Source organism: Onychostruthus taczanowskii, unplaced genomic scaffold, assembly GCF_017590055.1.
Source record: "Onychostruthus taczanowskii isolate IOZ18803 unplaced genomic scaffold, ASM1759005v1 scaffold63, whole genome shotgun sequence".
Taxonomy (NCBI): domain Eukaryota; kingdom Metazoa; phylum Chordata; class Aves; order Passeriformes; family Passeridae; genus Onychostruthus; species Onychostruthus taczanowskii.
The window spans coordinates 287,877-858,867 of NW_024504012.1; the positions used below are offsets into that span (position 1 = coordinate 287,877).

General features: G+C 41.5%; 7 protein-coding genes across 13 annotated transcripts; 4 read left to right on the forward strand and 3 right to left on the reverse strand.

The window, feature by feature from the left end:
• The first annotated feature begins 194,733 nt into the window (after positions 1–194,733).
• CCDC180 (coiled-coil domain containing 180) lies at positions 194,734–222,189 on the forward strand. Its single transcript, XM_041419974.1, has 35 exons — positions 194,734–194,813; positions 195,630–195,712; positions 196,950–197,059; positions 197,148–197,276; positions 197,442–197,552; positions 198,639–198,734; positions 198,980–199,143; positions 199,320–199,439; positions 200,110–200,189; positions 200,876–200,964; positions 201,435–201,554; positions 202,197–202,370; positions 202,875–202,990; positions 204,257–204,383; positions 204,805–204,868; positions 205,508–205,746; positions 206,331–206,548; positions 207,083–207,258; positions 208,350–208,530; positions 209,052–209,198; positions 209,458–209,602; positions 209,813–209,929; positions 210,341–210,439; positions 211,360–211,465; positions 212,169–212,382; positions 212,979–213,031; positions 213,804–213,897; positions 216,378–216,444; positions 216,640–216,784; positions 217,136–217,296; positions 218,119–218,256; positions 219,257–219,368; positions 219,613–219,718; positions 220,408–220,546; positions 222,058–222,189. Exons 1-35 carry the CDS (start codon positions 194,734–194,736, stop codon positions 222,187–222,189), a joined length of 4,452 nt encoding a protein of 1,483 aa, XP_041275908.1.
• Positions 222,190–226,960: 4,771 nt separating this feature from the next.
• RABGAP1L (RAB GTPase activating protein 1 like) lies at positions 226,961–445,996 on the forward strand. Of its 5 annotated transcripts, XM_041420094.1 has the most exons (26): positions 226,961–227,069; positions 246,197–246,363; positions 247,098–247,287; positions 248,636–248,846; positions 250,838–251,012; positions 251,784–251,944; positions 252,403–252,513; positions 256,186–256,252; positions 257,506–257,608; positions 258,529–258,695; positions 262,475–262,619; positions 275,090–275,183; positions 279,725–279,875; positions 346,940–347,053; positions 357,658–357,732; positions 361,133–361,258; positions 362,605–362,748; positions 375,476–375,517; positions 392,397–392,525; positions 432,116–432,208; positions 439,547–439,657; positions 441,389–441,493; positions 442,653–442,736; positions 443,210–443,281; positions 444,393–444,590; positions 444,913–445,996. In XM_041420094.1, exons 2-26 carry the CDS (start codon positions 246,229–246,231, stop codon positions 445,060–445,062), a joined length of 3,153 nt encoding a protein of 1,050 aa, XP_041276028.1. In that variant the 5' UTR covers positions 226,961–227,069; positions 246,197–246,228; the 3' UTR covers positions 445,063–445,996. The 5 variants fall into 5 exon arrangements, with proteins under 5 accessions (XP_041276028.1, XP_041276029.1, XP_041276030.1 ...); XM_041420095.1 differs by lacking the exons at positions 439,547–439,657; positions 441,389–441,493; positions 442,653–442,736; ... (1 more) ...; positions 444,393–444,590; positions 444,913–445,996 and adding an exon at positions 432,476–435,303; XM_041420096.1 differs by lacking the exons at positions 226,961–227,069; positions 246,197–246,363; positions 247,098–247,287; ... (13 more) ...; positions 362,605–362,748; positions 375,476–375,517 and adding an exon at positions 384,712–384,879.
• On the forward strand, positions 300,964–302,049 carry GPR52 (G protein-coupled receptor 52). Its single transcript, XM_041420099.1, has one exon. It carries the CDS (start codon positions 300,964–300,966, stop codon positions 302,047–302,049), a length of 1,086 nt encoding a protein of 361 aa, XP_041276033.1.
• Positions 445,997–453,756: 7,760 nt separating the features above from the next.
• On the forward strand, positions 453,757–458,983 carry LOC121344285 (calcyclin binding protein). The gene is made up of 6 exons (XM_041420101.1): positions 453,757–453,906; positions 454,454–454,646; positions 455,319–455,415; positions 455,904–456,003; positions 457,319–457,413; positions 458,673–458,983. The coding sequence occupies exons 1-6, from the start codon at positions 453,886–453,888 to the stop codon at positions 458,830–458,832; spliced, it is 666 nt and encodes a 221-aa protein (XP_041276035.1). The 5' UTR covers positions 453,757–453,885; the 3' UTR covers positions 458,833–458,983.
• Positions 458,984–460,193: 1,210 nt separating this feature from the next.
• MRPS14 (mitochondrial ribosomal protein S14) lies at positions 460,194–462,915 on the reverse strand. The gene is made up of 3 exons (XM_041420100.1): positions 462,805–462,915; positions 461,910–462,068; positions 460,194–460,688 (listed from the first exon to the last, which is right to left on the reverse strand). Exons 1-3 carry the CDS (start codon positions 462,847–462,849, stop codon positions 460,506–460,508), a joined length of 387 nt encoding a protein of 128 aa, XP_041276034.1. The 5' UTR covers positions 462,850–462,915; the 3' UTR covers positions 460,194–460,505.
• A 17,232-nt stretch (positions 462,916–480,147) lies between these two features.
• On the reverse strand, positions 480,148–487,306 carry KIAA0040 (KIAA0040 ortholog). 2 transcript variants are annotated; one of them, XM_041420192.1, is made up of 2 exons: positions 483,367–483,493; positions 480,148–481,605 (listed from the first exon to the last, which is right to left on the reverse strand). In XM_041420192.1, exon 2 carries the CDS (start codon positions 481,491–481,493, stop codon positions 481,158–481,160), a length of 336 nt encoding a protein of 111 aa, XP_041276126.1. In that variant the 5' UTR covers positions 481,494–481,605; positions 483,367–483,493; the 3' UTR covers positions 480,148–481,157. The 2 variants fall into 2 exon arrangements, with proteins under 2 accessions (XP_041276126.1, XP_041276125.1); XM_041420191.1 differs by lacking the exon at positions 483,367–483,493 and adding an exon at positions 487,253–487,306 and having other exon boundaries at positions 480,149–481,605.
• Positions 487,307–500,670: 13,364 nt separating this feature from the next.
• On the reverse strand, positions 500,671–529,546 carry TNR (tenascin R). 2 transcript variants are annotated; one of them, XM_041420189.1, is made up of 21 exons: positions 529,051–529,546; positions 525,856–526,332; positions 524,543–524,806; positions 523,609–523,724; positions 521,084–521,234; positions 518,131–518,400; positions 515,887–516,072; positions 513,078–513,167; positions 512,702–512,965; positions 511,809–512,078; positions 511,579–511,698; positions 510,928–511,071; positions 510,167–510,286; positions 509,773–509,910; positions 509,014–509,144; positions 507,905–508,037; positions 504,741–504,892; positions 503,715–503,811; positions 502,795–502,956; positions 501,204–501,367; positions 500,671–500,790 (listed from the first exon to the last, which is right to left on the reverse strand). In XM_041420189.1, exons 1-21 carry the CDS (start codon positions 529,544–529,546, stop codon positions 500,671–500,673), a joined length of 4,065 nt encoding a protein of 1,354 aa, XP_041276123.1. The 2 variants fall into 2 exon arrangements, with proteins under 2 accessions (XP_041276123.1, XP_041276122.1); XM_041420188.1 differs by having other exon boundaries at positions 509,773–509,916.
• Positions 529,547–570,991: the final 41,445 nt, after the last annotated feature.

A 570,991-nucleotide genomic window follows, 5' to 3' on the forward strand; every position in this document is an offset into this window, starting at 1 on the left:
GATTGGAAAGTCCTATATTCCCAAAGGGTGTGGCATAACCAGAGGGAATCTGGACAGCAAAAGTGTTAAAGACACGAAACCTCATCATGAGTGTTTCAGGAAGAGAGATGAAGTTACATTAGACAGATAAATCTGTGGCCTGCCTGCCTGCTAACACTTACAGTCAGTCTCTTAGTTTGATTTTATTAGCAAGGATTCCACTTTGGGAGCTCCAGGATTGCTCAATGGTGAGAACCAAAGTGCAATAATTGATGTTGATGACCAGACGCACTTTAAAAGGCCACTCCTGGTTTGGATTCAAATTCGATTCCCTTATTTTATTGAGCTGGAGCATAAAAAGCAGTTAGGGCTCCTATTCATTGCATCCATCAGTGAAAATGGCACAAACTGAGAGCACCAGACCATCAGAATTTCCAGTCCTGGGAGGCACAGTCAGCATAAGTTGCTTAGGGAAACCAAATCTTTGAAACCACATATATCCTTCACTACTTTCTCCCAAATCTGTTGTTTATTGATATCTCCTAGGAAATACTTAGAAATAAAAGAGCCACAAACAATAATAGTTTCATTTCAATGGGTGTCTTGTCCCATCTTCAGCAAAGGTGTAACTACTCAGATTTCCCTTCTGATCTATTTATGCATAATATATGCCTGTTAACATCCATTTCAACAGAATAAGAACACTATAAATTAATTTATCTTCTAGTTCTTCAGAGGAAAATTTAGAAACACAAGAGATACAAATTCTCCTTGGCACTACAATTATAAATTTGACACACACCACTAGGTATTAACCCAACTCTCCTGTCATGGTAGTTGCTTGAGCATTAATAGGGTCTCTTCATGGTAAAAAGCTCCAATATATTTGTGTCATGACCTTATAGTGGAGAAAAAGAACACAGCTACTAGCAGGGAGACCTTTTAAATCAGTACAAAGTCATGTAAGCTCATATCTCTGTCATCAACCATTCCATGGGAAAAACAGCTGTTTATTTATTATAAACCCCCAATCTATTAAAAAAAATTATGCAGAGTCCAAACTGTCAACTCTATTAAGAGTTTGGTAAGGAACATAGGTAAACAGATTCTCTATTAGATGTTAACTTTAAGGTCATACAGTAATTGTTAAAGGTTTGAAAATTAATATATAGCACATATATACTAAAGGAATTGTAGAAAAAGAAAATAAAAAGGAATTGGACTCATAGCAATCAGACTCACTATATCTGTTATCTGTGTACTTACATGCACTATTTTATACATTCAGCTATCTCAGAAAATTAACAGAGTTTGTTGCAGAAATTTGTCATTTCAGCTGACAGATCCAGCAGTTCGCAAAATTCATCCATGAAGAGGGAAGAAAACAAGAGAGCCACAGTTAAAAATAGAAAGCCTTTGAAATAAATGTCTTATCTCCATCCTCAGCAAAAATAGTTGAGGGGGTTTTTGCTGACCACAGGTTGATAAAATTGTAGTGGATAAAATCCCGCATTGGTATCGTATCAGAATAATTGATTTTGTAGATGGATTAAAGCAACTAAGCACCTGGCCCACTTTAGGCACTGAAATTAAAATATTGAAAAACACACTAATTTAAATTCACCAAAATGTTTAGATTAGCACAGGATCATGGTGCTGAGCACAACAGGGAAAAATCAGCTTCTTGTAGGAAAGTTATACACTGGAACCTGACAAACCTATTTACCACCTGGTCACCCAAGATATATGATTTTTACAATTACTAGTAAAAAAAAAAAAAAACCAGAAACTATTATTAGTAAAAGTCTCAGGCAGACTCCAAGACTGAGAACAAATCCTTCACTACACAACATTCCCAGGAAATGTCTAAGGTGGTAATTACACATGGTTAATCCCCCCCTTCCCAAAACTTTGAGGAGGGCCAAAGCTGCCAGCTTTGGGATACAGAGGGGCGTTGGGAGGGTAGTGCTAAAGGCTTACACAGCAGGCACTAGAATGTCCTTTTTTAATAACAATTTCCATGTATTACTAAAGAGGGTTTTCTGTTGCAGGCACAAAGCTCGAGCTATTGCACAACTCCAAGATTAATGTGACTAAACCCAGAAGTCATTGCCAGGTCTTTGTGTGTACAACAGTTTTTTGACAAGGTTTCATGAGCTTGGCATATTGTGGGATTGTACCTTTTAGTGTTAAGACGCTAAATAAGTACCAAAATTCTTACCAGCACAAGATTAACCTCTTGCTTTCAGGTGAAGTGCCCTCTAATTACAATTGTGGCCATCCTCCCAGATTTATGACAGTGCTTCAGATCCCAAAGTGCAGCAGCCTTTCAGCATGGCCCAAGACAGAGATGTGGCTGTATGGCAAAATAAATAAGAGCCACCTGCTCACCATTTTTTATTAAAACAGCATTTTTACAGCAGTGGCTGAGAACACTACATCTTGCAGTAGTGCTGCTGTAACTCTCTAGGTCACTACTGCAGAACAGTCGCATTTTTATAAGCTTGATGGAAAGATTAGGTGTCAAATTTAATAAACCCTTTGGCTCTTTTTCTATTATTCTATGCCATGGGTCCTCTCTCTGCTTTGAAATAGCATATTTTTTCATTTGGTGGTGGCAATAATTCAAATATATAAGCCACCACGTATCATTTAATATCATTTGCATTGACTGGCAGGTTTAAAGCTAACCTGTACTAATGAATTTTTGCATATGTAATATATGTGATACAGACAGTTCAGGGCAAAAATCTTATTAGTAAAGTATAGAGAAAGCCTCATTTGGATGAAAAAATTTTCATTTCTTCTGTGCTGGAAGATTCTAAAAATTGGGTATGACTGCACATTTAAAGGAAACAATTCAAATATTCTTACTAATAATTAAAAGTAGTTATTAAGCTGACCAGCCAGAGCTTGTCCAAGGTCTCTGAGAGCAGTCTCTTCCCTTGGCTTACACAAGCCCTTCAGATTTGATTACAGTCAAGTAGAGCTGCACAGGAATCCTGTGTCCTGATGGTGATGCTGGCTCCTATATGATAATTATTTATCCAAGACTAAAATATTTAACTGGGAATGTACTGTCTCTGAATAAACTACCAGAGAGAATGATCTGGGAGACGTTTCTGTAAGAATTTATGATCAGAGGATAATTAATTATTTGGCAGCTGGAGAGTCACCAGCTGACTCTCCAGGTGACTCTCATATATATGAAATTATATCAAATTTTTTTAAAATATTTGTAAGAAAATATGATAATGCGCTGAAAAACCCTCCAGAAAAATAACACTTCAGCCTAGCAGGGTGTAGGTACTGTTCTGAACCTTTCAACAGAGGACTAAAACACTGCAGTAGGGCTAGTGAAAGGACAAATATCCCAAGGGTAAGAAAAAAGTGTAAAACTGAAAGACAAGGATACTCTCCAGGCAGAACATTGAAACAGTGGTGAAGGTCTGAAGAGCTGACTGGAAGAAAATCTGGTTGGAAAGGATCTAATGGGAGCACAAGGCACAAGTGAAAATGCTTCATCCTCTTAAGCATCTCTACAACTCTTTGGAAAATAAGGTGGAGTAAGAGGAAAGTTCACAGTAACTGCTAAACAATTGTTTGTTAAAATTGAAAATATCAACTTTCTGTATTTCAAAACTTCTAGGATAAATATGCTCAAAAAGGGAATCATGCTCACCCCTTGGGGTTCCTGTCTTTATCTTCAGTGACCTTTTTCACTGTCCTCAGGGTTTTTTTTAAGGACTCAAAGGAAATTAATCAGTTTCTCATGAAACAAAAGACACAAAGTATTTTTGTTTCCTGGCAAAACATTGAATAATGCATTGAGCTTACAAAAATCTCTGCAGCATAAGAGCTGAGCAAGGTCAGAAGACACTCGACAGCAGAAGTGCCTCTGACCCTGTTACTTATAATGATGCAGTATTTCATGTACATTTCATTTTACTCCTGTTACATGCTTCACCCACAGAGCTAAACCTTAACTTAAAATGTCCCATCCAACACCGTTGCCTTCAGTTTCACAGACTTGATTCTAGGTAAGGTGAAATTTTGCTACATTTTAAAAAAACAAAAGAATGAAGCTGCTATAATGGAGTGCAGGTGGAGCTCATTTGGGGTAATGAGGTTCTAAATGGATGTTTTGCAAACAAAACACTCGTTGTGACCTGACAGCTCACCAATTCACATGCTGTTCCTAAATGGTTTGTTTTGTTCTGTCGGAACTCAAGTGGAAACGAAGATTTCTGCTGGTGGTGGTGCTTGGGGACTCAAGAGGAAATGAAGATTGCTGGTGGTGGTGCTTTGGCAAGGGACGTACAAATTAAATTCATCAGCTGCGATTCAAACAGGAAGATTCACTTGCTTCCCCCTTTCTGTGCTTGAGGTGCTTCCTGCCTACCCCTTTAGTCAGAGGAATAAGCAAATGGGTTTGGGACCTGGAATTTTGGAAATTTTTTTGGGAACAAAAATAACAACTCTGCTGTGGTGGCTACTCATAGGATTCAGGAAGCCAAAGTTCAGAGTTCACCTTGTTACTTAAATGCATCATTTATATTCTTCTGGTAAGAAATATATTGTGAGGAGGGGAACACAGATGTCGTGACAGCTCCTGGGTGTAGAAATTTAACATCAAATCACCCAGGACACAGAGTGCTCTACACAGGCACTCCAGAGGAGCTGCTTTTTCCAGCAAATCCTCCTGCTGACTGCTTTTTGGACTTTTTATCATGGATTTCTGGCCTCTGGCACTACTTGGCCTCATGAGGCCTTCTTTGAGCTATACGTTATGTGTTTTATATCACTGGATAGAGAATGGATTCCCAAACATCCTTAGCCATTTGAATTCCAAGGCATCAGCTGGAGTGAGTCAGTATTTCCCTGAATGAAAAAAAGAGGGGGAAAAGAATGGGAAGATAACAGAAATGCAGCAACAGCTGCAAGGAAACAATTATCCTGCAAAGCTTCCTTATGCCATGGTCCTAAATTCCAGACTTATCCTAAATTCCAGACTGTGGTTATTCCCCCTGGGAGGAAAAATGGAGATGGACACAGAACTACATTTACAGCACAAATGAAAATATAAACCTACGAAACTGAGCAGTAACAAGAGCTGGGATTGATTAATGATGATACATCAGCTATGTGCACAATGTCTGGTAGCAGCAAGAGGGTAAATAACATTTTGGCATCTATTATGTCTCTAGAAGTGAGATATATCAACAAAAAGGTAGATACTCACATAAAGAAAAAGAGCAAAGCCTCATTTCCTTTTCTTTTTTAGTACATTAAATAAAGGAAAATATTTAAAAAATGTTCTCAGACTAGCTTTGGAAATAAGGAAATGCCTCATAAGGAATGAGAAAGCAGGCTCTGCAAGAATCCACAAAGGAAACTGAGACCTTGGATATAAATATAGATTCAAAACTACCCTAAAAAGGAAAGACAGATGCCAGGGTAAGATAAGGTATTTTATACAATAACAGCTAATTGGAAACCAAAGATATAATAGCTTAAATGATGGTAGAAGTCAGAAACTTGAAGTAATTTGGATGGAATTAGTGCATAGATGAGTAGCTGTTGCATACTGCAGAATAAAAAAGCTTGTGAATCAACTCAAAGGAGCACTTAGCTACTGAACATAGGCAGGTTGTGCCATAAAAGGACTTTAGCAAGTAAATAATTTTATCATCCCATCTTGCAGATAACTTATCCGTGCTAATAAGTTCAAAAAGTGTTCTCTGTAATGGATTTGATTTAGCTTTTAGCAGAAAATACACATGATAAAATCTGCAATTCATCAGCAAACCCCTAACAAAAATTTTAGGGCCTGCTTTAAGAGATACCCTTACCGTAAAACTTATTGGAGGAGATGGTGAAGATGGGGAAGGATAGCTGGACTTTGTACAAGAGGATATAAAGGGAGACTTTACCTGAAATGTATGTGCACAGATTTATGGCACTGAGGTACTCCCAAAGCAAAGCATCTTCACAGTACAGAGATTGCTTTTCTCTAGCTGCTGCTGCACATAACCAGACAGACTTGGTGAAGAAAGAATACTTTTTTTTTTTTTTTTTTTTTTTTTTTTTTAGGGGAAGGAGAGCTCAGAGGCATCAGAGATTCTGAAAGGGAAACAGGTGGACAACTGCCCTCCCTTTTAAGAAGAATTGATTCTCAAATGGACTATTTTGTTAGCTTTCTTCTCAGGTGTTAAAATTTCTAATCCAAGATCAGCAACTAGCAGAACAGAGGCTAAAGAAAAAGGATTAGATAAAGGCTTCCTGGTTTTAGTCATAATAAACACTTTGAGAAGAAGCAATGGTACAGTACATTCCTCTGGCAGAGCTTATCTGGGCAGAGCTGGAATACAGCTTTGCAGGGCTGTTTGAGAGTTTTGTGGGGACAGAAGAGGGTTCTGGATAGGATGAGAGGAGCAGGAGGGAAAACTTTCCCTTTTCTTTACATAACAGCTGCCCTTTTGACTCGTAGAATCACAGGATAGTTTGGGTGGGAAAGGACCCTCAAGCCCATCTAGTACCACCCCTGCCATGGGCAGGGACACCTTCCACTAGCCCAGGTTGCTCCAACCTGGGCTTGGACACATCCAAGGAGCAGCCACAGCTTCTCTGGGCAACCTCTTCCAGTGCTTCACCACCAACCACTATAAAAATTTCTTCCTGATATCTCTCCTGAATCTACCCATGTTTTGTTTAAAGCTAGAAGGGCTTTAAAGGTCTGTCCCCATCTTCCTAAAAAGCTCTTTCAATGAGGTCTTCCCCAGAGCCCTCTCTTCTCCAGGCTGAACAATCCCAGCTCTCCCAGCAGTGCTGCTCCATCCCTCTGACCATCCTGGTGCCTCCTCAGTGTCTCCACCTCTTCCCCATGCTGGGTCCCAGGGCTGGGGCAGCTCTGCAGGTGGGGTCTCACCTGAGCTCAGGGGCAGAGGGGCAGAATCCCCCCTTTCCCTCTAACCACAGTGGGGGCTCAGCCCAGGATACAATTTTGCCTTTGTGGACTGTGAGTTTGCATTGCTGACTCATGTCCAGCCTTTCATCCACAGCATCCCCGAGTCCCTTTCCCTAGGGCTGTTCCACCTGCTCATCCCCTCTGGGGTCACAGGGCAGGACCCCCCTGCAAAGCACAGCCTCAGCAGCAGAAATGTTCAATCCACAACAGCTCATCCCTGGCACCAGGGAATTTTGTCACCTGACCTCACTTCTCGTAGGTAAATTGGTACTCTCTGGACTTGTCCTGACATCTTGAAGGTAAATTGTTCTCTTCTGGGTTTTGGGAAGCTTTGATTTATCCCTTCTTCTAGTATGTGAGTTTAAATACCTAAATGCAGGCACAGTCCACAGAAAACAGCTCACTGGTTGGAACACAGTGGAAGCCTCTGGACTAAGGTGCTGGAAAAAGAAGAGTTTTAAACCTTCTTATTAGGTTTATAGAATAAAAACTACATTTAAGTAAGTGGAGGGAAGATTTGAAGGAAAATGTGGAACACCCAAAGTGGTTTTGGTGTTTTGCAGCACCAAAGTGGTTCTGTGTGACAGCTCGCCTTTACAACAGCATTGTGGGGAAATGAAAAGTGGAGATTTTAAAATGAAAATTAAAGCCATGATTAAACATTTTAGGCAAACTGTAAAAAAAAAAAAAAATCTGAGTTTTTACCTTGTCAGATAAAGCCAGGTCTCCTGGGACTTTAACATCCCTATGAAGAATGCAGGAATTGATTTTATTTTCACATATTAAATTTGGTTTTATGTCGATAGTGTTGCATTTCGTACCAGAAAACAAATGTGATCAGCAACAAAAAGCACCATCTGCTAGAAAAATGAAATGTGTGCCATAAGACCATAAAGTAGTCATTTAATAAGTGAATCAATTTATGTATCAATAGATGTTAATGTATGCTAATGGGGTAGGGGAGAGACACAGGCTAGGAATTGTCATGATTTGCACTACTCATTGATCAAAATTGGACCCTCAGTTATTAGACTATGCATATAAACCTTCTCTTCACTTTAAAAGTGGAATTATGTTTCTACCTAAATCAATAGAAAATAATGTTTCCCTGCCAAAGCTGTAGTGACCATCTCCAGATAAATATCCAAGCTTGGAAAAATCTTCCATCTGTGTTCCCATTCAGCATTCAGAAGGAGGGTAATGTCTGATTAGTGTCAGGCTGGATTAAAGAAAAGGGGATCCCCTGCCATTCTGTAGGCTTGCTTTTAAATAGGCAGTTCCACTTTCAGGCATTTCATTTCTCAAGAAATGACAACTGGAGGATAAGAAGAGGTGAAGTAGAGAGCAATTGTCCACTTTTGTAGCCTTAATACCCCATCAATTAGCTTACTGTAAAAAATTAATGGATCAAATTTTAATGGGCTTGGCCCTTTCTGAGGGGGATGAAGATGTTGGTGAAGGAAAAAAAGTGCTTAGCAACTTCTTCAAGAATAAAAAGTTCAGCAAACTTTTTGGGATGGATCAGCAGAAAATGTAATTAAGTCCTCACAGGCATAACTTCTGTGAAGCCACAATATTTGGGACTGAATTTGCTTATATGAATCTTATGTTAACTTTCTTCATTACTAATAAATCTGAAATAAGGTACTCTGCTGCCCAAAAGGTGCTGTGTGTTGCTGTGCTTTGCAATATACCACTTTTCTGGAATTTGAATAAAACCACAAAAATTTTATTTAGAAAATATAACATTTTGACATCCTGCATCTTGTCCTGCTTACTTTCCTGAGTTGAAAAGCACAGTTAAACCAATTAAAATGGAAAAAAAGAATGCAGTTATAATCTTTACTGAAAATCTTTTTCATCCCTGTAGGACCTATACTTTTGAAAATAGACAACTAGAAAAACACAATCCTTCCATCAGTGACAGAAAATAATTCAAGAACATGACAAGAAAAATAATTAGATTCTCTGATGACCAGATATAAATTTAAAATATATCCAGATATCTGATTTATCAAATATATCCAGATATCAGATTTATCTGATGACCAGATAAATATTTAAAGTTCTTTCTGAAATTCTTAAAAAATTTAGCTAAAGAGTGTATGAGAATTCTGTGTGGTGGAAAATAATGACTTATTTTTACTAGTTATCTGCAAGGTTTGCAGAGAAATACAGCTGCAGCTAGAGATCTGTTTCTGTGCCCATTTAAATTCATTCATGGACACTAAGACTGTGCTATGACTGCTCAACTCAATTACTTACATGTCATTTCTAAGCAGTTCTCTCCATCATATTTGAAAAGTCCTGGCCTGGTTCTGGTCTGGACAGGGTTAATTTTTCATCAGGAGGGGCAGAGCAAAGACCCTGAGGTTATTCTGTACTGGCTCCCATCGTTGCCAGGTGTGGGGCAAAGGGGGAGTCTCTCCTGGGGAGTAGGGATTCCTCCTGGTGGAGAAAACCAGGCTGAGGGAGCCACCTGGTATTGTCTGTTCTCAGGGAGTTTTTCCTGTGCGAATAATTTCTTTTACTCTCTTTGATTCATGTTGTTGCTGTTAGTGCTCCTTTTCTTGTCTCATCACTGTTTCCAGCACCTGCTTCTGACCCCAGCCCACCATCTTCACCTTTTTTTGCCTCCAGTCGTCCTCTCCAGGTGGCAGGTGAGTAGTTTGGAGAATCTTGGAGAAGGCACTGGGCTGGGGAGCACCATTTTTACTCATGGACATCACAGCAGTCACAAGAAGTCTGCAGTTACAGGCGAAAGGGAAACAGCACTAGACTTTGTGTCTTTTGCTGCCTTATACTGAGAGACTTTTAATCTTATTTTGATATGAAGCTTCTGCTTTCTGGTAGGTTTCTGTGTAGAAGAGGACTGTGGTAAAATACTTACTTACACTTTCTAAATTCCTGCACAAAGAAATTCCAAGTCCAGTCTCTTCAGGGTGCAGCTTTTAGACAATGCAAAATAAATGTGGAAATTTAGAAATGAGAAAATACTGCTGTTGTGGTTTGCAGTCTACTGTCTTAGAAAAGTTATGGAGGAAGAAAAACATGACTTTATGAATGTACATGCTGCAGTTTGGTCAGACAAAATGGAATTCTGATATAACTTTCAGGATTGATTCTTTGGATAATGATGCTATGAGAGAGTCAGAACAGAAAAAGCATCTGTGTACAGGACAGTGTAAAATTTCAGTAGAAGATCCAGCATCTCTAGAAGTCCATGACTTAGCTGAGATTAATTCAGAAATGTCTAAATTTTCAGTTGCTCTCAGTATGTCAGACAGATAAACTACAAAGACAGATAAATCTAGATAAATAAATTATCAGACAGATAAATAAATCTGATAAATTATAAATTTATATTTTTATATATAAATAATATAAATAATATAAATTATAAAGCATAAATTACATGCGAATAAAACTGCAGCTACTGCTTTCTTTGTTCTTTTAAGCATATTATATTTTTGTAGAGCAACAGAACATGGCAGAGCACTGATGGAGAGGATAAAACAGATACTCAAGGTTATCATTTGCACACACTGGTAAAAGATCTAGTCCTAAGGGACAATATTAAGCCTTGCCAGTGGTACTGGTAACCTAATTAACCATGAATGCTATTCAAATGCAGCAATGTCAAATTACATTTTTGTCCTTGTATACTGATAGGCCTGGGAATGCTGGAAATAAATATAATCTTTAAGCCTGGATTCCAATATCTCATATTCGATCTGCAAGCTGTTAAACTCTGTGAGTTTTCTTTGCCCAAGAAAGGATATAAAAGGACACATGTAGTAGTTGTGTTGTTTGTTTACATATTGTAAAAGAACAATGTACTCTTTTTTTTTACTTTGCCCAAGAACATTTAAAAAGTCACTGACATTAGTAAACAAATGAGAGCCATAAAGATTCTTCATAGTTGTCCTGTCTAGAAATTGTATAGATGAAAAATACTTAGGATTGAAATTTCTTTGCCAAATTATGTAAGTTGTGATTTGTTTCTCTTAGAGATAAAAGGGGCTGTGAGGAAATGGATATTATGTCTTCTTAAGTTCTTTGTAAGGCTATTATCCTTTCCATTTGTGAGAACTTTGGTTCTCTCTTTTCATTTATTATGTTATTCATTAGGTCCCCATTTCTTGCACCTTCTCTGTTAAGGTTTGTAAAAATTCTCAGATTTCTGTGTGGAATAAAGGCCTTTTTTTTTATGTGAATATTTCAAATGAAAACTTTTCACTTTTCTGTGGCACCCAATTTCCTGAGTTTCTTTTTCTGAAGATTTAAGGTAGCTAAGAGGATGGGGAAGGGTCTGGAGGGGAAGACTTCCAGGGAGGGGCTGAGGGCACTTGATCTGTTCAACCTGGAGAAGACACTGAGGTCAGACCTCCTTTGGTTCTTCAATATCCTCATGAGGGGAAGAGGAGGGGGAAACACTGATCTGTTCTCTGCTGTGACCACTGGACAGAATCTAAGGGAACATCTGGAGCTGTGCCAGGGGAGGGTTTAGGTTGGATATCAGGAAAGGTTCTTCCCCAGAGGTTGCTGGGCACTGCCCAGGCTCCCCAGGGAATGGGCACAGCCCCAAGGCTGCCAGAGCTCCAGGAGGGTTTGGACAACGCTCCCAGGGATGCACAGAGTGGGATTGTTGGGGTGTCTGGGCAGGGCCAGGAGTTCAATGGAATGATCCTTTTTGTTCCCTTCCAGCTCAGGCTGTTCTGTGATTCATGGCTCCAGCTTTCTATGATACTACTAGAAATTCCTGCTACAGCTGCTACAGAGCTGGCTACTCTTCTCACTGCTGTTAAAAAAAGATCTGCCCCACTTGTAGGGATGAGAAAATGGACATGTCAGGCTCAGCTCAAAGATGGTCATCAGCTGTAAGTTGCAATATGTGCTCTGGGTTTCCCAGCTGCCAGCTCTGGGTCATGTGCACATGCTCTGCTGCTGGGGGCTGGAACAGCAGCCCATGAGAGGGGCCTTCATGCACAAGGCTGGAAGGTCTCACTGTCTGTACAACATACAACAATGTTGGAAAGGCCCACAGTGCTCATCTGATCCCACCTCCCTGCTCCAGCAGGGCCATCCCAGAGCACACGGTGCAGGATTGTCCAGATGGTTCTGGAATATGCCCAGTGAGGAAGACTTCACCCCCCTAGCTGGTCTCTTTCAGTGCTCTCTCATTGCACTGGAAAGTTCTTCATGTCCAAGTGAAACTCCCTGGGCAACAGTTCCTGCCTGTTCCCCTTGTTGTGCCATGGAGCAGAGCCTCCTTCATCCCCTTGACAATGACCCTCAGCTCTCCCTCTTCCTTTCAGTGTGTGCACCTTGGATCTCTCTTGTGCTCCAGCAGACTTGTCAATTAGTGGATTCTGCAGGGAAGGTGATGCTGAGTGAAGCATCTCAGAGCCGAGTGCTTTGAAGGATGTGTGAATGCCTGCAAATTTATTTCTCAGGTTTCTGGGTATAATGGGCTATAACTCAGTGCAGGTATGGTATCAAAGCCTGTTTCTCTTGGAGAAAGTGAGAATAAAATCCAGGAGACTAATGGAACATAAAATGCTTGTTTATATCCCTGTCAGAGCTGTCTGTGCTGTTCTCCATGTCTGAAGTACATGCAGATATACATTACCCACCTGACCTGCACTAGCTGGGGCAGGCATTTGCTGCTCCATGAGGAAATAAGGAGCTTTTAGTCAGGTATTAGTAGGCTCTCAATTCTTTGCTTAGCTACTTATGCAAGACAGGAAACAGGAACAACAAACTCTTACAGCCTCAGCACATTCTCTGGACTGGTCTTGCATGTTTTTATGGACTGAGTACATGGCAGGTGGCTGATAAAAACAATAAAAACAACAATAATACTGTTCTGAGCTGAAATTTGGATTGAAAATTCTTCATTTAATTTGAAATTAAATTTTGTCTCTTTTTTTTTTTTTTCCTCAGAGAAAAACCTGATGTTTCATAACAGTTTATATTTTCAAACTTTTACAGGCCTCTTTGCAGTTGATAACCTTGAAAAATTATGCATGAACTTTGCAATGTAACTATGTAATTCCATAAAGAAGTCCAGAGTTGCTTGTCTTTCTTTTGTAGCTTTTTTATGGCATGAGAACTGGGCAAAGGAAACACCTTATTTTGGAATTAACCGCGAATCATACTTATTTTTTTTTTCTCACAGTATGACTAAATCTGCTGATAATGCTCTCCAAATTTGCACATTACCAAAAAAATAATGAAGTCCGTGCAGTTTTTCTCAGCAGCATCTCTTAATGAGACTGCTTTAAAACAGGCAGAAGTGCCATCTGCTGCTACTCACAAGAATCCCCCTCTCTCTCACCCCTGGGTAAAAGGGACTCATGATGAAGCACCAGCATCTGTGTTTGTAGCAAAACAGTAAATTCAGTTTTCAGTTACTAAACCAGTTAAGTGTGGCCCACTGGTTGGGTTTGCCTTTGTTAGAAATTCAGCCACACACAGGATTCTCCTGTGCTTTTATTAGCATCCAGTTTGCTGACAAGAGTTTACAATATACATAATATAAATGGAAAACTCTGCCATGTTACTACCAGGCTCTCCTGCAGAAAAGTTGTTTTTATATAAGATGTTTAGGTGTTAAAGAGAATTAACTCAACAAAAGTCCTTTATGTGAAGGCATCTAAGGACCAAAGGGAATGGTAAGTACAGAAAAAAAGAAAAATACACAGTACACACAGCAGATTTGATTCCACCACAGTACTTCCAGCAGCTCCAAAGGAAGAGGAATATAACTTCAGATTTTCTCTTGAGTAACTTGCTGATTTTTGTAAAGACTTTACTTAGCCGTTTTCCTAAATTTACCATGATGAACTCAAAATACATCTCTAGGAAGGAAAATCAGTTATCAGACAAAACTAGGGGAAAATCCAACTAGCCAGCTAAAATAATTTCAATGAGACACCCATGGAATCAATCTTGCAGTGAGAGAATGACAACATCGAGTACCTAAGCCCAGCTGCTCAGCTCCTCTATTGCTGCTGCTTCTGTTTTATTCATGGGGACTCCTACACCTGCTGCCATCTCATCTGTTATCTCTCTGGAGTTTCTTCTCAGTGCACAGCCACAAAATCCCAGCCTTTACTGGCAGAGAAACTGTTTGCCTACACACTGTTCAGTAATCACCCAGTTAGGCGAGCTCCTGTCTTCTGGTGCCTTTGCATTGTCGAAAGACAGACTGTTCAGAGTTGTTGGATGAACTCACAGAAAAGTGTTGTATTGCCTTTTCCTCAGTTAAAATTTCCCTACTGAATAAAAAGCTTTCCAGTACCAGAAACAGTGAAAAATTATGTCAGTTTTATTTAGCCTTGGTCAGACAATAATGTTGATTAAAGAGTTTGGTATAAGGACAAGTGGTTCACCTGTAAGAACTTGCTTTTCGCTAGCAAATTAATTGATTTTGTAACTGAAAAGCAGAATATATATTTTGCTGAACATGTGAAAATGTCATATATCAACTACATACCACAAGGAAAAGCAAAATTGCTGGTAAAGAACTAGATTGAGTTAGATGGTTTAAAGACACATCAGTATTAATCTGGGCCTAAGTTCAGAAGTGATTTTGGGAAGGCATGCACCTTGATGAAGAAGAGGATGCCACCTGCACCTGTTAACTCTTCCAACTCTGCTAAATGGGTGCTGTGGTCCTTGGTCACTGACATGCCAAGCAAAGCTACGGACAAGGAAATAAAATGCAGAGGGATGTAGCAATACTGGGAGCCAGGAAAGAGCAACACAACGAAACTGATCTTGGAAAATGTCGAGTTAATACATCCAAGGAAGAATCATTTCAAAACTTCACAGATTCACTGGTGATGTGGGAGATATGAGAGAAAAGTAGAACTCATAAAAGGCCACAAATGAAATCTGCATCAGTAAGGCAGAATGCCAGATGAAAAAAATTGTGAGTAGGGTACCTGTGCTGCATTTGTTAGTCATATCATGATATATATGCAGAAATAATGCCAGGTAGCACCATGGTTGCACAACCCACCTACAACATCATATTTGACTTTATGGCTGTAATAGGGTGCCAGAAATAACAAGATACACCACACAAATAAAAGGAAGTTGATCGAGCTCTGCCAGACTAAGAACTCTAAGCTCCCTTCATTCAGGTGAATAACATTTTGAGATGTTCTAATCCATTTTCGTGAAGTTAAAAAGGTCTTTAATAAAATCTCTACCTTATGTCTCTGTTTTCCAGTTTTTAGTAATCTGCATGAGTTGGACTGACCTTGGCTGGATATCTGGTGCCCACCAAGATGCTTTATCATTCCCCCTTTCTCAGTGTGACAGTGGAGAAAAACAATGATTAAGGGCTGGTGGGCGAGGTAAGGACAAAAATATCCCTCACACATCACCAGCATGGACAAGATAGACAGCTCTGGAGAATTCATTTATTACTAAATAACAAGGCAGTAGAATAATGAGAAGTAACAACAAACTTAAACCAAACTTTTTCCTACCTTTCTTTCTTCCTGAGCACAGCTGCACTCCCAGCTTGTATAGCTCCTAAAGTTGAGCAGCACAGGGGACAGGAATAGGGGTTGTGGTCTGTGTGTCCCATGGTTTTTCTGCTGCTCCTTCCTCAGGTGCTTCCCCTGCTCCAGTGTGGGGTCCTACCCATGGGAGACAACCCTTCATTAATTTCTCCAGACTGAGTTCTTCCCAAGGGCTGCAGCTCTTCACAAACTGCTCCAGCATGGGTCCCTTCCAGAGGGTCAGTCCTGCAGGAGAAGGCTGCTCCAGCCTCGGTCACAAGTCTTGCCAGAAGGTTTGTTTCTCTTCAGCCTCCTCTCCAGATCACAGCTGTGCATGTTCTGCCAAGGGTAGGTGGGGATCAACTTCTTCCACTCAGGCATGGCCAGCAGTAGATTCATCCCAGAGCTGAATTCAGATTCATCCCCTGGAACTGACTGTGTTGAGCTTGAGGGAACTTCTGTCATCTTCTCCCAGAAGCCACCCCTAAGAGCCCCTCTGCATCAAGGCCTTGCCACAAACACCCAGGTCACCTCTGGGGAATGTGACCTGGGTAACTCAGGAGTGTGAATACCAGTGTGTGGCCAGAATACCCAAAACTCTCTCCTCTGAGAGGTTTCTTGCCCAAACACTGATGGTTATGATCAAGAGCAAATTAAAAATAACAAGGTTTCCTTATGGTGATGATCAGCCAAATTAAGATCTATCCACAGCATGACCAAGAGGCTTTGGATGAAAGAAGGAGCCAGCTTGAAAAGGCATAAAATTAAGGATGGGAAATACATGATGCAGGGATTGAGAGGAAGGTAACAGACAGCAGAAAACCTGGGCTTGACACCCCAGGAGTCACCTTTCCAAAACCCTCCGAGGCCAGTGTTTATGCCTCACAAACCAGACTGGGAAGGACTGGCTGGGCAGCCCTGGCTCTCCAGGGTGTTGGTGGCTCCGTGGGCATGAGGAGCAGCAGGAGGACACTCAGAGCTGGAGCATCTCCCTCCCAGGGAGGGCGTGCAGGGAGGGGAGCCCAGAGCCAGGAGAGGGGATGTGTGATGGCAGCACACACGGCGTGGGGGAGGATAACAGGAGTGTGTGAACCACACCGCGTGGGAGTGCATGCTCAGAACATTTTGCCAAAAGGTTCTAGAAATTTATAAGGTTTTATTAACAGCTGTTGAGTGTGTAGTAATGCCATTTAGGTGTCATATTGCTGCTATTGATTATAAATGTATAGCTCTGGGATTGCCATTTCATTGCCTGTTGTTCAAATAAAAATCCATAAACAATTTTGATCCTGACTTGAGTTAAAATACATAACCATGTATTTTGTGTCATTCCATAAGTCTCATATCATGTCTGCCTATGTGGCTGGCGTGGTCACCAATTCCCTCCTGGTAGCATTCCAGAAAGCTCAGTTAGGGATCGTTTTCTTTATTTCTTGTCCCTTCTGATCTTCTATGTACATTATTCCTGTCTCTGATTTCATTTCTTCATTGTGGAGTGACGACAACACACTCAAATGCCCCAAAATTGGTTTGAAGGATTTACCACTGAACTACTGCCTGTTGGAAAAAAATATTTCAAAACACACATTTTCATTTTCTCCCAGTGCAGAAAGTCAGCTTGATTTGACTCTTCTACAGGCCAGAAGTGGCCCCGTTCCTTCTGTCAGGATATATAATTCAACTTACTTATTAAATAACTATGACTTGGGATGTTTTTTATTACTTCACACTTGAGTGTGGACACAGACACAACATATCAAGCTACACCATATTGGTAACTATGACACAAACGTGAATTTCACCATTTGACTTACAAAATGAATTCCTTAGGACTTGGCAATCAATTCCTGTCCAGATGTGGGGTATGTCTGTGTCTCTGGTTCCTTCACAGGAGTGACTGAGCTTGTGGCCAGATCACAGAATCAGGGAATTCCAGACTGTTTGGCTTGGAAAGGACTTTAATGGTCACCTAGTCCCATCCCTCATCACAAGCAGGGACAGTTTCCACTAGCCCAGCTTGCTCCAAGCCCCATCCAGCCTGGCCTTGGGCACTTCCAGGCAGCCACGGCTTCTCTGGGCACCCTGTGCCAGGGCTTCCCACTCTCACAGGGAAGAATTGTTTCCTGATATCCCATTTAACATACCATCTCTCAGAGTCCTGCGGTTCAAGAACAGGAGGTGAAATTCAGAAAAAAATTAAATTTTTTCAGAAAAAACTAAAAGAAAAATTTTAGAGAGATTTTAGGGCCATTAAGAAGGAGCCCACTTGTTCCTCTGGGAACAGATCTGCCTCTTCTAAATTTCTTCAGGGTGGGGGTGTCACCATGATATTTTCTGAAAAATCCCTTCGCCAGGATTTTTTCTCCTGAGAAGCTGAGAAGCCTCAGAAAAGAAATGTAAACAATAATTATCTGATGGCTGTGGAATGTGGTCTGGAGATGGTTTACCAACAGGTGCATCTTTGATTGATCCCAGGTGAATTGTTTTTACTTAATAACCAATCATGGTCCAGCTGGGTCAGACTCTTTCCTTTTCCTTTTCCTTTTCCTTTTCCTTTTCCTTTTCCTTTTCCTTTTCCTTTTCCTTTTCCTTTTCCTTTTCCCTTTCCTTTTCCTTTTCCTTTTCCTTTTCCTTTTCCCTTGCCTTCTGATGAAATCCTTTCTCCTATTCTTTTTAGTGTAGCATTTTTAATATAATATAAAATCATAATATAATAAATCAGCCTTCTAAGAAATATGGAGTCAGATTCATCTCTTCCCTCGTCCTGGGACCTGCGAACACAACAACAGTGGGGGTTGCTGTAATTTACCTGTGGAATGAGGGGAAAAGGGAAGGAGATAAAAAACTAAACCAAGCTCACTTTAGCACACTGAGCAATCAGCAGATTTGCCATTTGTTTCCTTGTTTTCCCATGAATTCTTTGATTACCAGGAGCAGGTCTTCTATGTTAATTTAAAATGGATAAATCACAGAGGTTACACATTCTGTGCTGGGTGGACTATTTTTTTGCTTCAGAAGTGAGTAAATAGAGATCAGTTAATTGCCTCAGTTGTTTTTTTATGAAAATAGACTGTTTTTTCAAATGAATCACATTAGTGAAGCGTAGGAAATGGTGATAGAAGATTGTTGGGGTTTGTTTCTAATTAGGGCCACTGAGAATAATATTGCATTTATTACTGCATTGAATTAATATTTCATATTTAGCTGCAGGTGTCCATTTCAGTGATTTATTCTGATTTAACCATTGAAAAATATAAGAAGGAAATCCCTCCTTCTCACATACATACCACAGCATTTTTTTCCAAAAATCTTTTTCCTGCAGAATAAGAAATTATATGCACTGATTTTCATAACTAATTAGGAAGAAAAAAATTCCAAAGATATTTAAAAAAAAAAAAGTCTAATTTTTTAAACAGTTTTTTGTTCAAAGTTTTTGAGAAATGCAGAGTTTCTCTCCAAGCTTGGAATCCAAAGATGAAAAGGATAAATTAGGCAGGCAATTTTAAAGAATAATTTAAAATTCGGTGGAGACTATCAACTTCATGAAAGTCAATTTCAAGAGATTTTATGCTGTAAATAATACATTTTTTGTAGTGCTTTGCTTTAAACTGAGTGCCTTGGGCTGGAGAAATGCTTATCTCTGAGGTGTTTTTCAGAGATCCTGTATCCTTGCATGGCACAAGTAGGATTTAGGCAGTTGCCCTTTTCCTATGCACATGGTTTTGGTGTCTCTTTTCCACTCTTGCTCTTGGCCATAGCTCTCACTTTCTCCTTGCTCCTCCTTCCTTCCTCCTCATGATACCCAGATCAGCCAACAGCAGGTCACACACCTAGGAAAATATTATATACATAAATATACATAATCTAGTGCCAAGCGGCATTTTTACACTTATTAATCATGGAATCATGGAGTCCCAGATTCTTTTGGGTCGGAAGAGACCTTACAGCCCATCCAGTGCCACCACCTGCCATGGGGAGGGACACCTTCCATTATCCCAAGTTGCTTCAAGCCCTGTCCAACCTGGCCTTGGACACTTCCAGGGATCCAGGGGCAGCCACAGCTTCTCTGGGCACCCTGTGGCAGGGCCTGCTCACCCTCACAGGGAACAATTCCTTCCCAATATCCCATTTAACCCTGCCATTCCTCAACCTAAAGCTATTCCCCTTTGTCCTGTCATTCTATGCCTTCTTAAAAAGTCCCTCAAAAAATTTACCCTTGAGTTGTCAGAATACCTCCTTCATCATCCATTGGGAATTGTTGGGTACTCAACATTATATTTTTTGTGTGGTCAGGAGGATTAATTCACAGCCTGAAGCAGTATTTTGGTGGTGTGGTTTGCTTTGTTTTAAAGAATAATAAGCAACTGTTATGTGAACTTTTTCTAGATAGCAAAGTATTTATTTTAGAGTGAATATTTACAATGTTTTCAAACCCAGGACTGTTCAGATGAAAGCTGATTTAAATTAAATTTTCTGTAAAAATTCCGAGTCTTGGTAATAAAAGCATTGGTAATATTCAAATCTAATAAATATAGCATACTTACTTTAAGATAGTTGTAGTATTTTATGCTTTGGTTCATAATGCAAAAATGAGCTTACAGCCACACAGGACTATGCAGGAACTGACTGAGATGGATGGATGGATGTCTTGAAGAGCTAGAATAATTTTCTGAAAAGATGCAAAACAGGATCTTTTATTTCCAGCCGTGAAAATTATATTAATATTAGCTGTGGGGAAGCTTTTCTTTTTTTTTAATGAAGTTCACATTGTTTGTTTTTAAATGCTCTGTCACTGCCTAATATTTCACCATTTGTCTTGCTCCTTTCTCATTCCAGATATCAAAAGACTTGAGTTAAATCTATAATCTAGCTTTAAACTTGCAAGAATAACTTGTTTTCCATCTTTATGCTCCTAAAGCAAGCTAAACAGAAACTGAAAACATAGAAAAGCTCCATGCACATGTACCCATTTTGATCTGAGTGTGTTGTTTGATGTAGTTCCCCCCTTGTTCTCTATGTTTGTTTTGTACAGACTCACACAGGAAATATCACCCTCATTTAGATAGGTCCTAGAACTAGTGAAATGCATTTTGAAATGAACGAATATATGGATATCCTACTATAATGAGTTCTTAAGAACAAGCAATCTGAGCTCCAGATTTTGTTCTGAGAAAACATTGTCAAATTTTCATTTTTCACTGAAAAAACCAACCCTTACCAGAAAATTGTCACATTTCCCCATCACATTACAGCACTATTGTGCTATTTTCACAATAATGCATTTTCTAGTTTATTTTATAGTAATGGATACCTTTTAAAAATTCTTGGTGTCCTGGTTCTGGCCAGGACAAGGTTAATTTCTGCAGTAGCTGGGAGGGGCATGGCCAGGACCCAGACCTTCTATACCCACTCACAGCACTGCTGGAGGCGCAGAGAGCTAGAAAATGTGGCTTCAAGAATTGAAATTCTGCTTTTGCATTTGCTGTGTAAGTCAGGATATATGGATTGATAAATCTGCACATTTCTAAGCAATGAATTATTCTATGAATCACAATTCAGATCCTCAGCAGGCAAAAACCAAAACAATTTCTGATCAGATAATCTTGAACTTCATGTCTCATAAAAACATGAAATGTGGCCTTTTTCTTATAAGGAACCAGTGTTGTGTATTCCCCTCAATGACTTTTAATGATTGATAAAAACCCTCAGCAAATGCATTCATTTCAAAAGTTTAAAATCAAAGTAAATATTCAGCATTAAAATAGAACATTTCTGATGAAATTCAGATTACTGCCTCTTAAAGATTGGAAGTCTTCTATCATATCATAGGAATCTTAAGTCAGGAGGAACATGCAATAGCCTTCACTCATCTGTGTAAATGCACCCTATTAATAGCTGTAAAATGTTCTATCTGCGTTGTTCACACTTCTTTTCCTCTATGTGCTTCGCACCATAAATCAACTTGTTGGTGTGGTAGCTCTGTACCAGACTGGTACAAAACAATTCTGCACATGCCTGCACAGTTTCCCTCAGTTAAGATTTATGTTACAAATATTAAGACTGGCGTGAAGACACATTGAATGAGTTTATGTGTGTGAAAACACCAGTTCCTCCTAGCAAGGACAAGATATACATGGACACCAGATGTCGGTGGCACCTAATTAGCAGGTTATCAAGATTAGAGCATGCTATTGGACATTCTCAAGGCACTTAGACAGTGAGGGCCTTAGACATCTTAAAAAACAGATTAGACTTGACTAAAACTGTATAGCTTTGGAAATATTCTGCCAGCACACCAGCACTTACAGGTAAGAAAACTTTAAGTATCATGCAGCATGATTTCAAAATATGAAACAGCATTGGATTATTTACTTAACTTGAGATTAAATGAGGTCAGATGAGGAGAGAACACGAGTAGATTCTTGTATACCAGTATGCAATTCCTATTTTGTTTCTGTAATCCCTGTCTGATCCCTTTATGCACAACAACATTCTTGCACTTTGCATCTTGCATTTTTACTAAAAAATAAACTCAGCTGATAGAAAGGAGCATGATTTCCCTGCACCATGACAGCTCTGTGACATCTGACGGTCTGGTCTACGTTGGATATAAAAAGGATTGGGGTTTGGGGTATTTGATCCCAGGTGGTTTCAGCAGGGACTCAGCCTGGCATGCGTCCAGGGCCAGCATATTGTGTAGTGGGTGTGTGGGGGCTTGTAAATGAGTGTTTCCCCAAATTGGACAAATTTAACTCCTCTGCTTCAATTGCTGCTCTCAACAGAACTTGACTGACTGTCACTTAATTACTTTTTTGAATAACAGGGGAATAACTGCAAGGTCATCCACTGGCGCCCTGGAGATTGTGGAGGCACCATCCCTGGCAGTGTCCAAGGCCGGGCTGGACAGGGTTTGGGGCAACCTGGTCTGGTAGAAGACCTGGATGAGCTTTAAGGTCTCTTCCAACCCAAACCATCCTGTTTGCTTCCTATATTCCTGATATATTCCTATGATTCCTGATAAAGCAGTAGTTCTCTTCATAGAACAAATGAAATCACAGCTCTTCTGTGTGTGACTGTCACAGACAAAGCCTGAATCAACAAAACCCCTCTGGTCACAAAAGACCAAATATAGTATGGAATAATAAAGTCAGTCTCTTCCGAGTATATTTCCTTCTGTTCAGACACCTCCACGTAACTTCCTGGCATGACAAAAAGTGTAAAATACTGATATTTTTATTGAATTTAAAAACCAAGGCAGTAGGAAGGTAGAGAAAGCAACAAAGTCTCACTCCTTTTTTCTTTAAACATTTCGCTTGATTGCCTAGGTCAGCTTAAATTTGCCTCAGAAATCAACTATGACTCTCCTGGTCTTCCTCAGGAACTTTCAAAGTCTGCTGTCCCCTTGTGACCTGACTTCCATCAGCCACAGCCAGAGGTGGGGCACATTCCTCTCACACATGGGCCTCTCCAGAAAATCAAGATGCTCCTAGATTCTCTAAGATCTTTCCCTAGGCCTCAAGGACTACAATAAGCAAATCAAGTAAGATGATGTTGTCTATCACTAAATTACACTCCTTAAATGCAGAATCATAAAATCACAGGTCAGTTTGGTCTGGTAGCTCTACTGGTCAAATTCCCTGCTAGAAGCAAAACTGATTGAGTCATTAGCTCATGTTGCTCAGATCCTTGTTCTGTTGAACAATCAATATCTAAAAACATGGGGATTCCACAGTGATTTCTAATGTCACTTGACATTTTATATTTAAAAAAAAAAAAAACAAAAAACAACCCCAAAAATCTTGACATTTTATATTTATATTATATTTCCAAAATAAAAAAAAAACCTTTGGAAGGAATGTTTGCAGGTTATCTTGCTAGGTTTCTTCAGGGGGATTGATGTTTTATCTACGTATGGTATATCATAGAGACACTTCAAAAAATGAAGAGTAAAGGAGAATCTTCAGACATCTTTTTGCTTGATCAGTCTTATGTTTTTGGAAAGAGACAGCTCCCTCACTCTAAAGAAAGGAAGTTCCTTTCCTAGTCTGTCCTAAGTAGGATTGCACTTGGTGCTAAAATCTGTCAGTGGCCCAGAGAACCGAGTGACAGGAGTAATTAGTGCCAGCAGGATGAAGCTTCCTAAGTGGGAAAAATCAGGTAAAATAGATCTGCATGAGAGCTCATTTCTTTCTTCAGAAGTGGAAATTGGTGAGGAAGGAAGATTGGGCTGCACTGCACGTTTGGCATTGAACTGCTCAACCTAGAGAGACCTCAAAATAATAAGGGAAGGAATAGTTCAGCTTGAAATATTTAATAAGATTGACTGAATTATTTTGTTCAGAATTATTTCATCCCCAAATGGATTTAAGTTTCCTTTTTTGCTGAACATATGAGACAGAATTGTTGTCATCATGTAGAAAAAACAGTCAGTGTACTTATAATTTTTCCACATCATGAAGCACCAGTGTTTCCTTCTTGTCTCTCATAATCTTTGCAACTAAAAAAGGAAAATAATTTTTAAGTACTTGAATAGTGTTGTTGGAATGGTCCCGTGTAAGTATATATGTGGAGTGTGTGACTGAAGAATCCCACAGAGCTCCTGTCAGGCACCATTTATTTGATTTGAAGGAGTTAACATCTATTTCCTTTAAATTGCTCTGAAAATCTAGTTTCCTAACTCCCTTTTCTCTTGAGTAAGGAGAAATCTTAAAAGAGTGGACAATTACACTGTAATTATGTACTCATAAAATTGCATAACTATATAAGCATATAATATGAGCATCTAATTTTAGTCTATTGGAGACCTGGTAAAACTGAGGAAGTCATTTCACAGTGCCCATCTGCAGTGGAAGAGTCCTTTAGAGGACATTATTTGGGAAAGAAGATCTGGAAAGGAGACAGAAGGAGTGAAAAAGGAGGAGTGTCAGTGCACTGAGAGTCCATCTAGCCCACCCTGTTTTGAGAGGGTGATGGGGATGGGCTTTCTGCAGCCTCATTTTTCCCTCCTTTGAGTTAAAAATTGAAATTTGGGATAAATAATTTTATGATAACTTAAGGTAAGTCTTTCCAAGGTTACCTCTTACCAGTATCAGAATAATAGGGGTTACAGGTTAAAAGAGGACTATTTAATCCTTATGCATTTAACTATTTTTTTCAAATTACTTTTTTTTTCTAACTTCTTCTCCTTTGCTCACTAAAACCATGTGATGTTTTTGTTTACTTTTGAACTCAAAGGCGATGTGGTTTTCTGGATTCCTTTCATGGGAAGCATGTAAAAGAAGAGTTTAACTACATAGTAGAGTGAAATCTTTCAACAACACATCTAATGCAGACAGTATTTAATGTATAAATAAATAAAGACATCTTTGAACATGGTTCAATTTGTCATTTTGCAAGGAAATTTAGGCTTTTTCTTATTTCCTTGCAATTACCCATTAAGAAACTGTAGTATGCAATATTTTACATAGATAAAGGTTTTATATATTAAAATTAAGCAGTAGCTACTACTTTTTTCCACCACTCAATAGACATCAGTGCTCTTTCCTAGGCAAAACTAAATTTGAAAACAGAAGATCCTGATCCTGTTCCATCTAAGGCATTGGGAGATTTTCAATTGCCTCTGGTAGGATTTGGATCAAAACTAAAAGAATAATTGCAGCATTGGTATACTTTTATTAACAAACCTAATCTTATTTAAAAAAAAAAAAAACATGTTTAGTGGATAAAGTAAGTGTAGTATATTTGTTATATTTGAATATTAGCAACGTTTTTATTTTCAAGTCTCACAATCTTAGCCAAAAAGTTTATTTAAATTAGCTGTCATCTGAAGGACTGGCTAGAGATTTGAAAATGTGCTAAATAATGATCTTCATTTCTAAATTCTGCTTTTTCTCAGAATGCTCCATCAGTATTTGGAGAGCACTAAAAACCCATATATAAATGCATTGTACTGAGCTGTGCCATGAAAGTATCGTGTCGTCAGGGATTTGCCACTTAATTGCACATAATTGTGTAGCAAATTCATTTATTTTCACTTGTCTGCAAGCAGGTGTGTCACTTTTCCATAAACTTCATTAGTTTTCATGACACAGAGGTCTGATAAAACCTGATGGTCATTCTTACCTCTGTATTGATCAGTAATGCTACATCATTTTGAAGCACTAACGATTAAGGGTCTTGCTGTGAGAGCTCATGAGTGTATTGAGTTAGAAGGTTTCCCATTAATTTTTTTTTCCAGTAATAACCCTGGTCCATTTGAGACATTGCTTAACAGCCCATAACTCCTACTTTAATAGGAAACAATAATTGATTTCTACTTGTACTTGAATACTGTAGGCTATAAATTTTAACACATTTAATACTCAGTTAACGATACACCTTTGGATATAGTAATGGAAGCAAAGTCTGGGCCTTCATTGTTTGCATATGCAACCTGAAGATTTACAGGGTGTTTATTCAAATCATGTAGAGTACAATGGAGCTAATCATTTTCCTACAGGGGAAAAAACCCCCAAACACAACAAAACAAAACCCAAGAATGCAGTTTAACAATAACAGTGCATCGTGATTTGCTAACATCATCAAGTGCTTTGTAACACATCCAGCCACAAATGTGTAAATAATAAGTACCTGCAAGAGATCAAACTGCTCAAATGGGACTCAGGAGGTCATCTGCTAGGAATAAAACCAGCAAGATACAAAAAAAAAAAAAAACCTGGCCAATAGCATCATCCCCATTGCTTTTGCAGAGCAAGGCAAGAAGACAACCTGTTAGCACTCGTTTAAGCATGTGACTGCTAAACAAGAGCAAGAGCTAGCCCTTGGCTGTGTGCATTGATAATAATCTTCCATCAGCCAGAATCCTTACTTTTGAAGTTGGTTTATCAATATTTCAGCATTTCTGTCCCACTGGTCTCCGATTCCCAAGGTGATGTTCAGGTATACATACATTCATGAGCCACAGTAAGTTTGAGGTGAGAAGGGACCTTTTCAGGATGTTGCCCACCCCCTCTACTCAAGGTGCCCATCCAGAGTATTGTTTTGCAGGGGATGCCCTGAAGAAGGCAGGAATGATGAATCTGACTCCATGTTCTCAGAAGGCTAATTTATTACTTTATGATACTATATTATATTAAAGAATACTATACTAAACCAAAGAATACAGAAAAGATCCTTACTCAATGCTAAAAAGATAACAATGAAAACTCGTGACTCTTTCCAGAGTCTTGACAGAGCTTGGCCCCAATTGGCCAATGAATCAAACAACTCACACCAGAATCCAATCCAACAATCACCTGTGTGTTAACAATCTCCACACACATTCCAGACAAGCAAACACAGGAGAAGCAAATGAGATAAGAATTGTTTTCCTTTTCTCTGAGGCCTCTCAGCTTCCCAGGACAAAAACCCTGGGTTGAAGGGATTTTTTCAGAGAATGTGAATGCCACACTAGAGCATCTTGCTAAGGACAGAACATTGTTCTGCTTGTGTTCTTCTGCAACAAATCTATGTGCAAGCAAAACATGGGAAATTTTACAGAAATTTCACTATTTGTTTACTTGGAACCTCTTGATTTTTTCTTGCATACTTCACTGCTCTATAGCAGGAATTCACTGGGATATGTAAGAAGCTGGTACTCCAAATGATTTAAATGAGTGGAGAACTGAGCTCCTAATACATTGATTCTGTATCTTTCTGCTGATTGACTAATGACATGCAAGGGTAAAAGTTCTCTTTCTTAGGGATCCAAATGATAGATTTGAATACTACAGAACTCAAGCTTCACTCTTTCTTAATTGAAAGAAAATTTACTGCAACACAGTTTTGTAATTCTGCTTCCTCTGTGGCAGGCAAAGGGAAGAGATTAAAAATATTGCATGTGTAGTGTTAATTTGCAAAGTCATCCTTTCCCTGGGAGACAGACACTTGTATGAGTTTTCTGGTCTAAATACCTGACAGAATAAACAATTCCACTATTTTCTGAAACTTATTTGCTTTTTATTTTATTAACATCATGCTCAGGAACAAGGGGGAAGGAGGGCAAAGACAGGGAGGGAGGGAAAACAAAGAAAGAATGAACAAACCTCCTAACAGTTTGCAATTTAGTAATTATATATAATTGAACACCCATGGTCGTGAAATTACTGACTGCATGTGAATCTGCAGGTCAGTGCTTGTTTTTAAATAAGATTTGAGGAAGAACCAGGGCAGCAGGCAGAAGGAAATGATCCACCTTCTCTGCTAGCACTCCAGATCAATAGGCTGAGCTCAAGATGCAACAGTCAATCCAGTGATCTGATGAGGGGTGGGTGATGGGACACACAGAAGACATTGTTTATGTGATTTTTCCTTAGATTTATATATGTGTCAGGTTTGGAAAGCAGCCACTTTTAGTGTGCATTGACAGTCTGGTCACAATGTAAAAAGAATGAATGGCATGGTGGCTCTGCCACTAAACATTTTAGGTGAATGGAACAGGCTGCAGTGGGGGAAGCAGAGATAGCTGATAGATTTGTAATAAAAACAGCAACTAGTGCCTGTAGAATTCACAAGATTTCAACTTTGCACCCTAAGAGTTCACATATATCTGAAGTGGATATTTTATCCAAGTTTAGGCAAGCCCATGGCATTAGAGCTATATAAATAAATCTTTACAGAAGTGGTTCCATTGCTATGCAAGGTTTTGGAACTGCCATTCTGTTCAGGTTTTGATAGGATTGTGCTCAAACTGCCAGAAAACTCCTGGGAAAATTAATATTTTAGTGGATTTGTCATTTTATTTAAGATTGGGTTTTCTACTTTGTTTTTTATATATTTTAGCACTGAATTATTAAATAGATGAAAAATTATGTGCTATAGTAGGGTGGCAGATTTTATTGATTAGGCCTTTTTGCTACTTAAAAAAATTTTTGATAGAATCTTTGATCCTTTTTTTGTATTAAATAGGGACAAAAACATTAACTGCATTTTATATACAAGTCTTACTTTGGGACAAGGATGCAGCATGATGATTTTTTTCAGATCTCTCCCTACTTAATTTCATATCTCTTTTTCTTTCAGCCAAGTTTAGTTACATCAGTTTCTCTGGACATCTATAGGATCAGACTTATAATTTGATTTTTTTAATTGTGTTTTTCTGTTGAATTTAAATTGTACTCTTTAGTGATGCTTGACATATTGGTGCTGACAATGGCAGTTTAAAGAACCTGCAGCACATCTCCAGTCACAAGGTGCTTTTGCTGACATCACCTTGGAACATGGTATAATTGCCAGAATTTTTTAAGAATCGCTCATTTATGTAACAGAGGAAATAAATAGCTCTCATCATGAGAATCTGCTGTTTGTTTCACAGTTGCATTTTAGTTTTCTTCAGAAGTTTACAGGGGAGAAGTACATTATCTTTACACTAGGAGTTAATGGCTAATTAATAGGTTTTGTGTCACACATGATGATTGCAACCCCTGAAGTCTAGAGACATTTGTTGCTTGTAAAAAAAATGCATACCAAACATTTGTGAGGATTCACCATCACACATAATTTCCTCTTCTTCTGACTATGATTTACCTTATTTTTTAACTAAACTGAAAAGCTAAAGCCATCCAAACAATAAGACGAGAGCTGGTTTGGCCTTACTTCATTTCCAATTTGATACCATTCAATTAATATAATTGTTTTTTTCAATTCTAAAGTGTAAAAAAAAAATTATGGGATCTCAGAGGGTTAAAATTAAAATTAAGCAACAACAGCCAGAAATACTTGCAGAAAAAAAGATTATGAAACATAATGAATCAACTGAGTGTTATGTGATGCAAAATCAACTTTATTAGACTTAATCTTCAGACTTGTTTTTTAAGATGTTCTGAGATAAGGCACAAATGATGGTAATTAAAAGGGAAGGGGGGAATAAGAAAGTAAGAAATTATAGATACTGAAAAAAAAATCATTCTGTTGCCTTGGTGCTTCTCTGTGAAATAACATAAATACTACATAGAATAAAGCTGGACCCTGCTAAGAGCACTGTATTTGATAACAAAGGCATTATTACTCTTTCTCAGTCACTAAGAAAAAATCTGAAACACTTGATTCCCTGTGCTCAGTGACCTCTCCTCTATGAACAGCATCGATCTTCTTCTGAATTATTGCATGAAATGCCTTTCTTTTGGTCAAGAACAAACAAACATGTTGCTCCAGAGTGGGTAGATTAATTTATTGGCTACAACAGTATATTTTTATTTGTTGGCAGGCCTGAAAACTGCAGTGGAAAACCTGCAACATGGTAGTTGCAGACAGATAGGTTTGAAAGAGCCCTTTGTACATATTTCAGTCTTACTAAGAGGGAGGACAAAGTTCAGGTGTGTTAGCAGTTTGGTTTTATATAGCTTAGTTTGTTTATTCACTCCTAAAAAGTCCAAAAAAATTCAAAGGAAATTGAGTTCTGTAGAGACTTTTTTTGCCAACCGTGGTTACAATGGCTTTTTTTTTGGAATGAAATAGGAAAATCTAGAGATAACATGTGCTAAAGTATGGATAGACCTCACATTATTTACCATCTCTTGTTTTCAGTATCTTCCCCCAAAAAGGGAAGGGGGAAGAGGGGGAGAATATAGAATAATTCCTGTGGTTTTGTCAGTCAAATTTACTTTAATTTTTTTTTCAGGCCAAGGCCCTGAGCAACTTAATCAAAGATGTTGAACTGGATGATCTCCAAAAAACGTTTTTTTTCTGTTCTCAAACATTCCATGATTTTGTTTCTAAGATAAGAATGGACAAAGTAGGTAAGAGGAAGGAAGGAAACAGTTACACCTGGAACCAAAATGTGGTGTTAACAACAGGCAGCTAAACACCATTCCATCCTTTGAAAGTACCATGCAATTAAACCAGAAAGGAATTCAAACAGGCTAAAAATCAGTTGGTTTTTATGCAGATTTAGCACTTAAGTCTCTGGACATTTTTCAGTTTGTTAGAACGTGTTTGTTAATAGCTAATAGTGTTCCAAGCAAAAGTAATGCTTTTATAATACTTGCCTCTAAGTTTTCCTATTTACTTGGCATTCATTATTCTTTCTGTGAATAAATAGATTTACTACTCTAATTGTGTACTGCATGGGGGAGTTGTAAATAATGTCCTCTATATGGAAACAGGAAATAGCTTTTCTGGAAGCTGTCCATGTTTGATTTGATCTCTAGTTAGAGCTAACATTAATTCTTAGAGTACAGACTGAGAGCAGATTTGTCCAAGGGATATAGTGAGGATGGTTAGGCTGATATCATAATACCAATGTCACAGAAACATCAAAAGTCTAAGGAAAGGAAACTGCAGCTGCTTGTACTCAATAACCTGACCAGCCTGAAAGGGCAGAGCTTACACCAGCTTCTCCAACACTTCAAAACCTGGGAAATACATCATGTAATGACAAAAGGCTCTGATTCTTGTTGTGGTTTAGTTCTTTAGTAAATTAATCAATTAAGCCATTGCTCTAAGGTGAAGTACTTGCAGGTACGGGAGGAGAAAAACTGGACACAAGCTGGCAATGTGAGCTCTCACAATCCTGAACCCCCCATGCCCAGGGCTGGTCCCCCACCATGGGCAGCAGGGGAGGGGGGTTCTGCTCCTCTGCCCCTCAGGTGAGACCCCACCTGCAGAGCTGCTCCAGCTCAGGGTATCTGATCCAAGGAAGATACGGATCTGCTGGAATGGGACTTACAGGAGGGCTCTGAGCATGATCTAAGGGCTGGAACTGCCCTCTTGTGAGGAAAGGGTGAGGTTGATATCCTAAAGAATAGAAAGCTCCAGGGAGCTTTATTGCAGGCTGTTTGATGTATAAAGGAGCCGTGTAAGAAAGATGCAGAGGGACATTTACCAAGGTCTGTAGGGAGAGGACAAGCTTTAAACTGCAAGACGGTGACTTTAGGCTGGCTATAAGGAAGACACTCTCTATTATGAGGGTGAGGAGGCCTTGGCAGAGAGTGTCCAGACAATCTGTGGCTGCTCCTGGATCCCTGGAAGTGTCCAAGGCCAGGTTGGATGGAGCTTGGAGCAACTGGGGATAGTGGAAGGTGCTTCTGTCCAGGGCAGGGAGATTAGAACCAGATAACCTTTAAAGGTCCTTTCCAAACTGAAGTGCCCCGTGATTTGATGATTGTTGTTGCAAATAAGCAGTGATAGTATAAGGAAAAATAACTTCCACAAGAGTTTGTTTTCATACTTACAGTGGCCAAAAATGCGGCTTCAATTTTGTTCTGTTTCCAGACTATGGTCATTACTGAAGTAGACAAGAAAAGGGACTGAAAGAGAGAGAAAAGTGACAAATAAAAATCATTATCTGTCTGTTGTTCAGGAAATATTAATTAGTAGATTAATAGTCCAGATGACCAATCAATCATAAATAAATGGAATTACAGAATCACAGATTATGCTGAGTTGGAAGGGAACCACAAGGATCATGCTGTCCAACTCCTGGCCCTGCACAGGACACCCCAACAATCCCATCCTGTGCCTGAGAGAATTGCTGAAACCCTCCTGGAGCTCTGGCAGCCTTGGGGCTGTGCCCATTCCCTGGGGAGCCTGGGCAGTGCCCAGCACCCTCTGGGGAAGAACCTTTCCCTGATATTCAGACTAAGCCTGCCCTACTCAGCTCCAGGTATTTCCCTGAGCCCTGTCCAGTGGTCACAAGAGCTCAGAGCTGCCCCTGTGCTGCCCCTTGGGAGGATGTTGAAGAGCTCAGTGAGGTCTCAGTCTCCTCTATCCAGCAGAACAAAGTGCCCTCAACTGCTCCTCATACCCTCCAGATCCTTCCCCCTCCTCACGGCCCATCTCTAACAGTTCAGTATCTTTTTTATATTGTGGCACCCAGAACTGCCCCCAGCACTCGAGGTGAGGCCACCCAGGAGCAGAGTGGGACATTCTCCTGGCTGGCTGGCTGGCTGTGCTGGGCCTGGTGTCCCCAGGACAGCGATGTCCCTCCTGATGACCAGGACCCCCAGGGCTCTTCCCACGGCTTCTCTCCATCCTCTTGCTCCCCATACCCACAGCCAAGGCAGCCCTGTCCCAGGGGCAGCACCTAGCCCTTCCCTTGTTAAACCCCATACGGGTGGGGCCTGCCCACCTCTCTGATTTCTCGAGGTCTCTGCAGGGCCTCTCTGGCCTCGGGGATATTCTCTCAGAATATAAATGTAAGAACTTCCACTGCTTAATTAATTCAAGGAAGAACAGGTGAAATGAAAATGAAACAAGCATTTAGTGTAGGTACCATGTACTTCATTTGTGTGCCTGCATACACAATCAGGGTATCCTGACTTCTTTTACAAATATTGCAGGCACTCTGGAAAACTTCATCTGCTTCTTGGATCATGAAGAACTCTTTCAAATGTATTGGCCAGAACTTTCTCAGTCTGAGATGTACTTAAGTATATTTATGTGTTTAAAATCACACTCAGACATACTACAAAGGTCTACATGTTCTGTCTAAATTGAATTTAAGAAATAGCTTCCAATAGATACAATCCCCAGAATGTAATGGTGAAGAGAAATATTCCTAAGCCAGTTCAATATCTTTGTTGTCTTGAGACAAAAACATACAGTGGTCATGAGACTGATGCAATCCCAAAAATACGTCAGGAAGCTACAGCAGAGATATTAATCTTGTTCTAAACAGAAATCATTTACTGCATCCCTAAATGTGGCTCAGCAACATATGTTTATAAAATAATAAATATAAATATTGAAAAAACAAAACCTATAATAAGATTAGACTAGAAGGATTGTGAAATTGTGAGGCAAATCAGATTAATTTTCTGTGTCTGCTAGATATGAGATCAGTGTCATAGGCAACTTTGTGATAATTTATATTATGGACATACATACACTTTTGAAAATATTTAGCTTTTGCTTATTGTTGTGTTTTGGGTATGAGCCACTAAAAATGGGAACAGGGTGTTGTTGGATTAAATTTTGAACTCTGCTAAGAAAGAAAAAGCTTAAGACCAAAAGTCTCTAATGTTTTCCAAAGCTGAGATAGTGCTTTTAATCTGAAGTTAGACTAATGAATAGTTAATTTTTGATTATCATTCAGTTTACTGGTGGCCCCATTAAAGTTACAAGAATGTTCATCATTTTCAGTTTAGATGTGCCTGTAGAATTTCTGTTTCTGGGGCCTTTGCAGCTGACTTTGATTTCAGAAATAAAACTAATACCAGCAAAGGTTTTAAGACCTGCATGAAGGTCCCAATGTAGATGCTGGTTTTAATAGCTGAGGCCCTCATGCACTTGAAAGAGATATTCTATTATCTATTCTGCTTCTAAATTTTTAGATAAATTATTCTTTCCTTTGGCTATATTAAAGATTATGGAAATTGACAGATATTTGAATAGTGATTTATTTTTAAATGCCATTTTTATTGTAGCTTTAAAGAACTCCAAATCACAAGGCATCCAGTAATTATATTAAAAACTTTATGATGTCTCTCTATTCCACTGTTTGAAATATAAATTTTCCTTTGAGCAATCCATAGCTGCTTTTTAATAAGAATATATCAACCTATGGTGCAATATATCAGTGCTTTCAGACCTGTTTGGGTCACTTTATTTTATATAAATCAGCCTGAGAGGTTTTATAAGGAAATTTTAAAATTTGAACGTGTTAATCTAATAATATATCTGAGACAGAAAGTTTAGATCCAGATTTGACTTTTTAAAAATTCATCTGATATTCTCTTTTAGGATTATAAACAGAAATATTCATGTTAAAATGCTGAACAAGGAAAACCTCTGTTTTTATGTATGTGTCTGTGCAAGAAGGAATAAATGGTCAAATGGCCAAAACTTCTCCATCACTGTTAATGCTGTCCTCTCCCTCCCAGTGTAGGAGCAGCATCAGCCCTTTACTCTCCCATTAGATACCAAATTTAAGTGTTTGTGGCTAAAAACATCTAAAATGGAACCACAGCCCTCTAGGATGTCCCTTGATGCTCCTTTCTCTGACAGAGGGTTCTTTGCTTTTGGAGAGGGATCACAAAATGACTCAGAGATAACGTTTTAGCACTACCATTCTAATTATTATTTTTTTCATATTGTGCAGAAAAGTGATTTTCTAAAAACCAGCTATAGGAATATGAGTCTTGTATGTTGAGTAGATGGCTTGTTTTCTGCTTTTTCATAGGGTGAATTTATAAATTGTTACTTCTTCCATACAGAAATAAGGTCTAAATGTTTTTTTCTAGACCAGTATATGGCAGTGCTGCTCATCATTGGCATCTTTTATTGATTGTGTAGAGGTGGGATTTTAATAAATCTTGTATTTATATGAACTGTAGAATTCTTATCCTACCCTCATCTCCAATTTTCATGTCCCGTGTTGCCACATTACAGAATACATGAAACCACATGAAAACACACCTGCAAGAGCTAAAATTGCTAATTCTTTTCTGTTGCAACTGACACACTGAAGGCTGAATAGTACATTTAAAAAATTATACATTTGGAAGTGCTTTCTCTATCCACCTTCCATTTAAGGTGCTTTTTCCTTTATCCAAAACAGTGAACAAAAGTAAATCGGGCAGTGTATTAAATGGCTGGAGACTGAATATCATCTACTATGCAGTACTGAAGAATTATAGCCAGAATTTGGCATAAGGCTTACCTCTAATTCCCGTATACAATATTTTGTTAACATATATATGTACTACTCTCAGCATAATTCATTTTGAATTAGAAAAGTGAAGGAAACTTATCCAAACCTAAATGGGAAGAGCAGCAAGTCAGAAGGGAATCATCTGGATTGCTGACATACTGGGACAAGTAATGACTGTGGCATGGTCACTAATGCAAGCTGAAATAAGGTGCTTGTCCTCTCTTTATGGGAGAGGGACAATTAATGATAAGATCTGGAGCCAGGACAGTCTGTGCATCTGTTCAGTGGTTCAAATGCAGAAGAAACTGATTAGAGAACAATATATTCGTAAAAGGAGAAAAGGCCCTGAGGCAACTCAGTGAGTCCTCAAAATAAGCCTGGCTACAGATGACACTGCACCTCCAGTTTAAACCAGAGAGTCCAGAGAACCATTATCTGGTGGGTTTCTAGTCCAGTTCAGCCTGTCATGTCCTCCCTGAAGTCCTTTAGAAAAGCTCCCAAGAGCCAAAATAATTTCTGTCTAATAGTCATACCTACAACTTTTTCAGTGGTTGTTTGCTCATCTCTCTGCAGGGTCTGCTGTTGACCTCAGGCTGGTTGTTTTTGCTCCCTGAAGTTAAACCTGAAATAGTAAGATCAGGAAGAGAAAAGAGAATGCTAAGGATAATTGGGTGATGTGACTTGAACTGTATCCAAGATCACAGGAAAGAGTGATTTCCAAAGCAAATCTCCAGAGATTCAAGCAGAGCCAGACATCCACCTCAGGGTATAAACTACTTGTGCTGGGTGGAGTCAGAACTCACGGATTATCCTGTTGCATCAAAGCCTATATAAACTTTCTACTAGAACAGGTTGCTCCAAACTCCACCCAAACTTGGCCTTGAATATTTCTGGGGAAGGGGCAGCCCGTTTCTCTGGGAAGAATTCATTCTCAGACCAAATTTCTGGAAGGCCCTGGCTACTACCAAAAAAAAAAAAAGCCACAAACAAGTGTGCAACGCCATGAATATACCATTATTTTCCTAATCACAAAATTTCATTTCAGCTGCTTTTGATTGCTATCATTATAAATTATTCAGATCTTGAAAGCATCAATTAATTGTGAAAAACTAGAAATTTAAAAATGCTTATTTTTAAATTTGGATTTTTGCAAGCTCTCATCTTCTCAATGAACTTTAGAATTTGGCTTTCAAAAAATGAAGTTGAAAAATATTTGAAACATTAGAGCTTTCCAAGTATTCTCACTCATATTTAGACATGCTGTAAATTAAAATTCACCCATGGCTTACTGGAATTATACAATGTTGTAGCTAATTTAGGCATGTAGACTCTTATTTCTTGTGATTTATAAAGAGGTCAGACTAGTCTGTTTGCACTGCATATCTAATGTCTTGAGATTTTCCTAGCACTTTCTTTTGTTTCTGGTATTGGATTAGCATTGTCATTTGAAGGATTAAAGGCATCAAAGATGTATTCTTCCATTTTTGTGTTTTGCTTATAGTTTCCCTTATCTACCTTTTCTATGCTGCAGAGAAGATCTCTATAGCTCAAGAACTGACATATTTAAACTACTTTTCCCTTTAAAAATATAACCACATTTGTACATTTAATGAAAGGTTTTGAGAGGTCCCTGACTGTTGCATTTCAGTGACATGGAGACATAAGTACAGACAATGTGCAGAAGGTTGGGAGGAGGCAAAGCACTATTTCCAGCTAAAGTGCTGAAAAATTATTAGCTGCCAAACATAAAGAGATTTTTGATGTGTATTTTAGAAGTTATCTCTTACTTTTCATTTACCCTGTGCACATAAGTTTATGGTGGAACTCCCAGGTTTGACAGACCTGCCTTCATTCCCAATACAAGTTTGCCAGCATTTTATTTATATGTTTTGTAGGCTGTAACCCACATCTGTAGGACTGTGGTGAACTGTTTCTCCTCCTTCCATCCAGATCCTGGGCTTATTCTCTTTCTGCTCTTGGATCTGGCAATAAAATGGAGGACAATATCCATGACTAGATGGTGCAGAATGCACATGTTGGTCATGCAAGGTAGGAACTGTTTCTTTACTATGGATGGAACTGGTTTTCTGTGGACTATTGAAGATGCTGCTGCTTCTGTCTACAGCCACTGGTCACATGTAAAATGGACAAGTGGGCTGCTGCCTGCAGGCAGAAATTTCTGTTTCAAAGAGGGCTGCAACTGCATGGGAATGTGCAAGACAGGTTTGTGTTAGCCAACACTGTTGCATTCACTTGCCAAGGAACTGTCAGGATAAACAAAGCAATCAAAACAAGAAAACATCATTACTGATAGGTCATCACTCTTAATGTCTTACTCAATAGCTCTACAGCCTGTAGGGAGGCTTCGTTCTCCTCTTAATTATTCTTCACTTTACAATCTCATGGCTACTGCAGCCAATAATACCTTTGACCTTCACAGGAAGGTCCTCATTGTTGGTGTGTATGAGGTGCCACAAAGTATATCTCCATGTTGTCTACCATTTGGGTGAGGAAATTGTCCTTGATGGTCTCCAGGAATTTTCTGGATTGCTTATGCCCTGCTGTGCGTCTCTCCAGGGGGTATCATGGTGGTTGAAAAACCCCATGAGGACAAGAGCTGCTCCTATCTACCTATAGAAGTCCTCATCCACCTGTACTTTCCAGTCAGGAAGCCTAGAGCAGACCTTTACCTGCCTCCTCCAACCTCTCACTTGTCTCCTAATCCATCCTCTGGCACAGCTTCATGCACCCTCAATGTTTTCTCACATGAAGGGCAAGGCCCATTCCCCCTCTTTGTATCCTCTCATTCCTACAGAGCCTGCATCTCTCCATTGCAATGCTCTGATCATGGCAGCCTTTCCACCTTGTCTCCATGATCCCAAGACTATATCCCTACAGTTGCATAGGTTGAGAAAATAGGGAGAGTATCTTACCTGGGTTAGTTTCTGCACACCCATCTGGCCTCCAATCTGACATATAAAAGATTTCTGTCGTTTTTTATTTCATCTCATTATATTTTAACACAAATTGTCTCAGTACAGTTCCTGAGACATATAGGACACTTTTGATTTAATCTCACTCCGCTGTCTCCTTTTTAGTACTTTTTTCATTTAGTGGGTCACTCCAGCTCAGGATATTCTGTGATTCTATGGTTCCTTTTTCTATGTTACTGAATTGTTACACTTGTAAAAGCATGTTTCACGAAAATTCAGTTTCCTGCACTTGAATTGAGGTGAATTGAATACTCCCAAACTTGTGTGCTTGCTATTGATCTAAGATACACAGCTTCACAACAAACAGCTGAAAAAAACCCCACATTAATCTCTTCTAGGATGAAGAAACCCATCAGCTTCCTAACGCAATGAAGCAGTGACAGATTTGGGTTGTTTGGCTCATCTTCTCTGTTTACCATACAGTTTAAGATATTGAACTATGTAATTAATGATTTGCTAAAATATAATCTCCTTGGATTACCTTTCATTGTCAGTGCAGCAGAAAACATGATCATTCCTCTTAAGGGCTTAGTAAGAGAATTATCTGTACTTTAAAGAGAGTTAAATTCATAGCTTCCTGAAAAGAATTTTATTTTCCCAATTACCTTTTATCTTTCTGCAGTTTTCCATTAGAAGGTAAAATAACATCATCTATCTATGTTAGGCACCACAGTCCAGAAAAATATTGCTGAACCTTGGATGTCATTAGAATTGAATATTTTTTCTCTTCTTGTTTCGGGAAAACTGATACTTGCTTTTGAAAAGAAAGATACAAGCTGGGTGTCACTTTGATTAATTAGACCCTGACCTCTTCTCTTTCCTGCCTTATAAAGAAATCTGAATTACATTTCAAATAAGGATCACCAAAATTAATCCAACGCACATTTTCAGAGAGAGAAAGCTGAGATGATAGTTAATAGCATAACAATGCATAAATCAAATTATAAAACAAAATTTCCCTCCTAGTTTTAGTGTAAACTCTAGCCAGCCAAGGATTTGGGTTTTTTAAAGATAGGATAAAAGTGATTTGTCCTGTTTTCTCTTCTGGCTTTCTTCTCTATGTGTACTAGATGGTATAGCTGAAAGCACCAACCCAGAGGCATCTTTACAAAGCATTTGGCACAACAAAGAGGTTTAAAAGGATTCTTTTAGGATGTAGAATTCCACAGCAACAAGTCCCCATTGCTTTCAGTAGATTCTGGCTGCAGGACAAGCTGAGTTTCATGTTGGTATATATGCTGTATGACTATGTACATTACACAATGTGTGTATATATATATGTGTGTGTGTGTGTGTGTGTGTGTGTGTGCAAAGAATTTGCAGAAAAACTTAAAAAAAATCTCTGCTCTCTTCCTCACTGTGATGCAATGATAGCTTTGAAGCTCCAAAACATCAGAAGGTGTTGTTATAGTAACTGACAGAATTTTACATCCCTCTAGCATAGTGCCAGAGTAGTGCTGTTGGTCAGAACAGGGTGCTGACAACACCAAGCTTTTGGAGTCAATCCCCACATGGGCCATTCACTTCAGGGTTGGACTCAAAGATCCTTGGGGGTCCCTCCCAGCCCAGAATATTCTGTGTTTATTCAGAGGTCTCAACTTCTCATCTCTGTCCTAGGGAGAAGTCCCTTTCCCTCAGCTAATGCCAGTAAATTGTGTGCTGCCTATCCACAGAGTGCAGTTATTTAACAGAACACCTGGGGATACCTCGAGAGCTGGTGTAGCACTCTTCCTTAAATTATGTGTGCCAGGATTTCATCATGGCTGGTTTCCAGTAGCTTTAGTACCAGACTTTTGTTACTCCCCTTGGGAAATGCTTCAGCAGTTAAAATCTCTCTATTAGGAAAACTTTCTTTGACAACTTCAGTCTGAATTCGCTAAACTCAGGGAGAGAAAGAGAAGTGTCTAAGCCATGAAGTCTTCAGTTCAGGATATGAAGGTTAGAGTTCAGCAAATGTTCCCAGCCTTTTTTAAAAGTTTCCCTAAAATCTATGTACATGGCACAGTTTTTGTGCTCTTCTGAATGCAGGTGGCCTTGAAAGTGTGAGCCTGAACAGAGATTTCTCTTTTAGCTGGGGAAAGGAAACCTATATTATTTTAAAAACAGATCTTTGTGTGATGAACAAAATTTTTGTGTCTGGTGTATAAAAATACATCCACATATTTTTGTCTATGTTTTCCGTCTTATATAATATACAAAATTAGGGATGCAGTGCACTGAGAGCTTACAGCTACCCTACACAAACTATACATCAACTGGCACTGATTAATTAATTCTGGTCTCTCAGGTCACCAAGTTCAAGCTCTGTCTAGCATATTTCTCAGTATTTCTAAATGTGATATGCTTTCACATAACTATTGACATTCTTAGCAGGCAAGTCAAAACAGTTCTCCAGTCACACTCGATTTTGTATTTTTCAAGGCTGCAATCATTTTTAGAAACATTTATTAAAAAGGAAAATATACAGTTAATGTCAAATTTACAGCAAGCAGTTATTTAGTTGTTTTCAAAACCCAAGCTGTCTCTGTTAATCTTGCAGAAAGTAAACAGCTTGAGATATATGTATATTTATCATAATATGCTACTATATTTGGTAGAAATATATATATAAAAATTTAAAGGCATGTATATAAAAAGATTCTTTGAGCTTCCTTTTCAAATTGCCTCCAGTTCATTTTCTCCCATTGCAAAAGTACACAGCTTATAGATTGTGTACTTTTAAAGCATCAAAAAGTCAGATCCAGATTTTTGAAGTTAAATAAAACTGAAATTCCTCTAAGACTCATTACCAAGCAACATTAACTCATTATTTAGTTATTAGCTTACTTCTTTAAAAGTATTTCTGTGATAGCATAAAATATTAATGTTTCTGTATCTGTGGTACTAACTACTGTAACATTTATGCCAAATCCTAATAATACATAGAGCTTATCCTGGATAAAAAAGCCACTGAGATAAATAGAGCAACATATGACTAAATATTTTTCTAGCACAGAGATGTTGTAAATTAAATATTTGTGGTCCAGCATGCAAGTTTTGTTGCATCTTGTTGTGAAACTCCTACATGTTAAATCAGTGCTGATTCATTTTCTAATGTATGAATGAGCAAGCAGACACAGGAAGCTTAGTCAACTTTAATCAATTTTTAAAAACCATTTAGCATCTCTAGTAAAGCATATTGCATAGAAGAGTAATGGCAGGCAAAATGCAAACAGGGAATATATTAGGAGGCAGCAATTAGAGGTTGTCTTGGCCACAGAATTTTTGAAACTGCCATGTAATGTGTTTTAAAATAGTTGAGGTGGGTTCCATTAAAGCCATGCCTTGACTTTCTGTAACTCAGAGGGGTGTCTCTCGTTGTTCTGACCTCAAAATGTGTCATGAAAATGTAAATTGTTAGAAAGGGCAGGTAAAACAGGCATTGAAAGAGATTCTCTTTCCATCTCTAGTCATTTTCAACAAATTCTCTCATTTGCAATAAATTCCCTCCTCGTTCCTGGTAATTGTATGCCTGACTACTTTTGCCTTGAAATTCTTCCACTGCTGCTCTGTTACCATTTCTGTGCGTCCTGCAAGCAGCAGCTTTAGGTTTTTTTCAGAGGCATGGTGCTTGAAAATAGGACAGGCAAAAAGCAGAACAGATTGCACAGAGTCTGTGCTGGCTCCATCCTTGGAGGTTTTTGAGCCCTGACTGGACAAAACCTTGAGCAACCTCATCTGAACTGCAGCAGAGAGCTTCTGTGGCCCCTTCCAAACTCAGTGATTGTATGATTCATCTGAAAACAGGGGAGAGAGGTGATGGAGAGAAAGGTGGGCTAATGAAATGGGATAATCACCACATCAAATATGGCTGTCAGGAGCACAGGTGGTTTGGGTGGTTCGTGTCACGTTGTCTCTCAGCTGGCATGTTTTCCCTGATATGTACGAGCGATATAGCAGAATGACTAAAATGAGATCATAGAAGATGTAGGAAGGTGAAAACAGGTGGCAGAGAATGATTCCCCAATGGAATGACTACAAAAAGATCATTAAAAATGCTTCTGGCTTGAGACCTGATATTATGGAAACATTTATAATCAATCAATATAAAGATCTGGGATTTGATAGCCAAAGGGAGCTTTGGAGATACTTGTGAAAGCTTGGCAGTGAGTACAGGTAGAGGATGAGTAGTTGGTGTTGCAGTTGAGCACCAGTGACTTTGAGACAAAGAAAGTGCCTCAAGAGGGCTACTCCTCCCACCCCAGAGATCAAGGTCATAGGGCCAACAACAAGTTAATAAACCTTGTCAGGAAAGATAAACATTTAGAAGAAATATGCAGAAATCACATTTCACCCCCCCCCCCCCCCCCCAACACATTTCTTTAGCTCTTTTTTGTGCCTTTTTGAATGAAATAATAAAAATAATCCAGTTTGTAGAAAACGACTGTTAATCACTTTAAGCAGTTCACTGTCTACCAGCTCTGAAAAAATAATTCATGTAGTGTTAAGCTCACAGAGCCTGTTGCATTGTGATATTGGGAGACAGAGGTAGCTTGCACTCAGGAAAGTCTAAGCCTGATTGTAAGTCTGTGTCTGCTCTTGAGGAAGGTGAGACCAGCACCTAAGTAGCTCATTGAGACAATGGAGAGTTTTATCTTGTGGTAGTGTAACTTATTAGCATTCCAGCTAGACTGATTTTAGTGAGACACTCTTTAAGAGCTGTGGTTGTAGCTCTTCTAGTATTGTGTCTTATCGAACAACAAAATGTATTCACAAGTCCCCAGGCAAGGTGAGACAAACCTGACAGGGAGCTGAGGAGAGAGACTTAACATCAAATCATTGACATGACCTCCGAATGCCTAAGCTGTAATGTGTTGGCTCCCCTTGGGTGATGCTTTCCTTGGAACTGAAAAACACCCTTGTATAGATTCACCAGGGTGAAAAACAGCCTATCATTTGTGGAAGCACTTCTGCATTCCAGGTGAATATTTGCAGGATGTTTTTAGAGGGGAAGAGGGCAAAACCAAACAGAAATCAGGTTTAATGTGAGAAATATTGCATTTTTCTGTTCTGTTTGTGAGATTCTCTTTTTAATTTGAAATAGTTTTGGAGTTGCCCTGCAGATGAGAACCTGCCATTAGGAAATCTTACTGGTACTTTATTTTCCTTGTCAAAGTATGCTGAGCTTCAAAGAAGAATAACACTTTCAATTACCCCTCTTCTTGGGAATGGGTTGCCTGGGCCTGCCAGGACTGTGTAAAGGGCTCATTAGAAGAATTGGGAAAGAGAATTGGAAAAGAGAATATGGATTTGGACCACACACTAGAAAGGAACTGCAGAAGAGACCAGAAGATGCAGCTCTGCTGCTGCTAAGGAGGATGGCAGTTTTCCTGATGCTGAGGAGATTGCTGTTCTCTTATCCATTCTTATGCTTCACACGGTAGCAGATAGAGCCTTGTTCCCACAGTGGCACCCACACTGTTTGCCCTTAGATTCTTACCCAGAGGCTCTCAATGTGCTCCAGACATTCCAACCTTTCCATTACACACCCTCTGGCACCTCTCTGCCTATCTTTCCTGAAGGACCTGGCACATTCCATCAGGGCACTCCAGTCACTGGACTCATCCCATCAAGGATGTCGAATCTCTGGTACTGGGTCAAAGCCTTGACCTCCTGTTGTTGGTTCCTTGTGCCGAGTGTGCTGATACAGAAACACTTTGGGTGAGGTTCATTGCAGCCAGCACCTCGTGGAGCAGATTGGGGGATCCCATAAATTCTCATTTCCTCCAGTTTTGGCACTCCATCCCATTGGCCATCACTGGCCAGCCTGGCTTTGTTCCCTTTCCCCTCCCAAGGTACTTTAAAGCTCTGTCAATAAGCCCTGCTGGTTCCTGTGCTGGAGCTCTTTTCCCCTCTGAGAAAGGTGCATCCCATCAGGTGTAAGTAGACCAGGTGTTGAGGAGATCCTCCCACAGTCAACAAACCCAAAATTTCCATGGTTTGAGATCTGAAAATTATTAGGATAGTGTTGCATTTGCAGACATCTATGAAGAGCTGCTGGAACACTGAAAGACTGATCTGGCCTAAACAAATAAACATAAAACGATTATTTATTTTAATGTGATGTAAAAATGACACTTTAATTTATTTCTCATTGAATGGATGATTTTTTCTGTGATTTTTTTTGAGTCTCAAATTCAATTGCACAATTTACTTTTTAAACTAATTTACACAAAAACCAGAAAACTTTATTATTAGTAAAGCCCAACTATTTTTACATAATATGAAAAACAGATTTTAAGTCACTTCTAGTGGTTTTATTCTCATTTTTAGAGTCGAAAAGACAAAGTTTTAATTAAATAAGAAATTTGGCAGGCAATTCTTTAGTCATTAATCTGGTCTGGCGCCTTCTGCTATTTGTATAAAAAATGGATTTGTACAATTTTAAAATTCATTCCTAATAAATGACCAATACTTATGTAGGTTTAATAGACTCAAGCCTCTAGTGCATGGAAAGCAGTCAAAGGCTTTTGAATTAATTGTGTTCTTCACTGCATTACAATAAGGTCCAGTATGGTAACAGATGAGCACCCTAACCCTGGGATTTTTATGGTTATTCATCCAGACTTTTTCCATAGCCCGCTATAAATCACCTTAGTTCTGTCACAGAATACTGCAATGTGGGGAACTAAATACCTTATAATCTCAGATGTTCAGTGTCCTTAAGATAATGCTTTATGAGAACCAGATGAAGCCAATGAAGTTGAACAGCTAACCAGCAGGACTCTGAAGAAGGAAAAATACCTTCCAAGAAGTTTTTAGGATGCTTTATGAATATGAAGTCATAGCCATGCTGCAGCCTACCTGCTGGGTTTTGCAAGCATTACTTCAGAGCATGGATCTCAGCATGAACTAATTTGCTATTTTTTTCTATTTTAATACCTAGCAGTGCTTATGGCAGTTTAACAGACCGATGGAGGAGAATGTGCATATTAGTCTTCTGAACTCTATGCTCAACACATAAAGTGCTTCTGTTACCTAAAATAACTCTAATTAATCCTGTTCAGCATCTCCCTACAACACAGCATTTGATGCTGTAGTTTTATCCTAAGTAGTCTGAGCATTACAGAACGGGTTTCTTGCTCTGTCATGGTGGTAGAGGCTCTCCTCAAAATCAGCTCAAAATATTAGTGTGGCCACAATTATTCTCACAAAAAACAAAAATACAAGAAACAAGGAACGAGGTACCTGCATTTCTGATGGATACAAATCTAACTTTAAATTGCTCTTCTCTATATCAATGTTTACAAGTTCTGTTCTTCTACTCTGTGCAGGATTATAGGAAATAATCTAATAAAGAGACAATAGAGCTGGGGGAGTGGTTGGACTTGATGGTCTTAAAGGTCTTTTTCAGCCTAAAAAATTCTAATATTTATTGACTACATCCTCTTTAAGTAAATACTTATGGACATCTTAGGAAGATGGATCCTTGCCTATTCATTCAGCCCATGATCTTTTTCCAGCAGTTAAGGAAGCAGATATTTCCAATACAGGAAATGCACAGGGAACACAAAGTGGGGTATGTTAGAGTGTTTCTTTATCTATGGCTCCTTTCAGAATGGCAAGGCCTTTCTAGAAAACTGAAGTGACAAAAGTTTTCCCTTGTGTTAAAGAAAATGAAATAAAAACTGGGTGATAGATGAAGGATGTTGTGTAATAAACCACACTGGAGTTTTCTTTCAGAAACTGAGCTTTAATCCATGAGGTAGATACAGATGATAGCATTGCCAGACATGGCTCTGCTAACTACTGTAGGTGTTTACATTTTTATCCTTTAACTCTTGCAGGGAAAAAATATATGTTCATCACCTATGGAGCTGTTTTAAATACATGAATTTTTTTTTTTCCTGAGTGTTGGAAATCTCTTTCTACTTTTTTTACCTTTTTTTTTTTTTTTCCCAAAGGAAAAAATTACATGTTGGAAGAAACACTGAATGAGTAATTCACTTCAGCTAAAGTCTGAAGGTTTGGCTTGATGGAGCATCTCAAAAAAGCAAAAACCCAAAGGACAAACTCCTTCAAACCCTCTAGTTAATGTTTGCCCCCAGGTCTAATTGATCATTAACCTTTCAAATTACTTTGCATTATGATTTTCAACTGCCTGGGAAAGGAAATTCTTCAGGGAACTACATATCCATTATGCTGTAAATGCCTTTAAGAAAGAACCTCTGGTACATTTGTTCTAGCCTGGGGTTTTCTGGTCCATGGGAGATTCCCTCCAGCTTTTGGCCACAGAGTTGTGTGTTTATTAAGGGCAGGTGGAAAGGAATGACCACAGGAAGGAAATCTGGTCTATTTACACAACATTTTTTTCTTATGTGTAATAAAAATGATACATTTTTCTAGACTGTATATTTAGCTTTGTTTTGTGATTTATGTTGTATTTTGTCAAGCAGGGTGTCTGGATCAGGTGAAAGAGCAAAGAAGATGAAAAATTGCAGCAAATGTGGTGGAGTGGTGGAGTCACAAACCCTGGAAGTGTTTAAGAAATGACTGAATGTGGTACTTAGTGCTATGGTTTAGTTGACAAGGTGGTGTTCAGTCACAGGTTGGACTCAATGATCTTGGAAGTCTTTCCCAACTTTAATGATTCTGGGATTCTGTGAGAAGAAATGGTGTCATATTGCCATCAAGTGTCATTCAGGCCTTAGGGGCAATGGAAGTTCCCAAGGCTTATCAAGGAATGGGATCCTTCATCAGCCCCCAGAAGATTGCTGAGGGATGGAAATTAAACCTGGAAGCAAGAACTGACCTGCAATTCAACCTGGAGGCCAGAAGAGCAAGGAGAGGCTTGGTTGTCGAGAAGGTTTTTGAGTAATACTAGTGATGTGATTTTCTTAGAATATATACCATGAAACTCAATAAAATTTCCCATGTCTGTAAACCTTACAGAAGTCACTTCCCCTTGTTTCCACATGACTGGGCATGCAGGAATGATCACAACTGGAGGCTTCAGAAGTGTAGTTCAGGGAGACTTGACAGTACCCTGTCTCTTGAGTAAAAAAAGAAGCCAGAGCTACAAGGATCTGATAGTGAGGATAAAGTATAGGCAGCTCCTCCTCCCTTGTTTTCTGCTGAGTTCTTCTGAAAAAAGCCTGTTTCATGTAAACAGTATTAACAAATACTTTCTCATACCAACTGTGTCATAATTTCAGTCAATATTAGGACTTTTCTATTACTACAGGCAAAAGCTGCTTTGTTCACGTAGTTTGCTCTAAATCAGAATTAAAGTGGTTTATTGATTTAGGAGCGACATATCATTAACCAGCAGCAAGGAACTCTGCAACTGTGATCATTCTTAGCAGTACAACAGGTAAACAAAAAGTCTAGACACACAATGTCAATGAACACCTAGAGAATTCCCAATACCCTTCTATAAGTAGCACCTAAAAGATTCAGCTTCCCCTTCCACCTACACATATTCCTCTTCCTCGTAAATGAGATAATTTTTGGAGCAAGACCCTCTTCAGACATCTCTGTATTCTCAATTCAGACACTGCTGACACTGGCACTCTTATGTGGCATGTTGTTATCCAGCCCTTTTGCCAAGGCTGTGCCATGGGATTGACCACCTCACAGGTGTCAATAACCCCATATGAGTCAATTAACCTGAAATGGGTTAATTCATCTTCATCCCTTTTTTTTTTCCCCCTTCCTTTAAGAAGAAGGCTTCAGCTATTTTTGCAATTTTTTGTTGATATTCCCCAAATCCTGCATGTCTTTTCCTGTCAGTCTGTCCCTTCTTATATTTCTAATATATTTTCCCAGATAATTCTCAGAGCAGCAGTGCAGTCAAGGAGTTGGCCTTCAGTGAGATACTGTTCAAAACAAAGGAAAAAAAATGTATTATTTATTGTTGTATAGGTTTCTTTGTCCATCCCATGGAAGATTAAGAGGAAAAGAAAGAGGGTCAATCTCTAAGGTGCTGAGTTTTCACTCAGGGCAATGGAGAAATAGAGTGTTCCTGTAGACATATTGGCAGATCAGCAGAGGCAGTTCAATGAAGTATTGAATGTTAAAGACAAATTCTATTGATCTATAATTAGTACCAGACTCACACATGCAGGCTATTAGGTTATTGGACACATCTCTAATATTAAAAAAAAAGCTCATGCTGCTGTGCAAAGTCCCAGGTGTTCAACAATTAACAGCATGTTGTTCTCAAAATTTGGTCAGTCTCATCTCTACAAAGCTGAGATGTATTTCAAAGCATTAAATCTCTTCTGGAATACTTGTGGATGATTTTTTTTTTCCACTGTTGATGCTAAGAAAGAGATTTACCAGGCCTCAAAACTCATTTTCTCCTCAAGAAAAAAAAAAAAAATCCTTTTTAAATGTCCTTCTAATTGATCCTTATGAGGGTCAAATACAAATTAGTGAAATAATTCTGCATTCATTCATGCAAATTTATGAAGTGAAGCCACTGTTATCCATAAAAATGGTAGCTGAGGAAGAGAATGAGACTAAATCACTGACTGACATTGGAGGGCACACCTGGATATTGTCAGGTCCCATCCTCCTGCTTAAGCAGGACAAGCTAGGTATAAATACTTGGACAAATCTTAATAAATAAAGTTTTAGAAACCAAAAATTTATTTTAAATGTCTTTTTTTTTAAATAGTATTTTTTAGAATTTTTTTTTCTGACTAAGAAGAAGCTGATTTAACTTTATTTTATTGAAATGGGCTCACTTTCACACAATTCTAAAAGGGAAAAGACTTGAAAGAATTTTTTCTAGATCTTAATATTTTAAGTTCTCGACAATAAATCAACCTTTTTTTTAAAGGTCTTTGTATTATCCCAGACACATTCTTATGTGGAGCTACTCCTGTAATGTCCTAATATGAGAGTTGAAATATTTTATTTTCATTTCTTTGGTAAAGGTCTTCCACAATATCAGCAAACTCAATACATTCTCCATCCTGATTTAAAAGTCTTATTTGTTGTCTTTTCAGAGTGTCTTTGCAGATTGGAACTTGTAATGAATAGGTTTGAAATTTTGACACTGATGGGTAAAATGTGTCAAACAGTTCATGAGCTTGGACTGCTGACATGACATGCCATAATAGAAAAAATACTAAACTGGCAAATCATATTCTGAATGAAGATTTATATTCTCAAAAGAAGCCCTTTTAACTCTCATCTTTGCAAATTAAAAAAGCCAGTAGAAAAGTAAAACAAATATAAAAATATTGATCTCCCACAAAACAGAAAGTGGTTTTCAACCTGTTGTATCTTATATATATCAATCAATAGCATGGAACTAAATGGTTATGCATCTGTCAGTGGTTTCTGGGATAATTATTGTTATTGTTTAAGAATTTGTGGCTTGTTTTTGTTTTGTTTTGGTGGTTTTTTGGGTTTTTTTTTTTGTTTTTTTTTGTTGGTTGGGTTGGTTTGGTTTTTTTTTTGTTAAAGAAAAGACATGCAAGAGATACAAATCTATTTCTCACACCAGTTGCCTCACAGGTATATGTGAAAATAAATATATCTTTCCAAACTCACAGCTGGACAGGATGTGACCATCATCAGTGCAGGGAGATCTGCGGCGCATGGGGAAGGGTCCAGGCAGAGCAGGACATAAAAGCCTAATTCCAGAGTATGCGAAGATGGTGAAACTGTGTGGGCAAGATCTGTTTTGGCTGGTGAATTTGCTGTCCTGGAGAAAGAGGGGGAAGCATAAGGATGCTGTAAAGGGATTTTTTATGGCATGTTTTTTTATTCACATGCCACTTCTCCGTGCCCAGGGGAAGCTGAGGGAGCGGGGCTGCTCAGCCTGGAGAGGAGCCCCAGCTGAGAGGGACCTCATCCCTGGCTCTCCCTGTGTGTCCCTGTGTGTCCTTGGATGTCCCTGGCTCTCCTTGTCTGTCCCTGTGTGTCCTTGTGTGTCCCAGTCTGTCCCTGTGTCCCCTTGTGTGTCCCAGTCTGTCCCTGTGTCCGAGTCTGTCCCTGTGTCCCCGTCTGTCCCTGTGTCCCAGTCTGTCCCTGTGTCCCCCTGTGTCCCCCTGTCTGTCCCTGTGTGCCGAGGGCAGAGCAGGCCCAGGCCCTGCCCCAGGCCCAGCGATGGCCCCAGAGCCCCGGGCAGGGCCTGAGCCCAGCAATTCCCCTCACAGGAGGCAGAACTTCTGCCCTGGGCAGTGCCAGCCCTAAGCAGAGCCCAGAGAGGATCTGGGGGCTCCTCCCTGGGGATGTTCCAGAGCCCTCTGGACACTCTGCTGTGCCCTGTGCTCTGGGATGGCCCTGCTGGAGCAGGGAGGTGGCACCACATGAGCCATGGTGGCCCTGCCAGCCCGACCCACTCTGGGATCCTGTGTGATTCTGCTCTGTGATCTCACAAAAAGCAGCCTTAATCAGGCTGGGGCTTCTCCAAGATGATTTTTTTGGGGGAGGCAATGATGGGCATGGAGCAAAAACTGCATTCAGAGAAGAGACTTTTTCTTCGTATCCCTTCTCTCTACCCCCATTACAGACAAATAGTAAAGAAGCAGAATGATTCATTTTTATATAAGGGAGGAGCTGGGCTTGCTGTGCTCTGATGGGGACAGTGTGCTGGGACGGCAGAGACCTCCTGGAGTCACACCTGCGGAGAGGTCTGTCCTGGTCACAGTGGCAGCAGCAATGACAGCTGGACTGTGTCCTGTCCAGTGGCTTGCACCGTGGTCCTGCATGGGGACACATTTTCTACTCACAGGCAGAGAAAAGCCAGCCAGTTCTCTCCTGGATTTTGTGTGTGAAGCAACAGATGTCATGGCCAAATGAAGACAGGCCATGTTGGGTGGATGGGACACAGATATCTCAGCAGTTTTTAGGAAATTCTGCTTCTTTTGGGAGTAGGTTTAGATTGGCTATCAGGAAGAAATTCTTGCCTGTGAGGGTGGTGAGGCCGCTGCACAGGTTTCCCAATAAAGCTGTGGCTGCGCCATCCCTGGAAGGGTCCAAGGCCAGGCCAGATAAGGCTTGGAGCAACCTGGGCCAGAGGTAAATGCTCCTGCTTGGGGCCAGGGTGTTGGAATGAGATTTAAGATCCATGCCAACCCAAACCATTCTGGGATTCTATTATTCTGTGTTGCAGAAAGTGGATGTGAAAGGTCAGAAAAAAGTGCAGAGCCTGTGTGTGCTGAGGCTGACCTGATGTAGGTGCATTGATATGAGATGATCAGCAAGAACATGGAGTATGATCAGTGATCTTTTTCCTGACTGTAGCATGCCTGGAAATTAATATAAAGTCTGGTGTCAAAGTTGTGCAGCTGGTCATGGTGTGTGTCCCTAAAGGCTTGGACCTGTAGTAGAAGTCCTACAGGCTAAGATGGATATGGCAGGCAGGTAGGACAAGGCACTGCAGATCCCTGTGGTGATCACAGTGAAGTGTCTGTAATTGCTGCCTTGAATAACCTTAGAGATGTTTGTTTATTTTCTAGTTTATTTTTTATTTGTCTGTGCTCTGTTCTGGCTGTACACTGTAATAATAAAAAAGTGTTGTTAGCAGCTTGGCAATCCCAGAATGAAATGTTCTGAAATTTTAGGCTAGTTGAAATTATTGCAATTCTGGCAATGAGCACATTCATGATTTACAGATAAAGCAAAAGAAAATAATGGAAAACCTACTAAACACCTTTCATTTTTAAAACCTGATTTAACTAGAATAAGCTGCTAAGAGTTTTTAAAATACCTCTGTTGATTTTTGGCCCAAATCTATACAAAAAAAATGTTGATTAAAGTGTCATGCTGAATGAAGAATTTTACATTCCATGAAGAGTATAAATTTAGGCAGGGAATAACGTCATGGGGTTTTTTTTCCGATATTAAGATAAAATTCAGATTTTATTCTTTATGGCACACAGACCATAAAGAGTTTCTTAGCCATAGGATAGCTGTATTTTGACCCAGCCTTAAGTCAAGTTTATAGACTCTTTTTCCTTTCCTTCATTCTGTGGATTTTGGTATCAAACTGAAATTGAGCTGATCCAGTCAAGTGGAAGCATTGTTAACATAACCCCTTTTCTTTTACCTAAAATTTCACAAATATATGACATAGGTGCCCATGTTGCTGTATTTGAGTATCTCCTTCATCCTCCAAACAAGCAGATGAAATGTGTTTGGGACCAAACACTGGCATATCACTGAACAAAGGTTACAAGTGAACTGTCTGTTGTGAAATGCTGATATTTTTTTTTTTTTGCTTGTCTGTTTTTACCACAAAGTCTTTCACTGAATGATTAATTCAAATTACAGATGATGTGTTGTCGTTGTGTGTGGTGGGCGATTACCTACTTTTATTGGGTTCTCCTGAAGTAAAACCAAAGAAGGGAGAGAAATTGTCTCAACAACATCATCAATTTGCTCCTTTCCTTTTATGGTAGCTACATACTTATAAAATTTCCTGAACTCATGTAAAGTTATGTATTTTATCTCATAAAAACAGGGGTAGAATCAGACTGACTGGGAGGGAAGTTCATCTGTTCCAATCCCCTGCCATGGACAGGGACACCTTCCACTAGCCCAGGTTGCTCCAAGCCCTGTCCAACCTGGCCTTGGACACTTCCAGGAATGCTGATTACATATGGTTTTCTAGGGAACTTCCAGATGTTTCTAGGCAATGGAAAGCACTCAAGGATTAAGAAACCTAGTTTAATGAGATACCTAACCAATATTTTCCCTGCCAGCATCTTATTTTAAACAGGTAGGTATGTCTATGAATGAAAGCAATTAAATTACACGCTTGCTTAAGTAGCTCACTGAACCCAGCTGTAATGAATAAGCAGAGTGACGTTGTGCTGCTTTTGTTTCACAGAGCAGGCAGCTGTCACTACTCTGCTTATCTCCATTTTTATGCCCATTTTTATGCCCTGCATTTGTGAATGCATCTCCTGTTCTCAAATCTTCATCAGTTATTCTTGAAATAAACAATTCTGGGCAGACAATGATCATTTTGTCACACTTGTTAAAGTCTTTAAGTATCACCTTTCTGTTTTGAAAGACACATTTTAACCCATTTGCTTGTCATTTTATGAACAGTCTAAAAATAAATCACAAAATTCTAGAAACACATTTCTTGTGACATAGTTCACGTAGCAATAATTTTAACAAAAGAATGCCTTCCTACAGACCACAAACAAATTTTAAATTATTCATAAATAACATCAGGATATCATTTAGCCCCTCTGAATGCATTGGAAAATGTGAGGTAGGGAGGGAGAAATAGAAACAACTAGAAAAAGGGAGAGTCAGGGGGAGAGAAACAGTGGAACAGAGAGATAGATTAATAGAAAATATCACCATTCCCAGATCCTGACAGCATCCCATTTGTCCTCTTCCTCTGATCTGCTCAGTGGTGAGGGTACCAGTCTTGTCAAAGTGATGGTTGCAGTGTGTACCTGGTGGCAGAAGCTCAGGAAACAGAGTCCAGGCTCAGGTGGGAAGGCTCAGGTACCTCCCCTGGGGCAGGGTTTTACACTGGATCATGTAATCACAGGACACTGGTGGCACCAGTGAAGGTGAGTTCATTACCCATGAGCAGGGACGAGTCTTTCATGCTGTGTGTGAGCACCCCGGTGCTTCTCCAGAGGGGAATTCTCACAGCTGAGCCACTTGTGTCGGGAGGTTGGCATGAGAAGAGGCACCATCCCAGCCCACGGGATTTGTCCTTGTCCTGTTCAACACCCAGCTGCAGCCCTCAGGGATGGGTGCACACTTTACACCTGGGCAGCCAATGGTGGATTATTTGAACCATTAACCATTAACAGTCCTGTCGCTCGTGTATCCCACCATGGTTCTCCACACCCACAACCTGCAAGCATAGCACCTGCTCAAGGTATTGGAATGGAGGGTGGAGCAGAGTGGGGACATTGTGGCCAAGCCCTGTTAGAATCCTCACAGGAGCTCAGTGGCGCTTTCCAGCTGAGAGAGGAGAAGATATCCTGCTGATGACTGGGGAAAGTCACTCTCCTTGGATGAACTTGGCTCATTATAACCTAACTGCAATATTAATACACACCTCCACCCCAATGTATATCCACCTCCAAAGCCCAACCCCCCCTCATTGGGTTTATGCTCTAGATTTTCTTGATTGTATCTTTAAAAGCAAAGTGAGAGGATTAGCACCAATCAGTAACAAAGGTATGTATGACTAAAGTCACTCAAGCTCCACCTAAATGTAGAGAAACCAAAGAAAAACAAGGAGAGAATGGGGAAAATTGAAAGAAGACTCCATTGTAACTGCTGGGATCAGCTGACAGGCTGAACCGGTCTTCTCCCCTCTAGGGATGCCTATTGAGTGAGAATCACACTGTCTGCACTGAGTACTTTTGTTGGAGATTACAGCTTGTCTATGTATTGCTTTGAATACATTTTTGCAGTCAGACACTATCACTGACAACCCTCGAACCTTAACCTGTCACAATTTGATATTAATAAAGAGCGTTACTCTGTAAACTGTCACTGTGAATCCTTCCTGGGCACTGGCAGCAGGGAACACACTCAAATAAAGGGGGACAGCTGCTGAGGGCTCTCCCTTGATTTGTTGGCAGAGTTGAGAAAATCTCCCTTTTTCACATGACCTCACATATATAGTGTGACATACAGAAAATTGTCCAGAAAAAAAAATATTTTTCACCATGTTAGTATTTAACATTGATTTGTCTGTTAGACTGATGACACAAAGAAATTGACTGGCACTGCCAGCACCCCTCATAAAACTGATATACAATTAATGATATATATATTATATATACATATCATGATAATAAAACAGTCTTTCTCTAGTATATTCAGAAAAATCTTCTAAGTAAAAAATACAAAAAATTTTGATGATTGCTGTTAATTAAATATTATCAATGCTTTAGCATTCTATGCACTGGTTTAAATATGCACATTCAATTCTATTTTTATCAGTTCTGCAAAATGTTGTAGTTGCTTTTATTTTCCATGATTTAATTTCAACTTCTGTGTCTTCTCTTAATATTTCTATGGCATAGTGCCATCTTGGGGATGCTGTGAGCATCTGAAAGGACATGAAATAGACTGAAAGAAAATCAAAATATTTTTACTGCACTATGTTGATGAGTACTAGGACATTAAAAATAAATGTCACTGAAATCTAGAACTATCTAAAGTACCAAGAGTATCACAGCTAATGCCATGTCTATAGAAATTACCGCAAATTCTTGAATGCAGCATTTTAGCTGGTGTTTTAAACTTGTGAATTCTAGTGTGTGTGACAATAGAGAATCTCAGCTTTTCCTTTAAAAGTACATTTCTCCTCTAATTAAAGAGAAACACTGATGTAATCCTAAAAGATTTGGAAGATGGAAGAGAAATTGTATTCTGCTAAGGACAATGACAATATTTTGGGGAATCTTCGTCCTGATTTCCAGTAATTGATGGATTTATAAAGAGATAATTTCTCTTTATAAAGGAGGAGCAAAGGAGGAGCAAAAATGCAGCAACATTGTTTTAGTCACATTCTTGTCATTTTTAGCTTGACCTTTATTAGTAGCTGGCAGAAGTTCAGAGCATAGTTTGAGATTTCAGGAGTGCCTCTGCTTCCTTGATTCCCCAAAGCAAAACCAGACAGATCTGCTGACACTGTGCAGTACATGCACACACTATTGTCCTCAAAATATTTCAGAGTTTTATGTCCTGTGGTGCAACCACACCAAGGGACCACTGCTCCATCACCCAAAGCAAACACCAGATTTTCCTGTACATTTATTTGCATAGCATTAAGAAACATTCCACTTAATGGAGACTGCTTGCACGTTCTCTGGAGAGAGATTTTCCTAACCCAGCTCCCTGCAGCCCAACACAGAGCCTTATCCTGCAGCTCAACAGGTGCTTGAGGAATTCCAGCTGGAAATAGTGCTGCTGCTGGGGGTGAGTTTGCTGTTGAGTGAAGGGCTGGGATTTGTACAGGAGATGGTTCTCATTTCAGGAATTACCCCTTTAATCAGCAGCTTTGGAGAATATTCTCCTGCACTGCCCAGGTGCAGCTGCTGCTTTTTCCTTTTAGCAGCTCAGCAATGTGGACTTGTGCCAGAAGGTCCACGTTCACCATCTCACCCACAAGTCCTTCTCTGTTTGCAAAAAAGGGCCCAGCAAGGCACCTTTCCTCACCAGCTGTGTCAGGATTTTCTCTTTCACACACTCCTGGATTATTTCCTCTGCACTGTGTTATGTTTCCAGCAGACACCTGGTAAGTTGAAGCCCCTCATGGGAACAAGGGCCTGTGATAGCAAGACTACTTACAGCAACCTCATAGTATTTCATCCTTGTTTGGTGGTCTTTTACAAAATCCCACCAGGATCTCTGCCTTTCTGGCCTTGTCCCTGATTCTCACCCACAAACACAACCCTCTCCTCACCATCAACAAGCTCCAGACCATCAAAACCCTCCCTCACACTCAGGGCTGCACGACCATCTCTCCTTCCTCACGTGGCTCTTCTGGAGAGTTTGCAGCCATCCATTGTACCACTCCAGTTGTGCCGATCATCCCACCATGCCTCTGTGACCACTGCATCACAGCTCTCCTGCTGAAGGTTGGTTAGAAATGCTCCAGGGAAAATGCATGAGAAAAAGTGCTTTAACTGCTGATGTATGGTTAATGACTTGGGGAAGAGTTACAACAAAACCTGTGTGCCAAAATGGCAAAGGTAGTGAGCAGTAGCTAAGTGTTTAGAAAGAGAAGAGGATACCTCACTGCATAACCTGTCAAAGGTGAACAAAAAGAGCCTCAATCTGTTAAAAAGTTTGTGTTGGTTCATTAGCCACATAAGGTTAATGATGAGAATGCACAGGCAAATGGAACAATGAGAATTAACCATTTAGCTTATATAGAAACAAACATATATATATATATATATATATAGAAATATATATATATGATATCTGGGGCAGATGCAAGAGGGGGATGTGAAAGAGAAAACAAAGTGTCACCAAGATGTTGGGGCAAGAAGAAAGGAATAGCTCAAAAAGCTACTTGTGAATCCTGTTGTAGTTATCTAACTATCTTGTAGTCATCGGCTTAATTTAAAACTATGATAGACAATTTTCTTCTTTAAATTATGAAAGCTGTCATATTTATAGATAAGGCTTTTAAAATCCTTTGGATATCAGAAAAGATGTAGCTCTTAAAGGTGTCTGTGAAATACCCAGTGAAATTGTCACGTATCAGTATCTAAAATGCAATGACAATTTAGGAAATTCCACAAGAAAAGCATCCAAATAAGTTAGGGATCTGAACAACTTGCTTTTTGATAGATGTTTCAGAATGATATTGTCTTACAAAACAACATAAATTAAACTCTAATTGTATGGAAGCAAACCTTTTTTCCTTTCTAATTTATAGAGCTATTTCAACTATGATGTCTCTATTTTCACAGTTCAGGAGACTATTCTTCCATATTAACAAATATTGAATTGCTTTAAGCTGGAGTTTTTTCTCCAAAACAAATGAAAAATTATTAAAATTAAGCATGGCTTTTGCAACTGCCATTATTTAAAATTGCTCAGAAGGTCTCATCAGGCATTTTGTACGTGGCATTTCCCAGGTGACAGCCTGGGGTGGAACACACTGTCCAGCTCAAGTGCTCTGCCTGGAACCTTCCAGCAATTTCCCACAGAAGCCACCTCTGTGACCCCCCAGCTACCAAAAACCAGGCCCTGGAAAACCAACACACTTCCCCATCTTTCCTTCTCATCACTGATACAAGCTCTTTAGCAACCTTCTAAAAAGGAAATATGTGGTTTCATCTGATCCCAGCATTGTTTCTTGTACTCTGAGTGCCACAAACAAGACTGATCTGGTTTTGCTAAACTTCTTTCTTGCTAATTCTGGTTTCATCAGCTGCCTTGCTTGTTCTCTGTGCTTGCCTTGGAGATTTTACCAATTGCATGTGTATTTCAAATACCTCATTTGGCTGACTCTGACATTAAACTCTGCAACTTTGACATTGTATGTTCTTCCCATGTTTATGCTTATCTGTATAATAAAATTATTACATAGGAATCTAATCTGCTAGGTACAGGGTGAAAAAATATATACTCTCTCTCTATATATATATATACATATTTATGCTATTTTTGTGTGTTCATATCTGTTTTCAAGGCAAGGAAATATGAGATGAGCTTTAAAGTCCCTTCCAAAGCAAGCAATTTTATGATTCTATTATTCTGTGATTTGATAGTGTTTCAGAATACTGAAAATGTGAGGTATTTGTAACATGCAATAACCATATGAAGGTTTCTTGCAAAAAAAACGCTGGCTGTGGATCAGAAATTTGTGTTTCATTACTGATTTGTAATGCTCAACAAAGGAATGTCTACTCTTCCTAGCTGAAGTGGTGTATTTTAGAAATACTCATATTGGTGAAAAATTAAATCATGTCTTGTAATACAGAGGAGAAAATGATCTTTGAGAATGAACCAAGGACAAAAAAAAAAAAAAATCTACATGTCCTCTCTACTTGCTTTGCTGGGGCATTCCCTGCTGACTGACTTCTTCCCAGCCATGTATTTTTAATTATCCAACAGCTCCTGAGCTAGCACAGCCATGCTGCTGATTAACGTGACTATAGACAGGGCAAGGGGACCTCACTTGAATAATTATCAGCTTTCCATGTAGTCTAGAGAGGTTTGTAATCCTTGAATTAACTTTTAGGAAAATTCAATGTCCAATGCCAGGAACACATCAGATTGTGTATGACCTTTAGTGCTAATCAGGGAGTTGTATACTAACGAGAGGTGCTTATGTTTGCTTTTTTTCACAGGATCAATAACAGCTTGTTATGCTTAAAGTGCTGCTTTATATGAGGCTCTGATCAGCTGAGAAACACTGTGAATCAGATCTTGTTCATAAATTTGCCAGATAAATTACATTATTCTAGAATTCCTTGATAATTTTAGAGCTGTGTCCACCAGAGCAGTCATAAACCTTACTGAATTTTGTAATTTTAAGTAAAAGTAAAGCAAACAAAACCCTTAAATATTAGGAGCAATATCTATTTTTCACTTTTCTTTTAATCCATGTGTGTCAGTGGAAATTATCTTTTCTTCAAGCCTTCAAATTTTTAACTTTCTCTCTGTTTTACCTTTGAAGTAGACATACAGGAACACAGAAAGTTTTCTAGTGTTTTCCTAAAGGCAGTTTGGTGTTTTCACAGGACAGCCTCATCTGCTTTTGCTTTCCCCCTCGTTGTCACAGCAGAGCCACGGATCTGGAGCATGAGTGATAGTAAAAGGATTTTAAAATCATAGAAAATTTGGGGAGTTAGAAAGAAAGCCAGGCTTAGTAGGCCCTGGGAAAATGTTAAAAGTAGGCCCTGGGAAATGTTGGGCCTTGTGTTTGCTAGATGATGTGAAATTGCACCTGTGTAACCAGTATATGATAAATGATATAATTGTTAGATGTGATGATTGTTTAGTAATTAGATATAATTATTGTTTCATCATAAGAAGAATCATAAGAAACTGTGTTCAAGGGTTTGAGGGGAGATTACGAGAAACCCAGGCTTGGATTAAATCAATGTATACAATAGAACAATGTAAGTTTAATAATTAATATGTAAGTTATATAATGATAGAATATAAAAACATGTTCATCCTGAGCCCATGGTGGAGTCAAATTTGGGTCTGTACCCCTGATACCCAGAGCTCTTCAATAAAAGCACCTGCATGTAATCATTCCATGATTATGTGTTCCTGAACGCTAACATGAGGATGGAGTAAAGCAAAGCCTTTAACACCTGCTGCTCACTATCACCACAGGTCTGTCCAGCTGGTCACTGGGGATCTGGAGTTATGCCACACAATCAAGGGAGTCTATGCTTAATTTAAATACTTATTGACTGAATTCAAGGCTACAAGAGCAAAAAAATCCCAATAAACCAACAACACTAAATACTCAGTAAAGACAAAGGATAACACAGCACAAACACACCAGGCTCACACCAGACTCATCAGTGTTAGGCGCTATTTCCAGCCCACACCTGGGATGGAGCCCTGGAACGCATGGCACCACTCAGCCAGCACCACCTGGACACCTGGGCAGGAACCTGCCTGACACAAGCCCTCAATAAGAAGGGTTGTTCTGCTTGTTCACCCAAAGTGGGTGCAGCACTTGATTTATTCCATGCAATTCCACTTAATTTATCCATGACTTCCCTTGTTCCCTTCTGTGTGCAGTGAAGACAAGGCTCCAGTGCTTTCCTGTAGCAGTCAGGCCTATGGCAGCTCTTTCTGGGAGCTTCTCAGAATGTTTTCCCCAAATTTGTTTTACCATACTACATTAACAGCATGAAGTCTCCTAACATGCCTGTTATGTGGATCGCCCTGTAAAATACTACTCTTGACTATTTCATTCAACCATTATCTTTTCATAACCATTATATTTTATTTACTGTTGTTAATTCCTTTCTAAAATTATTTAGGGGGCTAATACATTTCTTTATTTTCATCTGGATTTTGCATAACTAATCTCCACTGTATGCATCCTTCCATCTATATTCTTTTATTCTTTTTTTCTTGTAGCTCTGAGGACTACAGCTGTAAAGATTATGTGCACATTTGTCTTACAGCATCAAGAGAAGGCCACTCAGAACTCATCCACTATTTGAAGGACTAATGTCAGAAAGAGCAATACTAATTAACTTTCTTTTATTTTTCAAATAGCTGAGATAACTCTCCATGTGGTACATTTGTGCAAGTTAGTGTGGTGTATTTGCTTTTATAATTAACAAAAGCAAGGACACAGATGATGCTGTAGTCTGGAAACAGCAATTTTGAATTCATGCAAATGACTGGAAGGGTGAAAGTAAAAAAACCAAAGCAATAAATGGAGAGTATTAGTAGTGAAAATAACTCATTCAGTTGCTACTTAGGGCAAATTATATAGGAAACCCAGAGCCTGGTGTACTCTGAATAGTTTGAAACTTGCTCTTACTGGTCACTGCAACTTTTCAAGCTAAAGTTTCCTTTTCAAAATATGTCTGTTACTAATTACATTTCTAGAAATTCATATACAGCAAAAATGAAGCAGCTGCAAGGACAGTCAAAGAACACAGTTGCTCTAATCCTGCCCACATTGATCTGTGCAGCATTTTGGTGTCCAATACAGGCATTTAGGTTAGATTCATTCCACCATTTTTGCCTTTCACAACTAAGGTTTGTAGATCCTCCAGAATGGTTTATGGGTTTTTTAGTGAGAGAAACCATTCTGTTCCACTATTAGACAGATGTTTTAAAACATGGTATCTTTTGCTAACCCAGAGTTACAGAAAAAGACATTCTGAAAATTTCTATTATGTCCCTGACAAGCAGAATCACAGGACAGTTAAGGCTGGAAATGACCTCTGGAGGGTCTCAAGCAGGTTCAGCTGGAGAAGGTCACACAGCACCATGAGCACTTGGGTTCTCATCTGCAAGGATGAAGATTCCACAGCCTTTCTGGCCAAACAAGTCCTCTCCTCCCCCACAGAAAAACAAATACAACTGCTTTATCTCCATTTTGCAGAGGTGATTTCAGAAGATGTCAAGATATCAAAACATTTATTAAGATATATGATTTTTTTTTAATATCCTTCTTTTATTTCCTGAGTACTTTGTGTTGGTTGATTTTATGGTCTTTCCAATTTGTGTATTGCAAAGAGGGAGTTCATATCAGTTTTCATTACTGCACACAGAATTATTAGGAGCAGTACTTGAAAGTAAAATTAGTGCAACTGATTTTTTGGGGTTTTTTTAATCTCCAGATAATACACTGTGTAAGCTGCTTTACGTTTTGGTGCAGTATAAGCAATATTTTTAAAAACGGGTTTTATTCCAATCAATATGAGAAGCAAACACATTCCAGACAATGTGAACAGCAAACCCCATGAACAATTCAAGGACATCACAATAATTTAGAATGTCTGTGTTACAAGTTAATTATTTAGACAGAATGTGAATATGACTGACTAATAGTCTCTGCACCAAGATACTACTTTGATTGAATGGGCTACTCTTGGCATTCTTCCAGCATAAATTTTCCTCTTTTTATTTCTTTTGCCAAAAGTGTAGAAGCAAAACAAAGACCTGTAAAAGCTCCAAGTCCTTTGGGACACTCTAATGAATTATACGTATTAAAAAATAGCTGGTTTTCTGTAGGAAAGATTTAAGATGGGGCATAATAGGTTAGACCATCAAGGGGAAGAAGCTCAAATAACATCTGGAACACAGTGATTGGGAAAAGTCAAACTCTGTTAATGAACTTATAACATATAACTTGATGTTTTCCAGGAGGTTTTAACACTGCCTTGGAAGCAAAAAGACATTAATATCCATTTACCAAGGAGCTGTGTTTGGATTAAACTGTGCTGTGAAGATCAATAGGAGTAGCAGTCTTTAGCTCCTACTCATATTTAGCTCACATTTACAGCATAAAAAATTAAATCTGCCAAAACTGAAAAAGACTACCTGCTCTGATTTTTTCTAATATAACTTCTTCTTTGGTGTAGAGGGATAATCAGTGCTTGGTGGACACTTGGCAATAAAGACCTAGACAGCAATTATGAGACCTAGAGCCTACTCAGAAATATTTTTTTTCTGTCTTTGTCCAATAGAGCTCTTTTTCATATATGTTATAGCACCAGACATTTATTCCTAGGTTTTCCAATCATTCCACTAAACTTCTCTTTTGGTTGGGTTTTGGTTGTTTCTAGCCTTTGGGGGATTTTACCTTTGTGTCTGTAGAACACATCATATGTACAAGATGTCACCAGGCTCCTGTTCCTGTCTCACTGCAGTAGGAAATTATAATATTGATAACTCCCACTAACAATTCCCTGACCAAGATTGTTAGCCGGAGTAGGGAGATTTCTGGAATTTTTCTCATACCTTTTTTTACAGGTAAGTTGAATTCATCAAAATAAAGAAACTAAAAATGATTAATATTGTGAGAGCCACAGTTTAAAATCAGGTTTTGGTATTCCCATTGTTTGTGTGTCCTTGTGAGACTGGGCCTTCTGATTTATTGAGGGAACTCCGCCTGAATTCCTGAATTACTCATATTTTTCATACTGCAGGGCTGTTGGTAGGTAAGAGAGACATCCTGCAGGGAATCTGAGCCTTAATGGACTTCTGTGCATCTGTAATAAATCTGAGAGCTTAAAGGTACTTCCAGAGCAGCCAACAGGAGCCAGTGGCCTCATCCTTGATGGCTTCCATTCAATACTCCCTGTGGAACTGGCATATTTGAAGTTCTGAATCTCAGTTATTTTACTGTGGAAAGAGCGCAGCTTTGCTCCTTGTTCTGGGAGAAACAGAGGACAAGAACACTGAGAGGAATCATAAGCAAAATAACAGAAAATCTAAGAGTGCAGTTTTCCTGTAATTCAGGTTATTCACTTGCAATTACATTGGCCCATGACCCATGGATATAATTCACAGCTGAACATCTATCACAGAATCTGTTTTAGCTTGTTTTTAAAAAGACATGACATTTTAAAAATTAAGTTAATAATTAAAAAAAAAAATCAGGGCCGTTCTTCCATAGGTTTCTTTGGTTGATTGGTTTATTAGTTTTTTTCAGCAGCATGTGTTCATATCTTGCTTGTTTCATGCCTGCGCCCAAAATAATAGATAATAACCATGAGGTTTCTCCTGTATAGGAGTTAGTACAAATTCTAGGATTAAAATTATGACAAAGCAGGTGAACAGTGGAAGAACCCAATAAACATGTCATGGAAGATAGCGTAACTATGAGGGAAGTTTATGGAACAAGTTATAGTACATAATAAAGAAAAATAAACCTGAATTCATGAAAAGTAGAACATGAGAAAAAGGACTGAATCCATTAAACTGCACAAGACAATAGAAAATGTCACCTAGATCAATGATACTCTGTAGGAAAAAACAACAGCAATTACACCAGAAAAGTTGGAAAGATTATCAGTTTGGGGACATTTCTGGGGACAAAATAAAAAAGACCTGACAGGAGACTGGTCACATTCTAAATGAGCATACTGAATATGACAGGAGGTGTGAGTAAAGAAAATAAACACAATTTTCTGTGATAACTACAATAAAACATAATGATAGGGGTACTCCTATTTCTACTGTAGTGGACTGTAAAGACTATTCTGCTGGAAAAAATATTGAGATCATCACTCAAGGATCTACCAGAAAAATAAAACCACTACTGCTTTAGCAGGTTTTTACAATGTATTATACTATTTTTTCCTTGAGAATATCTTCAGACACAAATATTAAAAACTCATTACATTTCCAAATACACCTAACAAAAAAGGAAACAAAAAGAAATTTCAGCATTTACATGAAAAACTTAGTGTTTTGATAGAACAATTGGTGAGTTAATGACTAATGAATAATTAAGCATCTCTGACAACATATTAATGGTCCATGACTTTGCTGTAGGCCAGACTTCAGTCCTGGATTGCAAATGATTTAGAGGTGCTGATCTAATATTATTAATTTCTTCAAACTTCTTAAGGAACAGATGTTCTTTGGAACTCTTGCTGTATAAAACATTCTACAGGAAAATTAACAGTTGTAATTCATGATGCTCTTGACATTCCTGAGTTTTGCGGAAAGTCTGACTTAGCAAAGGGTTGAACATAACTTTTCCTCTTTAATACAGTGGAGCCATGGCACAGGGTACCCAGAGAAGCTGTGGCTGCCCCTGGATCATCCCTGGAAGTGTCCTAGGCCAGACTGGATGGAGCTTGGAGCAACCTGGGACAGTGGAAGGTGTCCCTGCCATTGCAGGGTGTGGCACTGGGTGGGCTTTGAGGTCCCTTCCAGTCCAGACCATTCTGGGATTCAATGACTCTAACATTAATTAGATCACAGTCTTTTTGAAACAGTTTGTTCAAAATGTACATGTATTACATCATTGTTTTACTACTCTGATTGCTGAAATTGTGGTTTAAATTCTAATGTCAGGACTTGCAAGACATCATCTGACAGTAGGCATGTCCACACCAATAAAATCCAAGTAAACAAAATCCCAAACCATTCCCCTAAAATACTCATTTTGTAAATTAATAGATAAAGGTCACTGTCTTCTGAGGACATGCTTTACATCTGTTCACTGCTTTAAGTTTCTTACAGTGTAGCCCTGTGTTTCATCCAAAAGTTTGATTTTTAATTCTCCAGTTCTCTGTAGCTGCAGTATAGATTGTGTCTTCCACCATTAAGGATTAAATAAAATGTTGGTTATTAAATAGCTGCTTTATATTCTTATTTTGATCCAAATAATCCATACCAGTTTTCAAGGATGAACATGTGAGGGAATAAAGGACATACCTAAGAATGAATTTACAAAATCTTATTTTTTAAGAGTCTCCTAAAATGGTTGCCAAAATATTTGTTTAGGACTGTAGGTTTATACAGAAAAAGAATGTATGTAATTCACTGTCAAAACTTGTTAGTCAGCCTGATCCTCTAATTGCATAAATAAGAGGAACAAAACAGCAGAGTATTTACATTCCAATGTGTACATATCTGAAATGATTACTTGATTTTCTGTGAGCATCCTGTGAAAATTAAAGCACAGCTGTTGCATGATGAGAATTACAGACAAAAAAAATATTTCCTTCAGTGGGAGTTGAAATCAGTCATTATTTGACAGAAATAATTCATTGCCTCACTGATTTGTTCCCCTACACTTAATAGCACCCTTCTAACTTAAATCACTTCCAAGCAATAAATTTATGGATTGAATCCCAGCTTAGTGCAAACTGAGTTGGTTCTTCTGAATTCAAAGATTTTTAAGTTTATGCAAATAGAAAATCAGATTGTGATTCATCAGTTTAGTTTACATATGCAGGATGTACCCTCTTTCATCCCTCATAACGACTTCAAGCCTTTTACGTAATTTATAACTTTTCAAAGGTGGTTGATCTTTGAAATAATTCCTTAATCAGCATTCAGCTACGAGGAGGAGGCAGACTGCACGTTCTCCAAGTGGCAATTCCCAGCTGCAAAGTGGGAAAACTTTAAAGACCACAAAATCAGACGAAGTTTCATGAACATATCCTGCCTGTTGTGTCTCTTACTACTATTTACAACTCTCCATATAGTCAGTGCACACATTTGAATAACAGATAAATGATACAGCTTACCCTGGGGAGGGAAATGGAATATAAAAGAGAGAGCAACCTGTAATTTTGGTATCATTGCTTCTACAGTCAAACAGCCCTGCCTCACACTTACTTCACTCAGTGGGGAAAACAGGCCAGCTGAAGTAAGAATAATCAGGCAGAAAATGCTAGAAGGAGGAAAAATCCAATCCAAGTTTCTGTTGGCTCAAGTCTTTAAGAAGAAATTGCACAGCTCATAAAGTTTCACAGGGAACCAATTAACAAATCAAGAAGTGAAGAAAATAATATCCACTGAATGGAAAAAAAAGGATCTTCCTGGCTTTTATTTCTTTTCGGGCTTTGTGTTATTCTTTAATAAAGACCTGAGATTCAGAATTTTATAAGGTTTCTGAGAGAGGAGAACTCAGCCTTGGGAACAAATCACTAAAGTTATACAACTGTGATAATCTCCTCCTGCTCTCAGCAACCTCTGGGGAAAATCATAGAAGGACAGACAAAATAACCATCTCTCTTACTTCTATTCTTAGTTTCCATGCTTCTTGGTCTTGCTTTCCACCAGATCCCTTTTAGCAAGCTCTACATTTTGGCTAAGCTTTTATTGGAATGCACTTTTGATATTATTGTAGACTTAATCAAATCTTTTTTCAATTATGTTTTTCACAGTGAACTCATCATTTGTTTAAAAACTGTTGCAACCAGATGCTTTTCTTGCCTCTTTTGTTAATAACTTCAGTAGGTCTTGATTAAGGATTTTGGGGAATAGGGAGGACAATAAAATTAAGGATTTAGCCTGAGCTGCAGTTCTGTGAAACCAGGATGTCCTCTAAACTTTCCAACAAGGAGAGAGGATTAAGTTCAATTTTAGTTGCAGAAGAGAATTGCATTTCCACTTTGGTAGGTTTTGCTTAGGCAAAACAGAAACTGGCTGAATGATCATTGACAGAAAATAGTTTTGATTTATATGAATAATAATGTCACACCTTAAAAAATGTTAGAATAATTTATGTATGGAATAACATAAAATCCACGGAAAGCCATACACGGGGTATTTGGAAAATGCAGGGTGTAGTTTCTTTAATTCAACATCTATAGAATGTAGTTACTATTTCTCATTCTTAAAATCAGTTTTTTCACAAATTAGAGTGTAAATTCAGTATGTGTTCCTCCTGCAGGTTAAGTCAATTCTGATAGATTTGTGATGTTTACATTAAAATGATGGAGACCAAATCCATCCAGACAACACTGAACTCGTTTACTACCTCACGGAACACTTAAGTGAAATGTGAACCTTGGTTGAGTTATGTTCTCTCTCATTTTCTAGCAGTGTGGAATACATGTGAAACTGCAGAACTCCCCAGGACAAAGTAAAAAGGGGATTTTTCTTATCCCAAAAGTCAGATTTTTTTCCATTCTGCAGAAAATGCAATGTACTAAACAAACAATGCATATAAATACACATCTTTAATAAAATTTATAAAAACTTACATTTTATAAATACATAATGAAAATAAATACCAATATAACATATAATAATATAATTCCAATATTATACGTAATAATATAAGAAAGTATAAATATACTATATAAAGAAAATAACTATATGCATGTATATAATATTTATATATATAAACTATCTAAAAAAAATTCTAAATATACATAATACTAAAAAAACCCTGAAAATCCCAGGAGATGTAAGGAACACATTCATGCATAGATACATACTGTGGGTGAAAGACATATGGCAGAGCAATAAAAAAAGAGCCAACAGACTTTACTTGGTAAAATGAAAATTTCTACCTCCTCTCATAGCCAATTCTTGGGATACATTTTTGCAATTATCTTTTTTCCTTCTGAAGTCAAGATTTTTCTATCCTGAAGCTTTAAACCAGCACTGGGAATATAACTTGAAATAATGACAAGGGGTTAAAGATTCAGATTTTAATATAATGTGACATAATTATAACATTTATTATAATATAATGTAATGTGTAAAGAATTATAATTTATGATTTAATAATTTTTATTGAAGTAATGGATGGAACAATATCCTTCCCAGATATTGCTTTAGTGCAACAATTATATATTCCTTTTAATATGCTGTTCTGTACCTCTAAAATATTAGAAAGAATGGATCAGAGACCACAGAGAAAATTGATCATGTAAATAAGATAATGACTTGAGTAAGGCAGACAGAGGGAGGTGTAGACTTTAATTTGGTTTAAGTGGATATAAATGAGTAAATGATTGGGACATGAGTGATTACTGTGCACAGAGTATATATATAAATATATATAAAATATAAAAATATAAAGATATAAAAATATAAAAATTTAAATATATATTTTTATCTGTATGTTGCTACCATTCTGTGTAAAGATTTTGAGTTCAGGCTGCTGCCATCACTTCTGTTTCTGCTTTCGGTTTCAAAGCCCAGCCTTTGAACTGAAGTCTGTTCCATCTTTTGGTTCAGGACAGCTCCTGTGACTGACATTCCTGGCAGCATCTCACAGATTTTCATGGCACTGGAACCCCTCCATCTCAGGAGACTTGGCTCCAGTGCTTCCCACTGCTTGTTCATTCATTAAAAAGGACGTGTACAACTTCAAATTCAAGGAAGCTTGCATTAGCAATTAATGGGAAAAAAATCAATGAGATTTTAGGTAAATTAAAAGTCTTCTAAAAGTCCATGGAATGACGTGTTTGGATTAATCATTATTAATAAAAGAGCTGTGTTTGTGTTATCAGTTTGTGGTAATGTGATCTTGTTACGAAGTTAAAAACAAATTGTAACAATGGGTCCTGTTCCATCATTAGAGAATGAATGTTTGGTTTTTTCAAATGAATGCTGGAAAAATATTCAGAAAAAAATGAATAAATTACATAGTAATTTAAATTATGCATTTTTCCTTTTAAAAGTGTGTATAAGGAGACTATAATTTGCCTGCTGTTGTGGAATGAACCTGAAATCTTCTGAACCTTTTAGAAAGCAATTATATACAGTTGTTGAAATTTTCACTTTTAGGAAGAGCTACATAAATGGGGATAAGGACACACCTTCAAAATTCAAAGATCTCCTTAATGCAGGACGGGATATTTGTATGGAAACTGAAACTCAAACGTATCAGAGTCATATTTTCCTACTAAGCAATTCTACCCTCCTTGGTAGTGTCATGTTCTGTGTTCAAAGAAGGATATTCAGCCTTCTTGATAGGCCTAGGTAATGATCACAACAGGATTGGTAATGATCACAATACCTGCAGGAATGACCAAAAATTAAAGCAAATTATTGAGGGGACTGCCCAAATGTCTCTTAAAAACGGAGAGATTTGGAGTAACAGCAACATTATTTGGAGTATAATACAACAATATTTGGAGTATCCTCTTTTGGAAGCCTGTTCCAGTGTTTGACCACACTCTTGGTGGTCTTTGTCTAGTCCTTTTCAGCTGACACCATCCTGTGATTCTGTGGGACAGATGTCCCTGTCCATGATTGGGAGAGGTGGACAAGTTGGACTCCGCAATCTCTGAAGGTCACTCCCAACTGGAAGCTTTCTCTTCTACTTAGATTTGGCACACCTGCCTCTAGGAAGGCAGACAGTCAGCCAGCTCTCACAGCTCAGCTTGATCTTCTGGGAAAATTGGGACATTTTGCCATGCTACTCTCTTATGTTACTATGTTCCTGTCTGGTTTATGCTCTGGAAATTAGTAGATGCATCTGAAATTTTGTGTAAAGTCAGTGTTTCTCACTGTTTGTAGAGAAGGGCCAACATTTTCAGCCCATCTTTGTTTTTAGTGTTTATATATGGTTTGGTTTTGTTGGGGTTTTTTTACTGTTTATAGACAGTTTATGTTATGTTTTTTGGGTTTTTTCACTGTTTATGGAGAAAGGACAATATTTTCAGCTTCTTTCTTTCTTTCTTTCTTTCTTTCTTTCTTTCTTTCTTTCTTTCTTTCTTTCTTTCCTTCCTTCCTTCCTTCCTTCCTTCCTTCCTTCCTTCCTTCCTTTTTTTTCTTCCCTTCCTTTCTTCCTTCTCATCCTTTGCATGGATTCAGCTGAAACAATTAATTGAAAACAAGCCTCAGTGGGTGGTTTGAAAAGTCTCTCCCCTGTTCTTCCAGTGACCACACTGACATCCAACCCCTGAGCACAGTGGGGTAAGAAGGGAGAGATGCCCACACAGAGCTGGTGGTGTGTGAAATATTATAAATTCCTTTGTAAAACGCCCTGTTTTCTCACATAAAATATTGGGTTTATATTCCTTCGTTTTATTTTATCATGTTCTAAATCACAGACAATTAAATAGTCCTGTAGCTCTTATATTTGAAAGATATACAATAAAAAAATTCTCCTTATAAAGTTTCTAACCTGTCACTTGAGAGGAGAAAGGGAAGAACTGCAGCTACAGGTCTTGTACATAGATGTGCTGTTCATGAAAATCCTCAGAATGTTTTGTTACTCATCATTGCAACCAAAGAGACATAGAAAGGAAATTGTATCCTATCCATAAATTCAAGCCTCTGAACTAGAAATATTTCAGCTAGGTATTACTGTGGTTCTTAGCTTAATTTGTGTTCTCCCTCAGAAATCTGTTTTAAATTACTGTTTTCTTTGGTTTGCAAGCAGCATCAGTTCTACAATGTGTATACAGCTGATTATTGGCCTTGAGATATCTGCACTTAGTGAATTGGATTAAGTCTCTGGGTTTTGCTTATTTCTCATTCACAAACATCTTAATTCAGGTAAATTCCTTCCCTTTAATCCTTTCTCTCAAAATGGCGTTTATGAAGAGTGTCATCATTGAGTGAAAGGAGGAGGAATTGTCTACAATTTACATACCAAAATTGTGAGAATTGCTGCCCTTCCATCATTCCTTAGGTCTGTTGAGCAACAGGAAGAGTAATATGGCACCTGTTAGGAGACTACTGAAAATAAGTTTCTCACTCACCCAAGAGTTTTTTTAAAAGCTGTGCAATGCACATTGCACTGTTTTGGTGTTCTCTAATAAGACAGTGCCACTGCAAATAAATCAGACTATAGGGAATGCAGCAGGGAGGTTGTGAAGGTATCTGGTATCCAATGGTACTGACAAATGTGTAATGAAATTATTAAGAGGGCAGAAATAATCAGAAATAATTACATTTGCATTACTTTTCCTGCTGGGAAAAGGCATCCAAGGTCAAGGATATATTAGTCTTTGGTTCCAGGTATCTTTATCTGAATGAACACAGTGTAAGGGTTTTGGAGTAGAGAGGCTGTTGTACTTCTTATTTGCTTCCATGGTAATGAATTTAGGAAACACAACACTTCACTTTAAAAAAAAATAACTTTTGGTGATTTCGAAATAAACATTGACGTCTACTTTTTTTCAAAATTATACTTTTATAAACTCTAAGGTTAAACTATATTTGCAGTGAAACTGATTTGGACATATGTGGAAGAGTAGGCTTTCTTTTAAAAAGGAGCAATGGAAATTCTTGTATGTCCTAAAGGCATCTAAACAGCTCATGGAATAACACAAGATTGAGAGCAAGGCAATAAGTTTTCATGGGAACTGGTTCTTTGTCATGCTGTTTCTGAAAATACCAACACTGCAAGCACTGGAAGTTATATTTTGGTGGCATCCCTCCCCAACATAACTGTGCTTATATCCTAAAAAATGTGATTTACATCAGAAATGTCTAAACCATCTTCTTGAAACTGCTTGTCAAAGAAATCTGACAACACCTTATGGGCTTTTATTAAATCAAGAAATTTTGTGGAAAGTAAAGCTAATGTTTCATTAAAATTTCTTTCTGACAGTGATTTGCAAGGTTTTGAGATTTTTTAAGTAGTCTGTCTTCTTGTCATGGTTTTAAACCCAAGTGGAAATTAAGCACCACTCTGCTCAACCCTCCTTCTCTCCCTCCCTGCCCCAGTGGAATGGGAAGGAGAATCAAAGGAAAACTTGTATGTTGAGATAAGAACAATTTAATAGTCAAAAGCAAATTAAAGTACAGTGATAATGGTAAATATTAATAATAATGATAATAAAAAGCGAAAGACAAGTGATGCACAATACCATTGCTCACCACCTGCTGACCAATGCCAGACCCCCATTCCTGAACCCAGACTGGCCCCTCCAGATAACTCCCCCAGTTTATAGACTGAACATGACATTCCAGGGGCTGGAATATCATTTCTGGCCAATTCAGGTCCCCTGTCTCAGCTGTGCTCCCTCCCAGTTTCCTTTGTGAACCTCCTCAGTGGCAGAGCAGGAGACAAGGAAAAAGAAGTCTTTGGCTTAGGATAAACAGGACTTAGCAAAAACTGAGTTATCAACACCACTCTCATCCTGAATCCAAACCACAACACTGTAACAGCTACTGAGAAGAAATTAACTCAACCCCACATGAATCCAGGACACTTCTACAGAAACATGTGCAATTCAGTGATTGAGTGATTCTTCCTGGAGTTATCAGTAATCACATTAATTCCCAACAAGCTTTAGACCTTCCTTGAGACCACTTTTGAAGAGAAGCCCTTCAACTGGACTTTTACAGAATCATGGAATTGTCAAAGTTGGAAAAGGTCTTTAAGATTATCAATACCAACCACCACCATGACCAGCACTAAACCATATCCTCAAGTGCCACATCCACACCTTTCTTGAATATTTCCAGGGATGGTGTCTCCACCACTGCCCTGGTTCTTTCATAAAACTTACATGGAGCTCTAAAGAAATACAGTCCTTATTGGTCTTTAACTAAGTTTTACCTCTCCTTTTCTGTCACAAGATGAACCTTACAGAAAGCAAAAGCTTCTGTTATTCAGTCCTTATAGCCATTTATAGAGAGCTACTGCATGGCTGGATTTTTCCTCCATAAATACATATATTTGTCTCGAAACTCATGAGGAGGATTTAACACCTTGGCAGTATTTTCAAGTAAATAGTCCTTTGAGAGCAATGGCAGGGAAAGGATTGTCAAATTTGACTAATAGGAAATATGAAAAGTGAGCCTGCATTTGATGGATTTCCAAGGGGTAAAAAGTACAGACCTTTTCTCTGTCACAGTGAAATGTTACAGCAATAGAGCTGAATGAGCTGGTGATAAGGAGATAATGTAATAATCCTTGCAGGCTGTGCTCAGCTCTGTCCAGAAATGTAAGCAGCAAGGTGATAAGATCCCAGGCTGAAAGAACTGACTTGTAAACGACAGCCTGAGAGACTGCTGGAGATGGTAGATCCAAATAACCTGGCGCCCTAAAAACTACATTGAGCTAGGATCCAACTATATGTGAACACCTAAGTCTGACTTTCAAATGTGGATAATTAAAAAAAAAAATTAGTTACCAGGCATAAACTTAAAGTATATGTGGTATTAATGATATAACCAGAAGATCTGAAGTCCCTTGCTGGACATTCAGGACTTTTCACGTGGCCTAAGGGTTCTGTCAGCTAAAGAAAACTCAACACTCATTTAGATCACTGTACAAAGGGATGAATGCATTTCAGAAAGATATTTTCTTTTAAAGCTCTGTCTTTTTTGCTGGCATTCTGCTTCTGTTCTCACTTCATGTTTTAGCCAATATTTGACAACATCAAACAGAGCCTTTGGCTCCTGTCTGTATCATGGCCATTGTTATGTAAAATTGTCTGTATAAAAGATGTTTTACTTTTTGCCCTCAAAAAATGTACTTTAACATTTTTATTTTTCTTTTGAATTCTACTCTTAAAAAAAAATCAGAGAGCAGATAAAATACTTGAACAATTACCTTTCCTACTGTGTCTTTGAAGCCTTAGTTATAATTTGAATATATTTTCCTTGTAAATCTACCTTCTACTTGCCAATGGATCTAATGAATAGAACATCAAAGTAAATTTTATCATTCCCAGGGTGGTTGGTGTTTGGATTCATATAGGTCTGCATGTGTAGATTTCTGTATCATGTTTTGTGCCAGACCTAATATAAATACAGCCTTTTTTCAGAAATAAAACTTTTTTTTTCTGGAATGTTATGGCCTCTGAGCTGCTAGATATTTTGAAAGTGCTACACAAACTTGAAATTATCTTGAGATACTAAAGAGAAATTCACCCTCCTGTTAATATGCTGTACCTACTGTCTGCAGATCAATTTATGTTTAATAGATTTCGTAGTTTTAATTGTCTTAACACAGATTAACAGGTCTGACTGTGCCCTTATGCATCCGTAAAATGTTTTGGAGGTCACAAGGATATATGCAGTTCCTTTTTCATTTTTTTAACATGAAATAATAAAAGTTTTGCAAGTCTGGTCCTCAAATCCACAACTGATCATTGCCTTGTCTCACCAAACACTCACTTGAGGGAATTCTTATTGACTGCAAATTGAGATTAAATTAAAAAGAAGCCTGCTACTCTTGTCCAGTGTCCCTTGATGGGAATTCATCACAGCTGTGATTTCTTGGAGAACCACATTGCACTAAATCTTGATTTGATATGGAAAGATATAAATATTTTTCTTCTTAAACATTAGTTGTGGGCTGTCCTTTATATTCCTGGGGCCTCTTGTTCAAGTATGAGTTACAAAACATACAAAACTTTGTCTTTTCTGTCTGCTCAGTGCTTTAGAACTAAATTATTTTGCACAAAAATAAAAATGCAAGCTGTTTCAGAAGGCACAACAATTCTGAGTGTTGCTTCAATCTGCACCTTATGGCTAGGCTAGAAGTTAAAACAAAGCTAAACTAAGACAGCAATGCAAAAAAGTCAGTTGGATATTCACTTTTATTTAACACCAGGAAGATGCTAAATTAAAATTTTGTTTCTAAACAGTAAACTTTGCAGACCAGTATGAAAGGGAGCTTATGCAATCTGTGGCTTGATTAATTACAAGATATCTAAGCAGATTTAAGTGGCTTTCCACCTTTGTGAAGAGTATTGTATCTTAAAACTGATTTGTATTGACTGTAATAAAAGACCTACCAGAAGTCAGTGTAATATAATACAAAAAATATATCCCAAAATCAAGGGGTTTGGTTAATGACCCTTCCTAAACACGACCATTTTTTGTTGACAGAAATATTCAGAATATACACAGTGGAAAAGCAGAATTTATATCTATAGGCAGAAAAAAGTCAGAAGACATAAATTTAGCTTTTAAACAGATATGTGTCCAAAAGTGCCCAGTTCTGGAGAATCTGACAGAGAGTGATGCTGTGGAGAGATTTAAAGAACTGTTGGGCTTTATTTCTGTGAATCTCCTGGGAAACTGTCAGTTGTGGCTCCAAGTACCAATATAAGTATCTGTCTTTACGTGTTTAAAATTTTTGGAGATCCCTCATATTGATAAATTGCACATCCAAAGATTTAACTGTTATTCTGTTCTCCAGATCTCCTTTCAGTTCTGGCTCACATCACCTGCTTTAGATTTCTACCATCTGATATTTCTGATATTTCTGCATATCTGATGATAAGCAAGTCATTTAAGCTGAAATCTGACTCTGCCAGTTGAAGAAAATCTCAGCTAAATTTGACCCTATCAGCTGATGATTCAATATCCTCACACAGATTACAGCCACTATAATGTCTGAGTAAATTGTTCACTAAATGAACCATTTTAAATGAAACATTTTACTTTTGCTATTACTTTAATGCATCCTTTTATACCTAGCCAGGGTTATATATTACTAATTGCTTGACCCAACACTGCCAACTATATTATTATATACTTGAAGCATATAGCTTTCCTTAATTCTTTCCTATTATTTATAATAAATGATCTGTGATAAAAATCCCTAAAAGGCAAACCTCAATGAAAATTTTAAGACAGTAATTTGGGTAATTCTGAAATTAATCTCTGGAGGTGTTTTTCTGCCTAAGATATCTCCTAAAACCACCATCAAGTCAGCCTGGACAGAAATTTTGCCTCAAGAAAACGTAGATGAATAGGGTTTGGAACATAAGATTAACATTTAGCATATATTCACATTAATGTAACACCTAATTAAAATTCCAGTAGGTCCAGCATGAGCCACAGTATCATAAAAGACAGGAAAGAAAAGAGCAGCAGTGTGAACTGAAAGGAAAGAAGGTCTCTGGGTAAAATAACTCTGCTGCTCAGTAACACACAGAACTCGATGTACAATTCTCTTCGTGCTGAGGAGCTGCACAGCTGGCACAGCTTTATTCTCACTTTGTAAAGCATGCTGGACATAATGAAGTAGCTCAGGGTGGACTGTCATTGCTCACCTAATTTCTAAAGAAAAGATCAGTTGTCATAGTAGATAATGGGTAAATTATGCACGCATTTTCAATTTTCTCTGACTTCAGCTCTGTGACAGTGAATGTCACTGTGACCACGCCACAGCTTTCCTCTCAGAGATTTTTCTTCTAGGGAGAAAATGCATTTTTTTCATCACACATCTGGCATTATGTCTCAGATATGTCCATGTAGCATTTATGACTCTGCTTATTTATTAAAATAGTTCCAGAGTGTGTGTTAAACCAGTATTGTTCCTAACTTGTGTTTTACACCACACCACAATCCAAAAAAAAAAAAAAAAAATAGGATATTTTTAGTAAGACCTCAGAAATATATGGGGTTTCAGGTATAATATGAATATATTCCACCACCTCTGTAGAAAAAACTGTGCATACCTAACAGAATTTTATACTTTCACCTGGCCTAAGGTCAAAAAATGCTAGAAGTTGTCCTTTCCATTTTGTTCACCCAAATAATGTTGTTACCATTCCAAAAACTCTTTATGAGAAATTTGAAAGCAAACACCTTGCTCATTCATCATTTAAGCATTGAAAAATATATTTTAAAATGCTTTTTTTGGAGTGACTACTCCATTCTCAAATCCACCATCAGTATTTAAAAACTCCTTGAACTGCCACATATGATTTTCTTACGCGTTTTGGCCAAAATATTTGGCTACAAAATTTTTAGCAGCTTAAATGTTTAAAATGTTTAGCAGTTTTGAGATGTGTGCATTTTCTATGGAATACAAATATGTTGTGTATGCCTTGAAATAATTTTTACAAAACAGCCTGCCTTAACAAGAATTTATTATTAAAAAAATGTGTCTCACAGCACATCCTTATGGCTAAAATTCTACAATCCTTACTGGTGACATTTTTTAACAACAAATTAAACTGGGAAAGGTGATGGACTGCTCCTGCAGCAGGAGGATGGGACAACTGTAATATTGGGAAAGGAGCATTTTGGGAAGAGGTGCAGTGGGGTATTTAGAGGAGGAACAAAAGGCAGAGGAAGGAAATGACCTGGGGAGGTCACTGGAGGAAAAAAACTCCAATTAAGTGGGAGGGAAAACTCCATAAAGTTAGAGGAAAAGAGGAGCCAGTGTGGGCCAGGCAGGGGCAGCACTCAGGGCAATACTGCTGAGTGCAGAATTTGGCTGCAAGAAGCCAGGGAAGAAGGAAATGATGGAAGCAGGGGCACAAGGACCCCACACCTTCATTTGCTTGCTGTTTAGTTACATACAACCCTTATCTGAAGGATGTTGGTCTAGTCTCCCTCCATGATTTTGGCATATTCTGTCTTTCCAATCTATTTTCCAGCTATATGATCATGGTATATTATCTCTAAGAAATACATATACTGATGATAAAAAGAAATTAAATGTGTGAGGCCTTAGTAAGAGGCTACATTTTAAGTTTTATTTCAGTAGTTCTAGCACATAGGAGTCCATCTCAGCATCTTCTTTTTAAGTAGACTTCTGTTTTGTTGACGGGGTTGCTATGTAGGTTAAGGCATAAAGTATCTCGAAAAGCTTTCCTGTCTGTATTGAAAGTCTGATTCTTGTAAATGAGTGAGATTTTAGAGGATGTAGTAGCAAAGTGATCAGAGTGGCTTTGTGTAATTACACTTCATTATCATTAATGCACAGGTGGGTCAACTGAGCTCACTTGCTGGTGCTGTCTTCCTCTGATGAAACACTTGAAATTCCAGTTACTGAGACCTTGTTCAATCAATGTGTAGCACTGAGGTAACCTGCAGTGTCAAGTTGTTCAGGGCACTTTTTAGACAAGCATTCTTCTAGAGTGTCCAGTGTCAGAGCACAAAAATCATACATCAAATTTTTAAATCCCTTACTATCTCAAAAGGTGATGAATTTATCTTTGTTGAAGGATGATTACCTTACAGACATTTTCCAGATTCTTACTGTATTGTTCCAGCAGAAGTTAAAGGAGTGGGTCCCTCTTCAATGGATCGTTTCTCACAGAAACTCAGCAGCAGGTATCCAGCAAATCAATTCTATCAATGCAAGCAAGCTGCTCTGTGCTTAAATTTAAGAAAAATTCACTATTCCTAAATGAAGACGAAACATATGTCTTTGATTTGGCCCCAGAATTTCCTACATTCTTTTAAATAAATGTAAAGCAAACAAACAAACAAAAAAAAATCTGAATTTCCAAAATATCCTTCTATTTACAAAATTCCTGCTTTCCAGCTGTCAGTAACTAATTTGCCAGGTCAGTAAAAATCCATGTGGATGCAAGGTTTATTTCATACCTGGGGAAACAAGCCTTGTTTGGCTCCCTGAAATCCCAGCCAGTGCTAGGACAGAAGTGATTTCATTTTCTTGGTTCCTAACAGCATTTCAGGAGCTGGAAATGAAAATCGCTGATGGGGCCCTTGCAATGTTGTTACTGGAGCAGAGTTTTTCAGAAACTTCTTCTGCCCTTTTTTCAGTTGCTTCTGTCTTGATCCTATTTAAATTTTTTTCACCAAAGCTGTCTTTCTGTGATTTTTTAATGAGTTGCCATTCCCAAATTCCTTCCCCAATATTACCAAAACCAAGGATACTGAAAAGGAAACTGTTTTCCATTATTTAAATTTCTGTTGATCTCATTCTTAGTGACTTTGGAGAACGTGGCCAAAATTTGATGGTGAAGTAGCACTTGTGATGCCTCTGTGCCTCTTAACAGCTCTATAAAATTTGACATAGTCTAGATTTAATCCTTAACAGGATTAAACAGGAAAATTACTTCTTTTGCAACATGCCTTTTTCACTTTTGACGAGGAGAAATGGATAAAAAGTTGGCTGATGTGAATGCAAAGGTAGCAATAAATGGTGAAACAGGAGAGAGAAATGCAAGGAAAGGTGAAATTAGGTCAAGAAAATCAACAGGAAGGAGAAGCTGGTCCACTAGTTGGTTGGCTGGGGACAACCAAATTAAAAATTTAAAATTAAATATTAATATTAAATATAAAAACATTAATATAAAACAGTAATATTAAATATTAAAATATTTAATGGTGAAGATCTAAAAGGTAGCTAGGACTTGAGATCCTGGCAGGTAGAGTATAAAGGGCAGAAATTCTTTAATTTGGGAGGATGACTTTTGGCATTGCAATGTGGGTAGTGAACATTCAACTTGGGGTTTATTTGCATGCTGAGAATGTCTTTTGTGATTCAAGAAAATCTGATCTTTCTTTTCATATTTTCAGTACCAAGGAGAAAAAACCCCAAGAATCTGGAGGAAAAGGTATTAATAGAATAATGGCCAAAAATGAGACTGTTAAAATTAATAGGAACTTTCCTAGAAAAAGTGTTTCATTCTATTCTCAGCAATAAATTACTGCAAACTCTCCAATTTTAAAAAAATCCTCTCAGTAAAGTATTTGTACAGAATAATTTTAATTAATTCTTATTAGAATCCCCTTAGGCTTAGGTTTTACTGGATTATTACAGAAAATGTGGAAGCTTACATTGGATTTATTTGTTCTGAAATATGCTTAACTAAGTTTGAAGGACAGATTTTTCAATACCTTGTGGATAAATATTGAGATACATAGGTTTGTAGAATGTATATCAGAAAGGTCATTTGTGGTCTGCAGCAGTCTTTTTCATACTGCAACTGTAGGCTACATCTTTTCAGTCTCTAAAGTTCCTCCTTTTATTTTTTTTATGATTTAACCATTCATCACAGCATGTGGATACGATGAATACACCAAATGTGCAATATGCTCAGCTCATCTGAAGGAAATTTTACTTTTCCAGCATGAAACTGAAGTTAATTTACAGTTCTGAGAATTCTTAGAAGTAAAGTATTATACAAAATCATATGTTGCTACACTAAAACATAAGGCCTTGAAAACATGAATCAATGCAAGAAAAGCCAGGGTTAGCATGAGGAATCTTTTCCTACATTGCACAGAAATTATTAAAAAGTAGTTAAATTAACAGCAGTAACTCTCAGAGCATTCCCAGTTTTTCCTGCATGGTGCATAGACACAGGGAGGAACTCACCAGTGCTGGGTATCTCTGTGCTCCCTCATCATCACTCTGAATTCAGACAGCTCTTCTGTCTCCCTCACAATGCTCTTTCATGTCAAAACCTAAATTTTAACTAAACTTCCGCATTTTAACAATGAGCAGTTGCTTCAAAAGGTGAGGTAATTCTTTGATGGCAGGTCAGAAACAGGTGCAACTGGGAGATGTTGGTGGGGAGGGTTTTATTTACTGTGTGTGAGAAACTCCAAGGGGAGCAGAAAGTCCCTTTGCCTGAGACTTTGCCTGCTCTGAGTGATTGCAGTGGGTGAATAGCAGGGGGTAGAAATGATGGCTTTGAGAAGGTGACCTAGAGCAGAGGCTAGATGGAGCTAAAGAACAAAGTAGGGATTTATTAAAAGGCCTCAATGCTCACTTTGGGCAGCACAAGAGCCCAGCCAGGACTGCACCCAAGATGAACCAAAATGGTCACAAAATGCACAACCACTCACGGGGGCTTTCACTTTGATCAGTTCTGCTCCATTTGCATATTGGAGTTAATTGTCCAATTACAGCTTTAGCCCATCAAGTCTCATCCTGCTTGTTTTCTGTCTTCACTCCATGTTGTTTATGCTCTTGGGCCTGAGATTTGGATCATTTGTCCTTGGTCCCCAGCTAGAGCAGGAATTGTTTTGTCTCCCTGCCCTGTAAAGAGAGCTCACCATCCCTAATATGAAGCCCAGACCCACACACTAAAGCAGCACAGAATCTGAAAAATATAAAAGCTCAAACCTGGGGCATCATCACGAGATGAGCTTTAAAATCCCTTCCAACCCAAAGCATCCTGTGATTCTCTGGCTCTGTGAAGCGACAGGAGATGTGTGTTTTCTACCCCAACAGCAAGATGTCTGACACAAGTGAATTCCAGTTACCTGTTTCCACTCAGGTCAGTCCTTTGTGAGCCAAGACAGCAGCACTGGTGTCCCCAAACCGGCTGTGCAGACACCACAGGAGCCCATGAACACCTTGTGCAGGGACATCCCTCTGCATCTGAGCTGGGGCTGCAACGTTGATGCAGAAACAAAAACGCTGCTCAGTGCAGCATCTGGATTTGTGCCCAGCCCAGGTAACAGCCAAATAACTCTGGTCACCTCAGGGTAGTGCTTAAGCTGTCAAGATAATTATGCATTGCAAAAAAGCATAGAATCACAGAAAGCTTTGAGTTGGAAAGGAGCTTAAAGATCATCTATTTCAACACCCAATCAACAATTTAAAGAAATCAAACCTTCTTGTAGTGCTCCAGCAGCAGACATGGAATTTGATATAGATTTGAGGTTGCCATTTATCCCTGAGGGCTCAAGAAACCAGAATATCATCCATTTGGCCAGTTCTTCAACCCCTGGACAAAGAAGGGACTCCAAAATACCTTTCCTCTTTTCTCTCATGCATTAGCTTGCCCTAGTTCCCAGAGATTTTTACAGCAAGAATGTAATCTGTGAGGTCTTCTGCTCGTTAGAGCTGTGTCTCACATGGACCTACAGTGCACTGTTCCTTTTTTCTCCTGCTTTAAAACCCCTGCAGCCTCAGAAGTTGGTGTTCATGGAATTGCTGCAGGAGCATCACACAGGAGCCTCGCTGGGGGCTGGGGGAGAGAAAAGTCTCTTGATTATTTTTTTCTGAGTGATGGAAGAGAGGAACACAGGCCCTTTTCTTAAAGCAGAGACCTGGGGTGAGAAGGGAAATTTCAGCAAAATAGAGAAAAAGTTTCATCCCCGGATGAAAGACTGGGGATAAACTAAGGAAAAGTTCCATCAGACAAACCAGGTTACCTTGTAGTTATTTCCTACCTTATGATTTTTTATTTTGACACGAAACTCTGCCTTGGAGTCCTGTCGCAATGTGTTCACACATAATGTGTGGAAGAAGAGCCCTTTTTGATAAGTTTCACAGCTCAGAACTTTCTCATCCAGAAGTTCAGGGTACTTTGTGTCCTGCAGGATATTGGAGCAGATGTGTGTCATCACTTTGATGTGCCAAGCACCCACTTTCTAGATTTGTTTTGCATGTAAATAGAAAAGGGAAATTTTTTGAATGGAAAATTGAATAGATTTTTATCAGCAATGCTTCATAAATAGCTAATTAGGGATATTTTTTATAGTATGATTAATTAACAATGCAAATCAAGAAATTAACCCAGCTGAAGTATGGATGACTGAAGCAGTTGCAAAACCCTATATATTGAGTTTTCTTAACTAATTTTTCTTCCACTGGAGTTAAATCCAATTATGGAGGTAATGCAAAAGCAGTGCACCACTTATATTCTGAAAATAAGACTTAAATGTGCAAAGGAGCCTTCTTGGTATTTTGATACAAGATTTCACACACGTTATGCAATATTGTGCAACATCAGGTTATTTGAAGGACATCTACTTATTAATAAAAAAATAATAAAGGAAAAATATAAAAATAAAATTCAACTGTTAAGAAAGTGAAAATCTTTGTGTATATAAACCCCATTCATTCAGTCTGAAAATAGATGCAACATGTTTATGAGCACAAGCTACCAAAATCCAGAAACTGTGAAATTGGCTACTCTGTCGTGTGAGTTCGTGTTGTGCTGAATTTCTGACTGTTCCATGGGTTCCTTCAGCCACAATAAGCCAGTACAGAAACACTGAAAGCCCAACTGTAGAAACTTCAATACAGAGACAGTACCAGAAATTGATGATATTAAATTTGATGAGAAGGATATTGAAAATACCAAGTGTTTTGTAATAGTATGTTTTGTGTTACCATGCATGCATTACATATTATTTCAGCAGGGAAATCTTCTTTTTCTTCTTCTGGAAGATGCCACAATTTTATTTTTTTTTAATAGTCTCTTTGTCAAGCTACAGAGATTAATTAGAGTATTTCATTTAGTATTTATCCAATTTATTTTATATGCATGATAATGGAGTCTAAGAAAGAAACCTCTTGTGTTCTGTCACATTAAACAAACACCAAAAGACGTCAGGTTCCTGAAAGGAGTTTCTTATGGAATTAGAAATGCCGAAAAACAAATGAAAGGGTTTGTCCCCCTTCAGTCCTTGAACCAGAGTCCCTGCTGTGCTTTTTGCTCTCTCCTGTGAGATTCACAGCAGCTGGACAGGTAATTCATCCCATTACCATCCCCTTCTCCTGCCAGTAGAAGAAGTGCTCATTAACTGGAAGTGATAATAGCAGCCTGGGAGGACTCTCCACCATTAAAAAAAAATTATTTTATTTATATTCTTTCAATCTTATTGCCAAGGAAAGAAGCATGCCCAAAATGCAGTAAGATGGAGCACTTAAGTGGCATTCAGAATTATTTAGAGGAAGATCTATGAAATAACTGCACAGTTCATCAAGCAGATGAATATAAATAGTAGTTCCAATGTTTTAAGTTGGCATAAAACTAACAAAAGGTGTCAAAAACAGCTGAGTTAAGAAAGAAATAATGCAAACATCATTCTAAGTTGGAATTACAGTGGCTGTGAAATTCTTAAATTGTTCCTCTGTGAGCAAAACATTGAAGATGCCATAAACAAAAAAAAAAAAAAAAAAAAAAAAAAAAAAAAAGAAAAATAAAATCTTCCATATTCATTAGAAAGTAACAGTTTCTAAAAACAACATTAAAGCTGCAAGAAACAACAAAAAATGCTGTTTGAAATGGATGGAGGTGGGAGCTTTTCTTTTTTATAATAGCAGCATTTGCAGTGGGTAAATGTTATACTCTTCTTGAACAAAACTTAACTGTTTATTTTATTCTGCTCTGGGAAAAGCTTATTTTGAAAACATACACCGGAAGCTGGAAGGAACCTCTTTATGCCTTTTTCATGGTTTTCAGGTCTTTAGAATAAATGCAATCATAAAATCATCATGGAATCATGGAAAGCCCTTAATTGGAGCAGACATTAAAGATCATCTAGTTCCACTTACCTGACACAGGCAGGGACGCTTGTTGTGAATAAAAAGGAGTGAAAAAAAAATTTAATAACTTGAGGAAATGCTGATTTTTCACTGGTCTGAAGTCAGGTTTTGCAGAATATGGATTTCCGTTCCATAAGGTTTTTTTACTTCCACATGGTGCTTGTGGAATAAAGATTCTTTATCATTTTGGCTAAGTTTGAGAGTGTGAGTAATTATTCTGCTTTTCTGTTTGGCTTAAAGTCTTAGCAGGAAGTGCAGGTGCAGATGTGAATTAACACACAGAATGTGTATTTGATGACTGTGTAAATGAGATTTCAAAAGGCAAAGCCATTCTTAGACATGGTAAAAAAAATAGGAAAGTTATTTTAAATATTTCTTTCTTACTGCTTTATGAGTCATTTATGTCTTTATGTATCAATGCAGGATAAAAAAATTCCAGACCTGTCCAATTCCAGGGATTCTGACTATATGAATTGGGTGTAAAATTACCTGTGCCTTCCTCATCTAAGAGCCGTCAGTAAATTTTGGTGCTGTACTGCTGAATTCATGAAATCATTTCAGTAAAACATTTGTATTTTCTCTGCTTTAAAGTAGTGAGGTAGGAAATACCTCAGAGAAGCAAGTCAAAATCTAACGTCAGCAAAAATAACAATATATTTTTATCTATAAGGAACCTCCCTGCTGAAGCATGTAAAAATAGAAAGATAGAAAATATACACACAGGTGTATATGCAGCATTAAACAAGAGTTTTATCAGAATGGGGTGTTAGGATGGCCTTAATTCCATGGCACTTGGATAAGCATAAAAAAGAATCAATAGTGAGGCCTCCCACAACTGCAGATGTAAAAGTTTGTACCCCTCAGACCTTACAGAATTAAATTACACAGACAATTTCAAGCCCAGTAAGATATGCATGTTGATGCATTCAGAATAAGCCAGGGGATTTAGATATTTCTCATTCATTTTGGCCACTAAATACACATCTGCTACACAAATGGCTTTGAAAATCTCACAGTTCTTTTTCAAAGATGTGATAATATCTATTTAATGCTGTTGAAAAACTAAAACTAAACTAAACTAAAACTAATTCAATAGCTTAAAGAGACTATAAAGAAGAAACAAAAAAAAAGAACAGTCTAAGACTGTGACTTTAAAAACTATTCTATTGAAGATGATAATTTGATCTCTTCATGCCAATATTTAAAGCACTTTATCTTTTTAAAGTTTTCCTTTAAATGGCATATGTTGTTTTTTGATAATTGCAGCACTTTTTGCTTTTAATAAAAATAATTCTTTTTAAAATTGAAGCATTTATCTGAATTGTAGTATATTACTTTTTGAAATTTGAATATTTCTGTTAATTTTACTGTATTTCATAGAATCATAGAAATTTTTGGGTTGGAAGAAATCTTGAAGCCCATTCCATCCCAGTCTCTAGTTAGGAGTGTCTGATGGCAGCTCCAGCTCTCATATAAACAGAAAACATCTGCATGCTCAAGGTAATGGCAGTCTCTGTCTCCATACAATTTTTTGTGGTTTAATAACATGCTTGTCACTAAATCTTAGATTCTCAAATTCTAAGCTAAAGGGCAAAATAAATTTAAATTGTACTTATGCAAATAGAGGACATGGCAAGTGCAGCATTTTGGGGGGTAGTGGAAAGGAGACTCCACTGCTACCTGAAATGTTCCACATGCCCTTTGCTTTTTTTGCCTTGCTAGGTTGAGAAATATGGAGAATGTGTGGTTTTGACACACGTTTTCTATATTTCATTTGGCATTTCATCTCCATATTTGCATTTGACAGAGGTATTTACCCATTTCAGAACAGAAACATGTACAGGCAAAACTCTCCTTTGGTGATTGAGTAATTTGAGACAATACTGAAATCCCTTTTCAGGGAGAATACTTCTGCTTTTGTCCTTCAGCTCATAGATGTTCCTCAGAGGAGGGAGCTCCTCTCTGCTCAGATCTCCTTGCAAGCAGCAGCCAAACCAGTGTTGCACATCTGCTCTCTCCTCCTCTGGCTCCAAGATCCTTGATTTTGCCAATTTGCATCCCTGGGGATTTAAAAGCCACGTAGATGTGGCACTTGGGGATGTGGGTTAGTGGTGGCCTTGGCAGGGCTGGGGGAATGGTTGGACTTGATGGTGTAGAGGTCTTTGCCAGCCTAAATGGTTCTGTGATTCCACTGAATATCTGGTTACATTGCACAAGTCTTTCTCTAATGTTTCCTTCATTTCTTCATTAAGGGCAAAATCTTCCACTCTGAACTCCATTACAACTTTTTTTCCTATTCACCACGTCTTCACTGTCTATTTTATATCTATTTCATGCAAGGAAATTCAAGGAAGTTGATGGGGTTAGAGTGCACAAAGGTTTTTTTCACTCCTGACACCAAGTCTGAAATCAGTTCTGACTTTAACAGATTAATTAAAAGAAAAAAAAAAAAAAGCCAGTAAAACAAAATCCTTTGTCACCAGGACAAGGTCACCAAGCAATCAATTCTCTGCTGCATATTTGACCAACTTCAACTTTTGCTCATCTAAATTTCTCACACTTTTCATTGTAAGGACAGACTTTCAGATTAGCAGTCAGTAAGAAATCATTTCTGAAAAATAAGCACTTGCAGTAACTTACCAGCCCTGATTAAGGACCTACGATTTTTTTAGTTTGAAAATACTTCAAACCCCCTTGATTACACCACAGGTTAAGGGCTGAGCATAGCCAGTCCCTAAATAAGAGAAAAGAGTGGAGAGACCATAATTCTATACACTTAAAGAGGAAGATAAAACCCCTTTGTTTCCACAATTTGGGGGTTTTTATTGACATATCTTGTAAACAATGCTGATCTGTGACTGCAGGGACTCAGGCCTTGTCAGCATCATTTAACTTGCTTTCACTTTTGCCCAGTGGTCAATTAAGAATTGTCTGACTCACTTTAGCTGTCTCAACAGCAGATGGTGGTACGAGTCTGACAAACCTGCTCAATCCTGCAAAACCAACAACAGACTCTGGTGTCAAATGCATGAAATTTAAGTTTCAACACGGGGAAAAACATAGCTAAGGAATACCCAGCACACACCTGGGTCTGAGCAGCTTGGAAGGCAGCATGGTAGAGAAATCTCTGAGCTAGACATCATAGCTGGGTGTCAAATACAGCCAAGGGCATCCCAGGCTGCTCTAGGAAGAACATTCCTTCCTCTCAGTTTCCCACTGGAGTGCTGTGTCCAGGTCTGTTCTCCCCAGCATCCCAGAGCTCCTGGAGAGAGGCTGGGCCAGGGCTGTAAAGGTGACTAAGGGAATGGAGGATATCCACCGAGGTGAGCTTTCCATCCTCACTTCAATGAGGAAATGGGATGGAAAACCCACCTCTGCCTTGTCACTATGGGCACATGAGCTCAGAGGAAGAAGAAGCACCCCAGGACATTCTTCAGGGGTAAATCTTCTCCAGTTTCCAGTGGGGCACAGCCTCAGACAGAACCAGAGGCTGGTCATACTTTCTATTCTCTCAAAGGGATGTGCCAGTTTAAAAACCCAGCTGGAAAATAAACTCCACTCAAGCTGCTCCCTTCCATCTCACCCTCCTCTGCTACTTCCAGATAACAGCAGGGATCTGAATGCCAACAGTCACAGACAAGTTCAATAGGACACTTTAGACATTCAATTGCATGATTTTTTTTTCTTAATTTGTAGCTTTTTTACAGTTCCCTGTATACTTGAGAGTGCTTGGGACACCATTTGTTCAAGAGGTGCTTTAGCACCTGCCTTGGATGTAGGGACAGTAAAAGAGAAAAAGCCTTCCTTTTTTTTTTTTTTTTTTTTTTTCTTTCAGTTTTGCAGATTCTGAAAAATCAATCATACAGGAATATTTATTTTGCAAGCTCTGTCATCTCAGTCTCAGATTGTATGGATTTAAATGTCTTAAATTACATTCTCAATGCAAAACTACTCACTTTTTTCAGGGAATATGTTTGATATTAAATCAAATGAATGCTTAAAGATAATTTCTGATTTACATTAATATTTAAGATCTACAAAAGTCTCATGGTTACAGCTGTGCACCAGTGGAATGTGAGGGATTCTGCTAAATGAATTATATTAAGACAGATTTTTCTCACAGGAAAACCACGCTTGAGTTTATTCATCAATAATATTTTGCTCTTTAAGCATTTTCTTGTAAATACGACTTTTTTTTCTCCGAGAATGTTATGATCTCTCTGTACTATAGAAAAGTTCAGCTGTGACAGAAGAGACTTTTCAAAGGCCAAAACATGAATACCTATAAAGCCAGAGTGTTGATACTCCACACATGAGGCACACAGCTCCCCTCTGGGCATGCTGCCAACAAACTCTTGCCAGATGGTGCCATTTTGACAGCCTGACAATTTTTCATTGGGAAATAAAATCCTGGGGCAGAGGGAAGAGAGGGAAAACCAATTTTTTATTTTTTTATGCATATACATGTTTACTAACTTAAGCAAAACTACTGTTTTTATCAGCTACAGAGGTGGGAATATTTAGAGCAACTGGGAAAAAATAGTTGGGTTGAGGTTGCTTCTTTGAGAGAAGACTGAGCAGAGGAAGTGGGATAAAAGGGCAGCAAAAGAAAGGAACTTAAAAAACCAAACCAAATAAAACCACTTCAGCAGAGGACAGAAAAAGGGATAATAAGGCATTCAGATGGCACACAGAGCTATTTGTGGTTACTTACAGGCAGCCTTGCCCTTGGTCACTGCAGGTCAGAACAGGGCAATGAGCCATTGGTCACAAGACTGATTTACACAAAAATAGAGGAAAAGAGTGACCAGAAAATACCACATGGTTTCTTTGAAACTGAGGATTCTTCAAAAACTGAAGGGGATGAGGTTGACTGAGAGTGCTGAGATTTTTTTGTTTTTTCTTTAGACAGAAGAAATTTAAGATTTGGTTATTTTGAAGTTTATTCTGGAAGGAAGAAATGGCATGGTGGGACACTTTTCTTTGGGTCCAAAAAGTGAAGTTCAAAAATGTATAAGCAGAACCCTGCTTAAGTCTCCAAACAATAGATAGGCACATATAGATCAAAAATCTGGAGTTAATATAGAATTTGCCTGGTTGTAGAAATGGCAGCAATCAGAAAATTAAAGAGATCTATATTGGCCAAAAGACAAGGAAGCATGGGATTTTAATTTTTTTAATTTTTTCAAAGCCTACTGTTTTTTTCTTTATTAGTCTCTGAATATCCTGACAATCAGTAATCTTCCTGAATGCTGAAGACATCTTCATGTGTTCTAACAAAAGTAGTCCTCACAGAGAGTGGCTCCACTTGATTTAATTTCTGAAGAAATCATTGAAATTATACTAAGAATTGATGGGTAGTAAAAGTATTTTTCAGTTATGATTGTAGTGTGAATTAAAGAACTAAGAATTAATTAATTAAAGAACCTCTCCTTCAAGTGTTTGTTTTTCAGATCCATGGACAGTAGAAAGATTCTCTCATGGTATGAATAGTCAGGCTCAGGATTCATATCACGCTGTGGTTTTTCCATTTGTGTCTAACTGGGTTTACAGCAATTGCTTAGGGACAAGCTTGCACACACAGATAGGCTTTGAAGGACTTTGGGGGTGCAAAATGCCAGTGACATAGGTCAAGATGCTGAGTGACCACAGAAATTTGTGGTTTATCCCTGAGATTATAATGACAATTTCAAAATTCTGTGACCCAGTGCAAGAGATATGTTATATTTAATCAAATTACTTGGCCTCCAAACCATGGCTACTTTTAGTCTTTTACAGCATTTCTTCACTATGGTAAAATTAATATCTTGCCTGTCTTTTCCAAGACATGAATGCTTCATTCACAGAAAATCCCTGCAGGATAATGTAATGACTCTTCCTGTTGTTTGAGGATGAATGGAGACATCAACACTGGGAACCTGTTTGCAATGTTTATTCCTTACTCACCACATGCTCTAAAGGGCATTTGGCATCAATTGGCACCTACATTTCCAGTTGAGGTCAGATGCAGCTTTCAGCTATGCAGCATTTGGAAACCTGACAGGTTTTGTTCAAGGATTGATGAGCAATGCCTTCACAAGCTTTTCTGAACTTCCCTCTTAAGAATCTGTCTCTTCTGTGATGCAGACTTCATACCTGACAGAAGAACTAACTCCAGCAAACTGGAACACTTCCATGTGCATTTTCCCACAGTTTAACTCCATCCAGGAGCACAGAAGTTTACACACGTTGCTTGGTCACAGGGTGTGACCAAGGAGATCCATTCAATCCCTCCATCAGAAATATGCAAACCCTGGAATTTGATGGTGTCACACCCAATATTTATAGGCACTGTGCTTGGAGTTGCTTAGAATTTCCTAACTTGCAAATGTGACAAATCTCAATCCTACTCTTTTAAGATTTGTACTCTTTTTTACTGCGTTTCACTTATCACTTGTTTGGTTTGTCTGTGTTCTTCCAGGAGTGGCACTGGGTGTGGGTGGCATCATTTCAGCAGCTGGGGAGCTGCAGGGTGATTTCTGCATGTTAGGAAAATGAATCCACAAACACCAGAGGTTTATGTCCAAAAAGGAGACAGAGGAGTCTTTGACTTTATCCGAATAAAAGGAGAGGCCATGGGGCATTCCCCTGGGATCTCTCAGATTTTTGGAGGACACAGCCTCCTTTTTATCCTAATTTCCTGGCCACATTTCCCTTCTCTCTATCTCCATTGGCTGAGGTACTTGAGAGGTACAGACTTCCTGGAATGCCTGATACCAAAGATTCTCCTTTAATGTATAACCCTCTCTTTTAATTTTTAATTCTTACAGAACTTAGGGTCTTTTCTTCCCCATTGTTTCTTTCATCTTTCAATGTCTAATTTCATTTATCAGCAAACCTAAAGTTTATTTGTAAAAGCAAATATCTTTTTCCATTCATGAATCAGTGGAATCCTCCCCATTGTTTGTTCTATCTCTCAGTGCTGGTTTTATCTACCAGCAGACCCAAGCAAGGCTTGTTTGTAAAGACAAATCCACTATTCCTCTCTTGCACAATCCCAGTTCCAGCTGGCTCTGCAACGAGCCCACCACAAGCCCTGTTAGGAAAATTATTAAATATTAATGAAAAGGCCAAAATGCTGGGAGAAAAAAAGGGCGACCAAGGCCAGAGCTACAGGAGGGGCTCCACCACCAAGCTGGTACCACCCCAAGGGGACTGGGGCACCTGGGTGGGTCTCCTGCCCTTCAGAGTGAGGAAAAAGGGGAAAGGAAAAGGAAAAGGAAAAGGAAGAGGAAAAGGAAAAGGAAAAGGAAAGGAAAGGAAAGGAAAGGAAAGGAAAGGAAAGGAAAGGAAAGGAAAGGAAAGGAAAGGAAAGGAAAGGCGAAGAACAAAACAAGGAACAAGGAGTGACAGAGAAAAGCCGTGCTGCACTGAGCCTAGCCATGGCCTCGGGAGGGATGGAGAGTGACCTGTGTCTGTACAGAGGAGTGGAGGCAGGGAGGGGAAGGAGAAGTGTCTGCTGCAATGTGGAGCCTGGGAAAGGGAGCACAAAGTCATCTTCTATCTTGTGTTTAAATGTTTGACTTCTTTGCTTCCCAGGACCCAAATCAGTAATTGAATGTTTATGTTAATTGGCAATAAATTAAACTAAATTACCCCAGTCAAGTGTGCTTTGCCTGGAACAGTGCTACAAATAACTCAAAGAAAATTGAAAAAAAACTCCACTATTTTTAGTTTAACTTATGGACAAGATGCCTATGTTAAAGTGGCTTCTACTTGCAAGCCATATTTCTGTCAGGTCTCACAACGAGAAGCAGGAAATCCAGGCTGGTATTTTTACTATGTGCTAAGGTTTTTTTAGATGCACACTGTATATAAATCAAGAAGAGCTGTAGAAAAGCAATGAAGATAAAGGAGAAAAAAGAAAACACAGGGGATTTTGCAATCACAGAAATAGACTGGACTGTATTTTGCTGGAGATTAATCTGAACTAAATTACCTGATTTCCAGATTGGAGGTTAATGAATTATTTTAGGAAGACATGAAACCAGCACAGAAGAGGTAAAATCAGAGATTTCACAAGTAGAAGTTTGTGTAGCAGAAAAATTACACAGGCACTTGTCCCTTTTGTTCACACTGTTAATTACTTTTCTAGCAGTGAAAAGTTATTTGTGTTTTAACAACATTTTCTTTTGTATTTTTCCACCCTTTTGCATGCATTCAGAGGCTGGACTTTTGGTTTGATAGTTAAAAGCCTTTATCCAAAACAACTTTCTTCAAAACATAGTGATTTTTTTTTGAAAAGTACAGTTCTCAGCATTTGCTAGAAAAGACATACTAATCATTTCATTTGTCTACAAATTGTCTACACTCTGCCAGAATTTTTTTTCCTATTAGTAAAAATCATGCTCTGATTTATCCCATCAGAGTAGGTTTTTCTGATTTATTCTTTTTACCTACAGGGTGATTCAAATGCATTGGAATATATGTATATTTAGACCTGATAAAACACATTTCAGTTTTGTGGAAGGGATTTTAGTATTATTTTGGTTGATGTTTTAAATGTTACACATGTCTAGCAGTTCCACAGGCTTTAGATAGCTGGATATTTCTAAAAAGTTGTTCTGTATGGTCCTGCCAGATTTCTAGAACAGGAAATTAGTAATATCTGTATTGTGATAGGCAGTAATGGTTTCCATCTGTTTCTGACATCAAAGTTTTGTCTTCTGCATGCTAAAAAGACACAGTTACTGAAACTTTAGCTTCCATCTGCTCTCACACCTAAACATAAGCTTGTCTTTACACAAACCCAAGAGTTTCAGAACAACCCAGGGTAAACAATGAGTGCAATGATTACAAACAGGGGCAGCACATCCCCTTCTGGTACTTGGTGGGTATTTTCAGGTTATAGCTTGTGTCCTTGCTTCGTGCACATCATTTCACACGATGCTGAGAAACATCTCTGCAGTGATTGCTGGACATTAACCAAACTAAATGGCATCACTGGGACGGAAACATTTGTGACTACACCTCATAGAGTCCATCAGAGAGTTAAACAAGTGTCTGTCACTGGTTCGGTAGGAAAGGGCTAGGAACTGTTAATGGATTGCACAGAGGAAATTGCAGCTGTTAAGAACACTGTTTAAAGAATGCAGTGCTGAAAAGACTGGTTTTAAATCTCATTAAAATTGTAGCACAAACTGACAGAACCAGAAAACTCAAAGCTGAGGTCATCACCCTGTTGTTAATGAAAGCTGCTTCTGTAAAACCAAATGGCAGGAGTGTCATGACCTTAATGCGATGAATTCTGATTTAAGTGCATTTGAAGAAATATATATTAATCAAAAGACTGCATATGAGCAACATAATTCAGTTTAACAAATTATTGGAATGACAATACTTGGTTGAGTTGAGGGATTTCTCTAATTGTTGAACCTGATGAGACCATTTTGATTAATTTTACATCATGACGTAAGGCACTGCACCAGAGTGGCACCAGCCATAAGAAAGAAGGAAAGAAGAAAATTTCACCATTTGCTACCTATTCATGTACAGGCATAAAATTATAAAATCAGAAAAATAATACAAAGGATAAACTTTCTATGCTTTCCATTTTTTTTTTTTTGCAAAGCAGTTGTTATTTATTTGCAAAGTAACCTATAATATTAGCAGTTGACAGTATGGTTAATGCCACATTTCAGCTGACTGCCAGATGACAGAATTATTCATGACTGAAAACTGCATTTGGAAGACTATATTTGAGCAAGGGTACCAATACACAGCATGGAAACTGAACATGTAATAGCTCAGTTGTAATTTAAAACAGACTTGGCAGAACACTCAAATCAATGTTTCTCTCAGGTTTTTGTCCCTATTGCCTTCTCCTTGTCTTCCTACACACAGACAAAATTAAAAATATCTTGTACATTTGCATAGGTTTTTGATACTAGTTTACAATTATCATAAAAGCTTTCTAGATCTGCAGAAGGCATTGCAAATTTGTCATCCAAAAATAACATCCTGTCTTGGAAACTCTCTCGGTTCTTTGTGTTCATGGTTATGATGGCTGCTGAGAATTCTGTGTGTAATATTGATGAGGATGTGCCAGGCAATTTATATATGCTGGAGGAAATCGAGGACAGCTGTCTCTCACTTTGTGCTGTCTGTCTGGAAAGGCAGTTCTGCTCAAGTTCTCTTTTAATGTGAACTTAGAGAATCAGGGGACAAAGATCAGGTTTAAGTGATTAGAAAAATGCTTTCACTCAGGTCTGGTGCTGAAGCTGGAATATGGAGTGTGATTGAGAAACACCACCTCTGCAGCAAAAACTCACTTATTTTTCCAAACAAGATAAGGTCTCCCCACCCGAAATAAAAACAGGAAGATAAAAGATTCATGGTAACATGGAAGTCATATTACCCAGCCTTTACAGGCACAAATTGTACCTAATTTTCTGGGAACCAAGAGGTTTTTACACACTTGCCAATAGAATATGCCCCAGTGTACGCTGGGCAGATCATGAGGTGAAAAGGTTCTTCTGTGCAACTTTACTTTTATTTCTTTTTCATATTCCTAAAGCACTTTCAACCCATTCTCCTGCTGATATATCCCTTTTAATGATCTATTTTCTCTTTCCAAGTAACAGAAAGTGCTGACCTACAAAGCAGATAACTCCAAATTAATTTTTGTCCTTTGATTAGAACTTGTGTAAGTAGAATTGGAGAAACTTTAGTGCCTGCAAAGGAAGTGGGTAGCATCTTTGAATCTTGCATGCCTTTGTCACTCTAAAGGCTTCACCAGGTTCCTGTGAGTCTGCCTTTGTCTACCCCTTTTGCTTAATAATTTTCCCTAGGTTAATGTAGGAATTGCCAGAAATTTTAGGGGCCCAATGAAGGAAAAAAATATGATTCATGTATATGAGTCATATTTTAAACTTACAGGATAAATGGATGGAATAGGATGTATTTGATGCTGTACTTGAAAAAAAATTACAGCAGCCATGATGTATAATTGGCTCCAATCTTTCATTTCTTTAACAAACTATCCTTTTGTGTTAGTAAGAATTCTTTCAAAGCTTCTCTTACTATTAGATACTCAATATATTGTGTACATATAAGAGTGAAAAAGGCCAGTTTCAGCTTCATTACAATAAAATTGAAATGCAAAGAGTTCCTGACATGAAGAAAGCACAGACAGACTTGCATATAAAAATGAGAAAGAATTTGGCACTTCCTAAATGAAAATTTGATTCAGCACAGCTCTTCTAGGACTAGATTTTTTCATGTTTTAAAAACGGATTACAATCAGTGACACTGACATCCAGCAGAAAATATCTGATACTCTCTACTGAAGTTTGGGCTTTGATAGAGCTTTATGTTTTCTTGACATTTTTTCTTTTTTCCAGACAAAAAGCTGCATGCAACACATAAATAGGTGCCATGGTGTTTTTGTGGGATGACCACTGGCTCATATCTAGGAAAATTGTTATGGGTAAACATTCAGTCTGCTTAAATACAGCTGTAGTGGTCTGTTAGTGCTAAACCTTCATTTTACTCTGTTAATGTGTCATAGTTTTACTCAGATAGCCTCAGATTGGCAGCTGAGATCTGAGAGCAAATAGATTATATTCTCTGAATTGTACAGTTTTCGTTCCAGGGAGGGTTTGTTGTTTTTTGTTTTTTTTATTTTATTTTCTAATGGTAATAGCTGCAAAAAATTGTGTCTGCACTAGAAACTGCCCCAGGCATCTGTGCCACCTCATTTATGGTTTAACTATCAGACACCCTGAGAATCTTTAAATCTCGAGGGATTTTCACATCCTTTCACATTTTTCAGTGTTCATTGGTGTTCCTTTTGAAACACTGAGAGAACTCAAACAACAAATGAGTCAGAAGGTACCAACCACATGCATCACATGTTGCACATACTCACATGGAGTGGGCTCTCCACGGTCAGCAGCACCACTCCTGCCACTCCCAGTGGGATGGAGGAGTGATTTGGAACAGCAAAGGTGAGAAAACCCATGAGCTGAGATAAAGATAGTTTAATAAGCTAATAGAAGAGGGAAAGGGGAGGAGGGGAGAACCCACACACAAGTGATGACAATGGTGCAATCACTTGCACGTTCTGGAAGTCACTGAGCAATGGTTGCCTGCCCTGAATCTCCCTCTCTGTGGCAGGCTTCCACAGTTTCTTCCCTGCCACTTTCTTGCCCACCCCCACCCTACTTGCTGCAGGGACAGAGTGGAAAAAAGAGACTCTGTTGATGTTTTAGAAGTTCTGCTCAGCGATGCCTGAACTGGTGTGTTAGCAGCACTGCTTTAGTCCCAAACCCAAAAGGGGCACTGTATGGACTGCTAGGATTAAAAGCATTTATTTACACCTCAGACAGACCCATCCCATTAAAAGGAAGCAGACATCAGCGTTGACTGAATACCTTGCAGATTTATGAAATACTAAGTAATTTTTTCAAACTATTAGTCCAAGTCCATCAAGTCTGACTTGGAGCAAGTCTTAGGATCAGAGCATGACTAATGTTTCTGAGATACCGGAGAGAAAAGAAGACAAGGGGTCTAACTGTCATTACAGATCACAGAATCAGAGAGTCACTGGTGCGAATCAAGGTTGGAAAAAACTTCCAAGATCATCAAGTCCAACATCTAATGTTCTAACTACATGACAGTCTCAAGGGTGATTGAAATCTCCTACAACCCAACAATGATTCCAAGTTGGACTCTATCCAGGATTCAGTTCTAGGTGAAGATTTGAGTAATTTAATAAACTATTTGTATTTTTATGTAAAACAGTTTATCAGAAAGTACAAGACAAGAAAACCCAACATATCAGCTGTATAAGATTGTTTGTACTTACTTTCAGCAGCAGCTGTTTCAGAAATGTAAGCTGATTAGCACTTGGAGACAGGAACAAAATAAATTGATTTCAGACTGCACTAGAAATCTGACAGGTGGAATACAGTTGTCAGAACTGACATTTAGCTCATGCCACTCATTTCACTGTTTCTTCTGAGCTGAAACCACAGGATTCCAGTAAAAAACAATCAGTACTTCAGGGGACAGTTTATTAAGAAATCACAGAGTAATTTCTCCACATGCTGGGATACCAGCTGACATTAGCATGCCAAATGACCACCTCTTGTTGAGGGCTGTGAATGACCTTTGAACATGTGCCTGTCAATGTTTTACCCACAAAAATTTAAGAATCACTCTTTCTCCTCCTAAATATTTCCATGGTACTCAAACCAAGAAACCAGTCCCACAACTATTTATTTTTTGGTTCCTATGCTTTTAGCATGGAATTTTTAAAAGCCTGGCCACTGTCCAGAGGTAGGAGGCTCAAAATGCATTTCCAACAGGGATTTGAATTATTAAGGAAGCATCACTACAAACTCTCCTTTTTTTCATAACCCACAATGTTAGCACACCTTTTGTGGTTCAAGTCTGCCTACACAAAACAACCAACTGAAGCTTGTGAGGACATTGACTATCCTCATTAATATGGCTACAACCAATAAGCATTTTAACAATAAAAAAAAATTATCTTGAGTACCTCTGATAAATTGCTACATTATTTTTTTTGTGGCTACAACCATTAAACATTTTAACAACAAAAAAAATTATCTTGAGTACCTCTGATAAATTGCTACATTATTTTTTTTTAAGTCACAGACAGATATATTCTATATTCAAAGTATATTTTTTACCTATTGCTTTGCAAAAACCATGTGCACCAAACCCAAATCTGCAGAATAATGTAGGATTGGTCTAGAAATCCAAGCAGTTAAAAAATAGCTGTATTTACTACATTAAATTTTTTTAAGTCACAGACAGACATATTCTATATTCAAACAAAGTAAGGGTTTTACCTATTGCTTTGCAAAAACCATATGCACCAAACCCAAGAGTCTATCTGCAGAATAATGTAGGATTGGTCTAGAAATCCAAGCAGTTAAAAAATGGCTGTATTTTGAGTAGCAAAACAATTATTATTTTTCCAGTGAGTAGTGCCTTTTTAAGATGCAGCTATGTATAAAGACTTAGCTCCTAAAATGTTTATCAGAAGAAATATAGAGCACAAATCCAACCTACACAGAGCTTTGTGGTAATTGCTGGCTTGCTGACCTTTCATATGGGGATCTTTACATTGGTTTTGACTCACTACATCTGCTACTATGGAAAATATGGAGAAACTGCTTTAGAAAGTGCAAAGTTGTCTTGAGGGTTTGTTTTTGCCACAACCTGTCTGCAAAAAAATTGCTCTGAGATTTGAATGTTTTGAATGCTGGCCAGACTTGTTCTTGTTTTGTTGGGGTTTTTTTGTGGGTTTTTTTGTGGGTTTTTTTTTTTTTTTGGCAAAACTGCTGTTCTTTTCAAAAGACATAACACATTGTCACTTGTGAAACTCGCCTGAGGGGCACGACAGGGCTCTGGGTGTGAGCTGTGCTCTGTCTGACTGCTGCTACACAGCAAATTGCAAATACTAGCCGGCATTAGTAACAACAGGATAAAAATTTTGTTGTAATACAAAGAGATTCTTTTTTCTTTTTAAGACCACAATGCTAATATTCTGGCTGGCAATACACACAGAACTGAATCTGACATTTCTTCCCTGCCTTCATTACATCAGCTAGAAAGATTATGGCTCGCTCTGGTGAATGCTGCACTTGCAATGTGGGTAAAAAAAACCTGAGGAATCAAAGGCAATAGTGGCACATACAGAAGGACCATAAAAGAAAAAGGTTCACAAGGAAAAGAACATTTTTTGCTGTGAGGAATTGACCTGGGCATGCTGCTGGTTCCCACCCAGCTGCTCTCCTCAGCAGGACAAGCAGGCAATAGAAACCAAAAAAATGTCCTGGGTCAAAATAAAGACAGGGACATCACTTACCAAATATGATCATGGTCCAAACAGACCTGATTTGGGAAAACTAACCAATATCATTAAAACCCTGTCTCTGACACCTGGAGCACCTCCTGCATTCTTTTCTCACCTTGGTGTTGTCTTTTTAATTTTTTTTTCATTTTCTCTCCATTCCTGAGCACAGTTTTGCTTGTGGAGCCAGGAGGAAGCATCTGGGAGTGGCTGCCACTGTCTGTGTCCTTCCCAAGGCTGTCCCTGGCATTTCTGCACAAATCTCTCCCCCCACACACCTCCCCTGCTGCCAAAACCTTGCCACCTACACCCAGCACATTTTCTTTCTTGATCTGTTGTAAATATTGCAAAGATATAATTAATATTCTCAGTAAAGCAAAGTCTTCTCATTTGTTCCCACATTTTATTTGCTGATACACATTTTAACCTTTTAATAATTTTCTTGCAAAAAACCCACAAATTATGGAAATAGAACCTCCTAGACCTTTTCAAAGAATTCTAAGAAAAGGAGCATATCTGCCAAAATGACTCAATTCAAAGTCTGATTCCCAGGTGTAGTGTAAACTTTTGAAAATGTTTACAGATACTGACAGTTTTCCAATCTTGGACAAGTGTCTAATCCTTCTGTGGAACAGCTTGTCCTAGTTTTCATTATTTCTGGTATAGTGGAGGGTAAATTGCATGCAAGATTCATCATTTCCTCCTGCTGTCTAAAATCACTTTCTTTGAAAAATAATCTATGGAAATTACTTTCCACTCACAACCACCCTTAAACCTGTTCAGGTTGAAAGCAGTCCAGTAAAACAGCAGCTGGAAAAGGGATAAATGTTTTGGGTTTTTTTTTTTTTTCTCTTTTACTGATGCCTTTTCCAATGCAGTTACCTGCACCACCAAAAGGTGCCATTCCAGTGGCAATACCAGTCAGGAGTGATGCCAGAAGGTGGGAAAATGAGGGAGTTCAAGGGAAAGAAATTCTGTCTCTGTGATGCTGGAGGTTTATGAACTGAATGGAGATTGAATTCCCTCTGCTTTCCTAGGGCTGGATGAATGAGTATTTTAAAGCTAGCATGAGGAATGCTCCATTATATGTCAGCAGAGGGAACATGGTTAAGCCCTGTCTGAAACACTGGAGACAAGGTTTTGGTTTATGGTTTTGTGAAACACAAATCTGTGTTTCGTGTCAGGTACACACAGGCAAGGTGTGTATCTGTGATTGTGATATGTGTGGAAACTGACCATGGGACAATTATAAAGACAATTCTAATAAATAACTGAGGAAGTAAAGCATGGAAGTTTCAAACATTTTCATGTCTACACCTTTCATATTTTTAAAATGGCCCTCACCTGTTAGCAAACATCTGTTCTGGAAATTGGCCATTTCCAATTTGGAAGGGGTGGTTTCCATGTCTTTCTTGGAAGCCCTTCAAGATGTCTCTTTGTCCTCTGTTTCCTTGCCTCTTCGAATAAAGGGATGTCTCTGACTTCATTCACCTGTATTTTACACATGTTACAATGCACACAGTCTCCTGCATGCTCAGGAAGTATTTACACAGCCTTTCTGTCTTTGTGCCCCTTTCCTTCACACCCTTCACATGGGCAGCAGGAAAACAGAGAGAGAGAGAGAGAGAAAATGTCTTGCTCTTCCCTGGTCCACACTTCCGAACTGAGCCAGGGTGCCAGCAGGGAAGCAGAGAAATGCCACTTCATTGTGCTTGGATTCCTCTAGAAAAGCTCTGTTGCAAGGAATAGTAGCTGCTTAATTAAATTACTCAAAGATAATACTATGAAATGTGCTCCAATGTCCCAAAGCCATCTGTCCACAGGTCTTCCCAGCTACTGAGGCTGTTATTGTACTGAAATAATTGCTGAATGCTGTTTAAATCCTTCAAAAATTAGGTTTTTCATTTGTGGATGCCTACATGTCTCTGTGACTTTTCTGACAAGCTGTCCAATAAAAATATGTCAATTAGCATGAAACACAGACCTCAAATTTATTGCTTTTGAGTGGTCATCCATGCATCTGATGGCTTGAGATTTTATTTGCCTTTTTATGTAAATCACTGTCCATTGCAGCCCACAGTTCAAGTAATTATTTTCCTGTTTATTAGGTTATTGTCTGAAATGTGATATGTTTTCAGTTTCAGAAACGACATGTTTTCCGCTTCTGTGCTGCAGATTTTCAGCTGAATGCTCTCAATAATGCCAGTATATAAACCTGATTTTCCCACAATTTGTCCTATAAAGAGTTAGCAGAATAAAAGCTGCAAAATGGCCAGTGTTCTTGCAGAAGAATTCATCTCCCTCTCCTTTACTTATGGCAAACAATCCATCTGGATACTTCTTGCCAACTGACTGTATTCAGCAGGTATAAAATTAATTTCTTTTGATGGCATTTGGTTCTTAACTTGCAGAAATGCAGGTGGTGAGTGCTCGCTATAACTAATATTAGTTACAAAACACACCTACTCACATTTGTAATAAAGTACTTCTGTATGTTTAAAGTGGCTGAAGTGCCTGTTTTACACCACCCCAAAGGCAGGAATCAGTATCTAAAAGATAGATGTGCCATCAACAGTGCTGGCTCAAAAAGGAGTTTCAAACTCTTTGCTCACATGCTATTTACAGAAAAGAGTAGAGTACCTGGGCTGTTGAAATGTTTTAGTATTCCTGCATTTTCCCATGTTATTTTTGGGAAATACAGGAATTTATCTTTTTTTGCCAAAATTGTTTTGTTGATGATTTCTTGTTTGAGTTTTAACACTGCATAATAATTTATTGTGTTCTGCTTTCTTTTAAATTGATTTTTAAAAATATTAAGTGTAAATTGTCATTAACTAATGTTCTGTCTCCATCTGTGCAATTCTGTAGATAATCTCCAGGAACAGGATTAGTATGAATTAGTTTTGTTGAGGATTCCAAGGCTACTCAGCTGCTTTAAGCAAGATGCTCTTTTGTGTTTGTCTTGGTTTGAAAAGACAGGTGTCTGCTAAGAAAGGCAGGAGCCTCCCTTGAAATGGAAAATGTAAACCCCTTCCCTACAAATTATTAATATTTTGAAATTAAGGGACTCTCAGGCAAAGATATGAGAAGAGCAATAAGAGTACTTTATTAGGGAAAAAATAAAAATAAGATAAAAATGCAGTAATACAAAACACCACTGCCAGAGTCAGAGCAGGCCCCGTCCCCCTGTGTGTCAGGGTGGTGGCACAGTCCCATCCCATGGGGGCTCAGCCCTCCTGCAGTGCCAGCTGTGGTTCTGCTGGAGCAGGGATCCTGCACAAGGCTGCAGTTAAGACAGTGTTCTTGCTAAAAGAGATATCTTTTATCACAGACTGGTGACACTAAAGTATCACACTGCTCCATGATAAAGAGGGAATTTTTACATTGAATGCCCTTCAATTTAGCCGGGTGCAGGTTAAGAGGTGTGGGTGAATTGCAGTGAGCTCTAGCGCCAAGTTACTGTGGCACTGACAGTGGATTTGGAGTTCACATTACATCAAGGAACTTTAGATGAGAAGATGGAGATGAACTTAAATTCTGGGTTTGTTTGTTTTGCTTTGCTTTAGCTTTGTTTGCCTTTTTTTGTACTGGTTGGTTTTGATGGAGGGTTTTTTAAAGTCTCTTATTTAAGGTGTACTATAGTCATTTTGTATGAAATAATCTGGTTTTGTAGCACTAGATGGAGAAATATTCTCTCTGAATTGCAAAGTCAATATTTTTACAACATAAAGGTCTCAGGTAGTGGATAAATATGTGATTGACATAAAAAAATAGCTCAGTGATAAAAATTAAAATGTGTCTTAGCATGGCATGTAATAGAATCATTGTAGAAAGTGAAGCTTTCAACAGTTTCTGAAACATATTGATTGTGTTTTCAAAAAAAAACCCAAATAGATAATACACACCTCAAGAATTTCTCAGTTCTCAAAAATATGCTTTTTAAGAGTGGCCAAAGTAGAAAAGGATCTGACAACAAATATTATCTAAAAGCTCACGTGAAATTATATAGTGTCATTTTCTAGTAATCCACACCTATATTGCTAAGTACTGTTTCTTGACAAGCTATAAATAAATATTGCAGATCTTCAAATGCACACATATAAAGACTAAAATTATTTTTTCATTTTTTCCTATCAAATAAATTATAGGCAATGTTTCTATCAATAACAGAATTAATATTGATTTCAGTGGATGTAAGAAGCAGCTAAAATTGAAGAAAATGGGAAATTCATTTAAGGCAGTTTCATGATCAGCAAATCTCAAGATCATGAGATTATTTGCAATCCAGGGTGAAAGTGTAATGCATAAACTGATGGTATTTTTGGCATATGGACTGCAAGCAGTATGGTTATCCTTAGCCAGGATTTTCAGTCTTTGGTCATGATTTTCATACAAATTTCTCCCAAACAATCTGAATTATAAGTATTTGTAATATGTACCTAGAGATAGAGTGTTCTTATAAACTCTCAAAAACAGCCTGGGGGTTAGTTTTAAGGAAAAAAAATATTATTTTTAAGGCATGAAAAAAAAGGAATCCAATCTTTCATAGAAGTAAAATACATCATTCCATCCAAGTACGTGATCCAGATCAATTTTTAATGCAAAAAATCAGTCTAGATTTACATGTTATTGCTAGATATTTAGGGCTGAAGAAGACTTAAGTCCTTTTTCTCCCTCTTAAGCAGCACTTAACCCTGTTTTATTTACATAATTTGTTATTGTAAGTTCCACTGGTTGAGCTATTGTAACTCACTTTGTGCATCACTGGGGATTAATGATCATCATTGTTAGAACAGTTCTTTAACCTTTAATTTAATCTTTTCTGGTGGCAGCTCCCCCAGGGTGGAATGCAGGATTGAGGCACCGATCAGCCCTTCCATGGAAATTTCATCTGCCAGGGAGGCTGGGAGGGAACCAGGGACTGCAGAGGCACAGCCAGGGTGGGGAATAAACATTTAGCTTCCAAAACCATGAAGCTGCAAAATTTTTAACACCAGTCCATCAGCTGAATGAAGACAGTTTGGTCACCCAGCAGAAATCTGGCTGGATTTAATGAGCAGGGTCCATTTCAAACACCTGTTAAGCATAAAATGTGGTCATTTTGAGACAACATCAAGTCCTCAATTTCCTCAATTTTTTTGTTGCTTAGCTACCATGGTTCTGTGTGCACTAAAAATATCATATTGGGTGATGGACTAATCTGAGGAATAGCTGTAACAAATTACAAAATTCACTGCAAATGATGGCAAAATTACGAAATGTGGCCACAGTAGGTACAGAATTGAAAGTAGTCATAAAAGATGGAAATTGTTTCTTCACAGTTATTCCTGAATGCAGGTTTATATTTCCAAAGCTGGAAGTCTGGCTAAAGAAACAGATCATGATTATCTATCTAATAGGTAATATGATAGCAGCATTTCATCTGGGGTCCACCTGCACCTGCAATTAATATTGCAGTCAAGTTGCTGTGTTCATTCATCACTTAGTTTACAGTATGTTTCATCTGATATAGTCGAGGGAAAATGTTTACGTGGGAAATTCCACGCCATATTTCATACTGTCTATCATTGCAATCATATAATTTATCTATTTAAATAGAATTTAAATTGAATATTTCCAGGGGTGGGGCAGCCACAACTTTTCTGGGCAAAGATCTTGATGGTTTCTTGAAATGTTGTGCTGTCTCTCATGTCAGGAAGACAGAATTCTAAATATATGGGTATTTTGGCCAATTCTTGCTTGTAGCAATGGAATTTTTACTGAAATTAAAATTTCTCTGTAATTCATAGGAAAGTTCTACTCGTGCTTTCATAATCTATTTTCTTCTCCTCCTTTTTTATGTCCCATATGGAAGTAGTACTTTTCAGAACATAATTAACATCCTCATTCTGAAGCCCTCAGTATTTTATGCCTTTTTTATGGATTTTGTAACCCTGGACTTCCTTTTGCCATGTGAGAGAGAGAGTGGTCATTAATAAACAGACACAGGAATTAACATTTCCAGATTAAACAGTGTTCTCCAGCTGAGGGTGCTCAACAGCTGCATTTGTCAGACCTTGTCACTGCTTTGCACAGCACCCATTGGACATTTGTAACTGTGTTATTTTAATTTGACATTTTTCCTCTGTCTTAAGCATCATCAGTTCCTTCAGGCTCCCATACTTCTTGCAAAGTCAACTTTCTGACTTAAAGGAAAAGTCAATAAACTAAGATCATATACTGGAAAGTTTTGTAGCACATAAATGTTCATTGAAATACTGAAGAATATTTAGAAAAATCTATCACTGTGCAAAGTTGGGGCTCCTCTTATCATGGAAACCCTGTAAATTTGTAAAACCATCTGTAAACCTGATTTGTACTGTAAAATCTGTGTTTGATGGCAAACAAAATACTAGCAGACATTTCTCCTTTGCCCAGTCTACAGCATTTGAACCTGCTATTTTCCAACCACTAACTGACTTTGCTGCAAAATTGAATTATTAAAGACAGAAAATCTTGTGAGGCTTTTGATGTCTCCTTCTTGTCATTGCTGTCCATATTCATGAAGCAATCTGAATATTTATTCTCATTCGTGGGTACATCCTTTTTATTTTTATCCTGGTGACTGATCTCAAAAAGCCAAGCATGTGAGATGATAACATGAAAAACCAGAATTAAATATTTGTGTTTCACTCTGTGAAGATAAAGACCTTAATCCATTTCCTTGCCAGAATTGAAATGAGAGGATTTGCCCTTGTGTGACCAAGTAATATCCTCATTGACTCCAGGTAACAAATGTTTGGTGTAATCTTGTTTTTCTAGCAAGTCAGGAGTGTCACATTCATATTTTCTGAAAAATTTCTTCTCTCAGGGTTTTTCTCCTGGGAAGCTGAGAAGCCTCAGAGAAAAAGGAAAACAATAATAATCCCATTTGCTTCTCCTCTGTTTTGCTTTTTTGGAATGTGGTTGGAGATGGTTTATCCAACAGGTGATTGTTTCATTGGATTCTGCTGTGAGTTGTTTTGACTCAATGGCCAATTGGGCCAAGCTGTGTCAGGACTCTGGGAAGAGTCAAGAGTTTTCATTATTATCTTTTTAGCCTTCTGTAAGTATCCTTTCTCCATTCTTTAGTATAGTTTAGTGTAGTATTCTTTAATATAATATCATATCATAAAATAATAAATTAGCCTTCTGAGAACATGGAGTCAAATTCATCATTCCTCCCTGCCACGGGGGTCCCTGCAAATACAATACAGAAAATGTAAAAAAATGTTAACGCCAGGCAAGATTGGGCATAAACTTTCCAAATCAGCCCAGAATTGCTGGCTACATCCAGCATTTGGGATCAGAATTCCTTTGAATGCTCTGCAGAGAGGAGGGGTATGCTGGCAAATCCCCGAGTGCTGCTTTGGGATTTGCTTTGGATGCCCTTCATTCCAGTTCATTTTTCCAGTTACTCTTCTAGGGGGGAAACAGAGGAGGGCACTGGGCTTGAGATTCCATGAAAGAACTGGAGCTCTTCCAAAGGGCTGGTTTTGTCAGCACTGGGACAATGAGCTCCTCCCAGGGCAGGGGGACTGAATCTGTACTTAGCTGTTGGCTTCTTAAAGTCTTGTAGAGCCATCCTGCACTCTTGGATCTTTTTTTTTTTTTCATGTGTGGTTGCTGTAGATGCATATTATAATATGGGCTTTTTTGTAAATATTAAAATACTATATGTGTTATGTTGGAAAGTTATGTTGTATTAATTTAAGTAGTGTTGTATTAATTTCTTTTAAGTAGTGTGGTAAATATAGTTTTTAAGTTGTAACATAATATTAAAATAGAAACTATGTGATGTATAACATACCTCCATCTCCATTTACAGAAAAGGTGCTGATTCCCAGTGCCAAAGCAGGTGCAGTACCAGAGGTTTTTAATAGGATATTGCCAGCTTTTGAACTGAATCCAGAGGGAAAAGCCACATTGTGCCACAGATCTCCTCTTATTTCCACACCAGTAGCAGAGTTTTTCTTATCCAACATTGTTGTTGATTGCTTCAGCTTCCAGGAATCTGCTTTTAACTTAGGTAAATTCTGTGTAATGAGACCTACACCACCTTAATCCTCATCTCAGGCAGTGCCAAGCGTGTCCTTCAAAGGCTGTGGAGATCATAAAACTTCTTCCAATATATAAATTTTATGAAATACACATAAATACACATTTTATAAATTACAAATTTTGAAAAATACACAAAAAAATCCCCTGCTTTCACTCATCTTTGTAAAAGCCGTGGAGTTCTTCAAACATTCAATTTTCTGACTTTGCTGAAATGTATTAAATGCATGAAAATAAATACTCTGAAGCAGAAAAAGAAACAAAAATTAATAGTTTTCATTACCATTAAAATCAAGTTAAAGAAATTTCCTAATAGATCACCAGCCAAGTTGTCAAAAACCTGGTTCATCAGGAAGCAGTCAGTAAGAAGCAGCTAAGTGCTGCCCAGAGGGTATGTATTATTCTAACATTTATTCTATTTATTCTAAAGGCTAAAATAGGTTCTAAATTGTACATAAAGTGTGTCTTTAATTTAAACATGAAACACTTGCAGTTAATGTAAACCTGAAATATTAACCTTGGCACTTACAATAGGAAAATCAAAGTAAAATATGTGCAATGAGTACATCCACAAAAAAAGCTGCAAAAGGCATAATTAGCAATTGGAATAACAATTTTTTTTACCAAAATAAGAATTTAGTTAATGGAATCCATATCAAAAGAGTCATTACCATTTTCCAGCTGTGTTTCACAAGGGGAAAAGTGAGTAATTTACTCTAGTTCTTCAAAATGGCTGTGAAAGTCTCATTATAGGAGACCTGACTACATAAAAATCTTTGAACTTGGAACACAGTTTGTCAAGGTGACAGTCCTAAGTGGAGATTTTAAAAGCCTCCTTGAGCAAATGATGTCTGATTCTCATTCATTTCTCTGAAGTGCTATTGTCCTTTGCACATGTACCTTATACAGGGTCTTTTTTTGCAAGGAAATGTTCATTTTTTCCTTGATTGCAATCTAAAGCAGAGTGATCAGAAAAGATGAGCATCAATGTGAGCCCAAAAATCTTTTGAAGAATTTAAAAATGGAAATACAAAGCTGCCTGTGGAAATGTTTTAAAATTGGTGTCACAGGGAATAAGGATCAGGGTAAGACTCCTTGAAATAAGGTTGCAACTATTTTTTACAGTCGCAAGTCAATTCCTGCACATATTCATGTCATCCTGTGTTTCTATGGGTAATTCTTCCCCCATTTTTTCAAGCCTGATATAAACAAAATGGGCCTTGTGCCTCTCTAAACAAAAACACTGCACTAGATTGGTGCAGAGTGTTTAGCATTCTCAATAATTATTCCTGCACAAATTCCTTGGTTTTTTTCCGTTTTTCTTCTCTTACCCTCTAAATGAGACTTTTTTTCTTTTTCATTTTGTTTCATCTTTGGTATATCTTTTAGAAAATGCAGAAATGGAAAGAAGTATATTAGATTTCTTAAATTATTAAGTTGATCTTTTCTACAATGTGAACATTCTGGAACTTTCAAATCCAAGTTTGGACTCCTAAATAATCCATTTTTCATCTCTCTCACTCTGTGATTTTATTATAGAATTTTTTCAGCAAACAGGGTAATATGAACATGGGTTAATTATTAAATTGATCTTTTCTACAATGTGAACATTCTGGAACTTTCAAATCCAAGTTTGGACTCCTAAATAATCCATTTTTCATCTCTCTCACTCTGTGATTTTATTATAGAATTTTTTCAGCAAACAGGGTAATATGAACATGGGTTTGAAAAAAAACAAAATCATTCTTTTCATTGTGCTTTTTATAATCAAATATTTCAGATGAAAAAAAAAAAGTAACCAGAGCATAAACACTTCAAAGGGTCAAATGCAGAAATGGAAAGAAGTATATTAGATTTCTTAAATTATTAAGTTGATCTTTTCTACAATGTGAACATTCTGGAACTTTCAAATCCATGTTTGGACTCCTGAATAATCCATTTTTCATCTCTCTCACCCTGTGATTTTATTATAGAATTTTTCAGCAAACAGGGTAATATGAACATGGGTTTGAAAAAACAAAATTATTCTTTTCATTGTGCTTTTTATAATCAAATATTTCAGATGGGAAAAAAAAAGTAAGCAGAGCATAAACACTTCAAATGGTCAAAAGAATGTAAAAAGAGAAAAAAGTAACCAAAATACCTTTAAATATTACCTCCAATGTTATATTGCCATTAGGGCTTTTTTTAATTGTTAAAGAACCAGGCAGATTAGATAAGGAGAAAATAAGCAATGATATCAATAATTGGCTGCCATTTTCTTTGATGCAGAATTTCACCCTTTTCCTTCAATGAAAACATGATCTGGATGTCTTGCTTGGGTATTTGTCACCTCCAGTTCTACACAAGCTTCAGATCTCACTTTCACCAGTATTACATAGTGTGTAATAAATTCATGGAATTATTCCTAAAACAGTACTGTCAGAATTTGGGCTTCCACGAGTATGTTGAAGTCCAGGTCCTGATATAACCAAGGTAACAGAACTTTTTTGCAAAAGTTGGTTTAGTTTGGTAAGTAAGATGACATTTGAGGCCTTGTTTTATGCCTGTGCTGTCTTCGACACTGATTTCAAACAGATCTGTTATAAATCAGATCTATTTTATAATGTGGGTTTCATAAGAAAGAGGGAATTTAAATTTTATTTTTCTCTTTTTCTAGTGTCCTTCCTCCATTTAAAGAGGTAGAATGGGAAGACAAGCCAGATATGCATTTTATCAGTTTCAAAATAATTGGTGACAGCAAAAAGGGAAGTTTTCCCTTTTGCTACAACGTTCAGTCCACTACATCAATGGCACGTGCAAATAAACAACCAAGTGAAACTAGATTTTGAACCCAAAATGTTGGGAGGGAAGAAATTCTGGTGGTATGAGAATTTCCATGCTCATTCTTCAGTGTTTTCCACTTTCAGGCTTGACAAATACACTGGAAACTCAAGATGTTCAGAAGTTTAGGATGATCTTCTTCTCAAGCCCCTCTCAGAGCATGGATATCTTGTGAGAAGGAAGGAACAAGTTTCTGATAAAACCCTGCACCTTAAAAACCTAACAATTCTTTAATGAAGACAGCTGAATATGCATTGGAGCTGTATTCATTGCATGAGACTGACTGTGGCCCCTTCAGTCATAAATTTTGTGTCATGCCCAATTTAAGATGTTTGTAAATGCAATATGAAGGCCAGAATGCGAGTACTCCAAACTCCATTTTGAGGTTTTACTGGGAATTAAGGCAGAGCTTTGATCTTTATAAAATATATATAATTTTTATTATTGTTTTTAAGGTGGTGTACTTCATTAAAATAAAACAATTAAGTCATTAAACTCTTGCCTCCACTCACTAAGCAGGAAGTGAGCTGGCTGGAAAGTCAGTCTTTACAAAAGTAAATTTATTTGTGTGAGTTCACCTTTGGATGTGGAAATGAAAAACCCTGTAAGACATTTTATGAGTGTCTTGAAAGACTAATAGAAAAATATTATAGCAGTGATGATCTTGATGCTTTTAATATCTTCTAAATGAAAGTGGCTTTTTTAGTGAACATAATGAATATCTGGAATGGAGTAAAATTTTTGCATATTCAGAATACAAGAAATACCTGAGGATTCTTTTAAATAGATATTAAATGTTGTTTTCACTAGTACTATGAGGGCAAAAATAATAATTTAATTATACAGAACAGGGCTTCTCCTTTATAAAAGGCACTTGGAAGTACTCTGTGCTGAGGAAAATAATTATTAAATTATGATCTCACTGATAATATTAAAAACTATTTTTGAAAATCCAGTGTAGTTTGAATTTGCTCCTGGAAGCAACAGTTTGCAGAGGAATGTTTCAGGTCCCTGTGAAGAAGTTCCAAATTCTATATCAGCATTTTCTACACTATGTACAGGTTTGCAGATGCCATCAAGGAAGGACAATTCACCTTCATGGAATTATTTCTAAAATGATACTGGCCACCAAATATAAGAAAGGTGTTTGTAACTTTTGTATTAGTTCTGTGTCTTTGCTGGAAGAAACAAGAAATCCTCTTATTATTCAAGAATCAACCTGAGATTTGTTCATAGGAAAATCCTGGCTTGAAGACAGAATTCAACAAATAGAGTACAAGCAAAAGAGAAACTCTTGAAAACAAAATGCCTGTAGCAGGGATTTGCAAAACTCTAAAGACAATTTGCATTATAACACCTTTTTTCCCCCTCCCACTTCCTGCAGAGGGATCTCCCAGAACAATCCCACCTCCCTGAGCTCACCACTTCCAGAAGTCCTGTTCCAAGCTGCACAGATGAATCACTCAGAAAAGGAATTTCACAGCCACTGACGCCTGCTGCCTGCAATAAATTATACACTTCTCATCCCAGGATGTGAAGGAAGTTTAATGGGAGTTACTCAGCAAATACTGGCTCAGAGACTGTTCTGCACATTATTAATTTGTGCATCATTTATTCTAACGGGAGGACTTTGGTGTTGTTGGAGATGTATTGTTTCAATCAGTCCCCCTTGCCATAAAGTTCACATTTTTCCACAAAGTTTCAGCTCATTTAGGCTCAGGAAATGGCTGCTGGGGAATTGCCCTCAAACTTTATCTGAAGCAATGAGAATCTGAATAATTAATTGTTTTACTGTGAAAGTCACGTTGAACGTGTGGATTCTTGTCCTAAGATACATTGCTGAAGAATATTCTGCATTTAGTTACCTGCCTGACACATTGTGTATTTAGCAGGAAAAAGACACTCTGACTGTGACTGATGGTGCAGCTCTGCCTCTGCAGTGATAGGGAAAATTAGCTGAGTCAAAGCAGATCTGGCTACAGCACAACACTTCTCTCTTTGCTGTTGCTTCCTCATTTCTCTTCATTTGGATAAGAAGGCTTTGCTTTGAACACACTTATTCCCTATCTACCAACTTCTGGTCTCATTCCTTTCTTCTTTTTTACTTTGAAATTGCTTTAGATACATTACTCTGTACTGGCCAACATTAAAGAAAAGCGGGTTTAATAATTTAATTTTTTTTAAAACTGTTATGTGCCCTTCAGTTCAAGCACAAATCTTTAAAAATAAGAGCCCCTGGTGGGCACTGAGGAGTGTCATTCACCCTCCAGCTTCACTTTCCCTGTGTGTTGTGACATTTTATTTCAAGCTCTGTTTTTCCTGTGCTGATTTCTCTGGCATTTGGGCACCTGTCAAACCATCACAGAGAGACCACGGGCACGCTGAGGGAGCACAGCGCTTGAGCTCTACAGTTTAAATGTATTTGACAATGTGACTTTTAGACCAAAGGGGCACAGACACACACCTAGGAGCTCATCCTCTGCCTAGAAGGCTTATGGGGTACACCTGCATGGCCATCACTGCCTGATAAGGAATTCCACAGCTGATTTCCACCTGTCAGCCTGGCAGGGAAAACGGTGAGCTTACAAGGAATCCAGCAATGCAATCCATTCACTCACAAGGGCTCTAAAGAAAAGATATTAAGTGTGGCATCTGCTGGTAGAAGAGGGAAAGTTTGTATTTAAAATTAATATATTTCACAACTTGGTCTGCAGTTTATCTGACATTTCCATGTAAGCACACTATACAGAAGACTCTGAGTTTATATCAATATAATCACATGCCCAGCTCATCTATTCTTTCCTTTTGGTGGAAGTTTGAGACAAGCCAGCTACCAAATTTAGAGGCTTAAAAAGTATCACATCTATTTTCATACCATTCCTATAGATGCCAACATATCAGAGAACAGACAACTTCATCCTGCTTTCTTACCCCAGGCTCCCCTAAGTGTCTGCATTTACTGGAACCTGGATCATTGCTCCAGATGAAGTGGTGCATTTGAGAAACAGGAAAGAGTTCCTAAAAAATGGGTGTTTATTGTCTGGGAACAACTGCCACTTTGGTTTTTTCTTTTGGTGGTGAATAATCTTTTTATGGAGAAACCATTCTTTCTTTTATACAATTGTTCATTAATATCATTGTGTTTATTGCAATTTCTTCAGTAAATTGCAACTCCATCTTGTAATCTCTCCTGGTATTTTTCCTCCACTATCAAAATGGTGCAGTTTGAGCAGGCTTAATTTTCCTGCTGAGTTTTAAAAAAACCCAGCACACTTATAAATTATCTTGTTTGTGTTTCCCTCTGGGGCAAACGCTGGCTGACAGTATTATCCTGAAGCTTTTGGCTTTAGGGAAAATTTTGCTTTGCAGATGAAAAGAATTGTGCACGAGCAAACTGCTATATTTTTATCTTCTTAAGCTGGAAAAGTTTAATAAAGAAAGAGCAAGTAGAAATTGCCTAAGCCTGCTTTCTTTTGCATTTTTATAATTGCAGCAGGGTTTTCAGAGCTTCATAATGTCATCCCACTATGAAAACTTTGGATAATGTGGGATCAAAAATAATAAAGCCACACATGAGTATTTGTGAGCCAGTTGCTGTGCCATTTAAATATTAATGAAGAACTTTGCATCCTTGAGAATTTGTGGTCATCAAAGACATTGTGTTGGACAGGTTGTCTCCCAGTGATTCAGAAGTCCCACAGTTATGTATATTTCACTGTTTTGCCAGGCTTTCTATTTTTCAGGTATTTTAAAAGACCTCCCCACATTAATTTCCTCTGGTCTACAATGAATCTCCAAATACAAAGGAAATTATGGGGGACCTGACTAAAATTTTTGTTTTAAAAATTGCAGTGCTACTTGGCAAACAGGTTAAGGAACAATATTGCTAGGGAATATATATGTTCACTACATGTAGAAATAATTAAATTGTATGTTACCTTTCTGGTTAGAAATGATTGCTGTTATGGGATTTGGAAATGGGACAACTCTTGTTGAGAAATTCCCCTTTCTAAAGGGAAAGTGAAAGGGCCCTGTCCAGGCCCCTTTGCAGTTTGACAAAGGAACATAACACACAGCATTTCTGCACATTTCCATTCCTAGATGTGAAGGGAATTACAAAAAAAAAACAAAAAAAAAAAAAAAAAAAAAAAAAAAAAAAAAAAAAAAACAAAAAGAAGCAAAATGTGAGTTCTGGAAAATGACGCTCAGGTGCTGAAAAGTGTGCTAGCAATGCAGTGAGGCTGCCCATCAATACTCACCTCGAATCATGGCTAAAGGTTCACTTTTCCCTTTGTTCCTTTGGCACAGCACGCACTGGAGGGTCTCAGTTTATTCTCCCTGCTGACCTGTCCCTTCAGTGAGCAAGGTTTTAATACTGCCTTGGAAACAGACCCAAGGTACCACCTTTAAATTCCCTCGTGTATCGATGGCTTTTAAAAAAGTTGAGGTAGATAGAAGCTGTAGATGAAGTCTCCCATTTTTCCTCCTGTTTTGGAACACAATCTGGACTCTTCTCTGTTTTGGTGGCAAAACACATGGCAGATATACATCATGATCCTACAGTTCTGCAAAATCATATGGAAAGGTTAGAAGGAACAGGAGTTGAGTAAGGAAAGATACAGGCAGATGGGCTATGAGAGAAGATGAAGAAATAAGAAATGTAAAAGGTTAAAAAAATTTGAAACATTTTTTCACACTAAAGTATTTAATCTGCTTAAGATAGCATTACCTAATGCTGAGGAGTTAACAGTTATTTTAATTATATCTGTTTTCTCTTCAGGATTTCTCAAACACCTACAGATTTATTCTAATATTGTTCTGATACCATTATCCACTGTCTTCCATCTCACTGGGATACTTGGCTCTGTGTGTGAAGTTTTTCTAAGTAATTAAATAATACCATAATCAAACATTTCCATCAATTAGAGCATTCACATCATGAAGAAGAGGAGAGAACTTAAGAAGACTGACTTCTTTGTTTTTAAATGCCAGAACACTGTGATATTTTCCTGGTTTGTAATGATCTCACTTGCATTTTTTACATTGCCAGTTAGTATTGTAAGACCAGATAAAAGAGGAATCAAGAACAAAAGAAAAATTATAATCACCCTGAAAATGTAAATGCTTACAGAGAGTGCTGGTATTTTCAACAATAGAAATGAAACTCAGGTCTCTCCATATATAAAGGATGTAGAGAACTATGAAGAATATTAAGAATTTTCACAAATTATCCTGGAAGATTACCAAAACTGCTTGAGCAGGTTCCATGCAAGGAGAGAATAAATGAGTGAGATTTCTTTATTTTGGAATACATCTCTGGAGAAGCAGGACTCCTTTCCCTGGCAAAACATACCCTTGAAAATAATTCCTAGTTATATAATAAACTAGTAAAAAAGCAACAAATAAAAGTGACTATGCAGAAGAATTTTGTACAGGGAATGGTTATTATGTCCAAGAAAAGAAGCATAAATATACTTGTGCCTCATCTACTTTTAAAATACCCAAGCCCGCTGGCAATTTTTGAACTGGAACTTCTGTCATTTGCAACAGCTGTTAAGTAAAGACAGAAAGATGGTGAGTGGGGTGAAGGGGAGGTATTTTTGGATCTCCATACAAATAGCTCGAATCAACAGTGGAGATAGTTTGGAAGTACTTGACATGAATCATAATTGTATACTTCAGTCTGTCAATAACAAGGAATAAGTTAACAAGCTCAACTTGCTCATTTGAGCTCGAGAACACTTCACTGAGCAGAGCAACAGCCACCCTTCCCCTGGCGACTTCTCAAATGGGAAAATTATTTCCCATTCCCAATGAAAGGAAGAAGGAGGAGAAAAGGCTTTAGTTGGTACTTGCTATAATGAAAAGCAGGTGCATGATGTGCTTGATTCACAGCATTTCCAAAGCTTTTAAGAAACTCACATCATGGCCTTTGTGAGGGTCCCCAGGATGAGGGAAGAGATTAATCTGACTCCATGTTCTCAGAAGGCTGATTATTATATTATATTATATTATATTATGCTATACTAAAACTATACTAAAGCATAGAGAAAGGATACATCAGAAGGCTTAACAAGAATGAATAACAAAAACTCATGACTGACTCCTGCTTAACAGGAATGAATAACAAAAACTCGTGACTGACTCCTCAGTCTGACCCAGCTGATGGTGATTGGTCTTTAAGTCAACACAGTTCACATGGAACCAATCAAACATGCGCCTGTTGGTAAACGATCCAAAGCAGCAAAACACAGGAGCAGCAATCAGATAATGATTGTTTTCATTCCTCTCTGAGGCCTCTCATCTTCCCAGGAGAGAATAAATCCTAGCAAAGGGATTTTTCAGAATATATCACGGTGACATCACGTGGTTTTGTGCTGCCTTTTGCAGGATGCAAAGGAAAAGAAAGAGGTAATTCCAACATTATTTCAAGTTCCTAAATTCAGATGCATGATATTGCAGTGTTCTGAGCAGTACAGCATTTCAGGGCACTGCTAACTCATAGAAAATAAAGTGTTATATTTGTGTGTTACATTTGCTGTAGAACATGTTATCTAAATAAGATCTTAGTCAAGTAAACTTTAGGGTTCTATCTGCATGTTTATGGAGTATATCACCAAATCTGACAAATCCCTAGGATCATCTTTATTGGAAATATGAATATGGACCCATCTCCATCTTTATTTCTACACTGTTTGAAAAGTAATCAAAGAAATAAAAGAAAATCTAGTTATAGTTGAAAAGTTATCCTTGTACTGACATCCTTGTCAAAATGTACATTTGGCTGTTAATCATGGCCTAGAATAAATATCTGACTAAAACCTGTCAATCAATGTCTCTCTTGTTTAATTTTGTCACATCAACACTGTTTGGGTAATTTATCATGTTCCCAGTAATTTTATTTTTACTCAATATTGTTCTGTTTTCCATTAGTTTCTGCTCTTGTAGAACATGCAGCAGAGCTGTAAACTAATTTACACACAGGAATAGATATGCCTGTAATTATGCTTGAGAAGGAAAATCTCTGCCATGTCTGATTCTGTTTCCATATTAGCTGTAAAGAGAGAAAACACAGTGGAGAATATAGAGCTCTATAGTAGCAATGTAATGTAATTTGGGTGCTATTTCCTTTGGGAAAGAATAACTTGGAGTTAGTGCTGGAACAATCTCCCTTTTGTGGTCTTTCCTTGCTCTTCTGCTACATCAATTCACCTGAAACTTGCCAGATAGAGGGCCTGAAATATTTATATGAATCTCTCAAGCTGGGAAACACTCAGATTGTCCTAATTAATTTTAAAATGTGCATTTGCTACTTTTGGAGAGAGGTACTGAGAATTGTTTGTTTTCCTTTAAGCCCTGTACACAACAAGCTGCTTTTTTAGGGATAGGGAGTAGCAGGATCCCTCATGAACATCAGCTGGGCCTGTGGTGCTCAGCCCTTCTGCTTAGCAGCTATAATTATCCCAAAGATTTCGGGATAATTCCCTGACACATATTCTTCATATATCACTATCTCTTGCTGCTTTGTTTATTCATATTGAGTGATTCTCCTCAATTTCTGTGTTTTCCTCTGGAGTTGCTCTTTAGGAACTGTCATGCTGTTTTGTGTTAGTCTTTCTTGACACAGATGAAAACATTGGTTAGACTGTGTTTGGCAAACTAAATGTTGTTTGGGAGCAATACCTATCCATAAAGCTTCTTTTTCCTAATGCCTGGGGACAAGTGAACCTCATGCTCTGATGCAAATATTGACTCCCAACACTGGATGTAGAGAGAGCCTGAAAGAGTTAAGCAAATAAGAGTTTCTCCCCCACATTTTTATTTTATATACTTGAACTATTAAATTTTTAACATTTTTGGAAACTCCCAGCTTGCGCGGGGTACATGCACTGTTAGTGGAAAATTAGCATTTCATTAACCATTTTGAGCAGCCTCTTCTGTGCCTTCATACAAAACAATCATAAATTTTTAGAAATTGCTGTGTACTTACTCAAATCTGTATTAGATGCCAGAAAACACATACAAAAAGAAGACAACAAATTATTTGAATAACGCTTTGGTCAATATAAACAGTGTATCTGAGCTGAATAGCTTTGCCTTGCAGTGGTTGGTCAAATCTCAGCCTCAGAGAAAGGCATTGCTATTTTGCCCTTTCAGAATATTGTAGAATGATCATTAAGAGTAGCAGTGATTCTCATACAATGCATTGTGTGTTTCTCTGTCTGATTGAAATACCTTACTTATTGTGTATCAAATTAATGCTTCCTATTTCTGTCTGAAATTGTTTAGTGCAAGTAATGTATAACAATAAAATACATGAGTTTCATACAGCTATCCAATATGTGGTTTGAACAAGGCTGTAAAGTCACTAAAATTGCAGACAACTTCCCTGAAGTGCTGTAGAATGAGCACTGCTTGTGACAAAGTTGTATTAAAATAGAACCTTTGAATGTGGACTTCTGCAAAACCTTTCTGGAAGCTGGTGAGAGACATGGAAACCCAATGGATCACGGGGAAGCTGGTACTTCATGGCAAAAATACTGACTGTAATGGTGGGTTGGCTTTAAATGTTTGGCAGGTTTGGAAAATTAAAGTAAAACAAGGTGCTGAAAGCTTTCTGCTTTTAAAGAAGGAAAACATGAAGCTGAAATGAGAACCAACAGGGTTTAGAGTGGACAGAAGAAACCTTCTGGCAATCAATCAATGCAGAGATTGATGCATCTTAGAGACACAGTGGGTTAGCAGAAAAAATCCTGTCAAAGGAAAGCCCAGTTTTGTATGGACTAAGTTCACAGGGGAAAAAAGCTGTTTATAAGCCCTTCTCATTGTTGTCCTTTCTTGCCTAATGCCTGGGAGTTTCTCCTGTAAGCTTCAAATTGTTCAACTTGGTTTCCATAAATGAAAAAGAATTTTAGTCACCTTTGAGGAAGAAGTTATAGAAAATGTTCTGGGAAGATTCCCCACAGTAATATAGTTTAGGTCCCATTACAATAATGGTGAAAATTAGCAGTATCTGTACTGTTACTGTTGGATTTGCAATCTAATTTTATCTGTGACCTAATTCAAAGGTTACATGATGCTATTTTATTCAAATGCAGAGTTTTCTGGGTGGCCATAAGCAGTGTCAGTCGTGGTCCAGTTTCAAATTTTAAAAACTGTCAATCATGTACTACATACTTCACTATTGATATATGCAACCACCTTGGAGAGGGGACAGAGTGTCCATCATGTCTGTAAATGGCTGGTGATGCCTGTCAAAAATGCAGGGAAATCATGCCTTTGGAAATGGCAGTGGCAATGCAAATTATATGAGATTGCAGGCCCTTCCAAAAAGTTCTGTAGAAGTTGAGATTCTATACCTTGTTTTAGTTCCTGGTTGAAACTATTCTTTGGTCACCTGGAGAATTATTTCTGTATTCTTGGCCAGGAAGGCTGGAGATTATCCTTTGCAATCTGCCACCTCATTAAATTCCTTTTTGGCAGAAACATTATTCCCCAGAAACATGATCTTGCTGAGGCTTAGTCTTAGGATATTGTAGTGTTATCTGTATTGCCTCTTCCCTAACAACACAGTAAGAAGTAAACAATGCAGCAGCCCTCAGAGAGGCCATATAGTTCCTGACACTTATTGAGAGAGAATTCGAAAGAAATATCTGTAAATTATGTTTTTCCCAGCTTAAAAACTTCAGATGTGAAGAGAGAATTGCTTTCAGAGTTGTTGCTTGGTGACCTCGGTGTCCTGTGTTTAAGTATTTTGTATGAATTATGCCTACATGTTTTCCAGCATCAATATGAAAACGATGTTTTGAACAGACTGATGTTTCATCCTGCTCCTTTCATTATTCAGCCAGTTACTTCATGTCCCTATTCACCTCTGAATGTTAGGCATGAGGGAAAGAGAATAATAGTAATTCCCCACCAGTATTTGGATCAATAGTTCATATTTTTCAGAATCATGGCAATTTGGCAATGTCTGCAATTTCCACATAATGTTCAACGTCCCTTACCAAATTACATTAATTTTTTCCCTTTTACGATTCTTTTTCCCACAAGAGTAGGATTTTTTTTTTCATCAATTTCCCTGATTTTCTTAACAGTGGAATCAGACTGTACACTGTTCAATTCTGTTTTATCATAGTTAAGGTACAAATAGTGATCAAAGTGGTCTCATTTTCTGCCCTAGTACCCTAAGTGTTTCAGAGTGAATTCAGCTTTGCTGTTGCACTCCAAGAAGCCCTACTTAGTACTTCACTTTCCTGAAAACTAATTCTTCCTGTTTCCTGATAATACAGTTCTTCACTTAACAAATACCTCAGAGGGGAAAAGAGGATGACAGTAGTTGAATTCAATAAGGTATTATTAACACAAAACACAAAAGCTGGTGTGTTCTTTCTTCTTCCCATGCATGTGGTGATTTATTTGCAAGAAGGAAAAACTGTATGGTCAGGTCAGCAATTCATATGTCTCAGGTTGCTCTTGCACCTCCCAGATACTGTGCTATCATTTAGAAGGCTGGTTGTGGACTATTTCTGTGTTGAAGGAAGTAATTTTGGATACAGCTAGTCAGTCTGGGGGTAAAAGTCTCCCCTACATGCCTATTTTAAGTGCTCTTAAATAGAATTAACACCTGGTAGTATCTCTTTGACTGAATGGAAAATTATGTTTCCAACATCTTATCAACAGTGCCCAAGTTTTCTCAAAGAGGTGATGTGAGTGCCCTCTCTTTGCAAATAATGCATATTCTATCTGCTAAAATGTCCTTCGACTTTCTACAAGTTCCTGTCTGCCATCTACTCACTCTTGTTTGTGCTACAGTATTTTAAATCCCCAGACCTGAACTTCTGTAATCTCTACTCAGTTCTTGACAGCAGCTATATTTTTTTAAAAAAAACATGCCTGTTCTTAATCTTATTTTGCATCCAAACAAATCTAAGACTCCTCAAAGATTGTTAAAGCAACAAAATTAAAAAAAAAAAACCAGAAAAATTTCCAATTTTCATTGGAAAATGAATGTATGTACTCATCCATACATACTGAAACACTGGCTACACCCTCATCAAGTCTTAGCATCATTCAGAAACATTTAAAGTTGGAAAAGGCCTCTAAGGCCATTGAGCCCAAGCATAAATTCTTTTATGCCACCAGCATACAAAATCCTTGCTCAGTCTAATTCTGGGTAGGGAGTCAGGTGTCACAGCCCAGGCGAGTGCTGTTCACAGCACCATTGCTGACACAGGGCCATGCTTGTCTTTCTAGCTCCAACAGGAAATTCCACCCTCGGAAGTAAATTCTCTTGGAGAAACATCTTGATTGTGCTTCAGGAAAAAACAGTGCCCAAAATCTCTTGAAGAAGTAATTTTACCTTACTGTAAAATAGCAAGCATTTTCTGAACTTTAACTTGACTTTCCTGTGTGAAGCATTTCTGGAACAAACTCTCATTTTTTAGAGAGTAGGCAAATAAGTATTAGCTCATATGTTTTCACAGTGATAAACTGTGAAATGAGATTATTCTCCTGAGTGTTTAAACAACTTCCCAAAAAAGTTGTGGTTCATTCTGGAAGTGTAAGTTTTGAGAGTTACAGGATATTCAGCTCTACAGATGACATCTGGGAGAAGTGGCACATCCTGAACACAACACCTTTATAAATAAATATCTACAAGTGAGGACACTTCAGAAACAAAAAAAAACCTGACAAAATGAAATTTGTGTGGAACCTCTTCTTTTCCATGCTGTACTTCTTAATTTGCATAATGGCCTGATGTGCTAGCACAGAAACCTGTAAGAAACTGGAAGGAATGAAAAGCCCTTTAGAAACATTGGATTATTTATTCAGTGTAATTTTGGCTGGTGCTTCATATTTGAAGAACAGCTGGGAGGCAGAACACTCAAAATGCAGATAATTTCTGGAAATTTCTTTTGCAGTGTGTCATCTAACATGTTGCTTTTTCCTTACTTCATCTATTGTCCTTTAAGAAATACAATCTGAGTGAACCTGTTGGCAAAATGTTTGAATTTAAATTTTCAGTATATAGTCATATTATAGACATGCCTGCATTAAATTAGAATGTCTGTTGGAGAACCAATCATTCATACATAATGGAAACTATTTCATTTTCTATGCTCTTCATTCAATTATTTACATCCCAAGATAGGAGCTTGCTCATAAAACTTGTCCATCTTTATTTTCCACTCTCCAAGAAGTGAAATTCATGAGTTTAGGAGGTAGTGCAAGAATTGTGATAACAAAACTTCATTAAGTTTCAATTCGATCATTTATAATGTCTAATCCTTAGATGAACTGAGGACAAGACATAGCTCTTGCAGTTCAGTTGAAGAGCTTGTCAGATGCACTGCAGGGACTAGGAAATCCCTGGGAAATTTCAGAGAACTGATAGTTTTAACTTAGAGAGTTTATTTAGAGCAGAAGTTTGGAAGCACCAAGATGGGTCCAGGAAGGTATCAAAGAAAGAGGAATTTGGTGAAATTAGCCCATGCAGGAATGATACAGAATCAAAATGGCTCAGGACACCTGGAGCTGCACAGCACGGTGTCCAGGTGGCTTTGGAATATCTCTGAGGAGGAAGGCCCCACAAGGTCTCTGGGGGAACTGTGCCAGTGTTTACCTTCACAGTAAAGACAGATTTCTGTGCTTCTGATGTTTGACAGAATAATCTGTGTTTCTGCCTTTGTCCTTTCACTGGACACCCCTGGAAAGAGTCTGGCTCCACCTTTGAACCTATCTTTAAAAGTTCACATACCTTAGCAGATGATCTCCAGTTGGATTTTAGGAAGGATTTTTTTACAGCATGAAGGGTTAAATACAGTAACAGGCTTCCTAGAGAGGTGGGCAGTGCCCCAAGCCAGGAGGTCTGGATGTACATCCAGGATTCCATCACCCCAGGTGCCAAATCTGCCATTTGTACTTGTTGGATTTCACAGTCAGTGGTTGCCCAGTACTCTAATTTAAGACAATCTCTCTGTAAGGCCTCTCTGCCCTCGAGGGAATCAATTGTTTCTCTTCATTTACTCCACAGCTCACCATCCCCTAATATGAAGCTCAGAATTGCACGCTGAAGCAGCACAGAATCTGAAAAATATAAAAGCTAAAACCATCATTGGAGGCCCCTTCGAAGATAATTCTGTGAACTCTGATGAGTGGTACAAGTGGTCTGAACACGTTTATACAGCCTGATTTTAAATAAGCAAACCCTGAAATTCTTATTATGGAGTTCTTGTTTTACATAGAAATGAATTATGGGGAAGGTAAACAAGGGAAAAGCAGGTCTGAGTATATTCCCATTAAAAAAACCATGCAGGACATAAAGTATGTTAAATCCACAAGATTACAAGCAGTGTGCTTTGGTCCCTATTCCACTCTATGCCATAACCTTTTCTCAGCCACCAGCACTCAGTGCAAAGCAAAACCTTCACCCGAGTCTTCACCCACCACAATGGGGGTGCAGAAAACCAAAGGGAAACCAAAATCACCTTCCAAGACTTGGCAAATTTGGCTTGTGAAATATGCACTCAATCACCATTTGGCTTCTTAGACCCAGGAAGAAAAACTGAAACTGTCTGAGATATTTCTCTCCTTGTCGCAAATATGGTGATCAGTTAAATACAAGAAAGGCTGTAAAAGCCATCTGTAAAAACAGCAGAATGTGTTTAAAATACTGAGGGCCTTGTTATATGAAAGCACAGAGTATAAAGAGCTATCACACCTTGCAATTATCAGTATAAGAAGATTAAACAGCTCAGTTCCTTTCTTTTCTTTCCACAACTGAGTTTATCTTCATTCTCACAGCAGACACAAAACAAGACTGGCAGACTTCAAAGGCAAATGGAAGAGTTTTAGGTTTCATCATGAATGTCATTTGATTGTTTTATCACTTTTCCTCCTTATCCCTCATTTGGCAAACAAAATTTTCAATATAATAAATAGAAATTCATAAGATCTCTCTTATGGAAGTGAAATAAAGTGGAGGGGGGTTATTATCTAAGAAACTAGAAATTTTGCTTTTTAGATTTTCTAAACACTTAATATTGACAATGAAAATTATGAAAAATTAGTAACAGATTAGCTGGTTTTGAACAGTTTCAGTAATAGCTTTTTCCCTTTTTATAGCACATGCTTTCATACTTGTTGACCTTTAATTTGAGTAGTTGGGACTGAACATATTGTATTTAATACTATAAAAGTAGTGGTGTCTCCTTTCAATTAGATTGCAGTTATAACAATAATCTCTGTTCTTCTAGAGATGAGCACAATTTATACCTTTCATTTATTCTCTAACAGATGGTTGCAATCTTTTTAATGACCTACTGTTAAGCTGCAGGTAAGCTTCCTGTATGCCCCGCTCATCTTTCATTCCAATATTATACTCAATTGAGTAGCTGTAAATATGATTGTGACATTGTTGTGATGGTCAGTGATAGCAAACACTCGAACCTAAACAACAGTAGCTAAAAATCCTACAAATTTCTGCTGGAGCACATAAATTTACACCCAAAATGCCCATATTATAAATGATTGCTTGAACTTTTAGTTCTTGCCCAGGCAATTAATGGTTTTTGCATCCATAGGAAAATTTTCCTGACTTTAGGATGATTAACTGAAGATGAGCTGATAGCCCAGTACAATTAAGGGTCCTGTTATTTCAGATCTTATTTCAACTTGCTGTTTTTAAAAGTTGCAGTTTACCCACAAACATCTATCCTGCCCCTTGGCCAAGGATAGATGTTTGTGGGTAAATTGTAACTTTTAAAAAGAGCAAGTTGAAATAAGATCTAAAACAAGATGGCCCTCCCCATTTCCATATAGGCAGGATGCCACTCCATCATCTGAGATGTCACGTAGGGCACACTGCTGGCACATCCTCCGGTGCTGAGGAATCCTCACCCTGACAGAGGACAGGAAACGTGTTCAACAGCATGCTGCTACCTCTGGCAGCTCCTGCTGAAAATGGTGTTTATCCCAGCCCCAGCACATTGCTGAATTCCCAAAGAATGATTGGCTCTGGCTTTGGGGCAAGTGAGCCCACAGAACCTTCAAGCTGCCTGGTGCTCATCCCTTTGGCCCCTTGTTTCTCTCTCTCTGAGGCAGTGCTACAGAACCCAGGTATTGTTATTGTCGTCGCTTGTAATGAAGGGATGGGACTGTTTTTTGGGCTGAGAACAATTTATTGCTCAGATAAACATCAGTCTCAGAGGCTGTGAGATTTTAGAGGAGCAAGCCGTCGGCCATAGCTCAAGAGCGGTCACAAGTTTCTTTGTTACAAGGCAATATATAACTTTCTAACCCAATAAACAGGTTTATTTTGTTTTTCTAACCTATCACCTTTACTTACTTCTGCTGTGGATACTTTTGTCCAGTGGCTTCTGTCTCACATGCATACAGATGCTTCTATTACAACTTCTAAATTCTTATTTTGTTCCATACAACCCCACCCCTACATTATAAACCCTTTGCCATCTTATCAATGCAGTTTCTCACTTACTTATTATCCCCTATAACTATAGAAACATAAGTTTATCATTTTTCTGCTTAATGTCTGTGTATTGTATTTTTACACTAATCCAAGCTTCTCCCAAGCCTGCAAATCAAACCCTTCTGTGTCTGTGGAAGTTTGTATTTTTCTGATTCCCACAGGAGGCATCAGGCACTGGATGGAGATCCACTCCTGCCCCTGAGTTGGGGGCACTGGGTAAGGGCAGATACCAACCCTGAATTGTAATCTCTTTCCCAGCTTTGCTGACAGTAATTGAGAAGACACCTTGGTCAATGTTGTCACCTTGGCATCATGTTCTACATTTGTTATTGGTGCAGGTAACTGAACTGATAGCTTTGTTTGGAAAAAGGAAAGAATTCAAGCAGTAGGACTCCCAGCTAATATAAAATTGCACTGATGCCACTGGGGATATGCTGATCTTCCTAGCTAAAAATCTATTTTTCAGTGTCATTGTGGGATCACCAGCTTTCCTGGTGTACATATAAAAGGAGGTTTTAACTAATAGACCATAACAAAATTGGAACTGACTTCTTATAAAGAACCAATTTATGCCTCTGTGTGAATACCTTTGTAAATTACCCACAAAAATCAAAGATTTATTCTGAATTCTTAACTCCCTAGCCGGTAAATGGTTCCTATGACATTCTAGCCCAAGACTCAGATGCTTGTATACACTGCAGTGCATTTGATTTCTAAATTGTGACTTGGACTCTAAGTTCTCACTGAAATCAGGCTCTGAAGTCCATGCAAGTTAAAAACAATAAAACTGAAAAATAAGACAAAATATCTTTCAGCTCATCATCTTGACACCACCTTAGGCTCTCTTACATTTCTTCTGTCATTAGCTGGGATAGTACATCTGATTTAGCTCTTCCAGAAGATCACTGGATATATCTACCCAGAAATAGCTGATATTTGTATCTTTTAGAGATGCATCTCCAGCCTCTCTGACATCATTTCTTGCCCTGACTTTCCCAAACATTTTTAATGTCCTTTTGTGCCTCTGGGGAAGGTCACAGTGCAAGATGGTTTGTACCCAAATATTTGCAGGGACCTAACTTGTAACAGGGGTTGAAGAGTCACAGCTAACAAAACTTGTTTTGTAGTAAAGCTCACCTGCTTTGTTTTACATTTGTTCTGTTTTCTCAGGGTGTCCTCAGCTCCCCATCTCCCCTGTAAGAATTAGGGGATTCAGGTGTTCCTGTGTTATTCGGGTGTGTGATTTAATTGGGGTCACCAGGTCCCATGTGAAAAGGATGGATTATGAACAGGAGGAGCTGCAAGATCCACATTTGAGTTGGAAATGAGAAAAAAGTAAAGAAGTCTGTCTTTGCTTCTGATGAAGGGTCCTCTTTGTGTTGAGCTGGAAATTCTAGCAGCATCAGAAAAAATTTAATCCAGTGGAATAATAAATTCTTGGAAAAAAATTCTAAATCCTTTGGAGATGTCTAGGCAACCTGAGCACCTGATACATACAGGAAGATGCTGTGGTTTTCAAAAGTAAAGAGTCCCCTCTCTGAAATGTAATGTAGTATTAAAAAAAAAAAAAAACAAACAAACTGCAGATTGATCCATGAAGCTCATCTGTGAAAAACCATAAGCTCAGAAATATTTTTTGTAGATTTTAATCTGCCTTGAAGCCCATTCCTATTCTATTGTGGCTGTAAAATTAGCAATTACTTTTTCAAACAATCTCCCCAATTAGCTAGAAAAGGGCAACTGAACTGTTAGCTGAACTTCACTGAGCAGGTTTTCCTGTAGTAACCTTCATTGAGCAGGTTTTCCTTTAGTAACCTTTACTTTCCATTTCGTGTGCCCTTACTACCTGATTATTCAGTATTTGAAGAAAAGAAAGGAAATGACATTTGCTATTAAGGTATTGCAAGTCCAGTGCCATGTATTCCAGTAGATAATTAGAATTACTCCTTGCACAGTAATAGTAGAACAGTTAGTTAATCTTCCAACAACACAAGTCCAGTTTTCACCCACTCTAAAAGTCTAAAAGTCATAGTTTAATTTTTCTTGGAAGCATTGTCAGAAGAAATAAGCACCAGCTACACCTAGAAAGGAAAATAATCTTTGTAGATTTTGATATCATTAGTCTTTATGAGCTTTTGAGAGACCAACATAGTTTCTCAACAGGAGGTCTGTACTTTCTTTGCTGGGATTAATAAAATCTATCACCTTTTATTTTGGCTTTTATAGTTGCAATACTTAAAAATTCTCACGTCTCTAACAAAGATTACCTTAGGCTGTGCATACAAGTGCTGTTTGTCTTCAAAACCTGACAAAATTTAATTTATTTCTTCTTTAACTCTTACAGATGTTGTTCCTCTATCATAACCTGACAAAAATTAATTTATTTCTTCTTTAACTCTTACAGATGTTGTTCCTCTATCACAATATTTAGTTGATATGTTTACTAGACTGTGAATGCCCAAGAGACTAACACGTGGAAAAGCTGCAATGTGGCCCCCTTGGAAATGAATTAATACACTCCTGAAATTGAGGAGTCTTAGAGTTTGTTAATCGATGCAAATATTTTCCAAAACCCTAAGCCATGTGGATAAATATGTCCTAAAATCTATGAGGATGTTATTTGTACATTTGAATAGGTAGAACATTCATTGATCCTGGCCATCAACTTTTAAAAACTTTAAATCTTGAACAAAATGTATTTCCATCAGCTCTAATCTACCTGCACTTTATTAATTGTTTTTGTCCACGAATGTTTTTGTAATTCTGGAATAACAGATATCATTATTCATTTGTTTCTTACAAACTATTCCATTAGATGGGAGGCATAAAGATATATCATGCAACTCATTTGCAGGGGAATAAACATCAACACAACACAGAGCATGGATAACTGATTATGCTCCATGTTAAAACAGTTTAATATGCATCATCAAATGCATTCCATAGCAGGAGTTATCCCTCTGCACTGACTGAGATTCAAACTGGCCATGACACCAAATACAGAAGGCAATACTTCCCTGCCTTCTACTCAGAAATTTAGAAAATTATGAGGATGTAAAAGAGCAGGAAATATTGATTGTATATATATTGTTTGTATTTCACTGCTCTGTAGTCTGCAAATCAGTTTGATGACATCTGTTTTCTGAATTTCTGTTTCAAGACTTATGCTTTTGTTTTCCTCAGTTACTTTTATTAATTCTTTACATTAACTAGTCACTAACTTCAGTTTTAAAGCATTTTTTCCTTTTTTTTTTTTAATTACTTCTTCCTCTTCTTCAAAACCCCTTAGTCTTCCTTATGTAGGAAATGAAACTGAGCTTTTAAGGAATTGTCATTTGCTTTTTCTTCACTGACAGATTTCTCTCATTTCTATATACTATTTATTTTTTTAACAGAATTAGTAACCTCAAAGCATGTCTCATGAAGCTGCATGTCTACCTGTTCAAGGTACAGGTACACTCAGGTATAAATAAGAAAGCACTGCCAGAAGCAGGCACTTACTCCACATGACATTAAACATTAAATATTCATTGGTGTCTTGCAAGCTGTGAGGCTCCAGAATTTTACAGGCTTTTATTGAAGTAAGTATACATCCAAAGCCTGTTTCTTTTGATATAGACAGAAATTCTGCCTGCAATCCATACTGATGAGCATTTTTTACATCTTCAAAAACATAATTTTGGATGTTTGCTCGCTGGCTGTCCTGTTGCAGAGATGTAATAAATGTATGTAGTAGTGGGAAGAAATTGTATTTTGATAAAAGTTGAGTCAGATTTACATTATGTAGCATACTGCCCCTTTCTCTTTCTCCAGGACTAAATCAATAAATGAGGACAATTGTGTGCAAATGGTGTTTAAATTGACTTGGTCTGAGTGGAGAGGAATGAATTAAAGTCTGTGTCTCTGTATGTGGGGGCAAAATGTGGGTGAGACTTTATTAATGGGATTTGAGGCTGACAGTGGATGATGAAAAGGAAACTATTCTCCTGCTGCAGTAAGTAACACTAAGAAATGAAGGGATGGGAAGTTCTGTTGCAAGCCTCAAAAGTTTCTCAGGACAAGGTAATTCAAAAGAGTCCTAAAAACTGATTTAGATGAGTGGTGTGCCTTTGTGACCTTCAGTTTTTCTTTCTTATTGACTAATTCCAAAACATTAAGAAAAATCTATTGGCTATTTCTCAAGGAAAGAGGTCTCTAAGAAAGTATCCAAGGCTCTTTCAACTTGCTGAAGGAGTCAGGATAATGTAAAATGGATAATGTAAAATGAGGATTATATGACAAAGCATTTTAATGGGTACCTTCTGTATAGCATGACAGCGTTTTCCCAGAAAAGCTTTGAAAAGGTGAGAGATTCAGGATAGCTTTCAAATCCAGAAAAGTATTTTCATCTTGCAATACTTAACCTTTTTGGTTTTGCTTGTCACATGCTTGCCTTCTTTTCCACTAGTGAGAAAGGTTTTTCTTCTCTTCCCCAGCCTGAAGGTGCCTAGTTCAAAAACACTGACTCATGTTATCACACATATTATGCAATTAGCCATTCCTGACAATTTGCATCTTCTGGTTTGACTTCCAAAGAGAAAATGTTTATTTTAAATGCCTCTTTTGAAGTTAAGTATGCCTTAACTGTGATAGTTTTAGTATTTCCTTTGCATTTCATCAAGAGTTTAAAATGTTAATCTTGTAATGTGTTTTAACCTTTTACATGTTATAAGCTCTCATTTTTAAGCATAGATAATAAATAGAAAAATAGATTCCAGGAATCTAAGTGAAATGCATTACAAGGTGTATAACAACCTAATTTATATGGTCATTTGGGCAGATAATTTCATGTTCAATATTTGAGTAAAGGCTAAGAAAATACATGAATAGGAATCTCACAGAAAACAAAGAATTATACATGTTTCTCAGGCATTGTCCCTTTCATCTCATGCTAGTTTTATTTACATCAATAGCTGTAAGGGTCACTGAGTAAAGGCTTTTCAGCAGGCTGAAGCATGGTGCCAAATCTGGTGTTCACAAAATATTGTCAAAATCATGACTTTGGCCAACATTCTACTAATTTTAACAAGAATTATGTGATACTTGGCTGTCTTATTTCCCTTTTTTTGTCTAAACCACAACTGCCTACTTCTTCAGAAGATTATAATTAAACATTTTTTTCAACATTTCAGAGATTTGGGTGCACACTAAGTATGATTTTTTGGGAATTTCTGAAAATTTCTTTGGAAATTTCTTTTTTTAAGATGGTAAGAGAATATCCTCTCTGCAGTTTCCCCCATGGATTAATGGTAAACTGTGTAGCATGTACAAAACAGGAGGATTAATCCCCTATTTTATAAACTGAATGGTTATAATGTGTTTTAAGAGCAATAAGAAATTCTCATAACTCCATTTGTTAGTTTTCCTATTTCTTCTCAGTTGGGAGGAGACTTCAACAAAACATATGTGGAATTTTATGCACTATTTTGCTACATTTCTATTCCCATTTGCTAGTGTCTTTCATCACCTTTATACAGACTGTATTTTATTTTTTTGCCTTAGGCTGATGAAAAGTATGTATCAGAGTCTGGAGAAATTAGGAAAATTTGAAAGTGGTCTATCATAATCAATCTTCCATTTTTTGATGTCTTCTCCCTGTGCTCATAAATTACATTTTGCACTTCATAAGGGTTAAGAAGCTGTGAGCTGAATTCAAAGATTGCCCTTCTGCCTTGCAAGGAATGCCTTTTACATTCTACAGAGTGAAAAAGAGCACAAATATTTGGTGGCCCAGCACACATTCACTGTCTTGCTCTGCGCTGAAGCAGTTCATGACTCTTGCTCCCTGCTAAGTGTAGTGTAAGGGTGCAATCACTTGAGGTATCTGTGATTGAGCTCAACATGGAGAGCTCCAAAGCACTGAAGAGGAAAGCATTTTTCTCCCTAAAATAAATGTCACACAAATGCCACAGCACCTCCCATAGCAGGCAACCATAAAATGGCTCGCTGTTGACCCATGACTAAAATGTTAGGGTACTTTCTGAAGTCCTGTCAAAGATGTAATGTGATGGGCTCCCTTAGGTGACTGTGGGAAATATTGTGAGTATATTGTGTCCTACATCCCCAGTGACACCGTGTCTGATGGCAGGGGCTTGCAACAAGATGAGCTTTAAGGTCCCTTCCAAACCAAACCATTCCTGATTCTCTAAGTTCTGTAGTGATGAGGAGCACTAATTTATAAATATACTCTAAGTTTTTATTTTTTACTCATGGTGGAAATAGTTTTTTTCCTTATCATAAATGTAGAATTTGTTTTGAACATGTATGAATGATTGCAGAATGGAGTTGCTAACATATGCTTTAACCTTGCATATTGCTGAGGTTTTCTTCAAAGATTCTCTTTTGGAATTGTTACTTCTGTACTATTAAATTTGGGGATCAATTCAAAGGCAAATCCCACTATATGAATCAATCCTGCTGGATCGAGTTAGTCCCTTATAAAACATTGCTAACCATCTGTTCTCTTAGGAAATGAGTTGTGTTGGTTTGTGTTTTATTAGAGCAGCAGTGGGAAATGAATTCTGTAATTGGAATCCCACAGACAACAACTTTACACCCCAAAATATTCAATGGAAAGGACCATTCAAACATACCACTGCAAATTTCAATTCCTAGGTTTATTCACGAGGACAGAGGACACTAAATTAGTGTTAGAGATCATAACCTCTGAAAATACAGATGCATAGCAGTTTGTGCATCTCATATGCACTGAATTCTGAAAATGTTGGCCATTTTGGCCAATTTGTGCCTTGGTGACTGCTGTGCCTTTCAGATCTCCTTCAGAGTGAAAACTTTCACCTGTCTTCTGGTAAATGGAACAAATCAAGAAAACTTAACCCAGCTTCAGATAACTTGTGTTAGGCAAAGTCTTGCTGATAGCTGATTTGACATTTTACTTCCCACGAGTACTTCTAGGTGGCATGTAAACATGGGGATAACATATCAGGTGGTTCTTAATAAATGTAGTTCTGATCCTGGTAAGATGAGTTTAATTTTCAGGCTACATATTTGCTTGAATTTACTCTTCCACTCTTGGTGGCATGTAACAACTTCTGCAGTGTTCCCCTGCCCTCATCTACTTTTTACTGTCCTCAAGTGTCCACTGCCCCAGAAAAGACTGTTTTATTGATTTTTTTTTTTCCCATCTTAGATTTCCTTACCTGGAGCTGACCACTCTAAAACCAGCTGGGTTCTTTATTCTGACAGTCTGCAGCTGCTTTCTCTGCTTCAGTAAGTGCTATAAAGCTTCCCTTTTACAGCAGAGGATATATTTGTGGGTAGGAAAGGACTGGAGTGCAGCCACAGCATTCAGGGTGGAAGTCTCCAAAGAAATGAAAGGGAGATTGCAGCCAATAGCAAGAAAGTTTCAGAAACCAAGATGGAAAGGATGAACACTTTTTTTTTATTTCAACCAAGATGAAGTTCTTGATACATCTGACAGTAAGATTTCACAGGGATTACAGAAACCAAAATTTTTCCAAGTTCTCTATGATCAAAAGTAGCCGTATTAATTAACTCCAGTTAATTTTTTTTTTTTCAAAAATACTTTAAAATTACCATCTTTCATAAACATTTATGGTGGGTTGGCTCACAAATATGTTAAATCATTCACTATGTCATGTTTGGAGAAAAGGTCAGAAATAGCTCTCCTGATTAAACTTCCCGTGAAAATATGTCGCCTTTTCAGAGGGTGTTTTTTCTTTCAGCTGAAATACTTTTATAAGTAAATTCTTCTAAACAAAAAAAAAATCAATTTTGCAATTAGGAATGCATGTAACAAGCTAGTAAAAATAGCTTCTCTGCTTTAAACTTCTGTGTCAGTGCAACTGAAGTCCTGTGTTGGCATCAGCAATTTCATACATGAGCATCACGTGAATGCATTCTTGTTTCTCATTTAACTCTTGACTGTTACTGCCAGTTTTGGCTGCAATACAACATTTTTTGAAAGACACTGACCAACAGAATCTTGCACTGGAATCCTACAGTGAATAAGTGAAGTTTGATGATGGTTGGGCGGTGGATTGACCTTGATCTGGCCCTCACCCAGCCAGCCTCTCACTTCCCCTCCTCAATGGGAGAGAAGAGAAAATAAAAGGAAAAATCTCGTGGGTCAAGACAAAAGACCATAAAATCATTTACTGATGATTCTCTTGGGCAAAACTTGGCACTTGGGAAAATTAATTCAATTTATTCCCATTTGAAAGAGACTTAGTGGAACGAAAGACAAAAATGAAATCTCCCCATACCATAAGTTTCTCTCTGCTCCTCCTCCCTTCTCACACTTATCCCCTGCTCCATGCCAGGTCATTTCATGTAGTCCTTCACATGAAGTCCTTCACAAGCCATTCCAGCAAAGGATCTTGCCCAGACTGCAGTCCTCCAAGATAAATCTGGTCTTGTGTGGGCTCCCTGTGGGTCACATCTCCTACAGGAAACATTCCTCTTCTCCCACATTTTGTTTTCCAGCCTCTCAATATTTTAGCTTGATTTTAGCAGATGATTATGATATCATCTGTTTATCATTTTGTATATTCCGCAGTAAAAAAAAAGTAAAATATAACCTGTAAAGCTCATTGTCAGAGTCAGAACATACTGTTCCTTTCAGAACATGTCTGGGGAGAGATTCTACTGCAACTGGTGAAATTCCATCTTTAAACCAGAAGTGCATTTGTCCAGTTCAATGTAACAAAAATTTGTTGCTGTGGGATGTCACATCTTTTTCTGAATAAAAATGTTAATACAGATATCCTTGAAACCCCATTCTCAAAGTGAGTGTGCTGATTTTGATACTGTCAGCTGCTCAAGTTTCGGTACAAAATAAATGGAAAACAATTTTTTTATCCGAGTTCTGTTCTCTTGATGTTTGTTCTATTCTTATGTTCATTCCCAGACATTACCTTTTGGACATCATGAGAAGAAATTGCTGGAGCTCACTCAGTTTGACCATTCTGAATATCATTATAAATATAAATATAGGAAACATAAATATTTCCTATGACGTTTCAAACATAATAATCTTTATATTGATCTCTTAAGCATACTCTAAGCTTTTTATTTGTACTGAAAATTAAGAAATGGTATCTTAGAAGATCATTGGAAGATTACTGGAAATAGTCAAACCTTCCTAAAGTTTTTGGAAGGTAGTGATCAAAAGCATATCTAAAAAAGCTAATTGCACTATATTGAAAAAACATGCCTTTTGAATTCTTGCTGCTGTTCCTCTGAGTTCCTCTGGGGTTTTTTTGTCTCAAGAAGCAGAAAATACCATCATTTTTTTTTGTGGTTACTTCATATTTTTACAGAGATTTTCTTAGGAATAGCAGATGATTCATTACCAGCTTTTCCTACTACAAAATTGATCGATAGCTGTTCACTGTCACATGCGAGGACACGCCACGGCTTCTTTAACTGGATTGCCTTTGGTGGAAGCTCAGCAGGCACAGCAGATTAATGAACTTCTTGTTAGTAGTCAAAATGCTGTCCTAATAAGACCAACTGGATGTCTGCTGGAATCAATTCCAGTCCCGTTGCTGAGAGCTGGAGTTCAGTGACTGATTGGTGTCCTCTACAGGAACCTTTAAAGAGAGTGATTGATCAACTGCATCAGGTGATTGGTCAGTTTTTATTGCATAGTTTTGTTAGGTCGGAAACTTAGATAGTAAAGGCAGAAGGCTTAGGTAATAAATGGTTTAAAACCTCGTTGAAATGAAAATAGGTGTCTAGGCTTTTTATTTCACCTAATAAACAATGCCCCTGACAATCTTCTCCCTTGTTCTGCATAAATTGTAGTCCTATATAATTTCATCAAATCAAATCCACAGGCATAAGGTCATTTATGCAAGAACTCAGTCTTCTGTTTCCTAGGTAACAGACTCATCAAGAGATGAAATATGGCCACCCACTTTCTTATCCTCTGTTATTTTTTCTCTTGTTAATCCATAAAATTCATTAGTTTCTATCTCCTCCTCATATTTCCCCATTTACACTTGGTTGCTTTGTTTGGTTGGATGTTGAGCATTTATTTATTCCATCATTTGTACACAAAATAGAATAAGTATTTAGATAATTTAAAACTTGACAAATTAACATACTAAAGAGTGCAGGTATCCTACAGGTGGACCTTTTTGCTCTGAGGGAAGGAAGAAACATCTTTGCAAACTTGTACAGCTCTGCAGGTAAATTGAGCAAAACAAGAAGATTGAAAATGTGGGGTTTTTTAAATTTCTTCATCTTTTAGATCAATATATAGAATTTAGAATTATTTATTTCTATAATCAAATTTCAATTAATGTTTGCTTTTGAAAATTATAGTAAACTAAATTCAGCAATCACATTCTGTGTCAAATCTAAATGTTTATATTGCATGGAAAAATTATTCATCCATCACATCTAGATAAAGACACATTTGCTATGGTCTAGCAAAAATGTGTAATCATCAAATCTACTGTATTCTGTCTCTGGGTGTTGAAAATTTTGAACAAGATGATGCTGTCTGTATTTTAGAAATATTCCTAAAGGTTCTCATTTGCTACTTCTTCTTCCTGACCAACACCAAGCAGAGAACACCAATTTGTTGTCATTTCTTATTCTCTCAGCACAGTCTCTGATTCATTTCCTTTTGGCTGACTTCACCAGGCCATGGCAATTGCTCCATGACAAAATCTGCTAAAAGCTCTAAAGTTCCATGATAATCCTGGATCGTGGTTGTTGTGCATCCTCTCCTCAGAATTCATAGTAACAATAGTTGCAATTGATCTCAAAATGATACCAATTTCAGCTCTGTTCAGGGTTCCTTTGGGATATTTTCTTACCACTTCAGTCCTGGAGAACGAGGTGCAGCTACACCAGCAACGAGGCCATTTGGTTTCCTCTGCTTTCTCAAATCTTTTCAGCTTGCGGTGTAATCCAATTATTTTAAATGCAAGCACATTGATTGCAAGTACAAAAAGCCCAAATTGTGTTCTCTAAGTCTCTTTGAAGAGAGTGACTCACCCAAATTACATTCAGCTTTAGAAGAGCAAAGATGTTCAGAACATTTGCTCATACTGCTTTTGATAAATACAGTTAATTACACAATTCTGCTGGGCATTGAAACACCTTCATTGAAACCCAGGAAGCAGAAGAGAACAGTCAAAGAAACCGTCCTCTCCCAAAGACTTATTTGTAATATAAATATTCTTTCAGAATGAATGAGGACTAAAACCAGAAGTTTCAAAGAGTACAAAAGGACTGCATCAAGACTTCCCCAAAAGAGAAACCAAAGTTTGATTATGAGATATGATTTTATCTCTAAGTGCCTATGCAAATAATTTCTACTTCATTGCATCATATTTACATGTAATCCAACCCATGCTTATAGACATTTAATTTATTACCCACATTTAATATTTTTCCCCCTTGAAATGAAACAAGTGTTGTAAATTTCTCTTTATCTTCTCTGAAACATGAGAATTTGTCTTAGGAAGACACAAGTAGCAGTGTCAGGATAATACCTCGTTTAAATGATATCTTGAATATCCTTGGGAGCTGCTTAGTGTCTCTGTCTTGCAGGGTCAGCATTCAGAATCCACACATTTTGATCAGTGTGTGATAGTTTGTCACACATTATAGACTTTTATTTGTCCTAATTAAGAGTTTATAATGTATTCTTAAAACTGTTCTTCTTCTAGTTCTCCATCTTTGCAAGGTTTGTGTTTGCTCAAAAGTAAAAGATACAAACTTTATATGCAAGATGGAAAATGCAAATGTCAAAATTTTTCTCTCATCTTTTCTGGAATATGAATGCCAGCTGCTCCTTTGGAATTTTCTTAAGCCTCCCAAGCATCAGCAGTTTCTGCATCCTTCTTTTGAATAATTAAAGTTTTAGGTATTTGTAGTGTCAAAACTTTGTACTCTTTTGTCCTAAGTCTTAGGATTTCGTCTGTGTGACTATCAACCCTTGCAGTTGTTAGAAGTTTTCTTTGTATCATTGATGAAACCTGCTGTAACCTAGATATAAAAACCTTTCCAAACTGCACACTGATCTTTAATACTAATATACCTGTATATATCACCTAACAAATTAACTAATTATCTAATATATTAATATTACAATAGCTAAGAATCCTAAATGTTGAGTCAGAATTCAAAAAAACTCTATATGGCCATCTTTTTTCTTGCCTTTTTTAACAATTTTGATCCAGTCTCTCATTTCAGTCAGGAGAGAGAAAACTGGCTTTTGATGACCTGAATGCAACACCCACATCTGGCCTGTTAAAAATAATTAGCAGCTTAAAAGTAAAATAGGATGAGTGAAACTGTATGAATGTGTAGACACAGGAAGAATGTCACAGTTCTCTTTCTTAAGAAGGTGAAGGGAAATCAAAAATGAAAATCCATAGGGACAGAATAAAAATAGAATCCACTGCTTAAATGCTCTGAGGGTCCTCACAGGTCTGCAGAGGAAGTGAGTGTTGAAGTTGAAAAATATTTTGTTTAAAAATCTTCACTCATGAGTGGCACTTTTAGCATCACAGAGGATTTTTCTTCCCTGCTTTGCCTGGGGAGGCATTCTCTAAGCCTGACAGGCTTTTTGGTGTTGCAGATATGTGCTTAGGAGTGTGGAGGAATTTTTTGACTCATGATGTTTTCTGGGAGGTGACTTTCACCTGGGAACAGTCTTTCCCAGATGTGGCAGTGGAGGAATCCTTCAAAGAGCTTTGAGGGGTTCTGCCTGTGTGCAAAGGGAAGGTGCCCAGTAGAGCAGGGAGAAGGAGCTGACATCTTGAGAAAGGAAATAAAAAGGAAATGAAACTTTGGATGCATCCTTGGGAGCTTCCTTACACTGTGCTCTGCAAATCTAGCAGGGAGAGTGTGGTCCTGTACTGGTGCAAACCATGACAGGTACTAATGAAAAAAACCCCTCATTTGGTTCAAAACCTCTCTTTTCAGTTTTTTAATTATTGGTGGTTGTTTGTTATTGCTGTTGTTGTTTTTATTATTTTCCTGTAGGTCCTGCAAGGGTTCTTGCAAGGGTAGTCTGGTACCCTGTACCATTTCCTAGCCATTTTTCTTTTTTTCCTCCTGCATTCCCTATTCATTGTGTCAGTGTTTTAACTACTCAGCTCTGGAAATGAGTTGTGAATTAGCAGTGTTGAGAGAGAATAGGGACTATTTAGTCAACAGTGAGGTAGAATTGGAGCTAGCGGTGTGATTGGCTATTTTTAAGGGCACAGCCATTTGTTTGACTGAACAAAATATAACAAATACACAAATTAGTGAAATTATTTCCACTGTGTCTCTGCTGTTGCCCATGTTCTTTAAGTATGTACTCAGTATTGCTAAGCTTACATCAGTTATGTTTTTTCACTTGCCAAACAGTTTTTGTGTGCACAGCAACTTCCCTATTTGAGCCCCCTTACTTCTGTCTCAGAGAGCACAAGTGCCATTGGTTTTGTTACTGAAGCTGCTGAAACTCCACGTAACAGTGAAAATATAGCCTAGCCTCCTGCCTCCTAAACTTTTATGATGTTATTATTACCAGAATAATAGTACTTAGAATACAGCCAGTGAGCTATCATTGTGCTCTCTACCGCAAGGTAACAGCTTAAATTCATTTTAGACTGACAGAATAACTAATAATAATCATACCACTTTTTGTACTAAATATACTTACGTTCCTGGAGAGGATTGTACATTTGTCATAGCTGGTATTTGCCTCAGCATAACAAAGCACAGTTGCATTTTTATCCCTTCATGTCTTTCATGTGCTTTTCCACTGTTCCTTAGGCATGATGCAAACTTTTCTCTCATCAGGGAGGTCCATGGTCTAACCACATACTGCACGAAGCATTAACTGTTATTTGTTAGGAAATTGGCTTTTGCTCCAGAAGATATTTAACAGTTCAATGAAAACCTCACAACGTAATTTCAAAGGTTGCAATTTTATGATTTTTACTCCAGGCACTATTTGAAAGCAACATTTGATAATATTTCATGTGGATTTAATACCATACAATCTTAGATGGTAATGGAAGCAATTGCACTGACATCAGTGAAACTGAAGACTACCCAAGCTCAAATTACTTCTGACAAGTCCAAAATGCATACAGCCAAAATTCTGTTTGTTTAACACTGCATAAATTCCTTGTCAGGGTTTGTGATTAGAGCAATCTGATGTCAGATGAAATGAAAAAAGATCTCAAGGATTTCATAGTAACTATAAGTTGCTTTTGAAACTGTGACAATGGGGTGCTGGAGCAATGGAGCAGTGAGGAATCCCTCGGAACAAAATTACATAAATCCTTATTTTATTGACAATTAATTGTTCAAAGATACGACATGGTCAGCCTTCAAGCCCTCTTATATCTACAGATCCTCTCTGTAGTTCTTTGATGAGTTGTTTGTGACAGAATTTATTATTATCTCTGTGCCCTTATGCCAATAAGTTATGTCCCAAGAATCAAAATCACTCTCTTTGCAAAGAAGACTTTCACATGTACAGCAGGTAAAATGTCATCGATCTTTCTGCCCCTCCTGACAGGCTGAAACTGCCATTTAGAGAGATACAACCTCTCCACATCTGTCTTGGGAAAATATTCACTCTGAGCCACTTGAAATGATGTCCAAATTACATTTACCAAGACAGCTGATTCACTCTTGGTGCAGTAGGTGAAGAATTTCCCTTTTATAAGAATAGATAGTGCTGTTTTCATCTGATTCTGGGTGGAAAGCTGCACTTTTATGCTCACCTTTACTCTCCTAGTTTGTGTCAGGTGCAACTGCCTCTCTGAACAAAATCTGCATAAATAAACCACAGCTTTTAGGGAGCACATAAGAGAGAGCTGTGTGCTAATTATTGGTCCTAGCCATCACATGTTTGTTTAAGACTCAGAGACTCAGATACCAAACCAAATCAGGGCCAGAAAAAAAGGCTTAAGAAGTCAATTGCCTTGCCTTAGGAAGGCCTAGAATCACAGAGTGATTCTCAATATTAGGTACTAAAACTTCAGCCTTAGTGGCTATTTTAAGGGAAGATCATTAATCTAGAGAAAGACAATTCTGCCTTTTGTCTTTGGTAAAGCTTAAGCAGTAATTTGAAAAATAAGTCTAAAAGAGAATTACATCATTTGTGTAAGTAGCACTGCAAAAAACAACTTAGAGACCTTTTTTCTTGGCCAGGGTCTTTTCCTGTACAACCTCTGATAACATCAGAATGGCTAAAGGGATAACCAAGCAGAAAAGATAAATAAAATTAAGTTAGAGATATTAAAACCGAACATTGCTTGTGAGAGTAAGAGGACAAGGTTTGTGGACTTAGTTTTTTGATCTTCTTCTGCCTTAAATTACCTGTCCAAGACAACAAACATATTGATACCTTAGATTTCTTTCTAATTGCAATAAGTTTCCTACCAGGAACTTCAAAGAAGCTGAATGAGAAGGCTAGTCTGTATTTGTTTGTCTGTAAATTGGGTAAAAAAAATAATAAATTAATTGCTCTGGAGTTAATGATATAGATATTTGTGATGTGCTTCAGGAAACTGTAGAAATGTTCAATAAATGCCTGTATTACTATCACAGGAATATGTTTGGACTCCCTCTGTGAACACAGCATACAAGTTGATTTTATATATATATATATATATATATATATATATATATATATATATAACTATTAGAACAAGAATGGAAACAGACCAACTGATTTTCTTATACTGCAGTGAGAAGATTGAAATTAGATTCCAGCTGGCACTTCACTCATAGGAAAATAATGTTTGCTTCATTCAGCAGCTATTTCTTTGGAAATTTTTCCCTACTACAACTTGATACATATGTCTCATCTTAAAATTACGAGGAAGCAGTTTCACACTTCTTATTCCAGCTTTGAAAAATACTGAGGAATTCAATTCTACACACAAAAAAATTAATAAAAACAAACAAACAACCCAAAAAAACAACAACAAAAACCAAAGAAACAAAAAAAACCCCAAGGACACAAATATAGATAATGATCAGGTGAGCACTTTCAAATACAAGGAAATAAAAAATTTAAAACTTTTCCAATATTGCCATGCTTTACAGGATATAATGGTTGCAAAAATTGTCATGGCTTGCTCACAAACATACACTTCTAATTGTTTTCTCATTCAAGTGCACTCCATAGGATTTCCCCACACTGATCATTGATTCTGCATGCAACACCAGATTTTGTGTGATTGGGACATTTTTGTGATTGTGACACAATTTCCATGTGCTGCTACTCATGATGCCTGCACAAGCACATCGATGTTCCGGAACATATTCTATGTCTATAAAATATTTATTCAGATTATGTAAAGTAGCCAAAGTTCATGCAGCAGTTTTCTTTAACAATGATTGTATTTTGTAAAGGATTCTTGTGGAGACAGAATTTATTTAAACCAGGCTTTTGTTGCTGTGGATTTGTACACAAAGAATCTCAGTGAAATACCTTATCAGATAAGCTTCTCTCTGATGTATATAATTGCCAACACAAGATTTTTCTACAGCATCAAAAATTAAATAAACATAAAGAAAAGACTATTAAAAAGTTCTATAAATAAAAGATAACTTATTAATAGTCATAATAAAAATAAAACTAAACGAGAAATAAAATTAATATTTATTGTTAGTAACACAGTCTTTTGAATTACAAGGTGTTTTTCATTTTTAGTTCTAAATTGACATTCTAAAAAACCTCATTTTTACTGCCCTTTGGAAAACAGAGCACAGCAAGCTCAAATCCATTTAATTCAAGCAAACCAGAGAAGATCAAAAATAAAAATTTAGTTTACTCAGTGCTCTGTGGTGCCTTGTATCACTAAACAGAGTTCTGTCACCACTATTTACTGTTTTCTTTAGGAAGGAAGGAAGGAAGGAAGGAAGGAAGGAAGGAAGGAAGGAAGGAAGGAAGGACAGAAAAGAAAGTCAAGAGTCATATCTACAAACTGTGATAAAGACAAAAGGAATCAAAAAAATCCATGGACATGAGGAAAACATAAACATAAAAATGACAAAAGCTAATGTCTACTTCAAATGGCAGGAAAATAACAGAAATAAAGGAAAAGATGGAAAAGAATTATTAGGGATCCAACTTGAACATGGAGTCAAGCAGCATTGTGGAAAAGATGGATGAAATTTTGACTTTTTAACGGGCTTGAATTTTTAGCACTCCTATATGTCCTTAATGATTTGCACACTGTATTAACGGCAGCCTAATAAGTAGAGGGCTTTTGTCATTCCCAGGCTGCAGAAAAATGAGCAGAACAACAGAAGACAGGAATTGACATTAGGGATTTTCTGGCTAAGAGTTCTTGAGCTTTAGAACTGTGTCAGCTTTGTTGCTGTGGCCACTTCCCTATCCCAAGGAAACAACTCAGTATGAAGTACATCATCTGGAATTGTAAACTGTTAAAACTGTTTAAAACCTTTTAAACTGTTAAATTGGTTGGGTTTTCATAGATTTTTTAGCTCTGTTATAATGGATTTTCCCACATATCCCCTTTAATCAACTTTTGAGCATAGTGAAATATAAAATTGTGCCAATAAAAAAAGGGATCCTGTTTTAAATAATGCACCTACTTAACAACTGTAATGACGAATTAATAATTTTTCTCTATTACAAGGTGACACTTCCAGTCTGTTTGGGCCTCGAGGTGTACCTACAGTGCTCAGCAATAGGTAATGGTTCAAAAACTCCTTTATTCTGAGCAGGGTGAATCCAAGTTTCCCCCAGGCTGTAGGCTGAGCACAATTTAATTGAATGGTACATGCATAGACCAGAACAGAATATGAATTTATATTTGAAAGCAAACATTTTAGTGTGGTATTTATCAATAGAGTAACAGTTGGATTGTGTGCATGTACAGCCAGAGATATTTCGTTTAACCTCTTTGAGTGATTAATGAAGAGTATTCCAAAACTAACAAAAAGTGAAAGCAGAAGCAACATGCATTTATTACGTGTTTGCATATTTAAGATCTGTACTTGGAATATGTTCACCCACTTTGCAAAACAAAATTATCCTTCTCTTCAAGGAACAACTTACAGATTTACATAAGTCTGCTGGATTTGTGAAAATCCATATTTTGAGCTATTTATTTTACCCCGCAAAGATAAATTTTAAATTTTTAAAATATTTTTTTCCTTTAAGTATTCATGGAAATTTATGTTAATTAGTTAATTTTAATGTCTGGAAAATTCAAATGTGCCAAAACTTGCCATAATATGAAGACAATGGAACTGGGTTGTTATGGAAATGTATTCTGTTCTGTAATTAAAACAAGTTTCTATAGAAACACTGGTGTTGAATGCATGTCAGTGTTTTCAATTGAGAGGTTTTTTCATTTTGTAAACCAAATAACCTCCAGCTAGAGCTTGGGTGACAAACTCTCAGCTGTCATGAAGTTTACATAATATGAAGTCAACATAGCAATTAGATTCATTTATATACACAATTTGTAGAAGTCTGTAGGGCCATGCTCACTTGTTTGTGAGACCTGAAGCCACCTGGGGAGGCAAATTGCTTTAAAAATTCTTCTAATTGAGAATTGTTTCTATAGATTTGGTTTTTTTCTTTCCAGAAACTGACTTGCTGTAATAATCCTTTGTAGCCGTTGCTTGGTAAATACACGTTTTTAAGTCCAGGTTTTGACAGTCCAGTGATGTTATAGTAAGGAGAAATTGTACTACAGCTCTAGGGCACTATTTTAGAGCTGAACTCATGTTTCAGGTTCATAATGCGAATAATATTTGTTATAAATTAAAAAGACATCTTTAATTAAAGAGAAATCTTTACCCCGACACCACCTTATTTGGAACACTGACAAAGATGTGGAATGCTTCAAAGAGAAGAGCCATGTCAATTATTTATCTTTTTTAATTCTGTCCATTCAAGGATTCTTTAATAAAAATCTTAAAATCAGATATTTGACTTAAAAATATTTTGGTCACAACATGCTGATCTAAACTTTCGCAATGTGACTTTTGGGTTTTTTTAAGACACAGGATAATGATCCATTGACATGGCTGTGAACTAGTTTGATGGAAAATACCTACATAAACTGTAACTTTATAGGGTCAATTAGAATTACTGGATTATACAGGATTCCCAAGGCCTTGAATTATATAAGTTAAGTTTAAAAAAAAACCTTTGAATGTGGTGTTCTGCTTCAATACAGGTTTTCAGAGAGATTATGTCTTTATAGTGATTATGAAATTCTTTAAAGCAAATTTAGATACATTCAGTCAGGAAATTTTAAAATGCCACTTTGGCTATGGATCTTTTCCTGCTACGTGTGATCAATGCAACTGAAAAATACAAACCTTGATCCCTGCAGAACATCTCATATCCACATCTAAGACTTCTTGAAAGTGTTCTGTTGTGAATGACAACACTACACCTCCTTTCTACAACTGTCTCCTGCCATGGGACAATGGAAAATGGAAATTATTTGGAGGCAACATAATAAGGCAGCTGTTGAGGTTGTGTTAATTTTTTCTCTTTTTCAGTTCAAGCTGAAAAGTACACCCAATCCTTATCTCAAGGATAAGGTGTTTGAGGCCAACAAGAACAGAACATCGTTGATAACCGCAACTTATTTTATTTCTATAGGCACCTAATTACATATTTAACACCTTAGTTTTGGGCCACCAGTTTAGAAATTCGTCTGTGGGATTATAAATAACACAACCGATGAACAGAAATGCAAACTTGTAAATAAGTTTTTTAAAGTCCTCCCACAACCTAAAAAAATACTGTAAATTGGTATGGTGTAGAATTGGTTTGCACTGGCATCATTTGAAACACATGAATATTAGGGGAAGGATTCCCAATGGTATCTGATTTGGCTGTGTGCTACTTGGATGGAAACAGAAAAGGATATATTGCAGTATCAGTTGCAGAAAGGAGGGAAACAGATTATTATATTTAGACCATAACATTCAGAGTTTGCCCATGCAGCCAGTGCCATATCCAGTGAGAGATCCATCTGTCAAATCAAGTTCAGAGACAAGTATGCATGTGAGACAGTGCCAAACGCTTTGCACAAATCCAGTTAGCTGATGGTTCAAGCACTGTACAAAACAAGGCACATTTGTGAGCAGATTATTTATATCACTGTGTGATAAAAGAGATTGATGTCAGAGTGGTGGTGGGTAGTGGTTTCTCTTTCTCTAATGGATCACCCTCCTCCCCTGCTCTAAATAATGCAACTAGGACAAGCTGTGGAATTTGCAAAGCTCAGCAGCAACCCTCACCCATTACATGCAACTCTGGTGTGCCCAGCTGTATAATTTTATGTTTATTCAGACCGCTGCTTAGGGAGGGAGGATGAATTAACTCTAGCCATAGGGAAAAGAGAAGGTGCAAATGAGATTTATTCCATTCACATGAAACTAATGGCAATGTATCAAGAACGTAACAGGCTTGGTGATTCATCCAGGATAACTGTTCTCTATTTTCTTGAACTTTAAGATTATTTTTTAAATCTTCTTTTCTTTTTCAGTTTTCAAAAATGGCCTTTAAATTATCTGAGAAAACTCAGAGATATACATGATGACACAAGTGGTGAAATTAAAACACTTTTCAGTCTTCTTCTGACTTAAATAGTTCCTCAGAGAGAAAGAAAAATATGGTTGTTCTTCAGAGTTTTTAGCTTGTACAGTGGCATATAAACATATGTATTATGCTGTTCTTTTTCTTCTAAAAAATGACTGCAGGGTGAACCTCCATGTATCCTCTACAGAAAAAATCCCACCTGTTGGCCACAATCCTTCTGTTCCTTGCACTTTCATCCTTATTCCTACACTCACCATCCAAACTGGATATCTGTCCTCCAGACACACTAAATCCCAAGGACTGGCTGAGATGGGAAAACACAAAACGGTTGCAGGCAGGCATGCAATTTCCTTTGCCACTCTCTTCTGTCTTTTACCAAAATCTGACAACACAGTCTTGTTACCAGAAGCCAGTAAAAACACAAGCTCTTTAACTCCAAGGTAGCATTAAGAAGCAGGCATTCTTCATTTGGCCAGATTCAGGCTTAGAAAGCCATTTTTCCCTTCAAGCCTTCCTAAGCCTAACTTAACTTCTTTGCTAACCTCACATAAATTCCTCACCTTGCATTAGCAATCATGGTTTTTACACAGCTTAAAGCATCATAATGGCAGTTATTAGTATCGTTACAATCACACTTTGCAAAAACTCAACTAGTCAGAGAATATGTAAGTTCTTTCAGTGTTTTATTTAACCATCCATTTTCTAATCCTGTTTCTTAATTCTCTACTAGATACAGCAACAGCTTTTAATCTCTCTGATTATCCAATTTAGCAGTTACATTTGAAACATGAACACAGGTGGTGTTTAAATTCAAATAACCACACACTCCATTTTCATATAACAACAATAAATCTAATGCAAATCTTTTTCCTAGGCTCATTTTAGTAGTCGCTTGCAGTTGCTCATTTTTTTCAACAATTCCTAATTGAGTTCTATTGGCTAAAGTTTCCATTTGTCCATGTATCCATCATAAGGAATAATTTCCTTGTATTCCTCTCAAATTTGCATAGGTGGTATTTCCTTCCCATGTGTTTCCTATTTTTTTTTTTTTTTTGTCAAATCACTGACTAAGACTCCCCATGGAACTGGATTTTCTACTGAGGTTGGTATTGGCAAGCAAGCTGTTACAGAACTCTAAGCAAAAATACTAGTAATACAAATGCTCCCCACAAGAAATAAAATAGAAAACAGCCTTGTTTCCTTCATATTTTCATGCGTAAAGGATTATCCTCCAGTTCACAGTGACAGGGGATTGCTGGTTTAACCCATGTGGGATGAAGCAAAGGCTGTGATGAACCTGTCCCTACAGGCAAGGATTTCTTCCTGATGTCTAATCTAAATCTCCTTCACCTTAAAGATACTGGAAAGGAAGATAAAGCTTGAAATCTGAAAAACAGGGATTTAGAGGTATTTCAGTAGCATGTAAAAGTACAGTTCAGGTGCTGCTTTGAAATGTTTTATAAAATAATGGTGATAATCCCAGGCTCTGAACAGCCTGCACCAGTGCCTAAACTGCAGCGTTCTCAAAGTAAAGTGCAAAGTTTGAAGCATGTTAAACAGTGCTGGAATTAATATAAACTCCTGTCTCAGTAAATTTTTTTGCCCTAAGAATGCCTTCTAACCACTCACTCGAAATTGTATTGCAGTTCAAGGGATAGTTTATGATTACTGCTAAGAGCATGTGTTAAATTACTTAACACCTGCACCATCTATATTTGATCTGATATATAGATTTACAAATGTTAGGGTGAAGCATATAAGGGTTTAAAAATTAAGTACCCTACTGATGTTTATGGTCATAAAAGAAATGTTCAAATATTGTACTATACTAAGAATATGTTAAATGCTATGCTGTAATAATATATCTTTAATTCTCAGAGGGTTTTTTTCCCAGCAACTAAGACTAATCTAGATAATTTTTTTCCCTTGAAGGCTTACATTATTTTGAGGAAGCCTGGCAGACATGTCCATGTATAAAATAGTTTTTCTGGACGAATGCTACTATTAGAGGACTTAGATGAAATACATAGCAATGTCCTTTTACATTGAAGCATGAACATGGAAATCATATAAGTATATTTGCAAGTGTGTTTAGTAATATCAATGACATTCAATTTTCCTCTTTCATGTCCACTGTACAAAAAACAACCTAATAAAAATGTTTGATAGACAACCTTGGCAATAAATGTCTAATTTGGAAAATATGTAAGGTGTTTTTACTTGCAATTTTTACTTTTACTTTAAAACATTAAAAGGAATTATTTTGCCATTTTCTACTAGTATCTAAAAATAAGGAGGTAAAATTTATACATAATGTGGGTATTAGAGACATCTTCCAAAATATGGGATTAAATGTATAATTTTGTAAGGTGCTTTAATAAATAAAGAATTTGATATCCCATCTCTAAAAGTTTATAGAATGAGTAAGAAAAAACACAAGGAAGTGTGAAATAGGCAACAGCTCTGTGCCTTTGGAGGGGAGAGTGAAAAAACTAAATAAAATTAAAAGAATTAAATCAAATTGAATTAATTAAACATAAGAGCTATTCTTATTTCAAATCAGTTTAATGACTTTATTTTGGAACTTGCTAGTTTGGGGTTTCCTTTGCCTTTTTTTTCTTGGTGGTACCTCTGAAGTTCATAAACCTTTACACTTAAATTGAACATATTGTTGAAATTGAAGGGAAATCTCCTCTGGAGAAATAGAAGCAGAAATACCACTGTTATGAATTAATTAAATTCGAATATCTCCAGTTATTTATGTGTGTCAAGAAAGCACAGTGAAGACTTGATTTAGTTCTATTTGTAAATGGAAATGAGCAATGTGATAGTGTTCATTTGTTATTGACCAATACCAGGGAAAATACTCTTCCAATTGATCTCTTTCCTGGTTGTAACAAAAGCAGTTCTTACCATGGATGAAATTTTCCCTCTAGAACAAATATAAGATAATTTCAGCAGCCAGAGTAGCAGAAAAACAGAAAATCAAATTCTTTATTCCAGAACTGAAATTTACTGTTGTCACTCACAGGAAGCAGCTTCTTTATTTGCATACAATTCTCACCATTTAAAAATCTATTAAAATGTTCATGGGGCTGCAATTATTTGCCACTTTTCCCTTATATTCAAGCTAAGTTTCTGAAATGTTTGCCTTAGTGAACTTCATTCACCTAGATATGCAGAATTAATTAATAGTATAGCTGAACTCCAAAGAGATTCCTGAATTGGAAATCTTACTTACTAAGTAAGACTTCTTACTAAGAAAAGAAAGATTTCTTTCTAAGAAATCTTACTTACTAAGTAACCCATCTTTCTTTGGATCCTTTTCCCAGAACAGGAAAGGCTTTCTAGTTACTAATATTTGGAAATAGATATATGACCCTTTGGGAAATATTTAACAGCAGTACTCTGCATTTATGCTTTATTTTATTGATTAGAAGGACAGGAATCATTCCTTCCTTCAGCAGCTCTTTGGGAAAATCTGTAGGAAAGATCATCTTAGAACATTTGGCCAGGTTTTTCATGCAGGAATTCGTTCTTCCAGAAGTAAAGACACATTTAAAAAAGGAAAAAAATTGGAAGGGCAGATAAGATGTGAATGTCATGGTTTTCTGCCTTTTCTCTGACATCACAGTGACTGCTGACAGGGCAACCTCAGCTCACTCATTCCCTAAGTCCACAGTCCTGCAGGTTGTGTTGATGCAAGCTTATAATAAACACAGTCAAAGGATATATACAAAATATAGGAATATCTCCAGAACAGAATATCTGTCAGAGCTGAATGAAGCCCACTCCTAAATACTGAACCATGTCCCTGCATGCAAGAAGCCAGACCTGTCACCCAGCATGGGCACGGCAGCATTGGAAAGAACATGTTACCTCTATTAAAAATCTCTTTTAAGCCTGTTGGACATCTTGTTTGCTCAGGTAACACATCCACACCTGCTCTTAAACATGTCAGGTCCCCACGGCACTGCAGCTGAAAAGGAGACATCCTCACAGTTTAGGAATTTGTCCTAGTTTATTAAAGACTGATTATTAGCCATGCATTCCAAACTGTGAGCAGCAATTACCAAAAATAATGATGTTGCATTACTCGTACAACTACCAGCATGCCAATGTAAGTGGTCCAGTACACGCTCTTCATCAGACCAAATATTCAAACATGATTCATGGTGTTTGTAAGCTAGTCAGTTTTACAGAGTCCTAGCCAAGCAGTGTTGCTAATTTGATACACCTATAATGAGCTAACCATCTTTCATGCTCTCTGACGTTGTTTATTACTGTAAATAGAGCCTCTTACTCATTAAATCGTGTCAACATGACTGATGCTTAACACAGTAGCTAAAAGATTATTAAGAAAAATGGCTATCAAGAACATGATGGAACGAATAAATCCTTCTGCTGAAGGTGTCTTTTGGGGAAGAATCTCATTTCAACACCTTGTGAAGATTTGGTTAATTGTCACCACCTGAATAGAAGATTCCCAGAAGAATGCAACAAAAGGAAATCAAGAGATTGAATGAAATTTGAGCAGCATAAAAATAACATTATATAGTTTGCAAAAAGAGTAAGGAGAGTGAAATTGTTTCAGAAATAAATTGAAAGTACTGAGCAGGTGCATCAAGTAGGTCTGCTCCAAAGAAGAGGGTTTGTAGGCAACAAGTGCCACAGGTCTCCTGAATGCCCCTCTGCTCACCTGAACTCCACAGTGGCAGAAGAAGACACTTTTTAAGTGTAGCACAATTTGCTATTTGCAAGTTTTTATCTTACAAAAAAAAAAAAAAAAAAAAAAAAAAAAAAGTGGCAGACTTGCAACATTTGAAAATAGATCTGACAACAAATTAAGCCACTAACACTTCTGTTCCCTCTCACGAGCAACATTTCTCAGTGCAAACTGCTGCAGCATGGGGCTCTCTTTCCATGGGGTGCAGGCCTCCAAGGACAGGCTGCTCCAGCCTGGAAGCAGGGCCCTCTCTCCACTGGGACTGCACTGGATCACAGCCTCCTCCAGGATCCACCTGCTCTGCCATGGGCACCTCCCATGGGCTGGGGGTGGATCTCTGCACCCCTGTGGACCCCCATGGGCTGGGGGTGGATCTCTGCACCCCTGTGGACCCCCATGGGCTGGGGGTGGATCTCTGCACCCCTGTGGACCCCCATGGGCTGGGGGTGGATCTCTGCACCCCTGTGGACCCCCATGGGCTGGGGGTGGATCTCTGCACCCCTGTGGACCCCCATGGGCTGGGGGTGGATCTCTGCACCCCTGTGGACCCCCATGGGCTGGGGGTGGATCTCTGCACCCCTGTGGACCCCCATGGGCTGGGGGTGGATCTCTGCACCCCTGTGGACCCCCATGGGCTGGGGGTGGATCTCTGCATCCCTGTGGATCCCCATGCAGGGGCACAGCTGCTTCACCCTGGTCTCACCATGGCTGCAGAGGAATCTCAGCTCTGGCCCCTGGAGCACCTCCTGCCCCTCCTTCTCCACTGCCCTTGGTGTCTCCATGTTGTTTCCCTCACATGTTCTCACCCCCTCCTCTTCTCTAGCTGGAAAATTACAATTTTGTTGTGATTTTCTTCTGAAATCTGTTATCCCAGAGGCGTTCCAGCCTCTCTCACTGGCCCAGCCTTGGCCAGCAGTATGTCCCTCTCCAGAGCCATCAGGGACTGGCTCTGCCAGACATGGTGGAAGCTTCCAGCAGCTTCCCACAGGAGCCACCTCTGCAGTGCCCTGCTACCAAAATCCAGGCTGTGCAAAACCAACATAACAGTATACAGCAGAATTTATTTAGGTTCTTTCCTATGAGTCTTCCTAATTTTTGAATTCAACTAGCTGATTAATAGTCAAGGTATCATAATTAACCATACTATCATCATTCATGTTGTATGAGGCTCTACATTTCTGAGTGTTCAATATAAGGTGACTTCAACAAAGGCTCACAGTTATTTTAATGCTGACAGTATAATCAGTATAATTGTGATTTATTAGGATAGTTCACCGTTCACTGCATTTTAATAACCTTTTTTAATCAGAATCAGGAATTGGGCTAACATCCTATCTAAAGGATGTTACTTAAGGGTATGATCTGAGGAATGGCATAGGTTAGATTCTAATCTGGTTTAGTTTGGGTTACAGTCAAAGAGTAATGTTGAAGTATTTGAACTGAGCAACTGGCACACAATTAGAAAATGTGCTCTGGATTTATGGATCTGAAAGCACAGTGGGACCTAATTTCTCTCAAAAGTTTCAGAAGTGATTCATTTTTCTGGATTCATTAGCTACTATTGTGATCTCAATGATAGATTTTTTTCAGCACTCATGGTCTCTTTGAGGCATCCTGCTGCTGTTTATGAGCAATATTAAATCTCCACTGAGACAGTGCTTAGTTCACCCTGTGCTATCTATTTTTCTGAGTACATGTAAGTTAAAGTTCCTGTTATGGACCAATTAGCAACAGTGCTCAACCATCAGAGGATTTGTTTGCTATCCCAAGGTAAAGGAAATACTGCCCGGAGTGGTTTTTGTGTCTGTATTGTCTGATAGACAATACAGACACAAAACTGTGCTGTCCTAGAGCAGCCTGTGGCACTCTGTAACACACCCAATCCTAACCTGTTTTCCATGCAGACACCTGGCACTGCCAGGACAATGTGCAGGAAGACCAAACACAGACTGGGACAAAGGGGAGGAAAGAGGGAAGGGAGAGTTTCCTCAACACCCACTGCAATCTTCCTGAAGATTCTCTTCTTGAGACTCCTGGTGCAGGAGCCAGAGGTGAAGATGGCACCTGCAGAGGTCTGGTTTTATAATGTGAGTTCCCTGATGGTTCTCCATACACCTCTTTGCCACCCAAAATATTGCTAGATGTTCATGGACAGGAGCTGCAGCAGGGTTTGGACCACTGAGAGCTATTTTCTTGGCATGAAAAGAACTGAGCTGTCCTAAATTAATGATGTTCTTCCTTGTGTCTAGGTGCACTAAACACTACATTATTGCCCCAGCCCTCATGTCCAGGTCATCTATATCCAAGGCCAAATTATGCACATTTAGGTAGGAAGATGCAGAGTGGATTATTTCCCTTTAGGCTGCTTCAAGAAGGGTTTGTCTGACATATTTACTTGTAGAAGTGCTGTCAAGATGTTTTGAACACTGACTCAGAATCTTGTGGCATACCAAACTGCAACAGCAGAAAACTTCTTAGCTTATTATCAGTAACAATTATAAATTTAAGATTCTTATTGAAGATCTGTTTTTCTGATTAATTTGATGATGATATTTTAAAATCGTTTGTCTATACTGGTGATATTTATAAGGCAATCCTAAATATAGTCTGGCAATTTCTTTTGCCAATCTGTCTTTTTCTCATTCCTTTCCAGTGGCTATTTGTGAAATGAGCTCTCATTGATGAAATCCTGGCAGACTGAAACACTCTATAGGCAGATCATCACTGTTTTATGGTTGAACAGGGTCAGTGAAAAGCAGTATATGCCTGGGTGTAGAAGTGAGCAAGAACTACATTAAACAGACTTCTAATATGCTTCAAGTAGTGCCAGAAGCATTTAAAAAGTGATATGTGGAAGATATGAAAATGCAAATAGATGTACTCTAAACATTAAAATAAAATAAAATAAATTTTAAAAAATAAAATAAAATAAAATAAAATAAAATAAAATAAAATAAAATAAAATAAAATAAAATAAAATAAAAAGCTTCCAAAAGCCCTCTAGCACAGCTATGCTAGGAGAGCAGATCTCTTGGTAATGTTGTGGCCGTTCAGTTTGGATGGTTGGTCACTTTCACAGGTTGTCCCAGAACATTAAGTTTCTAGACCAACATGTCAATCTGATGGCACTGTAGATAGCATTTGAATCATGCACTGGAAGCTGAAAATCTGCCTTCTTTCTTGTTTTGTGTCCCATCCTGCACACAGAAATAACCCCACAAGCCCCACCACTGCTGAACCTCTGAGGTGTCAGTGCCTAATGCACAACAGCCATTTTAAAGTGAGGAGGGCATAAATAAAAGGCAGACATCCTGGGACAAGTGAAGTAAAGAAATCATAAGACTGGCCATGAATTATCAAGCAAATTTTCAGAAGCAAGGTGTCACTGTGCTGAAATCACACTCTGGCGAGATCACAGAATCACAGAAACAGAGAATCACAGAAGCCCAGAATGGTTTGGGTTGGGAGGGACATTACAGCCCATCCAGTGCCACCCCTGCCATGGACAGGAACATTTCCACTGCCCCAGGGTGCTCCCAGCCCTGTCCAGCCTGGCCTTGGACACTGCCAGGGATCCAGGGGCAGCCACAGCTTCTCTGGGCACCCTGTGCCAGGGCCTCCCCACCCTCACAGGGAAGGATTCCCTTCCAGTATCTCACCTAAATCTACCCTCCGTCTGCTTAAAGATATTAGAAAGGAAGATGAAGTTTGAAAGCTGAAAAATGTGGATTTAGAGGCATTTCCATTTCAGTAACATGTAGAATTACAGTTCAGGTGTTTTTTAGAACTGTCCTATGAAATAATTTGTGATATAAAGAGGTCCAATTGTATGTAATATTTTGATTTTTTTTTCAATTTAGAATGTCTCACCACCTCTTCAAGAGAAAAAGACTTTTTCATGAGTGTTTACAGTGCAAGCATACTCTGATGTGTAAGACAGAAGTGATACTGGCTAACTACTAAAAAAAAAACCAAAGCGCTTTGAGAAGCTCAACTTGTGGGACAGAGGCTAGAAGAAGATCATTTGCACATTCTTCAGTCTCTTTTGATTTCCATTTATTTTTACCTATTTTATATACCTTTATAAATGATTTATTGCTTTATATTTTTCTAGTTAAAATTATATTAACCAAAACTATTTTCCTTACATTGGTTAATTTTCAAATGTCAAGTGGTTATTATTATTTCATTCCAATTTTCAAATGCTGATTTGAAACATGGGGGAAAATTCTTGTGGTTTTTTCCAGAAATAGCAAAGGTAACTATTGGCAGCTTGGTTTATCTGTCTCTCCAGCTACACTGTTACAATGACAAAGTTAATTCAAAAAGCATCAATTTATTGATATTGTCACAATTAATGTTCTCCTTATTTGAACTTTACATTTTTATTGCACTGGCACATTGATGCAATGAACTCATTTTAATTTGCAGGATCAAGGCCTTTAAGACATGCTACGAAAAGTGTTCAAGTACATTGAACCATGAAACTGTAATGTTTAAAACAGCCCTATTAGTGCTAGTGACATCAATACCACCAATTTGTGGAAAGTTATGGATTTCCTCTCTATAGCAAGCATGACATTCCAAGAACAGGTATCAATAATTAGCTTTTTCAATCCATGAGTGTCCAGGTTTGGTAGTGGTGTCTCTGTTAGAGGAGATCAGGGGCTGCCCTGTGCTGCTCACAGACAGTTCCAACTTATTTTAAACAGCTTCAAATGCACAACAGAGCAACCCCTGGATGAAGCTTAGCCCCATTAGAAAACTGCAGGAATGTCTAAGAAAAGGCAAAATGCTGCACAGGAAGTGACAAAAAGAGAATTGAGGAAAAAGTAGATAATAAGAGAAAAAAAAAAAAAAACAAACAAAAAATAAGATTGATGAAAAAGCACACCAAATTTACTGTTACTGAGGCATTTAGAGAAACACCTTTCCCTCCCCTCCTGCAGACTTCAGAGAGAGGAATCTTTCCTGCCCCCTTTGCAGCCTCAGTTTTCTGTGGTTTTGCTAAATGTCCTGGTTTCTTTGGTGAGGCAAAAAGTAGTGTAGAAGGCTGGGATCAGCTTGCAATGTTTCTTTACTGCCATATTTTGTTGGCCTCATTTTCCTCCACTAATCCTTACTTCTGACTGGTTTTCTTTCCTTCAGTGCGAGTCTCTGCCTGCAGCCTTTGAGACGCGCACTCCTGGCACTCAGGGAATGCAGTTCTCCAGGAAGAGCTGGATGTGGGAACTCCACGGCGTCCCAGACACTGCCACTGTGTGCCCTACAGCAGGACAAGAGGCCGGAGGCAGAAAGTGATGTCAAGGAAGTTCTACCTTAATATGAGGGAGAACCTTTTTCCCGTGCAGTGACTGAGCACTGGAACAGATTTACTAGGAGACAGTATGGAGCCTCCTGTCACCTTCATGTTTTGAAAAATCCCTTCGCCCAGGATTTCTCTCCTGGGAAGCTGAGAAGCCTCAGAGAAAAAGGAAAACAATAATTATCTCATTTGCTTCTCCTGTGTTTTGCTCACATGTGGAATGTGTTTGGAGATTGTTTACCCACAGGTGATTGTTTCATTGGATTCTGGTGTGAGTTGTTTTGACTCAATGGCCAATCGGGCCAAGCTGTGTCGGGACTCTGAAAAGAGTCACAAGTTTTCATTATTAGCTTTTTAACCTTCTGTAAGTATCCTTTCTGTATTCTTTAGTATAGTTTAGTTAAGTATTCTTTAATATAATATAGCATCATAAAATAATAAATTAACCTGCTGAGAACATGGAGTCAGAGTCATCATTCCTTCCTTCCTCGAGGCAATAGCCTTCCTCACTGGAGATATTCCAGAGCTGTCTGGACATCATCCTGTGCCCTGTGCTCTGGGATGGCCCTGCTGGAGCAGGGAGGTGGCACCAGATGACCCTTCCAGCACCGGGACAAGAGGACACAGTCTTAAGCTGTGCCATGGGAGGTTTAGGCTTGACATCAGGAAGAATTTCTTCACAGAAAGAGTGACTGGGCATTGGAATGGCTGCCCAGGGAGCTGGTGGAGTCACCATCTCCAGAGGTGTTTAAGAAAAGACTGGATGTGGCATCAGTGCCATGGTCTGGTTGACAGGAGGGTGTTATGTCACAGGTTGGGATCAGTGATCTCAAAGCTCTTTCCCAGCCTGATTGATTCTGTGATCTTCTTACCTGATGGCTAAGATCTCCTTCTTACAGAGGCTCTTGCTGTTTATTTGCTCCATGCTCAGCATAATATGTTTAGAGACTGGAAGGAAATCTGTGCACTATGATTCTGCCGCCTGTTCTACAATGATACAGTAAATTTAACTCGCTGAGAACACAATTATCCATAATAACTCCATTTCCTGGCACAGAGCTCCATCTCCATCCCAGAGGCACTGTAAAATACACTCCTGCATTGGGCCTGGCAATTTCATTACTGCTGGTCAATATTTTCTTCTCGAAGAATTTGCCAACAAGACTTTCCACAGGTGGATACACTAAGTATATTCATTTTTCTTGTATATGCATATTATATTTATATTTATTATACAATAAATATATATTCTATAAATATATATAATATAAATATATATTATATATATTTATTATATAAATAATATATAAAATGCATTATTATATTATTATATTTTATTTATCATATTATATTTATTATATTATATTTATTATATTATATTATTATAGTATATATGTTATGTTATATCATGTTATACCATATTATATCTTATTATATCATATTATACCATATTATATTATATTAATTCCATTTTCACTCTATCATCCACATCTATTACACTGGGTAACTGAGGTATGACCAAAGTAATTTTGAAGTGAACATTAGTAAACTAAATGACAATAAATTAAACTTTTTTAAGGCATTAAAACAACCATTCCCAAAATGTTGATCTAAGCATTTCACCCATAGTTGTGTTTCTTATTGAAAAGCATTGTCAAAATCAAGCCTTATCATGTTGAGAAAAAAAATGTGCCTGAGGAGCATCAGCAGGGAGCAAAGAGGATTAGTCACTCTTAAAAGGTAAAAAAAAAAAATGTATAGAACCAAAGGCAAACAGTGACCTTAAAAAGGCAGAAATGGCAAATCCTTATATGAAAACTTTCATGCTCTTGTTGCTATTTGGTGACAACTTCTCCAAGAAAGTTGGTTAAAAGTGAATTTCTGAAGCAGAACTGTGAGTAGCAGGGAATTTGTCTATGTGAACGTGGAGATTTTAGCTATAGGAATAATCAGAATGTACAAGTGAGGATACAAATTATTCATTTTATAACAGGATGAAAAAAATTAATTAGAGGTGAACATGTGAAATGTATGAGTTCTTGTTGCTGAATCAGCTGCTTTTTCAGGCTGAAAGTTTTAATCTGTTCTTCCTGTTGTGCTTTGCAATGCCTTCATTCACTGCATTTTCATCCTGAATTCCACATTCCTGAAGCTCTGTTTAAATGGCAGTGCTCGGGAAAACTGTAATTGAGAATTGCAGAAAACACTTTATTTGAAAATTAGGTTTTGTAATGCTGTGAAAGGGATCATAATGCAATTAAACAATCAGAAATTCTTTTGCTTGTTTTTCATTTTTCTGTGGGTGAAACAAAATCCTGAAGTGATTGTCAGGGCTTACTTCCCAAACATCTTGGAACTGTGCACTTTGCCTCATTTATTATCATTTCAAGGATAAAACCTTATATAAAACATAAATATAAAAGCAAATTTAAAAAATTGTGCAGAAAATACTCCTTGGAAACCCCTCATGAGATAAAATAGACCTTAGTTTTGTGGTAAGTTCTGGAGGCATGTTACAAGATTCAATAGAGAAGTGTTCCTCTCCTAGAGAATAATTTGGAATTATCTAGCAAATGGCTTAACTGAAGTTGTTGGCTTTCAGGAAGTCCTTGAACCAAAGAAAAGTTTAAAAAGAACCTGCAGTTGCATTAGAAAATTATTTATAAACGTTGGTGACAATTTAATCCCTGTTAACTTTTACCACATGGATTCTCTCTTTTTATAATTTCCCTTTTTCCTGTTTATATTTGCATTAATGTAATTTTCCTTTCATTCTGAAGTAAATTCTAGGAAATCTTTTTGAATAGGCCAAAAAATATATTTTAGTTATATATATATTTAATTATATATATATAGTTATATAGAGATATTTAGTTATATATATGTATGTGTATATATATACATAGTTATATATATGTACGTGTATATATACAGCTGAATTGGCTTGAATTGGTAAATTGGTTTTACCTAATTGTTGTGACATCAAAAAGATTTTGGCAGTCTTTTAAATACAAACTTCAATGAAATCACCATGAATTCCCATAATATCTGGATCTTTTCACATCTTTTTTTCCTGACTAGTGACAGTAAAATAATATAATTATAAACATATAGTTCTCTTGTTTTGGGAATACATTTATGGGATAATGATAGTGTTAGGTTTCTGAAGTCATCCTTACTACCCAAAACTAGAAAGATATAATTTACATTATACCTGCTTTATAAATGCCTTTACAGGCAATACATGCCTTGAATAAGGAAACTCTAATCATTATTATATCATCACGATAGATAAAATAAGTAAGGTTTTACATTTTAATCCTAGAATATAGCACAGAGAAAGAAATTACATAATTAGGTTTAAATGTATTTTGTAGTGCAAAAACTGGTGGTGGGGTTCCAAATCCCCAATGATGTTTTCTCATTTGATCATCTACATTGGAAGGCAGAAATTACGACAGTGACAAAGAGGAGCACCAGCTCTAGAGTACTAATTAAAATGTACCAGCTCAATAGATCTTAGCTCATCTTCGTATGGAACCTCATTAAGGCAAAATGATCTGTACAAATTAGTCTTTCCAAATAGAACCACTGGCAATTTTTAATGAGGTTTCCATGTAAAGTATCATCTGTCAAATTGCAAAACTAAACCAATCAAAGACATACCATGCTAGATTATGTCTAATGTCTATTTGTTTAATTGGGAGATTGGTTCATCTTTTTAATGCAATCTTGTATTAGACATGTGACTTCAGAACTGAGTGATCTGCTTGCATCAATGTCAATATTTGGATGTTTAAAGAACAGTATATTTAAATTAATGTTTACAACTGTTAGCAGAATAGACTTTAATTTATGTTCTGTTCACATTTCAGGCAACTAATGTCTTTCTAACAGTACTGTTAACAAAGCAGAATAATAAATTCAAAAAATATAAAATTAAGAATAAATGAAGCTAAAAATAATTGTAAGATGCAAAGGCTGTCAGGTGCCAAGTAAAAAGAACAAGAGTTTAACACATTCTGTTGTAGTCTGTAAGGTATAATGAGAAAATAATTTGAGCCTTAAAACATTATTCTGGTTCTAAACAGTGGAATAAGAGATAGAGAGTCTTAATTCCACTTTTCCCCTCCTGCCCCACCTGTCCCATCCAGAGTACAGCCTATCAGGGAAAATAAAGGCTGCAATGGATTTTGCCTGTAGATATTCAAAGAAAAACCCTCATTTTTCTTTTAACACAGGAAATTCCTTATGAGTCAAAAATAATAAAATATGTGTTAGCAATCATATAAATCAGAAGAAAAGATCACAATGACTGTTGGTATCTTGGTAAAACAATCTGGAAAGGACCTTATGAGATTTTCTAACCTTTCTCTGTCTCAGTCTGTACCACCTAAACCTAAAGGACTCCTGATAGATATTTAAAATATATTTAAAAGAGTTTTTTACTAGGATAGAAAGGATGTTTGCAACAGTCAAAGAAATATTAGTGCATCTTGACTTTAGCTGTTTTGAAATTATGTGGAACTGGTGGACTTTATCTGAGATAATAAAAAAATTAGGTTGAACAGCAAGGCAATACTTTGAAGAGAGTCCTGAGGAGAGCAGTGAGAATAGTTACAGCCAAAAGAAATGTGTTTTAAGAAGGAAGACTTAGGCCTGAATAGCCTTACAAAGATCATGTGAAGTAGGTAAAATGCTGATAAAATATCTGTTAGAAATAGGCAAAATACCCATCCCCACACTGGATAGTACCAGAAGCAGAGCTCTTAAACTAGATAAAGAAATGAAGACATTTGGACTTTGGAGAAAGCATTCTGGTGGGAGGGATGGGTGGGTTTTGGAATAGTTGGAACACTTAGAGGAAACTGTTGATGTCTTTAAGGTCCTCTCACGAGGCAGAATTTTTTCAGGAGCTCTTGACAGTCTTTCTGGGTCTGCCTGTTGGAGTTTCCAGGGAAATTCCAGACTAACACCAGCCTTTGGCAGCTTTCTGTGTACCATCCAACAGTGTATTTATTCTGACACTCACACCTGTGGAGTTTGCACATCCAAACTGCACTCTCTGCTCTCAGATATATCTGTGTTCTCAGGTGTATTCTGGAAATCAAAATGTATTCTGTGACAACTCAGGCACCACGGCCCTGGAAGAATGACACAGGCTCCATAAACACTTCTGTGTCATGATCCAGAGGAGTATGAAGTAATGGTAAATCTGCAATTTAATCTGTAGCCATGTTTACCCTGGCAGTCAAACAGATTGTTTGGGCCTAATGAGGATTTTGTTTTAGGACAATAAATTAAATTACTATCCAAATTCTAGCCAAATTACTTGATTCATTGGAGTAACAACAGTGCACTTTCTATAAATCATGGGCAATTTTTGTTTAGCATTTTTTAACCTCTGTTTTGTCACTTGTCTTCTTACCTTTTTTAAGTTTATTTTGCCAAAAATATACTCTTTTTTTTTTTATTTCTACAACTAGCCCATCTGTTGTCATGGTTAATATTTCTTGATACATTCTATTGAATGTATCACCTCCCACACACTGATTTTGCAAGGTACAAATTGTCCTCCCTGATATTTTAAGGCTTTTTTTTTTTTTTTTTGCTTTTTTTTGCTTAACTAGTTGTCTTTCAATCTTTTTTTAATGTCATCACTCTTTCAGTTCTGATTCCTTCTCTAAAGTTTAGATGAGAGCAACATTTTTCTTTCCTGTGTTTAATTGTAAGAGTGTTCTCAAAGTAGTCTCACACATTTTAAAATGTTGAGCCAGGATCCTCCAAAACCCAACTCAGTTTTTCTTATAAAAATGGAACTCAGTTTTCTTTATGAGCGTGGTATTAAGCTCACTATTGCTATTTAAGGCAATCCTATAACACACACATATCTCAATTTAGTTGCAGAGATATTTGATTTAAATGGCAGCCTTTCAATATCTTACAGTTTGAAGTAGGAATAGAATAGCAGTTTAAAATTTGACAAAAAGACAACATGAAGCAAGACCAGGAGCTACAGTTACAGGGGTAAATGACCCAATTTGTTTTCAGTTAAAAATTTAGTAGCAGGAACTCTACTGAATAAAATACTCACTAGAAAGTGATCCCTTCCTCCAATTCACTGACAGACTATTGTATCCCATTACTGCTAAGGTATAATTCTAATACAGAATATACAGGTTTTACATTTTTGATGTTTATAAAATATTTATTTATAGTTCTCCTTGCCCATTTATCTCAAAGGAATAGAATGGAGAAAAAGGGAAAAAATGTTTTTCTATACCAGAAAAGAGAAATATTATTTATATGTGACCAAATAATTTATTACAGAGCAGGATACAAATTCAGAGATTTTTACTTCCAGCCTGCTGGTTTTAATCTTTGGGTTTACTTCATTTAAGTATAATAAAATATTTCCCTGAAAAACAGAAAATTTAGCAGATTCCATAAAATCTGAGTAATTTGAACTATATTAAAAATTTAATATGTAGCAAAAATAAGAACTTTAAAATGCTGTCATAGAAACCCTGAAAAAAGAATAGAATTGTCTACAATGAGTACATGAACAAGTTCAATAACTCACAATAGTTATTGTAAATGCCTAAGAACCACACCCTGCAGAAGTACAGAGACACAAACTGAGTAACTTCAAATAAATATTTAAGTGTTCAGAATTCTTTAGAAAGTGTATCATCTTTAATAACAGCTTTCATCAAAAGCACAATTGATGTGATGTGTTCAGAGCTTCAGTTCCCTGCAGTCTTCAGACTGGGTTGAAATTCTGAGATTTAAACTTTTCCTTTGGCTTCTTCCTCCTTCCTTCATTCACACAGGGCACATTCTTTGCTGGTTCCCAGCTAATATTTTACTCTCTTTGCTACCAGTTAAACTAACCAGTTAGCCTGCTCATTTTTTCTTTTCGTCTCTTTTTTGGACTTCCCATTAGAATTAGCTGTTCCACCCCTGAGCTCAGCTGAGACCCCCCCTGCAGAGCTGCCCCAGCACAGGGAGGAGCTGGAGCTGCTGGAGAGAGTCCAGGGGAGGCACCAGGATGGTCAGAGGGATGGAGCAGCTCTGCTGGGAGAGCTGGGATTGTTCAGCCTGGAGAGGAGAAGCTTTGGGGTGACCTCACTGGAGCCCTGCGGTACCTGAAGGAGCTACAGGAACCACGGAGAGGGATTTGAGACAAGGGATGGAGCAACAGGACAGAGGGAATGGCTCTCACTGCCAGAGGGCAGGGTTGGATGGGATTTTGGGAAGAGATTCCTCCCTGTGAGGGTGGGCAGGCCCTGGCACAGGGTGCCCAGAGAAGCTGTGGCTGTCCCAATATTTTAATATTGTTATTGTGTCAGCACAACTCCCCTGTATTTTTTTATTCTTTAAACTCAATGAAATCTCTATTTCTAATGCTGATTAATTTTAATTGTTTAGTTTGGATTGTTTCTTTTCATTATTCTTCCTTAGCTTTAGTTCCTGGAAAACAGCTGAAATCCATTGGTGGGGCAGTAAGAGCTGTAAATAGTCCACACCCTGCCCAAACCCACTTTCTAGTTAAATGTGCATTTCCAGTGCTAGCAGAATAGCCTATTTCACATGCATGGTCACTTTCTTTAGCATAGTAATAGTGTGCACCTTAATTTGTATCATTTCAAACAAGCAAAGAAAGTTAATGAAATACCAAGGTTAAAAAAAACCCAAGTTACTGCTGACATTGCTAATAGAAAAAAAAAATAGTTTAATAACGTTTACATTGAAATCTTGATTGAGTACAAAATTGAAAAATTAATTTAGCATTAAAAGCCTTATTAAAATTAAGACATTTTAAAATACATCTGCAGCAGCAGCTATGATTCACAGTGTGGGAGAAGGCAGTTGCTGAGGATTTCTGTGAACTCTGCAGCTGGCACAACCAACCACACTTCTCAGGAGAACAGCAAATGGTGTGACAGATTAGTTATTTCAGCAGCCATGCAAGAAAACTTACTTGTGGATTCATAGAAAAGTTCCCTTTCAAATGACCAATCCATCCTATTATGGAGAAAAATCAATGCACATCACGCCTTTCAGTTTATTTACATTTCTTTGCATTTTAAGATGAGTTTTCCTGTAGCTGTTTGGTTATCATAAAAATAAAACGTTATTTGTGCATCCTTTGGTCAGCGAAGGTAAGAGGGCTAAACAATATTGCATTGACAGGAAATGAGATTATTAGTGGCAGGCTTCTTTCTAATTGATGCAAAGTTCAGAAATAACATATTCACACCAGCCGAGGTCAGCCCCTCCCTTCCAGTCCCAGGGGAACAGAAAAGTCCCCCCAGCTACCCAGTGTGGCTGAGCCCTGGCCTCCAGGCCAGCCCTGAGGCTGTGCTTCCCAGCATTTCACATGGAGTGTATCAAGGTGCCAACATCAAACACCAATCTCTTCTTGTGTTTAAATATTTTTTTTCCAGGTTACAATATTTTTATGTTTTCTGGAAAATATTTTTTCCCAAAAATTACTAAATTAATCCTGTAGAACTCCCTGCAATCCATTTAATCTGATTTTGTCAATTATAGATGTATCATTCTGATATTGAGATTAGCAAGTATCAGCATCAGAAATTTTTATTTATCATTCACCAAAGTTTCAGAGATTAGTCTATATCCCCACCTGTTTGTTTAGCCTGGCCCTTGAACCTCTCTCCCTTGAACCTGGCCATTGAACCCCTCCCTCCCTCCCTTCCTCCCTTCCCTCCCTCCCCTTTTTTACTATTAAATAAAATATATCAAGTTTTTTTACACCAACGTCTAACCTCATTTGGTTTCGATCATGTTTTTTGGGTATATTTTGAACCATTCTGGGTTCAATTAATTTTCTTCACTGAGATTTCGTTTCCTTTGGTCTTCTGTGTTTAAACCAGTTTGTAACAGGGAGGAATGCAACAGACTAGTTCAGCTGGAAGGCAACTAAAATAATCATCTAATCCAACTGCTGGCACTGAAGGGCTGGCCAAAATGTAAAGCACATTAATGAATTTTAATTTCCCATGTGATGGGCAGAGGATTCTGGGCTCCCCAGATGAGCAGTGCCCTGTCCACAGTACAGCCTGATCAGTTTGATATTGGATTGAATTTCTTTGTGCAAACACTCATGTGCAACTCTTCATACGCCAGTCTTTAGTGTTAAATACAAGTTTCAGCAGCAAAATGGTCTATTTCAAATTTAAAACTGTTCAATTCCAACTTTAAACATTAGATGGAGCAAAGCCACTCACCAAGCAGATCGTTCTGCAAGTGTTCAGGCTTCCCTGAGGAAGTCAGCCCCCCAGATACTGTGGGAATGGCACTTCCTAATTGCAGAGATGTTGAGGTAAAATGTTTAAAACATTTCTCTACTCTCCACTGAGTGCAAGAATTACAGCCAGCAGTGTCAGGTCCTAAGCTGCATTAACCACCTCTATAAAAGGAAATTACACATTACTCTTACTGTCTAAAGCAACTACTTCTAAAAAAGAAAGTCGTCCAATTATTATTGGGTTTTTTTAATACCCTGTTTTACACAGCAGAACACATATATTCATCATGACATCACTGAAGATTCAGAAGCACAAAGAGCATTTTTATTAATCAATAAAAATTGATTAATAATTTTTAATTAATTAATTAATTTAGCAGCAATTTAACAACTACAAGACTGCATGTGGGATGTTTGCTGGAATATGCATTTGTCAGTGAAAGAAATAATATTCACATATCTGAATTTAATACCACTTAAATCTGCCAAACAGGTATTAGAATTACTTAATTTAGCATGTTCTTAATACATTCTTGCAAGCATTTCCAACATGTATCGTTACCAATGATTCAAGAAACAACCAAAAACACCCCAGCATACCCCCAGTAATGAAAGCACACATGCTATTTTCATTTCTTTCACAACTTTGTTAAAATAACAATAAAAATAATTTTTAAAGGCCTGAAGAGGTATTTATGCTTCTGAAACTGCAGGAGAATATCTCATACACTTCTCTAAAGTGCTAGGATGCACATTGAGAATTTCAGTAGAAACCTGACATATGTATGGTTTTTTAGACATTTAAAAACCTTAGTGTGTCCAAGATAAAACTGAAAACCCACCACCTTCCTAATGCACTTTTGCCTTTGGATAAGAGGTCTGTAGCCAACATAACAATTTGATACAGATAAATCTTCAAATTCAAGAATGAAAAAATCCAGACAATATTAGCAAATTAGAATGCCCTGCATGACTCTGTGGTAAAAGCCAGAATGGTCCTGTTTTTATGTTTTTTCCTTTTTAGGGTATGGTTTTTTGGGGGGCTTTTGTGGTTGTGGGTTTTTTGGGGTTTTTTTGGTTTTTTGTTTTGGTGGGGCTTTTTTTGTTGTTGTTTTTTTGTGGGGTTTTTTTTGTTTGTTTGTTTTTTTAGAAATTCTATTTAAATTCCTGGAAATTTTTAAAATTTTAAAGTCATTACAGTTCTGTAGCTCTGCAGGTTCCTACTGCCATCTTGTGTATTTTTTTTGTCATGTGAATGGACCTGTCTTACAACTAAAAGGTTTACTAAGATGTATTAAAAATATTTAGGATTTAGTGGATAAAGCCACTCTACATATTTAACCATGGGCAGTGAAACTGGCAGAATTGGAAAATACCAGTATCATTTAATCTCTTAAAATGTAAATTACTTAAAATGCAAGTTCTACATTTGTACTGATAACAGACTTAGTCTTTCCAGCTTGAAATCTTTCAAAGCTTTTTTTCTTTTTCTGTTGTTTAGGAAATTCTGACTCGTGGAAATATTATAGACACTGGTTGTTCATGTTTCAGTTAAGCTATTTCTTAAATTCCTGGTCTCCCCAAGTAGAAGACAAAATTATTGCTGAAAGGAAATATTTTGGTCAGACTATACATCATGCTGGCTTCTTCCAACCACGTTCTTGTGTACCTTATCCTTGGAAAATATTTACAGACTTATTTTCTCCATCTTCTAAATCACTCAGCAGGCTGCTATCCTGCTACCCAGGGCTGTAATTTCACATTTTCTCACTTTTCTGCTCCAATATACTGTCATGACCTCATGGCCAGCCCAGGCAAAACTGTCACTAAGCTTCACATTCCCAAATATCCCTTTCTTACTTATGAGATCCACCAAAGCACTTCCACTCCTTGAACACTGGTGCCAGGAAGTTGCACTCCATAGATGCACTCCATAAATATCCTGAATTTCTCGTGGCCACCACCAGAGGAGGTATCTTTGAAGTTTAAGTCCTTAAGGACTTCCAGCCCCCTGAAAACCAGAGCTGTCAATACATGGCTTCTTCCGGTTATGTAAAGGCAGCCTTACTTTTTCTTTTCCTTTTCACTTTCCTCTTTCTTTATCATCACAACAGGCCAGGACTGTCTAATAACCAACATAGACTCTCAAGATATTTACAGAAGGCTGACCATATTTTATTAACAAACCCATTCTTTTTAGACCCTAGTTCAATACAGGTGGACTTGATTGGTCCTTTAATCAAAGCACCATCACCATGGGCTAATTAAGAAGCCACCCTTTGGCAAACAAATCTCCCTAACACTTTCCACATGTTCACAACACCAGGTACATCAGGTTAAGAATTGCTTCTCATTCTTTGATCTCCTCACAGCCTTTCCCAGAACAACGCTTGGGAAAGTTGTGTTTCGCTCTGTAGCCAGAGAGCTGCTGCCACATCTCTTTTTCTCTTTCTTTTCTTTTCCTTTGCCTTTTGCTCTTTCTTTTTGTTTTTTTGCAACATTTTCTCTATGTGGTCCAGTTGTGGAGGGGAGTGATGGAGGAGCTTTGTTGGGCACCTGGCTTCCAGGTAGGGCCAGACCACCACAAAAGCACTTTGAGATCCCAATATATATTATTTTACACAGGGTTTGCATTTCTTCAGGAGACATTAACTGTAGTTGTAGAATAACTGGTCTGGTTTACAGATACATGTGAGCATTATAGAACACTTCTTACCTGCCTTGTTAGTTTGTATTCTAAGAAGGGATGAGCAAAATCAGCCAAGAAATATCTTAATTGCAAAGTAGAATCAGCAGGCATGTGTGGGATTTGTTACAATTTCAAATGCTGTGGTCATGATATTAATTTTAGATAACTTCACAAAAAGCAGTATTTAAAATATGAATGAACAGATAATCAAAATTAAGAAAACACTATAAATTTTTTCTCAGACATGATATTGCAGATAAGAAAAACATTAAATAATTAGATGTACTGTCAGGGACCACAACACAGGCTTCTCAGATGAGAAAGGTCTTTGATTTATTTTAGACAGGAGGTTTGGAAACTGGTAATTCACAGTTTATCCTGTCAGGCTGAAAAGAGTGTTGTTGAGACAGAAAAGTTTGCTTCCATCATGGAGTGAGACAGACAGGCAGTTATCTTTAGTTATATCTCAAGTTTTTCACTCAAATCCATTGGAATCAATATTAAAAAAGACAGTGTTACAGCTCTGGACCTCAGCTAGAATAACAATGAAAAGACAAGCACCTCTGACTCAAAAATTAGCTACCTGATATGTTAGAACTCATCCTGCTCAATACTTCAAATGAGAGAGATTACAGTGAGGTTGGATAATAATGGGAAAATCTATGATGTCAGATTACAAAGTCTGATTCATTGTTAAGCCCAGTGAAGTTTGACATGTTTGGAAGGGAGAAAGTGGAATTTCACAGCTTAAATACATGCACAGATGGTGTTTTGTTCAAGAAAATTCCCTCAGAGAAGTCAGACATGGAATACCCTTATAGAGTGAGCAGCACCTCACTTCCACTGCTCTTGGTCCTGATAGTACAGGCAGCAGCACTGTAAAAGCTGGATTCTTCCAGAACTCAGATGTATGCATCATTACCAATTCTTTCCTAGATTATTTGACAAGTAGTCAATCTGATTTAAAGCTTTAGCTATTATGTTTATGGACCTGATGGACGAGAGCCAGAAATACTCAAACCCATTATCTGTCACTGTGTGTCCATGAGTATCCCCAGCCCTTCCACTCCTCCTGCATCACTCCTGGAGAATTCTTCACTTTATTCACTCCTGGTGAGATCTGGAAATTCCCTCTTAAAAATAACTGTCCTAACTAGACTTTAGTGTCAGCTTTTCTCCTATATTATATATATTTTTTTTTATTTTTCTTTGGAGCGGCTTTACTTAGCCCTGCTCCAGACCAAACTAAACCAAACCCCAAATACTCTATAAATCTAAAAATTAAAAAGAGCAGGAACTTGACCTGTCAGTACACCTCTGTGGAAAATCAATTTCTTAGACCCAATTATTGCTAACATGTTTTTAACCGTGGGGATTCCTCCTCCTATACCTCTGATTTCTTTCTTAATGCTGTTTTTTATATTAGCCCTTTTTTTCAGATATTGTCTGGTATTCATATCTGTATAATTTATAACACAGCTATGTCCTAATCTCAGTTTAACCCTTTTAAGTGTGTATTTTGAATTAATTCAGCTAATTAGATTAATTTTTAATGTATTCTATGCAGACAGACTCCATAAAGTCCTTCAAGAGGATAAACTACCTTGTTTCTGTAAAACGATTGTCTTTGTTGAAGGCAGTATAAAAGAATACATCCCCAGATTTAAGGTTAATTAATTTATTAACAAAAAAAGAGGCAATTAGTTAAGTATGATTGTCTTTTACAAAATGAGAAACTAGATTAAATTACTTGGTTTTGTCTTTGCTTTAAGTGAGGACTGGTTTTTCTTAATTGAAACAATTCCATTTATTCAGAATTCCACTTTTAAACCTCCTATGCAGTCTGTCCAAGTAAACCCATTTCTTTGTCAATCTGATGTTTAATGGAGACTTCAAACCTTGGAACTATCACATCTTACTGATATGATATTGCTATGATCAGCATGTGACTGGAAATATTCCAGTCACCATCCCTGAAAGAGTTCAAAAAACGTGTTTGTGGCACTTGGGGATGTGATTTATTGGTGAGCATGGTCGTGGTGCTGGGCTGATGGTTGGACTTGATGATGATCTTAATGGTCTTTTCCAAATATAATAGTTCTGTGATTCTAAGTCAAGAAAAACCATAATTTTCAGTACTCCGAGTTGAAAACTTCTCTGATCCATTAACGATGTGAGGGGTTTTTTTTGGTTTTCCTTTATTTCTTCCAAGAAGGATTGAAACTATCAAAAATCTGAGTATTGTAGGGAAAAAAAGTCTGAAGTCCAAGGCCATGATGGTGCTCTGGATCTTGGACTGCTGCCCTGCTCATAGTGAAAAAGGATCTGGTATTGGGAAACAGCTCTGAAACTATTTTACCTTGTGAGGAAAGCACTGGTGTTAATGCTTAAAGATATTTAAATTAATGCTCATATATTTGTAGCTTTGTAGATTGTTAATATATAGTTGTATAGTTTCTAGATTTTGTTTGTTTTCAGAATTAGTTTTAAAGGTATAAAACTTATTTTTGGGTTAAATAGATGAATGGGTATATTATTTATTAGTGTTATAAAGTTACTTTAGGACATTTTAATTTTTATTTTTATATTGTCAGTTTATTATTAAAACTAATATATATTTTATATATATTTTATACATTTTATATATTTTACCTCCTCAGAAAGGTAATTAAAAATAAAAGCTGGTTGCCTCTACTAGAATTTATGGTTTATCTCAATTAAAAGAAAAATAAAATTGTTACGTTTTACTTAAAAAAAAAAACACACTCCATTGGCTTTTATAGTTTATTATATTGGTTTTTATAGAACATCTGCCTGCTGAGGATAGAGCAAATTTTGCTTTTCAGTTGTGGCTGTGGCTGAGTCTACACTGGAAAGAGCAGTGACCACCAAGGATGGAGTGGTACCCACAGAGCCCTCCCTTCTGCACAGGCTGGAAATCAGGGCAGAAATTCAGAAATATTAACTGGCACAAACCAAGACACAGAGCTGTGGGCTGGAGAATGAGAAAGTAACAGAAAAAAACAGAAACAAGGATTTTTAATGCCAGCTGAGAACTTCCATTATCAGGTCTTGAACCTGACTCAACCAAAGCTGGCTTGGCATGACATTTCAATTAAAAGTTGAGACTTGTCACTAATAGAGATGAATAGTTTTTAATTAAATATCTCTTGAAAGATCATGTGAAACAAACTAGGGCAAAGTTCTTCCAATAGGCTAAATACAGAATAATGAGGGCAAAATACAGCTTAGGGCAGCCTAACTATTCACTAGCTAATTTCCACAAGTACCTTTTTTCTTCCTCTTTTTAAGAATTCAGATGTATCATAAGGAGCAGTGCACTGAAAACACCAAGTCATCATTCATTATTGAAGATATAATACCCAAACTAAAGGGAATAATTCCCCTCAGCTGTAACACAAGGATTTAGGTGTACTTCTGCACATAATTCCATTCCACTTTGCCAGAGAAAACCAAGACTGTACTGCCAGGATAACCAGCGTTTTCACATATCTCTGAAAAAGAAAAGTGTTTCCCTACAAAGTATTTGTGTGGTTAGATCACCCTTAATAGAGTTCATGTTGAGGCTTCAGCTTCATTAATGATTTAATCTGACAGATTAAAAACTAAATGTGCAAATCAATATTCATGAAGTAGACACATACCAAGTTCATGTCATGGATTTTTATTTACTTTTATGTTTTATTCATTTACATTTCCTTTATGACATATGCTTAGAACAAAATATCTTTCTACTCACACATAAAAAGGAAGGAAAAAACCACTAAACACTGACATATCTAACGTTATCTCAAATCTCAGAATTCCTGTGTCAAGTAGAAACACAAAATAGCATAAAACCTCTACTAGTGGCAGCTTCTTGTCCATAAAATTTGCTTTACCAGCCACTTAATCTCCCCATAATTAGGCAGTCCATCAGTAACACGTGGTTAAACTAGAAATTGATGTTGTAGTTAATAGTTTGTATCGAATTATAGCTGCAGCAAAGCAATCAAGTCTTAAAAAGGCAAGTTTATTTTCTGGTGTTTTCTGGTGTTAAATGGCAACATGAAGTTATTCAATCCTCATTTATAGAAAACTCCTTAATTCTCTACCTTCCTTACCTGCAACAGATAAAACAGTAACCAGACTTGGCATAACTTTAGGGCCAAATGATGTCAAAGAGACATTTTAGCTCTCTGTCATTAGGACCTGATAAGGTGTTGAGTGAACAGAGAAGTGAGCAGAGAATTCCATGAACTCATGCTGGGAGAAACTCATGTGTCAGAAACTTTTCTGACAGAAAGCTCATCTCCTTGAGGGCCAGGCAGTGGCTGGCAGCACCTCTGAGCAGCAAAGCTTTGAAAACACAGCTTTAGCTCCTCTCCCCACCCGGTTACCTCTGGCTCTAGGGACAGCCAGTATTTGAGTGTGATGATCGTGTTCGCTCAGGATCACAGCTCTGGGTTATGAGTTCCAAAGAGACACGAAAATATTCCACTGGATTTGTCTCTGTGTTGAAGCTGCTCATCAACAGGCTACATAAAATGGCTTAGCAGCTGGTATTTATGGCAGATAATAAAATCTGAAGGAAAACAATGATGAGGAGCTTGTAATATGTTGAATTATGTGCCAGAAGTGCAGATAGCTTGGATGCCTGCAAATGCAACAGTGGAATAACAAACCAGTATTTCTTGACTTTTGACAGATAAAATGAATTTTTGAACTTGTGAATTGGGTTATTACATTGGCCACTTCCTTCCAATAATAATTCTATGAAGAAAGTTGGAATATTAAAGTTAGAAGGAAACTTTAAGGAGCTTTACATCTTTTCCAGTTCTCAATACCAGCCACAAATTTTGCCATTGCATTTCAATATAGTCCGGTTTTACATACACACTTTGTATATTAGAGAGCCATCAACAGCTACATACACAAAATATTAACAGTTCTTGTGCCCAGAATGACTTCTGGAATTCTATTTGAAATAGACAAAACTGCTGGATCAAGATACAAACTGTTTGGTAAGTGAAGGAGAAGTGACAGAAGAGAGAAATAAAATAATCCAGTGATGCAAAGGCTGTCACTCACAAACTTTCAGCAGCAGACCAGTGCCCTGACAGTTCCCAAGAAAAGGATGACTAAACCTCCCTAAACCTCCTCTTTTCCCTCTTTATTGATGAGCATGGCATCAGACGAACAATATCAATTAGCTGAGGCCACGTGCCTGGCTCTGTGCCCTCCCAAGCTCTCACATCTCCCAGCACACTCACCAGGAGGCACGGTGAGGAACAGTTTGATGCTGTGCAAACACTAAAGAATTAAAACGTGGCTGTGTTACCAGCACAGTTTTGGTCACAAATCTAAAACACAGCCCCACACAGGATAAGTTTCATCCTTGCCAGGCTTTGGGAAATTTCACCTGTAGACAAAAACTGTGGTAGAAACATGGTTTTGGGCACTGCTTTTCTCAGAAGGGATTTTTCTGCTAGAGGTAGGGGAAAGATCCTGTCATATTTTTGAAGTTGTGGCCATTGTCAGTAGTGTATTAAATATTGTCACATCATAAGTCAGACTCCAAGCAGGCTGCACATCACAGAAAAAATTCAGTCCCTCTCACAGACATGAGGAAAAGTCCATCTCTCACCTTAAAACCTCTTATTTCCAGAACAGAATAACATCCTGAAGGCTGCATAAAAAAAAAAAAAAAATTAAAAAAAAAAAAAGGACATAAAACCTGCAGCTATTATTGAAACAAAAGAAAGATCTGGTAGAAGATTAGCAAAACTACCTGAATGCTAATGAAAACTTTAAAAAGGCACCACAGGTAATTTTGTATCAGCTGAATAAATACATCATGGAATTTATTGCCTTAGAAAATACAGGGCTGGGAGTGTCACTTGCTCAGGTTCTGCTGAGGTTGGGTGCAGAGGCTACCGAGTATTTAAAAACTCAGGAAACAAAACCTGCCCTCCTTTCTGCTACACTGAAATGCACACTGCTCTACAGCAATCTTTTTTCCTGCATGATAAAAATAGACCTTGGTGAACTGAGGTGTAGGATGAAAGATTGAAACTTTTCCATTTCTTAAAAAATCATGGATCATGCCATGATCTCTCATAACTCAGTAAAATACTTGTATTGACAGTTCAAAAATACCACATGAAATATTTCAGCAAGTTTTGAAAAAAATGTTTTTGCTAATCTGATATGGATGTGGTGAACTGTAGGAGACTTTTATTTGAATATGCTGCTTCAAATGGGAATGATGTATCATTTGTGTTTGCCTAGAGAGAGTGTTGTGCTTCAGCAGCTCTTCATTCTGTTTGTGGCTGCAAACCAGCTCTTGGGGAAGAATCAAATGGCCTCTGTTAGCCATTAGCCATGACTGACTGATTGATTTTGATCATACTCTAATCATTTCCTTGAGAAGTTTTATCACCCTTTCAGACAAGTACTTGTGCTTGACAAAGGCTAATAATTAAAATATTTATCACCTGTAGATTTAAAATATGTAATTACAGTGTTTAATCTGTCTGATTATCACAGATGCTTAACTTTCATCCATTTATTTCCATACAGGGTCTAAAAATTTGTACTTGAGGCAAGGTAGTATGAGCTTGGCTAATAAATGTTTTCGGAAAGGCACCTTCTTACAAATTCTTCTCTTGGTATTTCAAGGGGGACTTGTAATATTTATTTATTTACTAGGTCAGCTATAGATTCATATAAAATTGAAACTCTTTAAAGCCTAATAATTTATGAAGGTATTTCAGTCTTCTGCATCTCTTGAATCAGTAGACAGGTTTATATCTTTTTTATTTAATATCCCAGCAGTGACAGGTGGAGAACATTTCTGCAAAACAAGTTGTCCAAAAGCACAGCTGGCTTAAGCATTAGGCCAAGACAAATGATTGGGTTGTGAGCTTCATTTTAGTCCAGCTGAGATCAACAACAGCTCTCTGATCCAGTGGATGCGGTGTAGGTTACACACCTGTATAAATGGGCTGTCAAGAGTAAAAATAAAGAGTAGCTATTTATTCATGTAAACTTGGTAAACCTCTTCCATATGAGGACTGACAAATAAAGTAAATTATTTAGCATCTTTCTCAGGAGAATAAAATCTGGGGAGAGGTAAAATGCATTACAAGGACAACATATATTGGTCCTCAAAAGCAATTTTGGCAGCAAACACACTGCATGGGAATGACATCTACTGATGTGACCACAACTTATGTTGACAGCAAGAAACCTGTAGGTTTATTCTCCAAAAATAAATAAATCTTTCAGCAAAATTCTATGTATGATAAATTTAATGGTCAAAAATGCGTGAGTGCTGCATTTTGAAGGCTAATACAAATACTCCTTAAAAACCTTCTTATATTCCTTCAAATAAACCTTCAAATATTCCTTGAAAACCTAAGTATCTTGTGGCATTTCTAAAAGGAAGTATTGAAAAATAGGAGGCTATCACTATCGATGTGTGTAAATGCTATAAGCTAACTGTAAAAATTCTATTTCCAAGCAGTCCATTTTTTGCCTATTGCCTTTAATTTTACCAATTCAAACTACTAATTCTAATTTTAAACCCTTCAGAAGAAAACAAGGCACCAGGGACTCCTACAGCAGTGTGTTCTGAAATTGGAACCCCATGTGTTTTGAACCAGGCAATGTGCTGTTTTGGTGTGGAAATCCAGGGCACCAGGAATATTTCTCTGTCTCCTCTGGGGTGCCCTGACCCCCAGGGGAGCACTGACTTTGACCCTCCTTCATGGAGAAAGCTTCCTAGACTTCAAGACAGACTGGAATCCACAAAAGGCTGCAATAGATTATAGAGAGTAGTGTAGGTGTATCACTTGGTGGAAAATTTAGGGTTTGGGATTTTTAGTATGTTGTGGATGGAAGCAAGATGGAGGGCACAGGGTGTCGTCCTGGGTTTCTTCTTCATGCTTCTTCTTCCTCCTTCTTCATGCTTTGGGTGGCATTTTGTAATTGGGCAGAAAAGTCTGCATTGCAGCTCTGTGGGATCAGTTATTGGGTTGAAAGGGAAAATAATCTAGGTGTCATTTCTTAATTGGATAGTTTAGTCTTAAAAGACCTTGGAACAAGAGATTGTTGGCCATTTTGTGCCTTCTAATGGAAAGCTGCTGAACTCACAGTAGTGAGACTGTTTTACTGATAAGAAGTAATAAACACTTGAGTCTGAACACAAATTACTGTCTCGAGTGCCTCCAATCCAGACCCAGAAAAACCAACAACTGGGACCCCCCATAGTTTGGGTTTGTGTGGTTCTTTTTCAGTGGATGACTTCTTTTTTCCCTCCAGTTTGATGGGGCTGTGTTTGACTTTCATGATAATTTAAGTCTGACTGATTTCATATAGAATTTTCACAGCCCTGGGTAAGGTCTTATGGTGACAAAATATAGGCATTTATCATTAAAGACATAAAGTGGCAAATGATCCAGAGGTATTTTTCTATTAGAGAAAGGAATACAATCTAGTGGTTGCAACTGTTGGAAATCAAGTGCTCCTTTTCACTAATGATTCATTCTTGGTGAAGCAAACCAAGACACATGGGGGATTTCCATAATTGCAGGGGAATTCAAGACTGAATAGCTTGATTAAAGAGAAGCATTGTGTTTTGTGGGAATTGAGATTAAATGTTTATAAAAAATTGGTAACATAAGTCTGTAAACCATACACTGATAAAATTGCTTGTTCTAGTAATGCAATAATTCAAAAAAACAAGCCAAAAGGAATGTTTTACTGTTTTGCAATTGTGATACCTGTCTGTGTAAAGAATTTTATTTCATGTGTTTTTTTTTTTTATTCTTGGTCTCAGTGGTTATTTAGTGCAGGACAATTTTTGCAGAACTGTTGAGGAATGTATACATTATTAGTAGCATCACGTTTTTGGGGATAGTGTAATGATCACTACCACCTCTGTTTGTATTTTTTTAGGACCAAGAAGAAAAAGAAAATATTTCAAAAGAGATCAGCACCTGTAACACCACTGGTATGTTCCTATAAAAACCTATCTTTACAATTAGATCACTTTTTTATTAATATCTTCTCCTTAATACCCCTACATATTTCTCTTTTATAATTACTCTGGAAAACAGAGTTTTAAGCTTATCAAGGAGTTTTTATAAAAATAAGTAAACGCAGGACAAGATAATAGTTTATCAGCTGCCCTGAAATGCTTCCTATTTAAAATCCTTGTGATGAGAACATGTTTCCAGTATCAATTCTTTCGGAATTTGAGGATGTAGGTTATTGTGTTCCCTAACTGAATGCACTGAGACCTTTGACTGTTATTCCAGTTAGAGTCAGTTCTACAGTCTCATCCCCATTACCTCTTCCTTAGTGAAAATTAAAGCATGGTATTGATTTTGGAGCCTTCTCTTTTAAAGTGTAACTTCATTGTCAAATGCCTCTATAGCAGATCATCTCCCCTTCTTCCTTATTTGTTTTAATTTATATGACCACAAAAATCTTTCCCCATCTGTTTTAACATCTTTTTTTCAAAGACTAGTTTGTCTTGATTGAAGCAAAGTACAAATTCTCTTTCTCTTCTTGATTTCAAGGCACATCTTCCTACAGCCATTTATTTTGTCACTGCCTGGTGTTTACCCCTAACAAGACTACAGGAGGAGTTACTCATCTCCTCAGATTCAGAGTCCTCTCTTGTATTGTTTTCCCTCTTGTACATGATGTGAGATTAAAGAAGTAATATATATCTGGAAATGAAAAATCCTATATAACTTTAAGCTCCTTAGTTTCCTTCATCAGCTCATTCCCTGAAACTCTCAAAGGCTGACTTTCTGAAATGAAAAATGTCATCTAAAATTAAAAAGGAAAAACTAACAATCCAAAGGAACAACTCTATGCAACTTATTTTATCTATTCTTACAATAAATGAGCAGTTTTCCCACAAACTGTCCACTTGTTAAAATTAAATATGTACTAACATTAGCCCTCTTTTTATTTATTAGATTATTTGAAAATTGGAACATCTTCAGCAGTAATTCTTATTTAAGAAAATTATTATTCTGTATGTGAAACACTAGTTTTCTCCCCTAATTTTAATTTGGTTAGGTTCAGTTAATCAAACCCAGTGTTACTAATCCAGTGAATATCCTGCAACACATTTCTGAGACACAGGTTTCTGCTCACAGCAGCACTGAAATTCTGTCTTTCTGGCTTCTTTCTTTCCTTACCTAACTTAGTTGCTCCTGCCTAATAAAATCAGGAAAAATATTTATGTAACTCTCTTCTAGACATCTTTCCCCACCATGATATTTTCTTTTAAGCCCTTTTCAGCAGTCGTGGTATGTTCAGACTCTTAGAAAGCCAGTACATCAAATACTCAAGTGCTACACATTTCTGGCATTTTAGACGTGTTTAATGCCCCAATGGTCCCTAAACTTTTAGCCCTGATCCATGATTGTTATTTGATATGAAAGTTTTCTACTCTTTTATCCTTTGGGAGCTTACCCAAAATTCCTGAGGTTTATGGGCAATATTTGTAGTTTTGATTCCCTTAGTCTTGCTCCCTGATAGTTGACCTATTTCCCTGGATATTTGATAATTTAACCTATTCTGATGGGTAGTTTATTAATCTTTTATTTATTTTGTGATAACACAACCCTCAACAGGTCTGTGAGGATACAGCTGGGACTTTGGTGGAGGACCAGGCATGTTTGTATCTCAAACATTGTGTACAGAAAACTATTCACAACACCAGAGGTTTATGTCCAGAAAGGAGACAGAGGAGTGGGATAATTCACTTGGGGGGAATTTTGGAGGGAATTAGAGACAGGACCTCTGAATTGTTTTTAATGATGTGGTTTATTTTCTTATCTTCTGCCTTATCTTAGGCAGAAAGGGTGAATTAGGCTCACGCTGTTACAGCACGGTTCAGAAGGTCACAAGACCATTAGTTAAAAGATCTTTTAAGGAGTTATTGACCAATAAAACACTGCTAACAAGGACATTTATGTTTTTAACCCAATCCTTAAATATTTCATCTTATGGACCCATGCTACAGAGTAAGATTTCTTAGGGAATCATGAAACCTACAGTACTGCATCCAAAACTCCTTGTTTACCTCTGCAACTTCTTTTTTTTTTTTTTTCCTGTATCTTAAACCCTTAAACTCTAACTTTCCTTTACTTACTGTGTCTCTACTTTAAACTATAAATCCACTTTCTTGTTTCTAGCACGTGAATTTGGAAGCCTTTCCCAAGGTCTCAGATCAAATCCCGTGTTTAATTCGAAGCTTTGGCTCAAAGGTCCAAAGTTCTGATAGTTCCTTGCATTTTGGATTCCAGCAGAGAGGAGTCCTGCAAATTTATTTGAATAAAAGGAAAGAGCCTACTGGGGCAAACAACTTCCTTTGTTCTTTCACAACCTCAGCTCCAGAACCATCCACACAGCAGGATGGAGTGGGATCTAAGGGCTGGTGATAATCTCTGTTCTCTCTCCCTTTTCTGACTGTTTCCCTCCTCCTTGCTTTGTCTGGGCACAGCAGGGCTCCCATTCTGTCCATACTCCCTGCTGAACTGTGTTGGGTGCTCAGATTCAGCTTTGCTTTGTGAGCTTGTTAAAAAAAATAACGTGAATTTGTGTTTATAAAGGGAAGATACTTGGAGTGATATGCAGTCAAGGTCCAGGAAAAAACAGACTGCAGATCTTAGTACTTAAATGTTGTGTGTATGGAAACATGAATAATTTGGCTTCTGTTAGGATCACTTTGGTAAATTGTTTCCCTCATTGTTGCCACAAAGCAAGAATGAATTTTAACAATTAGAAAGATTGAAGTGTAATATAAGATGGTTGTTCACTTTTGTTTTGGACTAAATGGAGCTGGGGAGGTAAATATATTTGTGCACTGTCAGTGATTAGAGTTGTTAAGGAACAATAATAGTAGAAATCAAACAATAAAAGGCCTTCAGATATAATTGTTTCTTCGTTAATGCCATTTTATGCTAATTTGTCAATGGTTCCTGATGGAACAATCACAACCCTTTCTGTAATTGCTGTGTACAAAATATTTTATGTATTTATTATGGATGGGAATTCAAGCAGACAGTGGTAAGGGGTTTGTACCCTATCACCTTTTCTTGTCTTCTAAATAGTTATGCACTTTTAAAGCAGAAGTACAAGAAAAGAAGGAAATAGGGGAAAAGGGAGAGAAAGAGGAAAGAGAAACTGCAAGAGCTACTACTGCACAGGCAGGTGTGAGAAAAGAAATAACATTTTGCTTCAGGCCAAAAAGATTGTGGAGTAAAAAACAAGGTAAATTGTTAATTCTCTTTCCTACTGGTTGTTATCTATGTGGTTTTTTTAATGGGTTTGTTGCACCTGTTAAGTATTTTTGGGAATCAGGAGAGAAGCAGGGTTGAAGATGTGACCAGAGGGGAAAGGGGCATGAGGGGGAAGTGGAAGAGAAGAGTAGGTGGTCAGAAGAGAGTGCAAGTTCCATCTAATGGGAAAGGGGACATCAGCCACAGGTATAAAATGTCAACATTTTGACAAAGGTTGTGTGTATTGACCTCTCAGGGAGAGAGAGACACCCAGCTCAGCTGAGTCCTTGATACAAATAAACAGCTTTTCCTTTGAGGACTTTTCCCCCTCTCAATTGTATAAAAAAGTTAATTATTTCTAACACAGGAAATTCAAATTACTGTAAGCATAGCTGTTAAAAAGTACCATTGAAGTATCATCTACTTCTAAATGTGAGAGTTGATATAACCTAGAGATGGAGAGAATTTATTAGGTCATTCAATGCAGTCCTGATGAGCAGTACCATATGGTCATTGCAGTTTCATCTTTGTCTTCCTTGTCTAATGATAATCTAAGCAAGATTATCACTGTAATTTTTTTTTTTTCATTTTTCTGGCTTTGTAAGTACTTTACATACATATGGTGGGTGCCATGTAAAGACCAAGACACAGTTATCAAAGCTTTTATTATGGATTGCTTATATTTCAGTGATAATCTATATTTAAGGTCACTTTTCATGACCTCTTTAAACCATAATACAGCAATTAATGTCTACCTTCTTATACAGCAGTGTTTTTGCATGAAGGATTAAGTTACTCCAGAGCCACTAACAGTTTGGGAGTGTGTCACTGCAACTCATTACAACAAAGTTCCAGCACTGTCTGGAGGAATCTGCAGCAAGGCTCTGTTCTACTATGTTCTGACACTAATGGACAAATCCCTGTAGAAATATGAATTAGACCCCCCTCCTCTCTGAGCACTGACTTGCAGTGTGTCCCTGCCACTTCTGAGTTCGTCATTTCACAGTGAATCTCGCATTTCTTTATATCTGTTTGTGACTTGTCCAAAGGAATTACTTGCACATCACAGATGGCCAGCATTCTGTCTGGATGCATAAGAACATTCACTTTTGAATGGCATAGAGACATTTATTCAGTCATAACATATCTTTCACAAAGTACAGCCCTCTGCTCCAATTACTTTTTTTTAATTCTTCTGATGCAGAACATTCTTTGGAAAAATATGAATTAAATAGGAGATATACTAAGGCTTGTAGTCATGAGAAGGTTCTTTCATTTTATGCTGTCACATAATGTGAAGGTCATCAGAAGAAGGGAGCCAAAAGAAAGCGGTCTTCTGCAATTGATCTGCTACTCTATCAGCTGATCAAAATCAGGTGGTCACCAAATAACTTGGCTAAGCTTTGTATTTCAACTCTGCAATACTATTTCTTGATTAAAAAAAAAAAATCTTTATTTTACAGCATTAGACCCCCACAGAAAGAGGCAGGGGTTTTGGACAGTGGTTCCATGGTGAGAAACTAAAGGCAGCTGTAGAGTATCCCACACCTGAATTCAAACCAGCTGAGAGCTTTGTGGTGACTGCATCATGCTGGAATCCCCTGTTCAGCTGTTACACATCATCTAATATGAATATTCATAGTGATGCTGTTATCTGAATGTAAATCACATTCTGCAGCATCAATGACCGTAATCAAAAATCTCTCCAGCAGCAGCATCAACAGCAGTTCCTTCAGCTCACCACTAAGTCATGAGCTTTGAAATAAGGGATTGCATACAATCTACATGACAAATGTGAAGTATTGAGGAGGAGGAGTATTTGGGAAAAAAAACCAACCAAACCCAAAGGAGTATCTGCATGTGACATCAACTTTTCAAAGTGAGAGTAGGTTTAGATTGGCTAAAAGGAAAAACCTTTCTACAACGAGGCTGGTGAGACACTCAAATGGGTGCCACAGAGAAGTTGTGGATGCCCCATCATTGAAAGTGCTCCTTATCAGTTTGGCCAGTGTTGAGCAATTTGATCTCTGCTGCCTTCCACTGTGGAAGTTATACCTGCTCATGGCAGGAGGCTTGGTCTAGAGGAGCTTCAAAGATCAAGCCAAACATTTTGTGATTATATTAAAGTCTACTTATTAGAATGGAGAATTAGGACTTTCCCATAATGTCAGCAAGCTCCCACTGCTTCCAGAAATTTTATAACCTTGATTAAAGTTCTTTGGTTCTAAGTAACATAACTGCCACAAGCAAATGCTAATACAGAAATTGAGGAAAATGGGAACGCCAATGCTAAATCGACTTCCTTTCTTGGTTACCATGACAATATAATCTTCCTGTGAGGGAAATTGTCTCATGTTCTATCTATGTAATTGCAGGAGGCCTCTTCAATACCAAAGCACACACTGTCTCAGCTTTCTGTAACATACAGGGAAGTAAAGAATATTTCCTGAAGTGTATCTGATTGTCTGGTTGTTTGGAAAGGACTCTGTGTAAGGATTAGGGATTCAGCAGCTCTGGATAAAGCACGCACTCAGAGAGTTGATTTCAGCAGGATCCATTGTTTCCTAATTTTGTGAGCAATGCAAGCTCTGATTATTAGGAAAACAAATCAGTAGGCAGCCTTCTGAGCAGCAGAAGTGTCCTTATCCTGCATGTGCCTGGTGCACAGAGCTCAGATGCACAACACAAGTTGATTTGTGGCTAGAAGCAAGGAGCAAAAATGTCTCTTGGATGTGGATGTTTCTGAAAGATACTGTTCAAAGACTCTGAGGAGGCATCAACATGCACTGATGTAGCTTGAAGCACCTGAGTGTAAAGGAAGAACCCATGATCACTTTTATCCTTGCTGGATTTGTTTGCTCAACAAATATATAGTCTCAACCCAAGGTATCTTCTACCTCCAGGCACAACTCATCTAGCAACAGATGTCAACTCATATGTGAGAAACCCCTGACATTCATTTAGTCCAATTTTTGTCTCCCCTTTCCTGCTTCCTCTCTTCTGTATCTTTCCCTTCTCTTTAGGTGTATCATTCACCTATTCTTACTCACTGGCAATGTCTCTAGCACACCCTGAGGCATTTCATAAAGATCAAGTCATCACAATTACATCATTATTGATATGATACATTTCCAATCTAATTCCAGTCTCACTAGAGTGCAAATGATCATGTTTATGCATCTGTCCATGACATATGTCCTAGTTTTATTCAGTTTTATTTACTTCATTTTTTCCTAAAGGATGTTTTACTACATCTAAGTATTAAATTATTGAGGAACAGATTTTTTCCCTATGTGAGCTATAGCAGCAATGAATTATTGCGCTTGACAACCAGAAATAAATTATCCTGGTTTTATCTTTTAACCTGCAAGATGTTGCAGAAATATGCCTAAATGTCAAGCCATTTTGCTTGAACATGAATGGAGTCACCTAGAATAATTTCAGCACCTTAACATTCAGATAAAAAATTACTCAGAAGATATCTCTGGATTATATCTGATTTCTTCTATTTGACAGGCAGTACAAAATTCTTCAGTGATAACTCAGCTTACACTACCTCTACAGGCATGCTCTGTTACTGCTTTACAAGTAAGCAAGAAATATTACATTTTTTCTGGATTCATGATAGTAAGTTGCCCTGGTTCCAGCCCAGAGCAGTGGGAAGGGGCATGCCCAGGACATTGTGTTATAATATTCCTCCTTCAGTCATTGCCAGGGCAGAGGAAAAGGGAGTGTTCATCTTGGGAGAAGGGTGTTGGAGCTGTCCACCACTGTTTTCATTTGTCCCAGCCCGGTGAGCATTTTGCATGTAAATCTCTTTGTACACCTTTGTTGTTAATACTGTTACTGCTTGTTTGCCTTTCCCATTGCTACTTCCAGGAAATTGTTCTCAGATGGTGATTTTCACCTTTTGTGCCTCCAGTTCTCAGCTCCATCCTCGGGAAGAGGAATGTGGGGAGCAAAGAAGCAGTATCTGGTTTGGGAGGGTCTCTGAACTGGGGAGCAGCATTCCTAAACCATAACAGAAATACAGCCAGGGACAATACTCTATTTATTTAAAAATTAATTAATATTGGTTTTACAGTGTCTGCTTAACACCATCAGATACAGGTAATGAAAAAAACATTCAGTCTGAACTAGTTCCAACAGAAGGCATCTACTTTATGTATTTCTTTTTTTTGAGGAAGAGCTAGACCTATCTCCATGAGGAGCCACGGATATCCAACAGATCCAATAGATCTGAGGCCAAACAGTGCAGAACTCTGAACTGATGGTGCCTTAGAGCATATGTGCCCACATAGCAATATTAGGGCTTCATAAATCCCCTGACCACATAACCAGCTAAATTTGTGCTGCTCTGTGTTTAATGAGGATTTTTCCTGGGATTCAAATTCCATTCAGTTTTACCTACTGACCTAAAGAAATGTTTCCAGATGCATATATGTGAACAATAATGTAAAAAAAAAAAAAAAAAATAAAAAGTGAAGTCCCCAAGGACTGATCTGATCTGTATGGAATATTAAATCAGAGATTCATGCCCTCAGATTGAGACAGGGAATGTATTTTGTGAGGTTGTTACTGTGTAGGTAGGTTGTTAAGGGCCAGATATTAAATAATGACTGTAGAAACTTAAAATTCACAGATATCTTGAAATTAAAGGCTGTAGTTTCCTTTTGAGTGTAATGCTTTATGGGAATAATGTTACCAAAGCATAGCTGATCCATTGCAGAAATTTCAGAAACTGAGGATACTGATTTTAAAGCTATTTTTCCCACCAGTTTTGATAAGATTGTAAACTGCACAGCCACATGGGATTTTTTATTCTTTTCTTTGCATAAGATTAGGATTAGAAAAAATAAGAACTGGAAATCTCAGAAGAAACTACAAACCTTATGAGAATTCAATCCAACTTTTTGAGTCTCAAACCAGCACAAATACTTTGGATAAACAAACACTCAGATACACTGGAAAGTAGGAAAAAGTAGTATCTTTTCAGATTCTTTTATAAAGATATGTTGTAAAATATTTTGCCATTTTAGACACTTGTTGTTTAATATTGTCCTCTTAAAATATGTAAGAGAAAATCTTGCTCCATGCTATCCTCTTTCTCAAAGGTTGACTTCCCAAATATCTGTACAAATGTGAACTTCCACTCTTAATCATTTTCACACTCTCTGAGGATAGTGAGAGTAATCCTCCACAACAGTTCTGTGCCAATAAGCACAGGTTATTTTTGCTTGCAAGTTGACTTTGCTTACAATCGTCTGGATGTCAAGAAGAAAACATTAATATTGTAGATTTATTTGTGTTATGCTGTAAATTTCAACAAATTCTGCTTGCAAATATACCTTTATGACTACTTTTAGTCAATGGATTTGAGGGAAATACTCAGATGAAAGAGATGTACTTGGGAACAAACACCTGTAACTCCTTTCACCAAAAAAAACCCACAAACTAATTAGCTATCTTTTTCCATCAGTTTATTTGGTTTCTCTCTTCAGCATATGCAGGGGGAATGGATAATTACCAATGAATCTACTACTAAAAGGGGTATCACAAACATTGAAAGGAAGTCTGAATGACTTTTCTTGTCCTCTTTTGTGGTTATCTCCACAGTTACATCCTATAGCATCCCTAACCTACAAAGGACTGGCTGTTCTGAATACCAAATATCACTCCTGGAAGAAACAAATCAGGTCCGAAGTGCATAGGTCTGGGAAGAGAAAGCATGGGAATTTAATGAAGGTATTAATTCTAAATATGTAACATGACCTAACAGAATTTATCACATAACTCAAGATGCAAGGTTTCAGTAAGAAGGTGTCTGAATTCCTACCTTTAAAGCCAGGGAAATTGGATTATAAGGGAGGAGATATTATCACCTTTTAACTTGGTCGTGTATCTATTCACGAATTAAAGGGACTTGCCATGATTTCTATTTTACAAAATTATATTTTGTAGCTTATTGATTTATGATATTTTGAGGAAAAAAGGCTCTATTTCTTTCTCCATCTGTGTCTGCTACCATTAATGTGATATACTAAATCTTACAGGTAAGTATTTAAAAGGGTATATCGAATTACAAAAGCATGTCATAATCCTTCTATAGCAAATGGGCAAATGAAGTGTCTATAGAAAAAATCTTGTACTTAGTAAATATTCCTCCTGAATAATTCCATTTAGAAAGCCTTTTTGGCTTCCCTTTGTAAGCCTTTTCATTGATTGAAAAAATTTCCTTTCAGAATCTAAAAGACATTGGCTGTGGTGATTCCTCTCTCCCTTCCAAAGCAGCAGTCCAGTAATTATTTTTTTACCAGCCAAGGTGTAGCAGAAGATAAACACAAAGCAAAGGGGAAGCAAGTCTTTTCCAGGAGGCAGAAGAATCTGAAGTGGAGAACAAAGCTTCGAGGAGCCTGTCACAAAGAACAATTTCATTTCAATACCACAGTCTGGGATGCAACAAAGAATAGAAGCCGGGGAGCCTGATCATCATTCCTGGTCTCTGGCTCTCTGGTGACACTTGTGAGGCAGGACTCGGCAGCAGAGAGCGCCTGCACCCTCCCGTGCCTGCTCTGTCCTGTGCGAGCAGTGCACAGCAGCTCTGGCAGGGAACCTGCACTGCGCAGGGCTTGTGCTCTTTGGCTTTTCACCTTTATGGAATGAGGCTCTGGGTCCTTAAACTGCAACCCCCAGGACACTCCTCTGCTGAGGGAGGAGCAGCTGCTGCATCTCTCATTGCTCCCAGCAGAGGAGAAACTGCCATGGAATAACTTCCAGCACAGACCTTTTAGCTGTAGCTCGCTGTTCCCTCTGCAGACTTCTCCGCGCTGACTCACCTGCCGTTCTGGCAGCCGGTGATCCCTCAGGGGTGAATTGCCAGCCAAGTGACCTCTCAGGTGGGAATTGCAGCCGGCGGTCCCTCGGGACACTTCCAGCGGCCACCCATGCCTTGTGCTCCCGGGAATCCCTTCCCGCTCGGAGCAGCGCGGCTGGAGGCGCTCGGAGCGCTCCGCGCTGCAAGGGGGACACCGGGCGGTCGCTGCCGGCACACACCGGGCGCTGCCCGCTCCTGCCATTGCCTGTCCTGGGACGGCAAAATCACTGATCTGACACTCACCATGGAAAGCACCGCTCCTTTGGAGAAGTCATAGTACTTCACGAAGAAGAATTATTATGTCTTCGAGCACCCTTGTTAGGAATTTTTAAATGCCATTTTACAGCCGCGCCAACAGAGCAGGTATTAGGGGGCGTGTTCAAATCCCCCAAAATTTCTGTGAAAGAATTAGGAACAGATCCTAATTTTTGCTACTAATTTTGAGGTGACTCACTCTTCCTGTAAGTTATACTCTGCTGAATTGTCGGGAATGCAATAATCTCCGCCGTTGCTGATGCAGCGCAGCAAAGAACCATCTCCCGATGGCAGCGCATTTGCCGTGCAGAGCTGAGAATGCACAAGGGGAGAAGCAGTGAGGTCAGGGCTGAAATCCGTGGCTGGGGAAGGACTGCAGCCGTGAGCCAGGGCACTGCAAGGGCTGCAATGGAAAGGCAGTTTCCCGTGCCTTGCGACCGAGTATTGCTGCAGCACTTGGGAGTGAGTGCCGGTGGGAATTCTGAGTGCTGGGATTTGATCCTTGGCATCAGAGCTGCTTTTACATTTTTTTCCCCCCCATGTTCATTCAAACTAGCTTTTGTAAACATTTGTCTATATATTGGCTTTTATGTGCAGGAGCACTTAAGAGTTTGGCTGTGATTAACAAATTTTAGGAGAAGAAACTTGTTCCCTTTGAACAGTCACTAGCATCTAAGATGTATGAATTAACAAATTAGAATCCTATCCAGCAAAGCTCTGGTAAATTGTCCCTAAGAACAGCAGCCATGGCTTGTATGGGGTGGCCTAATTGTGGCCTTTCAGTTTCTGAAGGGAACATATGGGAAAGATGGAGAATGACTATTTCCCAGGGTCTGGGGTGTCAAGAGGCCCTGGCACAGGTTTCCTGGAGATGGTTGCCCTGTCCCTGGAAGTGTTCAAGGCCAGATTGGACAGGGCTTGGAGCAAACTGGTCTAGAGGAATGTGTTGCTGCCTATGGCAGGGAGGTTGGAATCAGATGATTTACAAGGTACTCTTCTAACCCAAACCATTCTCTGATTCTCTAAATGCAGATGAGTACTACAATAATAATAACAATTTTGAAACATTTTGGTGATTGTCATCAAGAAACAACATTCAAGAGGAAAACATTCTCAGCACAATGATGGTTTGTGCAATTATAATCTCTTCTACAAGGTCATGAAATTAAAATTTATGTTAATTACAGCCCATGGCAATGATTATGCTAACAAACTGTTCCACTAATTATATTTAGGTATTTAGATTGCATTTGTCAAAAAGTTTTATGCAAAGATTTGAATATTGCCTATATCTCATAAATAATAAAGACTATTAATGGAGATAATACATGCCTCAACCCACAATTACAGCAACATGTTTTAATTCAGTTGCTTAGCACACAAGTTTAAAAAATTAATTAGGAAACATAGATACTAATCAATTCTATGAGATTCTTATACAGGCTTATCTTTGTACTGTTTTTATTTTTTTTTTCTTTAAGTAAGATGGAAATTCAAGAAACAAAATGAAATATCTTCCTTTTCCATAATGGAAGTTTTTTTCAACAGGTATTACAGCTCTTTGAACCTCCCTCTGACCAAACTAGTATTGTACATATTGGGTTTTTACCTTCTGCCCATGAACCAGGGGATCCAGCCTGACCCTCAGTGTGCTCTCCTCATGTCACTTATAGACTCTTGAGCCAGCCCTAGGGGTGGCCCAGGCCCTCCACCACACACCCACTCTGGGTGGCTTTGGCCTCAAAAGTAGCATTTTCTTTGGCCAGCTGAGTATTACAACTTCATTATACATTTATTGAGAAAGACAAATGGAAACTATTGCACACAGCAGTTACTGCCACAAAAATTCTTGTCCTACAGTCCTATGTGGTTCTCTTAATCAGAATAATTCAACACCAGCGATGAATATTGGATAATATTTGAGGGAAGCAAATATTATCACCTTCACTATTATGAAGGATAATATTGCCATTGACAAGCCTGAGAAATGGGCTGACCACGAAGAACACCACCAAGTTCAAGAAGGGGAAGCCCTAAGTCCTGCTTCTGCAGAGGAACTCTACCAGACAGGCACCAGAGCATACTGGAGGCCACCTAGATGGGCTGGAATGATTTTGTCAGGAAAGGCTTTGGAAGTCCTGGAGAGCACCAAGGCCAACACAAGCCAAAATATGCACCCTTCTGGGACCCTGAGCTGCACTGAGAGTGCAGCCAGCAGGCCAAGGGAGGGGATCCTTCTCCTCTGCTCAGCACTGGTGAGCACCTCCAGGGCTGCCTCCAGTTTGGGGCTCCTCAGCTCAGAGGAATGCAGTGAAGGGCTGTGAAGATGATGATGGAGGGATGGAGCAACTCCACCGTGAGGGAAGGTGGAGGAAGATGGAACTATTGAGCCTGGAGAAGGCCTAGGGAGTTCTTTTCCAAGTCTATAAATACCTGAAGGGAGGGATCAAAGCAGATGGAGCCAGGCTCTTTTCAGTGGGCCCAGTGACACAACCAGAGAGTGGTCACAAACTGAAATACAGGAGGTTCCCTCTGATCTCCAGGAAACACTTTGTTATTGTGAGGGTGACTGAGCACTGGCATAGGTTGCCCAGGGTGGTTGTGAAGCTTCCTCCTTAAAGCAATTGAAAAACTGCTGAGACACAGTTTTCTTTTTCAAATTTGTTCACAAACTAAAAGAAAAGAAGAAAATGCAAAAAAAGTCCTTTTTGCTAACACTTAAGAAAACAGTAAAACTGGGGTAATTTTTAAAATAAATGTTTTTCTTCCATTGATACTTATTTCAGAAGGATATTGGTTTGGTACATTATTACCAAATTAAATACTTTTACTAGTCATTCCAGATAAGAAGATGCAACTGCAATTACATATCATGTTCTGCTTACGGAGTTTAGCAATATGACAAAGTAGATAATGCACACCTCTTTTCTTAAAAAATTAGTAACTGAATTTTTCATGAATAAGAAAGCTTACAAAGTTATATTATAATAATTTTTATTATTGCCTTTTACTGAGAAAATTTAATTAAAATCAGCAAACTCATAGAGAGGAAGAATAAATTGAAATACATCTGTTTTGTGCAATTAGCAAAGTCCTTTCCAAAAAAACCAAAACCCAAGCACCCAAAGACCACCAGCACAAAAGCTGTTTGTAGTGACAGTTAAGTTGACAAATGATTGTGAGCAGCATTTTACTTGGGCCAAATCAAGTGTAAACCCTCAGGATTAGCAAAATCCTTACAGAATTACAGAAGTAGCTATACCATGATAACATTTTATAAGGTATTTAATGGACATTTACAAAGCTGGGAAAGAAGGACAGAGAGTTAAAAGACTGCTCTCAAAAGTAAATAGTTTACATCTCATGTAATTTTATATCTATTTCCTGGCCTGGGGAATTTTCAGCAGAGTATAACTTTCAGGAAGAGTGAGTCACCTGTAGCCAAAATTAGGATCTGTTCCTAATTCTTTCACAGAAATTTTGGGGGATTTGAACACGCCCTGTAATACCTGCTCTGCTTGTGTGGCTGTAAAACGGCATTTAAAAAATAAAAAAAAATTCCTAACAAGGGTGCTCGAAGACATAATAATTCTTCTTCGTGAAGTACTATGACTTCTCCAAAGGAGCGGTGCTTTCCATGGTGAGTGTCAGATCAGTGATTTTGCCGTCCCAGGACAGGCAATGGCAGGAGCGGGCAGCGCCCGGTGTGTGCCGGCAGCGACCGCCCGGTGTCCCCCTTGCAGCGCGGAGCGCTCCGAGCGCCTCCAGCCGCGCTGCTCCGAGCGGGAAGGGATTCCCGGGAGCACAAGGCATGGGTGGCCGCTGGAAGTGTCCCGAGGGACCGCCGGCTGCAATTCCCACCTGAGAGGTCACTTGGCTGGCAATTCACCCCTGAGGGATCACCGGCTGCCAGAACGGCAGGTGAGTCAGCGCGGAGAAGTCTGCAGAGGGAACAGCGAGCTACAGCTAAAAGGTCTGTGCTGGAAGTTATTCCATGGCAGTTTCTCCTCTGCTGGGAGCAATGAGAGATGCAGCAGCTGCTCCTCCCTCAGCAGAGGAGTGTCCTGGGGGTTGCAGTTTAAGGACCCAGAGCCTCATTCCATAAAGGTGAAAAGCCAAAGAGCACAAGCCCTGCGCAGTGCAGGTTCCCTGCCAGAGCTGCTGTGCACTGCTCGCACAGGACAGAGCAGGCACGGGAGGGTGCAGGCGCTCTCTGCTGCCGAGTCCTGCCTCACAAGTGTCAGCAGAGAGCCAGAGACCAGGAATGGCGATCAGGCTCCCTGGCTTCTCTTCTTTGTTGCATCCCAGACTGTGGTATTGAAATGAAATTGTTCTTTGTGACAGGCTCCTCGAAGCTTTGTTCTCCACTTCAGATTCTTCTGCCTCCTGGAAAAGACTTGCTTCCCCTTTGCTTTGTGTTTATCTTCTGCTACACCTTGGCTGGTAAAAAAAGAATTACTGAACTTCTACTTTGAAGCAGAGAGACAAATCACCACGTCACCAGAACATGAGCCAACACATGCCCAGATGAGCAAGAAACACACCTGGACGTGTGCTGAAGGACTGTGGCCAGGAGTGGCCGGCTGCCTGCTGAGGTTCCGCACGGCACAGGGTGCCTCCCAGCCCCAAGCTGCCATCATTGCCAACTGAGGCTTCTTTGACTGTGCCAAGCGCCTCCTGCAAGCTGACACCAGGAACCTGGGCTGGTAAGTTTTGTTTTGCAGTGAAAATGGTTATCATTTTTGTTCAGGTTGCTGTGGCCGAGAGAAGGGTTCTGTGGAGAGGGAGCCATGTTTTGGAAGTTTTGTAGTCCCCTTGGCATGCCTTTTGCAACTAAATTGTGCTTGGTGCTCTGGGCTTTGTGGTTTTCAGACCCTAGCAGACAGTCGGCCACTCAGCACCACAGGCCCCTGAACACCAGTGCTGGCCCTTTTCCCTGGGAAACAAAACTCACCAGCCCAGGTTCCTGATATCACTTTGTAGGGGGCACTTGGCAGCCTGGCTTCTACCAGCCATTGTGTGGCCAGCAGGACTGGGGCCCTCCTGTCCCCCTGTTCTGGGCACTGCTGAGGCCAAACCTCTAAATCCTCAGGTTGTTTGTGGGATCCTCATGACAAAAAATACATTGAGGGACTGGAGTGTGTCCACAAAAGTGAACCGATCTGGGGAAGGGGCTGGAGAACAAGGAGCAGCTTAGGCATTGACAGAGCACGTACGGGGGAGACCTTCGAGGTTTCTTCCCCCAAGCGCAGGCGTGTTCTCATTCCCGAGCTGAGCTGAAAGGTGCGGACGTGGGAAGCCTGGCCTGCCTTGTGCAGAGACGAGCACAAACTGGGGCTGTGACCCGCGGTTCCGTGGCTCTGGTCCCTCCCGGGCGTGCGGGCCGGGATAAAGCGAGGCAGCCGGAATAAGGAGAAGGCGGGCGGGATGAGAAGAAGACGGCCGGGATGAGGAGAAGGCGGCTGGGATGAGGCGAGGCGGCCGGGATGAGGAGAAGGCGGCCGGGATGAGGAGAAGGAGGCCCGGATGAGGCGAAGCGGCCGGGATGAGAAGGCGCAGCCGGGATGAGAAGGCGCAGCCGGGATGAGAAGGCGGCCGGGTGTTGCCGGCAGCGGCCACCGGGGGGCGCCGTGGGTGCGGCTGGGCCGGCCCCGCTCCCCCCCCCGCCCCGTTGGTGTGACAACGGCACGCGCGGTTCCGCCTGAGGCCCCGCGCGGGACGGGCGGAGAGCCGGGAGCGACCCCGAGCGACGCCGGGAGCGACACGAGCAGGGCCTGGAAGGTGGGCGATGGGCGTGGAGTTTCACCGTTAGGAGTCTGCCCGAGCTGCTTTGAAGGCTGGAGCTCCTCTGCTCTAGGACAGGCTGGAGAGCTGGGGGTGTCCAGGGTGCGCAAGAGAACGCTCCAGGGAGAGCTTAGAGCCCCTTGCAGTGCCTACAGGGACTCCAAGAGAGCTGGAGAGGGACTTTGGAAAAAGGCCTGGAGTGGCAGGACAAGGGGAAATGGCTTCAAACTGCCCGAGGGCAGGGTCAGATGGGATATTGGGAAGGATTCCTTCCCTATGTGGGTGCTGAGACCCTGGCACAGGGTGCTCAGAGAGGCTGTGGGTGCCTCATCCCTGGCAGTGTCCAAGGCCAGGTTGGACAGGGCTTGGGGCAACCTGGGACAGTGCAAGGTGTCCCTGCCCGTGGCAGGAGGTTGGAAAATGATCTAAGATGATCTTTAAGGTCCCTTCCAGCCCAAACCATTCTGTGATTCAAGGAACAAGAAGGCCCTTTTCCAAGTGAAGTGTTATATCTCTTCTTGGCTCCCAGCTTGGAGTTGCCAGTTCTTCTGGAAGCAGGCCCGGCTGGTCAGCTGTGATGAGCCACGAGTTCTCAATGGGACGGGAGTGACATGTTCACAGAGAGGAAGGGCTGTAAACAGATCTTCAAGGCCAAGGTAAAAAAAGGCAAAGGATTTGGCAAAAGCCAAAGGAATTTGTTGTGTTAGTCAGTTTTCTGGTTGTTGAAATGACCCCAGGTCATTTTCAACATTTCTGGTTTTGGTTTGTTTTAGTGAAAATGAATGTGTTATCTCCAGCATATGCTTTGCAATGCATCTACATGTGTTCCCTTCTCTTTGTTGTATATCAGGTTATATTAACTGAAGGCAGAATGATAACACAGCAGTAAAACATTTAGAGGCATAGTTAGCCAGATTCAGGCATTTCTCACTCTGCTGTTGACTTTTCTGGTAACTGTAAGCAAGGCAACACCATCCAGTTACTCCACTTTTCCTCTCTGAGGAAGATTATCCCTTTTTTTCTCATTTTGAAAATAGCCTTAGATGAAAATGGTTGTGCATGTGGCAGGTAGGGTTCATTATTTTACCTTTCCCTTCTTCTGTCTGTCCCCTACTATTTTTTATTAATTATTTTGTCGCTGTTCACTGTTCAGTAGGTTTGAAGGAATTCTAATTGTTGAGATTATGGTTCTTTGAAGGCACACTTAGCCCACCTTTTGGATGAAGGAAAGAAGAAAACAAGGTCCTCTAAGAAGAGTAAAAAGTGCACTGTAAATAGGCATTCAGAAATGTTTGCTGGTGCCATGCCATCACCGAGTAATCAGCAGAAATGTGTTGGAAAATCACCTGTCAGTGACTTCACAAAAACACCACAGTCAGACAGGTAGGGAAGAGAAGCATAAAACCCCAATTATATGTTCATAACTAAAGGTATGAAATGGACAGATTTTCACTGGGAATTAGAAACTCCTCAATAGCACTAACAACTTGTAATACACTGTCTCCTTGCCAAATGTAAATTTAGTGTAATGAACTGCTTGCTGCCTGTTGAAGTGCAGGCTAACAGACTAATATTTGCAATGGCAGGCATATTGTATGGCTTTCCTTTTAAAAAGAAATTGTCTTTGCTCATAGCAATCTAGATATACACCCACTGCGACACATATTTTTTTAGGCTATATTTCCAAGTAAATGGCTTACACAATAATGCAGTAAGATAATGTAATGAACAAGAATGAAGTTAATGCATCCATCCTTTTTTATCCTAAGCCAGCTGCTGAATAATGATACAGGGATTCTCACTGACCCCAAGGAGAAACACAGTGCCTAAGCTGTTGAGAAAAGCACTGGGCAGATAAAGGCTATCTCCACATTTCTTGCTAGTGTCTCCTTAAGATTTCAAAGGTTTTTTTACCTTTAGAGCTATTCTGTAAGTCTCTGTAGTTTACACGTTCTAAATCTAGCATGTAATTGCTGTAATGCCATCCTAATAGATTTGAAGTTGGGATCTACCCAGACTTCAGTTTGTCTCAGAAGAAGCAACTTTGATTCTTTGAATTATATTCTTTAAAGTTAGAATGATACCTATGTTCACTTTAATGTTACATTTTGCCAATTAAAGTGTATTATACTATTATGTTCGTCCCTCTTCTGGTGCATTTCTAGTACAAAATGAAGCTTTATTCTCTTAATATTTCAGACAATCTACAACTTTTCCAGAGACATGGGGAAATGTAGATGCAAGTTCAGCTGAGGAAGTCAGAGGCCTGCCTGATGTAGTTGGTAAAACTGGTTTCCCTTAATGCCATCTATTTTAATTTGCATTCATGTGGTACATGCAACAGGTTTAGCTGAACAAGGTATAAAGTTGTGCTGGTTTGAAAGTAAGCCAGCAGGAGAAATTAACCCCACATACCATAACAAATACCTTTTGAGAGATTTCAAATTGGAGTTACAATTTAATAGAAAGATTACAGCAAATGCAATGATACAGAAAAACTGGTTGAGAACCACAAAGTCAGAGTACAAGCTGGCACCCTGTTGGTCAGGGTTGCAGTGGTTGCAGTCCTGTCAGATGGGGTGGTTTTGTGGTTTTGTGGAAGTTCGGGTCCTCCTCTGGATGTCCAGTGGTGGTGGTGTCCCAAGTCCCCAGACTGCCTAAATTATATACAGTGAGGTTCAGGTGGTACATCCCCCAGTGCAGGGACGTTCCCAATGGCATGGAATGATGTAATCCCATGAGTCCTACAATATTTCTGGAGTCTGTGGTAGTCCTTTCAGCTGCCCATTCTGCTAGTGCATAATCAGTTCATCGTGGCCCGTTAGCACAGATGACCCTCACTGAATGGGTGATGCTGCTGTGTCCCCAGCTGAGTCATTTCAAGGATAAAGAAACAGCTCGCCTTGCAGGGTTTGCCTGTCTTATTTTAACACCCTGCTGGTGTCCTGGGGGTCAGGTGTGCACTGAAAACCACCCATCGTTAATAGGTCATTGCAAAATGAGGTAGAGGGGAGTAGAATACACAGTTTGGTTACACTCACACTTGGACTCTCTCTCCTGCAAGGCAACAAAAATCAAGCTCAGAAATGGCCTGACACATTTTTGATTATTTGTTGGTAATTTTGAAGATGAAGAGTCTTCTAATAGAAAAAAACCCCAAAAAGTTGTGAAATTGTCAGTCAATCACAGGTTATGTTTAGATGATAAATTCCACTTTTGATGTAATCAGATCTCATTCCTGAAATGTTGCAATTTTTTTACATCATGCCTGAGCCTAGTTGATAGTTCCATGCTGTTATCTTTCTGAAAAATCAGAAGTTAATAAAGGAAATTTTAAAATATGCCCTAGTGTTTTTAACCTGCATTTGCTAAGATTGCACTTCCCATGGAAAGATGTTGCACACTGTGAAAGCTGCACAAACTACAGCAGTCATAGTGCAGATTTGTGGATTTATTTTTCATGATTCCCATGTTCTGCAGCAGCACCAGGCTACAGAATCCTCATTTCTTCCTTGGCAGTTCCTGAGGAAACAGGCAGCAGCACATGGAAGTACCTGGCAGAACGGCGGCAAAAGCGTCACGATGCAGCAGTGACCGAGATGCAGCAGGAGCTGGACTGCATTGGCAGGGTAAGGCAGGAGTTTTTAAACCAGTCTTGAGTGCTCTTCTAAGGTCAGGGCCCAATATTCAAATGATCACTCTGACCTGCCACTTTAGGAGATGGAAGCCTCTGTTTTGAATCTTCAAGAATCCCTTCAGCTTGAAGTGATGAAATCAGATGAAAAGAGTAAACTTCTGCTTGAAAAGATTGCATCTGACGTGGCTTTAGAAGGTTTCTCATTTGAAGTAAGGCAACTCAGAGCAAGGGCTCAACTTCAGTTACTTGTATCTGCTCTGTGTAGCATCTTCTTATGGCTCACTGGAGTCCTAAATTATTTGCTTTATACTTTCAAAATTTTATTTTACATATATTCACTTTTCAGTGAAATTGAGAGTAGATTTTTATTGCAGGGTTTGAAAGAACTCTGGAATATGATCCACCAGGAGTCCTCAAACAGAAGGAAGTGGATTAGGGCAGTGGACAAATCCCTGAAGGAGATTGAAAGGAGTCGAGCCATGAAAGTGAGCTGCAGTCTTAATAACTATTACTTTAGCATACGATTGTTATTTGCTAATATAATGCTGGGTGCAGAGCAAAGAGTAGCTTGTTTCCTCAGGAGTCAGAGATGTGCCAGTAGTTCTGTTGTGTGGTGATTGCTTTCTTTTCACCAATAAACTATTCACTCATTTTATACCCACATAATCAGGAGAAGCTACTTTTTCCTAGTTTGAAGGTTTCTTTCTTTCACAATTACCTATACTAAAGGTTCAGGGAATATGTGAGCTGCTTTTATTTCCCTGGAGGGTTATATAGGTCAGACTTTCATTTGGTCTGGTTTTTTGGGGGTACATAGCTGTTCTGCAGCTGAGAAGGAGCACAGACGTGACCTAGCTTGATTTTAGTTTGGGTTGGCTGGGGTCAGTAGCAAAAGTGTTGCAGTTTTGTAGCCTTCAGCCTAACCTGTAAAAGTCATTGGACATCCTAGGAAATATTTGGATAAAAAAATGGATAGACTGTGGAAGAGCTTGCTGCACTGTCCTTGTAGGCAAAGAAAAGCTGTTTGTTCTACCAGTGCCAGTTTCTCCTCTCTTTGTAATTCAGGTATGATGAAAAGGTCCAAGAGTATCACCAGTAACCTTTCTGTTGGATTAGTTACAACAAATGTCAGAGATGAACACATTTGCTTTAATTTTGTGTTCACTTAAAACAGGCACTGGTGGATTCTGTTGAGATATTTGAAAGGAAGTTGGTTTGATTTTTAAATTCATATTGCAGCTTGTCTGCAGAGCACTCAATTATCACAGATATTAAAGAGAAATCAGCTGAGTAGTAGCAAAGTGGAATGTTTTAGTTACTATTTTTATGAATTACTGAAAAAATCAGTCTTCAAGCTAACTCAGATGAATATATTAAAATTTACTTCTCAATCTGTGTCATCCAATTAATTTTCATTCACTTTAATAGATTTAATTAATGAATAATTAATGAATTGAATGAAATCCATTTTAATGGAAAAAAATATCTTGTTCATGTAGTTTTTTAACTTGGGAAGCTGATATTTGAGTTAACTTTTTGTTGTTGCTTTTCCTTATTCTTCTATTGCACAGATAGCAGATGTACTGACCAAGTATACTGTGAAACTGGAGGAAATTGCCTTCTTCTTGGCAGCTGATGTTCACAAGCTCATTAACAATAAGGCCATGGTAAATGTTTTACTTGGGGCAGGATAGCAGTCTGAATATTCCTAGAATGTCTTTTTTTTCCTAGATGAAATAATTTTTTTCTGCCTATCAATCACTGAAATATAGAGAGATTTCTACTTTGCAGGGTATTTGTTATCATTTGTATTCTTTTTCCCCCTCATTTTGTGTGGAAGACACAATTTTTTTTTTTTGGTTTTGCATGTTGTATGCTGCTTCTACTCCTGATTTTATTTTTTCATGCACAGAATATAAACAGAGCACTGCTGGGTAATGAGAGGGCAACTGCCAAGCTGCTCTTTAATTTAATGAAATCAGAGCTTGAGAAAGAAAAATTGCATCAACTGAAATGGCAAGAGAGAGTCAGGGACTGGAAGCTCATCCAAAAGAACTGTGTAGTTCAGAGTTTCAGGTCAGAAATTTTGCAATCTTACTTTAGACAATGAATAACACAAAGTGACTAGTGTTCATTTGTGGTTTCTATAAAACAACAAGTTTAAAAAAGTTACTTTTTCTTTATACATATCATATATGATGTAATGTATGAGATCATGTTTCCATTATACATATCTTTATTCCGTCCTGCAGAGAATTTATGGCAAATGAAGAAATACAGAATCCCCAAGCTGTGAAAATGGAAATGGAAAATATGATAAAGGAGCAGATTGTACTCAGTGAACAGAGACTGAGGGTTTTGCAGCACATTAGGTATGGCAAAAGAGTATATACCATAAAGGAAAACAGTTCTTTCTGGAGTTAAAGAGAGGTTTGGCTACAAAATGCACTTTGCTTTCTGTCAGTGTGTGATTGTTAAATTCAGCAGTAAGACAGGGTCTAAACCTATTTTTCTAGAGCTCTTTGTAATGGAAAAAATACATTTTTGATTTTCACTGCACCAGCTACACTAAATAGGTGGTGATCGAGGGCTGAAAATGCAGGAATACAGAAGTAATTCTTACTGACATTTGAAACATGCTAGAAATGGGCAGACAAAGATGGGTGGAGAACTAGAAGTTGGTGGTTTTTTCTCCATGTGTAATAAATTAAGAGAGGAGTATGTATAGAAATCTAACACTGCTATGTTTGAATATCCCTCCTGAACACAAGGAGCATTTTTGGGTGCAGTGCATTACAGGGAGTTTATTTACAGTGGATGTAGGAACAAGGTAGATTACAGTTAGTTCCTTGTTGGGTAGTAAACAGTTGACCTTGAAGAACAACAGTCTCTTTGGCTGATTTTCATTGCCAAGATGGCTGTAAATAAAATAAAGCACAGTAGTATGGACACTGATTCATAATTTTGTATTTTATAATAGTTTATATACAACTGACTGGTTTGTATTTTAAGGTACCTGACTCTTGTTTCCTCCTTTGATAGCGTCATGTTGCCTCCAACACATAAAAAATCTGACATAAATGAATGGTACAGAACTCTGGAGAATTTAAACAAAAATATAGGTAAGTTGGGAAATCATAAAAACAGTCTGAAATTCAAGCAATACTTTCTTTTTTTTTTTTTGGGCAGTGATGAGGCAGACAGTTGGTTTGAAAGCACATGTTTGCTCTATTCTTTGTTGCACGTGTTCCCACATGCCTTCTCAGTTGCTTTGAGCTGGCAGTAAGACCTTAAGAAGCTGCCTGTGACATCACTTTCCTTTGGCTGGTACAAACACTTGTACATGGTGACATCTAGCAGGAACTGGCTTGGTTAGAATTAATCTGGGGAAATAAAAGTTGTATTTTGACATGGATGAGTTCTCAATCATATAAAAATACTCATTTTTAACTCTTGGAGAAGAGGGGAAGGATTACTGGAGGTACTTCCTTTCTCTGTCCTGTAGAGTGCCTTCCCTCTGTGTGCCTGCCTTCTCTTGCTCCAGAGCATGTCCTGTTGTGATATTTCTAGCCTGTATGGTAGCAAAGAAGTTGGTAGCAATTGTAAATAACTTGCTACTTTTAAGCATAATTATAAACAGCTGTGTATTAAAACATCTTACTTGACTGGTTGTTAGTGTCACACAGATGTGCAGACACTGCTGGGATCTGTTCCCTGTGCTAAGATTCAGCACAGGGCCTCTGTCATGTTTTTTTTTTCTCACTGTGAAATACAGAATTTTGACTGTGGTCTGTTCCACATCATTCAGACACCCATAATGCAGAGTGTGTGGAAAAAATGCTTGTCCAGTACGAGCTGGTCCAGGGCAAATGTCAGGAAAAAGTGCAGACCTGCAAGGTGAGTGTCCCAGCTTTGGGTGTGGTAGCCATGGTACAGTATGTCATTACAGTAAAATGTGTTTGAGGGTCCAACAGACATTGAGATAACAAGTGAAATTAGTTTTTAACTCTGTCTTACTCAGTTCAAAAAGTAACCATCCATCTGGTTTCACAGCAGTATTTGGTATTTGTACTTGAAATGTGTAAAAGCCAAAACAAATGCCAGTAATGAAGGGGGTGCTGTCCTGTGTTTACGTGGGGGATGCAAGGACCCTCAGCCTTTGTGCTAAATCTGTCTTATCTTGGCAAAGGAATTCCACCTCTCTACCTCAATTTCTCCCTCTGTATCAAGTTGATTTGTAGTCTTCACTAACAGAATGGGGCATCTAGGAGGCTGAGTCTTTGTCCATCACAAGAAAAGAAACACTAAGTTTAGCCATGCTCTCTGAAAGTTACACCTGTCAATAATTTGCTGTTCTTTTCATTTAGATGACCCTGTTGGATAAGAACATTTGCACAGTAGAAGATGTTGAACTTGTGAATTCCAACATGCTTCAGATGACTGAGAAACTAAGAAATAGGTTTGAAGAAGAACTGGAGCACATGGATGTGTGTTGATTACATTTATTTTTATCACTCCTTGGGACTAGTCTGTTCTTTCTGTGCTCCCACTTGCAATGCCTTCTGCATCCTAGGATGTTGATGTCACATTAGAAAGAGGTGCATAGTGTGACTAACCACTACAAAGAAACAAAACTTGGTGTGGAAGAGTTTCACATGGAAGAGTTCATAATTACTGTGTTCATTATTTGTAATATATTGTATTTTTATTATAATTTATATCTGAAATATGTATGATAGAGGTAAATGAGGTATGGCCCAATCTGCTAAAAGGCAGAGGAATAGATTTAAATGATCTCCCAAGTCTTCCAATCTGATTTGTTGTGATCCTATACATAAAAATCACTGGGCAGTTGTTCATAAAGAGATAAATTGTAGAATGTGATTTGGTGCTTTATGCTGTCAGAATAAGCAGAAGTTTTGATACTCTCAGCTTGTAGAGTAAAAATCCACATTCTTACCCAGTTTACTTGGATTTTACTTTTTTTACTCTCCACATAGAAGACAAAATGTTGAACACCAGTTGTGTAATTCCAGGCAGCCTTTTATCATTTTACATATCTTCTTACTCATTCATTTCACCTTCCAGTAGTTTATAAATAACTTGTTCACTTGAATGTTTTTCTTTAGAATGATTTTAAGGAGATGGCTAAATGGCATGAGCAGCACTGTCAAGGCTTGTACAGCTGTGTTCAGGAGGCCATGGGTCTCTGGGATGTCCATCTGTCCAAATTGTCCCTGCAGGAAGATATACTTCAGAAGAAAGTAGATAAATACAGATTGCAAAAGGATAAAATAATACAGGTATAAACATAAAAACAAGGATGTGGCATAATGTAAAGAAAGGATTTCTTAATACAAATAACCCTCTGGAATTCAAATAGCTGCTATAAAAAGAAAAACATAATATCTGACTTTATATTAGAATTTCTACTTTTCAGTTTCATTCTGTCAAGTGCATTTTTGCTAACTGCTTGATTCACAGTGAATGGACAGTCCTGTCTTGATGTGGCAGAAGTGATAAAGATCACTGCTGCTTTCTGTACTAAGTGGCTGCAAGTTGCTATTATGAGATCTTGTGCAGGTGTAGAGTATGGTTGGATGCCAAATTCTCATAGTTAAAACAGCCAGCTTGGGGTGGCTATGTCAGAGGTGTTCATTGTCTAGGAAGATCTTCATAGGTGATGAGTTTTGCTAAGGTCTTGGTGTAGAATATATGTACATAATCAAATTACTTGAATCCTAAATAGTTATGGAGATTTTAGTATATTCTAAATAATTTTTACTAGCTTTTTAATGTGGCCTTAGGTGATGAAAGATGATCTGGATACAATTCTGGAAAAAATGAAAATGGCCAGCTGTGAAGAAGAGCTGGAGGAATATTTGAAGAATGCCCTTTCTTCTTTAGATCAAATTAGAACTAGGTAAGAATTTTGTATTGTAAATTTAAAAAGTAAAGCATATTTTAACATTGGTTGTACTACTTAGGCCTGGTTTATGCTGTTGTGAAGGTATGGAAAAGACTGTTTTACTTCATGTAAGGTATGGAAAAGGCTGTTTTACTTCATGTAAGAATATAAAATAATGTACATATTGAACAAGGTTAAGGCAAATAATACCCACAGTTTAGGAATGGGACAAAGAAAGACAGTTATCATTTAAAAACCATTCCACATCAGTATTACTGTGCATACCATCACAGCCATGCCTTATTCAGAAAGTAAAAGTAGTAGTTCAGATTGTTAAATGACAGGAATCAGGAGTTGGTCTGCACCATCATATCTGCACTCAAACTTGATCTCATTCAAAGTTGCAAGAACTAAGATTTTTAAGGTAGCCAAAGTATTTATTTTGGCAAGTTCTCTGTTATCCTTCTTGTGATTAGGCATTTGCAAGCTTAAAAAACATATAAAAATTGGTGCAATACTGCTCTCCTTGCTAAAGACCTTAGCAGCAGGTGTGAAACCTGAGAGGAAGCAGCTCTGTTGTTACACCCAGGAGGTCTTTTCTGCCTGTTAGATCAGAGGCACGTTAGAAGGGCAATAGGGACATGAGGGACAGAATCACACCTTCACACACCTCACAGTGGGATTGTGGTTAGAGTTGGGGTTTGATAATCTTAATAATCATTCAAACAGTTTTTAAAAAGCCAGAGGTAACAGACCAAGTGAAAATACAATGTAACCTATCTGAACACGTACATAAATTCCCCATAATTATCATTCTTTAAGAGACAAAGCAAATGTAAATGAAAACAAGTGTGAATGCTGATTTTTCTTTAATATAGACTCAGCCTGAACCATTAGTTTGTATTTTCAGGTAAAATGAAAATAAACCAGAAAGGCTCAGTCACACCTGAGCACAATGCAGAACTAACATGGAAGGCAGTAATTTGACCTCTCTTATGTAAGCAGTGTTTGAATGGCTCCCCATCCAAAAGGAAGGATGTAAAAGGCTTTATTGTAAATATTTCTTATCTTTTGTGCATTTATTTGTTTGTAATGAACTAATCTCTAACAAGCTAGGATGTGATTGTATTCAATATAAACATATCAGCGGCAACGTTTAGCCTAAAGGTTTTATGAGATTGATTTAAAAAGTTAAATTTAGATTTAAAGGCACTGTAGTCACACTTAATTTTTTATCTATACATACTTGAGTCTCTTAAACAGTGACCTTAAATTTGACAGGAATGAGACATTGAAGGAGATTGCAATGAATGAAATAATGGTTTATCCAAAAGCTATTTTGAGGGAGTTGATTTCTTACAGTATATCCATCAGCCAGCATTTTAGTGTAAAGGAAATCTTCAAACAGGTAAAAAGAAAATTTCTTTTGCTTACTGGTATATTATTGTTTTACTTTAGAGAGAATTTATATTACCTTTAAAATTCTGATTATATGAAGTACTGTTTCAACCGTTGAATAAAGTGATTTCGGTAGAGATAGCAGAGGGAAACCAAAATATTTATCAGTCCCACACTTTTAACTCTGTCCTTGTCACAAACAGAATTTTAGCAAATTCACTTGGGGTTTGAACAGAAAACTACAAGGTAACAGACTTAAAGTAATTGATTTGAGTGGTACAGGTTCTTTAGATAGTGAGTGGTCTATTCAAGACTGTCGTGTCTTACTGAAATAGATACATTTTGAGAAGGGATATGGGTTTCTTCGAAGAAAGCAAATCCATATTTTAAAATGGTGTGGTGGGTGTTTTTTGTTGTTGTTTTGCTTTTAGAACTTGCAAGGCACAACAGACTCCAGAGTTCAAGATCAAGATAATACCTCAACAGTCCAAACAGGTATTTCTGCTTGGTTGGTTTTCAATCTGTATTTCTTTGGATTGTAACCAGAAGAACTCTGCTTTACCTGTAAATAAGTAGTTGAGGCTTCAGAAGGTGAACATATGGTGGAGTAGCAAGCTGAGAGCATCAAGGAAGGAGAGGAAAATCACAGAGTATCCTGAGCTAGAAGGGAACCATAGGGATTGTGAAAGTCCAACTCTTGGCCCTGCCCAGACACCCCAGCAATCCCACCCTGTGCATCTCTGAGGGCATTGTCCAAAGTGTCCTGGAGCTCTGGCAGCCTTGGGGCTGTGCCCATTCCCTAGGGAGCCTGGGCAGTGCCCAGCACCCTCTGGGGAAGAACCTTTCCTGATCTCCAGCCCGACCCTCCCCTGGCACAGCTCCAGGCATCCCTTGGGTCCTGTCCCTGGTCAGAGAGCAAAGATCAGAGCTGCCCCTCCGCTGCCCTCGAGAGGAGCTGCAGCTGCCAGTGAGGTGTGACCTCAGTCTTCTCTTCTCCAGCTGAACCAAATGCCCTCAGCCACTCCTTGTATGGCTTCCTCTCCTGACCCTTCACTATCTCTGTGTTCCTCCTTTGGAGATTCCTGTAATAACTTTAGGTCTTTCTGACATTGTGGCATCCAAAATTGCCCCCAGGGCTCGAGGCAAGGACATCCCATCCCAGAGCAGAGCAGGATGATCACCTCTCTCAGCTGGTGCCAGAAGATAGGGACAGTTGTCAGAAATCAGCTGGAGAAACAAACCTAACACAGAAACAGGTGATCTTGGCACAGGAAATTGAAGAAACAGAGGAAGAAGAAGAAGAAGAGGAGAGCATCATTCCTCATAAAAGTGAAGAAAATGAGCATGCAGAAGAGGGACTAAGCATTACACAGGTAAGTGAGCAAGAGAATAAATTCGAAGGTGAAGGCAGTCCTGTCCAAAATAAGGAGGAATAGGAAGTCTTTTTGCTGAGAATGAGTAGATAGTCTTTTTTGCTTAGTTTGCTTACAAAGCACACAGGGCTGTAGATCCTTTTACGGGAAAATGGAGTGTATAAAAGAGTTCACAACCATTCTTTTGGATCTTTTACCCTTGTAGAAACCCTTTGCATCATTTTTTAAGTCTTTTATCACACTGTTCTCAGCCTGTGATGAATGTTTTAAACCAAGTATTTGTACCTAAGTATTAATTTTTCTGTTTCCATGAATTTATTACCATAACGAAAAACCTTTTAAAACATTGTCAACTCTGCCTATGTCTTGCTGGCATATAAATATATAAATATGGATATATGTGTTTGCGTGTATATATATATGTAAATATAAATATATAAATATTGCCAGCGCTGTGTAAATGTCCAAACTGAGAATGAGAAAATTATTCTAAATATCCTTAGGATTCTTACACTAGCTGGTGCACTGTTGATTGTATGCTGATACTTTAAAAAGTAACGGGATAATTTCCAACAATTTCCCAGTCAGTGTCCAAGAGCAGCGAGGGAGAAAGTGCTGAAATTGTCACAGAGGTTTTTTCCACTGCTAGTGGAAACACTTACACTGTTCTTGGAGTTGAAGAGGCAGGAAAGACTGACATCACAGAGAGTGATTTTATAAAATATGAAAAAGAAGGACCACTTCCTGTGTACCTGAAATATGTACTTCTCACAGAAGCCACATTTCTTGAACTGAAAAAAAGGTGAGCTGAGAACAATTTCTGTCCTTTCTTTCTCTTTATGTGATAGACAGATTTCAACTGTTTAGAAGAAACATTTGAGTAGAGAGGCAAAAGTTATTTATTACTATTATATAATTAGATATTTATATAGTTAGATTTTTAATTATAAAATGATGATTGGACAATTATTATGTTATTCCACTTGATAAATTGATACAAATATGAGAAAATATTTACATTGCTTTGTATCCATGGATGTCAAAGTACCAGAAAAATTTACCTTTACAGAACATTCATATTTTATGGAAAATTATTTAGTGAGAAAACATATTACAGAAAGACAAGGAATTTGCCTAAATTTACTGCAGAGCCATGAAGGTAAAATGCCTCCAACTCAGTACTAAGCAGCTAACTCAAAAACTGTCAGTGTTGTGCAAATGTACTGAAACTGTACCTTCCTATAGCTAGAAGTTGAATTTTTAGAAATAATACATTCAATATATTCTTAGTTATTATTTACTATTCCTGGTTGTAATATTTCTTTTTCAATCATAGGATTCGCCTTTGCTTTTTTGAACACTTGGAGGAATGGTTTGCAGAATCCTTGTCCAACTCCTATGTCTTCGTAGCTGCCAAGAAAGAGGAGCTGAATTTAATACTTCTGCTGCATCTTAAGTTGCATCAACAAAAGCAGGAGGAGATACAGACAAATATCTACAATGTTCGAGCTGGTATTGACATTTTTTTGTGTTGTGAGCATCATATGTCTTCATTTAGAGATAGGACTAAGTGGTCCAAAATCTGTTTCAGCAGTAGTGGAGTCAGTAATAGAGGACAACAGAAAGCAGTTGAGTGTCTTTGAATTCCCAGTATATTATGCTACTCAGGTATTTTTTTAAATTACATTTATTTTCTATAGCTCTTCCTGGTTTGTGCTGTGTTATTTTTGGAAAAATGGACAGCAGTGCCTTGATTAACCACTGGATTGTAGATGTTGGACATTCTATTGTCAATGTTGGTGAATTCTCATCCACCTTGAAATTATGTAACAAGAGTTTGTGGTGTACAAAAAATATTTTTCAAGTGTTGCAGAAAAAGAAGGTAGCCAGTTGAGGGAGCCAAAATGTCAGGGCCAAGCTTCTGAAAACAGGAGAGGAAGGATTTAACTCTGATATATCACTGAGCAGCTACAGAGCATCTTCTAATGAAAACTTTTTCTGCATGGGAAGTGTCAGGCTTTTATGGTGAGAAGAAAATATTTTAGACAGGTTTGTTGGTCTTTAACACATAAGCTAAAAATACTTCTTTTGGAAAACAGGCAAATAATTTTTCAATTTCTCTTTTTCTGTAGAGAGGAGAGGTGCTTCTTCTGGTAGCTTTCTTGAGGTGATTGGCTGGCTCTTGATTTATGCAGCTACCATTGCAGAAGAGAGACCAAAACTGATTTTTTTCTTTCCCTCACAAAACCAGGAAAAGTGTATTTTCCATTAAAAAAATACAACTTTTAGTTTTGTTACAAGACTGAGAACAGAGAGATAATGGAGATGTCAGCAATGACCAAAAATAAAAGGAAAATGATGCTTAGAGCAAACAGGGGACATTTGTGGTTTGAATGGATTAAGAGCTGTTAAAGATAGATGTCTTTCACAGGAGAAAAATCAAAGAAACCAAATTGAATGTATTTAATTTGTATGTTTTAGCTAATCTGAGGTCTGGCTTTGTTTATTTTGCTGCTGCTGCTGTTCACAGGTTAACTGGGCATTGTGATAGCTCACAGTAAAGAGGAAATAATGTCCCTATTGTAAATTCCCTTTCTTCTCAGCGGAGCTGTCACTTCACAAAGAGCACCTTGAGTGCCACTGTGCAGTGCTGGCAGAAGTCCTGAAAAAGGAGAAAGATGCATTCCTCAGATTTTCAGACCAGCTCAATAACTTCAACACAAGCTTTCATTCCCGAGTCCATAACTTGGAGTATGACTTGCTCCACGCTCCTGTGACTGAGCAGTAAGTGTGCCACTGCTGTTGCTGTGAATATCCCTAGTTAAATACTCCTGATTGCTGTCTGGGATGTTTATGGTTTGCATTCTGAACCTGTTTTATATGTCACTGCTCTTCAATGAAGACTACTTCATAAAACTTGAAAACATAAAGAATTTCATTCTCTTTCCCTGAAGAAATTACAATCAGGACTGGACTCTTGGAAATTCTCATCTCCTTTCAAAGTCCTGGCAGTATTTAAGTCGAAAAGATGTTTCATCTGTTTAGATTTTATCCAGTTTACTGAACGTGCACAGTAATATCAGTTGACTAATTGTTTTGGAAGAAAAGTGCCCAATAGTATCAGCTGCTGCTGATACCTTCCATGGGTTCATCCAAACCATCCCAGCTCAGGGAGTTGCTTTGAGAGTCATAAATAACTTCGGAGTCCTCAATTTTTTTCATGTCTTTACAGCCAGAAGTTGCTGAATCATCATGTGTGATCCTCATTAGACATGTTTTCCCTGTCTTTTATTATTTGCTGTTAGGTTAGTTTATTCCCGCAATAATCTGGAATCAGAGCTCCACAACCATCTGGAATCAATCAGGGTTACTGTGAGAAGTTACCAGCAGCACTTGGAGGAAGCTTTAGGAAGATTAAGGGACTCAAATGTGGGTTTTCTCAAAAGTTGCAGGTACATAGATTTCATGGAATTGTTGTTTATAAATGGTGATTTAGTTCTGGGAATCGGTGTTTGTTGCATAGGCAGAACAGTAAAAGTAAAGTTTATTTTGTTATTCATCTAGTTTCCTATTTAAAAAAAGAAATGTAGCTTGTTAAAACCACAATTATAATGCTGTTTTTATCACATTTGTGTTGTTTCAGGGCTGTTTAGCTAGAATGGTCTTGGAATAAAATGACTCAAAGCCAATTGTTTATATGTTTGCTTTCAGATTATTTTCAGAGGGTGGTGACTTTGCATCTGAGGAGGTAAAGCTTTTCAACGAGTGTCTTCAGAAAGAAAGTAAGGAAATTGACTCCTTTGAAAGTTCAATCAAGGCAGATGTAGAGAAAATAAAATCGAGCTGCTTGGAGCAGGTATGCAGAATTACATTATTTCAAAAGATGTTTTCTATTGACATATTTGATGTGATTTGCAGTCAGCCTGCTTTCAGATTAGAACAGTAAGTCTGTCCTGTTTGGCAGTTAGATGATGGAAAAAATTAGTAGAACGGCAAGTTCTATCATTTACGTTTTAAAAAGTGAAAAATTATCTTGTCTTGTCTTTTGTTTCTAACATTCTTAAAGGCTACTGAACTTTTCAAGCAGTCTGGAAAAAAGTTTGCTTCTCTGTCTCTGGGTCGAGCCTTTATGGAGAAGGTCCATCAATATTTGAGAAAGCTACGACAGCAAATCAAATCAGAGGTACAAACAGAAACATCAGAACTTTGCTTAAATTCAATATAATAATTTTCTTTTATACCTTTGAGGAGATTTTAGCTGAATTCACAGTAGACAAATATTACATAATTTTTAATGTTAATTTAAAATCTGTTTTCTGTCACAATCCACTTAAAAGTTTATTTTTATTACTGCTGCAGCTGTGCTGGAACACTGTGGCCTTGCAGCACATGGAGTATGTACATCTGAATTCACCAATATTTTTGTATGGTGCAGCTGCTTTTGTGAATTACTGTTTTCAGCTTCTCCTCTGGGTACCGGGGGTTTTTAACCAGTTTTTGTCAGTGGTTCTGATGGTTTGAAACTGGAGCCTCGGAAATTCCTGTGAATGGGGATTTGACTTATCCAGTTTTCTAAAGTTTGCTTCTGCTTTAGGTAGCGAATTCCAATTTGCAGTCAGTCACATTAAAGTCTTACCTGGAAAAGCTCCAGCAGAAGAGAGATGCTTATGTTCGTTCTACTGCAGATAAAGAAGTAACTTCTAATCAGCAGGAAATGGTATTTAATTTGACTTATTAATTGTTATTAATTTGGTATAAACTAATATTTTTCAGGAAGACTTATGTTTCCTCATATTTGGGGCTGGGCAGAAACACAGAATTTTTGCTCAGAAAGGTTCTTGTCCTGGATTCATCTGGGGAAGAGTTAATTTCTTCTCAGTAGCTGTTACAGTGCTGTGGTTAGGATTCAGGATGAGAGTGGTGTTGATAACTCAGTTTTTGCTAAGTCCTGTTTATCCTAAGCCAAAGACTTCTTTTTCCTTGTCTCCTGCTCTGCCACTGAGGAGGTTCACAAAGGAAACTGGGAGGGAGCACAGCTGAGACAGGGGACCTGAATTGGCCAGAAATGATATTCCAGCCCCTGGAATGTCATGTTCAGTCTATAAACTGGGGGAGTTATCTGGAGGGGCCAGTCTGGGTTCAGGAATGGGGGTCTGGCATTGGTCAGCAGGTGGTGAGCAATGGTATTGTGCATCAATTGTTTTTCTCTTCTTACTGTCATTATTATTATTATTATTATTATTATTATTTACCATTATCACTGTATTTAATTTTATTTTCAATGATTAAACTGTTCTTAACGTACAAGTTTTCCTTTGATTCTCCTCCCCATTGCACCAGGGCAAGGAGGGAGAGAAGGAGGATTGAGCTGTGTGGTGCTTAATTTCCAGCTGGGTTTAAAACCCCAACAGTCCTTTTTGGACAGTCAGTACCTGTTTTCCTGTTTGCCAAACCAAAACCTCAGCTTCTTATACAATCTCATTGCTTCCATGTATGTGTACATAAACTGGTGACAGAACAAAGGCAAATAATATTGTTTGCATGAGTCAGCATGTGTGAAAAGGTTAGAACAGTCAATTTAGTGAATACCATCTGTATTACCATATCTTTCAGGTTTTAACTTCTGAAGAGTTGTATGCTTTTGCCAGAGAGGTGTTGGAAGAGCTGAAAAAGAGGAGCAAGTATCTTGACTGCTTTGTAGTAAAGGCAGAGATCCCCTGTGCCACTGTAAGATAACACTCACGTTCTCTGTATTTTATTTAATATTGAGAGAATTTTCATATGTACATGTTTTAATGGATTTTCAGAATTTGTGCTTTGAATTCTCAAATGAAAAAACAATCTGCATTATGCCAAGGTGTCAAAGACACTGTAACATTAGGACAGCCTTTTTAAGAGGCTGAGTAAATCAGCAAGTTTCCAAAATGCTGAAGAGATACATGGCTCTGCAATAAGTTGCTCAGTTCTTCACAAGAGTTTGTTTTCAAGGTGTAGCACTGTTCAGAGTTATATATTTCACAGGTTTCTTTAAAATATTTTTTTTTAAATCCCAAATGTGTCCTGAAAGGATTTTGTTTTTATCTAACAGGTTGTGTTTTCTTTCCTCCCTTTTCTGGAAAGTCTGTCTTTAGTTTGTCATCTCAGTGGATCATTGTTTTAAGAGTATATCCTTAAATACTGTTTATGATGATTATGAGAACCTATTTTTAACTGCTTTGAAGTGTTTTAGAGCTGAATAGCTGTAACAACATTGCTGTTAGCATGACAAAAAATTTATTTCAGCCTGTGAAGCAAGATATTGTCTGTTTAAAAAATCTGCTCTAGCAGTCAGTCATTACATGGAATGCATGGACTGCCTGCTGTGGTCTACAGGGCTTCATTTTTCTTCCCATTTCAGGAGGCCTTCACCACTGCTGACACAGACGGGACATTGCAAGAGCACTTAGCCACTCCCGACGTGGATGGGAGGTCACAAGATTTCATTGCTCCTGCTGTTCCAAAAGAGAGTCTTGGAGATGAGAGCAAAAGGATGGTGATGGGACTGGATCCTGACAAATTCCCTTTGTTAAATCCAAGCGGAATGGATACATCAATATTTGATGATTTGGCAATAAAAGTTATTGGAAATTTAGCTGGGTAAGTACTTGTTTGTCTAAAGGTATTTTTCTGTCCATGTCTTTATTTATGTTTTCTTTGCCCAGAACTAGTGAATAGACTGGTCATAGGTAATACTACTAGATATTTTCTAATCAGTCTAAGTTTAAAAATTAGTCTAGCTGAGACTTTCTTTTTAAACCCAAGATTTCTCATAGCCAAAAATACCCCTTTGTGAGTGACATCTAGTATACAATGATAAATTTTAGGTATTTAATTTTTGTCTTCTAGAGCCTTATTTTCTAGAGCAGGTTATTACCTGCTACCTAGGTGACTGAATATACAAAGTGTAAAATGAAGAGTGTGACAAATGTTTGATTTGCAAATAGTATTTTAATGCAGTTTTGCCTGTAGAAATTCCAAAATTCCAGTTAAACAATCAGTCCTATGAAATCACTTCTATATACACTGTCAGTTGTAAAAGTAACCCTATCTGTTAAATATAATCTCAGAAATTTAACTCACTTAGCACATGATAGGGATAGAGAACTTGCCTAGTTTGCTGTATAATATAGTATAGAACATAAAATGACAGGATATGCAGTAGTACTTAGCTCTTTATTTTTTTTTCTTTTCAGATTTGACCCATCAAAAAAATATCGAGACCTAAATCGGGGGAAAAAGAATCCAGGTGTGCCTGTATTTCTTTTAATATTTTCTTTTCATCTAAATTGTAGTTCCTGGCATTTTACTGCACAGGTCTAGCATGATCCAGGCCAGTGACTTCTATGCTAGGAACTCTGAGATAGTTGTGCTTCTCAGCTCTTTCCCTAAGTATCTTTACTTAGATAAAGATGATTTGGGGCTCCTAAAGCAATGAAAACTGCAGAATAAGATAATAATGTTATAAAGAATACCTGTGTTTGTGATAGCAAAGGGGAAGTGGGGTTGAGAAAAGAAGCAGAGCAGAAATCATGAAGTATATAGGGAATCAGGGATCCTTCTCACACTGTATCATCATCTACTCAAAGGTGAGCACAGAGGTAACCCCAGATACTTCCTACCTAGTGCTCCCATTTCCTCCTCTCTCTTCTGCAGCCATTTCCAAAGCTATCCTCAATCTCTTCCACATCTGCAAGTCCCCATGACCACCAATACTATGAATGTAGCCCATTCATTCTCCTTCTTCACCTGCCTCCAATTTGCTTTAAATCTCTTCCATCTGCCATGTATTTTCTGTGACATTCCTGGGACTCATGCCCCAGCACATAACCTTTACTGCTGTTGCCACTTCTGGGTTACTTCAGGCCTGTCTGACAGAAATGATTGTTCCTGTAGTTGTCCCCTCCATGTTGTAAGGAAACATTATAGAAATAAGAATACAAAATATATATATATACACATAAAAAGCACTTCAGTTGGCATTTGTGCAATATTCTTCTTTCCTTGTTAACTATAAGCAGTTCTTCCCCCAGTAAAGAAGAGGGTATCTGATGCAAATTCTCAGAAGTCTACTAGCAAGAGGTCATCTCGGGATGAAACCAAGCGAAAAAAAAGGTGAGACCCTAAAAGGAGGAATTCCACTTCAAGTATTCCTATGCAAGAAATTTACCTAGACTTTGTCTATTAATTGAAAGATTCTTACCTCTTGTTTGTATAGCCTTCTTTCCATCTACTGCTTATCACTTGGAATCTCTTACCTAGTTATGTCCACATGATGAGTTTTGTGGGGTTTTCCTCCCAGATTTTGACTGGAAAAATATTATTATTTTTCTCCTTCATCTGCTGCTGTTTTGTATTTTGAAGTTGTTGAAATACTGTTTAACCCTTAAATCAATATGGCTTAATTTTCAGGTGTGTCTAAATAGTTTGTCTTCAGCTGAGTCCACAGATTGATGAAATGAGCTACTGTAATAGTGAAAACAACAAAAAAATTTTCAACAACTGAGAGAACCTTTTTCCATCAAAATACTATATCTTATCATTGTTTGGGAACTGTATTCCCAAACCATGATAATATACAGTATTTTGTATATGTGCTACTAGCAAAACACTCCAAAACCCTGTGCTGCTTGCTCACTCCCCTTTCCCTGCAGCAGCTGTTATAATTGAAAGATTCTTACCTCTCCTGTGTATAGCCTTCTTTCCATCTACTGCTTATCACTTGGAATCTCTTACCTAGTTATGTCCACATGATGAGTTTTGTGGGGTTTTCCTCCCAGATTTTGACTGGAAAAATATTATTATTTTTCTCCTTCATCTGCTGCTGTTTTGTATTTTGAAGTTGTTGAAATACTGTTTAACCCTTAAATCAATATGGCTTAATTTTCAGGTGTGTCTAAATAGTTTGTCTTCAGCTGAGTCCACAGATTGATGAAATGAGCTACTGTAATAGTGAAAACAACAAAAAAATTTTCAACAACTGAGAGTTTAGAAGAGAATTCTGAGAACCTTTTTCCATCAAAATACTATATCTTATCATCGTTTGGGAACTGTATTCCCAAACCATGATAATATACAGTATTTTGTATATGTGCTACTAGCAAAACACTCCAAAACCCTGTGCTGCTTGCTCACTCCCCTTTCCCTGCAGCAGCTGCAGAGGAAAATTGGAGGCACAAAAGGTGAAGATAAAGTTGAGATAAGAACAATTTATTAGAAATAGCAATGAGATAAAAAAAACTAATAGTAACAGCAGCAATGTTAACAGCAAAGTGTACAAGAGAGGCAAGTGATTCACATGTGAATGCTCACCGTGAGGAAACCCCTGAGACTGCCACCACATTCCCCAACAGCAGGGACCTTTCCAGCCACCCCCACAATGCTGAGAGGTAGAGAATAACCTCCAGCTCCTGGCCATGTCCTGGCCATACGCCCTCCTGGCTTAACCCTGTCCTGGCCAGAACCAGGACACATAGAATACTAGTTCTAGAGTTAGGTTTTTACTAATTTTTCTTCAGTTTCATGTCTGTCATATGACTGACTAGCTCAAATCATCAGCCAGAGAAGGACAGCACTTGTGGACAGTTTCAAATTAATGTTTTTCCTTTCCAGTGAAAAAGGCAGAAAATCTCTTACCAAGGATGAAAGATCCCAGCTATTTGGAAATAATGCTACAAAGTCTGAGTAAGTCATATATTTCCAGAACAAGAAGTTAATCTATAAAAACCCTCTATGTATGTATGTATGCATCCATCTATATATCTGTCTATCTATCTATCTATCTATTTATCATTGTGACCTATAGAGTTCATCATTGAATTTTGAGGTATTTAGCCTTGATATTTATAGGTCAAAGTACTTCCAGAACAGTTCCTTTTGCAGTGTAATAACAGTAAAGATGTAAGTCATCTGGTTCATTCTGTCTAATATCTGAAGTGGGGGTCTTACTGGAGCCTGTTTTGTACTTTTATAAGTGGGTGGGGAATGTCAAATAGCCTCTCTTTCAATTATTTTCACACCTAAGAAGACAAATACATTTTATATCTTTATTCTTGTACTCAGTATTCCATTAATGGGTATAAATTAGGTTCCATTCCCCTTCTCTAAGAAAATTATGTATTGTTTCTTCATATGTGCAGCTGTAATCTGTAGAACTGAGATATTTTGTACATGCCATGCAAAACTATTCAAATTAATGCTTAAGATGTTTAAGTGTTTGGGAACTTTATTCCATAGTGTTTCAAAATAATTCCAGTAAACAGCTAGACCCACCTTGAAATATTTTTGCTTATCTGAAATGCATGGTAAGCTCTTTGGGCACAGGAATTTGGCTAAGATTGCTTTTTTGTGACAGTGACATGGCAGTGCTCTCCAGTGAGCAATTACAATAGCCTGTTGTACTGGCTGCATCAGAAGAGAATCTGTGCTAATGTGGGGGAAGGTTCTTAAGCATTCTGAACATTGGTTTGTGTGTGCTCTGAAAAATGTACTAAAATTAACCTGAACAAAATACTTGAAAAACAATTAATATTCAGTGTGATTATTTAACAGTGTGATCATGTTTTTAATTTTTTAATTTTTTTTTTGGTTTTCAGTACTTTTAAGGGGATTATTATGGATATTCTCTGTAATGGTAACAACACCTTGCTCTGCCTTGGTGAGGTAAGGAAATGTCATGTTCTTTAGTTGGTTCTGCTTTCATAGGTGTACTCCTGTGTCAGAGAAATTATTTGTTTCTTTCAATATTTGGTAGACTGTCCAGAAAGTTTCTTTTCTTCTCCTACTGTTATTTACCTACATGTAATGTGTTTAAATGTGTTATCAACATTTTTTCTGGTTTATCTTTCCCTTCTGCAGGAGTTCTATGGAGAAAAGAAGAATCCTTACTTGGGAATGCTTGAAGATCTGCCAGACACATTTGAACATTGGGCAGAAATGCTCAGAGTGAAACTACTGTCATACCAAAGGCAGACAGATGATTACTACAATTTCTGTCTTAGAGGTAAATTCATTCAATTAAGACTTGCATTTTCATGTGTATGTAATTTTTCAGTATGAAAGCTGAAAATTGCAGTGATCAAGAATTATGTTGTTGTCGTCACAATCCATCACACTCAGTGGAAAAATTCCAGTTGACTTTAATGGAAATTGAGCCAATATTCTTTTTGTATGTATTATCAGCTACAAAAAGTCTAGCAGAAGGGCACTTGACAAAATTAAATGTTACATCTTTGAGCAAGTGTATGTTTCTCAAAGCATTGCAACTAGAAAAAGCAATGCCAGAGACACAATCTCTGTGAGAGAAAATTCCAGGCTGTTTGTGTCACATGCACACCCTGTTTTTTCCAAAAAGAATTTCGGGACCAGCTGAAGTGCTTTGAGGAGGAGCTCTCTTCTGTTTCCCAACTGGTCGTGGAAAGTCTTTTAAAAGAACATGAGCAGAAACTCAGCTCTTTTACTGGTCATATTCAGCATCTCTTCAACAGACAGCTGAAAGATTGGGAGGATGTGAAGGTATGTATCATGGACATTCTGGAATGCTTTGTAGTGTAACCCATGGTAAGTGCATCAGATTGATAACATTTTATTTTTCTCATTCTCACTGTTTGCTTCATCACTCTCTGCTGAGCTGACCACAGATACAGTTTTCTGTGTTTCCAGTTAGTCTGTTTAGTTCTCCTGGAAGCTTTGGATTTTGTGGAACTCTGTCCCTTCTCTTCCAGCTTCCAGCACTGGGCTGCCTCTTTCTAATCTTCTCAGCTCTGCCTGTCATCTTACACTTGGATTGTCAACTCTGTGAGGTCTGTGACCTTGGAGTATGGCCAGACAGCTCCTACTGTATGGGTACACTCCTTTGTAAGAACTGTGATGTAGTGATAATGAAATACATAAATGATAGTACATCATGAAATACATATAATACATAATGAAATTCATAAAAGAGGCATATTTTGTCAAGCAATATCAGAACTGAGAACAGTATCATAATGGAGATCACACAGAAAATGCTAAAGTGTCTAGAAATTGTGTCTGAGTATTAAAAATTAGGTAAAAATTACAAATACAGAGATACAAAAAATACCTTACTTACCTCGTGGTGGAAGAGATGATTTTTTGTTGAAAATAAATCCCAAAGTGAGACCAGAGGCCAGCAGAGAGACAATCTGGTGCAGATTGCACTGCAAAGCTTCATATCGAGACAGCCAAGAAGTAGCTCCATTTTCCTTGTCTTTCTGAATACCTTAATAGAAAATGTTTGTGGTTTACTTCTTCCTTTTTATGACTCACAGTATATTCTTTACTGAAGGCATTTCTTTCTTACATACTTGCTTAAAGACTACACACTGGAGAAAATTACATTACTCCCTGGGACACCCAAATAACTCCCTTCAGCTGGAGGCTTTGTGCCAAGAGGAAATAAAAAGGCAAAAAGATCAAACTGATGGAGTTCACCTGAACACAAAGATGCTGCAGGTAATTGTAAAACCCTTGCTTAATGTGAACTGAAATGTTGTATTTGGAAAGAAGGGTGTATTTTGGATACAGTTTTTCCTCCCCATCCAAAGGAAACTTGACATTTTTTTTCAGTTTTAAGCAATCCTGTTCATATATTGCTATATTTTAAGTTATGTACTGTCAGCATTAGATGAACATAGACATAAATATATCTGCACACACACAGCTGCTTAGATACATTGTAGAACTTATTGATATTTTATGTCATTCATAGAAGCTATTGGCTGTGAACTTAATGGTGGGTAGGAGTATTGGCTGTGGAGGTGACATCCTCTGGTTAGTTCTCTTACTTCCAGACAACAGATGCCTGGAAGGGTTTCTTCTTTGTGCATTTCATTAGTGCAAATAATGACACTTTTCTACATAAGATTAAGAACTGCAATAAGCTGAATTTACAGGAGAGATTCAGGAATCAAAATATTTTCCCCCCTTTGCCCCCTGGGTTAATTGAAGGTTGGTTCCCCAGCATTAAAGCCTGTTGCTTAGTTCTCTCAGGCCACTTACTCCAAATTCTACACTGTCTGCAGAGTACTGGTATTTTTAATTCCATAGTATCTCCTTCTACTCCTAGCTCTGCATGCAGACACAGAAACACAAATAGGTATTTGAGAGTAACACCTGGGCTAAGCACTTCCACCCAAAGTACCTGAATTCTAGAATGATCTTCTCTTTGGCTGGAAGCTGTTTTTATCATGTTTAACCCAAATGTGTAACTACTAGGTACCTATACTCAAAACTTTACAGTTTTTTGATCTTTAGATAATCAGGCAATGTTAAGAATACTGCAGAGACACTTCAAGACCCTTTTATGTGCAACTTTGAGCCTCATGTCTGTTATCTGCAGCTGTTGTGGAATGCCAGGGTTTGATATTTGTGTAGTCTTTCAGAGCCAAGTTAAAAGAAGAGGAGATCCAATTATCAAAGGAATTCCTCTCACTTGTCTCCAATGTTATAACAGGATTGTGCTGCTGAGTGTGCTCAGAGCTTTTTTTCTGCACTGGCTGCCCTCACTGAAAAGCTCCTGTTGGAACTAGATGAAACCATCACTGCTGATGATGTAAAAGTAGCAGGTAAGAAAAGAAGAGATTGCTTGTTCAGGCCTCCGCTCCCTTGTCAAAGATTGCAGCAGTCTGTCCCTAGGAAGAGGAGGCTTTGATATTAAGATTATTTGATTTAAATTAAAAAATTTGCGTAATAAAACTTGCAAAGCTATTTTTTGAGTGTGAAGAGCATTGAGCTGCACAATTATTCCAAAACAGTTGTATTCCTGACAGTGTTTTGTTTCTGCTGAGCATATCTTCTGTTACCTCCCAGGAACTGAAATACCTACAGAGAAGACGCCAAGTTTAACGTGTCGTAAACAAACTGAACTTCCTCTAGGAACCTCCAAAGTTCAACAGTTAGTCAAACGAGGAAGGAGGTACTATTTGGAGATACTGAACACTGTTCTGCCTAATTCATTTTCTCTGAACTGATAACAACTGACAGTTTTTTGCTGCATTTGTTGAAACTGCAGCTCATCATTAGTAACGTCATTGAACTAGTAATGGGGTAGTTGGAGTGGGTAATGATTTTAAAGAAAGAATTGCAATGGGTCCAAATAAAAGTGAATTACATATAGTAGTGTAAAACAATACCATGTCACTGCTATTGCTATGCCACTTGTTTGCCACTAGTTATCAATTAATTACATTCAGATCTCTGAATGGTCTGTGTATTGTCATTCAGAAGAAATGAATTCTATACTGTGGAGAGATCCTGATGCTTTAAAAGAACAGGTGGTTGTACTAAACAAAGATGTTTTAGGGTAAACCTTTTGTGGGGAAAAAAATAACATTGATCTTTGGCACCTTAATCCAAGCAATGTGAATTAGTATGATCTGTTCTCTTTTCTAGCTTCTTTTCTCATGTGTTTGTTTTGGCTGGTTTGGTTTTTTATAGGTCTTGGCCGGGAATACCTGAGACTATTGTTCCCGACACTCCAGACTATATTCTTTGCAGAGGAACTGCGTGCAAGCAATGTGAATTGGTGTGATGTGTTCTCTTTTCTAACTTCTTTTCTCATGTGTTTGTTTTTCTTTTCTCATGGTTTGGTTTGGTTTTTTATAGGTCTTGGCCAGGAATACCTGAGACTGTTGTTCCCGACACTCCAGACTATATTCTTTGCAGAGGAACTGCATCAGTTTCAACAGCTACAACTACCCTGGGCCATCTGGCAGTGGTGGATGCAAGACAAGCTGCATATAAGGTGGGTTTGTGGGGAAAGACTCTTGAGTGTGCTGCTGCTGTTATGGGTTTGGTTTTTTAAGAAGACAATTACAGAATCTTTGTGGTGTGTGGAGGTTTTTAACATAGACAGTGTTTGCAGATCTTAAGGCCATATTATTCGTGTGTAGGAATCCTTTCTCTTGTCCATTCCCTTGTGATGCTGTCCGAAGCAGACAGGGTCGGTTCCTCATGCAGTCTTCTCAATCAGAGACATGACAAAGGGGAATTGTTTCAGCAGAGAAGCATGGATGGTGTCAGAAACAGGACACTGCATTTTGCAGCATCATAGTTCCAAAAGCAGCTGTGTCCCAGTGCCATTTCAGTCATGCTTGTTTTCACTCACCTTTCTTTCTGAAGCCTTTAGCTCCAGACTTAGATCACAAAAGCTGATTTTTCCATAAAAGATGAAGAGATGTAAAATATTTCATACCTATCTTATATCCACAACTATCACAGATGACAGTTTCCACCATCAAAATAATCACTCTTTCTTCACTGAGTCTGTTAAAAGAATGCAGACAACCCTGCCTCTGACTGGCACAGACAATAGTTCTCAAAACAGCAGTGCTCAGCATTTAGGAGAATATTTTTATGTTAAATCACTTGGAGATGTCTTTATGCATCTGACCTGGAAGTAATTGTACTCCCACTGAACTAAATTAACTTTTTAAAAATATCTGCTTTTAATAGGGGAATACTGCCAATCGTGGCGAATGCCATCAAAACTATCAGTTTGCATGTGTGTTTTATGTATCTAGTTCTGGTGCCTAGGAGCCTGATTACAGCACAGATTTGAAGGGAATGTGGTTGTTTGGATACAAATGGTTGGATAAAAGGATTGGATATAGAAGGCACACACAGGAGTATTTTCCTGCATGTGTATTGCATTAAAAATACAGTACTGTATGTTTTGGAGCATGGACTCTTTAAGAATATTAAAGTGCCTTGAGCAAAAGGATTGGCTATAGAATGCACACACACCACAGGATTATTTTCCTGCACGTGTGTTGCATTAAAAATACAGTACTTTATGTTTTGGAGCATGGACTCTTTAAGAATATTAAAGTGCCTTGAGGTTTTCGTGGTAGTCTACAAGTTTCTGTCTAGAGGAAATAACTTTTTAGCAGTTTTGTAATAGCTCAGTTCATACCTTTGAGTTACAAAGCTCCAGGAAGAGGCTGAGTGCATCCCGTGTAGTCTTGAGACAAGGCAACTCTCTGCTCTTAGGAACTAACGGAAGTGAGATGAAGGTCTTGCATTTTAGCAAAATTTAAATATTGCTGATAATTCAATTTCAGAAGTCTTTAAAAGGAACACAGAAGGAACACAGCTAATAGTTAATTATTCATATAGTTCTGCTGTCAAAAGCAAAAAATAAGTGGCCTCTATGCAGTCTTCTGACACAATGCATCAGGACCTGGATTTAGGCAAATAAAATGATATTTCATCACTACTAATTTTGTCCTCAATTGTTGGGTTTTTTTAATACAGAAATACAAAAGTAAAGTTGAACAGCTGTTTGCCCAGATCAAGGAAGAAAATGCAGCTCAGCTGCTGGCAATTCAGCGTTGGAATGATTGGTGGAAAGAATCTGTCTGGAAGATAAAGCGACTCTACGTCTGAGATCAGTCACGTTTTGCTGAGCTTTGTTGGTGTAAATTGACACGTTTATGTGAATGTCACTGATATTTTTTCTTTTATCTTATTAATCTGTTGCATTGAAAGAAGCTACGTTTTGCCATGTTTTTGTTTGTTTTGCCATGTTATCACTCGTTTCCTCATATGCAGTCTTAAGACTACTAATATGCTCATCTTTACATTCCCACCTGGTTTGGCTTACAGTATCATGTGTTACCATTCACATGTGTTTGTGCACATGAACCCTCTGTGCAAGAGCACTTAATGCATATCTGTTAGCAGAGTTTACAGGATTTTGTTGCAATTTAGCCCCTGAGAGCTGGTTGGGTCTGAAAACTCCCCAAGGCATGAATGAGAACTATCCCTAACCGAGCACCCTTGCATCAAGGCCCTGTGCCCAAGCTTCTCTGCATGGAGACCTCTGATTGGAAATGGCCAGCCTGAAAAAGATACACATTTTATGTTGCCTTGGTTCAACGAGCTTTGACTTGCCTACCTTTCCCATTCCTTGCCTCACCTCTCCTACCTTGTGTTGCCTACCCTTGCCTACCACTTTCTTTCATTGCCATGCTTTGCCTGCCCCTCCCTTGCCTTATCTATCCCTCTCTTGCCTTTCCTTCCCTTCCCCTCCTTTGCCTTGACCCTCTTTTACCTCTTACTTTCCTTGCCATGCTTTGCTCCTCCCTTGCCCCATTCTTTCCCCTCCCTCTTCCCTTGTCATGCCTTGTATTGATTGACCCTTCCTGTGACACTCCCTTGCCTTGCCTTTCTTTACCTTGCCCCTGTGACTTACCCCTCCTTGCCTTTCCCTGCCTCCATCTTGCCCCTCCTTTGCCTTGCCCCTCTTGTGTTTTCTCACCTTGCCTCTCCATTGTGTTGCCTTGTTTTTCCTTGCCCACCTGGGCACACCTGGGCCCCCAGGGCCTTTCCCAACAGGGACTTTCAGTCACTCTGCCCCAGCCTGGAACTGCAGGGGTTATTGTGCACAAAGTGCACTTGGCCTTGCTGACCCTCACACCACTGGTGCTGGCCCATCAATCCAGCCTGTTTGGGTCCCTCTGCAGGGCTGTGTTGGGGTGGTTTTCTATTCCCTGATTATCTGTTCTAGGCCCAGAAATGGTTGCTGTAGCTTTAAGGTGGGTCCAGGGAAGGGGGGAGCCTTGGGTCTTCGATGGGCTTTATTTAAAGCCTCACTGCCCAGGCATCCGTCGTGCTGTGCAGACGGTTTCCTTTTTTTGCTTAGCTAGCTTGGGTTTTATTAGCTTAGGCAAGAAGATGGTTTTCTTCCCTTTCCCTGGCCTTACTGTCTCCTTATTGGAGACAGCAGCAGCAATCTTTCAGTGGTTTATTTCTTTAATTGGTTGGTTTAATTGGTTCAGTTTTGGTTTTAGATCAGAGAGGACAATCAGTGGGAGATGAATTGGCCAGGAACCAGCGGGAAGGCAAGGGGCCACTCCATCCCAGCCCCAGACCTCAGAAAAGCTGAGGGAACAAGAGAAAGGACACCAAATTCACCAGCTTCATCTGCTGTGAAGAGGGGACTCACGCAAGTCATTTACCAGATTCTCATCTGTTTTACCCAAGCTGCTGCATGAGCCCTTTGGGATTTTTTCCATTCCCTGAGACAGGAGACACCACCATTTTTGTTCTCCCCACCACATTGCGGCCAACATTGTGGGTGTTTTCTTTTTCCCTTGCAATTGGTTTTTCTTTTGTTCCAGTGTGGGTGTGTGTATGAGGGGAGGGGAGGATAAGCTCTGACAATTCAATATTTAGCATTTCTTCTGGTTGTGTCACCCGTGCTGTGTGGGCACTCCGTCAAGGCCCCTGGACGTGAATGCTGGCCCTTTAGCCTGTAAAACAAAACTCACCCCAGCACTGTTGATGCCAGTATGGAGGAGGTGTTTGGCACTGCAGGGCAGCCCGAGCTGTAGGTGGTGGCAGGTTGTCTGTGTGATACAGGGTAGGTCACAAATCACTGTTGCCTCATTTTCTATTTGTGAACTACCATGAACCAGGATTTTCTAGAAAGGAACTGCTTTGCCTCTGTCGCAAACTCGATTTTTTGCTGCCAATTATTATTCCCAGCTGTATGTAGTATATTATCACCTTAGTGAATTACATCCTCTTTAGTTCAGATCTTTTTTCCCACTCATCATGATTTGTTCAATTCCAATTAGATCTTTCAAAGTGATTACAGCGCTCACCTGGACAGGATATCCTCCACAAATACGAGAAAAATATTGCATATCCTATTCCCTCACAGAAGCAGTTCAGGACTCGGGATGTAAGCATCTGGAGGACTAACTGCAAAATTAACTTGATACTACTTTTGAGTGCCATTTATACAAAACCAAGTTTTGTATAGCCAATGCTGATCCTGCTTAGGAGAGTATTAGCTGATATATTGTCAGAAGCCTTGCTGCAGTCAAGATTCCATAATTTGGTTTTGAGATGTTATTGTTGATTGTTATTAATCTTATCATCCAAGGCCTTACAAATAATTTGCTTAATTTCTTCCAGTAATTTGGAAGATACAAAATTGTGTGTGATACAAAATAAAGGTGATTGGCCTCTGAATTCTCATCCTTTTTTGATTTAGGTAGGCACTGTTTGCTTTTTGCTGGTCTCATGAAACCTCAGTGTCTTTTCTGAGTTGTTGAAGGGAATTGCTAATAGCCTTCAAATTACTTAATCATTTTCCTAAATGTTTTGTCTAAAACTGCAGATTATTTTTGTAAGCATTTTGAATAAATTGTTTCTGTAGTTCAGCTTGATCATTTGTTTGTATGTTGGTGGATTTGGATGGTAGAATTAATTCTCTTCATAGTGGCTGGTGTGGGGCTGTGTTCTGGATTTGGACTATTCTCTTCCCCTGTAAATCATCTGGTTACAACAGTTCTTTTCCTTTTTGCCATGATCAAAATATTGTCATTCATTCTGTACCTTATGTCTCCTTTTCCCTACCTAGGCTTCCTGAACAAACTCTCCATTTCCAATAACCAGTTATGACTATATATTCCTAATTCTATTATTATATTCCTATAATGAATATAATGATTTTTGGTTCCTCCTGTTTATTGCCCACATAAGTACACCAGTGTGCAGTGCCTGGAGACAGTGTCAGGGATACTCTCTTCTTATTATTTCTCTATTGCAATATTCAGTAAAATAATTTTCCTCCTCCCTGAATTCTTCTGCCTTCCCTATGGTTTTGTGGTTTATCTGAACCTGTGGTGGGATAAAAGTAATCTGGAAGTAATTTAATTTATACCATTTATAGAAAAATTGTAAGAATTCCTAAATGGGAAGCTGGCCAGAGAGTCTGGCTTTTTTTTTTTTTTTCTTCCTGTGAAATGCTCTCCTTTGCCTGCTTGCCTTACGCCAGCTTTGAGACAGGTTTTTTTTATGACAGTTCAGCTCAAAAAACAGCGTGTAACAAACAAACCTCTTGACCCCAGTGACAAGAAAACAGCCTAAAATCAATGCCCACATGGGCAGTCTAGCTGTCCCAGAGGCAACAGGACACAGCCCACTGGCTTTTATGCTAAAGTTGTTTTATTGAAGGCTGTGTCCTGACATTCCTTAAGATTTTGCTGAGCTGCATCTGAAATGGGGAGAACACAGACAAGCTGTACAGATGCTATGGGTAATTTAAATGTAATTTGTTTCACACACAACCCAACACAACAAGCTGTCATAATTTAAACATATTTTATTTAAACATAAACAATGGCGATATTTAATTAAGCATAGATATTTACTTTTAAAATATTTGCTTAACCACACCAAACCACTGTCTATAAGCAAACACAATCTACCTTACTTGGCGAGACCAGGGTACAAAATCTGAAGGCAACCTTAATTCATTTTTTTCCAAAGAGCGGATTTATAGGTTGCTTCCATTGTCCTTCAGTTGTGGGCGAGGATTTTGACACGTTTCAGTGCCTGCTGGATGCTTTCTGACAGGGAGGAGAGAAGCATTTATCAAAACTCGTGTGGGCAGCAGCAGAGGGAGGATTCTGCTCCTCTGCTCAGGTGAGACCGCACTTGCCTCCAGCTCTGGGCTCCCAGCAGAGGAAGAACACAGACCTGTTGGAGTGAGCCCAGAGAAGGCAGCGGGATGATCAGGGGGACGGAGAAGCTCTGCTCTGATAAAAGGCTCAGAGAGTTGGGATTGTTCAGCCTGGAAAAGAGAAGGCTTTGGGGTGACCTCATAGTGCCCTTTCAGTACCTGAAGGGAACTTACAGGGAGAATTTACTTACAACAGCATGTAGCTACAGGACCCAGAAGAACTGCTTACCACTAGAGAGCAGGGTTAGATTAGCTATTAGGAATGAATGTCTCCCTGTGAGAGTGCTGAGGCCCTGCCAAAGGGTGCCCAGAGAAGCTGTGGCTGCCCCATCCCCCGAAGTGTCCAAGGCCAGGCTGGACAGAGCTTGAAGGAACCTGCTCTAGTCTAAGGTGTCCCTGCCCGTGGCATGATGGTGGAATGACATGGTCTTTAAGCCCCCTTCCAACCCAAACCATTCTATAATTGTGTCCCAGAGCGAGCACTCCCATGGGGCCGCACAAGACTTCCGCAGCGATGGGAAGCCGGGCCGGGCCGGGCGCGGAGCCGCTCGCCCCGCGCATCCCGCCGGCAGCACGGAGCGGCCCCGGGCTCCCGGCGGGGCTGTCGCTGCCGAGAGCGGCCGCCGTCCCTCCTTCCCTCCCGCCCTCACGCCGTGTCAGCCGTGCGCGCGCACCCGCCCGCCCTCTCGCCGCCGGAATGTGGGCGACGCTGTCCCGGCCCTGAGGCGGCTGCGCGGCCCCGCCGGGCTGGAGGCAGCGGCAGCGCGGGGAAGACGGCCGGGCTGCACCGGTGAGAGAGCGGGACGCTGTCCCGGGCCTGCCCCGCCGGGGCGAGCGGAGCGGAGCGGGTGTCATGAGGGGCGCAGGCGGGGAGGTCGCCGCTCCCGCAGGAGAACGGGAGGGGAGGGAGCCGCTGTGACGGGTGATAGTGCCCGCTGACCTGAGGTGGCTCCTCCGCTGGCCGCGGGCCCCCGGGGCGGCGGGGGCGCGGGGCGATGGTTCCGCCGGTTCGTCTTATTTGGTGTTTGTCTGTGTGCGTGGAGTTCCCTGGGCAGTGGCGCTCCGGGAGGAGAGGAGCTCGAGCGCAGTGCAGGATTTAAAAAATAAAGTTGTTTTCGTGGTCAGGAATGCGAGAGCGCTGTGGAAGCGTTCATCTCCCTGCCTCCTCCGCGGGAAAAGTGAAGTCACTTCCCAAGAGCCCAGACTAGCAAAGTACGGTCCTAAATCTGCCGCCTGCATGCGTCAGTTTCATTCAGTTTCATTCAGTTTCATTCAATTTCATTCAATTTCACCTACGTTATGTTTTGTTTTGGGCTGGTTGTCTTTTTCTTTTCTTTCTTGTTTTGTTTTGTTTTGTTTTTCCCTGGTTTGTTTTATTTCTGGTGGTTTGTTTTATTTTTTAAGCCCTCTTCCACTCTCTCCCGACTTGCAAGCTGGTACAAAATTCTTGTCTTTAGATAAAAGTACTTGGAAACCTGCTGATACCATCTGAAGCAGGGACGGCAGTGAAGGAAATGGACTTGCTGACTGTCCTGGATAAGTTCCTGCAGTGCCGTGTGTACTTTGCTCCTGCTGTCACTCTCTCGAAGCTGTGTTGCTGCGAGTGCTTGGTTTGGTGGTGCTGTGAATAAGGAATATCCTACCACATTTCACAGCTGTGTGCGTGTGTGTATCCATCCATCGTGTGCCGGAGAGGGGGAAAAAGATTCAAAATGACAGCTCTTCTTTAAAACAGAGAAAAAAAAAATCTAGTGACAATTAGGAAGTAATTTGCTTATTAGGTAAGCATCGCTTGTCTCTCTCACTGTCGAGCTCTAGTCTCACAACCACGTTGTTTTTCAGCTAAAACTTTCAGAAGGGCAGGTGTGCTTTCAGTTTCCAGAGAGATGTCTTGTTGATGGTACAGGCAACGTTTTATTCTTCCTTTAAGTGCAGAAAAAGTGCTGTGGCTTTATTTAACCAAACCTCTACGATATAGGCCAAATCCTGACTGCCTGTCAGACCGACCTGGCTCCAGATTGTATGAAGGTTTACTGGGCATGTAAGGTTGGTTCTGCAAATTATGCCTCTGCCTAGATTTTAAGAGGGATTGTAGATAACTCTGTTTATGTGGGTTAGATGGTTATAATTACATGATTAATAACTTACTTTGTAGTTGAAACTTGAAAAGACTGCAAATACAGTTACAGTAAGCACAAATTGACTCCAGTGTTGTAAGAATGCTGCCAGTGAGTGTCCAGAGGGGAGCCAGCACCAGCTGATGAGCCCCAGAACTCAGTGAGTGACAGAGCCTTCCACTACTTCCTTCTGTTTTAGGCAGCCGTAGAAAATCATGCTGGGTTAGTTTTGTTGTATTTATTTGATTTTTTTTAAATAACTGCTTTTTTCCAAAAGCATTCTGGAGCTCTGAACAGCATGGCTGTACATATGAGAACTGTAAAAATTACTCTGCAGTGTTTGCTTTAAAATGGTTACATTGAAATGTATTGCTTTGTTAAAAAGCATTCAGTTCTTTAAAAAGTGATTCACAGATTAAGTTGTGGTGGTGTTAGTAAGGGGATTGCAAAAAGTTCAAGTTTATAATGTGGCTCGTGTGTGTTCCTGGTGTACTCCCTAGCATTTCAAGACAGTCTGTGTTGTGGCTGCTCCTTCTCTTCTCTCATCAAAGGGACTTCCACAGTCAGGAAGTGAGTAAAAAGAACTAATCTGGTTAAAAATATGTACTTCTATTTCTTCTTTTTTTTTTTGTTCCCTGAGGTACTCTGATTACAACAACTTCCTGACCCAGCTCGCATGCCCGGCCATGTGGACATTGGCTTAGTCCAGAGGAGGAAGTTGAGTGTTGGTGGGGGAGAGGGTGGAACAGTCTCAGGTGTTGTGATGCTCCTCAGCTGGGACCTGGCTTTGTGGTCAGTGAGTTAATGGCAGAAGCCAGTGCTGCTAGGAGAAGCTACGTTGTGGGTTTGATTGACTTGTGGTGAAAGTAGCAATGATAGTAAGAGTAGTGGCTCTTTTTTTTTTCTGCCAGTACTGTCTTAGATTGATTATGAAGCCATGGTGTAATTTTATTGACTTTTGACAACATTAAATGGACTCAAGAGCCAGCTCTGTGTCTGTGTTCTTCCATGGGCCCACAGAAGTTGCTGTGGTTTTCTTCTTCTCTCTCCTTTGTTAATCTGTTCTGCTCTCTGAACTTTTTGGTGAGTTCTTAATTTCAGGGAGTGATCTCGGTATTGTTAGGGGTTTTTGTAAATTTATTCAGCTCTAATTTAAAAATAATTAGTTGTATATTGCTATTACCTCTGCTGTAATAGGAAGGCTATTTCAAACCTGACTGACCTTAGTAATTACACACTTTCTGATTTCTAGTCTAGATTAATTTGTCATGGGATTATACTCATTTTATGCACCCCATGGACTAATGGGTTTTATTTGCACTCTTGATCTTGGTATCAAAAAAAAAAAAAAAGCACTTTTAACAAAGAGGATGCAAAAATGTGTGGAAATACACCATGGAAGGTTTGTTTGCTCTTTGGGCCACCAGCTACACTAATCATTCCTGTAATAATTCTCAACTTCTCCCCATGAATTTTAATCTTGACCTATTAAGTGAGAATTAAAATGCACCTTTCAGGCATTAACATTGAGCTTCCTGAATGTGTCCTTTTAGTGAAGGTTAAGTTGTTTTCAAGTATATTGTGATAAGATGTGTTTTTTGAAATTCATACCTTTGGCAGTTTGTTCCAGTCTCAGTCTTACTCTGTTATACTGGTACAGCTGTTGAAGGAGCCATTATTGTAATCTGGATTGGTGAAGGCATTCTTTGTTCTTTGATGGAGTCCTAGTTCATAAAAAAGACTTGACATGTTTGAAAATTATTTATTTCACCTTTTTCCTGTATTCTTAACTTTAAAGAGAAACAAAACCAGTGTGTAGATTATTCGAAAACCTCTGTGGATTTTAAGGTGTTTATTTAAATTTGCTGTCAGGAGTGTTCCCAGAGGGGACTTTGTGATGCTGACAAACTAGTTTGTTGGGTGTTACTGTTTGTAAACAGAACATAAATACATAAAAGGGGTACCAAAATCTGCTTAGTAAAATAGATTGCTCTGAAAGGTGAGTAAGGCCCTTGTGGAACACATGTTAGATTGCTTCTTTCATGGAATATTTCTTACTCTTCGGAAAGAATAGCAGAAGTATCTTTCTAATTTTTTGTAAGTGGTCAGAGGGAAAAAGTAGCTTTTGCCACAATGAGATGGGTCACAGCCATCTGCTTTCCTACTCTTGTCATCCCTGTATCATGAGCCAGAATATTGAAGGTGTGAGTTTTTTTAGATCAATTAAGCTTAAAAGTGCAAAATTTTTCTGATGCTGAAAACATGTTCCCTGTTTGTGGTGGAAGCACAGCAGTACAAAGGGAAGGAGTTCTAAGGGCAAGAAGATAAGAGATATATACATTTCTCTGTACAACACTGGATGTAGGCTTACTGTATGTAGAGGAGAACTGGAATTTTGAAACACATGATTGAAAGTAATAAACCTGATGCAAAACCTGCTGAAGGAAAGTTTCTAATATAGAATAATTGGCAGGTCAAATAGTAAATTCTTAAGACAGAGTCATTTATGTTGGAAGGGGCTTCTGGAGGTCATCTAATCCAGCTCCCTGCATATGTTAAAGTAGGAATAATTTAGATAAGATTGTTCCAGCCTTTTACACCTTTCTGGGCAATCTATTTCCACATTTGACTGCACTCAGTGATTTTATCTTTCCTCCCTCCCTTTAAGGTAGTTGAAATTTACTTTCCAACTTATGTCTGTTGCCTCTTAACATGTCAGTGTCCATCATCCAGAAGAGTCCAGTTCTCTCTTCTGCAGCCTTTCATTAGAGAGCTGACAGCAATAAGGATTCTTTAGAGCTCTTTTCCTGACCAGATTGTGCAAACTCAGTTCCATCAGCCTCTCACTGTACGCCATGTGCTCCTGCCACCTGGCCAGCTTGGCCCCTGGACGTGCTCCAGAGTGTCTGTGTGAGTCCTGCCCCAGGAGCCCAAACCTGGCTGCACTGCAGACACGGCCTCACAGGTGCTCCACAGAGGGGACTGATCCTTCCCTGGACCTGCTGCCTTCGACTCCTGCATCCAGCCCATGCTGTGCTCAGCTGCCTTTGCTATGGGCATGTACTGGTGACTTGTTTTCAAAATTTTGTCTGATGGGATCTTCAAATACTTCTCTGAAAAAGTGAGTCTGTACCTAGTTCGTGTTCAGTCTGTCTTGTCACAGGAGGTTGTTCTGCCACTGGTATGGGACCCAGCACTTGTCTTCATGGAACTTCTCAAGGTCTTTCTGGTGCCTTTCTTCAGCCTGTCCTGGTCTGAGTGGAGCTGACCACTCCCACTTTGGTGTCATTGAGGATGCAGCCTGTCCCACCATCTAGATGATTCCTAGAGCCATTGGGTGGTACTGCTGGTTTCATCCAGGTGATCCCTAGGGCATGCCACTGCAGCTGCTTGGATGGAGCTTGGTACAGCTGTGGCTGTTCTTTCAGCTCAGCAGTCCAGGCAAATTCCCAAACACTTCATTGCTCACTTACCCCATGCCTGTCTCACCAGTTTGGCTGTAGGGATGCTGTGGGAGACTTGTTAATGGCCTTCTGTGTTCTGTGCTCTTCCATCATCTGCTAAGCCAGTCATCTCCTTGCAGTAAGCTCTTGTGTCCTTCAGGCATCAGTTGTTCTTGGTAAATCCATGCTAGCTATTCCCTGTCATCTTCCTGTGCTCCTTGAGCGGAGTGATGCCTTCCAGGAGGATTTGCCCTATAATCCTCTCATGGACTTAGGTTAGGCTGGCTGATCTGTGGTTGCCTGGATCCTCCTCCTTGCTCTTGAAATTGGTTGTGATATTTGGCTTTTTTCTGGTCAGAAGGAGCCTCTCACAGTCTCATGGCCTTTTTAAAAGTGGTAGAGTATTATATCTCAGCTACACTGACTAGCTCCCTCAGGATTCTTAGATATAGCCCATCTGGTTACATAGGTTGTATGTTTCTAGTTTCCTGAAGTGCTTCCAAACTTCATCTTTCTGGAGGGGACTTCTCACTCCAGCAGACTGCTACTGGGCTCAGGGGTCTGCAAGGCTTCTGAATGGACCTTACCAGTGAAAACTGGGGCAAAAAAGCTACATGTATGTTATCCTTTTCCATGTACTTTGTTAACAGGTGACTTATTCCAATGAGCTCAGGGAGCACTTCTTCCTTACCTTTTCTTCTGCTGCCAGTGTTGATTTTTCCTAATGCCATCCTACAGCCTGTGTCTTTGGGCTGCTCTTGGGTAGCTTCTCCAGCATCTGCCTGCTGGGTGCTTGTGAAGCAGAGATCAAAACTTTTGTATCTGTAAATATGTAAAACTTTGAAATTAGTTGAAGTGTTGGTTAATGAATGATTCTAGCTTCAGCTTGTTGTGGTTGAATGGGAGATTTTAGTTCCTCCTGAACAAGCAGCGAGCAGTATCAAACTCTTGTATGGGGTAAGCCCTGCTTGAGATGTAGAGTGCAATTTGTACCAAGGAGACAAAGCAATGAGAAAAATGATCCACATAATTTATTTTTTTTTAATTAATTTTCTTCCCCCATCACTAAAATAACTAACTCAACATAGAAATTTACAGCTTCAGTGTATGCCCTTCCCCTTTCATTGAAAAGATGTTAATATTTAACAGCAAGATGGGTGGATAAATACTTGATGCCATCTGTACATAAATGCTTCCAGTTGGAATTAATTTAATTATTTTCTGTTGATGCATGAATCCATTTGAGAAATCATTGGGATAAACTAAAATTTTGGAAATTGAAGCATTTTTTATTCAAGACAAATAAGGAAATGAGTTCTTGAGTTACAATCTGTGTAGACAGGCAGTCTGAAATGAAGTTCTTCATTAGTTTAAACCCTCTGCAGGTGCTTGATGTATCCTACAGTTTCCTGACTGCTGTAAGTGTGATTTGTGCTGATGTTCTGGTGATTCAGTGGCATCCAGGTTCAGCCTTGGGTATGTCAGTTACTGGTCTGGCTGCTCTGTCCACATAGGGCTTTGGTATCTGTGTGGACTAGAAATACCCTTTTTAGCATGGTTGGGAGTTCTGAGGTGGTTTCTGCTATAGTAGAAAGATTTTGGAGTTACACTTCGATGCAAAACAGTGCACATTAACTGTGGTAATTAATGGTAAAATTATAATCTGCACATTTGCCTTCATATGTGATCTTTCATTTTACATTAGGCAACTGGCACACTCTTAAATAGTAAACCTAATTACTAATAATAGTGGACAGCTTCCTGTCTTAATTGCTCAAATTCCTGGTATCTCCCACGTGATTTCTAACTGGAGAAGAAAAGGTAAAAGGGCAGAGAAAAGGAAAGGGAAAGGTGTTTTTAAGAAACAGTAAACTGTCAGAACAGGATTTCAGCCAGTGAGTGAATCTAAGAGTGGATCTTGAAGGCCATTTGCTTAATGGCTTAGTGAGGTTTCCATGTCACTCTTGGGCTTAGAAGTGAAATAAGTTGGTTGCTATCATACAGTGTATCAGTGACACAGGTGGGGAATCAAATCGGTGTGAATGTGGCTGACAACCAAGTCCCTTCTCAGCACGTGCTATAAAACTTGTGTAGTGTTAATTTTTTTGATGAAAGGAATCAGTTTTGAGTAACCAGTCATGACCAATCCGTGGTCTTCTCCTGCAGGTCAGTAAATAAACACGGCTCTCAGAACGTCTCTTACATTTGGTGTGTGTATTTATTTATTTATTCTTTAATCTACAAAACCTCTGTGTGTTGTATTGCAAGGTGTGATGGTACAAGTTTCCAGAAGACAATTACTTAGTAATTATGAGATAGTCTTGAGCTTACGCTTCTTGTCAGTGGTAAGTGATGCTTAAACCTCTGACTTTCACGGCGTTGAGCTAAGTTAGGTAGCTGTGCTTTCAGTTCAAGTGTTGCTGACCTTTCTGATAAGGTCATGTCTCTTGTATGTACCTCAAGTCACATAGCCAGATTTTTTGGGGGTGGACAGCAAGTTGCAGATGCTGACCTGTTGCAGTTGTCCATGCATATGACTTAATTTTTTGTTTTGGAAGGAAAAAGAATGGGAGTTGAGGCTTTGTCCAAGAATCTTATTCAAAGAATTGACTTTTAGCATAAACTAATTGTATGATTAGTTTTGATAATCTTTGCTACTGTTTAGGGAAATGGATCCTGTTCTGGTGAATTGGTTTTTGTTTTAACCAGAAATGAATTTCCTCCTCTGTCCCCTACAATGTTTATTTGAGAAGTAGTTAACATTTGAATGCTTTGCTTTTCTGTTGAGTACAATTACTCAGGAGGTGTTAGAGCTTCACAGTGGTGTAGGAGTGGCATGTTTCCAGGTGGGTTTGAATGTTTTGGTTATAAATTCTGTAGCAATCTGCCTTTTCTGAAGTTCCTTCAGTGGAAAACAGTTTAAAGAAGATCAGTTTAAATATTTTGACTTGATTACTGCACTTTGCAGAGGTCTGGTGTCTTGTTATCCTCTATTTCAGCATAGTAAGTAAGAGAGTTCTAATTTGTACTTCTATTGTCTATGCAAAATGTTACTGTTTTTTCTAAAATTTGTCAGAATTATTTTGGTGAGATCCACAGATCTATTGCAGTACATAAATTTGTAAAAAATACAAATACCTATTTGTATTTTTAACAAATACATTACAGTTTTAAAAGTGTGTCTGTGTTACTTTTCTCTTTGTTTTCTAACTCTTTATTCTTGTCCCAAGATGTTAATTAAGGGCAAAGGCTGTAATGTGCCTTTTCAGTGCTCAGGCATCTGCAGGCAAATCAGTGTGAAAATAAAATGCAAATATTCTTAGTCTAGTGCTTTGTCTCTTCCTCTGTGTATTTAGATACAAAATACAAGGTCCAGAATTTTAATTTAGAAGTTGGTGGAGAAATTTAAAAGCTGGCTAAAATTTGAAAATAATTAATTTTTCTTTGTATTTAAATAAGATACTGGTGTATTTTCCTTTATTAAGTGTTCGAATGCTGCAAGCTGGTATTTTTTTCCTTAGAAGCTTGGAGTTTTTTAAGTTAGCTATTACTGAGAAACAAATACTAGATTGTATGATTTAGACTGACTAACCTGAAATGCATGTGGCAGGAAATGGATTTTTTTTTTTCATTCTGTAAACCCTTCATTTTATTTTGTTCCACTGGTGTATACTTTCATTATTTCCTGTTATTTTGAAGAGAACTCTCAAATAGCTGCTTGGTGGCAGTGCTGCATGGCTGCCCCCAGGGCTGGCTGCTGAGTTTGGTGTGAGTTCTGTGCGTTGTTGTGCTCACTTGGGTGCTTGGTAGTGAAGTGTGATTTAGCAGACAAGGTAGGAAGATTTGCAGCTTTTTTTAAGGCCATTTTCCACCTACTGCATCTTCCAGATACTGCTGAAATCTGGGTAGTTTTTCAGAACTTCTGCTTGAACTTAAGTGTTTGTGAGCACAGGAGTGCAAAACAGCAGTGAAGTCAATTTGAGAACTTTTTGTGTGTGCCAGCAGTTGTTTTTGGGGTAAAACTTCAGCTGGAACTTGGGTCAGGCAGTCTGGTGACATTGGTCCCTTCTGTTTATGTAGACAGTTTGTTTTTGCTCATAGAGGTACACTCAAACCATAAGAGGTGTTTTTTACCCTGCCATGCTTTTAACAATTAGGACAAATAATTGTTAAAAATCAGTGTTGGCAGTATAAACTCGCAAGAAGTCAGGAACTGATAACTAGAATTATTCTTGGACATAACTGTTAAACAATTCTGAGGAAACGAGTAAGGAATGAAAGTCAGCAACTGATTTTTACATTGTTTTGAAGGTTAACTCTTACTGTTTATTCCTATTAGATGTGGATAAAATCTGTGAGGGGAGAGGGGAAATGAGTTGATCAAAATGTCCAAGAACATATTTTGTCGAGTTTCAAAACAGTAATGTGAAGTTGGAAGTTATCCACAGTTATTTGGAGTGATAATTTGCTTTTGAGCCTTGTAGCTTCCCATTTCTGATTCTTCTTTTCTTGCATCTTATAGAGACATCAGTAAGTCAGACTGAACATAAAGGTGTCAGACTGAAGTGTGGTTTAGAATCGAGCTTTTGATGGTAGCCAGAGAAATCAAAGGGTATAATAATCCCAATTCAAGTGATCATTGTTCCAGCAGTCTCTCCCAGTTTCTCTCTGTAGCCTTTGTGATTCTGTTTTTTGTTATTTCTGGCAGTAGTTGAGCTCCAGGGGTCTCACTGGGGAGTGTGGAAAGAGCAGGTGAGTTATTGTGTACATTGCCCAGGAAATTCATGTGAGGTGTCACAGCACTTCTACATTTGCACAGTGCAGTTTGTTATCATTGCTTTTGCTGAGCCTTCTGAGCACCTGACGAGTGACTTTGCACAGAGTTGGCTCTGACTTGGATGAAGGGTGGGATGCTGGTGCTTTTGTAGATCACACTTCATATTTAGGTTTGTGTAGGCACACAGTTTGTGGTCATTGGGAGCGGGGCTGTGGCCCAGCCTCATCCCCAGTGGGTGCAGCTGTGAGCGGCACTGACAGCAATGAGCCCTGGAGTGCCCAGGGGCACTGAGCAGCCACCAAAGGGAGCAGAGGGCATCAACATGAGGGGATAAAACGTTGGGATAAAGAACGGGGCAGATGCAGCCTCGTGAGGTGGTGTGGTGCTCTGTATGGGCTGAAGCTCTCTGCTGTTGTATGGTGATACTCTGTGTATCCTGGCCATCCTGACTGCAACATGTGCTGTGACAGGTTTGGATTCCTTGCACTGAACATGCTTTACTTATTCCTTGGGTTTGTTCCTGGCAGGGCAGCACTGCCCCCTCTGGCTCTGAGGCTGATTGAGACTCTGCCTTTGGTAGTTGCTATTTCTTAACTGTGTGTTTGACCTTTCAGTAGATTGTCCTTAACTTAAGGGAGATGGGCAGGATGCTGAAAGCAAGGTTGTGGAAAAGATAGGTTTAAATAACCACTTCTTAGAGCATGGCCTTTTTGTTTGACCACTTTACCTTTCTGTGATTTTTTTTTACTTTTAGATTGGCTGCCTGTAACTGTTTGTTTCCTTAAGTAAAAATATTTTGTAGAAGTATTCAGTACGTAAACATGGATAGTAAGTTTTCTTGTCTACATTTAATGGACATCATGCATCATTTATGTTGAAACTGATGGTACAGTCTGGTAATATTTGGGAAGTTCTCTGAGAGACTCTGATTAAGAAAAAAAAGGCATAGTGAACACAGATTTTTGGCTTCTCATGTCTTCTTTTATGCAGTCAAGTGAATTTATCAAACTAGAAATTTGATGAAACACATAAAATCTAAACTGTTCTGGGTAGCCAGCCTCATCAGATGGTCCTGGGTTTTTTCATGATTATTGGCTAATGTGAGACAAGAAAATTACACCAAGAAAATTAATGACTTTTGCTGTATTTTTGCAAGATTTTTTGCTGTTATTTATTCCCAGAATGCATCTTACAAACCTCGAGGTAATAATTGTCATAACTTCCAATTCTGCCTTGGAGGAACAAGGATTTTACTAGCCCTGGAGGCGGTCGGTGCAGGGCAGTGGATCAGGATTTCTGGTGGGTTTCAGTGACATGGTGACACAGGATAAGGTACTTGTTTGGCACAGAAGAGGACTGGCGCCTGGGATCACTGCTGCCTTGTCTCATACTGCTCTTCCATATGGGCTCTTTTGCTCTACATCATGTAATTATTTCTGGACATAGCAGCATGTGAAGAAAATTCCTGGTTGAAATACTCAATTTATTTAATGGACAGAGGTTGTTGCAGTGACTGCATTAGACCCAGACTGTTATTTTCACAGTTAGGGAATAAACCATTGAATAATCTCCTTAAAAGAGGGATTGCATTATGCTGATGCTTTCATCTGGAATATAGGTCATTATATTTTTGAGTGGTGATACAGTTTGGTAACTTGGCTGGTCGTTGATTTCAATTTGAATGCTGCCTGCAAGCATCATGTAGCAATGACAAAAAAAGCAACTTGGGTTTGCCAAATGCCAGCTCTGAAAAAATGCATACTCTTACTTGCTACTTTATATTTTCCAAAGTTAAAAAATCAATTACTGGCTGCAGAAATTAAAGTGTTTGTTTTCAGTTGGTGTCAGGGAAACAGTGTGAAAGTGTACTAGAGTTACTTTATCCTTGAGGCAGAATGAGCTACTGCTTAAATGAGCAAACGTGTTTGCCAGAACTTGGTGTATAAAGTGTAGTTTGTTGATTTATTTTTGTTTTATACACATAAAGACTGGTAACATCCCTGTAGAGTGGCAGAACACTTACCTGTTATACTCTCTGGAGGGGAATAAATACAGAGAAAAGTTTTTCTCTTTAGTGGCTGAAAATAAAATATATTTCCTTAGGTTGGTTAAACACTAATTGGATGAGCTAATATCAGCTATACTTTGAAGCATGAATCAGTCTGTGGCAGGAAGAGGCAAGTGTGCTTGTCTTCTCTGTTCTCCTACTGATGTCTCTTCTGTGTGTGGACAAATCTTAGGCCTGAAAAATTTATTAAAGTTGTTCAAAAGAATCCCACCTACCTTGTTTTTAACGTTGTTTTGTTTGAGGTGTAGCTTGTCACCCATGACTCCTGCTTGCTCAAATTGTACAAGTAAACAGAAGGAAGCCCCCTGTTTGCTGGGAGGCTGCCTTTGTAGCCAGCAGCTTTCCTGACATGCTTCCACTTACCTGGCATTTTATATAAAGTTCATGATGCTTCTGCCACCCAATATGTACGTTTTAGGGGTTGAGATCAGTGGTTTGCTTTTTCGGTTTGCCTTGCTTGAGTCATGCTCCAGCTCAATACCAACCATATGCCCACCATTCCTCTGGGAATGGTTCTTCACCTCTGTGGTTTTAGCTTTAAGCTGAATAAAAGCAGTATTTTTTCCCTCAAGCAACTCCATGTTGTGACTGTGTAATATTTAAGTGGTTCAGTGGGTTGTGTGTAACACAGAGATTCAAGTCAGGAAAGCTGGTTCTCTCCTTTCCACTAAATGTCTCAGTATTCTCACTGAGGTGTGTTTGACAAGTGCTGCTTACCATTTATTTGAGGAGATGCAGATGTATTATGTTTTTGAAGGAGAACAGATATTTTCTTGTTTGTGTAGCTCTCTCTCGATTCTGTTTTCCTTAAATTGCTCTTCTTTGGCTATGACATTGATTTTGGCTATTGAAGTGTAAAAGGATCTGGAAAAACCTCTGTATCTAGGCACCCAGTACAACAATTCCAAACAGTTTGCCATCACGAACAGACTAATTATTTGCTGTTGGCGACATAGTGGGGGTTTGCTTTCTCAGAGGAGACAGTGTTGCCAAAATAAGCCAGTGGTTACTTTCCAGTTGTGGGATTTTTTGTGCCTTTTTGTTTTTTTGTTATTTGTTGTTTTTTTTTTTAATTTGAAGGGATTTTTGTTCTCAATAGCGCTTTTCTGGAAATAAGGATTTTTTAATCTACATATATGTATGTGTTTAAAATACAGTGATACAGCTCTGTTGCTTATTACTTTGATTTTATTCCTGGGAAATAGTATCAGTAAGCCAAATAAATGGTTGTTTGTTTTTTTCATTATGTTCTTTACATAGTGTTTCGCTGCCAAATATACGACTGGGAAACAATTTGTGGATAATACAACAGTTTTTAGTATGAGCACAGAGACAGTTTCTCATAAAAAGATTACTCAGAGAGAAGTTGGGATTAAAGCTGAAATTGTCATGCTGTTGTGGTCAGTGAGATTTAAACAAACTGATTTTATGACATCTAGAACTTTCTTCTGCAAATGTCACTCAGTCAGTAGAGAAGAGGGTACATTTTATCAGGCTGTTTAGTCTTTCAGGGAAGAAGCATTGAAAAGGTGAAGCTTTGCGTGTTTGCAGCACTTGTGGCTTTCTGGGGAAGGTGCCCCCCATTAAAGGCAGGGAGCTTGTGGGGTGGGAGCCAGGTTAATGCGGTTTTGATACATCTGAAAAGGAGATGCTGTGGCTGAGACCCTTGGTGATGTGTTTGTGTGTGTGGCACTGTCCGTGTCCTGCTCCCTGAGGGGTGTTAGAGAGTCACCACCCCACTTCAGTCATCTGGAAATCGGAGTCATGGAGGGATTGCAAGGCTTGTCAGTTTAATGCTCCTTTTGCTGTCATGCACTGTATCTTGTAGCTCAAAAAAGGGAATAAACCATGTCTTTTGGTGTGTATTTCTACTTCAGACTTCAGTTAGCAGAAGACTAATTTCTGCATAGCTCTGTTGGCCCTTCCCCTTCACAAAGGTCCCAGAGATTCTCTTGAAGAACCATAGTTCTGGAAATAGGTATAACTTATTTCCCAGTTTTTGGGGGTTTTTTTGTAATTTGAGATAGTCAGGCAAACTGTATGGCCTTGAAGTCTGCCTTTAATACAAGCCTGTCTGTAATGCAGGATGATTTTTCCTTTGTTAAGAAAATACAAATTAGCCTGCTCTTGATTGTCTTCTTCCAAGCAGGTAAGAAACTTCATTTCAAAACATGTTTCTTGTTGCTTGCTGAAAATAGGTCAACCTTTATCTTCCTTAATTGCTGTTTTTTCATAGCTCCACATCTTCTAATTTTTTTTGCTGCTTATAATACTGAAGTAAAAGATTTTTTTTTTCTTTCTACAGACCAACATTGACCTAGAGCAGTAACTTTGAACTATTTATTGAAAACAAACTGGAAGTAGATACAAAAATGTTTGGTACCTGCTTCAGAAGACTGATTCATGTGAAAATTTTGTTTACTTTTGGAGACCAGTTTGCAGAGGAATTTTTTGAATCTGTTAGGTCTGCAAAGCAGTTTCCTTCTGCAAAGTCAGTGGCTTTCCAGAGCCTTTGGTTCTTTCTCCTGTGATGATGAGCGTGTGTTGCCAGCAGTGCCTTGGCCTGTGTTGCTCTGCAATCCCATGGATGTACATGGCTGCCCAGGTGTTTGTGTTCTGCCTGTGGTGTGTTTTTGCAAGTCTGGGCTCAGAGTCAGTACATGGAAGAGTTACAGAGGAAGGAATCAGGAGTGTTTTTGTCCGGTGTCCCTTGCTCTGATTCAGTGTGAATCCCCCTGGCTGTTCTAGAATCACTGTTCTTCACCTTCTCTTGCTCTTTAATCACTTAGGCTGCTTTACAAAGGCAGCTGTAGTGAACTACAATGGGATGCCTCTCTGGAATGAAGTGGGGAAGCTGCTGGGTTTGAGCCTTCCACAGCTTCGTACTGAACATATGTAAAGCTAAGTTCTGATCACTGGACCCAAGACAGTCCAAGTGGTATGGCTTAGTTACCTTTTATCCAGGGCTGTGTATAAGCAAAACACTGGGAGCTGATGCACATCAGAGAGGTTGGCTTGACCAAACTACATCGTAAAGCTCACAGGGAAGAGCAACAGTCTTTCTGCAGTCCTTGTGTTGTCTCTATGGCTTAAAATAGATTTTGGAGCAAGAGCCACACACCATACCACACCTCTACACACACTCTCTCTTAAAACTGTCTGAATAATTTGTATCTCAAAAGTTCTTTGGTCTTAAAATCTGTTTCTCAGAAAACCTTTTCTGAAACTTATTTTTTAAAAATTAATTCTTTTATTATAGTAGGCTTTCTTTCACTCAGTTAAGAAAAAATTCCTGTACTTTTTGCTGATTTTTTTGTGTGTGATATTCACCAAAGGATGGGGGGAAGATACCTTCTCTATAGGAAGAAGCATGACTATTCAAGGTACCTCTTTTCTGGCAATGACTTCCTCACACACTTCTCAGTGTTCCCTGCTGTGAAGAGAACATTGACAGCAGAATTTGTTGTCAACTTTTGGAAGATGCTGTTGGAGGAGCTGCGCTGACTCCTGGCTTTGAGGATTTGGGAAGGTACCATCTGACCTCAGGTTGCAATCCTTGGATCAGCATTGGCAGAACAGAGTGTGTTTTTCATTTGGAGCTGGACTCCACCAGCAGCTCAAGCTAAGGAACAGGCCTTGGAGCTGAGGTAGCTGAAGTGCATTGGATCTGCTCTTTCCTGTCCTTTCCTCCCAGAAGCTTTAAACTGGTAAAGCAAATGCTAAACCTCATTCCTCAGGATTCTGAGCCAGCATTCAGCTGTTGAGGTCATTAGGGAGTAAACCTGATGTGAGTGTAGACTGAACAGCTGTCTATATGTTCTGACTAATGCAGTCAGAAATAAATTCTTAAATTCTTAACTTTAAACTTTTCCTCAAAAAGGACAATTTAAAAAAGGAGATGCTTGAGTTTAGTAGTAGGAGTCTGTTCTTAGATTTTGTTCGTGTCTAGTATGTCAGCTGTCATTTTTTCTAGTATGTCATTCTGTCATTTTTACATGTGTAGGAAAAGGGAGGTTTGAAGTGAATAATTTGGTGGTGAGTAAAAAAGAGGACTAAAGCCAATGACAAAAGGGAAATGAGAGTGACCATCCACTCACTGCTGGTAACTGGAAAATCCAGAATGCATTTGTCTCTCTTCTTGTTACAAAAGAAAAAAAAAAAGCCTTCAAATGTTTTTCTCTGCCTCAAAAAACCTTAATGCATAATTCTTTTAGAGAGATTTTTATTCTTTTTACTGCTTTTCCTCAAAAGTGCTTAGCTGAAATAGTAAGAGTATGTGTCTTTATAAGGAAAAAATAGAAAATTTTTCTCTTCAGGTAGCTTACTACTTAAGATGGTGTAAATCTCTGTAGTCTTCATAAGAATCACACCTATACTCTTGAGTAAAGTTGACGTCAGAGTTGAAATTGTTTAGTTTGAAGAAATAACTGGGTCATGATAGTTTGTCTCTGGCATTAAAACATATTTTTGGTCAAAGACTGATCAAAAAAATACGGTGTATAAAGCTTTTCCCAAATGCCTGATCTGCTTGTGTTTGTGTTTTACTGCCAATCTGCAGTGGGATAGGGGAACACTGACAGTAGGTGGGAATAGTCTGTAATGAAGGACTGGAATGAGGGGTTCTGGGGTGCTGATTTGTCCAGTTAATGTAGTTGTGTTTAGAAAAAGGTGTGTGTCTGCACTGGCTGTGGTGATTTAAGCTGCTTGTAAAGGCAGACTTGGAGTACACTCTTGAGCACATTAAAGGCCTTGTAACTCAATTTCACAGCATACCATACACTTTCTTGCAGTTGCTTTTATCTGACTTGAATAAGGAGCTCCTCCAGTCATCTAACGTTTATAATCATTACTTTCAAATTAATATTTAGGAAGTAGAAGTTCTCTAAAACTCCCTTTACCCAAGCAGGGCAAGAATAAGTATTTAGTGTGACAGTGTGCTTCTGTATTTGCATGATCCTACTTTTCTTTGGCTTTAAAAATGGTACATTTTTCCTCCTTTTGTTATTGAAGTACTGCTACAGAAAACATTTTATAGTTCACATGGTGCCTGTTGGTTCTTACTTCATTGCAGAAAGAAGAATTGGTGACAACCTAATGTTAGCAATCTGCATTTGACTGATGATAAAGGAGAACCATTTTACATTGGAGTGTCTGTGTTACTCTCCCATAAGTAAGATCCAAAATTAAATTTAAATAGGCTAAAACACAAAAAACTGTCAAGGTATGCAGTGAGAGAAAAAGGGGTCTCTGATAGCCTGGACCTTTGCTCCTAATGTGACTGACAGTCACTTCTGCTGTTCTCTTCAGTACTGATGTCACTGCAAGGATAAAGATTCTTCAGGATATACTGGTTTTGGGGACCATAACTGATGGCTTTTCATTGCTTTCAAGGAGTTCTGTAGTAGCTGACCTTTGCTTTCATATAAAGGATTTTCTTTGAAATTAGTATTTTGAGCTAATTTGCTGTTTATTGCAAACAAGCTCATCAGCAATGTTTTTACAACACTCGTTAAAAATACGTGGGGTTAATAAACTTTTTGTAACATACTTAAAATCTTGTGTGGTAAAGCCTTGTCTTTCTCTTGCCAAAAAAATCTTTAAAGCAAAGATGCTTTAAAAAAAATTGAAACAAAACCTGTTGCAGCAGTCAGTCCATTATGTGGGCTGGGTAGAGCTCAGCTTACATCAATTATCAGGAAAATATTCCTGCTTGTGAGTGTGTGGCTGGTCTGGAGATGTGAAAGGTGTCAGAGTGTGTGAAACTGCTAATGGAAATTTGTAGCCACTCTCTGAGTATTCCAGCTATTGTTCAGAGGCTTTTTTATAAGGTGATTTCTGATGAGTTTTTATGCTGTACAAGTCACTTATCTAAAGAACTTGAGTTCTTTTTTCTGGGATTCCTACATGTAATACCCTCACTGGGTTGATGGGTAAAACTGTGGCTTGGTTAGGGAGAGGGAAGAGTTTTCTGAGGAGTTGCATGTAAGTTAGACTAAGCCAAGTCTTTGAAAAGGCAAAAGCATGTTGATTGTAGTTTCAAAAATGATAGAAAATACTACAGTATTGAAAGTTGTCTGGTTCCCACACTTGCTTTTTTTGGTTTGAAATTGCTAAACTTTCTGTTCCTGCTAACATCATAAGTAACACCTGTTCAAAGTGGTGGGGAGCATGCTTGTCTTTGTTCTTTCATGTGCTGTTTTTCTGGTTCCCTTTAGCTAGACCTAAGTCAGCATTCTTCTCTCGATCACTGGGTGGTTGGAATTGGAAGAGAAGCAAAAGTGGTGCAGTTCTGCTCCTTGGTGCTGCTGGGAAGGGCAGGGTGAAGCTTAACCTCTTCTTGTTCCTGCTCACAGCAGATGTGGCTTGAGCTGTTCCTCCTTGGGCACTTTCTAGCCTCTCAAAGGTGACAGTCACAGATTTTTTCCCCCTGTGCTGTGTATGACTCACCTGAACCCTGACTCCTAAGCACAATACATCCCAGCACTCAGAGCAGTATTTTTCAGGAAACTAGAATGGAAGTAGACCATGTGTAGAAGTGCATGCTCTTTATAAAGTCTGAAAATATATTTTCACTTTTTTGACACAGAAAATATAAAAATAGATGCATTTAAAATACAAAAAGTCTAAGATTCAGCTCTTTATTCTCTAAGGAGTGAGTGAAGACATTCTGATGTAGGTCATGCTGCCTTCATTTGGTGGATACCTACAGTAGGTGTCCTCATGCTGGCATGCTTGGAATGTTTCAGCTCTATTTTTATATGAACTTGTAATGTATAGGCTGAACATTATTTTGCCCTTTCTCTTTGTTTCTGGATTTGTTTTTTTTTTTCTTGTGCAGAAATGGGAAAACTTGTTCTTGGTTGCCATAATATTTATAGTTTCATTGTTTATATTTATGTTTATATTGCTTATGTTTATATTTTTAAAATGGTGTGGTTAATTTTAACTGTTGCAGGTGATTTCAGGGAAATTAGGTGAGAAGGATCTGATTGTGGTTTAGTATCACTTTTGACTTCACCACCTATAGATAGAATGGATAACAAAAGCCCCTAACATAAGTGATTGCTAAATAATGTTTTTATGTGGAGAGCATACACTTAGTATGCAGTTTTTGGGAAATTAGCCTTCAGGTAATCTGTATCTTCACATGACCTTTGTGAACTCTGGGTCAGGCAAATGCCTGTATGAGGGAGAGCCAAGGGCACAAATTAGGGAGGTAGAGGTAGCAGGCTCTGGAAGATGAAAAACAGAGGATGTCAAAGCTCTAGTGTGAACCCTCTTCATGTGTTATCTATATGCATAAATAACAGGCAGTGCTGTTAAATCATAGGACTTCTAAACACCAGCCTAAAAATCACAAGATTCCTTATACTAATGAAATCAGAGTTTGAGAAATACAGTATAATACAGTAGTATAATTTTAAGTATTATATTAGTCCACAATAAGTTTATATTATACCTATTAACATATTGTGTCCAGCATAAAAACTTTTCTTTTTTTGTCGTTATTAGGTTCTGGTGCAGAAGGAGAATACTGACCTGAGATGGAAGTCAAAACATCATTTGGCAAAGCCAGCAGGATTCCTGAGACCGTATCCACGTTAATTAATGAAGAATTTGTCTTGGTTCATCAGAAATCTGAGGATGCCTCTGAAAACCATGACAAGCCACAGCTAAAGGTTTGCTATGACTTTATTTTCAAATGTGCAGCAAGATTTGTATTGATGGAAAGAGTGCATAACTGGTGTGTGCTTAAGGAGAGTTTTAGACTGTATTTTTTGTCCTTGCTGACTGCTAGTGAAATTGACAGCTTGGATTAAACAAATCTGTCCAAAAGTGGCAGTTCAGGTTTTCTTCTGGTAACTTATTTGGGAGTTAGCTTTGTTGTATTCTGTGGATCTATACATTAGTAAAGAACTTTACAAAGTATGAGATTCAGTTTAAAGCTTAATATTGTTTATTGAGGGGTCAGAGACTGTTGTCTTAAAAGTATGCAATTAGTCTATGTAGGACTACATTGCATTCAGCAAATTTTCTGAACTTTTGCAATTAGTAAAACTATATATTTGAAAACTAATAGTGAAAGTAAAGCTACAAGTACCTGTTGCCATCTTATTGCAAGTGTTTCATACCTTCTTGGTGATTTCTCATGGGCAGCTCCTCATAGCACTGACTCCTTCTCAGCACAGCCAACGAAGTCCATCCAAACCTTCTGGACTAGCCAACCTGCTCTTTTACAATACCCCTCCTAATTGGATCCAGCTGTGGCCTATTAAGGGCAGGCCTGTTCCTAATTCTTGATAATTAGCACAGCTGTAACTCCTTAGGGGTGAGATTACCACTATCTCTATTCTCCTACATTCTATCTATCTACAAGTACCCTTCAAAAAATGTCATTTCCTTCTGCTTACAGGTATTTTCCGATGGAGATGAAGAGCTGGAGAAGGCAATGGAAGAGATACTGCGGGATTCTGAGAAAGACCAGTGTGTCACTGCACTCCCAGAAGGGTTCAGTGATGGCAGTGGCCAGGCAGCTGCAGATGGGTCAGCAGGGCAAACAGCCCAGCCAGCTTTGCAGCTTGTTTTAGACCCTTCTGCTACAGGTATTGACTGGGTGCTTTCCCCCTTTATCACACATGGCAGGTTTTTTCTTTATGCATTTTCAAGTTAACCCTAAAATGAATATCAAGCTTTCCAGCACTTCAATCCAGAACTATGTTGGAGAATACCTGGGGGCCTCCTCTTATTTTTAGTTGAAGATTATGGATAAGAATAGGTGATCATCAGACTGGTACCTTGAGCTGCTTTGGTCAAGATAATGTTAATTTTTCCTTCAGCCAAGGATTAGCTGGGTATTGAGGATGAGTTGCTGAGTGGATGATAGTTGAGGTGGATCTGCTGGAGCTCAAGAAGTTTCAGGGCAGTGTTCATGGATAGTGCTACCTGCAAATGAAATACACCCTGAGCAAACGGACTGAACTGTCCATCTCTGATGCTGTCACCAACTAACAGTAAGGCTAGCTTAGGATTTGGTATTTGCTAAGAATGATTGTGGTACTTGCCTGGTGTTTGGAGTTTTCTTGAAAAGAGGAGGACTGAAATATCATTTACATTTTAATGTAGATGATATTGTATATATTTTAAGTAAAATATAGCTTTTTTTAGATACATACAAAAAACCTGCAATATAAAAATACATGTGTTCTGTTACATCTATTAGGGATACAAGGCTGTGGTCATCTTTTCGTGCTTTAAACTAGAATTGTTTTTACCTCAATAGCATGCAGGGCACTTCTGTGGTATTCTGTCAGCTAATTCCCATAGCATCTGTTGGAAATAAAAGAAATAGTTCATATGAAATGGAAACACCCTTCTCTTAATTACATGTCTGCTGTATTTCTGAGAAACTTACCTTACTGTCTTCTTGTTTGACATTCTTCAAACAAAACCCAATCCTTAGCATGAATGAACAAAGAAATACTTGTAGATTTGTTTCTCTCACCCCACTCCAGTCCCAACAAGAATAATTCAGTTTTACAGCCTTCATGATTCTAAGTATTATGGCAGTATCTAGTAAAAAGGAATAGAAGTAACAGGGCACAGAGAAGGGTCAGGACTAGGTGATTTTCAAGGTCCATTCCAGCCCCTTAATGTTCTATGATTCTGTGACTGCTTAGAAAGGTTCAGAATGTCTGTGCTGTGTTCCTGTGGTGCTAAAGAGAATCAAAATGCAGTTTGTCCTTATGCCACCCTTAGAAACATGAATTAGATTAGAACTGACTTCACAGTAATATTAAGCTGCCAAATGGATTTCTTGCTATTGGAGCTGAACTGTCTACTCTCATGTCCTTTCCTGGGAAATGTAGGAAATTTTGTTGTGGAACTCATTGGAAAGAAAAAATGTGTGGAAATAAAAGCAAATGGCTAAAGAAGCATTTTCTTCATTTTCAGAAGTCTCTGCACCAAGGCCATCTTCTCCCAGTGAACCCCTGGAAGAGGACAGCGTGTTGTTTAACAAACTGACTTATTTGGGTTGTACCAAGGTGTCAGCCCCACGGAATGAACCAGAAGCTCTACATGCCATGGCAAACATGAAGTCCTCAAGTCAAGCCCCTTTACCTGTAACACTCTATGTTCCAAACATTCCAGAAGGCTCTGTAAGGTAACACACAAGAATTTAATTTGTTGGTTAAGCAGACACATAAGAAGAGGTTTCTCGCTTTGTTACTTGTACAAGGAAGTAGAATCGCTGGATTTGTGCCTGAGGTTCTTGCTGAAGACAAATAATTTTGAGAAATTCCTCTGAAGCAGCAAAATGTGTGCTCAGATGTACCCCGCAGTGCATAGCTGGTGGTACCAGCTACCACACAGTGTCAGCAAAAGCATCTCTTTCTACCTCAATATCTGTTCAAATATGATAATAAGAGAGATAATGGAAAGAGAGAGCTGATAATACCTGTGCTCTCCTGATCTTCCTAGTTTGTCAGCACTTCCAAGGTCCATGTGTTGCAGGAGTCCTTCTAGCCTTGGGCTTGCTGTAGAAGTGTGAGTTTAGACTCTGCCATCTATGTCTCAGAGTTGAGGTGCCAGTCTCTGCTTCCAGCCATTGCTGTGCAGCTCTGACCCATGTCTGCCTCATGATGCCAGTGCTGACAGTCTCCAGATACTGGAAAATATTTACTTTCCCCATGTGAGAAGGGTCTGCAATAAAGAGTGGTGGGGGAGTCAAAGGTTCTTAGCATGCATTAAACATGCACCTGTAGCATTCTTTCACCCAGAAGTAGAGACTATCTCAATATCCAAGATGTTTATATTTAAGCTCTGATACCAAGGTATCTGAAGGATATGACTAGATTTCCTTTCTTGGCCTGAGCTGTGTTTATATATTGACTATCATCTTGTGGAAGAAGAGAAAGACCTTCAAGGATCTGTATTATTTTCTTCCATTTTTTTTTCTTTGAACCCAATTTGAGTTTCATTTAACATCAACTTTATATATTGACTATCATCTTGTGGAGGAAGAGAAAGACCTTCAAGAATCTGTATTATTTTCTTCCTTTTTTTTTCTTTGAACCCAATTTGAGTTTCATTTAACATCAAAAAATATTTCATTTGTATGCTTCTACAATGGCAACAGTCACCCAGACACAAGATGTGTTCTGTGCCTATTTTTTGTACTCAGTGTGGCCATTCAGGAGGGTTGTTTTCCAAGGGAAACAGCAGGTTTCTTTGATCTTTAATTTCAGAGGAGATCAGTAAAGAACCTGCATAGATCTGGAAAGGTGAATCCACATGTGACATAACACATTCCATCAAAGCTTAGGTGGTACTAGTGTTGGCTTTGAGGAGTGTGTTCATACCTGGTGTCTGAATACTTGTCCTATGAGGTTCCAGTTATGTCCCACCAAAATTACAGAGTGCTGAATCCTCCCAGGGCCCTTCTTGCCTTTAGACTAGGCCTATATTTTTATTATTACAGACTTGGGATTTTAGGTGACTGATATTTTTTGGTCCTTGACATGAATGTACATATGGACAAGCAGTGAAAAGATAGAGAACATTTGTTCTTTAAAAGTCACTCTCCAACAGTCTGTTCTGAAACACCACTCCTGCTTTTAAGTTTCTGAAATATTCTTTGGGTTTTGTGTTTGAGAGTGTTTTAAAATTTTGGGTGAAGTCTTAGATCTGTGCTAAATATTCACCTGAATGTGGCAACGTTTGCTAAGCTGTATAGTCCTGTTGATTCCGAAATCTTTTTCCTAACTGTTTCTTAAAAAGATATTTAAATTTCTTTTCAGTGTTGCATTTTCTTTGATCTTTGTATACAAATCACATTTTTACGGTTTTCTGTGATTTCTGCATTTCTTTTGTGTTTTTCACAAGCAATGGCCATTGTTTACTGTCTGATCTAGAGGTGCTGTATCTGTATTATGGCATATAAAAGAAATTAAGTCAATGTTACAACCAGGAACATTTACACCCTAAATTTGACAAGCATAGCATTTCTGTTCCTGCTGCGCATCTCATCTACCTGAATTTGGCAGTAATTGGAGTTTAGATCCTTCTTTATCTAATTGCAGAAAAGCATTTTAGGTAGGCCTGTCTGTTTTACTGACCTGTTCCTTCGATCTTCCCTGTTCCTTTTCTTGCCAGAATAATTAACCAATTGAGCAATTCGGAGATAGCCTCATTTCCCATCTACAAGGTGTTGTTTTGTGTGAGGGGGCAAAATGGGACTTCAGAGAGTGACTGCTTTGCATTTACTGAGAGCAGCTGTGGGACAGAAGAGTTCCAGATCCATGTTTTCTCCTGTGAGATTAAAGAAGCTGTAAGTATTCTGTGGTGTGCAGTGACTGGGACAGAGGATTCAAGCAGTGTTTGAAGAGGTCATTCCCAATGTGGAAATGGTATATAGTGCCTTGAAAAATGTGTTAGCACATATGAATGAGTTATGCAGAATGTGCAGCTAGTCATACATGAATATTATTATGATTTTAAGTTTTTGCTTTTAATATTTAAACAAAATTCTGAAGTGCACTGTAATGGAAAGATCTGGAAAGCCTCATTTGGGGCTTTTGCAGGCCTCATTTGGGTATGTTTCATACTGAAGTTGCAATGTATACCTTTGGAATTAAAAAGAACCATGTTACAGTACTCTCCCCTAGATGTTTTAGGAAGAACTGTGTGACAGTCTGGGAGAAAAGGACTTTTTAGTGTGGAAAAAGAGGCTGAAAAAGGAGAAATCTCCTTGGGTTTTGACATCTGCCAGAGCAAGCTGTATGTTGTGTTGTTAAAAACACAACTTCAGAACTACGTTATGCAGGTCCTCTAATGAGCTGCATTCCTAATCTCTAATCTAATTTATATTAACTCACTGAGCATGACATGAGCAGGGAACATATCAGGAATGGAAATAGGAGATGTTGTTACTGAAATGGCTTGGTTACTAAACACGTGATGTTGAGTGCTTTATGGTAATGAGGCATGATTTGTGTTCAGTATAAGAGGCCAGTGATTTTTGACCTTCAAAAACATCACAATGCCTCATTCAAAACACCATTATTTTTAATAAGATATTCATGATTTTGCTTTTCTGCAGGTCAGCCGAATTTTGTATAGTTTCTCCACAGCATTCAAGCGTTCTTCCAAACAAGCATCTGATCACGTGAAGGACTTTGTTCTTCCCACACCAGACAGTGATGTGTACACTTTCAGTGTCTCCTTAGAAGTCAAGGAAGATGATGGGAAAGGAAATTTTAGGTAATCAGAATGGAAAGGGAAAAGCAGAAATCTCTTTGGAAAAAGCCCACAGCTACTTTCCACATGCACAGCTACTATGTTGCAACAAAATTCATTTGACCTCTTTTCATGAGCAGACATGCTGTAAATAGGAAGCTGCTCTTTAGATGTTAGTTTTCTTTACTGTAAAAAGTTAAAAATTCAGGATAACTTCTTCAAGTGAATTTCTTTTCACTGCATCGTTTCTTTTAGGGATGCTCAATGGATTCCTTTCCAAATGGAAAAGATAGTGAGAAGTCTTTTAAAAACTTTAATCTAACTAAGGTTCTTGAGTAAATACAGTCTATTGGTTTCTTTTGATTTTTTTTTTTTTAATCTAATGAATTTTGAATTAATTTGAAATTTAGAAAGCATAAACTCTTTTCTGTATTGAACAATTAATGTTTTATACCTGCTGAAGGATGTTTATTTTCTTTTAGCCCTGTGCCAAAGGATAGAGATAAATTGTACTTCAAGCTTAAACAGGGAATTGAGAAGAAGGTGGTGATCACAGTTCAGCAACTTTCAAACAAAGAACTGGCCATTGAAAGGTAAAAAAATCTTACAAAAATTATGAAGGTTAAATTATTGGATTATTGGTATTTAATGTAGTTTTCTCTGACTTGGCAAGTTGTGCGATAGAAAAAAATGTACCAATAACACAAAGTATGATTGCACAACAGAATTAATGCCACCAGATGGCAATCTTAGCAAAAGAGTAACATTGGGAGAATTCAGTTCTAGGGAAAAGGAAATTCAGGAGAACAGGAGAATCAAGAACACCTGTCACCCAACCCTCCCAAAACCTGACTGATCTCTTGACTTTTGCTTCAGAATGGAAACTAAAGTTTTAGACAAGGAATGTACAGTAGAATTTTTATCATTGTGTTTGTGTTGTAAAATTAGGCTTTTGCTACTCATTTACTTAAAAAAACCCAACTATTTTCAGTATAATTTTAATTTAAACAGTTTTGCCTTCAGGATTCAATTAATGAGGCATTTATGAATAGCATTTGATTATTGCTTTTCTCCCCAATGTAAAACTACCTTTCTTTTAATTAGTTTTTATTTTGATGATGTTTAGAATATTGAATTGGTGATGTTATTTTTATCACCACAAGCTTTTCTATGTGCAGGTTATTTAATTGGAATGACATACACAGGCTTGTAAATCATTTTATGTGCTTACCCCTGGTAAGATTAAAATTCAAAACTGATGAAAGATGAATGTGGGTTACATGAGACTGAACTTCTGAGAAATTTAATGTGCCTTCAAAAGTACTTTAAAGTGGAAGTTACAATGCAAAAAAATATTTCTGAAAAAATTTGGTCCCTGGTCTAAAGATTTTAAAAATCTTTTGTCGTGGTTTCAGGCGATCAGACTTGGTTGCTGCTGAGAGAAAGTGCTCCCTTCTGATGTTCAGACAGAGCCAGGGGTTGAGTCAGGGTGGTGCAGAAAGTTACACTCATTAATTACTTTGGCCCTTCCTGCTCTTGTGCCCTGTTTGACCTGGATTTTGCCAGTTTTTATTTGGATCAAAGCAGCCGAAGAGATGGTGTTCATTTCTGAGTCATGTGTGGCACTACATAGCTTCAGTCCCACTATGGGGAATGTCAGGTCTCAGTTGTTTGTAGGATTCAGGAAGAAAATTCTGGGTAATGGTCAGGACCTTTAAGGAAGCTGTTTTTAAGAGTGAAATAGCCTTTCATTCTCAGAGATGGAAGGATTGACACTCTTCTCAGTACAATGATGTTTAGGTATGTTTTGCTACCAGTCATGCATGAGAGTGAATCCTGAGTTATGTAGGTATACCTTAGGTTAAAGTCTACGCTGGTATCCTTAGAACTGCATTACAAAATATTGGTTGGTTTCTCATTAGTAGTGGAAACTCTACAAGGTCACAGAATACCAGAATGATTTGGGTTGGAAGGGACCTTAAAGCCCACCCTGCTCTGTCATGGGCAGGGATACCTTCCATTAGACCAGATTGCTTCAAGTCCTGTCCAGCCTGGCTCTGAACACTTCCAGGTTTGGAGTAAGCACAGCTTCTCTGGGCAGCCTGTGGCAGGGCCTCACCACCCTCACAGGGAAGAATTTATTCCTAATGTCTCATGTAATCCTGCCCTCTGACAATGTGAAGCTATTCCCCCTTGCCCTGTCACAGTGTTAACTTAATACTATCAGCCTTATCCATGGTAGCATTTGTATTTTTATAAATGAAAATATACACTAGTGAATAATGATTACAGTTCTTTTGTTTTTTTTCTTCTGGTCTAGAAAGTAGTGGAGTATGTGCAGTTGCACAGAGCTGCTCAGTAGCCACCTTTAAGTGCAGAAATCCAGCAACTCTGAAGTGGGACTGAGGCCCACAACCTGTGCAGGTCATTTTAAATCCTGGGTGTGTGGTTGAGCCCCTTGATGTTAGAGGCTGAATGTGTTGACAACTGTTTCTGTAAAATCCATCTTCTGCAAGTGAGGGTCCTGACTTGGTTTGAACTGATTTTGCTCTTTGAAATAAGAGGGAAGAGAAGCCCTGGCTCTTCTTGCAGCAGGATGCTGCTAGGCATCATAAGTGTGCTTCTGTGGGAGGCAGGGGTTACTTGTTCCTGACTCCCATTCTATTGGAAGCATACTTCCCAAAAATTTTGGCTGTCATGCATCAGAACTTGTGTACATCTGTGTGATGCACAGCAGGAGCAGCATTGGGAGCTCTTGTCTTTGAAAGGCACAAATACTTGACCTGCTTCTGCATCTTGGCCTTGCATTTCTCTGTGGCAGTTGAGCTGGTGATCCCCCTACTACTATCAATGGTAGCTCTCTCTGAGCTCTTTCTGCCTCAGGAACAAGAAGTAGTAGGTGTGCTGTTAGATTCTGCCCAGTTGAATTAGTCTCTCAGAGAATCTGGTTTGTGTGGCTAAATCCAAATCCTGGATCTGAGCTGCCTTGGGTGCTTTACATGGCACTGCATTATGGATATAGATAAATCAAAATAGTTGTCTCCTGCTTTATTTACCACTTAGATTTTTATTATTTTAGTAGTGAAAGATTATGGAGAATGGAAAATACTGTTGTGGATGTTAAGTGTAATGAGATGAAAAATGAAAGACATATACTCCTAATGTAATAGGAGAAAGCTAGGTGGGGTAGTGATTGCATATTTTGAGACTTTTACAGTTAATAGTATCATTAAAATTTTAGTTGCTGGTGTTCATATGTCCAAGCAGTATTGTTTAGCATATTACTTACTTCTAAAAGTCAGTGAGAAAAAGCAGTTTGATTATCAGAGAACCAAACAGAAGAAAAATTCTTCCAGCAAAACCAACTTAATTACAACCCCAATTTTCCATAGTATTTCAAATAGCAATTACTTTCAATTTTTTTTCTGTTTTCATTTGAGATCCAAGGTTTTTCAAGAACCCGTGCAAGACAGCTCGCTGATTGTTGCACATGCATAATTCTGTTTGGTGTTTTTATTCATAATGGAGTATGTTCAAAGAGGAGAAGGATACAGATGATTTGCAGAAACCTCAGACCTGGATTTGTGCCTTCGGTAGTCAGGAAGTTTGAAAATCTGAATGTCTGAGGACGTTCTTGGGTTGGTTATTTTGTTGGGGTTTTTTTTCTCTTAAAAATATCAAGAGCATTTTCTTGTAAATTGATTGGACAGGACTTCAAGGCCCTATATATCACACAAATTCAGATTTAAAAAAATGAAGAATGAAGTCTTAAAATTCAGCAAATTGTTATTTCTTGGTTTTAGGGTCCATGATGCTATATGATTTTTTGCAGCAGTGCTATTATGAATGGTAGAATGAATGAATTTGTATTTTTTCCTATGATTGCATGAGAACAATTTTTAAAATGAACTGGGGAGAAGAGTGAATTGTTTCCTCTATCAGTCTCTATCATTAATGTATAGGAATTGTTGGTATCTTCGAACTCATTATTATAAATGGTCTTTAGGAGTAGTTGAGTTTTCACAGGCCAGATGCTAGTTTCTGCCATCTTCATTCTGGAAAATAATTTCATTGTCTTTTCTGTAACATGTATTGTGTTGTTTCCTGAGCGTTGCCATAACAATAAAAAACAATTCTCTGAAAGGTACTCTTAAACTTAGAAGCAGTAGGTGGCTGTCCATTATGTTCAAGCAAAGATTCTTATTGTTAAAAGCTAATATATGTCCTTCTTTTCCTTTTTGTTTTGTTTTAAATAAACTTCACAGGTGCTTTGGGATGTTGCTAAGCCCTGGACGAAATGTGAAGAACAGTGACATGCATTTACTAGACATGGTAATACTTAGCCCTAATAACCTGTTAAATAAGATAAGGTCATTTGGAAAAAAAAAAAAAAAAAAAAAAACTGCAGCAAAATGAGCTTTTAATATCTTTTTTGCTTTGTTTGTTTCTTAAATCCTGGGATTTGATATCTACAATCATGAGATGGACAAATAATTTCAATTCATGTCAAAACCTGTGGCATCTGACTTTTGTTCAATTAATGAAACAAAGATTAGGTTGTTACAAATAACTGAGCTTTCTGTGTTATGTTAAGCATGTTCCCTAAAAATTTAGAGCAAATAATTGTTTTCATATTTGGGTGCCAGAGCAGTGCTCCTATTTTTCCAAGGAGCTGAAAACTTTGTTTCCTTCATTTGATTTTAAATTCTTGCCCAGAGTTTGAAGTATTCACTTGTCTTTTACAATATTCTATTTCTTAGAGTTGTGTCTGAAAGAACTGCAAAACAATGTGATCCTTTCTGTGATAATACCAATTTACTTTCTCTCTGTGGATAATACAGCCATTTTCAAGTTATGAAGTGCTAGAGTGTCCTGGTTTAAGGCAAATTTGGGAGTTAAACCCATCAGACCTTTTGTGGTTTTGCCTAGTTAATTTCTGTGCTTATGCTGCTGGTTCTGTTCATCAGTATTTAGTTGTCTTTAGCTGTCAGACTCATTTATTGGCCTGATTGTATTTTTCAGCTCATTTTTTTCCTGATTTTATTTGCTGAGATCAGTTCAGATTTTCCCTTTTTATTATTTGATTATAAAACTGAGTAAATTGTAATGAGTTTGAGCGTTGTTGTTCCTACAAATCTGTACAACACCATTTTACTATATTTGAATTCCTGTCCTTACTCCACCTTGAATTCTATTTACATTCACATTCCAGGTCCATTTAACTGCTGCAATGAACTGTTAGTTTGTTTCTTGACTGTAGCACAGAAACAGACATTTGTGATTTCCTTTCATCCTCCTTTCTCAGTATTTAAATCTGGAGAACTCAGTCACTCTTATTTCTCTAACTGAATTGCAGAGGGGAATGTCAGTCTCATTTTATCTACAGAGGCTACCAAACAGAACTCTGTCATCCATAGGGATTGTTCCTGAGAATTTCAGGAAGCATGTACTTGCTTCATACTAGTAATATTTCATTTCATGAATTCATTTTCTTTAAGGTTCATAAAACCGTTTCTCATCCCCATGCCCCTCCCTTTGATCTGAAACCATGACTGTAATACAATCCTGTGTGATTTTATTTTTAGGAATCCATGGGAAAGAGCTCTGATGGGAAGGCTTATGTCATTACAGGAATGTGGAATCCTAATGCACCCATGTTTCTAGTACTTAATGAGGAAACTCCAAAAGGTAGTGGTACCTAATCTGTATGTTTGTTTTACCCAGCAGGGGTTTGGTGTATGCACTTTCTCTTGGCCATCACGGTGCATGCCTATGAAACATTTCACCCCATGAAACTTTAGGTTCCAAAGAGTCCATTGCTAGGAATTTTCTGTATAAACATGCCCAACACAGAGTTGTGAATAACTGTTCATAGAACAGTGTGGTGCTGATTTGGAGATGTTACATTAGTGTTTGGGGCTGATGTGCCTGTCTGTTTGCTGGAATTTTTTTGTTCTAAGCATTTGCAAATTGTTGTACTCAGCAAAGCAGTATGCATAGCAGGCACTGGGGTTCTCCTCTTTCTAGTTGTGAGCTGATTACAAATTTCATCCCCTGCAACTTGGGGCAGCTGGCAATGATGCTTTCAAGTGCTTGATTGTGTAGCAGAGTTTTATTGCTGGAACTTACATTCTCTGATGGGATTAAAAAATTAGGAATATAAATCTGGAGTTTGTTTCCTGTCCTGAGGCAGAACCCAGGTCATTTGCTTGAAGGCATATCCAAATACCTGCAGCCAGTGTCACTGTTCCTGCTGATGGATTTTCACACCACATTATTTCTAGTGGCATGTAACAGAACTCCTTACACTTCGCAGTGTGCCCTTATCCTCTGCATGCTCCTTCTGTTTGATGGGGATTGTGTACTTTAATGGTGTTTTCTTTGCGTGATGTCTTGCCCCTGTCTTTAAAAAAAGGACATAATGTCTTTATTTTTGAAGTTATCACATGGTTAATGCACACTTTCATTCTGTGCAATAGGCATGGAGGGCGTAGAACTCAGACAAATAAAAGAGGTGCAATAGAATCATTAATGAAACGGGATTGTCACTTGGAAGAGGAGTTTATAAATTTGAGCTGTGACTAGTTTTTCTCGTGTTTGTGTTTCAGATAAGCGTGTGTTCATGACTGTGGCTGTGGACATGGTTGTTACTGAAGTGGTGGAGCCAGTCAGGTTTCTGCTGGAGACCGTGGTGCGTGTGTATCCTGCCAATGAACGCTTCTGGTACTTCAGCAGGAAAACCTTCACAGAAACTTTCTATATGAAGCTAAAACAGGTAATACCTTTGGTTTTTTTATTTAGAACATTTGTCTCATATGTCCTTTTGGCCTTTATAAAAGTTAGTATGGCACCTGCTCCTTAGCAGCTTGTTCCTTTTAACTGTTTATTTCAGGGATGCTCTAATGCATAAGGATTAAGTAGCATGTGTATAGTTTGTGCCTTTGTGTCATGGTTTAACCCCAGCCAGCAAATAAGGCCCACACAGCCACTCGCTCACTCCCCCATGGTGGGATGGAGGAGAGAATCAGCAGAGTAGAAGTGAGAAAACTTGTGGGTTGAGATGGAGACAGTTCAGTAGGGAAAGCAAAAGCCATGTGCTCAAGCGAAGCAAAACAGGGAATTCATTCACCACTTGCCTTGGGCATGCAGGTGCTCAGCCATCCCCTGGGAAACAGTGTAACACTGGCTTGCGAAGACAGATGCTGTCATTCCAAACATCCCCCCCTTCTTCCTGCTTTCTCTCATTTTACATGCCAGGTGTGATGCCATATGGTCTGGAGGATCCCTTGGGTCAGTTGGGGTCAGCTGTCCTGGCTGTGTCCCCTCCCAGCTTTCTGTGCACCTCAAGCCCTTTTGCTGCTGGGGTGGCATGAAGAGCAGCAAAGGCCCTGACTCTGTGTCAGCAGCTGCTGGGCAGAGCTGAAACTCCCCTGTATTGTCAAGATGTTTCCAGCAGAAGCCCAAAGCAGCCACTGTGAAGGAAATAGCTCTAACCCAGCACACTTTGTAAACAATTGTAATGAGTTGTAAGCCATTGGTTTTGTGGACTTAAACTATTTTGAACCTGCCTATTGAATTCTCTTTAATTCTCTACCATCTCTAAAGCAAGACAGCTAAAGCAAGTCCACTTGACTGGTAGAATTGGGAAATGGCTCTATAATTGTTCATTGTAAAATCAAAGGGCTGCTGGCATTTACAGTATGAGGGCAGATGGCTGTAAGAATTTGGCTTGTTAAAGACAAAGGAACCTGATGCTGAGGTGTAAGAGAGTGAGGCTGTTATGATTGGAGCTCAAGTCCCTTCTGATTTTGGCATTGGCTGAGGTGCATACAAGAGCCACATCTGCCCATTCACTGTAGAATGATGTGCAGCTGCATCCTCCTGCAACCACTGCTCACCTGCTTTCTCCAAAGACAGATCATCCAAAGTCTTGGTATTGGCTCCAAAAGTGAAGAGCAGAGGCCAGTTGTACTGTGGGCATCGGAACAGTGGTGCATGATCTTTGTCTAATGGAACCAAAGAGCAGTGATTTAATTTTACTAAGCCTAATGGGACTATTTGAGTTACCATCTTTTTATGGGGCACAGTAATAGGTCTGAAAAAACCTAACTGTGTTGATGTTACATGGCAAAACTGCTGCTGTGTTTAACACTTAGGGAGTAAATAAATCTCAAGCAATGTTGTTTCTGTATTTCTTCTAGAGATTAGCATAGCAACTTGTAATTTAAGGAAATCTGAGAAAGCTGGCTGTTACATGCAAATAAGAATATCTGCATTTTGACATTAAAGAAAATACATTTGAATGTGTTCTACTCTCAGGTGTTTGGTACTTATCAGTTCAGCTTGCCTTTTAAATCACTTGCAACTGTACAATTTTTAATTGAGTAATCTGGATGCTTTCTTTTTCTCACCCCTTATAATGTGACAAACATACACATGCCTTTCTTCCCTGAAGAAACACGTGCATTTCTTCCTGCTGCAAAATTCAGAGTCTGTTGTGCAGATCTTTGGAAAAGGAATATTTTTAGTCCTGGTGATCCTTCTGCAAGATGAGGTCCTGATTGTGGTTGCCAGGATCTGTTTGGGTGACTTGATACAAGTCTTTATTTCCCCAGTTCTCAGTTGGACAGCTTGCATTGCAGTAGCTGTTCCTGCCAATACCTTAGAGAGATCCTGTACCTCGGGGCACTGTTACTCCTTGGGAAATAACTGCAGATGGTGGTGGGATCAGCCATTTGGGAACTTCTTGAGAATGCAGTTGAGCATTAAGTAGATTATAGAAAAATCATAACCCTTCTGAGGAAGGATTCAGGCACATTTAATAGTCTGAACTGAGACGGGTAAGGTGTGCTCACGTATAAAGAATGCTAAAAGCTGACAGAAATGCAAGTTAATGTGTCATTTAGGATCGTTCTTTCTAGCTGTCTTATTGTATTGCTTGTGCACATTTTCATTGTTAGAACATGTTCCTTGTAATGGTGGGTTCGCACTTCAGAGAAAACCAATAATCAAATGTTTTAAATTTTACACAGGTAGGTCTTGCAGTTAACCAGAACATGTGCGAGGAGCTGAAGACTTGTAATAATTTTAACGTCTAGCAAAACCCACAGTATCTCATGCCTTACTCTCTCAAAAATAAAAGCTATAGATACCCATGCTTAATAACATTAGTGCTATCAATACTTGATTGATTTCACCGAGTACTGTGCAATTACCCAGTAGTGGTGTTATGTGAGAATAAAACGGGGATAATGGCTCTAAAGTTATCCTGCTTAATTTATACAAAATGCAGGCTATTCATGCCTACACCCCAAAATTCATTAAACCGACTTAATGAGAAATTCAGTCAGCAAAACTGGCTGATAATTGGAGCATCTGTTTTAAGGGAAGTGGGTCTCAATTATTAATCTGAAGTAAATGAGGAAAGGTTTCTCACTATAAAATAACTTACATTGTGTCAGTCCAAACAGTCCCTGTTTAAGCTGCTTATCTGCATAACTTCACCAGCTGGTTGAAATTGCAGGTGTTGGTCAGCAGTTTGTGTATATCTCCATTGCAGGTATTGTGGAGCCTTTCAACTTTATCATATTTGTTTTCCAAACAAGTTGAGGGTACTCTTACTGAAACAGTGTATTTTTCTGTGGTTAATTTGATGATTTTAGTATGTTCTGAAAATTACCTTGTTTTAACTGAATAGACAAGATACACAACATAAAAAATAGCACAACATTTTGGGCTGCTTCATTTAATACCATCATTAGTTTGCAGTTGCATACAATTCTCTAAAAATATAGTAATCACTGCATGTCACTGAAAAATAATTCATAACTGTAACTCAAAGGAAAAACTAATACTCTTTGTATTTTAAAACTTGTAACTGCTTAAACTGTAGTTAACTGCTACAGTTAATGGACTTCTTTTCCATAAGAAAGCCATAGAATCATGGGGGGGTGTGGGTTCACAGGGACCTTCAAGATCATCTAGTTCCTGACCCCTTGCCATGGGGTTCCATTACATTTCTCATTGGAATGAGTGTATTTTAAATTGTGTTCTGCTGAGGAAAGATACATTTTCCTGGGTTTTAGTGAGTAAAGGACTAAAAAGAGCTTTTCACAATTTAAGGCTTTTCAAAAGAGAAAGGTTTTGTTTCTTCTGTAGTCTTGCCTTTACCTACGAAAAAACTCCTACCATTATTTTTCCATCCTCAGGCATTCAGTTCCTGTTTTACTTACTCCAATATTTTTCCTCTTTGTTCTCTCATCTTTTCTTTAGCTGAGATTTCTCTTTGACTTAATCTCATTATAGCGGTTTAAACTGGAAAGTTTTTTTGTCATTGTTCTGAACAAGACTGAAAATGGTTGTTAAGAGGCAGCTTTGGAAATAATGCAGTTTTATTTATATTTTCTACCTACAAAACTGAGAGAAACAGAACTGTCAGATACTGCCATCTATTTTTGCCAAGGCAAAGAAATCTGAGGCAGTCCTGACCAAACTATTGTTTAGCCTTTGATAGCCTTATTTTTCAACCTAATACATACCCATATTTTCATTTAGTCTGAAGGAAAAAGCCATACAAGTGCTGGAGATGCAATTTATGAAGTTGTCAGCCTGCAAAGAGAATCTGCCAGAGAGGAAGAATTAGTCACCCCAACAAGTGGAGGAGGGCCTATGTCATCCCAGGAGGATGAGGCAGAAGAAGGTAAGGATAAATCAGCGCTTAACAGTTTCCATGGATAGTATACTATTATATTTCTGCTGTTAATTTACTCAATTCTTAATGCAACTGCTTTGGACATAAAGATCACCAATATTTTTCTATTAGGAGTAATAGTATTTTTGCCAAGCCATGGTTTGGATGTCTTCAGTAGCAGCAGCAGCAGATGTGTGTCCATCTTTGTGTGCTTCCAAATGCCTTGCTGAGGCACCTGTGCTCTGCCAGCAGGTTAGAAAATGCTTTTCAAAAGTATTTTCTTCTGGTCAGAAGTCATTTGCCTTGAATGTGCTGTGCTGCTAAAGAGGACAGCATGAAATTATGCTTTGAAATGGCAGGTTTTAAATGCCTGTTTTTAAAGAAAACAAATAAAAAAAAAATCCCTGACAGACTCACATGGGGAATTTCCTCATCCCCTAACAGTCTGCTTAACATGTGATTTAGTTTCCCTCACTTCTATCTGGGGTTTATTAAAATATCTCCTGTTTCAGTTGGGAATTGCTGGAGTTCATGGACCCAGTGTATTTGCCTGCCCCTTCCAAAGCTTACATACCTCAGTGTATTTCCCACTGGTGGTTTGGGTTTTTTGTCCTCCTGGTGGGTGGAATTTTTTGTTTTGTTTTTATCTGTTTGAATGCCTTTGGCCTGCTGTTGCCTCTGTGTGCTCTGAGGGTTAGCCCATAGCATTCAGAAAAGGCTCTCCCTGTGCCATTTTTGATCTACATGTCTGACCTACCAGGAATTGTGATTGTTTTACTGAGCTATTCTTCAGATCTCTGGCAGTGTTCTGTCAATACTGTAAAAAGTCTCTCTCACTACTGTGGAAAAATTCTTCCCTGATTCTTTGTTATTGGTAAGTGTTGGGTTTTAGCTTGTGCAATATGAGTCAGAAGCCTGGGATTAACAGAGGCTGGAGCAGGCAGGCGTGGTTATTCTCACAAGCCAAATGCCCCCACATATCCCAGGTGACACCAAGCTTGCAAAAAGCCCCAGTCAGGTGCTCCTTGAACTTTGATCTGATTCCTGAAAGGGAGGGGAATAGGCACAGGTCATCAGTGTCAGTGCCCCCTTTGCATCTAGTACCACTTCTGAATAGTAAAAATGCTATTTTCTCAGAAGGATTTCTTCTGTTTCATTGGTGTTTGGGATTGCTTTGCTCTTCATAGCAAGAATTAGTTCAGATTTGGCCTTTGGAACTTGTGCATCAGTGTAGCATAATTCAGCTGTTGGTGCTCTTTTCCTTGCTGGATGTGAGAGTTGTAGAGCCAAATTGATTTCTGAGACTTGTTTGATAGGGTAGAGTTTAAAGAAATGATTTTTTTTTTCCAATATGGCAGTTATTGGAAAGAATGCAACTGTTCCAGAATGTGGTGAATGCGGCACAATTAGGAATAACATGGATATTGTCCTCTTGGTACTATTACAGAATGGATTTATCTTATTACAGAGAGCAAGTATTCCACTGGAGTATGAAACCAAGTTTAACTTTGGTTTAGCTCCATAATGCTAGTTTCCATATTTTAAATGTAGTTTACTTCCTCAGAGAAGACATTAAAAATATGATGTGCCTCTGTTCTCATGGAAACCACATTTAGAGTTCTGTACCGAGAAGTTCTTTATCCTGGAGGATATGCAGGTTCAATGAGTCATTTGCAGTTTTTATAAATAAATCTCTTCATTCCTTTTTTTTTTCTTTTTCTTTTCAGGGTACTAATTATGATGATGGAAAAAAACCCCTTGAGTTTACAGTGTCTTGTCTTGGCCTTGGAAGAAGGCTTTTTCTTTTTTAATATTAAGTGTGATATCTACCTATAGCTATAGAGGTTCTTTTTACTTTTCTCCATTTTTTAATTTTTTTTTTGCTTTTTCCTTATATGCCCACAGAATATTCTTTAATTGATTTCAAAAGCATTTTTCATTTATAGTATACATTGCATTTTTCTTGTATAAGAATGCACTGTATCTGGTTCCTTTGTACTCTGCATGCACACAGCTCATTGGGATGTCTTGTGCCATGAGTATATGAATAAAGATGGTCATAAAAAATAAGGCATTTTCCAATATTCTTTTCTTTTTGTTTTAATGAAAGGCCAAACATGGTACCTGCCAATAATGATTTTAAATAATCACTATACTAAAGTTAGGCCTACTATCTTTTAACAGTTGCTTGTAGAAAATGGAGATCATACACTCTCTAAATAGCATTCTTGCCTTTTAATATTTTTTCTCATTTTAGATTGATTTTTCATGTGACCAGCTATATAAAAAGATTAAGACTTTTGCTAAGATTGTGCAGTTGTTACTTAGAGATAATTCAGGTCAACCTCACTTTTGTTTTTTAATTACTAATATTGTAATAGATATTTCTGGTAATCTAGTCACTTATGGTCCCTTGCTTTGGAGGTGAAAATTTAAAAATAATTTTAGTAATCTCGTGTCAAAACCTAAAATGTAAAGTGCACTCCTTAATAAAAAGCTTTCTATTAAACTCTAAATATATTTTTTTAAATATTCAAATGTATAATGAGGAAATTCTTACCATTTCTGGAAAGGTTTCAGATAAAGTGGATTTAAGTATCAGCTTTTATTAATATGCAGAAAAGTTCACTGTTTACCTTAAGTAGAACCTTGTAAGCAGGTGCAGAGCACGTTTGGTTGAACTCCTTTTTCTCCTTTCTGGAGCATTAAGGAAGGTGAGAGCATGCCCAGAACTGATGGTGTGGATACTGCAGTATTGGAAAAAGCAAAGCTCAGAGAGCATTTTATTGTAGTATTGTTCTGCAGAGGATGAAGTGGCTGGCTGCACTTTTGAGCTTAAGGATTGGGGGAAATAGCTTTCCAGCAGAAGCATTTAAAGGAAGATGTAGTCCCAGGATTAAATAGCAAAGGGAGAAAGGGATGAATAAGTTGGCTGCTTTTAGCAGCAGTGCTTGCTCAGACTGTGTGTAGAATGGTGACCTTCCTTTGGCTCTAATATTTGAATTATTACATTTTTTAATGATATGTAACATTTCAGAAGAACACTAGATAACTCCACTTGAGTTTCTTCTGGAGTCAGGATAAATTTGGAAGGTTAAGGATGACTGTAAGCAGGAGCAGTTGTCTTCAAAACCAGAAAATATTCTTTAAGCTGATTGTTACTGAGTTGAAGATACTTTTGCTGAAGCTTTCTGTGGTCCCAGGTGTCTGGTTAGGAGCTCTTGTTCCCATCTGTGAGTTGGCTGCAGAGTAAGTGCAGAATGTTTAACAGCTATCCTGAAACAGGTAAAAGGTAATTCAGGTAAAATATGACTTGTCTACCAAAAAGAAGCTTCTAAACATGAGCTGTGGGGTGCTTCTGGAACACTCTCAAATGACTTCCAGGAACACAGAACTGTTTCCATTTGTGGTTTGTTTGCCAAGAGAAAAAAATAAAAAACTGAAGGAAGCAAAACTTGTATCTTCCTGCTCCCGTTAGCCATCTGAACACTAACAAAAAGAGAGAGACAATAGAAAAATGAACTTGAGGGATGTGGAAGTTCAGTGTGGAGATGGTAGGATTTGACATTGAAAATAGACGTGAAAGAACAAGGGACCCTGAAAGTTTCAGAAAACTCTGGGGGTGTTGTGCTGGTCACACAAAAAGGTGTGTACAGGAGGGGAGAGGTGGGCAATGCTAAACGATCAGAGATGATCAGCCAGAGGAAGTCAAAACGTGTGTCAGGTCTTGTGGGAGGGTAGAAGCTCTTTTCAGTACTCAGGAAGGCAAAGGAGTAGAGGAGGTGATGTTTTAGGAGTGAATAGAACTACTGAGTATTTAGTGATAAAACAGGGGTTATGATGTGAACAAACGAGGGTGATTGTGTGAGAAAAATTACATGACTAGTGTTGAAATAGTCAACTCTGCATTTTAATCCAAATTAAAAATAGCTTTGTGTACTTCACAGGAACTGTTTGTTATATTAATCCAACACAGAGTAAAGTTGGTGGTTCCTAAAGAAGATCAATTAAATCTGTCTTGGAGTCTTTTTGCTATCTCCATGAAAATGAACTAATATGTCACAAATCCTCAATTCATGAGGCCATTTGGCCAGTAGCTATCTCCAGACAAGAACCCTTTCTGCAGTTCCACAAGGGAAGAGTTTGAAAATAGAGACACTACTAAGAATAGCATCCAAATGAAAAGAAAATATTCCTGACAAGCGTGATGTCATTTTATGGACTCTACTGTCTGTAAAATAATCCAAAATGGATTATTTTCACACCTTACAAGTTCATTTGTGTTATTAAACATCATTAAATAAATGCACTCAGTTGACTTCTGCAGCTGTTATTGTGCTGCCAGGAGGAATGTGATCATGTGCTACTTTCCTTAATAAACATAAAAATACAGATTGCAGAAGACTTGCTACTTTCAGTAGGGTGGCAGTTGACAAAGTTGTATTTAGATTTGTTCATGCAAGTATGGCCTTTGTGTTACAAGGTAAGTATTTGAAATATTTTGAACTTGAAGCACTTCTGTTGGTTGCAGAGGTATTAAATGTAATTGCAAGGTTATAAATCAAAAGGAAAATTGGAGATTTTTAAGGTTTTTTTTTTCTGCTCCAGGAAGTGGAACACACCCAAGGAGTGTGACTTACCTGATCTCTTTTATCCCTCTCTTCTTCCGCAGTGTCCACTCAACACTCATGCACAGTGTGTGGGGGAACACTGTGGGTAGGGATGTTTTCTTTGGTAAAATCTGTTCCTCACACTTCCTTTGTGAGGTTCAAGGCAAAAAATAATTCCCTAATTCTGGCCTGGTGGTTCATGAATGCTCCAGGAAAATCTGTTGATGCCTTTGTTTTATTTTTGCAGAATGATAGAAAGAGATATTTTCAAATAAAGGTAGGTTTCAGTTCTGTGGGATCATAGTGAATTCTGTTTCTTGGATTTCAGGCTTTTTAGGTTTTTACAATTTTCATAAAATCTCTTCAGATTGTGGTACAAAATAGACACAAAATGAGCATAAATTGGTATTTTCATCTTGTCTGGAAGCAATTGCAGATTATTTTGAATAATTTGAATGCTTTATTTATTAGTGGTTGTCTTTCCTTGTCTATCTGTAATCAGTTTGAAAAAGGATTTGCAATCCTGCTGGCTTATTAGGAATTCAAACTTCCTGTTGCTGAAGGATCTTCTCAGGTTTTTCAGTCAGTTTTGGGTGGCCTCAAGCTGCCACTGCTTAGATAATTGCACATTTCGTATAATTTAAAAACTAACCACTTTTGTATAAAGATTATTAAAAAGACTGGTTTCAACCAACAGTGCCCCATCTCAGTGTGAGGTTCTTCTCTTTTTAGTATTGGTCATTAGCCTTCTGGTATTTTGTGAATGTAAGTGCTGTCTAGTCTAAGTTCCTGGTGTACTGCCTTAAATGCCAGGCAGTACATAACTTCTGAGTGTTTCTAACACTGATACTTCTTTTTTGTCATTGATTATATCAAAGATGGGAGTAGATTCTAATCTACAAATTCATAAATTACTAATGCATTGCCCTAGAGTTGTGACAACACCTCCAATTTTATTTCCTTGCCTGTTCTCTGAGATGTCGGGGATCAGACAACACAGTATGTGTGGAACATGTTTGTGTTTACAAGACTACCTCCACTGTGCAGTATTTAGTTGGCTTTGTCATCTGTGTGGGAGCAAAACTACTGAATTGAAGCAATAATTCTTCTGCACTTTCTTTTATTCAGCTACAAGCATTTGTACATCAAATTTAGAGATGTTATGGTGCCTCAATTTTATGTGCAATACACAAGGGGAGGAACATCTCTTGGATGCCCAGTTAAGGTTTATTTTTAGGACATTTAAAAATAATTCTCATTTCGTATGACAGTGATGCAGGGTCTGTGTTGAAAGTATATGACATAGAACAAAGTATTTTGAAGGTAGGGCATATGAGATATATATGAGGATATAAGATAGGGTTTAAAATGCAGAATTTGTTGTATTAAAAAGAGAAAGAGAAAGGTCATTTTAGCTGTCCATTGCACACAACCAACAGGACAGGACTGCTCTCAAGTACAAGTGTTGGCCCTTCGGGAGATTTTTGCACAGTCCTTTACGTGTGAAAACAGTGCATTAAGGTGTGCAGTGAGGGAAAGGCAGAGATCGTCCAGCTGCATGCTGTGCCACCCTCTCTGTGTTTATCAGATACAGGGTTTGGGATTCAGATTTTGTGTTACATAAAGAAGCAATTAAATTTGCAGCCTTTTGCAAGGTAAGCAAAATTTTGTGATTTGTCAGCATTGGGTTTTGCTGGAATGATTCCAAGTGAAAAATTTGTTTCGTATAATTCATAAAAAGGAATGAGAAACAAAATACTGGGTTTTTTCTGTTACTGGTTTGCTTTTAGTGAAAATTTCTGTTACCTTCATTTTTTGTTTTTGTTCTCTTTACATGTACCAGAACCAACAGGACAGGACTGCTCTCGAGTACAAGTGTTGGCCCTTTGGGAGATTTTGGCACAGTCCTTTACGTGTGAAAACAGTGCATTAAGGTGTGCAGTGAGGGAAAGGCAGAGATCGTCCAGCTGCATGCTGTGCCACCCTCTCTGTGTTTATCAGATACAGGGTTTGGGATTCAGATTTTGTGTTACATAAAGAAGCAATTAAATTTGCAGCCTTTTGCAAGGTAAGCAAAATTTTGTGATTTGTCAGCATTGGGTTTTGCTGGAATGATTCCAAGTGAAAAATTTGTTTCGTATAATTCATAAAAAGGAATGAGAAACAAAATACTGGGTTTTTTCTATTACTGGTTTGCTTTTAGTGAAAATTTCTGTTACCTTCATTTTTTGTTTTTGTTCTCTTTACATGTATTTCAGTAGCTGCCAAAATAATTTTTCAAGTTATGTAACTAACATAAGCAGAAAGTTCTTGTGAGCAGAATTCAATGCAAATTGTCGTTGTTCAGATTCATTAATCTGTATTTTTTTGGTCTTGATTATTCTTCTTCCTTCTAAATAAAAGAATACACTGAGGATTGTCATTTCATAAATCAGTTATTTAGAAGGCATTTGGAAATCCTTCTGTGTTCATCAGAATATTTTATAATGCAGTAAAATTTGGGCATTTCTGAAAATCTGCCTTAAATTTAATATGAGAATGATTTTCATGATTTAAACTTTGTTTCACTCTCATCCTCCTAGGCAGAACTATAGTTCATGCTCTATAATTCCCTGTTACCGTGTAAATGGAAATTTGCTCTTTTTTGTGGCCTTTCTCACGATCCTCTTTTATCTTGTATGTATGGAAAGGTTCCATGTCAGTAATGCTGTGTCTTGTGCCCTGATAATATGCTGCCAACTTCAGCTCCTCCTTCAGTTTTGTTCTTCTCTTACATAAAAATCAAACTGTTCATATTTGAATTATTCCAATTCTATTCCCACCTATCTTAAAGACCTGATTTCCTTCTCCTTCAGACTGCTCCAGCTATTTTATTTTTCAGTTCCACCTACTCTTTTTATTTCACATGTAACAGCTTCTCAATTTAAACACATTAAATATCCTTTTTTCTCCTTCACATCAATGCTCAAGTCTCACCTGTTCATTTTTTTAATCTGCTTTATTCACGCTTTTCTATGCATTTTAGCAGGTGCTTCACTTCTGTGCTCAGTGTCTCTGAAACAACTCTACAGTTTTCCAACTTGTTTCTATTTTTGTTAACTGAAAAAGGAGTTTGTCTTCTGATGTATTGCCATATTTCAGATGAACTAGTAGAGATTCCTGAAGAAGAACTTGAACCACTCAGAAAAGCTGCTCTATAGCTGTATAATTGGTGTAAAATATGGATGAGGGGAGTATTGTTTAAAGCCAAATTTTGAAGTGTGATGCAAAAAAAGGCCCACTGGAAAAAAAAAAACAAAAAAACAAGTGTCCTAAACTAAGCAAACAAAAAAACCCTTTTATTGTAAAACTGTGAAGATGAAAAATGAAATTCAAGCACATTAAGTATCTCCATTTTTGTTGGTATGAGTCCCTTCACCAGAATTTATTTCCTCAAACCAAAAATGGGAAAGCCAATAAGCCAAGTTGAATCTGTTAATCCATCCATGATGAGAGGAACCTCTGTGCTGACTTTGCTCTGAGTTGGTTTCCCATTGTATTTTTTACAGTCTTTGCCTAACCTGTTAGAACTGCTCTAGGTACTGGGATTACCCTCTGAGAATGACCTCTGTTTGATACCCTGGACTATCTAAATTAGAGATGGGAAGGAGGCCAAGATTTTGTGTTCCTCTATGTATGTTTTTTTTCCTGTGGGGTATTTGCTTAAGCTAGTTACTCTGTGTGTAATTCTTCTGGTTGGAACACTGGATGCCTCAGTATTTTGTCTGAACGTCTCTCATCAAGAAAAAATACAGATTGGAGGAGAAAATGGGGAACGACCAGAGGTGTGGAGAATTTGTCCTGTTAGGAAATAAGTAGAGTGTCCTAGAGAAGAAACAATAAAGGCTCAGGTGTTTGTTTGTTGTGAGATGTGCTAAGATTGTTTAGGAGGGAAAAAAAGTAATTGGAATAAATTGCAGGTTAGAAAAAATCAGGCTTGAGCCGAGTCAAAAGAGCAATAAAATCCTTGCAATGAACTGATAAAATTATGTATATCCATAGATTGCCAGTCCTCTTTTCTGTGAGGGTTCCATCATGTGTAACAGTGGCTTGGGAAGATAAATGGCATCACATCAACATTCCCTTCCTGCTCTACATTCTGAGCATGGTGCTCTATGGTCTGGAGCATCCCTTGGGTCAGTTGGGGTCATCTGTTCCAGCTGTGTCCCCTCCCAAATTCCTGTGCACCCTTTTGGTGCTCCCAGCCAAACCTAGCAGAGCTCTCACTCAGGTCCTGGAGTGCCCTGATCTAACCAGAGCTTGGAGTGGATCAGACTAGCTGATCTCCAGAGGTCTCTTCCAGCCCAGAGTATTATACCGTGCTGATACCATACAGAGCAGTGCTTGCTGTGGGAGTGTGACCCTTCAGGCTTGGTTTAAAAAGGCTCTAAATTCAGGGAATTGATTCGTGAGGCATGACCTTTTTGTGAGTTTTGTGAATCATGATCCAATTCAAAACACAACAGAAAACCTTTGAGACTTACTGTTCCCTGGGGTTGGTCCTAAAGCCTGTTTGTGTGTGCACACATTCACAACCCCCAGGTTTGCTCCCTTGAGATGTCTTCCATTGTCCACCTGCTCTGACAAAGTTTTATTGCCCACTTGATGGCTCTGAGAGGTCAGGGTAAATACAGGAGAAATGCACAATGTTTGGAAAAAAGGATCTGTGGCTTTCCCAGCAGAATAAGGGTGGATTAAATTATGCTTTGGCAAATACTGCTGCCTTATAGATGCTATGGAATGTGGAAAAAATAGTATAGAAATACACAGAGAAAAACATCTAAATATCCTTCCCATGGCATCTTTTATTTCTTAGCTTATACCTTAATGCTTTAAGAGGTTAGAATATGTAAATACTCTTTAGAATAGAAGCAAAGTAGAGGTTTTTAAGACTGTTTATTCTCTTCCCTTTGCCCTGTTCTATTTTGAAGTTTGATATTAGCATCTTTTGAAAGCGAGCATATGGCATTTCTAATTAAGGCCTGAGATTTTCTGACATATAACTGAATAATACATTTCAAGCACTGCCATGCCTTTCAGATGAAAGACTTCTCTAGCTGAAGCACTGGAGTGTATGTGCTGTGTAACACTGGTCTCCTTTAGAACTTTGAAGGATTTTGCTGGGAATACCAGCTCAGTGAGAAATCCAGGGGTTTGTTTCTTGAAGCTGATGTCAGTATTCTTGGCAGGCTCAGGTTTGGATCCTATAAGAGCTACTGTGCTTTGTTGCTCTAAGGATTCAGTGTGGCTGCATTTTGAAACATTTTGGTCTGCTGGGGGATTTTAGTCATCTTTATCAGATTTCATTCCAGGCTGCTGGGTTTGTTTGTGTTTATTTTCAACGTTAACTCTTGCAGAAATGTGCTGGAGTTCTTCAGTCTCTCCAAAGAAAGTCTAATCTCTTCCTTTCAGCATTTGGTGCCAAATTTTCCTCCTTTACTTTGATTGCATAAAACCTTTCTGAAATTGTGGTTTGTGATAAATTCCTGGTGTGAGCTGGATTTCTTGAGTTTCTTAATTCATATCAGTATCATTAACGTGTGCCTTGTGTGTCTGAATGGCAAATGGGCTCATTTTAGAGGTTTCCTCAATTTTTTTCTTATTTCCATGGGAAGTGGATGGGACTGCATTTGTTGTTGGTCCCTGTGACACAGTTATGCAATTCAAGAGAGGAGAGAATTAAATAAATGTGATGCATTTAGTTCCTTTTTTTTTTTTTTTTTTTTTTTTTTTTTGTTAGTTATTGCCATGTCTGTGTGGTAAGTGAGGAAATTGGCCTTTACACTATTTTTGCCAATTTTAAGGGGGTAGCTGAGTCTTCAAATACATTTTTTTCCTCAGGACACAATTTATTCCTTTGGTTATTGGGAATAACCCAATCACTGTTATAACCAGGAATAACCCTGTCACTGTTACAGAAAATTTTAGTTAAAATTATAAACTTGGGGATTTTAGATATTATTTCCATCTTCAGGTCTAGTGAATGCGTGCAAAACATTGGGAAACCTTAAAGTCATGTTTTTTGTAGATTTGTGGTGCAGGTGGGTAGTTATTTTGTTTGAATTATTTTTAAGTGTAATGGGGAAGTATTTGAATGGAGGTTGGGCTGGTATTTGGGGGCTATAAAGCTGTGCAAACAGGTTCTAAGCCGAAATCTTTCACCAATGTAATGTTCATTTTGAAACACAGATTTCTGATATGCTTCTCTCAGGGCAGCATTTTTACTGTTAATTGTCCTTGAAATACAGTATATGCTGTCTTTGTCCTCAGAGCTCACTGTCAGATACAAGCAGTGATGATATTTTATTAATGACTTGTATTTGACAACTGCTAAGAATTTAAATTAGAAATCTGTAATTGAAGTGAGAATGATAAGGATGAAGAGTTAACAGGGTAATTGCACAAGTGCTGAAGATCCTCTTCTACCTGAACAGTGTTGTCGGCATAAAGCTGGAGTTGAAGTGTTTAATGCACCTGAGGGAATTCAGGGTATTAGATCAGCAGCAAGATGTGACAGAGCTGTGTGGAAAAGAGTATTGAAGGGATTTGGGGGGCAGATGTAGCTTTGGTTCTTCTTTTTTTGTTGCATTTTAACCTCTGGAGGCAGATCAGATCATAGGAAAGAGCAGCCTTGGAGCCCTCTAGCATCAAACCGCCCATGGCTTCAGCAGCCTCGGAAGGTGACTGGTTCCCAGAGAAGCTGTGGCTGCCCCATCCCTGGAAATGTTCTAGGCTGAACTGGACAGGGTTTGGAGCATCCTGGGCTGGTGGAAGGTGTCCCTGCCCATGGCAGGGGATTGGAACTGGATGAGCTTTAAGTGCCTCTCCAAAGCAAACTGTTCTGGGATTCTGTGATGATGATAAGAGGGCTGTTGGTGTGTCCCTTTTTGTGTTTCCCTACTAAAGACTCTGAAAGCTGGAGCCTCTCAGCATCTGGTGTTGTTGAAGTTGCACTTGTTTAATTCTTATCAGTATTTTATTCACATAAAACTGAAAAAAATCCAAATACCTGGAAGACCATATATGCATAAGGACTTGCCATATGGAGTTAGACTGTCCATCTTACTGTGGGCAGCTGCACAGACCTGTGAGACACTTGGAATCCCAGTGACCACTTGGATTGGATGGTTTCCTGAGCATATTATTACAGGTCCACATCATCCCTTCTGGGTTTGGGTGTTAGTCATATAGTGGCATATATCCTTCCCTAAGTGTTTCATTCTTAATAGCTATGAGCTTTCATTTGAAGCAATCCTCTCTGTTCCATATACTACGGCCTTTCATGTCACAGTCCTGGTTTTTTTCTGCTCATCCATGAGCTCACTTCAGTAAAAAAAAAAAAAAGAAAGATTTAGTGACTCAGAGAAGGTTTCCTGAGCTTGGGGTACCACAGGACAGCCAAAAGGGATGTGATGTAACAAAGTAGCATTATCTACTATGCTTTAACAGAGACTTCTCTTTATGAAGTCCGGAGTGGATGTGACTTTTAGGTAACACTGTCAAATTTCATTTAATGGAGAGCTGACAGCCTTGAAGCTTTTCTCACATAATGCTTTTGTAGGTTCCAGTCCTTTCTCTGGTAACACTGCTGAGAATTATTCCCTAGCCCTGATCTTTTAAACTTTATGGTAACTTCATTAATACACTTGTTCGGTGAAATCTGCTAAACCTGCTTTATGATTCCATTCAAATTTTGTATCTTTTTATGCTTTTAAAACTGATATATGAGAAAAAAAAATTGTCTGAGACTTGCATGTATACATCTGTAGTGTCTGTGCTTTTGGGTAAACCTGTGCATGCTTTTGTTTTGTTTTTTCTTTATTTTTACAGAGAGTGATAATGAACTCTCCAGTGGCACTGGTGATGTGTCAAAGGATTGTCCTGAGAAGATTTTGTATTCCTGGGGAGAGTTACTGGGGAGATGGTAATGCTTAATTTCTTATTTTAGATATTAACCTTTTATTTGGTTTATGATACTATATGCTCCCGAGGAGGTTTGAAATTCTTCAGCTTACGCTGTTTAAAAACTGAAATGCAAGACACATTGAAGTGTAGTCTTTAAACTTAATTTAAAGGGGAGTGGTCTAGATAATTTGGAGTTTTTTGACAAATCTTTCCTGTAACATGTGCAAAAGTCTGGGTTTTTTTGGTGTTTGAGAGGGTATTTGTATGTGCTCACACAGCAGGTGTGAGTCTTCACAGGCAGAACTTTGTGGTCATTCTGTTAAATCCTCAGGAAACTCAATGCAGGGATAGGACAGACACAGCAACTCCATGTGTCCCATCTAAGCCATGCATGCCAGCTGGTGTACATTTAATTTGTTTAGAAGCACTTTTTTTTCCTATTTTTGTGAATGTGCTATATGTAAGCACTTGAAAGGAATCTAGAAACACTGTGAATTCTCACTGAAACACGTTCTGTTGGTGAGTAAAATGAAGAGTATTTGTAAGCCCAGACTACGTTCTCAACAGTGTTATTTCTGTTGTTTAATTAAGTGCTTCAGTAGCGGTGCATAGTGTGCCAAGAGAGGGAAAAGTCTGTTTGCTGCCTCAGAGAGACCTGAGCAAGTGCCAGAACCACTTACTTGCTTTTCCCTGTGTAAGCAATAGCTCCTGCTGCCGGAGACAAAAATAATCAGAGGCCCTTAATCTGGAATTGGCTGTTTCCTTTTCCTAACTCCAAAAAGAGAGATGGACAGCATTTTAAGGATTTATTTGGGTAATTCCTCCCTTTACTTGGCTACTCTGTAGCGTTGGAGAAACAGTCTCTTACTTCTGACCTCATCTGTATGGAGATCTCACGCAAAGGTTTCTGCATGAGGCATCAGGAGATTTTACTGAGCTTAACTGAACCTTCCTCCTGGAACCCTCTCCTTCTGTTGTTTTTACCTCTTCTGTCACCCAAGTTTCTGACCTTAATGCAAGATTGGAAGATGCTACTTTTCAATTTAACTTTATTTTTTTTTAATTAGTCAGTTGATTCTTCTGTTTTAAACCTGTGTTTTTGATAAATACCTGGATTCTATGGATGAACATGCTGAAGTAAAAAGACACCCACAGCTATTGGTCTTAAGTTGTGTGTATCCAACTATTTCTTCTGTTTACTCAAGTACACCAATCAACAAGACAAAACATTTAAGAGTTTTTGAATAAACTATTTTGGAATCCTAACATAACTTACACGTAAATCAAGAGAGTTGTTTAGTAGTTGAAGCAGCTTAAATTTAGTTTAAAATGTGGTGAGAAATAGGAGATCCCAGCCTGTTTGAAGACTAGCAAACATTTCTTCAGGAGTGTGTCAAGCAATGTTACCTGTGGAGAGAAATTCACATCTGTAAACTACTTGAGTTCTTGAATAGTGTTATGTTGCATTCTAAGAACAAAACTTAGAGTAACAGGTGAGACTTGGTAAGACCTTGAAAACTAAAAATAAATCAAAATCTTGTAGTGTTGTTGGAAACTGCACCATATGTTAGTAGAAAATCTGTGCACTTGTAAAAAATGTAAATAAACAAAAATTAACATTTCCACTTGAAGACCTGGTGTGCTGATTTGTCTCTTAAGTGAAAAATTTCTTATGTTTCAATTGCTTTTTGTCATTTCATAAAAATGTCACTGTAACCTGTTGGACTCAGCAGAAACACTGCTCCAGGACTCTTAAGGATATAAACAGAAATGAGAATAAGATAATTTACCAAAAAGACAGAACAAACAATTGAGAAGTGATGTTGTGTCTGTTTGTTTTACTCTTTACTGCATCCTCAGCATTAAAGTTGTTCTTGTGCTGTATGTTTGTTTTACTCTTTACTGCATCCTCAGCATTAAAGTTGTTCTTGCCAGCTAAGCTGCTTTAGCTGACTGCTGAACTTAAAAAAAAAAAGCAGTAACAATGATCAATACCAGTATTTGATCAGAAATATGTTTGTCAAGTCGGAGCACAGTCTGTGCATTGCTGCTCTGTGTCCTTGCTCTCTGTTATTTTAAAATTGTATTTATGAGTTTGTGCAGGAGAATTGCAACATTTTGTAACAAATTAAAGGCATCAGTATCCATGAATGGTGAGTCCCCCACATGATGAAAGGTAAGGTTAGAGTAAGAAAAGCTTTTATGCTCACTTCTTTTGTTCTGAGCAAGGATTATGGATGCACAAGCTCTTTCCCAAAGAGCCATCCAGTACTTGGAAAGTTAGCTGTGGAAGTTGGCAATGCTGTCCAGCGTGGACTCATTGCTAAAATATTACCTCTGCCATAAAATACAGATCTAGGACAGGGCCAGTGAAGAAGTCTGGTTGTTTAATTCTCAGTACGGATCATGTTCAGGAGGATGTTACAGCATGCGTATTAGTAGTTGCCTTGTATTGTTTCCTTTATGTTGCTGAAAATTTCCCTATTAAGTTTCTATGGCAATGTCCCTTTTTAGCTGCTCATTTGATCAGCTTGTCCAGTCCTCAGGGGAGCCCTTCTTTGTTTCTCACATATGACCAGATCCATGTAATAATCAAACTAATCCACAACTGGAGCTTCAACTTTGATGTATTGCTATATATCTGTTCCTCAACATGCATGTCATAATTCTGTAACTTCTTAGAGTATCTGGTCATAGAATCACTGAATAGTTTGGGTTGGAAAGGACCTCCAAGCTCATCTCATTCCAATCCCATGCTATGGGCAGGGACATCTTCCACTATCCCAGGTTGCTCCAAGCCTTGTCCAACCTGGCCCTGTCCAAGCCCTGACACTTCCAGAGATCCAGGGGCAGCCACAGCTTCTCTGGGCACCCTGTGCCAGGGCCTGCCCACTCTCACAGAGAAGAATTTCTCCCCAATACCCATGTAACTTGGCCTCTCTGTCAGTTTAAAACCATTCCCCCTTCTCCTATCTGCCCCTGTAAAGGTTCTCTCCCTCCTTTTCATAAGCTCCTTTAAGGTTCTGAAAGGCCATGATGAGGTCTCCCTGAAGCCCTTTTCTTCTCCAGGCTGAACACCCCCAGCTATCCCAACCTGTGTCCTTAGCAGAGAGGTTCCAGCCCTTGGAACATCTCTGTGGCCACCTCTGAACCTCTGCAAGTCCTTTAAGTGTTTAGTGCTTTTAATGTTTCTGTGAATATTGGTGTTCTTTCTAGCTCTTTCCCATCACAAGACTGTTAAGGTAATGTGACTGACTGCAAAATGGACTGAAAAAGATAAAAAGAACTAGTTTTTATTTGGGTATCTGAGGGATAAAGATAAGGATGAAATTACTTGTACTGCACTGCACATTTAAAAATAAAAATAATTCTTGTTTTTTAAAGGAATAAGGGTGTTATATAATCACACTCTTTTCAGTTCTCAGGTCATTTGGAAAAATGGGGATATCATCCCCAAACCATAGAAAAACTAAATTGGTTAGAGTATCTTTTAAATTTACACAGCAGTGATAACCTGTGGTAACATTAGGTTCATGTCCTAATGACCTGTTTCATAGATTGAGTACTCTAAACATTCAGTGCAAATCCAGGTTCAAATTGCAGGTTATTTAATTAATCACAGCTTGCTGGCGTTTGGCTAAACAGCCACTCTCACTCCTCTGCTGCCAGGAGAGCTGGGAAACACAACAGTGGTCGAAGCACTTGGAGAGCACAGCACTTCCTACAGCAGAGAGAGCCCAAAATCAGTTTGGGCAGTCTTTTGCTGCATTGCTCTGAAAATTGTCATGGGTCTAAGAGGGTTTATATCTAGATCAGCAAATACTGTTCTCTCCAAAAGAGCTTTTCAACATCTGTGAGTGAAAGCTCTGTAATATTGTGCAGTGATTTTTGTATTCCTGCATTTCTTGTTTTGTGTGTGTGTACAACCAGATAGTAAATCACCAGCTCAGACCAATAGGCAGATTTAATTTGAAAGAGTAGGCTTGTGCAAACATGTGCAAGTGTTCCTGTTTTGTGGCACTTGGAACATACTCTTGGCATGAAGCATGGAACTAGAAATTCAGTCTTCATAATATTACTCTTAAATTGTCTTTTGTTTTCCAAAATTTGTTTTTCTGTACAGCTTACATTATTTTTAATTTATTTTTCTGAACCTGAGCTAAAATATATATGTTGAACAAATATTTAAGTTGAATTGTCTACACAGATGGCAAATTTTTCTCCTTCAATTCAAATTGTTCTTCATTAGCCAGCTTAGTGTAATTTCTGCAACTGCTTACTGTTAATTTTCCTTAATGTCTCCACACCTAGGGAGTTGGGATATCACTACATTTTGCCACTGGTTCTTACTGTAAATCCTTGCAGAGTTTTTGCTTTCCATCTCTTTTGCTTTCCAAATACTAACTACCGTAACCAGTGGAAGAAAAGTTTGTGTTGCCAATTGCTGACTCTGCTTTAGTGAATAACTTTAAAGACTTTTAATGTTTTTTATCTTTATTTTGACTCCTGTAGTTGAAGTATAACAGTTGAAGTATAACAGAATTATTATCTTTGTTTCAGGCACAATAACCTTGTTGTGAGACCAAATGGGTTGTCCACTCTGGTGAAGAGTGGTGTTCCAGAAGCACTGAGGGCAGAGATCTGGCAGCTGCTGGCAGGATGCCATGACAACCAGGCAATGCTGGATAAATACAGATTACTCATCACAATGGTAAGGGATTTATTATTTGTTCTTTCCTTCTTTTGTTCACTCATCTTTTCTTTGGTTGAGATGAATTCTGCTGGGCACCAGTTTTAGTCAGTGGCAGGGCAGCAGAAGAATGAAACAGTTTGACTTGTTTTAAGCAACTGAAATTGTGATTTTGTGACTTCACCTCCTGCCATGGATACCTGCTGCATGGCATTAGCAATAGAAATTGCTGACCTATATCTGCAGTAATGCTTTTCATTTAGCTTTCTGTTCTCTTGCTGTGATGATGATAAGAACATCACCTTGTTCAGGTGTTTGTGGGTTGTTTAATAAACATCCATCACTTTGTTTTTTCAAAAGTTTGTTTTATCTGTGTCTTAATTTTAGGGGTTTCAGTTCTTAAAAAAAACTCAAACCTAAACAAAATGGCACAAAATTTATTTCTTCCTTCTGTTGTTTATTTTTAAAAAGAGTGTTAAAAACATTTGGACCTAGCAGGAAACCAGTCTCCTTGCCGTATGGGTGAGCTGAGAGGAGAATCCTTTTGGGAAGCAATTCCCATTCTGTGTCCATCAGTGCAGTCAGTGAGCATTCTAAGAGGTCTGTGGAGCTGTTTGGTCTGTGATGGCACAAGGAAGGAGCTCTGTGCAGTGTCAGAGGTGATCTCAGTGTTTGGGGTCCTGAGCCTCTGCCAATGCAGGGCTGTTACAGCTCTGACAAGTGCAGCAGTCTCAAATATGCTTTTAATGGCAGAAATGGATGGAGATCATTTCCTGTGCTGCTCAGAGCAAGCGCTGGATTTTTTACCTGGGTTATGAATTATCTGTCCACGCAGAAATTCTGGGGTAGATGTTGTTACTCAGGGCTTCCTTTCCTAATGTTTTCATATTATTTTGCTACTTGTCCTCTTAATTTGACATATTTATGTTTGTGAAGTTTAGAAGCATCCCCAGAGCAAGAGCTGTCCTGGTGGCTTTTTTCTTTACCAAGAAGGAAGAATGTTTTGATAGTGTAAATTTTTCATTTTGATGTTGTAGCTGTGTTATATTTTCCTTAGAAACCATTCACAGGACATCTGTCAGCTGTATAGTGCATCAAAGCCACCTCCATTATTTGTTCCTGCTTTCCAAAAGTGGGAAAGATGTTTGTTTCAGGGCGGAGGAGGGAGTGGAAAACTTATAAAATGCAAGGTTTATTTGATGCTGAGGCCTTGTGCCTTAAAAATACCTTGTAACACTTGGCCTTTTCACTATGGAGATATTGCAGTGATGTGTATTTTGGATGATGATATTTCATACAGTATTTAATACAAAATATTACAGTGTTACTGATGAAAAATTTAAATCCTCTGCTGAACGGAAGCATTTATGCAAACAGAGTTTTTTCCTGAAGTTTTTTTCTAAAGTGAATAATTTTCCTTCTGAAATGACAAAACTTCTTCTGTAGTCTGTCTGTCTAAACTGCTGGCAATCACATCATTTGGCAGCAAAAGACTCATGAAAGAAATGAACAGGAGAGAGCCTGTGCCCTACCAAAGCTAGGGCCCATCTTTGGGAAGAGTTAATATGGGATGCTCCAGAAAAAAATGTCAGCTGATTTTTTTTATTTTAATGAATTATTGTCTGATATTTATGTTTATGAACAGAACTTTTCAGTTTCATTTTGGTGTTTCAGTAATGTGAATTAAGCAGAGAAAGATTAGTAGAATATATATTTTAGTAGCATACACTACTAAAATCTTGGTAGTGTTACCTTATTTGTGTCAATAATAACCTAATAGTAACTTAATAATGTTAAGCTCCAGAGTTATTTGGGTATTAATGACTGTTCATTTCCTTCTCCTGTATGAGAAAGCAAAACTGATTTCTTTTCTCTGCATTATTTGTATGCTACCGTCCTAATATACCAACAACACGAACTTTATTTTTTCCACAATTATTTAATCTTCCCATCAAACCCGTCATTTTCATCTTGGTGCTTTCAGTTTATGTCTATGTTTGGACAAATTCATTGTCTCCTTGTGTTTTGGTCATTCTGCTTGATGTTTCTCTCCTGGCAGCTGGATGTGTTTGTGGGTGCCTTGATTACTTCAGCAGTATATTCCTTGAACATGTGTTCCTGAGCCGATCCTAGGGGAGTGGGGAGAGCTGGTGATGCTCTGCACTTGCAGTCCTGGGAGTGAAGTGGGCTCAACAGCAGAAGTAGGAGGTGGTGCAAACATCTGTGAACTTGTACCATTGCCTACTGACACCCCACCAGCCCCCAGAGCCTCTCTCTCCCTCAAACAGCTCCCCACTGCTGCCCAGTCCCTGGAGCAGTCCCTGAGGTTCTGTCCCATGGTAACAGATCCTTCCTCTGAGCCTGCTCTCCCAGCACGCCAGCCCTTCCCTGCTCCTCCAGCCTGACCTGCACCCCTGGATTAAATCGGCAGTTGCAGCACCTCTGTGAGAAAAAGGGCACTGGAGACCAGTAGAAAAATCTCTGCCATGAATCTGTCACAGCTTGAAAGATGAACTCGATACCTGGAATTACTAGTACTGAAAACCTGATTTATGGTTGCTTCTTCTGGGGGCAGAGCAAAATCTGGTAAAAACTCTGATTTTACTTCAGCGTTACTGTTTAACTTGTGGTGAAACTGTGCTCACTAGTGAGAGTTGTGTTGTTGGCGGGCCAGAAATGTGTGCCTTGTGATACTCTGAGTGACAGCAGACTCTCAGCATTTAAATTTAGTTTAGAGACCATGCCATAGACACATTAGTTGTTCTGTTCCAGTCTTGTGCAGCAGTGCTGTGTTAGATTGGCCAGCTATCAGTCCCATCACCTAAGAAATCTGGCTGTGCATTTATACTGTGTTTATCCATGTGTATGCAAAGCTCTGGAACCTGCTGCAGTGTTTCTCAGCTGCAGGAGTGCTTTCTTCAGTGTGTTCTGTAGGAGAGGGTAATTTGGGGCTTGTTTTAGAGTCTCAATTCAGCTCTGAAAGCAAAATAAAATGTCTCATTTGGAAAAGTCAATGCTGCACTTATTTCCTCCAAAAGGCCTCCATGTCCTTTGCACTCCAGTCCTGTGCACCGGAGATCACCAGTCTGTCAAGAATGATCTGGTGAGCTGTGTTCCCTTTTCCCTAGATGAGAGCATTCATTTCCCATCTCTCGGTGAATCTGGAGTTCCAGGAGGGAAGAGAGAAAGAAATCCTTGTGCTCTCACAAGTACTGACAAGCACTGCCTTGCACTCTCTTAGGTCTCCTGCTGAGTTCCAGCTTGATGATTACCATGAGCTGCTCAGGAATTTTGACTGGAGCACAATAATAGGCCTTGCATACAATTTTAGAGAGTGGGAGTTGTGATTTGGCAGCTGTTTAGTTTCTGACATATATGTAAATGTGTTCTGTATGACAATCAAAATCTGCCTTACTTCCCTTGCCACGGGCTCTTCACAGTGCTGCACGTGGCACCTGACAGGAAGGGGGAAGTCAAGTATACATCAGTAGGGATAAATGTGTATTTTTATTTATGTAATTGTTTTAAAGAAAATAAAATCAGAGTGAGAAAAATCTGCTTATGATAATAAAGGGGTAATATTGGTACTTAAAGAGCTTTTGAAAAAGCATGTCTGATCTGTTTGTTAAAAGAATATAAGTAGAAAAATGTGCATGAGCTGAGGTCAGTTCATTGACAGAGTGTTTTCTCCTGCCTGCCTGGCATTATTTCATCTTCACTGGTTCCTCTCGAGAGACTGGAATGAATTTTTCCATGATGAGGTGTATTCAGAGCTCTGATAAACTGGTGGCTGCCAAGCCACAGTGTAGCCTGTTTATGACTGGAGTGAGTGGTAATTGTCTGCTGCAAGAATCAAGGATGGTCCTTGCCCCAGTGTGTCCTTGTCAGAGCAGGTGTCAGGCACTGTCACTGTGTACACGAGTAGAAATTTGCTGTCACATGATGGCAGTGATGCAGCAACTTAGCCTAAAATAGTTGTTACATCTGCATAGGGACAGATGTTTGATTTATTGTCTCTTACACTGCTTATTATCAGGGTTTTGCTTCTCTGTTTGAGATGGTTTCATTCTTGTATGAATTCTCACTGCTGAATTTGTAGGGTGAGACTTGTTTCCTGTCAGGGCTGAGTGTGGTAGTGTAAGTAAAATGAGAACAGAAACAGGAGGCTGTCACTCACGTCCTGTAGTTTCAAAACTTTTGGGTGGACTGTTTTAAGGTAGCATTTCTGGTTCTAAACTGTATGATTTATTCATAAAAGACTTCCAGTAGCAATAGGAATCCCGTTAAGAAATGAACTTTGTGTTCATCTAACAGCATACATAAACTTATTTTAAATGCAGCTACTGCTGTGGTTTAAGGAAGCAAAACTTGTTTTAAATGTATTATTACTAATTTTTAAGTAAGAGCAGAAAAATAAGCCTCAGATAAAGCAGATGTTGGTAGTATACACAAAACAAGGAAAGTTTTTGTAGGAATGAGAATGCCTGGTTTTGAACTGGATAGTGACATTGATTTGAAGTTCTTAAAGAAAGATTGAATGACTGTCCTTCCAAATGACTTGTAAGAGAACCAAAAATAGGATTATTTGTTTATTGTTATAATTTCCTTTGGCAATATGAGCATGTGCCCAGGACAGTTAGAGATAATAACTAACTAAAGGGTCAGGCTTGAGAAGACTTGGCCAAAACCCAGCTTTTTCTACTGACTGTATTTTTTGGTGTTTTGTGTCTGGACCAATAACACTTCAAGTCATTCCACATATGAGTGAAAATCCTAAGAATCCTTCCAAGCTCTGAGAGGCATTGATTTGGGGGTTAAATATTGCCATATCATGAAAATAACAGATCTCAGTAATTTAATAATTTTGAAATGGCGCTAATCAGGGGTGTCACTGCTCCAGCAGTGCAATTCTCATGCAATGGTAAGCAATTTGAGGAAAGTATTTTCCATTGCTGCAGAAGGTGGAGCAAATGGATTGCATTTGGGGCTGGATGAAGTGAATCAATTTAGAGGGAATATATGTGGTTTAGCTGTTCCGTTTGGACCAGCGTTATTATTTCCGATTCCTGCAAGATAAATCCTCTTTTTTTAAAGCAAAAAGAAAAAAAACCCAACAAAAGTTAAGGTTGCAAGTTTCTGGAATTGTGTCTTGTCCAAAATTAAAAGTTAGAAATAGGATAGATGAAAATAGCAAATCCTGTTGTTGAAGTTTCAACGTGTGCTTAAACACATTCTTCCATGTATTGAATTAACTCTAATTATCTGTTTCTTGGTGCATCTGTCTTCAGACTGAGCTCCAAGGACTGAAGATCAACTTTCATGTAAACCTAATGCAGAAATGTATTTATTTTTAAAATTTTGAATTTATCCAAACTGTTCAAACAAGAACAGGTATTTACTTCTTTGTTTCACACTTAATATTTACTTGTCTTTTTGATTTTTATTGCCAGTTTGCTTGGAAAGTTAGGGAAAGGAAAACTTGTGAGGAGATCACAAGTGAGTCACTGTTTCTATCCGAAGATTAAATGCAGTTGACTTTGAAACTGGTGCCTTGATGCCAGGTTTGTGTGGTTTTGTTCATTTAGTTTTTTAATTTATTTTATTTGTGTGAAGCAAATACAATTTGTGTGAAACAGTTTAGCTGGGAATTGAGAGAATTTCTTACAGTGGAAGGCTATTTTAGTGGGAGTACAAAATGAATCAAGCTTGTTACTTGCAGCAATACCAAAGGATGTGAAGTTAGCACTAAGGAGGGGAAGAGGAATATTTTTTTGTCCCAGTGGCATCGTGCAGGGTTCCACTGCTCAGTGTTCTGAGACTAATTAATCAGTAAGGGTGTCTAATTAAAAAGATGACTGTTCACCAGCTGCCACAGCAGTCTGGTTAATGGACTGAAACATTAGAGTATTTTTGTAGGAAATATTTGTGTTCAGAATGCTGCATCTGTTTGTCCTGATTGAAAATGAGGAAGTTTAAGCCTCCATAGCAAGGAATAGTTGGGTTTTTTTTTTGCATTTTCATTTTGTCTCCATTCTAATGAGGAGTTGTCTCCCGTGACTTTTAAAGGAAATAGGTATAAAGGATGTCATAGCAGAATGGTAAGCAATTGTAAAAGGTCCTATTACATGAGGATCAATGATCATTGTAATAAAAATGTGATTTTTTTCAGTCGACTGAAGAGAGAAAAAGCTAATATCTGTTACTTTGCTTTTTGAACGAGGCACTTGGGCATTAGGCAAAACAATTCTGGAGGAACTGAACACTTTTTCTGAGTTACCTGTTTGTTTGAAATTCTGCATGTATAGGCAGTTTCTTAGGTTTTACTTTTCCCCACCTTGTCTCAAAGGATAAGGATAGGATGACTGTTACTCAACTCTTCTCTTAAACTGAGGTAATTAATTTTATGGCAAGTAGAGTCTTGATATTTTTATAATGTCATGTGGTTTGTAGAAACAAATCAGCTCATGCTGGTTGGAGTGATAGGAAGCTTCATTTTTGGTGTAAGCTGATCTGTTGGTGCTGACAGTTACAGTCACCTACTTCAAATTATTTTAGTGGTGCTGCAACAATGTGGGACAATAAAGTATATGTGAACTGAAAATACTTACTAGATATCAGTGAAAAATTATTGTCTCTGAAGAGTAGACGTTGATACAATTTTAATTCCTTAAATAGCTTCATTTAAATTCAGACTTCAGATAAAAGGTTTAGTTTATGATAAATGTACCAAGGTACCTAGTTCCACAGCAAATGTTAATATTTCTCTTACAAACTCAGGAATAAAATGTCCCTAAGGTGAATTTAATTTGCCGAGTTTTGATTCATTTAGCACTCATCTGGAGAAAGTATTTCAATTTTTTGTGCACAAAAGGGAAAATCTTGTGCTAGTCTTCATCTTCAAAGGAATTAATCAGTTTAATGACAAGTCCCTTCAGGAAATAAAGGAGGAGCACCAATTAGTAATTTTTATTTTTATGTAATCTAAATTTTAATGTTTATGCATGATACTTGAGGTGGAAAATATCAGCTGTAGTATTTTATTTTCAGGGCCTGCATAAAATGATAAAATATTCTGCTGCATTAAGAATTTTTCTGCAGTTTCTTTTCCATACATAACCACATATAAGAACACTAAAATAGCACTCACAATACAATCCCTGGCTCTTGAGGTGATGTATGACCTCTCTGCCCTAAAAGCCACATCAACTGACACATTTATTCTGAAGGGTGGAGTAGAAATGCGATTTGCATGTGCTCTCTTGGAGCCTGTTCTGTTTTGTCTGTGTGAATTTATGATCCATTATCTGCAAACCAGGGGAGCAGAGTTGCCCATCATTTCAAATAGTGATAAAACCAAGGGAGTATCAGTATTATGGCCTGGATAGGTTTAAATGATGGTTACTGGAGGAACTGATATTGCACCAGATAGTGTCATAAGCTCAGGATATATGAATATTGATGCAGATTACAAGTGGTTTTTAAGTAGGATGGAATTGGGATGTGTCATTGCCTCGCTGTTCCCTCACAGTGTGGTAAGAGCTGCTAGGACTTGGCACCTCAGTGCTGGCTTGAAAATCCCTGCTATTCCTTCCTGGATAAAGCATAAATAGATATCCCAGTTGAATTTGAACGTTGGTTTGTTAGTCAGTGTTGTTTTCCTGTAGCAGTAATGATGCTAATGCTGAAAGAGCAGCTGTAGTAGAGCCATTTTAAACCATGGTTTTCTACATCCCTGAGTAAAACTGGATTGTTTTAGAAGTTCCCTGCAGGATGTGTTGTCTTTATGGAATTCTGTGGGTATGATCTTCCCTGTTAGCACAGGGTGCTGCTTACCTGAAGGAAAAGGTAATGTCTGTGTCCACTGCCAGAGCTGGGGTTGCTGAGGGATAATTGTGTTTGAGGCAATCAGCTTGCTCTTGGTATTCCTCTTTCCTCTCCAATCCACTTCTTCCTAACCAGCCTCTGTTTTCAAATAAAGATTGCATAACTGCCATTCAGGAGGCTGCAGCACTCCAGAGCTGGAGCTTTAGAAATCTTAAATACCTTTATTGGAGAGAGCAAACCACCTTTTCCTGACTCTTAGTTGCTGATTTCAGTATGTTAATATTTGATGCTATAAAAATTAAAGAGTGCTCTAAATGCTTAGAGAGGAACACTAAGAATCCAAACATTTGGTGTTTAAAGTCTCTTAAAATGCCTTTGTTAACACCAGTACTGGTGGTCAACACTTCAATAAAGCTTGTTTTACCATAGCTGTGGACAGCAGTTCAGAACAATTGGAATAGTAACAAACCCAGCAGGGCTTGAGCTGCCTGTGTAGAATATTGAAGTGTACAGAAGTGATGAACACATCACTGAAATCCAGACTGGAATTTGATATAGGAGTGAATTCTGAACCTTTACATATGCCTTCTTCACGGTAAAACCCCAAATGACAGGGTTGTTTATGTGTTCTGTAGGATATTCTTCTAAGGGTCTGAGCTAGTATTAAGGTAGATTTTACAGTAATCACTTCAAAAGAGATTAGAAACCTGTAGATCTTCTTTACAGTCTGTATCCATTAAGGAGTTTTTCCCTTTGCAGTGATGAGTATGATCATACAAATTAAGAGCCATATCTCTTATCAGCAAGCAAATTTGCAGCTGCTGAGGTAAACTAACCAGAAGGAGATTGTTTGCAGTCTGCTATTGCATATACTCTTTCTAACAATCTTTTATGTAGGTTTTTGTGGACACAGACAAATATTTTGGCAGCTAGGAATTTTTTTTCTTGATGAGGGTTTTCATCAGTTGCTTTTTAAACTGACAACCAAATGCTGATGATATGGAGCGTCACATATTTTAATCATATCCTGGATATGACAAAGCTGTCTTCAGATGGGTGGTTTGTCTTCAAAGCACTTTCAAAATACAACCTTTTTTTTGACTCTGTAGTATATGATACAGCCTGCATTAAAACTAAATAGTCATTAATGGGGATTGCAGTTTCAGACAGTTTTCGTGCTTGCCAAAAGAGGTTTCTTTTACTGCATGTTCCATCTCTTTTTTTATACCCTTACCTAGCATTTGCAGGGCTAGTCATAGTAATTGTGGAGTTTTATTTAGAAAATATCCTTCCCCCCATTTCTCTCAGAGAGAGTCACTGTTCAGGTGTGGTGTCAGGGTGAGATGGGAGCACACATCGGGGAGGCAGCCTTAGGCAGGTTAATGTAACATGGCAGTCTAATGACACTTTTTGGTGCCTGTATGGCAGAGAAATTGGAGCTGCCTTTTGGAACCATGCCCCCTTTCTTTCAGGAGTTTGTAAATGGAATTCCAGAAAGTTGGGCTTTGTTGTCACTTGTCTAGGATTTCCTTTTCCTTTCTGTAAAGACTTTCCAATTCTTCTTTAATGGACATTTGAAAGTATATAAACACACATTAGGGATAAAATACACCCAAAAATGCTAGAGTGAGTATTCTTTGGTGATGTTTTTATATATGAATGTATGTGTGTTCAATGCAGAATGGTTGCCCCGATACAAGAAGGATACTGATGCTGAATGCCAGCAGTGGATTTACACAGCTGGCAGTCAAGGAGTAATATTTGCATGTCTGCTCATTTTTTTGAACTCAAAACCATATAATTCAGGCAGCCATGCACTTGATTACGTTTAGGCTATTACACAATGAGGAAGTTAATTTCATAGAAAGCTCAGAGCAGCAGTAGCTGGTTGTCTTTTCAGGACTGTCTGCAGTGTCTGGTTGATTCAGCAACAAGCCTTGGAAACAGGCAGCCAGGCTTCTTTATCCCAAGCAGAGACACACTTCTGAAACTTGGATTTAAAGTCTTGATATTCCCATGTCTAACATTTATCCTGACTCCTGAAAATGTATGTAAGGTGAATATTGTACATGGAGTTTCCTTTGCAGAAGCTGTTGACTTGGTCATAGATTAGGTAAGATATTTACCTACATAATTTACATTTCTAGAAATGTTAGCTTCACATGATGCTTGGGAGGGGATGAGTTAAATGTGTGTCAAGCCTCAAGGACTAATACTGGGGCTGGGGAACCAAAACTACAGAAATCCACTTGAATTTTCAGTGTTAGCCTTGTTGCACAACCTGCTTATTATTTGAATTTCCAGTGTGCATCTGATTTTTTGCTGCAATAAGGAATTAATCTGATTCTTCTCTGTTCAGTGCAAGCAAAGAGCCTGACTTTGAGGTGTACTTTTGGCCATGCTAGTTCTGCTCACTGGAATCTCTTGTGGATTGTGGTGAGAGACTTTTCATGTGGGTCAGAAAAGAGATATGAGTACTGCTAGTAGCAACCTTAATTTTCAGTGCAGTGAAGCCAAAATGAAAGGCACATGCTGTGTTAAAATACCAGCTTATACTGGGATCGTAGCACATGCTATGTACATGGTTTAAGTGCAAATATTTCCCGTACAAGTTACTGTTTCTAGTCATAATTTCCTGAAGTATCTGTTAAATACTTTGCTTATTATTAATTAAGGCTTGTCTCAGTATGGCTTTTGGAATATTTCACAGTGCAGACAGTACTGTTACTTTTAAATAGAAGTAGCAGTTTCTACTTCTGAGTAAATGATGGATAGGAATCTGAGAAATAATGGATAGCAGAAGAGTTCTGAGATTGAAAGTGCTTGTATAATTACGAACCCTGAAATGGTCATCAAGGACATATCAGAAATTTAAAGATATGATCATCTTGTAGTCATAGGCACCTGTATAATTCCATACATACAGAGACAGAACTCTGCTGCTTCAGACAAATCAGTTTTGGTACTTCATAACTTTCCAGTACTTAATTTAAAATCATTAAGTAACCTTTATCATGGAATTCTAGGATGGCTTGGATTGAAAGGGAATTTAAATCTCATCTGGAGTCCACTCCCTGCCATGGTAGGCAGGGACAGCTTCCACCAGCCCAGGGTGCTCCAAGCCCCATCCAGCCTGGTCTTGGATACTTCCAGGGATCAGCCACAGCTTCTGTGGGCAGCCTGATACATTTTATGGATCTAGACAAGGTCACTGCACATCAGATAAGTGGCAAAGTGTGTTTGTTTTTTCCTCCTGACTGTGAGAACTTGCAATGTGCAATTTTCTACTCACCTTGAGATTCTCCCTTGCATTCCTTAGAGTTCTACTCTAATTGTACTAATTGTGGTCTCTGAAGCAGAATCCCCCCTAAAAAACCCAACCTCTGTTTGTCTCTGAAGGTCTTGCTGTAAATTGAGTCAGAGATGATACATTTTAAGCCAGCAGAATGTTTGATTATTCTACTTTTGACTGCCTTTAAAATTCTAGTTGCCATAACAACTTTATTTCTTTATTTTTAGCACATCAGTTGCCATAACAATAAAATATAGCTTTTTCAATGTAATAATTTTCCCTTACTTTTTTTTGCTTTGTTTTATAAAGAACCTTCTCGGGGGGAAAGGAAATGTGCTAAAGCTCATCCCCTGTGAGCACTTGGGTTAGAACATTACCTGAAAAATAAGGCTTTTTTTAATCTAGTCTTATTCCATTTCTAAGGCATTTTTTCTGACTACTGAGTATTTTCATAACTTGGACAGAAAAATGAATGCAAATAATTTTCTTCAAATAATTTTTACTTGTGTAAAACCTTTCCTTTGTAAAAAAAGGTGTTTCTCATTCTTATTTCTTTTAGTTAGTGTTATTAGAAAACCTTAACTGTTAAGAGGGTAATTTCTTATATCTTCTCTTCAATATACAGAATGTCTATAAAGTCACAGAGTTAGAGTCTGTATTTTTGTTCAGCATGTGAATATTCTGTGTTTGGGGCAGTTTGATTTGATATATCTTTCAAATATGAACAAAGAGATTGACTTCCAGCTTCGAGCCATAATCTTGAGCAGAGGGGAGAGGTTTATGTGTGAATTTAATATTGGTGAAAGAAGTTGGCCTTGAATGTAATCTATAGATTTGACTTCTCCATTTCCTGATAGTGTCCTTTCCAAAAGGATTTGTAGATATCAATGTTGTCTTTATATTTAACCTCTTCGTAGTTCTGATGAAGTATATATTTGATTTCAGTTTTTTTAAGAGATGGGAGATAATATCAGGTTTGGTATTTCTTCTAGAATAAATGATTTCATAGCTCACTTAACATTTTACATGTGCCAATTTCTGGCTATAAATATAAATGTCCTCATTATCTAATAAGACAAAATTGGCTAGTTATTGGAAGTTGAATGTATTTAGATGTCATTAATCTTGAAAAATAGTTATCAGATGTATGATGACTTTATCAATTTTAATTAGCTAATTTTTAACTCAGGGCTGTGGGGGGGAAAGTCAGTAATTCTTGCTTTCAGTGGCATTTTCCTAACACGTCTCATTTCTGGATTCCATGTCTGTGAGTTACCCAGGAATGTACTTCCACTGCTATTGGCAAAATTTTCCCTGTAGATCATTCTCAGCAGGAAGCTATTCCTTGTCCTTTCTCATATATAGATATTGATGCAAGTGTGTTTAGATCCATGCTGGAGGAGAACACAAGTGATACCTCTTCAGCACTTCCAGCTGGGAGGAAGATTTGGTCTAAATGAAGCTGAGCTTAAAATCCATAAAAAGAAATTGTGCCACCCTTCAGGTTATAAATAGTTATCGTGCCATATCCTTCTCATGTTCCTCTTTACTATTTCTTCACAATGTGGCAGAATAGTAATCCTGAGTAACACTTAGTTTAAAATAGTCTTAAAAATCCACTATTTACTTGGACTATTTTTAGCTTTTTTGTTCTCAAGCAGTAGTGGAATTGGATTTTCTGGGATTTGAGGTTAGTACCACCTGCTCCCCAGTAGACCCTGCAATAAAACAAATAGTAGCTCTTTAGTTCTGAACTGTTTCTGCCCATACCAGCAGTTGGAGCTGTGACTTCATCCCCTGAATGATCCTGATTGTTCAGTGCTTTTCTGAGCCACCTCTCGTGTCCTTGAGGAAGAACTATTTTTAAAGAAATCTATTAAAGGAACAGTTTAGGGTAGAATGTGTCAATTCTGTAATCAACTAAAGCATAAATTGTTGGTGTGACCAGGCACATGTTTCCAGTCGGGGTTAGACTGGATGTTCTAGGAGGATGTTCTGTGATGGTTTAACCCAAGCCACAACCATGGAGAGGGGATTTGAATCTCTTCTTGCTGTCTGAATGAGTTTGTCACATAAGAGCTGGCAGTTCACTAAGAACTACTAGAAGACTTAAGTACTTAGAGTACTAAGAAGAGAGAATTAGACTGAGGTGGAACTATTCTGTGGTACATCCAGACTTCTGGTTTTGAAGGACAGTTGTATGTGGGTTCTCAGTAGTTGCTTTTGCATGGGCCCTACAAGTTGGCTGCCTAATTAAGGCTGCAGTAAATTATTCATCAGTTGAACTCATTAAATCAAAATTGCTTGCCTTTTAAAAGGTCATGCTGTAGTTTAAGAGAACTGTTTGGCTTGCAGTGTGTGAAAAATTGAAGCAGGCGATCACAATGTTTGGGATTTTTTTCTTTAAATAGTTTTAAAATTTCTTATTCTGGCTCTGCTGAAATGGAATTACTGCTAATACTGACTGAGCTTATGCTCCTGCCAGGCAAGCTGGAATCCTTTTCAACATATACTTTTTTGGTGCCCACTTGAAATATGCTTTTAGAATACCAATATCTATGGAATGTAAGTCCTGGCTTGACACAGACAAAAGTATTGGTAAAAGTAGAACTATGTCAAAATATGTCTCTAAAAGGTTTGAATGAATGCAATACTAAAATCTCTTATGTGTTATTTTGAAATATGGAAAATGATTCCCACAGGAAGGGAAAGGGCAGTGCTACTTGCACTGTGCCGACTATTCTCTGCATTTCAGCATTTCTTCATTTACAGTTCTCTTAATTGCTTTTATCCTGTGATTTAATATTTTAATTGTCCCTTGAAAGATGGGAACAGTGGAGGATAGTATGTTTTGCCAGCATGCTTTTCTTTTTTAACTGCTGCTAGTGTAAGAGCAGGTGGTTTAGTGTTAAGTGACACATGCATAAAACTATCAGAGGGCACATGTTTATTTTTTTGCTTTTCATACCATCCTGAGTTTATCTCGTGCTTCTTATCATATATGGTCAGTCAGTAAATAGCATCCTTCTGTTGATTACATGCTGTTTAAAGCAAATGCTCTTTAGCTCCTGAAAAATGTCAATTATCACCATTGAGTTGGCTGCACAGCATTTCCCTGAAGTAAATTCACTTCTTGATTGATAGTTTATTGCCCAGAGTTTTATTTCTATCGATTCAGGGCACAGGAGTTTGGTGGTATTTGTCATCTGGATTGAGCTTGTAAAGTGGATTCAGTTTGTTATAGGACCATCAATATCATCTTGAGGGAAGCCAGAATTCAGAAATTCAGAAAAATATTTGCTTTGTATGCATCTTTGAATGGCATCCCTACCCATGGTGGGGAGGGTTGGAACAAAATGATCATTAAAGTCCCTTCCAACCCAAACCATTCTGTGATGCTGTGAAATATAATCTGTGAGATCACAGTCAGTAATGTGTAAAAGGCGATTTTAGCAATTTACTCCAAAAACTTGCATAATATCTACTAAATACATGAATAATATTAGGAGTAATTTGAAAGTTTCAAACTTTAGAAGCATTTAAAGTAATTGTTGCTTAACAGCATGAAAACAATGCCCAATAAACTTGCAAAGGTGAATGTCCATCTCTCTCTACTGATCAACATAAAAAAAATTATTTGCCCATTTATTCTTGTTCTGCATCACAGCATCCTAATTACCTAACACTTGTGTGATACTGGCTAATATTTACATCATTACAAACAGTGCTGGAAAAGGACTGAGCTGTGAGTGCAGCAGACGATCAGGCTGAGCCTGAGCCTGCTGGAGTAGCAGTAGTAAAAGGCAAAGGGAGCATTAGCTCCCTTCACATCTGTTTTTTTAGAAGGCTCCTATCTCCTTGCATTCTCCTGAACTGCCCCCACCCTTGACTCCAAATTATACCAGCCTCTTCCTTCTGCCCCACCTTACAAAACCTACTCTGCTGCTGCCACCAAATCCAGTTTTGCCCTAATGCAGAAAAGGCCTGTGCTGGCTTTTTCCCTGTACCCAAGAGGTAAGAGCTCCACAAGAGCATCTGCATTTCAGAGCTGCAGCTGTGTACCTGGTGTCTCTTGATCTTTATTGCAGCACCAGGTACATGAGCCATAGCACTGTAAAATGATTTATGGCATTCTTTAGGCTCATAGGGTAGGAGGGAGAAGGAAAGGAACAGGTCTCTGATAGCAAAACTGAAAAATGAGTCCAGCAGGTAGAGAAATGGTTTAAAAGTTTCTACAATATAATGCTTCCTTCAGTATATTCTGAAGGAATATATATATTTATATATGTATATATAGAATATATATATTCCTTCAGAATATATATATTCTATATGTAGAATATATATATATATATATATATTCTACTATATACTGTTTTCTTCAGAGCTAATGCTTGTGGGTTTTTGCCACTGGCTCAAATGTGTTTAGTCTTGACAAGGATGAGGGCAAACCACAGTAAGAAAAATTATGAGCCAATGGTGAGACTCACAGAAAGAGTGGTCAGACAGTGGAACAGGGGCCCAGACAGGCTGTGAAAACTCCATCCTTGGAGATGTTCATAGCTCAGCTGAATGAAGAGCCCAGCACAACATGGCTTAAATTTGGTGTTGGCTCTGACGTAGAATTTTGGCCCCCCCTTTGGAGCAAGACATGGGGTCAGATGGTGTCCACAAGGTACAAGGGGTTTGAGAAGCCTAAGCTTGTTTTGAGAGAAAAAGAATGGGTTTATTTATATATATATATATATTTATAAATATATGTATTATATCTCATCATATGCCTGCACTGAGGTCACAATCCCCGTGCGTTCTGTGGAAGCGCGAGCTCTCCGGCAGGTTTTAAATAGACAGCTGTAGTGGGTGGATCTGGGAAGAGGCTTTATATTCCAAATAACAAATAGAACAGATTTCTGCCTTAAATACACCACTAATATGACTTCATAGAGCAACTTCAAACACCAATATGATGTAGAAAACCCTATCTATGCACTCATACGCGTGCAATTTTTAAGGCAACAAATTATTTTTCCATTGTTCTTTGCTGCTTTTAAGCTGCACTACAAATGCAAGCTTTGTAGAATAGAGTTATTCTGGAAGCATTAAAAACAAAACCAGGGTGTCCATAAGATACATGTAAAAGTAAATGCCAGAGGTAGTTAAGATTAAAAATAAAGCAAACTGAAACACCTTTATTCTTTAGGCTTAGGAGAAAGTATATTAAAAATACTGTAAAATAACAAAAGAAAAAGGAGTTGGGCAGAAAAAATAGAAGTTGATGAGCTGGTATGTATATCAACACTGTCATTCAGGTCTGCATCTAAATGAATAACTACTGTGTCCCTCATCCCACACTCAGCTGGACCTCCTTGCTCTCATCAGTGCCTTTCACAAAGATTTTACAGAAATTATTGCTGCCCATTTAATCCAGCTGACCATCCAATAATTTAACAAGGGAAGACTTCAAACTAGAAATGAGTGGTGTGATTGGGATGCTGCTTTGTGCACTGCAGGGATTGCTTCTATCAGTCTTGTTTCCTTACAACAAAGGATTTAGCAAACAAATATTGCTATTCCTTTTCAAACAGAATAACTAATAGATTGTTTTCTTGCTTGGAGCGTCTAAATCTCTTTCCATATGGACTTTTTCGGTCTGAGAAGCTTTATCTGGTTTCCTTTCAGGGTCACACATCACCACTGCTTTCACAGCCTTGCTTTGCATATACAAAGCTCATGCTCCTGCCACATCCCCTCTGTTTTCAGCAGGATCAGATGGTGTAAGCCTTCTGGTTTGTATGGTGATTTGTATTCTTTCTAGCTGATGTGATTTATAAAGAAGGTGAGGAATTGCTCCTTCTGTTGGGCTCAGAGTGCTCAGTCCACCAGCTGGATGTAACCAGCTGTGGGAACATGTGCACCATGTAGGTTGCTGCCTTGATGATAGTCAAAGTTCTACTGGAAAAATTGCCTTTCTCTCTTCCTTTTCTTAAAACACAAATTAGAAAAAATCCTGAAGCAGGTTTTGTTTAAAACTGTGCCAGAGGCCCAAATGTGCCCCTAATCTCAAAATAAAAAAACTTCCCATAGAGTTTTTAACATGTTGTCTCTGATATAACAACCTGGTATTGCTACATTTTGTAAAATTCCCTCTGTAACAGCATAGTGTCATCAGGACTAGCTGATTTCTGATTACTTTTCACTTGCCTTGAGATATACATAAAACAGTACGACTTAGTGCCATTAGCATGGTGCAGTTTACAGCAGGTGGCTGAGGTGATAAAGCCACTGGCAGCTTGCAGCATGACTGATTTTTTGGTAGTGAAGGAAGACTGCTCATATTGCCAAAGAAGTCAAACTTCCCTGCTTTTGAACCCCTTTGTCCCTTCAGTTTCTTCCCTTTGTCCCTTCAGTTTCTTCTAAAGAAACTTCCCTGAAGTTTCTTTAGAAGACGCATTTTTACCTGCGTCTAGAACCAGCCAGCAGAGGTTGCCATTGATTTTCCTGTTATCTGCTCAGCAGAGCTTGGACTTCTCCTAGCAGACCTGAAATGTACGGCTGCCAGGAGTGCTTGTTCTCAGAGTGAGCACTCTGGGCACAAACAGCAGGCACCAGCTGGGGCTGCTCTGAGACCAAGGTGACTTACTTGATGGTTACTGTGACATTTGGAAACTTCAGTAGTTACCAGTCCTTAAATCTGTGTGGAGCAGGATGTACTGAGCACGAAGTGCCTGTGATCTGCTTTGTCAGGCTGTACCTTTGCTTATTTCGTGCCCCTGTGTACCTTTGGGGCTCCCTAATGTGCATTTTAAGGTGTTTTGGCTGTTCACATCCCTGGTGCCAACCACGATCTTCTCCAAGGAGAAGTGGGAGAAGTGCTGGTCACTGCCATGCCTGTGCACGCTGTTTGTTCTCCTCCTCCTCCCCCACAGGAGGAGTGGGAAGAGGAGGAATAAAAATTGCTTCCTATTGTTCTGCTCTGGTATGGATAACTGGGGCTTAAAGCTGTGCTCAGGGTCTAAATTTAGTCATTAAATTTGTTGTTCCAGCCGTTTACCATTCTGAGGTATCGGAGATGGTTTAATTTTTTCTTAAATGCTCTGATAGAAGACTTTGGAACGATCACATGCCCTTGCTGCAAACCACTCTTACACTGCTGCAGTTTGTGCTGCTTCACATTGCTACAGACTTGTCACTCAGACTTGGACACTTGCTCCAGGCAATACTCGAAATACAAGATGTTAACTCAGGAGCAGCTTATTAAAATTTTGCCTTTGGTTTGCCGTGGAGCTAGAAGGACTTAAATCACTGTAGTTTCTAATGACTTGGTTGGTTAAAGCCTCCAAGACAAGTCTTCTGCTGGTCAGTAGCTCAAAATGCTGTTCTGCAGTTGGTGTTTTGATATTTAAATTTGCTGTTTCAGTGTTTAAGGATGCATGGAGTGTCTGTAAGATAACTTTGATGCTTGTACTTCTGTGACTGGATTTATTTTTAGGAAGCACAAAGTAACCAAAACTTAGTCAGGGAATAGCTGTATCTGTTTGCAGGAGTAGAGAGCTGAGTTAATTGGTTCAGTTTGGAAAATAATGTGTTACAAGTATTTGTATTTAAACTGGTGTTGATGCTATTAGGGTACTGGTACTACTGGTACCAGTATCAAAAATAGTACAGGTGAGTTTTGTAACATATATGTGTTAAGTTTGGAAGTAATTAATTTGGGGATGTAGTTACAAAGTGGGCTGTCATTTTGTCTTTTGAGGAAGACTAGAGCGCCCAATTAATAACACGGGATTGTTCAGGCAAACAGTTTCGGTGGGGCGATGACGGTAGTTCATTAAGTTATGTCTGGATTGTGCACGCACATCTCTCTAGGAGGGATGTTCTGGCTTCTTCCAGAGGCACCCGGAGCACAGCGGCTCGGGGGCCGCGGGTACCCGGCTCGGTGGGGCCGGCTCCCGGTGCCGCTCCCGGTGCCGCTCCCGGTGCCGCTCCCGGTGCCGCTCCCGGTCAGGTGCAGGCAATCATCGCACGGGGGGAGCAGGGAGGCAGCGGCAGCCGCTCCAGCCGCACCGCGGTAACAGGACTGACTCCCTGACAAGTATTGGACATAGCGGCTGGTGAGGATGCGTGTAGGTGAGAAAGCTTCTCTCTTGCTTTAGCAGGGAATTGGAGAAACGAGTGATTGTATACGTGCTTTGGTGCTTATAGACAAAGGGAGCAAATAGGCGGAAATATTCGGGGATGTTCTAAAATCTGAAAGGACTTTCTGTACAGCGTGGCGGTGCACGACAGGAAATTAACTCCAAAAAAGAATGCTTTCTCTCAAAGTGCTGCGACAGAATTGAACATTTGGCTTTTCTAGTATCTGAAATTCCTCCTGAAGACACGGCAAGGACTATCAGAATCATCAGAGAGATCCTGGTACTTTTAAAGAGACTTAAAGCAAATGCCAGCTGAATGACCTTGGAGATGATTTTATGTGGATTCATTAATTTTCAATGCTGGTCTTCTAGTCTCAGGAACTCTAGGATTAATGATGTTTTTAACGTTTTAGGGGCCTTTCAAAAAACAAGATTGTATACATTTAATTACCTGCCTAATGATTCCTGAACTAATCAAGCATTTACTTAAAACTGAATAGAGAAGATGCTTTTAATGTTTTCTCTCTCCATAGCTGTGAATAAAATGAACAAGGTAATGTCCTGCAAATAGAAGAACAATTTTTAAGCAACTGTTTATTATGCAGATCATCTAATAAATATAGAAACCTTAAACCCCTGAGAAGATGAAGCTGAGCAACAGAATAATGGAGTAGTAAACAATGGCAGCTTTTCTAGTCAAATCAGCATTTCATTAGCTTCCCAGCAGAATGCAGATGGAAGTTTTTGAGCTCGTTGTTTGGGGTTTTGTGAAATGATTCAGTTACTGCTACAGAGGTGAGCAATATCATGGATATACCTATGAACTCCTGGGTGCTGATCCACTGTAGTAGATTTGCAGAGTTTCTAAAGATGATTTTTTTTAATTGCCATTGCTGAAATTAAATTCAAGAGGATTTATTTTGTCTGTGGGGACACTGAATTATGATTCTGGCATTCCTAATTGTAATGGACTATAACTGTTTAAAGGAACTGTAAATATTGACATGAGTTTCCAAAATCTATTTCTAAATTATTTTGATTTTTAAATGAATAGACATGATCTTCCTAATTGTATGTGAGATGTATGTTTTCTTTATTGGGAGCCAGAGGACAAATCCCCTTCATCCCCCACCTGTCTCCCCCTAAATAAAATTCATTATTCATACCCAAATAGTGGTGAGTCTATTGGAATTAACCTTGACAAAGATGCTTTCCTTACCTTTCCAATGAGTAGCATGGATAAGATGGAGTACCATCTTCTGAAACAAACAAGAAAAGACAGCATTAGAGGATGAACTTTTTCCTTTAATCTCCTATCAGTCTGTGATTTAAACTAAGACATAAAGATTATCTCCAGTAACTGCTGGTCCAGGAAACCTGAGCTGTACTGAGGTTCCTTCTTCCCTTCCTCTCCCTCTCCCCAGTATATTCCAAAGTAAACTACTTTCTCAGGAAAATAAGTCAGATATTTCCCTCCCCTCCTTCCCTGGGAAATGAATGTGTCTCTTTTGTCAGTTTTTATTTCTGTTTGTTTTAGAAGTGCCTTGTGTTTGCTAAAGATGGGTCAAGAGCACTGGAGGAGCTGATCAGTGGCCTTTCTCTTTCTGGCTTTTGTTTTTCTTTTCTTTCTTTCTCTCTTTCTTTCTTTCGTTCTTTCCTTTTAAAGCCAAGGTGTGCCAGAGGTGATGCACTGATGCTGAGGAGGCATCAACAGCTATGGGACTCTAATCCTCTCCCATGTAAGCACTGGCAGTGTCTGCAAGGAGAGACCGTGAGACGCTGAAGCAGAGTTTAGCTGCTGTTCAGCAGGTCACCTGCTCTCTAAGGCTCAGATTGCACTGTTCCCTAAGCACAAAACATGAACCAGTCCCGATGGATTGAATGGAGGACTCTGAATATGAGCAGTAGTGTTATGAACATATCTGAGCACCTCTCCTGCCCTCTTGGATTTGGTCACTACAGTGCAGTTGACATCTGTATCCTTGAGACAGTCGTTATTGTCTTGCTAACATTTTTAATTATTGCGGGTAACTTAACTGTGATATTTGTTTTCCACTGTGCTCCACTCCTGCATCATTACACCACCAGCTATTTTATTCAGACCATGGCCTATGCTGATCTTTTTGTTGGAGTCAGCTGCTTGGTTCCTACTTTGTCACTGCTCCACTACTCAACAGGTGTCCACGAGTCCTTGACTTGTCAAGTTTTTGGATACATCATCTCTGTGCTCAAAAGCGTATCTATGGCATGTCTTGCTTGCATCAGTGTGGATCGCTATCTCGCTATAACAAAGCCTCTCTCCTATAATCAACTGGTCACACCTTGTCGCTTGAGAATCTGCATCAGTCTCATCTGGATATACTCTTGCCTGATCTTCTTGCCTTCTTTTTTTGGTTGGGGAAAACCTGGTTACCATGGAGATATTTTTGAATGGTGTGCTACCTCCTGGCTAACTAATGCCTACTTTACTGGCTTTATCGTGTGCTTACTATACGCTCCTGCTGCCTTTGTCATATGTTTCACCTATTTCCACATCTTTAAAATTTGCCGGCAGCACACCAAAGAGATCAGTGACCGCAGAGCTCGATTTCCTAACCACGAAGGGGACGCTGCTGGGGAGGCTGGGCACAGCCCCGACCGCCGCTATGCCATGGTTTTGTTCCGGATAACCAGCGTGTTCTACGTGCTCTGGCTCCCTTATATCATATACTTTCTGCTGGAGAGCTCCAGGGTGTTGGAAAACCCAGCACTCTCCTTCCTAACTACGTGGCTTGCTATAAGCAATAGTTTCTGCAACTGTGTGATATATAGCCTCTCCAACAGCGTTTTCAGGCTGGGACTACGGAGACTGTCAGAGACAATATGTTCATCTTGTGTGTGTTTAAAAGACAGGGATGTACGGGACCCTAAGCCAAGGAAACGGGCTAATTCGTGCTCCATTTAAAGAAAACTGGTGCATGTAATCAAATGCTGAGTTTTGGTAGTGTTTGTGGTATCTGGAAACTTGCCAGAGGGAAATGTTTACTTGAACAGCTTGCCGTGGTGTTAGAGTGAATTTAAAAGGGATCCTGGAAAAGGCAAAGGCAGCTGTAAGAAGGGTCACTGAACTCCTGTAAAATAGTCAGGAGAACAATTCAACAGAGATGATGAAGAAAGTCAAAAATAAAAATCTTCTAAAGGGCATGAAGTAACTAGCACATCAGAGGAGGTTCCTCGTAAAACAAATTAGTTACTATCTTATATTTTCCCCTGATAGACAAGTTGTCTTTGTGTCAGAGTATACTGTAGCCTTCAGAATTTTAATGCATTTAAGAGGAAGCAATCAACACCACAGTATGCAGCTATCCGTAAATTATATACTTGAGGACTCTAGTAGATGCTGCAGGTAATAATCAGCTCTATCTTTGCTCACATATTGTACAATTTTCAGTTGTACAAAAAATCTGCAGTGCATAAACCCTACCCTGAGCATGATGCTTTGGGATAAACTGGCACCTTGTGGTACAACTTAGACAGAAGCTCTCCCTCTCATTTCCCCTTTTTTTCCCATGCTGTGCATCCCTCTGTTCCATTGTGTGCAGGTGGGTGAGTTTGAGGGCACCTATGAGGTTACCTGAGTTCCAAACCATTCTTTCTCAGGAAGCAATGGCCCTCCCTGGCTGGCTGCAGCTGCCCATGTCCGGTGATTTCTCCAGTCGTTCACTCTCTTGACCCACTTCAATCAGCACACGGTGTCCATGTAGTGTCCTTTAGGGTGTACTGAAGTTTTTCCTTACTGGTTCCACAGGTGCTCCTAATGCAGATATGATAATGGCACACAGCAGTGTGCAGCATTGCTTAGAAAATTAAAAATAACTGACACTTTACTTTGGGAAATCTAAAGAGCTTACTGTTGTAGCTGTCAGTCTGTTGTGTGAACCTCATTTCACATACCGTATTTTTTTTTTTAAGAGAAAACGTAAATTGTGGTCTGTGCCTAATGTTTTCATAGCACATGGAGTAGTCAATGCTACAGGATCAAAAAATTTACACTTGCTTTAAGAGAAATACTTCTGTGCAGCTCTTTGTTAGATGAGTGTTCTCAGAGGAGGTAATCAAGACAGTTTGGTGTTAAATACAGGCTGAGAGCTTTGGTATGTCCTTTTGTACTGAACTGACTTTCAGGTCCACTGATGAAATCTTTTTCATTTTGCAAGGGCACACCTAAGGTTTGTGTAATAAATTGCCAGGGGTTCAGATGCATGCCAGTCAATACAATATTTAAATTATAACTTTGAACCAAATGTAATTTTCTTAGATGGTTATTGGCTTTTAAAAAAGGCCCAATGATTGATTATTGGTGCCTTTTAACACTGCACTATTATTCCTTCTTTCACCAAAATGCGTATGTAAAGATTGTGCCTATTACTTTTTGTAATGAAAGCTGACCACGTGTGCACACTTGTGGTTTGACTCTAGAGCTCCCTTAATACTGTACTATTTGTTCTGTTGAGGTGGTTCTGAACCCCTATACATTTTTTTTTTAAACCTGTAAGAAAGTTGAAACAATGGAATAAAGTAGTATTATGTCAATCAAACTCAGCCTTGGCGTTAGTTCCCTGATGTTACGCTCTGTTCTCTGGGAAGGTCCTTTTGGGTTAGGACTTGAGTGAACAATTTCAAATTCAAATTTCAAAGCTGCTTACTTAATGTCTAAAATGGTTGTATTCTGGTTTCTGGCATTGTACATCTTCAAAGTAGATTCAAACATGACTTGAAACATTCCTCGAGCTGAGCTGTTGCTGACACCCAGCTCTCACAGATATTAGGGAAAAATGAGTAGTGTCCTCTGCATGGATCTCATAATGCTCCATGTCTACAGGAATGTATTTGCTGCCTTCTTTCGACAAGGTCATGTTTATTTCAGGAGGCTCTTTTGGCTCACTACTGCTCTGTACGGTTGTGTAACCCCAACTCTTCCTACAAACATGACTTGGATTCATTTAGTTTTGTCATTTTTTTTGTAGTTTTTTTTTTTTTCCCAAGCAAGGCTTGGACAAGGAGCAATGAAATATCTTATTTCTCACAATTCTCAGGGCTGGTTTCTTACCAGTAAAGTCATTTTATATCTGTGGTCCAGAGCTGGCCACTCAGAGCTTCTGATTTTCACTGGTGTTTCTGGGGACAAGTTTCTGTGGGACGTCCTAGAATCCTAGAAAAGTTCTGGCAGGTGCTTAAAGTCAAACTGACATTGACTGAACCCAGGCTGTGGGCAGCAGATGTGTTGTGACTGTGGTGCTGTAACTCCAGATGTGTCAAACACCTGAGCAAACTCATGTGGCTCAGTTGTGCCTTAGTTGAACCCTGTTTGTGTGACCTCAGCAAGTGCAATTGATGTGCAGCTACTTCAAGGTTTATTGCCTGAAAATGGTGGGTCAGGGGTAGGGCTTGGCCTCAGGGGCTGCACCTCAAAGTTTGTTCACCCTGAGAGGCACAGTCAGCAATGTGTTCCTCTTTGCCATCATGTTTAGTGTGTGGATTTGTCGGGTGGAACTAGAGATTGCCTTTTTCCTCAGGCTGTTCTTGGAGGGAGAGTATATGAAAGAAATCCAATACCCTGGAACCAGCTTGTAAGTTCCAAGGTTCTTCACCCTCTTTTTAAGGGTTTTTTGGTTTGTTGAACACTGGCTTCATGTTGTTGGTGCAGGAACACTAATTTGCTTTCCTGGACTTTGAATTTCAGCTGCTGTAAAGTCACATTTCACCCTATTCTTTATAAGTCTCCTGGAATCTATCAAATGAAACATCCTCAGCAGATTTAAATATTGCTTTTCTTCTTTCTGTTTCCCAGGTGACAGGATTTGACCTGGTCAGTCACGTGAATCTTTACATTTAGTATGTGTGTTTCATTTTATGGAAGTGTTTTCTAAACTAATGATTTAAAATTTTTATTTGAGGGAGGTTTTGTTACTGTTTACTAATGCTGTCTGAGGATTCCAGCTGGTGCCAAATTCTCTTCCAGAGTTAGAAGGCTGGGCATTTTAATGGATTAAAAAAGTCACAGAAATTCCAGTCACCCAATCTGTCACTTTTGATTTTCGTTCTGTCATTATATAGAGCTGCATCTTCTTGTAGGAAAACCTGATTAAACAATGGTGCTTTTAAAGTTGGCTCTCACTTGCACGTGCCTGGTAAATAGGAAACCAGACACTGACTATAGAAGCTGATGTGAAAAAAATCATTGTTGATAATACAGGTAATAAAAAGGAAACATGTAAAATACTAAAAAAAAAAATGAAGCTATGTTCCTGGTAGATAAACAAAACAAATATAAATATATATACAAAGAGGTCCTTTAGGCAGTTAGATTGTTGTGCTGTTACATTTCTCTGGAATACTTATGTTTGCAGCATACCAGGGGCAATGTCAAGGTCGATTACCTTACCATTTTTGGAACCTCATGTCTGCAGCCTAAGGAAAAGTCCAGAAAACTGTGTAATGGCAGCAAAAGATTACCAGAGAAGTATTTTTTTCTTCACTAAATTCTATGTGCTCCCTTATTTTCTGGCTAAGTAAATTTCTTTTTAAAATACTATTTTTTACAGCAAATGGAACGGTAGGGATGAAAACCACATTGCTATCTTTTAAGGTTTACCTGTTGTCTTTCCCTGTTTCTGCTTAAGAATCCATTTTGTAATCATACCTGGTAAAGCATGAAGTACTATGCAAGTTTTATTTTTGTGCAATCTTTGTGCTTTCCTTGTTGAAAAGTTGAGAAAAGTTGCTTTATTGAGCTGCCTTTCACAGGTAGTTTAGTAAGACCTTTTAAAAATAATGGTTTTATTGGGTTTGTGATTAATTGCCATTCGTTAGTGTTTGACAGTGAAATATTCTTGAGTACAGTTAGTTTTTACACTCAGCAAAAGCAGTAAAATGTCCTTTTATGGGTAAATTAACTTAGCAGTCAATATTAGAAATCGAGATTTAATGATGACTTATTTCAACAGCTATTTCATTTCAACGTGGAGCTGTTTTATCTTTCCATATTACAGTTGTAGCTAAGCACATAAATATACATATTCTTGCTTTTTGAAAGCTGGTGTTGGGATGCTGGGGGTCTGTATCTCTGAGCCGAAGCCCTGCTGTTCCCGGGGTGGGAATATCCCTTTAGCAGTTTTCCACTCGGCTGCAGCACCATGGGCAGCACCAGTCCTGGAGCTGAGTGTGCCAGGAAGCAGTGCCAGGTGTTGCTGTGGGGGAGGAATGTCACTGAAGGTGGCAGTGGCCTCCCCAGCTGATTTGTAGATCTTTCACTTTTATTGTCCCTGTCACCAAAAGGAGAAGTTTAAGGCTTTGACTTCATGCCGGCCCCCTGTTCCCTCTGGCTCTTTTTCTTATGGATAGAATGGTGCATCTTTCTGCTGAAGAACTGAATTTGATTGATTTTGTTGGGTTTTTTCCCCAGAAAATTTTCATGTATGTCATTTGAGTGGCCAAACCAAACACTGCTTTGTTACTAGGTGCCAGTTAAATAGCAGACCTTTCCAGAAATGGCAGCATCACTGAGGTAGTGTTTTCCTGTCATTTGCAGCATTGCCTGGAGCATTGCTTAAAGGAAGCACTTTCCAAAGATTACATGTTTTTTGCTAAACCAAATATAGAGTTCAAGTAAACCTGATTTTCCTCCCCATATTTTACACAGACATATACAATTTTTTTTCTAAGTATGTGCTGAATTTATACATAGATCTCAGCATTTTTAACCAAAGCCTATGCCATTATTGTTGATGGCATGAAAGCAATGTAGAAGGGTATTTAAGAGGAGCTTCCTACACGTTTTTTTCTAGTAATTCTGTAAATAAATTATTCCTTTCCCCCTCTGATATTAGGACAATCCCCTGAGCTCCATGAGCTGTAAGTGCTAAAGGAGTGGGATGTGAATGGAGAAGAAGCTGTTAATGGCTCCATGCCCCAGCACAGCCCTGGGAAAATACTGAAAACCCCTCATTTTTACATCCATAATTTCTTTAAGCTACTCCTTTGTGCAAGTACTGTGAAAGGCAGGATGAATACAAGGAAACCTTAGTGCTTTCAGCTGCACTGATGGGTGGCTAGGAAAAGTAATTTCAGGCAGTAAAATCTTTGGGACTTCATCCCACTCTTCCACTGCTTGCTGCCAGCCTAAGCCCTCTGGAGCAGACAGTGACAGCAGGGCTGCAGGGTTCCATTTTAACCACTGTGTGACTCCGTCTGGACAAGAAAAAGGTGACTGGGAGCAAAATGAAACTTTTCTAAGCGCAGTGATTGCCAGGGAAAAGAGTTTCTTTTTTCCTGTGCCATCCCTGCCTCAAAGCTCACAATCTAAAATTGACAGCTGGCATTGTTAGAAAAAGAGACAAACACCAAGCTTTTGAGAAGGGGAAGCTCAGAAGTGACAGTGTCGTCATCTGAGGGCACTTCTGCGACTTGACAGCATTGTTCTTTGTTTCTTTTAAATGGAATGTCTTTTTTTTCTTCTTCTATATATTATTTCACTAAGCACAAATTCTTCTCATCATGGAAAAAGTCCATTTAATGAGATATTTAAATGAGGAACAGGGTAGTGGTTTGGGCAAGTATAACAGAGGGTCCCAAGTTACTTGTGAAAACATGTTCTGCTTCAAATTTCATACACTTTAGGCAGGAACATCTTCAAATACCTGTCTCAGGTGAGGGTGTCCAGTCCTTGTATCATCTCTCCAGTGTTGTTTATGCTTGTGCAGGTTCTTGTGGAGCAACTAAATTTAGTATTGTAGATGGACAAATGATGTTTTCTGTGCTAGAATGGATTTGTTCTGCTTTGGGAAGGACACTGGCTGGACGTCCTCATAGCTGAGTTGTTTGGGGTCATTGGCAGCTCTGCACAAACCCAGTTTTGGGTACTGGTGTGTGGGGCTGAACTTATGCATGTTCCTGTCATTCTCTACAGATGGGGTGAGAGACAGCTGGAGGCAATAATGCCTTAAACTGCCTCAGCAAGACTTTTTCAGAGCTGTGGTTATCAGGGTTCTTAATGGTAAGGAAATTCATTGTAATGTAAAAAAGAGAGATCTGTATGCTGTGAGTAATGAGCTGTTATTAGGTCAAGATCAGAGTAATCTGGTTTTCATCTGTGCCCTCAACATGGCAAAAGGATCTTCATATGAGAATTTTATTATAATCAGTAGATTTTTCCGGCACTGCATTTTTATAGAGAGTTTTAATGCCACTGTTTGTACATAAGGGATTGTAAATAATCATATAATGGCAAGGTTTCAGTGGCAGCTTTTTCCTGCATTTCAGGGGCTTTGGGGACCACTTTGTGACTCAAGTTGGGTAAGTTCTAAATGTGTGCTGAAATTACCAAAGCCAAGACAGCAAACATAGGCTGTAAATGCAAGGTGTTTATCCAAAACTACTTTCCTTATATACTGGATATTTGATATTGTCCAGGCAATTATCTCATGTTGCCTTCTTACAGAAAAGAAGCAAATCTAACACATGTAAGCAGAACTACTTGCTGTCATAATGAAATTATGTTCAAGCTTTTTGATTTTTCAACTTAGGACTCACATATTTTCTGTGATCTCTTGCTTTGGGAGCTTCTAACCAGTTCATTATTTCCATATTCTGGCTGTGCTTTACTTGATCTCTTTGGATTTTTCAAATTCAGTTTTAAATTTTAGTTTTCAATCCAGTTTTGATGTTTTGTAGCTGTGTTCTTCGCTTGACTCATGTAAAAACTTTTATGGAGTATTGGAAAGGTCATGTCCTGCATCCAGTCTGAAATGTACTCAGGCTGCATTTCATTGTGTCTGAAAGAAGGATTGCTGTACCTCGTTCACCACATTTCAGGTGTCTTGGCAAGAGCATCAGTGACAGATAAGTTCTCCAACATCTTCTGTTGGGCTGAAACATCTGCCTCTGATTTTGTTTGTAAATGTTGCTAACTAAAGAAACTCTGTTTTGGTGGTAAATCAGTATTTTGGATGGGGTTTATGGAGATAATTGATCTGTCTCTTGTATTTCCTCTGGTTCTACTGGTGGAACAGGAAGGTTACTGCTTAAATGCTGCTGGAAGTTCTATCCACTTTCCCCCCCTTTTTTGGGGAAAAGTATGTCTATGATGGTTGGTCATTGATACAATTGGACTTCAGTGATCATCTTATTTTATGAAATTCGTTGCATTAGTAATGGCTGTAATTTGAAAATAAAAATCATAATGAAGTTTTCTTGTAATAATGGTATTGATTTTGTTTAAAAATAAATTACACCAAGATGAAAATTTTTTACAATGGTATAGAGACATTTGAAATGTGTTGTATGTGAGGAATATCTGCTGATAATTTGTTTTGGGAAAGATTTGGATTCCCAGGGGCAGATGAAATTCAAGAGATTAAATGTAAATATTAATTCTGAAGAAAAGCAGGTCTTGCTTTTCATACAATGATAAAATTAATTGAATCTGCTTTCTGTCTGGAAATTTTGGGCTTCTGTACATCCCCTTATAGAGATGGTAGTTAAGGAGCCATGGCTTACCAAAAAGTGTTAAGATATTAGTAATTTAAAAATAATAATAAGATTACTAGAAATCATCTCTACCATCACCATGATGTGCCTAGACCTTTGAATCCCAGCTGTAACTAGTCCTTGGTAGCACAGCGGGAAGGAATTCTAAGGAATGGCAAAGGGAGAAGGGAGAGTTAGTCTCTAGGATTTTCCAACTTAGAAAAGAGGATTAAGGTACACGGGAGTTTGAGAAATCTGTGAGGTTGGGATTTTCCTGGGGGAGAACTGGGTGTGATTATTCACTGTTGCAAAAAACCCCCAAACAACCAAAAAAAGAAGAAGGTAGCAGTATGAAAACAAACTGTGTGTATAGTGAATCATGGGATGCATTGACCAAAAACTCTCTGTGTGGTAAAGGCTGAAGTGGGTTAAAAATTCCAGCAGGTTTAGGGAAGTGTCTTTGTATGTGTGTGTGTAAGGTGGCAGTGGGGGAAGTGTCACTATCATCAACTGTCTCCAACTTTTCCTGCTACAGAAGCAAAACGCCTTTTGGAAAAGCACCAACAAAGCAGTTATGAAGGGGATTGTACTGCTAGTTCAGAGATCAAGTATTTAGGGATATACTTTTACTTAAAAAAAAATTATAGTAGGTTAGAGCCAAGCTATTTTACAGGCAGTCATAGCATAGAGTGCTTTTTAACCGTGTGTAAATACCAGGGTTTTTTAGGAGCCAAAGGGATGCTGCACAAGCAGGGTTGCTGATCCTCTATGGGCTAAGTTGAGTGCCCCAAGCAGTCTGCAGTTGGTTCAGCAGAAGCCCAGCAAGTCCTCCCCTTCTGCATGCCGCTGCCAAACTTGTATCAAACCTGCAGGACAGAAGAAAAGGCAGGGATTGCAGTGTTGTATTCAACAAGGAATTCAAAAATCCTTGGTAAAATCTCTTTTCCTTGACAGCTTGTTGTGGCTGGCCACACATAGTTTATAGTTCCCAACAACTAATTGGTGTTTTCTCAAGTATTCCTGCAGTCCCCAAAGTTAATAATGAAGAACAGCTAAGTTGAGGCAAGTATACCCTAATGAGCTGTGATGAGGATCCAGTCCAACAACATTGTTGCACTCCTAATCAACAGAATGTTATCTGTTTTCTGAAATAATGTGTTCTCTATCAAGAAATAAGACCAGAACTCAAACTAGATCTGGAAAGAACTGTCAGTGATGTATTTATAGAACTGGAAACAGCTCTGCCTGTCAGCAAATCTCCAAAACTATATATCCTTGTTAGTTTTTTAGAGAGGAAGGCTGTTCCATCTTACTCTTTCATTTTAAAATGGATCAGTTAACGTAGGTTTGCCTCTAATGACATTTTCTCATTTGCTTTTAAAGCCAGTATTGATAGTTACGTTCTGTGAAAAAAAAAGTGATTTTATTTTAACGTGCATTCTTGGTCCATCCTTTGGTAGACTTGAGTGCCTAAATAATGAAGTGGATTCTCTGTGCTCCAATTTGTTTTCCTGTTTTGCAGCTCCATATACTCCTGCACCTTCAAGCTAGCTTGAACTGTCTTGCTCATCTTCGTGTTATGGAAAAGATGGGAAAATGTCAGGCGAAATTGCAGTTTTGGATGTCAGTGTTTAAGTTATTTTGATGACTGAGTTTGTCTTTTTCATTTTCATAGAGTACAATTTCTCATCGTACTTGCAGAAGACAGCAAGACCATGAGTATTTTCGGGTTTTTTTCTTATAGTATAATTACTATTTGAAAACAAAAGAGCTTGTACAGAAAATCTTGATTCAGGTGGATATTTGGATTATACTGTAGGGTTTTTTTCTGTTACCATTCTGGAAATATTGTTGTCACTGCCAGTTTAAAGTACGGAAAAAGGAAGGTGTGGGCACTGGCAGGCATTTCTAATATGTCTCCTAACAATGTTTGCAGTCTAGAAATGATCAAAACTTGGAAATATTTTTATCCAAAAGCATTTCTGCAGCTTTTAAGTATAATTGTGTGCTAGTGTTGTTAGTTAGGTACATTTTTATAGAAATCAAACCTATCACAGGTGAATACAACTCAGTTATATTCACTCTTCATTCCCATTCCCTCAGGGGAACCTTGGAATTTTAAGGAAGTTTGACTCAGTTTTGCATATTCAGCCTAACAGTGATATGGCAAGCCCTGAACTCCTGTTTTTTTCTGCAGCTACACCCGTGACTCACTAGATCTCCTTCCCAGCAGCCTGGAGTGGAGCAGGAGCATTGCTAATGAAACCAATGTGCATCTGTGTTTGTGTGCTCGACTGGAGACAATATGTTAACATATGTACCAAAAATCCCATTTCTCATCTTGGTTAAAAAATGCTGCTAAAAAATCATAGACTGTGAAAGAGGAAAGGGAGAGAGCACTTAGCTCTGGTTTGCTACATTGCACTTCACATTTTCTGTCTATTTTTGCAATGAACAAATTGACAGGCAGGATTTGAAAACAGCTTTAGTTTTTCATGCATGTAAAAATACTAGTTCTAGGAATATTATGCTGTAGTATTTCACATCAGTAAAAAAACCCCTTTAAATATAGATTGTTGTGGTAAACACAGAACAGCTCAAATAATATCCTCGAGTTATACTTTTAAAAACTTTGTAGCTCTACTTTGTATCTCCAAGAGTTTGGCTAAATTTTATTTTAGTTTCTTTGTTGAGTCTTCCCTCTCCCCCAATTGCACTTTTTTGATTTTTTTAAAATTTAACAGGATATTGCCATTTTTCCTTGAAGTGAAATATGACCATATGAAAGGCATTAAGCCATTCCATGACTAGGTGAAAGATTGTCTCACTTTTGTTGCTGTCAGCTGTAACTGTCCAGTTTGTCTGATGGACCATTTGAAAATTCAAAATTAGAGTTGGAATCTCAACTGCTATAGGGAGTGTGGGGGAGACTTCTTATGAAAAACCTTCTTTTCTATGAGGCTGTCATCTCAAAAACAAAAAAACTGTAATTGTTTTATGGTGTGTAGAACTTTTGTTAGATATTTGTTTCCTTGGCTGTTGCTGCAAGAAGCCTTCTTCCATCCTGTGAGAACTTTGTACATAACAGAAGGTTGTTAGCCACACTTCAGTTTATTATTCTTCTGCCTTAATTGTCCACAACAAAATAACCTCATGCATTTAAATCAAGTTCAGGTTGTGGCTTTTACTGTTAGACCTGGACAGAATGATTTCTTTTGATTCAGTCTCTTCACTTCTTTTGGTTCTTTGCAGCAGCATCTCTGGCTGGAGCTGACCTGCTTTCTTATTAATTGTTTCCTTTCAAAATTAGGGCAATATTAGCATACATTGTGTTATATTTAGTTTTCATTCTTCTAGGAGTTCAATGAATTCACAGTTAGATTTAGAATGGCATTCACTATTTTGTGCTGTGGAATTGGATCCTGGTTTGGTAACTTCCAGATTTTACGCCTGGCTCAGAAGATTGGTAGCATAATCTTTACTCTGAACTCTAATAAAAATACATGCTTGTAATATTTATATTTTAGTTGTAACATATAGAAGAATGTCACTAACATAGTGACATTGAACATAGACCCAGTTGTTTGCTTCTCCTAACAGATTAGTAGTTTTGATAAACCAGCGCGATTGAAAACTTGCTTTCAACACTTTCCTTCTTTTTAGTTCTAGTTTGATCTCTTGTTTTTAGAACAAGAAATATTGCTCAAATATGTAATGAAAGGCTGTAAAAATGGGCAATATTCCATTCACACCCATTTCATTGCTAGTTAGATAACTCACAGGAGGTAAGTATAGGATGTAGGTAAGGTGTATATATACATGTACTTACCTATACCTCTATATATATAGGTACAGGTAAGTACATGTAAATGTATAGGAAAAGGCACAAATCCATGCTGAGCTAGGGTGAAGGAGAATGTCCTTCCTCCTCAGCCTGGCACATGCAGAGATCCCATCTGGGAGCATGGAATGAACTCCAGATTGGGATTGGAACTCATCCAGTTGCTGTTACCGACACCTTGAAGCAAACAGCACAAAGCTCAACCAGAGCAATCCTTTCACCAGCACTGACCCCTCCAATGACAAAATGGATTTTAATCAGTGATACTGCGAAGCATTCATTCCCTTCACTCAGTGTGGGAAGTTGTGGAAAGGTGTAAGTTTGAACTGCGGTCAGAATATTTTGCCTAAAACCTTCGCCTTATTTGTGAGGGTGTTTCTTTGTATTGTTATCAAATATTGGCTTCTGGAGCAATTGTTTTTTATGCTTCTGAGTAGCTAATTTATTTCTCTCAGTAGGGCAGAGCATGAAAGAAAAGAGAAGCAGCTTACTAGGTTTGATTTCTATAATTTTCTATTTTTTTCCTATGAAAATAATTTATTTAGACGTGTGAAGGGGAAAATTACTTAGAAAAGCTTGTTGCTATTTTAATTCCTAAATTTTATTGCTAAAAATTCCTTAGGGGGAAAAAAAAAAAGTGTTTTTGGTGGTTTCAAACAACCACTTTTTCTCCTGGTTGTGCATCATTACTTTTAACTTGAAGAAAATATCTGATGATCTGAATTCGATCTGTTCTGGCACCTTCTCAGTCTCTAAGCTTATATTCTCGTTATATTTTTTAGAACTTCAGCAAATATTTTTTCATATTTCAGGAATAAATTCACTATCCTGTAATATACCTAAGATAAATCCACCTTCCCCCCTGCCCCCTCATTTATTAAGATATGACCAAAAGCTGATCCAATTGCGTTCTAACCAATTTTGCACTTCTTGATGGTCCTTGTTTGCCTCTCAGAGGTTCCCTATTCCTGGCACATCAGTAACCTCACTGCTCCTCTTCCAAACCTCTGTATTATAAGATAGATACCCACAGGGAAAGATCTTGAAATTTAAAGGTCATTCTCAAATGGCTGTGAGAATGGCAATAAATAATCAAGAATAGCTAGGGCTTTTGTAGACAAAAATTGTATCTCATGGCTTTTAGAGCTTTGGATATTGTGAACTTTTTTGAGGTGTTGCAGAAATAGAACAGCACTTGGATACCTGGGGAATACAGGGAATTTTAAAGTAAAATTCCCCAACACTCACTTGAAGCTCCTAAATAGACCTGGCCTGATTTTTCAGGATTGCTGAGCAACCCAAAATCTCATACAGGTGACTCAGCAACTGTGGATTTTGTACTAAAACAAGTAAATAATCTTCACAGATAGTCTGTAAACTTAGTGAGATCTGAAATTTGATTATTTTGTTCTAACTAATATATCATGTGAGGATTGGTTTTTTTATCCAAGAGAGGGATTTTACAGGTATTTAACCTAAATTCACTTTCTGATTGTTATGTTGTCTCCCTGGAACTGATGGTTACACTACTGACAGGAATACTGTTATCAGTTAAAAGTAACGGGTTGTTTTCATTCCTCCTATTTTTCATTCATTTCTATATGTATTTTTAATTCTGTTTATTTTGCCATTCTTCTTTTTTTCTGATTCTCCTGTTTCCATGTAGTTGCAGCCAGGTTTTTTCAGGCTTTTCTAGCAAGCAATTCTCCGTGTTGTCCTGAGAATGTTGGGGGTGGAAGCAGAATGAGTGGAAGTGAGGAAGAGCTGTTGGAAGAGGGGACTGAAACTAATGGAAGTTTGAATTCTTTTCAAAGGTGTGTTTTGGTGGTTCCTCCTAACAACAAGGTGTCAAATAGCACATTTTCTACTTTTTAGTATAAATTGGAAACTACAAGTCTACATGGCATGAACAATTAATATAAAGCAGTTACAAACCAAGAAGGATTTTGAGCAACAAAAATTATTTCCAAGACTCAGAGTTCTACTCCAAAAGAGAGATTTTAATGGGATCAAAAACATGGGTGAAAAGTTGAACATTATGGGGGTAAATGAAATCAAATGAAACAAATGCTGGAGCCTGTGTTTGCCATTGCACCCTCATGGAGAGCTTGGTCTTGCTGGGTTGTGTTTCCATTGCACTTACTTTTTTAAGTTGGCTCTTCTCCTAATTTCAACAGTCCCACTTTGTCCAGTGTCCAGGATGGGTGATAGGGAGACTTACCCTGCTCTTCATCTTTTAGATATGAGACTGGTATAAGAAATAACATAGAAGGTAACAAGTGGGTGGGAGTAAATCACAATTCTACTCTGTTGGAACAGACAGCAATTTTTCTCATATCCCTTTCCATCATACAGTAGAGATTTCTTTTTAACTTCTTGTTGATGTCAAGAAGCAGAAAATATCCATTCTTTCACTCTGTTTTTTTCTAATTCCACTGTTTATGGAACAAAACAGTTCTGTTAGAAATAAGAGTTTTCTTAGAAATCGGTACTGTTACATTTGTGTGTGCTGTCTTGATTTGAGCAATAATAGCTGTAAAACAGGGTTAGAAAAGCATTAGCTGAAAAACAGTGTTTGGGAACACCTTGTTTGTTCAGTCCCTGGGAGTTCTTGGTGTGAGGCAAGACTGCACCAGAGTGATCAGCAACAACTCTTGTCTAACCAGTGTCTTTAGTGAGCAGGTGTGTAAATTCCTTGAGATGAGTAATACATTTTCTAAAAATTAAGTTTTCTAACTCCATTTCTTAGTGTTGTCCCCAACAATCACACAATTCCAAGATTTTATGGGACTGTGTGAAGAAGGGCTTTGCTAGAATTAGTACTGTTATTTTCCTAGCTTGTGGGGAGTAGGACAAGAGGACACAGCCTCAAGCTGAGCCAGGAGAGGTTCAGGTTGGACACCATAAGGAATTTCTTCCTGGGAACAGTGCTCAGGCATTGGAAGGGGCTGCCCAGGGAGGTGCTGGAACTCAGTGCTCTGGGCTGGTTGACAAAGTGGGGATGGGTCATAGGTTGTACTCGATGATCTTGGAAGTCTTTTCCAACCTAATTGATTCTATAATTCTGTGAAACTGAAAGCTTAGCAGAGGATTTCTCAGGAAAGCTGTCAGTGTGTTTCTCAGGATAACCAGACAGGCTGACTTTCAGAGTTGGGAAATTTTCTGCCTTAAAGTGTGAAGAAAACTTCTGCTTCTGATGAGGCTGTGTTTTCTACAGATGAACCCCAAAAATACCTTGCAACAAAAACCAGTAAGAAAAATCTTACACTGACATTAGTGGCAAGTTTATCCCCATAAAAATAATCTGGAGAATCAGAAGCTTCAGAATGGGCCTCTGTAAATTTTGTGTAAAGCAGGAAAGCATTCAGCAATTCCTTTTGTTACCAGCCAGTGTTCTAAAATCTGAAGGATGCTGCAGCCTCTGGCAGAGGTAACTGATGCTCTGTCTGAACTGAGTGGCATTCTGGTACCATTATGATATTCTACAATGGAAAATTAAATTTTTGATATCAACTTAACCACACTTCCCAGGTTTCTAGGTGCAGTTAGTTATTCATGTTTATGGCATTTCTAAGTGGATAAGAGGATGTGGATAATATCCAAGCTATATGGACATGGCAATAAAATTCTAGTAAGAGTCTAGGTTGTTAGTGCAGGAAATACTGGTTCACATAGCTTTCTAAAGCCTGAGTAAAATAGCAGGATAATTCTAATACTTACATGGATGTAAGTATTAAATCAGTGGTTTATGGGATTGTTGTAGCATTGCTTATGGGAAGATTAAGTGAGCAGTAAATTGTGTACTGGTAGAGTATTTATGGAGAATGTAGATGGGATGAATTACTGACTGTAAATAAAAGTAAGGCTTTGAAACACTGTTTGCAGTGTAACTCATCATGCTTTATTCAAAATAGGGAGCTGAGAAAAGATACTACTGTGAATAGATACATCTGTGATTGCTGTAGTGCTGATCCCCACGTGCCTCATGCTGCAGATGATGCCAGTTATTGTTGATTATCGTGTGCATTTTACTGTCTTCTGTCCAGGTTTAGAAGTAAAGGTCTCAGTCCTGCCCAAAAGAACAACTAAATACTTGAAGTTATCATGGAAAGAGCAGAATTTGTTTTAATAATGATTAAAAAACAGCTGACCCTAAAAGTAACAAAAATGTAGGTACAAACCTATGGACAGGGGTGTAATTGTGGAAGGAATTGTGCTGTACATTACTACATGAGAACTAATTTCAATCTTAGAAAAGTGAACGACATAGAAGAAATTGATGAAAGAGCAACTTTCTGAGAGTTACCTAAATATCAAACAGAAGTATGTACACAACAAAGCAGAAGAAGGTTTGGGCCAAAATTTAAATCAAGACTGATTTTTGTCATGGATTTTAACCTCCCAATCTACCTCTGCTCAAGTCCTCAGGACCACACACCCAGAAATTAAAAAAAAAATCCCACTCTAAATGTAGTGTTCCAGCATTTTTGAAATACATGGGTGGGTTTTGGTAAGTAACTACCTAGTTATTCACAGGTACAGCAAGCATTGGCTTTGCAATCAGTGCTGGGCAGGACATATTTGTAGAGGCAAGGATGTAGTGAAAACACAAATTTTGAAGTAATTTGGTTTTTTTCTGACCTACTGGTCATAAACAGTTTTTCTAACAATATTTAAATGGGCACCAATTAAAAATGCCAAGTGCCTTTCCCATACCTCAGTGAAAATCCCTTCCTGCTGCCCCTGGCCATGAGTATTGGAAGGAGATACAAACCGAGAGAAGGCTGGAGTAGGTAAGAAAGATTAATTTCCATAAGAAATGAGGCTGAAAATACATTTTAATGCATCACTAATAATGATGGATTGGTGAGAACAAGTTTCATGAAATGCTGTCTTAAGCAGTTAGAGGATAACATTGTTCTGTAATTGGGTACTGAAAGGAGCCTTGGGATTTTTTGCTACAAGTACAGGGAAACTGAAAAGATAAAGGAGAGGTCACAGAGTGGTGGTGAAGCTTTTACAAACAGGTTTGAAACAGAAACCCATGAACACTTTTAATTAGAAGATGGTGTGTGAGTGGTGTCAGTGCTAACATTTAGTCACCACTATTAAAGCTACTGAAACAGAGCATGTTTCAGGAGGAAGGCAAGGTTTTGTAAAGCCTGCTCAACTGTTTCAACAGCAAAACACTTGGGAGAATAAAGAGAAGGGATAATAAATATGTTGACAGTGGAATGTGGACTCCACTTTCATAATGGACTGCGTTTACCTGAAGCACTGTGTGAGGATTCCTCTGGACATGGCTGTTCTTAGCTTTTGATGCACCCGTTTCCAGTCTGCAGAAGAGAACTTTAAATTACATGGGACTGAAAGCAGAGGAGAAAGCACAGGCTCAGTTTGAGTAGTCTGGTAGTTCCCTGTGTTGCCACATCCTGCTCTTGTTGGCCACAGGTCTGAAGGAGCTTTCCTCCTGCCTCCCAAGGCATGCTTGGCTTTTCCATTTGCCCAGAGGGAAATGACGGAGCCCCTGAGCTGTGCTGGGCACCACTGCAGGGAACGTGAGTGCAGTGTGGATCAGGATGGCTGTAGACAGCTGTGATTTATCTGAGAGGATCGTTCAGTTTGGCCAGTGAAACAGAAGGAGAATATTGCCCAGGAGGTGTCAGCTGGGATGCTCTCAGGCTACTGCTGAGGAGCCAAAGGGAAATAGAGGCTGTTTGGTTGCTGAAACCAAGGAGATTCCTTGCAGCAGAGAGTTAATTTTCTTAAGGATGGTCATCAGCTTCAGTTATCAACTTCAGTTTACCTTACTTAATTTTATGACTTTACGTTAGTAATTGTTTAAAGTAACTTCAGTTTTTCTCAGAAACTGCTTTGTAATTTGCGCTCTAAGAGTGTCAGTAGACTTTCAAATGTCTCATCTTCATTTCTTGTACAAACCATCTACCCTGCTACTGTACTGCATGGCAGCATTGCTTCTCTGCCTTTGTCATCTCCAACAGAGTAGGTGCTTGTAGGCAGAAGCCAGTTAGAGATAATTACTTCTTCTGAATGCTGCTGTCTAAAAGAAAATAACCTTTATTATTCTTAGCATTGGTCATATTTAATGCACATACTACTGCCAAGAGATTTAATCACTGTTAAGTTGGAAATGACACCTGTCTGTTTTAAGAAAGGTTTTAGCATAAAATGTTCCTAATCCAGTGACAATGTATACTGTTCTGTATGCTAAATGGAAATGTAGTAGACTCATTTGTCTTAATTATACCCAGTAATTTTCTCCTTACTAGTCAAATGTTAATACAGTTTTCCTTTTAATTTTATACTGTTCAGATTCCTTTAGTATCTAACATATTATACATACACAATTTAAATCAAATGTTACAACTGTTGCAGACATATTAATAGTTTTTCTCATATTCCCCATTTATCTTAAGAACTTCTTTTGTATTAATGTGTTCAGTTGGCTGCTGATCTTGTTCTTTAAAACATGCGTCTCTCCATGTTCTGATTCCCCATTGTCCCAAAAGGCTTGGGAAATATTCCATGGTTATGTGGAAAACCAGTAATTTTTTATTAACAAAGCAAGTGTAATTGAGTTGAAATCAAGAACTAAAAGTAAAAACCAAGAATAATAATGATTTAGAGCTCTGCTCAGCCTGAGAGTTTGAAGAATAATGATGGTAAAATGAGGATGTCAGAGCTGAGGTAGAGTTGTGCTGCTCACATGAAGCTAAAATGAGGCAGCAAACTCATTGCCATTAGTGTTAACAATGGAAATAATGCGGGTTCTAGGTAGTATTTATTGATGTGGGAGTTCTTCCATTAATGAGATGGAGGATTTGCACACAAAGGGAGGAGTTTCCAGTGAGGTTGCTCAATAAGACAAGAAATATCCCACACAGCACAAGCGAGGAGGTTTGGGGTAATTTACTCACTCAGATTGAATGTTTTACAGTAGCTGCACAAAACAGGCAAATGGTGTCATCACAGCACATACATATAAAAAATTTACTTGTTTTGGTACTGTTTGATGTGAGGAAAATTTTGAATCATTGTGGAAGTATATGCAAAAAGAAGTCTCCAAATTATGCTGAATGACATCGAGTTGAGTAGTTTTCTGCTCTGAAAAATTTCAGGTATTTTTTCAGTTTTCTAAGCAAGGCCCATATTTTGTAGGTCACTGAACTGCTCAGTTCCAGTACCCAATATGGGCTGTAGTGTAGCTGCTCAAACTTAGGTATTTATGTTCAATGATTTGTTCAGCTTTATATGAAAGATAAATGAAGTTATATCTGTACAAGTCATTGCATGCTTAGACTCAGCTGGTCAGGTAGAGATGTTGTGGTTCCCAGAGTGAACAGCTACTAATAAAAGTAATCAATTTGCTTTGTGCCATTTCCTTACCAGTCCAGGCCCTTGCCTTACTCTTATTTCTTTATTTGGGATTTAGATTTTCTTGTATGTATATTTGCTAAGAGGAATTATTGATAGGAATCCTGGAAGGAGAAGGTCTCAGGTGAAAGTTTCTCTTAAAAACTAACCTTGGTTTTATTTCTCTTCTAAAAATACCTTTCTCCTTCTTTTCAGTGTTGTGAAAAATTAATTCTGTCCATTTGCCTGCCCTGTCTCTAGTGTGAGAGTGGGAATAATCCGTCTTGGTAGGATTTACCAGTGCTAATTCCATGTCCACAATCCTTTGAACAGTGCTATTTTCTGCTATTAGGTATTTAGAAAGAAACATTTGGGATTTTTTTTTGTTTGTTTGCAGAACTTAAAAGCATTCTCCTGCTTGAAAATACTGGAGGGGAAAAAAAGATAAATTTATTTATGTCGCCATTTCATTAGGTACAAACTGTCTCTCTGAACATGTTACTTTGCTACATTTACAGGCCAAACCAATTCTGGATATGATAATATTATTAAAAACCAGAGGACTTGGAATCCACAAGGACTGAGGATTTATTAAGGCCTTGATAAAATTTGTATTTGCAGAGTTAAAAATTAATAGTCACTTGATTTTGGCGAACACATTTGTACAGGAGAATCAGGATTAAAAACTGAGTGATGGAGAACCTTCCTCATATCAACAGAGATTGCTGTTCTTTGGGAGAAATTATCAGCCACTGGTTTTGTCTCCTTAATTGCAACAATTGCTAAATAATTGCTGAAAATTCACAGAACTTTGTCTGTAGCTTTCAGTAAATGCTTTCATTACACAAAATCTATTCTTAACTAATAAGTAAAGTAGAAATATAAACAAATTATCTACTATCTGCACATTATTTGTGTTTGTTGGTCTCTGCTAATGTCAGAGATGTATGTTGGTATTAGCAGTCTGACATAGATTACTTTCAAGTGCATTCCCTTTCTCTGATTCCCATCTCTTGGGTCTTAGCACTGACAAAATTACTTCTTGAAAAAAAAGAACCTGCAAGCTCCTTCTTTCACAGCTCTGTGTTTTGGCCCCACTATGTTATTTTCATGCACTTCAAGTTGATTTAAATGGCAATTTAAAAAAAAAAAATTCTATTTCACTTCTTTCTTTTAAATATAAAATGCTACTTGTGTGTTTGATGCATATAATTTCTTCAAGACTTTCTGTATTCTATTTGGAGATAGTGATTTTTCTAAATTTAGGGTTGAAATACAGCGTATTGTACATACTATTGTCTTTTAATTGTAGGGAGTGCTGAGCAATTTTTAGTCCTTACAAAATTTAGTTCTTATTCTTCAAATGTGACCAATTATCCAATACAATTCCTTGTGGGTGTGGGTTGGTGTGGATGTGGCACAGCGAGTGGTGACATGCAATATCCTTTTTGAGGAGTTTGTATTGTACTTCTAAAATACCTGCTGACAATAGCTGCCAAAATTAGGCAGAAAATTGAGAGGAAAGGAGATACTTGAAGCAGCAACTTAAAATCTTGCCACAGATTTGTACATGAGCATCAGTTAAAATCTGACCATGGAGGACACCATCATGCCTGTTCTCTTTCCCTATTTTTACGATTCTTTCTGCTCTCAGTTTTTACATCATGTGGGCACCCTAGCAATATTAAGAAGAAGACATGTCCTCAGAGATTTGAGGGACCCCCCAAGGCAGCACAGATGGAGGCAGCACTGTTGACACATCACACTTCACTGTGGGGAAAATGCAGCTTCCCCTGGCTTTTGGTTAAGAGTTTCAGCATGGTTTGCTGTCATTTCTGTCTCCCATAAAATCAAGGTGTAGTTTTCCATGGAGATATGAGTAGGAATATCTCAAACCAGCATGGCTGGGGAATGGCACAGCCCTGACTCCTCTCTAGTGCCCCCCTGACAGTTTTTTCTTGCCCTTCACAACTGCAAGTCAGGTTCTGTTTTTCAGTATGGATTAAAAGGATAGTGGTTTAAATATTGTGTTAGATACTAAAAGCAGCCCCAAAAAATGAGGAAAAGCCTTTAAAATAATTGTACCTAGCAGTGAACTCCCAAGAGCTGCTCAGCTCATGTCATGAGTCTTTAATTACAGAAGTTAAAAGATTGGTACTTGTGATTTTCCAGATGATTGAAGGCATTCAGAGCTTTTCAAGTCCATGCCACTTCTCAACTCCCCTCCCACCTCTATTTGTTCATTCTCCTTTGGTCGCCTCAGTGTGTGAGTCAGGGAGAGATGAAAAGAAATAATTATCAAAGCAGAAGAACATAGAATGAACAAATTAGGTATTTTTAAAAAAATATTGTCAGGATTTGAGCTATACTTAGCATTCCTTTAGTTTTCCAGAACAACGAAGTGTTGCATTATATTTTGAGTTTGCACATATGTGCAAGTTACACAATGCTAAGAATATTCCTAAAAAGCATTTATTGCTCCAGCTCAAAATGTGTAAAAGAGAGAAGCCTTTCAAATCAAACAGCGTGAATTTTGTATGCTTTGGGATCTTTGCTCCTTCGTTCTATTCTTCACCTTTTCAGCTTGTTTTAATAGACTGTCTACCAAGATTTGGATTTATTAAAAATAGTTTTTCATGGTAATAGATTGAGTTTTTTCTCCCTCCTTTGTCCATCCTTTGACCCCCTTGTGATGTTAGTCTCCTTTCTTTGAATGTTTGAGAAAGAGCTGAATGTTTAAGAGAGAAGCCTTTGAACACTCACTGGGCTGGATACGGAAGAATTGGATTAAATTTTCTCCTGGGCTTAAGAAGGATTTAAATAGATGTTTCTCGTGTCTGAAGGTCCCAGCTTTGAGGTAGACAGCAGATGTGAGATGGGTGTGCTCTGCCTTTCTTGGTGTGCTCAGCCATCAGGCATTAAAAATTATAAGGGTTGTTTGGCCAGAAAAAACCCATCTGAACGTGAGTCCAAATCCTTGTTACGACCTTGCCCAGAAAAGGAAATTTTTGGAAAACCTTTTGGTTCTAGTTCCAATTTGTAGTGCTGCTTCGTGTGTTAGTCCATGGCAGTTCACTCATTTTTGTCCCTGTGCCCCTGCTTTTGGAGTGTTAGATGTAAACCCTGTGTTGGCTCTGGCTGGGCTGTGCCTCCTTACATTGTCAGTGGACAACTTCTTGCTTTCCAGTGGGCTGCTCCCCTGCCTTCTCCTACTGTCCAGGTGTACGTTTCTCTCTCTACTGAATAGAATCCCAGGATCATTTAGACTGGAAAAAAGACCTCCAGGATCAGCAAGTCCAGCCTGTGATCCCCACTTCGTCAACCAGACCAGAGCACTGAGTGCCGTGTCCAGCCATTCCTTGAGCAGCTCCAGGGATGGGGACTCCAGCACCTCCCTGGGCAGCCCCTTGCAATGCCTGAGCATCCTTTCTGTGAAGAAATTCTTCCTGATCTCCAATCCAAATCTCCCCTGGCTGGGTTAAGGCCATTTCCTCTTATCCTTTCAGTTGTTACCTAAGAGCAGAGCCTGATCTCCACCTGGCACAACCTGCTGTCAGGGAACTGTGGAGAGCACAGGTCCCCACTGAGCCCCTTTTTCTCCAGGTTAAACAACCCCTGCTCACTTAGCTGTTCTTCATAGGACTTTTTTTGTAGGCTTTTTTCTTCTCAATTTCTCTCAACAATTCAGTGTTAAATATGGTTGCAGTGTTGGACACCATCTATCTAGGGCCTCCAGAAAGACTCATCTATCTAACTGAGAATATAGATTTATCTAAGGTAAAGAAGCTTGCATATAAAACTGATTATAAGTAAAAGTGAAAGTTTTTTATATCAATCATTATGATCTAAGAAAAGAATTTCACAGAATTCACAGAGTGACTGGGTTGGAAGAGACCTTAAAGATCACCAAGTCCAACCCATGCCCTAACACCTCAACTAAACCATGGCACCCAATTTAATAACCTTCCATGGCTTTTTGGCAAATATTACTATTTTAGTGGCAGATTTTAACTCTGAACGTGATGGTAAGAAAAAGAAAAACGTGTTTTCATTGTTTGTTTTCTCAAGGGATGTGTAAAAATGATACCACGTAAGTAATACTAAAATGGCACCATGTCAATTTGTATTTGCACTATTACAAAATGTATTTCCACCTCTTAATAGCAAATCTTTTAATGATCACTCATCTCTGCTACTGAAGTGCTAAATCATTTCAGTGTATCCTTTGGTTTTGTTTTGTAATTTGTGGGTGTTCAACTGACAAGTTTAACCTCAAGTTGTGTCTGGAAGTTGCTGTTTTCAAATTGGTTGGTGTGTAAATATCCTAAGGTACTTTCTGCACAAATATATTAAGGTTTATTTAGGTCAGACCTGTATAAGTGGAGAAGAATAAAATCTGTGTTAAGTTAATGTAATTACAGAATCAGTGGTAGGGTTTAAAAATAGCTTGTCTCAGTTGGCATTCGATAAAGGTAATTAAAGCGTGAAGAATAATGATAAAACCCTTTTGTTCTGCTACTCTCCTGTAGTGCTTCAGGCTTAGTATTTTACAAGCAAAACACTGGCTTCTGATCTGAAAACCTCACTGTGATGGAAACTTCCTGTCTGATGCAAAAAAGAAAAAAATTTTGTTAATCTCCTCTAAATACAGACATTTTCAAAGAAGTATGCTGTTTCCAAAGGTATTGGTTTGTGAGCTTGGTGTGTTTTACCTGTTCATAGCCGTGCTGCAGTTTTGGAAGATGTAGTGTCCAGAGGGAGCTAATGTGCCCAGACAATGTGACCTCTTACTGACTGCTCAGGTTTGAAATGTTAGTGCCAAACACACATCAAGGGCATGGGGAAGGCGAAGGGGAAGGTCTTACCCATGTGTACAAAAACCTGCTGACAGAGGCTGGTAAGGAAGTGAGGCAAACAGTTATCCAGTGACAGAGCAAAGGGCAGTGGTCAGAGACTGACATACAGAATAGTCTGTTGAATGCTCTGAATGAATGTTACTGTGAGAATTGTGAAAAAGGGAAAAAGCAGCTGAATCTCCATCCCTGGAGATACTCAAACCCTGACTGGATGTGGTCCTGAGCAGCCCTGCTGTGAGCAGAGCTTGGGCTGGTCAATCTTCAGAGGTCCCTCCCAACCTCAACACCTCTGTGTTTCTGTTTTAGTCAAAAAACTCTAAAATTACAGATTAATTTGGCTGTTTATTTCTATACTGATAAGAGGTTGTTTTAAACTAGTTGTACTTCCAGTTTTCCATGACTTACTATTTCTCTGTGCTTAGAAAAAATCTCATCTGTGCTTGTTTTGCTTATTCAGGCAGGTGAATTTATCTTTTCAGGGATGAGATGAAAGTTAAACAAAGGATTCATTTTATCCAATTTGGCAGTCTGAACATATAATTGAAACAAAATCGTTGATAGACTCACTTATGAGAAACTTCAATTCTGCTGGCTGCCTAGAGAACAGTCATGTTCCTATTTCACTGGCTCCACTGCTGGGGCGAATTCCCATGTGAAGCAAAAGTGGATATTTAAAGTGCCAAGAGTGCGCAGGTTAACAGTACGTGGGTTAGAGTGCATTAGAGATTACCTTGTCAGAAAGATTGCTTTGGAAAAAATACATGAGAATATTTGTTATCTCCTCCTACTGGCTTGCTCTGTAGGTACTGAAGTGACTTCTTTAGGTACCTCGCTACTGACAAATCTCTGTGTGCAGGCAGGCGTGGTGTATGCTCACTCAAAGGAAGTGGGAAAGCTTTGGAAGATCCTGGCTGCTGTCAGGGGAAAAAATACTGATCCCCAGCTGTCATCCTCCTGAACCAGTGCCTCTGGTGAGGCCCTGGCACAGGCTGCCCAGGGAAGCTGTGGCTGCTGCATCCCTGAAGTGTTCAAGGCTGGATGGGGTTTGGAGCACCTTGGTGTGGTGGAAGGCATCCCTGCCCGTGGCAGTGGGGAGGATAAAGATCTTCAAGGTCCTTTCCAACCCAAACCTTTCTATGATTCTGCAGGCTACAGAGCTGAGCTGGAACATGTTCTCAGCCCACACAGCAGAGACTTTTGTTAGTTAGGCAAGTTAGTAGCGTGATTCCCAAGTGAAATCTTTATTTACCATTTTCTTCTCTACTCCAAGTGTGCTTGAAGAGCTCCAGTCTTTAAAGCAGAGGCTCTGCTCTGGAAGGGAAAAGATGCTTTCCTGTCATCTTTTGTCTTGCAGCAGCAGTAACAGGGTCTTGCCCAGTGTCTGAGCTGCTGTGGGGATGGTGGACAGAGCAAAAGGGCAGCAGAGGGCAAACCCCAGTCTCTCAACTCGCTCCAGTTTCTTGGTGCTGACTCACTCAGATCATTAGATTAGGCTCCCCAGCTGGATTATTTTTGGCAACTGCAATTGATATTTGAGGTTTATTTTTACCTATTACTTATTTCTATGAAACTGAAAGCAAGGATGGTGTCATTGTGAGGAACTGTGTCTGAACTCTACAGTGAGAGAAGCACCTGCACATGCTGTAGACAGTATTAATTGTACTTTTACAGATCCTCTTAGCAGTCATCCTAGTAATGACTACCAAAGCAGCAGTTAATTACAGTGCTCCCATTTTTGCTCCTCACCTCATTATCTGTGCATGGCAGTGTGGTCCTGCAGGCCTGGCAAAAGGTCTGGCCACGCACTGGCAGCACAGGGATCGTGTGGGATAGAGTGGCAGATGGCAGCAGCACTATTTATATCTCCAGCCGGGCTGCCCAAGGTGAGTGCTGCCCAAAGAGTCTGGCACGGTTGTTTTTAGCTATTAGGGCACCAGGAAGGCAATTTCAGCTGGGGGCAAAAAAGAGCGAGAACTCGGAATTTGCATTCCTCACAAGCCACCCTGGAAACGCCCAAGGCTCGCTTAATATCGATTCCTGCATTTTCTATCCAGTGGAAGCTATTTTTTCCTCGTAATCTCTGCCCTGTCTCCACTGGTTGCCCTGAAATGTTCCAAATCCAGCCTGCCTCCAGCTTTGTAGCCTTGGCCCTGGCTGAGCTGGAAGAATTTATTGTGCTGCGGAAGTTGTGCTGCCATGGCAACTCAGCACACTGAATTTTAATTGCAAGGCACAATATATATTTATGAAGATAATTAATAAAAATGCTAACAGGCTGTTTTTATTATATTCACAGTATCTTTTGTAATGTGCTTTTCACTCTTGTTTGTACAACAGCTAAGTGAGGCAGGGAGGGTTAAAAACACAAATTTTACTGTTTGCATCATGAAGTTTGAGGTTTTGTTTATTTTATTTTTTATTTAAAATCAGATCAGATAAACATGGGGTTTTTCAGTTTTTAACCTGTGTATTGTTGACTTGGGGTTTGATGGCACATTCATAGAAAGCCATAAGAAATATTTCATAGAATCATTTCATACCAAAGCAGCAGGACTTGTGCAGTTGGATGCCTGCAGTCCTGCAGCTCCTTTTATCAGGTGCCTGCCTGATAACAGCCCGTGAGGAGGCAGAATAAGGAGAGATTACCTGAAGTTCTGTATTATCCAAGGAAACTTCCCTTACCTTCCAGCCCCTCCTGCCTTTCCAGTGCTGTGCAGGTGTTTCCCAGGTGCCAAACAGGGTGCTGCTGCTGTTGTTCCAGAGCCCCCCTCTGCTTCCCTCAGTGCCTGGGGCAGCACAGCCATGTGTTCATAGAATACCATGGAACTGCAGCCACAGGCTTGTCAATAACTCAAAATGGAGGCATAATGCACTGTGCCGGATCTGTGCTGGAGGTGAATTTTCTTGCTTCATCTTACTGACAATTAAAGCCCATTGTATTGTTTTGTTATTGATTTTTTTTTTCTGTAAGCCATGCACTAATTGTCTTCTTTTGAGTAATATTATTTGTTATGAAATATTCTAAATATTTTAACTTTGAGAATAAAGACAACCCAATAAAAATATAGATTTTTTTCATTTTGAATTGTATGCAGCACTGACATAGCGAGCTAGATGGGGTACATCTGTTTAGTTATTCCAGGTTTTCCTTGTTTCTCTGACCCTCAAGCATGAAGATTTTAATTCTGTAGCTGCCAGAAAAGTGAAATGTCATCTAAATCATTACCATAATTTTTCCTGTGTATGTGCATTATATGAATTTAAACGCTAATGAGGGTACGTTTTTTTAAGGGTGTTGCCTTGTAAAGTTTCTTTTAAAAAATTTAAAAACTGAACAGGACTTCTTCATTTAAAGATGAATGGTATCATACCAATTGATCTTTATTTTGGGACAGGAAAGTTACCTACAGTTCAGTTCAATTATATCTCTATATTTCATCATTTACTACAAACTTTCTCAGGTGTACATAAACTACTACCTCTGTTATAATTCATTGTGCATTTATTGTGCTGTCTAAATGATTTTATTGCTGTGTGATAGCTTTAAAATGGATGGAAAAACAAAAATACATTCTGCTCATTAAAGAGTTGTGTATCAAGTTCAACTTCATTAGTTTTGATTAGGACTGAGTCGGTGCCATCTGTGCTGTCAGCGTTGTGCATCTTTCACAGAAAAGATGAGAGATTGGAAATCCAATTCTCTGCTTGGTGTGGTTTGCCCTCTTACTTGGTGTGGTTTTGTACAAAATTAACTTGGCTGGACTCCATTTCTTTGTAGCTGAGGTTTTTATTTTTGGCTTCAGTTACCTGGCAGAGGAGTCTTTGGCCAAGTTTTGATCTTCTGTGCCTGACTGGTTACCATGTAAATGACTTTTTTTTTCAAACCTTCAAGTGTGTTGGTTTCAATGCATTTTCAGGATTAAGAAATATCACAGCATGTTACTGCTACATTTAGAAATATTGTCTGTGATAATACTGAAATATATTAAAAACTAGTTAAGGGAGGAAAATAAAAAATGATTGGCTGCTAGAGATACAGATAACTTTCCTGAGTAGAGAGCTAACTAGTATTATATGGAGCACTGCATGAAGGTAGGAGGCACTGAAATCTCCAAGAGATGCTAATGAGCAATCAAGCAAAGCCAGTCTCTTTGTTGATAACAGATGTCCATTCCTACACTGCTTCAGCAGACAGAATTCTTCATATAGATATACACATATTTAATAATACAGATAATATTATACTTACGTATGTGTTATCCTTACTATATTATGCATAATAATAGATGTAATATTTAATAAACATGCACCTATTTAAATGGTAGAAGTGAGCACAGCAGGCACACAGGTGATCTGGGAGAGTGTATCACAGCTGCTAATGAATCACGCCAGCTCCTGTTTAGGGCAGCAGCTCCTGTGTCGTGTTCTTTCCAGTCCTTTCAGTTGCAAAGGACCTTTAAACTTTTTCCTCCATGAAATATGAAGTGGCACAGAGCTGCTGCTTTTGGTAAATATGAGAGGGAGTTCCTTGAGAGCCCAGCTGCTCTAAATTGGGCTGGCTGCAGTCCTGCCCCCTGGCCTGCCCTGCTGACCACTGCCACCTCCTCTGCCTTTCCACTGCCACTGTGGCTCGTTTGAGCAGCCAGAAGAGACATCAGGGAGCTGACCTGGATGGAAATTAATGATGTATTTTCCTCTGGGGTAGCTGTGGCCTAGATTAGTTCAGTGTGTGATCAGATAAGTGCTGCTGCTGGAGTGGGGGAGTGCGTGGGATGTGCAGCCAAGGGGAGGGGCAGCACAAGCCATGGTCACTGCAGCTGCCATGTGCTCCTTACAGAGCTGGGATGCAGGATTGCAGAAGGGGATGGATAATGGAGACAGAGCTTAATTTGCCCTTTGACTCAAAGTGATGCTCAGTGTGTTTAATCCCCTTGATTTCCAATAGGATCATCATTTCTTTGTAGGGTCAAGTTGCTGTCATTTGGCCTCACAAAATTAGCTCTGAAGTATAAAATACAATTCTACAAGCTTGTTGACTTGAGTTTGTGTGAGTGGCTATGCAGGTTGGAGCTGCACACTTTTCCATAATGGCAGGTTTATCCTTAGAAATTAAAAGATCATTTTCCTGTTACAGACACTCCTTGAGGTCTTGAAAAATTCCAGTAGTTCTACTGACAAAAAGTAAAGAAAACCCAGGCAGTATCTTTAGTGATTTCAGTCATCCTTCAGCACTTTCTCTAAAAACCCCTTAAAATGTGGATTTTAGACAACTCCTGGATACAATTTTATTTTGCTTAGCTGGAATAAATCCCTTTCTTGGCTTTTTTTTTTCTCTTTGAGGTGATGTGTGGTAACCTCTGAGCAGCTTCACGTGTTCCCAGCACTCAGGCTGTAATTGCAGCCTGCTGCTAAGAGCTGCTCTTCTCCTCTCTCTGGGAGCCAGCTGGAAAATCAGTAGTAAGCTTAACGAAGCATGAAGAACTATTGGCCTACAAATTAACAGTTAAATACTTAAGGGTCTGGGCTGTTGGTTTGAGGGGGTTTTTTTGCAAACTTCCTGAAATACGTTTGTTCTCTCAAAAAACAACTTTGCAACATCATTAGCTATTCCTAGGTTATCCACTGGAAAACAGGTGTGGAAAATACATTTGCTTTGCACCTGCAGTGATGGTAATGCACTTTGATCTGTGTTTAAGGTGTGTTCAGTGTACTTAGAATGTAGTATTTTTGTGTCACTCACCACTTTCATAGTGTTTCATGAAGATAGAGACTTCTGCCAACCCTAAAGACCTGGTTTGCTGCTTCACCCTACGATGGTCAGTGTTAGTGATGAGTAGTGATGGAGGCTGTACATGAGTGTAGTTCCTGAGCGTTTATTCTGTATTTTTCTTCCTTGTTCTTGCCCAGTGGCTTCCCAGCACTGTTTGTTTCTGTCCTGCAAGGTTCCTCCTATCATTCTGTCAATTATTGATGAGGTCTGCTCTTGGAGCATTTGTTTGTTGTGAATAATTTCAAAGACAAATAAAAGACCCCTCTGCAAATTTAATGTATTGCTCTTTTGTGGTGTGTTCAGTTGTTTTCTTGGAACAGTGCACAGGGAGAAACAATCCAAAGCAATAGCTATTCTGTGACATATCTTGGATGACCAAGGATTACAGGAATTATATGATTTGCATGTGGAATAACAAATGCTTTTAAGTTAGTAATTTAGATATTAGTATTTTGTTTGTATGTGTTAAAGGACATATAAGCAAAAGATCTGATGGATTGTTTATTTATAAGATGGGCCTGAAAAACTCACTGCTGTGAGTTTTAATTCTTCAGAGCCCAACCTAAAATGTGCCTCATGGAGGAAGGGATCATCCCTAGGTCAGCTGGGAAATTAGCCAAGTCTCCTGGACACAGTGAAACTGCACTTTCTGTGTGTGTTATCAGAGGAAAGGTGGAGGCTCCATCTGCTCTATACTGAGTTTTAAGTCATTTTTCAGGTGAAATTGGGAATTCTTATCTTTCTCACCACCACTTTGATTTGTGATGAGCTCTTTAAACGCTAGAGTATATGAAGTAATATAAAGCAACTTAAAAATTACAATAATTGTATTTTAGACATGCTCAATAAATACCTGGAGTTTAAAACCTGGAACCTTCCTCCCCCACTTTTTTTTTCCCCCCCCAAGTTTCTTATCACTTTAATATCCCATTTTTCGATATGTAGCTGACACTGCTGCTCAGATTGGGCGGAACTTTTAAGTAATTCTTCTACCACTTGCTTTGAAACAGCAAATTTAGCTTCAAGAAAACTATAGAGATAATTTAAAAATCTGTCTTGAGGCTGAACTTCTATATTTTGTCTTTTTTCCTATCACACAAAGCAAGGCTGAACTGAAAATAACAGGCTGTGAACTTTTTTATTGTTAACTGCTGATTGAGCCACTGTGGCACTGCATTGGGAGATTTAATGGGGTTAAAAAAACTTAGATAAAATCTTCTTCAATCATAAAACTAGAATTATCTGTTAAATTATTAGCTCCCTACCTTACACTGAGATATACATGGCAATTTATTTATTTAAATTTCCATTATGAACAGAATATCCTAGTTTCATGTTCGATTTGTAAGAAATTGTGCATCAAGTCAAATATTTTGGAATCTTTGGTGATAAAATATTTTTTGATTAAAAGGAAACTTGAGTAAATGGGCACTGTCATGTAGGAGAGCAGAAGGCTGAGATGTTCCAGGTGTTTCCTGGACACATATTTTTTGGTTTTCCTATGAATAGACATGTATGTTTATGCTCACTGAACTATTGCAGAAAAACCTGCAGGTACTTTATGGAAAATTTCATACCATTTTGTGTTTAGACTCGGATCTGGTTTTATCAGATCTGGTTTTACCTAGTTTTGATGTTTTCCATATTTTATATTCTATCTTAGTAAGACATTTATATAATGGGACATTAATCTTTTCCCTCTGCTTAATCTCTCAGTGAAAAGCTGTAACCTACTTTCTGTAACAGTAAATTTATTTTTCTTTCTTGGTCTTGAGAAGGTGAAACTGTTGAGACTCAATACTGCTAATGCCCTGATCAACATTTGTTCTGTCTGTTCCTACAAAAACCAGGCTCATTATCTTAATAAAGTAATTTAGATGGATCCTTAGACAAGATACACCTGCCTTTTGGGTCATAGTTATAAAACAATTTGGGGAAGTTTACAATGCCAAAATGCACATTAAAAATGTTCACCATAATGCTGCCCTGTAGTAATTAGCATATGCACAAAGAAATGTGCTCATTTTGTCTGATTTTTTCCTGAGCAGGTTGTCTGTTTGTGACCCACTGAGTTGGTGGAAATGTCCTTGTGCTCTGTGCTCGTATGGGCTGTGTGCCCTCAGAGAGTTTGCTGTGATTTGGGAGCTCTGTGCTCTGCTGAAGGGATCACACAGGAATTGTAAGATGAGAGGAGTGAGTGGAAGTGCATTGTGGCTTTGGAGGTTTAGAATAAAATGAAATAGGTGGTTTGGTTGGAGGGGACCTACAACAATCATCCAGTCCAACTAAATACTTCAGGGCTGACTAAAGGTTAAGGCATGTTGTCAAGGGTGGTGTTCAAATGCTCTTTATACCTGAAAAGCATGGGATACACCCTGTGTAAGGCAGTGACATGAGATGCCCATCACAATGAGCTCTGCAGCTTTATCATCCTTCTGCTCCAAAGATCAGCTGTTATTACAGTGATGTAGTGGGATAGCTGTGTTGCAGTCCTTAGGAAGACTTAATACAATTTTGGTGGGTTTTGAAATTTTTCTTTTCACTGTTTCTTACACATGAACTAAAGTTTCAGCAGCTGCCAGCAGCACATGCAGCCAGTATTAAATATGAGACCCCTTGAGTGAGGAGAGATTTCTCCCTCCACTGAACTGAGCTCCCTGGCAGGTTTTCCTCCTGACTTGAAGTGAAGGCATTTCCAAGATGAGGTTTGGCCTCTCTGCCACAGTCTGTGACAGGAGAGTCCCAATTTCACAGATTTGGTACATATTTGTATCTTAATTTAGATGCACATCATATTTTGAGGGAAGGGTGCCAGCTTTCCTGCTTGTTGGTACTTTTTTATTATTATTAACTTGCTTGCATATGTCAGCAATAACAATAGGTTTTGTGAAGTAGTTTTCTCCTTATTTTGCCATTAGGAGCAGAATATGTGTGAGTATCATGTGATGTTCTTTGGGACTTACTTAATCCTTGGGCCATGCTATGTGCTTCTTGAAAATGGTGATGTACAGAGTCTCACAGACCTATCTTAGAATAACCTGATTTGGAAGGTGTGGATGGGTGGAATGTAGGAAAACAGAGATAGTGATGAAGGTAATCTCACCCCTAAGGAGTTACAGCTGTGCTAATTATCAAGCATTAGGAACAGGCCTGCCCTTAATAGGCCACAGCTGGATCCAATTAGGAGGGGTATTGTAAAAGAGCAGGTTGGCTGGGCCAGCAGGTTGGATGGAGTTTTTTGGCTGTGCTGAGAAGAAGAAGAAGGAGTCAGTGCTGTGAGGAGCTGCCCATGAGAAATCACCAAGGAGGTACAAAACCTTTACAATAAGATGGCAACTGGAAGGGACCCACAAAAATCAACTCTTGAGTCCTTATCCCAAGCTCTAGTTGGGATCTTGCACTACAAGGGATGTCATGCCACTGACTGACCACAATGTATGGCATTCAGTTTTAAATCAGTACTAAATAATAGAAGAGAACACAATAAATTGGTTTTTGTGTTCTCAGTTGAACTTTTCATATTTAATGTTCTAAACTTTGCGTGGATCTCATTTTTATAAGCCAAGTGACCCAAACTTATACAGTCTGTTAGTCTGTAAATGCATGGATACTGAAAGGCTTTTCCAAAAAGAGCAGCCTCTGAAAATACAAAAAAAAAAAAAAGCTTCATGTGACTCACAAATACTGCTTACATGGAAATGTGGTTGTTACATGGAAATGGATGGGCATGGATGTATAAATTAATGTGATATTACAAAAATGTGGATTCAGAGGTAGTAGAAAGCTGTCTTTATTTTAATTCTCCCTGGTATGCATTCATGGACTTTTAAATGGTTCTTCCAATTAACATTTCCTTCATTTTGTGAGGTAACAGTTGTCCATGGTGGTAAAAGTGGCAAATACCCCATTCCCTGTAAGGAACACTATGGTTTATTTTCATTTTATCATTACAACTTTGCTTTACTCTTCTTTGCCTGGAAGTGTTTATACTGAAATGAGTTAATTGTTTCTTATGATGATGAAAGCAGTTTGTTTTATATGTTTCATGGTTATTCCTTGTTTCTTATGGGATGGAAATCATTGATTTTCCTTTTGTATTGCTCATTGGAAGAAATGTCAGAGGTGCCAAGGAGACAGTGTTGGTTCACTTTGAATTAGCATATTTAAACAGATTCACTTTTGTCATTGAGAGAGTTTGCATAGACATCAACAGAAATTTTGTTCGTGTCTTATTTTGAAAATCAGGGGAATCAGTAAGAGATTATTGTGAAATAACAGGATTATGTATAAACCAAGATAACTTGCCCATTATAGTCACAATAACTGGAATAACTAATCATTAAAATTTAGTTTTTTAATTTAATCATTAAATAAGAGATGCACATGGGGTTCCTTGATTTCTGACAAGCAGACAGAACTGCTGCAGTAAAAAAAGCTAGTTTTTCTTACGCACTGTCTGTATGAAGCTCTTGAGAAATGTTCAAATACACTAAAAAGCAGTATATAGAAGACTGGTGACATTTGAAATTTAAGTTTGGATTATTTCTGTGTACTGTGCTGTCCTTTCACTGTCTGGTCTTCATGGTTATGACCCATATGTGACCAGATAGATACTGTCTGATGTCAGTGCTGTATTGATCTGAATCTGAGGAGGCAATCGGAAATGAATTCCAGTTTTCCAACAATAGGAATAAACTGGATCAATAATAAAAAAAAAAAAAACAGAGCTTCTTGTGGTCATTCACACATTGCCCTCACAGGTCCCAATTACGAGCAGAGGTCTCCAGCATGGCCCTTCCTTTGTGCTGTGTGTTGCTGTTCTCTCTGCTGGGAAGAGTGGGGTGTGGGATTCACATTCTCTGAACAGAGAGACAATTCTCTCTCTCAGGTTTTTCCTGGAGAAGCAGAGAAAAGAATGATCAAAACAATTCTTATCTCATTTGCTGCTCCTGTGTTTGTGCACAAGTGGAATGCGTTATGGAAGATTGTTTAGCTGAAGGGATTTGGTAATTGGATTCTGGTGTCAGTGTTCTGTTTTCTTGACCAGTCTCTGCAAGCTGTGTCCTGGTGGTCAGGACATTTTGTTCAGTTGACTTTTTGTTCAGTTTCAGTTTAGATGTAGTGTAATACTGTATAAAATAATACAATAAAATAATTAGCTTTCTGATATCATGGAGTCAGATGTGCATCATTCTTCCCAGACATTGGGGTCACCTTGCAAATCCAGCAGTGGGGCTTTGGGAACTTGGGGGGCAGCTGGATCCAGAAATCTCTGTAGCCTGAATGGGCTGGTTTGCTGGGAGTTGGGGACACAGGATGAGCTGGTGGGCATGGCAGTTTGTAGCACCCTGAGAAACTCGGGGAGTATGGCATGGGCCAGTGAGGAGGTGAAGGTTCTGGAACATCTCTGCTATGAGGAAAGCTGGGACTCTTCAGTCTGGAGCAGAAAAGGCTCAAGGGGATCTTACTGATCTGCATAAATACCTGGAGTGGGGTTGTAAAGAAGCCAGAGCCAGGCTCTCCTCAGTGGGCAGACAGGAGGCCTCATCAGAGCATGTGGAGAAACTCCTTTACCATGGGGGTGAGCAAGGACAGATTGCCCAGGGGGATTGTGGAGTCTTCACCTCCCCTCCAGAGCTGCTTGGAAATGGTCCAGGGCAAGAAGCCCTGCCCTGCAAGGCAGGTTGGACCAGATGACCTCCAGCGGTCCTTTCCCAGTCCAAGATTTGTGGTGCTTGTCCTTCCAGTATTTTTCTTCATTAGTTCATCTAAAGTTGTATTAAAGACTTCCAGCAATAAGCTCTGATACTGACAACTTGCTGCAAGCCTAAACAGCATCTGCCTAAACCTACTGTTAGCTGTATGTAGTGTCCCTGTGTGCTGCATTCCCTCTCCTTGAAACCAGGAGAAGACTTGAGGGAAGGGTTAAGGGTGATCTGTAGTCTCCTTGTATCAGCATCTCTAAATTGCTTATCCCATGCTTCATCCTGCAGCCAACCGCAGGGATGCACTCGCAGTACACGCTGCCTGGTGGCTGCTCAGCAGACACCTGAAGGGATGCAGGTTCAGCAGCTGTCTTCAGTGTCTCAGACACTGTGAAGGATTCAGAAATTGTAGGTGAATAGGACTTTGTAAAATAAATTTGCATAAAAACCAGAAATAAAATAGAATGAAGTGTTATGGGCACTGATAGCTGGCCTTACTTAATTTTTCCTTTTAGTACAGCATTAATGGCATTTTCATAATTACTTCCACATTCTGACTGAGACAGGCACAAAACCCATGTGCTTGTATTTTTCTCTTTTTCCCTGTCTGTCTGACCTTCATCTTCTGCCATGCACTGTTTCCTCAGTCTGGAGTGAAGACTTACAGATCTTGTTGAAAAGTGATTTTGATCTGTTGTGCTCCCAAAGAGCCAGAGTCTTTGGTCTGGTGGGCTGATGTCAGTGTTCAGTGGGGCGCAAAGGGCTTTCAAGTCAACAAATCCACCAGCTTTTGGATTTCTTATAAAGAGAATTGAGAGGATTGCTCTATAATAGAATCTTAATAGTCCTGAAAGATGAGTGGTTGAAAAAACAATATTCCAAATAATGAAGTCCCTTTTGCAGCAAAGAAAAGGTGAAGGTGGTGTTGTGACAGCAAGTATTGAAGTGAGGTGTCCAGGATATCAAATGATTGCTGAATTACAGAGCTGTTGTCAGGGAGTGGGTCTGGGATGTAGCTGAGTTAGTATGTAAACATTACAGCCTGCCCTGGGTCTTGCTGAAGTGTTTCTGTCTGGATTATTGGAAGAACTCCATTGTTTAAGGAAATGAGGGACAGGAGTTTCCTTTTTGAAGAAACAAGTCTGTGTGCTTCAATGACTACAAGCTTAAGGAGCTTTTAAAAGACAATATATTGGCAGTTCTTTTTCTGCATACTGCAAGGCATTTCCTCCTTGTTAAAATCAGTGTCACTGAATTGGATGAACTTGCAGCATTTTCTCCTTTTATTAACGTTTTGCTAGCAGTAAACAATACTAGATGCCAAAGGTCAGGTTGTGCTAGTAGGGTATAGCTGTGAATTTTATTGGAATTCTTCCTTAGACCCAGCTTGTAAAGGACAAATCTGGAAAGTGAGACTTGAACTAGTTCCATTGATCATGTTATCTTTTGATAGCAAAAGTAGGCTTAATTTCAGAATTTGTAAAAATGTGTTGAAAGAAACCCTGACTAGATAGACATCTGCTTGGTCAGTAATGCTATAGGAAACTTACCTCTAAGAACCAGGGTTTTCTTCTTAAAGATTTGATTTTTTTTTTTTTAAGAATTACAATTTTTGGAGGGTTTTATACTTCTTGTAGTGAATATTTCTAGGGACTTGTGAAAAAATTATAGTAAGTTTTGGAGCACCATCAATTGGGATAGATAGGTAGGAGTCGACGATTCAAATACACAACTTCATCTGTTTCCTGTTTCACCAAATTTTCTGCAACAGTCTGATACTGGGGCAGTTAAGTATTGCTTGTTAGAAATAGACCTTAACCTTTCCACTTGCTTCTGGAGATTACTCTGAGTTGGTGGTAGAGTCAGAAATACTCAAATGTCAAATTGCAGATTGACTACAAGAACATTTTTTCTGATCTTTACAAATACATTTGTGGCTTTACCAGAGGAGACATAATCAGAAACCTAATCTAAAAATCAGCAAAACCAGAAGGAGCTGGGACAAAATTACTTGCTATGTGGATGAATCTGTTAGTTGCCTTTTGTTTGTCAGTTTTACAAACTGTCTGTAAAATAGTGCCTACAGACATATCAGATTAAATGGTAAAATGATTATGAATAAACTGGGTAATGTGGCATTTACTTGTGCTAATCTATCCTCATGTCCTCCAGAGAGCCAACCTTGTGGAGTGCTAGCCATCAAAAACCAGATCAAATCTCAGACAAAATCCAGTGCTTAAGCAATTGTCTTCAGCAGTTACCAAAAGAGTGCTTGATATCCTACCTGCCAAAGATCACATAACCCAGATAAAGCTCCAACATAGTAAAATAGAAATGGAAATACTCTGTGATCTACAAAGAGATGTGCCAACTGTGCATCCTGTGGGGGAAAAACATACCCAAACATGATCAGGTGGTGTAGAGAGTGCCCAGCTCTTGCGGGAGATCAGGGAGCTTCCAAGCTGAGTCCTTAGGAGTCACTCTGAATTCATCTCATTCTGTGCCAGTAGTAAAACATCAAGCCTGGTACATTCAGAAGTTGACCTCTTGCCCAGTAGCACAAATAGTGTGTTTCTTCTGTCAACAGCATTCAGAGAGAATATGGCAGAGTAAGGGGAATAAATTATGTATCAGTAGCATAGGAAAGAGAGAGGGTATGTACAGAATGGCAGAGGGAGAAGGAAAACAAAACACAAAGATAGTAAAGGTCACGGATATCTTCTATTTTTCAGAACAACAGAGTTTATGGAGAATTGCTTTGTGTCTGATCTAATTTTATTGGGATTTTTTTAGAGAAAAATGTCATCTCCTCTGTTGCTGATAGATGACTCAATCTTGCTAAGGGCTGAGCTGTTTTTTATCTCTGTGACTGCTACAGTATAGAATCCCAGAATGGTTTGGGTTGGAAGAGACCTTAAAGACCTCATTCCACCCCCCTGCCATGGGCAGGGACACCTTCCACTAGACCAGGTTGCTCCAACCTGGCCTTGGACACTTCCAGGGACGGTCCAAACACAGCTTCTCTGGGGGACCTGTGCCAGGGCCTCTCACCCCTCACAGGGAGGAATTTCTTCCCAATATTCCATCTCACCCTGCCCTGTGTTAGTGTGAAGCCATTCTCCCTGTCCTGCCACTTCAGTTCCTGATGTGGAGTTTCTCTCCAGCTGCCTTGTAGCCCCTTCAGTTACTGGAATGTGCTTTGAGGTCTCCACACAGCCTTCCCTTCTCCAGGCTGAACAGCCACAACTTTCTCAGCCTTTCTCCATGGGGCAGAAACTCTAGTTCTCATATCAACTTCGTGGCATCCTCTGGACTTGCTCCAACAGTTCCTTCTCCTTCTTAAGATAATCAACAACACATCACTTTCTTTTGTAGAGCTGCCTGCAGAGTAGTATTGACATAAATATTAGTATTATTCTCAGACTTCCTTTTCCTTCCACAGTTTTTAAGAACCATGGAATTGTCATTCTCTGTCACCCAGGCCTACCTTGTCCAGCATCTTGTAGCTAAAAATTATCAGCAGCAGCTTCTGAGAGGGTTAAAAACCTTATGCTGGACAGGTGGTCAATATGTCCTCATCATCCTGCTCCCAAGTAGTTTTAAGATTGATTTAAGTGTTGAGAGAAACTGTCTGCTAGGATGAGAGTAAATGGCTTCAAGCTGGGCTAGGGAAGGTTTAATTTAGATATTACGGAATTTTTTTTCTCTGAAAAGGTGATTAGGCATTGGAGCAGACTGCCGTGAGCAGTGATGGAGTCACCATCCTTGAAAGCCTTGAAGAAATGTGTGGATGTGGCACTTGGGGATGTAGTTTAGTGGTGAACACAGCAGTGCTGGGTTGTCAGTTGGGCTCAGTGATCTTTCTTAAAGGTCTCTTCCAATCTTAATGATCCTCTGGGATTCTGTGAAATACTTTGACAGCCTTCCAAAGTGAGCATCATTTCCCAATTCCTTGGCAGTCATGTGGGTGATAAAACAGTTCCTAACAAGCTCCTGGCTTGTGCAGTCCCACTGGTAATATGTGTAAAAGCAGCAGAGCCCCATCCCACCAGCTTTTTAACAACCAGAGAACAGTCTGCTTAGAAATTATAGGTACATTTGCATACCTGGCCTAAAAAGAGACATGTTGTAGATTGTTTCTGAGGATCCTGTCTTGGGAATTCTCAGAATTTGGCTACTACCTGCTCAAACACAGCTTGAGAAGAATGGGACATAATTTGATAAAAGATGTTTACTTCCTTTGGGCAGAGCTATATTAGTAATCCAAAATGATGAGAGAAGAGAGACTTTGATACTAAATTGAGCTCTAGGTGTGACCTGCCAGGGCTGTTCAGATACAAACTATTGATCTGGCCCTGTGGCCAGGGAGCCTTCTGTTCCTTCTGCTTGTGGAAAGCAGTTTTGTCCAAACAGCAATAAATACAGCAGATAGTGAGCCAGAATTTGCAAAATTCAGCTGACCAGGGTGTTTAGTGAATTAACCTAAATACTATGTTGATATGTAACTGTTTTTAAAGAAATCCTCTAAAGAATAATCCTCTGGTTTTTTCTCAGTTTCTGTTTCTCTATTAATTAGTACTCTCTGGGTGTTGTATGCTCTCAGTTGAATAAAAGCTGATGCTGATTGAAAGAAAATCTGTTTATAGACAGGAGCTGAACGACAAGGTATATGTTACAAAAATACTACGGAAGAGCTGAGCGTAAGCCAGACATCTTTTATTCAATGTCTTTAGAAGGAAGAGCTATTGATTTTTTTTTTCTTTTTTTCAAATACTGATTAGTGGAACCTGGGATTTTCTTGGATCACACATTCTACCTGGAGGGTTATAATATGTATGGAAAATGAGGAGAGGAAAGGGTTTGATGATGTGTATAAGATGTGTTGGCACAGTGTGCTTTCAGATTTCACTGAAAGCAGGAATTTGGTAGGACATCTAATAACAGAACAGAGCTGTGTGATGGTTTTGCAGATCATTTCAAACCCATGCTGACTGACCTCATCACTTTTGTGTATTCTGTATTTTTTGCCTGTTTGTGATTGTGATTTCCCACATGCATGTGGGGGGAACTGCACAGAACCATAGAGAACTTCAAGGAACAAAATAAAAAATACACCAAAAATCTGTTCCTTTAGCAAACACTTGGCTACTGAAACAAGGTCATAATGTCAGTAATATGCAGTGGGCAAGTCAGTGTTTAAATTTATGGCTTTTCAGGATTAAGAGGCAGCTTACTGAGGGTACCAACTTCAGATATCAGCAGTGTTTCACATCCTGGCTAAACAAGTGGTGAATGTCTGCATTGGCCTAGAAATTTTTACTTTCTATACAACATGTAGAAAAGTTTCAGTATCTAATCCTTAAAAGCATGACACACCAGATTTCCTGGGCATGGTGATTTTAAATGTTGAAAGCCTGTTTTGATTTTTTTCCCTTTTTTTTTACTTTCCTTGGTACTCTGGACCTAGCTTTTTTTAGCTAGTGAGGAGATGAGGTACAGGCAGGACAATGTGCTGCCAGATCAGCTCCTTCAGCCTGATGCAGACCTTTAAAATGGGCCAAGCAGATGAACTTGAACCGAGTCTCCAGCACAGAGAATCCCAGACTGGTTTGTGTTGAAAGGGACCTTAAATCTCATCTCCTTCCAACCCCCTGCCATGGGTAGTGATACCTTCTGCTAGAAAATGTAGATCATAATTCTATGTGTGAACATGAACATGTGATAAAACCCAACCTGAATGAGTTAAAGGTCAGAGATAAGCCTTTGGAAGTGAAATACAGCATGAAAATTGCCTACTCATATGCATAATGGTTATTCTTGATCTCACAGTGTTCCTTTGTTTTGGGTTGTTTTCTTCCTGGGATCTCTGCCTGGTTGTGCACACAAGGAGTAGTGCATATCTAATGAACTGCTCTCTTTTTCTTTCCCTTGCTGTTTTTGCTTTGTTACCCTGTGCCTCACTAGACACCATTCAGATCAGGATTTGAGCCTGGAGTTATTATTCTCCCATTTGGCATTTCTGCGGGACTCATCACTGCAGCATTTCAGTGCTTCAGATGTTAATTGATTTTCATAACACCCCACTGAGATGGGGAATTATTATTAACCAGGGAAATGGAGCACAAGGAGATTGAGGTCAGAAGTGCTGCCCAGTTTGAATGCCAGCTTTGAGACACCTGTTATCTGGTTTATTATTTATTCAGTAGTCACATGAAACTCTTGAATTCCTTTAATTGCAACTGCAATTCTGCATCTCTCATACTGAGTCAGAAGTTGGAATGCAGGCAGCACAGTAAGGTAAACTCAGCTGAGCCCTTTTGGCATTTTTTTCATTAGGGATGTGCCTGTTTTCATGAAAGTAATTTTGGGTAAAAGTGGGGCAAGTATTAAGTCTCAAGAGATTTTTCTTTCTTAATAATTTCTTCTGGCTGATGCAATGCTTATTCTTCAGTTCTTGGAACAAAATAAACAAGGCTCTACCTCCAGGAGTCTCTTCTGCTCCCTAATTGTAATTCATCACCAGAGTGGCTGCACTTGTGACAACAAACGAGTAGAGGGTCTTTTTGGAGTGTGTGTGAGATGTTCTTAATTAAAAAAATTCATTAAATGAATGCATAAAGATTGCCCTGTATTCCTTTGTTGTGATTGCTTATGTACTCCTAATTTTCTTTTAACATTTATTCAACATAAACAGTTTTCTGTTCTCTTCATTTTATTTCTGTGTTGATCTGCCTTCTGGCATCAACTGCCAATATTCAGCAGCTTCTTGATAGCTGGAAATGGCAGGAGTGTCAAGGAGTCAGCATTGCTCCACTGCAGAAATTCAGCTGTTCTGGAAGAGAGACAACTCAAGGCAGAGCTTGTTCAGCAGCATGGCAGCTGTCATAGCACTGGCATATGAAGATCATTCTTCACCTCAGTAGAATATTTTCTGTGAGTTGACAGGAATTTTAGAAGTAACATCATTAGAACCCTGAATGCTTTGATAGCCATCTCACCTTAGCTTTTTTTTCCTGATAAACTAACTAATCATGACTTTCAGAAGAATAAAAACGGTCTGAAAACCTAAATGAAGGTGTCTATAAACTCATGTGCTTTGTTACTTGAGAGCAATGCTATCTACAAACTCTGCCTGGAAAAAGATAGAAACTTAACTAAAGTATTTTTGATATATTTTAAGAAGTAGTTCTGTGCTGATCTTCTCTCTAGACTAATTACTTGGTTTTCTTCCTTTATTGCAAAGAGATGTTGTCTCTTGAAAAGGAGTTAATTCTCCAGTCTTATTTTGGGCCCATTTAATTATTTTTCCTCTAGATTTTTTAGACACAGCTTTCATTAACAGGGCTGAATTAAGATTGCTTCTGGCTCCTTTTAATTCAGTAAAAGTTCATGTGCATTTGGGCCTTTACACAAATATTTTTAGCCCTAACTTGGGCATTCTCCTTGTCAAATTCTGTGTGCTCAGTTACACTTTGGCTTTCCCAATCAAGACAAGAGAAGTACTGGGCAGTCAAGCACGATGTCTCAGCTTGACTGGAAAACCTTGTGTGTGCTGAATGTGATGATTCTCCTGAAACTTCCCCTGGTTCTTCTCAAGTTCATGCTGAAAAATGTCTGTAACAGGTTTCTATAATAGATTCTGTAACTTTGCTGGTATATCATAAATCCTGTTTCAGGCATTTTTTCACTGCATGGTCAGATGGATTTGGAAGGCAGACTGCACTTAGCCAGCCTCTCTGGGATTTGGAAGCCATGTAAATGAAAATAATCATTAAAGAAGTCTGATTAGAGAACTGCTTGTTATAAATTTTTTGTTATTAGTCTGTGTTTGTTTGCTTGTGATTTAGACAGTGTGGTTAATTTTGGTTGCTGATGGCTGCACGGTGCTTAGATGTCCTGAGAATAATGATAACACAGCGAAAGCATAAAAATGTGTTTATTTTCTCCAGTGGTACCAGTTGCCATAATGAAAACATCACCCTTCTTTGTAACCTTTCATAGCATATAAAAATGTTCCTGGCATTTTCGAGGGCTGGAACACCTCTCCTGTGAGGAAAGGATGGCTGAGAGAGCCAGGTATGTTCAGCCTGGAGTAGAGAAGTATCCAGGGAGGCCTTAGAGCCCCTCCCAGTGCCTAAAGGGGCTCCAAAATAGCTGAAGAGGCACTTGGGAAAAGGCCTGGAGGGACAGGACACAGGGAATGGCTTCCCACTTGCCAGAGGGCAGGGATAGGTGGGATATTGGGAAGGAATTCTTCTCCTGGCAGAGGTTGCCCAGAGAAGCTGTGGCTGCTCCATCCTTCCATCTCTGGAAGTGTCCAAGGCCAGGCTGGACAGGGCTTAGAGCAAGCTGGGCTACTGGAAGGTGTCCCTGCCATGGCAGGGCATGGAATTGAATGAGCTTTAGGGTCCTTTCCAACCTAAACCATTCTGGGGTTCTGTGGCTTCACAAAATGCAGATCACGTTGCTTTCCGGTACTAGAGGTATTAATGTCAAACAAAGGGAAAGCCACAGTTGAGATCACTGAACATAGGAATATTGTAATTGGATAAATTCATGATAGCCAAGATTCAGAGAAGCCATCAGCTTTAGGGAGACAGAACAAAGTGATGTTTGGGCTTCTTGCAGCCATTTCTTTAGCTGCCGTGGAAGGGAATGGAGAAATGCAGCAGTGGCTGTCATCCCTGGGGTAGGATCATCTGCCCTGGTGTGACTCCTTGGGGTGTTTTGGATCCAAAAGGGAGCTGCAGCTGGGAATTGCTGCAGACTTCTGCCTAAGCCTACCTGGCAGCTGCATTACTGTATGGCACAGGCTCACTGTGGAGACTTATGGAATTAGAAGACCACTGAAATTTGGGAGATTACCTTGTTGCTGACTCCAGCAGCTGTAAAGAAGCTTTTTTATGGAGAATCCTGGTTAACATGACACAATCTGAGAGCTTGAAAGCTTTTCTGTAACAGAAATACTCTGTTTTCAAGATAAAAGTTATTTGTAAGGGATTTATATTCCAAGTAACAGGAGAAGGTTTTGTTGGTTTTTCCTTTAGGATTTCAAAAGTAATGGAGAAAAGCACCATTTGATATTTGCCAACCTAAAGGTACAGCTCACTGGAACCTGAAGATAATTAACTGTTGTAGTCCCAGCTCTGACATTTTGATACAACTTCCTCATCCACACAGTGGTGTTCTTTAGGTCTGTCTGCAGTGATTCCCATCTTTTTATAGAAAACCTTTATTAGTTTTTAATTAACACTTTTTATGGTAGGTTCACACATACAACATTCCAAATTAGTAGCTTTAAGCTTGCAAGACAGACACAGCCTAATTTTTTGGGGGTTTTTTGATTTTTTGGTGTTTTTTGGTTTGGGTTTTTTTTTTTTTTTTTTTTTTTGTGGGGGTGGGGGTTTATGTGGGTTTTTGTGGTTGGTTGGTTGGGTGGGTTTTCTTTGTTTTTTACTGCCATAACAACATGATAAGTATATGATCTGTGGTAAAAACTCACCAACAAATAAACTGGTGATTTCCTCAGAGTTCTAAAGATGAACCTTAAGCCTGCAGGACAGAAAACATGCCATGTTGCTCTTGGTCAACTGTCAAGCTATAACTGCATAAGAGACTACAAAGGATTTTCATTTTCTTCTCAAAGCATTTTTGGAGAAGTCAGCAAAGCAGTTACTTAATGTATCCACGTTGAGTACATTTTGAATTTTCTACTGTGTTACATTTAATTATATTGTTAATGGGTTAATGTGTCAGGATTTTTCTCCTTGTTTTTTTTACAGGATTCTGCTCAGGAGAGTGTCATCAAACGAGATATCCATCGTACATATCCAGCACATGATTATTTTAAAGATACAGAAGGAGATGGGCAGGAATCTCTGTACAAGATCTGTAAGGTACAGTCAGTACTCTGAATTTTAAAGCCTGTTCCATATTTTGTGTGACTTTCTTTTGCCCGGCTAACCGCTTTCTGGTCCAAGTTGTTAATCAGTAGGATTTTAAAGCTTTGTTTAGATTGCATGTGGAGACTGTGGTGTTTCTGCATTCCCTTTTACAGCCTTGAATTTGGTGCCTCCTAAGGTGCAGGTGAGAAGAGGCTCAAGCTGGCTTTGCTGAGATGAGAGGGAGCCACCTTTTCAGAGGGAGTGGTGTAGCAGCTCCTCCTTTGCTCTGAGGTGGAGAGATTTGCAGAGGAGCAGAAACAAACCCTGAGCACAACCTCTGCTGTGAGGTTAAACCAGGAGAACAAGTTTTTGAGCATTCCACAAGCAATGTGTGAGCAGGGCTTTTCACTCAGAGCTGCCAGATGACTTCCAGTGAAAAACACTCTTTAAGTTTTCCAATTTGCACATCAGAAAGTTGAGGTTCTACATCAATAGATTTGTCCATCTTGTACAGACAGATTTCTTTTGTTTGAGAGAGATCCAGAAGGTAAAATATTGCAGCCAAGCAGGAACTTTCCTTCTTTTGTAGATTTGGCTGTGGTTTTGGCAGTCAATTTTTGTTTCACTTTTTATTTTTTCTAAAATGCATGAAATTCATGTAGAATATTAAGCAGAATATTATATAATCTAGAATTCATTCTGTTCATATAGAATGAATGATTGCCTTGGGCAAAACATTTCCCTTTTCCCTTCCTCTTCCTTGTTGCTGTTTCCACCTCCTGCTGATTACTAGAAATGATGGAGTTGTCATAGCAAGCAGAAAAAAGTGTTCAGCCTTTGGGGCATAATGGCACATTTTCCTGTTCCCCAGATAAATTCTGTGGTGATACAAACTCATATTCAAATAATAATTTGGATGACTATTAAATATAGCTGCTTAGGTACTGGGATTCAGTATTGTGAGCAAATCACAGTTTAAAAGAAATACAAAATTAGGGAATAAAGAGAACTTTCAAAGAATGGTAGTGATTTCTTCCTAATCCTGGAGGGCTCCAGAGGGCTACAGGAAACAGTTCTTGTGCCAGTCCATGAAAAGAATAACAATGCAGGTAATTGTGGACTTGTCACTTTGATACCAGTTAAATGAACAATAATGGGATAATTGGATAAAAAAAAAATTCATTGAGAATTGAGTGTGAGAAGTATGTTATAATCAAGGCCTGGGTGTTTACTGAAATAGATCATGACAAGCTAACACAAAAAGCCAGAAGTACATGTTCCATTGGTGAAGGCGTTTTGATTGGAATTCTGTAGCTCCTATAGCTTGCCAAGCTCAGAAAGTATAAATGCTGGACAAGTTAGAGCATGAACAAGCTACACATTAAGGAGTTAAAGCCTGGCCAGCAGGTTCCTAAACAAGCACTGAATAAATGGATTTAAGTCAAAGCACTAGGAATAACCCTTCTTCATTCCATGTACTCTGGTAAGTCACCTGGAAGAAACCAGAAGGTCCTTTGTCATGAAGATACCTTGGTGACACAGAGAAAAGGGGATGGTAAATAATGAGGTGTAAAGGATGTGGAGATGGATGAACCTCATGTAGGAACAGTTTGTCTTGAGCAACTCAGTGTTTTGCAGCTGCTTTTAGTTACAGTGTCCAGAATTAAAGACATCTATTCTGCAGTGGAAAGAATTTGTAAAGTTCTGTGAGGATGATGAAAGAATTTGGGAACATTCTTTGAAAAGAAAGATCCTTTTTCATTACGGCACATCTCTATTTTGTTTAATAAAGAACAAATAAAGGAGTAAATCTGTCTGAACTGGAAGCAACTTAGAGGAATTATCTGTCTAGCAGGCAGCTTCAGAGGGGCACAGACCTTTCTGGGTTGTTTCCTTTTTGTAGGAAATGTGAATAATTCTGCATGTTTTCTAAATACAGGGGCTTCCCTTGCTCTCAAGGCCTCTCCTGCTCCTGCAGAGAAAGTTGCTGTAGCTGTTTGTTATTGTGTCAAGGCACCCCCAACCTCGGGAGTAATGTGCTCTGACTCCATGATTCAGAAGGCTGAAGAGTTGCTTTATTAAAACTATACTTTATTACATTAATACTATATTATATCTATACTAAAGAGATACTATACTAAACTGTACAAAAGATACTAAATAAAAAACCATGGCTGTCTTGAGACAGTCAGGACACAGCTTTGACCCAGTTGGCCAAGGAAACAAAACAATCCTCAGCAGAATCCAATTGACAAATCCCTTTGGGTGAACAATCTCCTGTGCAAAACAACAGGAGCAGTGAATAGAGATAAGAATTGTTTTCTCTTCTTCTCCCTGTGCTTCTCACTGCCTTCCCCAGGAAAAATCCTTGGAGAGAGAATTATGTCTCTGTTCAGAGAATGTGAATGCCACAGCTAGTTCTCTTTTCTTGAAGGATCTGGAAACTCAGAAGTGCTGCATCCTTGACAAAGTCAGGCAAAAACTCCAGGAGGTCTTTGTGGATGAACAAGGTGCTCCTGGACAAACTCAAAGACAAGAGGAAGCTTACAGAGGGTGCAAACAAGGGCAGCTAGTCTGGTAGGAATGTAGAGAAATTGTGCAAGCAGACAGGGATCAGGTTTGGGGAGCTAAAGCCCTGATAGAATTAAATCTGCCCATGGATGGGAAGGGTGACAAGAAAAATATTCCATGGGTACATCTGTGATAAAACTAAGATTAGAGACAATGTGGGAGAAAATGTTCTTTCCTGTCCAGAAGGAAAGGGCAAACCTGCTTTACTCGAGACATGGACAAGACTGAGATACTTTATGACTTTTTTGCCTCTGTTTTCACTGGCAAGTGCTCCAACATCACTGCTGAGGCCACAGAAGGCAAAGGCAGGGACAGAGAGAATGAAAAACTGCCCAGTGCAGAAGAAGATCAGGTCTAAGACAATCCAAGGAGCCTGAAAGACCACAGAACCTGGTGAGATGCATCTGTGGCTCTGAGAGAACTGGCAGGTGAAGTTGCTAAGCCACTGTCCATCATATTTTAGTTATGAGCCTCCTGTGAAGTATCCACTGAGTGAAAATGGGGAAACATAACGCCCATTTTTAAAATGCAAGAAGAGAAGGCTCCAGAGAGACCTTAGAGCCACTTCCAGTGCCTAAAGGGCCTCCAAAAGAGCTGAAGACAACTTGGGAAAAGGATCTGGAGTAACAGGACACGGGGAATGGCTTCACACTGATAGAGGGCAGGGATAGGGGGGATATTGGTAAGGAATTCTTTTCCTGGCAGAGGTTGCCCAGAGAAGCTGTGGCTGCTCCATCCCTGGAAGTGTCCAATGCCAGGCTGGACAGGGCTTGGAGCAAGCTGGGCTACTGGAAGGTGTCCCTGCCATGGCAGGGCATGGAATTGAGTGGGCTTTAGGGTCCTTTCCAACCCACACCATTCTGAGATTCTGTGATCTTTGATCAGACACTTCTCTGTGTGTCCCTCAAGTTGAGGGCTGCTCTTCCTGTGAAGCATTTTGTGTTTTCTTGGAGTTCAATGACCTTTGTTACCCAGCCACTTGTTCTTGATAGAACATGTTCTGCATAGCAGCTTTGCAGTGACTTTCGAATTCCCTGCTCCAAACAGCTTTGTCTCATCAGCAGCTTTTGTCACTGTGCTATTTTTATGTGTTCTTCAAGGTTTGTGAATATTTGCAGCACATCTTTCTGCGGGGTTCTGTGAGTGACCTCACCTTCACTCCCTGGGTTAGAACTGACTTTATTCCTACCTTTGGCTTTCTCTCCTTTAATCAATCATTTGAGTGAGTAAGGAGATGTTGTGTAGCAGCTCAGTTCCCTGAAAAGCCTTTGGGTAGGGCTTGGTGAAGGGTTTATAAAAATCTTGGTAATCATAGTGACTCCCTCATGTGCTCGTTGGTTCAAAGAAGGATTTGGGAAGCATTGCTTTCTGGTAGAACAGCCATATCCAATCTTCAGCATGGAATTATTAATAAATTTACTGATTACACTGAAGGGTTTATACCTACTTGCCAGTATTGAGATCAGATACAGCTGCTGGGGAGACTTCCAGGCAGTAACTTCTCCTTCATCCTCTCATAGTTTTCTTAAATGACTGTGGCAGATGTCTGTTGGGTCTGACTGAACCTTGAATTTGTGATTAATAAACTGTTTTCTCCAGTATGTGGGTTTTCAAGAAATATTGTTAAAGCCTAATGAACCTTTTTATAAACTTGCCATTCTATTGGGAATAAAAAGTAATAATCTATGTTGAAAGTAATAATGTGGCAGCTTTGTATTACTAGAGTAATTTTTACCAGAGGTGCTGGGTACTTGTGCCTTTATTCTAGAAAGCAAGAAGTTTGAAGTTTGGGATTTCTGAATATGGCTGGGAAGGATCTGTCCTCAAGTGAGAGGGTAGAAAGCTGAAGAGCATTTTCTTCATTCTCTGCTGAAATGAGAGATGATCTGAGCTGTCAGATAAAAAGGAAAATCATTAAAAGCTCCCTGCCTCATTTTAACAGGTCTGCCAGTTTTTGTTCCAACTCTTTATCTCCTCTTCAGAACAGTAGGAAACCAGGAAAGATGGGAACTTTTTCTGTTGCAGAACATTTATGTGACAAAGTACCTAAAAATAAACTTCAGGACTGACAGTGGTGATAAGGAATGAAAAGAGTTTCGGATTCTAGACTGGAGATTTCACTTGAGGACACCACTTAAGCTGGATTTTCACAGAGGAAATTTTGGGGAATCTTTGGGAAAACTGCTGCTTCTTGCCTGCTTTCTGTTTAAATACTCTGCAAATTCTAGCTGTGTTTGAAGAGCTCACCTCAGTGTTACAATGCATAACTGAGTAGTGCTCAGTGCCTGCTTCCACGCTCTGTCCATACTCACAGCATGAGGCTCCAGGGAATCAGAGCACCTGGCAGAATTAATCCTCTCAGCTCTCTGCAGTGTGTGCAGTGCAGAATTTAACATGAGATGTGTTTTCCCTAATTTTCTGATTAAAGTAACCCCTATTTAACAAACAACCACTGTGATTCTAATGGGGAACAGGGAGCATGGTGCAGGAAAATCAATCAGGTGAGCTGGGACTGGGCAGACTGGGAAAACATACAATGTTTTGGAAAATGGTAGAATTACTTCTCAGAGGTTCAGAGTTGGTGTTGGTGTTTGTCAGTAAGCTGAGGCCTTGCAGAAGGATATGAATCATTTGTATCAGGATCTATTTTGTTACTAATTACTTATCCCTTTGTGGATGAGATTTGTAGTTTTTTCCCCAATCCTGGTCTCACTTGCCTGAAGTTTTTAGGTGCAGGATCAGAGTGGTAGCTGGTTTGCTGTGAGACCAAACACTGTGCTTTAGTTACAGTGTGTGTTTTTTGGTACCCACATTAGCAAAGAGAATAACAAACTCATTCCGGCAGTGCTACCACTGAGTGGGCTCCATCATGGAGTGGTTCAGTTTTTGTTACTGTATATTGAAATATGGAAATACCTTTGAGCTGCTCTTCTGTAACCAGCAGCTTCTACGCCCATGATAAGCTGTGAGTTATGCTTCAGCAGAGCTGCTGCTTAGTGCTGAAAGTCTAATTTTCATAAGGTTTTTTTTTTTTTTTTACATTTTCATTTCCATTTTATTTCAGCATGCCTTTTCAGGTAGTCACCTCACTGTGCATGTATTCTTCCACATTTTTCAATCCTTAGTATCTCCTTAGATTTACAAATGGGAAGTTTCAGTGTTTGTCCAGATGTAATTATTTGTCAGAGAGCAGATCTCTTTTATTCCTGTAGAAATCTATTGGCCAATTAAAAGATAAACACAATCAGTGAAGAATTATTTTTCACCTATTTTTAGTTGTTTTTTTTCTTTGCTCCTGGGTTGAAGGAGCAGTGCTAGTAATTATTGTTGTCTTGTTTCATTCAAAGGATTTTTAGTGTTGCCTTGTCTTCTTCTGATTACATTGTAAATAAGGATCCTTCTCTGTGCATCTGTGCTCAGCAGCCCCATTCTTGCACATAGTGAAAGATGCAATGAAATGATGTAGAATTTTCTGCTGAGCCTGTACCTGTGGGAAGGTCAGCTCTGGAATCCTGAAAAATGCTGGGAATGGTCTGTTTAGGGCCTGCCTGGTTGAAGGTGAAGATTTCTTCATCCTCTCAGCTCTCCCAGCCCTGGCAGAGGCACGTTGTGTAACAGCCTCTTCCTGCTACTCCATCAGTGAGTAACTAATGTCTAAAAATACAGTTTTCAGTTAATGCAGAAATTCCTTGTGTAATGTGATACATACTCAGTGCTGCACCCATAGGAATATTATTACTTTCAGACTGTTAGTCTTAAAATAAATTCAGGTATGGAGTTTTAAATTCTGCTGTTACTGAAATTATTTCGTGTCTGAAGATGTAATAAAACACCTTGTTGTGAAAGCATTAAAATAAAAATATAAAAATATTAATAATTTTAATTAATAAGCCTATAATTTAAATAATGGGAAAAATAATAAAATACCTTTTTGAGTGAAAAGTCTGCATCAAAGTATGGGTGTTTTCCTGAGACGCTGTGAGTTTCAGACGCCATGGAAGTCTTTCAAGCCTCCTAAAGCAGATTTCAGCACAGAGCTACGTCTGTGTTAAACACTGAGTAGCTTCCCTTGGTCATTTCATCAAGAACATAGAGAGGCATAACCTCTCCTCTTCCTTATTTAAATCTGCTGGCACTCACAGACAGAAGTTACAGAAATCCAAACTGAGGTTTGAAATTCAGCCATCTTTCCCTTCATCTTTTAAATGCTACGTACTTGGAATTTTTCTCTATAGAAGATTCTAATCTTGGGAGATTTTCCTTTGTTAATTATTTTGGAGAAGAGTTTCTGCCCAGCCCTGGGTTCTTGGTTCACTTTCCCAGCATGCAGATGTTCTCAGGATTCATGGACTTTGAGGAGACTCTGCTTCCAAAGAATTCACTTTCTAATGATGAGTACTAATAACTTCATAGTAGCTCTTTTCAGAATACAGATAATTATTAAAAAGATGTCTCAATTCTGTGAGATCTTCATTTAGTTAAAAATGAATGAAAATAGGCTTCAAGTCAGAACCTTCATTACATCCCATTTATGAGACAGAGAATATTTAAAATCTCAGTTAACTGGGGAATTGTAATTGGAAGTTCCTCAAGAGCTTAGGAGAAAAATAAGTTAAAAACTGTGAGATGTTACCAGCTGTCACAGGAAAAATCCCATCCTCTTGAAATTATAAATTTACAATGGCTGCAGTGGGAATAGGGGATTTGGGATTTTGCCTTGTTTTATATTTCATGTGGAAAATGAAAGTTCCTTAGAAGCATAAATCTTAACTAGTTAATCTTAGACCGTTAGTTCATGATATGATATTATGGGGGTATCTGTAGGCAGCATCCTTATTTTTGAGGTTATTCTGGTTAATTACATCATATTTCAGCACTATGAAATCCCATAGGTTGCTTAAAAATAAAACAGTATAATTGGAAATGTGATGTGCATTAAGATTCCAAAGTCTCTTTGCATTGGGTAGATGCAATAAAATCATGTATATTTTACAGACTTCATTAAAAACTAAACCTTTAGTTGTCAGGATTATGATGTTTTGACTTAAGAACAAAATCTTTCTTTGTTTGATCTAATTCTGATGCAGAACTGAAGTTTGTGTCCAAGTATCTGCAGACAGCTGCTTGTCTAGATCAGATTTTGGGGAAGGACCTTGTGGAAGTAAACTTTAAAAAAATTATTTTTCAAAAACTTTTTTAAAAAGTGGATCAAGCAGTTAATTTTTTTCATGGTTTTTGGTTGTTTCAAAGGCATTTTAATAATTACATCTTTTTACTGGGGCCTTTTTACATTTTTCTCCTATATAGGCAGTGTCCACTAATTAATTTCATATTTTTATTTAAACCAATTATCCAGTGCTTGCTGATTTGTAGTTCTATGGATCAACCTTTTTAGAAAAGTTTCAATTTTTTCATCTCTTCTGTTCAGGCAATTAATGGTTTACCAATTTACTTTTCCCCTCAAGCTTTTTGGCTGAATACTCTGTGTTCTTAATAAATTTTCAGTAATTTTATTCCTTTTAATTTATGATTTCTTCTGATATTCGGTTGTATGCAGATCCTTCAACACATCCCCTGTTAGGAATGGTTCCAGCAGGATAACAAACCCTGTGATTCTTCTGTAATAAAACAAACACAAGGAAAGTTCACAGGGATTTTCTGCTGGAGCTTAAATACAACTCCCTTACATTTACCATCTATTTTCCAAGCAGAGACTTTGCCTTCCTGCTCTGGATGTGTTTGAAATGGATTTATTATGAGTTCAAATATGTTTAGGAAGTTGATTATGAAAAACTTTGCTGTTCTTCCTTCATATTTTTGTACTCAACTGCAGTGTGAGGAATTTTTTTATACCCTTCTTGTTTTCCCTCTTTTGCTGTAACTTCAACTTCTTTCAGAATCTCATAAGAAGTATGTTTTTATATCTTATAACTTTCTGTACTTTTCAGTCTATGTCAGTTTTGGAAGCAGTTTGTTTTCTCCAGTGTGTTGCTTTCTCAATGTTTATTTGAAAATAACTTGTTTGGATTAATTCATTGCTATTTTCAGCAAATTATTCACTATAATGCTTCTCACAACAGAGAATCCCCAGGCATTGATAATTTGATGTTCATTTTTCAGCCTAGATTTTTTGAAGCAAATTAGAAGTGGTTTTTTATAGTATGAGGAAATCATAAATCAAATTTCTCATTTGTAATTCTGCACATCTGCTTCTAAATGGAGCTGGCCTATCAAAACCAAGAATAACACATCATTTAGGAAAGCTACAGAGACAAGACATTAGGCATCTACAAGCTGATAGATCTGGGCAACAAATAGCTAAAGACTCATGATGGTCATTAACCAGTGGATGATTCTAGTTAATGACATTAAATATTTATTTAAGCATCTAAAGTAATTTCTGTGAATTTAGTACTTAGTAGCTAATTAATTTCTTTATGGAGAGCATACTTTTCTTTTTTTTCCAATTTAATTTTGTAGCTGCCATTGTACACTTCTCAGGTTAGATTTTATGTTTGAATTTTGTGACTGGAGCTGTTTTAAACTGGGAAGCTGGATTGTGATGGCTCTTTAATTATTTTTCAATGATTTCTGTGGCTTCTTGAATTTTCTTGTCCACTGAAACTGAGCAATGGGCTGGGATTATTTTCACTCAGCTCCTAACTAATGCCATATAACAGCTTTCAAAAGAGTGGGGAGCAGTACAGACAAAGGGCAGAGGGCTGCAAGTCCCAGGTCAGCTTTTCCCAAAGGAAATGTAAGGCTGAATTGTTCAGAAACAGTGACCTTTAAAGGAGTACTCAGAATATTCTGCACTTAGAGAAATCCCATCTTCCAGAGTCATTGCAGAATTCCTCACAAATACTGCATTCTCCCCACCAAACTGAAAAGTGGATTGTCTGTTCCTTGTGGCTTCTTCCTCCCTTTGCTTTGGTTTTCCCTGGCTGCACCCTCAGTACTTTGCTTTTTCTCTCAGGATGTCTCTCCCTTTGGTGTCCGTCCTGCTGCTCCTGCTTAGACTTTCACAAGTTTCCACAAATTCTTAACATCCTCTGACAGCTCTTTAAAAACAGTATCTGTCTTCTCATTTTGGAAAAGTAAAGGGGAAGGAAAGGTTAGTTATTTTAGTTTGGGGATTTTTTAAGAATAAGAAAAAGCATGTCTGTCATACCGTAGGAAAATGAGTTGTGTTCATTCTTCAGCATAACAAGGGCATGGAAAAACTGTTTGATGAAATCTTCAGGTTAGAGCAGTTCTCAGCAGTTTTCTAACCTTAGGTCCTGTACTTGCATAATGTCAGAACTTGTTTTTCCAAAAACAAACATTCACTTTCCCCACAGCACAAACTACCCTGGTTTTCATGTTATATTTGTTGAATTTGGTAAAGTTCTGTCATTAAAAGTTCGATCATATCAAGTTCTATCATTACTCACTTGAGCTGAATTATCCTTGGTTTAGGTGAAGGGAAATTGCATCCATCTCTTTCTAGGCTGATTGAAAAACAAAAATAATAATTTACAGCTACAGCTTCTGTGGAAGGTTGAGAGTGACCTGTGGGTGGTTTTAGAAGAGCCCTGAAAGCACAAAAGTGGTTACAGTTTTACCCCCTAAGTGATTTTATCCTGAGTAGTGTTTCGTAGAGAATCATGGAATGGCTTTGACTGGAAGGGAAGAGACCCTAAAGTTCATCCCATTCCACCCCTGCCATGGCAAGGACACCTTCCACTGTCCCAGGCTGCTCCAAGCTGCATCCAGCCTGGCCTTGGACACTTCCAGGGATCCAGGGGCAGCCACAGCTTCTCTGGGCACCCTGTGCCAGGGCCTGCCCACCCTCACAGGGAGGAATTTTGTCCCAATATCCCATCTAATCCTGCCCTGTGTCCATGGGGAACATTCCCTGTGTCCTGTCACTCCAGCTCCTGGTGGAACACATTTCTTCAGGTTCCTTGAAGACCCTGGCAGTGTCCTGCACAGCTCCTTGATGGGAACACAGTTTGGTGATGCCTGTATGCATTTTAAATACAGTTTGATTTTCTTTTTTCTAGGCCTATTCTGTCTATGATGAAGACATTGGCTATTGCCAGGGACAGTCCTTCCTTGCAGCTGTGCTTCTGCTTCATGTGAGTTAATTGCAGAATGAAAGCTTTGATATTTGAAACAAGGCAGCTGTAAAATCAGTTGTAATGCAGCCATGCTGTTTGACAGATATTTATTGTTATTTATTTGCCTGTATTAATTTTCCTCTTGTTGTTTTTTGGCTCTAGAGATTAATGGCTTCTATCTTCATGAATGTAGATTTCCTTTATCTGGGAGAAATCGATTAAATTCTCAAGTACTTCTGTGTCAAAACCTGAAACCAATTTGTTACATATTAATTTTTTCTTTCAATTTAGTTGTCACCTAAGTGAGCTCCCTTTGTGTTTATGGGGGATTTAACTCCAGGAGACGTTCTCAGGGCAGTTCATCAAAGCAAGTAGTCTCACTAATTTTTTGGAAGATTTTCTCTCCTAGAGTCATTTTGTAATATCTTCTGAGGGAAAGCTGATTTTTTTAATCTCGATACTTTAGCCTGTAATCAAAAACTGCACAAATTTTCATTAGTTGCTTCCTTTATAAATACAACAATACAGAGATAAATAATTAAATACACAGTTTTTATAGGTGTAAGACACTTTACATCTGATGTCTCAGTGGCAAAGCAGCACATTTAAATAATGTATTTATTGAGGTAAAGTCTATCTGAATTAGCCACCCCAAAGCTCAACCACAATTCTTACTCAAGCTCTTGCCTGCTTTTTCTCTCAGGTTTTAATTAGCAAAATCAGTCAGGATTGAAATACCTTTTGAAGTGTGGGCTTGAGAGAGCTGCTGGTGTTATGTATGTTACACACACACTTCCCAGGCCATTTGGAACTCAAATTCAGATTAGTTTAGGTTGTAATTCCTAGGGAGAGCTGTGATTCCTTGAAGTCTTGAGAACCATGATACACAGCAACAGCGTTGCAGAGACGCTTCTGAGAATAAACCCAAAATAGTCCCATTATTGCAGCCTAACATATACTATAAAACAGTTTATCTAACAGTTATTTTGCAATTATTTTTTTACCCAAAGCAGGACTTTGAAGCTGCTCTGGAAAAATGAGCTATTTTCAATACCAGAGTTGTTTAGAAATGTGTGTGTGTCACATTCTTAACATTTGACTAATACCTCAGCTCCTCTCCCTTAGTGCTGGGCTGTCATTACTACAGAGAATCAACTCTGTTCTTAGAGTCTCTGGAACGGGAGGAAGTTGTCCTGCATACAGGGACTGTTAAATGGAAATTACACTCATTTTAATATATCCTTTATAACTTTTGGTTTCATCAGAGGATGTTAAAGTGAAATGCTTAGAGAAGGGAGAAGCAAGGAGTCTCAATGAGCCCATGTGACTGGGGAGCTTCCTAAGATGCCCTCAAACGCCTCTTTTTCTCAAATTCTCCAAACAATCTGTATGCTGTGAACACTTGTAAGACCCTCTCTAACTGTTCTACCTTCTCACGGATTTCTAGACCCCTTCCTTTCCCTTTTTTTCCTGGGACAGGTTATCCTTTCTCTTCAATGTAGATGTGTTTCAGGGATGGTTGGGTAGCCTGAACCTCCATCCTCCGTTTTTGTGATTTTGCTTCTCATCAAATTTTCATCAAGAGATGCAGGTAACTTCTAATCACAGGAAAACAGTGTTGCCAACTCTAATAATTGTACTGTGAGGCTCACAGTATTTGACTTTTTTTTGTCTATCTTTCAGAGTCATTGTCTGTGGGGGAAAAACCCCCACCTAAAATTTCACTTTAAAAAATTACAAATTTCTGGCTTTCGTGATTTCAGAGAAATGATAGCAAAGGGCAAATATCTAAATGCTAAAAATCAGAATGGCAATGCCCAAAATTTGTGTTCTGCTTAAATTAAAAAAAAAAAGAAGAAGAAAATTTGATTTATGATTTTGAATTCTTGTGGTTGGTAATACTGGAGAACCTCTGTTCACTGAGAGCAAGGACCTGGGGAGCTCTTTGGCCTAGTCCTGACCTCTGTTCCATCTCCCTGTCTTGGGGAAGAGATGGTTGGCAAAGCACAAGAGTCTGACTGAGCATGTAGGGTAGATGTGCCTGTGCATGAGCACCTGTCACTTCATTAGAAATAATTGTATTTCACCAAAGCCTCTGAAATTTGCACTCATTGTCTTACAGAGCAGATTCAAGCCGTTTGGTCGGGATCAAATTATTTCTTCCCTTTACTTTGTCTGCAGCTTTTATATGCTGTCAGTGGGAATCATTCCATCCAGATAAAATTGTGATTAAGAGCTTTGAAATTCCTAAGAATTTGTCTTGGGTAAATCAAGCCCAGGCTGATAGGCATCAGCCAATCTGGAAATAGTTTGTGCGAACCACTTACTTTCCTTTATGATGTCTGAAAATGAAAATGAAACTGTCTGCCCATGGCCCTGGAGACACGCCCTAATCATGGGCTGAGCATAAGATGAAACCCTGAAGGGAAATACCAAGAGCCTAAAATTCTCTTTGAAGAAAATGCTGAGCTTTTATCTGTAGCTGATATTTGATAAGAAGCTGGCAGTAGGCCAAGTGAATGAATACCCTGAAAGGTCAAGAGTTGTTCTTGATTCTCAGCAATTGTTTTCATTTGTTACAATATGGTGCTTCCAAAAGAAAGCACATTTTGAATGTGATGGAAAGGTTGATTTGGGTTCTGTTTGTGCCTGTCATTATTGTGTTACTTGAAGGCACAGGGGAAGGTGATGTGGGGGTTTTGTGACACAGGATCAGCATTCAGTGGGCTCAAGCCAGCAAATAGAAATGTGGAGTGGCTCACACAATTGTGTTAGTGCCACCTTCCAAAGCACTGTTGGATGAGAAATTTTGGTCAGAATGAAACTGAGATTATGGATGTAGGGCTTCTGAAAAAGTCAGCGTGGTAATAGATGGGATTGTGAGAAACCTGACTTCAGAGTGTGATGTCCTGGGGTTTGGATGAAGGTGGATGAGCATTGTTCTCACTAGAGGTTGGTTGTCCCTTGGTTCTGAATTTTTCCCATTTAACCAAGTATCTCTCAGTAGACATCACTGTCATGAGTTGTTGCCTTTTATTTTCATTCTTTTTTTTTGTTTTAAATTTTTTTAATGTGCCTGAGAGTTGTGTACTGGTTGTTCTCATACCTGTTTGACAGAAAGAATGCTGCTGACTGTTGTGCTGCTGTAGGGATGTAGACACACATGAACCTGTGATATGATCCCACATTTTCTTCAAAGAAGGCCTTACAGAGCCAAATCCAGATGCTCATCAAGGAGAGTAGTCCCACTGACATTTCAGTTGGTTAATTCAGCATTCACAGTACTGGGCTGAAAATTCTAATACATCCCTGGTCCTGAATTCATTGTGCACAAGGTGTTGAAGTGTGTGTGTCTGTGTAAGGCACGTCCAGCCTTAGCTCTGTTATTAACCTTATTTTTGTGTCTTTTTCCAAACAGATGCCAGAGGAGCAGGCATTCTGTGTTTTTGTGAAAATAATGTATGACTATGGCTTGAGGGACCTCTACAGAAATAACTTTGAAGATCTCCATTGCAAATTTTTCCAGCTGGAGAAGTTAATGCAGGTGGGGCCAGAGTAACAAATTATTCTTCAATTTGTTTCATAAATGGAAATACTGGCATGAAGAAGAGATGAATGCTTTGCTTCCAAAAGCTATTGGACAATCAAACCCCCTCTCCTTTTAGAGGTGGGGTAAAGCAAAGTTTAACAGCTGAATTCAAACACCTTGATTCAGATTTGTTTCTGGTTTCTTTTGTCTCTGATACACCCCTTCTGCAGCTAATCTTTGTATCCAGGCAGGTATTTGCCTTTGCTCCCCTCTCTGTTTCTCTCAGAGAGAATATCTCTGTGCTATTGAGGCCAGTGTATCCTTTGGACTGCCTCCATCATTGTCCTACTTTCCATGAATTATGTGGGTGTTAAGAGGTCAGGCAAATCAGGACATACTGATGCTTATGAAATACCAATCAAGTGTGGACCACTGGGCAGGTTTTATTGTCTCTTCCAGGACTCTGCTCTTCTTTCAGCTGGAATTATTTCATCAAGCAGTTTAGCACAACTGAAGGGCTGCAAATGTTATACATTGTTGTTGTGACTGATAAGGAATTACTGACAGTTCCTTAAGCTCTGCCCTTCTGTTGGCACAGTGAAAAGCTGCTTGCTGAAGTCAATTCTCACAGATAACCATACTGAAACCAAACAAAACAGACTATTGCTAATTTTATGGTATTTTTTCAGATGTCAAATTGTGCATGTTTCATACTTGATGGAGTGGAATTGCATACTAATTAATGTGACACTTCAGCATATGGTCTTCTCAATATTTATTTACGTCCACAAAGATTTTTGTTAACAAAACAGATTTTATTAACAAATATACTCTTAACAAAGATAGTTTATTAAATGACTGGGTCATCACTGTTCAGTAAGATTTTTCAGTGCTTATTTTGTGTTGCTTTTATGTGCTCCTAGTTAGAGAAATGGTCTGCTGGAGTTGTGTGCTCTGTTGCTTTCAAGCTCAGCAAAGTAACCTGGTTCCTGTAGCCATTGTTTTTTTGTGGCAGAAGCATTTATAGCAAGGCACAGCAAAGGAATAACTAAAAAATGTACACCATGACATAGATTTTACAACTGCTCTGCCTTTCAACTGTTGAAGTTTCTGTAATTTCTCAGTATAGTCTCAGTATATTCTTTGATACGGTGATAGAATCCACTGTGGATCTCTTACTAAAAACTGTAACCATGGGCACTGAAATTTATCAAGAAACATCTTCATTGCTCAAAAGAAGCCAGGCTTTCACTTTGTTGTGTTTTTTGATATTTAGCAACCCTGGTCCTTACTGCAGGTATGGATGGAGAACTCAAATTAATGAGGAATACTGAAACATTTCTTTTTTTCCTTTATTGCAGGAGCAGTTACCAGACTTGCACAGCCATTTCTCAGACCTCAATTTGGAAGCTCACATGTATGCATCCCAGTGGTTTCTCACTCTTTTTACTGCCAAGTTTCCACTCTGCATGGTCTTCCACATCATTGACTTACTACTTTGTGAGGTAAAAAAATATTGAATCAGAAATTCCTTCCTCGACTCCATCAATGTTTCTTCTTGTTTTATTTCATTTTAAGTCCTTTAGTTCTTAGTTATAAAATCTGAGTAGTTATGTAGAAACCATGGTTATATGGAACAGAAGATGTTCAGTGAAACACTGGTTTGGTTGTAAAATTAGAACTGTGGATTGCCTCATTTTTTACTGAGAGGTCTAATTAAGAATATCTGATGCACACACCTGTTTTTCATGTAATTTGTTAAATGATTATTCAGAGTTAGGAACTGTAACTTCTTGAAGACACCTAGTAAGGAAGGCTCTCCAAGTGGCCTGACTCAGAATGCTCACGGACAGAGATGGTGGTGCATGGTGGCTGGTATTAAACAGTGAGAAGGGCCAAACACAGCTGAAGGAAGCTCCTTCCTTTTGGTTCTTCTCCCTGCTGCTCCAGCTAGGAATGCACCACTCCAGATACAAAATGGTGTTTGTCTGTGCTGTAGATATATCTACACTTTCTTTTAAAAGCCAGTCAGAATACGTTGATAGTCTACAATATTTATTTTGGTAAAATACCAGTCCTTCCTTCAGTAAATGGGAAGTCCATGGCATTACACCTGCTTTTAAATCTGTCACTGATTTCCTCTCCAAATTAAAGGGGTCACAAACATGAGAATAAATAGATAGATAAAATATTTGGTAATTTTAAATAGCAAAGGCTTCATGAGTATGAAACACTGTTGATTCTAGTTCATGTTGTTAATTTTTATTGTGAAATATTTTCTCTGAGAATCTTCAGGCTTGCTGCACATGCCTTGGTAGGATTCAGTCCTTGAGACTATTTCTTATTCTGCATATTGGTGCTCAGTTATCAAAGCAAGGTATGGTAATATTGGCAATGTTTACCTCAATGTTTCTGAAGCAAATGGGGGTGGGGAAAAAAGGTAAAAATCCAAGGAGAATCCAAGGGGAAATCCAAGGGGAAAGTAAGAGAGTGCAACATTGCAACACGCTAGGGCAAGGGAAACTTGTCAGTGTTTGTGGAGGGTAATCACACGCAGCTAAAGGAGCCTCTTTTACTAGCTGAAAATAAACCAGAGAGAGTAAGAATATTTATTTCAAGTGAGAAGATACATGCAGACATCTTGAGAAAGAGTAGGGCAGTGAGAAGACAATGTCCTTCCTGAGGCACCAGTGTGGACTGTCAGAAAAATGCTCCTCAGGGTCAGGAGTCAAACACTCTCAAGTAACAGGCAGGTCTGAGAATTTGTGGGAGTGGCATAGATTAAAGTCACATAAAAATCTAGTTGGCCTTTATTGTAGACAGCAAGTCAATTCTGTAGGTGTATGGTCACAGGCAGAGCAAGGAAGAAGCTGTTCCTTGACAGAGGACTGAAGTTCTATTACTGTGTGAACTGGAAGGAGTTATGGGGGAAATCAAAACATCATTTTTTGTGCATTAAATTGTTCCTTACTTTATCTCTGAACAACCAGCATGCTGGTAATTCTGGCAACTGGAATGAGAAAAAACAGTGGCAGCTGCTAACACTGAAACATGTTCTGCAGAAAAAATCCCCAGAAAAGCAAGAAGCCTTTGAAGTGAATTGTCTTAAGTTTTTAAAAACAAGCTTCCAGCCTTTTCCTTAATTTGTCATAGATACAGATGAATTTTAAATACCCTTCAAGTTCCTCACTTGTGCTTTCTCCACATCCTTGTCCTGTCTGTGGTTACAAAATGTTCACGTTCTATGCAACTCTTACAGGAAATAAAAAATTAGGGGAAGAAAACCATTTAAAACCATTGCTGCTAACTAATCATTTTAAGGGAGCCACTCTGGTTGCCTTGAAAATATTTGAGTTATGGGTGAACAATTTGTGTCTTGGAATAGCTGATCTCTGGAGGTCCCTTCCAACCCCAACCATTCAGTGATTCCATGTCAAGCAAGAGTTTTAGTATTGGCTCGGGTTTTTGATTTTTGATTGTGGCTGGAAGAATGAAATCAATCCTTACAGATACTCCGCTTTCAATCCAGAGAGGAGAAATGCCTGTTGGAAGTGCTGTCATTTCCCAGCTAACCAGGGAGGCACATTTCCTTCCCCTGCCTGCACAGAGGCACAAGCTGAGGATGGAACTCCTGGGCAGAAGCATAACTATGAAAAAGGAGCTAGTGTTACAATGGGAATTAAGTTTTATGGAGGAATTTTTTTAATCCCATCAAAGTGAGCGTCATTACATCAAGGTCTTCTCATCATTCTCACATGAAATATTACTTCAGAGCAGTTTTATGTAAATTTGAACAAATGTGGGATTGGCCATAGCTTCTGTGTGACTGAGTTATTTTATTCTGTTGTCTTCTTTGCAGCTTTTTTTTTTTTTGATAATTATTTTTTAAGTTGTCATGAAGCTGTTGAAGATGTGAATAGACTCTTCAAATTACTTCAATTTCCAGTGGTCTTAGAATATTACCTGAGTAGTTCTGGGGCAGAATCTGTCACTCATCCCCATGCAGAAATGAAATAGTTTCAATAATTTTTCTTCCCTGTGGCAGAAGCTTGAAGAGAATTTTGGGCTTCCAGGCAGGTACACCGCCGCACTGCCTGGTACATCTTATAAGGCTCAGCTGCTTATAATAAAAACACAAAACTATTGATCCAGGTGAAAGTTTTAATGTGATTACAGCAAACTGTGTGGGTTGGAGACTGGAGACCTTTCTGCAAGGTTCCTTTGAGCTGTCTGCCACAGCTGTTTCATTTGTCTTTTCCCTTTTGCTATTTCTGTTTGCATTGAAGAACATTTTTGTTGATGAAAAGCAGAGTTGTATTTGGACTTGTCAGTCTTATCTGTCAATATGACATGATGTTATTGAACACTTCTCAAGCCTGCTCTGTTTTGCTGTCTCTTTTTGTTCTATTTTAAATTATTTATTTAAAGTCACGCTCAGAAATAGCAATTCGTCTAGGTAAAGCTCTTGTCACTCAGAGCTGTCCTCAGTGCAACAGCTGCACCTCAGCTGTGCTACAGAATATCAAACAGCTGACATTTCACTTCATTTTGTGTTTTAAATTTTCAATTTAAAATGAAAATATTTGTTCTAAAAACACTAAATAAATGACCTTCAGCAGGCATTTTGAAGAGAAAAACAACCCAAATCAGTAGGCAGATAATCTGTAAGCGTTTTCAAAATTGTCATGATTTTTTTTTCTGCCTAAAAAAGGAATTTCTTTAACCTTTTGTGATATATACTATTCTGCCAAAACTAAAGGAGGCGCAGAGCTCAACCTGTCATTCCATTATTAGCTGAGAATTTTGAAACACTATTGGTAACCTCCATTTTAGGTGGATCTGGCTATTTTCATGTGCGGTTCTGAGGTATATAAAATACTTAAGGACAGTACTTCTCTCCTTTTAGGCAATATGCAAAAACCTTTCCTGCATGCTGATTGTCCTGGGCTGGCACAGACAGTTGTTTATTTTAGTATCATAGTACATAATTTGACTATGTAATTTGACTACTAAGCTGCCATTCTGACTGGGTCATGACTGGAATCAAAGGGATGCAGCTAATTACCAGTTTTGAGTTTGAAATTATTTAATGTTTATTAATATAGCTAATAGCAAAGAAGGGAAAGTGCCTTTGACAGGGCCACAGGGCACAGTGCAAGAAGGGGGAATTGAAAGCTAGGATGCCATCACTCCTTGGCCTTTATTTAACAACTGTTGCTTTCAGAATATTGTGTAAAATATTTTTATAATCGATTTGGAGAAATTGTCTGTTATAATGAAGGCTGATAGGTGACTTTAGAACTCATTGAAAATGCGAACACCGCAGTGCTGCTAAGTGAGCACTTACTGATAGCTAAAACATGGCACCACATTGTGGAGATACGGTTATTGGGAGCACTCCTTCCTAATGAAGCACTGAAAATCAGAGCAGAATCGCAAGTATTGCCACTGAGGGTTTGATTTCTGTCTTGTGTGTGTCTTGCTGGGATGGATGTGCCAGGAAACGCCGTCTGGTAGCGCTCAGGGCTGGCCGGCACCGCGCTCGCGCTGCCTGAGGAGGAGGGACCATAGCAGCCTACTATTTTTTATCTGTCACTGTCAGAGTCTTCTGTGATGCCTTCAACAGAGCTGAGAAAGAACAGATGAACATTTCAATTTATTAAACTTCCTCAGGAATTGAGTCAAGAACAAGCCCACTTCCTCTGTAAATCTGCACTGAGATGAAATGTGAATTAAATAGAAGACTGTGCACAGTTGTTTATCTTTTGTGGATCTATAGGGAAAGAAAAATTGAACTTTCTAAACTTACTTGTATTGCCTTGTTGTCTACATTTATTAACCCTTCCACTTACGAATATTGTAAGAACTCTTGCAAAAGGGAAGAATGGACTTGCTAGAAATAAAATATCTTATAGTAACAGCATATTAAAATCTGGGCTTAAATTCTAAGTAGGCATAGATCTGTACTGGAGCTGTCTGTGTTATTTCAGTACTATTTACCAGGGAGAAGTCACTGTCATACATGTTAGGTGGAGAAGGCCAGGAGCTGTCTGTTTGTGTTCCTTTTAGAAATACAGGCAAATAAATAAACACAGCATTTAGGCTGTGTCCTTCCTCCTGCCCAATCCCTTTGCATCAGGTCTGCTGGAGAGCTGAGTCTTGCTGAAGTCCTTATCAGCCACTGCTGTTTCATGTAAAGAGATTGGAAAGGATTTCTTCCCCAGACTGCTATAATTAGCTTTTAATTAATTTAGAAGGAGAATATGTTTTCTCAGACTCCAGATGGATGACTAGAATTTGAATGTGGGTGTCCAGTGGTAATGCTGGTTTGCTGCATTCAAGGATCTGTTGACATGTCAACCATCATGATCATTTTTGTTGCAGAAGTGGGAGGTCTGCAATGGAGATAACCTCAGGTTTACTAGACCCAGATGTTTGGCTTTTGTGTAGTTAGATCAGTTATTAAATCCAAAAGAGAAGTAATTTTAGCCTAATTCATGTGATGATCTACAGCTGTGATCTACAGCTGTACTCTACTGTGGGGGCTTTTCAGCACTAGAACAGAAATTAAGATAGAAAGAAAGAAGGGTGTAGGATTTGATTGTATGTGTGCTGCATGAGGAACTTCTTAAAGCTTTTGGATGTGTGTGTGTTAAAAACATTCTGATTATAATGATAAACAATTTTAAGTTCTTTTCCAAGTGAAGGTTACAAGTAGTATAAGGTGTTTGCATGTAAAATTCAGTCAACGGCAGAAATACTGGAGATGTGCAATACCATGTTCTGTACTGCCATGGGGACTGGGGACACAAAATGTTCTAACAGAATTTCTAATAATTCAGGCTTGGACCAAGGAGAAGAGTGTTTTAATAGAGAATGGAGGTTCTAGGAGAGGGTTTAGCATAACTCTTGACTCAAGGATGTCCAGCTGTTCCTGTGAGCATCCATAATTTATGTATCTCCCAGTCATGGCTGCTGCTTGATCGTCCCCAAAATAACAAGGCTAATGAAATACGCTCAACATGAGCAAAGGAAAAACAGTCTCCCAACAGTCTGCACTCCAAGATAACTTATGAGAACAGAAGGTACCTTTTGGGTGATGTTGATAAATTTTGTGGTCCTAAATGCTAAGGCTCCTTCTTAGAAATGTTCTAAGATCTAGGTGAAAAGGATGAGTGACTGGGCTGAATGACCTCGTTTGGGCCTTAGAGGGGTGACACATCTAATGCCATGCTCACACTGTGTCTCTGGATTACTCTCCCCATTGCTCGCGAAATATTTTAGCCACCTGCTAGTTGATGTTCACTTGGTTGTTTTTTCTAGGAATACAGTAAATTTCCATAATGCTTACTTAACACTAGTGCCATCTGCTGTATTGGAATAGCAGCATATCCTAAACAGTCTTGGCAAGCTTCAAAAACACTTTAGAAATAACTGAAGGAAAGTATCATAAATGAGAGAGTGATATTCCATGAGCAAATCCAGGAAGCTGAGCTAATTTGGGAAATGTTTTTAAAGAAGAGGGTAGTGCAGTCTGCCTGTGCTGAAACACTTTCTGCTGCTTTGTGCTTGGAATCTGAGGCTGTTAGGAATTTTCTAAATATGTAAAATCAAAATGTGAACTTTGCATTTGACTCATCATTGGAAAGAGAACACCAATGTCAGGGTTCAGAGAGACAAGAGCCAGGGCTGTGTTGTGGCAGGGAAAGGGAGAGTTGAGGAATAACACTGGGGAGAAAATCAGAGGGAGTGCAGGGGGGCAGATGTTCATTTAGTGTGGGCATGGATTTTTCTTTGTGGTGTGTGAGCACAACTAGAGGGGGAACGAGGCACAACTCTCTGTCAAGAGATGTTCTGAACCCCTCACCTTGCCTGCTCTCATGAAAGCTGGGATCTGGAAGATTCCTTCTCCTTGAGTACATCTAACAGCCATTCCCTGTTTCCATCCCAGAGCTGGAGGACCTGTGTTAAATAAAGAGATGAGACCTCTTTTTCTCTCCTTGTGTGTGACAAGACCCTTGGTGCCCAGTGTGGATTGAGACCCCCTTTTTTGTCCCTGTATTAATTTTGGGAAAAGGGACAGAAATGTCTAAAACCCCTGCAATTTAAACGCCCAGTGTGGATTGAGACCCCCTTCTTTGTCCCTGTATTAATCAATTTTGGGAAAAGGGACAGAAATGTCTAAAACCCCTGCAATTTAAAGCTTTACAAACCAGAAAAGGAGAGTTAGTGTCTGGCTTGGTTGACAAATGCTACTGGCCCATAAGCAGTTGCTGGTGAATTGGGAATGTATCACTGCAGAAATACCTCATGCAAGGGAGCAGTTTGATATGTGGAAAAGACTTAAAATTCCCTGGCTGTAAATTTTTATTCTTTGCAAACAGTGACAGAAGGTGGAGAGGAAAAACATGTTAATCTCACAGCAGCCTCTACCTTCATTCAGCCATAGCAACATCTCAGCAGCAAATGACATGAAAACCACCCAAAACATGCAAATATTTACTCCTAAATCCCATTTATTTCTATAAAAGCATCCAAACAAACAAAATTCCATGTGAAATCATACCAATACAGGTTCATGGTTGCTTGGTATTTATTGTGTGCTGTTTTATGCTGCAAAATCCAGAAAAGTGACACAAATCAATACAGAATCCCCTGGTGCTGTTTATGCCATCTCCCTGGTACCTGCTTCTCCGGTAGTTCAATCAACTGGTTTTAATTGGCTGTGTGTATTTGTCATGGAATCAGATCAGGGGGAGATTTCTGGATTTTCTCCTTCCCTGTGTGGTAGCATTTCAGGCTGTTTCTGTATATGGAGTCACTGGGGGAAGCCCAGTCTGAGAGCTCCACTGTGCTCACACGTTAGCAGCAACATCTCTTTGCAATTTGTTTTTCGTTTGATCTTTTCCTGTACTAAGAAAGCTGTATCTTGTTGTTTACACAAAACCTGCTAATTCATGTTGTGCCTTATTTGAACAAGAGTTTTAACCTTTTTTTCCTTTAGTCATCTTGTCATTGAGCTAGAATAAATGTACAAGCTACACAAACTGCCTAAAAGATGTTAATTAACGTGCGCGCCCCTGCAGAGCATGTTCCAAGGCTGCCCTGCTTACAAAGGGAACTTGGAGCTTCAGACCATATATTCATCTTGTCAACAAAACAAAGATGTTTGTGACATTCCTAAAGTTTACTGTGTTCTCAACATATTAGAGTTGCCAAGTAATTGTTTTGCTGGAACCCATCCAAAACATAAATAGAATTTTAATTCTCCTTTAGTGTCTGTAACCCCAATTACCCTCTGCAGCTCCCTTGAAAGACTGTGCAACTGAACACATGATTATGAAACACTTTGGAATTATGAAGCAATGTCAAGTTAACTTCAGTTGAATAGCTGGTCTCCCTTTAAAGAAAAGAAAACTCAGTTATTAGAAAGCTGGAAGAGATTCATGTCATGTGGGACTTGAGACTTCTCAGCCCTTAAGGAGGTGCTTATTTCACTCTTACATCTGTCACTTTACCTGGTGCTGAACTTCAGAAATATTTTATCCATACTTTGACTGTTTGCTTTTACATGTCATACATATCTAGGGGGGCAAACCACAGATAAGGACATTGATGAATTTAATTTTTCTTTTTTTAAAGATACTCACTTCCTTTTCTTGGTGAAGATGGTGCCAAGGGTATTGCGGTGTAACCAGAGGAAGATCTGTCAGAGGGTCTGGGTTGGAGAGATGCAAATATTGAATATAACCTGTCTTCTCTTGAGGCTTCTATCATAAACAGAAGCTTTAAAACAGGAGAGAAATTCTAAAGTTGTCCCCAGTGCAAATGTTGCCCAGATAAACACAGCTAAATTGTTTATCCTTACTTAACTCTGTGCTTGGCTGTTGAATTTTGGTCATAGCAAGTATTTGTTTGCTGCCCCTTGACTTCCTTTTTTCCTCCCTCTGGGCTGATTTGCTGGGTCAGATGAATAAATCTGTCCCTCCTCCCTTCAGCAGGAAGCCACAGGCACCCTTTCTGTCACAGAGGTCTCACTGAATGCAAACTGGGTCCCATGGAATAGCATCTTTACAGTCTCAGTTTGTTCTTTGTTCCCACCCTAATTTTCAGGCCTTTTCAAAAGTCCAACTTGTTTCAAAGTGCAGAGGGACTCCTCAAAGTGCAAAGGGAGGACTCCTCAAAGAGGCTTCTATCTGCAGGAGGAATATTGGCTTTGGAGGGAGTTAAGAACTGGGAAAACCTCTAGCTGGATTAGAGTAAACATCTTAAGATTTCCATTTGCTTTCAGCCAGTCTGAATTTTAGTGCACACGAGTAATTTCATTTTTACAGTCTCATGAGAGAGTTTCACTGGTTTGCCCATGAGAACATTACCTCCAGTGGTTGTTGGAAGTTACAGGTTTTTTTGACATACAGTTCAAAGAAGCAGATGTTTCTATGAAGCACAATCTTTCTGAATTAAGTGGGGACTTCCTGGATGGTGAGTGTTCATCCCAGTACCAGTAGGTATGAAGGGCTCTTTGGCTGAATGATGCTCTTTCTTCTGGAGTAAGTGCTCCTGTAAAGCAGAGTGTGCCTGTAAAGCAGAGGGTGGTCAGTGTGGCAGTCAGCAGGAGCTGTAAGGGGGTTGAAATATGATATAAACTCCAACATTCTGCTTTCCCTCCCTCTTAAAGTTCTCTAGGCCTCTACACAAGCTTCAGAGGGTCCTTACATAACACCTGATTCTGTGATAGGACATGATAACAAGCCCCTCACCATTCCTGTGCTCTTAGAATTCTTGTTTATAAGAGTATAATTTTACTCTTGACTGTTCTTTATTTTAAAAAAGTGTTAAGGTAATTATGAACGACTTTCACACATAGAAATCTTTTACGTCTCAAGATGAGATCTGCATGGTATTATAGTGTGACCATTCCAGACACAAAGCAAAAACAAAAAAACCCAAACAAACAAAAAAACCCAAACCAAACAAAAACAAAAAACCCCAAACCAACCAAAAAGGAAAAAAAAAAAAAAAAGAAACCCCCCCGCCCAAAAAAAAAACAAAAAAAAACAACCAAACAAAAAAACCTGCCCCAGATATGGGATAAAAGCCATCCCCAAGACATACAGCATTTATTTCAAAATGCCTAGTTAAGCATATGACCTTTGGCTTTAAAAAGTAATTTTCAAAAGCTCATTTCATATGGGCCCCTTCTCTTTGCCCCTCATGGATGATTTGTATGTACTTCCATGTTTCCATTATCAAACTGCTGGAGGGATATTGCTACCATTGATTTATATGTCTGGTGCACTTTGGTATTTTTGGTCTTTCTTCTAAAATAGCTGAAGAAGCTTAAGCTGAAGCTTATAAATCACTGTGTGGTAAATTAAGTAAGGTTTTAAATAAGAGATTGTGACAAAATGAGCTGAGCCTTCTTTTTCATAATCATCTTCATTAAACTTGGCTGTGGAAGAAGTGCCTTGCATGAATTAGGACAAATAACTGCAGCAGGCAGATCAGTGGTTATCCAGTGTGTTGTTCAAACATGGGGTGAGTTTTTCCAGGGCTTTGAAATCTGGAGCATCCACCTCCAGTCCAGCCAGCTGTTGGCTGTGTTGGCCCTGCAGGTCCCCACTGGGCAGCAGGAAACTGCAGCAATTGCTGCCTCAGCTTGAAAATGCTGCACTGATTCAGGACTTCCTCTGCCTTGGAGGAAGGAGGAGGCTGCAGGTGTTTTTCTGGTGCTGAGAGTAGCAGAATGCTGCTCAGGATAGTTGGATAGGGATGTTTTAAGTCCTTTCATGTTCTGATTTTTTAGGGTGCTTGAGCCTTGATCAAGTAACCTCAAGTAACGGGAGCAGATCTGTGAGCTGCCCCTTGCCTGGTGGGGCTTGATAAAGAGATGGGGATTCTCAAGGCAGGTTGAAACCTATTTCTGCTGCAATTGCTGTCCATGTGAGGAGTGATGGTATAAGAGGAGTACCAGCAGAGAGTTTTATTCATATGAATTCAGGAACAGCATTAGTTTCAGGCAGATCAGAAAAAAAAAATGTTTAGAAAATAAATGAGAACTGGTGTACATTTCTTTATGGTTCTGCCAGAAAATACAAAGGGCACTAATTCCTCAGTAGTCCTGATGCCCTGTGAAGGCTGACCTAGAACAGAGGCTAGGCAGAGTTAAAGAATAAAGTAGGGATTTATTAAAAGGCCTCAATGGATCCCCCTTGGGCAGCACAAGAGCCCAGCCAGGGCTGCACCCAAGATGAACCAAAATGGTCACAAAATGCACAACCACTCACGGGGGCTCTCACTTTTATAAGTTCTGCTCCATTTGCATATTGGAGTTCATTGTCCAATTCCAGCTTTAGCCCATCAAGTCCCATCCTTCTTGTTTTGCTCTCTTCACTCCATGTTGTTTGTCCTCTTGGGCCTGAGATTTGGATCATTTGTCCTCGGTCCCCAGCTAGAGAAGGAATTGTTTTGTCTCCCTGCCCTGTGAAAAGAGCTCACCATCCCTAATATGAAGCTCAGAATGACACACCAAAGCAGCACAGAATCTGAAAAATATAAAAGCTAAAGCCTGAGGCATCAGTCCAGCTATTAGACATAGTAGTCTTACTCATATCATAACAAAATCTGATCAGTTTGTTAAGAATAAAATGTAGTGTTTGTGATAGCTTATTGATATTCCTCTCATTTACAGAGAGTGTGTTTGTCAGTCCTTTCTGTTAGGAAGTAAAAGTTGTCAAGGGCATAACTGTGTGGAATTAACTGTTGAGTTCAGATTAATATTTGAAATAAACCTGAAAGTACTATGAACTTATTCACTGCTGCTGGAGCTCTGGTATTATCAATGTCATGACTGAAAGTCATAACTGGACTTCTGTTTTTCTACATTTCCCAATTAAAAAGAAATACGTAAAGCCAAACAACTTGAAATAACTTTTATCCCATTTGGAAGAAGGGTTTCCTAGTGATGAAGCAAGATTCAGTCCTGCTGCAATTGTGACCTCTAGTGGGAAAAACCAGTTTGTTATCAATGATAATGCATTGAATTGCAAAGTAATTCAGTGTTGCAATATTCATTATGTCTGATGTTGCAGCATTTCCAGGACTCACTTAATGGTACAATCCCTTCAAGGCACCATACTATCTACGTTAAAAATGCAATTTATTCCCAAGAAAGCTTCTGTGAAGTCCCAGCATGTTTTTATGAAAGCTAATTTTTATAGAAACATGGTCTCAGGCTTTCAGGAAGAGGATTGGAAACACATTCAATTGCAGAAGCAGAAATTGCTTGGAGAACATTTCCTTGTCACAACTTTTGTTGTTATCCCACAACAATAAAATATAATTGCAGTATTACTTGTGTGCAAATCTGTTGAGATGTTTCTAGATACCAGCTCTGGGAGCCATTGTTAGAAAAGATTTATCATGCCATTAAACCATGCAAGAAGATTTGGAAAATATAATAGAGGAAAGCAGTCTGAACATGAAGTACATGGTACAGCAAACGAGAACTGCATATGGTATGTCTCATATATGGATGAAGACAAAGTTGTTTATAATCTTAAATTATCAACAGATGTAGGCTGCAGACTTCCTTTAATCTTTAAATAAATGCCTGTTGTCCCTGTATTTCTCACTGAATGCATTTCTCTACATTTGTCTTTCCAGCTTTTGCAAACCAGCAAGCTGGAACTACTGAATACAGACAGCAGCTTGTTTAGCTTTGAAATAGTTTTAACTTTTGGCTAAACACAGTAAAAAAAGGTCTCTTGTGTACTTGTGGGGTTGTCTTTGTTCTATTTTGGAGTTTTTTTACAGTTTGAGTATGAAAGATTGTACCTGATAAGTCACAGCTAAGCTCAGTTACTTGACAAAAATCTCTCACCTGGAATATTTATTGCATTTTGCTGATGCCCTGCTGATGCCACTATCCTGCACTGTTCATGAAAGCCAGCATTGCCAGGCACTGCAACAGAGGGAGGGACAGCCTGTCACATCCACAGCACCTGAGTTTCCCAAAGTGAAGTTTCCCAAAGCCCCAAAGAGCTGAGATCTTCCCCCACGGTGGAGTTTGGAAACTGCCTTGGGGCTTCAATGAGGAACTTCCAAGTGTAGCAGGAAAAGGGAAGTGTTCCCTAGGGACTTTAACATTGAGTTGTGGTGCCACAAAATGATAAGTATGAGAAGAGGTTTGTGTTCTGGGGCTGATTGAAATATCTTTCTTCTTATTTTCAGGGTATGAACATAATCTTCCATGTGGCTTTGGCTCTTTTAAAGGTAAGTAATTTTTTTAAACATTTATTTTGTTTTATTAAATTAAAATACTGATTATCTTAATATCATATCTATAAGAACAAGAAGAGTGGGACCTCTGGAGAAGGGAATGAAGAAATATCCATTTGGATGGAGGTCTCTTCAAAATTGCACTTATGATAGATACATTTTTATTAAACTTAATCATATCATAAAGCTTGTGGAACAAGGGATGCAGTCTAAAGATTTAAATGTATCATGTAATTGCTGTTAAGAAAACAAGAAAACAATTCAGATTCATTTCACAGCATGTCTGTTTTGTGTCTGGGTTCTGTTGTATAAAATGTGATTGACTGGTATCCAGTGTATTTGTGGTACTGAGAGAGGAATAGAAATCTTCTCTAATATGGGGAACTTCTGTCTTTGGCAACAAAGACATTTAAAAAATTTACCTAACCAAGTAAACCTGTAGGTAAAGCACTGGGTGCAGTGAGATGAGCTCTGAGTTATCTTACACTGACCTCCACAGGTTGGCTCTGGTTCAAATCCAGCCCACATGCAAGCACGCAGTATGGAATTTGAAATTTGACAGGATAGAACAACCTGTCACTCCTAACACACCCAGCCCATAATGGGGATGCAGACTAGAACCAGTGCACTGTTGCTGCTCCTCCAGTGGGATTTCCTTGTCATTTTCCTAGAAAGAGCAAACAGCTGCTGATTGAGTTACTCAGCAATGAGGAATTCTCTGAGATTCAGCTTCTACGGCATAAAATCCTATGGCAGAAGTGCTCCACCCCAGGAACATACATCCATGTGCTGCTGTGAACAGAGCAATTTGAAATTTTCAAACGTGTATTTTCACAGAATCATAGCATCTCCTGAGGTGGGAGGGACCCAAAGGATCACTGAGTCCAACTTTAGAGCAGGTGACTTCAGTATTGCAGTGTAGGCAGGAGATATTGCATATCCTTGTGGTGAGGAAATGTCCAAAATAACCTGTGCTTTCCTGTGCTTCACACAGCTGATGTGGAAAATGGGGTTGTGACTCTACTTGAGTGCATGTATTTAATGAAGACTCCTATAAACAGGAAATTGGTTTAATGTATCTTTCCAGGGAAGTGCTCCTACACAAATTGAAATTCTTAAAAAGGAGGGAGGGGAATGTGTGCTCTTTTCTTCCTGTTTTATATTTTATTTGCAGCTGTGGGGGCTTGTTAATATTCCATTTTTCCAGGCCAGTATGAATAATGGGACGTTTGGTAGGTTATAGCATACTAGTGAGGAAGGAAAGGAAGAAGCCAGCCCACACCCAGCAGGTTTGCTGAACATGGCAGGAACAAGTTCTGGGAAAGGCAGAGGTACCAACTTAGGGATCTTAAAGCTAGAGAAGAAAGGGAAGAGTACTTGCACAGAGCTGCAGATGGCTGACAGGGTTTTCAGGGCAGAACTGAGTTCAGTTTCATTATGAAGGATGGCTTTGGGTCCACCTGCTTTACATTTCCTGCTGCTGTGAGAGAGAAGGGTTGAACCAAGGGTAGCAGCAGAACAAGTGTTTAGAAAATATGACTTTGGAAAGAATTCATGGGTGTCATGCAGCCAATAAGGAATTTTGTTTCCTGCTGAATAATTAGTTCAGTTTCTTTTAACCACAAGTGTTCAGTCTTCGTTTTATATATACCCCATGACATGCTGCTTCTCCAGCAGAGTATTTCTATTTGGATATTCCAGAGGAAAATTCAATAATGTAATTTGTCACTCTTATGTATAAGTATTTTCTAAGTTTAAGAGTTTAATTCTGCTTGTGGCAGTTACAGTAGTTCTTCTTGCATGGTATGCTGTAGCTGCCTGCTCTAGCAGTAATAGACACTAAATAAATGGTAAAGGAGGTTTTATCCTGAGAAAATATTGCTATAGTGCAGCCAAAGAAAATTGAGGTAAGAAAGATAAGATTCTAACTCAGAAAAACTCACCTAAGAGCACAGTTCCACAGTGACATGGAGATGGAACTGGTGCTTACCTAAAATTGAATAAGCATTCTAATTTGCTTTCAGCAAAAATTGCTCTTCTGTTAGGGAAGAAAATAGTTGAGAACGGAAGTATTTTTTTTTCCTATTCAAATGTGTTCATAATCTCGCCTAATCATTAGGAGCAAAGTGGTTTAGTGTGCTGCTCTTTTCAAGTTATAGAACCTGAATGTGCTGCAGAAAAACTGCTTTAAAAACTGTGTTTCAGTTTGTCTTGTATGTCTCTGATTCTGGAGTGAATGAAAACAATTCCTAAGGATTTGTTCTTTGTTAAAACAGAGCAATTATTCTCTCATCCACAACCTCTTGGATTATTTTAAATTTGGATAAGGGCATCCTTCATCAGTGAAATACTGGAGCCTTTCTTGTGTAAATGCCATTTTCCTTGCTCCTAGTGAGGTGTGTGCATCCAAATCCCTCACTAAATAGCAGTGGAAGAGAAGCTTTTATCTGGAACTCTCCTGCACTCGGGGCTGTGTCTCACAGGGAATGCTGTTAGTTTGGAAATGACAGTGCTACTTCTGTGACCAATTGCCTGAGACACGGTGGTGCAGTCATCCTTGGAAAATAAACATTTGAGACACGCAGGAATCCTTCCTCTTCCCTTCTCCCACACCCTGAGTATGCTTGCAGCAATGAACAGCTAGAGGATTAAAGCTCTTAGCTGTGAAAGCCATAGCTTGGGCATTAATCTGATTTCTTATCAAAGGAAAACATGGAGTTCTGTTCTGTAGCATCCAAATGTTGTGCTCCACAGGCTGCTCAGGGTCCCCAGCTGGTGGCACTGTCTTACACTGGGAGTCATTGACTTGCATCGTGTAGGGACTGCATCTGAATTACCCTTTTGGATCCTGAGCTGCTGGAAACCCTAACTCCTCACCTCTCATTTTCTGAGCAGTGGAAAATGCAGTGAAGCACTGGCATGTGAAGAGAACCCCAGTGTGGAAAAAGGTAGCATTAAAATCTGTTGTTTAAAACAACAAACAGCATTGATATTTTCATTTTTAAAATCCCAATTAAGATGATTAATGAGAATGACAGGGGAAAATATACCCTTCCAGTGCCAGCACACTTCCTAATCCAATGTGTCATCAAATAGTTTCTTTCTTTGCTGGAAATTATAAGCATTAAATCCTCACATATGCTAAGAAAAAGAAGTAAATTGTAAGCTTCCTTTCTTATTTTAGTATTTCATAGAATGTACTGAGCTGGAAGGGACCCCCAAGAACCATCAAAGTCCAGCTCCTGCCCCTGCCCAGACACCATTAGTATTTCATAGAATGTCCTGAGCTGGAAGGGACCCCCAAGAACCATCAAAGTCCAGCTCCTGCCCCTGCCCAGACACCCCAACAATCCCACCCTGTGCATCCCTGGGAGCGTTGTCCAAACCCTCCTGGAGCTCTGGCAGCCTTGGGGCTGTGCCCATTCCCTGGGGAGCCTGGGCAGTGCCCAGCACCCTCTGGGGAAGAAGCTTTTCCTAATATCCAACCTAAACCTCCCCGGACCCAGCTGCAGCCATGCCCTGGGACCTTGTCACTGGTCACCAGAGAGATTTCACTGATTAATTCTTAAATCTTGTTTATGATCTTATAACTTGGCAAAATGAGCTAAAGGCAAACTTTATTGTGGAGTTAGGAAACTGAGGCAGGAATTAAAATACATGATTGTGTAGAATTCAGGCTCTAGATTCACTACTTTTGTGACTGCTCATTCCTGAAAAGGCAGGGAAGAGCACATGGTCACCGGAAATGTAAAAATGAACCAGAGGCTTTAAAAATAGGTGCACGTCCAAACCTTTCATTTTTAGGGTTCATCTCCTCACAGAGTTTGTGATCCACAACACTTAAGCTCAGCATTTGGTTTACTGAATTTTAATCTGTGTGACTGTTACAAGATGTGTTGCTTAATGCTAGAGGAAAGCCATAGTTCTGATCAGGAAAGTTTATAATACTGTAAAGAAAATGGGTAGAAAAGAGTGAGAAATGTTTTTGTTACTGCCTGTATTTTCTGGCCAGAGCTTTGTTACCTTACAGAGATTTACTCTGCTCCCTATAATATCCTAAACCCAGTACTTATCTAAATCATTCCTTGAATTCAGGTCAAGGTGAGCAGCATTTCTAATGGGGCTTGTGAGTTCTGACATTTCTCCTCTCTGCATGTGATCAGGAGATACCTGAGCATGACACAAACAGCAGAGTTGTGTTTCTTGGCTATTTCTGCTGGCACCTTTCAGTCTCAAAGCCCTTTTTGTCAGTCAGTGTCCCAGACATCAGGGAGCACTATCCCAGTTACAATGGCAGGGATGGCAGATGTAGATTCTAAAAGAAAATGTGTCAAAATTACCTTGGAAAGGAGGGCTATTTATTACCTTTATTTCATTCTGTATCTGGACTGAAAAGGACCTCCTGGGCTGAAGAACTGCTTCGCTGCTCTATTGTGCCATTATGTGACACAGCATCTATTTCAGAACCTGCACCAGCAGCTTTCAGAATTGCTGCTGGAAGGCCATTTCTCCTAGTCCTGATGAGATTTATTACTGATGGTTTTACCCTCAGCTGCTCTTACATCAGCATTGTCCTTCAACTTAAACAGTTCCCTTCCAGCCCCGCTCCCGCTTGCTTTCATCACCCTGAAGTGCTGGTAGATACCATTCACATTGTTTATTAAGTAACCCAGTACTCTCAGTATTGTTGAACTCCTGTGCATCTTAGACATTCTCTTCTGCATCACCTCCAGAGGTGACTGGGAACTTTTAACAGAGGTCACATCATGTTTTCTGTATTCATGTTGTATTTTCTTATTGCTAAAGAATCTGTTTGTTCTGATAACTCTGAGGACTGTCTTGTGCTCTTATGTTTGTGTGAAATATTATTACTGACTAACCAGACAGTTCCACAAATACTTTGTCCCCACCTTAGAAGGGAATTTGTGTAAGAGCAAAAATTCTGAATAAAATTGTGCTGTACATCTGTATACATTTACATTTCAGTTCTTAAGGAACACATAATCAATTGTAGCTTTTCTTTTTTTACTTTGTCTTCCTTGGGCAGACATCTGACCTAACCCCTCTCAGATTTGACCCAGATCAGTTCTCTCCTGAATTACCACTTGCATCAGAACCTTCAAATCAGATCTGAAATTTCTGTGTTAAAGGCACAGTTCAAAACTTTCTGCTTGTGAGAAGTGGAGGTTGTCAGAACAGTCATCTGTCTTTGAGCACCTCAGGGTCTGCTGATCATGGGAAAGTTCTGCCCATTCCCTCAGGGATGTGTGGCTGCCATTGGAAACTGAAATGACCAGTGTGATATCCCTTGGGATTGTGCCTCCCTTTATCATCTGCTCCTGAAATTACCACTTTGCCACAATCTAGCCTGGGGCATTAATGTTTCAAAAGTGGTGTTGTCTTTTAAGGAAATGAAAAAGAAAAAAACCCAAGGGATTCAAGTCATCACAGCAAGTAAGAAAATCAGTTTTATCCCTCATATGAAAGTAAGCAATTGAAGAAAAAGTTTAAGTTGAGCAACCACCTTCTTCCTTATCTTACAGAAATTCTGTATAATCTTATTGGCTAAACCTCTGAAAGCAGTGAAGACTGCACAGGTACTTGTTTTAGGTAAAACTTGCATATTGCCAATGCAGGTGATTCAGAAATGTCAATTGCCTTTGAGTCAGGAATGAAATTATGGTAATTACTGTAATTTTTGGAGAGGTATCAGATGAAAAGTGCACTTAAGACTGCAGGTAATGGGACTTAGGCCTTGTGTTAGAGTTTTGATTATTGCGCTATTCTTTCTTTGCATTTGCAAGGGCTTGAGCAGCCTGAACTGATTTTTATGTCAGCATTGCTTTAGGCCAGGAGTTGACAAAGTGACAGGCAGAACTTCTTTCCAGCCAGAACTGGGTTTGATTCTAGGTGAGCTGGTTTAGTCCACTGTATATTTGCATTACATTTTCAAAAGGCTCTTCTCAAGAAAAAAATCAGAAATGTCCACGTTAAAATCTAAGGCAAAATAAATGTCTTTTCTTTTTATACCCCCTTTTTAGTATCTTCTTTGTGTAACTGATCCCAAGGTAAGAGCTGACACCTTAGGAAGTGAAGAGAATCCTGACTCTTTGGAGCTAGAGATCAGAACCATCTGTTCTCCTTAAGGCCTTCTGCATTGAGCAGAGCACAAGAAATTCAGCCTTAAGAGGCTCTCAGATTACTGTATTTCTAGTTTCTGAATTGAAGATTTCCTTAAATTTTAAGTTTTGCTGAGCTAAGTAATTTTTCCACAGACGTATTCCGTCTACCCCAAAAACCTGTCCTGGGTGACTTAGTGGAGATGATCTCTTTAGAAAGAGAAATCTGTGCCTGAAAATGTCCAGAATCGTTCAACTTCCAGACCACTGATTTTCCAGCCTTAATATAACAAATTTTCTATTTTTAGAAGTTCACATTTATTTGTGTGTTGAAAATCCATCCTGTGCTGATTAGTTACTCTCTCTGCCCGTTTGATCTCCTCCTCACACCTAAAATCAGTTTTGTTCCTATTAGGTTCACCCTAACTTTTGAATTTTGAAGGTGGAGAGACTCCCTTTTCAAAAGGAAGACTGATAGCAGAGAAAATAACATGAAATCTGTTGGCCTGAATTTCTTTAGCAGCACTGAACTGTGATTTAGACATTAATGATTCCTATTATATCATGTGTTGGTAATTTCTAGACGTTGGAAAATGAAGATGGTAATTTCAGGGTTACATACAGTTCTGACTGAAACCATTATTTTTATTATAATTATTAAATATTTATATATATATTATAATTGTTTTATTATAATTATCTTTAATATAATTTAAATATATCTCATGCACCTAGCAAATCTTGTCATTCTTTGGGAAAATATTTTCTCCAAGAATGTAATTAAAGTGGATGAAAACATGAAAATCATCATTCCACACCAGACTTGTACTGGCTTGTTTACCCCAGTGTCTCATTGCCAGCAGCAGATATGTGGGAAAGACTTCTAAGAACAGGACAATAAAACTCTTTTTCTTTTGCCTCTGGCAATTTATGTCTTGAAAATTCTGAGAAAGAAGTGCAGTCTCATGTTTAATAATTCTGCATGGATTGTTATTTCATAGCTTTTTTTGTTGGCTTTTTGAACACATGTAAGTAGCCCAGAGGTTTTCTCAGTTTAATGATTATTTTGTTTGCTTTGGACCCTGTGACGTTCATGTGTCAGACAGGCATTTTGGACACTTGGTATCTCTTCACTTTCTCCACACTCAAGACTTTATAAGTCTACATATCCCTCATCAATTTCTGTTTTCCAGGCTTAAAAATCACAGTCTGTGATTTTTGTGGCTTCTGTGCACAAGGCCCTCAGTGAACACCTTCGTCTCAGCCCGGCAGAATTGCAGCAGCCTTTGCAGATTTTCACCTGCAGAACACCAGTTTGGAACCTGGGGGATTTAAATCAGCTCGCAGAGCACCATCTGTGCTAACAGCCTGTTCACAGTGCACATCTGCAGGGCCTTTAGCAGAGTCAATCCTGCACCATCATCCTTGAGGCCCCACTGGCATCTTCTGGTGCCTTTCACCTCTGACTTCGGCTTTAATGCTTTTCCCAACTCCTTCACGTGTCACCTCAAGCCAACAACTTCAAATATCACTCCCTATCCCCCTATATATAAAAATACAGATTCTTAGTATAATTATACCCAGTTCACTTTTCACTCAATGATTTCCATATTTTAGCTACACATTAACATGTTTATTATTTTAAAGCAGTAACCCCATCCTACAGATATTTACTTTCTATTAGTATTTGAAGTAAATATGTTTTTTCTTGATATGTTAGGAAAATGATTTTTAGAGTTTAAATATACAGTTACAGAAGTGTTTGCAATTGATGTGGTTTAGAGCTTCTCACAATACCTTAAATTATGACCTTTATATTAGAAATGGGCAGTATTTCTGTCTGTTGCAATTGGAAATCAGCTGGAAATGGGTGTTGTTCTGTCACATACCCCATTTTATGGACGAGGCTAATCAAAAAGGAGCATAAAGGCGTGTTTTCTAAAAGGCAGCCCCGTGAGCTGAGCAGTGGCTGCTGGGCTGCCTTGGGCAGAGGCAGTGGGCTGTGTTCTGCACAGGGAGGTGGCCGGGCCACTCCAGGTGTGACATCATTGCGTTCTCCTCGCAAACGTGCAGCGCTTTTCTAGAATCCATTCAAACGCGTGTGCTGACATCACTCCCTCTCTGCCCCTCGGCTCCAGATTTAGAAACCCCTGCCGTGAGCACAGCGCCGGCACTGATGGTGTTTTAAGTGACTGAGTGTCACCCAGCAGACGGGCTGTGGCTCCCCGGGGCATCCCGACGGCCGGGCCCCTCTGCGGTCGCCATTGGCGAGGGGCACGGCGCCCTTCCCCACCCACACCGTGTCTGTGTTTCATCATGCCGAAGCACACTGCATGTACGAGTAATTACATCGGCTGGGAGGCCGATCCCTCCCCGCTCCGGAGCCTAAAAGGATGCATCTGATGTGCTGCAAGCCGGGATTGAGCGGCCAAAGCCCAGCTCAGAATTGATGGAGGGTGGGAGCCTGCCCGTCCCTCCCAGCTCACCATTGGTTTCTTATTACGGCATTCTCCCCCTGAGAGGCTCCCGGTGCCCAGGCACCCCCTCCTCCTCCTCTTTCCCCTCCTCCTCCTGCTCCCAGCCCCCCTTTCCCACCCCTTCGTGCCTGATGCTGAGCGAGCGCTGCTCTGGGAGCGGGGATTGCAATGAGCTCATCCTTTTCTGTGTGCAGCCTCGCAAGTGCCCGGGCTCTGCTGCCCTTCCCGGCTCCCGCACACCCGCACTGAGCCCCCGCAGCTCCGAGCCCCCGCGCTGCTCCCTGCCCAGCTGCCCTGTGCTTGCTCTCTGCCATTTTCCTGCTTTTTATGTGCATTTTTAGATCCATGGTTTCTCTGGTTTGTTTTTCAAATCTCCTTCGGACTCTGGCTGAGCCAGCACGGTGGATCATATTTTATCTTGATTCTTAGCAAAGATGCTTTTCTCCTCCTGAGAGGCTAAAGGGGCGTTGCTGGAGCAGCCATCCAAACCCATTCCAGAGACTGGAGGCTGGCTCTCCTAATCTTGCACTTTTGGAAATTGCCGTTCATAAAGCCTGTTCTTCTCACTCTGGATTCTTACTACTTACTGCTCATGGAAGAAGGGGTACCTTGCAAAAGCCCGGCTGCCAAGCTCACCCCACCTGCCAAGAAGTCCCAGGACATGCACGACGAGAGGAGCAAGCTGGTGAATGAATACGCGTGTCGGGTGCTGGAACTTCTGGGCATGGGGCATCGCCTCTTTGTGCCTCGGCTGCTTGCGGTGAGATCACCTTTTCATGAAATGAATTCGTCGGGAATTTGCCATTCTCACTCCCAACCCTGCCTCTGCCCCCAGGAGGTTTGAGAGGGCTCTTGTTTTTTCCTCTCAGCTCCTCATAATCCATCTCTCAAGCACTAAGTCCTTTCTGATGTTTGCTCAGCAAGGCTGGACACTGGTCCTGCTAATGGGGACCAGTGCCACTCCTTAACTAGCTTGAAGGATCATCAGCCAGGGCCAAATCATAAAAAACATCTTTCCTAAATCCCCCAGTGCTTTTGTTCTCAGTGCTGTGATGATTCCAGATAAGCAGTGTGCCCAGTCACCTTCTAGGTACTGATGCCAAGTGCATTAATGGTCAGCATTTCAGATTTTATACTTTGCACATCATAGGTTGGCTTTACAGATTCATCGTTTAAAAATCAGGCTGTGTTGATGCGTTTTGGCTTTTGGCTGTTTCTGTGTTTGGTTTTGGAAAGGCAGTTGACAGTATGTAAAAAAAGTTGAAAATGCCTGTGTAGAATGATCTGGGAAATAAATTGTTGAGGGTGTTTTCATCCATCATGGCAAATGCTGTCTGTGTGGGGGGTGCCTGCAGTTGGTGTGCCATGCTATGACACAGAGAACATGCTTTTATCATTTCTGCTGCTGTACAAAGCAGACCCAAATCTGTAAAAGAGTAGCAAATCCGGGAGTCAGTGCCTAGACCTGGCTGATTCTGCTCAGGGTGTTGTAACCACGCCTGGCTGCAGCTCTGTCCATGGCCTGGCACACCAGAATGGCATCTCTGTGTGATCCGTGGGAAGACAGTCCTTTCCTGATCCTCCGTTTCCTATGGTGCCTTTCCTTTATTCCCATACCCATATTGTGGTTATATAGAGTGACCTGTCCATTTTTTTCACCCTACTGAACCCATCTTGGTGCTGCTCAGGATTCACAGGAATCCATGTACTCTGCGTGTTACAACCTGTTCCATGGTACAGACAGCGTGGGTGGCTGGAACACTGTGTCCCTGCTCTGGGAGATGCCACATAAAAAGCAAAAATTCACATTGCTACAGTGCAGCTGGATTTGGGGATTTACAGTCACTTGTAGAATTGAGTCTAGTCCCTGGTGATGCGTGGTTTGAGCTGTTGGGTGTGTTATCATTATTCCAGTTCTCTCCCAGTGTACCAAAACACTCATCCTGCTGATGGTTTTTCTTGGGTAAGGGCTGCCAAATCACCCCGAATTGTGCTGTGATGAGCTCTAAGGAAAGCACAGACAAAACCACCGAGCTCATTTTCACTTGGCTTAACCAGGCTTTGTATCTGGCCCATGGAGAACACCAGGCAATTTCACATCCCTTATCTTCCAGGCAGTTTGGCTTTGCTGAGTGGCACAGAAAGAAAGAGTGTGAAAAAGGTAAAATAATACAAATAGTGCTTTGTGTAATGAGAGAAGCTTGACTTGCAGAGTCAATGTGATTCCCTGTCAGGTTTTATTAGTCAAACATGCCTCTCCTGACACACAGGCCTTTTGACACACACCCTTCTCAGAAAGGAGAGACTGTTCTGATGATATGTTAAAAATGAGACATGTCTGAGGACCAAGAATTTGTACTTCAATCAGAACTAAAGATCCTTCAAAACATCAGTGTTTCATAAAATCAAGCACTTTTTTTTTTTTTTTTTTTTAATGTGCATAGCTTCTCTCTCTGCTGTAGTTTTGGGGATAAATGCCTGTGATGGGTAGAGCATGTGTCATTGCAGTGTTATGTGATAAATACAATCTATAACCTCTAGCCAGTCTTAGAAAAATTCTGATCACCTCCTACCTGAGCATACTTTTGGGCAGGTAGAACAGCACCAGTTCTGGGGGGTTTGCTCCCTTTGGAATGGCCCAGAGTGGGTGAAGCCAGGAGATTTTCTTACCCACCTGCATCAGTACTTTATGTGGCAGAATGAACTTTGCCATGTAATTTTGGAGCTACATAGAAAGGCAGGGGTGAAGAGGGATCTCACTGAGTGTGCACAAGATCAGTGCTGTGATTGTGGATCCCAACTCTCCACTCACAAACCTTGAGGTGTTTTGGGGTTTTTTCCACAGTATTTTTGTACCAATGTGTTACAGAGAGCGTGGATTTTATTTAGTAAAATAAGTGTTTGATTATACAGCATTAAAAAAGCCAGCAAAGGAGTTTGGTGTATCGCCCTAGAAGTGTGTTCTGGTGTTACTGCAGCACAGTTTTGTCCACCAGACTTGCCCAAGCCTGGAGCCCGAGTTTATCCAGCACAGAAGGTCAGGGGATTTACATTTCCTCTGTGAGCCACTGAGCAGCTCTCAGCTCTGTGGCTCATGTCAAAGGGCAGCACAGAGCCAAGTCCTGCAGCATGCAGCTCTGCACTCTTCGTCAGCAATAAATAGCTTGTGTACCTTGGTTTTACACTGTGTATCTTCTTTAAGAAGTTAAAACCAGGAAGTTTTTTTAAGAAGTTAAAATCTGTGTGTTACAGGCATTAAATAGCAGAAGATATTTTCATATTATATATGATATATATATATAAATTAAATATTATCATTAGACATAATATATATTGATATTATATCATATTATAGATAATCTGTATTATATGTATATATAAATACTGTAGGTATATAAATATATATACAAGAATTTATGTATATACATTTATATACACAAATTTATAATTTTTATATTTACTTATATATAAATGTATAAAAATATGTATTTATTAATATATATTCATAAATTTCATATTTGTGTATATAAATACTAAAAAATTAGAGGATACTTACAAGCATTTTGAGTGTCCCAGAAGAAAATTTAATAGTAAAGCATGGCCAGGTTCTTTGCAGTCTTCACTTCTAGGCCTCATTTCTGACACATGTTCAGTAAAGTGTAAAACAGGTGGTTTATGCTCACTGACATTCTACAGAAGTCTAAAGATATACCTGAAATTCTATGAAAATAAGTAATTTTTATCTGTTTGTCTGAAAGAGGAAGAACTAAGTTAAGGATGTGCAGTGTGGTTCCAAAATTTATTCTGCTATGTTAGTTCCCAGGTAGGAATAAGGAGTTTTGATAGAGTCAGTAATAAATGAAGCTGCAGGATTAATAATTGAAGACAGAGAAATTAAATTAAAAAAAAAAATCCAAGGATTTTCCCTTTGTCTTAATCACAGTTTCCTAAATATTTTGGGGAAAACAGTAACAACACTATTTACTTTAAAAAAAGGAATTAACGTTATTTAAGTCTATCAGATTCTGTTCTTGCTTTTTGAATATTTGCTATTTTTCTAAACTTTATCTTTAGATTTGAATGCTTTGCTAATACTTTTGGGAAAGGGCTTTTCCTAATTTTCCACTCATTCATTTAAGATAATTTTATGACTATATTGAAATACTTAAGTGATGTGGGAAGAACATTTGAGAACACATTTAGTCAAAATCTAGAATGCAAACTGAGCCTTTGGGTCATAGTTCTGACCGAGTCTCCTTGTTTGCCTGGGTTTGAAAATAGATTTTAATCAAAAATATGATGATTTTAAAATAACATCTATAATAATAAAAAACTTTCCTGAAGTTCCCAAATGCACAAAAATGCAATGCACCTGCCAAACTTTAATAATTAGCTCATTAAACGTGGTTTAGTAATAGAAATCAGCTGTTTAGAAATCAGCTGTTGATGAGTTTCAGGAGTTGAGTGACTACAACCAAAGATCTATGAATGTCTGCCTCTCAAACAGCTGGCAGAAGTTTCCAGAGAAATCTTCATAATTTATTGGTTGGAGTCACAAAATGTCAAGAAATGTGAGTCCTGGGGTGCCAAAATTTCTATTTTTCTTTTTTTTTCTTGTGATTTTAATAGTGAAACTAGTATTCTGATGAACAGATGATTTTAAGGAAATGAAAATATTTTCAGTGAAGTAGAAGCAGCTGACATGCGCAATGAGGTGGACTCTATCACTCATTTAACCAACCTGTACAATTTGTTGGTTTGCAGTTTTCATAACTCTAATCTTAGTTCAGCAAACTCTGTTAGAGAAGTTCTTATTTCCATGATCTTATGGGATTTTCTTTGACTACAAATTTTTCAGCATGGAGAACTCAAAGTTACCAATAGTTACAGTTTAATAAATGTAGTTTGCTGGGGACCGTTAAAAATACTACTGTAACAATGATTCAAGCAGAGGCCTAGGAAAATTAGATCTGATTTCAAGTGTTTTACATAGAATTGCTTTAAAGGAAGGGAAGAGGAGGGGACTGGATGTGCAGGAGCATCCCAAGAAGGCCAACTGGCAGTGTAATTGGGACATCTGAATTGGGTAGTGATGGCAGATAATAATGTAGCTGAGAACAAAGGAAGAGAGATGAGCTGGGTATTGAAATAGAATTTTTTTTCCCAATATCCATTAGATTGGACATTAGTAAAAATTTCTTCACTGAAGGGGTGCTCAGGTATTGTCACAGGCTGCCTGGGGAAGTGATGGGGTCACCATCCCTGAAAGGATTCATAAGATGTGCAGATGTGGCACTTAGGAACACGGTGTAGCAGTGGTCTTGGCAGTTCTGGCTAAGTTCTTGGGCTTGATGATCTTATAGGTCTTTTCCAACTTTAACAATTCTATGATCCCATTAAACCCTTTTTAAGGTGCTTTTCCACCACCGTTATCCAGTGAACTTCCCTGGAAGCCCTTGGGTTCCAGCAGGGGTTTGGCAGAAGTGCTGAGCACAGCCAGCTGCTCCCACCACCCTCAGCAGCTTCCAACAACCAGCCCAGTGAGGGTATGAAACGGTGATCTAGCTTTAAGTGTGGCAGGAGCGTTCACAGCCTTAGGAAAACTCATCCAAGAGAAGTGTCATGTTGGCCAGGGTGGATCTAATTCATCCCATACCAACTGCCCCAGCTTTCTGTCAACACTTCAGCCTTGTCAGATTGAGCCTCAGCCAAGTTGTGCAGCTGCCAAGTGATGCTGGACAGGATCAGATTGGAGAGTTTGTAAAGCTGAACATTTCATGGTTGTGAACAGGATCAGATGGGATAGGTTGCAAAGCTGAACATTTCATGGTTGTGGACAGGATCAGATGGGATGGTCTGTAAAGGCGAACATTTCATGGTTGTGGATGGGATCAGATGGGATAGTTTGTAAAGCTGAACATTTCATGGTTGTGGATGGGATCAGATAGAATAGTTTGTAAAGCTGAGTGTTTCTCCTCAGCACCCCCAAGGCAGCTTTTGCTGGGTCCCTGCAGTGATGACCCAGCAGCTTCTTTGGCAGTGAACGCCAGGATGATCCAATAGATCTTGGGTGAACTCAATAAGGAAAGAAAAGAACAGAGCTGGACGTGGACTTTGGAAAAGGGCCTGGAGTGACAGAACAAGGGGGAGTGGCTTCACAGTGCCAGAGGTCTGGGTTAGATTAGATATTGGGAAGAAATTCTTCCCTGTGAGGGTGGGGAGGCCCTGCCACAGGCTGCCCAGAGAAACTGTGGCTGCCCCACCTGTGGAAGTGTCCAAAGCCAGTTTGGATGGGGCTTGGAGCAACTTGGGATGGTAGAAGGTATCCCTGCCCATGGCAGGGGTTTGGAATGAGGTGGCCTTTAAGCTCCCTTCCAGCCCAAGCCATTGTGGGATTCTCTGGATTCAAGTGGATAACAAAGAATCAAACTTTGAACCGATGTGTGTGTAATGTACCCACTGTGTGTAATGAGGCAAAAAATGACACTGGTGGGATTCTCTGGATTCAAGTGGATAACAACATAGTTAACAATCAAACTTTGAACCGATGTGTGTGTAATGTACCCACTGTGTGTAATGAGGCAAAAAATGACACTGGGTGTTTGTTACTCATGAGAAAGCAGAGGATGCCCACATGGAAATGTTGGCACACATGGAAATAAATGGTGGTGGTGGTGGTACATGAGCAATTAATTCAGCAATTAACCCTAACCAAAAGTGCCTGTGCTGCTGCTGAGGTATTTGCAGTTCTACACATTACACAGTGTAGATCTCCACCATGAGTACCTATGTTGACAGTTTTGTTTACTCTTTTCTGGCTAAAACCCTTGAAATTCACATTTTAGAGATGATGTTCTGAATGTCTTGTCAGGACCTTCAGTTTCTGTAAACGATTTAAAGGAACTATCCCATGGCTTGGGATTTGGTACCTTCTGAACCTCTTGGTGCAGGTCTCAGTAATCTGGGGGATGGATACTTTTGTCCCTGTGAATCTCATTGCTCTGTCAGGGATGGGAGTGGATTCATGGTGAACGTGTAACATCTTCTGGCCTTTTAGACTTGGTAGGCAGGGGTTTGGAATGAGGTGGCCTTTAAGCTCCCTTCCAGCCCAAGCCATTGTGGGATTCTCTGGATTCAAGTGGATAACAAAGAATCAAACTTTGAACCGATGTGTGTGTAATGTACCCACTGTGTGTAATGAGGCAAAAAATGACACTGGGTGTTTGTTACTCATGAGAAAGCAGAGGATGCCCACATGGAAATGTTGGCACACATGGAAATAAATGGTGGTGGTGGTGGTACATGAGCAATTAATTCAGCAATTAACCCTAACCAAAAGTGCCTGTGCTGCTGCTGAGGTATTTGCAGTTCTACACATTACACAGTGTAGATCTCCACCATGAGTACCTATGTTGACAGTTTTGTTTACTCTTTTCTGGCTAAAACCCTTGAAATTCACATTTTAGAGATGATGTTCTGAATGTCTTGTCAGGACCTTCAGTTTCTCTAAACGATTTAGAGAACTATCCCACGGCTTGGGATTTGGTACCTTCTGAACCTCTTGGTGCAGGTCTCAGTAATCTGGGGGATGGATACCTTAGTCCCTGTGAATCACACTGCTCTGTGAGGGACGGGAGTGGATTCATGGTGAACGTGTAACATCTTCTGGCCTTTTAGACTTGGTACCACTGAGATGTCCAGGAGCATGGGAGATGTGGAAATAAGCATGTAGAACGTTTTCTGGCACAGTGTTCTTTGAGAAATTGTGTCACAGACTTCAGCACATTGACTTGCTGATGCCTTGTATGAATCATGTGCTTCTGCTCTTCATGTCTGTGACTATGCATATATTAAATATATATACTTTGTCTTTTTAAGGCAGTGCCATGAGAATCACTAATGGTCTAATGCACAAGCTTTCCAGGAAATACAAGAACTTCTCCTAGGTTTTTGTTGTTTGCTTGTTTGGTTTTTTTTTTTTCTATTCGCTGACATCTTGACAGGCTGAACAAGAATCCCTTTCTTACCTGGCAGGTATAGAAGGATAAAATCCATTCCCATGTTGCAGTCCTCTGTGCTGCCCTCCCTAGGATTCCTTGGATGGGCTTTAGCCTCTGTTTTATGAAGCAGAGTTGAAAGAGCTGATTTCAAGGAGGATGACTTAGAGCTAATGTGAATATTGGTGGTCTGGAATGCATCCAGTAAATGACAAATCAAGTAGAAGAGCATGACTGCATGTTCCCAGGGTTTACTGTAGTTCCCTGTGTTTAATTGCAGACCTCCAAAGAGGACCTTCTACAGGCTGATTTTGAAGGAGCTTTAAAATTCTTCAGGGTTCAGTTGCCCAAGAGGTACAGAGCTGAGGAGAACGCCCGGAGACTCATGGAACAAGCTTGCAATATTAAGGTAAGGATGGACTTCATTGCTTCTCATTCAGCCAAGAGTTTGTACAGGAAGAGTAAAATGCAGTGTTAAGAATGGCGGTAGCATGTCGAAAGTAAAGAAATTAAATTGCTGGTGTATTGCTTTTTATATATGTTTGTGTAATTACACACACACCTTCTGTCTTTAAAGAAAGTGAATCTGTGACCTTTTCTCTCTTTATCTGCCTGGGTACAAGCTAATAATTAAAACTGAAAAATGGTGCAGCATCAACAATTATCAGAACTCACTAATTCCTTATTTGTTTTATAAACAGTGACTGCAGTAAACCAATTAATCACTGTACGATAATCACGCAAACAAAGCTCAGAAATTATTTGTTTTGCTCAGAAGCTGTTTATCTGCTGAGTGCTGTGTGTAATACATTTGAATTGAGGTAGAAATGAGTTTTGTTTGTATATCAAGCTTACCAAGACAGAATATGTTTTTATATTCTACCCTATGCAAGATTCTGCTGTCAGAAGTGAGGCTGCTCTGAACTTACTGACTACAAGTACTGGACTTGAACCAAATTAGAGAAGCATGATTGTAAGCTGTTGAGGGTGGAAACCTGTTTAAAATGTCTGCAGAGGTTCATAAAGTGGTCATTTGGAAGGTCCTGGATTATTTTTTTTTTGGTTGAAATACATATTGCTATGGAGGGGCTTAATGTTTGATCTTTGAGAAAATGTGTTTTAGTCATTTCTTGGAATGTGAGCTCTGATGGGAAGTGCTTGTTTGGTGTGGCCCAGTGATGCACAGAGAACATGCCACTAGGAAGAATGCTCCTCCAACACTGCCTCTTTTTATATTTTTATTGTCTCTCTCAATGTATTTGTTAATTTCCCTTGTGCTGCTTAATTTCATCATTTATTAAGCAGGGTTTTTTTTTCCCTTCTGGTTAAACCACTGATCTTAGGGAAAAAATAGGTTTTGCCATCTGAATGTTTATTCCAGCCAAGGAAAAGAAGATCTGTGCAAATGTTTTAGTAAAACTGTACTTGAATTTCAATTCTGCTGCTGAAAGAGACTGTTTGTGAGTACAAAGCTGTAGTTTGATGTTTAGTATTTAGTCCTCTGCTTGGTTGCTGAAAATGAGTAATTTAAGGACTTAGGAAGTACAGGAGAATTATCTTCATGCTACTTACTCAATGTGTATTTTCTGATGGGAGGTTGGTGTAGAAGTCTTCATGGTACATGTTGGAAGAGTTACCTGTCTGTTTTCTCATGCCTTTCTCCTTTTCTTGTGCAATATATTGTATGTAACATGATGTTATTTATCATTAGTTTTTCATTTAGTACTGGATGTGTGTGTATGTCATGTGCTTTATTGGGGAAGTATTTTGAAATGCACCTGAGGCAGATGCTCAGGGCTCAGCACCTGGGGCCATTTGTGGGAAGAGTGTGACATTCTGAACTGTTGGGTGACAGGAAGGGGTAGGGTTTGACAGTGAATTAATTCACTGCATACACAGCATTTCACACACTGTGGATTCTGGTTAAGGGAAAAGCTCAGGTGAGCATAGCAAACCTGGAGTCAAGTCACCCCCTTGTGTGTTAGACAAGTGTGTGATGATTAGAAGGAAATACTGAAAAGGAGGGAGAATTCAGAGCCAAGACCTGGGGTTCTCAGGGGTGGAAAAAGTGGAAGAATGAAGTCACCTTCTGCTGTGTCAGTAACTGCTGCTCTGGTGTGGCGAGGGAGTCAGGCTCTGCTGACACCCTGAGCATACAACTCATCCTGTAAGAGACTTCAGGAACTTAATGTGAGGAAACTCAGCACAAGACCCCGTTGGAGGGAGGGTGAAACTTAGATTAAATGGGTGTGTCCCCAGACTTGCACCCCTGTCACAGGTGCCGCTCGTCCCCATGGTCACTGGCACGTCTGTCTGGCCATGGTCTCTGGTGTGGCATGAGGAGCAGTGGCTGTGGAGTCCTCAGTGTGTCCTGGGATCCTGTTAACAGATGATAAAAAATTGGCTTTTGGACATGTTTTTTGTGCTCTCTAGGAGGACCAGGAATGTGTTGGCCTTGGTGGTTCTGGAGTCTCCATCTGTGGAGACACTCAAAACACAGATTGCCCTGAGTGAGCTGCTGAAGGTCACCCTCCTTCAAAGGGTGGTTTGGACAAGATGTCCTCCAGAGATCACTTCCAAACTAAACTAGTCCATAATTCTATTACAGATTTTAGAATCATTGAATTTATTTACCAGCAGGTGCTAATAATTGCAGGAGCTGACACTCTCAAATAGGAGATTTTAGTCTTGGTCATCACCAGCAGTAGAGTCCCAGGGAACACAGAGCTTGTATGAAGAGCAGTAGCCTCTCTTGTTTAATGCAGCAAAACTTGTTCTGTTAAAAAAAAGCCAAACCAGACCCTTAAAATTGCTTTTTTTGTGCTGTATGAAAGAGGCACTGTGTGTCTTTCCACTGCTTGTGGGCTGCATTAGTACTTGTAGACTAGACAATAGATGGTTTTAGAGTAAGTATCCACAGTAAGTGAATGTAGGATTTTCTTCAGATTTCTCAGCTAATTACAGAGGCATAAAAACCTAAAAACAGAACTGTGTTGTGGCCAGGTTTCATAGTAAGCTGTATCTTTTCCAGTGTTTCTTTTAGTTTTGTTCCCAGATTACTGCAGAATAAAACAAGAGTTTAACACGTAATAAAAATCCACCTCTCCTTGCTTACTTTTTTCTTGAGCTTTAGCTGAGGTACTTCTAGTCCTGCAGAAGACTAATTTAAAACTACTTGGTGTTTTTTCTCCTTAATTTCACAACTTTTCAGTGAGTTCAGGATGTAACCCTTGGATTTTGAAAGTGCCGTGCTGGAAATAGTTCTATTATACTGCTTTTTTTAAAAAAAGGATTGGTATCTATCTTTTTCTCAAGAGTAGATCTGCAAATACAAAGAAAAAAGCTGCTATGAAATGAAATTTCTGTGTAGAATGTCCTAGAGAATGTCTTTTTCAATTAATTATTTATAGTGGCTATTCACTAGGTCTGGGTTTCAGTCATTTACTAGTAAATCACTGGGAACATCAGTGGAATTAGAATTAACAGTAGTGTTTTCCTGCAGAGCTTGTTGGCTCATATTCCATTGTTAAGGAACATTTTGAACTAATTCATACTATGAAATAATAGGGCCTAAGAAATGATATAGCCTGGATTTGTAATCATAGAAGGATTTTTATGCTTATGCTTTGGGAGGGGATTTTTTTTTTTACTTTCCTTATTTTTCTGTCTTTACAAGAGTTTTCAGAAGTTTTTCTGTATGTCTGGAAACCCAATTTGATAAGTAAATGAATGAAGTAGGACCCTCTTCTAGATTTCATGAAGGTTAATCCTAATGGTGCCGTTTCATGGAAACATCTGACAAATTCTTCACACTCACAACATCTGCCTCAGTTCCCTTTTGCATCTTCTTGCAATTTCTCTTGCACATATCCATGTGCATCCCAAAGAAGTTGTAATGACCTTGGATTTTAATAGAGGAGTCCCATCACCTCTGTTCTTCCACCTGGCTTCAGGCAGATGAGGAACAGGAGAAGGTGAGAAACAGGAGAAGGTGTGAGGTGAGGTGTGGAACAGGAGAGTCTCACTGAGAGATCTACTCCATATGAACATTCTCTGGATCATCATTTTCCAGTGAATTCAGGGAGTTGTGCCCATTTCTCCATGACTGTCCCGTGGTATTTGGAAACTGAGCAGAGCTGACATTCAGCATGTGTTAGCTCTGGAAATTCAGAATATGTTATATTGCAGCTCTGGAAATGCCATGAGGTTGAGTGTACCAGATAGATAGGTGGGGACATCCTTGGAATTACCTGTGGGATGTCCCTGTGCCCAGGGAAGGTGAGGTGAACACGTGGGATGAAATACACAGGAACCTGCAGGGAAGGTTGTTCTGTGGTGGGGCAGCATCTGTAGTGACACCTTCTGTTACCTGGCTCAGGCACTGCAGTGGTTCCTGGTCTCACCTTTCACCATCCTCAGCAGCAGGAAAGATCTCAAATACTGAACTTGTAGGAGAAGTTTCTTCCCAGCCATGTAAATCTCCCTTTTGGACAATATTGGGCCCCCACCGCAGCATTACCAGGTTGCTGCTCTCAGCACCTTCAATGAGACCAGCAAATGGCCCTGAATAAAAACGGTGCCTTTCCCAATGCAAAGCAAACACACATTTTTGTCACCTCTCACTGTACTGACAAGGCTGTCACCCGCAGCTGGAGCTGGCACCAGGGCCATGGATAATAGCAGAGTCAAGGAAAACAGGCTACAGTAGCAGGAGGTGTACTAAGCTTGTTCTCGTTTCAGAATTATTCCTGCTTGGTGACATGTAAAGCAGGTTTACTTTACAATGTTGCCATTTAAATGTTTTCAATTGAGAGTGGTGATTTGAAGCTCACACCTTACTGATGGCGATGACTGACTTGCTTCACACCTCTGGTATCTTCTATCTGGATCTTCTCTCTGTGATTTTTTACAGGCGTGGTTTAACTCACCTATTGATTTATGTGAGTTTCAATGGGCAGGATTGAGAATAGCTGGTTTGCTCTCTCTCTCTCTCTCTCCTGTCTCTCCTATCATATTTTCTGGAAAAATCCCTTCACCAGGATTTCTCTCCTGGGAAGCTGAGAAGCCTCAGAGAAAAAGGAAAACAGTATTATCTCATTTGCTTCCTCTGTGTTTTGCTGCTTTGGAATGTGGGTTGGAGATTGTTTATACAATAGGTGATTGTTTCATGTGAATTGTTTTTACTTATTGGCCAGTCAGGGGCCAATCTGTGTGGGACTCTGGAGGAGAGAATCATGAGTTTTTCATCAGTATCTCCTAGCCTTCTGTCTGTATCCTTTCTGTATTCTTTAGTACAGTATTCATTAATATAATACCATAAAATAATAAATTAGCCTTCTAAGAACATGGAGTCAGATACCTTCATTTCCTCACCTTTGCTGGCATTCCAGAAAATACAAGACTAGAGCATTCTCTCCCTCTGTGCTTATCTTTATATGTGTGTACTTACCTACATACTTGGGGATCTTGCTATCATGGTAGGACAACACAAAATACAACAGAAAAGCAAAGGAGGTCACTGCAGAAAGGCCCTGAAACTGCACAAGGGTTGGTTCTACCAGTGTTGTATCTATTTAACCTTCCACTATAAAGGACAGGTTAATAATTGCACATTTATCAACTTCTTCAGAAAAGGCCAAACCAAACTGTAAAGGGTTTGGTTTAGATCTATAGAAAACCCTGCCATGCTTGTATGCAATTTCTTATGAAAAGCCCATGATCAATTGCCCTTGTCATGTCTGTGCTGTTATCTCTGAAGTGCAGATCCACTTGTCCTGGTGACAAGGGTCATGTTTTTTAATTCCTGTCCTGTTTGCAGCTCCAGCTTCCTTCTTTCTGCTGGGCTTTGTGGTGTGGGGCACTGCAATGAGCCAGCATCTGGAAATCGGATTAAAGTGCCTGCAATGGAGTTGGATGTTAAATGAGATTGTAATCTTGGTAATAAATGTTAACACCATAGAAAGGAATGTTGTTAATTTAATACAGCAGTTTGGGCTTGAAATGTTTATTTATTTAACTTATAATACTTATTTAATATTCCAGTGAGCAGGCATGTTGCCCACTAGTGGGGCTATATTTTCATGGTGTTTAAGCATTAGTTCAGTTCAGTTATTTTATTTTGTTTTGTTGGTTTGGGTTTTTTTTCATTTGCACTGAGTTGGTATTGTAAGGGACATCAGGTATGTCATTAATTCTTTATCAATAGGAAAGGAATAGAATGTTGTTATTATTTAAGTATAATCACATTTTAACAATTTAAAGTAGCCTGACTGCAGTACAAATATTTTGGTGTCTTTGTATTAGTCACTAGTTGACATTTGCTCTTGTGAGCAGTGGTACCAACCAGAGCAGTGTTGCAAGAGTCTGCCAAGAACTGTAAAAGTTTGAGGTGGAAAAGTTGATACAAACATTTATTGTCTCTATCCACAGCAGTTGCATCACTTTGCCCAAGTTCTTAGTGGTTTCATTCAACAAGGTAGGGAGGGCAGCTGGAAGCTGCTCCATGGTTCAGCAGAGCACTCAAATCCGTTCTGCTCACCTTGGTGCCATCAGGAGTGTCAGGGCTTTTCAGTATGACAGCAGATGTTCTGTTCCAAAGGGCGAAGGAGAGCATCCTCAGAAGGGCCTTCTTTCCTGAGCTTCTTCAATCTGGCACCTTCCCCTGGATGAATAACAGCTGCTTTCCATCCTTGGGTCTGAAAATAGTACAGAGAGCAGGAGGTGAAGATGGCAGGAGTCACACTGTTTGACAGCTCTGTCTTCTGGCATCTTTGCCAGAATGTGTCTAAAATAACTCAGCTCTAGAAGGAAGAGGAAGTGAACCTTTTTCCCAAGCTGAACTCCAATCCCAGATGCAGGTTGGCTGGAACATTGACTCACCCCCTGTGAGGTGACACATTAAAATATCTCACACAAAGTTCTCTCCTTTCAGTGGTCTGTATGTTGAGCAGTAGCAGTGTCTGGAGTTCCTATTGACAGCACAGTGCTCATATTTGTTTTTTAGAGGAGAAGGTCTCAACTGTCTCTTCCTTTGGAGGAAACAAACCCAGTAACTGATTTTCCTAAAGAATGCCTTGAGTTTGACTACGGAGAAAGCCTGTGGTGATGGTGCCTGGCAGGTTTTTAGTACCTCTTATTCTCCCAGTAAGATGGTGTCCTTTTTTAAGACACTTCTGTGATGCAAAAGCGGCTGTAGAGGAAGAAATGTATCCCAGCATCAGCACTTACAACCATAATTAAAAGGAACAAACCCACAGGATTTCACATTTTGTGAAGAAAGAGGTGTAGGTAAAAGTGCAGATGGAGAAATGCCTGGAAACAAGCTCTGCACTCCATGTTTATGCTGGCAAAGAAATGTTCCTTGACACTGACTTAAGCATCAACAAAACTGTTGAGACTTAAGATGGCAAAATCTCCCTGGAGGTGGAAATTCCTCTGTGCTTCTCTTGGGTATCTTTCAGGCAGTCACGTCTGAGGGAGCAGGTAGCAGCTTGGCAGTAATCAGCATAGTAATTCTGAGGAAATGTTTTCTGTATGCAAAAGACACTGGGGCCAAGGCATGACCCTTGCCAGCCAAAGTTTTGTTGTTGTCTATGACCCTGAAAAATATTATATATTTATGTTTTTAGGACTCAGCTCCTGTGACCTGAGAAGCTCTGAATTCTCTCCTCTGAACAGCAGAGGAAGAAGCTCTGTTGTCTGCTGGGAGTTCAGGGCACCCACAGAGAATTATCTTTTATTTCTTAAGTCTAGAAGTCTTAGAATACATGCATTGGGAAGTGATTGCATTTAAGGAAAAAAATTCAAGTTACCTTTTGTCTTTTTTGGTTAGCCATTATGGTATGTGTCCTTCTCAGAGAAGCTGTGGTTATTTTATTCCTGCAGATGTAACAGAATAAAAAAAAAAATGAAGTTTTTGGAAACAGCCATGGGTGGGGTTTGGTGTGGTTGCCCAGGGAAGCTGTGGCTGCTCCATCCCTGGAGGTGTTTGAGGCCAGGCTGGGCAGGGCGTGGAGCCACCTGGGCCAGGAGAAGGTGTCCCTGCCAGGGCAGAGGGGTGGAACAAGAGGAGATCTAAGATCCCTCCTGGACCAAACCATTCTGTGATTCCATTCTGTGATTCTCTGTTGCAAAAAGCTCCAGTAATCCAGAGCTAGTGGCTAATGCACACCGTGACTGGGGGGAAAGCAGAGATTCACTCTCAATGTGGCACAGACAACAGCTGGGATGGGACATTGGGTTCTTTTTGTTTTTTGACAAATTAAAGGAAGTGACAAATTCTGAAGCGCTGTGCTGAGACCTAGAGCTAAACTTGTAAAAATAATTGGGAGGAGAAGGAAAAGAAAAGGCAAAGCCTAACGATGTTCCCTTATTTCCCCCAGGGCTTTTGCAAATAAACACAAGAGGCATTGGGGGCACTTGTCTTCTTGTAATTTTGCTGGGGTTTGATTTCTCAGGCACCTGCACTTGGATTTATTCCTGTGCTTTGAAAATGAGGGGACAAACAAAACTAAGTATAGGAGACAGTGACTGTATTTCATAAACACAGAGCTCTGCAGGGACAGTAGCTTTTAGAGCTGAAGGTCTTATTAATAACCTGCCATTACAAACCCCAGGCATTGTTTTGGCATTGTTGACACTGTTGGAAATTAAATTCAGCAAGTAGTTACTTGCCTGTTCTCTGAGCAGTGTGTAGCTACTGGAGCAGGACTGTAGCTGGGTGCTTTATAAGGGCAATATTCACATTTTTAGGATCTCGTGATTGCTTTGCTTCAGGATTCTCTGGTTTCCTACAGTTAATTGCTTTTATTTTTAGCATATTGTAGCCTTGTTTCTCTTGTGGAGATTGAGTAGTATGGTAAACATGGTGTTACATTGTTTATATTGTTATGTTTGTTTATGTTTGGGCATAAATAGATTACATCTGGCTGGTACCTCACTGTCAAGCAGCAGATGAAGATCAGACCTCCTCATTGTGTTGCCCTAGCTGTCTGTTATTCTTTCAACTTCCTTTGCTTAATTAATTAATGCAATTTCCTGGACAATAATTTTTAACCAAAATTTGATTCTGCACGTTAATCAAAAGCCATGAAAAAACTGAAAATCTCCAAGTTATTAATCAGCGTAATAATTAGTATAGATGCAGAAATCTGGAGAGGAGCTGTGTTTATGAGGGCATGGAGTGACAGGATGGGAGGCAGTGGCTTCAAACTGAGAGGAGATGTAGATTGGCTGTTGGAAAGGAATTCTTCCCTGTGGGGGTGATGAGGCCCTTGGAACAGGTTGCCTGGAAAAACTGTGGATGCCCCATCCTTGGAAGTGTCCAAGGCCAGGCTGGATGGGGCTTGGAGCAGCCTGGGATAGAGCAAGGTGTCTCTGCCCACGGCAGGGATTGAAACAAGATGGGCTTTAAGGTCCCTTCCAACCCAAATCATTTTGTGATTCAGTGTTAATAAATAATCTCTTAAATCTGGAGGTGCAGGCACGAATTCAGTGTGCATGCATGGCTCAGGGGCCAGTGTCAGCTTAAATCACCCAGTTACTGTGACAACAGCTGCAAAATCTTCAGCCTCAACAGAACCCCAGCCCAGCTGCAGCTGCACATGGCACCAGCCTGGAGGGTGCTCCTCACTCCTTACCTGCACAAGAAATACAGGTGTGTGCTCACTAACACACACACACTGGGGTGACATAACTTCAAGAGGCTCAGAGCTTAATGCATCAACCTCTGGGGGAAAACCACTTAAACTGTAGCTGATGTTCTTCATGCAGTCAGGCAGCTGAGCAGCTCCTTTTTAATGTCAACAATCCTTTGGTTAACCCGTAGCTCAGAGCACAAGGTCAGTGCTCTTACCATGCATCCTTGTGAGGAACAATGTGATGGCAGTCTGAGTAAGCCACCTGACTGTGCCACCCAGGATGCTCCCTCTTTGCACAGCAGGGAATATTGATTCTATTTCAGCCAGTCAAGAGCAGTAGGAAGAGCTGGAGAAGGGATCAGGCTTTGCTTCCCAACTGCCTGATGAGGGTGCCATGTTCCACCTGCTCCTGTGTGCCCCAAGGCAGCTGTTGCAAGCAGCTAGATTGAATAATGCTTTAGCAATTGAATAATGCTTTAGCATCTGAGCACCTGCTTTCCTTACCTCGGGCTCATTTCTTCTCCCACTGTCGATGACACACAAAAACTTTATTGTCAGGCTGCTCCTTTTGATGATTGTGCAATCTACCAGACCTGTCAGAAATGGGGAAAAAATTCAATCACCTTGTCACCACTGCCTTACTTTCAAATGTGAAATAGTCCTGGAAACAGTAAGTGTGATGGCTTTCCCCATGAGGCAGTGGTGAAAGGGATTTCTCTCACTGAAAGGAGCTGTATTTTGATGCCACAGAATACAAATCCCAGCACAGTTTTCTTCATTCCAGCTGCTTGCCCAGACCATCATACTCAGGTAAGCTTGTAGGGACACAAATCCTGCTCCTTTAAATACCAGCAGGAAGCTCTGAGGCAAATTTGGCTCTTGTTTTTCTTGTAATGCAAAGTGAAATGTAGATTTGTGTTGTAATGAACCTCCTTCAAGAGAACTTGCTTAGTTTTTCCCTTTTCTAAGCACAGTGTGAAGCAGGGCATGTTCCTTTAGCAGGAGGAAGGACATGTGGTGGGAAAGGAGCATTTTCCTTGGCACAGTTTGTGTTTCCCAGAATTCTGATGAGGGGCTCTGCAAAGGCAATGACTTTCTAGTTGAGGGGGATCTGGTTTAGCCATGTATTTTTCCTTTTGACCCAGTATGCACCAGAACCATCTTCTCCAGCCAACACAACAAATCCAAGTGCTTCAAGACTTCATAAAAAACACTTCTGGTCAGGGCTGGGGGTGTAAAGGGGGAGAAGGTGCTGCCTGCACTTGGTGACCTTAGCAAACCTCCACCCCTGCTCTGTGACAGCAGAGGAACTCCCAGCCTGGTGTACAAATGCTCATCCCAGGGGCAGCAGTAATTGCTGAGGGGAATTGAGAGCAGGGCTGGTTGTGGGCTGGGCCAGAGCCCATCTCATGTTTCACTGCTCTCATCCATCTCTCTCTCCATCAAGCAGCATCTCCTTTGGTGACTGAGTCTCTAATGGGAAGGAGCAGCGCATTTATAGATCCAGCACTGGGCTGGGAGCTCACACACGGGCTTGTTGGGAGCCCAGGCTCCCCTGGGAACAGCCAAGAGTCCCTTTCTGTTTTCCTTCAGTCTGTCTTTATTGTGTCATCCACAAAATGTCAGTAATGATCCTGTCTGGCAGAAGGGCTTTGCCACGCAGTGTTTGCAGGGTCCCTGTTTAAACAACACAGCTGTTGACCTGTATGACTTGTGGATTTTCAACCTTTGATCCATCATGCAGGAATATTATGCAAGATTATATACTGCCATAGGAATTTGGGGGGAAACTGCTGGAAAGGTGAAAAAACCTGAGAAATGTCCATGTCTTGGTGTAATGGGTTTCACACACCTGTACTCACTGATGAGGGCTGGAGTGAAACAAGCACCTGTTGTAAGGTTACACAGGTCTGGGGTTTGTGTTTGTTCTCTTTTTGTTGCTGTTATGATATAAAGTGAACTGTAAGGATTAGGAAGGGAATATAGACATCTGTGCTCTAGGACGCTTCTCAGAAACATCACTAATGATGGCTCTTAATTTCTTAATGTTCCTCACCTTGCACTAATGGAATTAAACCAGCATTTTATGCTGAAGGCAAATTTGTTGCCATTGCAAAAGGAGGCTTGTCTGCTCCAGGAGTGTAAGAACATACAACACCTGTAATGGAGGGAAGTACTAAGCTTTTATTCCTGTGACCTTGTTCAAATAGGATGTAATTACAATATAATTAAATTCTGACAGTCTGGAAACCATGACAGTTGACATAAAGTGACATTTCAAGAGAAATAGGCATGTGTTTTAGTACCTCTCTTTCAGTCTCCTAAGCATTATTGATGCTATTTGCTCTTCCTGCTTCCCTTGCTCCACTCTTAATACACAATCAGAACACAAGATTCTGGAAAATGTGCAACAGTGGATCATAGTTAACGTTGTAAATAAAATCCATTGTGCTGGAGAGTGACGTGAGCTGGTTGCTGTATGTCTGCTGTATTTGTGTTAATATAGCAGTACTTTTTAATCTCCTTGGAGAGATTAAATCCTGGCATGCACACCTTCAGGGACTCATTTAGGAAGGCAGAGAATAAAATTCCCTCTGAATTTTGATATGGTCTTTGGTTCTGGTGACCTAAACCAAGACTCTCCTCCTTCAGTCATGGATTTTGCTCAGGCTCAGGGAGCACGAAGTTCCTCCAGGTGCTTGACTCTGCAAATGCCCCAGAGATGGATGTGTCACAGCAGGATTTTGTCATCCTTCGATCAGAGGAGGAAAAGCTGGAGCTGTGAGCTCAGGCACAGAAAACTGCAGCTAGCAAAAAGGAAAAGTGACAAGGTATTTTCCATCTATGTACTTCTCTAGCACTGGAATCACATTATTCCCTGTATTAACTCTGCAGCATATAGGCTGTTTTGCGTGCACTAGCAATATCTCAGCACAGTCAGTTATCTCTGTGTGTCTCTCCCTTCTGAGACTGGTCGTTACACCTTTGATGAGTCACTTAATAGGCTCATTAAGGAAATGGAGGGTATCTAAGTGTTCGCTCACTGAGCCACAGTCGCCTTCCTTTCAACCCCAGACAAAGAGATGAACAAAATATTGCCAAATGCATCTCTGTGTTCAGCTCCCAAGGACACACAATTCATTTTTCAAGTTGTAAAGATAGAAAGCAGCCATCCTGCTCGATACTATGTCATTTCCTGCCTATGGAACTAGGCATGACTTCTAAACCCTACACCCCATCACAGGAAAGATTAAGTGCTGTGATGGGGCACTCAGGAGGATAAAATGCAGGTGAGAAGTTTCCCTGCTCCAAGTAAATTTGGTTCATTGGTAGCCCCCAGATGGTTTTCACTGTTGCTGAAGTGCCAGACAAGTACAAGTTACCTGTAAATAAGGAGTGCAATGAGTTATCACTGTGCAGTGTGTGTATAAAGCAGGGAGCAAGGCCACTGTGTTTTCCCTTTGCTCCTCCTGTTGGATTCCTGGACAAGCTGCCAAGCCCCTCTGCTGACCCAACCAGCATCCCTCACCTCCCTCAGTGACCATGTGCCACACAGGCCCTGCTTGTGCCTTGCTGCCAGGATCCAGCTACATTTACCAATGGATGATACACTCCAGCCCCAGATTAGGTGACCCAGAGAAATCTTGTATTCAGAACTCTCATTTAAGTCCTTCATGAAATGTTGTTCTTGCTGCTCTCATAGCTCAGTTCCCTCTAGTAGCTGCTGTCTATGTAATGTTCCTCCTCTGTGTCCACACGAGGCTGTTCCAGAAGGCTGGAGAAGCCGGAGGAATTACCTAGCCAGAATAAATGGGTTTGTATTGCTGAGATCCAGTTACTTAAAGATTCACAAGGTGCACATTCCTTTAGTGAATGCAGAGAGAGCATGGTGATAAAACCTGAACATGCAGTGCTGGGGAATGTTTTAGGTAACTGCCACTGAAAACATGCTCTATGGTCAGCTGGCACTAACATAGCCAGGGGAGTCCGATAGAACTGGGTTTGAGCTATTTGAGATGGTTAATAAGTAATTAACCCAGGAGGTGACTGTAACAGACATCATTTTAATCAAGATTGAATTATTGGTTTCCCAGGCGTGCTCTGGAATTTATCAGTTTGCTGGCAGGACAGAGCCTCTCAGCCACGTTAATTAACAATCCCTGCATTCAGGAACCCCTCCAAAAGGATGCCTACAGCATCAGATTCACCAGCTACTTCTTTCCTCACTGCTGCCAGGAAAAGGCCACCTCCCCACATTTCCATTCAATTTGTCTTTAGCTGAAAAGATGCTGATTTCATGCTCTTTTACCCTGCAGCAGCTAGCCTGTTGCTAAGCGACCTGCAAGATACTGAAAAGGCCAGGGTCTGGGTGCTTTTTTTCAGCCCACTCCAATTCTTATTTATTTATTTATGCATCTTATTTACATAGCTAAACAGATCTGTTCGCTACCGCAGAAGCAGAGCCACAAGGCTCCAGGTTGAACCAGGGTGCCTTGACTGCATAGCTGCTTGTCCAGCACCATCCTCTGCCTTGTTTTTCCTGTTCATCAACTGAGCAAACTTGTCAGGATATTTGTTGAGCTGGAGTGGCATCCAGGAGTGTAATGGAAGTATGTTTTAAGGCATAGCTGGCCATGGATTGCCTACCTAGTGTTTGGTCACAACAGTCATTGATGGAAATAAAAAGGGTCAGAACAAAGATGGCTTTAAGCCATTTTTCTGCTTACTTTATTCCTGGCTGCCTTCTTGTAGCCTAACCAGCTCTGCTGAGAGTGAGGAGATGGTTATCCTTCCCTGCCCAGCAGTGCAGGGAAGAGCCCTGCTGTACGGGCAGTTCTGCAGGACCAACTGCATTTTTGTAGGGCGGGGTTGGGATCCCAGCCAGGGCAGGGCTTTGTCTGAAATTGTATCCAGGGCAGGAGCAGGCTGCTGATGGAGTGTGCGTGCACAGATAAACTGGCAGAGCATTTATAGTGCCTGCATGTGGATAGTGGAGGAGAGCAGAGGTGTGATGAAGATGTTGCTGTGCCATTTGTTCCAGATGTGCTCCCCAAACCAGAGAAGCTGGAAGTGCTTGGTGTGCTATTCCATCCTGCATTGCCCAGAGAGAAGCAGAGAGAATCAGTAGCACTGATGTGAGTCTCTTCTCACAACCAGGAAAGCATTAGGCAGGAATGCTGCACCGTAGCCTGGCTCTGTTTGTCCTGTTTGTTCTTTGGTGAAAGCACTGCCACAATCCTCAGTAAAAACTTCAGGGACAATTCAGAGCCTCTCAGAAGCTTCAGTAGTTTGCACCTCCTCCACAATACTGTAGCTTGAAAAAGAAGGGAGTGAATCCTGTAGAGATTTATTTGGAACAAACAGGGACCAAACTGGTTTTTCCCCCTATTTCCTTTTTGTTTCATGAAGCAGAGCCAACATTCATGAAGCTCAGTCTCTGGACTACACTTCTTCAACAGATGTTGCCTTTTGGGCCTCTCCTTACAGCCTTTGGCTGCACTAACTGACAGCTTCTTTGTCTAACTGCTGTAGTTTTCATTGTGGGATTCTTTTAGATAATTTTTTTTTTTTCTGCTTTGATGATCCAGCTATTATCTGACTCACTGGAGAAGAACAGAGAGAAGGACATGAACACTTGGGTTTGTACATACAGTCCTGCAAAACAGGGGTTATGCACAAGGCCAGATGCAATTTTTTTTACATTGAAGTGAGATGAGGAAGGTGATAAGTTTTAAGTCCAGATTGAATTTTCTTCTTATTTACTTTAAGCATTCAATTACCCATTTGGAAAGCTAAATTATATCTGAGTGGCTTGGCATGCTCATGATGTATTCTCATTTTTTCAAAATAGACTCTTGGTCTTGTCATTTATGACACGTCTGTCACTGGGGTATCCACTTCTTTACACCCAGAGGGGTGCTGATGGTGCTGACCAGCAGCTTCATGTAGTTTTTTAATACATCTGAGATTTCACAAACCAAGCTGTACTGTTTGTGTCAGGTGTGGGTTTTGGTGCTATTGTTCACCCAGAGCTCAGGTGCTCCGGCAGCTGGGGAAGTTATATCATGTGTTCTCTCAGCTGAACAAAGCTCAGGAGACTTGGTACCATCCTGAATGCCCAGGAATAATTCTTCTACTGCCCTGAGAGGATTTTTCATTGAAAAGATGAGTCAACACATCTTAATTTCCTTTGTTGAAGATAGGAAGAATAGGATCTTTCCTATGGGGAGATGTCAGAATATCAGGGAACATGAGATGATGTTCAACATCTTGAATTACACCCAGAAGCAGCCAAGTGGCTGGGGTGGGTGAGGATCTCTGCATTTCTCATTCTGGCTCTTCCCACCTGGCACACTCAGCTGTCACTCTTGAACTTTCAGAGCTCTGGCAAAATGTGGGGTGGTTTGCAGTGCTGAAAAAGGGCAAAGGATCCCTGAGCCGACAGGGGCATTGCAGGAGACAGCTGCCCCGTGGCTGTGCTGATCTGTGACCTGTGCCTCAGACTCTTGTTCTCTCTTTGGTGGTAGTGAGCCCAGCCAGCTCTCTATATCCTGAGGTCCTGTGACTCTGACAGATTCAAGAAAGCACAGGAATGCAAACAGTACTGATAAACAGAGCACCAGTTGCGCATTCTTACTGGAAAAATGAAAAAAATTTAAAAAGTGAGAAAAAAAATCATAGTATTGCCCAACAAATTATATTGGATGTTTTGCCATGCACTGCTGATAAGGGATGGCCAGAGGCACTTAGAGACCAAGTTAGGGCATTGCACCTCCAGCTCAGGGTGGGATTTTTTTCTTGCTGCTGTTACATTCAATCAGGAGAGATAAGAAAATGACTCAGAATGACTCTGGTCTTTCTCAATTTCACAGTTCTAACTAGCATCAAGGAAATTACCTTCTGGGTTTTAGCTTTCCCCATGAGTCAATACCTTCACCTCATGTCAGACCAAGCAGTGTCAGGCATATGCTCTATCACAAGTGTCACCAGTGGGGCTCCCTTGTTTCACTCTCCTTAAAGGTGGGCGTGTGGAGTTAATGTCCTGATAAATCAGTTGCCAGTCCTCAGGTAACTCTCCAAGTGCCAGGAGTGTTACTAAGCCCATGTGTATTTCTCTGGGAAGGTTCTGCAGAGAGAAATACCTACAGAAGAAAGATACTGTGTGGCATTTCAAGAAAAAACCCTAATACCTTTTTCAGCTATGATTCTATGTCTGGGAAAGGTGATCAAATCCTTCACTGCTTTCATAGAGGAATTATTTTTAAAGGTGTCCCTGCTCATTGCAACAGCGTTAGACGAGATGATCCTTAAACATCCTTTCCAAACTGTTCTGTGATTCTGTGACTGATTAATTGGGAACAGAGTTATTCTGTCACCAGTGAAAGAAGGACATCTATAACCTTTCAAACCATTATGTAAATACCTGGACTTACATGACATGAAATTCACTGTAGACAGCATCATAGCTTTTCTTTATCAAGTTAGTTATTACTGTCTCATGAGCTGGTTTATTTTCTTTCATTCACTTTCCAAACAGTGAAACTAATGATGGTGATAATATAAAATATGTACTTTGGAAATACGTTAAGGAATTATATGGTGATAGAAGCCTCTTTTTAAAAACTTTTTTTGCAAACCATCCTAAATTTTATTGTATTCTTTGTTTTTCTTTGTTTGATGGGGTTTTCTTCCTTTACATCAAGCAGAAACTAGCTCTCACTCATTACCAGCACTTCCCTTGCATTTCTTGCAAAACAGATTTTGCACAAACACTTCCTCTACATGAAAGACATACTAAAAAATGAAGTACAGATTAGAAATTATGGCTCAATTTTGTCTCTAAATATAAGCCTCTAGCTGGACGTTGAGAGGAGTCAACAGGAGCACTGGCAGTGAGGGAGCTTCTAAGGGAGCTCAGCCCTTGCACTTGACCTCAGCTTAAGCAGCACTTTGTGCCCAGCCTGAGCACGTGGATACAAGGAGAAAATGTCCTCCTGCCCTGTGGACATCTGTGCTGGGCTGGAGCAATCCCTTATGTTGGTATTCTTTTAGGGAGTGTCTAATTTCTTCTAGTTGAGGTGAGTATCATAGTAGTAAGTAATACAAGACCTATAGTCGAGATTTTAAATAAAAGACAAGATTGGAATAAGCCAGATGGGGAGGGTAGAAAAATACATGGAAATAGCTCTGGTCTTTGGTTTCTGAAGAAATACCTGATTATCTCACAGAGCTCTTTGATAACTGGTGGCAGCATTTGCCTTCTCTGCACCTCCATGCATACCATTTGAGCTCTTAAAATAAGCTTATTAACAGTCAAATCAAGACAGGGTAATCTTTAAATCACATGTAAATACAGAAGCTTTTCTCATTGTGTAATACTGAAGCATTTAAATGTAGATGCAGATTTTCCCAGTGGGAGACTAGATCAGCACAGTTAAGTACTGGAATAGTTTGTCTCCCAAATCATCTTGTGAGGACAGAATTTCCCTTTCACTGTACTGGATGATGATGAATAGGGATTTAGGGGCAGAGGATTATGTGGGGTTTAGATTAGTGGATACTACTGGTAGTCTTATACAGCTGATCAGCTTGCATGGTCCTGATCTTCCTTTCTCCCCTGGAGCTGACCTGTGCAAACTGCCAGGGAATATGTCCAGGGACTTACAGAGACTTAACTGCTTTCTGCCTTTCCTAGCAAATGGGTCAGATACCTTCCCTGTATCAGCTGGCTGCTTGTTACCTTTGGTATCAACATCTACCAGCAAATGCTGTTCACTGGATGTTTCTGGGCTGCACTCAGTCCTGTGAGCTCCAAGTTAATGCCCTGATTGTTAACTCCAGCATTGAGGAACATGCCACTCTCCTGGAAGGCGTCAGTAGTTTGAACTTTTAATGCAAAATGCATGAAATGATCTCATTTCAGAGTCACCAGGCATGCCTCAGTCTAGACTGTGTCTCACAGTCACACTGCCTGCTAAACCTCAGGGAAGGTGCCTGGACTGGTCTGCCTGGTTTAGCCCAGCTTGGCTGACACCATGTGCCATTTCCTGCTCACCCACATCACTTCAGTCTTGATTACTCCTTATCTCATCTTTCAAGCAATCATAGGGCAGATTTATTTTTTGTTTTGGGAAGATGCCATTACCACTATTCTGTTTCCATATAGAAATCTCTCAGCTTTCCCTCAGGGCTCCTGTCAGGGTGTGAGTGAGGTACCAGCACAGCAAAGGTGAGTTTGTGCATGGCCAGCTCCTGTGGGATTGATGAGCAGAGGATGTGCTGGGGTCCTGCTTTTTTCTTCCTATTACTTAAGTACAAGAATTTCTCATAGTCTGGCTCTCCAGCCTTTCCTTCTTCCCCCCCCTTTTTTTTAAATTTGTCTCAGACTGAAGGTCAGGTGCAAAGTGATAGTCAGTAAAGATACTAAAATCTGACCTGAAGCAGGGCACTTCAGGTCATCTAGGTAAACATGTAACTGCATTCTCCCTGTGCAGCATGGCTGGTTCAGCACTGGAGCAAACTTGACAGACAACATCAGTAATAGTACAGCTTAGAGTTGTGCATTTTCCATTATTTTTACCTTTATTAGTCTTCCTTAGAGACAGGTAAGGACTATTAACGCCTCCTTGGGAAGAGAATGAAAAACATGGAGAGATGTATCTACTGGAATCCAGGACCCTGTGTGTCTCAGTGTGACAGATGTTGCTATTTAATGCTATTTAATGTGCTGATTAATGTTAATTAGTATCTTTTGTTTGCTGATCATCTGCTGTAAGTGAAAAGACAGCAGGCTGTTTGGTTGAAATCCCTGAATCAACCTGTACTGAAACCAGGCCAGAAATCCATGTAAATCGTTGTAAGTGCAAAGCATCCCTACACAGCTCTTATACTAATTTTCTTGGATAAAATGATTGACCCATTTTGTTTTCTTTTCAATACCAAGTGAAGTGATAAATGCAACGAGTTTGAAATACATTTCAGAGGTAGTGTTGAGTTTGGTATGGAATTTAGCTCTAAATGGCATTTGTGTGGTGTAAATGCCATGCAAGCATTATTCGGTTCTTGGATTAGTAGCCCCGGGGAACATCAGAGACACTTGTAAAGGCAAAGGTTGTTAATGTTTGCCCATTCAGCTGTTGAGGGGTGGTGATTTGGCTCGGAGAGCAGAGGTTTAGGAGACACTGGCCAGGGCTGTGGGACAGGTGTAGGAAGGTCCCTGGTACCTGGCCCTGCTTGGAGCTGTCACCACTTCTCTGAGGTGAGGAGTTGAGTTGCTTGTGGATGTCTGCTGTCATGGAACTGGAAGGAGATAAAAAAAGAGAAGAAAGAGAAGGGGTGACACAGGAGACAGGTGGCAGAAACCGGTTGTTTTTTCAGGAATTATGCTCCAAGGTAGATGAGGAATTTCTGCCTGTTCCTTCTGCATGGTTTCTGTGGTGTTCTCACTACCCCAGACTGTCCTGGCCCACTCAGAGGGCATTAGGCTGGAGGAGAGTTTGCCAGCTGGGGAGCTCACTGGTACCACCCCTTGCTTTCCCAAACAGGAAAAAAAATACCCTATTTTGCAAAAAAAAAAAAAAAAAAAAGGAAAGAGGAAATATGCTCAGCTCAATTTGTAAATTAGGTAAATACAAAATATTCCCCAAATACCCTGTAAAATCTGTTTTTCCAACAGCCAACAGTTGGAATTTTCAAAAACTAACCCTAAGAATCAGTATTCCTTTTCTTGGTATCAATACTGGCTCAGGGATGTCTGGTTCTTTCCTTGTTCCTCTGTCACCTATCACACCATAGCTCCTTGTGGGGCTAAGCAATAAAATCCACTGATTGTTCAGTTGGAGCCCTGTGCTGCCTTTGCCACTGGAAAAACAAGAACAGGCAAAAAGTCAATGCAACTGTAACCCAGATTCTCAGCAGGCAAGGAAGTTTGTGAAGCAAAATATTTCTGGCAGACGATTCACTTCTGAAGGAAGCCTAGCTGGAGAGAGGAAATTACTTCTATTGCCCTTAGAAAAAGTAATAGTGGCAGGATAGGAAAGATGGATGAAAACATAAAGTAAAAATGTGAACTTAATAAATTAAAAACCAAACGAGGTTCATGAATTCATTTTAAAAGGTTCAAAATAATCTGGAATGGACTGAGCTGAATAATGAGTATGCACCTGTAGGCTGGTGTCCCAGCTATGCTGCTGTTTAATCTTGTTCATGTTTGTGTGGTTTTAGAAATCAAAAGAGGCAGATTTATTTTCGGCATGCCTTATTTAGCTGTAGTTCTAAGTTATGTAAAACCTGAAATGAAGAGGAAACTTGACCCAAACCCTTAAGATTTTAAGTGCTAATAACCACCTCGGTGAGGAACAGAGCAAAGACACAGAACAGAATTAGCTGAGAATGTGCTTGGAGATGCTCAGGGAGTGAGCTCCAGTAGGCCGGGCTGGACTCCAAACACCCTTTGGAGTTTTGGGTGAGGCTGATAAAGAGTTTTACTTTCCTTCTTTAAAGATCATCTATAGGAACACTGTGGAAGAAAATCCTTATGCAGCAGTTGTTGCTTGGAAGCACGAGTAGTTTTTTGTGTGGCATGCAGCAGATTTGGGGAGGCTGGGAGAGGGGAATTTGGGTATTTGGCACCATAAAATGAAGATTCTCCAGCCATGAGTTCTTCCCTATGTTGGGCTACACAGTTCCATTGAGGGGGAGTGCATCACCAGTGTGTCAGGAATGCCTCAGCAATTCCAGCCATGCTGACCTCTGCCACCACTGGGAGAGCACATTCCCTGTCTCCAGTGGGATGGGTTTGCTGGCTTCAATCTGCAGAAACGAGTTTACAGTTGTGCCTGCTTTCAGCCAGGAGCAAGCTAATTGGGAGGATTTGTCCCTGTAACTGTATGTGCTAAAGCACATCAAGCCCAGATTTTTCCACACATTTGGAGAATTATTTTAGGAGAAACACAGGTGCATACACCCACTTCTTTTTGGGGAAAAAAAAATAGGCCATGCTAATTTGACATTTTAAATAATAAAAATAAATCTTGGAGAAGCAATCACGGATCAGTCAAAGCCTGGAAATTGCATTTCTGGAATGGTGCAGGTCATTCCTGAGAGCCATGGTGACTTTGCATTCCAGCATCACGTGGGATCCAGAAGCATGTCTAAAACTGGAACAGAGTTCCAGTTTCTGCTGCTCTCTGATGGTTGGCAAGCCTTTGAGGGTGAGAAGAGAATAGAACTGTGTGTGTGATCCACAGTGTTTGACTTGTAACCAGGTGGTTTTCACTTGCTGTATGTGCCTGAAAAAAGCCCTTCCGGTGGGTTCAGAATTACAAGAGCTGATACTATCATTATTCATTCCCACTGGGGGAAAAAGACATGTAAACTTATTTTGAAGACTGCCAAATGCCATTCCAAGTGCTCTGAAAGGGGTTTTATGTTTCCTTCTCTGAAGACGGCTGTGATCTTCCCGGATTCATTAATGCATGAGAGGCAAATCACAGAAAAGGCCTTTGTGTTCCTGGAGCTGGTGGCAGGAAGGGAGTGCTTCCCAAGGAGCTGCACATACCTCACTTCCCTGTCTGTCAGAAGATCCTATCCCTGTCAGATAGCAGCAAGACATTCCTGGGGGTGGAGTGAGAATGAATTTATCTTGGGAGTGAGCAGGATTTTGCTTTGCTAGGAGAGCTGGTTTGCTCAATTCAGGAATTTTCCGTTCACCTCTATTAACCATCGGCATATAAATCCCAACAACTGCAATTAGAGCTCCTTACCTTAACAAGTTCACAGTTTTCTGCAGCTCACCTGTCCTTCTGCTGGCTCTCCTCTGTCTCCTGACTGCTTGGTTGCACCGCTTCTCCAAAAATTCCTGCTTTAGAGGTAGGCTTTCACAGCTGTGTTGTGGAGGGGGCTGCGTTCCTGGTCCTTGAGGAAGGCTGCTGCAAGGTAGATGAGGTGTCAGGCTGTAAGGAAATACGAATCTTCTATGTGGGTTTTATTGTCTTTTGGTAGATTATTCATCACTTCACCACCCAAAAAGCCCAGAGAGGGGAAGGCTCTGTATGGAGGGGCTGGGAGGAGTGTGTAGTGTGGCCTGGGGAGCTGGTAGAGGGCATCTGTGCTTGCCCTTTCCAGCTACTCTGGTGTGAGCAGGCTGCAGTTGTGTCTGGCTGGATGTGTTTGCTTCGGTCAGTTTAATTCCAAATATTTCGCTTACCTGGCTTGGTAGTTACAATTTTGTGTGCTGATTCACGGTACAACACAGGCTGTTATCAGGGAGGTAAAATGCAGGATCACAGGATTTGCAGGCAGCTCATCTTCGTTAGCTTGAAACAACTGAAAAACATTCTATTTAAAGAGATGCCTCAGCTAACGTCACAAATCAGTTGTTAGTTCTTGCAATTGCTAGTTAGAACATGCCAAAATTATAAGCCATTTGTTATGAATAGGTATGAGAATTACTGAACCAATTATACAGTGATATGCAGATGTAGTTCTGTTAAATAATTGTAACCGCTCTGTCTAAAGAGGAAAAGAAAAAGGTAGTTCTGGTCCATAATTCCTTATAAATGGAAATGCCTGTTGGCTAAATCAGAGGAGGGGTTCGACTAGCTGCAGCTGTGGAGTATGTTTGACAATTTGCATTCTCCACCTCCTGCCCTTATTGCAGAATTAAACTGGTCTTTCATTAACACGGGAATGTTTGCTGTTACACCACCTGCTCCCTCCGCTGCGCCTACCTGACTGTTCCAAGGTAATGCCAACCCTGCTGGAGCCCCTGGCGCGGGTGCCAGCGGGTGGGAGGGATGTGGGAAGGGACCCACCTCCGGCAGCACACCGCGGAGAGCCCGGGGAGGGGCCGCCAGCAGCCCCACGCTCGGAACTCGCTCTTCAGGAAGATCCCAAACCCCCCCAAGGCAATGGAGGTGAGGAGGAAGCAGCGTTTAAAGGCTTCAGAAAACCTGAGCTGGGTTTGGAACAGCAGGTAGGAATTTTCTACAGGTGACACGGAGAGCTACCTTTTCGTTACCTGGGCTGGAATCTGACGTCTTTCTACTGCAGAAATTAATTAATTCATTGGAAAAAATTGCCTTTGAAGAAAAACAAGGAAAGAATGGACTACAGGTGCGATTCAAGGGAAAAATATCTTTCTTCATCCTGCAAGGGTTAAGCATGATCACAATCTGCTTTAGTCTCAAGAGTTTAACCTCAAGTGCTACATTTTTTGTTTGCCATAAGCCTATTAGAACTCTCTGTTTCCTAGCAATAACATGTAATTTCTCCCCACTATATAAGTGGAAGAGATGTTAAGGTTTTAATCCTGCCCGCTAGAGCTGTTGCTCAAGTTTCCTATTCAAATGCAAATAGCACCTGGTGCTATTTAGATAGCTGCAATCTTTGATAACGATACTCCAGGAAGAGAGGAGAAAGAAAGCAAGGTGGGTCTGACTATTCATTCTGGAAAGCACCAATGTAACCATATGCCACACCAACCTGCACTGGACATTCCTATCAGACTTTTTGCATCCAGAACAGACTCTTTTTGGAGACAAATGGATGGCCGGAATGATTTCTGTTTCTTGAGCAGGTATGATTTTTCACCAGGAAGAAAAGGCTTCCAGAGAAGATAAAAATGTAGTGGATGGAATTTTACTTTGCCTCATTATCCTGAAAGGAGTTTCTTCTGGGACATTTTGTTTGTTTCTTCAAATCCTGTTTGTTTTCTAGATTTTCATTTGTAGTTTTCAGAGTACTGGTTCTTATAATTTTTCCGTATGTTTTTCCTTGTGTGGTTTTTGCTCTGTGTCAGAAAGATTAAAAGAAGTTGTGATAAATGAATTGGGAAGTCAGGAGCAATCGGGAAGGCTGCTCCGCTATTTAGGATTCACAGACAAGAGATAACATATTATTCTTACCTAAAACAAGACCAGTGCCAGATTTCAGTTAAAAACCTTCTTCTGTGGAAAGTTTTAATTGCGTAAATTTTTTTCATTTCACTTGTGGAGATACCATTTTATTCAAGAAAGAGCTTTACAGCCTTGTTGCATTTTTCAGGGCTGTTTTACCCATTATTGCGTGTGGAAAGTGAAGGACACTTTTTTGGAGGGTTGTGACTTGATGCCATCGTCTTCCTGCTAAAATCAAAGTATCTATAGAGTACAGAATGCAGTTGAGATCTGCAGAAAAGCAGAAATGATCTTTTAAAATATTTTAAAGGAGAGATTTAGAAACTGGCAGAAAATTTCAAGGAGTGCTTAAAAGAAATCAGCATTATACCCATGTCTGTGAACTTACAAATAATCCAGAAGCAGCAATTCATTGGAGGGGAAGACTGCTGACAGGAATATCAGCTTTCACGGGAGAAAACTGGACATAATGAACAATTGGAGAAGCACAGCAGTGATTTCAGTGCTGCCGTCAAGCACCGACAGCTCTTTCCTCGTTTAATACTAATCTGTTTTGTCTCCTGCTGTTTCATCTTCAGCCTAATACTGGAACTATAGCAGGTTCCTGCCTTCCTCCAGACTTCAGCAAAAGCCTTTTGCACGCCAGGTGCTGGCAGCGTGAGCAGGTGTACCGTGTGTGCTTCCCATGATACCGAAGGCGCCCTTGAGAGGCAAACCCGATTTGCTGGGTCATGTTTTCTCTCTCCTGACACTCCTTCCCCAAGAGCGTCTCCAGCTGGGCGTGAACAACTGACGGGAGCTGAGCCAGGGCTCCGCCTTGGACCGTGGCCCTGCAGGGCCGCTAAGGGCAGCCAAAATGATGGAAGAGGTCTCCATAGTGGTGGCTTACGATGCCCATGTGTTTGGCCAGCTGCGCGATGAGGATTTGCTGGCCAATCTGGTGGCAGGCAGCAAACCCAAAACTGTGGTAGGTGTTCCTCCTTTGCCAGTAATGCTCAAGGTTAAGTCCTTCCATTGGGAACTTTACTACTTAGGGCCCTTTTTTGTTCTTCAGTTTCTCTTTTTATTACTTAGTTTCTATTTTATTATTTTCAGCAGTTTGCTGTCATGCATTAACAAAAGGAAATTAATCTATTTCAGAAGAGATTATTAAAATCTCTTTCTGAGCAGCTAAGTTTAGAAGAAGACGATTTGCTCAGTAGGATCATAGTTAAAACAATATTTTTTACATAATTGGAATAATAATTAAGGTAATCCAGCTGCAGACTCTGAGAATGTAAGTCAAGAGGTCGGGGTAGGTGCTATTTCTGGGGTGCAGGTACCCTCATCATGAAATCTGAGAGAATCAGTCCCTTCCTTGGGAATGGTGATGTTCCACTTTTATACATTTTGAAATCAGCATAAATATGTGTAAAAACCTTTTAGTTCAATGAAATATGCTATTTCTTCATAAATAGCATATCTCTTTCTGTAAGTGACATGTAGAGTGTGGTCATCTCCCTCTGTCATGGAGATCTCAGTGCTTGGAGGGAGCTGCAGGCTCTGAAGTTTGGTGCAAGAGTTAATCTTTGGCCTCAGATCCTACAGCTGAGCCCATGTGGGAGCCAGGATGCCTAGAAGCAGTAAGAAGGAGTGTTTTGAAATAAAATGTATGTATAGGTGTTAAACTTAATGTGAAGGCAGGTGCAGTTAACATTTCAGGCTAAACACAAATTCAGTAGCCCAAAGAAGTGCTCATGTGTGCAGATTTGGGGCTGGGTGTGTGTTTGTACCCAGTCAGTTCCTCTGCTGGGACAAAGGAAAGTGTTCTCAGAAAAGGAAAATCTGCTTTATTGTATCTCGTGTAAAGCTGTGCTTGTTCCCTGCTTGGGTTTTTCTGCCTCTCCATGCTCAGGAGATCTCTGATGCATGAACTCATTTCCTGCATCTCACATAGGATCACAGAATCTCTGGATGTAAACCAGAATTCTGCCCAATCCCTTTTATTACGATGCTTTTTCCTGTCTCTGGCCTTCTTTAGGCCAAAATTTTCAAGGTCCATTACAAAAGTTAGATAGTAAATCTAGAAATTCAGTATAGACAAAACCATGCTCTAAGATGATGTGGTCACCACTGGGGCTGGGCTCTGAGCAGGCTTTGGTTAACAAGTACATCCAGAGTTACCCACTTTTCCCTTGAATATGTGGTACCCCTTAATTCACTGTCCAGCCACAGCCTTTCCTCTTGCCCTGCCTTAGCTGGTGGCTATGGCAGCATGTGTTTTTTGCCTGGAAGGCCAGAGTAGGATCTCCTTCAGACAGGACCTGGTGTTGCAATAGGATTAACGGAGCCTGGTACTGGCAGCTCTGGGAGAGTCTTAGGATGAGTTTCTTTCAGCAAGGGATGATGAACAGAGGGTTTTCCTGGGAGCTTCCTGCCCTGAACTGCTGGGGTGTTCTAGAGCTAGCACTTGCAGTTGCTAAATTAAAATCCTTATGGTGAGAAGACCTTTCATGGTGGCTTACCTTGTAATTTAACCCTTTGGGAGGTGCTGCCAGGATGGGCTCAGCCGTGGCTCTGCAGGTCTGGGCAGCAGCAGGGCACGAGGAACGGGAACTGTGTTGTGGATCTCTGGATTGCTCTGGATCAGCTGTGAGTGACCAGGAGAAAGAGGAACTGGTGTGAAAGCACCACATTACATCTCCAGATGATTTCTGCCACTCTGAAAATAAGATGAAAAATATTTCTCTATGAACTAACTACTTATCTCCTAGTAAACAGAGAACAACCATGGGAGGAAAAGTATCATTATTACTTCTATTTCTAAGATCTGACTAATTGACTTTACTGTAAGGGTTTGTTCTGATCAACTTTTTTTCTTTTTTTTTTTTTTTTTTTTTTTTTTCTTGGAATCAAAGTGTATTAACATATTTTTGCATTAATGTGGGACTTTGAGCAGCCTGGTTTATGGAAGGTGTCCCTGCCCACTGCAAATGGCTGGAACAAGATGGTCTTTAAAGTTCTTCTGACCCAAGCCATTCTAGAATTCCATGTTTCAGTGCATTATGCACTAGTAAAGAAATTAAGAAATATGGTTTCTGTTGGGTTTACATAGGAAACACCTAACTGCTTTTTTTAACTGGTTTTTGAACGGTATTAACTAAGCAAATAATGGTGCAAGTAACCTGAAGAGATTTAAAATGATGCTCTCCTCAGAATTATGATAGGACTAGACAATGCATGGGAGTCTGCACTATGAAAGGACAGGACCTGATGGCTAAAAAAGTTTATTTTTTCACTTCTCTGCTGCTACATTTAACTGTGGAACAAGCTGACAGTCAGGATAAGTTGAGCAAATGGTGTTGACTCTCTCACGGTCACTTCACCAGCTTGCACAAAGGTGTGGTCTGTACACAAAGGGACATTCTGCAGGAAGGATTTGTGGACGTTTTGTTTATTCTGAGTTCACATTAATAGCACAGGTATGTTGCAATCTGGGATTCATCTGCTGGGTTTGCAAAATGCAGTTTCAATTATTTTGAAAAGCTTTCTATTACACACTCAGGTTGCATGGAAAAGTTCAAGAAACAAAGTTCTGTAAAGACTTCCATTCTGTGGCTGGGATGGTCTTGTTGGAAGGTTTCTGGCATTACAAATAACTCACTGCAGTTCCTTTAGGTTGTGCAGTGGGCTGGGATGCACAGGAGTCTCTCCTGCACAGAGAGCCACATGTCATGACATGGGGTGACAAAGAGTTAATGCCAAAACCAGGCCAGGTGAGAGCTGTGCTGGTTTCTTGTGCTTTAGGCCAGCCCTGTGTGACCTTCTGACACAGCCAGTGCCCTACAGGCATGAACTTGGGCACAGTCAGAATTATCTGCTGTTATCCACCATCATCTGTATCCATCTGAGTTACCTGTGTCCATCCCTTCTAGCTGTATTTTTCACTGGAAAGCATAGCAGTATTCTTATGACGTTGTTCTGATACTCTTAAACAGTTAAACAGGATGCGGATGATCTGAGATAAGGCTTTGTTAAATATGTTTCACTGTGTAATAGCAATCTCCCAACACATATTATAATAAATAATATAATTAGTCATATTGCAGTGTCACCATGAAATGCAGTTGTTTCGCTGTGTGGTCTTGCTTTCAGAATTTCAAGTTGTTCTGAAACTACTTTGCACAGACAGGGAGAGCAGCATATATAAGTGAGCTGCTGTGTAGTTTGTGCAAGAATTGAGCAGCTTTACTGTGGGGAATTTCAATTCTCAGTTTATCTGCAGAAAACTTGAACTCAAGGGGTTATAAAAATGCTATTCTAAGTGGCATAATCCTCTTAATCCAGAGCTGAAGGACGTTCTTGTGGAAAGCTTCATTGTATTTCCATTTTCCTGCCTGCCTTGCTGTGCTTAGCTCTCTATTCAGGGGAATTATCAGGCATTTCATAGAAATAATTTGTGGTTGCCCACTGGCAGACCCTGCCATAAGGATTTTTAAGCTCTCAGCATCTCATCAAAGTTGAACTGAGGAGGTTTAGAGTGGGTGGGTGAGCTGCAAAGCGGGTGGAAGACTTGGGAGGCCTGGGAGAAGCGCAGTACGTAGTCATCCATGGGTTGAAGTCTTAACTGCCAGGGAGCTAAACATTTCTGGGGATTGACAGAGGGGCTGTGTTAACATCTTCAGGCCAAGACACCAGAAGAGAATGCACCCTGGGGGGCAGAAACCAGAGGGTGAGTGCTGGGCTGAGAGGAGCTTGCTGAGGTTCAGCAAGTGCAAAGGCAAATGCAGAATCCTGAGTGAGTAGGATCAACTCATCATCTCTGCAGGATGGAGACTAAATCTCTGGACAGCATGAGTGCAAGCTGGGAGTTGTGGAGGATAGCCTGTGCTCTGCCCAAGGCTGGCTGTGCACAGACAGGTGCCAGTGAAATGTCTCTCTCTCCCTGAATCCTCCTGAGCCCACAGAGACCAGGGATTTTCTCAGGCTAAAGCGGGTGGAGTGGAAGAGGCTGATGGGAAGGCAGGGTCTGACTGCATGGTGAAGGATGGGAGAATTGGGGCATCTTAACCTGAGGAGCAGAAAGCTCAGAAGGGATCTAATTGCAGTCTCCAACCACCTAAAAGAAATTCATAGAAAGCAAGAGCCAAACTCTGAGCCAAACTCCGAGGCACACAGTGACAGGACATTGCATTAGACAAATGGTCATAATTTGCAGCAGAGTCAGTTCTGGCTCAGCACAAGGGAGAGCAGTTCTGTCCAGGGAGACCCTGGCATGTCCCTCCTTGCAGGCCTTCAGGAGCAGCATGCAGCATGCTCTGGCTTCGAACCTGCCCTGCCTGAGCAGGAGCTTGGTCCATGTGCCCCGGGAGCCCTTCTAATCTCAGTTTTTCCTTGAATCTCTAACTCTGCCTGCATGGAGTCTTGTGGTACAGAGTCCCTGGCAGCACTTGAGCTTTTGAAGCCCATCTTTCCCTGGAGCTGCTGCCAGAGGAGGAAGGGAGTTTGGGTGGTCACTGTTACGGCAATTGTCTCTTTCCACAGATCCAGTCCTCATCTGAACCCTTTCCTTTCCAGCACAAGGAGGGACAGATCCTGCTTTCAGGCTGCCTCCAGGAGCTGTCCCCACCTCAGTCCCTCCCTCCCCTGTGGGCAGGAGCTGTCAGATGCTATCCCTATCCTCTTGCCTTGTCTTTGGAGCAGCTCCCTTGTGCTGAGGATTTTGAGCTCTTCCATCTCTCACTGTGAGGCATTTACACTCTGCATGAACATTTCAGGGGCTCTGCTCTACATCCTCTTCAGTTTTTCCCCCACCTGCCTCTCCCAGAACCAGATGCAGTATTACAGTGTTGGTCTCAGTGACAATCCAGGGTTGACTTTCCCTGGTCAGCTTCCTTCCCCTATCCCTGTGCATCCCAGGGCTCACATCAGCCCTTCTGCTGCAGCCTGCCTCTGACAGGAGAGTTACATTTTTGGCAGTAAGGTGGTCTGTTACTTCCTCCCTTCTCTCTGTACCAGTGTTTATTCCCAGTCCCACACTGCTCTTTGTCCTCCTGAGCAGAGCCAATGCAGCTGCTTGTAGGGCTGAGCCGTCAGTAGTACTGAGGCAATAAACATTTTCTTAAATAATAAAATTTAAATATTTTTGCAGGTTTATTCTGGTCAGCTTGCCACCAAATAGTGAGGTGAGAGGGAGAGGGCTGTGGAGTAAGAGCTGGGTCTTGCCCAGCTTATGGCAAGCTGCTTTCCCAGCATGTGCCTCCCGTTACCCCATGCTCTGTCCTTCCCATCTCCTCATGGGATCCCACCCCAGCTCCAAGCTGCAGTGAAGTCCTGTGGACATGTTCTCTGGAGTTAGCAGAGTGGTGTGTTTCAGCAGACGAAGCTGCTTTCAGGAATTCAAATGTATGTGTACAGTTTCTGGTTCTTCTTCTGCGCTGTTCTTTTTTTCTGTGGGTCATTCACGGACTCTATTAGTTGGATTGTATCTTTCATTTGCAGGCCACTGATGCAGTGTTTGATAGTGCTGGATCTTTGGTGAGGCCCAGAATATCATTGACCAAAAATGAAAGATGTCCCTGGATAAGGATTCCCTTTCACAATGGCTTTTTGACCCATTTTCTGAGCTTTTTAATTCATGCTTTATGGTTGTTGGATACCCTTGAGGATCTGGCTTTTTAAAAAATAAATCCCTCATGTGGTAGTGAAGCCAGTGCTAGAGAAGACTCTTACAACTGTAAAGTTACTTTTATCAGACAGTGTTGGAGATTAGGGTTTTTCATTTTTGGGTTTTTTTTCTTTCTCTCAGGGAATTTTCTCCCATTTGTTGCCTAAGACATGGTAATGATGATACATAAGAGAGACAAAAGATGTAGCTGGGAGGAGGAAGAAGGGTGCAGTTTGCTACTGTCTCTGAGCTGGGGGCTTTGGGAAGTGCAGGAGTGCCATGGGATTTTGGCTGGGGGTGAGAGGCTGGGCTCAGCTCTGAGCTCTCTCTCAGGCCCAGAATGGCACAGGCGTGGTTTTAGTGCCAGGCTGTTGCTGTGCAGAGGATTCGCTGCCACTGCTGAGTGGTTTTGTTCTTCACTGTGTGAGAAGCCACGCTCACTTTTAAAAATTTCAAAGGTTTATTAAAAACCTTAACAAAATACAACAAAGGGCTGAATAAGGAGAAAGGACAGCGTACAGTGGGGCTAAGTGACCCGGCAGCCACGAGCTCATCTATAAAATGGCTGCTCCATCTTTTAAACCCCTGGGGGTTGTATCAGCCAATCCTGGCCCCTCCCAAAGTCTGTCTGTCAACTCTTCTTTGCCATCCATTGGTGTAGGCTTCTTTCTTGTGACTTGTTTGGAGGTCAGGTGTTGTCATGCCGCGCCTTCCCATTCCCAGCTGCGCCGTGTAAGGGGCACAGGTACACCTCTTCCCTTCCCATGTCCCAGACAGCCCAGGCTGTCCCGTGGCAGCAGTGCAGGGGAAAGGGGACTGTGGGGAGGGCAGAGGACATCTAAACAACCACAATAACAGAACTATACATCAACAAAGCTTCTCTTAACATACACACAGTATTCTTCTCTTAACTGTGAGACCAAATCATCTCATTACTCACCTGTAAGAACTGTGTCTCTTTATCGTGGGTGACAGGAGTTGCTGTTGACCTGGGACCTTTTCCACCTGACCTCCCTGGAAGGGGACCCTGACCCCCAATTCCTGGGGGCGGTGTCTCGCAGCTGCCTGTGGGAGCCTGGCTGCTGCTTGCCCAGCCCTGCTCTTGATTTGGGTTTTTTGCCACACTCGTACCTGACACCCCTTGCCTGCCTGGACGCCCAAAGAGCATCTCCATGGCCTCCTGGACCCACTCCAAATGATTCAGTTTTAATATAGAAAAGGCATCTATCTTCTGCTAGTGGAGTTATCCACTAAAAAGTAATTGCTCTTAGTAACTTGTAGGTTTGAAATATTGACAAAATAATGACAGATTTGAGCATCAAGAACCTCCACATGCATCAGAGAAACCTGATACCGATTTTAAAGATGCAGATGAGAATTTTTTTTGATGCTGTGACTCAGAGTTGATCTAAAATAATACTAACACATAGAATGTGCGTTCAAAGAATACTGCAAGGTTTTTTGATTGTCTGGACATATGGTTCAGAGTTGTCATCTAGCACCCATCCTCTATCTCAGGAAGTAGATTATTTTTCATTTTGTGCTGGACACAAGACTGTGACAGGAGACAAGATGTGACTCAGTCATTCAGCATAATCAGAACCTTGTCTTGCAGACAACAGGTTTCACTAGTTTCATGGCAGGTTTCAGCCAAAGTACTGAGCCAGGGGTTTATTAGCTGAAAGCTGTGCATTCTGTGGACTAAAATGGGATGGGTTTTACAGTAAAATCTTGGTAAAACTACTGGTTTGGACCTTGGCCCTGGTGAGTTTCTGGCCTTGTGTTGGCAGTGGTGCTGTAGGTCTGTGTTAGTTCCAGAATAAACAAGGTCGGAAGCAAACCCTAACCCCACGTAGCTGGGAGAGGTTCTTTCTTGTGGTGCAAGAAAATCCCTTGGTTCTTTCTCCTGCATGTCTGATTCTGTCGTCACGGGCATGGTGGTGAGGGCTGTGTGTCTGCCTGCTTGCTGTTCTCTCTCTTGCTGCGATGTGCTGAGAAATGTGATCAAAGCTGTGGAATTGTTGTGGACACGGGTTAGATCTCAATCAGAATGAATTGTGTACCTCTGCTGGGGAGAGCTAAGAGTTGGATTTCACACAGTCACTGAGGAGACATAAAACCTTCGGCATCAAGTGCTGTATATCAAAAGGGGAGTGTGTGTAAAACACAGAATCACCTGGAGCTGTTATGTTTATGAGGTACAAGCTGATGAATAAATCCTGTGCTGGAAAAGTGGCTGCTGCTCATAGGAAGTGTGTTACCCAGAGCAGAGCCTTGGTTTAGATGGCTGGGCAGCATCACTCTCCCAGCTACCCAGCCCTCACTGTGGCATCTGCAGGTAGCTCCATGTAGCCTGGATAGTCCTCTGTAGCAGAGGTCTCATTGTTCAGGCATTCTCTGAGTTAGGTCAGATAATAAAAATGACCTGTAAGCGGGTGTTTTCCGTCTAGACTGTTTCTGAGTTAGTGTCCTTCACCACAGCATTCCTGGTGACCAGAGCCATTGAGATGAGGCTGGCAGTGGCTCTGGCTGTTCCTTTCCTGGGGGGAGGGGGGGGTCTGACTGCTGCAGCCCTTGTCTGTGCACTTGTGTCTGGGAGAGCTGGGAGACATCAGCTGCGAGGGCAGAAGATAATCAGCCATTTCCAAGCACTGCTTTCCTGCCACTCAGGGTGTCTCTTCTTTACTAAAAGAGAATTGAAGTGGATAATAAACCTTCATGTGTCGAAGTGGAAATGAATTTTTGATGGCAGAAAGACATTTTGAGATTCTGAAAAGCATCTGCCACAGGCAGAACATCCTTTCCTTGGCCCTTTTTCATAGGTGCAGGTTCCCCTGCAGCCTCTCAAACACAAGCGCTGTGGTCAGTGTAAAAGTGCACGCTGGTGTTCAGGGAATCCAAATTCCATTCTCTTTTCCTGTGGTGCTGCAGGACTGCTGTACAATGAGGCTTCTTGAACATCTCTCTGTCTCAGCTTACTCTTAGTTCAGTGTTTTGCTAACTGAGCCTAACTAAGCAGATCTTTAAACAGCAGGGCTGCAGAAGAATAATGGGCTCTACCTGGTTCAGTGGATTTTCATGAATGGAAATCTATTGTGGAGATTAAAATCTGACAAAAGGATCTGGTGTTGGAAATGATCCAGCGTCACTGACTCTGCTGCTGCTGGCTTGAATCACACTAAATCGTGCAGGTGCTCTGTGAATTTTGCAGCCTGCCTTTGTCTTGTCTCTGTAAAGTCCTTCTAATGTGCCATTGCAATTGAGACATTTTGATAATGGACTAATGCAGAGAAATCAAACAAAATTCACAGCAATGCTGATTTCCTTTGCCTTCAGTTGACTTTCAGGTTGGCTTTCTGTAGTTCTGAAGACTCTCTTCAGGAATTCTTAAATGTACAGAGCTGGCAAGGAGGTGGCTTGCAGCAAGAAGAAACATCTCCCCCTGCATGGAAGGGATGCTCAGGTGTGCTGGGGTGGAGCTGTTTTGCTGATACAAAAAGAGCATTTCTCTCAGTTCTGTTTCCAAACACGAGCTGGAGAGATGCTGTTGTGCAGCAGATGCTCAGGCATGCATTCAGCAGGACATCTCTCCAAGGGAATTTCAGGGAACAACTCCTTCCTTCTGGCTTAGATGGTAAAACAGCATCTGACAGCTGGGCCTTTTATTGTGCCCCAAAAACCAAGGATCAGATGGTGCTGAAGGAGCTTTACAGTGTGGGGTTGGATGCAGGATGTGTGGGATGAATGGGACACTGTAGCATGGGGAAAACACTGGAGGAGAGCTCTTCCTAGGCTTTCACACTGGTGATAAAAAAGCCTGTTGCCAGTGAGCCCTTCCCTGCGTGGTGTCGAAAGGAGAGTCAGGAATTCTGCAAGCTGTGCTCCAGCCTGGAATTTCTTTTTAGGCAGCTGATGGCAATCCTACATTAATTTTTACAAATGGATGTTGCAGGTTTTCTGTGCAGAATACCCATCCCAAATAGAGTTTTGCTTAGAGAGAAATTACAATTTCCCGTTTCAGATTTCATGCTTGTGGCTAAGATCTCATTGGAGATAGAGTTGTTCAGATTATACTACATAATAGCTAAGTACAATATCCCATTCACCCTCTTTAAAGTCCAGTCCAGGAGACAAGTCTGTTGTGTAGCATAGTACTGTGGGGTTTATTCTTTTTTTTTAATTACTGCCTCCTCTCAGGAGAAAAACAAATGGCTTTATCTACTTTTTGAGCTTTATTCCTAGGCAGATATGGCAGGATACTCTGCATTGCTTTTGGCCAAGCACATTTTAAACAAAGGATGATACAGTTGCCCATAGTTATGACTACACTGATGAGTAGCACTAAGTCAGTTTTTTGGTCTAATTTTGTTACACTGAAACCTTTAATTGGCTTAATAAAGTTCTTAAATGGAGCTGTATTCCTTAAAATTGAGCTGCTTCCTTCCTGGAACTTGATGTAGCTGTATTTCAAATATAAAGTATTAACTGGGACAAAATGGCACCATTTTGATTGTGAACTAAGATGCTGTGTGTGATTGGAAATTTTTTATTGCTAATGTGCTGAGCTTCTGTTTAAAGCTCAGAGTCTTCACCTGACACTCACAGAACTGAGCCTCCTTGTGAAATTTCTTCTGATATGGTTTAAATCATAATGTGAAGAAAATGAAGTACACACAAGTGTAACTCCCGTCTCCTCAAGAGGGGCACTTGTGGTGTGGTTTTGTGTGAGCCTCTTGTGACTGTGAGCAGGGGCTGAGCTGACCCAGCATTCCTGAGCCAGGCTCCCAGGCAGCACCTCCTCTGGAAATGCTCCTGCTTTGCAGCAGTGGGGAGAGCCTGGGCTGTGCTGGGATCTCAGCAGGGCAGGAGCGTGGGGATGGATAAAAAGGAGGCTGGGCTGTGCCAGGGTCTCTGGTCACTGTCAGTGCTCGCTCAAAGCAGGAGGGGTGCAGGACCCCCACCTCAGCTTGGAATTACCAAGCAAATCCAGCGCCAGTGAAACAGAAAATTATGTCACTTGCTTCAAAGAATGAGAAAGGAAAGCACTGCACACTTTCTTAAATGGCTTTTTTCTTCTTCTTTTACACTGAGGCAAGAACTAGAGAGAGCAAAGTGTTAAAGAGTGAGGAGATTAAGGAATACTGGCTACATCGTTAGTGTGGTGGGACAAAGTATTTTTGGAGTGTTAATGCAGTGCTAGATAGAGAAAGGAAGTGGGGAGCTGGGAGAGAGATCCCCTGCTCAGTTTGGCATTGTGGTGGTGCTGGAAATCAGAAATCAAGTAATAGGATTTCACTATCCGGATCAGCCTCTAGCTGTCTGCAATACATTCAGGAAATCATTTCCCGTCTCTGCTTCCATTTCCTTGGCTGTCAAATGAACACAGCCGTAACTGCCTCCTCTGAGTGCTCCAGCTGCATTAGAGCAATAAAACATTGGGGAGGAAGGAGTCATAGGTGTGATTTATGAATCCAGCAAGGTCGGGCTGAACTGCCTGTACACAGCTGAAGAAATCAGAGTGAGGGAAGGGTCTCCTGAAGCTGAGCAGGTGCTGATGCACACTGTCCATGGCCAGGACTGCCTGAGGAAGTGAAGCAAATCTCTCCAGCCCTGTCTGAGCAGGGACAGCTAAAAACAAAGTGGTTTTGTTTCTCTTCCATGATGCAGTGAGTCCTTCAAGCATTTGGTGCCATTGGGTTTTTTCAGAAAGAGGTTATGCCTGTTCAGTTCTTCTGTGTGGATGTTTTATTAACATGCTCTGCATGGGTGTTTCCCCACATATAACTACTTATAACATGATTTTATACTTGAAGGCAATAAAATAAACAACTCAATGAGATAAGATATTGAAATAAACAATTATGAGGAATGTTTATAGACTCTAAGAGTCTCCTAAATTGGATAAGCATCAGTTCAAGCCAATATACCCCATGGTGCTAAAGAAAGAAAAAAGGAATCAATATTGCAGAAGCTTTTACAGAGAATTTATGAGCACTTTGTTCAGGATCAGTTTTGAAGACTGAAGCACTGTGCGCTTACTTATGGAAATGCTTACTGAGAAACCCCTTGTTGAATTCACAGACTGTTTCAGGGAATTAAATTGGAAAATATGGAAATGGGCTTTCAAAATTTTTTTTTCCATTTATTAGTGTATACTCAGAAGAAGAAAGTGCTGTAATAAATTATCAAACTCCTTTGAGAAATGTGGCTGAATACAGTAGCAGTGTAGTCCCTGCCAAAGTTCTTGGGCATACTTGCTCCAGTTTCTATTTTACAAGATACGTGGATTAGCATGGACTGGTTTCTGGTAGGAGTTCCCCTTAAGATAGATTCTCACTGTATTTAGGTACTTTCCAGTTAAGATTTGTAGCATAAATAGATACTACCATGCAGTAGTTACTATCATCTTTCCAAGAGCTGGAGGCTGTTTCCTGTGTCCTGCCTGATGCTTGCATGAGCTGATGCTTGTTTCAGGTATTATTTACTGTCAGTATTCCCAAGAAAGTGCTGCTGTGCTGATTCCTTGCTGGACAGGGTGCCAGGCACACAGCCATCCCTCAGCCCAGGCCATGGCTGTGGATGGCTCCTGTGGTGCTGAATGAGGGAGCTGATGCCTCCAGGGCCCCAGAGGACCCACACGTGCTCCTGCTCTCAGCTGGGAACTGAAATAAAAGCAAGTAAGGAGAGCATATAGATAAGAAGTGTTGATGGAACAAATCAGCAGACATTAAGATATGGGTGATAGTTGTGAGTGAAGGTAGCCAGCCCCCAACACCCTAAGGTGAGCAGCAATGCTCACATAAGAATAGGGGAGTGAAGGGTTGTGACTGTGCAATCTTTACCTTCACTTTCCACCCTTATCTCCCTATTTACACACACAAAATCAATTTACAGACACACAAACTTACAACACTAACTTACAGACACAAAATCTGTCTTACATCTCTTGTTCCTTCTGATGGCAGGATTCCTACTGAAGCACTCATGTGGCTGTGTGAACAGGAGTCTTGTCTGTCTCCCTGTGTAATGAAACTTAGTTCTTATATGCACTTTAAAAGTTTCAATGAAAAGCATCAAGAATCAGGAACAGCTTTGGTTGAACAGATCATCATCTGAGTTACAGCTGTGTTGTGCCTTTTTGCCATGCTGCACCACAAAATCTCCCTTGTATTTATCTTTATTTCCTGGTGGTTGCATAGTGGAGCACAAAACTCCGCAGCAGAACCTGAGAAGTGTGTTTGGAGGATGTCCTTATCACACCCCAGGTGGGGGGCCTTGATCTGGTTCTCTAAATGAAAGTCCATTAGTTCTGGTGAAAGGAGGGGATGGAGCAGGCTTTGGACATGTTTAAACAAGTCCATTTCATTTAAAACACTATACTGAAATTATTTCTGATTCATATGATTATTAAATAGCCTCAACAGTTTCAGGCTGCAGCCAAGCCAAAGCTGGCTGGGTTTGTGTTAGGAGGATTATTCAGTTGAAATGTATAAAAACATCTCTCAATCAGTCACTTTCACTTCATGGTGTTTTGCCCTATTAAGTGTCACCAAAGTGAAATTTTCTTATATGTTTGCCCAATGTACTTCATGTTTTTATCGTCACCATTTTCTCTTTGTTTGCTTTAAGGGGGTTGATTTCAGGTTCCATCAGTAATTGTGGGAATTGGAGCTGCTTTATTAATGCTTTGCAGATCATGGGTTTCAGGTTTGCTACTTGCACCTCCCTCTGCAGCAGCACTGAGCACTTGCTTGGCCCCTTTGGGTGCTGCAGGGCAAAGAGGCATTGGGCTGAAAACCAGCAAAGAGAAAACAGCTCCAAAACTACACAGAAACTGGGATCTCTGCTCACTGGCTGTAGTTTTTGCCCTAAGGCAAGGTGACAGTGGCATGTGCTCACAGCGGGAGGCAGCTAAACATGATCAATATCGACAGTAGGAATATCTGCATGACACACCAAGGGAGAGCCTGTGTTGATACTCCTGGTGGCACGGGGCTGGTGTTAGGGATCTCTCCAGCTGCCAGCAGGTGACCTGAGCAGTGCTGTCAGAGGTCTCCAGGGACAGATGGGAGCACTGCACACCCAGCCAAAAGGTGAAGGGAAAGCAGCAGCTCCCCATGCTTTGTTGAAAAGAACACAGGCTCCTTCTGATCAGTGTTTGAAGTGGAAGTGTTCCCAGGATCCAGCAGCCTGGGTTTTGACCTTTCTGCATGGCTGTTTACCAAATTTGTTTGTGATTTCTCTGAGCCTCCTCTCCGCTCGTCTGCACTGCAGCATCTCCATCTGTGCCTAGGGGGGCTCTGATGCCAGACTTCATGAGGGCATTGGTCACAGGCTATAATTTAGACATTAATACTCTCTCAGCAATAAAACCATTACTTGGATCTCCCCCAGGGAATTGTCTGGTCCTTTTGTATGAGCACTCCTTTGTTCTCATCTCACTTTTAGCAGTTGTCTTGCTTAAAGCATTGTTTCGGTGAATCATATGTATCAAAATGTGTTTTCCTCTTTCCTGTTCTCCCACTTGTCTGTGCTTTTTTCCTTCTTTTTAGTCTTTTTAAAATGTCTCCACTTCTGTTTCCCTTTAAATGTCTGAATCATTAGCAGCAGTGGGCACAGAAAGATTTCTGTCAATATAAGCTGTACTGGTGTTTGACACGGCTTAATGAGTAGGGGAGGGGGGACAGTGGGGAGAGACTTTTTTCAGCAGCAGCTTTCCAGCACTTCCTCAGTTTCCTGTTGGTAGGGAGAGCTTTCAGTCAGCTTTTCCAGCATTCCTCTAATTTTTAAATGCATGTTTCCCAAATCTGTTCCACAGGTGCCAACGAAAAAGCTGAAGAAATATGAGAGAGAGTACCAAACAATGCGAGAGAGCCAGCTGCAGCAGGAAGATCCTATGGACAGATACAAGGTAGGGAGATGCTCTATGGGAATTTGGTGAATCCCACAAGGAGTGAGCTGTCTCCAGCAGTTAAGTAGAGGTGTGTGTACCATGCTCACCTCTCTGGGATGTGCCAAGGCAGACCTTAGGGAAGTGAAGGCAAACTCATCCCCTTTCTTGAATAAGAATTTTGAAACTTTGGACTTAATCTTTTTTTTCCAAGAATATTTCAGTCACAATTTGTAACTCTTAAAAGACATCTGCAAGTAGCCACATATAATATTTTTCTTCTTTCAGTTTATATGTTTGTAGGTAACTCTCCTGCTGTTGCACTTTTACGGGAGATCTTCATGAGCCGCAGAAACAAAGGGTGATTCAGCTACAGACACAGAAAGGAGAAAATACACATTGTTCTAGTGCAAGCTGTGTGCAGTGGCATCCACAGAGACTTTGGAAGAGGAACTCTTCCTTGGCTGATACGATACTTATTATTCATTTCTGTTTATACCAAGCTTCAGTAATTTTTTGTTAAGATAATACCTGTTATGGTGGGACCCAGAGCTCTTCTGGGGTCCTGAGGTACTACTGCAATAGAGTTAATAGTGATGGATGTTCCTCTGTAAAGGAGCAGAGAAATAAGGTTCAGTTGTTAATATGATAGCTTGATAGTTCACTGAAAAAGAACAGTTCTGCAATTTCAAGACAGCTTTGCTTATCTTTACAATGTATTTGCTTTCATTGTCACAGCTTCGTTCTGTTGCCATAGGTTTTGTGTGCTGGAGGCTCTGCCTCTGGACACAGACTTTACTGAGAGTTTGGGATCTGCTTATTCCTCACTCTGTTTTGAACAATTCAGTTTGCTCTAGGTGAAGCTGCCAGAGGTGAAGCACTTTTACTGCCTGCTGCCCAGGATAGCTGGGAACTGACATTTCTTACATATCCTTGTACTGTTTGCCTGCTGTTCTTCATTGTGCCTTAATATGTTAGTGCCATTGTGGCTGTTGTGGAGTCTTCCAGGGGTGTGGAGGGGTGAATAATCACACAGAGTGCAGCAGGCTTGACATGGCCTGTAAACATAAGGAAAGAGCACCATGTTCAGAAAACTAGAGTATGGAAATCTGTGGTGAGAGAGTGTGCCTTAATTCATAAATGTGACAAAGAAGACTTACAGGTACGAAGTCAAACTGACTCTTTATTTTTATTTTTTTTTAAGCATTTGTCTGTGAGAAAATTGTATTTTAAGTGTAGGATTTTTGCTGTCAAAAGGTGAAGATTTTATTGTTTATGAGACTTAGGAGTGCTGTAGCTGCTGAGAACCAATAGCAAGTATGACCTGTTTGGAAAAAACCAAAACTGGCTGCTGATTAACTCTTAAGTATTTTCCTAGTGGTTCACTTATAGTACTGCAGAATTAAAATAATGCTTAGGAAACAAATAAGGGTTCTTTAAAGCTTGGTGGAAGCATATTAACTAGTTAATCCTGGTCAATGCACTGTGAAGAACATTATCCCAAGCTGCAAATGAGGATATAGGAAGTGACTCTTGGGCCACTGTTGATGTGAGTCACTGTCACAGTCAAGATCACAGCCCAAGGTTTTGGCTTGTGCTTCTGAAACTCACTGTGGATTTTTTTCTTAAGCTGTGTTGGGTCTGATCCTCTTAAGGATGCTCTGCTTAGAGAGTCCCTGTAATAGGTTAGTTGCACATTAACTTCAAAGTCTGGGCAGGTTTTTCAGTTGATGGATGTCATGGAAAAATGCTTGTAAATGTTCTTTGTTCCTTGTCTTGCTTGTTAGATTTTATTGATATGTGAAGTTGAAGTTTGGTAGGAACTGACATTTCAGGAGTGTTTCCAAAGGGCAGCTAGAAAATGTCATTGTGTGGATCCTCCCAGGCAGCACATGGAGAGCCAGCCTTGCTTTTTGCTTGTTCTTTAGGAGAGCACTGTGCAGCTTAAATGGTCAGAGATGCTTTTCCTTTGGGCAGCAGCTGTGCAGGGCTTCCAGCAGCCAGGCTCGGCTTGGGAAAGGACAAAAGGCAGCCTTGCCTAAAGCACAGCACTGCTGTCAGCTCCTGCTCTGTGGGCTGTGCCCCACTGCCCTACAACCTTCTCATTTTCACAGTTTTCCTTCCCAAAACAAAGTGAGGTTTTTGCTGCCTAGGAAGGGGATGTTTCTTGGATGGGATCACTGGAGTAGAGATCCCTGCAGAATGTTCCTCATGTGGGTCAAGAAGGAAAAGAGCTTTCAATAGGGTGATAGTTTTTAGCTACAGTTTTTAGAGTTGTTGTTACCAGCAGGAATTTGTCAGGCCCACAGAGCCTGGGGCTGTGGGAAGCTGCAGTGATGAAGGATGTCCGAGTGAGGCACCTCCCTGTGACAGCCCTCGGAGGAAGTCCTTGATGGCCTCTGGAGAGAGAGGGACGTGGGCTGGATCTGCAGTGTCTGGCCCAGGAACCAGTCGTGTTTGCCTGACAGGTTGAATTCATGTGCTCCCATGAGCTGTGTTAAACACGCAGCAGTTCCTGCCCAGCACCTATTTTACGTGTTTGGTGATTTGATTTACCAGAAGAACAGTATTAAAGACTGCCATTATTTTTGGAGTTTGTTTTGTTATGTATTTACAGGTATTATTTAGGAAAAGTGCAAGTTTTTCTGGAAATGTTTTCATTTTATTTTCCATTGTTTATAACATTATCACATTTTTGTTAGATTTTTAAAAGGTGCAAAAGTGAAGTATGTTCTAAATTGTTGTTTGTCACCAAATTTTGTAACTTTTAGTTAAATTACAAATTCCCTGTAGAAGCTAGGAGGAAAAGTGAGTCATATGTGTAGAAAAAATAGTAATAGATTTCAGGTTGATGTTTTTCTAAATATTATGGAGTTTTATTTCTGTGTTTGAGAATGCCTCATGTAACAAGATTTGGGTTGACTTTGTGAGAGAATTCCAGAAGTGAGCCTGGGAACTGATGTAAAATAAAGAGGATATAGTTATACAAAGAAGGGCTGGAGTTTTGCAAGCAGATGCTGCTGTTCTGGTCCACCTTTTCCTGTGTTGCCCTCCTTGTGCAATGGAGAAGTTGTGTGAATAAATGTGTAATTTGGGCATAATAGCCTTCTCTGTAACAGCCTTCTCTGTGTTTTGAAGGGGAAGCAAAAATTAATACACTGATCATTTTAAATCAGTCATGGTGACTGAATGTTAACCATCACGAGGAAAGCCATGATGACTTTTGCTGTGGGACATTGTTGTTTATTTAAAAATTGTGCTGGGGCACTTTGGGGAATGCTTCTCCAGGGTCACCAAACAGAAAACACCACTGCCTCCAGGAGCCTCTGTGTTGATTACCTTGAGAGGCTTTCCTGGATTGCTTACTGTGAAAGCTTTTTGGGTTTCTAGATGGAGGTTCACAGGATTTTTCTTTGGAGCTCCTCCAACATCAAGAGCCCTTTCCACTGGGTTTATGAAGACCTCAGTTTGTTCACATCCAGAAGGTGAATTATAAACAGTGTTTTCATTCCATCACTGAGGAGCTGTTCACACTCAGAGGTCTGGAGTTTGGATGTCTTGATTTAACCCAGCCAGCAACTGAGGCAGCTGCTTGCTCACTCCACCACAAGCAGGATGATGGAGAGAATCCCCAGAGTAATAGTGACAAAACTTCATGGGTTGAGAAGAAGACAGTTCAGTAGATAAAGCAAAACAAGGAACTCGGCCACGGGCAGGTAGTTGTTTAGCCATCTCCAGGAGAGCAGGGCTCCATCACACATAGCAGTGACTTGAGAAGCCAAATGCCATCACTCCAAAGGTCCCCCTGCTTTCTCCTCCCTGCTTTCCATACTCAGCATGGTGCCATGTGGGCTGGACTGTCCCTTGGGGTCAGTTGGGATCAGCTGTGTCTCCTCCCAGCTCGTTGTGTAACCCCAGCCCCCTCACTGGTGAGGAGGTAGAAGAAGCAGAAAAGGCCTTGGCTCTGTGCAAGCCCTGCTCAGCAATAACCAAACCATCTCTATCCTGTCAACACCTTTTCCAGCACAAACCCAAAATGTACTAACCACCATGAAGAAAACTAACCCTCCCCGAGCCAAAGGCAGCACAGGGTGTTGCTGAACAGAAACAAAATTGCTTAATGAGGTTGGTGACTCATTACACCCCAGTTGGGTACAGCACAGAGAGGATGCATCATGGCCACTAATCTCCTCAGGAATTGCTCCTTGGTGCAGCCTGGAAAGGAGCAGAGGGTGGAGTTCAGCCTTTCAGTCATCCTGAACTGAGGCTTGCCTACTGCTTTCAAGTTTGTCGTCTTCTTTCCACCCAGTGTGTGATGGAAGCGGGAGTATCTCTCTCTAAAACTCATAACAAAAAACTCAATGAAAAATAAGCAACTTTTTTTTTTGTATTAGAAATTTCTTTATATCCTGTTTTCACTGTCTTTACACCAATGGTTGAAAGCAGTGTTTGGTCTGTGACTTTACAGGAGGTAAGTTGATTTGTGTTTGTGTGTATCAGCTTTGTTTGTCCTCTTTGGAAATGCAGTATCCTCCTTTTAAAAGCTAACCTGAGTTCTCCAGCCACCTTGTGTAACCAGGAGGAGGAATTTGGGAAAGAGGGATCTGTTATTTTACTGACTGTAGAAACTGAGCAGTGCTGAGGAGAAGGAAATGGTCGTCAGAGTAAATGTAGTGTTGTGGAGAGGAGGCAGGAAGCTGTCTGTTTGCACCAGGGACAACTAGCAGGTCTGACTAGTTGGCTGATGCCAGTTATAAAATGCTGCCTCTGATGTGAGTCCTGCTGTGACAGACCAGCTCCATCTGCTGAACTTTGTCAGTGCGAGCGTATTTCATAAAACTCTAAATATTTCACAGCCTGTGGAAATAGTTTGCTACATGTGAAGAGCGCTGTTTGCTCTTTCTGTCTTTACTGTGTTAGTTTTTATTTAGACTTAGGCAGACTTAAGAGTTTCCTCCTGAGAAGGGAGGCAGTTTTACACTGCTAGATCTGGGGGGAGGAGCAGAGAAAGACAAACCAGCTAATCGGGCATACTGCCCTGGGTGGAGGAAGAGTAAAGGTGGTCCTGTGAGAACCTTTCAGCTGGACATCCAGAGTTTGGTGAAGGAGCTAAAAACATCTTCTAGCTATTGACTGGATGCCCAAGGTAAGAGATCTTTAACTCGCTACCAACCTGCCATGTAAATTGTAGTTTAAGAGGAGGATAGTGCATTTCCAAGCACAGAGCTTGCTTACCCACTTGTCTGTGAATGCAAAGCAGGAACTCTCAGCCTCACTGCGTGCCTTGCTTGGCAGACACTGAAGCTTTTGGCAAAGACATAGCAAAAATGGTAAAGCCAGTTATTTTGTGAAAATCATAAGAATTTGCTGCTTTCTTCCTCTAAGCAGCATCCCTGTGAAAAGGTGTTGGTGCTGCAGAACCTGGTCTGACTCAGGTCTCACGTTTTAGGTGAACTCAGGTCACTTTCTGACAACCGGCAGAGCCGCGTCTCTAAAAATCGGCATTTCTAAGATGGTCTGAACAAAATACAGGAATAAGGATGTGCTAGAGATTGTTATTAGTATTATCATTATTGACTGCAATTTGGTTTTACACTTTAAAGTTTATATTAGGTTTACAGGAAAATTTTACTTTAATTTTGAAAATTCCTTGTCCCAAACAGACTAAAGTGCATTTAAAATAAGAAAGATCCCCAGAGTTGTGTGTGGTTTAGCAGTGGTTATTTTAACTGTGTTAAGACAAAGGCATTTTATTTAGCTTCTGTACAAAACAGATTACTCAAAGTACGATCTTTTGGAAGGGAAGCCAACTTACTTCCCTGTATAGGGCAGTGCCTATTCTAGTTACACAATAGGGTCACATTAACAAGAGAAAATTTGTAGAGGTTCCACTTCCTGCCACAGAGGAAGTTCCCACACAGAAGAGACCTTTTTTGCATCCTCTTAAAGCTCCTGTTTTTGTTTAAGACAAACATGCAAAATCTGCTTGCAACAGAAATAAAAATTGCAATTCCATAGTTGAGAGCTTGGAAAGAAAAAATATCCGAGCATAGCTGGTGAGTAGGAAGAAGTGAAAACAGGTGAATAACATACGTATGCAAGAAATCACATTTTGTAGGAATGCATTCACTGAACTACTCTTGAAAAATGTTACAGGTGCTAATTTAAATATTGTTATATATCATTGACTTTCACTGTTTTGTTTTGGAGAACATAAGTTACCTTTCAGGTGAGAATAAGTCCTTTTTGAAATCTCAGCATATAGGTTATTGTTTTCCCACCTATGAGTTTCCATATGAACGTGGTGCTTTTCCTTTAATTGTCATAGTGCAGAGATTCCCTTTGCAGCCTGTTTAGGTGTAAAAGATATACAGTGATGGAAAGCCAGCACAGTTTTTTTTCTCTGGAAATCCATTTGGAGGAAGGCACCTCTCTCTGTCCCACCTGGCTGTGTTCTGAAAATAAGGAGCTGTATTTGATGTTGCTCCCCTAGAAGTCCAATGACCCACAGGCATCTTTTGAATATGGTTCTGTTTCTCAACTCTAGAACAGCAGTCACAGATTTCTAAAAGACATGAGTTATTGTTCATTCTCCTGTTCCTTCGCCTCCTGTGGTTAATGCTCCAGATCGTCATTTCTGCCTGCGTGGAGTGGGTAGGGAGGGCAGTGAAGCAAGAGCCTGCAGCCTCCAAGTGGTGCATTTTGTGTTCCTGTCACTGCCCCCAGCAGGTGCTGGGCCTGTGCTCAGGGATGAGCTCCCCTCTCCAGCTGGCACTGTCAGGTACACGCTGGTGTCACTGGCATGCGGTACAGAGCAGTGCACAAATGTGATACAGGATGTTCGAGCTGTAGGGAGCTCCCTGCTAAATGCTGTTCTTTGCTGGACCCGCAGGAGATGGGAAGTTGGCACTGCATCACCTACAAAGTGGACTATTTTTATTGATCCCTGCAGACAGGATTTTGTAAAGTGGATCAGGACAGCTCTCTACTTTGCTTGGAAGCATTATTATGAGTAACTCTTAATTGGTCCCTGTTCGCTGCTGCTGGGTGGGATTTTATCTGCCTGATTTCTTTAGGTGATGAGCAAGCAGAAACCAAGTGCTTTTGTGGAGAGGTCAGTGTTTATTTTTGACAGGGAAACACTACAATCAGTGTGTCCCTTTCACAACACAAACCAGTGGGATGGAAGTGGAATAGCTGCATTTGCACTGCTGGCTTAATTCACTGTTGTTTCCCAGAGCAGCAGTCCTGTCTTAATGTGCACTCTTGCCTTCTCAGTGTTTGGCACACACCATGCCCTTGCTCATTGCTCTTCATGAGCATTAATTTCCTTTCCTGGTTGTTCCTTTCTTTCCACAGAGGGAAAACCGCAGGCTCCAAGAAGCAAGCATGAGGCTGGAGCAGGAGAACGATGACCTTGCCCATGAGCTTGTAACCAGCAAAATTGCCTTACGGAATGACCTGGACCAGGTAATGGTAACAGAGTTGGGTCCCAGCTCAGGCTTGGCAGCAGCAGTTGGAGGAGCCCTGCTTTGTGCTCAAGTGACAGCATGAACACATTAAAAATGCAATTACTTTTGCCTTTATTTTCCTGACGGCCTCACTCTCAGCCGTATTTCCATGTGCCACTGTAGGCATTCAGTGGGGTCTGGCCAAGACTGATTGCATCTCCTCTGGTGGGGATTGTTTAGAAAATGTCGGCCATAACCTTTAGGCAGATATCAAAGAGCAAACGTTTCCTTGAAAAAGGTGTCACGTAGTTCTTGGGAGAGTAGTATCAAGGGAAGTTGCATTGCAAAATGTCCGTGTGGATCTGTTTTTCACAGCACATCTAGTACAGCCAACAAAATTCAGAGATAATGAAGTGACACAGCACCAAAAATTCAACGGGCTCCTGGGTGTTCACTGATAACTGCTCGTGTTCCCTGTGGAGACTGGAATGGGGAGGGCAGCAGCATTCAGAGCCCTTTGCCCCAGACACAATGGTTTCAGAGAGCCACACATTCAACCCTCTCTTTCTGCACTGCAGGTGCTTGGAGAAACTGGAATGAACACAAAAAAGGAGGAAAGATTTGTAGTTCCTTCAAAGCATATCTTAAACAGGTCTTTTCATCAAAAATATGCTTGTAATCCCCAAATACTTTTGTTCTAAGATGTTAATCTCATCAATTTTCCATTCTTGCACTGTTTGTTTTCCTTTCTCCTCCCATACTGCCTTATACACACTAAGCAATGAAGAAATCCTTAATCCATCTCTTCAATCTTAGAGATTGTGGAGCTGGTTCTGCTGCCTCAAACACCACTAATAACCTCATTAATCATTATTACTGTGGCAGAAAGATAAGCTGATACCACCACAGTGGTAGAAAACCAAACTTCAGCTCAGAGACAAGTTCAGTATGGTTACTTGTTTCCAATGTCCTTTTTCCTCCTGTAATTTCAGCAAAGTCAGTGTTAATTGGCCACAGCCATTTCCTGCCTGGACCTCATTACTGAACAGGAAGGGTGGTGACTGCTGTGTGTGTTTCTCAGCTGGGGAGGCCTGCAGAATAAATCCAGACACTGAGAAATGTTTTGATATATTGGAGGACAGTACTCACAAAAACAAAGCATTCTCAGTATGTGTCACCACAAGCTTGGTCCTTACAGAGAAAATTATATTCTCAATTATCAGGTTTCTTCACATAATACTTACTTGCAACGATAAACCATTTTTCTGGTGGTCCTGTTTGTCTCTTACACTTGCCTTTGCCTGAACACTTTGTAGAATACAATGCAGACACCTAAGTATTTTACAGTTATGTTTTCCCTGCTCACAGATGCAAAAATGGGATGAGTTATTTGAAGTCACACAGGAGGTAAACCATGCTGCCCTCACTTAGATTAATATTTCTCCCAACAAAAATATTCTATACATCACTGTTTGTGCTAGGACCTAGTATCTGTGCTTACCTGTGCCATCTGGGCATAGGTAAACACTTGGCCAAAGGGTCCTTTTGCACAGGTGTTAAAACACAGTGAAATAATTCAGTAAATGGCTGACTGAAAAGGGACTTTCATACCAAAAAGTTAGGTGAGCCATTAGAGGGCAGGAAAAGGCAATGCTAAAACCTGAACCTAGTGTATATCTGAGCTGTACATCCCAGTGTGCTTGTACTGGCACAGAGAACATCTGATTTACAGGAGTGTCTCTGACTCTAGGCTGAAGACAAAGCAGATGTTTTGAACAAGGAACTTCTCCTGACCAAACAGAAGCTAGTGGAGACTGAGGAAGAGAAGAGGAAGCAGGAAGAGGAAACTGCTCAGGTGAGGCATTCTCTAGCTTTTCCCATTTAGTTAGTAAATGCAAGAAAAATGGTATGCAGAAGAGTGTGGATGTATTGTAATTGTGAAAAGGATTTTGTCCTCATACTGCAGTTTCAGTTAAAAGTTTATAGTGCCAGGGTAATATTTTTTTTCCAAAGTATAGTTTTCAGTGTTTTCTTTTTTTACTTGAGCACTGAATGTTTAGTTTTTCATCGCTTATCCTCTTCCAAGTACTGTGATGATTGTTGTCACCGGTGGTGAGCAATCTCAGCTAAGGAGATGTGATCAGACCTCTTAAATTATCTAAACAAAGGAGCTGGAGGAGTTGTTGCCTTGGAAGAGCCTATTCTGGATTCAGCTGGATCACTTAAATAATGTTCCTGCCTGAAGCCAGACCCAGCAGCAGAAGAACAGGGATGGGGGCTGGGAGAATTTTGCTGACTAAACCTGGCTTCATACTCGGCTGCAAAATACTCAGTCTTTGTTCTGTAGTCCTATATATCTAACATGTAGGTTTCAAAAGTGATACCCTGATTTTTATTTTTGCTATTTGGTAACAATTAATGTTAATTCATTGTGTCTCTCCAAAATGGACTCTCTGTTGGCCATACGTAAGGCAGTGAGGCTTTTTGCCTGCTGAAGGGGCTCTCAAGTGGAGTGACTGAAGGAGGGATGAGTTAGCTGTGTTTTCACTCAGTGCCACATACCCAAACAGATTTTTTTCTCTCCTGTTATGGAGATGGCAGTGTTGAGAGATTCTTCTTGTTCCATCTCCAAACAAACAAACAATCTGGCCAAACCTGCTGTGACAGTGTGCAGAAAAAACAAAAACTAAATCAGTAAACCCCACTTAATAGCAATGCTTTTCTTTGTGTTCTGTGGACCATGATGTACCACCAGTTAACACAGAGAATGGGAATTAAGTTACAGGAGAATTCTTTACCCAGAGATAAAGGGTCACAGTATAGACTTCTTGGTTATCACTGATATAATCAATATTTGTAAACTGAGTAAATCACACACTTGTCTGAGAACTGGAGTTTCATAAGCAGCAGCTGTAGAGCTGTTGTAAACACAGCAAGACACAAAGAAAACAATCTGATGACACGTTTTGAGAAGTTGTCAGTGTACTGTGTAACTTCTCTCCTTCAATTCCTAGCTGAAGGAAGTCTTCAGGAAGCAGCTGGAGAAGGCAGAATCTGAGATCAAGAAAACCACAGCCATTATTGCAGAGTATAAACAGGTACCATTCCAGAGACCCTTTCTCATATTTCTTCTTTCAACCTGTTACAAGAGCTGAATTTTCAGCATTGCAGATCTCATCCTTCAAGGAAGCTCCACCTTTCAGGCTTTTGGAGAGCAATGTTGTAATTTGTCATAAATCTTCTTGTGGCTTTCCTAATAGTCTCCTAATTAGGCACTCAGGAATAACCTGTCTTTCAGCTAATTTTAGTACTGTAGGGTGAATGCTTCAGTACTTTGTGACATAATGCAGTATAAACTTCATAAACCAGCTCATCCATAAAATGTCCCTGTCTCTGTGTGCTGGTTCTGTATTGAATACTGCTGGGTTTTTATCATTCACAGCAGCAGTGGAGTTGTTAAAGGGAGAATGTATATACTGAGTGAGGCAGAATTTAAGAAATGTTGGCTCTAGCAAAAACAATTGTTTAAAAGCACAGATTCTACTTTAAGAGACTGCTTTCTCTGCTCCAGATTTGTTCCCAGCTGAGTACCAGGCTGGAAAAACAACAAGCGGCCAGTAAGGATGAACTGGAAGTTGTGAAGGTGAGAACAATGTCTCTGCATAGGGGATGTTTCTAACACAGGTGTTGCTGAGTGCCAGGGATGCAGAACTGAAATGTGAGCTGAAGTTAAAGTACATCAATAGCCCCACATGCATTTTTCAGCAGATGTAAACAAGGAAAGGGTTTATTTTCTTTCACAGTTCTTTGTCTTGCATCAGACAGTGTGGAACTCTCAACCTGAAGTGCATTTAGTACTTGGCTTTTCTTTTTGCTGTTAAAATTTATATTTATGGTAAAAAATGTAGAGAAAATAGTATTTATTTGGATGTTTTCATTAACTGGAAAAAAAATGAAGACAAAACATGTTGTCTCTCAAGTGTGCACAGCAGAGGGATTGGAATTGGCCAGATTGGACAATGTTTATATATCTGGGTTTCTTTAATTTAGGTAAATTGGTTGAAGTAATTAAACGAAATGGCACAGCTAGGGCCATCCCCAGAATATCCACAGGGCTTCCTCTCCCTTCTCTAAACCTCTTACCAGGAACACCTACATAAGAGTTAAACATTTCTTGACAGGTAATACTAATAATAATATTAATAATAATTATTATTCTGAGTAGGCAGAGTTGTTTACCCTCTGCTGTAGCTTCTGCATATTTCTTTAATACTCAGGCTGAACTGGATTTGTTGCTTTTTAGTGACTTTACAATGTTATCGATAATAACATAAAATAATTCTAGGATTGATGTTCTCATATTCTGCTGAAATAGCTCAATATCCTGTTTTATTCTGTGCAAGCCAGGCCAGCTGTTTTATCTACTTAGATTTAATATACTCTCCTGAGTTGTGCTGACATAAATATTACAAAGCTTTAGAAGCAAGAAGATTCTAATATAGGAGCAAATTCTCTGTGCTTAGATTTTAGGAGATTTCATAAAATAGATTTTAGGAGTCTTTATACTGGCTAACGTACCCTGGAAATCGTTTGTGAACTGTTCAAGAAAATTTTTCATGCCAGTTATAAAAACTGCAGTACTAGATGGTTTGAGATTGAGGCAGTCTGACAAATAAAATGGCTCTTCCAGGAAGTACAGCAGCAACTCCTGTGACATGGATTTGGATTAAGAATGAGCTTTCTGGGTATTTCAGGGTAAAGTGATGGCCTGCAAACACTGCAGTGAGATTTTCAGCAAGGAGGGGGCACTGAAGGTGCCTGCTGTAAGCACGGACAACAAAGGCATCGAAACAGATGATGAGAAGGATGCACTGAAGAAGCAGCTGAGAGAGATGGAGCTGGAGCTTGCACAGACCAAACTGCAGCTTGTGGAAGCCAAGTGCAAAATTCAGGTACGTGGAATCCAAGTACAGCAGGGTGGTCACCTTAACCTCATGCTCAGTCCAAAATTATTCTGAATCACACAAAAAATTGTTCCAAAAGAGAGCACATACCTGCATGCCTGTATATCTGAACTTCCAGGAAAAAAAGTGTCTTAAAAAAGAGGATGATTTGTGTTTAAATATCTTGAGCTGTTTCAGCAGTTTGAATGTCTTCTCTCCCCGGTGCCTGGGAGGTTGCAAGGGAAGTGCCGGACTGCAGGGACTGAGCGTGAAGACGCTTCTTTGTTAATTAATTAGGTTTTGATCAATTCTGACTATTCTGCTTTCTTAGGAGCTGGAGCACCAGAGAGGAGCCCTTATGAATGAAATCCAAGCTGCCAAAAACTCTTGGTTTAGCAAAACCCTGAACTCTATCAAAACGGCCACAGGCACGCAGGCACCGCCGCAGCCGCCCGTGCCTCCCAGAGAGGGCAGCACATAGTTCCAGCCACAGCCGGCTCAAGAGCACAAAGAACAACACAGCTGAAACCTTGGAGGATTCTTCCAGTGGTCTCTCCTCCTGGGCAAAGGACAATGAGGCAGGAGTGCAGGCTTGAAGTGAAATTCTTCAGTGTTTTTCATTCATTTTCTGATGTGACCCTTTTCAAAGGGGAAAAAAAAAAAGTCCTGGTTTATGTTGAATTCCTACTTCCCATACTGCCTTGCTGAAAGCCACGTTCTGATACCTTCATACTTTTACACTTTATTTTATATGACTAGATGTTAAATAAATATTTCAAAACTAGGTCTTTAATACACATCTAATTTGAAATTATTTTTGTCTTGCATAGAAGGTTTTTCTTCTTGTGGAGGAAGAGAGAGAATGGAAAATGTACAGTACTGCAGCATAATCTCTCCCTAGAAAGCACAGTGTAAGACACTGAGGATAGCTTAGGCCCTGGGACCATCTCAGAAGTTTATCACAGCAACTGCATCCTGCAGAGAAGCACTTTTTGTAAAGCTTAGGCCATAGCAAAGATAGGCTTGTGCTCTCCTGGCACAATTGCTATGAGCTTCCCTTACTTCTTCATTTGGATTGCTTTTTCTTCAGAAATACAAGTAGTGCAGTTTTTGTAACACCGTTGTTTAAAGGCTGTTTACAGCCCAACTGAAATTTCACATAAAGTTTCCTAGTTCCCTTTTTTAAATTCATGTTTATATTAAGAATTCCAAGGAACCATTCCTTCCACTGGGATAAAGGGAGAACGTTTTGACACTTAATTGATGTTTTTGCTGAGAAGCAGAGTGGAGACCTTGCATGGTTTTGACCTTTTGTAAATCCTGTGCAATAAAGGGTAGGTTTTATGAATAAAAGTAATGAAAACCTTGCCCTGGGTCTATATTCAGATTCCAAATTTGACACAGAAATGAGGGATACCTCATAAATAAAACACCCAAGAGGCTTGTGCTGCACTGATGAATAAAATACCATAGAAACAAGATTTGTTTGCTAGCAGTGTTTGGTTAGGAAGCACTTTGTTGGTATTACTTACTTTTATAAAAACAAGCATTTTCAAGTGGAATACAAGCCCTAGACTTTCCTGTGGGGGTAGACTTCTCTGCTGATTCCCAAACCTGTCTGGTTGTTTTATACCTCTTAAGGTAAGAAAGTTCAAAAGCATTTGTTTTGACTAAACATAAAGTGTTCATAGAAATACTTATTTCATGGAAAATTAAACTATTGCTTGAACTGATGGAATATTTTTTTAATTATACGTGTCATGTCTGAAGATGGTCTTGCAGGTAAATGTCATTGCTGGACTAAATGTTGTGTATTAATTGTTTCATTTACAAGATTTTTCCAGGAACACTAGTTCTGTTTTGATTTTTTTTTTTTTTAATTCTAAGGAATGCCATACATTGTCAGTTTTGTACAATAAAATTTAATAATACCCATCTTGTTCTTTGTTGTCAAGCATAATTGTGAATTATTTTCAAGAGGGTAGTACAGATTTAATGTTACCAGTGCCAAAGGAAAAATTCCAAAAGGCAGTCAGCTGATAGAAGTAGAGATCAAAATATAATCACCATCCTGACACAATTCTCTCTTCTAAGAATCAGGAGTTAAAAAACTTTAATATTTTAAAATCTACCTTCAAGAACAGTGATTATCTGGAATTATTAATACAGTGAGGAACAAAAGGAGGAAAACCAGAAGGTATTTCTTTTGCAAATGTTATCAAAGGTCTTTTTCCCTTGTCACTGTCTTGCTCATAATATTTGCATAAATGTTTCCATTCTCTCAACTGACTAAACCCAGTGTTAGTCATTCACCTACCAGTTCCACTTCACATTCAGAATGTGAATCTGAATTCATAATAAATCTGAAGTGACATGTAAGGATACCTGGTGAACATCTCATTGTTGCATTTGAGAGTACTGTGCCCAAGAGGGAAACTGGTTATTTGACAAGTGTCTGAATTTCTCATTTCATTTATCTTAAATCATTCTTACAAGTGGATTTAAAACCATGATTGGAAAATTTCAGTAAGAATGAGTAAAGAAATGTGTTAAGCTGTGATTCCCTGAGCAGATGAGTTAAGAGCTCACTCTTGCTCACCCTCCAGGCCCCCATTGTACAGTCCTGTCCCTTGTCCTTGTTGTAGTATGTACTGGAGATAATTAAAAACAATAACAAAAGAACACGTGGGTGGGCTTAGCCCCCTACAGTTCATCTTCTGTCAAGTGAATGAGTTAAATCACCTCAAAGGGTCCAATGAACAGATCATGGGAGTGGGACTTCCCAAATTCATCCAAAAGGAACTGGTAAATAAGATCGCCACGTTTCACAGAATGAGCTTTGACACAACATTCATTTTCTCAGTGTAGCTGCTTTCTGACTTAGGAAGTTGAGTTTCAGAAGCAAAACCACATTTGCTACCTGCCAGCCGTGATGATTTCAAACCCTTGTAAGGATGGGAGCTGGCTTACCTCAGCCAAAGGGAGTTTCAGAAAGCAATGACCCTAAAGGCAGTAAACAATTTCCACCTTCCAGCTGTAGATCCAAGGTAGCATTTGTAGCAACAGTATTTGGAAGAGTAATATTTAGGTGGAAACTGCAGCTTTTCAGCATTACTGAAAGAGTAAGAAAATAGCTCTGTGGCATTATCTTGATGAATATTCAGAATGAAGGAAAGGAGCAGGACTCCATGATTAAACCAGGCAAGCTAAAATTCTATCTGCTGACTATAGATGCTACTGGGAAATTAGTTTTCTGCAGGAAAAGAGATCTCTGTGACCGAACTACCTACACACATATCCTTGGTGGATTTGTCAGGGATAGCTGGCTCATAGCTCAGCTTTTCAGCAGGAAACATCATCAAGGTCTCACTGAAACTGTTGTTTCCATGTGGCACTGGAACAGCTAACATAGCTCCTAAGTCTGGAGTGATCATCCTTTTTTCCCTGAGTCTGTAGTAAACTATGTGTTCAGATCAAACTTTTATTAAAATTAATTTGAATTTTATAAATATATATATGTGGAACTAAAACCTATTTTTAAATTTTATTAAGAACGCACCATTCTGAAATAAAGTCTTTACTTTGATTAGGAACAAACCTCCAAAGAATATTTTTACTACAACTTTTATCTTGTTGGACTATAATCTCTTCCTGAGATGCCCAATATGGGGGGGGGCAAAAAAAAAAAAAAAAGTCCTTCTTTTCACTTTAAAATGTTGGTTTTCCTTTGACTGTAACACTTTACAGGCTAAATGAAGCAAGGCTGATTTAGTTACGTGGTACATTTGTGAACTAGTCTTGTATTATCTTTGTGAACCAAACTTAATATTCTAAAGTAATAGGACTTATTCCACTTAGTTTATGTTTCTAACTGTACCTGGAGAGGAATAAACAGGAAAAAAAAAAAAGAAAATACCATGGGTAGAGAAGCCAAGAAACTGCAAAATCCCTGAGGTGCACCTGCGTTAGGGTTTGGCAGAAACAGTCTCAGGAAAGGTAGTCAGCCATGTATTCAGTACTGCCAGTGGACAAACCCACCCTTGTCTGCCTGCTAATGAGGATTTAATTTGCTACAGCTGAGTTACATTGCTACAACTAAGTTAAAGTGCTTACACAGGTAAGCAATTTTTTTTTTCTATGTTAGATGTTTTAAGTGACTACTCTTAGTTGTCCCTTGAAATTTCTTTGGAGATAAATGATCATCTCTGCCACTGTGTTAAGAACAACTTGAAATAAAGCCAGCCATTTACAAGGGGAGATGGAGATAAAAAGTCAAGAACTGCAAGAGTTCAGCCCCTTCACAAAGCATGAAGTATCCCATTGACTTCAGGGTTGTGATGCCACTCATTGACTGAATGTGGTAGTTTAGGAGTAAATAAAAATCTGCATTTACTGGCGCCAAAGTATCAACACTTGGAAGTCACATGCCATGCTTTCTCCACAGGATCAAGGTGGGGCTGTTCTCTTCCTTCTATTAAGTAGCTGCAGTGAAATTCTTGAAACTGCTTGTATGTGTGGGAGAACTATAATCAGGTGATTTTCATTTACTCAGAGGATTTTCATTTACTGTTAGACTCAGGGATAATTGGCAACTTCTGCACCATCTCCTAAGCCTAAACACCCTCGGCTTTGATACCAGAAGCACCCTTACCTTACAGTGCTGGTGTTCTTCCAGCTGCTGGAGAGAAAACCGTAGTGTCGTGTCTGATTGTGAAGAGAGGGCAGAGATGTTCCCCTCAGGTCTGAGGGATTCCTGTGGCTGACAAGCACTCCCTGTCCCTGCTGGACCCTGCTGGGGGGGCTGCACCAGATGTGCAAACACAGAGGTTAAAACTAACTTATTTGTCTGTCTATTGTGCTAATACCCTCCTGGGAACTGGCCCATTAGCTCCTTCCAGGTAATAACACTAAGGGGAGACAGGATGAAACACTCAAGTTTGGATCTCTCAGGTGTTAGGGGAGGTGTACGTCACAGCAGCCTTTAGAACTGAGCTACACAGGTGGGTTTTGGGAAATGCAAGGAATTTGCAACTGGATAAATAATGCTCAGCATTTATCAAGACCTTATCCTTCCGATTTCAGAAGTCTACACAATTTATTTCAGGATTGTGACTTAACACATACAGGTCAATTCTCCAGGAATACAGGGCTCTCCATTTCTCCTGGGTCCCAATGGCTTTGCTATTGAATGTATTTCATGCTATTTTTACCTGAAAAACAAAAAAATGGGTACAGAATTAGGATATTACTTTTTATTATTTTCTTATTCGGTGTGACTTGCTTTTATTTAACCTGTAAAGGAATATATATGTATCTTTGGAGAACTATATCTTACATATAGAATAATATATAAGAAACAGAACGACAAGGGGATAAATACATCAAAAGGATTTGGTATCATAAATTTCATTTGATACCACCAGAATCCTGGGCTGTACTAATTTCCTTACAGTTTCTCTTATTTTTGTATTTTATATACTACATGGATGGTACTACCAATGCAAACCACAGCAGATGTTCCCAGATTTTTCTTCAGATCTCAATTTCTGTCTTTCAGTAATCCCTGGGTTTGCAATTCTGCTGTATCACCCTCAAAAGGTGTGCCAGGAGCTCTCTTGAGCTTTGGGAAGTCTTGCTTTCCCATGGAAGAAGATGCTCTGGCTTCTTTGAACTGGGAAAAGATGACATATGAATGCAGAAAGTTTCTAATCAAGCATAATCCATCTCCCTCTGTGTCTGCCATTAAGGTGGATTCGCTCCAGCACACTGAAAACAGAGCAGCTGCAAAGCTCTGACTCCATGGCAATGAAGTTTTCCGGATTTGGGGTTGCCTTTGTGATCTGGGTGTGTCCCAAGTTCACAAATCCCGAAGAGTTAGGGAAAAAAAGAGCATCATAGAGATGTCACACCTCCAACTGAGAACCATTCAGTACTACCACTACTTGGGTAACACATCCATGTATTATATAAAGTACAACATGAAAATATAAGTGTAATGCTTGTTATTAAAAGTGCAATTCAATGTACCTGGTCACAACAAATGTTTACTTTTTTAATTGTTACAGAATTGTTCAGATCAGTACCTTGTTATCATTGTGTGAACGATGCCTTGTAAAATAAATGGAAATGGAAAACAACTTGGGGATAAGATGCTTATTTTCCTAAGCCATTGACTTAAGAAGCAGCTTAAATCTGTTTGCAGGAAGAAGCAGCTGCTGTGTCAGGTTTTCTGACGCAGTTCTCTGCTGCACCAGGGCACAGTGACTTGGCAGGTTGGCTGTCCAAAGGGGGTGCATGCTAATTCCAGCCTGTTCCTTAGGACAATGTCTGTGCCTGAGAGCTGAGGGCTCACCCTGGTCCTCTGCTCCACAGGCCAGCAGAGAGGTTTCCAGCACAGAGAATGCTTTCCCTAAAGGCTGGTGAAACACAGCAGTGGGATAATGGTTGCTGTTAGGGACTTCATGCTTCCCTGCAGTACACCAGCCTTGAGGCAGCGTGCCTGCTGCACGAGACAAGGGGGGCAGAAGGAAACAGAGAAACTGGCAGGTGACTAAGGGAGAGGCAGGGCTGAGCAAGAACGGGACAGAGCAGAATGTGCCGCAGTCAAAAGTATCCAAATGCTTTATAAAACCATTTTTCCATGTGAGCAACTGCTCCAGCATTTATTTTCCATTAACTGAGAAGAATTGCCGTTGTTCCCAGATAACAGCAAAAGCACACAGCACTTCAGGGGAAGATAAGGCAAAGAGGGACAAAAGCTGAAGATTAAATTTACCAGCCATAACATTTTGTATGGATTTACCTCCACATCACTATCCAGTGTTTGTCAGGAGAGGAGGCAGCCTCCAGATGCTGTTGCAGCGTCCTGCAAAGGAGAGCTATGTGGAGCTTGTTTTTACATGACAAGAGTGACAACTCTTCCACATGGAAGCTGCCACTCAAAGTGCCATGTGTACAGAAATGCTCATCATTTAAGGAAACGAAGTAAACACTTAAAAAACGCCAAAAACTTAAGAAAAAAAGTAATTACAGGCTCACTTCAAATGCATTTCTATGTTAACGAAAGCATTTTCTCCTCTAGCTAGAACTAAATTAGAAAACAATACCAATTTAAATTGTAAAAATAAGAGCACTTGCTAATATGTGACCCCAGCTGAGTGTGGGGAAACTCAAAGATTAGTAGATAAATTAAAAAACAAAAATTTTTTCCTTGTCTCAGTTGCTGCTACACAGAAAAAAATCATAAGGAAATAATTCCTGAATAAACAATTTAAAAAAACAAAAACCATGCCATAAAAGTAAATTCCAACTGACCACATTGTATTTCCTGGATAACCTCAACTATCCTGTCTCTAAATGCTATTCCTGAAGATGGTCAGGCTTATGCTTAGTCCTATGAAAATTTAGAATACCCACAGTTAATTTTGCAGATGTTTTCGCCACAGCAGATCCTGAAGCACTGCAGCAGAGGGTTATAATAAACACCTCAGTACAACATCTGTTAAAACCACTTTGGGGAATGCCAACTTGAACATAAATCTTTGGCTTCAGGACTTCTATGAATTCATTTTCGTCAAATTTCTTCTTCCGTCGCTACCTTTACAGATAAATTCCTAGATGTTCACTTTAGAAGTGACAAAAACCCAGACCCTAAGCCCGTGTATCAGCAAATGAGCTGACATTCCTCAGTTTGGTAAAGCAGGTGCTATAACTGGCACCTTGTTCTAGAGAAATGGACTTTTTCAGTGCTGAAGGGCTGTGATCTGCCTTGGGTCACACTGTCTATAAAGGACATCTGAGGGCAAATGCTGCCTCCTCTACATTCCTGCTGTGAGAAAGAATGCCATTGCCTTACTGTTTCCTTCCAGGGCAATTTTAATGCCCAGTGGAGCTATAGAATTTTTTTTGTTGGTGCTCACTGCGCTCATTTAGTAACAGTGTCATGTTTTTTTTTGATAAGGAAAACACTTAAAAGAGACTTTTGGTAGCATTACACCAGTATGTTTTTACATGCATACAGCCAAATGCTCTGTAAATAAAAGCTACATTTTCCTTGCAAATGGTTTGATAACCAAGCCTCTTACTCACAAAGTCCCTCCCAGAGTACACATTGTGACATTACAGCTCAGGAACAATTTCCCAACAGTAACTTACTCCCTGGGTTTGCTGCAAAAAGCTTATTGTGCATTTGTTGTGTCTGTGGTGGTGGGTGTTGAGGGCACTGTGCCATCCACCCAACTTCTACTGGATTTGGGGTTTTTTTAATAGATGCAATGTTAGAAATGGAAAGCTTAAACCTTGCTGGAGTTGATCGGGGAGGTCTTTTCAACCTTAATAACCATGAAAATGATGAGCAGACACAGAACAGGGCACTTTTTATAAGCCCATCTTCCTTTAAAGGCCGCCAACAGAGATTTATTCCCCTTTGATCACTATTTACCTCCACAACATGAGCCTAATACTCTTTTCCCGATGAAGGAAAACAACACTTTATTCTGCAAAATTAATCTAGGACCTTGACAGCCACGAGCTATGGGGCATCTGCTCTAAAATGAGGGGGAAATTTCTGATGGTAAAACCCAGCCCGAGCCCGCCTCAGCCGCCCCTCACACCGAGCAGCCCGGGCGGCGGGAAAGCCCCCGGTCCCACCGACCCTCAGAGCCCGGGAGGCCGGGCAGCTCCTGCTCCCGCCCGCCCCTCAGAGTCCTCGGGTTGGGAAGCTCCTGGTCCCGCCCGTCCCTCAGAGTCCTCGAGGTGGGAAGCTCCTGGTCTCCTCGGGGTGGGAAGCTCCTGGTCCCGCCCGTCCCTCAGAGTCCTCGAGGTGGGAAGCTCCTGGTCCCACCGGCCCTCCGAGCCCGGGAGGCCGGGCAGCTCCTGCTCCCGCCCGTCCCTCAGAGTCCTCGGGGTGGGAAGCTCCTGGTCCCAGCCGTCCCTCAGAGCCCGGGGAGCGGGAAAAACCCCCGGTCCCACCGGCCCTCCGAGCCCGGGAAGCTCCTACTCCCGCTGGTCCCTCAGAGCCCTCGGGGTGGGGAAGCTCCTACTCCCTCAGAACCCGCGGGGCAGGAAAAGCACCCGGTCCCGCCGTCTCGCAGAGCCCAGGCGGGGGGAAGAAGCTCCTGGTCCCGCCCGTCCCTCGGAGCACAGGGCGGGGGGGAGAAGCTCCTGGTCCCAGCCGTCCCTCAGAGCACAGGGCGGGGGAGAGAAGCTCCTGGTCCCGCCTCCTCAGGGCCGGAGCGGGCGGGGCCGGTGGCCGTGCGTCACTTCCCGCGGCCGGAAGGTTCCAGAGGGTCCGCGGGGAGCCGCCATGGCCGTGGCGCGGGAGGAGGTGAGGCGATTCCCGACTTTGTTCCCTGGGTGCAGGCGGGGTCCTGGGCCAGGGATAGCGGTGGGACCCCGGCTGAGAGGTGGGGAGCCGTCAGTCCCCGCGTTCGCTGAGGGCTGTGGACTTGGAGGTGTACGGCGGTGCGTGTTGAGGGAGCTGTGCCGTCCGCCCCGCTTCTGATTCCTGCTGTTTTTTAATGTATGAAGAGTTAAGCACTGAGAGCTTAAACCTTGTCGGACTTGATGGTCTTGGAGGTCTTTTCCAGTCTTGTGCTCTGAGATGGCCGTGGTCGAGCAGGGGAGTTGCACCCTTCCAGCCCGACCCATTCTGTGAATTAGGATTTTATGGTTGTACGCACCTACAGGTCTGGACAGAGGGTGAGGAAGGGATGAATCCGTGCTTAACTGGTTGTAGTGGGAAACTAAACTACTGACTTGATAAAGCTGAAATTCCAGCATCTGGAATACGTGAAATTGTCATAAAAAGCTGTGAGCGCTGAGTACAAAGAGTGTGTCTAATGTGTACTTGTGGTCCTTTGTTTTTGAACCAGTTGCAGAAAGATTTGGAAGAGGTTAAAGAGCTGCTCACGAATGCCACTAGGAAGCGGGTGCGTGACGTCCTTTTGGCAGAGAAACAAAAGCTGGAGCTGGAAATTAAGAAACAGCCTCAACCGAAGCCAAAAGATGTGGCAGAGGAAGAAAAGTCATCGCTGGGAGGGTACACAGTGAAAATAAACAGTTATGGTAGGATTATTTTTCTGGAGCTCCAGCATCTCTCTGAAGAGATGGCAGGGTGGCATTATTGGGAGTCAGAGTTGGTACTTAGCAACACAGTGAAGCCTTAAGCACATCTCCAGTATTTATTCCACACTGGAGGCCCCAGTTTAAAAGCTGCCACATGTTTACTTGTCATCTGAACCCCAGTGTGTATTGATCATGTTTGTGTGATAGTGTTTGGTGGGATGCATTAAGTATCCTTGCTATACCAGCTGGTATTTTTCCATTGCTTAGCAGGAATGAAAGAGTAAGCTTTGGCTTCTCTGCTCCCCATGTAGGTGAGAGGAGAGGGAATTGCTCAAGATGCAGGGAGTAGGGGAAGAATTGGGTCAAGGAAACTGCAGTGGGAGCAAACAGCTGGCTCTGACTCCCCCTGCACAGCCTGGGTTGCTCTCTTTTGACCTGAGCTGATACATGGATTTTCTGAGAATTTGCAGGGATTAGGGAACAGGGCTACATGGGGGGACCTCCCATTGCTCTCAAGTTATTTCTGAACAATTCATATTTTCCTTTTATCGCTCTGAAAATTGCTTCAGTAAGGAAAAGACCCTAATTGTTCTAGGAGGCTTTGTGGGGGAGGTTGGAGTGCATGAAGCTTATGGAGGAAAGGCAGAACTTAATCTCTTTTTTCACTTCCAGGTTGGGATCAGTCAGATAAGTTTGTTAAGATTTACATCTCTTTAAATGGTGTCCAGAAGCTTCCAGCTGAGAATGTGCAGGTGAATTTCACAGAGAGGTGAGTTCATCTTGTAGCGCAACAAGAACACTGAAATGCAGGAGTGTTGGATTAGCCTTTTTTTTCCCCTCCACTCCCTTTTTTCTTTTTTTGAACTTCAGTGGTGTTAGCTTTTAGTAGCACTTGAGGGTATCAGGGTGTTTTCATTTTACACCTCACCATGCTTGACAGGGCACATAGTGTTAGCCCTGGATATTCGTGGTGATACAGCTGAGGTGTACATTGAGGAAATTTGGTTTTCCAAGTTTGTAGGTAGAAAGGATCCTAAAGATCTTGATTTGTTGTGAGTCTGGATTGGTCCTTTTAATTTCTTTGTTAAAATGGAACTGAAGATTTTGAGAGGCCTGGGAATAAAGTAATTCAAGCCTGTTGGCTTGCTGTCCCAAGAAGTACTCTGCTTTCCTAAGAAATACACCTGCTAAAGGGTTTTCAGACAGTGTAGCGATTGGAATATTTGTGCCTTTCCTCCCTCCACTTCCTGGGTCCAGGTCATTTGATCTGCTAGTGAAGAATCTGAATGGGAAGAACTACACCATGACCTTCAACAACCTCCTGAAGCCCATCTCTGTGGAAGGCAGCTCTAGAAAGGTCAGTGCACCTTGTTAGAGGTGATTTAGGGCCCTCACAGAGTATCGTGTTCATTGCCTGGCTAGTTCAGGAGACTCCATTCTGAAGTTCAGTCTCTCGCTTCTGCTGCTGTGTCTCTGCACTGTGAACATGAGTCTTGCTAATCTGCCATTGTCATAACTGCAGAATTAGTCTCTGCAATCCTATTTCAAGAGATCATGTCTGGCTATTTAATAGCTCACCAGTAGGATTTCAGAAATAATTAAGCAGAAAATTCCACCAAGTGTTCATTGCAGCTTTGTGCTTTTAAATACCTCTGAGAAATTCTTTGCGATTTTAGATTTGTCAGCAGACTGAAATCTTGGGAAGCTTAAATAGGCTTAATTCCCAAAGCCAAGTCTGGAACCTGCTCTGCCTTAGTAAGGGTGTTTTGCTCCAGAACTGAGCACTGGTGTGGTGGTTTAACCCTAACAGGGCATTAATTTTCTAAGGGAAAAATTAACTCTATCCCTGCCAAAACCAGGACTACTGGTAACATTGTACTGCTGCTGGCTGGTGATACCCACACTCCGCTGCTTGTGGCACCTTTCCAGGCTGAGGTGTGTCACATACCTCCTGTGACTTCTCTGTGGTGCTTGGTGACATCAGACGTGAAGAACTACTGCCTCAATTGGAAATTGGCCTAAAATGAGTACAGAGTGAAACTAAACCAGCTGGAATAAATGAGAGTGATGCTCTGGTGATTTTTAACACAGTGTGAAAGCAAGCAGTGGTCATGTACTTGTTAAGCCGAGCTAAAGCTGCGGTAGACCCTTGTCTGCTGTGGCAGGCAGGACTTCTCTGTGAAATTTAGGTCAGGGTTGCAAGTCAGCAGGCTTTGTAACTTGCAAACATGTTGCAAGATTAAGCAATATCCTAAAACTAGTTTCTTGTCCTTGGAGAAATAAATTGGAGGAGCCTCTACCTCAATTTGGTATGCTTGGAGAAGTCTAGTAATTAGTCACTCTTTACCAGGCAGTCCTGGGTGCTTGAGCATCCTTCAAACCACTGGATGGTGTTCCTGCAGCACTTCATGTTCTTCTGTATTGCTACTGTAAATCTGTACTAGTACTATATTAACCACATACATAAATTCTCCACAGTGGAGTTAATACTTTGTACCCTGGGGCTGAGTGCATGCTATAATTTTTGTATGCTACATAATAATGGATAGCTGCGAGAATTGTTTCAGGAATTTGTGAGTGTGGAAGCGGCTTATGTTACAAGCTAACTTGACTCATTTTGACCCCTTTATGAAGCATTCTGAATTCATGGCTTGCTGTTGTTCACCATACAGATAAAGACAGACATGATCCTTGTCATGTGTAAGAAGAAGCGGGAGGAAAAATGGGATTGTCTCACTCAAGTGGAAAAAGAAAGCAAAGAGAAAGAGTAAGTGTCTTTTCAACCCTCCATCTTGTTATCCATTTCCTGTTCTCTGTGTTGTTTTAGGACTGTTTTTTGGCAAAGCAGGTCTGTTTTCTTAGATGGTATTCCAAAGTCTCAAGCCAGTTTGTAACACTTCAAGTGCTTGGGAGCAGCAGGCAGCTTAGACTTGCACAGGTATGAGGCTGGAAAATGACAGCAGGAAACACCTGGGGACATGATATCTTATAAAAAATATATATGTATATCATATAATGATTTAGTGTTATTTTACATGTACAACCACCTTGGAGAATGAGAACACAACTGAGAATTTTATCCCTGCCAACAGTTCATTTTGTGTATGTTTTTAGGGTGATTTGCTAAAACTGATCAGGCGTAAGTACCTGAATTTAGGGCAAAACAGCCTTGTCCACTCAAATGGCATCACAGGAGATTTAAGAGGAAGTGACTTGACAATTAATGCAGTTTTCTGGAGGGCCAGGGTCACTTTGTTAAACCTGTATTTTGTGCAGAGAATTCCCGAAGATTTCCTGTTTGTCAAACGAGCGGCTCCAGAAATGCCGCTCCCAGCCAGGGTCTGTACAGCCCTGAGCATGAGGAAATCGCTCCCTCTGCTGATCAGTTTTCATCTGCTGTGTTTTTGAGCTAGACTGCATTAAGACTACCTACAGGATTTTGGAAAATGGGATAGACAGGGCATTATTTATAGCTGGGTCATACAGGCCACATCCTCCACGGGTGCTGACTGTGGGTGGCACTGTTCATCGCCTGAGAAAATTGCTTTGAAATGCAATGTGTTAAGAAATCAGTTAACCTCAGGAGATCATTTGAAAAATGGGAAGCAATAAAAAAAGCCTTTTGGGTTGTGAATGTGGTCTGTCCAAAGAGCTTGATGTGGTCATTTCTCCATTTTTATTCACCCATCACGTAACGCAAGGCGGGTGTTGGCATTTTCTCTGCCTGTTATATTTCGCTTCTGCTTCCTACAGCTAGTTTTGGGAGTGCTTCCAGGGTCACGTTTTCTGCAAAATGTTTCACATCAAAATACTCTCCCACCCCATGGGACATCTCTAGGTATGCTACTCAGCTTGCACTTGGTTTAAGGGTGTTTCCTAGGATTCTTCCTGTTTGGAAGCTGACTGAGACTGCTGTGATCTAAAGACTTTGCCAAAGCAAAAGTCCCGTTACCAGGATGTTTCAAACAAACCTTAGCACTTCCTTGTGTTGGGTATTCCTGACTTTCTCATGTATCTGTCTTGCAGGAAGGCTGCCTATGACACCGCAGATCCTAGCGAAGGGCTTATGAACATTTTAAAAAAGATGTATGCGGAAGGGGACGATGAGATGAAGCGCAACCTCAATAAGGCCTGGGTTGAAAGCAGGGAAAAGCAGTACAAAGGGGACATACCAATGGATATCTGAAAGCACTCTAAGGGCCGCCTTAAAACTGATCTTCCGTGTGAGACACGCTGTGCTGCAAAGATCATCGTTTACATAACCTTCTTCCAAGCAAAGACAGTCATTTTCCATTTCAGGTTGGAGAAAATATTTAAATAAAATAGCTTATAAAGCATTTCTGTCAGTCAAGTGGTTCAGCATTTCCTGAGGAGTGAAGCATAGGGTATATTGAGAAAACCTCTCAGATGAGTGGGGAATGCTGTGAGACTGAAAATAGAATGTAAAAGTAAAGGAATCTTACACTAGGGTGGGTCAAGGCCTCTGTTGCCAGTGGCAGCTGGACCCGTGTGGTTGCTGGGGCTAGCTAGTGTCATGCTCACTTCACAGGGTATAGCTTTCTGATTCAAAATGGGAAAGTGCTGAACTAAAGGCATGTCACAAAGGGAGAACTGCTGGAGAAAGCAGAACATCTAAGCATTTGATAGTTAAGCAGAAACAGTATGGTGTTAATCCTGTGTTACTCAAATTTAATGATTACTCTCAGAAACTATTCCTGTCTAATTACTATTACTATGAATTTTGGAAATCAAAGTGTTTGGGCTAGCTGGGAGCCCATCTTTGAGATAGCAGCAGTCAGGATGCAGTCTGCAGCCATCAGCAGGAGACCAGGGACAGGGAGCTTGCCCTGGCTCCAGCAGTGTAAAGTAGGAAGCAAGGGATAAGCTCCACTTTCTCCATCAACTTTGAAAGGGTTTTAAGGTAAGAGGTAATGAGGTGGCTTATACACCAGACTATAACTCAGCTGGGTGTGATGGGTGGCTGTCATTTTCTGCTAGTGCGATTTGGCCTTTTTGCTGCCACCTCTCAGCCCCTGCTGGGGCAGGGGACGTAGCAGCCACTGCCCCCCCTTTACTGCAGTGCTTTGAAGAAGAGTACAGGGCAAACATGACCTTAGCAGCAAGCCTGTCGTTAATCGTGTCCTTCCTGCCTCCTTCTCACGTGTCTCCCAAGGACAGATTTGTTGTTACCTGTGAATTAAGGAAGCCATTTCTCTCCTGTCAGGGCCTGGACTAGGGCTTCCTTGCCACCTTGTTCTTGAAGCATGGGACCGAGCGCTGCACTACGAACAGGAGAAATACCAGCACAGTGCAGTTTGTAACAGGTCCTTTAGCCACTTTGTCTGCTCGTTAATACACGTATATATTGAGTTAGCATAGCAAGAGTATCTGAGCTTGAGGCCATGTTTTATTCCCACTCTGTGCTTGCTCTTGGTTCACAGCAGAATATCACTTTGTCCTGTTGTGTGGTTTTACTGATGCTTTTACCCAGATTACCATGATGAACTTACCGTATGATGGCAACAAAAAAAAATGCTTAAACGAGCCTTGCGCTGTATGTCTTTATTTCTATACTGCCCATACCACAAACCTCAGCTTAGTTCTGCACCCATCATGTACTGATTTTTCTCACAATCAAACTGCCCCTCACACACTCCAGTTCAGTGCAGTTGTGCTGCTGCTTGTCAGCTGATACCAACTGTAATCCAGTGAGTTTAATGAATCAGCACAACTTCTCGTCCTTCCCTTATTAGTTTGACATTGATGCTGGGCTCTGAGGCAGGACAGTCTTGCTTTAATTACCACACAAACGAGCCTGGTTTGTTTCATCTGCCTGAGTGCATATCCACGTGGAGATTACTACCACATGGCTCTCTGTACACCGGACATCTGAGCGTGGTCAGCGAAGTGGCGGAAAACAATTCGGCTGAGCCTCCACCGCCGCTTAACCCCCCGAGGGCGGGACGTCAGGACACAGCGGTTCCGGATCCTCACAGGGCAGCTGTCCCGCGGCAGGGCAGCGATCTCTTTATCGGCCACTTCCTGAAACAGAAGAGCACAAAAGTTTGTGGGATTTAGAGGGGCCTGGCTGCCAGACCTCAAAATCCATAGCAGAGTAGGTACCATCACAAGTTTCTCTACCACCTCATGAATAAGCTTTGCTATTTAATTGGGAGCTTTCACCTCACTCTGCCCACCCTTTCTGGGCATTCCAGCAGCGAATGGAAACTGATCCACATGGAGACCCCCAAATTAATCCTATTACACAGACAGAACGATCTCAAGCCACTGATTTTAACCAGTCAAATCAGATTGTCTCTGTCCCTGTTCCAGGGTGGGCTAGCCCTCTAGGAGACCCAAGATTTAATCTTATTACAGACTGAATATCCTCAAACCAGGAATTATAGTTAGTCAAAAAAGCACTTGGCTTTCTCCTCATTGCAGTCCTTTCAGATGAGCTGAATTTACATATATGTTGTTTATTAACCTGCTGAGGTAGCATGCTTTGATGTCAGTAAAAGGGACTGGAAGGTGTTACAGGATCTTCTTTTGGGGCTTTTTTCTGTATTGGTTTTGCCTCATAAGGACATCCAACACCAGTCAGACTTGCCCAAGAATGGTAAAGTGAATATATAAAAGCAAATTCATATACTTTTCTCTCCCAGGATGTGTAAGTATGGCGAGATCAAAGATAGGAATAATCTGATATGGGCAAATGTTTTGGGTGCTTACTAAAGCAGGCTGAGAGCAGGGAAGTCAACTTTTAAGAACAGTTTTAACACCCAGCTGTGATGCAGGTTTCATATTCTTGTAAATCAGGCAAGTAAAATTAAATACTTCTAATTGCACAGATTGGTGGTTTGGGCTAGATCAGGCATTCAGATTTTTAAATTAAAAAATCTAGAGTTTATTATTCTGAATTACTGGAAGTAAAGAAAATAGGTTTGACAGTGTATGTTAGGGGCAGTGTATAGAGGGGGGAAATGTGACTTCACTGTATTTAGTGTTACATATGCTGCTTACACAAACACTGGTTTCAAAAAACCCAACGCACACATCCTCCAGTCAGGCGAACGTGCTGTTGTAAACACCCCCAAAAGGCTGAAGTCACTATGGAACACGACATGATTCTGTGCTTGTGAGCTGGGGAAACACATCTGTCACCTGGGACAGCCATTTGGATCTACAAAGTGACCGCCGTGGCCCTGAGCACGCCAGAACAGCAAGAGCCACGTGTGGCTGGGTACAGGCAGCTGGCAGTACCTGCAGCTCCTTGGGGAGGATGGAGTTCTTGCGGATGGCGTTGATCCGCAGCCTCTCATCTGCGTACTCATAGGCCATCTTCCTCCTCTTGACATCCCGCAGCATCCTCCAGTCCACATAGTAGCTCCGCACCTGCCTTGGGCAGGATGAGGGAAGAACCTGATCAAAAAAATAGAATTTGTGATACCTGCCTGTTGCACAGTTTGCCCTAGTCAAGTATGAATTGTTATTTCCATAAAGCATGGAGCTGGAAGGGACTGACAAATACCGATTTCAGTGCCTGGCCCCAACACGGCCCCCACAATCCCACCGTGTGCCTGAGTGTTGTCCAAACAGCTTTTGAGTTCTGGCAGCCTTGGGGCCGCCACCACTCCCTGGGGAGCCTGTTCCAGTGCCCGACCACCCGCATGGGGAAACCCTTTTGCTAATATGCAGCCGAACCCTCCCCTGACACGGCTCCAGCCGTTCCCTCGGGTCCCGTGCCTCCGGTATCGTTTAACTCCTGGATCCCACGTTACACCTCTTACACCTCATCGCTGCCTGCATCTCCCTCACGAGGGGCAGCACCCATCTTTGCTCTCTCTGACGACTAAGAGAGCTTTAGCTTTCACATTTTCCAGATTCCATACTGCATTAGTACACAACTCTGAACGTCATATGAAGTGTTAGCAAGTTCTTTTCACAGAGACACAAAGAGCCCCAAGCTACACCGAACGCTACAGAACACCGGACCCACGATGTTCCCGCTCCGCGGGGCCAGGGCCGAGCCCGCAGCGGTCAAACACTACCCGCATCTCCCTTGCCCGCTCCCCGGTGCCTCGGCCGGGCGGATGGTGTCCCGGAGAGACGCGGGGAAGCAGGGTGAGAGGAACGGAGGGGAGGGAGTCGCTCTGACCTGCCGAGCCGCCCTCAGCGCCCAGCACAGCGCGGCCGCCGCCATCTTGCCGCTGCGCCGCGCATGCGCGCAGTCAGGGCGGGTGCCAGCCCTCAGGCCGCCCCCACCTCCTCCCAAGGCTGCATTCCCAATGTGCCCGGGTTTTTTAACCCTCTGCGGCTGGAATTGCAAGAGCCCCAGCCGCACTTGAGGGCTGTGCTGTGTATATCTCAGAGCTGCTGTCGGGGCTCGCTGGCACCTCCCGGCATTAGAGGCAGCTGGATCTGCCACAGGAGCATCGCGGGCAGGCCTTGCGTGCAGCAGAGTTATCCCGGGCTGAAGGGGAACGGCTGTAAAAATGCCAGGAAAAGTTGTCCTAGCAGGGAAATTGACGCGGAGGCATCGCCCTGCCGTTGTGGGGTCCCTGTCCGGAGCTCTGCTAAAGGCTGGCCTCATTCTGTTCCTTAGGGGCCACCTTTTGCTTGTTGATCACCTAGGGCTGCTCCTGAATTCCTAGGTTTATACCTGTGGCTTGCAGGGGATTTTTCTGCTGGTGGATTTTGAATTGTAGAATATTGTGCATTGGAAGGGACCCATAAGGATCATCGAGTTCAGCTTCTGGCCCCGCACGGGACAAATCCAAGAATTCCACTGCGTGCCTGAGAGTGTTGTCCAGACTTTTGGTAATATCCAAACCTCCGGGTAAGTTACAGCACTTTGCAGACAACACTGAATAATCATAACCCCAAACAGAGAAAAACAAATGGGAAATTCTGCTTCCATTGTTCTTTTTCAGTGAGGGAAACTGTCCTGTTCCACTGACTGGGGCTTTGCTTAGGCAGCATTTAAAATATGTCTATTTCCTGGTTTCAGGGATTACGCGCATCACGGTTTTGATGTTGAATTTGTAGTTTTCTGTTTGTATCAACTCATTAGCTACATGCAAAAAGTCATTCAAGAAGCTGGTTCTCTCAGTTTGTCAAGCTGCTTGCTCTGTGTGTGCTAGTTACTTGGTGTATTATACTGGTCCAGAAGTATGTGATAATCTGAAAGAAGTAGCTAGGTTGGCTGGCTATTCAAATTTTATTATTCATACTACAGTCAGCTGCTTTCCTAGGTGCTTGCTGTGGTAGCTTTCTGCTGTTTGCAAGGGGAGAATTTCAAGCTTTGTAATTCTCTATAGCTTGCTATTTTTCCAGATGGTGAAATTAATTGGTATATATATCAGCAGAGCAGATAAAACAGATGTCATCAAAGGGGATCTGAATGTTACAGCATGCATTCTTTTCTACAATATTTTGTATATTCTGTATATATAGTATATATTATATATAATATTTTGTATATATCTGTATATTTTGTACATTCCCCTTTTGTGTTTTTAGATGGTCCGGATGCAGGAGGAATGGGTGAGGATGCCAAGGAGAGCTATTTCTTCAGCCAGGGCTGACTCCCTCGCTTGCTCAACGGCATCACCTGGGTGACTGGCACTTCTCCAGCTGCCACTGACAAGGATTAATGATGAATGTTGATATTCTTCAGGCTGCTACCATCTTCTGCTCCCTCAGCACAGCTTCTGGTTACAGTAAATCAAAGGAACTGTTCAGAATCTGAGCTAAAAACTGGGCTCAGTAATGCACCTGGTTAAATAAACATGTGGGGAGTTCTTGAGGTTTGTCAGCTAAAAAATGGGCTCAGTAATGCACCTGGTTAAATAAACATGTGGGTAGTTCTTGAGGGATTATTGAAAGTATTATGCTGAATAAATATAGTGTTTAACTGCTGCTGAGTTTAAATTCTTTTTTTTTAATTTTTATTTTCTGATGTACTCCACCTGCATTTCTCATCATCAATATTACAAATGTGCTTGTTAACATAGTAGCCTCAGTAACAATCCTGTGATTCCTGCAGACATGTACAGAGCTGGAGAGACTTTCTGGCTTTTGACTAGTAGTAGAGCATAAAACAAATGGGAAATGGTGCTTCCTGCTGATGGGCAAAAGGAATGCTGAGCAGTGGAATCACTCCCAAAGCCAGCCCGCAGCTTAGGTGGTTTGTGAGAAGGAAACGCCCCGAGGCCTCTATTGGTTCCTTTCATCTGGTCTGTGGGTTCTTAAACTCGCTGCAGGGACTGCTGCTGGTTTGCAGATGGAGTGGGAAGAGGGGAGGATTTGGTCACTTTTGGTTTGCTCAAATTGCCTTTGCAAGTGGTGCCTGCATCAGAAGGGCTCTCAACCAGACAGTTGAAAGTACTTGATAGGTAAGAGAAAAGAATTTTTAATTTCTTTGAGATTCCTATTGGTTTTGGGTTTTTTTGAGGGACGACTGGGTAAAGTGGCAGGAATGATTAACAGTCAGACTGTTAATTAGACTGAGACAATTCTTTTGTCATGTGTGAATGTCCAGTGAGATCTATTTGTGCTCCCCTGAAACATAAGGAGGGGTGTCTCCACAGGGAGAAAGCCATTCTCTGTAAATAGCAAGTTTCTGGGCATATTCATTCACTTAATTCTGTCCTTTTTAGGAAAAAAAGTGCATTCTGCTGTTTCAGAGCTGATATTATGGAAATCCTCACCTGCAAGCTCCATCCAGCCTGGCCTTGAGCACTTCCAGCTGTGGGGCAGCTGCAGCTTCTCTGGGCAACCTGTGCCAGTGCTTCGCCACACTCCCAGGGAAGAATTTCTTCCTAACATGCCATGATAGGTGTTTTAGGGGTTTAATTCAACTGGAGATAGCTAATCCTGCATTTTGAAATGCTGTCTCAGGAGTCGACAGCCCAACCAGTGTGACAACCAACTGAATGATAGAAGATACCACCGCTGTCTCATGGAATAAGATGGAGGCTCCCTTAGAAAGGTGTGGGAATAAACCATATAGACTCCATTTCCTTCATGGTGGAAAAAAGTCAATCTTTATTCACATAACTCCTTTTTATACAGTTTTACAGACCTCATGTGGGACTTGGTCAGTAGTTTTCTTGCCAATTACTTTTATTGGTTAGTAACAAGTTGTTGTCCTGTATTGATTGGTCACTCAACCTCTTGGTGTCTGTGTGCAGGGACAGTTGTTTAAGATAGTTTTCATTTTTCTATCTAACAGTGTAAATCCAGTTTATACAGGTGCTGGTTGTTTTTTTTACCCAGGAATAGTTTGTTATGCTAACGAGCTGCTCACACCTGGATTGCTTTCACATGGGAACTTGCAAAGTGCCAGCTTGACAAGGCCAGCCACTGATTTCAGGAGAGCAGGTTTGATTTTAAGAAGCATTTTAATAATTTTTCCACTTTACTGCAACAGACAGGTACATGGAGAGATACACCTTGGCTGGTGGAGACCCCAAGGACTTGCAGGTGGGCAGTGAATATGACATGATCAATTTACTGGATCTGAAGTCAGACATGGAATGTCACTGACATCTGGGCACAGGAGCAAGAAGGCAAGCACCAGAGCTGTGACAGGTGAGCTGTAGCAGCACTGGAGGGAGCTGAGTGGAATTCAAACTCCTTCATCCATTTTACTTCTTTTGGTAAAGCTTCTTCTGCTTGGCACGCATCTTCAGTGAGGCAAGCATGTAATTGTTACTAGAGTGGCTGAACAGGTTTCCAGCACAGCCTAGGACTCTGAGGCCTGTTGTGTGTAGGCTCCATGACAAGGGACCAGTTACTAGAACTGGAACTAAAGTCAAAACTCGAACCTCATAACCACCTGCAATGTGTAATTCATGCCTTGCCTTTAAAGTGCTACAAACCATATCCAAGCATTTCTTTGGGTGACTGCTGTAGCATTTCCCAACAGGACAGGGGGCTCATACGCATTTCAGACAGATAATCATGGCAGAGTGTTTGTTAAAAAGGAAAAGCATGTTTATTTGGCTAATAACATAAATTAAAAAACATGTGGGAAATCAGATCTCCCAAACAGTATATTTGCTTGCTGTCCTTTGGTGGCAGGGAGTCTCCATTGGAAGGGTGTTTGCAGCTGAATCTGCAGCTAGATTGGGAAACTTCTTGAACTACTGTCTTAATGAAATTTTGCCTCTATTTCCACCAATCCATCTGTGACTATGAGTACAGAAGCAGTTTCTACTGACAAATTGTCTTATATATGTGCATTTCTTCACAAAAATTACCTGGAGGAATACTTGGGGTGCTCAACACAGGATGTTAACCAACATATTTAATCATATAAATTAGACTAGACATAACAGGAGATGCCTCGGGGGAATTTGTAGGACTGTCTGAAGCTCTCACATGAGGGGATCAGTCAAGCAGTGGTGGAGCTCAGGCAATCCTCTACTTTCAGGCTGGTTCATTGTCTCCAGCCAGCCCATGTTCTCACTGGTGCAGATGTCTGGGCAGCTCCTGGAGCACACAGGGAGCTCAGTAGTGAATAGCAAAGCAGCACAGTCTGTACTCAGCTGCAGTGAAATTAGACCTAAAGAACAAACTTGATTTTCATATCACACAAGAAAATAATTTCCTTGGTTTTTCTTGTCACAGGTGGGCATCTCATACTGCTAATGAGCTGTGATTACTCAAATTCCCAATTCTCAGCGTGTGCTGCTCTAGGGTGGTACAAACAAGCCTCAGCATCTTTCATTAAAATGAAAAGTAATGTATTTTCATCTCACAAAAGAGCTGAGGTTAGTACATGCAGGTGGTACATCACATTAATACATCACAACTTTTACCATAGCTAATGTGTGGTAAGTCACAGTGCAGCTAAGCTGGTGTGTGGTAAATTACACTCTGGCTTGTTGTGCATTTGTGCCCTGGAATTTAGAGCCTCCAGCAGGAAAAGAAATGCTGTTCCAATAATTTGAGAGGCATCTGCAAGACCTTCACTGCTTAGGCTGCTAAGATGTATTTAATAGTTCAGTGACTTAAAAAATCCTAATAAACTAAACAAAAAAGTTGTTCTGTAAAGGTCATGGGTTGTATGGCTGCCCTCAAAGGGCCACATTACTGCAGGCTGTTGTCTTGTGATGTGAAATTAGGACTCCTGAAATCTAGTGTTGTGCTTCCATCTGAGAATTGGGCAGGGAAAAGATTGCAACAGTGGGAGGAATTTGAAAGTGACAGAGAGCTGCATTTCACAGATTCTGAGCAGGTGATTTGGGTTTTTTTTCTTGGTTAATTCCCAAAACAACTCAGGCAAGGTGTTGTGACCTTCAGAAAGCAAAAGCCACTAACAGCATATTCTGCCTGAGCTCTGTCTCTGCCTGGGCAGTGGTTGTGCTTTTGTTGCTCCCAAAGAAAGAGTCCTGCTCCAGTAGCTGTGAGGAGGAGACCTAAACCCCAGCTGAAATACCTCAGAATTGGGCACCCCCCACCCCCCCCCACTTGGCAATTCAGGCATATCCTTGGCAAGAAATAAATGATGAGAGGTGGAAGAAATCAGCAGGGCCCATAAGGGGAAGGAGTAAGAGCAGCCCTGTTTGGACACCCATGTTTTTCACTCAGCTGTTCCACGGAAACCAGCAGCCCATCTCACCCAGTGCAGGGCAGAGGATGTCTGACCCTGCCAGAGCTCAGCCAGCTTGGCTCTGATATGCAGATATGGTTACCAAAGTACCAAGAATGGCAGGACATGGAAGCAGTTAGCACATCTATTTTATCTTCCTTGCACTGTATCCAGCAGAACAAAATTATTTGGCTCCACAAATAAGCAATGGTGACTCGCTTAAGCAGCTGTTATTTACACTGTATGGTCAAAACCCAGTTTACAGCTAAAGATAAAACTCCTGTTAGATTTACCAGTTTGGGCTGGAGAGAAAAAACAAGCAAGGAGTTTTGTGTATACAGTTTTGGATACACAAAACCCCTTTTAGGTCTTTAGACATGGAATAATTTCCCCAATTTCATTTGTTTTTCCAAATGTATTTGATAGTCTAATAAAACAGTGGTGGCCTGTGGTGGCCCTCTGCACCCATGGGAACTGCCAGCTGGCCTTTAAGGGCAGTGCTGTGAGACTGCAGCCTCTGAGGCTGCCCTTCCCATCCCTTGCTTCTTAGGATGGATTTGGTACCTTTTAGCTCCCTCTCCTGTCCAGCTGCAGATACATATGTAGTGAACTTGTCTGAGGAGGTTTCTGGGTTGTTTCACTTAAAGCAGTTATTTAGACCTCTCCCAAATGAAGCACAAGTTCATTAGATAATGGAATACTCTTAACTCATGAGCCTGGTGTAAGGTGGTCTTCAGTTGTAATGAACAGACAGCATTTTAAACAGCATGGGCTGGGCACTGCAGTGCTACTGTCCCTTCTCTTACATTTGATGTTTTGATTTCTTCCTCTCTGCCTTTTTATCTGCTTTGAGCAGTAGCACTGCATGAGGAGTGCAGCATTTCCTGGGAGGAGCCAGCCTGCTCGACTCTTCTCACTTATCTAAAACAGACAAAGCACGGCCTTGTGTTTTTCTGTGGCCTTTTCACGACTGCATTATTTCACTGATGCATTATCATTTTTGTTATGCTTATCCTCATTCTTCAGGGCCAGGCTTTTGTAGCCTGGTTTGTACAGGAAAGTCAGACAACAATGTGCCTATGGATTCGTATGACTATGAGTCCTCCAGGGAGATTTGTGGAAGAGGTGGGAATTGAGATAAATGATTCATTTATAGTTTGATATAAACTCAGGTGTACTTCAGGGCTAGAGCACTCTTCCCTGGAGGCCAGAACTGCCCACCAAGGATCTCCTCTGTACAACTTGGAAATCCACTAAAACCTTACTCATCAAATTGTTTCCTTAAGATGTTCCTAAAATATGTAGAATATAACAAGCACAGGATGAAGATTAGGAAGAAGCTGCTTCTGGTGTTGCTACTTTCAATACATTTAAAAATTGGATTTATCTTGAGGGAAGCACTGCAGGCCCCTTGTTGGCACCTCATAAGACACTTTTTGATGACTGCTGTTGACTGAAAAACTCTTTGATTCCAGTGAAGGAGCTGGAGTATCCCATATCCAGCACAGACTGAACTGTGAAGCTCTGGGTTCCTTTATATTCCTGCATCTACTAAAAAAACCCTGAACCATGACAACAACAAAGCCTGTGAAGTCATTCTTCATCTGCAGTAGGGGAACAAAGGGTGGAGGTTCTCAGCAGGCCACATTAGAGCTGTGCTCCAGCACTGGGGCATAGAGCCTAAACCTGTCCTATGTGTGAGTGCTCCTCAGAGATGAGCCTGATGGACACTGGACATCCTGAGGAGCTCCTGGACATTGTACAGTTGAGCCAATTGCTGGGCTCACAGAACGTCCCAAACCAGATGTGTAGAAGGCTTGCAGTGTTTGGTCTAGGCTTCTGCTGCTTGCCAGCTGTAAAGGCCACTGGTGGACTTTCAGCCCCAGAGCTGCACTGCAGTTTGTGTCTTTCATTTTTGCAGTGGTGTAGCTGGACTTCCCCTCTGCTGCAGAAGAGCTTATCTGTTCCATCAGCTGATGCAACAGCTCAGGGCATCTTCCCCCCTTGCAGGAATCTGCTAATTGGTGAGATAACCCAAGATATCTGTCCTGTAGTGAGTTATCTCTGGTACCAGGGAGGTGGAATTCCCAGCTGGCCATAAACATCTTGCCTTGAGAGCAGATTGAAGGGAGATAAGCCTTGAATTTCTGACTGACAGACATTTCACTTTACAAACTATAAAAGCTATGCAAAACCTTCACAAAGGAGAAGTGTTTTGCACATTCCTTGGAAATGTGTAGAGACCTCTCATCAAGGTTTGGGCTGCTGGCCCTGAGTTGCTCTTCTGGAAGCTGAGTTCCATCTCTTGCAGCCCTTGGGGACGATATCCATGTGCCAGCTCCCAGGCAGTGGGGCAGGCCAACAGCTGCCACCTGCAGCTGGGCCCTGTGCTTCTCTCCCAGTACCCTTGTCCATAGGAGCTTCCCAAGGTGAAGTGCCTGCTCCTGCTTTGCTGATGGGCAGTTTTTCCTGCTCTGTTCACACAGTGAGCTTCCCCTGCCTGTATCCCACAGACTGCAGCCAGGTGCAGCAGAATAGGAATGCTCCAGTGGCATGTACACCATTTACCTGAACAGGGATGGCAGCAGGCTGCTGCAGGTGTACTGTGACATGAACACTGACAGAGGCAGGGGGATACTGAGTGGGGCTCTGCTCCCCTTCCTGCTTTTTTATGAATGTAATAACATGGACATGATACAAATGTTATGAGGCTTCTTTCTTGTACTGTGACATGAACACTCACAGAGGCAGGGGATACTGAGTGGGGCTCTGCTCGCCTTCCTGCTTTTTTATGAATGTAATAACATGGACATGATACAAATGTTATGAGGGTCCTTTCTCTCTACTGCACTCCTGTGTTTCAGCTCCTTCCTGAATGGAGCAGCATGTCTTAGGGAAGGTAGTGGCTGCTGATGTACCCAACAGGCTGGGGTTATGTACAGTGTATGTACAGTGAATGCAGTTCAGCTGATGCCTGTTAGTGTTCTCATTGCTAGTGCTGTGAGCATGCACCTCAGCTCTGGCCACACAAGGAGGTGCTGAGTGACTCAAAGGAATCTGAAGGCAGAGGCATGGATGCCTTGAGGTGGGGAGCGTGTGTGAATGTGGAGCAGTGAGGTCTGAGGTTCTTTGATAGCAATCTCCTTAAACAACCAGAGAAAAATATTAGCTTTTTCACCTTTCAGTGATAAGCACTGAAATAAACTGTTGTGTGTTACTGCCAAGCCCCTCTGATCTTGGTGAAGTTTAGAAACCCAAACGCCTTGTGGATCTTGTCTAAGCTTGTTTTGTCTTAAGTGTTCAGATCATGCTCAGATTTGTGGAAAGTACATTGCACAGCTAAGTATTTGTCCCAGTGCTTATGTGCAGCCAGAAAATGCAGTGTGTGAATCAGAGAATCCAGCATTAAATAGGGCAAAGTTTTGGAGCAAGAGTCTTTAAATGTTCTGGGAAAAATAATGTTGCAGTACAGCCGGTCTTGTGCTGGCTAAGATTGTTTGTTTCTTCTGATATTTCTGTTTCTTGCCAGAAACTGAGATAAGACAGCGTAAACTTGGCAAATTGTCATGAAGCCTCAAGCAGAGAAGGAGAAGGCAGGAAATAGCTGGTTTAACCAAAATGGTCATGGGATGAGAGTCTAAGACTGCAAAGGTGAACAGGCTTCCTACTTTAAAGAGTAATTGTCTTCTATGTCTAGGTCTTGACAAGCTGCACAACCTCACAAGCAGCAGCTCCATCTGCTACGAGCTCTGTGTGGATTTGTGGGCAGCCAGAGAATCCGTCTGTGAGCTCCTCCAGGTTGCCTCAAGCAGGGACAGATCCAGGCTGTCAGTGGGGAATTGCAGAGGCAGTGCTGGTGAGGAGGGCCTGGCACTGGTGCTGTCTCTGCACAGGGAAGCAAGTGCTGGCACCTGTGTATTTGTCTTGCCAGCAGAGTGGGAGCTCCTTAGGTCAGGGTGGATCAGATGTGGTTCTCTTGGAGGAGAAAAGCTTCCTAGGGAGACTGAGGAGAGTGTGCCCATGGGCCTGTCTCATGCTGAAGACAGGAAAAAGGGTTGCTTGTTCATGGGGAAGAGAGGGCTCTGTGACCCAGGGAAGTGCCTGAAAAGGCAAGCTGGGAAGTTTCTATGAGGTAACCTGTGCTGATGGGGCATCAGCTTCTGGGGCTTCCCAGCTGAGAGGGAACAAAAGTGTCTTTTATTCAGATGGGAGTTTGCTCAACAGCAGTGCTGGCTTCTGCCCCTGGTAAATCCCTACTATTGCTGTCGTGTCCATAGTCTTCCATTTATCCTTTAATACCCTCTTGCCATGAGGTTTATATCTTCGGCTGGGAGGATGCACCCCTTGGACATGCCCTCAATAGCAGTGCCTTAGAGATTTGTGTGCACACCTGTCCTGTGCTGTGGCTTTTCCCCTGCCAAGCCTGCTCTGTCCCACATGAAGGGTGGATAAGCCCTCAGGCTGAGCAGCTGTAGTAACTTAATTATCTGTGTCTTTGATCCCTTCTTTTAGGGGATGCAGGGACCTACCACAATGGCTGGAAGTTCACAACATGGGAAAGGGACAATGATGTGGCTCTCAGCAGCTGTGCCCTGACACACCACAGTGCATGGTGGCACAAGAACCCCACCTGGCCAAGCTCAGTGGGAAGCATGGGGAGAGCAATCACTGAGGTGAGCAACAGAGCTGGTGTGCTGATTATCCCTTCATAGCCTGGAGAAAAGACACAGAGCTGTGTTTCCTTCCTGTCTTTCCTTGGAGCAACAGGGATTGCCCTCCAATTCATTTCCTTAGAAAGCAAAATGATCCATAACACAACTTACAGCTCTCACTCTCTCTTCCCTGGGTCCAGAGGACCTGAGCTCATGGCTCCTTGCTTCTTGTGGGCAGAGATACTTAAGGTGGAGATGTCTTGGTCTCTGATGGGAACACCTAAAGGAACACTCCCTAGGAACCACACTGGGATGCTTGCTCACTGTCTGATGCAGCCTTTCCTTTGGTTTTTAGTGCATGCTTGGGGTACATCTCACTGTACAGGCTTAATTTGGGATTGAAGGTGGCTCAGTCCTGTTGTGTTCCAAGATAGACAGAGGTTTGATCTGTATTAAAAGTGGCTGAAAGACTGATTATAATTAAAGTCTCTGTTTATTGGAGGGTTAAATGTGTGAAATACAAAGCTGTGTTTCATGTCAGGTACACACAGGCAACGTGTGTATCTGTGATTGTGATATTTGTGGAAACTGACCATGGGACAATTATAAAGACAATTCTAATAAATAACTGAGGAAGTAAAGCATGGAAGAAGGCCTTTGAACCTATTCTTTGTTTGCAATTAACCTTTATAAGTCTTAAGTTGATTTAGGAGCATTCGAATTAAAGCTTTAAAGATGTTGCTGTTCGACAGGAACTTTCTGCTTGTAGCTAAAAAAGAGATTTGCAATAATAACCTTTTGAAGTATAATTTTAGAATATTGCTTGTAGTAAGGGTCTTTGAAACTATAGCTTTAGAATATATCAAAAGGAAAGGTGTTTATCTTGATGCCTTAACAAAACAGTGGAAAGCAGCTTGAGAAAGGAAGATTAACATCACCTTAAGGATTGATAGTTTTGACCAAGGGAAGCTGGATATCACTGTTATGAGATTTACAGTCCTTGGAATTAAAAGGTGGACCCACATCTGGAATCTGGACCTCACCAGCTGGGAGACTTCTTTCTTCTTTTGAAAGCTGGACTCCACCATCTGGGGATACTCCTTTCTGGGATACATCCTGAGAAAAACTAGATCACAATAGTGTATAGAATTGTGATGTAAAAATTAGGAATAGAAACTGCTGATAAAGCTTATGAGTACCCCTATAAATATCTGTAAGTCTCAACCATCGGCGTGCAGTTGGAGGGAAAACTTCCCCCACTGTCCCCAGCGTTGTATTGCTCATACTTTACCATATTAATTAATAAGTTGATTGCTGCTTGAATATTGGCCTAGTCAAGCTTCTCATTTATAACAAATGGTATTTGAGGTGGGCAGTGGTAGACTCCTAGCACCTGGTCTGGGCACCTTAGTAAGAGAAATTCCTTGGTCTTTTCCCAGGGTGTGAACCGGGAGTCATGGAAAGGACATGAATTCTCCATCTCTTTTATGGAGATGAAGATCTGTCCTCAGTCTTCCAGTACTGAGCCAATGCTGGGGAGGAGGAAGAAGCTTTTATCAGAGAATCAGGATTAAATAGAACTCTCTGCAGAACAATACCCAAAGATAATGATTCAGTATTTTTTTACAAATTTTGATTCAGACAGCTTTCTCCAATGCAATAGCTGACCAGTGTGCACCCAGGGGCATCTGGATCTGCAGGCCAACCTGCCAGCAGCTTTGGAGCTCCTGGTGGGTGATGTTCCAGAGACTAGGAGGGGGCTGGTGGGGGATCCTGCTGTAGATACTCTGGTTTGGCTAAGCATGACAAGGACCTGATTGATCCAATACATGCAACTTCTATGAACTTTATGTAAAACAAGCCTTAACACATGTTTTTCTTTCTGAAGCCTGGGCTACAGACTCCTCTTAATTCTGTCTTTCTCTGGTGCCATCCACTTCAGACTTCCAAAAATAAATTTGAACCTACTAACAAATAATAGCCTCCTAATTTACATCAGAGTGAACTTTTCTGAGACTATCACCTCTCCCTATTTTGGTCTGTAGTTCTCCTCATTATTTGGGCACATTCCCTATTCTTCCTGCAGAACTGGGTTTTGGGAAACACTGCCAGTCTGCTGGCAAGGCTCACTAACCCATGTGTGTTCTGTAGACTGGGTTCCTCAGCCTCCAGTATCACATCTCTGCAGGTTAAAATCTTGCTGTTTTGCTTGTGTCATTTTTCCCAGCCCAGAGAAAATATGAAGGAGATGTGCAGTAGATTGATGTTCACTCTCCAGGGTGAGGCCCAGAACAGGGTGAATGTAAGGTCCACTCTCCTCCAGGCTCTGCTCACCATCCCAGACCTACCTCTCTGTACTGCTTGCTTACAGGTTAACCAAATTCCCTATGTGACTGTTCCATCTGCTGCCTTCTGCTTTTTCATCAGCAGTGTGGCAGGTAGTGATGCTGAAATGATAACACTTGTCATCCACCTCTAAAATGAGCATCCCTTGGAGTTAAACTAATCCTGTGTGCCCCAGTGCATCGTTTCACATTTGACTGCCTTTTTTTTTTTTTTTTTTTTTTTTTTTTTTTTTTTTTTTTTTTCTCCACTCACAGCCATAAAGGTGAGGTTTATTTTTTTTTCCCCTGATAAGACATTAACATTCTGGACAGCCAGCTCCAGCCAGGGAAGAAGTATGAGCTAACCAAATGCTGCTTGTTCAAAAGCTTCCTTGTCTGAGGACACTGGGACATGGTTGTCCCATGTCTTAATGGCCTTTTGCAGTGTTAAGCTGAGTAATACATTTTAAAGAATCCATCCCAGACATTGGAGAAAGTAAAAAATTCACAAATAAAGGGGGTCTTAAATATTTCTGTCTTCTTTGCTTTGGGTGGTAGAATTGTTTTTCTTCCTATTTAAGCATTTTGCATGAAATGAAAGCATTACCCAGGTCTGGAGTGGGACTGTGCAGATTCGGTCTTTGGGGTCTGCTCCAAAACAGGGATGGGGAGTGTGCTCTCTTTGTGACTTAACTTTGTGCAGTGCTTAACTGACCTGTGCTTGCTAGGACCTGGCTGAGGAGAGCCAGAGAGTTGTCTCTCAAAGGTGAGGACTAAATTTTTCGTCCTACATTCGGGGCTGTGCCTCTTGGGTGGGCAGGTGAGCAGAGACTCATCTGAGCTGTGTTAGGATATCCAAGCCCTGGACTGGGGGAGGGAGGACACTAATGGTCAGAGGAGTAGAAAGGAAAATTGTACTTGAAGTGTTTTGCAGGCTCTATGCTAAGAGCATGAGAGAAGGACACGGGGAAGGGATGAGGGCTCTTTACTGTGAAGTGTTTTCTCCCTGTTGCCCACTTGTCTGTAGGCAAGGACAGATTTCAGTTTGTTATTCAGTTAAAGGGCTCGGTGAAGTCATCAGGAAGGTGGCTGAGGGAGAGGAGGACCAGTCTCACAGACAGCCACTCTAAAATTAAGTGTATGCTCTAAAAAACAGCAGGCGTGATTGTTACCTGTGACTTTTTCCTGCGCAGCAGCAAAACACAATCCCATCCTAAAGCTGAATCCCCCCGGGAGCAGGGAATGTTCCCTTAAGTAGTATAAGCTTTGTTTTTGAGCTAAGGGCAAATGAGGCACCTCATTTGCAGTTTCTGAGGATGGTCTGTCTGGCACTCCTAATGCTCCTCTCTCACCAAGAAGGGCAAAGTGAGAGCTGCTGGAAAACCGCAGCAGAAAGTCAGTATTCCCGAGCAGCCACAGGATGGCATTGTCTCTTCAGGCAGGAGAGACTTCCCGGTATCCAGCTGGCCTCTGCGAAAGGACCTTTTTGGGGTTAACTAGAGCCTGTGCTACAGCCCGGGAGGCTGGGACTGCTCAGATAATGCAGTTTGTTTGCCTTGAGGGACTGGCTGTTCTGGTTTTGAGGCTCAGGATGGTTGGGGTAGTGCCATAAAAAGGTCACATCCCTTTACTACCCTTGTTTTGCTGTAATATGTGGCCCTGTAACAGTGATGTTGGAGGGTCAATACATTCTCAAAACCTTTGCCTCGCTCTGAGATCACTTAAAAGTTTATATACTGATTTGCAACACATCTGGGACAGAATTTGAATCCCAGAAGGCTTTGGCATCACTGTGTTGATCCTGTAGCTGGGTCCTACCAGCCAGGACACACCTGCTGTGATATATCTGCTGTTTCTGGGACCCCAGAGAAATGCTGCTGTATTCACCTATGAAGAGGAGGGAGAGGATGCCTCTTCCCAAAGACACTGTGTTTCTGTGTTGTTGTGATTTGGAGAGAAGCCTGAAGTGTCTTCCTGCACTGGACACTTATTTGGAAAGCAGTACAGTTACTTTTGGTCACTGCTCTAGGCTTTGTTGGCTGAATAAATAGTGGAATGGTCAGTGAGGTCCAATTCTTCCACCATAGAGGGATTTAATGGGCATTTTTGCTTCCCTTCAATCTTTAGACTGCTCCAGGATGCTAAACTTCATGTCAGCCACTGCATATATCTAACCCAGGACTCTGGAACCATCCCTTCCCCTTGCAGCCCAGGCTACCCAAGAACACCTTGCCCTAAATCCAGTGTCTAACATCTGGAGAGAAGCAAGAAGCTTTTTTCTTCTCCAGGAAGTGGACCTCTGCCATTTCTAGCTGCTCAGCTCTAGCTGCAGTGCACTCCTCTTTCACCAGCCTCTTCCGGAGCCTCAGCTTTGTGGGCAAGGGGCAGCTTGGAGCCTCATCCGGATGAGAAGCAGGTTTTTATTTTTTGCCCTCACGGAGGCAGAGCTCCATGGTGCAGGATTTGGAAAGGCTCTGCCCAGCAAGCTGCAGACACCGTGAAATACTTGTCTGATCAAAACCAACTGGGGTTAACTAGTCCGTGCTGCTGATCCTCTGTAAAAAAAAAACAAACCTGCAGCCCACCTCCCACAGCACAAACCTTTTGTTCTTCCCACTACTTCTTGCCCTTGGGTAGAGCAGCTTGGCTGTGCTCATTAACAAAGCAAGGCCATTAACTTGATTAAGTTAAGCTGTTTCTTTAAAAAAAAATCTCTAAGCTGCACAGCTGGCTGCAGGCAGACACTGCACAGCCTCTGCTGCTGAGCTCACCCTGTGTCTTATCTACAGCCAGGACACAGGTACAAGAAAGATTTCCCCAGGAAAATAAACACATGACCAAGAGATCGAAATACAGTGTTTGTTTGCAGTTTAAGAGTCATTTATTTTTGGTTTTAAAAAAATTGCACAAGATTTGTTTTGTTGTTGTTCCCTGTTGCATGGACTTGTTCAGGAAAATTGAAGGTTGATACTGAAATGCAGTTGTGGGAGGCAGGGCTGGGGTGTCTCGAGAGCAGGAGTTTCTGTACTGTGCATCTCTGCCCCCTTGGTTAATATGGGTGCTGCAGGGCTGCTGCTGCCCAGCTGGTGGATAACAGGTTCTAGTGCACCTCAGGCTTTTGCCGCTCTTTTGCTTTTTCCTCCAGAAGCAGCCAATTCAGTGCGTGGTTTGGCTCAAACAGCAGACACCAAGGAAGCCAACCCCATGCTTTAGGGAGTGTGGAGGCTCAGACCATCCACTGGTTGGATGGATCAGGGCAGGGTTGTATCCTGGTCCCTCCCCGCCCAGCCCAGGGGTGGTCTGAATGATGATTTTGGGGAGCCCTTGAAATTCAGACCTAGCTCTGAACTCCCCAAAGCCTGGATCTGGAGATGTGTGTGATCCAAAGCTCACATTTTCCTGGCAGTTCTCTGGTTCTTGTAGGAATTGGTTGCCCCCATTTGAAGAGTTACTTGCTATGCTTTCTGGAGAAAAGCCTTCCTGCAGGAAGCCCAGCAAAGGCTGGCACCTCCACACCAGGTAGGCTGTACTCTGACGGTGCTCGCTGCCTCCGTGCCCCTGCTTGTTTGGCTGAGCCTCTGGCCTCCCATCGTGTTTCCCTTTACTCTGATTTTTTTTGATTCCTCCAGGCAGCACCACCCTGCCTCAGGGCTGCTCCTGCCTCTGGATCACAGCACTTGCATGGGTTCCTTTGGCCACCTGGAGAGTGCGGAGGCAGGAGGGCTGAGAAAAGCACTTGGATGGGGGGAAAGGAGGGAAGGAAGAAGGAGTAATACAAGTGCAATGCTAGTTCTCCAGGATCTTGGCTAGACTGGGAGCTTGGGACAGAGATCAGAGCTATTTCTGCGTTTCCTAGCATGACATGTGGCAAATCCTAATTTTTATACCATAATATGTTGCTTCCTGTTTTGGAGCAGAAGGGAGTCACTGATTTCAATGGTGACAAAGCAAACTGGAAAATAAGGCACATATGGGGTCAATTTAAAGGGCTGTGTGAGGAGGAGCCCAGCCTCATGGCTGTTCCCAGCACAAAACCCTGTGACATGCAGCCAAACCCTGTGACATGATGTGACCATCACAGCCCTGCCTGCATTGGACAAAACAGGCTGTGCTGGGACTGGGTGGCACAAGCAGCTGCTTCCAGCTGGTGGCTTTGTCCTCCAAGTGAGGGGAAGGTGGCATCACCCTTGCCCGGGCTGGAAGCAGCTGTGCCCAGCAGCTCTGTCCAGGCTTGCCCACGTGGGTTTGGCTGCTTGTTCCCCAGATGCCTGGCTCTGGCTAGCAGCTCTGGTCTGCTCCAGCAGCTTAAGAACTGGAAGAAAATGGAAGGAAGACATCCAGTGTACAGACAGGGCAAAACCCAGATGTGATGAGGCTTCTCATCACACATGTGCATCCCTCAATGGAAAAAGAGATGAGGGAGACAGAGCCTGGTGGGACAGAGAGTGGGGAGCACAGGAGACTCCCAGCTCAAGGGACATAGGATGGGATCACAAGCTCACAAGCCAGGGTGGGGCAGGTGGGAAGCAGAGCAGGGATGAGAGCTGCGTGTGGTCCTGTTAGCTGCTGTGTCCAGCTGAACCATCTTTCCAAGGAACATGAGGATGGAGAGAGGTGCATAGTCTGGCTGTATAATGTATCCCTGTGTAAGGGATGACTGTGCACATGGAATTTACTTTGCTTCTACAGCACATTCAAAATCCCAGAGCTGGTCAGCCTGACAGCCATACAGAAATGTTCAGTGCAGCACACAGAGCTGGCATCAGCTGGGGCAGCACCTGCTCATGGGTGTGTCTGACACATGGCACAAGGGCTGCAGGGAGAGGTGATGGCTGAGTGTGCCAGGAAACCATGTCTGCTGCTTCAATACTGCTTCCATGTCCCTGGCTCACTCCAGAGCTGTGTGTGTGTCTGACATATGGCACAAGGGCTGCAGGGAGAGGTGATGGCTGAGTGTGCCAGGAAACCATGTCTGCTGCTTCAATACTGCTTCCATGTCCCTGGCTCACTCCAGAGGGGCCTTTGGTCCTGCTCTTCTTTAGTAGTCATTTAATAAATAACTCTAATGCCCATAGCAAAGCTTTTACACAGCCTCAGGTTGTATTTCTGCTCTTGCAGCAGCATGGTGAGCTCTTTAATGGCAAGTTTGTATTAAACAGTCTTTCAAGGAAGGTGTTTTCTTAAGTGCTGGTGCAAAAGGGCTGGTCTGGCAGCCTCCTCTCTCCTTCCTGCCTCTAGCCTAGGTGGCAAGGCATCCTTCTGCTGTGCTGCCTTAGGATGGTGTCTGAGGTCTCCAAGGTTGTGCTGAGGGCATCTAGCTTCAGGTGCTCACAAGAGACTTTGGTTTGGTGGCCGGGTAGATGGCACATCTTTAAGCTGTGGGGTAACTCAGCTTTGTGTCTATAAAGCGAGTTGGGTTTGGACGGAGCCTCGACAGTGAAGCTGTGCCACCTCCATGGCAGGGCAAGCAAAGGAGGTGTGTCTGTGCCTGCTTCACTCACAGCAGTCTGTGTGGCGCAGGGGGAGCGTGCAGCTGGCTTGGTCTGTGGGTGAAGGCTGTCCTGTGCACCCCTGTCTGTGTGCTGGCAGCCGAGCGCAGAGGGAGAGCCTCGCACGCCCTTCGCTGTGTGCCAGCCCCACGTGTGTGCACTGTGCTCGTGGCAGGAGGGACGTAGGACCCGGTGGCAGTCACCCTTGTGTGCTCACCTGTCCTTTGCAGGGGTCTCTGCCCCGGGGCATGCTGTCACGGTGGGGGAGAAGAGGCTTGCACAACCTGTGCCTTGTTTCCTGTTGGCCCTTCAGCATGCTGGGGTCAGCCTCTGTCAAAAGTCACCACAAAGTGGCAGCAGCTTTGGTGTCTCCTCGCCCCTCTTGGTGCACAGGTGAAAGGAATGGTGGCACCTCAGAGGAGAGGACCTGAACACCCTCCTGTCTGCTAGATGGGCAAGGAGGGTCTCTTGTCCAGCAAGAGCAGCTTGGGCTGAGCTGAGATCCACAGGTCCTCTTCATCCTGCTTCTTCTTCTTCTTCTTTTTCTTCTTGTTCCTCTCAGCATGCAGCTGCCCATTGCTGCTGGGGCCACCTTTCCCAGTGCTTTCTCCCCTCCTTCTGCAGAAGCAGCAGTGACAGCAGATGAAAATGAAGGCGAGGAGGACAACGAAGGGCAGACCCAACAGCACGGCCAGGCAGACGGTGTTGAAGACGCCTTCCTCATGCTTGGTACGGATGAGCTCCAAGATGGAATTAAAGAAAGAGCTGATCTTCTGCTGCATGTCAGCTCCTGAGTAGGCTGCCTGTGCTGCTCCCTCTGCCTGAAAGGCACCTTGAGATATGCTCAGCTCCTGCAAGCAGCTAGTGGGCTCCACAAGAGTCCTTGGATGGTGCCTGCAGAGACAAGAAACCACATGGATCAGGTACCTGCTCCCTCAACAGTTTTCTCCATGGAGCTGCCAGAACAGCCTAAGCCTCAGCAGGGTAAGATGTCTCCTGCCTTGGAGGGGCCTGGAGCTGTGGGGGAAGGACTGTGCTACCTGCTATGTCCCTTTGGGTGTCTTCATCTGAGAACCACAGCCTCCTCTCTCCTGGGGTTTGTTCTTGATTGTGGGGAGGGGTGAGGGAGGGCTTGGGGCATCCTTACTTGCCTAGGAATTTAGCCAAGCACAAATGCTGCCCCTTTGGATTTACACATCAGCCCTGGCTGAGCAATCACAGCACAGACCTCTTATTAGCCCTTTGCAGGGCTTGTTTCATAGCAGATGAAATATTGTCTGCAGGAGAAGCCCTAGGAAGGGACTCTAGGAAGGGACTTGCCTGATGTAGGCCAGTGACCATTGTGGAAACACAATACTGCCACAGGAGCCAGGACACCACATGTCACAGGTCCCCCCTTATTCCAAATCTGGGATAGGGTATCTTTGGCCAGGCTGTTTCTCAGAGCTCATGGTCTGGGATGGGCAGTACAGAGGCAGGGTTTGTTCCTGCTGCCCTGGCACCCTGGGCACTGCCAGCAGGTTTGGTGTGGGGGCTGTGGCTGAACCACCTGTATTTTGGATGAGGACTGTGGTCAGCGGGACTCACAGGTGATGCTCAGTTGGTAGAGCCCAGTGAGCAGCCCTGCACCCACAGCTCCATGTACCAGGGCTGGCCACAGAGGCAACAGCAGGGGAGGAGAAGGGTTGGCTGGCAGGAGGAATTACCGCTGCTGTGCCTCACCTGGGAATTGCTCCAAGGGTTTGGGTAGGGCTGAGAAGCATTTCTGTGGCTTGACGTAAGGTTTTCCTCTTCCCTCAGGGAGGGAGAGGTGCTGCTGAGTGCCAGGGCTCTCAGGGAAGCCCTCCTGCAGGGGCAGGGAGCTGCTGCCTCTGCTCACATCTTTCTTTCTCTCCTGTGGCCAGGCCTGCTCTGAGTAGAGCAGGGGCCTTTGTGCTGCAAGTTTGCAGTTCTGGTTCAACACAGGGGTCACTAAATTAGAGCTTGTACAGGTGGCAGGGGCAGTAAAAAGCTCCAACACCCTATTTCACCCTCGCTCAGCATTTTACAGCAGTCTTTGCCAGCCTTTGGGATTCAAGCCCTGCAGCCTCTTGAGGAAATGCTTAAATCTCCACGTCCTGAAACCCTGAAACTGGGAAACTGAGGCACAATAAAAGGAAAACCAAAAACCTTGAGAGGTACAGCCTGAACACCAAATATGTCCTAGAGGGCTTGCTCCACCTGTCCCCTGTAGCTCCTTATCTTTTCTTCTGGCAGCTCTCACAGACCTCGAGGACCTTGAGGGAGGGACAGGAAAGGGACCCAGGCTGGTTTTGGCTGAATTCTCCGTGTCTGCAGCACTGCCTTTCCTTGCTTTGCATCTCATTTATTCCTTGTTTGGCACCTGCTAAGGGATGTTCTCTTGTATGGAGAGTTTCAGGATTCTCCAGCTAGCACCACTGTGCTTCCTTCTGCCTCGCTGCGCCATCACACCCCACTCCTAAAGGAAGACCAAGCCACCAGCCTTGCCCAAAAAGGCAGCCACAGGTCCCACCCAGCCCTAACCACAGCTCTTGTGATGCTGCTTGGGCAGGAACTCCTGGGCAGGCCCCCAAAAAAGCAGCTCCCAAGGGAAAACCTGCCTTCCAAATGCTGTCGTGGGACCTACAAACTTACAGGGTCTGGTTCCACTGGTGTCCTCTGGCTGCTGGCTTTCAGACCTGACTGTCAGGACCTCCAGAGCTGAATCCCTCAGCACAGATGCCAAGCTCTTGATTTGGGATTCCACAAGTGCTCAGATTCTGTTAAAAATAAGGGGTTTATCCATGTCCCTCAGAAACAGACTGACCACTGTGGATTTATTGTTTTGATTTGCATGAGCACACAGCTGAGCTGGCCCCAATTAGCTGCTGGTTTCTCTTTTGAACATGAATTTCTCTGGGTGCCTTTCTAAAAAATTATCATTTGAGATTTACCAAATGAAATGCGGTGCTCTGGGAGGTGGTTTTAGCTTTGGCTGGAAGAAGTTTATTATTATTACTGTTATTACTACTACTACTACTATTATTATTATTATCATTACTGGATTTTTGTCCAGTCTGCTGCATCAAAACTGGCTGTTCATTACATTCCCTCATTCCACTACTCAACAGAGGACAGAAATATCATCAATATCCCCACCTGAGAAATCACAGGCTACCACTCAGAGACTCAAATCTCACACAGCCTCTGCCTACCCCCTGCCTGGAGCCAACTGGGAGCATCCCAGATCTGCTTTTGCTCACAGGGGAGATAAGTGAGAGCCACTTCTTAAAGCCTGTTCCCTGTCCTGGCCTTCATCTTCACCTAGGTTTTTTTTGGGGGGCAGCTGTAGTAAAGGTTACACTGCAACATAAATAAACAGAGCAGCTTTTCTTCAGTGTTATCACCCACATGCTGCAGGTTTGCCACTTATCCTTAAGTATCCTGACAGCTCATTATCCAGGCAGGAATACAGGATGCCTATGATACACTGGACTCCAAAAAAGAAGTAAAAAATCCAACAATCCCCTAACAACAACCACCTTAATTTCAGACAAAACAGGATGTACAGTTTTATTCCTGCACTGAACTGCTTTATATTTATTGCCTCTAAACTTCTGGGTAGGGAAGGAGGGCTGGAACTTCCTTTTAAGCTTGTAATTAATTGTTTGCAGAGGAAAAAAGAAGGGGGAGAAAAAAAAAAAAAAGCAAAGCCCTTTGATATGTTTCCACTTTAACTGGAGCTGAATGCACTGCAGTGGCCCTGGCTGATTGTCACTGGGAAGTGTCCAGCTGGGGACATGTGGCACCCTGGGCAAGCCGAATGTGCATCCCTTGGAAGGGGAAGGTGGAGGTACCTGCCCCTGCCCTGACCAAGCAGCACCCAAATCCCAGGGCCATCTTCCAGCATGGCCATGCAGCTGGTTTTCAAATGCCTTTTCTTTCTGGGGTGTGCATTGCTTTTTGTTTTGTAGATGAAGGGATGCCTGTGTGCTAAATAATGGGATTCTTCAGTTTCATATAAAATAAATGGGGGGGGGGGGGGGGGGGGGAGGGGAAAGTAAAAAAACTGATGTGTTTGGAAGCAGCAACTCCAAGGGCAGAGGGGTTACCCAAGGCCACCCACTGCCAGCTGAAAACCTGAGTGTACCATGAGGAGCTGCATTTAGGAATATCCATGCTGCTGCTCAGTTTGGTGTGACATCTCCCCTTAGGGAGGGGGGATGAACATGGAGAGCTGCTTGCACGCTGTGGTCCAGGATGGGCGTGAACTGCTTGCTGCAAGCATGTGGAGCTGCCATTGGGAGGTCAGCTGTTTTTTGGGGCAAGATATGGGACCAAAAAACAGGGCCAGGGAGGTACTGGGAGACAGGGCTGTGTCTCAGAGAGGGCTGTGAAGCATCCTGCTAAATGAGATCTTTGTTTTTGGTGCTGGCAGAGCCAGGGGAAAGCTGACATGGAAATTGGCCTGGGAACTCCTGTGGCCAGGGATGGACGGCTCCAGCTGATGGCAGCTCTGCATGACAGGGCTTCGTGCCACTTGTGTAAGTTTTAATCAATGTTGCACATCCAGCATGAGGCTCTTTAATCCACACTGCCTTCGAAAGAGCTGGTTTGCAAGGGTGGGGAGCATCTGCCACTCCTCTGCAGTTATGGGAGGCCGTGGGTGGAAAACAAGGTCCTTTTGAGGGACGGCTTGCGATGGCACCACAAACCATTGGCATGCAGGGCTTGCCTGGCTGAGCTGGAGGGGTAAAGGCTGCCAGCCTGTGCATGGGGGAACCAAAACAGAGGGTGTTGCCTTGGCAATGCTGGCTTGTCCACATCCTGTGCACTGCAGAGCAACCGCAGCGACTGGGGATGGAGGTAGAGTTCGCAGAAAAGCTGCAGTTTACTGGAAACTGCCAGGCTGTGTCACCGTGGCAGAGGGGAGAGAGCTGGAGGTCATTTTGCTAGTTAAGTTCTTTAGGCCCAACCCTCAACAGGCTGTCTTCATGAGGTTCCCTCCAACCTAACAAAGCTCAACCTGCTCCTCTCAGGTGAGATGCTGCCTGACTCAAGCAGGAGTGAGGCTGCTCCAAGGTGCTCCCTGCATCCACAGGGAGAGCAGCGGCAGCTCTGGGGCCAACTGACCTGTGGGGTGTGCCCCAAGTATTTCTGGATTATTTCAACACTCCCGTGCTCTGTGGCCAGCTGCAACTCAGGACTTGTGGAGGTGACATGAAATCAACTGACCTACAGCCACCCCCATTTCCCTCATGCAGATGAGACCACACTTCGTGCAGTCGATGCTAAGGAGTGCAAAGCAGGAATCGCATTATTAAACAACCATTTCCGTCTGTTACTGGCTTTATGTCAGCTTTATACCAACTTTCCGTTGCAGTGACAGCTGTGGCTCAGGCAGGGAGAGGCTAATTTTTGTTACAGCCTGTGAGCTCCCTGATCCACCCAGCAGGGACACAGCTATGCTGTCACACAGTGGCACCTATTTTCCCTGCTTGCACCTGCAGACTTAAAGGAAAACTGGATGAAACCTGACACCGAGGGTGAGCAGTTTCCTTAGCAGGGATTGCACGTTGCTGTTTCGGAAATGGTGACTAAGAAGGGTTTTGCCGCCGGTCTCCCAGAACTCGCAGCAGGCTACAGAAACCTTCCTCAAACGTAAAAGACAAACACCAAAAGCCACCACCCAGCAAACACGACCAGCTGAAGCTCCATCTCGTTCCCACCACCACCAAACCTTCCTGCCAGAAGCCACGCGTAAATGCTTTCATTCCCTAAAGGGAGTGATTTGGAAAACTACTGATACGGATGTTGGATAAGAGGGTTAAAGTGAAACTATTTTGCAAGCCGCTGCCTGGAGCCCACTCGGCACCACCGTCTGCACACGCGCGGCTGCCGCCGGCCCCCGCATCACCGAGACTGCGGCCAAAAGATCAGTTCTGAGTTTAGGTGAGCGCCACTGTCATCCCCGATGCTCTGGGAGCTCCTCAGAGCCATCCTGGGCTCCTCCAAACTACGGCAGGGGCTGTGCTGCCTGTCCGGGCGGGCAGCAGCCCCAGCCGTGGCCCTCCCTGGGCTCCATCACTTGTGGCTTTGGTTACAAGAAGCTCAGGGGGCTGCCAGAGAAACAGTGGCTGCCCCATCCCTGGGAGCGTTCAGGGTCAGGTTGGACAGGGCTTGGAACAACCCGATCTAGTGGACGGTGTCCCTGCCCACGGCAGGGGTTGGAACGAGGTGTCCTTAAAGTCTCTTCCAGTCAACCCGCTCTAGGACCTGTGCTGTTCCAAACCACAGTGGTTTTGGGTGCCCCAAACCCGGGTGCCAGGCAGGCTGCCCCAGACACCCGTCCCCTGAGAGCTGCTTGCTGCTCAGCGCTCTTTCCCCAGTCCCCATTCTCACCCCCTCCCCGCGGGCTGCGCGAAGCAGACGATGTGACCTTAAAAAAACATAAATAAAAGGCGAGAAAAGCCCAGGATTTGAGTAACACAGCAGCGAGGCTAAAGCCCACTGCCGGGTACTCCCCGGACCCCCGACCTACCTCAGCGCCGCGGCCCCGTCCCGCCCGCTGGTCCCGGCGCGCGGCTCCGGGGAATGGGCCGGGCCCGCCCCGCCGCCTCCGCCCCCGGCCCGGCCGCCCGCCGGCCCCACCTGGGGCTGCCCCCGCCGGAACCCGCGCTGCGGGGCACGCACACACCGGGCCGGGCCGGCCGGCGGGATTTGGGCCGGGACAGAGGCAGGGACCGGGCACAAACCAGCGCCGAACCTGCTGTGGGGAAAGGGAGGGAGCCAAGTGTGTGGCTCGCCGGGCTTTGGTGCGGCCAAGGATTTCCCAGAAGCGATTTTGGGAGGCAGCAGGGAGGGCTTCAGGGCGGTGATGGCGCTGCCGTGGTGGGGAGGGCAGGGTAGAGCTGCAGCTCGGAGCAGTGCCAGGAGTACCGCCCTGGACCCCTCAGCACCGGCAGCCTGCTCCCTGTCACCTGCACCCTGCGTGCTGTCACTGCTGGCCTGCCATCACACCCCCCCTCTGTCCCTGGAGAGGGGACACTGCAGCCGGGCAGGAGGTGATGGAGCATCCCCAGGGTTTGCCGAGGTGATGCAGCAGCCAGGAGCGTTATGGGTGCTGTACAACCACGGATAACGATGGATGTTTCAGCCTGGGAAACATTCCTGGCTGTGCAGGGTTTAGTGTAGCCTTGGCATTGCTGAGTTAAGGGTTGGACTTGGTGACCTGTGAGGGCTTTTTTGACTTAAATGATTCTGCAATTCAGTATTTTCAAACTGTGACCCCAGTTCCATTGGGATTGCCACCCCCACTCTTCACTTGCTACTTTCTCTCTCACTTGTTTCTTTTTTAACACTATGGCAGTGATACCCAGAAATTGCTGAATCCCAGCTGCTTTCCAGTCCAGGGCCCTATGGCCTCCACACAGTGTTGTGGTGCTGACAGCTGGGCAAGCTGCAACTAGAAAAATGTTCTGCTGGAATTTTTCTGGTTGGACTGAATCCTTCTGGATTGCAAAATCCCCACATTTGCCCTCCTCGCCCTCCTTCATGCTCCAGAGCCAGTGGCTTGGCTTTACCGCTTCAGCCTTGGTGCTGACTTGTGGAGCAGGGCTAGCCAGAGCTATCTGACCCTTCAAGGCTCCTGGAAAACAGCCTCATGTTCCCAGTGCTGTGACTTGGCAGCACCAGGAGCAATGGAGGGCTGGGAATAGGAGGGAAGAGGGATACAGAGGAGAGTGGAGGGATGGAAGTAAGTTGGCTGCCATCCTCTGCTGCCTTCACCCTAGTGCTGGAGTTGGAGAGGTGAGAGATACTCAGAAACACACATTGTAGGCTACAGCTTGTGCTAAGTGCCTCCTCATACCCTTGGGGAAGGTGTTTGTCCTGTGGGAAACACCAAGCAAATTTTCCCTAAAGATTTGCTGCTTACTACCAGGAACTTTTCCCTTGATTTTACGCTGGAGGATGAAGATTCCTGGCCTTTGCATCATGCAGTTTACTGTATCCCAGTTTCTCATATCCCAGTTCACCCTGTTCCATCCCATCTGTCCATGTCCCAGCTCACCCCATCCTATTTCTCCCTTGTTCCCTGACTCTCTCCCACCCCCTGCATCCCAGCTCTCCCCCCTCACTGAGCTGCAGCCATTCCCTTTTTTGCGGTACCAAATCCCCCTATGAAAACACCCTTCCCAGGGCACACAAAAGCCACCGGCTGCTGACAGTCACCTGAGGGGTACCTGACCACTCTACAGCACCAGACAGCACAATGCCACCTTTGAACTCCCTCTAATAGGATTGAGTAAAAATATTTATTATCAGAGCTCTCTGAGGGTGAGCATATCTGGAAGCATTAGGCTTCAGGCTGCCTGTCCCTGAGCATGGGAAAGTGAAAGCCCAGCCTGTCCCTGGCACCTGAGATATTTGCTTCATTCCCTGGGCAAACAGCCTCACTGGGGCTCCACACTTCCCTATCACTAATTTAATTTGGCAGAGGCCTTGACAAGGGAGGGGCTGCTGGCCTTGCACCTTCCCCGGATTTTCGGGGGCCCCCCTGAACACGGTGCCTTGGCAGCCTCTTGGCTTCAGGCAGGAGTGCTGTGGTGATGTGGCACTGCTAGTGCTGATGTCTTGGAATGCTGCTACCTGTGAAGGAGTCTTGATGCCATTAAACTGAGCTGGGAAGCATCAGATTTTAAGAAACTGAGAATTAATGCAAGAATATACAAATATAATCAGTCCACTGCTCTAAGCCAGCATCTTCCTCCTCATATCTGACCTGTAAAGGTCCCTCCCAACTCCAACTCAAATTCCACAGTGGTCTATAGGAGCTGTTTTGAATTTAAACAGTATGTGATGCTTGACCCTGTGGCTGTCTCCTGCAGCAAGGTGTGCCAAGGCTCCTTCCCATGCGGCATGAAAAAAAAGGTACATTTGCAGGGATTTTGAACCTGCCACCTCCTCGTTTTGTTTGGCACGTAGCGTATCTGGGATCCAAGGAATCGTGCTTTGTTTCTCAGAAACTTTAATGGGCGAGAGGAAGCCGTGACTCAGCTGCTGATGAATCACTGCAGCTCCAGATTGTCTCCCTGCTTGCTGGTGCCCTTCAAGCACAGGAACTGAGGGAGCCCATGCCAGGCAAGCTCCTGTCACCTCATGGGATGTCAGTTTGAGCCCAGGCCTTGGACCAACTGGAAATCCAATCCCACCTCCAGCTCCTGTTTTCCATCCATCCTTCCCAAAATCCTTATTTCCATGTGATAGCAAAGCCTTTCCCATGCCAAAAAGCACCCTGATAACTTCAATTTCCTCCTGAGGCCCCCCTCAACCCCTAATTTGATTTTGAAAACACTACTCATTTTACACTGAAGATAGATAGAAACACTCTCTTGGCTCCCCCTTATTTCATTGGATTAATCTAATTTTGTTACCAGTTTGCCCTGTTACACAGCTGTGAGCTTTACTCCTTGATAACACGCAGCTGGAACCCAGGGTCAGTTTATTTGGGGTTTTCTCAGTATGGTGGGAGTGGAAGAGTGACTGCAGACGTGATCACACCTTTCTTTCCCAGCTGCTTCCTCTGCTCTCTGGTGGTGATTTCTATTTGCAGACACTAGTCTGGCTTAAAGTAAGCAATGGAAAACTCTGCTCCCAGAGAAACATTCCTCTCATTTTTCCCCCATGCTTCTGCCTTTTCCCCTCCCTCTCCCCCTCCCACAAAAAAAGCCTGCAGTTTAAACACCAAAAATAACGCACGCCCTGGTCGTGGTCTGGATAAAAATAGCAGCTCTTGGTATTTAGTAGCAGCAATGGATTTTCTGGCTTTGGAGGAAAATGAGGAGGAGGGGTGGGATGGGATGGTGACTCTTGACGCACGAGTGGAGGACAGACACAAAACTGGTGTTTAAGGAGAAGCTTCTTCATCCCCTGCTCTCCCTCCTTTGTACAAGGCTGGGCTCTGTCCCCTCCAGGAAGGGGGAGCTCTGAGGGTAGGTTGGGCTCAGGTGTCCCATCCCACCTAGGTCCCACCTGGGGCTGCCCTTAAGTGTTGGGGCTAAGTCCCACATAGGCAGGGATGGGGGCAAATGCTGCTCTTAGGGAAAATGCCCCAAAGCTGGTGAGATTTTCGGGTGCCTCGTGCCCGCCCATCACTTGGGAGGCTTTGCAGCTGGGCTTGCCAAGGTGAGCCAGGATTTGCAGGATCATCCCTCCCTGGTGCTTAGACAAGAAGAATGCTGAGGTGGGGATTGAGGGGGGTCCTCAGGTGCCTCCTCAAGTGCTGCTGGATGCTTGTTGAGAAAGCTGTGGTCTAAGGGACCTGTGTGAGGTGAGGAGGAGGGTGTTATGTGTCTGCTCAAGGCACAGCTCAGTGTTTGGGCTGTTTAGAGCTGATTGTTTTGTGTGTGTGAGCCTTCAGGAGCTCCTTCCTGAGGAAATCCTACAAGGCAGCACTGGTGGCAGGAAAGGGGGAGAGGAGACACACTAGGAGGTGGGCGAGTCCCTGCAGCCTGATGTGGTGCTGCCTTCCCTTTGGAAGCACTCAAGGATCACTTATGGGAAAGCCAGGGAAGGAAAACCTATTGGTGAAGGGGGGTGCTCCTTCCCCCAGCATGGAAATGGGGTCAGCAGCAGCATCCAAGGGCTGGATTTGTGGAAGGTGAAGCAAAGGCAGAGAGGCGAGCGATACTTGGGCACAGTCTGGTGCCCCCAAGGACCAGCATATGCCCCCTGTTGTAGGAAGCAGTGGCTCGTGTCTCCTCCAGCCACCCCCAGGGGATCCCCATGCCGGATGGGTGTTGGATCTGATCTGCCAAAGTTGATTTTTAGGTGAAAAACCGGTTGTGCCGGCCATCCCCTCTGTCACAGTCATTCCTTTGGCTCAGCCCTGTGCTGATGAGGAGCAATCCCTCAGTGCTGGCTTCCCCCAGCTGAGGCAGGCAGGGAGAGCCAATCCTGCTTTTTAATGATATGCAGATGCCAAATTAGTAGTAGTATTTTGATTATTTTCATTATTTGTTCCCCTCCATAAGCCACTCCCATGGGGGAAGTTGTTCCTGGAGATTTGTGGTGAGCTGATGTCCCTTGGCTCAGGATCACATGAGGATTTTGGCTGGTGGTATTGGAGCCATTGGAATGTTCTGTGCTGCCCTCAGGGCTTAGCTCCTGCCTGGGGGTGGAACTATCTGACCTTTGTTCTTCACACTTCAAAGTCTTCCTGCTCCTCATCTTGTTTGCTACCAGGGGCTCCGTGGGGAGGATGCAGCTGGGTGTCAGGGCTGGGGCAGGGCACCCACCCGCCGCGAGGGAACCGAGAGAGAAATGCAAATTGGGGTGGGTGAAAGAGGGGAAAAAACAACCATGACCTTTCTCCTGGGGGTGTTTTCCCTCTTTCTGCCCCTCTGCAAGGGAGAGCAGGCTCCTGTGTTTTGAGGGGCAAAGTCCCCCTCAGACAGGGGCAGAGGCAGCAGAGAGGGCAGTTGTGACTGGGGAACCAATGCAAGGGGTGAACGGGGAGATGCCATCTGGTTTTGGCATGACTCGGGTGCAGCCAGGGGACATTGGACCAGGAGCAGGGACAGACACTGTCCCCAGGAGTGGTCAGTACCGCCCTGATGCTCCTCCAGCCCCATCCCCTCTGCTGCTCGTCTTCCAGGTGCCCATTTCCAGCACCTTCTGAAATTCTTAGAGAGAGGATTCCCTACCTCATCCCACTCCTTCTCTTGCCTTTAAGGTGGATTTTTCTCATGACCATTTGCAGAGTTACTTCCTTCAACCCCCCGGCTTTTGTTGTGACATCGACCAATGCAGGGGACAGCACGGGGACAAAGGCCTGTTGTGGTGAACACAGGCGGTTTGTGTCCCCGCCACATCCTGGCGTGCTCTGCTCTGCTGGTCAGCAGCCACGCCAGGCCCTGGTCCCCGTGCAGGAGCAAAGCCAGGGAGACACCCTGGGTGGGAGCAGGAGGATCGGCCATGCTGCTGGGAGAAGCCTGCTGCAGGATTGCTGCATCCTTTGGTGTTCCTACTGACAGCAGAAAGCAGCCCAAAAATACTGGAAGGAATAGAAGTGCTGCAATAAGGACAAGGGCAGGATGGGTTCACACTGCCAGAGGGCAGGGTTAGAAGGGATATTGGAAGAAATTCTTCCCTGTAAGCATGGTCCTGGCACAGGGTGCTCAGAGAAGCTGTGTCTGCCCCTGGATCCCTGGCAATGTCCAAGGCCAGGTCGGATGGGGCTTGGAGCAACCTGGGATAGTGGAAGCTGTCCCTGCCCATAGTAAAAGGGTTGGAACAAGATCATCTTTCAAGGTCCTTCCCAATCCATTCTAGGATTGATTCTGTGCTTGTTCAAACAAGTTGCAAGCAGAAAAATTGCTGGCTATATCACAGGGAAGGGGGAGTAAGTCTGGAGGCTGCTATCCACAGCATTCCTCATCCCAGGGAGAGGGGACACATCAATAAAATTTAAATAATAAAATTAAAAATCCTTGCATTTCAATTTGATGAAAAGAGATAATTTATAATTTTTTTACACTATACATAACTAAACATTAGAGCCTGTAGCCCCAGGAATTAAAAATATAAAGATGGGAATGAGAGTTTTAAAAGGGATGATGAACACATGCTGTCTTACGAGGGGAAATTAAATCTGAGAACGCCGAAGATGGTGCTATAAAAATCACATCTCCTAGCCATAAAGCAGCTTTGAATCTATGGCACAAAGCTGCCCCTTCATCGATCTGCTCCAGCCTTGCTTTGGAGCCATTGCAGCTCTTCCTGCCACACTGTGCTCCTGGGCCAGCATTTCCCTCGTGGTTTTTTTGGGCTGAGGCTGCAGGGTGTGTTGTTGGAAATGTGTTGCTTGAGCTCTGGGTTTGGGATGGGTGCCCAAGGTCCCTGCTGAGGACCTTTGTACACCCTCCTGATGTTTGCTGTTGGAACAAAGTTCCTGAGCATCACTCATGCAAAAAAGGGGACTTTGGTAAGAGGGCTGTGATGAAATATCTCTGTGTAAAGTGCAGATGGGGGGGCTGTGGTGGCTGGAAGTGCCTGAAGAGGAGTGTGGTGTGCCTGGGAAGGTATGCTTCTTGGAGTGGCAGGAAATATGAGATCCCATCACATGTAGGACCATGTCTAGATTATGGTGATGGCTCTGAGCTGTGCAAGGCCAGAAGGGCCAGAGCAATGAGGGGATGGGCACATGTAATGGGGCAGGGGCTGGCCAGGGTTTAGTGTGATGGGGCAAAACACTTCCCTGGCTTAAATCAATACTTGCAGTGTTTAGAAAAGTGCTTTTGCCAGGCCTCACTCCCTTCTCATCCCATCTGAAACATGGAGTTGGGCCTTGACTGTGATTTTGGGAGGTGGTTATGATCCAGAGGGATGCTGCAGCTCTCCATGTACTTGCTACCTGCCTTCTCCAGGTACCAACCTCTAAGTGATACACACCTGCCTCTTGTTATTGGTTTTTACAGTAGGAAATCCATGTTTTCTCCAGGTGAACTTTTTGGGAGATCCTCTGCAGGAAATGGAGGCCCTGGCGGGGGCTCACTTGGCCCCAGACATACTGAGTGAGGGTGCACAGTGGAAGGTATTACCCTTCTCTTAGAGACCATAAATAAAACACCCTGGACAACTGTAGGCACAGAGTTTGTGGTCATTGGGAGCGGGGCTGTGACTGATCCTCATCCCCAATGGGCACAGCTGTGAGCAGCAGGTGAGCAGCACTGACAGCAATGAGCCCTGGAGTGCCCAGGGGCACTGAGCAACCACCAAAGGGAGCAGAGTTTGTTGAGGTGCAATACATCAACACGAGTGGTATAAAAAGTTGGGCTACAGAACCAGAAGGGCAGATGCTTGAAGCCTCCCAAAATTCTGTGGTGATGCTTTGTGTATTGTGGCCATCTCAACTGCGATACGTGCCGTGACAGACAACAGCTTGGCCAAGCACAGTGAGACTGGGATGACAAGTACCAGCACAGGTAGCCCTTCCTCCCCATCCCAAACACATCTCCATCCCTCAGCATCTCCCTGCACAGGCCTTGCAGGAAGGGTCTTCCATGGCACTAACTACCTTCAGACACAAAAAAAATGTTCATTTATTCCAGGCAGTCAAGTCCATCAGGCTTCATGCTTTGCTTTTGGTGTACTAAGGGTCATGACCAAGGTGGGACATCCCCTCTCTCACAAACTTCCTTTTTTGTCTCACAAATCTGAGCAAGAAAGAGAAGTTGCCACCAAGAAAACTCCCCTGTTTTGTCTCTACAAAGTCAAATTTAGAAAATATTGAAGTGGTCTGGAGGAAGAGCTTCTTTCAAGCTTTCTCATTCTGTCTGGCTACGTGTCGAATGTGAAAACTTTAAACAAAGAGGTTTGGGTAAAGTCTTCGTGTAAAATAAGAGAAGAATTTCAAAATCTTCTGAAGTTCATCTTAATCGTAGAGATTTTTGCTACTCAGTGTTGGGGTTTTGTTTGGGTTTTTTTTTTTTTGTTGTTGTTTCCCACTGGGAGTATATTCTGCTGGAATGAGCCATCCAATCTGTTTTTTGGTGGCGTTTCCATCATTTTGGGAACAGATAGCTATTTAAATCAGGCAAATGGTTTTCACTGAAGATTTTGGGGTTGTTTCCCTTTGCTCCCAAGCATTCATACCACAGCTTTGCTTTCTCTGGCTGCAAATTGAAGAGCCTCTGTAGCTCATGAGAGCAGCTAAATTTATTGCCAAAATGTCTCATGCTGGGCTGAAGCCAAATCCCAGCTCCCTGCCCTCCTGTGGTTAATGGACCGACTGTGCTGACCCGACTTCATGGCCACGTTATTGCTATTTATTTTCACAGCATAGCTGGGCAGGGGGGGACTTGGGAGTCTCTGGTCCCACCTTCTGCCCAAGGCAGCCCTGGGGTTGGATGAGGTTGCTCAGGGCTTTTTCCAGCCTGGCCTTGAACACTTGCAAGAATGCAGATGGGATCACCAGCCAAAGCTGGGATGCCCCAAAACTTCCTCCCACTGTTTTTTTGTTACATTGCAGGTGCGGGGTCTATCAGCTGCTCTTTTTCTTCAGGTTTGAACGTGAATCCATGGTAAGCCCCCATGCTTCTCCCTTGGGATAACCAAAGATCAGGGATAGGGGATGTGTGTCCTCTCCTGGCATAAAGTTGGGGCTGAAACGTTGCTGGGTTTGGATGCATGAGGACCCAGGTCCCACCCCGCTCCCAGACAGGCACAGAGCTCACTCCTTCAGTATCTTTTATTAATGTATAGAAAATGCATTAAAAAAAGGAACTATACATAGCCTAAGAGCGGTCAGGACTAAAAATACTAGTTAACAATGGTTAACAAGCGTTGATCCCATTCTCCAAGCTACATTTTCATTACAGGGTGGGGAAGGTTGTTTAATATATTATTTATTTATATTATAGATTTTATTTATGCATTTATTTACTTTTCTTTTCCCCCTCATTTGGTTCCAGTGGTTTATCTTTGACTTCATCAGAATCTATTCGAGGCATTTCGTTGCCTCTGCTCTCCCTTCTTATTTATGTTTTTAAACTTTTTTTAACATATTAAGAACATTTTCAGGATATCACCTGTACACAGGGGGCTGCTTGTTTGTTTGTTTGTTTAGGTCTTTGTGCCACCATCCTTCTGAGAAGCCACTTACATCTGAAGACCTGCAGGCTGGGTATTGAGTGGGTCTAGGCATCAGGGTCTCCCAAGGGAAGAGTCTTTCCCTCCCACTTACCCCAAATTTCCCCTCTGGAGGGGGCAAGGAGCTGCCACCACCATCAGGATTTTAGGAAAGGGGAAGGTGACCCTGCAGGTGCTGGTGGACCCCAGGGGACTCTTGGGTTTTGTGGCCATCCCAGGGCGTTTGACTGGCAGAAACAGGGATGAGCTTCTTGTTTGGCCCCAGAGCAGAACCCTTTGTTAGTGGGTGTAAGCATGAATTAAAGGCTTTTTTGGGGATGAGAGTTCATTGCTGGCAGTGTTTGGTAAAGTCAAAACTTGTGGGCATGTCTGGGGGGCTCAGGATAGGGGGTGCATGGTCACCCCCAGATGTGATGGTGGGACACGGCAGGAGGGCAGCTCTGAGCTGGGATGGAGGTGAGGCACCAGGAGGGTACTTTGGATCCTGCTGCATTTTGTCAGGTTGCTCTGAGCCTGTTGTGGGCATGGGGACACCACTGGCTGGGCCCTCAGCAGTTCATCACCAGGAGTGAAGGTGGCATGAGCTGCGCCTTCCACACCCGGGCACTTCAGCTGGGATAAGCACCCCTCTGGGAAGGAGGCAAGAGGTTGGGCCAAGAGTGCATTTAGGCTGGTACTAAGCTTTGAGATGCCCATGTGGCCTGGTTTAGGGCCAATTTGGGAGAGTAAAGTAATGCGAAGATAAGGAGTAGAAGCAGACTTCTCCCCAACCTTTGTGTGGATACTGACCCGGTACCTTCCTACCAAAACCCAGCTACCCTTGGGGAGAGCCTGGCCTCTCTCCTTCTAGAAATTATTCATTTATAGATGCTATCCCTTTATTAAAAGCAGATTTTCCTTTCAGGACTCTTTTTCTCTTTGGTTATGTTTCAGTGCAGTGTGCAAGGGGAAGGTGGGCTTGGAGAATGGAAACAGAGAGAAATGAATATTGGGCAAGAGATGAAAGTCCCTTTGTGTTTCCCTCTAGGATTTTGGAGTTAAAAATAAGAGATGGCTTTGAAAGGCTGCAAGGGTCATGGGCACACATGGTGTTCTGCTGTGTGAAGGATTTGATGTGCTGCTTCCTGTTACACAAAATGGCATCTCGCAGTGGATAGTGTGCTTTGGGTAACAGCCTCATGCTCCTTTTTGGGCTCTGGAACAAGCCTGAGCCACCCAAACCCAGCATGGCAGTGGAGCCACCAGAGCCCAGTGGTAGTTCACATGCTGAAGCCAAGGTCCCTCAAGATGAGCACTGCACCAGATCCAGGCTTGGTTTCTGGGAATTTCAGGGCCAAACCTGGTCTAGCTGGAGAATGAACCATTCAGTGATGCAGGGTGAGAAGAAACTACTTAATCATGGAGCCTTCTGTAGCATCAACATTAAGAACAAATTTGCTTGAAACTGCTGGCAAGAGCTTTGTCCAAAAAAAAAAAAAAAAAAAAAAAAAAAAAAAAAAAAAAAGACAATGTAGAAAAATAACTTTCTGGGAAATTTATCTTGTTTATATGTGAACAAGGGACAATGGCCCAAATGTCTGGGTCGTCATTGCTAGTTCTTGTGCCTGGGCTTAGGTTGGGTTATCACCAGGAGAAAACCATGATGTGTAGAAATCTTTCCTTTAAAAGATTGTAGCAACTGTCTTTCACCAATGCCATGGAAAGGATATCCTGGTATCCCATCAAAGGTCAGGGGCCAGCACTGATGTATAATAGCACTGAAAGATTGGACATTGTCCAATTTCATACCTGACTGTGCAGTTGTGTGAACTGGGCTGACTCATCCTGGTTACAGGACTTGTACAAAGGATGCCAGACATGAGGAGGGAGGGAGAGATATATGTCAGCAGTAAACCTCTTTAGAGAATAATTAGCCTTTTTGAGGATATTCTTTTGAACCTCCTAGAAAAAGCTTGGCAAGCGTTTGGTGTTTTTTTTGGTTTTTTTTTTTTTTTTTTCAAACTTTCTGCTTGAGATTTACTTTTGAAAAGAGAGGTTTCTTGCCTTTCACTTGACTGTGAATGATAAGTGTATGTTTCCACTGACATCTCTTCCTTTCACCTGGGTAGGTAAGAAAACAGCACCAGCCCCTGCCAATCTCTGCTGGTTATAACCACTGCTCCATTACAGCTTTTGTTGGGATAGTTCTTCCTACAAATTCTTGATGGATGGAGAAAAATTTACTCCGCTGGCCTACTAAAAGTCTTCTTAGGTTTAATTGGTTCAATTTGCTGCTTTTTGTTGGCTTTTGGGTCTTAAAGCAGGGTTGGGTGCTCAGGAGGAGTGACATGCCACCATCTTGTGACAGCAGCCATGTCCTGCAAGAGGTCCCAACATCTTCAGCCTCTGACTCACCTGTTCCTCAACTGGTTGACTTGTTGCCTGATTTGATGCCAAGGGGAAGTAAGAAGGGACATTTCATTTACCTATGAGATGTTACTGAGCATCCTTTCTCCAGATCAGCTTGTAAACTGAAGGACTGGGCCCTGTATCTAATCTTGACCTCGGTGTTGGCTGTGATTTCATGTGCCAGTATGTGGCATGGAAAAGGAGGTTGTGTTTCCTATTTAATGCTCTTCTTCAGCTCTGCAGCCATCATGAATAACGTCAGAACATTAAGGAGTGTGACCGTAAAAGATACACTGGCCTGAATTATAAGCTACTGCACAAATGCCTTTATGATGCCATCTGAAAGATGCAACATTTGTTTTTGAGACAAAGCAGCTTCAGTGTGATAAAACCAGATAGCAGTGTTTAGCATTTGTAATGTTCCTTTGGCTGCAAATCCAGTGATGAGCTGCATTGTCCTTGGATGCAGGGATGAGTTCCTTCTTGGAGACCAGGCCAGTGACAATGCCCAGCATTGATTGGAGTCCTTGGAGAGGAGTGACAAGCACGGTGGTCATTTGGGCTGGGTGGAGGTGGGGACAATAACAACAGGGCACAGAGAGAGCTATCCAAAGGGCCCATCTTCCTTGAGACAGGAGAAGCTAAGGGTGGGAAGAGCGAACTCCTTAATTCTTCCAAGGGCCTTGAAGCACTCCAAAATCTGAATGGAATCCCTTCCAGGAGGGGAAACTTGATTTCCTGTTAGAGAGCTGGCAATTCCAAGGCACTGAGATTTGTGTCCCTCTTGTGATGGCATTGAAGAGGGATGGTGTAGGAGAAGGAAGGACATGGGCATTCCTCAGCTTGCACTTCTCTTGCCTTAGCTGCATTGCCATAATTCCCTGTGTGCGTGGAGGGCCATGAGCAGGAGCACCTGAGCTGTGACAGCTGCTGGCTTCAGGCTGGGCTGCAGTTGTGTGATATCTTTTTATTGCTGCTCCTCCTCTGAGACTCTTTGGTTTGGGACCAGTGACCTCAGTGAGAGAGAGAGCATGATGGAATGTAGAAATAACAGAGGAAATGGGTCCTAGATTTCAGGACTACAAGTAGGGATTTTTCTCCCAAGTCTTCTAATTTAAGTCCTTTCTTTTCCATCAGCATAACCCAGGCAGATATCATGGACCTGGAATGGGCTGTGTTCAGCCTGGAGGAGTGGATAATGAAGGCTGGGGCTGGTGGAGTAGTTCTTATTCCCATACACCTCATGCACACGAGGATGACTTTGTGGTGGGACCAGCACAGGAGCTGTGTACTCTCTGGAGTTTGCCTATGTATGCAGATATTTGCCAAGCCCTCCTGTGAAAACTGAGGATGGAAAGAGCCTTTGCTCATCCTCACTTAGTCCCCATGTGTCCAGAGCCTGCACACAGGGGAGAGATGGGCCTCTGCCTGCTGGAAGGGTTGGTGTCTACAGGATGGCATGAAGCTTGGGACCTCCCTGCCAGGAGGGGACAGGGAAGTCGGGAGGGGACAGGCATGCCTGGCCATGACTGGGCTGGAAATGGCCACACCAAGGTACCTGTGGGGAAAGTTTCTGCCACAAGCCCTGTGACAAACATTTCTAACAGGGTTTGCTGGGGATTTCTATGTCTTTTAAAAAAATATCAAAAAATCTGTCTCTTTCTCTTTCTTCTCATGTTAAGGGCCAGAGTATTGGGATAGGGAGACTGGAAATTTGGTATTTCTCTGGGACAGATGCAAAGCAATGAGGTCTTTCCTTTCCCATGGCATTTCCTTGTGCCATGGTTCCCTCCAGGACTTGTGAGGGGCAGCTTGCTATCTCAGACGAGTAGTAATTTTTTTTTTCCCTTTTCATATTATAAAATACAAACAAATGACAGAAAAGGTCAGGTGGTGGGAGGCAGGAGGGGTTCAGCTGGCTCAGAGCTGTAGGGACCGTCTCTTCCTCCCAGAGATGTTACGGTGGTTGTAAGGTCGCATCTTCATTTCCACAAAGGGGATGGAGAACTCGTGGCCTTTCCAATGGTACCAGTTAATCCCCTGGCAGGAGGGAGAGAAAGGCAGAGGGTAAGAAAAGGCCCTAACACGAAACTAGAGTGGGAGAGGAAGGAAACAAAGTTGATTGGTGTAGAGGAGCCAAAAGGAAAACTTGCTATAGCAGGAGCACGCAGCTCCCCTGCTTCTATAGCTTGATTGGTTTTTTCCCACTGCTAAAAGGCTGATCAAATTTCATGTAGATAATTTTTTAAATCTAACACACTACAGCAAATGACTATGGCAGCATGTGTGAGGCACAAAGCCTAGTTGGCTTGAAGGTGGCTCCCTTTGCTCCAGCTGGTGTGGGCTGATGCCACCAGTTCTGACCCTGGTGCACCAATCAGACCACCCCCAAGGCTTGCTGACATGTCCCCCTGGAAGAAATTCCAGAGGCTTTGACCCAGCTGTGCCCTTACCTGACTGTGCCGGGACTCGCCGTACTTGCCGTTGAGGTTGGTGCGGTGGCAGTTCTTGTACCACCAGGCCCCTTTGTAGGACATGGCACAGTTGGTCACAGCAACGTCGTTGTCCCTGTCCTTGGTGGAGAAGGGGCGTCCCTGGTGATAGGTGAGGGAGTCTCCTGTGGAAAGAGGTGCCGTTAAAGGTGATGGAGTCTGAGGTATCTGGTCTTTTCACAAGGAAATTGGGATATTCTGGGTTTGTGGTAACCATTCCAATCAATGGCACTAACAGCTGGCAGTCTGGGGATAATGTTAACTGGAATTGTTCACAACTGGCTCATCTGAGGTCCTCTGCTGTCTGTTTAGGATCAGTGCAGACTGTAGCAAATCCTAGAGACTTCTTGGCTTTGTCAGACGAAGTGCTTGGATATGTGTTTGGATCTGAATTGCAGTGTTTCAGAAAATAATTCAATCCCAAATTTTGGCATCCCTGACTTCCCAAGGCTTGGCTCTGCTATATAACTTCAGGATGCTTTCAGCCTCCTTCTTTCCTGTTAGTCAAAGGGAGCTTTTTCTCTCAAAGGAGACCAGACATTCATCACTTGAACCAAGATGCTTGGCCACCTTTTCTCTCTTTGGATAAGGAAAAGAAGCTTTTTGGAAGGTGTGTGATGTCTTACTCCACCAAAACCTCTAACTTGATACTGGGTAACTAGGCAGCTGTTTTTTTTTTTGTGAAAGAAAAGCCAGAGTAAAATATGGTGAATTGAGTGATGTATTTACAGGAGACATAAATATGCTCCTTGGTAATCCCTAAGGACATATGAAGTGGACCCATGCTGGCTGTGTGCGATCCAGCCATGGAGGGACTATTACTGCCATCCTTGGCAGTAGGTTGGGTGCTTTGTGCCCTGGGATTTGAGGTTAGAGCAAGTGCTTGTTGCACACCATCAAGATTCCTCTCACCTCTCTTCCAGTGGCAACTAACTGGTATTGAATAGGGAAATTCCTGCATCTTGGGTATGTTGTGGGGTTCCACCTAGTACATGGTGGAAATTCCATCATGGGGGCTTGCACTCTGCATGTCTATCCCAGATGAAGGGGCTACAGTTGTACCCCTTCTCCCTTCTTGAGGAAGAGATCCCCTGTGCCCTCCCTCTAGCACCCACTCTCTTCTGATGGGCAACTCTAACTCCTCTGAATCAACCAGGTAAGCAGGTGTGACAGTGTCCTTGCAAAAGTGGGCAGTGTTTGGCCTTTACGTGAGGAAACGACTCAGAGGATTTCAGATTTTTCCATAGCTGTGGAAAGGCAATAAATACAGCCTCCAGCACGACATCAATAGCCAGCTGTGGCTGTTGCCAAGTGAGATGACACCTCTGATGGTTGACCTGGTTATTCGAACAGCAATGTCTCTGATATTAAATATCTAATCCCCAATGGAAAATCCTGTGTCCTTAGTGGGATTTATCAGCCTGGTTTAAATGATGGACTGCAGGAAGGCAGAAAGGACTATGGGTTTTCATGTTGGGATTTCCTTTACCTTGGAAATCAGTCCAACCAGTCACAGGATTTCCCAGGACCCTTGCTAGCACTGAGGCTGTACCTGAAGTGCCATTGTAGTCCCCAATCCGCAGTTTGTAGAGGCTCCGGGAGTCGCCAATGGAGAACTTGTCATAGTAGGCGTACGCTGCCTCCTGACCATCCCTCATGTCTATTCGCAGCTCGTAGCGCCCTTGGGATGTGATCTTGTGGATGTTGTCCAAGCCTGTCGAGACAGTGAAACACCCAGTGAGGCCTGGGGCCGGATCCACTCCGTGAACAAACAAGGAAAGCTCTAGGCAAATAAAACAGCAGTGGGAAATGAGAGCAAGGAGAGGAATCAAAGAGCAGCAGCACTTGTGGCGAGTATGTGTACCTCCTGGCACTGCTGGGGTCTGAGCTCTCTGTCCCCACTCGAGCTTCACTTCCCTGTGTCTATGAGTGGTAGGTTCAAGGCCCAGCTTCAGATTTCTTCGTGCTGCTGGAGCTTGGAACATTCAGCTGTTGAGCCCTGGTGCTACTTATGTTGTTGTTAAGCTCGATACAAGCCAGAGTGTGTTTATGCTGCAGGTGCCTTTGGCTCATGTTCAGGTTTTGGAGGAGCACACTCAATTTCAGAGCTGTGCTGTCTCCCACTCCCTCCTTTCCTGCTTTCATTGGACAGCTGACTTTCTGGCCACCAGTGGAACCTGTGGTCATCCAGTGGACAATGATGGGTTTTGGTCCATGAAAACTGACAGCATACATACCCCTCTTCTCTCCTAGAGAGAACAAACTAGGGAGCTGTTAACCTTCACAGTGTGCCTTTATGTGGTGTGCCTCTGCATGAGCTCCTAAAGTGAAGGGCAGGGAATGAACAGAAGGAAAACTGTCTGAGGGAGAAGGTAGAGGAATGTGGTGAAGGGCAAGGAGCCAACAGCTGACACAGTGCTTATGGAACTTAGGTTTGACACATCAGTGAAAGGCAATCAGGGAAGGTCATACCCAGCCAAAACTCATCCTCCAAGTTTCCAAAGCCAACCCGGTAATCTGCCCATTTCCGGAAGAAATCGGTCAGCCCGTTCTGCCGCCGCTGGAAGACCTGATGTGGAGGAAGACCAGGGGAAAATCACAGTGATGGAAATGAGAAACAGCTTTGCCAGGCTTTGGACACGCAAGGTAAAGATAATAATTTTTCTTTCCACTGTGCCTTTCAGGGGAGAAAATTGCAATGCCCATACAGTTAGTATTAATTGCGGGCATGCAATTAATTCATGTGCAGGTGTAGAAACAAAGAGATAGCAGATAATGTCCAAAGCAAATTAATGGTAGAATAGGAAGGATTTGGCCTTTGAGGTTTCTGCCTTAACTAATTCATGGTTCCTCTGGTTTTCTAGCATGTAATTCTGCTTTGAGCTGGGTGTTTCTGTGGCATCCAAGGAGATGCTCTGAAGCAGAGTGAGAGGGAAATTTACTGGCTAGAAATCAGCATTTGAGGAAGCCCGTTTTGTTTTTTTTTTTTTTTTTTTTGATTTTGACTATACATCTAGCAGGGTTTTGTGTAATGTGTGTAAGTAAGAGTTTGACATGAATAAGATCAAAGCACCGTGGCATTATTTACTTACACTGTCAGTCCATCTACGTCAAGACAGGCAGTGTTTGTGCAGCTCAAAAGCCAAACAGGCATTTGTTTCTAAAGTTCTCCTGTGCAGACTCAATTGGGGTGAGGCCTGACACCCTCCTTCTGCAGGCAGTGTGAATCATTCCCCGTGAAACCTACCAGCCATTAATTTCATTTCTAGAACAATAAATCAGCTTCACTCACAGATTTTGCTCTCCAGAAGCACTGCAAACATGCCAAATAAATCAAAGGGCATTTCTCCAAGTGTAACTATTATTACCGGAGCGTGGGCCATTCCCTGCGGCGTGCGAAACGAAGCGTGCGATGCTGAGCCTGCTGTCATTCCCGTGCTTTGCTGGTAGGGGCTCAGTTACTTTGTGGTGGGGACAACATGCCACATGGATACTCACAATCCAGCCACCTCCATCAGTGGTCATGTCGCAGTACACGGGCACCCGCTGGCTGAGGTCCCCGTTGATGGAGATGGTGTAGACCCCGCTCAGCGTGTCTCCGTTCATCAGGTGCTGGGCACAGTCCTGAGGGTTAGCAAACACACGTCCTCCTGAAAAGTAACATTTAAAAAAAAAAAAGGTAAAATTCATGCAAAGAGACATCTTTTCCCCATGCTTCAGGCTCCACTAGTTACAATACAGGAAAAGTCTGTCTTGGCTTCTGCATTCCAAGTAATTCCACGAGGCGGTGAGACTTTATATCTGCCGTCGACCTCAGAGGACTTACTGGAAAAAAAAAGTGTGCATATATTAATTATTCTTCCATATGCCTTATACTGGAAGGGTGCATGGTAACGTCACAATGAATGATGAGGGATGTCACTTCTTGGACCATCTTTCTGCACTGTGTCTGAAACCCTGGGGTTTAAGCTGTCACCAGCATATTTAGACAGCTGTGAAAATACCAAAAACCTGTTCTCCTCTCAGGACTGCCAGCTCTAATCAAGTTTTATAACAGTACTCATTCCAGGGGGATTCTCCTGATTCTCCATGCCCTTGGAAATGATGGTGGATTTATGCTGAGCTAATTGTCACTTGCAAGCTGAGCAGGAATGAGGCTGTGTGAGATGCCAGAGGTAGGTAGCATGGGCTGTGTGACTGTGCTACAGGTGTTCTCTAAGGAGGAAGAATCTTATTTTGTGGTCAGAGTTTAGGAGAGTCTTAATTATGACAATTATTCTGGCAGCATTGGAATATCAACTCTGGGAACATTTTTTATTTTTTTTTTTTAATTTAAGACAGAAGAGGGAAATACATCTTTTTCTTTGGTGTTGCTACGTTTGGATGATGGAATAAATGAGTGCAGAGCTGGCAATGTGGCATGGTTTTCAAGGATGTCTCTGTAACAAACTGAGAAGGTGCGAGGGACCTTCAGATCTGTGCTCTGTGTGTCCATCACAGTTGTGTAGTGCCCCACAGGACCAAGGCACAACCCTTGTCTGTTGCTTCCCACGTGGGTGTATTCCCCCCACCTTGTGACGTGAAGACTTGAAAGTCATTGCTGTGTCCAAATGAAAAGTTCCTCTATTTTTTTCTCCCCACCTTCATGGTCTGTAGCACAGCCTGGTGAGACATTGTTAGTATTTTATAGTATCCAACAATGAAAACTTCTTCAACAACACCACTTTGGGCTCCCCTGAGCTCTGTGGAGTTGCTTGTTTCTTAATTTGTATTCATGTCTTTAAGAGCCAAGGAGACCTTGAAAGACATTTCAAACCACTATAAATTATAAATACTGTATCTGTTTCTTCCTTTTGTCTCATCTGTATACAATTCCCCAAGAACCTTATGCAAACATGAAACAAAAGAGGCTGAGCTATTAATATGTTAGGGGGAATAGAAGAACCCCGGGATGTGTACTTTAAGCAGAAGGAAGCAAAACAATTTAAATTAAGCCTGGGTGACTTTCTTTACCTTTTTTTTTATTTTTGTCCTTAAAGACAAGTCCTTTTCTCTGCAAATTGCCTTGATGCATTGCCAGAGTAAACTGAATTGCAGATCTGGATGCTTTGATGAGAGATGCTGTCCATGGATTGCATTGCCTTGGTGATAGCTCCTGCTTGCTTCTGTCTCATCAATATTGGGGCAAGTGGGGAGAAACTGACTTGTTGCCAATGCCTATCTTCATCTTCAAAGCAAGTTAAGTGTGTTTGATGCTCCATCAGCTGACAATGGGAACTCATGTTGCTGAGGTCTGACGCTTCTGTTTGATGGGAAAGGTGCTCTTCTTGCCTGACATAAGGGGGTTTCTGCTGCTTTATCCCACCTGAGAAGTCACCCCCATGCAGCTTCATCCCTGACTCCCAAGCAGCCTTAAAGATTACCTGTCTTCTTCTATCACCTGCCTGAAATTTACTGCATTTATGCACATGTGTAAGAGGCAAGAACAACAGGAAAGCATGTTTTGTAGATGTATTAGAGAAGTAATTTCTTTTTTTTGTTGATGTAAATAGTTTCTGTTATCTCTTAAAAGCAGGTGAAGAGACCATTGCATGTAACTGAGATGGGTACGTGTATCCACAGCAGATTCAAAGAAAATTCTCCTAATTTGAGAATTAAACTGGCAGCACAGATGGGAGGAATTTTGGTGGACATCATCTGGAGACTTCTCAGTGCAGTTGAGGCCCAGGAAAAACATGACTGTATTCAGCCCTGAAGAAGATGCATTCTGTCTCTAAGTGCCCTGGCCTAGCCACGCTTTTCAAACAGGATGAGGGACAATTTGCTTTGTATAACTTCTATTATAAATGGTTGCAGAGGATGGGAGCAATGGTGACATTCTCATGCAAGCTTCATTCTTGAAAGAGTAAGTGTTCTTTCTGTGAGGGTCGTGGTGACTGTGGATTTCAAAACAAAACCATTCCCATTACTTTAGTGCCTTAGTGGATAGTGAATGCTCTGGAATGAGAGTGGGGAGGAATAATGGAATTACATAAAGTGCTGGCTCTGCTGTGACTCCACTAGTGGTGGTGGAGATGCACCTGCTTGATATTTCCAGGGATACCCCAACTTGACCTTGAAAGTTTTCAATTTGACCTTGAAAACTTTCAAGGTCAAATTCAACAGGGCTCTGAGCAACCTGATCAAGTTGAAGATGACCCTGCTCGCTGCAGGGGGATTGAACTAGATGACCTTTAAAGATTCTTTCCAACCCAAAGTATTCTGATTCTTTGATATTTGTGAGCAATCAGATCATGCCCACAGCATGGAGACACTGGCTGGGTCCTCTCCCAGCGGCATTCCTGTTGATATATGTTGCTGATTTTAGTGGGTGTTTTTTCCTCTGTTTATGCACTTGAGGATGGACATGGGCAAGGCAAAGGGCCTGGCAGATGGTTCCTGGTCTGAAGCTCAAATCCCTTTGTCCTGGTCTGGGTCTTGTGTTTAAATCATAGATCCTTCAGCCATTAACTGCCGTGGGTCGCGGCATTGTAAGTACCCCTCTGTGGATCATGAAGGAATGCTGCCTGAGGAGGGAAAGTCCCTAGGAGCAGTCCATTCCTACCATCATGAGCCGTGGGCCAGGCTCCAGCTGTGTGGGTGCATGCAGTGTGAGTCCTCACCTGTGGTGAAGGTGGTTGAGATGAGGCCGCTCCGCATGGCGTTCTGGGCAGCTTGCAGGTGCACTGTGTACTCCGTGGTCTCAGAAAGCCCCTCCAGACGGATCCACGTGTCCTCAGCATCCACAATCAGCTCCTGTACATGGGTCCCAGAAGGAGGTAGACACCAAGAGCAACAGATGAGAAAAGCAATGGGGAGCCTAAAGAGCAAGTGAGGAGGGAAGGGAAGCCACAAACTACTGCAGCCCTTGGAGCCTGGCTGAGGAGCATTGCATGACTGCTTAGACGCCTGGACTGAGTGAACGTGAGATCAGCCAATATAGCCAACATTTCAGAATGGTTTGGGCGAGGGAAAGCAACCTGGTTTGGAGACAGATTTAAATGTTTGCAGTCTGTGTCCTCTGTCAGCTGGGTCTGTTGGGACCTGCGTGCCTTCAGTACAAGATGTGACTGATTGCCCAAACAGTGCAAGAAATTGAGCTGGCCAAACCTGGTTATCAGCCAGTTTTGACTCCCTTGATTCCTGTCATGTTAATTTTTCTGGCTGTTGGCCAGTGTCACACAGCATTATCAGACCCCTTTTGCAAAGCTATTATCCTCTGGCTGCTGCAAGCCAATCACACCGGCAAAGGAAATCAAACTGTTTGCCATGATGTATTTCTGATAGTGTTTGTTGCAGCTCCTTCAGACAGCAGATGTGGACACACTCATTAAATAATCAAATGTATTGTATTGCAGAATTAATTACCTGTCTGTGCCTATCTTCCTTTTTACAGGAAGGGCAAATGGCCTTTTTAGCATCTCTGCAGAATAATATTCTCCTGCCTCAGCTTGCATGTGTTTCACAAGCTGAGAATTGCCCCTGTTCCTCCAATCTTTCCAGGTAACCCCTCTATGCCCAGACCAGTAGGTGTGCATCAACATTTTACATTAGGCAATCTCTTCTTGCTTTTTCATATCATCCTGCTTAGCAGGAACTAGTGTCTGTCCTTCTGGCCTCCCTGAGCCACTGAGCATCATTCTTTTGCTTTGTTTGGCTTCTCCTGCTTATTTTAACACGGTCTTATTATTCCCTGACTGAATGAGGCTCTTTGGTGTGAGGGCTCGCTCACCTTCCGGCTGCCATCGGTGGACCTGTAGGTCATGACATAGTTCTCGATCTCTCCCACGGGAGGAACCCAGGACAGCAGGGCACTCCGTCGGGTGACTTCGCTGGCTGTCAGATTGGTTGGAGGATCCAAAACTGCAAGAGTGGATAGGGACACAGGGAAGTGCAATTTCTCACACACCACCACCTCAACCTTGCTTCCCAGCTCAGTACACCGAGATTCAGCCTTGCAGCACTGAGCTACAGCCCAAAGTCCATCCTCACCCTCAGTTCCAAGACCTCATCACCATCCCCAGATGTTCCCTTGAACAGAGCTCTGCAAACCCTCTAGAAGTCCTTTTCTATGTGTGTGCCACCTTAAGGGTCACAGCTGTGAAATTCATGCGCTATGGGACCTGTCAAGCAAAACGGGTTGTTGTGTTCTTCTGGACAATGGCCTTGGGCAAAAAACCAGACCTAGTCAGGGGTCTGCTCAGGAAGCCACAGCCAGGGGAAATCACCAAAAGAAAGGGAGGGAGGGATGGATGGATGGATGGATGATGAAAGAGTGAAAATAATGGTTGATGCTGGTTGATTAAAATTGTGTTCTTGTGTTGTGCCCTGCACTGGTATTTGGGATTGGTATTAGTGTCCTTTTGGCACGTGACTAACTCTACACCCACAAGAGCTATGTAACAAGGGCTTTGGCTCAGCCTTGCTGGCTGCTTTTCCTGGGGTGAGTGCATGGCTAGGGATGAGGAGTGAGGGAAGTGGTTGTACGTACGAGTGGTGAAGTTGGTGCTGACGGTCTGGCTGGTGAGAGGCCCGCTGGTGGCATACATAGAAACTGTGTAGGTGGTACTGGGCAGCAGGTTGGTCAGCTGGTACTCCTGGCTGTCTCCATCCACGAGAATTGTTTCTCCTGCAACTGTAAGGAAAAAAGGGATGAGTTAGGGTAGATATTCTGGGCGATTCTCCAAAATGTGTCTCTGGATATGACCTGTGCAGCAGCTGAGCTGTAGTGGTGCTGTTCAGTCTGAAGGGTAATTTTCCCACAATCCCTATAAAAACCCAAGGCAAGGCTCCTCCCCTTCTCCCTCTGTGAAGGGCACCCACTGAGCCCTGGGCTTTGGGATGGGAGAGAGGTGGAGGTGAGCTGAGACAGAGCCCTGGTGTACCTGCACGGCGGGTAAGGATGAGGACGTAGCTTTCCACCTCCGACAGCGGCGGGTTCCACTGCAGCAGCGCCTCGGTGGGAGTGATGTTGGTGGCCGTGACCCCCAGGGGGACATCCATGGCTGCATGGGAGAGTGATCCAGAGAGTCAGAGGCATTAGGAGACTGGACTATGAACTGGGAGGGCTTCTTGTGGCATATTGCTCGGTGTCCTACCCTGCTGCCCAGACACATGTGCCTGCACAGGAGTTAGTGCTGCCCAAGCTAGAATGCAGAGATGTCGTAGCTTGTGTTTTTGGCTGCTCTTCTACTCTTTTCTAAATGCCCAGTCTGGCTTGTTAGGGGTTTTCTTTAGGCTTTGAGGAGTCTGGGGATAGCAGAAGGTTTTATTCTTGCAGCAGATGCTGTTTGTGACAGGGCTTCCCTAGGGATTATTTCTGGAAATTTGTACTCTGTTTGGGAAAGGTTGTCATGATTGCCCAGCATCATGTTTCTGGCTTTGCTGTGCCTGGTACACAAGTTTATCACTTTTACCCATGACTACCCATGCATACTTGGGATAAAGTTTGCTGAGACATACTTCAAAAGCTCACACTGAGCCCTTGTGAGCCCTGCTTATCATCTCCAGCTTGCATCCAGCTGGTGTGAGGTCCAGCTTGCTCTCAGTCACCTGAGTATAAGTGCAAGCAGGGACTGCCAGCCCTGGGCAGGGCTGGACCTGACACTGTTTGGTTGTTCCCTGCCCACCAAGAGCTCCTTCCCACCTGTGTAAGCAGTGATGGAGGCCAGCTCACTCTCCTCCCGGCCCCGCACGCTCTTCACCTCGATCTCATACTTGGTGGCAGGCTGCAGGTCCTGGAGGGTGTACTCGGTGGCATCCCTGGAGATGGTCATGCTGTCCGTCCTTCCTGCAGAGATGGAGCCAAGATCTTTGACATCACGGCTGGCCCCATCCCTGGGGCTCAGGAGGGGCTTGGGAGGTTCCACAAGACACTGGAGGTAACTGGGTTTCGTGCCTGCAGGTGCAACTCCTGTGTGCCCATCACTCTGCTGGTCTGGCCTTTCCAGCATCACTGACAAAACTAGGGCCAAGGGAGCTGAGGTAGGTGAAGCAGATGAGGGAGCTGGGATTTCAGGATTGAGCCCTGAATTTAACCATTTCTGGGGAGGGCACACTGCTGGGGGCCATTCTGTGTGTCCCTCTGTGCCCAGCTGGCTGCAGTGGTCCCTTCTCATCCTCATCCCAGTCACCCCATCCTCTGCCCTGGAGCAAATCCCAGTTATCGTCATTTTGCCCAAGGCACTGAGATGCTGCCTGGGCGAGGATGACCCAGTGGCTTGCTTGGGCCAGCGGATGGAGGGAGGGCTGGCAGCTGTGAGCTCAGGGCATGAACAGGAGTGCTCTGGCCCGTTACCTTCGGCAGCACGGTAGGATATCCTGTAGTGGTCAAAGGCAGCGATGGGAGCACTCCAGTAGACCATCATGGACTCCTGGGTGACATTGCCCACCCTGAGGTCCTTTGGTGCATCAATCCCTGGTGAGACGGAGCACAAAGAAAAGCTGTGGGAGGCAGGTCCACTCCCCGTGCCCCTGCCTGCCCTCCCCGGTGCTGTCCCGTGCCTGGTGGGGGGTGTCCCGTGGTACCTGTTGTGATGGAGCCCACGACGGGCTCAGAGCTGATGGTGCCGTGCACGGCCACCAGTGACACCAGGTACTCGGTGGAGGGCTGCAAGCCCGTCAGGCTGGTGTGCCTGCGGGTGCCATCCAGTGTGACCTGCTGTGCCTCCTCCTCCTCATCCCGGGGGCTGTAGGTGAGGATGAGGCGGTCTGCTGGTGGGGATGGGTCACTCCATGTGACGTTCACACTGGAGGATGTCAGCTGGGAGAAGTGCAGCTGTGAGATGGGCCGAACACCTGGAAGATGGAGAGGAGAGATGCAACCCCAACCATCTGCAGATCCTTACCTCTGCATTTTTCCCAGTGCTTGAATGGGAAATACTTAAAAGAGGTGGCAAAGCTGAAGGTCTGGGCTCTCCATTGATCTGAAACTCTGCTGGGATCAACAGGCAGAACCAGGAGGGGAAAAATGGTGCTTCTCTCAGCTCCACCTGCAAACATCCTCCATCCCAGACCCATACAGTGGGTGATGGAACTGTCCCACTGCAGATGGTATATGTTGTCTGCACTTCATGACTGCACACTTTTCAGCCAGAGGTCCTTTTGAGGTCCCCCAAGGCTTCACTTCTTCTTCTTATGGGCACCCTGACCACAGAGGACAGCAGAGGGCTGTCTGTTTTCCCCAATTCTGTGTTGTCCAGCAAAGCAAGTGTGTTCAGTGCTTCTGTCCAAAGGGATTGTGCCACCATATGGGTAGGGCCATCCTCCTTTTGAGGTCAACTGCTCCTGTGTGGATACATTGACCCCAGCCCTCATCCCCATCACCACCTCACGGGTTTTGGTGCCAGGGATGCAGTGGGCTGGCAGAGATGCCAACAAGGTCTGTACCCTTGCCCCCATCCCAGCTTGTGTTTCTCTACCTGTGAAGGCATCCACAGTGGCCTCCAGGCTCTGCTGCCGTCCCCTCTCAGCAATGATAGAGATGGTGTACTCTGTCCCGGGCTCCAGCTCCGAGAGGGTGAGCTGAGACTCATCCCTGGACACTGTCACTTCAGAGGCCATTCCTGAGGCAGGGGTGAAGGTGATGCGGTAGTGGTCGATGGGACCTGTGGCTTTGGTCCAAGCCAGTGAGATGGATGTCTCAGTGGAGGCTGTCACCAGGAGGTCCCGGGGGCTGTCAAGCTCTGTGGAAGAGGGTTGGGGCAGAGCTTTGTCCCCATGCACACACTGTCCTATGGGGGCATCTGAGCCATAGCAGCCAGCTGTGCTTGGAGCAGGCAGTGGGGCCAAACTCACCAGTCCTGGCATTCATGGTCGCTGGCACACTCTGCTGGCTGTCCATCACGGCTGAAATCCCGATGCCATACTCTGTTCCCGGCACCAGATCTACCAGGGAGTGCAAAGAACATGACAGGGTTTGAGAGCAGCACCTGGCAGGGTGACCTCAGGCTGTGTGTGACCCCTTCTTCCAGCTCCCACAGGTGGGGGCACAGGAGGGCCCTCCGGGGCATCCCTGTGGTTAGCAGCTCCCCCATAGGTCAGCAGTTCCTCTGCACATTGCAGAAGAGCTGAGTCTTTTCAAAAAGTCCTGTCAATGCCTTTGGACAGGGAATTTGGGTTATTTTAGCTCAGAAACAAGCCATTTTTAAAAGTTGTTGCTGAGGTCTGCTGCAATTGCTGGTGGTGAGACAGAAGCTCTTGTGTGTGTGAGCTGAGATGGGAACGATAAAGTAGCTATATTTTTCCAAAGTGATGCAACATCAAATATTGTCACAGGGCTGGTGTCTTGGAGAGAAATAAACTATGCAGAGTAAATGAAATGCACATTAATTGGGAAAGGTGCAGTATTTCTGGGAGCTGAATAAAGCCCTATTCTTTAGGGTGGACCTATCCTGAGGTGCCTCTCTCAAGGAACTTGGGAATTGAGCTCATCCAGCTCCTTTCTTCTTGCACTGCTTTATCTCCACAGAATATCTCTTGCCTCTGCCTATCACTTCTGCTTGACTGCAGGTGGCTTTATTCCCCTCTTCCCTGTGCTTCATGATCTTTCCCACAAAGCTAGAAAAAGCCATAAACTTTCCAGCTCAGCCTCACCGTGCCTTGCCCAGGGGCAGCATCCCCTGGAGCCACCAAAACCTTTCCCAAGAGGTCAGGAGAGAGGGAAACTCTCCTCCCCTGATTTTCTCTTGCTGCATTGCAGTCTTGGTGATGAGGAGAAGATGGACCCCCTTGGCCCTGCTCAATAAGTGTCAGAAGTATTCTGGAAAGAAGAGCCTGGCAGAAGGGAAGGAGAAGGAAGAAATGAACAGGAGGATATAAAGCTTTTCTCTCCCAGCTATTTTGGGATAAGCAAAATTATGGTTATTTCTGTGCAAATGCTGATTTTTAATAGAGATTATTAGGGTCAGGGCCAGGCTTGCTGCACTTTTAAATGTAAATCTGTTATAAACTCTGCTTAGTGCCATTCCACACTGCTTTTCCTGCAGGTAGATGAGACTGGCTGAAAGAATTGCTGGTTGCTTTCCTACCAGGGATCCCACAAGGTCCTGGGTCACTGGAAAAAAAACCCCAATGGGTTTTGCACAATGTCCAGCAAGACTGGAGGACATGAATACTCTGTATATAACAGAGCTATGGGAGAGGCTCATGTGCCATCCACACTATGACTATCATAGCTTTTCATAGCTTTTTTTTTTTTTCCTAGCAGAATGGCTTTTTAATTATTTTCTGCTATGACTAGATTGTTTTGGGGTTTTTTTTAATTGGTTTGTTTATGACATAGTACACTGGGGATAGGAAGCAATGCACTTGAGTGATGATGTAGGCACCATATAAAAATCATTCTTTACAACTGACTTAAGAATCTGCATCTCTGCAGCTTGCTCTGGTTGGGTTTCTTGCAGCCTTGCCTGAGTCTGGAAGAGCCTTGGCAGCTTTTTCAGGTTTTTTTGAGAGAAACAAGAGACTTCAGGCGACCATATATTCCAAGGCAAGCTCAAGGATATCATCTCAGCCTGTGTCACTGTTGTGCCTCTGCCCAGGGAGGAGGATTTGGCCCATTTTTAATGCTTCTTCTCACCTAGAAAGCCAATAAATGTCCTAAAGGAAAGGTAGCAGGAGTCCAGCACTGAGTCTCTGATCTCATCCTACTTCTCCCCACGCATCCTCATCAAGAACACAGAAGAAACCAGCCCTGATGTTTTTCTTCTTTCTGCATTCCACATTTTTCAAGATAACTGCTCTAATTGCCTTGCTGCCCTCCAGCCTTTCTTGTGACTCTGCTGCTGTGCCTGTAACTCAACTTTTGGCTTTCCCACTGACCTTTCTCCTATAACTTCATATGACACATTCCTGAGCCCTTGAAGGTCCTGGGAAGGCAGAGAGTCAACATGGAAGAACCTGGTGTCCTGCCATACTGAAGAACTTCAAGATGAATGAGAGAACATTTTTGCATATAATTATTTTCTTTGCTCAAAATATGCCACCAGAGCAGCAAATCCACGAGGTAAGCAGTTCTAATCAAAAAACAAGGAAATCACATCTCACGTGGTGCTTTGCTGTGTTGCTGTATAAGGTGTTGGGGCTTTCCTGGCAGTGGGAGGTGGGTGGTGTTTGCAGCCTCTGTGCTGGCCTGAATAATGTACCACTTAAAGGACTTGCTCAAAACCAGTATCTCTAGATTTGGGTCTGCTTTGAGCCCAGTTTGGTAAAAGGCACAAAACCAGGGCAGCCTGGCTCCCCATCACTGCCCACGGGGCATCATCACCCATGGCTCTTTCCAAACAAGCAAAAAAGAGAAGGGTGAAATAATATTTTCCCGTAGATCAGCCTAAACAGACTTCTTCCCATTTCTCCCTTTACTCCTTGCCAGCTCTATTTGCCACCTGGACAGATCCTTGCTGCAGGTGCATTACTTGGAGGTGTACCCAGACCCACACAGGGGAAAACGAGCTCTATCCCAAGAAAACCTTCTCTCCAGTAAACAGCAAACTCCAAAACAACCTCAAACGTGTGCCAGCACAAGTGCACCTGAGTCTTGGTGCTGATTTGGGATCTCCTTTGCCCTACCTGCTGCAGAGGAGGAGGAGGAAGGGCGCACGCGTACCTGCGAGGGTGGCCCGGGTGGTGGGACCGGCGTGGCGCGGCACCAGGAGCTCGTGGTAGTGCTCCCCGGCCAGGGTGCTGTAGACCACCCTGTAGCTCTGTGCCTCGGCCTCGCTGTTGTCCCAGGCAAGCTCGAGGCTGGCGGGGCTCCGCGAGCCCACCCGCAGGTTCTTGGGAGCGTCGATCTCTGCGCAACACAAGGGAGAGAGGCACCGTCTCAGCGCTGGGAACGCGCCCCGCCGCCTCGCCTCGGCAGCGGAGCGGTGCCACTGTCATGTTTTCTGGAAAAATCCCCTTGCCCGGGATTTTCTCCTGGGAAGCTGAGAAGCCTCAGTTTCTCCCTGTTTTGCTGCTTTGGAATGAGGTCTGGAGATTGTTTTCCAACGTGTGAATTGTTTTTACTTAATGACCAATCACAGCCAGCTGTGTTGGACTCCAAGGAGTCAGTCACGAGTTTTCACTATCATTCTTGTTAAGCCTTCTGATGTATCCTTTCTCTATAGTTTAGTATAGTTTTAGTATAGCATAGTATCATATATCATATCAATCATATCATATCATATCTCAGCCTTCTGGGAACATGGAGTCAGATTCATCTCTTCTCTCATCCTAAAGACCACAGAGGGGTACCTGGGTGGGACATCCAGGAGGTCCCCTCCTCCTCAGAGCATGTCCTGGCAGGAAAGGCTGGAACATTTGCTCTCACCTCCTGCAGCACAGGCTGTGAGATGCCACCCAGGAGGGTGATGCAGATGCTGGGCACTCACAGCATCCTCAGTAAGCTGGCTTGGCAGCAAGTTCCATGTTATTTCAGAAAGAAAACCTTTTTCCCTCACATTAAAGTAAAAGAAACTGAGGCACTGTGAGTAAGAGAAAAAGGGCTCTGTAGTAGCCATGCATTGGCCTGGACTGCTCTTAGAAGAAAACCAAAGCAGCTTTACAGGCTCGTTCACACTCAGACACTGCCCAAAGGGTTTGTTTATTGGTGCTGCTTAGGCTGTGTACTGAATCTGCTCTGGTGTGCCCAATAAACCCCTCCAGTGAGCAACAGCTGGGGCTGGGCACCAGCGGACACTGGGTAATGGTGATGGACCTGAGTTTGGGGGGGGGGGGGTGCTTTTATGTTGCCTTTTAGAAATAAAGCAAGGAAGGCCAATGCAGCAAATCAGTTGGGGTAAGCATCTCATCTGAAATATTTATCTACAGAGATATATACACACACAATTCACGTACCACAGTTATTACAGTAGGAGCCTCGTATCCAGCAGTAATGTACATGACAATTTATATACCGTAAACCAGCACGGAAATACACGCTCTGACTCCTCCTTTATAGCATGGTAAATTAAATCCCTTAGCTATCTGCAGGCTTAACATTAATTAAAGTTTTACTGACCAGTTAGAGTGTTCAGAGAAGACATAAAATAACCATGTTTCTGGATGTGCTGGTTTCAGCTGCTTGACTGCTGATTCCTTGGTCAAGGCACCTGCCTTGGCTTATGATGCTGAGTGGGAGTGAATGTCCCCTTGAACTCAGACCTGGGCTGAGCATTTTGGTGCTTTTGAGAATTGTGCATTGAGCTATGGGTGCTCTTAAGGACGTAAACTGCTGAGTTCTGGAGTTCTAAGCTGTGGGTCTGAACGGGCACTGGAGCTGGTGGGGATATGTGTCCCAGGCAGCTTCAGCCTTGATACTGTAGCAAGACATGGACAAGATGGGGTTGGCTTGGGGTTTGTCATCTAAATATGGGGGGTTGAGTCCATCCATGCCTCACCACTGGCATATGGGATCACCTGGACTGCCCTGGGGACTATATGAGCATCTCTGTGGGGCACAGGGCATAAGGAGGACCTTTTGCACTGGACATTTAGTGGCTAAGCAGCCACTAGCAGTGGTGGGGCAGAGGGCAATTTTAGAGTGTGTATTTTAGGGTGAGCTGGATCATTTGCTCTGCCTGGCTCTCTGACAGGATGCAAGGCACCTGCATTCAGGTGTCAGCATTTACACCTGCATCTTAACCACTGTGTTTTTCATCCCACTTCTTCCTCCTAGCACACCACATTAAACCCCAGCTCACTCGTGCCAGGAGAAAAAGAGGTATCACTAACCCCAGACGCAAAAACCCCTCCATTTTCCCTCCTTGTTGCAGGACAGCCCATCTGCAAACGGCACCAAGCCACCTGCCCGTGCTTGCCGGAGGCTCAAAAATTCCCACCGCTTCTCCCAGCAAGGCCGGCTAGCTACCTGTGGTGAACTGGGCAAAGGCTGGCCGGCTCTCGTTGGCACCCCGGAGGGCGCTGACGGCGAGGTGGTAGCGGGCGCCGGGGCGCAGGGCCTGCAGGGAGTACTGGCTGAGGGGGGGCTGCAGGCGGAAGGTGGTCCTGCCGCCCTCCCCGTCCGCCAGCCCGTACTTCAGCAGGATGGCGTCCACCTTGGCGCGCGGCGGGGTCCACTCCACGAAGGCCACCGTGTCGGAGACGTCCCGCACCAGGATCTGCGTCGGGCCGTCAATGACTGCGGAGGAGCGGGGGGGAAACGGGCACCTGTTATTTTGGGAGAGTTGGAAGGGGAACGGTGGGAGGTTTGGGGACACCGAGCTTCAGGGATGCTTCAGGCTGACCTTCAAAGCACCTGTTGTTTTGGGAGAGTTGGATGGGGAAAGGTGGGAGGTTTGGGGACACCGAGCTTCAGGGATGCTTCAGGCTGACCTTTAAAGCGGCTGGAATTGGTATTTGGGGACAAGGGAGAGAGGTGGCATGGGCAAGAGGCGTGACCCTGACCCCAAGGTACTTATAGGGGGTGTGGTCCTCATAGCTGCCCAGACCCTTGTCCCAGTCTCCTGGCTCTTTCCGGAACCCTCTCCACTTTCTGCAGACACCAGAGCAGGACCCAGCAGCTCTCTCATTGGCACCCATTACAGCTATAATGCAACTCATGCCCTTCTCTTGAGCTGGTTGTCAAAAATGATTCCTCTTTGACTTTTTAAGGTGGCATTTCCCAGGATATAAACCTCCTATATCTAACTGCAACACTTTTTTTGCTTTTAGACAGTTGCTTGTAATTTTACATTGAAAAACACATAATTTTCCTTTGTGCCCAGCTATTCAAACTATCAAAAAAACTTTTATTGATGTTCTTCTATGCAATTTACTCTTTTCTGAGCTTTTCCATCACTGGCAAAATTTATCAGCAACAGTATTATGTCTTTTGAAAGGTGTTGACAACGTGTTAAATAACGTGGGGCCAAGGACAAGATCCAAGTGTTGAGAACTGAGGAATGTCTCTAGAAATGTTCCTGCTTTGATGCCAGCTCCTGGTTTGTCCTTAAACTGAGGAATCAGCTCATAAAGCTGCTGGTGTCTTGGCAGTGGGAAGAGAGGAGAAAATGCAACTGCTCTGGTGAATCTTCATAACTTGCTGGGTGTGGGGCTATGGTTGGTGTCCAAAAAAGCCTTTCAGATAAAAGGTTTTTAGAAAAATTCATACCAGGGATCTAGTGGGAGATCTTTTTGGACATTTCTGCTTGTTTGTTTGTTTGTTTTTTTGGCAGAGATTTGGGCCCTTCCTTCCTCCACACCCCCAACACTCAACCTTTGGACATCCTAGGCTCAAGCCTGGCTGATGGATGCTTTGCATCCAGCAGGACTTAACCACTACATGGATGGATGGATGGATGGATGGATGGATGGATGGATGGATGGATGGATGGATGGATGGAGCCAAGCCTTGCCACCACTCCTGTGCCATGACAGTGCTCATGCATGAAGCCTGCTGGGCAGCCTGTTTTATCACTTAGATGATCACAAGGTGGGTGAAAAAGCCCACTTTGGTTCTGCAGTTTAGACTATACCATATATACATATACCTGACATAGTGACAGTATATAATAAGGGTCTGCTGAATGCTGCACCTCAGGGTTGGAAGTTCTGGGGGACAAGCATGTGGGGGGGCATTAGAAAAGGACATGGAGGAATTTGGAGTAGTGAGGTGAGGTCTGTGGGCAAAACATCAGAGGTGGGAGCACAGCTGGCAGTCCCAGTGTTCAGGCAGGAGCTGGCTGTCCAGCTTGGCCAGGACCACGCCATGCATACCCTCAGTCTCCAACTGCTTCATGCTGTCCAGCCATCCAGGTGATCCACATCTGCTTAGCTCTGTGGCATAAACATGCCTCTGCTGCCTGATCCTGGCACAAGATGTTGAGGAAGAGCAAGGGGTGGTGGGGATAAAGCTCTGGGGGTGCTGCAGAGGAAGGCAGACGTGCCAGCACAGGGATGCCTTCACGGAGCACAGATTCCCGAGCGCACCGCTCCGCCTGCGCTCCCTGCAAAGGTCAGCCCTCGAGTTTGAAGTGCCAGCTTCTATCTTTGCTGACTTCCCAGGGAAAGGGAGTTTCTGGCTTGACCAGGAGATGTCTCTATTAAGCCACGTCGAGCTGAACGCGGAGGCAAAGCAGGAAAGGGCTGTGCTGGGGAACTCAGACCTGCAACAAGCTGCTGCTGTGGAGGGACCCTCCCTTCGCGCCCACCGCTGCCTCAATTAGCAGCACCTTATTACAACCCTCCGGCAGCTATTTAAGTGCTGTTTCCTCACGGAACAGCTCAGGTGGAGCTAGTAGACGTCTGCCTGGCTTTCAAGGCAGGCTGCAACACATCTGATGTGAAGAGCCTCTTCTCTCCCGTGAGCTCTGCCCATCGCTGCATCTCCTTCAGCAAGAAGACCCAGCTGAATTTTCTCTGATCTACAGGAAGGGCCAGTGAGTGAGCAAAAAAATTGGTTAGGAAGGGACATGCTGTTGCTCCTGGCTCCCTGCCCTGCTGCCTGATTTGCCTGAATAGGTGGGAATTGAGGGCATTTAGTGGCACAAAAGCGGATGGGAGTTTTAATCTGCTATATATGAGTAAGTAATACATTTGTAGATATGTTTCTTGAGGGCATCCAGCCTCCAAAATGTGAATTAGAAGAGAAGAATAATTTATCCAGATCTACAATAAAAGCAGAACTGAGTCTTCACTCCCAATCCCATTAACCTCACCACGGTTTCTGCACTCGTGACAATTTAGGAGAGAGAGGGACAAAATACTGCATGAAGAAGCTGTGGCTGCAATGTTTGCTGCAAGTTTCATCCCTGCCCATGGGACTTTATTTTTGGGACCGAGCCCTGGCACTGTTGTGCTGCCCCCAGGTGAGGCTCACTCACGGGTTGAGACGCTGTCGGAGGTGGGAGGGCTTCTGGCTTGTTCCTTCAGGGCCACCACGGTGACAGTGTACTCCTCCCCTGGCTTCAGCCCCGTCTGGTTGAAGGTGGTGACGGTGCTGGGGAGCTGGGCGATCACACCACCCTCGTTGTTCTGTCAGGGAATGAAACGAGCATTAACCCTCCCCCACCAAGTGGTGTTTTGGGGGGACTGCTGCACAAACAGGAGGTGCCCCCCACGTTGCATCCTTCCACAGCCCACTCTGCATCCCCAAATCACCTTGGCACACCCCACCATGGAGGGAGAAACCTGGGATGAAGTCACCCACCAAGTGTGCGGTACTCGTGTTGTTGGGCTGCAAAATGCTTCCCATCCCTCCTCCCTCCCCAGCTTCTGTATATTTGTGCCTCTGCTGTTCAGAAAGAGGAAAGATGATTAAACCAAAGCCTTGGCTAGACTTGTTTTCCCTGCTCTTCGGGTGCCAGGAGCCTTTTGTTGTTGGTGTATAGGTATGAAGCTGTGAGGTCTTTATTTTGCTGTCACCTGCTTTTTAGCCATCTTTAGTACACTCATTTATGCCTTGTGGTTTTGCCCTGAAAAACTGCAAGGCTTTAAACAACTGCACATGTCACCTTTCCTGCCAGTGCTCAGACAAAGGATCTTTTCTTGCTGCTGTCTTCACTAATAACATGCTAAACAAATCTTTGCACATAACTCTCAACTCATATTCATTCCTTTTCTCATTAAAGAGGAAACCTTCCATTTTAGCCATCAGTTACCATTTTACCTTTCCGAATTTTCTTTGCTAAATCTGTCTTCTCTTTGTCTTTTTCCCACCCCATTCCCAGTACAGGCAGCAGATGGGCAATCCTGCCTGACCCATCTTTTGTGGGGGTGAGAGCATCACAGAGACCATGGAAGGAGATGGAAAGAGCTCTGCAGGAAGCTGCAAGCATCCTCGCTGGGCTGCTGAGGACCAAATTAGCATTTCCTCACCCAGTTTTTGGGAAGACAGGGAGGTCAATTTTTCTCACAGAGGTTGTGATGCTGCAGTTATAACTCTGTTGTTTTTAGCCTTTGGGAATGGGTTTTGGGTTTGTCTGAGGTGTGGCAATGTTTCAGCATGTACCCAAGCAAGCGCTGCTTGCAGGGCAGTAAAGGACACAGCACCCCCTGCCTAATTTTAGGAGAAAAGGTGATGATGGAGACACAAGAGAGGCCAATTTTGGCAGCTGATGGGCAGGAACATGCCTGTGACTCTATGTCTTAACTGAAGAATTAGAGAACTTCAAACCCCAGTGAGCTACATTCCTTCCCTACCCAAGACCCTGCATCCAGGAACAGCCATCCTTTTGCATTTTGTCTGCCTCTAAAGGCAGATGTTTCCATGTATTTTTAAGTTTAGTCTTAAAAACAGAAAAAAGAACCAATGGTTTGCATTTATTTGCTTCAGGCAGAAGCTGTTGAGCTTAATTCCTAGTAATAGTGAAATGTTTGAAAGAGCTGTTTTTTCCTACCAAAAGCTTTTCTCTGATATTGCTACATTTTTCAGCTTTAATCCTCAATGATCACCTGATGGTGACTGCAAATTATTCCAGGGTCTGTACCTGCATTACATGAGCTTCAACTTCTGACACAATTTGCATGTGGATGTAGCCAATATCACATCAATAACCTCCCAGCAACTCTTTGGAAAGGAGAGAATTGAGTTATTTAAAGCAATTGAGCCCTTGCTTTGTGCTGTGCAATGATACTTCATAGTTAAGAGTATTTAAAACTTTGGGGCCAAATTCTGCAGTTCTCCACTGCCCAGAGCTGCCTTTGATTCCAGTGAAGGTTTTATGCAAGTGAAAACATCATAATTGAGCCCTTAATCAGCATTTCTTTCACTGCTGGGGCTTGAATACCCTTATAAAGAGGCTCAATGTACAATTGAAGCTATACTTATGCCTAAATGGTGTAGAAATTATGAATATAGATTAAATACTCGATGTACAATTTTTGTTGCTGTGCACAGAAAATACGGGGTATTTAGGGCAACATTTTTATCCTTTCATCTTTTTTGGCAAGATTTCTACCTGCTCGTCATTGCGATTAAAATTCCATGGCAGGAATTAACTGCGCGTGTGACTCGGGGGTGCTGAAGGTTGTTGTCTGAGAGCCAGCAGCTGCTCGCTCTGATCCAAGCTGCTTTGGGGAGCTTAATGTAGAGAGCAGGGCGAGGAGGAGGAGGAGAAAGACTCATAGCAAAGGAGATGGAAAGGAAAAAGAGGGTGCAACAACAAGAGGCAGTGAGGCTGGAAGGTTTCTTTTCCCATCGCTGGATTTTTTTTGGGAACATTTCTTTGACACAAAAACTGATGGGGAAATGCAGGCTGGCAGTGTCTGGGGAGTGTGATGTGCAGCACAGAAATGGCAAACACAGGCTGGGTATTTTGGGAAGGGGATAATTGGACATGGATTTTGGGTGCGCTCACTGGGTGCTGCCAGGATACACCCTGCAGTGCCATGGCTGTGGCAGCAGTACCTTGGGGATGAAGCTGATCTCCCAGCCGTCGAAGGGGAAGGAGAAGGGCTCCCACTGCACCTCTGCCGTTGTCTCTGTGATGGTCTTGAACTTCAGCCCCTGCGGTGTGGCGAGGTCTGGAAGGGAGCAGGGGTGGTGAGCAGAGCAGGGTGGGCGTGCACATGCTGCTGTGCCCACCCTGCTCCCTGCGGGTATTTTGTTATCTGGGCAACAAAAATAGGGAAACTTTTGGTATCTGTTAGCAAAATTCCTTTTTCCCCGCTCCACATGGGTTGGAGGGAAAAGAGGGAAGTGCCTAGACCTATGGACACTCAGGCATCATCCCACTGCATTATCGTGTGAACAGAGTGAATGCTAGGGTTGCAAAGGGGTGTCTGGATAGTTTCTGTTTTTCTCCTGCCCTCTGTATCCTCAGTCTCCAAGAAACCCCTCTGGAGGCTGGCATTACAGCCTGATACTCCTGTTTTCCTCTGTGCATCACAGTCCTGGTCAGGACTGTGTTTCTTCTGATGCACAGCAGCATTCCCTCTTGCTGCACTATCATGGGGAGTCATCACGGGGAATCATCTGTTCAGGCATGGGAGGAGAACCTGAGACTTCTGTGTTATATTGTAGTATTTTCTCTGAGGAAAAAAAAATGTAATGCTTTGGGCCACATTCTGGGGGCTTCAATCCAACTCTGGAAGCTTTTTCTTCTTTTTAGACATCCAGGTTTTCATCCAAACTGAGTCCTTCTGAAGAAGGTGGACACATTTCTTCCTTTCCTATATCCCTATACAGATACATTTTCTTTTTTTTTTTTTTTTTTTTTTTTTTTTTTTTTTTGGATGCTCAAGTTTCTGCTGCTAGAAATTTTTTATGTAAAAAGTGAGCCAGCTTGAGCACCCCCTCAGGATACATGGCCAGCAAGCGACAAGTGCAGGAGGATACTTACTAGTCATCACCTTGGAGGTAACGGGGATGCTGAAGGCGTCACTGATGACCGCATAGATGCTGACATTGTAGGCAACACCCGGCTCCAGATCCGTGATGGTGATGCTGCTCCAGTCCCCAGGCACCCTCTGCTGGAGCTGGGTGCCCCCTGGCACGGCGGGCTGGTAGGACACCACGTACTCGGTGGCTGCCCCGGGGCTGTCCCACGCCAGCTCGATGGAGCTGTCGCTGATCCCTGTCACCCGCATGTTCTCAGGAGGAGACACTGGTGGGAAGGGCAGAGGGATGGAGAGTGTCAGGGTGTTCATGGCTTGTTCTTCCACTCCTGTGGGAGGGTGTGTAGGTCTGCTGGTGGGCCATGGGCACGGGCTGGGGGTTATGTGCCAGCTGCGGCTGTCTGAACAGCTATAGCAAGGTAAAGGCTCAGGAGAACCTGTGGCACTAAAGGTTTAGCCCCCATGTTGGGATGTGTGGGAATTTATAAAATTAGAGGGTTTTGGGGAAATTGTAAAATATAGGTTTTAGAGACAGTTAGAATTGTGATTAGAGTTAAGTAGTAGCTATAAAATTGGTTAGTAGAAAAATTGTGTAAGAAGTAAGGATAAATAGAACAATGGTTTGGGTATTAGCATTTGTTTAGAATAATTTTTTAAGTTGTAGAAAAGTATATTTAGTAAGATATTAGGACGTTTTAAGCTTAATAATAGAGCTCTGTGTATTGTGTTTTAAGGCTTACAAACAGGTATTATATTCAAAATAAGCAAGCACTGTATGTGTGCTTATAGTGGTTGGATGGAACTACTGCCAATATGCTTTTGCCTTGTGTGATTGGTCAAAAAACTATTAAAGTAAGTAGTAACATTAAGTTTTTGGTTTGCTGCCTGGGATGTGAGCTGCTGGCATCTTCCCATTGTCATAACCATGTAATGAGGCTGGAAAATACAACAGCTCAAGACACGTTCCTAGCAGTCTCATCCTGTTTGTGATTTGTACACAGCTCTCGGCCAGCCACAGGATGACCCTCACTAGCCTTTTCCTCACCTCCCAAATTTTGTCACGGTGTCTTTGGGGACAGGGATAACAGGGAGGTAGGACACACTGAGGTCGCACGGGGCGGCTAAGTGCCTCTGTGCCAGGCACGCCTTTCTCCCAGGCTTCGCGGCGCTCCCGCTGAGGTCGCACAGGGCGGCCAAGTGACTCTCTGTGCCAGGCACGCCTTTCTCCCAGGCTTCGCGGCGCTCCCGTGCTACTCTGCGCACCTCGAAACCCTTGCTCACGCAAGACTCACGCCTGGCTCTGCTCACCCCCCTCTACCTGCCGAGCAGTCCTGCCCGTCGTAGCCTCCCTCGCAGACGCAGAGCCCGTCTCGGCAGACGCCGCGGCCGCTGCAGGCGCCGGGGCAGCGCGGCGCGGCGCAGTCGCGGCCGGCGAAGCCCTCCTGGCACACGCAGGTGCCGTTCTCGCAGCGGCCCCGGCCCGAGCAGTCGCGGGGGCAGCGCAGCTGGGAGCAGTCCTCCCCGGCGAAGCCCTCCTCGCACACGCACTCGCCGTCCACGCAGAGCCCGCGGGAGCCGCAGCCGGCGGGGCAGCGCAGCTGGGAGCAGTCCTCGCCCCCGTAGTCGTTGTCGCAGATGCACTGGCCCTCCAGGCACACGCCGCGGCTGGAGCAGCCCCCCGGGCAGCGCGGCTCCGAGCAGTTGCTGCCCGCCCAGCCCTCCATGCACACGCAGCTGCACGACTCCAGGCTGAAATTCCCGTGGCCGCTGCACTGCGGGATGTAATCCAGCTGCCCTGCAAGGATGCAGGACCGAGGGTCAGAACCCACCGCGTGGGAGGTGGAAAAAGGTCGGCTTTGGTCTCAGGTCAGCCCTCTGAAGGGCTGGAGAAAGGGGCAGGTGTGGGGCAAGGAGGGCATAGTTCTCCCTCCGAGAGTGCCCAGCTCTGGCAAACTGGTGGCTTTAGGGCTGAAAGGAGAAGAATTGGTGGGGTTGTGGTGGGGTTTGGGTGCATCTTTCCCTAGGGAGCAGTGGCCTCTGTAACTATGGGTGCCATCAGCCTTGTGATGGTGCAGGTGTTCCCTTTGGTTTCTCTCCAGCTCAGCACTCAGTTGATAGGAACTTTCCTAGACCTCTTACTGGAAAAAACCTTCCCTGGCCAAACCCTCTGCACCAGCCATGACTTCTCTGGTCTCACCTCTACCCACTTCTCCTTTTTATAGATGAGAGATCCCCAGCTGCTTTCTCTCTCTCCTATACGAAGTAGGTGTGTACCCAAAGACATCATCTTCATCCCTATCCTGGTGAGCCTGATTGGGACAGAACTGCTGGCTTTGGGCACAATGAGGTTGTGGAAAAGCAGGGACAGCACAAGGGCTCTGTGGCCAGCACCTCTAATGCCCCCTCTTTACCTGGCAGCCTTGCACAGGATGCTCTGGGGTGAGGAGGGATGATGGGGATGAAGGCACCAGTCACTGACACTGCTAACACTCCCCAGTTTTGCCCTAAAACAGAGCCACTGCTCCAGCAAAGGGTTTATCCCAGGCAGGCTAACTTTTCCTTGCTGATTTGTACTGCTTTTCCTCATGTGAAACAAGGAAGAACAGAAACCCCTTTTGTGCCTCTTCTAAACCGTGGGAAACCTTTGCACCCCAAAGACCCCCAAGCCCCAGGACTGTCCCCAGCTAAATTTTCCATCCTAGCTGACCTTTCCAAGCAGCTTTTCCAGTGGGGGGATGTAGCAGATGCACGTGTAAAAGCAGCTCAGTTACATGCTGTGCCAGACAGACACATTTGGGTTACTTTGCAGGACAATTCCCATCCAAACTGCAAGCACTGGGAATGCCAGTCAGGATCTCTTCAGATCTCAGCCTCTAGTTGAGTTATCAAAAGATAAGAGAGGATGCTTGTTAAGTGTGCTGGAGAAAAGAGATTTTTCCTCAGGGAAATTGCCTTGGGTGGTGGGGTAGGTATCCTGATTCCTTTGCAGTGCAGTGAATTGAAAGCAACTCTGGTAAAAAGAAATGAAATTACTCCAGTTTTAGCTCAGCACATCTGTGATGGGAGTGGGGACTCCACCAAGCAATGAATATTTAATGGGACTGTCTATGCATGTTGCAAGTAACCCAAATAGGCCCATCAGAGTTTCAAATTAATTTCTTTAAAACAGGTTTTTCCCCTAGCATTTCCTACGTGATTTTAACCCTCACTTTGCACAGAGTGGTGTTTCCTGTTTTGTCTTAGTTATTAATGCAGCTGATGGATGTGGCATTGGGAGGGATGTGGGCTGAAGCCATGGCTGGGAACACATTGACTTCCACTGGCCACATGATAGATGCCAGCCCAAGCCACCCTGCTGTGTGCCCATCCTTGTTTCTCCCTCCCTGACCAGCACATCTTTGGTGGAACTCTTGACCTGAGGATTGATTGCACCCATTTCATTTTATTGTGTCCTACACACAGAGGTGTTGGGGTACCACTGGAAAAATCACACTAATAGCTGCAAAACTTTAAAATAAAAAAAAATGCAGTGAGTATTGGGGGTACAAGGGTTGGTTTTAATTTCTCTTCCTTTCTGTTGCTGTTCTTGGTGTGAAAAGCAGGTTTCCCCTGGAAAGATGCCCTGTGTGTTTCTCCTTGCTCAGTGTTTTCTTCCCTGCAAGGAGCCCTGCTGTGCTGCAGCCACGAGCAGGGCTGGGCTGCATTTGGGATGGATGCCCTTTGGGACAGCCCCTCTTCCTTGAGACAAGGAAAACTATCAGTATGCCTGCTCCTGGACCATGGAAATGCAGCTGCCAGCCCAAACTTTCCTGGCCCATCTCATTTCAGCTGAGTGCTGCTTGCCTGACCCTGAGGGACAGCTGAGGTGAAACAAGGGGCTGCCTTTAATGGAGTAACCCTAATGGGACCTCTTGAAGGTCTCCACAAAAGCACATCTTTTTATTCAGATGGAGTATCATGTTGATAGTTTTGTGCCTTTTTAAATTTATTTTTTAGGTTTTGTTTGCTTATTTCATGTATGTTTTTGTATTTCTTAATAATTTTTTTTTAACTCAGCTTTTCAGATGTGTTCACTCTCCCTGCAGAGAAGATGAAGGGGCTTATTGCCAGCTGCCTTCAGCCCAGGGACAGCTTAGGAGAGCAGTAGCTACATCCCTGCTCCCTGTCCCACATGTCTAAGAGTGTTGGGAGGGCTGCAGAGTTGGGAGATCCCCCTGCTCACCCCTAACCAGCTGTAATCTCATCTGTAAAGGGGGTTCAGCTCTCTCTCCATGACGGAGTTTTTGCAGTGAGTGTGGCATGGGCACTCAAGTGACCAAAGCACTGCCAGGATTTTTCCTGGCTTAGAGGACTCAAGCTAAGTTTTTTCACTAAAGCCACAGCCCCATCGTGGGTAAACACTGGTTTTCCTCTGTCACCACTCTGAGTGGCATCATCAGGTTTTGCATTATTTCTCCTGCCTTTTGCTCAAGCCCTCAGTCCCCAGCAAGAGCTAACAGGATGGCATTACTACCTGTGGCTGCATTGTCTTGGCAGCAATTGGAGGTGCATTGGTCCCGGAGGATGGAGACCTCCCTCTCCAGCATCTCAATCCTGCTCAGCAGCTCCTGCAGGGATGGGAGGGAGGTGGAGCACTTGCAGGCCTGCTTGGGCATGTTTATCCTGTGGGTGAAGGTGACCTGGCTCTCGCTGTCGGAGGTCTGCTCCGTGTACTCTGCCAGCCGGTCGTCTTCTGAACTCACCTCCTCGGCCGAAGACTTGAACACGGATGAGCAGCAGCTGTCCAGCGGGATGTTGATGTTGTAGATGTGGTGGAAGACCATGGGCTGCTCTTTGATAGGTGGGCTGCAGTTGGCGAGGCCAGCTGCCTCATCCACCGCTGTCCTCTCGGCCGGCTCTGTCGTCATCTCCAGACGGCACTCAAAAGGCTTGAGGACAGCGCCCAGCAGGAGCAAGTTGAAGCTGATGACCACACTCCTCAGGATCGGGTTTTCGCCATCAGTCCCCATTTTCCTGGGAGAAGGAAGAGCCTTCCAAGGTAGTCTCGGTCAGCCAAGAGTGGGGAGGACCTGGGAACACAGAAGCAAAAGAGCGTGGTTGGTGTTAGCCTCGAAACTGTGCTCAGCACAGGGAGGCAAATCCTTCTTGGCAGTTATCCAGACACGTGTGGGGCCAACTTCACCCACGTGCAGTCCTGCTGGCTTTGGTGTGTAGGGACAGTTTGTGGTGATTGGGAGTGGGGTTGGCCCAGCCCCATCCCCAGTGGGTGCAGCTGTGAGCAGCACTGACAGCAATGAGCCCTGGAGTGCCCAGGGGCACTGAGCAACCACCAAAGGGAGCAGAGGGCAAAACATGAGGTTGGGCTACAGGACAAGAGGAGCAGACACTTGCAGCCTTCTGAAGTGGTTTGGTGTTACTCTGTATGGGTTGAAGCTTTCTGAAATTGTATGATGTTACTCTGTGTGTTGTGGCCATCCCAACTGCGACATTAGTGGAGCCTAAATCCACCCTGAATGGAACCCATGGCTGGTGGGAAGACCTTGTCATAGCCCTTGAGCAGTGACAAAGGCAGATTCTTGTTGTTACTGCTTTTTTTTATTTAGGAAACAATCTGGTGCTATCAAAGCACCAAATACTCACCTTTGGGCCACTTACCACATCTTACTTTGCCACCCTCTGCCAATGCCATAACCTTGAGCAATTGCTGTCTCTTCCTTCTAATGGCCCTCCTGCTCTGGAGCTCCTCTCCAGCTCCCTGGGGAACATCCCTGCCTCCCCCATTACCCTGCTGCTGAGTGAAAATATATATTTGCTGGTTTCTCTCCAGCAACACCTGGGACTCCTTTGGTGTAGCTCTCTTTTTTTCCCCTGGTTTTAGGAAAAGCGAGAAAAACGGGAACAACTCTGCAATGGGATGGCCCTGACCATGCTCACAGAAGGCAGGCTCTGTAAGTGGCAGCTTGGGGCTGCATTCTCAGACCCTGACTCCCTCAAGTCATCCTCTGCCTTCTGGGCTCTCTGCTGGCTCCTGTGTGGCCCTGGCTGACCCAGGGAAAGATTCCTTGTCCCTGCATAATGGGGCAGCCGTGACAGGGGAAGGCACAGGGACTAATGAACAGCGACTGCCTTTGATTGACTCGTTGGTGCTCAAATCTCAGCACCCCCTCCTTGGCCTCTCACTTGGCTTTTTGTGTGTGCTCACACTGGAAGTAATTGTGGCCATGGGCCAGCTGCTCCGAGCCGGGTCAGTGCTTCAAAGGAGAACTCCTAGCAGGATTACAGGGAAATGAAATCCTTCCTCTCCCCCTCTGCACACCCAGCTTGCCTCAAGAGAGACATCAGGGCCTGTCTGTGAGCACAGCTGGATGGGGGGAGAAGGGTTCTGTGTGGATGCAGGAATGAGGGAGTGGGAGATGGATGGTGGATAAAGGAGGGTCAGCAGACACACACAGTCAGCAGGGTGGTTGGGCACTTAACAACTCTGTAACCCACAGACCGAAAGCCATTCATCTGCTGGTAGGAGCTGCCAGGCTTATTGATCAGAATCTCTTTATCAGTACATTCATTACAGCTGCCCAGCTCTCGGTTCTGAGTGGCAAGTCATGGCATTCCCCTCCTGCCCCTCGGGCAGGGCATGGTGCTGTGGGAATGCTGGCATCCCTGGGGAATGATGCTAAGGAGATTTCTTATATTATCACTGGCTCTTAGTTGTGAAATGGTGAAAAATCGCCATGGTTCAGGCTAACCCCAGCTCAAACCAGGCTGAAACCACAGGGCAGGTGGATGCTCCTTTGTGTCCTCCAACCCAGAGCAGGCCAGACATCCCTATTAATCCTCAACTTCTTCCCAGAGGCTTGGGCTGACAGCTCTGAAGCCCTGCCAAGTTTGTGAATGCATTCCTGAGCTCTGTCATCTCCATTCCCTATCTGGTGCTGCTCTGTCTCCTGCTCCTCGTGTCAACAGTTTGCTTTTCCCTAAAGGACCCATCACAGTGAGCTCAGCCAGGGTGGGCTGGGAGGGCTCTGAGCAGTCTGACAGCTGGAGTCGTGTCTACCTGGGAAGAGAAGGTGCATCAACATTCCTCCTTTGGGTTCCTCACTTTCCTCTGCTCCTGATGCTTCCCAGTCCAGCTCACACTGCAGTGACAGAACCATTAAAAACCATTGGTGGGGGAACAGATCCAGGACTGGATGTTTATCATCCCTCCTAAACAAGGAAAAGAAGCCAATTTCTGTGTCACTTAATGCGTAGAATTGATTGCATTAGAGCAAATTCACCTGGGTTGCTTTTAGTAATTTTTTTAATCACAGCTTTGTTGACCCCAGGTTCAGATAAAACTCCTGGCTGATGGCCTTCTGGATGGCTTTGATCTCTCCATCCCTAGAGGTGGCCTTGGAAAACCTCCCATCGAGGGCAGTGAAGGCAGCTTTGAGCCTGTCACTTTCCTGGTGTCTGACGTCCTTCACTTTCTGCTGGGCTGGGACAATGCCTCTCCATCCCAGAATGGCCTCCTGTGTGACCAGGATAGGACAGCTGAACTCCAGCTGCCTCTGGCACAGCACAAGCTTGGGGCTGCTTCTATATTTTACCAGAACTGGTTACCTTTGGTTTGTTTTGCTCTTTTTTTTTTTTTTTTTTTTTTCCCTACAATCCCCCTAAAATATGGGTGTTTGAATTAAAGTTCAAATTAAAGAGTTATTACAGTTAATGATGAAGTTTGGCAGGCACTGAGCTTTTGGCTCCAAAGCATTTCAACTTTGGGGAGCTGTGAAAGAATCAATCTGCTGCAATTTCTCTGTGGTGCTCAACAGGCAATAGAAAACTGAGAAAAATATTTGAGGGTTTTGCCAAACATACACCACAGCAAAGCTCTCTCTTTCCCTCCCCGTCAGCCTCTCTCCATCCAGGATTTGTGCCTGATGGGCCAGCAAAGGAAGAAATATAAAAACCCTATTAAATCCACAGCACATCCACCCTAATTATATCTTTTCAGTTATTTTTACATTTTGCTGATGGGCTGTATCTGTGTGAGCAGCTTTATGAGGATGAATGCAAAAGGAAATCTGTGTGTGGGGATGCTTGGAGCAGCTGTGCTGAGAAAGTCATTAATGGTGTGGCAGTGGTTTGGGGGGTGGGGGGAACAGCATCCCCCAAAATGCAGCATCTGCAGCCCTTTTTTTATAACTTAGCAATGTGAATGTAGCAAATGCAAACTGGGCTTTTTCAGGGTGGGTGCAGAGACATCAGATCTGCACAATGAGTATGATGCCAGCAGTTTTCCCTGTGGTATTTTGTGGGGACAGTTTAATATTTGGATGGTCCAACAATATTTCTATTTTCATGGCAGTTTTGATTAAAAAAAAAGTCAAATGTTGCCTGGGAAGATGTGAAAGGAAAATATTTGTTTCTTCAGCCATATATTGTGTATTAAAATGTCTTTGAAGTCACTAAAGATGTGAAAATGAAGGGAATCGGTTTTTTTTCAGTGAGAAACCTTTTAATCTACCCAGAGCATACAGAGATGGATATGTGTGTATATATATATTTATGTACAGTCATTGCATTCCCTTTTTCTGCACACCAGGTAAGCCCCAAGCCCTGCTGTTTGGTGCAGATGACCAACTGGAAAATTAGATCTGTTTGGAGTTCAGGCCCGTGCTCCTCCTCGATGCTGCCCAACAAACCATCAAGAGACAGAGTGTGCTCCTTGGCATGGCAAGAGCAGGCAGGTATTTGCTAGCAGCCAGCAGTCCCTGAACCATGTGGTTAGAGCTAGGATGTGCTCCCTGCTGGAGCACAACTGGCAGGAGCCAGGCCTCTGAGGTGGGTTTGCTCCCACTGCTGTTAGTGGTGGGAGCGACCCAGGGTGCAGTGATGTGGGAGTCCTCTGACTGTATTACTTGGATTTTATGGTGAAAAGTGTCCTGCAGGTTCCATAAGCCAAAACCACCTGCTGGTGGATGGTTTCCAAGGCTGCCAAAGCCAAGTGCTCCATGCAGCTTTCCTCTTGGGCTCACTGGGAAGGAAATTCAGCTCCACAATATCCCTGGTTGGCTTCCCAGCCTTAGACTTTTCAGTCCAAGGCGATCACACAGCTGGAAGACTGACATGGATTGCATTGCAAGCTCAGAATGCCAGCTCTGGAGTTTTTTGGGATCTCCAAAGTGAGGCTGGTTTAGGGCAACTCATCACTCCCACCCCTCAGCACCATTATTGCCTCGGCATTGAAATCTCTCCTGGGTGCCATGTCCCTCAGCCATGGCAGGTGAGGGCATGTACATGGCAAAGTACTGGCACCCAGGGAAGGGGTGAATCACCATCCTTGGAGGGATTTAAAAAAACTTGTATATATGGCACCTAGGGACATAGTTTAGTGGTGGGCTTGGCAGTGCCAAATTAATGGTTGGACCCTGATCTGAGAGGTCTTTTCCAGCCCAAATGATTCTAGGATTCTCAGACCCTGTGGTGTGGTGCCTTTGCTTTGTGATTCAGCAAGAAACTCGTGTGATTTTCCTGTCCCACTGGAAAGAACTTGCACTTCCCACTGGAAAGAAGAATTGCTTCATTGCAGCAGCTGCTAACGGAGAAATGGTGTAAATAATTCTCCTCAGCAGCTGAAACTGCTGCAAATTTGTGTCATTAGACTGGTCTGCAGCAGTAGGATCCTCCTGAGCAGATGTAGAGATGCAGCATGCCCTGCAGACCAATTCCCTCCTGCAGCTTTGGGAGGAGAAGCAGCACTGGTGCCCAGTTATTACTGATCTACTGATGTGTATTTTGTCTGTTTAAAAGGGTTTTCATTGTATTAATTCCAGTGAGAGAGTGAAAGCAAATAAAGCCTTCTCCCTTATCAACTCCTTCTGCACCCTCTGCTTAACTGCAATCCTTATCACCCCTCTAAACACAGCCTGAGGCAGGATTTTGGGGAAATTAAAGGAGGTGGAAAGCTTAGAGAAGCAAACCATCCACTGTAACAGTGGCTGCTTGATTGTCAGATCCTGTGGACTCTTGGGGCTGAAGCTGAGGACCAACAAGGAAACCTGCACCTGCCATAAAAACACAACTGAGTGTTTCCATTTCCATTCCATGCTGTCACCATCAACCCTCAAAGGGGAAATGATTTTCACCCTGCTGACCAGTGACAAGTTTAAGGATGAAATACTTTGATGATTTTACCAGTTTTCCCTAATTATATGCAGATGAAAAATCCATGGATCTCCCAATTGACTGCAAAATCTGCCAGTTTAAAATTCACACACACCTCTGTCATTGCCACCTACATTATGTCTTGCTTTCATTACATATTCTTTTATTGAATTGCCATGGAATTTATCAATAGCCTTTATAAACTCCCACAGGAAAGTAAGCAGTAGCTTAGTGCAGAGGTTTTTGGGGGAATCTCCTTTTATTTTCACATTTAGTCTGCATCCAGCATGTCTGGTTTCACATCCCCTCAACAGCTGCCTCCTGCCCGCTCCCCTGCAAAGTCTGTGAATCACCAGGTTAAGTCTTATTTTATTGAGGGTGCCAGCTCTAATCCAAGCCTATCCCAGCATTTTAAAGAGCAAATTTTGATGCTGTCTTCATTTTTATAGATATAAATATTTACAGGTACGTTATCAGCTCCCCGTTCAAACCCTGTTTAAACACACGCCACAAAGGAACCCTTGCTCAGTGCAAAATTTGCTTCTGTGAACAGCTTGCCAAGGTGGGCACCTAATTTTATACTGAAGAGCAAGGTGTGTGCCCAATTTCATAGTGAAAGCTGTTAGCAGTGAGCTTGGTCTGGCCACTGCCTGTCCCTGTTTGCTGTCACCAGCCCCGTGGGCGACGCTGGGATGCAGCACAGGCTGCAAACACGTGGTGTGGCACAGGATGGCTCATGTAAAAGGCTTTCCTCTCTTCTCCAACACAAATATGAAGACCTAGCAACTCCCATGGTGTCCAGTGTCCTGCAGGAAGGTGACCCATTCCCCTCTGGGGCTGTGTGTACCACCCTGGTCTAGCGGTGCCTGAATCCCAGCTCCCAATGGGAGCTGCTGCCTGCTAACACTGAGCTCTCCCACACCACCTTGTGAGGCTGGGCATGTGTTTTGAGTTGTGACAGGTGAGTATTTGGAAGCCTGAGATTTGATGTCTGTTGGAGATGGCCTCGGCTGCCCTGCTGCCGGGACAGCCCTGTCCTTTGGGACCTCCTGACTGGGCAAAGCCCTCACATCCTGCACTTCACAGCAGGCATTTATTCCCATGGAGCTGTGAAATGAACCCGCCCTCAGCGGGCCTGCATGCTGCACAAGGGTTTACTTCATCCTTACGTGGTGTCTGGGAGTTTTAACAGGGAGAACTGGGGACAGAGGCTGGGATAGCTCCCGCTGCTGTTCTCACCAGCACCTCCATCTGCACATTGAGGTTCTTCTGGGTCATCACTCCTGCCCTGTGCCTGGGCAGAGTTTAACTTTTGAAGAAAGACTTTGGGATGGGGACAGACCTTTCAAGGTGCTAGCCTTCAGTGCTAAAGCTCTGCACTGTGTTCCCAAGCCCCGTGGTGGCCACTGTCCCTGCCCCAGCACCTCCTGGAGTTCCACTGGAGATGCTTAGAAGCTGTAAATGAGAAATTAGCTGCAATTATGGAGCATCACAGGGTGTAAATACCCTCTAAATCCTCTTTAATTACATGGTAGCACTTAATTACATGGCAACAAGAATGTAAGCACAAAAATAAATATGATTTCAGTTTTATCTTTAGCAGAGGCACTGGTAATTAATTTTGGAGGGTGATGTAGGACCTGCGTGGTGTGGACTCCACTAACACAGTACTGCAAAAGTGCTGCTGCCCAGGACAGACAAAGCTCCCTTCTTCTCCCTCTCCAACAGCCGTGACTTTGTCACCTCTTCCCGTTCCCCACTCAGTGTCATCCCTCTGTCTGTCTGTCTGTCTGTCTGCATGTTGATGCACAGGCAGAGACTTGCAGATGTCAGGATAAGGCAGGACCTGTCAGTGCAGCTTCCACTCATCCTCCTTGTCTTAGGCTGGAAGATGTGTCTGGGGCTGTGTGTTCTGTCCCCATCTGTCAGGGGTGGGGCAGCTATCCTCTGTTCATTGGGCAGGTTTCTCTATCTCTTCCACAGTCAATCCTCCCTCCAGGAGATCTCTTCTGTTCATGGACCATTAATTATTAATTAGTGCAGTGCAGGATCCCTGCTCCAGCAGAACCACAGCTGGCACGGCAGGAGGGCTGAGCCCCCATGGGATGGGACTGTGCCACCGCCCTGACACACAGGGGGCCAGGGCCTGCTCTGACTCTGGCAGTGGTTTTGGGTTTTTGTTTGTACTAATGCATTTGTATTTTTAATTTTCCTAGTACAGGACTGTTATTCCTATTCCCATATCTTTGCCTGAGAGCTCCTTAATTTCAAAATTATAACAATTCAGAGGGAGGGGGTTTACATTTTCCATTTCAAGGGAGGCTCCTGCCTTCCTTAGCAGACACCTGTCTTTTCCAACCAAGACACTCCTGCAGGGAGAAAACCAGGCACAAGAGCCTCCATGCTCATTCATCCCCCCTCAGTTATGCTGTGAAATCACCTCCCATAACCAGCCATGGGGATTTGGATCACTCTCAGCCATGGGCACGGGGCTTTTATCCCCATTTGCTCCCAGCATTCCCGCAGCGAGTCCTTGTGCTCATCTGGCTGGTGCTTGGCTGTCACGTTGCATTAGAGTCTGCAAATCACCCCAGACCTCCTCGGGGCTGAGCTGAAGCGGATGCAAACCTGGCTTGGGATGCTGCTTTGCCAAAATGCTGCCACCCATTACCCCCAGCACACTGGGCATATGCCTTGATGGAGATGAAGGGGAGTGCAATGAAGCACAAAGTCACCTTGAGGAGCTTGGATGCACCTTCACCTCTGTCACCCTGTAACCACCCTGACCATTTAAATGGACAACAGTGCTGTGACCAGCAGAGGAAGAGTCCTACTATTTCCCTAAGTTTTTTAACCATAATTTTTTTAACCATTGCAGCATGTTCCCCTGGGAACTCTGAGCAGGAGCACGCAGGAACTCGGTTTGCTTTCAGTAAAAGCAGACCCACCTGCTGAAGTCAAACAAGCACAGGTTTTTTCACTTGCTCTTCGGTTTGCCAAGTCATTTATACCCTCACCCAAAGTCAGGGGGATGGAAAAGAAATGCTCATCTGGTGCATTTTTGATTAATTTTCCCTTCACATGTAATTTTACACCACAGAGATGAAGCAGAGCTGATGTGATCACAGTTGAGTATGCTGTGACTTTTCCCCACCTGCTTTATAAGCCCCTTACTGGAAAAAATTCAGATTTTCCTTTCCTTTTAATGTATTTTACTCAAACTAAAGAGCACGTTACACTCGATTTACATGCACATGTAACCTAGCAGGTAGCAGCAGGGATTGTGCTGATTGAACCTTCCAGTAATTGATATTTTCTACTTGCCTTCCCATTGTAATTTCCCTGGAATGTAAAGAGCAGCAGCAGATACTCGTGGAACAGATTTGAGGCTGGAACAAAGCTGCCATGGTGGAGCTGGCTGGAGGGTGATTTTCCTTGGGCAAGGCTTGTTCTAGATTCCCATTTGGGGACCTGCAGGATCTCCTCAGGAGGGGAACAACCTTTGGTCAGTGACCACAAGGAGCCTGCAAAGCTTTTTCCATCACATCCCATTGAAAAGACAGGGAACATGAGCAAGCTGGAGCAGAGACACGAATCACAGTCCTGCTGCAGAGACTTTGTTTGATAAATAATGTACCTGGAGTTTACAGCATTACTGCTTTCTTCCCACCCAGGCAGCTGGGCTGGGTTTGGGTCTCTTCCTCCTCCCAGGCAGTGTGACAGACTCTGTTTTGTCACACAGGTTAATTTGGGGCTTCTCTCACCACTGGCCAGCTACACGGGTGGGAATGGAGAGGAGCTGGCATGCCCAGACATGGCAGGAGGACAGAAATTTGCTGGGGGTGCACATGTGGGGGATCTCCTGAGGTAAATGTGTGCCATGGGTGTATGGCTGAGGGGAGATGTGTGGCCCTGGGGCTGCACAGGGGCACCAGCTGCCCCAGCTCCAGGATGCTGCACCCTGAGCTGCACCCTGCAGAGGTGGCTTCCCCATCCCAGGACCAAGGCCCTTAATCCCACCACTGAAACAATTTTTTTGTCCTCAGGCATGCTTTTCCATGGCACCTCCCACAGCTGGGTCCCCTCAGGAAAGATGGGGCCTTGGAGGTGACAGCTAAATCACCTCTGGATGTCCCTGAGGAGCGCTGGAGCAAGGATTGTCCTTTGCGATCCCAAGCTGCTGGTACAACAACATGAACTGAGGTGCTCCCATCACCTTCCCTGCCCAGTTTTCCTCCTCTTAGACCATAACAGCCATCACAATGGGACAATCCAAACCACAGGCTGGCCCTTGTCCTCCCTCTTGTGACATCCCAAGGCATGGGGGTAGGAAAAAGGGGGCTGAAAGTCAGTCTCCTTAGGAAGCAGAAAAAGGGAGGAATTTCCTCTTGCCTCTCTTGTTCTTGGGCTTCTGATGAATAGCAAGAGGGGACAGGGGAGGAGAGAGGAGGACTGTGACCATTCCTGAGCCTCAGAGATCCTGGTGACTCAAGGATTTCCCAACCTGGAGGAGCCTGTCTGACTTGAGGGAGCGAGAGGGGCTCACAGGTGCAGGACAGAGCTGGTCTGGGCTTTTAGGATGTACAATAATCATGTGGGTGTGGTGTGCACCTCAAATCCCAGATTTCCTTAGGTTTTTGTCTTCCTGCCAGCTGGGATAGGCTCCATGGACATGTCTGGATCTGAGGAGCTGGCTGGGCACCTGCATGGAGCCGCTAGAAGAATATAAAATGGCTTTCATCAGGGCACACCAGAGAAAATACTCTTTAGTCATTTTTATAGCAGGCCTTGAAAGCTTTAACTGGAGTGATTTGGTTAAAAATAGATTTGTTTCTGTTGGAATTTGGTGGGAAACCTGGGCTACCATATTAATGAAGGTAAGTGAGAAAACCCATCTCTCTTCCCATTTTACATCCCTGTGGAAGAACTGGAAATAGCCTCAGCACTTTTACTGCAGAGATAAAAAAGATCCTTGTGAGGGGAAAATAGCTGTAGTCAGTGTGGGCTAAAGACTGGAGTTAGGTTAGGGTTTTATTGCCCTATAATAGGCAAGTGCCTCATCAAGGCATGGATATAAATGCAAAACATAATTTCATGGAGCCAGTGCACAGCATGAGAGCTTGGAAGCCAACCCACTGCTTTGCCATGTATTTTAAGTGAGAGCTTGGCTTTGCTCACTCTAGTTCTCCAACTAATATTGTATTAGCTCACAAGCAAACACTTAAAATCAATTTTAAGGCTGTTTTAATGCTGAAGGACTCTGTGGAGATCTAAGCCTCAGGATGAAGGAGACCTCTCACATCCTGTGACAGACAGTGATGTAAATCCTTTCATGAACGGGTCACAATTCATCTTTGGATTGACTCCTGTGGCCCCCAGTATCCCTGAATTCGGGCTCTGCACTTTGCATTTCCAAGACTTTCATAATTTCTAAACCAAAATTAACCAGAGTCAGTTGAAACACACTTTCTTTGCTGTCCTCCTTCACTTCTTGTAAAAACAATAGATAAATAATGACACATAACACACTGTGGCCATTTGAGTAGGGCTTGCTGAACTGAGAAATGAAATATCTTGGGCAGCAATTGCAGCAGTGGAAACAGCCAGAAATATTTATATATCAGTGTTGGAGTGCAGCAATTTAAAACTGAATTACTGGCTGCATCCTATTCTTACAGAAAGTGAGGAACAAATGCCCCTTGATGCCTTCTGGGAGTGGGACAGCCTTGTCAAATTAGGCAAACTCAACCTGCTAATTGAGGTGGGTTTGGAGTGCTTCTCACACACCTGAAACAGGAGAGGGTTCAAAGGGATTTAATCCAAGGAGTGGGGCCATGGGAACCTCATGGGGTCAAGAGCAAAGCCTTGCATCTGGGTTGGAGCAACCCCTGCTATCAACACAAGCTGAAGAAAGAAGGGATGGAGAGCCACCCTGGGAAGTTCCTGGAAGTAATGGCAGATGAAAGGCAGGGCATAAGCTGACAGAGTGTGTCACAGCCCAGAAAGGCACTCTCATCCTGGGTGGGCAGCGGGTCCAGGAGGTGATGCTCCCCCTCTACTCGAGACCCCAGCCCTGGAGTGCTGCCTCTGGCCCTGCTGTCCTCAGCACAGCAGAGACAACCTGTGGAGCAGCTCCAGAGGAGGCCTTGAAGGAGCTCTGAGGGCTGGAGCAGCTCGGCTGTGCAGACAGGTAGGGAGGGCTGGGGGTGTTTGGGCTCCAGGGAGAGCTTGGAGCACCTTCCAGTGCCTGAATGGGCTCCAAGAGAGCTAGAGAGGAACTTGGGACAAGAGCCTGGAGTGACAGGACACAGGGAATGGCTTCAAAACTGCAAGAGCAGTTTCCTATGGGATACTGAATAGCAGCCTGCAGAACAGCACCCTGAGCTGGTGGAAGTTTCTGTGCTGCTGTCAGAGACTAAAGGGGTTCATGCCTTAAACATTGTTATGAAGGAGTTGTGCCCATCATAGCAAGAACTGTGTAAGGAAAGGACATCCACAGAAGTCCACCCCTCCTTGGAGATGCCTGACTGGAGCCTTGGGCTGTGGGTTAAACTGCCTGGATAAGGCAGAGGGGACACTCTGGTTCCATCGTCTCAGCTCTGGGGAGAGCTAAACAAGGGAAAAGAAATCATCCACAGGAAAGCCAGCCACAGCAGAAAACCATCCCTGGCTGGGTTTGGGCTGGGGGAGACCACAGCCCCCAGAGGCCAGGCTTGCACAGACCCCCCCCAAATGAGGGGGAGGAGGAGGTTTGGGTGTGGGGTGGAACCTCGGGTCAGAGGCACTGAGCACCCACCCCCCTTACACAAACCAGCAGGGAGCCCCCAGCCCCAGAAAGGGCCATCCCCACGTCCAGGGGCCATTCCCTCGGAAGGCAGCTGAGGGAGTCTCAGAACCCATCCAAGAGCCCCCAAAGTGCTCACGGGGTGCAAAGGGATGGCACAGACCCAGGGCGTGCTGCAGAGACTGTGCCAGACTGCACCTGGGCATCCCCACCTGCCTGAGGTGGGAATATGCATTAACCCTTTGCATTCTGTGCCTTCTGGGCACCCTCACCACCAGAAAACCAGCTGGAGGATCATCCAGACACCAGTGGGATCCACAGAGGGATGATATTTTCTTTATTCTGTCTCTGCTACTCTCTTTCTCTCCCCCCACCTCTTTCCTATTTTTTTCTTCCCTTCTCTCTCTCTCTTATATTTACTATCAAATAAAACCCATACTATTGACTTTGGCATACGGTCTCATACCTTAATTCAGGCAGAGGCATTTCTAAGAACTTTACAAATTGGACCATAACAGCTGCCAATCTAATTTTCCATTCTAGACAGATATTTTAGAACTCAAAATCCTCTTACTTCAGAGGAACTTTCTGTGCAGCACTTTTCTTTCTCAAAGTCCAAAACACTCTACTGAAATGCAATGAGAAAGGTAAACAGACCCCTCAGACACGTGTTTGGCTGGGAGGGTGACAGGGATGACTCTACTGCCCAAATTGTAGAAAACAAATTAATTTTACAGTCTGGTCTGAAATTTGGGTGGGTTCTCTTCTTATCTTGGCTGGCCTTGCCATGTCTAATGTGGTATTTAGCTGGTCTCTAGGAGATAGAACTGAGCTGTGATGTCTCTGATTCCTTGTCTCCTTTTATAAGTGGAGTACACAGAAAAAATCTTCTTTCAATGCAAGCCTTGGCTGGAAGATCAATAGCAGTTTGACATGTTGGTTTGGTTTTTTTTTTTTCCTGCTAATATTCAGTTTTGTAGGGCTTGGGGAGTATATGGAGGAAACTGTTTTCATGCAGCACATGGACATGATGAGTTTTGCTCTCGGGTTTTTATCACAAATTTCCTCCCCAGCCACTGGCCAGGGGCAGGCAGCAAGGCAGGACTCCCTGTGCTCACCTCAGACCCCTTCTGCCCAAAGAGATGGACACCCTAGAGCTAGAGCAGGGTTGTGTTCAGCTTCAGTGTCCTGGTGTGCCTCCCAGAGAGTCTTTCACTCGTGGGTGCTCGTGCTGTGCTGCAGGATGCTCTGACAGAAGGTTTTCTGCTTGTAACTCATTTAAATAATTTTCATACATGATTTTATTTCCCAGCAGAGAACTCAGCCTTCTAGGCACAGGAGAAACTAAAGAAACACCGAGCATTGCTAATAGTTATTTTGAAATTCCACCACCTTCTCCCTGTGCTTCTCCTTTCTCAATCTGCCACAGGTCTGGCAGGTGAGATGGGTGATTAGAGGGGCGGTGCCAGCCACAGCTAATTAGGCTGTGGATCAAATCCTTTAAGCCTGTGTGCCTTCACTAATTTCTGTGCTCACTTATGCCAGCTGGGGTAGGTCAGGAGCAGAGGATTGTGGTGCAGGAGGGGCTGGGGATGTTTGAGTGGGTTGGGTAAGCTGGAGAGGAAAGGGGGCTGTTTGTTGGGGTTTGTGTTCTTTTGTGCTTGAAGAGGAACATCTCAGGCTTGGTGTGGTGCCCATGGGAAGTTGTCTTTCATACTGGGCAGAAAAAATGCCAGAGGACTCACTAGGAATGCCTCTGTCTCATTCCAAGGTGTGCTTTAGCATGCCACTCGTGTGCTGCCTCCCTGAGAGGCACAGGGGAGGAAATGCATCAATCTTCTGTGGCCTGGGTCTTGTGCTCTGCACTTCAGGTGTGCTTCTTGTGCTGATTTTTCTGCTGTCTCATTCTCTCCCATGCTGGGCTGTCTTCTGTATTTCACATTTATATAAAATATCAACGTATATATTCTCTGGTTTTTAGATGTGTGGTTAAGCCCTGATCTGTGCCAAGCCAGGGTCACAGAAGGATGCAGCACTTAATCACAGAGACAGCCACATGTTTGGAGAAGATTCGAGCATTGTCTTTAATTCTCACACCCTGAGAAAAAAAATGACATTTAAAATCCAGCATCCAGCCTTAAGCTTCTCACAGCTGGCTGTCAGGCAGCGAGGGAAGGCCTTACCACATCATTGGTCTCCCTCTCCATGTTTCCCCATCAGTAGTTTTGAGGGGGCTTGGCTCATGCCAGGATTCCATGGTGTGCCAGCTGCTGCTGGCTCTGAGCAGCTTTGGCACCTCCTGTGAGCTGCTCGTGCAGCTCTGAGTGTGCCACTGCCTGTCACTGCCTTTTCTGTCCCTCCAGGGTGACCTGAGGGCCTTCCCATTTCCCCAAAAAATGGGTGCTTTGGAGCATACAGACTTTGACGTGGCCTAAACCAGATTTAGAGGAACAGCTGGAGGCAGTGAAATGCTTTGTGCTTGCCAAAGTCAAGAGGCAACAGTACTGCCCCAGCTAGGGGTGCTGGGCACATGGAAACTCCTGCACAAATCCAGATGTCCCAGAGCTTTTTCTGGGTGCATTTCCTGGATTGTTGCCCTTGGGAAGTGATGAGTGTGGCTGTAAAAGACGGAAGTAAGGTTTTGCTCTGTCTGGAAGCAGTGAAGAGAAGGTTGTGGACACAGAGGCACGGAGCTGCCAGCCTGAGCTGCCACGGTCACTCTCCCTCAACTGATGGAAAACTCAGCCAGAAGCTCAACAAAGCTCTGTTTATCCTTGCTGGATAGAATGTTTTGTATTTTTGCTATACTTAAACCACTGGATAATGCTCCTATGCATGATCAAAATCAGACAGAGCACCTGCCTTTCCCAGGAGTTTAAGTAATATTTCTCCAGTGACCATTGAGTATGTGTGACCTGAGGCTTTGGTGGTGTGAGCCCCGTTCTGAAAAGGCCTGGAAACTGATTTATGGCTGAGGTGCACAAAGGCTTTGCAGACACAGGAGAGATGATGGCTTGTTATCTACAAGTGCTTTGTTGCTAGCCACAGGTGCAGCCATGGTGGGTCCCTCCCTCCTGCAGCAGACGTGCTCCTGGTGTGGGCAGGCACTTCCTACCACAGGGAAATGCAAGTTTTTGTTGAGTTTTAAAATAATGGGATTTTCTGGTTTGGGGAGCCCAAAGTTTTGGAGTGCAAAGTGTTGGTGCTGATGGGATCCATTCACCCATCAGTGGTGGTGGCTCTGCTGGGCTCACACAGCTCTAGCTGAGGCTGTAATTACGTTCTTGCCCACACAGGATCTTCATGGAATCATGGAATAGTCTGGGCTGAAAGAGACATTACAGTATAGCTAATCTGACCCTCCTGCCATGGGCAGGGACACCACACTGCTCAGAGCCCTGTCCAACTTGGCCTTGGATATTTCCAGGGGTAGCCCATCCACAGCTCCTCTGGGTGACCTGTGCCAGTGCCCCTCCACTCTAATTATGGAAAAACTTCTTTATTCCTAGTCTAGGTTGGGGGTTTTTTGGGGGGGCGGGGGATAGATGATGGAAACTTGTCTGCATTTCACGTCAGCCTTCCTTGAAACACAAAAAATTAGTTTTTTTTTAATTGCTGTGACAGCAGGAACTTAAATCAAATCTTAAATAGCCATAAAACTGTATTAGCTGTGAAAGTCTTTGCTTCCTGGGGCTGGGAGAAAATACTATGGCAGCTGGAAGGGACCATCATGTATTGCCAAACGCATGGAGAAACGGGGCCTGGGACCAGGGAGCCAATCTGCTCCTGAGCAGCAGCTCTGAGAGCCCTGCCGAGGCTAGTGGAGCATCCTGTGAGCTCCAGCTCCTGCCTTCAGGCTGGGTCTGCCTGCTGGAGTGCAGTGGTAGCTGGGAAAGGCAGATGGAGGCATGTCAAATCAGCTCACAAACCCGTGTGGAGTTCAGCTGCGTTCAGTTTTGGTTGAGAAATGGCCCCGAAGCTTGAGTTTATTTTAAAGGGAATGTCCCAAGCTATGTTTCAGTGAAACTTGTTTTCTAAGTAATCTTAAACTAAGGGGAAGGAGGAGAAATTACTGCAAAGCCAAATTTTGGTGGGTCTGGGCTTCCTGTTGCCAAGCCTGGCAGAAGTGCTGATGCTAACAGAGCAGAGTGACCTTTGTGCAGAGCCAGATGCTGCCTGTGAGCTGAGCCTGCCAGGGGAGAATAAATCTCCCCCTACACTGCTCCAGAGAGCGAGACAAAGCCTGCCAGGAGGCAGCACCAGCCCAAGTCTGAGGGATGCAGGTGAGGATTTACAGCATGGTGATCACAGCCCTGTGCACTGGGGCTTGGCGTGGCCTTTGGGATGTTTCCTTTGCTCCTGAAAACAGGGAGGAGAGGGCATCCCCTCTGCTGTGGGAGGCAGAACACCCAGCACACTCAGTCCAGAGCTGTGCTTCCAACCTCCTGGGCCTTGCCATCTCCTCTCCCCTTAATCCCAGGGTCTCCTGGGGGCTCTGGAGCAGAGCTGAGCCTAAGAATACTTTTCTCCCTTTCAAATATTATTTTTAGATGCAGCCCTGAGGGTGCAGTGTCAGAGCTGCTGGTGTTTGCCTGAAGTATGACTCAGACTGAGCTGATGCCCAGGTGAAAGAACTCATGTATCCACTCCAGGTGCTCATCTGCCATGGGGAATGATGTCCTGGTGCTGGGCTCTGAGCAGTGTTTGGAGCAGCCAGCCTCCTCCCCAGCTGTGCACTGAGCTCAAGCAGGTGCAGGGTAATTCTATTAGTGGCACTGCCACTGCACCCAGTGATTTTCCCACAGGGTATGGCTTCTCAGGGAGCTTTGGCTGTGTGCACCAACACCCAGGTATCCACAAAAGCCAAAATAACATAATTTCTTCTCCTGAAGAATGGGGCTTTCACCTCCCTTTCTATTTTCTACTCATTTCAGAACCACCCTGAGGTCATGCCCAGATGTTAATGCCTTCACACATTTGGGTTTCCTACTCTCCTGCCATGCTGCCAGGCTGTCTAACCCCTTGATGGCAGCGGGATGTGTCCCTGTGGCAAAGGGCAGGATGTGGATGATGCCACCAGCAGCAGGAGCTGGTCCCTTTGCTGCAGACACCCCAGTGCCTCTGGTCCCAGCACAGCACCTCACACACGAGCTTTGCACCCAGATTTGCACTCCTGGCTCATCACAGAGCCTGGCAGGGCTTTGGCAGGTGCCTGGAGATCCTGAAGACACAAGACTGGGAACTTAGTGAGAAGCAGGGGGCAGTGGCAGAGCTCACTTTGGGGTTTCCCTTGGCTAGGAAGGAAAGTTCTGCTCGGAGTCTCCCTCTGGCAGCCAGCACCAGGACAGAATAATATTTTTTAGGCTTTTGTTTGTCTCTATCTTGCCATCCCTGAAGGGAAATCCCTAGGAGGGATTGTGCCACTCATGCACAGGCTGGTGGGAGCCCCCAAGGCTGGGCATTTCTCAGAGTGGATAATATTGCTGCAGCACTCACAGGCTGGCTGAGCAGAGAGCTCTGTGAGAAAGCAGTCTCCAAACAGCTTAAATGCTTTATTCTAGGGCTGCTGGACAAGCCATTGATCCTTTCCAGCTCTGTGTCCTGGTGCCTTCCATGCACTACCGTGGATTTTTAAAATTTTTTCAGGTTTTTCTCCTACATCAGGAAATGTAAGCAGCTCTTTTTTTTTTCAAAACAACCAGAAAATATCCTGATCTATTGAAATCCTTGTACAAACTCCTGCTGACCTCCCTGGCCTCCCCTGTGTTGGTGATAAGGGACATTTTCCTGGTACAGGCCTCCCAAGTAACAGCATGTGAAAGCTGACTATTACAGTTTCCCTTCAAAACTCCATTGCCTCCCGTGATTTCTATTACATGACACTGCTCACCAAGTTTCCAACTTGTTATTTATCAGGGCTGGAGCCTCTGGTGATGACAAAAATGGGAGTTTTTTTCTACAAACTTCCTCAGGCAGCCACAGCAGGTTAGTCATTAAGGGCTCTGTGCACAAGTTCATCCTGAAGTCGAGCAGAGCTTCACTCCCAATTTCCCCTCCTATCCTTCACCCTTGTTCTGCTTTCCCTTTGGGAGACCTGTTGCAGTGAATTTTTTTATTCCCCCCTGTATCTAGCAGAGTTTGATTTGGCAACTGTCCAGCAGAGAAAGGACTTGCAATTGCTTTGTCCTTTGGTGATTTAGGTTATTGCTGCTTCATGGTTTGCTGTTGGGAAAGCGATTAAGAGAAAAAAGTCCCATCTGTGACTGAAAATGGACTTTTAGTGATAAAAAATGTCCCTGGGTTATCTCTGAGGCTGCTGCAATCTCCAGCATTCTTCTTTTCCCATTTTTTCTCACCCTTAATATTTTTCTTCTGTTAGGGCTTCTATTTATTTCCCAGGTTCTTTGCATTTGAAGGATATTTCTTGTCCCTTTCTGCTTGGATGCGTGCAGATGGCACTTCAGGCCAGTTCAATGCTGTGTGCTGGATGTGGGCAGAATCCAAAGGTTTTGAGGAGCTCTGGGTCAAAGGTGCTGAGAGGTGGCTGATGGAGACAGGTTGGGCTGGGGGCCAACAGGACCAGAGACAGAGGATGTTTGATTTGGGGACCAACAGGACCAGAGACAGAGGATGTTTGATTTGGGGACCAACAGGACCAGAGACAGTGGATGTTTGATTTGGGGACCAACAGGACCAGAGACAGTGGATGTTTGATTTGGGGACCAACAGGACCAGAGACAGTGGATATTTACAGGGTGTGCTGTTGGTGAGGGAGGTTGGGATCACCTTGGCAGGAAAAAGCACCTGGTTCTGCTGACAGGCTACCAAAGCAAGGAGGTGCCACTTATCCTCAGGAGAATGGAAAAATGCCAACAAATGGCAGGAAAAAAATGTGGTGGTGAGGTCAGAAAAGGGAGGAGAAAGCAAAACAGCAGGGTGATGTCTGTACACGTGTGGCAAAACAAGAAGACTGATGTAGACAGTACCTTGCTCAGACCAGGGCTTAAATAGCCTTGCAGGGATTTGGGAGGATGAGCAGAACTTGCTGGGAAAGAGAAGTGAGGAATGAGGGAAAGCAGTGTACCAAGAATGGGGTGTGTTTGTCCTCTAGTTAGCAAGGGGCTGGGAACAGGCAAATGAAAGGGGGTGAGACTGGGGGACAGAGCTCATGTGGGTTAAAAGGAGGAGGTGGGTGGATGTGAGTGACTCTTAAAAGCCAGAGTACCTCCAGCTTGGTGGTAAATGGCATCTTAAACTCCCTTGTGAGTGATACAGCAGGACAGAGCTGCTCAGCTCCCTGGGTGTGTTAGGGCAACATCTCCTCTCTAAGGAGGACGGCTGGAAAAGCTGCTATTTTGAGCTTGATTTGGAATAATAGAGCAGAACTGGCTGAAAGAAGTGGAAGGTGATTTTGGGAAATAAGTCACGAAATAGTGGAGCCAAGAATGCCACGAGAAAAGGAGTGAAAACAGCAGAGTAAGGATAATGGGCTGCAAAAATCTCTGAGAATCAGGCAGCAACCCTTGGGAAAGTAATCCAAGGGATTAAGGAGCACAGGGAAGTTGGCAATTACTTAAAGTGACTGCATTAGGACACCACAACAACCCATCCCAAGGAACAAGGGGAAGAGGCTGCAGGGACTTGATGGACCTGAGACACAGAGAAGAGCTGCAGAAAAGGGGGCCTGATGCCAGAGACCTGGCAATGGGACCACGGAGCAGTGGCTGTGCAGCTACAGATGGGAGATGGGAAGGTGCAGAACAAACTCCAGTAGTTGTCTGTTTTAAGGCTGGGCAAAACCCTTTTGGAAATGCACAGGAAGGAGGAGAGCTGAGGAAAGCCCCAGAGTGTTGCCCAAATGAAGGGATTCATTGTGGACTTTGCTTCAGCCTTCCCTTGCACCCAGCTAATTAGGAAAGGATGATTAAATGAGGCTTGAACAGAGAGCAGACTTGCCAGGGTATTTAGAGCAGTCAGGTGTGCTGGTGTTAGCAGGACCTGCTGAGTTCCCCCTTGGGTGTACTTCCAGAGCTAATCCAACCTCAGAAGTGCTCAGGGTTTTTCCAGTACTGCAAGCTGCAGTGGGGCAGCCTCAGGAGTTAAAGGTTCCAAAACGGAGCAGTGCAAGAAGATGTTATTAAGCAATGAACGTGTAAGAACCTGGAGGATAATGAGGTTAGAAAGTGACACCTGGCATGGGTTTGTCAAGGGCAAGTGAAGTGAAATGAATTTGTAATTTTCTCCTCTGAGAGGAGAACCAGGCTCGTGGAAGGGGAATGGTGCTGGATGGGACGGGGCTTGGCTGGTGGAGTGTGGCAAGCAGCTTTGGGAGGGTGACCTGCTCTGCAGGAGTGGTTGGGGACCTTGAGCTGAGCTTTAGGGGGAGCTGAAGAGCTGTCTCATCACAGAGGGTTTAGAAAAACCACTTCAACGCATGATGTCATCAGCTGCTTTCTGAATTGTCCCCCTGTGGTAGGTGGTGCCTTGCTGCTGCAAGATGATGTGCTCGCTTTTGTGTGCAGCTCTGCCCTTCCTAATTCTTGCCTGTGCCCATCAGGCGGTCCCCATCACCCTCAGCTCTGCTGCAGGGGCTCTTCACCCCTGTCTGTGTGGTGGGCTGCCCTTACTGGGGGCATGAGGCCGCCAGTAGCTGCTCCCCCCCACCCCATCCCTGTCTCCTCCGTTCAAGGCTCTGAAGGGCAACCCGGCCCTTAAGCAAACATGGCAGGACTTGCCCAGGTCATTTGTCACAGTGTTTTTTATTGTCTCCTCTGCTTTGTAGGCCATGCTGCAGCACAGCCTCCCTCCTCCCGAGGATCTGCACCTCCACTTTGCATCTCCAGGGACAGTGGTCCTGTCGTGCTCATGGCATGCCTACATTTGTCTCAAGGATTGACCCTTCGGTTATTATTAGCCTCATGGTCACCTCCAGCACAGCCTGTCATGATGAATCAGAAATAGAATCTTCTCTGCACCATAGTCCTGGTTAAACCGACCATCCCCTTCTACCTGCTGCAGTCATCGCCTCATTATAACTCCATTACCTTTAACAACAACCCCATTACCATCCATTATCTTTCTTATCATCTCCTTTACAAGGCTGCTATTTGCACCTCCTCCTTTACAGCCATCCCCTCTTCAATTACGATTCCATTATCTTTATTACCACCCCATTACAGTCATAATTATTCCCATTACAATTTTGAGAACTGCATCTCCATCCAGACTAGTCGGTGTCTCCATCAGCCCAATCTCCAGCTTCTCCTGCTCCAAGTTCTTCATTGCTTTCCTCCACCTTCCCTGCATTCCTAACTGTCCCCATACCAATGGTTATATTCTAATTATTTTTCATTATGGTTTTATAGTCTTTTGCTGTTATTGCTTCCTTTATCAGCCATTCTCAACTCCCTGAAGTATTATGGGGTGGGAGCTGAGACTCAGGTCAGTGATATTACACTGATCTGCACCAGTCCTGAGCAGGTAATTACAGCCCATCACTGTCTCTGCAATTCCAGCACCTCATCTCCACTGCAGCCCTAATTACTGATGCTATCTCTCTGTTATCCTTCAGCTCATCTCTGTTGCATGAGATGAGGAAAGGGGCATGACCACCTCCTCCAGACAGTGCTGCCCCTCCACCTCCTGCCTGGGCAGAGGAGCATCCCTGACCCTGCCTGATTTTCCATCCCTGGCACTGGACAATGGCTCTAGGGACCTTCTACCCTTTAAAATGAAAATAATATCTGTGTGACATTAGCAAAAGCGGTTTCGTCACAGGGATTCATAAACTCTCATGGTGCAGCACGAAGCGTCGCGTGCCAGAGAGGTTGTGGAGTCTCCTTCCCTGGAGGAACTCAAAAGCCATCAGGACACGTCCTGAGTGAGGTGCTCCAGGAGGGCCTGCTCGAGCAGGGGGCTGGATGGAATGACCCCAGGTCCTTTGTAACCTGACCTGTTCCATGATCCCGTTGGTGTTGCTGTCACTGTAGTTTCAGCTGTGTGCCCATGCCAAGAGCTGCCAGACCTGCCTCTGCTCCATTCCTGCCTCCTTCATCTTCCAGAAGCCACACTGGACACACAGGAGCAGCTCTTGGGAGCTTTTTCATCAGCACTAAGAGGGGGGGAAAGGCTTCTTGAGTGGCATAGAGTGGGTTGCACCCTTTAGGGTGCCACGGAGGAGTTGGGTGCTCTGCCATATCCTGACCCAGCCGAGGACAAGAGCCCTGACAGCAGGTCCAGTGCCCCTGCTCCTTGAGAGCACACTGAGAGATTGGAGTGGTTACAGAGAGAGAGTCGGGAAACTTCTCAAGGATGGGGAAACTGCCAGCTTTGGAGAGCTCAGCCTGCTTAGTTCATCACCAAGATGGAGAGGTGACTTCATGGCTTCCTATAAGAACTGTCAAGGCAGGGAAAAACTAAAGAAGGTACTAAAGAGCCCTTTACAGCAGCGAAAGGCAGCACAGGAGCAATGGCCGGGACCTGAGGCAGGCAAATCTGGATGACTGATGCAGGCTGCGGGGTGTAAGTGAGAGCGATGGGCATCTCCAGGCTCCAGGAGCGGCCAGGTGGGTGCGATATTCCTCATATTCCTCACATTCCTCGCATCCCTCACCCCTGCGGGCAGGGCAGCTGGTAGCAGCCTGCAGGTAATTAACAGCTCTGCTGTAAGAGGGGATGTAGCTCATGTCGGAACGCCCCGGGGTTATTTCCCACAATCGATAAGCTTCATAAATAATGTATCCCTCGGGGGGAAAAGCTACCTTGCGCTTATCAGATTTTGTACTCGGTCGGCTTAGCGACGCTAAGAGGGAGTAGGGCTCGGAGGGAGAACCAGAAGCTGTAAGTAAGTGCAGGGCAGTGTGGGTGCAGGCTGGGGACCCCCATGCTGTGCAGCCGCCCCACGGACAGCACTGGGGAGCACTGGAAGGGGAGAGCTGGCTCAAAGCTAATGAAGGCAGAGGCAGCTAACAGCTCCCAGCACCACGCTGTGCCCTCCCCCTGCAAAATTTGGGGGAATTGTTCCTAATTCTGCCTTGGTTAAAGGCACCCAAAGAAAGGGAGATGAAGCACTCAGCATCACTTCCATATTATTTCCTTGCTTCACTGCCTGCAAGGGCGCCTAAGGGAGCAGAGCCTGCTGCAAACCACGGGGCAGGGCCCTCCAGGAGGGATGTGGGGCACTATCGCTCTGCCATTCCCACTGGGATTCGAGAAGAGCATTTGAACACCCAGCCACGGCCTCTCCACGCCTCCGGGACAGCCTGGGAAAGGCTGGACATAACACAGGACAGCAGGAAATGTAAGATCTTCTGGGATCAAGGGGAAACATTTGACTGAAAAATTGGGAAGCAGCATGAGGATGGAGACTGGTTCTTCTGGCTTTTGGGTTTAATCCACACCCACAGTTTTCCTCTTGAAAAGCACAGACTGGAATTTCCTGAGAGAGCAGATGCAGGAGCTGCTTCTCTACGGTGACCTGACACACCTGCACTTTGGGTTTTATACTGAATAAAAGACACCTGCACTTTGGGTTTTATACTGAATAAAAGACACCTGCACTTTGGGTTTTATACTGAATAAAAGGAGCTAGGAGCCGGCAGGAAGCAGAGAGCGTGGAGGAGAACAACTTTGGGATTAAAATGACACCCTCAGTGAGCCCTGGCTAGCAGGTTTGTGCTGCCCAGGCTGCTCACTGCACAGCTGGAGCTAGGACATCTGGGAGGTTTCACAAATTAAAAGAAAACACGGGTTTCCTTGTTGTAAAACACAGTTGTGATGGGCAGTAGAGCACAGAGGTTCTCACAAGCTTCAACCAGACGGAAATTTTTGGCGAGCTCAGTAAATAATTCCGGGGTTGAAGTGTGGCAGCAGCAGCATCTTCCACAGAGCCCCTCGTGAGGGGCTGATCCTGCTGCTTGTTAGCCCACATCCCCTGGGAGCAGACTGCAAACAATCCATCACCTCCTGGCTGGGGCCTGGAGCAGCAGAGCCTTTCCCAGCCATCCGCTGCCATCGCAGGGAACAGCCAGGGGACGCGGTCAGGAGCAGGAAGGCCACAAACTGCTGGGCTGAGCAGGGAGAGCCCCGGGGAGCCTTTCACTGCAGCTCAGTCGCAGCAGTGCTGCAGCAGCTGAGGGAGAATTCACTGTCTCCACACTGAGCTTCACTCCTGGCAGCAAGACAGAACCAAGCGGGTGCCGCCCGTGCTGGGGACATCCCCGAGGTGCCAAGAGCTGCTGCTCTTCTCCTGCAAAGCCCAGCCCCAGGGCCTTTGCTGACGAGTGGGTTTCTACATGTGCTTGCCCTGAGAATGCCCGTGTACAGCTCTGACTGTGAGAGTAAATTAGAGTTTGCTCAGCAGCTATGTAAGGGGCTGGGTTTGCTCCCTTCTGCCCCTGGGAGAGTTTTTGGAGGTGGGATGGACACTCACTGGGCTCCACTGGCTGGGAAGCTTTGCTCACGGTTTAAATGTCACCTTTTTTGGGGCTGGCACCATCTTCTGATCTAATTTTTGCTCTACCCTCCAACCTTAGTGTGCCCCATCAGGGTTGAGCCTTATTCACTCCAAGGCTGCTGCACTGGGAGCAGGATTGCATTGCAGGGACTGACAGGAGCTAGCACATCCCCATCAGGACATCTCTCCATCACCATCCCTCAAAAAAAAAAATCCCATGCTGATGTGGCTGAGGCTTGTTAAAGCTTTCCAGCCCCCATCAAGGCTGCTCTGGGAGCTGGAGCCCAGATGGTCTAAACAGATTACTGCAGCCTCCTGGGCTATCCATTCCAGGCACTTTGGCAGGCCTGAATTTCCTCCAAATGACAAAATGACAAAAATAAATAAAATCTCTCAGCATTAAATACTGGGAAGCCTGTGGAAAAAGCTGTGTACACAATGAAAACAAATACATGGTTAAATAACCTCTCTAACAGTATTTCTATAAAATGCCTCTCTAAATAATGGCAAGTGAAAGGCTCGCTCCGTCCTGATTAACCTCAGCTGGGGAAGATTGTCTGTATCAAATCACTGCCCTCAGCCCATTAAAAATGAATTAAACCAAATGGAAAACAAGTCCCAAAACGTCCCCTCTCCTCTCCAATTCAGGGGCAAGACAAAAACAGCAATAACCCCCAAAAACTCCAGAGCAAGCACAGCTGTAAGTCACCCCAGCCTGAGGATGAAGCAGGTGACAGGGACCTGGGATGGGATGGGATGGGATGGGATGGGATGGGACTGGAAGCCTGGCTATGGTCACTCCATGGAGAGACTGCAGGAGCAGGTGTAGGAGTCATAAGGGATAAAGGGGATGCTGACACAGATTAATTAAAACAACCTAAGTGAAGCTTCCAGTCCTTTAACAGAGCCCTTTTTAATTTTAAAATAAAAATAGAAGATTAATTTAAAAAAAAAAATTAAAAGATTGGAGTCAGCTAAAGTGACTTTTTGACATTTCTCTCTTATTTTTAGCAAGCCCAGCAGACCCTTGGCGTCGGTAGATCCAAAGGAAAACCCAAAATCCCAAACCTCAAGTGTCAGCCAGATAAAACCATCCCAATAAGAGCTTGCTCCAGGACCAAAAGCCAACAGGAGATGATTTTTCATGCAGCAAAATCCCATGCCAGTGTGTTTCCAAAGAAAACATCCCCAGCAGTGTCACTGCTGAACACTGAGAGGGAAGCAGCAAGCAAGCCCTGTGTTTGGTGCCCTGGACCAGCCCCCTCTGTCCCTATTTTCCCCAGGAAAAGACTCAGAATAACAGAAAATCTTCAAATGTTTCTTCTCCTACTTATTTTTTGGCTGTTCCCATTTTCTCAATTATTTTCCCAATAACTGCATAGGAATTGTTGGGTCCTACCAACACCCAGCTGGGGCTCCAAGGTTCTCCCTGTCCTGGGATTGTACAAGTGGCATCCTAGGCTGGAGCAATGAAGGAGAAAGGCCCCAAAATTTTGGGGGCAGGAGGGTGCACCCTTCCCTGAAGCTGTGCTAGTGACACTGCTGCAATGTCCCCGTGGTCCCCTACATGAGCTGGACACAGAGTTTCAGGTCTCAGGACTGCTGGCAGCACCCACAGCACCAACACTTCTTGGACACAAACCCAGCACGTTGTGAAGGACAGTCCAGTTCCTGCCTCTAGGAGGAGTGGATCACACAGATTATTTTATTCTTTGCCTTTCACTGTGTGCCTTTGATGTAATAAAGAAGAATAATTGACAAGCAATGGGACCTGCCATGCTGACACTTTAATGGCAGCCTATTTTGAGATACCAGAACTGCAACTCAGTGGTTCTAGAAGTTGTAAAAACTGTAGTAAAAACTACTCTTTTGTTCCAAGTGATTGTAAAAACTTGTCTCCAGTGACAAGGGGAGCATGGCTGCTGCCAGGTGCCTTGGGGCACTGGTGTCCCTGCAGGGTCCTGGCCCCAGAACCAGGTGATTGTCCCTGATCCCCAGCAGCATCTGACCCTGTGGGATGTGTGGAGACCTGATGGCTGTGGGGAGGGCAAAGAATCATCGAGGTGGGTTTTTTCCCACCCCAGACCTGCTGTAAAAAGTGCATTTAATCCCCTAGGCAGTGGCAGGGAGAGAGGGGAGTAAGCCAAGAGCAAAGCTGGGCATGGAGAAGCTGTGGCAGGGGAGATTTGCTCCTCCAGGAGATGTCAGAAATGCTCCTGTGCCTGAGGGAGGTCTGCTTTTTCACTCTGCCTCTCTCTAGCTTTCCAACACCAGGATATCCCTGCGTTTTCTCTCCTAAAACCAGCAGAAGCCCCCATTATGGGTGTTACCAGGAGCAGCATGCATGCATAGAGGTTTTGGAGCATCTTTTCAGGGTGCCAGGTGAGGCAGTCAGTAGTGCAGCCCGCCAGGGGCCCATTAAGGGCAGGCAGAGTGGGGGCCGGGCTGGGGCCAGCAGTGAGCACCCGGGTGCCTCTCACTTTGTTTCAGACAGCTCTTGCCACTCAGGCCATAAAATGAATGTCTGAGCAGATAGCTGGGGAAACAGGAGCTGTATAAAGCACCTCAGGGCTTGGTGGGGGAGCTGAGCTGCATTTGGGACATGCTGGGCTTTGATTGCATTTCCTCACCCTCCGGAGATGCCAGTGGCCAGCACCATGGGTACCACCCCACCCCAGCACTCCCCGACCTTCAGCTCCTGCCAGTGCTCTCATTCTGCTTCTCATTTACCCACCTGGCTTTTCTTTTGAGTCCTCCACCCCTTGCACATTGATCCAGCCCTCCAGCCACCCACTGCTTTATTCACTGTCTCTCCTGCCCAGCCTCTACCTTGTGCTCCTGGTTAGAGCCTTACCTATTTATATCCTTAACCTCTGCCTCCCTTTCCTGTCTCTTTACCCACACATCAATCCTGTTTATGGCCTCCATCACACATTACTGGGAGCTACTGCTGCCTCACCTCTCTGCCCTCTCTCCCCAGCCAGCCTCAGCTCCATCTCCCCCACACAGCAAGATGAGGTGCAGAAGAACTTCTGGCAAAGGAGCATCAGGTGCAGGAGCTCAGCACCCCACGCTGTGGATGCCTCCCCTCCCCGATGCACCTTTGGCCTGATTTTTGGGGTTAGGCTTTGCCCTGTGCATAGCTACCAAGAAACCTGCAGCTGACAAATCCCAGCTCCTGCATCCTTTCCCCTGGGGATGCTCCGCCCTGCAGAGGACAAAGCTCACATTTCAGAGATGTCCTGAGGCTGGCACCTAGGGCAGCTTTCCCAAGCTTCCAGGCAGCTGCAATTCCAGCCTGTTGGATCATCAGCTGACCATCCCCATTGTCCCACTGCCACACCCCGCTGGCTGCCTTGGCACCGCAGCTCCCTGCCTTTCCTTGCCCTCCCTATTCCCACTCCCCCACTGCATCCCACAAAGCTGCCTCACAAAGTCCAGCCTGTAATTTTTGTGCCTCCTCTCCTTCCCCAAACGGTGGGAATTTTCCTCTTGCTGATTCACGCCTCTGTCACGTCACATTTATTTTTTTTCTTAGCGCTGACGCTGGCTGTGCTCCCCCCAGGGAAAGGCTAAAACCCCAAGCTGCTGCTCTGGGGACTGGCCCTCTGCCAGCCACGTGCTGCCAACTCAGCCAAAAAACCTGCATCTGTGCTGAACCAACCCAAACCTCTCCCACTGTCAGGGTCAAATAAGGGAAATTTCAGGGGTTCATTTCCTCCCTGCCTCCCTGATCCCAACCCTGGGCTCCCAGCTGAGTGCTCATGCTGGGGACAACACACCTCCAGCCACAAAACCCCAACTTTTTAGTATAAAAATGCTCTGGCTCTTCCCTCTGGACCAGCAGAGTGGCATACAAGGTGGAGGGCCCCATGGACATCACCTGCATCCCTGGGGGGATGGAGCCCTTGCAGCCCTGGAAGGGGTTTGGGAAAGGGGAGCATCCTGAACCTCCCACAGGCACCTTTTGGGCCATTCAGCAGCTGGATTTGGCTTGTACCTCTGCTAATTCCTCCTGGAATTGTAATTGTGGGAATTTCACCCTTCCCTCTGTTTCACCTCCCTCCACATTCCGTCCCTTACAGAGGGATCTCGACCGCCAGGAACGGCACCTCCTGCCACGGCGAGCACTTTCAATGGACTTCTCCATTAATTTTCTCCTCTGAGAGCTGTCTTTCACTTCTTGCTGCTGAAGAGGCTCAGGAATCATCCTCCAGCCCAGGCCTTCCCAAACCCCACGGATTTCAGCCTCCCTGCCCTGCCTGCTCCCTTTGCCCGTGATGGGAAAAGCCCACCGAGCCTTTCTGGGCCACCACAGCTCTGTGCCTCCCGTGGCCATCCCAGGGAACATCTCCTCCCATGCCCACCGTCCCGAGGAGCCCAGGGAACAATTCTGGAGCCACAAGCCCCGCGGTCGCTCGGTCAGAGCGGCTCCAGCCGCCGCGCCGGTGGCATGCCAGGGAAATGGGGATGCTGGCATTCAGCTGCAGAGCCTCATTACGGGCAATCACAAGATGCCCCTACCGGGGATGAGGCTGTGGGGTGCGGGGAGGAAGGCCGGGGAATGAAAATGCGGCAATTAACGGGTGATTGCCGAGCGAACGCTGCTGCCGGTGACGGGGAGGCACTTGCGACATCGTGGGACACTTTTTCATATCAAATACACCACAAACACATCATAAATGAATGATTCTGCGTTGTTTTTCTCCCCCATCTTTGCGTTAATTTATTTATTTCCAGGTGACCACGAGGAAAAAGGAAAGGAGAAGGAAGGATGCTGTGGGTGATGGGCAGGGAAGGCTGGTACCCACCAGTGTCACGAGTTTGCAGAGCCACTGCCATGCTGAACCCGGGGCTGGGGCAGCCACAGCTCCAGGGGGGAGCTCCCCCCTCTGCAAAGCCCTGAAGGAGATGCAGCAGGGCAAGAACTCCCTTTCCCTGGTTGTATTATTGGGGAGTCACCCAGTGAGCCCTCGGTGTGCAGCCCAAGCCAGCACTGCACTGCCTCTCTCACCTGGAGTAATTTTATCAGGCTCAAGTGGCAGGGAATGTATTTCTACAGCTGCCTGCAGGATTCAGGAGGAAATACCCCCAAAAACCGGGTTTTTTCAACCCAGTTTAATTTTTAATTAATAAGGCTGGCTGGTGGTCCCTCCTGAGTTACAGGTTATAGGCTAGAGCATCCCAAACCATCCCACCCTGGGATGCAGGGCTCATCCCTGGATGGCTGTCAGGGCACAGCCACGTCAGCAGCTTAGTGGGATTTGAGGGAGGATTAGACACCGAAGGGGATAACAAGAGAGGATAAAAGATTAGTAGGAATAAAGGATCCTGGCACATCGGGATGAGAGGCAAATACTAATTGCTGGGGTTGGGAAGGCAGATTCCCTCCAGGAGGGTGATTTATGGCTGTGGGCAGGATGCTGCTGGGCCCAGGTACACAGACCAACTGATGTGGCTGCAGCCAGTGCCTAAAAAAAAAAAAAACCCTGAGATTTTTCCCCAGTTTGGGTAGAGAGGCATACACATTCATGGGCAAAAAGGACTTGAAAGGGAAAATAATTTTGAAGAAAGCATTCCCAGCTTGGGGTCAATTTGTACTCCAGAGATTTAAGTCTGTTGGAGTCCTGTTTAATATGACCTCAGGGTTGGCACTGAACAGGTAAACGATGAAGCCTGCTGTTTTCTGTGGTGTGGCATCCCCAAATACACTTATTTTAGGAGCAAGGGAGCCCATGCTGGGCTGAAACTCAGCAGCTCCCCTGGGCCAGCTCTGCAGGAGCCCCAATGCCTCCTCCCTGGCAGAGGCAGGAGCAGTGCAGACCCTGGCAGAGGGATGTGCTGCCTGCCCAGCTCTATCAGCCTCCAGGAACCAGCCTGGGCTCCCTGCTGCCTTTTCCAGCCGATGCAGGACTGTCCCACGGGCTGGGTGTGGCAGGCCACCTGCCAAAATTCAACCACAGACCTGCCTGCACCTGGTGCTGTGGGAGCCAAACTCCTGGAGGCTGGGAAACAAAAGCTGCCAGTGCCAACCCTCAGTGTCTGGTGGCCTCACGCCAGGCAGTGGCTTTATCAGGAAGCCTTTATCAGGGCCAGGCTGACATGGGCTGGGTGTGCCACAGCAGAGGAGTGATGGCTGCGTGTGGTTTGGGGGTCCCTTCTCTCCTGCCGGGGTGTGGCTGGGATCCTTCCCAGCATGGGGATACCTGGGGTTCCACTCAGGGCTGGGTGGCTTCAAACCAGCACTGTGGGGTGAGGAGCAGCCCGGGGGGAGAAGGGCAGGGCTGCTCTGCAGCCTGGCCCCTGCCTGCACTCATCATCACCGTGTCCCAAACCCCGCTGCCTGTGGGAGAAGAGCACATCCCTGGGGCAGGGCCAGGGCTTGCAAACGCGAGGATCCGCATCCATGGGCGGCTCTCCGGGCTCCTGAAATCCCCCCCAGGCTGCGCAGGAGCCGGGCAGGAGCTGCCAGCGGCGCACAGACGTGCGGGATGCAGCGACACGCGCACATCCCTCCTGCAGCTGGCTGCAAAGCCAGGACAATGCTGGATTCTTCCCGTGGCACGGCCAGCTCCATCTCTGCTCTGCTCTGCCCGGCCCTGGGCAGGGCAGGAGCGCCTCTGTCCCAGCGGAATGCAGGCACGCACCTTCCCCAGCTGCCACGGCGCGCTCGGAGGGATGCTCACGGTGCTGCTGGTGCAGAGTCCCCGTCAGTGGGGACAGAAATCTGCTTTTCCCGGCTGCATCTTGCTCTGCCCTCGTGGGATCCCTCAGGAGGGTTTCTCCCGCAGTTACACCGGGATGTGAACGGGATATGCAAGGGCTGGGCTGAAAGGACTGAAAGAGCAAGGACTGAGGCTGGGATGTGATGAGGGAGAGGTTGCCTGGGATTTAACAGGCTTTTTTAAGACCACACGTAAAGCCCAGCCCTTGCTCTTTAGAGTCATTAAATGTCCCCTGGTTCATTCTGCAAAGGGTAGGCACATTAACCTGCCGGCCTGGCTGCCCTCTGCTAACCACATCCTCATCACACCAACTCCCCTGACATTTGAAACTGCTCTTTTTTCCAAACCCACTGCCTGCTTTCACTCCCAACCCAACATTTTGAGGCAGGGCATTTGCTTCTTGTCGTTCCTGAGGATCTTACAGCATAAATGATACTATGGAGGAAGAAGAGAAAATCCTTTACCAAAGCATCAGGAATAAGAACACCCCCATCACAAAGAGATTAATTTTTGCTTGAATTAATACACTGAAATTGCAGGGAGAAGCCCTCCCTTGGGAGTGAGGGGCAGGGCAGAGCATCACCCCTGCCAGGGCTCACACTGCCTGTTCTGCCTTCGCCAGCTCCCATTTCTATGGAAACCTGCCCCCCTCACTCCTTCCCCTGCCTGCACTCTTGCTTATTTAAGGAAATCAACTTTCTGCTCTCTGAGGAGCTGCCTGGATGGAGACATGGCACTGGGGCAAGCAGTGATGTCCTCCTGCCCAGCAGTACCTGGCACCCCCTAACAGGGGGCCGTGCAAAGCTCAGGGTGGGTGCATGCCCCGTTCCTGCTCTCCTGAGCAGGGAAAGGCAGGACACCTCCTTACCTCAGCACTTTTCATCTGCTCCAGGCCCTTCCCATGGCTGCCTCTCCTCTCCCAACCCTCCTTATCTGTTGTCCCCCTATCCCTCTCCCAGCTTTGTTTACATCAGTAAAACACTTGTCCCGGTCAAACAGGGTTTCCTGATAAACACATTTCCATTGATTGCTGGAAAGAAAAAGTCCTCCAGAGCAGCACGTTCTCTGCTCTGGGAATCAATAACCTCCAAGCCCCTCCTACCCCCACCCCAGCCTCCATCATGTGCCTCAGAGTGGAGGCAGGACTGCGTGGAAGATGTGACACCTGAAGAAGGTGTGTGAGGTGAAGAACCTGCAAATCCCCCTGGCCTCTTCCACGCTGCCCCCATGGAGCACAAACCCCTTCCAGCTGCTTCCCAAGGCAAGTGCCCCAGCCCATCAGCCCCTGCATCCTGCTTCTCCTGCCTGGGCCTGTGCAAACATTCCCATTTCAGGCTGGAAATCAAGGATGCAGGGGCCCTGCCAGCAGCCCTGGGAGGGACAGCAGTGAGGTGCAGCCTGCTGTGCTGCTGGAGCCCCCCAGGCTGTTCATGCACTGGCCAGGGGGAAGCTCCCGTGTCTCTGCAGAGAGTGATTCAGCTGCAAAGCCACAATCGATGAGGAGGAATTTAAAGGGATTAGACATTTTGCCACTGCTGCAAATGTGGTGCTCCCCATGGTGGTCCCCCCTCCTGGAATGCATCAGCACTTCATGAATGAGGTGTGTGACCCGTGCTGAGACCCCCTGGGCACCTACAGGATTCACTCAAGAGGCTTTTTCTAGGCCCAAAATGCTGAACAACACAGAATTTACTGTGCAAAATGATGCTTTGCCCACCTGTCCAGTCAGTGGTTCACCTCCTCTATGACAGAACACATACAGGGTGTTTGGGAAGCATCCCAGCCCAGTAAGCCTCACCATTTAGCGCAGGGAGAAAACAAATTCAATTATAATAATAAATAATTAATGGGACATAATTAACAGAGACATAAAAATTATAAATAATAATCTGGGCTAGGAAGAAACAAGCCCAAGTGCTCCGTAGGGCCCATGTAAAGTACCAGAGCCCTGACCCCAGGGAACCAGCAAAGCATGTGTGGTGGAGCATAAGGAGCTGTAATGAATTCAGAGTTTCCACCAGGCTTTAATAAAGTCCTTCTGCAGAGGCTATTAAGGAAACTAAGATGAGAGGTGAAAGTTTGTTATGGATTAGAAACTGTCTAAGAGACAGAGGAAAAGATAAAAGAGCTGAGAAGTGATGAAGGCACACGATGAGCTGGGGAGCCTGGGACATCTCCTGTGGGACACGTGGCCCGGGCCATGCTGGGGCTGCAGGAGGATGATCTGTGCCCATTCTCAGGAGCTGGGTTGGCTCTAAAGCAGAAGCTAAAGCTCATTCACTGCCAGTGTGGGCGTTCATTCAAAAGGAGCGCTGCCTTCGCTGCTGAGGATGCTGATGCCATCTCCCCCCGCAGCGTCCGGCCTGCAGGGATCAGCAAGGCAGTCCTGATCCCCCAAAGGGCTGGGCTTACCCAGCTCAGCCCCCCTGGTGCTGCCAGGCACCCTGCTGCCAGCCAGAGCCCATGGGCCACAGCTCCAGCAGGGATTCACACCCAGCTCCATCCTGATTTTCAACCAGCACAGGCTCGCGGGGGGGTTGGGGCTGCCGTGGGGACACTTCTGCCTCTCCTTGGGGCGCCAGCTTTGTGTCTGTTGCTTGCTGAGAGGGCTGGGATGACCTTTCCCAAAGGCAAAACAAGCCTCTGGGGTACCCAGAAGCCGAGGGTGGAGTTCCACCCCCAGTCCCCCCAGTCCCACTCAGCTTCACGCCTCCGAGCCCCCAGAGCGAGAGCTGCAGCCACCCAGCGCCTCCCAAACCCTGCCCTGCTGCATGGATTTTTTAAATTGGATTGTGACAAACATTTAATACCTAATAGAGCTCACACCAGCACAGTTAATTAAGAAGGTGACTAATCCAATTCACTCGTGGGAGAGCAGAGAGTGAGGAGAAGGAGAGAGGGAGGGAGGGAGGCAGGGAGCCTGCGTTAGTGCGGGGAGCAGGAGAAAATCAGTTCAGCTTCTATCACCTGTCCTTTCATTTTGTGTGTGCACACACACGATGAAGAAGGACTTTCCTTCCCTGTTGCAAACTCGGGAGCCCCTGGGTAGAAGCTGGGCTGGCCCAGGCTCTGTGTGAGCTTCGCTGGGGTGCCAGGCAGCTGCAGGCTCCTTGGGGCTTGGCCATAGGGATGCTCATAGCCCTCGGTTCTATTTTAAAACACCCTCCAGGAGTTTTCCGAGCTCTGGAGGGGATGCCGAGGCACAGACACTGCAGAGCATCCCCCTGCTCCACCCGGGACCGGTCCCAGGCACGTCGGGCTGGCAGAGCCAGCTGTGGCAACATCTGTATGCCACTCACACGCCGTCCCCCCGGAGTTGATAAATAAAACAAGTGGAGTTATTTTGGCCGCGGGGACAGGGCTGTCTCCCGGAGCACAGAGCGGCTCTTTCTCCGTCTCTCTGCGGCGCCCGAGTTCATTGTTATTCCCCAGCGGAGAACAGGCCGGGGATTGAGCCGAGGTGCCCATCTGCGGAGGGCAGCCGGAGAGAGACTCTCTTCATATTAGCGCCTAATGGCATCAATAGCGCTTTTAAACGAGGCCCCGGGGGAAACAAAAGGTCGGAGCGAGGGAGAGCGAGGGGGCGAAGCCGGGGAGGGCTGGGGGAGCGGGACGGAGCCCGGGGAGGAGGGCAAGGGGAGAAAACATAAATGGAGCGGCTCCATCTTTATTAAACCATGTTTCCTACAGAAAGCGAGGCAGCTGGAGGACTTCAGGAGCGGGCAGCAGTGCCACCAGCGACAGGTACCAGGGATGCTGGAGCCCAGCTCCGGCTCAGCCACTGCCCACGGCCGGCACCCCGCGGAGGGAGACCCGCACCTCAGTCCGTGTCCCACCGCAAGTAGTCCTCATTAAGCAAGGCTGGCAAAAGGGGATGCCGCCTTAATGCCACGACAAGCAGATGGGTTAAAATTGGAGAGGAAAAGAATCAAAAAATCGAAGCAACGCGAAGGAAAAGCAGCCAACCTCAGTGTGCCCGGGAGCGCTGCCAGTGGGCAGCACGGAACCAGCCCGCGGTTCTCCTGGGGTGCCCGGGGTGATGGGTGCATGTCAGGCCGGTGTGGGGAGGAGGCAACGACAGCACCGAGGAATTAATGAGGAATTACAGCACCAGCTCATCCCTCCTGCGGCCAGAAAAGCCCCCAGGGTGCTCCCAGCGTCCTCGCCCTTGCAGGAAATAATTACTCAGGTTAAAATTATTTACCAAATGAGGCAATTCTCGGCGTGCTATCTCGCAGCCGTTTGCCTGGTTTACATTGTTACTAGTGCTACACAATAAATTAACTGTGTAATTAAAGACGAGCTTAATGCTGATGCTTTGCAGAGGGATTTTCTTTTAAGTCTCCCTGCAAGCAGAAGCGGCACGCCTCAGGTGAGGGGCTGTGGCCAGGGGCAGGGGCTGGCAGGAGCGGGCAGGACACTGATCCCCCACGACAAATGTGTCCCTGGCTTCCCCAGGGGACAACAAGCAGATCGAATCAAATCAATCCGCATTTTAATTACCAGCCACGCTCTCTCGGCAGGGACGCTGAGCTGTCTGCAGTGGGAGCAGCCAAAATCGCCTCGGGCGAAGCTCCCTGCTTGTCCCCGTGTTATTCAGCAGGGACACGGATGTGCTCCATCGACAGGACCTATTCCTGACTGTGGCGATCAACCAAGCGAGGCTACAAAGCCCCGCGGGGATTAGAGGACTCATCCCCCAAGAAAAAACCCCGAAAAAGGAGGAAAATAAACAACGCACTTTAGAAATCCACGTTTTTGGTGATTTCTGCTGACTAACATGATTTCAGCCAAAACCAAGGAAGCCATCAGGGAAACGGCTCAAGGAAGCATCTCCTTGCTGGAGATGAAGCTCTAGGAACACGAGGGTGGGCATGGAGCTCCAGTGGAGGGGACCACGAGGGGCTGTGTGACCCAGGGCATGCTTTGCTCCTCCTGCAGCTCATCCATCCTGCTCCAGCACGGCGTGGGCAGGGCTCGGGGGTCACCTCCCCTGCTAGCCATGAATGGGGAGGCAAAGCCCAGCCTTTCCCATGCTGGCTTGGTGGGGACAGCCATCCCCCAGGGCCTGCCTCCCTCTGCCAGCAGCCCAAATGCATCAGTATTGACTCGGCAATCAATTCTCAAATCCCAGGCAGCCAGGCCAAGGAAGAGCAATTACAGCAGCCAGCCATGTGCTCCAGCTCATGCAAACAGAACAGCTTTCCCCTGGGACACTGCCACACGTCCCATGATGCCAGGCAGGCAGGGCAAGGCTTTTTCCTTCCACCTGGGAGGATATCTGCACTTCAGAAGGAGAGCCAGCACTTCTGCTGCCAGGCACCCCTCCAGCCTCAGCCCCGCATGACCTCAAGTGGGACATTCTTCCCAAATGAGTGGGGGAAAGAGGAGGGAGCTGCCCTGCAGATGCAGGACAGAGAGCTGAATTCATTTCTCCCTCCTGTGATGCCTCTCATGAGTGGAGGGGAAGGAAAGAGCAAATCCCTCCCCTCTGCCAAACTGTTCTTCAGAGGAACAGCCATTACCAAAGGACTTTCCTGCACTTGTAGCAGCTACAAACATCTCATTTCCCCAAAGTGTGTGGGATTTGTGATCTCCAGCAGGAGAGAGAGTTCTGGCTGGCCCAAAGGAACATCCCACATCCACCAGGTGCATCCATCCAGGTGCCAGTTAAACACCCCTGGATAATCTCTCTAGCAATGATCCCACCACCACACGCTCCAGGCTCCAGATCCCATCTTCCTTTCTGGCTGGCCCAGAGGAACATCCCACATCCACCCAGGTGCCAGTTAAACACCCCTGGATAATCTCTCTAGCAATGATCCCACCACCACACGCTCCAGGCTCCAGATCCCATCTTCCCCATGGTGACTTGCTGGAGCTACATCCACCTTGAGGAAAGAGATGGGGAGCAGAAATGCAGAAATCCCTCCCCAAAAGTGTTCATTTAGCAACAAAGCTGAGAGAGAGAGAGAGAGAGAAAGGCAGGAGGGTGTGGGAGGTTGTAGCTGAGATCGTTTCCAGCATGTCCTGGGTCAAGCTGCCCACAAAAGCAAACAGCTTAGAAGGAAAATGTTCGGATGAAGATCTCTGCTCACCAGACCTCCTAGGGAAAGGGAACTCAGCAGCCCTTTCCACCTCTACTGTCCTTTTTCTGACGATTTTGGAGCAATACAGACCCCTTCCTGAGCACCAGCCACCCCAGGGAGCATGAGGGGAGAATGTAGCATCCCTGGGATTGTCATCCCACCAGTAAATCAAACCCCACGCAGGTGGGAAGGAGGAGATGGGACATGTGACATCCCACAGCTCTGATACCCCCACCTGCTCATCTTTTCCCAACCTTTGCCATCCCAGATGCTCCTGTGCCAGCAGGACAAGCTCACCGAGGTGGCTGGTTAAAAGCACTGTGTTCTACTGAAGGCAGCTGCTGGAAGCCAGGAGATGGCTTTGCTGCCTGCACCTTGCCAAGGTTCCTGCCCTGGGGATGGAAATTATGGAAATACCAGGTTTTGACATTTAAAAGTATCAGGGAAAATAAAGGCAGGTGGGGGGAGGGAAAGAACCAAACAATTACCTGGGGCTCATCGAGGAGCTGCCAGGAGAAATTGTGATGGCTAATTATAAAGGGAAAATTAAATCAAGCTCTGCGATGAAGACAACAAGCTGGGAGAAACAAGCACAGGAGGAGAGGGGTCTCAGCCTGTGGATGGGATGTTTGGTGCTGAGATTTTGCCATGGGAGGATGTTCCTTTGATTATTTCCCAGTGGGAAGGGGCTTGCTCACTGACATTCCTTTGGCTAGGTGATGCAGGGATGATGGAGGGGAGATGTCCTTTCAATGACCATGGAACCTACTGAAGCACCTCCCCTTGGGGCTGTGGGAGTGGAGGCAGCCAACAAGGAAAATCTTTAACTGAAAGTCAGCTGAAATGGTGCTGGGCATCCTAGGACTCATTTCAGGTGCATTGGTAAGGGAGACTGGACCTGCCTTGTGAGTTATGAGACTGATGAGGGGAAAATCCCTTCCAGAACAAGAGACAGAAAAATGGCACCTGCTGAGCCTGCCCTGTATTTTCTATTTTATTTTTCATTTCCTATCCCCATCCCTTCTGATTTCCGGATTTTATTTCTGGGGTGGGTGAGGGAAGAGCAGGAACCACTGGTGCTGTCAAGCAGGTCGTGCAGAGAGCCCTGACTGCCATCACCCTCAGGAGCCACCTCCCAGTAACCCCAGCCAGCAAACTGGGCTGACACACCACTCCAAGCAGGCCCAGGTTTTACCCTCACTGGGATTTTTACCCTGGCTGGGACCACCTTAGGGATGGAAGCAGCCTCTAACACCATTGACATTTTGTTTCTCATTAGAGGCTCAATTAACAGGCGAGAGGATTACAGGCGCTGGCTGCATCGTGTCCCCGTCCCTCAGCTGCCTCTTGCTGCCTTTATCTCTTCTGCCTGGGCAGTTCCATCAATGAATTGACTTCTTCCCCTGCCTAATTTATGTCTCCTTTATGTTTGTTTATATAATAAGGTTAAACATCTACTTTACACCCTACATGCTTGTACTTGTTAATTAGCGTTTTTCTTGGGCTTTATTGCATTTGCTGCGGGCTCTGACAAGATGAACAGTAGCAAGGAGAGGGCTGGGAACCCCACAGACACCCTATGCCAGGGCAGGAGCTCCAGCCCAGCGGGTTTGGGTGCCTGTTACCCCCCCAGGAGCTGTGGGTGAAGCGGGCAGAGCTGCAGCTGGGTCAGGGAAGGGCTCCCATAGGATTGGCTTCCATTTCTCAACACAGTTCTTGAGCTCTTTTAGGGGGATTGGGGAGCTTGGAGCACCACCATCAGGAGAAGAGCAAGAGATCCATGTGTTCGCCCGTGGCTGCTGCCCATGGTGACAGACTGTCCCTGCAGCTTCACCTTGGTGATGCTCAAATCCACCTGCTCAAATCCCTGTGAGCAGCTTTGGGGTGCAGGGCAAGGAAGGGAGTTTGCCAGGGTGTGCACCCAACAAGCAGCCCCACAAACGCGGGAGCCCAGCCTTTCCCTCACTCCCCAAGCCCAGGGGAAACCTCAAGCCCAACCCGCCCAGAAACAGTCTCTTCATCCCTGGTTTGCCAAACCCCTGCCTAGCACCAGCACCACGAGCCCCAGCAGCCAGCAGGGTTTCTCCAGTCCTGGCCCTAGGGTCCTACAACGGATCCATCCGACCCCAGGGCCCAGCTGTGCCCTGCGGCTGCAGGAAAAGCCCCAGCTCCCGAGCAGTCACCCCCTCTCGCTGCTCAGATGCCCTGGGGGGAGGAGGACCCGGCAGGACTGGCAGTGCTCCGGGGCCCCTGTCCCCCACCTGCACAAACCCGGGCATTTGTAGCTCATTGCTGTGAGCACCTGAGATTCGAAGAAACAGCCGGGCTCATGCTCTGCCGAAGGTGCAGGAAAAGCCTGCCTGCCTGCCAAGCCTTCTCCTCTTGCCATTCCCCAGGCCTCAGTTTCCCTCGCCGAAGGTGCAGGAAAAGCCCCTGTGACCCTCCTGCCTGCCTGCCAAGCCTTCTCCTCTTGCCATTCCCCAGGCCTCAGTTTCCCTGCCTGCAGACACACGCCCCACGGGATGCCACAGGGATGCAGCCGGCAGAAAGCAATGCCCAAATCTGACCCTTCCTTGGCACCTCAGTGCCACCGCAGGAGATGTCTGGTCTCAGCTGCCCAGCCGATACACAGGCAAGAGCTTAAAGAGGCGAGGTGCTGCCCATTTCCAGCCAGGACGGCAGAATACAGGGATGCTTCCTTCCACAGCAGCTCCGCGAGCCCCCTGCCGCTCCGGAAAGCATCCCCCGCACCGGGCTTAGCCTTCTCCTCCGCTCCGGGTAGATGGAGTCTGTCAGGAGCCACAGCAGGTGACTGCTAATGAAGCACGCCTAATTAATGCGTTCCTCAGACACACCCTCGGCGTCCCTTCCTCCAGGTGCTCCACCACCTCGCTCCGCTCCCTGGCTTTAAAAGTCGGAGCTGTGCACAGGCTGTGCTCGGGGAGCATCTTTCAGCCCAAACTCTGCGACGGCCCCTTCCAGGGGTCAGCTCTCCTACGGAAAGGCAGCGTTGCTGCTTCAGCAGGCGGGAGAGGAGGCAAAAACCGTGTTCAAACTTTGGTGGATTGAAGCAGAAAGCCGGGGCTAAGGCTCAGCAGAGCCTGGCTGAGCTTGGCGTTCGCCGACAGCATCCAGGCGCAGGCGGCAGCCGGGGCGGGAGGGAGGGAGAGGCTGCTCAGGCTTGTTCCCAGCTCCCGGAGTTGGGGATGCTGCTGCCCCCGCGGACCTGCGGGGAGTGGGAGTCGTGGGCAGAAGGGAGGGAGCGGGCTGGGAAGGAGAGATGGAGCCTGGGTTTGACGGGGAGAGGGTGTGAATGAGCCCCCCAGCGCTGCCCGCAAGGATGCAGCAAGGAGCCTCCTCCCCCCACGAACTGTCTCCTTATGACGCAGGTATCAAGAGCCAAATTTCTTCAATCTCATTCCAGCCACAAAAGGAACTTGCAGAAAGTGCAGGCAGCCTTTACCACCCCCCAAAAACGACCAACATACCCCCTCTCCCCTCGCACAGCCGCCCGCGGCGCGGCGGGGGAACCGCGGCTCCCTGCGCAGCACCGCTTCCCTCCGCGCCCAACTCCGCGCCGCCTGCCCGGCCGAGGGCTGGAGAGGGGCAACACACACAGAGCAGAGAGCAAAGAGCACAGGGGCCGGGGCCGGGCGCGGCTGGGATGCGCGGGGCAGCGGAGCGCCGAGAGCGGAGCCCGCCGAGCGCGGGGCAGAGCGGCGCGGAGCGCGGAGCCGCGACACGGAGCTCGGAGCCGCACCTCGGAGCTCAGAGCCGTAACACGGAGCTCGGAGCCGTACCACGGAGCTCAGAGCCGCGACACGGAGCTCGGAGCCGCACCTCGGAGCTCAGAGCCGTGACACGGAGCTCGGAGCCGTGACACGGAGCTCAGCGTGGCGGAGCGTGGAGCCCAGCCTGCGGAACGCGCTGCCGTGAGAGCCGAGCGCGGGGCCGGGGCACGAAGCGCGGAGCGCGGAGCGCGGAACGCGAAGGCGGAGCGCAGAGCGCGGAGCTGTCCGCGGTGCTGAGGACACTCACCGGGCCGGGCCGGGCCGGGCCGAGCCGGGCCGGCTCCTCCTGCTGCCGCCGGGAAGCGCGGGGGGCGGCCCCGCTCCGCGGGTGCCCGGGCTCGGCCTGGCGCCCTTCCTGGCACCGGCAGCCCCTCCGGCTGCTGCGGCCGAGAGGAGCGACCCCGGGACTGCCTCGCTGCCGCTCCGTCCCCTCCTTAAATTTCAGCAGCTTCTTTCCCCCCCCCC

Excerpts from the sequence above, each read along its gene's own strand:
- MRPS14 (XM_041420100.1), bottom strand. The coding sequence starts at position 462,849 with ATGGCGGCGGCCGCGCTGTGCTGGGCGCTGAGGGCGGCTCGGCAG. Across the intron at positions 462,069-462,804 it reads CGCTGAGGGCGGCTCGGCAG|GTTCTTCCCTCATCCTGCCC; the intron begins GTCAGAGCGACT and ends TTTTTTGATCAG. Across the intron at positions 460,689-461,909 it reads TCCTCCCCAAGGAGCTGCAG|GAAGTGGCCGATAAAGAGAT; the intron begins GTACTGCCAGCT and ends CTTCTGTTTCAG.
- GPR52 (XM_041420099.1), top strand. The coding sequence starts at position 300,964 with ATGAACCAGTCCCGATGGATTGAATGGAGGACTCTGAATATGAGCAGT.
- CCDC180 (XM_041419974.1), top strand. The coding sequence starts at position 194,734 with ATGCCATCACCGAGTAATCAGCAGAAATGTGTTGGAAAATCACCTGTC. Across the intron at positions 208,531-209,051 it reads CACGCTCCTGTGACTGAGCA|GTTAGTTTATTCCCGCAATA; the intron begins GTAAGTGTGCCA and ends ATTTGCTGTTAG. Across the intron at positions 209,603-209,812 it reads AATCGAGCTGCTTGGAGCAG|GCTACTGAACTTTTCAAGCA; the intron begins GTATGCAGAATT and ends ACATTCTTAAAG.
- TNR (XM_041420188.1), bottom strand. The coding sequence starts at position 529,546 with ATGGGGACTGATGGCGAAAACCCGATCCTGAGGAGTGTGGTCATCAGC. Across the intron at positions 511,699-511,808 it reads CGTGGGCTCCATCACAACAG|GGATTGATGCACCAAAGGAC; the intron begins GTACCACGGGAC and ends CCGTCTCACCAG. Across the intron at positions 509,145-509,772 it reads CAGCACCAACTTCACCACTC|TTTTGGATCCTCCAACCAAT; the intron begins GTACGTACAACC and ends CCACTCTTGCAG.
- RABGAP1L (XM_041420094.1), top strand. The coding sequence starts at position 246,229 with ATGGAAGTCAAAACATCATTTGGCAAAGCCAGCAGGATTCCTGAGACC. Across the intron at positions 246,364-247,097 it reads ATGACAAGCCACAGCTAAAG|GTATTTTCCGATGGAGATGA; the intron begins GTTTGCTATGAC and ends TTCTGCTTACAG. Across the intron at positions 444,591-444,912 it reads AAGCCAAGTGCAAAATTCAG|GAGCTGGAGCACCAGAGAGG; the intron begins GTACGTGGAATC and ends CTGCTTTCTTAG.
- KIAA0040 (XM_041420192.1), bottom strand. The coding sequence starts at position 481,493 with ATGCAGCAGAAGATCAGCTCTTTCTTTAATTCCATCTTGGAGCTCATC.
- LOC121344285 (XM_041420101.1), top strand. The coding sequence starts at position 453,886 with ATGGCCGTGGCGCGGGAGGAG. Across the intron at positions 454,647-455,318 it reads AGTGAAAATAAACAGTTATG|GTTGGGATCAGTCAGATAAG; the intron begins GTAGGATTATTT and ends TTTCACTTCCAG. Across the intron at positions 457,414-458,672 it reads AAAGAAAGCAAAGAGAAAGA|GAAGGCTGCCTATGACACCG; the intron begins GTAAGTGTCTTT and ends TCTGTCTTGCAG.